Source organism: Dasypus novemcinctus, chromosome 9 (genome assembly GCF_030445035.2).
Source record: "Dasypus novemcinctus isolate mDasNov1 chromosome 9, mDasNov1.1.hap2, whole genome shotgun sequence".
Lineage (NCBI taxonomy): Eukaryota > Metazoa > Chordata > Mammalia > Cingulata > Dasypodidae > Dasypus > Dasypus novemcinctus.
The window spans coordinates 41,109,867-41,613,270 of NC_080681.1; the positions used below are offsets into that span (position 1 = coordinate 41,109,867).

At 36.7% G+C, this 503,404-nt stretch overlaps 2 protein-coding genes, 1 long non-coding RNA gene, 2 other non-coding genes and 2 pseudogenes across 5 annotated transcripts; 5 read left to right on the plus strand and 2 right to left on the minus strand.

Moving 5' to 3' along the window:
* The first annotated feature begins 4,779 nt into the window (after positions 1-4,779).
* Positions 4,780-370,165, plus strand: COL24A1 (collagen type XXIV alpha 1 chain). The gene is made up of 60 exons (XM_058303231.2): positions 4,780-5,075; positions 11,922-11,986; positions 30,314-31,677; positions 48,250-48,303; positions 51,011-51,064; positions 57,814-57,867; positions 63,673-63,726; positions 69,360-69,404; positions 74,683-74,736; positions 75,845-75,889; positions 78,778-78,831; positions 81,681-81,725; positions 101,272-101,325; positions 103,114-103,158; positions 109,484-109,537; positions 109,615-109,659; positions 109,861-109,914; positions 110,616-110,669; positions 113,217-113,270; positions 154,247-154,300; positions 167,845-167,898; positions 169,609-169,653; positions 176,871-176,924; positions 180,024-180,068; positions 216,473-216,526; positions 218,703-218,756; positions 219,961-220,014; positions 226,171-226,224; positions 232,514-232,567; positions 232,855-232,899; positions 233,105-233,149; positions 241,164-241,217; positions 246,494-246,547; positions 247,560-247,613; positions 247,842-247,895; positions 254,357-254,410; positions 254,571-254,678; positions 271,154-271,207; positions 273,220-273,327; positions 278,397-278,450; positions 278,715-278,768; positions 279,406-279,462; positions 281,909-281,962; positions 287,781-287,834; positions 287,938-287,991; positions 302,236-302,289; positions 303,435-303,542; positions 326,795-326,902; positions 328,510-328,617; positions 328,709-328,762; positions 329,338-329,400; positions 336,028-336,081; positions 341,353-341,388; positions 349,238-349,273; positions 349,373-349,399; positions 359,011-359,076; positions 359,649-359,817; positions 363,103-363,212; positions 365,547-365,762; positions 368,697-370,165. The coding sequence occupies exons 1-60, from the start codon at positions 4,861-4,863 to the stop codon at positions 368,841-368,843; spliced, it is 5,298 nt and encodes a 1,765-aa protein (XP_058159214.1). The 5' UTR covers positions 4,780-4,860; the 3' UTR covers positions 368,844-370,165.
* Positions 44,165-44,268, minus strand: LOC111761254 (U6 spliceosomal RNA). The gene has a single exon (XR_002794666.1). It is a non-coding gene; the product is annotated as a U6 spliceosomal RNA (small nuclear RNA).
* Positions 78,969-79,073, plus strand: LOC111761252 (U6 spliceosomal RNA). Its single transcript, XR_002794665.1, has one exon. It is a non-coding gene; the product is annotated as a U6 spliceosomal RNA (small nuclear RNA).
* LOC139439556 (bone morphogenetic protein receptor type-1A-like) lies at positions 92,843-95,235 on the plus strand (annotated as a pseudogene).
* LOC101422893 (solute carrier family 2, facilitated glucose transporter member 3 pseudogene) lies at positions 204,153-205,617 on the plus strand (annotated as a pseudogene).
* LOC131279725 (uncharacterized) lies at positions 340,175-393,503 on the minus strand. The gene is made up of 3 exons (XR_009187161.2): positions 393,315-393,503; positions 344,179-344,322; positions 340,175-342,414 (listed from the first exon to the last, which is right to left on the minus strand). It is a non-coding gene; the product is annotated as an uncharacterized lncRNA (long non-coding RNA).
* Positions 393,504-393,546: 43 nt separating this feature from the next.
* Positions 393,547-459,999, plus strand: ZNHIT6 (zinc finger HIT-type containing 6). Its single transcript, XM_004480902.5, has 10 exons — positions 393,547-394,391; positions 395,496-395,561; positions 395,651-395,757; positions 395,843-395,928; positions 405,550-405,653; positions 426,613-426,681; positions 428,110-428,190; positions 429,597-429,674; positions 455,249-455,373; positions 458,988-459,999. The coding sequence occupies exons 1-10, from the start codon at positions 393,685-393,687 to the stop codon at positions 459,026-459,028; spliced, it is 1,464 nt and encodes a 487-aa protein (XP_004480959.1). The 5' UTR covers positions 393,547-393,684; the 3' UTR covers positions 459,029-459,999.
* Positions 460,000-503,404: the final 43,405 nt, after the last annotated feature.

The following is a 503,404-nucleotide window of genomic DNA, read 5'->3' on the forward strand; positions in this document are numbered from 1 at the left end:
CTTTAGTTAGTAATTGTAATTTAATAAGTTTATTTAAATGTAAAGTAACTAGTCAGTGTGGTTGTAGTCAATTATAAAGAGTTTGTAAAGCATCTTCCAAACTGAAAATGTTTAAATATTCTAGTTTTAGAAGTCATTGTTAACTAAAAACTTGAATGAGTAGTGGTGGCAAAGAATAACTTTGTGATAAAAAAAACCTGTCTGAAGGCCACCACAAGGTGCATATTTAAATAAATGGTAATAAAAAAATTATCTTGATTCTATTGGGAATCTTCTGTTTTCATTTTAACAATGAAAAATAGTTTTTTCCCTCTATTACTAAAGTAAAATACCTACTATTATCTTCATGATAAAATTGTATAAGTAAACAGTCATTTAATATATGATGTTTTGCATTACATTGTTTAAAATATATATAAAAACAAGGAATAAACTTTAACATTGTCAAACTCTTTTGTGCATTCAAACTAGGCCTTGAATACATTACGGGTTGCCTCTCCATGTGGGTTATTAGCTAGGCTGGTCACTGACCCCTCAATTAGAAATATTTGCTATATCCACCTCTGGTTCTGCTCCTGAAGTGAATGGAAACTACGTTGCAGTTTCAAACTCCTGCAGCAGCCAATGATAACTCAGTACAGCCAAGTGTACAGTGGATATTGCCTCCAGACTGACACTGTTCCATAGTACCAGAAAGCACTATGCACCAGGCTGGTAGAATACTGGAAACTCTCTCTAGAACCAATGATCCTGCGACTTGCTCACTGTGTGAAGAACATGCTAAGTGGAGCCATGATACCAGGATACTGTAAGTAAAACTTAAACTGGCATTATGGCCTGCTCCCATGGAGAGATAACATGTAAAGTATTACACACCTGAAATTTAAAACTATTAATTGCAACTCAGAATCCTAATATATTAATTAATATTAAAGTGCTGTACTTTTATCCTGTACTAAATATATGCCTAATAATTATAATGTTATCTTTTCTATTATGAATCAGGTACAAAAGTATATTAGACATGTTAAATTCCTGGTAACTTTATTTTCTAAATAATTAATAAACATGTCTATAAAATAGGGCAACAGTCTTAGCCAGGCTCAGCCAATTTACTAGTCTAGTGTACTCTAATGTGTAGCAAAAATGAGGCTGGCTTGCTAACAATAGGTCATGTATCAAACAGTCAAAATTATCAGAAATTGTACAATTAAAACTGAAATGTAAAAAAAACTTTATGCTGTAGTTCTGATCCACTCCCACAGCTAAAAATTAAGAAAATTTCCATCTTAGTGCACTAATTCTGAATGAAACCAACTGTCCAAAAGGTGCCAGTTCACCAGGAGCATCTAACAGAACACATGAGTGCCAATTATTAAACAGCCTGAAATGCGTCTTCAAAACAAAGCTAAGTAGCTATTGCAATTTCTCTCTAAAAATACCTTAGAGAAAAAAAAGTATATATATATATCTATACTGTTCCCGCCAGCTTTTAAAAAGGGGTGCCATCTTTATAAGCACCTAACCTTGTCTACCTCTGTAACCCAATGACCTCTTTTAAAAATGGGTATTCCAAATTTTTAATTAAGTTTGTTTCTTTCAGAGTGAACATCTTATTAGCCATATGAAAACTTCATCCAACTTTGTACAGAATGCCAAATCCATCTTCCTCCAGTTAAAATAAAATAAGATTTTTACACCTTGTTAGGCAATGGCTACAGCCCATGGCCAGAAGGAAGCAGTTACAGAAAAGAGATAATCTCCCTTCAGCACTCCTTTAAGATTAAAGGTGTAAACTCTTTAAGGGTAAAATAAAATTAATAGATGAATCTGGAGCCTGACTGGAAACCCACGTTAGCGCTGGTGACCCCAGGATGACTGCAGGAGGCCCCCCGCCCCAGGATTCTGCTGTCCAGAATGAAAACTTCTAACCTTCTAAAAACGAAGTCCTGGATGCTACACTAAAAATCGATAAGTAAAGTAATAAATCAAAACAACAAACAGCCACCCACCTCAAAGCTCCAACAATAATTATGCCAAAGCTTAGCAAGTTAAGCTTCAGCATAGGGGGAATGATGTGGGCTATGGGTGGGAGGCTCTTTATCTCTTTGGAGATAACCTTAACCTAAGCTGTCTGTCCTGACTTGTGGGTGTGGGATGGTGAGAGGCTGCAGCCCTGCCCTTGGTAACCATGGCAACGACTCCAGTCCCAGGCAAAAGTTTATCAATGCAAAGTCTATAAACTTTAAATATTCAGGGAAAATGCAAACCAAATGTGCTAAAAGCTTATCTAGAATGTATGAAGTCCATGCTAAAAGCCTACCTAGGATGTGGAAGATATATGCCAATTCAAGCCTATTGAGAACTGAAACAAAAGAACCATTTGGCCTTTCTTCTCTGTGTAAAAGAAACTCAAAAATCTTGCTCGGAGCTCGGGTTTGGAACAGAAAGCTCTGGAGTCCGGCTGGCTGTCAATAAACCATTTTTCCTTCTCAAAATCATTCCTGAGTCCTGGCCTTTCTATACGCAAATAATTGAACCTCTCTCAAATTCCACAACAGTTAGACTTCTCAGTATGAAAAAGCTGTGGCAGAATGGAAGCTTATGATAAAATATAAATTTATTACTAACATTCGAGAGGGCTTTCAAGTTGGTAAGGCTGTTGAGTGTTAGCATGCAATGGCAGTGCCTAACTACAAACTACTACAATCCACTGTGCAAGCTAAGAGAAAAATCAATAGGAAGTAGTAAGACTGAAAGGAAAGAGTGAATGGGGAATAAAGGTAGACATGAGAAAGTTACAGTCAGTTGATATGACTTCCGCCACAAACTTAACAGAAAAGAAAGCAAGTGGGGCCAAGAAGGAAGGACTCCGCTGGGCCGAGGAGGCACTCAGCAGAAGGCTGGGGCGGAGGGAGAGAGAAACATGTTTAGTGTGGGAAACCGGTCACACGCAAGGGGAAACTTCAGATTGGAAACTGCTGAAAAAGGGCATGGTGAATGGACGCTGTGATGAAGTACAGATACTACTCCTTACCTACACGTTTCCGAAATTTAGAGGGAAAGGGTCGCGTGGGAAGAGAGAGCGTCCGGGTGGGGCCTGCGTGGGGGAAGGTTGCGCGGGGAGGGGGAGGTGTGCACTGTGTTTGGTGATGTCATTGCAAGTCAGGGAGCGGTGAAACTTAACACCGGCAGGATTTGTTCGGCTCCCCTTCCAGGGGAAGCAGCCGGCAGCAGTCAAAGCCCAGCGCCCGCAGTTGCCACCGGCCCCCTCGCACTGACTTGATTTCCGAAGTGGGTGTGTGTGCTTGTTTGACAAATGTTTTGGCGCGGGTTGATTTCAAGGACTACCCTCTCCCCTTACCCTCGCTCTCCTCCCCAATCTCTTCCCTCCTCCCCTCCTCTCCTCCCAGGCCCAAAGCAGAGGAGTGCCCTGGAGTCACAGAGTCGCCCTAGAATCACAAGTGAACTCAAGGGCTGCACTCCCAGCGAGCTCCCTCCACTGCCAGCGCCCCGCGGTTGCCACAGAGCGCTCTGGTCTCGCTCCCTCCTCGGGGAGCGCAACCCTGCCCTCGACTTCTCCCGAGCTAGGGAGCCTGGTCTGTCTTCCCTGTGCTATATCTCTTCCCCCGCCTCATCATTTCCCCCCGGTTGTTGCGGTTTTGGAGCATCGTTTTCATGTGATTCCACCCCTTCTCCCTTTTCATGGACAGTACCGGTACTCTTGGCACTTCGGAGTTGGCTTTTGTTTTCCGTTAGCGCTTAGCTGCACGGACAAATGCCTACAAATGCATTTAGGAGCCCACAGGACAAGGCATGGAAAGGTCTCCCCCACGGCAAAAACGTAAGTAACCCACCCAGGGGGCTGGGGGTTAGACCAAACCCTCCTCATCCCGCCCTGGGTCTCCTGAGTGGGCTTAGAATTTTATGGTCTGGCTCCTTGGTATTTTTTAGAGCTGGAAGCGGGCGAGCAGCTGTGACATCCTCCCCTTGTCTTCTCAATTTGTGAAACACCGTGTTTGAAAGGGAGCCTCTTGCCGGCGGGTCTCAGTTTATTTTAAAGCGTTGCTGCGGCGGGGGAGGAAAAACTCGCTGGCGCGCCTTGGGACGTCTTGGGCCGCGGCTCTCGAGTGGGGCTACGACACCCGCCCTGGCTCCTGCTCGCTCCTTTCTCGCGCCCTGCTCCACTTCTGCCCGGGAGCCCCGTCCGGGTCCCGCTTCCCGCGGGGCTGCTCTGGGCGTGCAGCCCGGGTGCTGCTGCGGCGCTAGCGGTCCCCTGGGCTCGGCAAGCACAGCCTGGACGGCGGGTAGAGGGAGCGCGTGCAGAACCTCGGACATCAGGACTCTCGGAGGTCGGAGGCCAGCAAGCACGATACCCATCTGGGGCCGAGTTTGTGCCCTGTCACTAGCCAGTCACGGGGGAAGCTGCACTCGCGGCGGGGGCGGTCGCGGGGGCACCGGCGGAGGGGCGGGGCTGCTCCCCCCACCGAGGACTTCCGCAGGGCCCTAACGGGCTCCCTCTGCACCTCTTTGGCCGCTGTACCTGATCCCCCTCCCAGGGAAAAGAGCGCACGGCGTTGGCGGGGTCGGGGGGCTACACACGTGGCGGGAGGCGCGAACGCGGCTGTGGTCCTTGCTGCCGAGGGGCCCGGGTGAGTGGTGGGAGGAGGGCAGGAGGCAGAACTGACAGAGTCAGCTGAGGCAGGCGGAGGCGGGGTGCTGAGAAAGACCGCCCCGTGGCTGTGTTTGTCTGAACACGTGCTTCCCAGCCGCGTGCAGCGGTGCCTGGTTGGGGCTCCCGGCGGCTCGCTCTCCTGCGCCCCCGGAAGCCTTGCCGCGGTGCTTGCCCGGCTGCCAAGGATGCGACTCCGCGCGCACCGGCTCCGGGATGAGTCAGGGACGAGGAAAACTTGGAACCTCCGCAGCCTCCGTGCGGCCTGGAGCCGGGCGCGGTGGACCGAAAGACAGCGGTCGGAGAAGAGGTCAGGTTCTGCTGGCCACGTTCCCACTCCAGCTCACGCGGGACGCACCGGGTTCCCAGGCAGGAGGTTTCCCGCCACTTTTCCTGATGAAATGTCAGTTTATGTGGAACTGCCAGGAGAGCGGGGCTGGGGGGAGCGGCTGATCCCGTGGTGCCGGGCGCATCTTCCCGCGGTTCTAGAGCCTGAGGAGAGGCCGGGTGAGCCCTTCACCTCTTGTCCAGCCTCAGCCGCCGCGTCCAGCTCGGGTACCCTTTTCTTTCCCTCGCTGCCAGCTCGCGCCGCGAGGGCTCTATCACTAACATTTCCCTTGGTAGTTGTGACCGACCTCTTGCATTTAAAGCAGATCTTCCGCTCCTGGGTTCTGTCTTGTCTGGTTTACACTTCCCCTCCAGACGCTCCCAGAAAGGGCCCTGCATAAATTCTTGGGCAGTTTGGGGTTTGTAAATTGGGTCCAGATGAATGGGGGGAGGGAGGCACAGAAATCAAAGTAGAATGTGTTACACTGAGGAACTTCTGAGGAAAAATTATATTACGTGGAATTGGAAAAGAATCCTTGTGGAGAGACGTCGGGGTGGATATGGGATCCTGGCTGAGGGCGCTGGTCTCTGGGCTCTTCTAGAAAGCCTCCTGGATAGAGGCCTCGGTGCCTCATCTGGTATCCAGTTTGTTCCAATGGGGTGAGCTGCAGAGGATTAAGGGTAATTCACTCTTCCATCAATTTGCAACCCCTCACAGCTCCAAGCGCACACATGCAAAGTGGGGGGAAGATAGTTACCGACTGAGCTGAGGAAATTGTTTCTAGGAAAAAAAAGTCCGATTTCCATGAAGAATTCCGAGTTTCCATACAGGGAGGGGACTTGGGAGAAGGAGCTGATTAGATGATGATAATGTCAGGCCACTAAATTAAACCTCAGGATCCCTAATGAAATCCCTGAGGTTTTAATTTTCCACCATCCCTTTGTGGTGACGTTTTGGAAGAAGAGGAGCAGCTTTTAAAAATCATAGTTCTGCTTAGTCACCCAAAAACATTTATGGTTTTAAAACTGGACCCTTAAAGACATTTTATTCCCTGCTTTTAGATGACTTGCCTAACGTGAATTTGTGAAATTAGTAAAAGGAAATTAAAACCCAAAAGTCAGTGTTGGGTATATCGATTTGACATATTATTGGAAAGTTTCCTAGGCAGGCTGTTACGGTAACTAAAGGGTTTCTAAAAAATAAAAAGTTTTAAAAATTGTATGTAATTGGATATAAAGATCTATTTCCTAGCTGGCAAGCAATTCTCTGTTTTTTAAAGTTGCTTAGTTATCTTTATAGTTCAAATAAATGTTTCAGGGAGAGGAAAATATAATTTATGGAAAATAATTTTGAGTTATGGAAAATAATTTAGACATTCTGCTTGGTAATCTGTGAAGTTTCAGGAGAAAAAGAAATGTTATTATAGGAATTAGAATAGGTGTGCTGGTTTTCTTACCTTGCCTTGCAACTGTGATTTATTTTAGAATTTGCAACTCTGAGAAGTCATAAAGACCATTTCATTTTCATTCTCATAAAAGGCTAACATTATTCTGTCATTTACTTATCCTTCATTCATTCATGTATTCAACAAATGTTTACTGACTTCCATTTATGTGCCTGGTATTGTTCTAGGCAGTAGAGATACAGTGGCAAGCAGGCAGAGCGAAGGTTCTGTCCTCCCAGTGTGTCCAGTCTAGTAGAGGAAATAGAAAAAATGAAACAACCAAGTATAAGAAAATGTGGTAAGAGTATATACCGGAGGGCGGCCTAGTGGTAGGACCCCTACCTAGGGAGGGAAGGATAATGTGGAAGGAAAAGCTGACCACAGGAAATAAAATCTAGACTGGAAACTAAGTGAAACGATGTGAAGCTTCCCACACAGAGGGAACAGCAAAAGCAATGGTTCAGAGGTGAGAAGGCCCAGCACATATGAGGGCCTGGGGACCGAAGGTAGAGTTTCTAGGGGAGGAGTGACAAGAGACCAGATTGTAAAACATATTACTTTCTTAGCTAAATAAGTAGAGGTTAGGGAGACCTGAAATTTCTTGATCTTGGTATGAGTGTGTAGGTAGAATATGCTAAGAAGTCATGTATTGTTGAAACTCATGACCGTCTCCTGGTTTTATTGACTGAAGACTGATGGATTAATTTAAAAATCTTTAACGCTGTTATGTACCAGGAACTTTGGTAGGCTAAGCAGCAGTTTAACAATCTCTGTGGTATTAGTAAGACAGACTAGTTTAGGTATGTTTTTCTTTCCTCCTCCTGACTGGACTCTAGGTACTTTGATGACTTGAAGTCCTTAAACCTTTATCTTCTTTGCACTACATTAATTGCTTGTACACTTGGAATTTAACCAAAAGTTTCAGTATGCTTCATACTGCATTAGTTATACAAATACCTATTGAATTGAATTGATATTATAAGTAAATTATTGTATAAATTAATGACAACACTTTTTACACCCTGAATCATCCAACTTTATCCCCACTGATGCTGATGAGAAAGTTTTACTGTTTTTAGTTATTTTGAGAATAAGAAGTAGATATTTTACTATCTCTGGATCTTAACATCTAGTATGGAGCAAAATCTGTAAAGCTGTAATAGACATTTGGTGCATGTGAAAGTACTATGTATGGAAATTGTTGAAATTATTGATATATATCATATGTGTGCTTTTTAGATGAGTTCATCCTTTTCAGTCTCCTATTCACAAGATATCACAAGCCCTTCCTATTAATATAAATTGTATCTATGTAGGAAAAAGACTCAGTAGTCTAAAGACATATCATAATACCTAATGGTCTCATGGATGCCCTAAAATAAAAGATCCCTGGGGTTCCCCTAAAGCATGGGCTCCTAACCTCCCCTTACTAAGGCCACACTATATTGTGTATTATTTAATAAATATATCACACCTGCACCAACATGTCCCCACACGAATAATGGTTTTTTGAATTTTCAATTCAAGCTCATGGACCCTCTGAAATCCAAGTGGCTTGTGGAGCCCTGGTTAAGAAAGCCTGCCCTAAAGTAACTTGGGCCCTTCAGATAAAGAGAAGGTTAACTAAATCAAAGAATCTTCTAGGGAAGATACCAGGGAAGAATATTAGTATCGTGAATGTTCTGAGTATAGCCTTTGGATATTTATTTCCTGCCTGCTCTGCATTAGGCCCTATACTGCTCTTCTGTCTGACTTTGTCTGTGGCTGATGTCAAATAGAAAATGTGGCAAGCAGGCCAGGCACAAGCAGAGTGTTTCATATTTGGTTAAATATCCTCAGATATCAATATCATGGATTATATTTTTGAACTTTTATTAAATGCTTGTTACTATATTGTTAATTTCTTTTGACGGTTTGATTTTGTTAAATATCTGAGTATATATACTTCTGTTACTTCATATCAGCAACACAGTGTAGACATACAAAAAAGGGAACAAAGCAAGTACCCTTTCAATATTTGAAAAATATTCACATTTAATATACTAGCTAGACTTTGTGTTAGAACCAACTAAATAGATGAGTAAATTTTCAAACTTAGTAGATGATGTTACTTAAAAGAGTATCTGGTCAAAATTGTGGGAAGACCTCTTCAGATCTATGGTTAAATAACATGTTCTTTATATTTAGTGATTTACAGAGCACCTTGTTAAGTAATTTGGTTTATTTTTGTCCTTATATGCTAGTATACTAACGGAATCCCATCATGTACACAAATTGTGGAATTTTATATTTGGAATGTAAAATTAAAAAATGTAAAATTTATGTTATGTCCCCATAATAAAATAAAATACTTTTATTTTACTTAACTTTTCCCAAATGTTAAAAGAATTAGATCCATAAGGAAGAACTGAATTCCTTAGTCATTGAGTAACTGACATTGTTGTTTCTTTCCTTTTTAAAAGTATTTATTGTGTCAATTTCGTGTAACCATGGGTGCAGGAGTGATAAAAAGTGAGGACCTGCTGCTTATTCAGATATTTTAATGAGTTAATTATAACAAGTACAATATGTAGGGATTATAACACAGTTACAATGAAAGCATTAAGAGATTAGAGTTGAGGAAAAGATTCATTATTCTTTAGGTATAATGGAAAACTTCATGGAAAGGGTGTTATTTAAATTTGGCTTTGAGGATACTTAAGATTCTAGTAGGCGGATACTGGGAGGGCTTTTCAGGCACATACAAGGTTGTCCAGGGAATAGAGAATAAATTGGTATGACTGGAGCTTTTGGTATATTAAATATAAGCCTTGAATGTATGGTAAGGAATTTGATTTCTCCTGTTTTTCCTAAGTTTTGAGCATAATTAGAAAAAGAGAAAGAAAATCTGTATTTCAGTCATTGATCTCTATATCTCCATTAGTCATCAACTTTAGTATGTAAGCACACTTACATAAGATATGGCTCAAATGATTTGTCATAATCCCCTATGATCATCTGGTTAAGCGATGATGTTTGATGTGTTCAAGTTTCCCTGACTCACACCAAGAACGAACTCGATAACTTTATTTTCCGTTTTTCCTTCCTGATCATCAGGGAAGCCTTTGAGTTTGCTGGGTTGGTAAATGAATGGTGCTGGTTGTTGTGCTCTTCAACAGTTAGCTTTATTCTGAATGGAAAGGTGCATATTGGGTTGTTTCTAAGCCTCCAAGTGAGCTAGATTCCGTTGGGCAGCTGAGATGTATTCCATTTATATTCCACTAAAACAGCATAATTCTGATGTACTATCTGTCCTTCAGTTATTGTAGTACTGGGCTATTTTCTACTCCCACTGATATTACCCTATAGTTTCTATATAGAACATATAAATTTGAAAGAAAAATACCCTCCTTTTACTCAAACTCTAGCCCACACTGAGATCTATCCTGAAGAACCAAGAGAAATCATTTTCATCTGTGGTTCCCAACCTTGTTTGCACATAAGAATCACTTGGGAAGTGCTTAAAAATCCCTGCACCCCAGACAAATTAAAATCAGAATCTTTGTGGTCAGGACCCAAGTATTAGTATTTTTAAAAGCTTCCCAGGTAATTAGTTAAGGTTTAAAAAGTTCTAAAATAGGTGAGCTTTAAAGCATCTCATGAGCATCTTTTATTCTAGAGCAGTGGTTCTCAGAATGTGGTTCCCAGATCGGCAGCATCAGCATTTTCTGGGAACTTGTTATAAATGCAAATTCCTGAACCCCACTCCAGACCTACTGAAATTAGAAACTCTGGGACCGAGGCCCTGAAATCTTTAAGAAGCCCTTCAGGTGATTCTGATGTAACTAAAGTTTGAAAAGCACTAATCTAGAGCAGTAAAAAAGAATAAGAAATGAGTCAAATGATCTAATTTGTGTCATGTCATAATATTAAATATATGTGATGGAAGCAATAAAATATCAATTTAAATGTAAATATAGTGAATGTTCTAAATTGTTTTTTTCTAAGAGTTTAGCACACCCACATTCTGTATAGAATCACTTAGCTAAAATGGAATCTACCTCAAATCTATTAATTAGAATTTCTATAATATGACTAAGAATCTTCATTTTTTTCACAAGTACCTCAGGTGGTTCTTTGGCATACTCTAGTTTGAGAACCAAGGTTCCAAGTGGGTGAGACTATATATGGGAATCTTTTTTAGGTTTTGTTAAAATACATGGTTCAGCTGTTTGCCCATATTACTTGAAATTTCTGTAATCGTTTAGTTGATTAATTTACATAGTAACATTTCTTAATATTCTATCAAAACATCTTAAAAGAGCTAGGCTCTGGACTGAGTGTGTGCATTTTTCACTTACTAACAAATGGCTAATACTATTTTAATGAACATGAGATTGGTGTTCACTCATATCAGGAGAATAGTATAATTTTATAATGTTGGATCAAACTTTGTAAAAGAAGATCACCATCTTACATTAACGTTCTCCTTATACATTTGATAAAGTGAAAACATCTTATTGGTAATAAATTGAAAATGAATCAATAACTACTAGTACACCAGGTGCTTAGTACACACTGGAGACTCCTAAATCACTTCTTGCAAAACTGTATTTTACTAAAATGTCATTTGGGGGCCCCTACATTAGAATTAGGAACAGAAGCAGAGTCCATATTAGCAGGAATCAGGTAATGTTATTTCCAGCATTCTTATCATCATTTTTGAAATTGCCTCTGTGATTTTCATTTGGGAGATAGATAGAACCAATTAAGAAGAATGGTCAACAAAATCTATCAGAAGTTTGGTTATAGTAAAAATCTTACTAAACATTTTTATTTAGTTAATCAATATGAATGAACATTTTGATTTGTAGTGATTGGGTATTATGCTTACGATTACGACTAATTATTAATAAAATGTTCAAGTTGACAGCCACAGGCTATCTCTATTTTCAGAACCAAAAAAAACCATGAATCTAGTATGAATGATTTAAATATGTTCAAGTTCAAATGGCTTTCATTTAAACAAATAGGTGGTTCCTTCAATTTTATAGTCACTCTGATCAAGTGATTATAATTTGTATTACTTTGTGTACATATCTCTTACTTTACATTAAATTGCATGTATGGTAATTTGACATACTAAATAATAATAATATCACGTATACTTGCATTTATTGAATGCTTGTTATGAGATGACTGTTTTGCATGCTTTACATGAACTTTTTCAGTTAATCATCAGAAAACCTGATGAGTTAGGTTTAATGGATGAAGAAACTGTGGCATAGAATGATATTCAGTGGGCCCACGTCACTTAGCCGCAGAGGTGGAATTTAAATTCAGAGCCCTTGTTTCTAGCCACTATGAATTTTAAAATGCCATGCTTATTAAAATAATCATTTAATTCTTAATCTTAGATTAAAGTTCACTTTGAGTTTTATATGATTATAGGTTATAAGTGTCCAACTCATAAGTTTTTCCAATTTGTCTTTTTTCAGGAAACTACTCCTTCATTTCATTGTGCTATGTGTGGCTGGGGATGCTGTTCATGCACAAGAACAAGGTGAGAAAGTTACCTTGTTACTTATTTGCTTATTTAAAAATCTGCTTTCAAACGTGGCTTTTAGTCATCACAACCTTAAATTCAATATTAAACAATAAAAAAATTCTACCCCAGTTGAATGAGAATGTAAGAGTAAAGAAACCAATTTTGGGGGGAAATATGACCTTTAAGAAATTACTCAGATCTTCCGTCTGTGAAATTGCTTACATTTTTAAGCAAACTCTCTATAAAAGGGAAGTTTTGTACAGTAAAAAGGCTTTGCTTGTGACTTCATTTTAAGTGGGAGTTCTTGGGGGTGGCAAACTGTGACTGAATTACCTTTGCACTTCTTGAAACAACACAAGCATATAATAAATGCTCAGTCTAGATTTGCGTGATTAGGAAACAAAATAAAATTTACATACTAGTGGGCTTGCGATTTTACTTAATTCAGATGGATATGTTTAGAAAATAGTTTGGTGTTTTGTTTTGTTTTTGCCTGCTGGATAGTTGCTCTGGTAGTTTCAGGAATCTATTGTATTCCCTAATTCATTCATTTATTAAACAACATTTAAAATTATCTTCTATGTACCATGAAATATCCTAATTTCCAATAATAGAAATATGAATAAGGTAATTCCTCTCGCCTCAAGATGAAATAAAAAAGTGCCCTTGTCAAAGTTAAGAATATGCTATAGTCAAAAAGAAAAACCCTGGAATTGTGCTGCACCTACAGACAATACATCATGCACCATTTGTTTTCCTCTTCAGCCTAATATCTAGCAGGACTCTATGGGGCTGCCAAATTAATCATTCTGACAGAACCAACTTTTTAATTAAATTGCCAATTCAGTGAATCACTGGTCAGTTTGGTCAATCAAATTAGCAGTAAATTAGAGTAATAATTTGTGAATGAAATCTGTGCAGGGAAAAGTAGGGACACAAAAGAAGGGTAGTATTTTATCAGATTGATTAAGTTGACAAGTAGACATAGGTAATTATTCTGTCAAATATTACACAGATAAAATATTTCTTGGAAGGCAATTTCTAATTCTCTTTTCTGGGGAAATGGTCAAATAAGAGCACATGTCACTAGCAACTTCATGAAATGCTATTTTTGACAAAGGCATTTCTTTCATTTTGCTTTAAGTAACTATGAAGAAGAGAGAAATTGTCTCTTAATTTTTTGTTATTACAACTGTTACTGCTTCTGATAAATTATTATGTACTAAATACCATGCTAGTAGAATATATTTTTTCCTTACTACTACTTCATCACAGGGTTTTATAATTATGTCCTTGATCGAATTGCTGAAACCAAGATTTAGGGAGAATTGGTAAGTACTTACAGAAGAGGAAGTGGAAGAACCAGGATTGGACCTTAGGTATTTTTGACTCCAGAATCTATGAATCTTTTAAAATTCAGCCTCTTAAAGTCTCAGAAAAGTTAAGAAGAGAAAGAGGAAATTACTATTGATTAAATAAATATTTTGTATAATGTCCTTTGCTGGAAATTAACATATATTATTCTAATCCTCTTAACGAACCTTCAGGGTAGGTAGTAGTATCCCATTTTCATAAACTGAGGTTTAAAGATATAATTTGCTCAAGCTTATAGTAATTAAGATTTGAGTCTAGGTCTGCCTGTCTTTGAAGACAAAACTCTTTACAATATACATCCCCTTGCTTCATAATTGTCATCTGCTAGTGCCATGAATTTAAAAACTTAAAATATGTAGAATTATCAAAATGTTAAAAATCCAGGCATAGAAAGACAAGGAAGGAAATTAAATATTTATAAATAGATTTTTAAAAAATCCAGAACCAATGAAAGGAGCAAATGAAAGAACTAGCATCTTTCTTTCGACCTTAAGATCTCATTTATAGAATACAAAATGTGCTCTTTCATTTCAGTGGAAACATAGTAATTTTCAGACTTATATAACTATAAAAATTTACTACTAGTAATTGACAAAAAAAATCCTTTGAAAACTTCTCAGACTTTGGATGACTAGATACTTTTGAGCATGAAAAATAAGGAGAAATAGTAATGTGTCACCAAAAATTTAGAAGCACTTTTTACCTAAAAAAAATTTTAAATTACATTGACATGGTGCAACATTTAACAACTAACCAGGTATTAGAAAACATTTTCCAAGAATGTGATTTTATAATGATTACTGATATAATTTGCAACCTTAATACTGCTGAATATTAAATCTCTGTTTTAGCTAGAGATTATTCCAGAGACTAAATTTCTGGGAAATAATATTTAATATTATTTAGCCAGATTTTGGATCTCTTGATTGAGCACCTTACTTTTAAGTTAAGAGATGCTAGAATGCAATATACCAGAAATGGTTGGCTTTTACAGTGGGGATTTATTAACTTATAAGCTTAAATTTCTGAGGCCGTGAGAATGTCCAAATCAAGCTTCATCAGGCAAAGCTTTTCTCCTTGAAGATTGGTTGCTGGTGATCCTAAACACATGCAAGGCACATGGTGGCATCTGCTGGGTTCTTTCTCCTCCTCTGGGCTTTCTTGCTTTCAACTTCTTGCTTTATGACTTTCTCTTTGCTTCTGTCTTCCATTGATTTCAGCTTCTGGCTTCTGGAGCTTTCTCTCTCAGCTTCTGGGGGTTCCTCTCTGTGCTTCTGTGAGTTTTTCTTTCTGTGTTCATCCTGTTTATAAAGGGCTCCAATAAGATGATTAAGACTTCATCCTGGCTCAAGCCTTACTGAAGTAACCTAATCAAAAGACCCTTAACTATAGTAATCTAATCAAAAGGTCTCACCTACAATAGTTTCACACCCACAGGAATGGATTAGCCCTAAGGACATGATTTTCTAGTGTCCATGAAAGCCTCAAATTACCACAGCTCCTATTTTCCATCTGTGTCTTTTTGTTCTATTGTATAATAGATTTTTATGAGATATTTTTCCAACTACTTTATTTTTAATTTCTAGTATATTTTAAATTTTTGAGAAGTTTCTCACTTAGATTGTTCCTTTTTTAAAAATAACCTCCTTTTCCTGTTTCTTAGATACAATATTTTTTCCTTTTAAATTTATTTATTTATTTATTTTGTCTGTATTTTTTTAATATTACATTAAAAAAATATGAGGTCCCAACATATCCCCCAACCCCCGACCCCACTCCTTCCCCCACAACAACAGTCCCCTCCATCATCATGAGACATTCACTGCATCCGGTGAACACATCTCCGAGCACCACTGCACCCCACAGTCAATGGTCCACATCATAGTCCACACTCTACCATGTTCCACCAGTGGGCCATGGGAGGACATACAATGTCCGGTAACTGTCCCTACAGCATCACCCAGGACAACTCCAAGTCCCAAAAACACCTCCACATCTCATCTCTTCCTCCCATTCCCTACCCCAGCAGCCACCATGGCCGCTTTCTCCACACCAAAGCCACATTTTCTTCGATTACTAATCACAATAGTTCTTGAATAGATTATCAGTAAGTCCACTGTGATCCATACTCTATTCCTCCATCCTGTAGACCTTGGAATGGTTGTGTCCACTCCACATCTGTAACAAGAGTGGGGCTTAGATTCCACATGGATGCTGGATGCAATCCTCCTGCTTTCAGTTGTAGGCACTCTTGGCTCCATGGTGTGGTGGTTGACCTTCTTCAACTCCATGTTAGCTGAGTGGGGTAAGTCCAATAAACCAAAGTGTAGGAGCTGAAGTCTGTTGAGGCTCAGGGCCTGGCTATCACATGGTCAGTCCAGAGATTCTGGTCCCCTGGGTATATATTAAACCCCAGCACCAACCACAGTTCTGGTAAAAGTAACAGGAGAGGCTTGTGAACAAAGATCACATCTGAGTCCAGCTCCATCACACAGAAACACAAACTCCAAAGTAGGGCCAACTGACATGAAACTGAACTCCATCTGCCATGACCATAGAAACTGTGGGTCTCTGTAGCCCTCAGAAGAACCAATACCTTGGGTTGTATCTACTTTATCTGTCTCTGGGACTCTGCTGAGGTGTGCATAAGCGCAACCCCTCTGATAACCTCCTGGCTCTTTTTGAAGACTCATAGCCATATAAACTCATTTGTCCTTTCCATTTCCCTCTTGATTCAGGTCAAAAAGCATTTTAACTCCTGGTATTATATGTAGATTGAGATATTCTGCTGGTCTGAGTTGACCCTTTTATTCAAGGTCATTTTCTAGTTACATCATCAGGTGGTACTTGGTAGTAATCCCTTGGCACCAGGGAGGCTCATTCCCAGGAGTCATGTCCCACGCTGGGGGGAAGGCAACACATTTACATGTTGAGTTTGGCTTCGAGACTGGCCACATTTGAGCAACACGGAGGCTCTCAGGAGGGAACTCTTAGGCACCCTACAGCTCTAGGCCTTGCTCTTATTTCAGGTGCACAGGCTCACAAGCATAGTCATTAGTATCAGGGGCTCACTGTTGGACCCTCATTCCTTCCTGGGCAGGCTTGTCAACTTGGATGTTTCATATAGAAGATGATTAGATAGGTACGAAATTGACTATCTTGTTTGGACTACAAATATCTGAGGATGAATCCTCCAATATCCTACTTGGTAGGATAAAATCCTGGTTATGGCTCTTCTTTGACTGAAGTGATAAAAGCAGCTTCTTGGCGTGGGGTAGTTTCACTATTTAGTATGTAGACTTTAGGTGAATCCCTCAATATTCAATATGATGCTTCGCCTCCATTTTCCATTATGATTGGTTCAATGTTTCCACATAATTAGCATCTAATCTTCTGTTATGTTCTAAAAGCTGCTCTTACAAACTTTCAACCAGTTCCTTCCCTCCCTCAATTTAAATCCCCATGCCTCCCTACTGAATTCAGTGATTTTGGTACCTTCATTTTTGAACCTTTTCATGATTTTGCAATGTTAATTGGCCTGACTTTAGTTATCAGCTTTTCAGGCCTTTAGTGTTCAGATTTTTCAGCTTTGACAATTTCTTCATGTGCTTCCATCTTCCAAAAATATGTTGATATTTCCTGTCTGTTGTTGTCTGTTCTATGCATTCATTTTGACCATGTAGTTTTAAACCACATTTCCTTACTCTCATTTTAGTGAGGTTTCAGGACAGAGCAAAAATAAGTATCTGTATGATCTGCAATGTTTTCAGCTATTTCTTTAAATTTTAACAAGCTGAGAAAGTGATTTAAAATATATTACTAATACATAAATTTTATATTTGTATTATAACCACATTTTAGGTATAACTTAATGAATAAATGACTCTATTTCAAGGAAAAATCAATTACTTCAAAGCTGAGTTTTCAGAGGATTTCACAGATACTAATACCTTTTCTTTCCTACTGCAGTATACTCTCCTTATTACTCTGGCTCTGTTGGTGGGATGGCTGCCAATGAGATATTGGCATAGATGCAACATCTCTACATGATGACTTACACCATGGAAGATGTGTAACTAATTCTCAAAATGCACAACATTCTCAGGTTCATGAACCCTAGGTATGAAAACCATATGTGTAGAAATCTCTATATGTAGAATACTCATCTCTAAAAAGAGCATTTTCTGTAGAAATTAATCCAAAACATGTTTATTGTTAACAGAGAAGCAGTTCATTCATTTTAGCTTTAGTAACTCCAAATATTTTCTGCCAAAATCTCCTTTTATAATGGCACCTAACCAAAAATTTATATATATAGCTTAAAATGTCATTTCTCATTTTATAAATAAACTTGTTCTTATATCTTATTCAGAATAGATGTGCTAAGAATACTATAAAGTCACACTTGCCACTTTTAATATACCCAATGTGACAGCAGTGGTGCTTAAGTATTGCTGTTTTGGAGCCTGAAGTCTGGATTTATGTCTGGGCTATGTGTGCCTCATTCAAGTTGTTTAAATACTCTGAGCCTCATTTTCAGCAATTCTGAAGTGGAGATAATCATAGTACTTACTACAAAGGGTTGTGCAGATAATATGAGGTACCAAAGGTAAAGTGTTTAGGACAGGACCTGTTACATAATGAACATACAATAAATTTTAGTAGGAAAAGAATACTCTAGGCCTTTTTCTTTTTCCAATCATAACAATATTTAAACAGCTGGTTTTAAACAATGAATTTCCTTAACTCAGGTAGCTAAAGCCAGGAAACCTGTATTTGAGTCTTGATTCTAACACTCACCATTTGGCTAGGACAATTCAGAACAATACAGATTAGATACTGGGTAGTTATTTAGTTAACTTCATCCATTTGAGTAAATTGGCATGGAAAAATAAAGTATGTTGAGGGCTGCATAATTTTCCTTGTTTACAGATTTGGTGATTTTATCTTAAATATCACTTTATTTTTTATTTTCTATAAGCTGGAAAGAAAGCTTTGGGGACTTAATGGATCCAGATATATGGGAATTTGAAACATTGAGAATTCATTAAAAGCAAGCAAGTTTGGGGTGTCTGTGTCTAAGTCTGAGCCTTGAGCCTATAGGCTTAAAAGACTGATTTTGTTAGCATACTAAGAAAGAATCCATTTCTCATTAATGTATAATGAAACAACCAAAATAAAAAATTGTACTGAAGGCTTAAAGAGGATGTAACACTTGAACTGAGTCTTGAAGGATGAGTAAAAACTTGGCATGGAAGTGTAGTCACTTAGCAAGGATCTGAGGGAGTGGGATAAAAAAAAAAAAACAGAGAAGCTTTGATATGGAAAGAAATTCAAGGAAGACTAAGAGCTATCAACAATGGAAGATGCTGTAGATTAAGCAGATATATCACTGAAGAGAAAAATGAGTAAGGGAGCAGTTCTCAAAATCACCCTCAGGCTCTGTAATTCACTAGAATTATTCTTGGAAATCACTAAAAGCTGTTACACTAAGAATTATGGTTTATTAAAATGAAAGGATACAGATTAAAATCATGGGAGAGATGCATGGGGGCAGAGTCCAGGAAAGTTCTGTGCACAGAGTTTTCTCTTCCATTAGAGTCATGGACGTGCTTAATCTCCCAGTAATTATGTATGACAATACACCGAGTATTGTCAACCAGGGAAGTTTACCTGAGTCTTGGTGTTCAGAGTCTTTATTGAAACCCATTATGTACATGTGTGACTTCTAGTCTCCAACCTCTCTGGAGGTCCATCTGAAACTCCCACAATAAATCACACTGTTAACACTATCTCGTGTGGCCAAGGCCCCCAGGTAAACAAAACGTTTTCATCAAGCAGGATGTTCCAAGGGCCTAGAGGTTACCTCCCAGGAGCCCAGGGAAAACACCAGGCCTCTCCTCAGGCAAGGTTAAATTCTTTTACTACATAGGTAATATGTGGGATTTGGGTGTCATGGTGGAAATAGTGGAAAAGAAGAGGTCAGAAAAGTGGGATCAAGGGGTCTCCATGACCCACTTGTATTATTTCACAGTTTTTCTTTAAGGACACCATACCACTCACAATTATAGTGCTAACCAGAATCTGCTTAGTCTTGTAAACTATATCATATACACACAGAATTCCATAAAAAAAATCAATGAAAAAAATCATTTTAGAATCAAGTCCTAATGTCTTAGTGAGAGAGTGAGGGGATCAAAAGTGGGTAAAGAACTGTTTTTAACAGGATAACCACAAGGCTGAAAGAGCATGACTACTTCATTCCTTGTTTAATGGTTCACTTTTATTTCTACTATGAACTTTCTTACGAAGAGTGACCCTTTTTGCCTACATTCTGACTCTTCCTGTTTTGACCTTTGGAGTTGTTAGCCTTTGACAATTAGCATGAACTAAAAAGTGGAAAGCTTCTTAGGAAAGTTTGAGATGTGAGACTAGAAATTTAAGTAGGAGTCAGATAATTAAGGGCTTTGTGATATAATAAATTTGAGTTTTGTACTAAAAGCTATGAGGACTACTGATGTGTTATGGGAAGGAGTGCCATGAACTAAATGTTCATTTAGTTCTATAATTCAGAAAGGTTTCTCTAGCAGCAGTGTGGATGATGGACTACACAAGCACGTCATATAAAAGGCAGAGAAATCTACTAGGAGGCTAATGTAATAATCTGGCAAAAAAGTAGAGAGAGTTTAGCTAAGACTTGTGTTGGACTTGGTAACTGAATAGATGTGGAGAATAGGTGGGAAGGAGGTATTAATGATTGGATTAATTAATCTATTCAACCAGTATTTACTGTGGACCTAATTTGTTTTTGTCATTGTTCTATATGTTGGAATACAGCAGTAAAACAGGATAAAAGCCCTTACCTCATGGATTTACATTTCAATTTAGGGAGACAAGCAATAAGTTAAAAATGTTTGTTTCCAAATTTTTAGTTATTTTATACTTTATGTAATGTGGTTAGGAGGCAACATCTAAGCCTAGACCTGAAAGAACTTAAGGGTGTTGAGCATTCAAGGCAGAAAGAATGATAAGTGCATAAACTATGAGTAAAAAATGAATTTTCCTGTTTGAGGAATAAGAAACCACCAGTTTGGCTGGAACAAAGCAAGCTGGAGTGAAGATGGTAGGAGATCAGATCAAAGAGATCATAACAAGCAATAGCATAAGTTTTATACACCATGTAAAGAGTTTGGATTGTATTCGCCACGTAATGGGAAGCCATTGAAGGATTTTCAGCAAGGAAGTGACATGATCTAATTTACACTGCGAAAAGATTAGCCTGGCTATTGTGTGGTTGTGGGGTTCTTCACTGAGAAAGGCACTAAACTAAGAGGAATGAGTTTTAGGGAAAATATACTGAGTTAAAATTACTTGTGGGACATCTAATCCCTACTGGATAAATTCAAAAAGCAATTGGATATGCAAGCGAAGAAGAGAGGTTTGTGAGTCAGCATATGTGGTTGTAGAAGCCATGGTTTGGATGAAGTCATTAGGCCTAGTGTTTACAATGAAAAGAGAAAAATGTTGTCTTGGTGATACCACCATTTAAGAAGCAAATAAAGGAATGAGATACAGTCAGTTCTGCTATCAGGTGATATATGCATTCCTAAAAATCAATATGCTACAAACTTGGCTCTAGAGACTGCCCAAATTCAAATCTATCATTTCCTAGTTGGGTGACCTTGGGCAAATTATTTAACTTCTCTGTGACTTAATTTTCTTAACTAAATAGGAATAATAATGTACCTACTTCATAGAATTGTTGTCAGGATTAGTGACTTTACAGTAAAGTTCCTTAGACAGTGCTTGGTACATAAAAATTTTAATAGATGCTGCTATTTTTCTAAACATCCTTTAAATGGCAACTGGTTCTAAGTGACACAAGCTAGACTGATTTTGTAGATAGCATCACTCATGGAACAAGTAACTTACTACAGACAACTTAGTCATTTCTTGCTGTACACATTGATACCAAATATCTAAATTTAACCTCTAGTTGTAATCTGATGGTAACCAGGGCCAAGTCTAAGTTAAAGTTTATCCTCTATAACCTTTCTCTTTTTAAAAACATTATTTTGAAATAACTTCAAACTTATAGGACAGTTGCAAAAATAATACAGAATCCATGATGAAAACGCCGACATCCCCCAACCTGGATACCCAGGTCCAACAACTTTTAACATTTTGCCACATTTGCCATATCATTCCATTCATCCATCCATCCATCCATCCATCCATCCATCCATCCATCCAACCATCTGTCTTTGTCCATCCATCCATTCTCCTTTCCTCCCTGCCTTTCTTCCATTCCTTCATCTAGTTTCTTTTTAAACCTGCTCTTCCCACCCTTTTCATCTGTTCCTTCTCTCCTTAAGAGTTTTCTATTCTTTCTTCTATCAACATCTGCTCAAAGCATTTGCTAAACATGAAAGCTGAAAAGCAGTATAATAATTATATTTCACCTCAGGTACCAATTCTGGTGGCTACCTAGAGAGTATTCTCCACTGTGAGATTATTGTGGAGGAAAATGACCCTTCCATGACTAATTAGTAAGTTTTGCCAAGGGAGGTATGGTGTGATATGATTACAATGGTTGTGAGGCAGCATGGTAGAGCAGTTAAAGAGTATACACTTTAAGGTCAGACTGATTGGCCTCAAATTCAGCTCTACCATTTATCAGTAAAATAAATGAAGAAGATTGTAGAAGTCTTCCTGGGCAAGGTTTGATTCAGAGAAGAAGGCTATATAAGGGAGCCAGCCATATTAGAAGGAAACTCTAGTAACTTTGAAGTAAAACCTTTGGGTTCTGAGATTTGGAAGGCAATCATGGTCCTCTCCCTTCTCTCTACAGCATCCTTCTCTAAGTTGCTAGGGTAGGAAAAAAATGAGTAATTAAAAGAAGCTGGCACAATATAAATAGAAAGATATAAGCAGGAAAAATGTAGGTAAGAGCAGTAAAAATGAGAATGCACATAGAAAAAGTTGCTACTAAGATGAAAATTCTACCCAAATTTTTCCATGAAGAAAAGAAAAATATAACCACTTCTTTGGAAGGAGATCATAAAGCAGAAATATAGGAATTCAAGGAAGAGGAAGAAGTGATAAGACAAGGATATGAATTGTGAGCTTGCAGAACTCAGGAAAGAAGTCATAGAAAAGACAAAATCCTTTTAATAAATTAAGACGAAATTAGAGGGAACATGTTTCTGATTCCTAGGCTGCTCAAAGTAAATACCATGAAATGTTTCAGCTTAAACAATGGGAATTTATTCACTCATGGTTTTGAAGCTTGGAAAATGTTCAAATCAAGGCATCATCAAGGTGATGTTTTCTTCCAGACCAGCTGCCTGTGATTCTTGGCTCCTCTGTCACACAGCAAGGCAGCAGGTAGTGTCTGTTGGTCTCTTCTGGGTTTCACTGATTTCAGCTTCTTGCTTCCATAACACTCTTTCTTCTCTTTTCTCCCTCTTCCCTTCTCCCTTCCTCCTTTCTCTCTCTCTCTCTCTTGCTCTCTCACTCGCTCTCTCTCTCTCTTGTTCTCACTCTCTCTCTCGCTCTCTCACTTGCTCTCTCTCGCTCTCTCACTTGCTCTCTCTCTCTCTCTCTCTCTCTCGCTCTCTCATTTTCTCTCTCTCGCTCTCTCACTCTCTCACTCTCTCTTGCTCTCTCTCTCTCCATTCCATTTATAAAGGATCCTAGTAATAGGATTAAACATCCATCCTGAATGAGGTGGGTCATACCTTCACTGAAGTAGCCTACACAATAGGTCTGACTTACAATGGGTTCACACACACAGAAATGGATTGGATTTAAGAACACGTTTTTTCTGGGGTACATACAACTTCCAATCACTACAGAACACGAAAGGAGATTAGACATTGACACAGTAAAGACAGAAATGAAAAAAATCAAACAAAAGGTCCTGAAGATAAAGAACATATTAAGGGAAGCCAGCTTAGCCCAATGGATAGGGTGTCCACCTACCACATGGGAGGTCCGCAGTTCAAACCCCGGGTCTCCTTGACCCATGTGGAGCTGGCCCATGTGCGGTGCTGATGGGCGCAAGGAGTGCCATGCCTCGCAGGGGTGTCCCCCACATAGGGGAGCCCCACGCACAAGGAGTGTGCCCCATAAGGAGAGCCGCCCAGTGCAAAAGTGCAGCCTGCCTAAGAATGGCACCACACACACGGAGAGCTGACACAACAAGATGACGCAACAACAAAAAAAGAAACACAGATTCCTGGTGCGGCTAATAAGGTTGGAAGCGGTCACAGAAAGAACACACAGTGAATGGACACAGAGAGCAGACAACAAGGGGGGGGGGGGGAGAAATAAATAAATCTTAAAAAAAAAAAAAGAACATATTAAAAAGGATCACTGAGAAATGATAGATATAGAAAACAACAATGAAGATGCGCATACTCATAACAGGAATTTTTTAATAGAAAGCCAAAATTATGAAATAGCATAAATATTCAAATATATAAATCATGGAAACTTTGCTGAAATGAAAAAAGACTTGGATCTATACAATGAAGGGCATACTATGTGCCTGGAAAAAGTTATCCAAATTATCATTATACAGCCAAATCTTGTAAAATCACTGCACTTAAAAAGATAAAATTTGGGGGCATGCTGATGAAAAATCAAGTCTTTCAGGGGAAAGAAAAACTGGGTAACTACAGATTAGTCTATATTAACTTTCAATGCCTGAATACAGTGAGGCACAAGATATTCAAGGAAAGAAGGTATCACCAAGAATTTTCTCTCTAGTGAAACAAAGTATAAGGCTACAGGAACACAGAAAAATGTTCCTGTGAACTTTTCTTGAAGAAACTAATAGAGAATAAACTTCAGTGAAAACAAAATAACTGGGAAAATTACTGCAAAAGATGGCCGAGACCATTGGATATATTTATCAGATCAATTTTTTTTTTAATGTGGGAATTACAGTGACAGAACAGAATATAAATACCATACACCCTAACAATGTCAGAATGTGTACAATCACCAAAAAATGAGAGGAGAAGTTGAAAATAAGATGGGAAGTAGATTGCTTTTGCTGAATGGCTCATCTATAGAAACTGGGAAATAAATATTATCCAAAGCTGATAAATCAAATAAAAAACATAAGGATATTTAACAATATTGGCACTTATTTTGACTAATATTAGAAGGTAAGGAAAAGGAGAAAAGGTAAGGAAAAGAAAATATTGTTCTTAAGAAAGAATCAGGGAAGCGGACTTGGCCGAGTGGATAGGGCGTCCATCTAACACATGGGAAGTCCGCAGTTCAAACCCTGGGCTTCCTTGACCCATGTGGAGCTGGTCCACGCACAGTGCTAATGTGTGCAAGGAGTGCCCTGCCATGAAGGGGTGTCTCCTGCGTAGCGGAGCCCCTCATGCAAGGAGTGCGCCCTATAAGGAGAGCCACACAATGTGAAGAAAGTGCAGCCTGCCCAGGAATGGAGCCACACACATGGAGAGCTGACGCAGCAAGATGATGCAACAACAACAAAAGAAACACAGATTCCTGTGCTGCTGACAACAACAGAAGCAGACAAAGAAGAACATGCAGCAAAATGGACACAGAGAGCAGACAACGGAGGGGAGGGGGGGTTGGAGGGGTGGGGAGAGAAATAAATAAATAAATAGAATAAAGAAAGAATCAATAGCTAAGTCTAAAAAAGAGGATTAGAGGCATTATATACATTAATAATTTAAAAGGTAACCCCTAAATAAATATACACACCTTTCTAAATCTCAGAAGATTTACATATAAAAGAAGTAAAGGAAACAAATCACATGGTGAAAGACTTAAAATAGCAAAATATTAAATAATATGACATATTTAATATATTAAAAGAAAAATATTTTCAGATTGGATCACATAACAAAACCCAACTCCTTCCTCTTTACCTAAAATGGAGGATTTCAAAGTAGATGAAGATAAAAGCATGGGCAAAGATATATCAGAGAAATGCCAACAAAAAAGAAATTGGGATGTGGGGACTTGGTCTTAAAACTTGTTAAGGTAGAAATTATGCCCCCAAAAAACCAATAAACTAAAAAAGATTTTTTCATAATATTAAAAAGTGTAACACCCAACGAATATATGAATTTTATCACTATCTATGCTTAATAACCATGGCATCAGTATTCATCAAGCAAAACTATAGGAGATAAAGGCCAAATAGAAGTGGTAGTGGTGAGAGACTTTCTTTACCTCTCAGTCCATGATAAATTAATTTTATAAAATAAAAAAAGATAAAGAGAATATAAAATATATTAACAATAAGGTATAACATTTATTCTGTGCCTTTAGCAAAGGCTTTTGAAGCAATACTGACAATTAACTATTAATTAGGACAATTAAGTGTAAAAAACAGGAAGAGTGCAAATTAGAAAACATTCTCCAATAACAATGTTATTATGCTAGATTTTAATAATGAAATAAAAAACAAAAATACCCTCCTAACTGGAAATTTAAAATTTAAATTTTTTCTTTTAATTTGGGTCAAAGGAAAATACAAAAAAAACCATAGAGGTTCTAGGGAAAGAAATGAGAATATTGCATATCAGCACCTATGGAAAACAGCTAAAACAGTACTGAGGAAAATGTATAGCTTGAATGCCTTTTCTAAGGAAAGGAAGAAATAAAAAAGAACTAAATATTCAGGAAGTAGATTTGGCTCAACTGATAGAGCGTCCAGCTACCATATGGAGGTCCAGTGTTCAAACCCAGAGCCTCCTGACCCATGTGGTGAGCTGGCCCACACACAATGCTGATGCACACAAGGTGTGCTGGGCCAGGAATGCCCCCGCAACAAGGAGTGCACAAAAAAGTGCAGCCTGCCCAGGAGTGGCGCCACACACATGGAGAGCTAACACAGCAAGATGAAGCAACAAAAAGAGACACAGATTCCCAGTGCTGCCGAGAATGCAAGAGGACACAGAAAAACACACAGAGAATGGACACAGAAAGCAGACAATGGGGTGGGGGTGGGAGATAAAGTGGAGGGAAATAAATAAATCCTAAAAAAAAAAAAGAACTAAATATTCATCTTTACAAATTAGGAAAACAACAATAAAATAAACCTCCAAAATAGGAAAAGATAATTAATGAATATGAAAGCTGATATTAATTAGTGATATATGAAACAAACAAAGATAAAAAGGTTGAACAAATCCAAAGGCTATATTTTTGAAGTGACCAATCATGATAGTGAGTAAAGGAAAAATAGAAAAAAATTAAAAATTAGAAAAATGAGACAGAGAACCACAGAAATAGAAAAAGTGAAAAGAATTGTAAGAGAATACTACAAGAAGCTCTCTGGGTAACACATCTGAAAGTCTAGAGGAAATTTCTTTCATGGAAAAATATAAATTTCCAGTTGAAAATTTGAATAAATTGATTAACATAGAAGATATTAGGAAAGTGAATGCAGAGCTAGCAATGAAAGAACCAATATGAGTTGGTTCTGAGTTTTATCTATTTTTTGAGGAAAAAGTAATTCCAAAGTTATCTAAACTGTTCTAGGCCATTAGAAATAAAAACCTTCTGTATTATAGTTCAGTAAAGATAGTACAATAATAGAAAATCATAAACCAGTCTAACTGATAAATATTGATGCAATGATCAACATAAATTATTAGCAGAGTTCATGAAGCTATCAAAAGAATAATACACAACTATCAGGTAGATTTTATTTTAGTCATGTAAGGATGGCTCAATAACAGAAGATTTATTGAATATTCAATACCTAAAGACATCTGATTTTAAAATCCCAACTATTTGTCATAGAAGTCAAATAAAAATAGAACTGAAGGAAATGTATATTGATATATGTATAAAGAAACCTTAAAAACACATATATGTATTCTAATGTTTTCAAGTAATATCCTTCCCTTTTAATAGCATCAGAAACTTGAGGCCATAGATGGCAGGAGTGGGAAGTGGATTTGGCTCAACTGATAGAGCATCCGCCTACCACATGGGAGGTCCAGAGTTCAAACCCAGGGTCTCCTGACCCATGTGGTGAGCAGGCCCTCATGCAGAGCTGATGGGTGCAAGGAGTGCCATGCCACGCAGGGGTGTCCCCCGTGTAGGGGAGACCCATGCGCTAGGAGTGTGCCCCACAAGGAGAGCCACCCGTGCAAAAAAACTGCGGGCTGCCCAGGAGTGATGCCAAATACACAGAGAACTGACGCAGCAAGATGACACAACAAAAAAAGACATAGGTTCCTGGTGCCGCTAACAAGAATGCAAGCAGACACAGAAAAACACACAGTGAATAGACACAGAGAGCAGACAATGACGGGGAATGGGGATGGGGGAGAAGGGGAGAGAAATAAATAAAAAATAAATAAATCTTAAAAAAAAAATAGGTGGCAGGAGTTTTTTTTTTTAAGATTTATTTATTTCTCTCCCGGTCTCCCCCCACCCCGGTTGACTGTTCTCTGTGTCTATTTGCTGTGTCTTCTTTGTCCTCTTCTGTTGTTGTCAGCGGCACCGGGAATCTGTGTTTCTTTTTATTGCGTCATCTCGTGTGTCATCTCTCCGTGTGTGCAGGCTGCACTTTCTTTCACCCTGGGCGCCTCTCCTTATGGGGCACTATCCTTGCGCATGGGGCTCCCTTACATGGGGAACACCCCTGCGTGACAGGGCACTTTTTGGCACATCAGCACTGCACATGGGCCAGTTCCACACGGGTCAAGGAGGCCCAGGGTTTGAACCGTGGAACTCCCATGTGGTAGATGGACGCTCTAACCACTGGGCCAAGTCTGCCACCAGGAGTTATTTTTAAATTCAAGGAGAGTTTTCTTTGGATAAGAAGTAGCCCTTAATATTATATCACATAGATGTGGTTCTGCCTTTGTATAAGCATAGTTTATCTGACATCACAGAATTATAACTTTCACAAATTATGATTATATATACTTTAAGTTTAAGTATTGTGATTTTCACAGTAACAATGTTTCTTCCATAGCTTACTTCTCAGATTGAGATATGCGTACCCTTAGAGGCAGGTAGCTCAAGGCCAATGTACCCAAAGTCACAGACTAGGCATCTCATGTTTCAGGAGTGTAAGTTTTCACTGAAGATTAGGGTGGATGGTGGATGCAGTTAATTGATTTGGTAAGTTTTTTATTATATATTAAAACAAACATCCACATTATGAAAGTTTTGTATGAATTATAATAAAATATAAGAAGTTATTTATTTTTTTGAGAACAATTTTATTCACAGACCATACAATCCATTCAAAGTGCACAATTGATTGCTCTTGGTATAATCACAAAGTTGTGTTTTCATCATTACAGTCAATTTGAGAAAAAAGAAGTTATTTTTTATGTTTATATTGGGCAGCATTAAAATATGCTCTCAAGTCCCTGAAAGTGCATATAATTTTCCACTGCTGTGACAAATATTTTGGTGGAAAAATTTGAGAGATATTGCCATATAACATCTTAGATACAAGCATTTATAGCCTTTAAAACTGTCATAAAATTACAACTATTTTGTGAATAAAACATTTGAGCATCTCTCTGATGGGAAATATTTTAACTTTATTGCTAGAATTTGCATGGGAGATATTCAAGTAATTTTTCATTGTTTTATAAAATTGACAGATATTAGTCTGACATTCACAATACATTTTTGTTTATTATTAGTAGTAATGAATCAAATAACTAACAATTTCCAAGAAAAGGAAAAACTAAGATGATGCCCAATATTTCTGGAAAATCTTCAAAAACTTTTTTCATCCCTTATCATAATTATTAATGATCAATTCTTTCAAATTTCTGGTTGGAAGTGAATATATATATATAAGGAAAGATATAGATGGGAGATTTATAATCCAATGAATAGTAAAGATCATACATATGACTAAAATGTTCTATATTTTAAATAAAGGATTCATTACTCTTTACAAGTGGCATTTAATTTTATAGAACTCTATTGATGAATATGGTTATTTAATCAGATTCTGGTGGGGCAACTTCATTTACTCAGAAATTAAAAAACAATTTGCAAGGCGGAATGCTGTGGAGAGCCAAAAATAAATCAGATGTAGAATCTATCCTAAAGGAACTTATAATTGAGTTAGGGAGACAAGTAGTTTACAATTGGTAACATTACAGCAAACAAACTAGAAAATCCCTAAAAATATAAAATCCATATTATAAAATAAACATAGGAAAATATAATTTTTACAAATTATTTGGAAAAAGTTGATATGCAGTATTGGGGAAAAATGGGAGAAACACTTGAAAGGGAGAGAAAAAGTATGGTGATTATCAACAAAAGGAATGAAATTCTTTTGTCCAAGTGGTATCAGAAAGGATTTGGTGATCTAAGTACTTCAGTGTAGCACATGCTTAAGGGCATAGGCATTAGGAGAGCTTCTACATAATCTGTAAATTCCCAGAACACCAGAAGAGAAAACAGCATGAAAAACTAGAGTTTAAAGGATTGTATGAACTTATTTTATAAAATTGTAAACATATTACAAATTCCTTTTTTTTTTTGTAGTATGGTTTCAACCATCCTGTCAAAACTGTAGTTTGATCCTGGTTTCTCTTTTTTACAGAAGTCATACAATTTCAAGTTCTAAATTAAAGAAGTAAATGACATCTGGGAATCTTTGAACATATATAATCACTGGAGTAACAAATAGGAATTCTAGTTGATTGGAAAAAATGAGAGTTTAATTAATTCATTTGTTAAATATTGGCTTTAAAGATATTGGTGTATATGTGTGTGTGCTTTGTTCAAACTATTGAATGTACTATCTTATACCCCCCATCTCTTGTTTCCTGGAAATTAGTTATTGATAGGGAGAGTATGAGTATTTTAGGAACTATTGTTGATGTAGACAAGGAAGATTTTCTCACTCAGACATTCATATGGCATTTGAATGCATAAGAGTAAGATATTTTCTCTCTTTCTCTTTTTAATTTTCAGGTATAGATATTCTTCATCGATTAGGCCTTGGAGTCAGAGACATAAGACACTCATCATCAGTGACTGCGGAACCATCATCATCTACACCTTTACCTCAGGGGGTCCATTTAACTGAATCAGGTGTCAGTTTAACAAATGAAGCTTATATTGAGTCACCTCTCATGAAAATTTTACCAGTCAAGTTAGGACAACCATTTACAATATTAATTGGGTTACAGTCACATAGAGTAAACAATGCATTTCTCTTCACCATTAGAAATAAAAATAAACTGCAATTAGGGGTACAATTATTACCTAAAAAATTAGTAGTATACATTGGAGGAAAACAATCTGTATTTTTCAACTATAGTGTTCATGATAAGCAATGGCATTCATTTGCCCTTAATATTAGAGATAAAGTTGTCTCAATGTTTGCTGAGTGTGGAAAGAGCTATTTTAACAGAGAGACACTTTTGGAAGTGGAGACCTTTGATTCTAACAGTGTGTTTACCTTAGGAAGTATGAATAATAGCTCTGTCCATTTTGAAGGAATAGTATGTCAGTTGGATATTATTCCTTCTGCAGAAGCATCTGCAAACTATTGCAGATATGTGAAAGAGCAGTGTCGCCAAACAGGCACATACCGACCTGAGACAAGCCTTCCTCACACAACTATTATATCAACTAAGATATCAGAAAACTCTCCTTTCCCCAAACAATTTGGAGAAAAAGTACTGTCAGAGCATACATTTACTGAACACAAAAGCATTCCAAATATCATAAATAATGATTCTGCAACCACGTATAAACAACAAGAACACCAGATACCAAGATATCAGTTGACTTCTCTTCCTTCAGGGAATGTCTCTACTGTGGATCTCATGACCAATGGGATTCAGGCCAAAGAAACCATCAGAGAGGAATATATTCAGACAAATTTAAGCCTGTCAGTGACCCACCAGCATCACAGTGAGACAAGAGTGAATACCAAGGAGAAATTTACTTCCCTATTAAAAGTGCCCAACAATATCACACGTGATTACAAAGTAACCAGTCTGTCACCGTTTAAGATGTCATCTTTTCTCCAACGTATAAAACAAGATACAATTAATAATCTCAAGAAGGCTATTACAGCAAATCTGCACACTAATGAACTCATGGAGATGCAACAGATTTTAAATACAACCTTATATAGAGTGACAAATGAGCCATCTGTGGATAATCACCTTGATCAAAGAAAGGAAGGGGAATTTGATCCTGCTGCTACCTATCCCATCGAAAAGAGCTATGAAACTGAGCTTTATGATTATTATTATGATGATGATCTTAATAGAATGCTTGAAATGGAGAATCTAAGAGGGCCAAAAGGGGACACTGGACCTCCCGTAAGTTTTTTTTAATATGTCTTAATGCATAACTTACCATGCATTTCAAAGAGAATTCTCTGGACTGAACAATACAGAACAGACAAGATCTGTTGCAGAAATGATTCCTGGCTACAGTGGATGTACTTATGGTTGTTACAACATATTCCACCAGAATGCAATGGTGGCTAAAATATTGTACATTCTTAAAATTGGCAGACTGAAAAGGTTATTTAATTCCGGTAAAGTGGTGGACAACTATATGTTATCCTTATTAAGTTGAAATTCAACCAGGGAATTTAACTGCTAAATATAGATCAGCATTCTTTATATAGATCATAGGCTTAATAATCATGTTAAGAGTAAGATATAAAAGTTATAGTAGACTAAAGAAAAAGACATTAAATACAATTAAATATCCCTTCAGCAAAACAGTTCAAATGAATTAAAATAGAGTGTAAATTTATTTTATACAGAGATTATTTTGTAGTGAATCATTGGGAAGAAACAAACCCTGACATTACTATTCTAAATGAAATACTTAATTTTCATGAAGAGTAACATATTCCATTATGTTTTAAACTGTATAGTCAATTTACATTTATGGGTCAATAAAAGCTCCACTTACCTAACTCAGAAATAACTAGTTAACCTATCAGTTCATTTAGTGGAAAAAAACAGCTAAGTCACTTATTTAACAATGTGTAAACAAAAACAACAAACTAAGACTCATTTTTCATCTCTGAATTTCTTATGTTGTGCAAGTGCAATTGCAGAGCAATATTTGAAATTTTCTAAAATAATTTAAAAGCTTATTTAAAAATCATTTAAGATCACAACATTGGAAACATTTTTGCTTTTCATATTTGTATATCTTAAATAATCAACCTATATGTCTTTGCAATTTGTTTTTTTCAAAATTGCAAGCAGACTAAAATATATTAAAGTACTTCTTTATTTGATGGAAAGAAAATTTTAGGCGTTTCTTTAGTTCCAGAAACCATAGAATGAGAGAGGATGATGCCACTTGCTTAGCTTGCATTTCTTTTGTGGTTATTACTGGAAGTGATTTGATAGATATTGAGCAACTCTTATTAGAGTAAATGTTTAGAGGTTTTTAAAATAAAGTCTGAAGAATACACTTTTATAGAGAAGTGAAAACTTCAGTTACAACAATTAATTGTCATCATATTAATAATAAAGTTGAATTACTGGGCAGGTGATTTTAAACAAATAGTTATGGAAGCTATTTACTTTCTTCAGAAAAAGTTAATCTGATGAGATGAGCACTAATCTCTTTTGTAAATCCAAACAGTCACTTCAGCATTGGTAGGTGAAGCAGTAATATTTAACAGATATTTGCTTAGCCTCTGCTTAGCACAAGGTAGGAATATAGAGTGTATACAACACAGTAGACTGCTCAGAAGAAGTTTACATTTCAACAATGGGGATAAAGGATAAAATAAATGTATTTATACTTACTGTAAAGTAAGATAAGTACAGCTAAGAGATACAAACTAAGTATGTGGGGAAGGGAGGTTCAAAGGGAAGAAAAAGAATGTTTTTGAGGGTATCACTAGGAAAGACCACTTAAAGCTGAGCTATTCAGGATATGTTTTTGTGGATGAAGTTAATTATGACCTAGCCCTCAAAAGATGGATAATGTTTTTGTTTTTTTGTTTTTTTGGGTTTTTTTTTTAAAGATTTATTTTTTATTTATTTAATTCCCCTCCCCTCCCCCGGTTGTCTGGTTTCTGTGTCTTTTTGCTGCGTCTTGTTTCTTTTGTCCGCTTCTGTTGTCGTCAGCGGCACGGGAAGTGTGGGCGGCGCCATTCCTCGCAGGCTGCTCCCTCCTTCGCGCTGGGCGGCTCTCCTTATGGGTGCACTCCTTGCGTGTGGGGCTCCTCTACGCGGGGGACACCCCTGCGTGGCACGGCACTTCTTGCGCGCATCAGCACTGCGCATGGGCCAGCTCCACATGGGTCAAGGAGGCCCGGGGCTTGAACCACGGACCTCCCATGTGGTAGATGGATGCCCTAACCCCTGGGCCAAAGTCCGTTTCCCATGGATAATGTTTTGATAGGTGGAGAGGAACTGGGTTTTTTGTTGTTGTTGTTTTGGTTTGTTTGTTTTTTTTGTTTTTTAATATTGGGAAAACAGTATAATAGCATCATTTGAGTTTCAACTTTGTGGAAGACACTCTACCATGCCCTTTACATATGTTTTGTCTTAAAACAACTTTGTAAGGTTGATATTATTATCCTCTGAAGGAAGTGAAAGATGGAGGAGATGATTTATTCACCCACAATCACATTGCTAGTAAATGATCAATCCAGGATTTGAACCCAGGTTTTCTGCCTCTGAAATTCAAACTCTCTCACAATATAAGACTGAATAATGTTAGACAATTAAAAATGCAAGACAGATGGGGCCAGGTTGTGGAGAGTTTTTTTTTCAAGGATTTATTTTTTTATTTATCTCCCCCCCCCCCCAATTGTCTGCTCTCTGTATCCATTCGCTGTGTGTTCTTCTGTGACCACTTCTATTCTTATCAGCAGCACCGGAATCCATGTCTCCTTTTTTTGTTGTTGTTGCATCATCTTGTTGCACCAGGTCTCTGTATGTGCGGTGCCACTCTTGGGCAGGATGCACTTTCCTTTGTGATGGGCAGCCCTCCTTATGGGGCGCACTCCTTGCGTGTGGGGCTCCCTTATACGGGGAACACCCCTGTGTAGCACGGTACTCCTTGCGAGCATCAGCACTGTGCATGGGCCAGATCCACATGGGTCAAGGAGGCCCAGGGTTTGAACCTTGGATCCCCCATGTGGTAGGCAGATGCCCTATCCATTGGGCCAAGTCCGCTTCCCTGGGGAGAGTCTTCATGGTCAAACTGATAGTTCTAACTTTATCTTTTTCTCAATTGGAAATTTTTAAGGTTTCTAAGCAGATGATTAATAGGAAAGTTATTCTGATAGCAGTGCCTAAAATGACAGGAAGTTCCCATTATCATCTTGGTGTTACATGACTAGGACATTATCTAGGATGGTAGCAATGAAAACACAAAGGAAAGGTAGAATTCAATAGATATTTTGAAGGAAGATTTGGTAGAACTAGGAAAATAATTGTATCTTGGAACCAAGCAAAAGTAGAAAATCAAAAATGACTCTCAAGTTTTAAGTCTGAGGGATTAAGAGACTGGTGATACTATTACTGAAAACAGTAATTAAAAGAGGAAGTCAATTTTAGCAGAAGAAAATAAGAAGTTACATTTAAGGAACTGGTGGCAATTCAGTAAGCTCTATGAAAAGTTGAAGAAAATGAAGTGAAAAAGAGAGGTCAAGTTGAAGCTGTAGTATTGGATAATATTTTCAATAAAAGGAGTTTGGCATGGGGTCAAAATCCAAATGATGGGAAAAGTTTGATTTTAGAATATAGAAAATGAACTATGATGGAGTAATCAGAGAGATGGTAGAAAAGAATGGTGTATTATAACAAAAGCCAAAAGAGGGAATTTCAAGAAGAATGTGATCAACAGTGCCAAAGACTACAGAGATGTCTAAAAGGATAAGGCCTGAGAAAGAGCTGGGGAAGTCCATTGCATCTTCTGATGGGAAAGTTGTTGAACTTTAATAATACATCTTAATGGTAGTAGAGAAGACTAAAGGTAGAGTTTGAGAACTAATGAGAGAGTGAATGATGATGTTGTAGAGACTGTTCCATTGCTCCTTGAAATGGGTATTTCTGTGGAAAATCTGAATCCAGCCTGATATTTCCTACTTGTGGTTGACTATTTTTTCTGCCTGCATGTCCATGAAGTTCATTCATTACTTTAGAAACTCATTAAACATATTAGGTTCTGTATCATTTTTTCATCAGAAGATTACTTATATTTGTTACAGGAAAGTCTACCCTTATATCCTCAAATATTTTTGTCTTCCATTTCTCCATACTCTTCTTCAGGCATAGCACACCAGTATGCATACGTTGGCTATCTTTTGTGATTATTATCTTCTCTATAATCATGACAATGCAATTGCTCTTTTTTATTTCATTTTCTGTGAATCCATTTATCCAATATCCATATCCCTTTATTGATTTTTGTTGTATTTAATCTTTAATCAGTTTTATTGCTTCTGACATGGCTTTCATCTAGAATGTTTTTTTTTTTAATTTTATTTCTCTCATATCATTCTTAAACTCTTCTGGTTCACATTTCATTTCTTTTAGCTCTTTGTTATCTCTTGCAATTCTTCTTTGAATTATCTTTTTGGAGAAAAATGTCAGCCTGATGTTTTTCTGAATGTACGGCTAACTATATGACTAAACTCTTTTTCTGTTGCATGAGGTAATTCCTCTTCTGGTAAACAATTTTCATCTACTCCTACTGCCCCTACTCCCTATACCCATATCTATGCATAGGTCCCATGCTAGGTTTTTTTCCCCTGGTTATTTCTCACTTTTTCAATCTATATAGGCCAGCTGTTTGTTTTAGAATAGTATAGGAAGAGACTAAGGGAACTAAGGTAAAATTGTACACAGTTTCAAGTTTAGATTGCGGCCTTAAACCCCATCTTACCATATTTATTTTGTCCTCTACCCAGAGGCATATCTCCCTTCATTTTCATGTGCAACAATTTTCAAATCACTTTATATAACAGCTCTTTAAGAAGTGTTATATTGAATTCTGCTCTTCTTGGGTTTTGTTTTCATGGAGCAGACCTTTTTAGTTGTGAAAACAGTCAATATTCATGATAAATAATATGCACAGTATGTTTTATAGTGATAAGTGCCAAGAAGATAAAAGAAGCATAGAAGGAGAAAGGAGTGTCGGGAAAGTGAGTTTGTTGTTAAACTTTTTTTCTTAAATTGGAGAAGTAGTAGGTTTACAGGAAATTCATATAAGAAATACAGTGTTCCTATGTACCTCCCTGTTGTTGACAATTTGCATTAGTGTGGTATCTTTGTTACAACTGATGAAAGAATATTAAAACTGTGCTATTAACTGTAGTCCATTTACAGTTTACATTAGGAGTATTTTTCTCATATACCACCCTATTATTAACACCATGTATTTATGCCATACATTTGTTATAATTCATGAAAGAATATTGTTATACTTTGTACTATTAACTATAGTCCATCATCCACAATAGGTTTCACTGTATTATACAGACCTTTGTTTTATCTTTTAATTTTTATTCATGTAACATATCTGACCTAAAATTTCCCCTTTTAACCATTCACATATATAATTCAGTGCTGTTACACTCATAATAATGTGCTACCATCACCACTATCCATTTCCAAAACTTTATAATCAACCTAAATAGAAATTATGTACAAATTAAACATAAATTCTCTACTCCCAATCTATCCCCTGGTAACCTATATTCTAGATTCTATTTCTATCAGTTTGCTTATTATATTTAGTTCATATCAATGAGATAATACTATATTTGTCCTTTTGTGTCTGACTTATATCATTCAGCATAATGGGCTCAAGATTCATCATGTTGGCACATGTATCAGGACTTCATTCCTTTTTTATGGCTGAATAATCTTCCGTTTTATGTATATACTACATCTTATTTATCCATTCATTTGTTGATGGGCATTTGGGCTGCTTCCATCTTTTGGCAATTTGAATAATGCTGCTATGAATATTGGTGTGCAAGTATCTGAGTCCCTGCTATCAATTTCTGCTGGGTAAATACCTACCAGCGAGACTGCTGGGTCATATGGTAATTCTATACTTAGATTCCTGAGGAACTGCCAAGCTGTCTTCCACAGTGACAGCACCATTTTACATTCCAACCAGCAATGAATGAGTGTTTCTAGTTCTCCACATCCTCTCCAACACTTGTAATTTTCTGTTTTTTAAATAGTAGCCATTCTAGTGGTTGTGAAATGATATCTCATTGTGGTTTTGATTTGCATTTCCATAATAACTAGTGATGTTGAGCATCTTTTCATGTGCATTTTCACCATTTGTGTATCCTATTTGGAGAAATGTCTAGTCGTTTGACCATTTTTTAATTAGGTTGTTTGTTGAACTGTAGGATTCTTTATATATTCTGGATATTAAACCCCTTATCAGATATGTGGTTTCAAAATATTTTCTTCCATTGAGTAGGTTGTGTTTTCACTTTTGTGATGAAGTGTTTTGATGCACAAAAGTTTTTAAGATTGAGGAAGTCCAATTTATCTATTTTTTCTTTCATTGCTTGTGTTTTGGGTGTAAAGTCTAAGAAACTATTGTTTAACACAAGATCTCAAAGATGCTTCTCTACATTTTCTTCTAGGAGTTTTATAGTCCTGGGTCTTATATTTATGTCTTTGATTCATTTTGTGTTGATTTTTATATATGATGTGAGATAGGGGTCCTCTTTCATTCTTTTGCATATGGATATTGTGTCGAAGAGACTATTCTTTCCCAATTGAGTGAATTTGGCAGCCTTGTCAAAAACCAACTGAAAATAGATATGAGGGTCTTCTTTCTGAACTCATTTCAATTCCACTGGTTAATATATCTATCCTTGTGCCAGTACGGTGCTGTTTTGACTATGGTAGCTTTGTGATAAGTTTTAAAGTCAGGAAGTATGGGTCCTCCAAATTCATTCTTCTTTTTCAAGATGTTTATGGCTATTCGGGGCCCCTTACACTTCCAGACAAATTTGATAATTGGCTTTTCCAGTTCTGCAAAGCAGGCTGTTGGCATTTTGATTGGGATTGCTTTGAATCTGTAAATTGCTATGAATAGATTGACATCTTAATGATATTTAGTCTTCCAACCCATGAACACAGAATGTCCTTCCATTTATTTGTCTTCTTTGATTTCTTTTAGAAATGTTTTTTAGTTTTCTATCTACAAGTCCTTTATACCCTTGAATAGCTATTCCTAGATATTTGATTCTTTTAGTTGCTATTATAAATGGATTTTTTTTTCTTGATTTCCTCCTGAGGTTTCTCATTACTAGTGTAAAGAAGTACTAATGATTTTTCCATGCTGGTCTGTACACCCCCCCCCCCCACCCCTCACCCCCCCCACTATACTGAATTCATTTATTAACTCTAGTAGCTTTCTTGTAGATTTTTTGTTTTTTTTTTTCTATATATAGGATCGTGTCACCTGCAAATAGTGAAAGTTTTACTTCTTCCCTTCAAATCTGGGTGCCTTTTAATTCTTTTGCTTATCTAACTGCTCTGGCTAGAACTTCTAATACAATGTTGAATAACAATGGTGACAGGCAGCATCCTAATCTTCTTCCAGATCTTAGAGGGAAAGATGTCAGTCTTTCACCATTGAGTTAGATGTTAGCTATGGGTTTTTCATATATGCCTTTTATCATAGTGATGAACTTTCCTTCCATTCTTATTTTTCTAAGTGTTTTCTCACAAAAGAGTGTCGAATTTTGCCAAATGCCTTTTTTGCATCAATGGAGAAAATCATGTAGTTTTTTCCCTTTATTTTGTTAATATGTTATATTACATTAGTTGATTTTCTTGTGTTGAGCCACTTTTGCATACTTGGGATAAAACCCACTTAATCATGGTGTATAATTCTTTTAACATGCTGTTAGATTTGATTTGCAATGATTTTGTTGAGGATCTTTACATCTACATTCTTAAGAAAATTGGTCTGTAATTTTCTTTTCTTATAAATCTTTATATGGCTTTGGTATTAGGGTAATGTTGGCTTTATAGAATGAGTTAAATATTGTTTGCTCTTCAATTTTTTTGAAAAATTTGAACAGAATTGATATTAATTCCTCTTGGAATGATGGGTAAAATTCACCTGTGTAGCCATCTGTTCCTGGGCTCTTCTTTGTTGGAGGTTTTTAATGACTGATTCAATCTCTATTTGTAATTGTCTGTTGAGATCTTTTTTAATCCAACAGTCAGTATAGGTTGTTTGCATGTTTCTAGGAATTTGCCATTTTCATCTAGGGTGTGTAATTTGTTGGCATACAATTGTTCATAGTATCCTCCTATGATCCTTTTCATTTCTGTGGCACAGCAGTAATCTCTCCCCCCTCCCCCTTTCTGATTTTATTTGCTGCTTCTTTTTTTTTTTTCCCCTTTGTTAGTTTAGATCAATTTTATTGATCTTTTCAAAGAATCAATTTTTGGTTTTGTTTATTCTTTTTTAAAACTTTAAATTTCATTTATTTTACTCTAATTTTTATTTCTTTCCTACTGCTTGCTTTGGGATTAATTTGCTCTTTTCCTCCAGGTGTTCAGTTAGCCTTTGATTTAGCTCATTTTAAAAGTAAGCATTTACTTTTACAAATATACATTACAAATATAAATTTCCCTCTCAGTATTGCCTTCACATCCCATAAGTTTTGATAATTTGTGTTTTCATTTTCATTTGTCTCAAGATATTTACTGATTTCCCTTACAATTTCTTCAATTCCCTGATTGTTTAAGAGTGTGTTATTTAATTTACTTATATCTGTGGATTTTCCAATTCTCTATAGTATTGGTTTCCAGCTTCATTCTATTATGTCAGAGAAGATGCTTTGTATTCAGTCTTTCTAAATGTACTGAGATTTGTTTTGTGACCCAACATGTCGTTTATACTGGATAATGATCCATATGCACTTGAGAAGAATGCATATCCTGCTGTTTGGGATACATTGATCTGCATATATCTATGTCAAATTCATTTGTCATATTATTCAAGTTCGCTGTTTTCCTGTTGATCTTTAGTCTAGATGTTCTATCTATTGCTGAGTGCAGTACTGAAGTCTTGAATTATTTTTGTAGAAGTGTCTATTTCTCCCTTCAGTTAATGCCCATGTTTGCCTGATGTATTTTGTGACACTGTGGTTAGGTGCATATACATTTATGATTGTTATTTTTTCTTGATGGCTTGTCCCTTTTATTAATATATAGTGTCCTTCTTTGTCACTTATAAGAACTTTTGACTTAAAGCCTATTTTGTTTGATATTAGTATACCTACCTCAGCTCTTTTTGGATTACTATTTGCATGGAATATTGTTTTCCATTCTTCACTTTCAACTTGTTTATGTGTTGGGCCTAAGGTGAGGCTCTTTGTAAACAACATATAGTTGGATTGTGCCTTTTTATCCATTATTCCAATATATGTCTTTTGATTGGGGGTTTAATTCAATAATATTCATTGTTATTACTCTAAAGGCAGTACTTATTTCAGCCATTTTGTCCCTTGGTTTTTATATGTCATATCTTTTTTTGCCTCTTTTTTACTTTATTGCAACTTCCTTTTCTGTGTAGTTGATATTTAGTGATGTATCTGACTGATCCCATTTTTTTTTTGTTTCTGTTTCTGTGTATTTTAAAAATACTTTCTTTGTGGTTATACTACAGTTTATATTACATAACCTTCATCTATAGCCTACTAATATGTAAAGATACTAACTTTGCTTCGATAGTATACATGTTCTCTGTTCCCTTATTCCTCTGTTTCCTATCTTTAAGTTGTTCTTTATCACTTATATTTTGCATATCCAATATCAGGAAACATGCCTTCTCTTGTTCAATTACATTCTGATTCTTATAGCATTTAAGAGTAGAGTTGCATATTGAAGATACATACTGTTGGGTTTTGCATTTACCTTTCTAATTTATTACCTTATTGATGATCTTCATTTTTTCACACTACTCCAAGTCATTCTCTCCTATCTTTTCCTTTCAACCTGCAGAACTTCCTTTAGTAATTTTTGTGGGGTGGTCTCGTGTTGACAAATTCTCTGAGTTTCTGTTTATCTGTGAAAATTTAAAACACTCCCTGATTTTTGAAGGACAGGTTTGCTGGGTAAAGAATGTTTGGTTGGCTGTTTTTCTCTTTTAGTACCTTAAAAGTACTGTACCACTGCCTTCTTGCCTCTGGTTTCTGATGAGAAATTGGCACTCGATCTTATTGAGGATCCTTTGGATGTGATGAATCACTTTTGCTGCTTTCAGAATTCTCTCTTTATCTTTGGCATTTGACATTCTGATTATTATGTGTCTCAGGGAAGGTCTATTAGGGTTTATTCTGTTTGTAGCATGTTGTGCTTCTTAGATATGTATATTTATGTCTTTTAGGAGAGTTGGGAAATTTTTGGCCATTATTTCCTCAAAGATTTTTTTCTGCTTCCTTTCCCTTCTCTTTCCCTTCTTGATTACCCATAATGCATGTGTTTGTGAGCTTTGTGCTGTCACTGAAATTCCTGAGGCACTGATCAATTTTTTTTTATCTCTGTTCTTCTGTTGATTTGATTGTCCTATTGTTGTTTTCTTTTGCTTTTGTTTTTTTTTAGGAAATTATTTATTAAAGAAAAGTCACCTGTGAGTGTTCTATCTTTTAATTCACTGATTCTTTCTTCTGCCTGCTCAAATCTATTGTATGCCTCTAATTTATTTTTAATTTCTACTATTGTGTCTTTCATTCCCATAATTTCTTTTGTTTCTTTTTGTACTTTCAAGTTCTTCTTTATGTTCACACATTGTCTTCTAATATCCAATAGCTCCTTATGCATATTTTCCTTCATCTTCTTGAATTGATTTGGAAGAGTTTTTGAACTTCTTTGATTAGTTGTTCCAAATTCTGTATCTTCTCTGAAGTTTTAATTTGTTCCCTTGACTGAGCCGTATCTTCCTCTTTCTTAGAATGATTAGTAATTTTTTTCTTTTCCTTTTTTAAAACTTTTTTGAAGTATATCACTCATACATAAACATACATAAACAATAAGTGTATTGTAACAGTTGTGCACTTACAAAACAAACATATATAACATCATACAGGACTCTTGTACCTCACCCTACCACCAATACCTTGCATTGTTGTTAAACATTTTTAATTAATGATTAAAGAGCATCCTCAAAATATTGCTACTAACCGAAGTTAGTACCGCACTCCATAGGTCACTCCAGTTGTATTTTTCCCATGGTTCTCCACATTCCCACCACCCTGCAATAGTGATGTACATTTGCTCTAGCTAACAAAAGACACTCTTGCATCTGTACCATCAACCACAGTTCTCATCCATCTCTTGGTTTACTGTGCTGTTGAGTTCCTAGATTGTTCTCTAGCATTCTGTCAATTGGCATTTACATACCTAGACTACCATTTTCAGCCACATCACCATTTATAAACCAACTGTTACTCACTGTGTGTTACTATCCACTCTATCCATTTCCACACTTTTACAGTAAAGCTAATTAAAACTTCTACATACATTAAACATCAGTAGTCCATCTCAGTCCTCCTCTTATCTCTTTTAAGAATCCACCACACACTACCAAGTCTTGAAGATATTTTCCTACAATTTCTTCTAGAAGCTTTATTGTTCTTGCTTTTATTTTTAGGTTTTTGATCCATTTTGATTTAATTTTTGAATAAGGTGTGAGATAGAGGTTCTCTTTCCTTCTTTTGGCTATGGATATCCAGTTCTCTCAGCATTATTTGTTGAATGGACTGTTCTGCCCAAGTTGTGTGGTTTGACAGGCTAGTCAAAAATCACTTGACCATAGATATGAGGGTCTGTTTCTGAACCATCAATTTGGTTCCATTGGTTATATGTCTGTCTTTATGCTAGGACCATGCTGTTTTTACCACTGTAGGTAGGTAATAAAATTTAAAGTCTGGAGATGAGAGTTCGCTTTTCCTTGTTAAGATGTTTCTGGCTATTCAAAATCCCTTACCCTTCCAAATAAATTTGATAATCATGTTTTCAATTTTTAAAAAATGCTGGTCGGTTTTTATCAGGATTGCATTGAATCTATATGTCACTTTGAGTAGAATTGATGTCTTAATAATATTTTAAGTCTTCCAATCCATTTCTTCCAGTTATTTAGGCCTTTTTTTATTTCTTTTAACATTGAGTTGCAGTTTCTGAATACAAGAGCTTTACATCGTTGGTTAAGTTTATTCCTGACTATTTGAGTTTTATCTGTCATATTTTATTTTCATCACTCTTTTGACACTTTCAGTTACTTTTATTGATATAATCTTCATTTCTAGACTCTCTTCCAGGCCTCTCTCTCCTGTCTTTTCTTTTCAGGCTCTAGCATACCCTTTTGGATTTCCTGAAAATCTGGTCTCTTGGTTAGAAATTCTCTCAATTTCTGTTTATCTGTGAATATTCTAAACTCTCCCTCATTTTTTGAAAGACAATCTTGCTGGATATAAGATTCTTGGCTGGAAGTTTTTCTCTTGTAGTACCTTAAATATATCAGACCACTGCCTTCTTGCCTCCATGGTTTCTGGTGAGAAATCAGCATTTAATCTTATTGGGTATCCCTTATATGTTATGCATTGCTTTTCTCTTGCTGTTCTCAGAATTCTCTTTTGTATTTGGCATTTGACATTCTGATTAGTATGTGTCTTGGATTGATCAATTCAGGTTTTTTTGAATGTGCTTCTTGGACATGGATATCTATGTCCTTCAATAGGGTTGGATAATTTTCTACCATTATTTCTTCAAATATTCCTTCTATCCACTTTCTTTTCCCTTCTCCTTCTGAGACACCCATGACACAAAAAATATGGAATGCTTCACAAATTTGAGTGTCTTCCTTGTGCAGGGGCCATGCTAATCTTTGTATCTTTCCAATTTTAGTATATTTGTCATTGAAGTGAGCACTGGCCTGTAATTTTTTTGCTGATGTCTAGGTACTTGATTATCTTGATGAGTTAACTCTGAAGGTCAGTTTCTCCCTTTTGTCTGGGGATTTATTCTTGATTGACTTTGTGTTGCTCTTCTTTGATGTTTGGTCCAACTTATTCTGTACCTTTAGAATAGCCCATGTTTAACTGTTCAGGTTTTCTCATATGTTCTTCCTCTGATTCTCCCCCTAGATATGCAGTACAATTTTAAAGATTGTACTTTTGTGCGATTGTTTGACCTCCAGGAAAGACTTCCTTTCCTGTTTCTTCTCTGAGAATCTTGACCTGTTCTTTTAGTTTTTGTGCAGAATTTTTTCCTCAGGCCCTATGATTAATTTTAAATTCTCTTTCTCACACAATGCCCTCTTTTCCTTACACTTTTCAATTCTGAGACCTGTCCTGCCTTACAGCAGTTCAGTTTAACTCCATTTTTAGGTGGGGCTTTTCTGTCTCTGGTTCCTTCCCCATTAAGGTATCCCACAGCAAAGAGCCAGATGGGGTCAATCCAGAAAGGTGGGTCACTCCAGAAAAGTCCATTTTGCATTTAGGTGATTCTGCCAACAGAAACTGGATTGAGTAAGGGCACCTCTTGCCCACAGTTCTGCTGTAGTTTCTCTTTTTCTTCTCCTCCCCCTACCACCCCAAGAGCCCTTTTTGTATGCAGCTTGTCTTAGCAGCTTGTGTTCTGCTTTTGTTCTCTGTGGATTTGGGTCCCTGTACCTGGATATGTATGGGGTTCTAACTCACTGCTGTGAATGGCTCTATTGTCTGTGTCCATGGCAGGAGGGACTTGGACCACTGTCTCTGCATGACTCCAAGCTGCACAAGACTGAGTCAGGGAGAGAAAATGAACCAGTGGGTCCTGGATGGAAAATTTCTACCTGATATTATTCTTTGATTCAGCATTTGTGGAGTCCTTCTCCAGTCTCTTCCATCCTCCAGAATTATAAGCAAGTAGGATTTATCCTTTTATTGACTGATTCTTTGGCTTTTACAGGGGATGTCTTACATGGTGACGTATTTTGTGGTTTGTGGTTTGTGGTTTGTGGTTATGGTCTTTTCTTTGTTTCATTGGAGATCATGTTTTCTTCTTTTGGTGCCTTTTGTTGTTTTCAGTGGGTTCTGAGACAGGAAGGATAGTTTTAAAAAATACCTTTACCCTGCCATCTTTTATCAAAAATTCTGTAATGACCCTTTAAAAACATAGATCATGTGATTTATATGCTTAGCCCTTCAGTGGCAGAAGAATAAAGCACTTAAAATAAACTAAAAATTCCTTATGGTGACCTGAGCAGTCATATATGATCTGTATCCAGCTTACCTCTGTAGCTTCATCTTGTTCTACATTTCCCTTTGCTCTATTAGTTTTGTTAATTCCTAAATCAGACTATGCATTTTACATGTTTGTTTTGTTTTATTCAACCCTCTTTCATTTTATTCTTATTCTAGGACAAAGTTTAGGAGACTAAGTTGCCACTCTTCTTCTATACCCTCCCAACCATATAAACATTTCTTCATTGAAGAATGGACATTGTGAAATAATTCATTAATTGTTCTTTGTAGTTCACATTTGGTATTTTGGAAAGGACATTACGTTTCTCAGGTGATTTCTTTCTAAATAGCCATAAGAAGTATCTTTAGGTATATTTTAAAAAGTTATATTACAGTTTATTGGTAGCCAGCTATGCACCAGGCACAGTGACAGATATTTTATATGCAATAACTTTAATGCTCACAATAACCCTGAAAAGTAGATTTTATTATCAATATTTTAGAAATGAGGAAACCAAGGCTTAGAAAGAGTAGATGACTTGTCCAAGGTCATTAAGCTAGTAAAGTGATTGAGGCATGATCCAGATTGTCTGATGAAAAAACCATTGGTCTTTTAATGATACTTTCTCTTAATAACCAATAACGTAAAGTTAAAGTTTAGCTTTAGTTCCAGAAAATAATTCATTTTCCTCAAAAAAAGTCAAATCATTAAAAACTTCTCTAATTTCTAGAAAATTTCTATTATATGTATCTGCTCTCAAAGATTTGGAAATGCAAGTCTGTGAATACATATTAAAATTGATTTTATTTAGTGCTTATTGAAAAATTCATTTATTTCAATCATGTCATAAAATGGAATTTCTTTTTTCCTAAGTAACTGATATTAACTGCCTTTGAGTGGAATAGCATTTGCTCTTGCACAAAGGAATGTGAGAGGGCAATAAATAAAACTAGACATTTTATTTTAATTTTTCATTTAGTTTTTGATATCAGTTCTGATTTCTTCTACTTATTCTTATTTGGGGGACTTAAATTCAAGTCAATGGCTACTAAATTCTGCTTATAACAACAGAACTAGAACTCATGTGAAAAGAATGTCAACTTCTGTAATAATGAAAATTAATTTTGATAGAAACTAGTAATATAATAAGACCTGTGAAAATATTTGAACTCCTCAGTAAGGAGAATGCCCTCAGTTTGGGGTTGAATAGAAATATAGTCTTTCTATGAACATGAAAGGTTTATCAAGTTAGGGGGTAGGAGAAGGAATAATTACAATTGAAGGAAAATGAATGGTCTGAAATATACAAAGCACATCAGAAAAGTGCCAAATGACTGTATTAGCAATAAAGGAGAATTTCAAGGAGTAACTGATATCAAGAAGAATGAGAAATGAGAAAAATTCTATATAACTATTATTTCTCAAACATAACATACTCATTTCCCCCTTGTGTTTCTAATTTGGAATGATCTCTTTACCCTTTCCCATCAATCTATTTTCCTTCTCCTCCTAAGAAACTCAATGTAAATTTTACTTCTAAGAGAAAACTTCTTGGTGTAACCTGGCCATGCTATAGATTTAGTTACATGAAATTGTGTTTTTGTAGATTTAAAAAATGGTCACATATTGGCAATTGCATGTGGTTCAACCTGGGATTATACCTCTACTTTACATGCCATAAGCAAAGATAATATAGACATTTTACAATTAAGAAAAATGAGATTCAGCAGGTCATGCTACTTGTTAGTTCTACTTGTTAGTGTTAATAAGTAACATCTTCAAGGTTCTTGCTATATTTCCTGCAATAATGAGTGAATATTTCTGAAATGAAGTACGTGCATTCTCTACCTATACTAAGAACAATGCCATATCAGCAGAGTGCTAAGTAACAAATGAATGAACAAATGAATGATTGCATATGTGCTCAACCGTATCTCAAATGAGTGTTTCTTTTTCATTCTTCCACAGCTTATTGTTAAAATAAATTTTAAAAAACAATATAAGGCTTAAATGAGGAAGCAAAGAATAGTTTCCTACTCCTTTTTTTTAAATTTATTTTTTAAAGTAACATTTAAAGAACACAGAATACTTTAAAAATTGGTCAGCTTTCACTTACACACTTTGTTTTTAAAAATCATTTAATTCTTTTAATGACCTCCCACTGTGCTGCATTTGGTATAAAGCAAATTTATTACTTGTAATACTAGAAGGATCCGAGTATAATAGTTTAACACATAACACACGTCTTTGGTTTAATTCTTTTAAAATTACCTAAAATGGCCAGTTCTTTAATTTTTCAAGGCAAAGCTTATTTTAAAATGCAGATGAGACAACCTGTGGTTGGTCTCCAAACCCTAAATTGAATTCCTTTTCCAGTAGTAAAAGTAAACTTAGGTAAAAATTATCCACAAAACTACTAGTTACAGTCCCTGTAAAAACTAGATACAGAGGCTGTAACCATAAGCCATAGACTTCCTGCTGCCATTTCTGGCCAGATTAAAGAGGATACCACTTTTAGCGCTCACTCCTGCTGATTAGGTGATGAGGTTCATGTTACTCCAAACTCATCATCAGTTCAGAACTGGGAACTTAAAAGAGTTACTCTGAAGTAGAAATCATACAAACACTTGTGAGAAAAAAATGTGTCTATTTTCATGCTTAATGTCTTAACATTTGTTTTCCAAGGGTCCTCCTGGTCCAGCAGGTCTCCCAGGTCCATCAGGAAAGAGAGGTCCACGGGTGAGTAGCTGTGACCCATGTTCTGTTTGCTGTTAGAATTAGTAACTTTCCAATATGTTTTTCTTATTATTGTACAGTATGCATTTCATTTGGAAACCTGCCTGGATTTTCAAATTTACTGCTGCCTTTCCCAGATCAAGAGAAGCTTAGGAACGGTGCAACCTTGTTTGTTTGAGTGTAAACACTGGCCAAAGCATTCTCTGTGAACATGCCCAAGAAAAATTGTCAGATTTGTAGATTAGCGAAAGTTCTGGTGCTACTTGTAACATTATTCTTAGTTATAAAGTGATTTCATATATAGTTGATAGCACAAGGTGAGGTTCATATATTTTGGGGAATAAAGTGGAATGGGCTGATTTCAAATAGTGCATTCCTGGATTACGTCGTGGACAATACTGGAGCTGTGGATAGAAAAAAAAAATTGCCCTGAGGAGAAAAGCTGCTTTAAGGATCAGCAGTGGTTTCTCACGTTACAGGGGTCCAACAAAAGATTTACTGCTATTCAGAATGAGTTTCTTTTAAACCTTTAAAAAAAGAAATGTAGATTTTTTACTAACAAAGTTTTTCTTTCTTCAGTGAGTAGGGGAAAAAATTGTGATTGTTTCCTAAGGAGACAAATGAAAATATAGTTTATATAATCCACTAAACCGCTTTATTTCAATATGATTTTATCATATAAACAATATGTTTTAAATTAAAAAATCAACCTAAAATATTACTTTAAATCTGTCTATTTTCACATCAAACTCTTGTCTATATGAGGCCGAAGGTGAATTCTTGTGGTCCCTGGCTATTATTGAGCATTTCTTCTTTTTCTCTATCACTTTTCTCACAAAGTCTCTTCTAAACCTTACCCATTTTTTTCCTAGCCTTTCCCATCCTCCTCCCTCTCTGTGAGAATACCCTGGATCCTACTTTTCTGAGTAACTGATTCCATCATTGTGCTAATTTCATTCTCTTTCCATTGCTAAAGCTAAAGTTATTGCCCTGGCTTACTCTTACACTACTGAAACTTGTAAAATAATAGTTTATATCCATTACTCTTATATCTACATCAATGACTTATTCTTTAATCCCTAAGAATCCTTTCTATCTACTTTATTAAAATTTATTTTTGGGAAACGGACTTGGCCCAGTGGTTAGGGCGTCCATCTACCACATGGGAGGTCCACGGTTCAAACCCTGGGCCTCCTTGAGCCGTGTGGAGCTGTCCCATGCGCAGTGCTGATGCGCGCAAGGAGTGCCACGCCACGCAGGGGTGTCCCCTGCGTAGGGAGGCCCCACGCGCAAGGAGTGCGCCCAGTAAGGAGAGCCGCCCAGCGCAAAAGAAAGTGCAGCCTGCCCAGGAATGGTGCCGCCCACACTTCCCGTGCTGCTGACTACAACAGAAGCGGACAAAGAAACAAGACGCAGCAAATAGACACAGAGAACAGACAACCAGGGGAGGGGGGGAAATTAAATAAATAAATAAATCTTTTAAAAAAAATTTATTTTTGAAGAACATGTGTCATAAAATCTAATGTGTTTTTTTAATTTGTCTTGCTAGACGTGCCTTCAATATTTGCACTGCTGACTATTCCTTTTCTTTCTGAAACTCTCTATTAATTTTGAAATGAAGAGACAAATTATTATTAATTAATGGCATATATTGATAGAAAGATCTAACTGAAGAGCACAGAGGTGAGGTACCAAAACTAAACCAAGTACAGGGGGCCTGGAGACCTGGAAACTTTCTGGAGAAGATGAATCTCAATACCTCTATTTATGGGTTGTGTCAGCTTAAGTTTCCTCATTTGTAAATAAGAGTAAAAATAACCACCTTGTAGAACTCTTACAAGGATTAGAAATAAGGAATGTAAAGCATTAATATAGAACCTGGTGCATAAATTGTTTCAGTAAATAGAAACAACTACTGAATTCAAATTGCATAATTTACCAGTGAAGTGAAATAAAATTGACTAATATTCATTGCGGCTAATACGAGCTAGGTACGCACCTCCCTTTTCAAAGAATTTCTAATCCTGGAACTAAATAGCATATGTCATAAAGTAACTGGAACTAAAATATTTAAAGTAGTAGTTTAAAACAGTACAAGAAATATCCCAAGACCTTGTACAATGAATTGGTAAATGAATTTTACATGCAGTAATTTCTATAGAAGTTGGTAGGAGAGAGAAATCACTTCATGCTGGTGTGATCAGGATTTCAAAATGAGGTAGGATCTGAGTTGAGTCCTGAAGAATGATTTGGGTAGATATAGGGGAGAAAGGTAAATGAAGTAAATCTTTAAAGCATACAGAACAGCATAAGCAAAAACTCAAATGCAGAAAGCATAACACATGTTGAGAGAAGATTAAACAGCTGCATGTTTTCATTTTAGACTTCTTACTCTGCAGAGCTCTTAGAAGTAGCCCTAAGCTATACGCTGAGGCTAGTGATGAATGGTGAGGAAGGGAAGTAAACACCTTGAAGTAATGTTTTGAACCAAAGGATGGAAACTACAGTTCTGTTCTATAATTAGTGTAATTGTCTTTTCCAAGACTGAAATATTGAAGATCCCAGAAAAGATAAAAAACTTTGTTAAGAAAAAAAGTATTGTTCATTCTAATGAAATCAAATTAAGTAATGTTTATTTTAATAGTATATATCTTTGTTATATATTTTTAGGTGTGTTTTAAGAATGATCTGACCATTTTAATATTTGCAGGGCATACCAGGGCCACATGGAAATCCTGGGTTACCTGGATTACCAGGGCCAAAGGTAAGTGACTACTAATGAGTATCACATGATCTTCCTGACATTAAAAAGGAAGGCCCTTCACTTTTAAGGCCAGCCTTTGGACAGTGAGGAGCTCTATCGTCTCCAGAGTATGATTCTTCAACAGGGTTTTCTTAGCCTGGTAGAGAGCTAGGTTCCTCTGAAAGTCCGCCAATCTGGGATTTATATGCTTAATGGTAAAGCCAGGTACAAGCCAGCTTTGGTCTTCCAAAATCTTATCCTCACCATATAATGACCTTAATATAATGTACATTACTCAAATCACAATCTGTATTTCAGAGGTTTCCATATATTGCCATTTAAACTTGTAAATAAATAGAGGTAATAAAATAACATTTATTTTACTGCTCCACACTTCTCTAATATTTCATTTGAAAAAAAATCTATGACGATAATATACAGGCATACTTCATTTTTGGTATTTCACCTTGTAGATACTGCATTTTTACAAATTGAAGGTTTGTGGCAACACTGCATTGAGCAAGTCTATCAGTGCCATTTTTCCAACAGCATGGGCTCACTGTGTGTCTCCGTCACATTTTGGTAATTCTCGCAATATTTCAAATTTTTTCAGTGCATTCTGTCTGTGATGGTGATCTGTAATGATCCTTGATGTTACTATTAAAAAAATTTATCTGGGGCTCCACAAACCATGCCCATGTAAGACAGTGAACTTAATTGATGAATGTTGTGTGTGTTCTGGCTGCTCCAGCCACCAACTGTCCCCATCTGTCCCTCTTCTTGGGCTTCCCTATTCCCCATGACACAACAATGTTAAAATTAGGCCATTAGCAATCCTACAATGGGCTATAACTGTTCATGTGAAAGGAAGAGACTGGTCTCTCATTTTAAATAAAAAGCTAGAAATGATTAGGCTTAGTGAGGAAGGCATGTCAAAAGCCAAGATAGGCCAAAAGGTAGGCCTCTTTGCCAAACAGATAAGTTGTGAATGCAAAGGAAAGGTTCTTGAAGGAAATGAAAAGTGCTACTACAGTGAACACATAAATGATAAGAAAACAAAAGTCTAATATGGAGAAAGTTTTAGTGGTCTGGGAAAAAAGATCAAACCAGCCAAAATTTTCTCTTATGTCAAAGCCCAATCCAGAGCAAAGCTTTAAACCTCTTTGATTCTTTAAAGGCTGAGAGAGATGAGGGAACTGTAGAAGAAATGTTTGAAGCTAGCAGAGGTTTTTTCATGATGTTTAAGGAAAGAAGCTGTTTCTATAACATGAAAGTTAAAGGTGAAGCAGCAAGTGCTGAGGTAAAAGCTATAACAAGTTCACCAGAAGATCTAGCTAAGATGATTGATGGCTACACTAAACAACTGATGTTCAATGTAGATGAAACAGCCCTTTGTTGGAAGAAGAGGCCATCTAAGACTTTCCTATCTAGAGGAGAAGTCAAGGCCTGGCTTCATAGGACAGCCTGACCTCTTGTTAGGGGCTAATGTAGCTAGTGACTAAGTTGAAGCCAATGCTCATTTCCTATCCTGAAAATCCTAGGGCCCTTACCTATGCTAAATCTACTCTGCCTGTGCTCTATAATGGAACAACAAAAGGTGAATAACAACACATCCGTTTACAGTGTGGTTTACTAAGTATTTGAAGCCCACTATTAAGACCTACTTCTAAAAATAAAAGGATTCCTTTCAATATATTACTGCTATTGACAATATACCTTGTCACCCAAGAGCTCTAATGAGGATGTACAATAAGATTATTGTTGGTTTAATGCATGCTAACACAACATCCATTCTGCAGCTCATGGATCAAGGAGGTATTTTGACTTTCAAGTCTTCTTTTTTAAGAAATACATTTCATAAGACTTCCATAGATAGTGATTCCTCTGATGAATCTGGACAAAATCAATTGAAAGCTTCTGGAAAGGATTTATTAGCTCTCATTGGGAAGTGGATATAGCTCAGTGGTTGAGCACCTGTTTCCCATGTACAGGGTCTAAAGTTTAATCACTGGTACTTCAAAAAAAAATTAGAAAAAAAGTGGTGCAATTTTGTATAACTTACCATCAGTAGCTCAATAAATTTGGATTGCCATGCAAAAAAAATTTTAAAAAGAACAATCATGATTCATGGGAGGAGGCCAAAATATCAACATTAACTGCAACTTTCTAACCCTCATGGATTATTTCCAGACTTCAGTGGAGAAACTAACTGCAGATTTCATAGAAATAGCAAGAGAACGAGAATTAGAAGCAGAGCCTGAAGATGTGACTGGATGGCTGCAATCTCATGGGAGTACTTGAACAGAGAGGAGTTGCTTCTTATGGATGAGCAAAGAAAGTGATTTCTTGAGGTGGAATATATTCCTGGTGAAAATGCTGTGAGCATTGTTGAAATGACAACAAAGGATTTAGAATATTACACAAACTTGTTGATAAAGCAGCAGCAGGGTATGGGAGGATTACTTCAATTTTGAAAGAAGTTCTACTGTGGATAAAATGCTATCAGACCATATTGCATGCTACTGAGAAATATTTTGTGAAAGGAAGAGTTGATTAATGCATTAAACTCCATTGTTGTCCTATTTTAAGAAATTGCCAGTCACTCTAACCGTCAATGACCACCACCCTGATCAGTTGGCAGACATCAATATTGAAACAAGATCCTCCACCAGAAAAAGATTCTGATTTGCTGAAGGTTCAGATGGTGGTTAGCATTTTTTTTTAGCAATAGAATGTTTTTAAATTCAAGTATTTTTTAGATGTAATGCAATTGCATACTTAATAGACTACAGTGTAGTATAAACATAACATTTCTATGCACTGGGAAACCAAAAACTTAGTGACTTGTGTTACTGTGATACCCACTTTATCGAAGTGGTCTGGAACCACACCTGCGATTATCTCCAATGTATGCCTGTTAATAAGATAATCAGATTTTTATAAAAACAATTAACTTGAAACCTATATATATAAGCATTGACAGCTGTAAGATAGTAGTGTGATAGGTAATAGTATAAGCATAGAAAAAAGTTTGGAAGAATATATATTAGGCTATTAATGTTTACCTTGAGAGGCGGTATGGGAGTAAAGTGGCAATCAGGAAAGATCACTAAAATTTAGGGTCTTGGTTGCCAAAACTTATTACTCTTTTAGGGTCTCACCACTCTACTTACTAATGATCACATTCGTAAGTAAACATGTAGCTATATAGAATAGAGAGTAAGACCATAGACTTTGGTGTCTGTCAGACCAAACTGAAAGTCTCTCAGATTCAGTTCAAATCTTAGCTTTTTCAATTCACATGACCAGAAGCAAATAACTTGCTTTGCCTTCTGAGAAGACATATAAAATAAGGAGAATTATCGTACCTCCTTGTTTTAGTATCCTAGGGCTACCTAAACAAACTACCACAAATGAGTGGCTTAAAACAACAGAAATCTATTTTCTCACAGGTAAGAAGGCTAGAATCCTGAATCTCTGTGTTGGCAGAGTTGGTTCCTTCTAGAGGTTCTGTGGGAGAAAAAACTCCATGTCTTTCTCCTAGCTTCTGGTTGCTCCTGTCAAATCCTTAGCATTAAGTCTTGTGTAGCTACACCACTGCAATCTCTGTCTTTACATGTTTTCTGTTCTGTGTATCTATGTCTCTGTGCCCTCTTCTTATAAGGAGATTTAGGGTCACCTTAGATCCAGAATGATTTTGTCTTGAGATCCTTAACTAATCACATCTGCTGGGTGGTTCTGGCTCAAGATTTCTCATGAGGTTACAGTTAAAAAAAAAAAAAAGCACCTGGGAGTGCAGTCATCTGAAGGCTTGAGTGGGGCTGAAGGATCCCCTTCCAAAATGGATCGTTCACACTGCTGTTGGCACAAAGCCTCTGTTCATCCCTGGCTACTGGCACGAGGCTCCAGTTCCTGGCCTTCATGTGGGCCTCTCTGTAAGGCTGCTTGAGTGTCTATAGGGCATGGCAGCTGGCTTCCCCAGTGTGTGTGATCCAGGAGAGCAAAGAGGAAGCCACAAGACTTTCTATGATTTAGTCTCGGAAGTCATACACCCTCACTTCGACCACATTCTCTTCTTTACACAAGTCATTCCTATTCAGTGTGGGAGGGGATTACACGAGGGCATGAATAGTAGGAAGTGGAGATCACTGAGGGGTCATCTTTGGGGTTAACTACTTCTCTGGCTATCTCCTCCCAGTATATGTGAGAAAATTTAAAATTCTTGAAGTCCTTTGTAAGATGTTATATTAGTTCTCTTTTGAAAAATTTTAATTTGTATTTAATCCATAAAGATTCTTTATTCTCCTTGATTGGCATATGTGCTTTTGAAAAACGCCTCATCTCTTTTAGCAATCATAGATCTGATTCTGCCTGTCACTTATGTCTCTTTAAATTTTACATACCTTTTGGTTTTTTGTTTGTTTGTTTTTAATTTAGCACCACTTACCCTAAGCATCTTTTAGGACACATTTTACAGGCTGCCTGTGAGAAACTGAATTTTCAACTTCTACTTTGTATAATTTTACTAATAAGTATTTTTCTACAACAGAATATTGATCATAAATTGGGACTCTGTAATTCATTTTTCACATATACCATCTTTCACTTGATTCAAATTTTGTGTAGGAGCTATTATATTAGAATACTGAGACAGTACTGCCTAATATTGCAGATAATTATTGTTACCAATTGATATAAAAGATACATTAAGTCTTAGGCTTTACTGCTTGATATTCTGAGAAGGAAAATACCTTAGGGCAGCCCCCAAATTTATTATCTTCATAGGAATATTTTAAAGTTTATAAGGACAAAGTACTTTGTGAAAATATGCAGGATTAGCACAAAAACTAATCTATTTTACTTTGTTACACTTCAACAGTGAAATTAGTATTTATCATATTGTCAAATAGTGTAAACTGATCGTGGTAGTTCTCAACTCTCTCAGGCAAAATGAACGATCATTCATATGTTTGTCTTCCTTGAAAGTCTCTTGGTATTTGAGTGCAAGGGCTAGATCTTATTCATCTTTTCATTTGTTCCTAGTTCAGTGCTCAACATGTGATGGGCACTCAATAAATGTTAAATTAAACAATAGGCTGCTTTAATATTAGCAATAAGGGACTAAGGGTGCTGCATACATGTTCTTTGAACAGAAGTAAAAAGACTCAGAGTGGTGAGAACTTAACTAAGGTAACACAACTTGCAACTGGTTAATTAGATTCAAAATTGGATCTGTCTTATTCTTTCCCTTACTCCAGGTTGCCTCTCCCAACATAACTTGGAATACTTTCATATAACACCACGTTAAGGAGGAAGGTTAGGTGACCTATTTTAAAGCATCCTTAAATGTGTGAAAGAAGATAAGACTATTTCTCTATTGCCTATGGAGTGAATATAGCATTTAATAATACAAGTATCTAGTAATGGTGACTTATTTATTCTTAGTTGAGAACAGTAAGGAAATCAGAATTTGAATTTTATAGAACTTCATTTGTGGTCCTATATTTTGTGAGATGTGACAATCTGAAGTAGAGATAGTTTGGACTTTGGTAGTATGCATCATAAGAAATATTATTTTAAGATTATATAAAAAAACTCTGATTGCAACCTAATGTTATATTTCTCTCAAAATGTAGATGATAAACATGTTCAGATTATGAAAAGCATCTATTTTTATAACAAAATAGAAAGAATTTTGGCAATTAGAGGTATAATGTTTTACTATATTATATAAGTAATTCATTTTCATAATGAGATTTTAGAAAATATCTAAACTTGGAATGATATCTTGATAGTTCAAAATTATTAAAAGAAGATTTCTTTTACTAAAAGTAAATAATCTTCCAATACTAAAATAGGAATGACAACTCAATATGTCATAAAAATTGAAAAGATAATAGAGCCTTTACCTAAGTTCTGCCGAAGAAAGATATTTCAATAGTAGTGTAACTTCAGATTTCTTAGATTCAAACCATCAACTATGTCTAGGGAGTTTTTAGGATTCTTCTCAGCATGTAAGACAAAGCTAAGAAATAAGATACAGGGAAGCGCACTTGGCCCAGCGGTTAGGGCATCCGTGTACCACATGGGAGGTCCGCGGTTCAAACCCTGGGCCTCCTTGACCCGTGTGGAGCTGGCCCATGCGCAGTGCTGATGCACACAAGGAGTGCCCTGCCACGAAGGGGTGCCCCCACGTAGGGGAACCCCACCCGCAAGGAGTGCGCCCTGTAAGGAGAGCCACCCAGTACGAAAGAAAGTGCAGCCTGCCCAGAAATGGCACCGCACACACGGAGAGCTGACAAAACAAGATGACACAACAAAAAGAAACACAGATTCCCATGCCGCTGACAACAACAGAAGTGGACAAAGAAGACGCAGCAAATAGACACAGAGAACAGACAACTGGGGTGGGGGGTGGGGGATAAGGGGAGAGAAATAAATAAATAAATCTTAAAAAAAAAAAAAAGAAACACAGATTTCTGTGCCGCTAACAACAGAAGTGGACAAAGAAGAACATGCAGCAGATAGACATAGAAAACAGACAGCTGGGGCGGGGGTGGGGAAGGGGAGAGAAATAAAATAAATAAATCTTTAAAAAAAGAAATAAATAAGATACATGAAAAAGTAAAAAATCCATGCTGTTTCAATTTAAAATAATTTTATGTAATGGCATAATGTCTACAGTTTCTGATGATCCTTACAAATGATGATATGTGAAGTTATATATGTAACTTATGATTCACCAAATATTTTATAACTGTTTTATCTAGGGCTCCAAAGGAGATCCAGGACTTTCCCCAGGTCAAGCTATTTCTGGAGAAAAGGTAATTATTTGCCCATAAAACAAAATAAAGATAATATATTTCAAACATTTTAAAAATCTTTTTTAATCTAAATTTTTCTTGGCAGAGAAGATATCAGCAAAATATACTCGAATCTTAATATTAACTAATTTTATTAAGGGTCTATTATGGTTCACTATTGTGCTACATGCCAATTAGGGGTGGGTGGGGTAAAAAATTAGAGCAGGATGTGGTCCTATCCATCGAAGACTTTCTTGTGCATATATATGCATAAATAATACATAAATGCCTATGCTACTTTGTATCATTTTAGGATAGTTCTACACATTCTATCTTATTTAAGTCCCACAGAAACTTTGTGAGAGACTTTTGAGTTGAGAAAAGAGAACTGGAAGATTTTAAATGAGTCACCACAAGACTAGTGTAAAGTTAATGCTATATTCAAGTTTTCTGACTTGTAGTCTAGTATGCTTTTTGTTTTATCATAATGCTCTCAAACACACACACACATCAATTTAGGTAAAAATTAATATCTTAGAGGAATATAGCAACATAATCTTTATTGGGAGAAGGATGCTGTTTTCTAGTGAGGATTAATACCAATATCTTTAGGGAGACATCTGGCAAGATTTTAGACCAGCACTTGATGAATGTGATACAATTAAAGAATTTTTGTGTATGTGATATACATATATTCACAAACTTTTAAAATACCTGAATAATTTGGTGGCTCCTGTGTTGAAGTCTCATCTTCATATTGGCTTACAGAAGCTCCTTTAAACTTAAAAAAAAAAAAAAAATTACATCATACTAATGAACTCTATGGTATTATACTAACAAGTATACCTTCAAAATTTTTTCTACAATTTTTAGGAATTTTATTGCTGTCATGGAACTGAGTTTAGTGAGCCAAAATAATTTTTAATAATAATTAAAGTTTATTTCTAGAAATATAGTGTCTTCATTGATCCCTTAATTACTGCAAGGAAAAAATTCCTCCAATCTAAGGATGAAATATAAATGCTATCTTTTATTTTATCTATTTAAAAAAATTTATTTTGAATAAAAATATAAAATAACAGAAAAATGCAGCTCAACAAATTATGGAAACATCTCTCCTAAAAAGTCCTTTCCAGGCTTTTTTTTTTTTTTTCATAAGCATAACCTTTGAAATGGCCTCCAAACTCACTTTGAAATATAAACTCATTTGTTTTACCTTCTCCCCTTTTTGGTCAGGGTCTTTTTCCAGTTGCATTGCTAGTTGGTGCTTGGTAGTAATCCCTTGGTGCCAGGGAGGCTCATCCCTGGGAGTCGTGTCCCACAACTGGGGGGGGGGGGGAGATAATGTATTTATATGCTGTGTTCAGTTTAGAGAAAGGCCACATTTGAGCAACAAGGAGGCTCCCAGGAGGTACGTCTTAGGCACCCTGTAATACTAGACTAGGTTTCAATTTCAGGAGTAAAGGTTCATACCAACAGTCATCAATATCAAGTAACTCAATGGACCATCCTCCTCTACTAGTTGTTAGCCCTGTATTTGGGATTTCTTGCTGTCCATTAGAGAATGTGGCAGAGCTCCCCAGGATGGGAATTTGATATTCCTTTGGTTATTGTATGAATCTCCACCCACTGTGACAATGCCCCATGAATATCTGAACACATTTATATGCCTTATATTTATGCCCAGGTGAGCTTTCTCCTGTGTATCCCCTGTCACTGACACCCCACACCAAGGATCCTCCCCTGCCAAAGTTGTAACCCTTCTGTGATCCAAAACTTCTTAAAAAATGAGGCCAATAAAACAGCCAAATATGATTACTAATAATAAAAAAATAAAATAATGATAGTTTTAGAAATACAAAATAAAATACAAAAAGTTAAAAAATAATAAAAATAAATAAAAATTGGGGATAATAAAAAATAATGAAAAAATATTAAAACTTTTTTTGACATTTTGTCTTTTATCACTGTAATATGTTATCCTATGTGTATAGTGACATTTTCTCCCATTTATTACCCCAGTGTCTTTTTTTTTTTCCTCCATTTAGTCCTCAAAGAAGTTTTAGGTTATAGAAAAGTCAGATACCGAATACATGGAACTCCAATATACCCAACATGCTCCCCTCTTTCCCCCTTCCCCTATTATTAATAGCATTTTTTCCTAAGGTTAAAATTTAAAAAAAAAAATTTAAGATAATTAGATTACATAAATGTTACATTAAAAAATAGGGTATTCCCATATTCCCTGCTTCCCACATCTCCCATGTATACTGCCTTTAACAACATCCTTCATTCTGTGGATGGTATGTTTGTTACAGCTGATGTACAAATATTGAAACACAGCTACCAACCATGGTAAATGGTTTACATTATGGTTTACATTTTGGACCATACACTTTTATTAACTTTGATGCAATATGGCCTGTATCCATCATAGCAAGATCATGTAGAACACTTCCATCTCCCCTGAAATACTCCCTGTTCATTCTTTTCTATTCCCCCCTCCCCCTACCCTTAGGACACATGGCAACCACCAGGCTTCACTTCTTGAAAATCAAGATTCATAGTTACTTGCAACAACACTGAGGGCTTGACATACTGGTCTGCCTTCCCCTATTAGGCACCATGCATGTTCTTGAGAGACTCTTGCCCCTCTAGTTGACAAAATAGCAGGCCTCCCCAAGATCAGAGTCCACCACTGATATATCACACCATGGCAAGATGAACACTCACACACTCCCTAGAAGCTTGACCGAGGTGCACTCTGTCCCAAATGCCCCCCACATCCAACATCCCAAGCCAGCAACCCTCACCTGCCCTATTGCCAAAAGAACATTCCCAGCATTGTAGTTTGAACCATGTGCCTGCCAATCCCCAGTGTTCACCGGCTCCCTCTCTCCACCCTCTCCCTAGCTCCATGGACAGTCCAACTAACCCTCCTCAACCACCCTCCAGACAAACCAGCACCACCCAACCTAAAAGTATCATTATACCACTGTTATGCCCCTCCACTGTACAGCTACACACTTCCACCTTATCCTATCTTTTGCCCTTATGGGCATTGGCTCACAATCTTCTTTTCCCATTCTATTTCATGTAAACCTATCTTCCAGACTCTAGCTCTGTGAGTCTGCTCAGTTTGCTTAATTCATATCAGTGAGGTCATATAATACATGTTCTTCAGTGTCAAGATTCATCTATGTTTTCTCATATGCTAATACTGTATTCCTTCTTATAGCTGAGTAATATTCCACTGTATACATATATACCACAATTTGTTTATCCATTCATCTGTTGAAGGGCATTTGGGCTGATTCCAACTTTTGGCAATAGTGAATAATGATGCTATAAGCATTGGTGTGCATATATCTGTTCATGTCCTTGTTTTCAGTTCTGTTGCCAGGCACTTTTAATTTATCCATTTCCAACTACTAACTTATTTGTTCCTCTAGCATTCAGAAAGATACACAGATTAGTTAAATGACATAGTCAAGGTCTCCTTATTAATGAAAAAAAGAGCTTAATCATATTCATATCTTACAGAACCAAACTCTGTGTTATTTTAATATAGTTCCAACTTTGCTTTTTCTATAAAAACATTATAATGTTGTTGTTAACCATAGTCCATAAATTACATTAGTTATATTTTAAATAGTATTTAAATAGCATTTAAAATTAATTTATATTTTTAGTTATATTTTAAAGGCTATCTTTTGAATATCTAAATACAGGACATTTGATTTCTTAGTTTAAATTTAGAACTTAGAGGCCCAGTTTTGGTATTGCTTTAAATGAAACCCCAGATTAAAAATTTACATTTATACCAAACACTTGGTTTTATTTTTCCTCATGGTGTCTCTGTACAAAGTATAGGGTGAGTCAGTATGGGAATTGAGCCTTGGGAAGTATGTCAGTCTTCAAAAAATTTTTTTTAGTTACTCATGTACTAATTCTAATTAATGCTATATGGGAGAAATGTTGTAATTTATAGAATGGAATAACTTGTTGCCACTGAACTTTAAGTGAAATCCAACTTTTAAAATTGAGAGATATATTTCTAAAACTAAAATTTTAAAACAATCTCTAAGAAATTTTATATACATAAAATTGTGTCCAAATATAGTGAGGAAACAGGAGATTTGTTATATACCCACAATATGAATACAAATAAAATTGAAATACAAATAAAACCTGAACATTAAATTGGTGGGAGTGGAAGGGATTGGGAAACAATTATATTTGTTTTTAGCTATTTAGCCATTTAATAGTCAATGATGAAACAATAAAATATATGCATGGACTAGTTCTTCATCTTGAAACATCCACAAAGTAGTATCTATCGTAGCATACTTAGGTGTTTATGCCCTTTTGGGACCTCATTGGCAAATGTAGATAGCTTATAAATGTGGTAATTTTTCCTCTTTCATATGACAGGTTGGGCATTGTTACTTTTGTTTTACAGATGGAGGAACAGTGAAGAAAAATTAAATAATTTACCCATGATTACAGCTAGTGGAAGGGGACCAGCTTTCAATCTCCTGTTTTCTAGTGAAGTTTTCTTTTCCCTCTATTAAGTAATAAATGTAAGAAATACCATCCCATGACAAATGGAAGACATCTTAATAAAACTTGGAACCAAAGTATTAAAATGAAAATATTAGCATGGCAAAGCATATCATTGTTAATCATCAGAAAAAAATGCTTTTGTCTTCTGGTTGTTTAATTTCATGACACGTTAAAAAAGTAGTGCACTAAAAATTAAACGGAATATATGGTGATAAGGGGTTTATTGAGGATTATTACCTAAGTCGTCCTTTTTCTTTCAACTACATTGTGTTTCTTTTACACATGATATATCTTTTGCAGTGGAAAGAAGGAAAGGGACATAAAGAAAATAGTGTTATCTTCACAGTGAATGGACACAGAGAGCAGACAACTGGAGGAAGGGGTGGGCAGGGAAGGGGAGAGAAATAAAAAATAGATTTTTAAACAAAAATTAAAAGAAAATAGTGTATCTTAAGGCTCAAATTGATCCATACTTTTTTCTTTTGATGTATATATTTTTTCTTGTCAAGTCACACAGCTTACTTTATGTCATCTCTATAGCCACAGACACTCCTTCTTTCCCCAAGATGGGCTGTCAGAGTGGAGGACAACAGAAATACATTCCTACTCCGTGTAACCGGCTCTATTTGAGCCATATATACAGTCCTTCTGATCCGTTTCCACCTGCAGTTACTACCCCGGTGTAGGTTCTATTGCGCTGTCACTGCACCGCGCCGTGCGTAAGGCGCGGTACGGGCCGAGGTGGCGCGGAGCACAGCCCCGGAAGCGGAAATACTCCTCTTGCCGCGTGGAGTGAACCTGATCCGGCCAGGCGGGTCCTGCCCGGGAGATTCTGTTTCCCAGTCAAGTGCGGTCTCTGGTCCTCATGAGAAGGGGTAGGCCATTCCCAAGCTGCCTCACAGAAAGTGCTTGTAGAATTTTTAAGGAAAGTCCTTTAGCATTTTTAAACAAAGTAGACTTTAGATGGCCTGGAATTTAAGGAGGAAGGGCATTCCTAGAGAAAAGAACATTGGAGTAAAAGGTGTAAAAGCCAGGAGGTGGGGAAGTACTCCAGGTTTAATAAGCTGAAGAGATAGGACTGGGAGCCCCAGAAACGCTCCCAAAAGATTTTAGAAACAAAATGGACTTTGAGCAGGACTGTGAAGATCAGAAATGAATGCGGTAATGTGTTGACGTCCAAGATGCAACTCAGCTGCAAGGGAACTCTAATGTTCAGTTCTCTTTCATGGCTTTAAAGCCCCGTTTGTGTTTTCTTTATAGGGCGATCGAGGGTTTTCTGGATTAACGGGGCCTCCTGGTATGCAAGGTAATAAGGTAAGATGTAGTTTTACTTTGACATAATTGGATGTCATATGGATCTGGGAGCTCTTCAGTTACTGTTAACACATTTTGAAGCGGAGTCCAGATACAGCAAAAGGAAATTAGGATGTTGCTCTAATGCAGGCAAGTGGTACCCATAAAAGGCAGCATCTTATGAAAAATAAGAGACATTTCAGTTTAATAATGGGCTCAAAGTTTACATGTAAACAGGAGAGAATCAAAGTCACAGGATGTTGAAATGGAATGTTTTCCTCTTTTGATTATATTAGGGCAATAACCTGTTTCAGATACAGCCAAAGGAAATTAGAATGTTGCTCTAATGCAGGCAAGTGGTGCCCATAAGAGGCAGCCTCTTATGAAAAATAAATGACACTTCAGTTTAATAATGGGCCCAAACTTCACATGTAAATAGAAGAAAATCAAAGTCACAGAGGATGTTGAAATGGAGCATTTTCCTCTTTGGATTATATTAGGGCAATAATCTATTTCTGAAACTTTGAAGTTACTTTTAAATTTCCATATACCCTAAGTGAGGTTCCCTTGGGTATTGGTAATAAAGTTGCATTTTCTTAGGGGTTCTTATTTTATTAGGAAATAATAATCTCTGCCATGTTGTATATATTAATGTGAGTCATGAAGTATAGAGTAAAAGTATAGAGTAAATGTGAGCTAGTAAAAAAACCAGAAGTCGTATAATCAGGCTTTTTCTGAAGTAGAAAGGAGTACTAACATTAATAATTGTTACAATTATTTCATTAAATATGTTGTGCAGTTTCCTGGAGTAACACAAGTGTGACTAATCTATATAGTCATTTGATTACTTCCAAACACTGAGTTGTTGGTTTCATGCAGGAGGAAAGGGAGACAGAATTTTTTTCTAAGAAATTAGGGGTCCCAAGATGTTGGAGGGCAGTATGTGCCTTGATATGGATGTCTGTCAAATGGATGTCTGAATACATATAAAAATGAACTTTATTAGTGTCTTAGTGTGTTATAGTCCTTTCCTTTTGAGAGATTTAGGTTGGGGATGTTATATCAGCTCTGGTTACTTGGTTCTAATGCTGTCTACCATTTTCTAGGTGTGTGACCTTAGACAGGTTGCTTAACCTTTCTAAATCTCAACTGCCTCATCCACAAAATGCAAAGATACTACCCATTGTTGGGAGAATGGAATGATATAATACATGTAATACATGTAATACAGTGCCCAGCAAATAGCAACCCTTAATAAATGTTAACCATCAGTTCTTTATCTGGTTTTGGAAAGGATCCTGACCTATTTTGCTTTTCTTCAGAACCCAGCTAAAGGGCTGAATTATAAAATGATGAAAAAGTTTTGATCTCATGAGAGTATTTTCCCTCCCATGCCCACACCATTATTTGTATGGCCTTCTGACTAATATTTATTATTCTAGACAGTAGTTAGGAACTGTTAACTCCTTTGAGATTGTTGGTTGCTTCTATGGAGACATGAAACTGCTGATGATCATTTTTAATAGAGTTGGTCTTGATATAGAGTAAAAAATCAGTTTTTTTTAATGCTACTCATATGTATCCGAGGAAGAATATGGAAATGATCTCAATTATTTTATTTAGTATTAAATATAGTTATTGCATACTAAATAGTGACATTGCATTTGAGAGAAAAACCAATTATTACTTTCTAAGGCATTCCCTCAGATGTAAGTTGACTAGGGTTTGACAGTAGCTCAAAACAGTGTTGAAATATTTGAAATGTTTGTAGTACTTCTGAGAATGTTTTTCCCCTTTTCAGAGTGTGTCTATTAATGGAAACTATATATAGTCTTTAGAAAATCAAGTATTAGTAGGAGGAATATATATGGACTCAATCTAAATCTAAACTAATGCTCCACCTGGGAGGACTTGGGACAACTTTCCATGACACTGTCTTTGTTTATGTCTTATTTTAACATGAGTATACAGTAGCAGTCCATTCAAAATGAGCTTGATAGACTTTCTGTGGTTTGCATGGAAGGGGAGAGGCTTAAGAATGCTTATTAGGTAGAATATTCAGGTAAAGTTTGAACTTTTAAATTGAATTAGCTAGTTCGGTTTATTTTGGGGATGCTCTAGGTCCCTATGTGGTTGCTTCCTGCAAGCAGGAGCCATGCTAGGAGAACTTGGAATAACTGCTTATATTAGCTATAACATAGACACTCCTATTCCTTCATCTATGTGGTTCTACGCTTGGGTGCTAGATGAATTCTTTTTTTTTTTTTTTTTAATTTATTTATTTATTCATTTCACTCTCCTCTCCCTATTCCCTGGCCCCGGTTGTCTGTTCTCTGTGTCTATTTGCTGCGTCGTCTTCTTTGTCCACTTCTGTTGTTGTCAACAGCATGGGAATCTGTGTCTCTTTTTGTTGTGTCATCTTGTTGTGTTAGCTCTCCGTGTGGGCAGCGCCATTCTTGGGCAGGCTGAACTTTCTTTCACGCTGGGCGGCTCTCCTTATGGGGCGCACTCCTTGCGCGCATTAGCACTGCGCGTGGGCCAGCTCCACACGGGTCAAGGCCCGGGGTTTGAACCGTGGACCTCCCATGTGGTAGATGGATGCCCTAACCACTGGGCCAAGTCCGCTTCCCTAGATGAATTTTTAAGACAAGACAAGAAAGCTGTTTTATATCGTACTATTTTTTAAGAAAGAAAACTTAGACAAGCCCAGAGTGGTTAAGAGAATTGTTCAGAGTCATTCAGAAGAGTTATATCAGGATCAAGAGATAAAACAGTGATAACGAATACACTTTGCTTTTCACTATTCTGACATATTGTGAGAGGTGAAAAAGGTACTTGAGTTTTTTATTAATATGAAGTTAATCTTTTTATCTGTTAAACTATTTTATGAATTATGATAACTTGCTAATATAAATAGTAGAGATATATTATTTTGCATAATGTTTCAATCTCTCTGCTAAACACTGTCTCCTTTAATCTTCAGAACAATACTTTGAGACAGATACTATGTTCAGTATTTCATAAATGAGGTAATGTTGATATAAAAGGCTTAAGACTCATTCCCAAGGCCACACAAGTATTAATTGGCACTGAGGACTCAGATCCAGTTCTGTTTGACACATATGATTATATTCTGAATAACTTTGGATACTGCTTTCCTGTTAATTAGTTTATTAAGTCAGTATTTGTTAGATGTTGGTATTTCAGTACTTTTATCTCAAGTATGTATGCAAGAGGAAATAAAATTTTAATTTTTGTGAAAGTCAAGGAAACAAATGTAGCTTTTGATGACAGGTAATAATGATTTCATTATTCTTTTTCTCTGGTAAGTTTCTGGAAATATTAAAAATCTTCTAATCTAACCCATACTCAAGTAATCTTTAAAGTTGTGTGGAACACACAGATAACTAGTGAAAAGTAATGTGATACACAAACAGAAGATAAATGTAAAAAATATTCTGAAAGCTAGAAATAATGTTGAGACAAAAATAACAAAACAAACAAATAAGCAGCAATATTTTCTTTACTCTTCAGTAGATTTTTTTTGCTTGCCTTTTTCTTTCTCCTTTCTTCAAATCTCTTTTATTTATCAGTATTAATATCTTTACCAAGCCATTTTCCCCACATTCACCAGTTACATTGCCTCAATTAACCACCTTCATGTAACTTATTTTCCTGGTAACTGCACTATATTTTCATTCCTCACTAAGTGTCTAAATTTTTGACAAAAGCAGATAAGTTTCCAGAATGCATGCTGGGTTGGATGGAAGACAAGAGTCATAATTCTGAGCTTGGGCTCAAAATGGATTTTAAAAATAATTCCAATAAAATTGGAAGCCTGCTATATTTGAAATGGTAAGAACATAAAAATGGAATCAATTAAAGCATTTTTTTAAGGCTCAAGAGGATAAGCCAGATGGGAGCAGTTATGCACATCTTAACATGAAGGTATAAGTCAGAGCAATTGTGAAATATGATGCACACATTTTAAACAGATTTTTATGAATGATGTATCATAGTATTTTTCTGAATATCAAAAAACACTAACTGCTCTGGTTTTAATGATAATTATAAATCAGTGTGAATTCTTACTCTGTTTCCATGGAATTATTTAAATTATTTAAAAAGTCATTCATTTACATAGTAGGTACACAATAAGTATTTGTGTAAAATTGGAAAAGGTAAAAGAACTGAAAGCATCTTTTTGAAGACAAGTGGAATGTGTTGTGATTTTTTAATTGCTCAAAAAGTATGCAGCTTTTCAAAAACTGAAGAAAGAACAATATTAAGGAGCTATAATACAGGATGTCAGTGGGAACAGCAAATCAGGGTAGGCATGAAATCAGTGCCTGAAGAGAGAAATATGGAGAATTCTCTTATTTATATTCTCATCTGCCCATACTCTCTATAAAAGTTCTGGAGAACTACATTTTACCTAAGGGTGATTCCCAGTCCAAGTGTAGTACTGAAAGTCTAATAGAACTGCTGTGCTTAGATAGAGGCCATGCTGTCACCACTGTTACCATCTCTTCTGCAATCTTCCCATCCTACTAATGGTACTGAACTTGTCCATAGGCAAGCTGATGGTCGCTGAAGAGATGTAATTTGTGGGACTTTGAAAATGTACCTGTGTCCAAAGATGTTTCATATGATATGAGGAAATGTCCTTGATGACCTGAATCTGGGTTTTCTCTGTGTACATAGATCTTATTTGAATTCTTTCTATGTTCTTAACAACTTGTCTTCAGTTTACAGTATATTCGTTTGAACTTTTCGATATTTGTAAACTATTATTTATTTCAGATTTTTTAGTTATATTTTGCTTAAAGCCCAATGAACTTCTTAAGAAAAGGAAGTTAACTCTCTTTCATAAGCTTCAAAACCTTCTAGTAAACAGTAGGTTGATTAGATTGTTGATTGTTGTTGATTACAGCTCTAAAAATAAGCTCCAAATCTTCCTTCCTTTTTTGTTTTTCCCTGTGGTTTCTTTTAACCATCTTCATTTTGCTCCCAGAAAAAAATCTTCCTAAAAGGAAAGGATACTTTCTCTTTTACAACTTTGAGTGTTAATGATAGAGATTAAAGATTTGATTTTGATTGTATTATTTGGAAAATATTTTTTATTATTAATTTCCTAGGCAGTTTTATGGAACCTCTTTTGATGAACCTGTGAGCAGCTGATTTCATTTGTGCTATGTCATTCAAGGAATGTTATTACAATCATTTGGATTAGAGAAACTGCCTGGATATGGTCCAGAGTCTCAATAATTACATACAGATTGTATCTGAGGGCATTTTGTCCCAGCCTTAATGAACTAAAACCAGCTTTTAAAAAGCTTCAGCAAATATAGATCATTGTTGCCTATGAGCCTTTTTAAAAAGATGCTGTTTTTAATTTATTCTCTATTCATTACTATGCTACTATTATAGATCATAAATCACTTAAGAACTATTAACAGTAATTATTTAATAAGAATTAAGTTCTTATGAGATAAATATGATTAAATATAATGTGAAATAAAATTAATAAGAATTAAACTTGTACTGATGAGGAAAACAAAATTGGGTGTAAAAGGTAACTCAAAATCTATGTTTAGTTGTTTGGCTTATATATCTTTACTTTTCCTAACTTGTCTTCACCTTTTCCCTTGCAGGGTCTCCAGGGATATCCAGGGCTCCCAGGGCTCCGAGGTGAACAAGTAAGTATTCCAGGTACTTCCTTTAAAAGACATACCTTCTACAGTGAAAAAGACAATAGGGAACTCCCATTGAGAGATTATTTTTCCCCACTTGTCATTTCAATTTTTCTTCTCAAGGATTTTTACTCTATTTAGTGCAAGACAACCTTTTAATTGATTATCTGTAGATTATCTATTGTAGTTTTTTTTCCAGTGTCCATACTAACTCACTGTTTGCCTAACATGTTCCAGACTAGGAGTTCTTAAACTTCTGTGAGCCACAGACCCTTTTGGGTATCTCATAAATGTTACAAACCCAGGAAATATACATAGTGATGAACATACGCACATCTGATTTTTCTGGGTTCAATTTCAAAGGCCTTGCTGGTTCTCTGAAGCCTATATATATGTTGGTTCCTTGACCCTTGCATTAGGAAAGCGGGTAAATTTTAATAACATTCCAAATTAGAATGGTATGTATGTTGTTATCTATTATACAAATACACATGTATTTTATACTCAAAATAGTTTGGGAACTGTTTAGTTTTTTATCATCTTATTGCTTCTCCTTTAGAGCATAATACATCATGTCATAAGAATAAAAGAAGTCATATCTCTTTGCATTCAATATAGTATATATAAAGTCAACATGAATAAAGCAGTGAGAAGGGTAGAAGATGAAAAGTGACTAACGTGATAGATACCACTTGTATTAGTTAGCATTCCCCAGAGAAACAAAATTTACAGATATACATATGTAAAGAGATTTATTATAGGAATTGGTTCGTAATATTGTGGGGATTGGCAAGTCCAAATTCTGTAGGGCAGGCTCCAAGTTGGAAACTTGAAGATGATGTTGAATTCCCTGGAAGAAGTTGCAAGTTGGGAACTCTAATCAAGGTGGGAAAGAATTCTCCAGGAGAGGCTGTCTGGAGTAGAGTTAAGAAATTCTTCTTTCTGACCACTGAAATCATCAGATCTCCATTTAAGGCCTTCAGCTGATTGGATGAGACTCTCATTGCTGAAGGCAATTTCCTTTGTTAATTGTAGATGTAATCAGTCAAGATGGAATTGACTGTGTTTAAATTGACAAAATACTCTCATAGTAACAATTAGGCCAGTGCTTGTTTGACCAGGCAACTGGACACCATAATTTAGCCAAGCTGACATATAAAATTAACCATCACACCATTATTGAAGATCCAGCAAAGAACCTCAGGAAGCCCTAAAGGAAACCTTAGAAGGAAATGTGATAGATGCTTCCTGAAGGAAAGATATAAATGAAGAAATGAAGCCAGTTTTCTTTTTCATTCATGTTAAGTGGGATAGTACACTCTAGTCTCTTGGGCACAATTTTTCAAAGTTACTAATTATCAGACATGGCAAGCAAAGAAATATATGTATCTGTAACAGGTATAATCTTGGTTTCCTGAGGATCACACTACTGTTGACGAGTGTTGAGGCATATATGAGAAGAAAATTAAAACGAGTGAGAGAGATTAGTTTGTAGGGGGAAAATATCCCTATAATACTACTTTGGCACAAATATGTGAATTTCAATGAAGAAAATTTGATACTTCCAGTTTGGTTTTTTTTCCACTGACGTAAGTAAGTGAAAAGTTGACCATTTGTCAGTATTGAGCAGCTCACTCACAAATGCTTTACAACCTAGTTCTGTTAGCATACATGTTACTATTCTGAGCATGGTGTCATTTTTAGAAGAGTCTATAAACAGTATTAACAGTTGAACAATGTGTTATATAGTAAGTTCTTGCTCTGAATTATTTTTGTCTCCAGAAAAAGAGAGGTAAAATTTGTGATAACTTTGGGGTACAACCAAAATCATTTTGCTGTGAAAACTATGTGGACTTTAAGAGAAACATAATTGATTTGTTAGGAGACATTCATTTCTGGAAAATTTGCAAATATCTATAAATTGGTCAGCATACATTTGGAAATGCAATTATATCATTGGTGCAAGTTCTAGTAATAAGAGCTGTCATTTACTGAGACCGTATCCTTTGCCAAACTCTACTACTGTTAACTTCAACTACTAGTAGTTTGATTATTTATCGAATGCTTTATAAATGTTAACTAGCTTAATGCTTATCAACATAAAAGTAATTGCAGTTACCTCTACTTTTAAATTCTATTGTTCTGTTTTCTCCCCACAGTAATCCCATGATGAGAGGACCCCTAGTAGTAGTGCTGGCATACTAAATGAAGTCTGACAGATTCAGAGCATGTGCTTTAATTCTTAGAGCGAGGAGTGGGATTAGGGCAGGCTTCTTCCTATTCCTAATTTTTCAAAAGGCCAGTGATTTAACTTTGTGCCTCTGCTTCTCCATCCAGTCTACAGATCTGAATGAGTCAACTTTTTATAACCATTTTTAAGTGCACAGAAAACTGATCCTATGTTTGTTTTGAGTTTCTTTTTTCTTTCTGTGGTTGTTACAGTGATTTTCGGGTGTGGTTGGCTCCGAATATGTTTATAGCATATAAGACTATTCTGAAAGCTTACTTTTTACTGTATTTACTACTTTTCCAGTATAGCAGAAATTAGACATCAGGTGGACTTCTTTTGTGTCTTTTTCTGTGCACCTGAAATGTGTTAGATCTCTACATGTTGCCTTAATACCTTCTATGAGAGTTTATTTAAAATCATATTTTACTTGTCGCTTTTAACAGATTTACTTTTTATTGAGGTTAATTAACCTAAATTTGGCTAGGAAATGAATTAGAAAGGGGTGATAGTTGATATTAGATAGATAGATGGTGTCCTGTCTTTTAAATTTGTTTTACTCCTTTCTATTGGCATACCCAAATACAAGTTTTTGTGAATGTCTGAATATAGACCTCTGTATTTTGAAATAGAATGTTGTTTTAGTTTCCTATGCTGCTTAAGCAAATACCATATATTGGGTCAAAACTTAAAGAATGGGATTTTATTAGCTTACAATTTTAAGGCTAAAGAATGTCCAAATCAAGGCATTATCAAGGCGATGCTTTCTCCCGGGAGACTGCGGCATTCCGGGGCTGGCGGCTGGTGGTGAGCCTAAAGTTCTTAGCTCATCACATGGCAAGACTCATGGCAGCATCTCCTGGTCTCTCCCTTCTCTTCAGGTTCAGCTTCTTGCCTCCTGTGGCTTTTTCTCAGTCTGTTTAAATTTCACTGTGCTTATAAAGGACTCCAGTAATAGGATTAAGATGCATCTTGATTGAGGTGGGACACACCTTAACTGAAGTAGCCTCATCAAAAGGTCCTACTTAACAAAGGGTTTACACCTATAGAAATGGTTAAATTTAAGAACATGTTTTTCTGGGGTACATATAGCTTCAAACCACCACAAATGGGAATAGAAAAGTCAGGTGAAAATAGGCTGGAGGAATTTTCATATTTAGAGGGCTTTCACTCCAGTGCTTTTGGGAGTCATTTGCTCTTCAAATCCATGAGAAGGAGGCAGCCTTGAATGGTCTGTGCATTTAAACTTGCTAATTTAAATCCTGGCTTCCTACTTACTAGCTGAATGACCCTGTGTAGGTTACATAAAACCTTTTTTCTCATTTTTTTCTCCTGTGAAACAGGAATAATGATACCTAAATGTTATGATTGTTGAGTGGATTAAATAAGGTAATTCATATAAAATACTTAAATAATGCCTGGCACATGATAAGTGCTCAATAATTGTTATAGGAATAAAATGTATTTAATGTATAGTATTAATAAGATATTTAGTGCATAAATATGGTTTATAAAAGTCATAGGTTGTAATATCCCACATATACATAAGAATTTCTTTATCCTTTAATCTTCAGAAGGCCACTGTTTATTCACACTCTCATATATAAATTGTTTCTTATATATGGGACGTAACTTTGTTGTCAGATTGTCTAGGTTCATATCCCAGGCTATATGCTGCACTCACCGTGGCACTGCAAGTTTCATAACCTCTTTTGTCTTCCTTCAAATGTTGAATGAGGAAAATAGTGTCTATCTCAGATGAAGAGTAGACATGAAGTACTTGACATAATGGTTGATACATACAAAGTGCTCACTAAATGATAATTGTTGGAGTAGGGGGAGGGTGGGAGAGAAGAGGGAGAGAAATAAGAAAGAACAAAAATAAAAGATGGGTTCTGCGAAAAGTGGAGAGAAAGATATATTAGAGCCTACGTGTCTAATAGAAGGGGAGGGCAGAAACTTTAAACTCTGATCATCCGTTTGTCTTTTCCTTGGTCCATTCTTTCTCTAGATTTTCCAAATTTTTAGGAGTTCTAGTGTTTCTATACTTAAAGCACTTTAGAGGTAACCCTTGTCCATCTACTTCAGAACAGAGGGGCAAAGTCCTAGTGTCTTTTTCTATCTCTTTTACAAACAACACACAGGAGATGAATTTTACTCTTAATAAGGAATCTATAAAACTTTAACATTGCTGTCACCATTTGAGGTTAAATAAAGGTAGCTTGACACACATCCTTCTGGCATTCCTTTCGTTCAAGAATTATTTAATAAACTCTGAATAAACTGATGAATGAGTGAATGACTTGATAATGTATCAATGAAAGAAAAAAAGTAAAAAAAAATTGGAGGTATAATAAACTCACTCTTTCATCTAGTTCTGTAGCAAATTTCCTTTCTTATATATTCGTCTCTGTCAGTCTTCCTTGAACAGATCTTGTTTTAAATCAAGAATACAAAGTTTTCAGTTCTAAATGTGTTTACCATCCAAAGCTACTACGTGAATTTTCAGATAGACTCATGTCATGATAAAGGTATTTATCCCTTAATAATCATTTACTTAATCCAAATTTTTGTAAGAATATGCTTGTCTTAGCAAAAAATAAGAGGTTGGTTTTGAAGTTTCACTGCTGCTGTAGTCCTTTGGGGCTTGTGTTCAGACAGTTAAGAAATATTGCAGGATGACTGAGACACACAAGAAGGAATTCAATCCAAAAAGATACTGGTTATTAAGAAATGAACCATTTCTTCCTCTAGAATAAATGTGTTCTTTAGTTATGTAGCACTGAACTATTCTGTCTTAGATTTACCATTAGTAATATCAGTGCCTCATCTCGGACCCTAATATAACAGTTTTATTTACTTTTATTTAGCAATTTTGGCCCATTTTCACTTTAAATAAGATATCAATCAGATAAGCAATGTATAGGATTTAGTATTTGCATGGGGAGACCATTCTTTCCAAATTTGAGTACTGTGAATGCACCGGGGTGTTTTTCCTTGGCTCTTTGGCTTCGGTATATTGTTTATTGTATTATTTATTCTATTTCTTCATTTCAGGGAATTCCAGGATTTGCTGGTAATATTGGTTCACCTGGTTTCCCTGGCAGGCAGGTGCAGTAACTATATTTGCACTTCTGGTTTCATATCCCTCTTCATTTATGTCCTGATTTTTGAAAATTAACGTTCAATTAGCAAATTGGTTTATTTTTATTAAATAATGAATACTCAAAGCTAAATAATCTCAAAGTCAAAATTGTAAAAATTGTTTCAAAAATATTACCACAAAAGTTTTATTTAAAATAGGAGTGGGGTTTTTAATCATGTTTGTATGATATACAGTGGAGTCATTAAAATTACAGTGCCCTAGGGTCTAATACAAACTTAAAACAGTCCTGCTGCTAATTTTATAAAACTGCTACTTTCTAAAATGAAGTAATAATAAGAGTTAAGATTCTCTATAGTAATTGTCATTTTAATAACACAGTTATAAAAACTTGGGGAACAGATGATAGTGCTACGTGTACCACTACTAAATACTTTTATCTGACTAAAGTCTTTCTTACTCTTACTATATCAGGTAGACTAATATAGAGCAAATTTTACTTTCTCATATTTTTATGAATTGATTACTTATTTCTGAAATTAATTATTTTTCTGGCATACTAGAAAACTACATTTATGACATCATTTTTATTCTCAAGAAGGAGAGGAATAAAAACTCCAAAATATAATTTGTTAACAAAATTCTGTTTTCAGGCCCTTAAAAATACCTGGAGATATTGAATATTAGGGTCTTACCATCAAACGATTGTATATGTTATATGAATAATACAAAATATAATTGCTTAAACATATGGACATTCATCTAAAGTTAAAGTATTTTTTCAATTTTTGGAAAGTCAAGGAAATATATTTTAGAATAAATTAATTAAAAGTGTTTATAAAGAATGTAGGTAGTTTCCTAATGTGAAATAATTTAATGAAAAAATACATTTCATATCTGACAGTGTATGTTAATTTACATTATTTAGCTATCTAAAGTATATTTGTATATAGATTATATTCAATGCCTCTTTCAAGTCTGAAATTTAAAATTCTTGTGTATTCATTAGGTATATGGAGTCTGATTTTTAAAGTTGTGAAATTAATATCTCTTTATATAGTCTTCTTATTAATCTGTTAACAAGATGGTGATGGTGATATCCTTTGTTCAAACTAGGGCTTAGCTGGACCAGAAGGTAATCCAGGTTCTAAAGGTAGAAGAGTAAGTAAGCATTTTATCATTTTATTAAGCATGTTTGCATGAACATACAATGTAATATAGAAAATGCTTATCATTTTCACTTAGGAGTTTTAGATTTTAGTGGAGGTTTATCCTTAAAAGAAGCAACCACTTGTTTAAGAGTTAATTTCATTTTTTATGCCTACAGAAAGCAGTCTTCTCCTAGTAGGTTTTACATTATTCATTTTGATTAATTTCCAACGTCTAGCATAAAGTATGGCATGTTAGAAGACACTCTATAAATATTTATGGTATTATTTAATATGAACATATGCAGACCTAGAAAGTAATCATTTAAAAAATATGAAGAGGCAAAGAAATTCACATTAGTTCAAGACTGAGACAATTTCATTATATGAAAACTATGTGGAGTACCTAAATATCTGCCATGAAGAAAATAATCTTACGTCAAGAACCTCTTACTGTACTTCAAAACCAATAAAGGAATTTTTAGCTAATTTTCACCATAAAGGGAGTAAAAGAAATTGCTGTGCTGTTCATGTTTTGTAGTATGCTTTGTCACAGAAAAGTGCTCCTTTTACTATGGCAGCTCCCAACTAACTTTCACTCTCAGGAAGTAAGTCCCTTCCGAGTTTCTCATTCCAGGCAACCTAGAATCATTCTTGTGACATTACCTTTTTCAGTGCCTGAATTCTTTCTTAATGTATATTATCATAGAAGCATTTACTCTGAAATGCTCTGATTCATAACAAGTAGTCTTTATTAACAGCTCTGTCAAAATGGTATCTTGATATCTTTAAATTCTTTTAAACCTTGGCTTTTTTCTCTATCCATAAAATTCTTTTTTCCTCCCATTTCAAACCTCTATCTGACTCACTGATACTTTTCTTTTTCTTTCTCCCTCAGTGCTGTAGTCTATTTATAAGATCTAATTCCTACGTCACCTTCAAATCTTTGTCTTGGAACTCTGTGAGCCCCACATCTCCATTTCTCTGCTAAGCTAATTACATTTAAATGCTTCATCAGCGGCAAACACTCAAAACAACTAACAAAAACTCATCCTTTTTCATCTAACCTAAGCTTTCTATTTGATTTCCATATTTCTGCAGTGGTTATTACTTATCTCTCAATGTAACTATAAACCTTAGAGTCATCTTTGTCTCAGTCCTTCAAGATAGATATCAAGACCTGTTGACCCAGTGAATTGTCTAAACTGCAAATTTGATTATATTTTTAATAGCTCACAGTGTAAATTCCAAACTTTCTATCATAGCATAAAAGACTCACCATCTGGCCTCTACCATTCTTTCCAACCCTACCTATTGCCTGCCAACCATACAGAGCTACTTACAATTCTTTGAAAGTGCTATATGATTTTATTTATATAGATTGATTAAATGATTGCTAGTCTTTGTTAGCCTTACCTGGGATACCTTTCTTTTACCTCAAGGATTAGCACAAACTTTGCTTCCTCTGTAAAATTTCCCTAATTCTTTCCTCTAGGCAAAGTTGATCATTCTGATTCCATTGTTCCTGTTGCATCTTGTTTTTCTGTTATGACGATTATTATGTGGCATACAATTATTCATTTGTATGACCCTTTCCCAATAAACCATGAACTTCTTGAGCGCATTGGTTTTCAATATTCATCTTTTTAATCCCAGTACTTGGCACACATCGAGCACTAAAATAATGTTTGTCAAATCAATGAGCCAGACCTATATTACTTCAAACGTGGACCACTGAAATAGTCTTCTAACTGGTTTTCCTATATTCAGTGTCTCCTATCTCTGATGTATTCTGTATCCTATCAACAGATTAATATTTGAGAAGTACAACTTAATTTCAGGGTACCACCAGGGTCCTCCAATATCAATATCTTCCATTTGTCTAAAATTCTTAGCTTGAACTTTAAGGCTTTCCTTGATCTAGCCCCAAGATTATATGATACATTATCTGTTAAACTGATGAAGCAGGTTATTATTTGCCACAGATGAGCTATAACTAAAGTATTTTAGGATAAAGTGCCTTTCATTGTTATTGATATGTACCTATTGATTGTTATTGATATGTTTCTCAGACCATATTGTAATCTTCATGAGGACAGGATGGGATTTTTTTTTTTTTTTTTTTTTAAATTTTTTAATTTTTTATTGACTTTGTAATAATATTACATTAAAAATATATATGTGAGGTCCCATTCAACCCCCCCCACCCCCCCTCTCCCCCCCCCCAACAACACTCGTTCCCATCATCATGACACATAGGATGGGATTTTGGTCTTCTCTAAATCATTTTATATTAAAAAAACACAATCAGTCACCATTTACAAGCAGTCCCTGAACTAACTAACTAACTCTCACCCTCTTTCTCTCTCTTCTTCTTTCATCTCTGCTTGCTTACTTACAATTCTCTTTTTGGAGCGTTGTTTCACCAGCCTCTATTTACCAAGATTTTACCTAATTTCTAAAGTCTAACTCAAGTGACAGTCTTGCTTTAAGACTTTTGAAGCCTTCTTTAATTGCATTTACCTCCTGCCACATTGGAATGAATCTCTTCCTCTTTTGAACTGCCTATATTCTTTTGATTCCTCTGTTCTGCCTTATAGAATTAATGGCATACATATATTTTCTGCCCTCTCTAAAGTTCAGTGAAGAAAAGGATTTGGTCTTATTGATTTTTATTAGCCACCATGTCTTAAGTTACATTCCTTAATTTATTTTTAATGAAAAGATTATCTGTAACTTCTGGAAGAAGAGCAATAAAGTGAGAGGAAGGTTTTCTTATGCACACTTTAAATTTTTATAATTTCATATTCCCATGAATAAATTTTTAAATACCCCTTTTTGGAATTAATTATGGGATAGATTTTAAATTAAATAATGCAATGATGGTATGCTTGCTTTAAGGGTTTCATTGGCTCTCCTGGAGAAGCAGGACAACTGGGACCCGAAGGAGAAAGAGTAAGTCCATTTCCTTCAAATATATTATTTGACTATATTTAAGATAATATACAACATGGTCATAAGCTCGGATGTCAGTAGGAGGCAGGCAGATTATATCATTGAGTGAGGGAAGCCAAGTTTAAGAAAAATCACCTGCTTGCTTCGGCAGCTCATGTACTAATATTGGAACTATACAAAGAAGAGTAGCATGACCCCTGCGTAAAGATGACACGCAAATTTGTGAAGCATTCCATATTTTTATGTATATGTTTAAAAAAAGATAATTAACAAAAAAGAAAAATCACCTGCCAGAAATACATTCTTGAATTTTACTGAATTTTATTATTTAAAAAATGAGAAATAAATATATAATGGTTAGGTATTATATTTTTAATTCAGATTTGAAAAAATGTAAATATTTAAATATTAAAAATTTTGTAATTCATTAATCTGAGTTTAAACTTTTTTGTCTCATGATAGTTCTTGTCTTTGCAATGCAATATGCAGTAAAGAATTAAGCCTTAGAAGATTTTTTTGTTTAATTTGATAATGAAAGATAGGTGTTCATAAATGTGGGTACTTGAGAATAAAGATAGAATCTTTGCAAACTGGTTTTAATCAAGATGATTTATCGATTTTTGGCATTCTAACTATCATATCAAGTTTTCACTGCCATAAGCAGTCCAGTGAATTCTATTTATATTTCTTCATTTATACTGTTAATATTAATTGAACAGATAGAATTTAATAATATATTGTCATGAAATTAAAGAATCATGTTCAGAATTTAGCTTTCAACTCTACCATTATAGGAATGCAATTCAGGTCAAACTTTTCACTTCTACAAAACTGATTTTTACAAATGAAAATTAACCAGATTATTCTTTGCTAAATGAGTTTTACAAATATATAGTTTTTTTGGATGAGTGAATTAAATTCATATATTTTGTAATTACATGTGAATGCCCCTGCAGAGAAGAAATATTCAGAGTTTGTGCTATAATGACAATCAAAAATTCCAGTTTTCTTTGGTGAGATAAGATGATAATGTTTCCTTGGTGAATATGAAATTTCTTTCAATATAAAAAAAAATCTGAGCTAAGAATTGACCTGTTTGCTGTTGACCCAAAGGGTTACATCTAGTAGATTGTTAATTACTGTATTCATGATGCAACCCTTTCCTGACTTTTTGGAATAAACTTATTTCTGATAAATGATTTCATAAATAAACTAAATTTTTATGTCCTTATTGTCCTCTTGGATTTAACTATTTAAACCCACTGTTGGCACTGAATGGGTACACTGCCTGTAATACACTTAATAATTTTAACCTGTCTATATGAAAACTCTCATATTGTCTAAACACATAAATATAAAACTATTTCTAAATATTGTACTTTTCATGGCACCTGTCCTAATATTATTTAGCTATATTGAAATTTCTCATTTCAAATCACAAATTATGTAGCTAACTGGGTTTCATTGTTATGTCATGAAACATTTAAATTCAGAAAAGCATAAAATAAAATAATTTTAATCACTTATGAAAACAAATGAAATAGACCTTTCTGGAAGTACATGTGCATATTTATATGAAAATGCTTATATAATTCTTCCTGTGCTATTCTTAGTTTTCCTGCCTACATTTATTGAACCTACTAAAGTTTGAGAAAATAATTATTCTATTGTTATTTTAAAATGTTAGCTTTAGTAAGTAAAGATGCAAAAGGTCCAAATGCATTGAGTCCTCTTGCTCACCTTTTCTGATAATCTGAGACAATGGATGAATATTTATCAAACACTGTTGACTTGAAAGTGAATGGATTGCTTCAACCAATGATGTCTTCTAATATACCTGATACATGTTATCAATCTCAGGCTACATGGTTCTGACAGATTTCTGAGACTCTAAGATTTGTAAGTGATTATAAGTCTCAAAATGATTATATCAATTAGAATGATTTGGAATGCAAGTAACAGAAAACCACAACTCAAACTGACTTAGAAATAAGAAAATTTCTAAAAATGATGATAAAAAACGATGTATTGAATGGTTATACTCACAATGCACCATACAAAGCACTTTATATGAATTAACTATAATACTTTATCCTCACAAAACTCAATGAGGAAGGTAATATTCTCATTATAGATTTTTTTTAAAAGTGAGGTACACTCAGAGAAAGTGCTTGTCTAAGACTATATCACAGGTAGTAAAAGCAGAGGCAGGATGTGAACACAGTTATTCTGACTCCAAAACCTGGGTGCTTAAGTACCATGCACCACTGCTTCTTGTGTGGCAGAATTCATTAAGGTAAGTGCGATCTGGGTGCAGTATAATCTTGAGCTCAGTCATGTCAAGATCCTTCTCTGCTTTGCCTATCTCAGCGTTGGCTTTGCCTTGTTTGAAAGGCTAGTTTCCCATATGATTGCAGGATTGCCAGTGGAAGCCTAAGGGTTTCTTTATGTCAAGAGAGAAAGAGAGAGAGAGAAGCAAAAAGCAGTGTCGCTTAGGAATGGAGAGTAAGATTGTCCTGTTGCTGTTTGTACCAGATTTGGTTGTGTGCCTATCTTTGGACAAATAACTGTCACCAGAGGAATGTCATGATCCCCACTTTGGGGATGGCTGGATTCCTGAATAAAAGGAGGATTTTGTTATGAAGAAGGGAGGGGGCCACAGATAAGCAACCATATTTTCAATTTCAGTTAAATTAAAAATGAAGCTTTCCTGAATGTCAGACTTGTGTATAGAACAATTTCCTTCTCTCTTTGGCATACTTCATTACTTAATTTTGAGGGAAAAAAGATTTATAGCATCTGATTCGTTCATTCAACAAATATTTATGTTTGACTTTTCTGTATTCTAGGGCATTCCTGGGATGCGTGGAAAGAAGGGTCTTAAGGGAAGACTGGTAACTCAATTCTTGTTTCTTGATATTCAGTTTATAGCAGTATAATCTACCTATGTGTTTATTTCTCACCTATTACAATATTAATGTATTTTTGTTGTTTCCATCCTTAATTCATCCTATTCAGAAATATAGCAAATCATCACCTGAGTTAAAGGAAAATTTAGTACTTAAAAATAACTCTCAATCTAATAGTCCTAATCCATTTAATATGGAATAAACCTTAATCCCTTGCCAAGGAGTTAAGATGTTACAGAAATCAGCTAACAATTTAAAACATCATGTTCTAATGGTTTTAAAAATGCCTGCTTCAAGTTTTAGCTCAGAGACTAGTTTGCTACAGTTTCCAATATTTTCAGATTAAAAAAAAATCAAGGAAAGCAAATAAAATAATTGGAAATGGAAGGAAATTTTCACATCATGTATTACCCCATTATTTAGCAAACAAAAAACCGATGGTATAAAGAAGCATCCTCAGGTTATCCTGACTGAGTTAGAAAAGCTAATTAGACATCGGAGAGAGAGAGGGAGAGAGGGAAAGAAGATGACCTTCAGCAATGAGAGAAGTATCACACAATCAGGTGAAGAAACTAAGGGAAGTACTAATGATTTCAGCAGTCAGAACAAAAAATTTCTCTCTCCACTTCAGCTAGCCATCTTTTCCTGGGGAATTTATCGAAACCTTCATGGGAGCTCCCAACTTGTGGCCTGCCCAGTAAATTCAGACTTGCCAATCTCCATTGTTGCATGAGACTTTTTCTACAATAAATCTCTCTCCCCTTCTCCCCTTCTCCCCCTCTCCCTCTCCCTCTCTTCCCCCTGGAATGAACCCAGGATCTCATACATGGAAAGCAAGCACTCAACCACTTGAGCTATATCTACTCCCCGAAAGTTTCATTTTAAAGATTTTAATGCATCAAGTTATCTTTTCAAGCTAGGTCAAGAAATGAAAAATAAGCCAAACATTTTATTGGTTTCTGGTATTTATATTGAGCTTTACATCTAATCTTATAACAATTATGACAACAGAATTTATCGCCATCATTACCATCGTTACAAATTTTTGATTCTTAAACATGATGCCAAATATTTTATATGCCATGTCATTTAGATTCTATTATACTTCAAAAATATTGGTATGCTGTTTCTTTAGTTTTAGCCCTCTTAAACAAATCCCAACACAAGTATCTATTACATTCTTCAAATTTCTAATCTAAATATACAGATCTGGACCTTCTCAAATTCAAAAAGTGGGTGAAGTTTTCTTTATTTTGACCTCTCCAGGCTGTATCTTCATATTTTTCCTATTCTTCTCTTATCACAGTATCCTGTTAGTAAAGGAGCTAATAAAATCATTTATGTTAATATGTAAATTACTTCCAATGCTTAAAGTATTACTTTATTCATTGTGGTTATCTTTTGAATGTACAAAATCTTAAGGCAAAATAACTAATCTGAGATGGAATTTTAGGGAGAAGCTAGTGAGCAAGTAGAGAATTTTCTCAAGGTCACTGTGATACATCATTTAGGCAGCCACCAAATTAATTTGTTAATATGTCTGGTCTTATACACATATTAGCTTGATCTTGGCAATATGTAGATAATTGCAGGTTTCTTACTCCATAATGAATTATTAAATTATACATGGAAATTTCTCAATGAGTTTAGATTTTTTAACCCCATAGGGAATTATAAAAGTATCCAATAGGATGCTATGGATTTCTAGTGGGAGTTTAAGAGGACTGTGGAAAAATAGTGAATCCAATGATTACTGGGCACTTTGTTTTATTGCAATATAATAGGATACTTGTATTTCAATTTAGATGATTAAAATTCTGTGAGAAGAATGGACATTTATTACTATTAAAGTATGAGAAAAAGGAAAAGATCGTTGAAAAATATATCTGCTGTCTTTGATGCATAAAAGATTAGGTGTTTAGAATGTGAATATGGCCATTTTATCTTGGTAATTTATTAGATTATGTAAATTATGTATACTATTTCTTGTTTGAAGTAGACATTCAAATAGAGAGTAAGAACTAAACTGCTGAAATCTGAAAGTGGTAGTTTCTAAGAAATTTTTAGTAAGGCAAATGTTAGACTATAACTTATTTTTTTGTGCTGATTTAAGAACTGTTTAGAAGTGTGGGCTGATGCTTCATTACAGTACTGCTGTGTAGAATCCCATATTATTTCGTTTACTATTATTGTATTTCTTTTACTATTATTGTATATTAGAAGATTACTTTGTTTTACTTATCACTGCCATGTAATTCAATAATAGTGTTATTTTTAATTAATGTTTCTGTGTTTTAAATGAGTCTTTCCATAAATTTTAGGCAGATAGAAGTACTCAGTCTTAGGAACATAGAATATGGTTCAGTTTTTAATAGGAACATACATAAGGTTCAGTTTTTAAAAAATAATTACTATCTATAATTTATAGAACAATAGTAACTCTTCTAAGACAGAAAAGGAACTCTATGTGTTTTGTGTAATATTTATACTTAGATTTTCAATTATCTGAAATAAAGGCCAGAAATTAACAATAAAATAAATTATTTCACTTTTTGCATTATGTGTGATAATAAAGCTCTCTGTCAAAATAGAATAAAAGTGAAAAGGTTTAGGTCCTTCTAGTATTAATCAAGATATGCTTCTTTGGACTGCCAATTTAAATTTCTCAGTTGTGTACTAAACTTCTATGTTTCATATGAATAATTTACAAAAATACTAAAATGTGTATTTATTGACATCATATCATATGTTCATATAACACAGAAATGTAGAGCAGTAAAAGTTTTGTCCAGATTGTCCCATGAGTTAGTAATATTGCTAAGCTTAGATTTGGGAAGATGTTATTATAAATCACATGCTCAAACTACTGGCCAAATCATCACTTATTTCACTAAATAAGCACTAACCGTGGAATTAGGTTGTTATGAATGAACATACTTAGTGATTTCTTTTTTTTTAAATTAAATTATAGCCTTATAGGTAAGAGGTATCTTCTCCTAGACAGAATAAATACTATATGAATGCTATTGAAAATGGACACATTTAAAAATAGTATGTAATTTTGTATATTGAATATACAATATATTATTATTTAACCTTGTACTAGTGCTTTCAAATTTAAAGTTTGTGTTAAAATTTATTTCTATTTATATCTTATTTCCCTGAAAACTCATTTTTCCCAAATAAAACATTGTGCTCATTCAGTGTTTACAGACTGAGTTGATATTTGTAATATTTTTCCCCCAACCAGGACCATCAGTTTGAAGTAGGAGAACAGTTTTTGTTAGGAATTTGGAATATTTTAGGATCAAAGAGTATGAAAATTCATTTGTTCCTTGGTTTTAGGTTGTTGCCATTTGAGATGATTTATCTTCTTTGTGTAATTAGCTGTACTTGATTTCAGGATCTTAGCATAAGGTACTAATCACTACAACTTTTTAAAAGCCCTTATGTAATCATTGTTATGTATTTGTTAATTTATGCATTTACTCATGCTTTTGGACATTGTAGTTCTTGCTTTTCCTGCCCCTTCATGCTTATACTCCCAACATGTCATAATTGGATCAAAATCTTTATTGATAATCAATATTAGTGGGGCAGTAGGTGAACTCAATAAGAACTTTGAAGATGGGGAAGCCCAAGAGCCCATTTAACCCATTCTTCTGCTCTCTATCTTTGGAGACTATATTTCAACTAAAGCTAATTCTCCAGAGAGCTCAGCTAATAACAAGGTGGTAGACAATCTTTATTGGTGAGAGCCCCTTTAAACACTACTGTTCTATTTTATATGCTTTACTATCTTAATTTGAGAAATTTCTTGGAACATATCTGAAATGAGTCAATTCTTTAGAAGCACAAAAACCATCCACTGATTTATAGTAGAAGAGAAGAATGCTGTTTAAAAAAAAATAGGGAGGCAGGGGGTGTATGTGTTTAGTGACTCAAATTTTATTATATTTTGCCTAATTCCAAGTAGCTTCTTTTTCAGTGCAAAGTTTCCAAATTTCTTTCTATAGTACCAGTCAGGAAAGTCTCTTGTTACTTTAATAAGCCTTTTACAAGGCTCTCAGATTGGTTTAATCAGTGGTCTTTCTTTTACTAAATTGGTCAGCACATTTATATGGCTCCAGAGACCCAGGGCCTAAAGAATTTATTCCAGAGTGAACTTGCTGGAGTTGAAGATAAAGATAAAACTGAAAGGGTTTACTCTCAACAACACCTATAAAATTGTCGTCAAAATATGCAGGGTTTTCAAGGAGTTTTTTCAGACCTGATAAGAATAGGTTATAAATGATCAAATTATATTTCATTTAAAATTTAACAAAGAACAAAACTGTGCTCAAATTTCTTTGACTGAAATTAAATATCATAAACTTCAGAATGATGGTCAAAATAACTCCCTTAAGGCACCTGGGCTTGAGAAATGTTTACTTTTTTAACTATATAAAGGAGGTCTCCTCCTCAAACATTTTTTTGTTAGAAGAGTCTGTTTAAAGCAAACTGACTTTGGCTTTTAATTCCATTTGGTAGAATTTCAAAATATAAAATCCTTCTGTTTTGACAATCTGTTGTTAGTGTCTATCCTTGGCCCAAGACAATCTTAAATATGTATTGCCCTGTAGTATCTCAGATATACACATTTTATGGAGAATTTGAAGACAGTTTTTTCTTTGTATCAGGAAAAAAAGTTATAGTTAATTTGATCATAAAGTATTACTGTCACTAGAGCATATAAGTTTTCATTAATTTTTAAGTGTTTCTGCCTCTTTAAGGAAAAATATACTTTCTGAATTCTACTTTATTGCACACAGTCAGTATTACATATATGTATCTAATAAAGTGTGACAAGATGTATGGAGGAGGCCAAGTCTTTGAATTAAACTCATCCATAGGATCAGGTCAGGCATGAAAAGAGGGACACAAGTGTGGGAAACGGACTTGGCCCAGTGGTTAGGGTGTCCGTCTACCACATGGGAGGTCCGCGGTTCAAATCCCGGGCCTCCTTGACCCGTGTGGAGCTGGCCCATGCGCAGTGCTGATGCGTGCAAGGAGTACCCTGCCACGCAGGGGAGCCCCACACGCAAGGAGTGCACCCGTAAGGAGAGCCGCCCAGCATGAAAGAAAGTGCAGCCTGCCCAGGAATGGCACCGCCTACACTTCCCGTGCCGCTGACAACAGAAGCGGACAAAGAAACAAGACGCAGCAAATAGACACAGAGAACAGACAACGGGGGGGGGGGGGGGGGGATTAAATAAATAAATAAATCTTTAAAAAAAAAAAAGAGGGACACAAGTGAACTGCAGCTGATCATTTGGGAAAATCTAGGGAGAGCATGATTTTACAGAGCTGTGAATGACACCAACAGGTGGAAATTCAGACATACAATATTTTCAGGGTGAATAATGTAAAGGAAAGTTCAGAGAACCTTGTTGGTTATCCAAATCAGGAATGTAAGTGCAAATATGGCAGCTAGACTGGCTTGGGTTCAAGGACTAAATACTCTGTAAGGGAAATTGGCAAGAATAAGGTAGGGAGGGCCCTTACTGTTGAGAGAGACCATGATGTAGGGCACCAAACTGGTTCTTGGACACAAGCTGTTAACCAGGCTTTAAGAACAAGGCAGGAACTTGATAGTGAGAACTAAAACCCAAATCATAACTAGGTTATTTGATGCCAAGTCTCTGAGAAGGAGAAGAACTCCTTAAATTTCTACCTAAGTTTAAAATTAGTCTCAACTGTCAGGACAGGTTTGACTCTTGAAATGAGAATCAAATTATCATAGCCGTTAGAAAAATTGTACAGAGATAGAGAAGTACAGAGTACTTCATACTCCAGCCTTTTCCTGCAGTGATCTAGTTTTATTTTAAAGAATTAAATATTAATCAAGATTTCTTGGTAATATGTAGTCATGTGTAGGATATACTGCTGTAACTTCTAGGGTTAATTTTAATGTTTCTAATCTTCTCCTTTCGTTGCTTAGTCAGCCTGATCTTCTCTTTTCATTGTTTAGTCTGGGAGAAACTTGAATAAATTTCTATCATCATGGATGGAAGAATAAAATATGGATTAGAGTGGACTTACTGATATTCTACTGTGGAACTATTGTGACTAGTAATGGAAGAAATTGTAGCATTGATGTGGAGAAAGTGGCCATGGTAGTTGCTGGAGTCAGGGAGAGGGAAGGAGAGAAGTGATGTGGGGGCATTTTCAGGACTTGGAGTTGTACTGAATGATGTTGTAGGGATAGATGCTGGACATTATATATCCTGCCATAACCCACTGGGTGGACTGGGGGAAAGTGTAAACTACAATGTGGACTGTTATCAGTGTGGTATGGCGGTGCTCCAGGGTGTGTTCACCAAGTACAATAGTGTGCCACAGTGGTGGTGGGGGTTGTTGATGTGGAAGCAGTGGGGCGAGGGGGGCTGGAGGGTATATGGGAACCTCTTATATTTTTTTAATGTAACATTTTTAAAAAAAGGAAAAAAAATAAAGTTGGCTGGTCAACCAAAAAAAATTTCTATCATCAGAGATGTCTGTTTAATGTATGTAACTTACATGATTTTTATTTGTATCTATTTTAGATTGATTATGTTGTTTCTAAACCCTACTCTAGTAAGGATAAATTATATTCATAGTTAGCTTTAGTCTTCAACAGAACTTAGCATTGCTTTAAAATTTTAAAATTCTATAAATGTAGTCATTAGTATTCTATGGTTATTTTGAGCCTCAGATTTTTGTAATTATATTTATATTCATTGCTTTTCCATTTTCTTTGTAGACTTAGGGAAACAAATACTTTTACTAGACTCTTAAACAAGGAGTTTTCCATACTGTGAAGATATTTAGATATGCTACCAAGTATTGCATCTATGAGTGATCTAAAATATTAATATATATCCATATATACATTCAGTCATAGCAAGTCTAGAATTATTCTTTTGGTCTTAATGTTTGATAACTACCACATTTGACAAGAGTACTACCCTTAAACCCAAGCAAGAGGGAGTCTTGCTCTGGGCCCTGTAATTTGGAGGGCCTGCACATCACAAATACAGTAAATTTATTTAAAAATCCAGGAGTGTACCTGTCCCTCAGGATCTAGCACTTAGCACTGGCATAGAATGACCTGTAACCCTAGACATCCATCCACTCTTGTGACTATGTGTACTCCAAAGTTAGTGGTTTAAATATCAATAGGTAGCATTTCTCAAAATTTCTGTGGGCTTGGAATTTGAGGTTTGTTTAGTTGAGTGATTCAAGCTAAGATTTTTTCACAGTCAGGATTTTGGCCAAGACAGTCATCTGAAGCCTTGACTAGGGCTGGAGGATCTGTTTTTAAGGTCCCAAGTTGTTGCTAGTTGTTGGTCAGAGGCCTCATTTCCTCCCCATGGGGACCTTGCCACAGGCCTGCTTGTGGGTCCTCATGACATAGATATTGGCTTCTCCCGGAGTCAGTGTTCCAGGAACACGGTGAAAGTTGTGATATCTTTTATGACCTTGCCTCAGAAATTAGACACTGTCACCTCTGTGTTTTATTGGTTACATAGGCCAGCTATGATTCAACATGGAAGGGAACTACACAAGGGCATGAATATCAGGAGGCAAGGATCACTGGGACCATCTTTGAGATTGGCTACCACAATTTAATAATATTCAGGCTTCAGAGAAATTCTTCACACTTATTGCCTATCTCCTCATGTATGAATGCCAGAAAGATTTGGAGGAGGTACCATTGCCAACATTGAAGACAGGAACTGCTTAATATTAGGGAAAGGAGGGAAGGAAGATTTGAGCAGGCAGGGAAAGCACTTAGGTAAGATTAACTTGTCTATTCTCCTTTCAGCATGAAGACAATAACATCTTGCAGGATGAATTTTCCTGGTAATACAGAACTTTCATTTTCTCATTTTCCTGTATTTTCTGATTTGTGGTTTCAGAAATGGTAGAATTGGTAGAATTATTATGGTGACATTTGCAACAGTTGCACCTGGAAACTGAGAAATGTTTTGCACTATTAAAAATTCATATTACTCTTAAATTTATTTTTATATAGGTATAGACACAAAATTCATGAAGCATGATACAAACATTTACATTGGCAACTAGATGGACCTGAAATGTTAAAATGATAAAACTTTAAAAATATTTAAGATTGTATCAAATTTTAAAATATAAAAAATTAATTAACCAATTTTGATATAATTATAATTTGCAATAGAAAATAGAAAGCAATAGAAAAATTTTAAAGAGGTCCTTAAATTTTTGAAAAGTAAAAATAATATGGATAGACTTATTTAGCATTTCTCACAAATAGGACTTTTCTTTATTTAAAAAAGGTTTATTACTGATTTTATTAGTTTTCTATTTCTGCATAACAAATTAGTCCAAAGTTAGTGGCTTAAAACTATACCCATTTATTATCTCAGAGTTTTCATGGATCAGGAGTCTAGATACAGCTTAACTGGATCCTCTGTTCAGGATCCTAAGGCTGCAACTAAACTATCAGCTGGGCTGTTTTATCTAGAGGCTCAAATAGGGAAGAATTTACTTCCAAGCTCATTCTTGGCAGAATTCATTTCCCTGAGGTCGAAGGATGTCAGGGCCCTGACTTTTTGTTGACAGGAGGCTAAAGGCCACCCTTAGGTATTAAGGGTGGGTTAATAGGAACTGTGGGTTCCTAGAGGCCACCCACAGTTGCTTGCCACATGGGCTTCTCCAACCCAGTCACTTACTTTATCAAGCTCACAAAGAGTCTCTAGCTCCAGTTTGCAAAGACAGAGTCTTCTATAATATAAAATAACCACAGGAGTGACATCCTATCACCTTTTCTATATTCTGTTAGAGGCCAGTCATAGGTCCCATCCACACTCAGGGAGAGGATTACAACAAAAGTGTGAAGAGCAGGAGGTGGGAATCATAGGAGAGATTACCTGACAGTCTATCTATCATACTGATCAAACAGTGGAAATGATCAAGAAAATTGTTTACAACTTGAAGAGATAAGATGAAATCTCTAAAACTTCCTATTCTTTATGAAATCAAGTTTTGTAATGGATCGAAACAATGAAAATGAAAAAAAAATTATGCACAAGACAATGCAAAGTTACATAGTGTAACTCTTGCATGCCCATTAGAAAATAAAGAAAATTACATTCATGAGATGGGCACATTCCTCAAGAAAGGCTACAACTTTCCTGTGTTTATTGGATGATAATCCTGAAAAGTGACTGTATTAGTCAGCCCAAAAGGTGCTAATCTAAAGTACCAGAAATCTGCTGGCATTTGTAAAGGGTATTTATTTGGGGTAGAAGCTTACAGTCACAAGGCCCTAAAGAGTCCAACTCAAGGTACCATAAGAGGTACTTTCTCACCCAAAGTCTGTTACCACGTGTTGATGCAAGATGGCAGGTGATGTATGCGAGGGTTCAGTCTTCCTCCTCCGCCCAAGGCTCTGTGGCCCCAGCTGGGTGGGTCCGCAGGCTGGGACAAATCTTGTCTCTCTCCCAGGGCTCATTTCTCTCTGGGCTCAGCTGCTCTGCTCTCTCCACACGGCCAGCTGTAACCTGTCAGGCAAATAGCTTGTCTCTTCCTGGGGCCTCTGCTGTGCCTAATTGAGCCCTCTCTCTTTGCTCACGTATCAGCTTCTCTGTGTATTTACTTCCTGGGGTTCCAGCATTAAAAACTCTTAACTCCAGGGGGATGGGGACTCACTGTCCTACTGACATGGCCCAATCAAAGCCTTAATTGTAACTTAATCAAGTAAAAATGAAGCCTCTAAATCCAATGCAATGTAATACGCCCAGAAGAACAGATCAGTTCATAAACATAGTCCAAAATCTATTTTTGGAATGCATAAAAAATATCAAACTGCTACAATGACCATAATGGCCTCTAAGAGTATAAGGATATTGCTAAGAAGCACAATTTGGTTCAAATTAATGATTAATATTTTCTTTTAGGTGAATATGACAGAAAATATAGTATTTCATTTTACAACAAATTCTAACAGAAAGAAACGTTAGAAACTGTCTTCTGTGGTCTAATTTCAAAGATCAAGTATTTTGTCAAGAACATTCCATATTTCACAGCCAATCTCTGTGGTTATTTTTTGGTAGTGAAGATATGTTACTGGAAACTTTTAGGTTCAGGGTGAAAAGAATACAGAACCTCACTTGCATTTAACAAGCAAACACTAGTAAAATTACTGAATGAACAGCAAAAAATTGATGATATATTCAATATATAACATTGGCATGATGTTCTTAAAATATATGATATGTATAACCAAATATAATAATACTTTTGATATGACATTAACTGTACAATATTTCTGAAAACAAGAGAGTATTTCTAGAATTAGTATAAATTATTTTGAGAATTGGTGATACAATGCCCAATATGTAAGAAGTATAAAAAATAATAAAAACAAATCATCTCTATCTAGACTAAAAAACCAAAAATCAAATGCTTAGTTTAATGGTTTAGTAAAGTGAGGAAAGAAATCAGATCTCTAATTTTGCTATTATATATTTTAAAGGATTGAAATATTTTTAAAAATAAGCAAAAGATGGTTTTTCTAAATTGAAACATCTGCATTTGAAATATACAAAAAAATTAACACTTTGATTATAATTTTTAGAGACTATTTTTGGAATAGTCTCAACCAAAGAAAAATTTGAACAATTTACTGTTTGTTTTGGTTTTCTCTGTAATATCCCAGCAGTGTAAACGTCCAAAGAAGTAGAATTGAAAACATACTATCTGGCACTTGATATTACTTTAAGAGACAATGAACAGGCACAGGCCTGCCTTGAAATGTGACTAGTCTGAATTCACTTGTCCCATTTATGAAAATATGCATCAGTTTAATACTGCCTTGGAATTTGTGAAGTGGAAGCATGGGTCAAAGCTGTTTGGAGAAAATTGAAACTATAATGTTACCTACATCTTTGAGGCGTCAGAAGAAAGCTGTAAAGTTGGAGTCCTTGTCAAGTGATTGTGGCCTTTTACAAGAAATTCTCATTGAATAAATGTCATTTAAATTAGTGAAATAGCAGGACCAATAATGACAGTGTATAGGAAACATTAAAAATTGAACAATGACTCAGCCATATATTTATATCAAATTATTTGGAGCCTATCTGTTCATGTTGAAGGGCAGAATCTAGACAGTATGCTTCATGGTACAGGGATGAAATCAGTCTCTGACAAGAAAAAGTCAGAAAATAGAGTAACCTTAGCACCAGTGGATGCCTTGCCCTTTCTAAAGTGCTGCTGCTCAGGTCATTGCCTAGATGATGCTATTAATAACATATGCATAACTACTGGGCTTTGCTTTGCCATCATAGAAGAAGATTACCAGGGAGAAACCGTAATGGCTTCAGGATATATGAAATATGAAGAATCTGATTTTACAGTGCAAGGATTCACCAAAAGCTCAGCCATGAAGGGCAGTAGAATGTTGTCGGACCAATTTGTGTAACCAGTATTTATAGCCTACAATGTCCCTTCTTGTTATAGGTCCATTTTTTTTTTAAAGATTTATTTGTTTATTCCCCTCTGCCCCCCGTTGTCTGCTTTCTATATCCATTTGTTGTTCATTCTTATGTGTCTACTTGTCTTCTCTTTAGGAGGTACCAAGAACGGATCCTGGGACCTTCCAGAGTGGGAGAGAGGTGCTCAATCTCTTGCATCACCTTAGCTCCCTACGTCTGCTGTCTCTCCTCTGTGTCTCTTTCTGTTGTGTCATCTTGCTGTGCCAGCTTGCTGCTTGGGCCAGCACTCCTGTGCAGGCCAGCACTTCTGCATGGGCCAGCTCACCTCATGGGCTAGCTTGCCTTTACCAGGAGGCCCTGGGAATCAAACCCTGGACCTCCCATATGGTAGACAGGAGCCCAATTGCTTGAGCCACATCCACTTCCCAATAGGTCCATTTTTTTGATGACAGCATTTGATGGCTGGTTTGGCTCATTTCTGTCACAGTCTGCATAATTGCCATGGTCATCTTCTCCAGCTGCTTTTGTTACAAGCATTATTTTAAGAGTATCTCAAGTAGACATTATAATTATGGTTTGGAAGAGGATGAAACATTTATTCCAGTTGGAGAATCATTGAAAGACCTTATTGACCAGTCACAAAGTTCTGGTAGTGGGTCTGGACTACTTTTATTGCTTCAGCAAACTATTGCCAAACAGATTCAGATAGGTCAGCAAGTTGGTGAAGGCTGATATGGAGGGAGAAGTGTGGATGTGTAAATGGTGTGAAAAAGTGGCCATCAAAGTGTTTTTTTAACCACTGAAGAAGATAATTGGTGTTAGATTCCGGTTCAGTAAGGCTCGGAGACAGATCAAGATTCAGACAGGAGTTTATTAGGTCACCAGCATGGCAGGGATCTGTAGGGAAACCTCAGCCTGCCCTCATGGCAGGGGTCTGAAGAGAGACTTCAGCCTGCCTCACTGAGATGGGAGTACCTTTTGAACTGGTGGAGTTGGGTGGAGTTTGAGAGGGGCATGAAGATATGGGGTAGAAATTATCATGCTTGCTTTTGTCGGGGTAGGGAGTGACTTTTTGAAGACTGCCTTATTGTTGGGGTAGAGAATGTTCTGTGGTTCGGTAGGGGTCTGAAAAGAGCAGGGAACAGAATGGTACATTCTGCATTTGGAAACATAGCTTGAGCTCAGGGTCAGTAAGTTACAATCTAACAGCTGGTTTAGAGAAACTGAAACCTATCAAACTATGCTTAGGCATCACAAGAATATCCTTGGTGTAATAACGCAGACATTAAAGGCACAGGTTCCTTATTTGATTACTGATTACCATGAAAATGGATCTCTCTATGATTTCCTGAAATGTACTACACTGCCCTGCTCAAATTGGCTTATTCAGCTGCCTGTTGTCTGTGCCATCTTCACACAGAAATTTATGGCACCCTGGGAAAGCTGGCAATTGCTCATTGAGACCTAAAGAGCAAAAACATCCTCATCAAGAAAAATGGAAGTTGTATTGCTGACCTGGGCCTTGCTGTTAAATTCAACAGTGATACAAATGAAGTTGATGTACCCTTGAATACCAGGGTTGGTACCAAACACTACATGGCTCCAGAAGTGCTAGATTAAAGCCTGAATAAAAACCATTTCCAGCTCTGTATAATGGCTGACATCCATAGCTTTATTAGCCTGATCATTTGGGAAGTGGCTTGTCGTATCACAGGAAGGATAGTGGAAGAGTACCAACTGCCATAGTACAACATGGTACCCAGTGATCCTTCATACAAAGATATACATGAGATTGTGTGCATCAAATGTTTGTGGCCAATTGTGTCTGACCGATGGAACAGTATGAATGTCTCCGAGCAGTTTTGAATCTAATGTCAGAATTCTGAGCCCACAATCCACCCTCCAGACTTACAGCATTGAGAAACAAGAAAACACTTGCTAAGATGTTTGAATCCCAAGATGTAGATTTGACAGTAAATCACAAGGAGAAATTCTAGACAGCAAGAACTGTTTCATCCAAGGAATGGGTGGAATTAAATTGAATTAAGGATGTTAACTTGATTCTCAGACTCTTTCCTCACTACACCTTCACAGGCTGCTACTACTAAACATTTCAATACTCTAGAACTTATGAACACTTAATTCTTCATATATGGGCAGCTTTATTTTATATGTGGTTTTGGATGCCTTTTTTAGAAAAATTGTATTTTTATGAATTGCGTCAAGACTTCAACCCTGATTACTAAGTCTCCAGTTAAACTCTGGGTACTGAATTTCCTGTTCATAAAATGGTGCTTTCTGTGAAAGCCTTGAGGAGATAAATGAATTCAGCAGAGATGCAGAAATACATACTTTGCCTCCTGCCTGAGAAAATGTAATCTGTCTGTATTCTACCTTTGTAAAACAGTTTATAGATTATGATCTGTTTTGGGAATACTGTTTAGTTTATGAAAGTTTGTTATGCCTTGATAGTGGTATGTGTGTGGGGGTGTGTGCACACGTGTACACCAGGATTCCTCTGCTGCCATTTAAATTTAGAAGAAAATAATTTATGAATGCATGGGAAGATATTGGTGGCTGGTGCTTTTGTGCTTTAAAAATGTAATATCTGAGTAAGATTTGCCAGTCACTTAAGAGCAATTTACCTTGCAGGTAAGATCCGCTTCCCTATTCTGTTAGTCCTCCAAAGGGGTGCTGATGCAAAATACCAGAAATCTGCTGGCTATTACAAAGGGTATTTAGGTGGCAGACTTGGCCCAGTGGTTAGGGCATCTCTCTACCTCATGGGAGGTCCACGGTTCAAACCCTGGGCCTCCTTGACCCGTGTGGAGCTGGCCCATGCACAGTGCCGATGCACACAAGGAGTGCCGTGCCATGCAGGGGTGTTCCCCACGTAGGGGAGCCCCACACGCAAGGAGTGCGCCCCGTAAGGAGAGCTGCCTAGCGTGAAAGAAAGTGCAGCCTGCCCAGGAATGGTGCCGCACACATGGAGAGCTGACACAAGATGACACAAGAAGATGACTCAACAAAAAGAAACACAGATTCCTGTGCCGCTGACAACAACAGAAGTGGACAAAGAAGACACAGCAAATAGATACAGAGAACAGACAACCGGGGTGGGGGAGGGGAGGGGAGAGAAATAAATAAATCTTTAAAAAAATAATAAAATAAAGGGTATTTATTTGGGGTAGGAGCTAAAAGATACCAGGCCGTAAAGCATAAGTTACTTCCCTCACCAAAGTCTATTTTCATGTGTTGGAGCAAGATGGCTGCCGATGTCTGTGAGGGTTCAGGCTTCCTGAGTTCCTCTGGGCTCAGCTCCTCTGTTTCTCCACAAGGTCAGCTGTAGACTCTCAGGTGAATGGCTCTGTCTCTCTCCCTGGGGTTCCAGCTTCAGCATCAAACTCCAACATCAAAACTCCAACATTAAAAGCCCTAATCATACCTTAATCATGCCCAGGTACAGACCAGATTACAAACACACTGCAATATCTATGTTTGGAATTCATAACCATATCAAACTGCTACACCCACCAACTTTATTTTTTAATGTAAGAGTTGATATAAAGGCCAAAAGAAGTTTAAAATGTCCATAAATTTGGACTTTGTTTTCCTTTTTCCACCATCTTTTTTAGGGAAAGGAGTGGTGATTATGATTTTTATCTTATGAAAAGCATCCAATCCAAAGTTGGAACTTCTAATGCCATGAACTTTCTAAAGAAAGCACTTCTTAATTGAATTATTGCATTTGATAGTAATGTAAGTGCCCGTAGTCATGTTCTGTATTCTTTATTCTCAGTAATGTTTAAAGGGGAAGTTATTTATATTTTGTGTGTAACGTGCTTTATTTGTAAAACTCCTGTTCCTTTACAACCATATTTTATATATGTACATACATTCAGACTATAGAAACCAGCTCATGTACACATCATAGCCCATCCTTAAAGGGAAAAAAATAAAAAGAACATCAGAAAGAAAATGTCATAAAGTAGAATGACATATGAATTTTCAGAATTAATGCATTCAGGGTAGTATATCAAGTCCACAATTTTGTTTTCTTAAAATAAAAAGGCAAAAACTTTCATCTCAATTTGATATCATCTCAATTTTCCCTTATGAAAGTAACTTCTAATTGGAAATTTATATTTCAGAGCTTATATAAATATATCAGCAACTGTCAAATATGTATTAAGACATCTAAATCATTTTAGATTTTTGGTTTTATTTCTGTTCCATAACTTATAAAGAAAATGAAGAGTCATGCACAAAAAAATCAGTTATCCAGTATCTGCATCTATACTTGTATAGATGTTATTCAGTAAAATGCTACATATTTTATAGAAAAAAAGACAATAAACGTCATAAGTGATAGAAATTTATGTGGTGAAATTAAAATTGCTTTAAAATATTTTAGTGATATGGTTTATATGATGTGCCCCCATTATAATGTTTTTATATAATATACAAGATTCACATTTCTTTTCTGAATCTAATTATTGCTTTAAGAATTTTTTTTTCAATTTCAGTTATTACTTTCTCTGCAGACCATAGTTTCTCCAAATTGATATCAATGAAAATACCACAAACTGTAGTGAGTCAAAGTTTGCCTAATCTGGCATTATTATCAGTAGAGCACAAATTATGTGAAAACTTTATTATATCGTTGTTGATTTTTCTGAAATGACAGCAAGAAAATTAAATTTTATGAAATCAATAAATAATAATTTATGAATTACATATATATGGTTTTATTTTTTATTTATTTGACAAATATTTTTTAAAACTTTATTTCAACTAAAAAAATAAGATAATAGGCAAAATGTAGCTTAACAAATTATGAAAGTATTACTCTAAAAAACCCTGTCTAAGCACATTTATCTTATTTAATCCTAAAAACAAACTCAATTGTTTATATATCTTTTATTATTTATTCAGATGTCACTGGCTGGACAATCATCAGACTTCCAGACATACACAAAAATAATTAAATTCATTTGTCTTTCATTTTTCTCTAACTCTCATTTATTTAAGAACCATAGTTTTACAAATATTTTTCATTTTTGTCATTATGAAGTATATCTGTCAAGATAGTTGGATACATATTTTATTTAATAGTTTATCTTGATTTATCACATTTAAATATTTATAAATATATGGTATTTTGACCTCTATTTGTATTCTTGCCTAGGGCCCTGCAAATGTTAGGGGTGGGCCTGAATGAAACTATTCTTTATATATTCATACACAGTTCTCAGTTAGATTGTTATATACCTTTGGCTTTTTTTCTTGGAACCAATTACCGATATAGACAGATTTTAACTGGTTAAGCTATTAGATTTAAAGGTTTTTGTTTTGACTTTATTGTTTAGAAAAAATGATATTAATTATGGTAATTGCATTTTTAAAGAGCCGGAAAATGCATCCTTCATTTGCATAATAAGAAACTCAAGTTTATTGCATTATATATATATATATATATAAATCCTATATAAAGTTTTACAGAGTGTTTTGAATCTTGTGCTGGCCAGAAAGGGGAAGTGAAAAGATAAAGACATAGACTCCATCTTCAAGGACCTCCTAGTTTTTTTAGGGAGATGAAATGTATAGTCAGTACTGAACTATTAGGAATAGCGTAGAAAGAGTTGAGATCATTCTTCAGTTTATCTGGATTGTGATAAAGTAATTCCTATGATGGGTCATGGTTTTTGTCATAAAATCATGCAGAAAGATTAAAAGGAATTACAGTTAATCATCCTAGCAGAAGTTAGTATGTTAAGTTACCCTACAACCTTGATCTACCTTAAAAAAATCATTAATACCTGTTGCACTCTTTTTGAGATAGAGGAAAAGATTCCTTAAAATAAGTATTCTTAAAAAGTATAAAGGTAGAATTTGACTTTTATTTCTTTGTTAATCTGTTGAAATGGCTTATCTCAAATCAATATCAGAAGCGAGATATCATCTCAGAGTAAATAGACTATTTGTTGAATTTAATTAAATGATGATTCTGTCACAGATAAGAATTTTTAGAGGGACTTATATTACATAAGCCCATTTAATTTCAGTTTTTCTTGTCTATAGACCTATAATTCATACCTGAAATTCTTAAATAAACTAATTTATGGAAATATTATTTCTATAGCTTATACATTGTAGGACTTAAAATGTAACCTCATTTCATTGTGTCCACCCCTTCTTTTGTGTGGATTTGGGTGCCAGCTGTAATAGGAGGGTTCTGGAGACCTCGAGGCAGTGGAATTTGCAGTTCTCCTAGGTAGGGGGAGAAATCACCAGTTTTGTGGGAAGCTGAGCTCAGTCCCAAATAGCACGTATCTAAGCAACCCTGAGTACCCAGGGACGTTTTCAGACAATTCCTCTCCTTGTTTAGACAGATTACTTCTTTTTCTTTTCATCTGTTTGAAGAATGGCCTTATTGAGATAAAATTAACATACTATAAAATTCACCATTTTAAAGTATGTAAATCAATGGTTTTAGTAATTTCAGAACTGTATATACATGATCAATACCTAATTTTATAAACTTTTCATGACTTCCAAAAGAAACTGTGTATTCATTAACAGTCACTCTCCATTTCCCCCCAACTGCAGAGACCTAGGCAACCCCTAATCTATTTTCTATCTCTGTGGATTTGCCTATTGTAGACATTTCCCATTAATGGAATCATGTATTATGTCCTCTGTTCTTTATTATTTGACTGAAATTTCTGGAAAATCTACTTATGATCTGCCTTAAAAACTCGATCATCTCTTATGGCTCAGATTTAATACATTATTTTGCCTTTATTTTTTCCATTACCTGTGCATCATAAATGCTTTCAAATGCCCACATGAGGTCATACTGAATAGAATGATGCTTTGCAGATTTGTAAGCTTGTTGACAACAGAATTGACTTCCAAGGACAATGAAAACAAAATGCCTGCCTGAACTTCAACTGATTTTGAAAGGGGTATGGCTACAATATGTTTGACTGCACACATGGTTTTTACATTATCCTTTGATAACAGAATAAGAGAAACTATTTTTCGTACAAGTTAACTATGTTTTAGAAACATCATACATTTTTTTCCGTTGTTAAGCCTGTTAAGTATAACCCATTCATGTTTGTATAGGTGAACCAGGAATTTTTAGCTATATCCTTAACATTATAACCTGACTTGCCTAGATAAAGAGATTATAAAGATTGAATGATGTACTTTTATTTCTGCTACTCTTTTGAGTCTTTTAAAAAGAAAATTATGATATTAAGTCTTATAAACCATTTTAGTTTTATAAACTAGCCTTTAAAATTGAGCTTTAAAAGTTGATAAACTGGTAATCTTTAACAAAAAAAAAGATAGTATATAAAGTAAATGTAACTGAAGAATTAAAATATTTTACAATAGAATTTGTAATTAAGAACGTATTGACCGTTCTTCATGCTTTTACAATATAGGGTTCTCAAGGCACTTGGGAAGCATGATTTTCAGTGGTACTACACTATACATTTACAGTATTTATGTGCAAAATGCCTTTCCCAATAAAACTGTACTTAAAGGACTGTTTTTTTACATGCTCTATCTTGGGTTGATGAGTTAAGGTATTTAGTATAGCATAGTAATAAAGAATATGGACTCTCATAGCAGACTGCTGCCTTTCAAATCTCAGTCCCACCAATTACTACTCATCTAACCTTGTGCAAGTGTTTTAACCTCTCTGTGCTTTAGTTTCCTCAACTAGGAAGTGAGGGTAACATTAGTATCCATCAAATAGAACTGTGGTGAAGCTTAAATGAAGTAATATAATAATGAATATAGTGACCTTAGTATATAAAATAATATTTATAAAATATAGAAATATTGCCCTGGAAGACAATGAAGTACTGTGCAAAAAAATACAAGTTTTTGTCACATTACAATTTGGAGGTTAGGATATAAATTTCCTATTTCTAAATTCCTTTACAGAAAATGCAACAAAAAATGAATTCTTTATGTATTTTGGCTTTAACAGTAATCTTCCTTTTTCTCTGTGACAGGGTTTTCCAGGTGACTTTGGAGACAGAGGCCCTGCTGGTCTTGATGGCAGTCCTGTGAGTACATTACGATGGTCCAGCCTTACATTCCAGCAGCGTTCAGTTGCTATTGTGACTGCATTTGCCATCCTCATTACCATGTTCTGTGAATAAGCCCTCCTGGCCAGTTTCATTACCACTGTGTAAAATCCTTATTGTATTTTTCCATATGGGAAGTAAGCAACAAATGTCTTGAGAGACAATCATAATTAATTACATGTACTAGTAAGCCTCAGATAAAAATTGTGTACTCAGTGATTGCTCTTTTGGACTCAAGGACCTATCATTAATCATCTGTCTTTTGAGTGTTTTATAAAGAAGTCATCTATTTTGGGATTGTTTAGTACTGCTGTTCAGGTTAGGGAAAGAGTTGTAATTAGTTTAATTATATTATTAGACACTATGTACAAATACCTTTTCTTTTTGCCCTAAAAGAGCAATCATTACCCCTAAATCTCTGCCGTAAATGTATTCTTTTCATTAAATTTTAAGGCAAATTAAAATCAACCTCAAAAGTCCTTGTGGCCTAAATTAAGAACACTTATATTTAGACATATACATCATTAGCATTTATGTTTAAAAGTGCTTGAAAATAATTTCCTTTTTATTTCTTTCCAGATTATAATTATACTAATTTAATGAATTTAGCCATTGTTTTATTATAAGGCAGGCAGATAAGAATAGAACAAATTTCCAAAAGGTTGTTTAAAACATAAATGACTTTTTACATAGAATGTTTACCATCTTTTTCTTGTCCATGATTATGGGGAGCCTCCCATTTCAAGAATAGAAAAGTAAGCATTATTTGGTTTTCTTTTTACTATCATTTATGGATTTGAATGCCTAGTGTGAGGCCATATTATTTAATTTTTTGTTAGTACATGAAGTCTTTTAAGTTTGGGCTAGTACAATACTTACAACTTTCTGAAATTTGATCTTAATTTAAAATATAATTTAATGCTTACTGAAGAGGGCTTTGGTATTTAAGAAAGCAAGACTGAACTGATTTTTTAGTTTATTGGCTTATAATTTTATGTAGTTCATATTATGCCTTCTTTTCAAAATAGAATTGGCAGTGCAAAAGGTGGGGGGCCTATTCTTATACCTTTTACTATGTAAATAATGTAACAGTGACATGGAGTGAATTCTGAACTATCTTAAAGATAATGTATAATGGCAATAAGTTCAAAAGATCCATTGCAAATCAAATGGAAAAATTAATATTAATAATTCAAATCTTATATTTATATAAATAACTTAGCATTGTTGATAATTTCTTGTTATCTGTATAGTGTATTGTGAAAAATTTCCAAACCTTTCATACATATGACATACTTCTTATGATTTTTATAAGTGTGTACAAATATTATTACTACTTTACAAATGAAGAAACTAAAGTTTAGAGAACTGAATGTAATTCAAAAGAGTTGTTAGTGTTTTTAACAGTCTATAAATTTTGTAAATCTATATACTGACCACCTGTTTTTTCATACAGTATAAAGGCTGGTTATGTCTGCAGTGTTGATGACTAATGAGACTTACTTCCTTTATTAGTTACAGAGGAGGCATAGGGCAGTATAAATCCTAGGCTAGATAATAATCCTAGCATCCACAAGCATGGAGGCATGGATACTTTTGAAGAATATTTCTACTTCTCAAGAGAGTATAAGAGTAGAGAAGTTTCAAAAGTTAATAGTAATAAAAAGTAAATTTTCCCAGATCCTTTGTCTTCATTGGAAAATACCCTTAATTGTTGTGACTATCTACTAATCCAGAATCATATTTTTGCACATTTCTTTTGTATAGGGGCTTGTAGGTAGCATTGGCCTACCAGGATTTCCTGGACTTAGAGTGAGTATCACTAAATATTACATTTTTATAAAATCCTTCATTGTGTAAGTTTCATTTAGCAGATATGCTTTTAAAACTTTGAGAAAATGACAATTTTTAGTGTCATTTTTGGGTATAAACCTTGCTCAAATGTATTTTTCATTCCTATATACAAATTTGTCCAGTATTATAGGTCAAGAAATTATTATATTTTACCATAAGCTGAAATAACAATATATTTGTATAGATTTATATGCATTTATTTATGCCTGTCTTGTTTAATAATATTTATTTATTTATTTATTTATTTATTTTTTAAAAAAGATTTATTTATTTATTTAATTTCCCCCCCTCCCCGGGTTGTCTGTTCTTGGTGTCTATTTGCTGCGTCTTGTTTCTTTGTCCGCTTCTGTTGTCGTCAGCGGCACAGGAAGTGTGGGCAGCGCCATTCCTGGGCAGGCTGCTCTTTCTTTTCACGCTGGGCGGCTCTCCTCACAGGCGCACTCCTTGCGCGTGGGGCTCCCCCACGCGGGGGTCACCCTTGCATGGCACGGCACTCCTTGCGCGCATCAGCACTGCACATGGCCAGCTCCACACGGGTCAAGGAGGCCCGGGGCTTGAACCACGGACCTCCCATGTGGTAGACGGACGCCCTAACCACTGGGCCAAAGTCCGTTTCCCTTGTTTAATAATATTTAATCAAGATCCAGCTTCCTCTAAGTATAAGACATAGAACAGTCACCTTTTTTCTGGTCTGGAGAAACAGATCCAAACAAAAACAAATGGTAACTGTAAACGTTTTTAATGGAATAACACTGAATAAATGTTTAGGAAAGCCATCCTAGTCAATGTAGGAGATTAACTTCATCAATGTCATTAAACATTTAATACCTTTATGTATTATACTGAAAATACAATTGACTATTATTTGTCACTGAATCAAGATTTTTACAGCAAATTCAGCTCTGAGTTTCTTTGTAATTTCTGATCTGGGCAAAGGACAATTTTTTCTTTTTTTTTTTTAAGAGGTACTGGGGATTGAACCCAGGACCTCGTCCATGGGAAGCAGGCCCTAAACCACTGAGCTACATCTGCTCCCCAGTGAGAGTTGTTTTTAGGAAGTACCAGGGACTGAATCCAGGACGTTTTATATGGGAAGCAGGCACTCAACTACTTAAGCTACATCTCCTCCAAGGACAATTTAATAAAGCAAGTCCGTGGAGACCAAAACAATGTAGTCCAGATATGTAACTTTGTGATGATTAAGGATAAATTTGAAATTATTCATTGAAGCAAACAGGTTTTTACTTCTGATATATCTTCCTATATTAGAACCTCAGCCAAGTTTAAGGTTCTTCACAGAGATATGAGTTGCAGATATTTTATATAAATTTAGAGCCATGTGCTTTAACATTCAGCTGAACTAAAGGCAAAATCAGAATATTTTCATGAAATGTTAGGAGTTTAAACATAATAGAATCTTAATAGTAAATGACCTGTATTGATACAAAAGTGGGATGTGACTGTGGGCAACAGTAAGATTTTCTTTAGAAATCAGTTTAAAGGAGAGTGGATGTGGCTCAAGTAGTTTGGGGAAGATGAAATTAAAATAACTCAGTATCTATGTATGAATTGCCAAAAGCAGTCTCTGCATATTCTTAAAAATTGTTCAGTGCTTTCAATATAAAACCTTACATCAGGGAATGGATGTAGCTCACTCAGTTGAGCACCTTCCTCCCACATGGGAGGTCCCGGGTTTGGTTCCTAGTGCCTCCTGAAGAAAAAAAAACAAAAAAAACAAACAATAAGCAAAGCAAAAGACTCAGGGAAGCTGAAGTGGCTCAGTGGTTGAATGCCAGCTTCCCACATATGGTTTCACTCTCCAGCCCCTGGTACCTAAAAAACAAAAAAAATCGGTTTAGAGTTTTTGCTACACAAAAGAGAAGATAATTAAGAGTTCAGAATTTTATATCATAAATTATAACCACAGTATTTATAATCTAAACTTGAATACAGGTCTTCTGACTCCATATTCACTGCTCTTTCCCCTACCTTTTACTGCCCTAAGGCACATGGTAACAACTTTGTCGAAGAAATTAGTCAGGAGCTCAGTTATTGGAACTGAGGTAACATTAAATTTAGCATAACAAGTTTTAACTTACCATTTGGGGATGACGAGTATGGGATTTAGAGTCAGAGAACCTGAGTGAGTCTAATACACCTAAACTTTTTTCTTAATAATAATAATAATATCAGTACTAGTAATAATAAAAATAATGGGGAAGTGGACTTGGCCCAATGGATAGGGCATCCCCCTACCACATGGGAGGTCCACGGTTCAAACCCCGGACCTCCTTGACCGATGTGGAGCTGGCTCATGTGCAGTGCTGATGCACACAAAGAGTGCCATGCCACGCAGGGGTGTCCCCCGTGTAGGGGAGCCCCACTCGCAAGAAGTGCGCCCCGTAAGGAGAGCTGCCCAGCGCAAAAGAAAGTGCAGCCTGCCCAAGAATGGCACCACACACACGGAGAGCTGACGCAACAAGGTGACTCAACAAAAGAAACACAGATTCACGGTGCTGCTGATCAGGATAGAAGTGGTTACAGAAGAATATGCAGTGAATGGACATAGAGCAGACAATGGGGGGAGGGGGGGTGGAGGAAGAGGAGAGAAATAAATAAATAAATCTTTAAAAAGTAGTAATATCAGCTTACATTTTTTTGTTTTGGCTATGTGGTAGTCACAAGTGTTATCATTTAATTCACAGAACCACCCAAGACCACTTAGCTTAGAAATGCTTGAGCCTGGAGTTGAAGCCAAGTGATTTAAATCTAGAGCCCAGGAATTGACACAGGGCCTGGCACATAATAGTGCTCAGTAAAAATAAACTGAATTTTCTATCTTCTCTTTTTTCTCCATTCTCCTTGATGGTAGATAGGAAAAGATTCTACAAAGAAGATGACTAATGACACCAATCGTCACTTTCGTAATCCTCATCCCTTCTAGACTGTCATAGATGGTGTTTTATGCTTTTCAAAGAACTTTCATGTACATACCTCATTTTCTCCTCAACCAAGTCATGAAGTAAATAGAAGCAGTGTTATTACCTTAATTTTATATTCGTTCACTTTTTTATCAAAACAATGTGAGCACCTACTATATATCAAATGCTGGACTAAGAGTTAGGCTTAAAAATACAAATAAGTCAAGATTCTTGTTTTTGGCAACATTAATATCTAAATGGCAGGGAATGAAAAATAAGCAACATTAAAAGATGTGTTTACTGTTAAAATGGTTTAAAGGTAAATCCACTGAGAAAGGAGCAATTTGTGTTATCTTGGAGAGTCAGAATAGGCTTCAAAAGAAGATATTTTTTAAAGCTGTGTCTTGAAGATTGTGTTTGAGTAGGGTCGGGTGGAAGAGGGAAGGGGACTATTTAGGCAGAAGAATGCTGTGTGCAGATGCACAGAAGAGGGGGAAAATGAAATGTCTGGGAAATGGAAAGAGGAGTAGAAGGATTGTATGGAATGGAAGGAGATGAGATTTTGGAGGTAATGAAGAAAGATTATGAATGACGTGTTTATTTTATAGTAAGCAGTTTGTTTGCATGCCCAGAGCCTCAACTTTCACATCACCTCTCAGATACTCCCTTCCAGCAGGTTTAATTTGATAAGAGATGATAGTGCTTTCTCTAAATTATTTTTTCCACGTAGTTGGTTTTTATTATTTGCTTTCTTAATTACACTAGTGATTTTCATTTATAGGTGTAGGTAGGTATGGTTAAAAAGCCCAATGTATTTTTACACAAAATACTCATATGTATTCTTATTAATTGTTCAGTGGCTGCTGTTTTTACATGAAAAATATATCCTTTGGGTCTGTCTATTTCTTTGACATATTTTGACTCAAAAGTTCTCTGTTCATAGCTTTGTGGCATGCTCTTTTGCATTTGGGTGCTATATCTCAGATATCCTCAGCTAAGCTCTCATACTTGAAAGTATTTCTCTCTTCTACCTTCTTATAGAATAGGAGTGTGGTAGGTAAAGAATGCTGAAGGGCCTACAGGTAAACTTTGTGGAACTAAAAACGGTGCTATCATGGATCACTTTCAGAGGGCTGTAGGTTTTTTAGGTTTAAGACATGCCACACAACTTGTGACATGTCACAAAATGCTTGATATTTTTTGGAAATTTCTATACCCACACCATTCAATTTTTATTTTTTAATTCTCTATTTTACTAAGTCCTTCATTACATATGTTTTTGTTGATATCTCCCAATACTTAACTATTTTGTGATATTTGTGTTGGTCACTAAAAGAGTATAATGGGATATTGTGCGTACAAAGTGCATGATTCATCTGAAGATGCCAGATTATGCAGTTATATATTTACTGAAACAAAAGTTAAGAATGTTATATTGTCGATGAGAAAACAACGGGACAAAGATTTTTTGTTTGTAAATTATTCTTTTTCATCCTTACATAGATTATTGCTGAATAATTTCTAAACTTTAGAGAGGCTTATTGAATTATTTGAGCCTGTCATAAGTTTTAAAGCTATGAACTTTGAAGCATAGTGTACTTTGGATAAACAGGCCACTGTAATCATAAGAACAACTCTTTCTCTTGACAGAATTTGAAATTACAAGCAATGATATATTAATATTACATATCTATTTATTAAGTTGGAAAGTATTACCCTCTTCCTCTCACAGTCCCATGTGTTTCAGGATTAAACATGTTGGAAAGAATTTATCTTACCTATATTTCATAGACTTGAGGACTCATCCAGAAGTAAAGGTGTCATATTTTCCATTCTGAAATTTGTATTATGTTAATATAAACTATTAGAAATACTCTTATGGTGAGAGGACTCTAGAATCAGTTTTAAATTTTATTTGTTAAGTTGGTTAATTCTGCGCTCATTCATTTCAAAACTCTTATGTGCTAGTTATAATGCTAGGTCTGGGAAATAAAAAATGAATAAAGCATGCTTCTTTTCTTACAGAATGCACAGGTTAGGAAAACAGAAAGGAAAGTCCACTACAAGTCCCTTGTAGTAGAAGGGCATTCCAGTATTGGAAACCATACCTTTAAAGTTTGGAAACATGTGATAAGAGATAACATGTTCAGAGAAGAGAAAACAGTTCATTGTGCTAAATTGTAGGATTTAGAGAAAGGAGAAATGAAAGGGAGAGAGTGTGGGAACAAATGGAAGGGAGATGAGAATGAAGGGATTGTTGGAAGTCTGCCAATGAGAGCTTGGGATGCTATCCTAAAAAATTTAGATTCTAACTAAAATGGTTGGAGAACCATCAGCAGTTATTAAGAATAACATTTCCAGCATTGTCACAAATATAAATTTAAAAGTTCCTTCATATTTGGAAAACATGAAAGGAAAGTGGTCTTAAAGGGTAAAGATGAGTACAGACATGGAAACCAGGCACAGAGATGGAGAAAGCCAGAGGAAAATGAAGGCCTCAATAACACAAAAATTATAACTAACCCCCAAACCATCAAGAGGATATCCACAATTTTTTCAAAATTGTTTTTATCCAACCTCCCTTATTGTTGTTATTATGCTTTGTCTTCTAAGTTGACATTGAAAGAGTCATTTTAAGGCACATGTTTGCAGAAGACTATAGTGGTAATTCTGTTTTTGAGGAATCTTAGATCATTAAAATGAAAACCCTAAAATTAGAGACTATGTCTTAGTCATCTTTGTTTCCTCAATACTACTAAGAGTCTAGTACATTTTCTGATGAATAAATATTAAATGATGAATAAATGGGAGACTCCCATAAGAGTAAGAGCTTTTTTTTCACTACTCAATTTATCTCTGAAATTATGATAATTTTTCTTATTCTACAAATTTCAAACCATGAAGTCAAATCATTAGAATGCCTTGTACATGGTACCTGCTCAGTAAATATTTGCTGAATGAAAGGATGAAATAAAAATCCAAGACAATCAAATGAAGTATCTCTTGGATACTTTCTAAGTGCATGGTACTAAAATATATTCCCTAACTTCAAGATATTATCTCATTGGAGAAATATCACAAGATTGAGTGTCATGGACAGTAAGTACTGTAAGAGCTCAAAGGAGGGAAGGATCCTTGTGGACTCGACTAGAATGAGAAAAGTCTTCAGGAAATAGACACTTTACTGAAATTTAAAGATTGGTATGATTTATAAATGTGGGGAGGAAAACAAGTGAACAAGATATGTGTGGCAGCTTAGTGAGATGACCTGTTGTGGGTTAATTAATTAATTAATTTTACCACATTCTTTTCCTAATTCTTGTAGATGTTCAATGATGCCTTTCTTTCTTACTGCTTTTCAGGGCAGTGTTGGCCCTGTTGGACCAATTGGACCTTCTGGAATTCCTGGCCCAATGGTATGGTTCTATTTGCATAGTGGATATTTTCTTTTAATCTCTCTATGATATCACAAAATATTACTTTTCTTTTTTAGGGTGTTTCAGGGAATAAGGGGCTACCTGGAATCAAAGGTGATAAGGTGATTTAAATATTTACATTATCATAGAGACAATTTCTTATCATATTTATCTTTCAAGTCAACACAATTTATAAAATATTTTTATTTATGGACTCTTCTCAGAAGTAGGGAAAATAGTAATTATTTCATAATTAATGGTTACTTTTTAATAAAATTGATGTTTTTGCAATGCATAAATGTCTCTATGAAATTTTACTCTAGGGTGAACAAGGCATTGCAGGAGAGCCAGGAGAACCAGGGTATCCTGGAGACAAGGTATCTTTTACTTTTTTAATTTTAAAAAAATTTTAAAAAAAAATTTCTCTCCCTTACCCCCACCCCTCCCCCCTGCCCAGTTGTCTCCTTTCTGTGTCCATTTGCTGTGCGTTTTTCTGTGACTGCTTCTATCCTTATCAGCGGCACTGGGAACTGTGTTTCTTTTTGTTGACATCATCTTGTTGCATCAGCTCTGTGTGTGTGTGGTGCCCTTCTTGGGCAGGCTGCACTTTGTTTCATGCTGGGCGGCTCTCCTGACGGGGCATACTCCTTGTGCATGGGGCTCCCCTACGTGGGGGACACCCCTGCGTGGCATGGCACTCCTTGCACACATCAGCTGCACATGGTCCAGCTCCACACGGATCAAGGAGGCCCAGGGTTTGAACCGCGGACCTCCCATGTGGTAGGCGGACGCCCTATCCATTGGGCCAAGTCCACTTTCCAAGGTATCTTTTATACCATTCATTTTATGTACATACATAAAAGTCAGTGGAAAAGTATAAATTCTTTCAAAAGAAAGAAACACACATTTTCACGGTGTGTTTTAAAATATAGAGCAATAAGATTTTACTTATTGATTGAAATAATTTTCTCTATTTTCTAGAATTTACTTGAAATTTTTAGGGGTTTGTAGATAGAATCAGATTTGTCATTTGGTGTATAATAACTTTTCTCTTCCTTTGACTGTTCTCATCTTTTAGGGAACTGTTGGTTTGCCAGGACCACCAGGGATGAGAGGAAAACCAGGACCTTCAGTAGGTTTGAACTTTGTTTTCTGATTAACTGAGTACATGCCAAGGCACAAGTCATGATACTTGTTAGTGTTAATAGAATATGATAGGATACATACTTTACAGTCTTGCATTTTTTTCTCTTGTGTTTTAGAATGTAACTAATTCCTCAAGTACTATTTCTCTAGACTAAGCTAAAGTAAAGGCAGAGAGCCTATTTCACCTTAGACACACTGTCGTAAAGCTCTTAATTTTTTTTTAAGAAATCACAAGAAACTCTAATGTGGTTCTCTTAGGGCAGTGTTGTAGGGAGCATGAGATAGTACAAACGAGGCTTTTATTTGTTCATTTTACCTTTGTGTATATTCTAATAAAAACAAATTTCTTGATGCCAGCAGGTATTACCTTGGTGGGGAGGTGGTTTTTCATTTTTTGTTTGCTGTATAAAACCTTTGAAAAATATATACGTTAAGCTAGAGATTGGATAGGGGCTCATAAATTAATATTAGTGAGATGACTTTGTTTTTAATCACTCACTTTTTAATAACTTATTTGTATCTTATTAATAGAAAAAATGTAGATGTTTGGTCTAGAAACCTCTCTAGTTAGGGAATAAGATCTGTTTGATAAAAACTTGCATATATGGAATCAGTTATCATATTAATAAACAAACCCCCATACTCAATTCCTTCAGTTATACAAGTTAGTGCCTACCGAAACATTTTTATCATCATGAGAAAATGTCAAATTCATCAAGATCTCTGATATTTTATATTTCCTACTTTGATTTTCTGTCATCTAAAATGTTGGTGTTACTGATATTATTAACAAATGGACCCAAATTGTAACAAGAGTGAATATTTTTAAGATATAAGAAAGAATGCCTTGATCCTGAGGCTTTTTACATTCTGGAATAGGGAACTTTTTGCTTTGCAAGTCTTTTAAAAATACAGAAAAAGAGCACTTTGAAGTTGTTAAGAGTACTCTTTTCTTCAAACAGAGAAACAAAGACAATTACTGTGTTTTTCCAATTCCAACTAGAATTTTCTGTCATTTATAGAGATTTACTTAATATTACTCATGCTTTTATTCTCTAAAAGTTACTTGAAAACTCAGTTTTTATAAAGGAGAATGTATATTCAGAGGTACCTTAAAATTGAAATTTTGCAAAATGAAGAATTATTCTGAAGAATGAATAATTCTGAAATTTATGTTTTTAAAGATCTGGTATTTGCTAATCACATTTTCTGTAAATTAAAGGCTGGAAATGCTATTTTTCCCTTGCTGCTCACAAATTTATCATCTTGGTTCGATTTTGCCACTAGAGGGCCCCAGCGAGAACTGTCTGGTCAATTTTCCTTAGATACTGGTTCTGATGGCTCACAATTTTTGTTTTGTTTATTTGAGGGAGGAGAAATTTAAGTGAACTTTGTATAATATTCTATTACCTTGCTCTAAATTTGATTGAAATAGTTTATTATGTCCTGTTTTATGTACCCAGCACTATATGAGAATAGATTCAGTGCACATGGTAGACAGTGCTTTAATCCTTTGAAAATAGGTGATCCCATATTGTATATTGAAATTTTAAATGATCAGAGGCCTATTTAAATTAAACTTGAGTCTCATATACAAATTTAATATAACATAAATAATGAATTCAACTATTTTCCTATGAAAACAAGAGTATCATTAGACTACTGGCCTTCCCTGTTCTATAGTTTTATCTCTTGCAAGCATTGCCAGCTCTCTTTTGTTTCAGGCTTTATACCCACTCTTTTCTCCTCTCACCCTCATCTCCAGTGCCGATTTCAGATCCTGAATATGAATGTCATAAACTGACCTCAGAGATATTGAAACCAAATCTTAAAAATTTTAGTTAATGGTCAAATCAACAGTGGAAAACTAGTTAATCAGGAGAGGAGAGATGGAGGAACAATGAGTGATTGTGAAATGGTTAACATTAATGAGTACTTTCTATATGCCAGGCACTGTGTTGAGTACTTTAAATATATTATCTCATTTAATCCTCACAATGACTGTGAGGATGTTAGTACTTTTAATATTATTTCTAGTTTATCAATGAGTGAATCTTAGAGAGATTAAATAATAATGTAAATCTAGAGGAATCTCAATTACTACATCAGGCCTTTTTTAGGATCAAATGGGAAGGAATTTTCAGAGACAGTCCTCGGACTCTGGTTATTGATAAAAACAGTTCATCATCTAGAGCTCCCAGCCTTGTTGAATCAAGCTTTGTTGTCTTATCTCTTGTAAAAACATGCACACACTCAATTTTTTTCTTGATTTGAGCATTTAACTCATTAATGCTATTATTTTACTATTATTACTATTTCTAACACTAAAAAGTAAATATATAATACATCTTAAACATTTTATTTAAATACGTTTTCCATAATGATAATGGTTAATAATTATTTTAAGCCTATCTGAAACATTACTACTTTGAACATTATCTATTGAGTGCTGTTTTCTTACCAAATGTATGTTTCCTTTAAAAATTGTATTTATTAATTTAATATTTATAAGTTATTTTTTTTCCCATTTTAGGGACAAACAGGTGACCCAGGATCCCAGGGATCAACTGGCCTTCCAGGCCCAGAGGTAAAATGTTGGTGGGAAGAGTAAAAATTTGAAACAATAATTGTGGAAGTTAAACTTGATTTATAAAACACGTTTGTAAATAGTATATGACTCTGGTTTCTAGGCTTCTAGGTTCTTGGCTTATGTCATGAAAAAGAATTTAAGGACCTGCCATAGGGTAAGCAAGGGAGTAAACACTTTATTAAAAACAAAAACAAAAAACGAGAAAAGTACACAGTAGGAGGCATGGACTGCGGGCATACTGAAGGCTGAGTTGCGTGCATGGGGCCCCAGGTCAGGGCTTTTTAACCTCGTTCCCCCTTCCTCTATTATAACGTTGGGGCAGGGCATCCAGATGTTTGCTGTTCTGATTGGTTGCCCCACCTGTCATTTCTCAGGGGGCCAGTGGTGAGGCCTTTTGAGGGTATCCAGGTCTTTCCCTTGACCCCAAATGGGATTCTCATTCCAAATGAGATTCTTGTGGCCGGGATCTAGTGGGATCCTTTAGAAGATTTCTGGGCACGGTCTCATGGCCATGTGGTCTGCCAGCCATGTTGTCTAATGGCCATGTTATCTGTCAGCCATATTGTCTGCTACTATGTTATTTGTCAGCCATGTTGTCTGCCAGGACTCAACTGTGACCCAAATCTTCCCTTTCCTTGTACTAACCTGCCTCACATAGTAGGCTTAAGTAAGATACTTAAAGTTTTTACCTGTGTAAAATAGTTTGGATTAACTTTTTTCTCTTTTGCCACAGCACAGTGATCCTAATGAAATAGCAAAGAATATTAGCCACTTTTTTGTCCTGATTAGAGCACAGCTGATTTATTTGTTTTTTACAACAATTATTAGTAGCCCATACTTGTGGCTTTAAATACAATTTCAGGACATAAACTCCATAGTATTTTATATGCAAAATGCTTCCAGTGCTTGCTACATGTATTTATTATTTGAGTCTCATATTCTGAAATAACTACCATTAAGTTTATAGCACATGAATCACATTTGTTAGTAAATTCTATTTTTTTAAATTAAAAAAATTTTTTTCTTCCCCTCCCCCTCCCCCACCCTCCTGCTTTTGCTGTGTGTGTCTTCTGTATCTACTTCTCTTTTTGTCTTCTCTTCTCCTCTTTCTCCTCTAGGATTCACCAGAATTTGATCCTAGGGACCTCTGATGTAGAGAGATGTTTCCTATCAATTGCACCACCTCAGTTCCTGGTCTCAGCTGCACTTTGACTTGAATCTCCCCTTTGTCTCTCTTTTGTTGCATCATCATCTTGCTGCATGACTCACTTGCACGGGCACTGGCTCGCCACGTGGGCACTCAGCTTGTTGTACGTGCACTCATCTTGCCACACGGACACTGGCTAACCATGTAGGCACTGGCTCACCACATGGCCACTGACACGGGCACTCGGCTCACCATGTGGGCACTCGCACAGGCACTTGGCTCACCATACGGTCACTCAGCTCACCATGTGGGCACTAGGCTTGCCATGCAGGCACTCGCATGAGCACTTGGCTCACCATGTGGGCACTTGGCTCACCGCACAGGCACTGGCTTGCTGCACAGTCACACTTTCTCTTCTTCTTTTTCACCAGGAGGCCCCTGGGATCAAATCCGGTCTTCCCATATGGTAGGCAGAGACCTTATCACTTGAGCCATATCCGCTTCCCTGTTCATATATTCTTTAATATATTGACTTTGGCTTAATGCTTGATTTAGAGTGGTTTTCTTTTCTGGAAGTGTGCATGGAATATAAGATTCTGAGATGAAATGTTTGGATTCTTTTTGAATCATTATTATAAGTAATAGATCTATCACATGAAGAGAAAGCTTCTGAAGTTCACTCTGGTTCAGAAGTACAGGCCAAAATATATCCATATATACTCATATAAATACACATAGCCCCTCTAATTCAGAGTCATTGCTGCAACAATGAAGCAGAGAAAAATGAGTTTGATTTCATATTACCTCCATAAATCAGAGCAATAAAATTCCCATGGTGTCAGAGTAGTAGGCAGAGTTTCTAGAAATAGTACTTTATTGTTGTCTTCTCCCTCTCTTTGAAAACCATAAAATCAGTTTACTCCATAGTTGGCTTTCATGTTTGACTGACTTCTTTAGCAAATGTCCATTCCTACTTATTGTTTAATTCAAAATCACACTGGCAATTGGTAAGTTCAAAACTCCATAAAACACTGCACCTATTTTTACTAATAGGGAAGTAATAGGGAAATCACAGCAATATTTTGATGTTATCAGTTGGGCAAGTAGAAACATTGTTTTGTGTAATTAAAAGCTAATAAAAGTTTATAACTTTATATGGATGGATATTCTTTTCTCTTTTTTTTTGCCCTTTTTAAAATTAAAACCTCCAAGAATGACTGGTATTTATCTGACTTCCCATATTGAGGATACAGAGCCTAATTGAAATTGTATTATCTTTAAAGGGTATTATTATAAATATGAATTGTTCTACTGTAACTGCAGTTACAGATAATATGTTCCCTAGGGAAGATTGTGTTACTCCCTTGCTATTAGTATGGTTTTGCATCATTTTCTTCTTTCTCATAAAGCCAGGTTGAAGAATCATGAGCCATGTTTTCACTCATTTATTACATGGTCTTTGAAAAATGTTTCTTTTTTCTTGATTTCCTTTGGGATTTTATGATTCCGTATCACCATTCAAAACATTGTCTTGGTGTCTCTGTTTCTGCACTACTTATACAAGGTCCTTGTCAGACTGTGCCTATTCTTCCACCTCACCTGCCTTGAATTTTTTTTCATGGAGTTGAAGATGTATTCTTTACTCTCTTAAGAACTGGTTCAAGGTTCTTTTGGGAAATGAGGTCTAATCTAAATATAGAAACTTAAATTTGATGATACGAATATAGTACCTAGGTAACCATATAGAAGGAAATGCTTTTATCTATGTTGCTCTTGACATTAAACTTTTCTTTTTAACTCTTTTTATCTTGAAATAATATAAAAATAATAACTTATAGAACAGTTGTAAAAATAATACAAAATTCATACAGTGAACTCTGACATACCCCCACCCAGATACCCTTAGCCTTCACCTTTAACATTTTTCCACATTTGCCCAACCCACCCTTCCTTCCTTCCTTTCTCCCTTCCTCCCTTCCTTCCTTCCTTCCTCCCTCCCTCCCTCCCTCCCTCCCTCCAGTATATCTGTCTGTTGATAACCTAGTCTTTGGACTTCTTCATGAATACTTTTATATCCATATACACTTCCTAAAAACAAGGATATTCACTTATTAGTTCAAGAAATTATGATATTCAAATTTTTTCATATCTCCCAGTAATGCCATTTTGGGCCTTTTCTCCTCCACTATTAGTTCTTGTCCACAATTATATAATACATATACTTGCATTGTCACTTTAGTAGTTTTTTTAAAATTATGGAAACATACATACAATATCAAATTTGCTATTTCAAATAGTGCCCAGACTAACGAAGCTGACACATTGCCTCTTCTGGCACCTCATACTTCTGGCTGGAGCTTGGTCTCCTCAGTCTTTCTCCATGAACATGGTGGGTACATTGGCCATGCTGTTTTGATTTTTGATTACTGTAGCTTTGTAATAAATTTTAAAATCAAGAAGTGTGGGTCCTCCAACTTTGTTCTTCTTTTCCAACATGGTTTTGGCTACTCAGGCTCCTTACCCTTCCATATAAGTATGATGATTGGGTTTTCTATTTGTGCAAAGAAGGCTCTTAGAATTTTAATTGGGACTGAGTTGAATCTGTAAGTTGCTTTTGGTAGACTTGACATCTTAATATTTTAACTTCTAATCCATTAATATGTTTTTCCATTTACTTAGTTCTCCTTTGATTTCTTTCAGAAAAGTTTTATAGCTTTCCATGTGTAAGTCCTTTATATTTATTCCTATGTATTTGATTCTTTTAGTTGCTATTGTAAATGGATTTTTAAAAATTTCCTCTTCAGAGTGTTCATTATTATTGTATAGTGACTACACTGAGTTTTGCACGTTGATCTTATACCCTACTACTTTGCTGAATTAATTTATTAGTTCTAGTTGCTTTTTGTGGATTTTTCAGGATTTTCTATATATGGGGTCATTTCATCTGCAAACAGGGAAAGTTTTACTTCTTCCTTTCCAATTAAGGTGACTTTTATTTCTGTTTCTTGCCTAATTCCTCTGGCTAGAACTTCTAGTACAATACAAAATAATAGTGATAATGGGCTTCCTTGTCTTGTTTCTGAATTCAGGAAAAGCTCCTACCATTGACAATGAGCTGTGAGTTTTTCATATATGCTTTTATTGTGTTAAAGATGTTTCCTTCATTCCTAGTTTTATGAATATTTTTATTAAGAAGGAATGCTGGATTTTGTCAGTTGCCTTTTCTGCATCAATTGAAATGATCATGTTTTTTTTCTTCGTTCTCTTAATATGGTGTATGACATTAATTGATGTTCTTATGTTGAACCACTTTTGCTTACCTGGGATAAATTCCACTTGATCACGGTGTATAATTCTTTCAATGTGCTATTGGATTTGTTTGCTAATATTTTGTTGAGGATTTTTGCATCAATATTCAAGAGGGATATTGGTCAGTAACTTAATTTCTTATGGTATCTTAATCTATCTTGGTATTAGGGTAATGCTGGCCTCATAGCATGCTAATTCTTCTTTGACAGTTAGTTAAAATTCACCAGTTAAGCTACCGATGTCTGGACTTTGCTCTGTTGGGAAGTTTCCAATTATGGATACATTCTCTTCACTTGTTACTGGTCTTTTGAGATATTCTATTTTTTCTTGAGTCAGGTAGGTAGTTTGTGCCTTTCTAGGAATTTGTCCATTTCAACTAGGTTATCCAAATTGTTAACATGAAATTGTTTATTTCAATCTCTTATAATCATTTTATTTCTGTGGGGTTAGTAGTAATGTCCCCCTATTCATTTCTGATTTTACTTATTTGTGTTCTTTTCCTGTTTTGGGGGAATTTTTGGTTAGTCTAGCTAAATGTTTGTCAGTTTTACTGATGTTTTCATATTACCAACTTTTGGTTTTGTTGATTCTATCGCTATCTCTTCCCTATTTACTTGAACTCTACTCTAATTTTTGTTAATTCCTTCCTTCTGCTTACTTTGGGTTTGGTTTGTTCTTCTCTTTCTAGTTCTGTCAGTTTTGATGTTAGGTCTCTGATTGGAGATATTTCTCTTATTTTAATGTAAGCATATAATGTTTTAAATTTCCCTCTGATCACTGTCTTTGCCGCTTCCCATAAAGTTTGGTATATTTTGTTCTTGATTTTTATTAACCTCCATATACTTCCTAATTTCCCTTGTAATTTCTTCTTTGACCCATTGGTTGATAAGAGGGTATTGTTTAATTTCCACATATTTGTAAGTTTTTCAGTTCTTCTTCTGTTAATGCTTTCTAGCTTCATTCTGTCCATTTTGGGGGCTCTTTCGTATGTGAATATATATTTATAATCTTTGTATCTTCTTGATGAACTAATCCTTTTATCAATTTATACTGTCCTTCTTTGTCCCTTTTAACAGTTTTTGACTTAGAGCCTATTTTGTTTGATATTAGTATAGCCATCCCACTCTCTTTTGATTTCTATTTGCATTGAATATTTTTTTCCATCCATTCACTTTCAACCTACTTATGTCTTTGAATTTAAGATGAGTCTCTTATAAACAAAATATAATAGAGTCATGAATTTTTATCCATTCTCCCACTCTTTGCCTTTTGTCTAGAGAGTTTAACCCATTTAAATTTACAGTAACTACTGAAAATCAGGACTTCCTTTGTCTTTCTACTTTTTGGTTTTGGAAAGTCTTATATCTTTTTTTGTCTTTGAATTCTTCCATTGCTGCCTACTTTTGTATTTCATTAATCATCTGTAGTAAACCTTTTATAATCTCCTCTCATTTCCCTCTCTGCATTTTTTTTCTATGTATTTTCTTTGAAATTCCCTTGGAGTTTAAATTTAGTATCCTAAATATGTAACAGTTTCATTTAATTTGATAACACTGTAATTCAAACCATTCAAAAAGGTTTTTTTTAACCTTTGTTTTTCCAACTTTATGTAATTCTTATCACAAATTATATTTATAGATTGAGTGCAAACCATGGATTTATCATAACTTTTATGTATTTGTATTTTAGATCCTGTAGGAATTTAAAAGTGGAGTTAAAAAACAAAAATTCAATACACTAGGATTTATATTTACCATATTTTTGTTTACCAGATATCTTTATTTCTTCATGTGACTTTGAGTAGTTTAATGTCCTTTCCTTTTACCCTATAGAACTTCTTCAGCATTTCTTGTAGATCCATTTTAGCAGTGATGAACTCCCTCAATTGTTGTTTATCCGAGAATGCCTTAATTGCTCTCTTATTTTTGAAAGACACCTTTGCTGGGTATTGTAATATTGGTTGGCAATTTTTTTCCTTTCAGTACATAAAATATGTCATACCACTGCTTTCTTGCCTCCATGGTTTCTGATGAGAAATCAGCACATAATCTTATTGAGGCTCACCTGTACATGATGCATTGCTTCTCTGATTTAATTTTCAGAATTTCCTCTTTATCTTTGACATTCAACAACTTGATTATAATATGTGTTATTGTGGGCCTATTTGAATTTACCCTGTTGCATGTTTGTTGTGCTTCTTGTGTTTCATTAGATTTGGGGTGTTTTCAGACATAATTTCTTTGATTATTGTTTCTGCCCCCTTTTTTTCTCTTCTCCTTATGGGATTTCTACAATCTGTGTATTGGTACACTTGATGGTGTCTCACACTTTACTCAGGCTCTGTTCCCTTTTCTTATATTTTTCCTTCTCCTCGTGCTGAATGATTTAAATTATCTCATCTTCAGGTTCACTGATTCTTTGTTCTGCTAGCTACAATCCACTGTAGAACCACTCTAGGAATTTTTATTTATGGTCTCATGGTCTTCAGCTCTGTTTGGTTCCTTTCTGTGATTTCTGTCTCTTTATTGATATTCTCTTTGTGCTCATTTATTATTTTCCTGATTTTCGTTAGTTCCTTTGTCCATGTTTTCCTTTGGCTCTTTAGGACTATTTTTTTTAACAGTCTTCATCTGGTAGGTCCTAGGTCTGGTTCTCCTTTGTGATTGCTCCTAATGCTTTATTGGGCTCCTTCATTTCCTGTTTTTCTGTATGCCAGAAAAGATGTCTGTTCCTTAATAATAATAATAATAATAATAAAAGCTTTACTATTTAATAGTAGCTTGTATCCAGCTATGATTATGACATAGATATCCTTGAATGCTGGGAGCTAACCAAAAAAAAAGAAAGAAAGAAAACACTATTGCTCTCTGCTCAAATATGTGAAGATTGACATGAGTGAGTATCCTCCTTCAGAGCTAAGTTGTTCCTAATAATGAGTTTAGATACAGCCTGAGGCAAAAGCATGGAGGCCTCCCCAATCTTTTCTGTGCAGTCTTTTCTGTGCATTCATCTTATCCTGGACATGTGTGTGAAGCCCTAGGAGTTCCCCCATTTATATTGTGTTTCTTCATGCGCCTAAGAGCTACCCTGTGAGTTCCATAGCCAATAGTCATTTGGTGCAGGGGTGGGACTCAACATTAAGCTTTTAATAGAATTTTACATCTAGGAAGAATTAAAATAGTGCATTTAATAGTATATCATGACTGAAAGGTTTCTACTTGCACAGTGGATGGATTTTTTCTCAGGTGTATAAGTCTGCCAAGGGGCTGCTGATCCAAAGTACCAGAAATCCGTTGGTTTTTATAAAGGGTATTTATTAATATTTGGGGTAAAAGTTTATAGTTACAAGGCCCTAAAAAGTACAACTCTAAGTTGTTTTCTCGCCAAAGTCAGTTGCCATGTGTTGAAGCAAGGTGGTCACTAATCTCTGCCTGGTCTCTCCTTCTTGTGCTGCTTCTTCCCCTTAAAGCTCCATGGGCCCAGCTTCTTCCTGATCTCAGCTGAGACAGCACAGGGCATGTCTCTCAAGGCATCCTCTCTCTCAGCTGCAAACTATTAGGGGAATGGCTCATCTCTCCTGCGGCCCCATAATAAAAATGACAGAGCTCTCTCTCTCCCCATGTTTCTTCTTGAGTGTCCATTTATATCAGCCCACCAAGGCGGCAGGGGACTCAACCTGAGTTGTAACTTACTGACATAGCCCAATCAGAAGCCCTAAATTTATTTTATCAAGTAAATTTAATCCAAGGCCCCTCACTGAATTTAATACAGTCAAAGGGTATCACACCCAAAGGAATAGATTAGTTTACAAATATAATCTTACTCTTTTGGGGATTCATAAAATAATCTCAAACTGCCACATAAGGTAAATTTTCTTTTTCACTGTGCTAAAGTTGGCTTTATCCTGTAGGGAATGACCAAAGATTTTTATGCAAGGGAATAGAAATAAAAGTATTTTGTTTAAGATATATAACTGGTAACAAGAGAACGGTAAGTGAGAAGGAAAGAAAGTGGGATGAGGAGACTTTTTAAAGGTTATTTCAGATAATGGAATAGACCAGAGGAATTAAAAATTAGGGCCTAAACTAAGGCAAAGCAATGAAGAAGAATAGATGAAATAGTTAGAAAGTATAATTAGTTAGGATAGTAACTAATTTCAAGAATGGTTAGGAAGTATAATTGACAGCACTTAACTCATTCAGTTCATTTTATTCAGTTCATGAGTAAGAAGAATAAAATATAATTTCAATATTTCTTACTTGAATAGTTGCGTGGAATGTGGATCACCATTCCCAAAAAATAGAGAATGAAGGGAAGTGGATGTGGCTCAAGTGATTGGACTCCCATCTACCACATGGGAGTCCCCAGGTTCAATCCCTGGGGCCTCCTAGTGAAGGCAAGCTGGCCTGCACTGTGGAGAGCTGGCTGTCCGTGCCATGGAGAGCTGGTACAGCAGGGTGACGCAACAAAGGTAAATGCGGAAGAGAAACAGTGAGAGATGCAGCAGACTGGGGAGATGAGGTGGCTCAAGCAATTAAGTGCCTCTCTTCCACACTGGAGGTCCTGGGATCAGTTCCTGGTGCCTCCTAAAGAGAAAGAAGAGAAGACAAGACAAGCAGACCCAGAAGAGCATACCGCAAGCACAAACAACAAGGCGGAGGGGGATTTTTTTAAATTACAAGAAAAAAATTAAAACTTCCATTAAAGAAAAAGTAGAATGAAGGAGGAAGAGAAAGAGAAGGAGATTCAGGGTAGGTGGAGATCGTACTTTGGTTTTGAACTTAAGGCTAAGGTGTCTGCAAGACATATAAGTAATTATTATAAGAAGTGCATAGAAAACTATAGGCATAAAGCGTAGAAGAAAAGAGTGAACTAGAGATACATATTTGTATAATCATTCATACAGAGGTGTTAGATGAAGCAATTGTAATAGATGAAGTCACTTAGGTAGAGAATGAAATAAGTTTTGAAAATGCTACACCTGAACTCACCTCTGAAGGGCTACATTCTCTGTCCACAGTGCAGCTAATTTTTAAATCAACAATAAATGGGCAGTAAAATAAATTTTGGTGACCTGAAAATACATTCTTGATCTGGAGAGAAAAAAAGTCACAATGGAAATTAGAAAATATTTAGATATTTAGAACCAGATGAGAAAAAAAATCACTATAAAAACTTGAGTGTTGCAACACTTAGAGAGAAATTCACAAACTTAAATTCATTTATTTCACAGTGAGGAAGATAAAAAGCAAATGAGTTATGCAGAACATAAGAATAAGTGTAAGTAGGGATTAGTTTCAAGAGAAAGTTGAAAGAGGTAAAACATGATAGGCTCTGTTGCTCTATAAATAGGAGAGTAAGAGGAATGTGTACAAGCAGGAGTGAGGAGCTTTAGAAGTTCTGTGAAGAGTAAGCGGAGGAGTGACTTGGGACAAATAAAATAATTTCTGAGTTGTGTTAAGGACTTAGCTGAGATTGAAAAAGTTTTTGCCCAAAATATAGCCACAGAGTTCTATACATTTGATTGCAACTGGATTGCAAATTTGAGTCTGAATTTCCTGCTGACGTGAACAAAAATGAAATATGATCAATTACATAATTCACTTCTCACTTGGATAAAAACATAATGATTGCTTAAAAGAAGCACAGCAATTCATGGTATTAAGGCCTCTGTGGTTTCCATCTTTCAGTATAGTTTGATGTCGTAATGCCAAAGTATCATTTAGTAAAGGCAGTTCTATTAGTGGCCAAAATAATGTGGCTTGGGCATATACTTCCATGATAGTTTTTGTTAATTATTGGCTGACAAAGTGTTTAATATCAGAAATGAACCCATAATTTTGGGGGTTAATATCTTCTGAATGAGAATTGAGGCTAACTTTATGAGGTTGGTACTATTATTATTACTCCCATTTTACAGATTTGTAAAGGCCTAGAGAGTTTAAGTAAATTATTCTCTGGGACTTTCCTCATGTGTAAAATGGAAATAGTAGCAGTACCAACCTCATAAAGTTGTTGTGAGGATTAAATGCACTAATGGACATAAAACACCTGAGTGTCTGGCTGGTAGAAAACACTACATATTTGTTACCTGTTGCTGCCACCATAACCACCACCATCTTTACAGCAAAAGGAATTCTAGACCTAAGTCTGAAAAAGCATAACTGGCTCAAGATCAGAAAGAATGGCAATATACCTGGATTAAATAGAGTGGATGGAGAAGAAAGTAGCGTAGAGTGATTTTGGAGGTTGAGAGGAGTACATCATGTAGACTGTTGGAGGGGACAACGAGTAGCTTGGGTTTTGTTCTAAGTATAGTGGGAAGTTACCAGAGGTTTTAAGTAAGGAAGTTCCATGATCTAATCTGGTTTATGTTTTTAAAAAATCACTCAGTTTGCTTGTTGAAAGGTAACCTAGAATTGCCAAAGAAGGGTGCGGACTGGAGAAATCCAAAATGGAGATCTCTGTAAATTCTTTGCCCAGGCGGCACTCAAAGTGGCATCTTTCCCAAGTTGGAGGGGAAGCGGCTCTTTTAAACTGTAAGAGCAGGAATCGGAATCAGAAAGGATAGGTGGGGATAGCTTTCTTGAACAGTTCGGATGTCAGGGGAAGGGGAATAGAAGAGGGGGGAAATGCAAAGTGGGCCCTGTTAGGCTTATCACTTGTGAAGACAAGACAGTGGGGAGCAAGCATGCTGATAGCAAGGAGATACTTTAAGAAAGTTGTCTTAGGCACAACTTGATGGTATCTTGGACTAGGTGGTGGGAGTGGGGAAAGAGAGCAGTAGACAAAACCGATAGGACTTAGTGATGGATTGAGTATGGAAAGTAGAGAAAAGAGGAATTAAGTCTATATTCCATATTTGAGCCTTTACATATATAATCAAAAAAGACCTTGGGTAGCTATACTAATATACTAGTATGACAAAGTATTTTTATTTAAAAAAAAGTTTTGAGGGATGAAGATGGTCATAATCTATTGATAAAGATGTCAATTAAACAAGATACAATAATCGAAATATTTATGCACCTAACAACTGTGCCACAGAATATATGAAACAAATACTGACAAATTTGAAGGGAGAAATTGACAGTTCTACATTAATAGTAGAAGGCCATAATACACCATTTGAGTAATGGAGAGAACATATAGACAGAAGATCATTAAGGAAATATAAGATGTGAACGATACTAGAACTTACAAAATTAGAACATTTCACCCAATAACAACAGAATGCACATTCTTTTCAAGTACACACAGATCATTCTCCAGGATAGACTGTATGGTTGGTACAAAACAAGTCTCAGTAAATTAAAAAATACTGAAATCATTCAGTGTATCTACTCCTACCACAATGAAATGAAACTGGAAATCAATAAAAGAGAGAAACATAGAAAATATGTGGAAATTAGACAATGTACTCTTAAAAATCCAGTGGGTTAAAGAGGAAATGACAAGGGAAATTAGGAAATATCTTGAGGTGAATGAAAATGAAAGTACTATATACCAAAACTTATGGAATGCAGCAAGGGCAGTACCAAGAGGGAAATTTATAGCCCTAAATACTTACATTAAAAAAACAAATATTTCAAATAGGAGACCTTTCATAAAAATTGGAAGAACTAGAGCCCTGCTGGCCCTCCCCTGGCTCTGCAACTGTTGAGAGATGCTGTGTGGGCAGGCAGAAAGGATGCTCTTTCTGTGGCTGGAGTGGTGGGGGTGGACCAGAAACTGGGCTGAGTTTTGGCTGAAGCAATGTGTATGCTTAGGAGCCTGTGCAGGTGCTGCTGAGGCAGCTGAGGAAGGCAACACTGACTGACTGGCCGACTCATGGTCGGATGGTTGGAAGGCAACCCAAGAGCCTCCCTGGCGTTGAGGACAGGAGAGATGCTGGGGTCCCTACTACTGTCCTGGAAGCTGGTGGTGCTTGGGCCCTGCCACTTCTGCTAACAGATGCAGGGGAGGCACTGCTGCAGAAGTTTCCTTGTCTTTTGTGATCCTATCTGTGTGCAGTTTAATGATATTAATAGTGTTAATTGCAAACTGTGTATCCTGATGTAAGGACTTAGAAATAGACTTTAAGGAATTTGAAGATGGGAAGCGGACTTGGCCCAGTGGTTAGGGCATTTGTCTACCACATGGGAGGTCCGTGGTTCAAACCCTGGGCCTCCATGACCCGTGTGGAGCTGGCCCATGCGCAGTACTGATGCACACAAAGAGTGCCCTGACACGCAGGGATGTCTCCCGCATAGGGGAGCCCCATGCACAAGGAGTGCTCCCCATAAGGAGAGCCGCCCAGCGCGAAACAAAGTGCAGCCTGCCTAAGAATGGCACCACCCACACAGAAAGCTGACACAACAAGATGACACAACAACAACAAAAAAAACACAGATTCCTGTGCCGCTGACAACAACAGAAGCGGAGAAAGAAGATGACGCAGCAAATAGACACACAGAACAGACAACCGGGATGGGGGGGAGGGGAGAGAAATAAATAAATCTTTAAAAAAAAAAAAAGGAATTTGAAGATAATTTGGATGATGAAGTAGATTTCACACCACTAACAGAAGCTACTCCCATGCAGTCCTCTGCAGAGATTTTTTACTTTCAGGACCTAATATTTCACTATAAGCTCCTTCACAATTTCAGCCTTCTGTAGAAGGATTGAAGTCTCAAGTTGCACACTGCAGTCTAAACTATATATGAGAAATCAGAAATGTTTGGTTTGGAAAGGTCCTCCTTGGAGAGATTTACACTGGCACTAGTATAAGAAGTGTAATAGTGAAGAAGTTGAAAGCAAGTGTAAGCCAAAAGAAACAAGATACTTTTTGAAAAATGGAGAAACTTATTATATTCTTCAGCATCCAGATATTCTTGAGTGTGTTGGACAATGTGTGGAAGCAATTCCCTATCTTCTGGTGTTTGAGTTCTCTGACTTGGTTATGGTGTCCAGTTGTTCAAGCAAATATCTGTTTGTGTCCTTGTTTTTAGTTTTTCTGGTAGAGGGATCATATGGCAGCTCTCTTTAGCTTGCCGAGAAACTACCAAACTGTCTTCCACAGAGACTGAACCATTCTTCATTTCCACCAGCACTGAAGGAGTGTTTCTATTTCTCCACATCCTCTCTAGCATTTGTAGTTTTCTGTTCTTTTAATAATGGCCATTCTATGAAGCCTGTCTTTTTTATTTGCATTTCCCTTGTAACTGGTGATACTGAACATTTTTTCTTGTGCTTTTTTGCCATTTGTATTTCCTCTTTGGAAAAATGTCTAAGTCTTTTGCCCATTTTTAAATTGGATTGTTTGCCTTTTTATCACTGAATTGTATGATCCCTCTGTATAGCATGGAAATCAAATCCTCATTGGATATGTGGTTTCCAAATATTTTCTCCCATTGAGTAGGTTGCTTTTTCACCTTCTTGACAAAGTCCTTTGAACATAAAAGTATTTTAAGTTTGAGGAGATCCTATTTATCCATTTCTCGCGTTGAGAAAAATTTCCTTCTATTTCTCTTTTGGAAAGTTTTTATCAAGAAAGGATGCTATATTTTGTCAAATGCCTTTTCTGCATCAATCAAGATCATCATATAATTTTTCTTATGATTTATTAGTGTGATATATTATCCTGATTGAATTTCTTGTGTTGAACCAACTTTGCATGCCTGGGATAAAACCCACTTGATCATGATGAATAATTCTTTTGTTTTTTGATTCACTTAGGGAGTATTTTGTTGCGTATTTTTATTTCTATATTCATGATGGAAATGGGTTTGTAATTTATTTTTTCAAATATCTTTATTTGTCTTTGATATCATGATGATGTAGGCTTCACAGAATGAGTTTTGCAGCATTCTTTCCTGTTTAATGTTTTGGAAGGGCTTGAGCATGATTTGCATTAAATCATCTTTGAATAATTGATAGAATTCACCTGTGAAGCCATCGGGTTCTGGGCTTTTCAACTTTGGAATATTTTTGATGACAGTTTCAATCTCTTATGATTAGTTTGTTGAGGTCTTCTAGGGTCAGTGGATTTGTTCATATATTTCTAGTAATTTGTTCATTTTGTCTATGTTGTCTAGTTTGTTGGTGTACCATTGTTCATAGTATCCTCTAATGATCTTTCTTATTTCTAAGGGCTCAGGGGTAATGCCCCCCCTCTTTCATTTCTGATTTTATTTGCACATGTTCTTTAACTTTGTTAATCTATCTAAGGGTTTGTCAATTTTGTTGATCTTCTTGAAGAACCAACTTTTGGTTTTGTTTTTCTGTTCTCAATTTATTTCTGCTATGATCTTTGTATTCCTTCTGCATACTTTGGGCATAATTTGCTCTTCTAGTTTATCCAACTGTGAAATTAGGTCATTGACTTTAGCTCTTTCTTCTGATGAAGTTCCACACACCTTCTCCCTTGCCTGGGACAGGGATGGAGCCACAGGTATAAGTAATAAACTAAGCTGTGTGGGCCATAACTGACTGCAGTTGCCCAGATTGACTGATGAAGCACAGGACCCCCTTCTTCCCTGCCAGGGAATGGATCCTTAGGTGTTTGCAACAATCTAGTTTGTGTGGGCTGAAAGTCACTGCATTTTCCCACTGCATTTGCCTGTAGAGCCTGTCAAAGCACCTCGCATCTTCCTTTCCTACTGGGGCTCTTATAGAGCCACAGGTATGGGTAATTTTCTAAGCAGTGCAGGGCCAAAAGCTACCACAGTTCCCCAGAGAGGCTGCCAGTGCACTGCCCCAACCTGTCAGGTGCAGGGATGTAATCAGAGGTGTGCCCAAAAATCTAGTCCATGCAGGCCAAAAGTGACTAAGTTGCCCGGAGTGGCTGGTGCAAGTCCCCTCCCAGCTTCCTCCCTGCCATAAACTGGCCTGGCCTGGAGTCCAGGGTAGGACAGCAATCTCACCAGGGTGGAAAGGAGCTGGTGCCTTTCTACAGCTGGTCTCTGTGATTTTCAATCACCCCCACTTCCTCTCATGCAAGGGGCAGAATTAAAATGGAGGTTACCAGCCTATTTCTGATTTAGGTTCAAACTTAGCTATACTTAGGATTTGACTTCAGTTAGCCAAATTTATCAATCAGTAGCTTAAACCAGTGCCCAACCATCTCTTTCTCCTCTGTTTTTGAGAAATGGAGCTTCCAAATCCAGCCAAGGAGTATATCCTGAGGTGCCTTTCCCTGTCAGTGGGAATGGGCACTGGCCTCCAAGGCATGGAGTGCTCTACTCAAGAATATTCACCACAGGTGGGCAGTCTCCTTCCATTCTTCCAAGGGTGATGCAGGATGCTCTTGTGGTCTCTTGGGGCCTTCACACAGGTAATTTAGATAGTTCTGGGTGATTACTAACTGCACTGTAGGAAGAGCTGACTCCTGAAACTCCCTCCTCTGCCGCTCCCCCCTCATGATGACTATTGATGGTATTTTTTGACATGTGAAAATGTTTTAATTTTATGAATTCCGATTTTTTAGTCTTTTATTTTGGATTTTGAGTCATTGATAGAAAATGGTTTTCTATACCTAGGTTAGAAAGGAATTTACCCAAGTTTTCTCCTCATATTTGAATGTTTTCCCTTTTTTTACATTGGGTCCCTACTGCATTAGGAATTTTTAATTGTGAACATTGTCATGTATAGTTTTGTTTGTTTGTTTATTATTTCTTTCCCCTTCCCTGCCTCCCCTCCCTGCCCAGTTGTCTGCTCTCTTTGTCCTTCTGTGTCCACTTATATTCTTGTCAGTGGCACTGGGAATCTGTCTCTTTTTTTGTTGTTGTGTCATCTTGCTGCATCAGCTCTCCATGTGTGCGGCACCACTCCTGGGCAGGCTGCGTTTTTTTCATGTGGGGTGGCTCTCCTTATGGGGCTCCCCTATGCAGGGGCTATCCCTGCATGGTATGGCACTTCTTGTGCGTATCAGCACTGTGCATGGGCCAGTTCACCACACTGGTCAGAAGGCCCTGGGTTTGAACCCTGGGCCTCCCATGTGGTAGGCGGACTTTCTATCAGTTGAGCAAAATCTGCTTCCCAAGACTATTAATTTCTGAGTGTCAGTTTTACAGTTACACCTTGTTGATATTGCAGGCTTGGTTCCAAACCACCTCAATTAAGTGAATATTTTGGTTTCCCAGTGCAATTAAAAGTTATGTTTGCACTATTCTATAGTCTTTTAAGTATGCAGTAGCATTAGTTAAAAAATGGATGTACCTTAATTTAAAAATACTGCTAAAAATGCTAATCATCATCTGAGCCTTCAGTGAGTTGTAATCTCTTTGCTGACAGAGGGGCTCGTCTCAGTGGTTGATGGCTGCTGACTGATCAGGGTGGTGGTTGCTAAAGTTGAGGTGGCTGTGACAGTTTCTTAAAATAAGGCAACAATTAAGTTTACCATATTGATAGAATCTTCTCTTCACAAACGATTTCTCCATAGCATGGTACGCTGTTAGATAGCATTTATCCACAGAACTTCTTTCAAAATTGAGATCAGTACTCTCACACCCTGCTGCTACTTTATCAACTAAGTTTATGTAATATTCTAAATCCTTTCCAGGAGGTTTTCAGTTGACTTTGCCCAGCTCCATCAGAGGAATCACTATGTATGGCAGCTATGGTCTTATGAAATTTATTTCTTAAGTAATAGGACTTGAAAGTCAAAATGACCCCTCGATCTGTGGGCTGCGCAATGGATATTGTGTTAGCAAGCATGAAACCAACATTAATCTTATTGTATATCTCCATCAGAACTCTTGGGTAACCAGGTGCATTGTCAATGGCAGTAATATTTTGAAAAAATATTCTTTTTGAGCAGTAGGTCTCAACAGCAGCTTAAAATATTCATTAAAACATCTTGTGTAAAAGATGTGCTGACATCCAGACTTTGTTGTTCCATTTATAGAGCACAGGCAGAGTAGATTTAGCCTAATTCATTAGGGCCCTACAATTTTTGGAATAGTAAATGATCATTGGCATCATCTTAAAATCACCAGCTGACCCTTACAAGAGTTAGCCTGTCCTTTGAAGCTTTGAAGCCAGGCACTGACATCTCCTTTCTAGCTGTGAAATTTCTAGGTAGCATCACATTGGAAATCTGTTTCATCTACATTGGAAATCTGTTTTGTAGTGTAGCCTCTTTCATCAGTGATTTAAGCTAGATTTTTTAGATAACTTGCTGCAGTGTCTGCATCAGCACTGCTGTTTCACCTTGTACTTCTATGTCACAGAGATAGTCTTTCCTTAAATCTCAGAATCAACCTCTGATAGCTTGAGACTTTTCTTTTGCAGCTTCCTCACCTCCTTCAGCTGTCACAGAATTTAAGAAAGTTGGGGCTTTGCTCTGGATTGGGCTTTGGCTTAAGGGAATGTTGTGGCTGGTTTGATCTTCTGTCCAGACCACTAAAACTTTCTACATATCAGCAATCAGGCTGTTTTGCTTTCTTGTCATTTATATGTTCACTGGAATAGCACTTTTCATTTCCCTCCAGCCCTTTTCCTTTGCATTCACAACTTGGCTAACTCTGGTGGTGGAAGAGGCCTAGGTTTTGACCTGTCTTAGCTTTCCACATGCTTTCCTCACTAAGCTTAATCTTTTCTAGCTTTTAATTTATAGGGAAAATGTGCAACTCTTCCCTTCACTTGAACACTTAGGGGCAAGGCCATTGTCAGGGTTGTTAATTGGCTTAGTTTGAATATTGTTGAATCTCAGGGAATAGGGAGGCCTGAGGAGAGCGGGAGAGAGAGGGAAATGACTGGTTGATGGAAAGGTCAGAACATAACACATTTATTAAGTTCGCTGTTATATGAGCATGGTTTGTAGTGCTCCAAAGCAAATACAATAGTAACATCAGAGATCACTGATCAAGTTCACCATAACAGATATATTAATGAAAAAGTATGAAGTATTGCAAGAATTACCAAAAGTTACACAGGAACATGAAATGAGCACACGCTGTTGGAAAAATGGTTCTGATAGAATTTTCTTGCTCAAAGCAGGGTTGCCACAATCCTTCTATTTGTGGGGGGGAGAAAAGCAGTATTTGCATAGCACAATAAAACAAAGTGCAAGGAAACAAGGTATACCTGTATATTCTGCTATCTTAATGGTTTCTTTTGTTTGAGTTACTTTTATCATTGCTTTTCTAGACTTCTATCTCATTTATAAATACAGATGTTTATGTGTCTTTCTCAATTTGTATGCCTCTAATTAATTTCTTTGACTAATTCCATTGTAATACAACTAGTATAATGTTGAAGAGTTGGAAGTATGTATATCTTTGCCTTCTTCCTGATTAGTGGAAATACTTCTTATAATTCCTTATGAAGCAAATGGTGGTTTTTAAACTAAAGTATGCATAATATTTAATCACGTTTAGAAAATATCCACAAATTCCTATTTTCTTGAGTATTTTTAAGTCAGGAATGGGTGTTGTATTTGTCAAAGGATTTCTCAACATATATAGAGATAATTATGTATTTTTTCTTCTTAGAGCTACTTATATAGTATGCTACATGGATTGATTTTCAACTGAACCAACCTTGCTTTCTTGAAATAAATTCTGCTTAATTATGGCATATTATTTCTCTAATAAGGTCTCAGATTCTGGTAACTTTTTTTTTTTTTTTTTTTTTTGAGGTACTGGGTGCTGGGGATTGAACCCAGGACCGTGAAGGTGGCGCTCAACCACTAAGTCACATTGGCTCCCCTGAGTTGAGTTTTTTTTTCAGTTGTTTTTTTGTTATTGTTTGTTTTTGTTTTTTTTTAAGGAGGCACTGGGAACCAAACCTGGGACCTCCCATGTGGGAAGCAGGTGCTCAACTAATTGAGCCACATCTATTCCCTCTAGTAACATTTTATCAATACTAAGGTATAGTAGTTATAATTGATACTGTTTTATACTTTTCTTTCTTTTTTTCTGTATGTTTTAAAATCAGGTTTAGGTGTCAGTATTATACCTGCTTCATCAATAGAATTAGGACGTCTTCTCCATTTTAAGTCTCTGGAATAATTTATGATACATTGGGACTATTTTGCCTGTGAGGCTTTGGTGTATGTCACATGCAAAACCATCTGGGATTAATGTTTTCTTATGGAGTAGTTCCTTGATAATGTTCTCTTATTTCTTTTGTGGAAATTAGCCTGTTTAAGCTTTCTCTCTCTAATTGGGTTAGTTTGGTTAACCTGTATTTTGCTCGGATGTTAACCATTTTATCTAGGTTTTCAAGTGTATTTCTCTGTAATCCTGCAAAGTAATCTCTTATGATTTTTAAATTTCTAAAATTTTTATTAGAGACATTGTGAGCTTACAAAACAATCATGCACAGTGTGCAGAATTCCCTTACATAACCCCTCCACCAAAACCTTACATTGTTGTGGAATATTTGTTACAGATTATGAAAAAACATCATGAGACTATTACCATTAACTATAGTCCATAGCATACACTTGGTATATTTTTTCCATATACCCCCCCCCCGTTTTTATTAACTCTATGTATTAGAGTATTGAACATTTGTTATAGGTTATGAGAGAATACCCATGAATGGTACTGTTAACCACAGTCCATCTTCCACCACATGGCTCACTGTGTTATACAGTCCCATGCCTTGTACATTCTTTGCAAAGTGTTCAACTCAGTAGTTCTCACTTCCATCACAGACTTGTGCAGTCATCAATCCAGTAAACCTTTGAACGTTTTACTTAGTTCAAAAAAAAATCCCATACCCCCTATTATTGACCCTTAATATTGATATAGTACCTTCTTTGACATTGATGCAAGTATATTATAGTATTGCTCTTATTTAAAGTCCTTAAGCTATATTTATTGTATTTTCCCATGCACAGGTGATACTGATTTTTTAATAGGTCAATTTTATTAGTACATATTAATAAAGCATATATCAGTCTAAGGTGTACAATCATTAGTATTTGGTATAATTACATATGTGTGCATTCATTACTTCAGTCATTCTTAGAGCACTTTCATTTATTCCAGTAATACTAATAATAAACAAAAAAACAAACAAAACTCATCACTTTTCAGTCTCATTATGCTTCCCCTGCCGTATATAGCTACTATTCTTTTTTCTTCTCTCCAGTATATTTGTATTTATATTTTGCAAAAACAGTCCTATATGTGCAGTATCACCCATATTCATGTTTTACATGAGGTTTTACTGTCATATACAGTACCATGTTACAGTATTTAGCTTTCCTTCTAGTAATATACATGACTTTAGACTTAGCCTTTCAACTACCATCATACCTATACAGTAGACTGCTAGTTACAAGCATCATGATATGCTTTCAAAATTTCTATTCATTTCCAAAGATTTACAAACAACCTTTTTACCAATTCTGCAGAGATAAACTCTCAGCTTTCCATTCTCTACCCTCCTTCATTTTCTGGTGACTTTATTCTAATTATTAACTCCATGACTTTACACAGTATATTTAGTTCATAATACCATGATCATACAGTATTTGTCCTTTTGTGTCTGGCTTGTGTCACTCAGTGTCCTTCAGGTTCATCCATGTTGTCATATGCTTCGTGACTTCATATCTTCTTATTGCTGCATAATATTCCATATTGTATATATACCACAATTTCTTTATCCATTCATCAGCTGATGAACACCTGGGTTGTTTCCAACTTTTGGCAATTGTGAATAGTGTCACTATTAACGTCGGTGTGCAGATGTCTGTTCATGTCCCTGCTCTCAGTTTTTCTGAATATGGTTTTGGTGGGTCACAAGGCAAGTCTATATTTAACTTCCTTAGGAACTGCCAAACAATTCCACAGTGGCTGTACCATTCTACATTCCCACCAACAGTGAATAAACTTTCCTATCTCTCCACATCCTCTCCAACATTTACAATTTTCCAACTTTTTAATAGTGGCCAAGCTAATAGGTGTGAAATGATATCTCATTGTAGTTTTGATTTGCATTTCCCTAATTGCTAGTAATGTTGAACATTTTTTCATGTGTTTCTTCACCATTTATATTTCTTGTTTGGACAATTGTCTTTTCAAGTCTTTTGCCCATTTTTTATTCTGGTACTTTGTCTTTTTATTTTTGGGTTTTATGGTCTCTTCATATAAGATGGATATTAAACCCTTATCAGATATGTGGTTGCCAAATACCTTCTCTCATTGAGCTAGCTGACTTTTCACCCTTTTGACAAATTCCTTTGAGGTGCAGTAGTGTTTAATTTTGAGGAGGCCCCATTTATCTATTTTTTGTTTGGTTGCTTGTGCTTTGAGTGTAAGGTTTAAGAAACCTATTGCCTACCACAATATCTTGAAGATGTTTTCCTACATTTTCTTCTAGGAGTTTTATGGTGGTCACTTTTATATTTAGATACTTGATCCATTTTGAGTTATTTTTGTATATGGTGTGAGATAGCAGTATTCTTTCTTTTGGATGTGGATATCCAGTTTTCCCAGTGCCATTTGTTGAATAGACTCTTTTGGCCCAGCTGGGAGGGCTTAACAGCATTGTTAGAAATCACTTGACTGTAGATTTGTGAAGGTCTATTTCTGAGTTCTTGATTTGGTTCCATTGGTCAGTGTGCCTTTCTTTATGCCAGTACCATGCTATTTTTACCACTGTAGCTAAGTACTATGCTTTAAAGTCTAGAAGTGAGAGTCCTCCAAATATGTTCTTCTTTTTAAGATCTTCTTGGCTACTCAGGGCCCACCCCGACCTTTCCAAATAAATTCGAAAGTTTGTTTTTACAATTCTGCAAAAAAGGCTGTTGGGATTTGTGTTGGGATTGCATTGAATCTGTAAATCAATTTGGGTAGAATTGACATCTTAATGATATTTAGTTTTCCAATCCATAAACGTGGAATCTCCTTTCAACTATGTGTCTTCTTCAGTTTCTTTTAGCAATGTCTTGTAGTTTTCTGAATACAGGTCCAACATATTCATATGCCTAGACATGAGCAAAAAATTACAAGCCATACTAGGAAACAGGAAGAGATGGTCCAGCCAAAAGAACTAACTAAATATCCTGAAAAGACGCAGGATTTAGGACAATCAGTGATAATTGCACAACTCTCCTAAATCATTTCAAATAATTTAAAGAAAATATGCCTAAAGAAATAAAGGCTATCAAGAAGACACTAGGTGAGCATAAAGAATAATTTGAAAGCCTGCAAAGAAAAGTAACAGGCCTTATGGGAATGAAAGACACAATGGATGAGATTAAAAATACATTAGAGGCTCATAAGAGTAGATTTGAAATGCTTGAAAATAGAATTAGTGATTTCAAAAACCAAACATCTGAAATGGAAAACAGAGAAGAGAATGGAAAAAATGGAACAGAGTCTTAGGGAATTGAATGATGATGTGAAATGCACATTCACATGATCAGTGTCCAAGAAGGAGAAGAGAATGGGAAAGGGGCAGAAAGAGTATTTCAGGAAGTGATGACTGAAAACTTCCCAACCCTTATGAAAGTTGTAAATATCAATATCCAGGAAGAATAATGCACCCCAAACAGAATAAATCCAAGTTGACCTACCCCAAGACACCTACTATTCAGAATGTCAAATATCAGGGATAAAGAGAGGACTTTGAAAGCAGCAAGAGAAAAGCAAAACTTCACATACAAGAGAAACTCAATAACATTAAGTGCTGACCTCTCATCAGAAACCATGAAGACAACAAGAAAGTGGTATGATGTATTTAAGGTGCTGAAAGAGAAAAACTGCCAGCCAGGAATTCTGTATCTGGCAAAACTATCCTTCAGAAATGAGGGTGAATTCAAAGTCTTCACAGAAAGAAACTGGTAGAATATTTTATCAAAAGACCAGAATTACAAGAGATACTAAAGGGAGTGCTACAGCCTACAAGGGAAAAACCAGGGTGAGAGATTTGGAGAAGAGTTAAGAAATGAAGATTATTGGGAAGGGTAAACTAAAGGGTTAGAAGACAGACAATAGAATGCTCTGACAACAGAGAGCCAAAGGACAAAACGGATCACATAAGTAATGCCTTTATAGTAATAACATTGAATATTAATGGATTGAACTCCCTAATCAAAAGATATAGACTGATAGAATGGATAAAAATATATGAGCCATCTATATGTTGTCTACAAGAGAGCCACCTCAGAACAGGTGAAAAGTGAAAGGTTAGAAAAAGGTACTCCATTCAAATAATAACCAAGAAAGAGCTGAAGTATCCATACTAATATTGGACAAAATAGATTTCAAATGCAAAACTATTATAAGGGATGAAGCAGGTCATTATGTATTAATAAAGGGGCAATTCACGAAGAAGAAATAACTATATTCTAAATATTTATGCATCTAACTTAAGTGCTCCAAGGTACATGAGGCACACACCAGCAAAACTGAAGGGAGAAATAGATGTCTCTACATTTATAGCTGGAGACTTCAGTATTCCCTCAGTATTGTTTAGAACATCTGGACAGATTATAAATAAAGGAACAGAGAACTTCAATAATATGATAAATGAACTAGGCCTAACGACATCTATAAAGTATTATACCCCAAAACTGCAGAATATACTTTCTTTTCAAATGCTCATGAATCCTTCTCCAAGATAGATCTTATGTTGAGTAACAAAACAGGTCTCAATAAATTTTAAAAGATTGAAATTATACAAAACACTTTCTCTAATCATAACAGAATTAAGCTGGAAATCAGTAATGGACCAAAAAAGGGAAAATTCATAAATATTTGGAGATTAAACAACCTAGTCTTAAATTATCAGTGGGTCAAAGAAGAAATTGCAAGCGAATTCAGCAAATATGTTGAGATGAATTAAAATGAGACCACAACATATCAAAACCTATGGGATACTGCAAAGGCAGGGCTGAAAGGGAAATTTATAACCCTCAATGCTTACATTAAAAAAGAAGAAGGAGGGAGTGGTTAGGGTATCTGTCTACCACATGGGAGGTCCGCAGTTAAAACCCTGGGCCTCCTTGACCCGTTTGGAGCTGGCCCATGTGCAGTGCTGATGTGTACAAGGAGTATCATGCCACGCAGGGGTGTCCCCCACATAGGGGAGCCCCATGCGCAAGGAGTGCACCCCGTAAGGAGAGCTGCCCAGTGCAAAAGAAAGTGCAGCCTGCCTAAGAATGGCACCACCCCCATGGAGAGCTGACACAACAAGATGACGCAACAAAAAGAAACACAGATTCCCATGCCACTGACAACAACAGAAGTGGACAAAGAAGACGACGCAGCACATAGACACAGAGAACAGACAACCGGGGCGGGGGGGTGGGGTGAGGGGAGAGAAATAAATAAATAAACAAATCTTTAAAAAAGAAGAAGGAGCTCAAATTGAAGATATAACTGCACACTTGAAAGAATTAGAAAAAGAACAGCAAACTAATCCCAAATCAAGTTGAAGGAAAGCAATTGTAAAGATCAGAGCAGAATATAAATGAAATTGAGAACAAAAAACAATAGAGAGAATCAACAAAACCAAAAGTTGGTTCTTTGAGAAAATCAACAAAATTGATAAACGCTTAGCTAGACTGACCAAAAAAAAAAAAAGACACAAATGAATAAAATCAGAAATGAGAGGGGGAAATTACCACTGACCCCTTAGAAATAAGAGAGATTATAAAACGATACTATGAAAAATTGTATGCCAGAAAACCTACAAATTGTAGACAAGATGGACAAATTCCTGAAGCTCATGAACCACCTACACTGACTTTAGAAGAAATAGAAGACCTTAACAAACCAGTCACAAGTGAAGAGATTGAAACAATCATCGAAAACCTCCCAAAGATGAAAAGCTGGGACCAGATGACTTCACAGGTGAATTTTATCAGTCATTCAAAGATGATCTAATACCCATCTTGCTCAAGCTCTTCCAAAAACTTGGACAGGAAAGAACACTACCAAACTCATTCTATGAAGCCAACATCAAACATCACCCTAATACCTAAACCAGATAAAGATACTATAAAAAAAAGAAAATTACAGGCCAATATCTCTAATGAATATAGATGCAAAAATCCTCAGCAAAATGTTTGCAAACTGAATCCAAAAACACATTAAAGGAATTATACACCATGATCAATTGGATTTTATTCCAGGTATGCAAAGATGGTTCAACACAAGAAAATCAATTAGTGTAATAAACCACATTGACAAATTGAAGAAAAATCACATGATCCTCTCCTGACACAGAAATGGCATTTGGCAAAATACAGTACCCTTTCTTGTTAAAAACACTCCAAAAGATAGAAGGAAGCTTTCTCAATATGGTAAAGTGCACTTGTGAAAACCCTACAGCTGGCATTGTACTCAATGGTGAAAGACTGAAAACTTTCTCACTGAGATCAGGAACAAGACTAGAATGTCCACTGTCACCATTGTTATTCAATATTGTGCTAAAGGTTCCAGCTAGAGCAGTTAGGCTAGGTGAAGAATAAAAGGCACCCACATGGGATAGGAAGAAGTAAAACTTTCACTATTTCCTGATAATTCGACTCTATATCTAGACTCTTCTGAAAAATCCACAGCAAAGCTACTAGAACTAATGGATGAGTTCAGCAAAGTGGTAGAATACAAGATTAACATGCAAAAATCAACAGTGTTTCTTTATACGACTGACGTGTAATCTGAAGAGGAAATCAGAAAAAAAATTCCATATATAATAGCAACTAAAACAATGAAATATTTAGGAATAAACTTAACCAAAGACATGAAGGGCCTCTATTCACAAAACTTGATTTTTAATTTTTTTGTTTCAATGATATTTCCAATGTGTCATTTTAAATTTTTTTTGTGTTTTCTCCCTTATATCCTTGATTACACTAGCTAGTAGTTTGCCTAGTTTGTTATTTTTTGGTCAGAAAAAATCCTACAATTTTGATTTATTAAGTCTTCTGTATTTCTCTTCTCTACCTCAGTTTCTTCCTTTATCCTTATTTTATCTTTCAGGACTCCTTAAGCTTATGTTATTGTTATTTTTCTGACTTTTCTAACTGGAAATTTAATTAATTTATTTTCATTCTTCTAATTTTATTCATAAAACTTTTAAGGATAATGAATTTTCCTCTGAACACTATTCTAAATGCATCCCATAAATTCAGATATGGAATGTTATATTACCTTTTTTTTTTTCCCAGATATTTGTAATTTCAGTTTGGATTTAGTTTTTCATCCAAGAGTTATTTAAATAAGCAGTTAAAATCTTTCCCAATTGGACTCTTGATTTTGTTAATAATTTCTGCTTCTACTGCACTGTGATCAGATACTACTGTTCTATGTCATGGAACTTATTTATGTTTTCTTTGTGTTCTAAAATATGATCAGTTTTAGAATGTGCACTTTATAGAAAGATATTTTATTATTAGGTGTAGAGACTAATATAAAGAGATTTTATCTTCCTTATATATTATTTTGTTTAGGTATGTTATATCTAACTTACTTTTATTCTACTTAATCTGTCTTTGTTAATGGAATTCCAGTCTGTAGTCCCTGTCAATTTCGATGATAGGATTCACAACTAGTATTCAACCTTTCTTTCCTCACTATCCATTTTAAATTCCCTTTTACTTTCAGTTATCACCCTAACAGGCCTTGGTGACTTACCTGGTAGAATAACCTAAATTTTTCATTCCTGAAGGGCATCAGAAGGTGCCTAAGTGTAGCACCTGAGTTCCATGAATATTATCCCTTGCCCTTATTGTGTAAAAGCAGCCCTACCTCCTTCTGTTTATTAGGGTTAGTGTGATGATTCCTCTTTTTGGTACTCATACCTAGTCACAGAAAGTTCAAAGTGCTCTGATAGCAGCCGTAACTTTTATTGCAGTGGAACCTTGCAGAAAACCCTTTTTGAGTAAAAGGATTGCTGACACTGCAGAAACGAGAGTTGTAGGGACAGGAAGCACACAATACAGTGTGTCCTTGGAAGTAATGGTATATAGGGCCACATCTGCTTCCACTTCTTGGCTTCCAGACTCATATATTCTATTGGGAACAAAGTGCCTTATAGAGGTCTCTGATTTAATAAATACTCTCTGTCACAAAGGGTAGTACTCCATCCGTTCATATTATTTCCTCTAAGCTGGTGTTTCAGTTATGCTTTTAGATTCCAGTGTTCTATGAGGCTGGCTGCCTCTGGATGGTGCAAGATGGGTTAAAACCAATATATCATCGTTGGTAAGTAGCCCATGCTGTTGGGCGTGTATGTCACATCTGTCTCTGCTACCATGTCTACTCTGTTAAATGACTCTCATGCCAGTACTGGGATGGCCAGTGTTGAAAGCTGACTAATGTCAACTGGTCAAGTCATTTGTCTCCTTGGTTTTTCAGTGCCTCTCCCGTGACGTATACTTCCACGTATGCATTTATGTGTAATACAGAAATTTTCACACTTCGTGCCCAATCTCACATGTCCACCCATATGACTCTATCTAAGATCTCCTTGTTTCTTTTCTCCTTCTTTTCCTCCCAGGCCCCTGACCAGATGGGCAGGCTGGGGCTACTGCCCAGAAATCTATAAATTTCTCACTTCATGACAATTCTCTTTCCATGTAAAGTGAATGAACAAGCACACTGCTCACAGATCTACCCATTGGAAAGATTTTGTTCCATTACTGTTATTTAGGGCTACTTGTGAGTGTGGCACTTATGCATTTGCTGTCCATTTTCACCCTATACCCACTTACCAAGCTGACCCATCTGTAAACCAATTTCAAGCTTTTTCTCCTCCTTCAGCTGGTTTTATGGGACCTGCATTCTCACTCTGACCCAAACACCCTTAGGTACCATTTGGAGAAGGGAACTGGTACAATTGTGATTGGTAACATGATGGTCTAGGCTCCATTTTCATGCAGTTTACTTTTGCCCACTGGCCTTTTTTGGGCCAGTCCTGGACATAACATTTCTACCTTACAGTGGACTTCTGCTTGGGCCTGTATGAATTTATGACTTGGTACATCTGACAGAAATTAGTTCATAATGGGAAGTTCCTGGTGGATGGTCAGTTGGTGTCCCATTGTCAAATGTTCTGCCACTACCAGCATTCAGTAACACAAAAAGCTGTTTCTCAAAGGACATATTTTCTGCTGAAGATGGCATGACCTTACTCTAGAATCCCAGGGGCCATCATTGTAATTCTCTTACTGGAGCTTGTCATAAGCACCATACTGCATCTCTTTTCCATCCCTAATACCTTCAATATCACAGGGTCTTCCAAGTTAAATCGCCCAAGTGGTAGAGTCAATTGTACCTTAGCCTGGACTTAAGATGTTACCCTTTCCTGCTCTGAGCTTTACTCAAAGCTGGCAGCCTTCAGTGTCACCTGATATTTGGGCTAGGGCAGTATTCCTGCTCTAACAGGAGTGTGTTGTCCCCAAGGCCCAAAGAGATGCCCCAGGCACTGTCCTTCTTTGTGGTTGGTATGTAAAATGCAACAAGTTGTCTTTTACCTTGGAGGGGATATTTTAATATACACTTGACCACTGAAATTGAAAAGGCCAGCCCCTGAATCCTTCTAGGGCTTATCTCTCACCATCAGGGGCACACATGTCTTACCAAGACCTTCAGTATAACTTCAGTTGATAAGTAATCACATCTTGCTTACCCAGTTTAATCAGTATGATGTCATGATGTCTTTCTGATGTTCTATGGAATGTCCTGAAGTTCCAGATCTCTTTAGACTATATTATTATGATAGAGACAGGAGAATTAATATATCAAAGCTATATATAAATATTGTTATCTATTCCACAAGAATGCAAACTGTGGTTTTCTTTTTTTAACTGGAAAGGAAAAGAGTGCCTTCACCAAATCAATGGCCATGCATTGTGTAAATGAATCCTTGGTACTTGGCTCCAACTGTGGTACTACATCTGGCATAGCAGCTTGTAGCGGGTGCTGTACTAGTCTACAGTCATTCTTCAGAATCCATCTGATTTCTGCAGGGGCCAGACTGACAAATTAAAGAATTCTGTGATAGGGATCACCACCCTTTATGTATTTTAGGCCTATAATGGTAGCACTAATCTCTTCCATCTTGCCTCCAATACAATTAGCAGTCATGCTCAGATGTGAGTGATTAGCTTGGTCCTCAGAACCTAAACGTCCACCTCTCTATAGGTATATCTCTGCCTTTCAGGCTTCTCTTTGGACAGTAAAATTTTAACTATTCATTTTGAAAAATATATTTTTGTGTACTTATTTATAAGTCAATAACTAAAAAAAATGCTGAGGTCAATTAGATTAGATCCTTGACTTCAAGGAATTTATATTCAAGAAATATTCAGTTCAAACTGAGGCTTAATCTGTGCAGAATTGGCAAAAATGTTGTTTGTAAATATATGGAAATGGATAGAAATATCAAAAGCATATTATAGTATTTGTAATTAGAAGTGCTATTATTTAGGTATGATAGTGGTTGAAAGGAAGTCTAAGGTTGCAATTATCACTAGAAGAAAAGCCAAAAATGAAACATAGGACTGTATAGCAGAGTGAACTCTCTCGTGGAAAATGAGTGTGGTTAATAGTGCATATATTTAAGAAAGTTTTTCTCAGAAACAGAACAAATTGTACATTAAAGTTACAAGTAGTTAATAGGGTGACATTTAGGTAAAAGTAAAACCAAAGCTAACCATGGACTATAGTGTATAGCAGTGTACTATTATTCTTCCATCAGTGGTTAAAAAAAAAGTATGGTAAGTGAAAGAAGCTAGATGCAAGTACTACATATTGTTAGACTCTTTCTATTCAAAATGCAAATATAAATAAATGTATAGACACGGAACTAGATTAGCAGTTATATATGGCAGGAGAAGGATAGAAGGACTGGGAAGTGACTACTAAGGAATAGGATTTTTTCCCTTTTTGGAATAATAAAAATGCTCTAATACTGATTGCAGCGATGAATGCACAACTCTGATATTATACCAAATGCCACTGACTGTACACTTTAGATGGACAGTATGGTTTATATATATGTTTCAATAAAAATGATATAAAAATATTCAGTTCAGACTATGTCAAAGCCTCCACTGTGTCTCTTTCCAAGGCGTTGGGATTGATAAAGTTTGATAAAATAAATAATAAAAAATGAGGTCATTCTTTGAATGTCTAGAGTCAGTACAATCCTCAGAGACAATTGTAAAATAGCCAATGAATTTTTCCCCTGGGGCCCCTGGTATCTTTTTTCTATATTATTTCTGTCTTGGAAAATGGCCAAATAATTTTTTTCCTGAGGCCTCTGGTATCTTCTTTTTATGTTATTTCCCTCTATATTATTTCCTTCTTGTCCATGTCAAACCACTACTGTACTCTTTTTCTTCGTGCAGTGTGCCCTTACTTCTTATCAAAGCACGTTTTTAGGGAAAGAGCTGATAACTATATTTCACTCCAAGCAATAATAGATTAACAGATAACCGAAATACAATCACCTTTCAAGGATATTTACTTTTCAATGCTGAACAGAAACCAGAGAGTTGTAGAATTTTGGGGTCATTTAATGGGTGTGGGGAAGATCTACAAGTCATTAGAAACTTTGGTATTTCTCGAATTAATCATATAGAGCTGTTCATCTATTCTACCATTGAGGCAGGATAAAACTGACCAACATTTCTTCCTAGTCCCTTTTATTCAGAAAGCTCAGAGCAACATAAGATGTAGTAAAAGCAAAACACTCTCAAGATTTAGTCATAAACTCTTAGTATTTGCCATTGGCATTGAAGAGAACATTTCAGCATTAAAGACCATCTGAAAAAATGTGATTTCAAAACACTTCAATTTTTCCCCTGCTCTTTTTTTTTTTTTTTTAAGAAGGAACCAGCAATTGAACCTGGGACCTCATACTGGGGAGGCAGGCACTCAACCAGTGAGCTACATAGGCTTCCCAAAAAAAACCTCTTTAGTGGCCCCTTGTTATTTACCTTTGAATGAAGATTTGGCTCTCCTGACCTGGTATTTGTTTTTTTTTATTTTTTAGGCGGTCTCGGGGATTGAACCCAGGACCTCATACATGGGAAGCAGGCCCTCAACCACTAAGCTACACCCACTCCCCTCTTCTTGATACTTTCCTTATTCTAGGCAAATTATTAAATTCCTGTAACAGATAAGTAAAAATATCTGTGCATTTAGTCTTCACAGAAGTGTAAGTATTAGAGATATACCAAGATTAAACATCATGTTCCTTAAAGGATATGATAAATTTTTTTTCATACTGATTCTTTGCTTTTACTAAAAATATATGAAAGATGCTGTACAGGAATCTTTTCTGTTTTTTAAACATAGAATGTCAGCGATGGCCACTGACCCTATGCCTCCTCCCAGTTCTGTGATCAGACCACCTTCTAGTGTGGTAGCAGGATAGTTAGAATGTTTGTTGATTCAGCTGTTAATCCCTCTGGGCTTTAGCGATTGCCAAATAGTTGACTTTTGGATGAAGTTCTTGATAAATGGGGCCAGATGTTTACTACAAAAATGAGCTGAGACCGTTAACTCACAAAGGTACCAGGAGTGGCCAAGCAGTGGGTCCTCATTTTCACCAGGGTGGTCTTTATTAAAGTCAAAGACTGAGGTTATCTTGGAGAGTCTCCTTATATCAAGCAAAAGCATGCTTTTAAATGTCCATTTTAGAATCTCAGTGGATTTAACTGGATTAAGCCAGCCTGTGGCCAACTATATCAAGGGGATGGACCTGAGGCTAACAACCAGATTGACAAGGAAGTCTCCCCACCTAGAGTAGACTCAGCATTAACTAGGGCAGATGTCCTTGAGCCTAATTCCTGGTACTGGGCCTGCAGCCATCTCCCCAGCCTCTCCTTTGAATGAGCAATAAAGTGAAGAACCATTTATTGACCATTTGACCAGATAATTTGGTCAATATGTTCACTGCTGACTCCCATGGACTTCCCTCAAATCCCATTAATCAGATCATGAGGTCCTCATCCTTCCTCTTCTAGAAAAGTGTGTCTTAATCATTTTCATATATTCATCACCAAAAGTATCAGTAACTGTGACGGTGCTGCCAATTTCATCTATTCTGGTAGAAGACACATGTCTCCTGGGTCAGAGGCTAGTTTAATATTCTCAGCAATAGCACTATACAGAATATCAGCCCTTTTTCTCTGGCTCACCAAGCCCCAGTTTCCAGAGTGTGACATGAAGGTGGCTAGATGACACTTGTAATATGGTGAGTTGCATTACCTAAGAAGAATCCTGAGCTTAGGGAAAACTAATCTTTTAAAATTGGCAGTAATAAAAGATAATGTGCTCCAAAAGGAGATAGCATCTCTATTATGTTGGACAGTAAGCATGCCTACCTTTGCTCTGGAGGGACATACTATCTCTATCTTGCTGTATCCCTGGATAGATGGATCAGAACAATGGATAGTCAGTGCCTCATCTGCGTGATATGCAAAAATGGAAGAGACCCATGGAGAATTATCTCCCTGCCACATGTTGAGCTAGTTATTTGAGGTTTCAGCATAGGATTTACAGTAATAAATCGTTTGAGTATTAATTTTGCAATTTTTTGCCAAAAATATATATTCACTTTCCTTGAGTTCACATTTTATTGGACTAGAGAAATATGGCCATAATTACAAAATAGTGTGGTTAGTGCTTTTAAAAAAGCATGATTAACGGAATTCTATAGGATTATAAAAGAAGAACCTACTGCTTCTGATTGACAGGAACCATTAAATATTTCATAGAATATATTACATTTCAGTTGGTAACAAATCATATCACCTAAGAAGCTGAGGCAGGGAGTCAAGGAAGATGCCAAGAAGCATGATTGCCTTTTCAGAGACTTGAAAAATTAGTAGGGATCTATCAAATAGAGATAGAGGGCAAGGGCATTCCAGTCAGCGGGAACAGCATTTATGAAGGCACAGATATATGAGAAAACTAGATGTATTTAAAGAACTGCACATAGTTCAGTGGATTAGTCTTTTTCCATGGAAGTGTCAGAAACCTAAATCAAACTATTTTAAACAAAAAATAATGAATTGGCTAATGTGCTCAAGATGTCTAGCAGTGCCTAGAAGTTTGCCTGGATGTAGGAGCTCAATGAATATAATTGAGACACTCTCCATCTCTTATACTTACTTATCATTGTCTTTATTCAGAAGAACACATTGTGGAAAAGATAGCATTGGGGAGCACTAGGCTTATATTGCCTTAAGTTAGCAATCTTAGCAAGAAGAAGGCATGCTTCTTTCCTTATAGCTCAAGGAAAAATTCTCAGGACTCTAGCCAATCTGGCTTGGATAGCATGACTGTTCTTAAATCAGTTACAAAAGCTTTGGAACTGGAATACTGTAATTATCAATATTTGAGTCATTTACCCATCCTTGAATACCAGAATGGATATCAGAAGCACATGGATTGATAACTGGGAAAAAGTATTTCTCTGAAAAGAGGCTAAGTAGATTTTTAAAAATGCCTTCTGTATTCCACATCTTCAGTACCCAGTTGGAACAAATACCATCTTCCCACTTAAACAGTTTTACAAATGCCTCTCCTAACATAGTGCAGCTAACACACAGCCAAAAATACTTCTCCCAATGTATTGGCCAGTTATGGTTTTCATCTCCAAAGGCAAGGACTCTGGGTAATATACATTCTTCTCCATGATGCTTCAATATAGGTCTCCATATCAACTACCCAGTATATAATTTTATAAAGAAAAGGAATTACCCACAGTATTAATTTCATTTAGAAAAAAAATGGAAAACTACAAATAATGACTCCAGGCACATAGCCATGTATCTAGAACAAAAGTAGTTAATTGATACATGCCAGTTCCCCATAGCAATATAAATCTGTTGTTTCTATCATCTAACGTTCTCTTCCCTTACTCAAACACAAACAAAAAGGGGGAGAATAAAGCCAGGGAATTTGGTGTGTGTGTGTGTGTGTTTGTGTCCAGCATGAAGAATATAGTAACTGTGTTGAATAAATGAATTGGTTTTCTTTAAGTAAGACATTCATAAGAATCCTAAAGTCAAATATATAGATATTGATTACCTAAAATGATAATTTTCCAAATCTTAGTATCAAGTAATGTTCATGCTATTACCTCCAAAATAATCCAAAATCTAAACTTTACTGATTTTATCTGGGGACAAGTTCAATTAATAAATGCTATTTTCTCTCTAAAAGTCTTAAAATTATTACAAATGTTGCCTATCAAAAAGCAGGTATTATCTTAAATACCCAATAACAATTACCTTTTTTAAACATCTTTATCAAATATAATTGACATACAATAAACTACATGTATTTAAATGGTACAATTTGGTCATTTCTGTCATATGTACAACTTGTGAAACCATCACCAAAATCAAATCCCCAGATTTTCTTGTGCACCTTTGTAATTTCCCTTTTCTGTCCTTCCTGCCCTTTTCCTCCTCAGGCTACCTCAGATCTGCTTTTTGTCACTGTAGATTATCTAAACGTAAGAATCAAATAATAGAATAGTTTATTTTTACATTATAAGTTTAGTATAGTTTTCTGTGGATTTCAGTACTACTGTGAGGATTATATTAAACAAAGTCTCATTTGGAACAAAGTGTGTCACAAGGAATTTTATTGTTTTTGTGTTTTATGGCTTTCCTCTGCTGAAATTTTAGGATGGTACACATATGGAATTCAGCTGTGCCATATTTTTTGCTCAAATAGATGGCATTACAAGAGGAAAAATAAATTAATAACGCAAAAATTTTCAAGACTATTATAAGGAAAGAAATCTGTTTTTGATGGCTTTTCAGATCTAAAACAACAAAAGATAATGAAAGAGAGCCAGATACCAGATACCTAGATGGATTCTTATTTTGCATTTATTTTTCCAGAAGCTCATATATTTTCTTTTTGTGGTTTTCTTAGAAGACAAAACAGTTCCTTCATTTGCAATTTACATGCTCCTTTGTCTTAAAGGTCAGTTACTATAGTACTGGGGAAATGAATTTATTACTTTTGCCTTAATTTTTTTTTTCCTTTTACATTAACTTTCGGTTAGGTTATCCTCACTCAGAAAAGGTCAGTTAAAGTCCTGTTTTTAATTACTTTCCTACTTGGACTCATCGTATTACTGACATGACATGTGCTTTCACAAATACTAGAGAACAAAATTTTCTGACTGTATTCCAGATCCTTTTATCAAACCAAATTCTCCCCTTATAGCAGTTCCGTATGGAGGAATTCTTTCTTGTTTGCATATGTAAAATTTCAATTCAGTCTGTAGAAGCCATGCCAAGGTTTTTGTTTTTGTGTGTTTTTTGTTTGTTTGTTTTGACAAAGTGTAGCTTTTGAAACTGCATAATTAAAAATATAACTTTTCAAATGGGCTTCATTTTTAATTCAGTCATCAGTTCAGGCCATCAGATGTTTATTGAAAGTGCTATATGCCTAGCACCAGACCAGGCTGTGCATAAATTTGCCCTTTAGGAATTCATAAGTTGCATGTTGCCCTATTTAAGTGATTTATTAATTTTATCCTTTTTAACAGGACTGTTTCTCAAGGACTATAGTCATCTCTTCTTTGTTCAGACTTATAAACCACTGAGAAGCTATATCTAAGCCAAACCATACTGTGGTCTTCAGTATTTAAAGCACATTGGATATAAAAATAATTGAGAAATGGAAAATTTCTAGGAAAGATAGTAGAATACTTTGAAACTACTTTACCAGAAAATTTCCCAAAATCGTGTTCTTTATTTTTTGGGGTTTGTTTTTTTTTCAGTTGTTCCTTTGTTTTTTGTTTGTATTTGTTTTGTTTTTTTGAAGTACCAGGGACTGATGATTGAACCTGGGACCTCGTATATGGGAAGCCATCATTCAACCAGTGAGCCATGTTGGCTACCCTGAGCCATGTTGGCTACCCTGAGCTGGTTCTCTTTTTTTTGTTTTGCTTGTTGTTTGTTCCTGTTTTTTCAGGAGGCACCTGGAACCAAACCTGGGACCTCCCATGTGGGAGGTGGGCATTCAACCACTTAAGCCACATCACTCCCTGTACTTTTATTTTTTTAAATACTTATTTTATTTATTTCTCCACACCCCCTCATTGTTTGCACTTGCTGTATCTGTTTGGCTTCCTTGTTTCTTTTTCAGGAGGCACTGGGAACTGAACCCAGAACCTCTGATGTGGGAGGGGGTGCCTAAGCACTTGAACCACCTCCCTTCCTTGCTTTGTTGTTTCTCACATTGTATTTTTTTTCTTCTTGTGTCTCTTGTTGTGTCATCTTGTTGCATCAGCTTGCAACACCTGCCCGTCACATCAGCCTGCTGTCTTGCTTGTCTTCTTTAGGAGGCCCTGGGAACCTTCACTCCTGCTTTGTTGTATCTCTCATTATGTTTTTCTTCTTATGTCTCTTATTGCATCAGCTTGCCATGCCTCCCCATCACACCAGCTCACTGTCTTCTTCAGGGAACTGAACCACAGACCTCCCATGTGGTAGGCAGGAGCTCAATTGCTTGAGCCACATCCACTTCCCTTTACTTTATTTTAAAGCTGTTGTTCTAATTTAACAAGCTGTTACCTCCAAAACAGTTCAAAATCTGAGTTTCACTGATAATTATCTGGGGGCAAGTGCAATGAATTTTCTCTTTAAAGGACTTCAAATTGGTACAATGGGTTGCCTATCTGAAAACAAATGGCTACCTTAAATACCCAGTACCAATTACCTTTGTGTTACAGCTTTATTGAGATATAATTGATATACAATAAACTGCATATATTTAAATGGTACAGTTTGATAATTTTTGACATATGTATAAGCCATGAAACCATCACCAAAATCAAGATTCATGAACATGTCCGTCAAACCCCAAATTTCCTTGTGGAGTTTTGTAATCCCTCTCTTCGGCTTCTCCTGCTCTTCTTACCCTCTCCCTTCCCCCGTTACCACTGATCTGCTTGTTGTCATAATAGATTAATTTGCATTTTGTAAAGTTTTCATATAAATAGAATCACATAGCAAGTACCCTTTTTTGTCTGGCTTCTTTCGCTTAACAAAATGCATTTGAGATTTTAGGTTGCTACATCCAGGCTGATCCATTTTATGTATATACCATAATTAATTTATCCCTTAGATTTATTTATCTGTGGTTTGGTTATCCAATTACTATTTTTAACTTGAAGGACCATCTATTATATTTTAATAGGAAGCATAGACTGTGTCACTCCTTTTAGAGAACTACTAAATCCTCAAGGTATGCCATAGAGTACCATATGTTTACTATGTCTCAACACTGTCTTCTAAGTTTCTGGCTACTGCCAGTATAAGAATGACAATATTGTACTTTTATGACTTTCCAGGAAACTAATGGAATATGCTGGTGGTTTAGTTCCTAGGGTGTTGCTTTAAAATAAAATGGATTTGAATTAGTCTCCAGAGTTTAGTGATCAGAGAATAATAAAATTTGTTTTTGCTGGAGAGAATGCTGAGTCACTCTTTTCAATGTAACAGACAGATTTGAGGGATCTGAAAATAGAAGACTTTCACTTATTATTTTTAAAGATATTTCAGTTTTTTGCTTCTTGGTGAAAATTCATGGTTAGATTCTTTCTATCAGGAAAGTAACAGAAGTCAGGTTGCTTTTCTTTTTCCATATTAATGTATGATATTTCCTATTGTGATGTGATGACATAACTGAGCTAGTAGAGCACATTGTAGGAGAAAATGTTTTCTTTTTCAATGTTTTCCAAATTATTTTAGATTTTGAAAAATGAATTAGAATATCTTTATCAGATTTTATATTTACTTTTTTCCAGTATAGTTTCATGCAATGTACTTTTTAAAAAAGAAAATGATAAACTCTGCGTAATGTGCTTTTTAATCTTTCAATCTGTAAACTCTCTAAAATTTTGCTGCTTGATAAAGATGCCCATGTCCTATTGTTTGATTTACATTTTGAACAGTCTATTTTGAGCATAAAAAAAGATTCCTTTTATAGATATTCGTTATCATTAAAGTTCATTTGATCTAATCTCACTCTCATTTATATATCTTAAAATTTATTATATGAAAGGTAAAATCTCTACTTGGTAGCAACCCAGATATGAGTTTTTAAAATAATGAAGATGTTCTTTGGCCAAAATTATAAGCTAGCCTATGTCAGAAAGAAAGAGGTTTTTTTCCTGTCTCCTTTTAATCATAATTGTGCTGATGTGTTCCTGAGCTTTTCAAAAAAATTTTAATTTTAAAATATTCATCTTGTATATCTGTAATGTAAGATCAGATTTCTTAACATCTCTTATCTACTGTATCCCTTGTCTCTGGCACTTTATGTCTTTTTAAAATTCCTTTACTGATATTTTAATGAGATTTTAAGAAGGAAAATAGATTCATGCATATACTCAATATTCTGTGTTTAACCAGAAGTTCTTTCTTATTGTTTTATGTAAAATAAAACACAGACACAGAAAACTGTTTAGGCCAACCATGTATTTTATTAGCATAAGACAAACACTTTGTAACTACCACAAAGATCAGGAAATGGAACTTTCCAGTTACCTTCAGAAGCTCTTCTGTGCTCTAGCCCAAACCTTTCTCCTCTACCAAAAGTAACTAGTTCCTTATTCTTCTTTTATATTTTATCACTAGTTGCTGATAATATGGTAATATATAAGACATAAAACTGCCTTCAAGGGAGTTCATAAACTGATGAGGAAAACAAAACAAACCAAAATACTCTGGGAGTGACCTTGTAGAACCAGGATGGTGTGAGGTTCAAAGAAGAGACCTAACTCAGAGAAATATTTCAAGTAAAATATTGTTCAATATTCTATTTAAAACTTAGTTATTCCAGATAGGTAAGAGGAAATTATTCAAGTATGTGTAAAAGCCCAGAAGTGAGAGAGTGTGTATTTTCAGAATACTGAAAGTAGTTCAGTGATCTGAATGCTGGGTAGACTTGAAAGATAGTAGATAGAGGCAACACAGGTAAGAGAAATAGTAAACACAAGGTGAAGACGAGCAGGTATAATGGGGACGATTATGTGTTCAGTTTTGGAAAGCAGTACAATGGAAACTAGGACAGAAGTGTCTTGATTCAAGTCTGTAGAGATTTCCCCCACTAAACCAGCAAAGGGTGTGCTAGGATATGAAATTATTAGAATCCAATCTTTTAGGTTGCCATATATACAAATATTAGCATTTAAGAGATTGATTCCCTTTAAATAGTAAAGCAATTAACAACAGTATGTATTAAACATATTCTACTACAAAACTTCAAGAAATACAAGCCTCTGATCAGCCTTTCTGTTCCCTCTGCTTTTTCTCTTGCGGAAATGACCCCAAGTAACAATTTTCTCCACAGAATCTAAGTTTTAAATTAGTCAAGATATTTCTGTCATTTCTAATCCAGGAAGGTTGAGTCCATATGCCTTTGTTACTGTTTTTTCTTTCCTGTACTGAGTATCCCAGAACAACCTTGTTGTTCCATCTGACTTGCATTTTTAACTAATTACATTTATCACTCCACTGAACTGCCTTTTTTAGCTGATAGTCATATTTTAATTACAGCCTTCTTTCCTTTTCCTTGCCCCTGCCTTAATTTTTATTCCTTTATCTAAGTCAATTTCCTTATTTCAGTTTTTAATGTAATTTTATGTCTGAGAAACTCTGAAGCAGTTTTTATCTGTGACAAAATCAATAGAAATGAAACCACAATTATTTGCTTATTATCAATATTGACACTGATCATGAGGACTCATACTCTAATTCATTAATTCAGCAAGAATTGTAATTTAAGAACAACATTCTAGGCCTTTTCTCCGCACACGTATATTTTTTAACACTATTGTCCATTTCTATTTCTTGAATCAACTGTTTTAGACTGCTAAAGTAGAAGTTCCAAAAAGGTAAAATCATGAGTCTCATGCAAATAAAGAAGTAAACAAGGGTTAAGGATTTTATTCAACTCATTGATTAATGATGGAATGTGTTAAGATGTTAAACCAGTAAGATGTTCAGACAGTTTGAATAGCTTTTAGTAGCTAAGTATTTATAGACAATTAAATGAAGTTTGTTAAGATAAGGTAGCTGAGTTAGAAGCAAAACTGTTTAATGTCCTGCATACTAAATCATAACCTTTGAAATTTTTCACTAAATGAAGTTACTTATACCTAACAAAATCTGTTACCATGTAATTAATAAGAAATGAGTCAAATGCAGTACTTCCCTTAATCTTCCATTGAACCTGTGTCCCATGACATTGAAAGAATGTGTAATACACTTTTAGGCCTTATTTACAAGTTTTGGATAATTTTTAAAATAAGACTTCTGCTCACTTAGACTGTACCATAGAATTTCTCTGGGGTATGAGAATTATTTGGAAATAACTGATGAGATGAATTCTGTTTCAGTACAACTTGTATGTTTTGTATTCCAATGTTTAAAGCTAATTTGAGGAATCTTTAATACTGATTTTCTGAGGAGTGTAAATGTTTTAACTTGGCCTAAAAGAACAGCAAAGGGAATTTTTAGATGCTTAATAATTTAAAATAATTTGTTCTAGAATAAATTCTCTACTTTTTTTATATTCTTTAGGGTTTTCCAGGAGATATTGGAATTCCTGGACAAAACGGCCCTGAAGGACCAAAGGTAAAAAAAAAAAAAGATTTTAGGAATATCAGAACTTTTCTGTATCTCCTATAAATTAGCTGTGTCTGGTGCATTTAACAGACTTTGTGCAGCTTGTTTCAAGATAATTAGGAAATAGTTTGCATGTCTAATTGTTCTTGTAGTTCCCTTAATTTAGTTAAAATGTTATCCAGACTCTTGGGTTCAGGTAATAAAGAATGATTTTCCTAGTTTGGTGTAGACTTATATTGGGGTGATGGTATTTGCAGAGCAAACCACTCAAAAGGAATTTCTTGGAAGAGATGAAAAACATCACTAAAAAGAAATGGAGTACAATAAATTGATGAGAACCTTTTAGGGTCTATAAAATAGTCACTGATTAAAATAAAATAAAACCTTGTGGTGTCCTGGAACCTCTCCATAGCATGAAATACCAGAAGAGACCTCAGCATTTTTAACTTCCTTTACTATTGTTGTGTATGTATATTAGGAATTATTCATAGAAAAATTTAAATACCAAGTTTTGCCCGGCAGACAGAAATAGAATGGCTATTTTAAGCAAATAGAGCATTATAACTAAATACATGGAAGGATGAATAGCCTGAAATTTGGAGGATTGGCAAGTTATGAAGGGTAGCCATTGTGGAAGATATTGGTGTAGGTAGAGAGGAAATAATAGGAGAATAATCTGGAAGGAAATTAATAATAGCTATATTTGTTTGCATACTATAGTTTCAAGCACTGTGGTCCTATGGTAAATGCTTTATAGATATTGACTCATTTAATCATCACAACAACATTATCAGGAAGATATTACTTCCATTTTACAATGGTTAAGTTATTGTAACTCACACAACTATCAAGAGCATAGCCAGGATTCTAACCCAGATATGACTTCAAAGTCTGAGCTCTTAAGCATTTAGCTTTGATACTAAATTGTGGAGAACATTTAATACTGTACCAAACAGTTTGTAGTTTATTTTATGGGCATAATGAGGCAATCAAAGCTATTTAAATATAAAGTATTCTAGGTGCCTTATGTTTTTAAAAAACTGTCTCTTATTTCAGAATAGAGCATGAAGTAAAGAGGGGGAAAAATGGAGTCAGCGAGCTGAGCTAGAAAAATCTAGTCAAGAAATGATAAAGGATATTCATTTATTCAGCAAATATTTATTGGCTGCCTCTTATGTGACATAGTTCTAGACCCTAGGGATATAAAGGTAAAAAGTCTGGGCTCCACCTTCAAGAAATTTACAGTCTGATCTAGAGAAAGATATACAAGGAAGCCTTTTAAAATCTTAATGAGGGAAGCAGACTTGGCCCAATGGATAGGGTGTCCACCTACCACATGGGAGGTCCCCAGTTCAAATCCCGGGCCTCCCTGACCTGTGTGCAGCTGGCTCGTGCACAGTGCTGATGCGAGCAAGGAGTGCCGTGCCACACAGGGTGTCCCCCACGTAGGGGAGCCCCACATGCAAGGAGCGCGCCCCGTAAGGAGAGCCGCCCAGCACAAAAGAAAGTGCAGCCTGCCCAGGAATGGCGCCGCACACATGGAGAGCTGACACAACAAGATAACGCAACAAAAAGACACAGATTCCCGGTGCTGCCAGTAAGGATAGAAGTGGTCATAGAAAAACACACAGTGAATGGACACAGAGAGCAGACAACTGCGGGGGTGGGGAGAAATAAAAAATAAATCTTAAAAAAAAATCTTAATGAATAGTACATTATGTGCAATACTGTGAGAGCACAGGGTTAGGGGAGTTAGATTATGCATTTCCAGAAGGCCACACCAGAGCTGACAGAATGAATGAGTGGAAATTTGCTAAATAGAGAAGCAAAGATGAATGGCAGTCCAGAAAAGGGAACTTACAAAGGGAAGGAGGTGCAGTATTTGGGACATAATTATACTAAAAAAGTATTCACTGTTTATCTGAAACTCAGATTTATCTAGGAATCCTGTATTTTATCTGGCCACTCTACCTGCCACCTACAAACTTATACTTGGACGTAGCAATCTTTTCTCCTTCTTTTCTGTCTCAATAGAAGTGTTCTGTTCCAAATCCACCTTTTACAGTAAAACCCTCTCCTGACTCCTAAATGATCCCATGCCATCAATTATCACCCTCAGTCTGATCTTTCACTTGAAAGTCCGCCTTTGCCCTTAAAACCATTCCCACTGTCAGTTTTATAGTTTGATCCCTCTTTATTTTTCACCTAGATTTTGTGCAGTAGCCCTCAAATTGTTCTTCCTGCCTCTACTCTAGTTTGGTATCTCTTCAGATTACCTCCATGCTGCTGATGGAATAATCTTTGTAAAGTATAGATCAAATCTTATCATTCTTCTGTTTAAATTCTTCAGTGATCTCCACAACTTCCTGGTTAAGGTTTGTACTTCCTTACTTTTAGCACAGGTTTCTTTTTTTTTTTTTTTACTTTCTTCCATCTGTTTATTTAAAATATGATGAATAAGCAAAAAGAAAAGGTACAGAATAGTAAAAGAAAAATTGATCCTATCTCCTTCCTAGAAATGTTGAAGATTTTTGGATTGTGCATCATCTTGTACTAGAAATTAAAATCTTCCTCACATGCCATAAATACACACTGTCCCAGTTGCCTGTGGATGCAAGCTTAAAGTCTATGGGTTCATAAGTTGTTTTAAAGTTATAAAAAAGTACAAAGAAGTTTCACTAATACTAATTTCCCAGTATTGCCTGACTTATTTGATGTGTTCTCTCAAACTTCAGTGGGAGGGAGTCAGCTTAATATATTTGCTAATGGCTGGATTCATCATTCTCCTAGACAAAAAGGAAGAATTATAAATAAAAAGTCCAGGAAACAAAGTATGGGAATTCTCTTCTCCACAAGCTTGTGAGATATTTATCATAGAAGCCAGGCAGATTCAAATTCAAGTACAAGCCCTGTCACTTACTGGCAAGTCATTAGTCTTAACTTCTTATCTGTAAAATTAGAATTATATTAGTATCTACATTTTAGGTACCCTATAGGTTGTAATGAATAAATGACATTATATATTGAGAGGTCTTAGCACAGTGTTAACACAGGTTTCTTTATGCCCTAATTATTTCTGTCTAATTCTACTGCTTCATCTACCATCACCCTTCCAAAATCATTATTCACATCAACTAACCCATAGCACCAAACCATGCCATGCTTATTCAGACCTCACAGCTTTGTGTATGCTGTTCTCTTTGTCTGGATATCTCCTTCCTCTGCCATTCTTCATCTAGCTAACACTGATACATCATATATCACATTGTCCAAGAAGCTTTCCCTGATCCTAATTGATTTTATACACATCACCAAATTTTAAAACAATGGCTTATCAAAAGAACCTGAGAATTTTAGAGGAGGAATTAGAGTAGAGGAGGATGAGAAAATATAGTCATTTATGTATAGGTTCAAAAGGAACAACAGTTTTTGTCTCTCTTCTTGGTCTATTCGCTGTCTCTAAAAGTTATTTTTAGAAAAAGGAGAAAAACAAAGGGAAACTTACTGACCCTATTAACATGATTATTTAGCTGTGTACAGTGTTTCATGGAAGCATCTTGAAACTTCCTTCATTTTCATATACATGACTTGTTTGGAAAGTGAAGATAATATGAACTATTAAACTTCTGTTGAGGCTACACAGGGTGGTCATCAAGAAAATCATGAATAAAGGGTAACTCTGTTTGCAAGCAAGTTGTGTTCTTTCTAGAGCAATTTGGCACAACTCTAAAGAGGCCTTCATTTTCTGTTCCTTTTATGCCTGTTGACTAAAAACCTTAAAACTTGTGTTAATTATAGTTCTATTCATTGTGAAGATATATATATGTATGTATGTATATAAATGTAAAACATACATCAGTAACCCTTCTTGAGACCTATCCTATTTGGCAATCTTTTTTCAAGCATCCCATAACATAAGCAAAACCACAACCTTTACTGCTTACAGCTGAAAGTACAAGTACCCAATAAATGGTCTTTGTTCTCCAGTAAACAGAGGAATTAATTGTTGCTATAAAGTTTTGTTTTGTTACTTTGGCTATGGAATTAGAGATGTTAAAAAAGGCTTTTATTCCCTCTTGTACAGCATCCCTGATAAATTTTTAGATGCCTATTAGCTGTGAGGTTGTCTCAGAATGTAAGGCCATAGCTTTTGTACTGAATTATTATAGTATATCATGTATTTTTCCATGTAATGGTGAGCTAATTTGAAAAGAGAAGATTGCATAAAACTCTAGATACTTCTCCAAAATCACCTTAACCCAGACCTGAAGATTCACATTCCATACCAAAATCAAGATTTTATACAAAGATTTCTTATAATAACTGTTTTATTCTTCAACTGTCATTCAGTCAGTCAAGAAATATTTATCGAGTTTGTACAATAGGTAAAATACTATGCAAAGCAATGACTTGAAAATAAGATTAAAGCATGGGAAAGCAGACTTGGCCCAATGGATAGGGCATCCACCTACCACATGGGAGGTCCGCAGTTCAAACCCCTGGCCTCCTGACCCGTGTGGAGCTGGCCCATGCACAGTGCTGATGCGCTCAGGGAGTGCCGTGCTCCACAGGGGTATCCCCCGCATAGGGGAGCCCCACACGAAAGGAGTGCACCCTGTAAGGAGAGCCGCCCAGCACGAAAGAAAGTTCAGCCTGCCCAAGAATGGCGCCACTCACATGGAGAGCTGACAAAACAAGATGACGCAACAAAAAGAAACACAGATTCCCGGTGCCACTGGTAAGGATAGAAGCAGTCACAGAAGAACACAAAGCAAATGGACACAGAGAACAGACAATTGGCGGGGGGTGGAGGGGGTGGAGAGAAATAAATAAATAAATAAATCTTAAGAAAAAAAAGATTAAAACATGGTTTTCAGTCATTAGGAACTTGTAATCTTCTAGAGATGTAAGACCTCCACATGTGAAAAGTCGAAAAGTCTAACTAGGAAGCATATAATAAGTAATAAAGAGTTCAAAGGAAAGAGTAATTTGTGTAACCATTATTCTGAGAGACTTCATAAGAAATTAGGATTTGAGTCAGATGGGTTGGATTTGTGAGTGTTGCCAAATAATGAGAGATTCTATGCAAAAGGTACAAAATAAACAAAGGATGGGAACTAGAGACAAAACTACCTGATTAGAGATAAGTATTTGGAGACAGACTGTGACAGGTCTTAAAAATAAAGATTAAGAGTTTGAATGCTAACATGCCAATGGAAGATTTTGAGAATGATGACAGAGATGTTTTAGGAATAATAATTGTAAATTATTAATATGAGTGGAGTAAGTAGATAAGGTAGATAAGTGAAATGTCAGTTCGAAACTGTTTTAAATACTACTCACGGTATAATGATAAGAAGAAAGGAAGCTATTATTTGATTCCTTATTATAAATTCCAATTTATTTATTCCTTACAACAAACCTATGATGCTGATCTAATCATTTAATGTATGGATAAGGAAACTGAAGCCATGCTTCTTTCTATAAGGTGCAGAGATAGGATTCAAATTCAGACTTTTTGAAGGACTTCAGGGTCTCTGCATTTAAAAATGTTTTTAATTAGTTTCTTGTGTAATGTATGATAAATATAAAGTATATTCACAGGTAACAATAATAAAAGGTTAAGAAATAGAACATTAGAAGGCCCTTATGTGTCCCTTTCTAATCATATCCACTTCTTTCCCTCCTGCACTTAGAGGTAATCACTCTCTTGTTTTCTCGCCATACTTTTGCCATCTATGTATGTACTCCTGCAATAGCAATTGTTTTGATCATTTTGGGAATTCATTTAAATGAAATCATACTACATATTTTCTTCAGTGACTTGCTCAACCACTCAAGGTTATTTTTTCAGCTTAGATTGATGACTGTAATTATAACTCATTTTCTTTTTTAAAAATTTTATTTATTTTAATTGTATTTTTTTAAGATACATAGATCACAAAAAATATTATGTTAAAAAATATAAGAGGTTCCCATATACCCCATAACCCACCCTACCCACTCCTCCCACATCAACAACGTCTTTCATCATTGTGGCACATTCATTGCATTTAGTGAATGCTTTTTGGAGCACTGCTGCACCGCATGGATAATAGTTTACATTGTAGTTTACGCTCTCCCCCAGTACTTTCAGAGGGTTATGACAGGATATATAATGTCCAGCATCTGTCCCTACAATATCATTCAGGACAACTCCAAGTCCCGAAAATGCCCCCACATAACATCTCTTCTTCCCTCTTCCTGTCCTCAACAACTACCGTGCCCACTTTCTCCGTATCAGTGTTACAATTTCTTCCATTACCAGTCACAGTAGTTCTATAGTTACTATATAGTACTGGTATAGTACTGTATGGTTACTATACCAGTAAATCCACTCTAATCTGTATTTTATTCCTCCATCCTGTGGACCCTGGGATGGTGATGTCCACTCCACCTCTATATCGAGAGGGGGCTTAGATCCCACATGGTTCATGGATGCGATTCTCCTGCTTGCAGTTGTAGGCAATCATGGTTCCCTGGTGTGGTAGTTGACTATCTTCACCTCCCTGTTAGCTGACTTGGGTGAGTCCAATGAACCAGAGAGTAGAGTTGCAACTCTTCTGAAGCTCAGGGTTCAGCTGGCAAATGGCCAGTCCAGGGATTCAAGTCATTCAAGTCTCCTGAGCATACACCAACCCCAGCACCAACCACAGGTTCAGTAAAAGTGACAGAAGAGGCATGTGTAGAAAGGTCATCATGTCTGAGTCCAACTCCATCACACTCAGAAACACATATTCCAAAGTAGGGCCCACTGACAAGGCACTGATCTCCAGAGTCATCTGCCATGACTGTAGAACCGGTGTATCTCCATAACCCTCAGGAGTACCAGTACCTGTGGTTGTATCTCCTTTGGCTGTCTCTGGGATCCTTCTGAGGCGTGCATAAGCATGACCCCCATAATGACTTCCCAACTCTTTTTTGAAGACTCTTAGCCATATAAACTAATTTGTCTTTACCATTTCCCCCTTTTATTCAAGGTATTTTTCTAGTTACATCACCAGTTAGTGATTGGTAGTAACCCCTCGGCACAAAATAAGCAAACCAAGCTGTCTCAGAGAGCTAGAGACTGGATGATAGACTTACAGGAAATTGGGGTGGGGGGAGAGGAAGGTTGTGAGCTGACACCTACATGGGTGAAATCTGTGATAAAGTGGAGGTAAGTAGTTGTACAAGGAAGGGATAAGGCGAGGGCATAGGGATACTATTGGGTAGGGCTTTGCAGGCTTGAGGGGGGCTAAGGTTGGGAGGATGGGTCAGATGGCCCAAGGAATTAGGGGAAGGTTTGGGGGGAACAGATGAACATGGGAGATTGTCGGGTATGTGGATGAAATTGTAATGTTGAGAAAACTCTTTAGAAAATATAATAAGGAAGGATTACCTGTTTAAGGTGCTTAATGAGGGGCATCTGGCACAGGGTCAGGCTTCAGGGAGTGTGTGAGTGCTCATCTTGTTGTATTGTGTTATACATCATTGCGTGGAGACCCATACAGTGTGTGGGAAGGTGTACTCTCATTCTGGGGAGGCCTGATGTTCTCAAATATAGGGAATTGTGTCTTTAGAGAGAATTGGTGGCTTCCAGTGGGGTAGGACAGTCTAATGTGTCAAGCCCTCAGCATTGTTGCAAGTATCTGTGAATCTGGTCCTTCAAGCAGTGAGGCTTGGTGTCACTGTGGGCCCTGAGGCAAGGGGGAGAGAGGAATAGAATAAATGGAAGCAGGGTAGGGTAACTGGGGAGCAATAGAAGTGTTCCAAAAGATCGTGCAACAGTGGATATAGGACATGTTAAATTTCACCAAAAATGTATAAAAGTCTATAGGCCAAAATATAAACCATAATGTAAACCATAATATAACTTAAAACTTAGAAAATTATACAGTCTAAAATAAAAACCATAATGTAAACCAAAATGGAACTATGTTTGGAAAATATATTTCAATATCTGTATATCAGCTACAGCAAATATAACATGAATATGTTGATGTTGGATAAATGGGAGTCCCCTATATTGTATATGTGACTTTATTGTGATCTAAAACTTTTTTGAAGACAAAATTTTAAAAAAAGATGTAGACAGGATGGAATGAAAGAAATTGCCTTGCCACTGAACATACAGGGTAACACCTATTAGAGTGATGAAAGGCAAAACGTCAGAAACAAAGTTTTTGATATTTTTCATTTTTTAATACCCCAATTTATTTTTATTTTTTAAATTCTTAATATTTTATTTATTTCTCTCCCCTTGCGCCCCCTCAGTTGTCCACTCTCTGTATTCATTTGCTGTGTGTGCTTCTGTATCTGCTTGTGTTCTTGTCAGTGGCACCAGGAATCTACATCTCTTTTTTTGTTGTGTCATCTTGCTGCGTCATATTGCTGCATGAGCTTTCCATGTGTGCAGCCCCACTCCTAGACAGGCTGCACTTTTTTTTTCACGCTGGGCGGCTCTCCTTATGGGTGCACTCCTTGCGCGTGGGACTCCCCTATACGGGAGACACCCCTGTGTGGCACAGCACTCCTTGTGCACATCAGCACTGTGTGTGGGCCAGCCCCGGGTTTGAACCCTGGACCTCCCATGTGATAGGCAGACACTCTATCAGTTGAGCCAAGTCTGCTTCCCAACCCAATTTATTTTTATTTTAGTTTTTCTAAATTAGTGTGTATTCTATTTGTAATCTTTAAACCTATCATTACTATTTCATTTTCCTGCTAATTGAATCTGGCAATATATTGGGCTTTATTTTTTAAGAAGTTTTGGACCACAAAGGTTCAACTATGGCAAGGGAGGAACACTGGTTGTGTTATTGATGGGGGACACATGGTTGGGAGGGAGTTCTCCAGGGCATGTATATAGGGTATATAAAAATGTTCACATATTCGTTGGGTATTTTCATAGTAGTTATAGTTACAAATGACATGACAACTGAGGGAGTGTTGAGTTCCTAGCCAGGGGAGCTCTGTCACATTCCTGAATGGAACAGCAAAAGTCCCCCAAGTGCAAGCGCAAAGAGCAGTGAAGAAGGATGGTCCAGAGATGAGCCTTTGATACTGATGACTGTGCTTATGAATCTGTGTGCCTGAAATTTCAACTAGGCCTAGAGCTGCACGGTGCCTAAGTGTTACCTCCTGAGAGCCTCCATGTTGCTCAAATGTGGCCACACCATAAGCCAAACTCATTCATTTTCAATGCTATAATACTGTATAGGTGATTACAGTTTTTAAATAAATAATACTTTTGACATTCATGTGATTCATTTTGACAAATGTGTGCTAGTAAAGACTGTGTAAACTCCAATTTGGGCATTCAGTGTCCTATATGTGGCCATTAGATCAAGTTTGCTAAAATTCTGCTATTTAAGTCTTCATTATTATTATGATAATTTTTATCTGCTTGAACTATTAACTACTGACAGAAATGTGTTAAATTCTCCACTCTAAGAGTAGATTTGTCAATTTCTCTTAATTTATCTCATGATTGGCTTTTATGTTATTAAATACATAAAATTTGAGAGTTGTCTGGTGAGTAGACTTTTTATCATTTTTTAGTGACCCTCTTATTTATAATAATATATTTCACCTTAAAGTTTATTATGTCTAACAGTAATATAATTACTTCAACTATTTTTGAGTTAGTAAATCCCTTGCATAACTTTTTCCATATTTTGGACTTTGAATTTTTCTGCATTTTTCTATTTTAGCTGCATTTCTTGTACACAGCATATAACTGGATTAGGTTTTTTCCTTAATCCAGCTTCTGTTTTCCATTAAGATTATAGTTGGATCTTGAAGAGGAAGAAAATAGGAACCTGGGCTTGTCTGCCTTCTTGAAAGAACTATTTTTGTTTTATAATCAGTGGTGCCATACAGGAAATAAACGGGAGCAATGCAAGAGTAGAGGGAACTTGTTCTCTTTAGTCATCAGGAATGACAGCTCAGTCCTCTGCTTGTTGGTTATATCTGGATATGGAGCTGAGCCAGCTCTTTAAACACACCCATTAATCTAAAATTGTATGTTTATCAGGGCCTTTTGTCTGTACAATTTTTAGTGTGCGTATTTTTATCTACAAATTTTTCTTTTTTAAAATTTTTTTATTTCTCCAACCCCCCCCCAAATGTCTGTTCTCTGTGTCCATCTGCTATGTATTCTTCTGTGACCACTTCTGTCTTTATCAGTGGCACTGGGAATATGTTTCTTTTTGTTGCGTCATCTTGTTGTGTCAGCTCTCCGTGTGTGCAGCGCCATTCCTGGGCAGGCTGCACTTTCTTTTGCGCTGGGCGGCTCTCCTTACAGGCGCACTCCTTGTGCGTGGGGCTCCCCTACACAGGGGACAGCCCTGCATGGCACAGCACTTCTTGCTCATATTAGCACTGCGAATGGGCCAGCTCAACACGGGTTAAGGAGGCCCAGGGTTTGACCCGCGGACCTCTCATGTGGTAGGCGGACACCCTATCCATTGGGCCAAGTCCACTCCCCTTTTCTTTTTCTTTTTTTTTTTTAATTTCTACAAATTTTTATCAGCTCATCATAACTCAATTCAAAATTATTTGTACATATTAAAATTTTTCTGACCCGGCTCCTCCTTTTAGGTCCCCATTTACATTTTGCATGTAACTCTATTTTTATCACAATACTTATGCCATAATTTTTTATATTAAAAGACCATCTCCCAAAAGGAAGACTCATTCATTGTTGATAGGAATGTAAAATGGTGCAGGCACTGTGGAAGATGGTTTGGCCATTTCTCAGGAAGTTAAGTATAGAATTACCTAGCAATTCAACTTCTAGATATATACCCAAAAGATTTGAAGGTAAGGACTTGAACAAATATTTGCCTATCAGTGTTCATAATGGCATTATTCACAATTGCCAAAAGGTGGAAGCAACCCAAGTGTCCTTCTACTGATGAATGGTTAAATAAAATGTGGTATATACATATAGTGGAAGATATTCAGCCCTAAAAAGGAATGAAGTTCTGAAAGATGTGACAACATGATCAAACCTTGAAAATATAATGTTGAGTGAAGTAAACCAGACACAAAAGGACAAACAAATATTGTATGATCTCACTGATAAGAAATAATTAAAATAAGCAAACTCATAGAATCAGAATCTAGAATATAGGTTACCAGGGACCAGGGTGGGTAAGGGAATGGGGAATTAATGCTAAAATTGTATAGAGTTCTTTTTGGGTTGATTGTAAAGGTTTGGTAATGGTTGGTGGTGATGGTAGTACAACATTGTGAAAATAATTAACACTGATTTATATATATGAATGTGCTTAAAAGGGGGAATTTTAGGTTGTATAGATGTTGTTACTAGATTAAAAATGTTTTAAAAAGTAACATAGGACTATACAACACAAATGTTAACCATATTGTAAGTGATAGACTATCATTTTTTTAAAGATTTATTTTTATTTATTTCTCCTCTGCCCCTCGTTGTTTTGTGCTCTCTGTGTCTGTTTGTTATGTGCTTGTCTTTTTTTTGGGAGGTACTGGGAACCAAACCTGGGACCATTCCATGTGTGAGGGATGCACTCAATCGCTTGAGCCCCCTCTGCTGCCTGCTTGTTGTGTCTCTTATTGTGTTTCCTCATTTTGTCTCTTCATTGCATCATTTCACTGGGTTGTCTTGTTGTGTCTGCTTGCCATGCCATCCCTTTGTGTCAGCTCACTGTCTTGCTCGTCTTCTTTAGAAGGCACTGGGAACCAAATCCAGGACCTCCCATGTGGTAGGTGGGCACCCAACTGCTTAAGTCACATCTGCTTCCTGATGGATTATAATTAATAGTACAATTACAAAAATGTTCTTTCATGAATTGTAACAAATGTATCACACTAATGCAAGGTGTTAATAATAGGGTGGTATATGGGAAGTCTGTATTTTATGCATGATATTTATGTAAACCTGCAACTTCTCTAATAAAAAAAGTTTTTGTAAAACCATCTCCCATACTAAATTATGAATTCATTGAAAACAGGAACTCTATTTTACTTATATTTATATGTTTAGGACTTAATTTAGTGTTGTTTATTGAGCCTTACACATAGTAGAAAATTTATAAAATTATGGATGAAAAACTAAACATGCTCTGTACATTATAAGTCTGTGTTAATGTATTATAGACTTTTAAACTTTTAACTTTTTGTGTTAAAATACAGCAATAATATATCATGAAGGAATGATTCCAGTGCATTTTTTGCTAGCTCTGTTGCATCCTAAAACTAAAAAATCAGTGTGTAGATTTGCTATAGTTATTTGCTATAGTTAAAAATTAAATAAAGGCTTTTGATGATTATAGAATTAAAAGCAATAATGAAAAACATAATCCTTGAAAGAGAGCTACTTAAAACTGTGCTAGCATGTTGCATAGTAGAGGAACAGAACTGAATAAAAAAAATGTTGGATGTCAAATATGTGTTGTAGGATGTTTTCTGAAATAGGAAGTTTTATTTTTAAGTTACTTTGAACAGATTTTCTTTGAGAGCAATTGATCTTTTAACAACATGCATTTTGGTTTCTTTTGACCTTCAAATTACTAGTCAAATTCAGACTGTCATTTTCTTCTGCAAAGTATCTTTCTATTTTACTAGCTTATGTAAAGAAGGGAAATAAGTATGGTTTAAATAGAAGAATATTTAGTATGAATAATGTGCTCCAGCCTCTGTTGGTCTCTTAACAAATGTTAAAACACTATCCCTGTCCATCTGTTTTCAGGCTTTTTTTTTTAAAGATTTATTTTTATTTATTTCTCTCCCTTTCCCCCGCCTCCCACCCCAGTTGTCTGTTCTCTGTGTCCATTTGCTGCGTGTTCTTTTGTCTGCTTCTGTTGTTGTCAGTGGCACGGGAGTCTGTGTCTCTTTTTGTTATGTCATCTTGTTGTGTCAGCTCTCCATGTGGGTGCGTCATTCCTGGGCAGGCTGCACTTTCTTTACCGCTGGGCGCACTCCTTGCGCATGGGGCTCCCCTACGCGGGGGACACCCCTGCGTGGTACGGCACTCCTTGTGCGCATCAGCACTGCATATGGGCCAGGTCCACACGGGTCAAGGAGGCCCAGGGTTTGAACCGCAGACCTCCCATGTGGTAGATGCACACCCTATCCACTGGGCCAAGTCCACTTCCATGTTTTCAGACTTTTATTATCAGATTAACAGTTGGACCCATTACTTTAAATTTAGAAGTACTTTTCTGAAAATGTCTCCAGAAATTGAACAATAATATACTAAGTAGGTTATCTGAACATTAATTAACTTACCATTGAAAAATAAGTTTAGCTATGTTCCCAAGGTTTTGGACATCCTGTAGTTATCTTTATCGGCTCATCCACCCTCCCATCCCATTTTGATAACTTCCTAATGGTAAATGAATAGGAACAACTAGTACTGTCCATCTCTTCCTCTACATCGTCTCTGGAAATAATACAGTATGAAGACAAAAGTCCAGAATAATGCTGATTGATCCTCATATTAACTGAGCTGAAATTTTTTGTGTGTGTGCTTGCATTGCTTTTTATAGGGACTTCTTGGAAATAGAGGACCACCTGGACCTCCTGGTCTCAAAGGAACTCAGGTATGGAGGACATAAATATCTAAACACATTTTTAGTTCATATTTTCCCTTTTTATTTTTTGTGGGGTTTTAGTTTTTGCTTTAATAAAACTACCTTAGTATAAATATTTTTTGCCACAGAGAATTTCAAGTTACCATTTTATATCAGCAATTACTTAGTGGGATTTGGAATTAATGTTTTGAATTCATTAAGTGATTTATATCAGTGGTCTTCATGGAATGTCTCAAGAATCTGAGCCCAGAGCCTCATTCATATGTATTTACTAGAATATAATGTAATAATTTAGAGGACGTATATTTCTATTTGTGATTAGTTTATATTTGATCCAATACATTATATATATATATAATTATATTCCGCCCCCCCTTGTGGCTTTTGCATGCTGTCTGCTCTCTGTCCATTCGCTGTTCATTCTTCTGTGTTTGTATTTATTTTATTTCCCCTCTCCCCTTGCGGCTTACTTGCTTTCTGCTCTCTGTGTCCATTTGTTCTGCTGTCTTCTGTATTTTTTTGCCTGTCTCCCTTTTTTGTTGCGTCACCTTGCTGAGTTGACTCTCCGTGGCACTTGCAGGCCAGGCGGTGCTCCACAGCGTCTGCGAGCTGGGTGGCCCTCTGAGATGCTTGCCGGCAAGCCTGCCTTCACAAGGAGGTCCCAGGCGCAACCCAGGGCCTCTCATGGTAGACGGGAGCCCAACTGATTGAGCCATAGCCACTTCCCTCAATATATTATATTTTAATTGAATTGAGAGTTGAGCAAATATTTATTAAAAAATAAAGTAGAATATATGATCTTAGAGAGGTCTGTATATATTTTTTCAGATGTGCCTCAGCTATTTATTTAAAACTGAAGGAATCGTTATATGTAGTAAATAAGTCTCAAAATGAGATGAAAGTATTTATTACATTTTAATTTTCTTAGAAAACAATATATAACATGTTTTGGTAATTATAAAGCACCCTTCCCTTCATTTTTCTATGTTCCTCTCTTTGGTCTCTGTCAACTCATTGTTTTTGATCCTCAGAATAATGCACTATATTTTATATCTTAGGACATTCTTGCTGACTTGACCCTAAGAATACTGGGCCTGTAAATTAGTTAAGAATAAACTCTAGACATTAAGCCCAATTTGGATAGGATCTGATATACTTTTGTATCTCTAGGGTTTAAGACGCAGCTAAGATTCAAACATATTTTGTGGAATGAATGAATTATTGAAATATGCCTAGAAGAAACATATTCTTTATTGGTAATTATTTAATCTACCTGTGTGCATTGATTTCCATATGTTAGGAACTTTACTATTGAGTTCCTCCCTGTGTCAAAGAGATATTGTCCCAAAGAGGTGAAAATTATCCTTAATTCAGTGATTCCTTCTCCTGGTTCATTACTAACCAAGTTACTTTTATTCTTCTCTACTATCAATTTTCTAAAGATAATTTGAGTCATCTGCCACAATTTAAAAATAACCCAATAGCACATGTCCCTCTAGGCTAGATGCAGGATTATAATACGCAAAAAAAATTATGGGGTGACTCAGCTCTAAAATACAAGAAAATCCCAGCATTATTTTTATCACATCTCAGAATGAGTCTCAGATTTCAGTATAAATAGAAAGAATAAGGGCTTACATTTTTACGTACTTATTTTATGGCATATGTTTCATTGTTGTTTTTTTTTTTTGTTTTCTTTTTGTTTTTTCATTTCTTAAGGGAGAAGAAGGACCAGTTGGACCTTTTGGAGAACTGGGGCCAATAGTAGGTATTATATAAATAATTTTCAAAAAGTGCTTCTCTTGAAATAATTATTCTGTAAATCTTTTTTAAAATAGCAGAAAATTTTAAGTATAGCAAAAGACAAGAATTAAAATTAACTATAGCCTAACACTATAAAATTCCCCCAGATAAAATAGGCCTATAACTGGAGATATCCAGAGACAATTTAAATGATATATACCTACTATGTATTTACTTGTTTCTTCAATGATCTTCTGGGTTTAGTAATTTCTACAAATTGTTTATAAAGTTTCTCAAAGTATATCAGAAGCTAAATACTTTTTTGGTAATATTCTGCAAATTTCTGTTAGTAAGTGGGTCATTAAATTATAAGAAGATGTATTTTCTGCCATTTTTCCTTCAGTTGACATCATATAGTAATATGTGGATTACTTGTTTTCACGTTCTTAAAATAAATTCTTTAAGCATTTGGGTATGCATGGGCCATAATAATTCACAACATTATTGTGAATATACCTTATACCTTAATTATAAGGCATACAGCTTAATTATAAGGTATATGTCTATTATTTTGTAATTATTACATTTCTTTAGACTCACATGAAATACACATATTCTTTTTTTCTCTAGAACATCATAGAGTACAGGTTCTTAAAACATTTTTCCACTCAGTAATTCTCTCTTTTTCACTCTACCTCACTAGCTCATGTATTACCACTAAACTATTGAAAAATTGTTTTACTTTTTGAAGGTGAGTTATACAACAGAAAAGCTGTTGTTTCTGAACTCAGTAAAATTAATTTAATTTAAAATTCATTTCCCTAGAAAACAGGAGAATCGTGTTCACCTGTTGCCTGCTCTAACTTAATATTTTATTATTCTTATTGCTGCTATTGATTGAAGATAATTTGAGACCTACTATTGGGCTAAATATGTCACATGAATCATCTCTAATCTTGATAACAACCCTCCAAGATACTCATCTCCATTTTTTAAATGATTTTTTAAAATTTATTGAAGCATATCACTCATACATGAACACACATAAACAATAAGTGTATAGTAATACTTGTGAACTTAGAAAATAAACACCTATAATATACAGGGCTCTCATACCTCACCCTACCACCAATACCTTGCATTGTTGTTAAACATCTGTAACTAATGATTAAAGAGCATCCTCAAAATATTACTACTAACCAAAGTATTTTCCCCCAAACACCCTATTATTATTTTTTAAATATATTTTTATGACAGAAGTTGTAAACTTATGAAACAATCATGCACATGTGAAGAATGCCCAAAGAACACCCCTCCATCAACACACCACACCATGGTGGAATATTTGTTACAGATTATGAGATAATATCTGATTATTACCAGGTCCATAATGTACATTTGGCACACATTTTCCATACTCCCCCATTATCAACACAGTACATCTTTGGCATAGATGCAAAAATATTACATTATTACTGCTAACCACACTCCACAGGTCACTCCAGTTGTATTTTTCCCATGCATCTCCACATTCCCACCACCCTGCAATAGTGGTGTACATTTGCTCTAGCTAACAAAGGACACTCTTGCATTTGTACCATTAACCACAGTTCTCATCCACCTCTGGGTTTACTGTGCTGTTCAGGCCCTAGATTATTCTCCAGGATTCTGTTAATTGGCATTTACATACATGGACTACCATTTTCATCTATATCCCTACTTATAACCCAGCTGTTACTCACTATAATGTGTTACCATCAACTCTGTACATTTCCACACTTTTACAGGAGAGCTAATTAAAACTTCTGAATATATTTAACATCAGTAGTCCATCACAGTCCTCCTCTTATTTCCTTCAATAATCCACCACCTACCACCAAGTCTTGAAGATATTTTCCTACATTTTCTTCTAGAAGTTTTATGGCTCTTGCTTTTATATTTAGGTTTCTGATTCATTTTGAGTTAATTTTTATATAAGGTGTGAGATAGGGGTCCTCTTTCCTTCTTTTGGCTATGGATATCCAGTTCTCTCAGCTTCATTTGTTGAATGGACTATTCTGCCCAAGCTGTATGGGTTTGACAGGTTAGTAAAAAATCACTTGACCAGAAATGTGAGGGTCTGTTTCTGAACCATCAGTTTCGTTCCATTGGTCTATATGTCTATCTTCATGCCAGGACCATGCTGTTTTAACCACTGTAGCTAGGTAATATGATTTAAAGTCCAAAAATGAGAGTCCTCCAACTTTGCTTTTCCTTTATAAATGTTTCTGGCTATTCAGGACCCCTTACCCTCCCAAATAAATTTGATAATTGTGTTTTCCATATATTTTTAAAATGCTGGTAGAATTTTTATCAGGATTGCATTGAATCTGTATGTCAATTTTAATAGAATTGACATCTTAGTGATATTTAGTCTTCCAATCATGAGCATAGAATATTTTTTCCATTATTTAGGTCTTTTTTAATTTCTTTTAACATTGAGTTACAGTTTTCTGAATACAAATTCTTTACATTTTTGGTTAAGTTTATTCCTGAGTATTTGGATTTTATCTGCCTATTTTATTTTCACCACTCTTTTGAAACTTTTTAGTTATTTTTATTGATATACTCTTCATTTCTAGACTCTCTTCCAGGCTTCTCTTTCCTGTCTTTTCTTTTCAGGCCATAGCACACCCTTTAGTATTCCCTGCAAATCCAGTCTCTTGGTTACAAACCCTCTCAGTTTCTGTTTATCTGTGAATATTCTAAACTCACCCTCATTTTTGAAAGACAGTCTTCCCAGATAAATGATTCTTGGTTGGAAGTTTTTCTCTTGCACTATCTTAACTATATCATACCACTGTATCCTTGCTTCCATGGTTTCTGGTGAGAAAGCAGCACTTAATCTTATTGGGTATCCCTTATATGTTATGCATTGCTTTTCTCTTGCTCCTCTCAGAATTTCTTCCTTGTCTTTGGCATTTGACATTCTGATTAGTATGTGTCTCGGAGTTGGTCTATTTGGATTTTTTCAGATGGGAGTGCATTGTGCTTCTTAGACATGGATAATTGTGTCCATCAATAAGGTTGGTAAATTTTCTACCAGTATTTCTTCCAATATTTCTTCTGCCCCTTTCCCTTCTCTTCTCTTTCTGGGACATCCATGACACATATGTTTGCACATCTCTTGCTGTCATTTAGTTCCCTGGGACCTTGTTCAATTTTTTCCATTCTTTTCTTCATCTGTTCTTTTGTATGTTCACTTTCTGAAGCGATTTCTTCAAGTTCACCAATCCTTTCTTCTGCCTCCTCAAACCTGCTATTATATGATTCCAATGTGTTTTTAATTTCATTTGTTGAGCCTTTCTTTCTTTGGTGCTATAAACTATGGAGGCTCAAGCTGCCCTCATTGTCCCAGGGACTAATGGCACTTCTCCCAACATTCTCTTTTGTATGTAGGGACAGAGCCACAACTGTGTGGAATAATCCAAGTTGTGCAGGCCTAGGTTGTAGTTGCCCAGAAAGACCAATGAAGCCTCATGCCCCTTTCTTCCCTGCCTGAGGCAGTGATAGAGCTGCAGGTGTGGGCAGCAATTTATGCAGTGCACGTCCCAGATGACCACGGTTGCCCCAGTAGACTTCCGATTATTCACTCTGTGCCAGCCAAAGATAACTGCAGTTACCTGGATAGGCTGGTGCAGGGCCCGCCAGCCTCCTCCCTGTCAGAGGTGGGGCTGAAGCCTAGGCTAGAGCTGCAGGCCAATCTGGTTGAAACAAACAGGTCTCTACCATCACTGTGATTTTCAGTCAGCCCCACTTCCCCTCATGCTGGGGGTGGAGTCAAAATTGTGACACCGGCCTATTTCCACCTTGGACAGGTTTAGTTGTTCTTAGGGTTATACTTTAGCCAGCCAGATTTACTAGTTAGTAGCTGAAATCAGTGGCCAACCATCTCTTCCTCCCCTGTTTTTGGGAAATGAAGCTTCCAATTCCAGCCACAGAATAGCTCCTGTGGTGGCTTGTGCTCTCAAAGTAAGATGATCACCAGCCTCTGTGGCATGGCCTGTAGTTAACCAGGGAGGCTGGTGCCGGTACCCCCAGCTGCCTTCCTGCTGGAGTTGGGGCTGGAGCTTGTGTTAGAGCTGCAATCCAATCTGGATGGAAAGAAGCCAGTTCCTGCCAGCACTGTGATTTTAAGTCTGCCCAGCTTTCCCTCATGCCAGAAACAGAGTTAAGATGGTGGCACTGGCCTCCTTCTGACTTGGACAGTTTCAAACTTTAGCTGTTCTTAGAATTATTCAGATAAATGTACTAATCAGTAGTTGAAGTTGTTGCCCAACCATCTCTTCCTCCCCCATTTTTGAGAAGTTGAGCTTCCAGTTCCAGCCACGGACTAGCTCTCGAGATGGCTTGTGCCTCCAGTGGAGGATGGGCATCTCCAGAGCACTCTACTCATGAATCTTCTCTGCAGATTAGCAATCTCCTCCTTCTATTCTTTCAAGGATGTTCCAGGATGTTCTTCTGGTCACCTGGAGACCCAAATAAGTGCTTTAAATAGTTCTGAGTGATTACTAATTGCCCTGTAGGAGGAGCTGACTCTAGGATCTCCTTGCTCTGTCACCATCTTGCCAGTTGTTTTTCCATCTCCACTTTTTAGATTATAAATATGGCCTCAACATTCAATATTATATGCTCAAGCATGATATGCTCAAGATTAACTTAATTTGAGGATCAGAAGATGTGACTCCAGTACTGATGCTCTCAATTGCTTGATTTCAAAGAGAGTATAAATATACTGATACCAGATCCCAGTGAGATTATTTGTAAAATATATAGATAAAATAGATAACTGTTGCCTAATTCTGTCATGTCCTGTGTGCTTGAGTTAATTCCCCATGTGTTACCCCATTTCTCTCCTTCCCATTTCAGTAAAACTCCTTGAAAGTGTTGTCTATACATTCTCTTTCCAATGTTTCTCTTTTTTCAATTTGCTGAAACCATTTTGGTCCCCACCACTCCAGTACAAGTGATATTATGATGATCACCAGTAACCTCCATTTTGCTTAGTCCAATGGCCATGTCTACTTACTTTCTCCAAATCCTCACATTTCTTAATACTCATTTTTCTCAGCATTTGGTACTGCTGACCACTCTCTCCTCCTATAAGCACTTTCTTCACTTGCATGGCTTTTCTCCTAACTCTTTGGCAGCAAATCTGCATATTTTCATTGTTTAAATTATAAATTTTGGAGTTCCACCAAGACTTCCTCTGTGGACCTCTTTTTTCTATCTATATTCTACCTAGACTAGCTCATCCAGTCTTGTGGCTTTAAATACCATCAAAATTCTGGTAATTTCTAATATTATATCTTCAGCTCAGAACCTTCTGACCCCAAATTCTAGGCTTGTATAACTACCACAGGATCTCCATTTAGATGTCTAAGAAGCATATCAAACTTAAATGCCCAAAACTGAGCTCTAGATTTGCCCTCCAAACTTGTTCCTCCTCTGGTTTCCCCATCTCATTTGGTCAGTTTTTTGTTAGCACAATGCCCTGATCCTGGCCTGCTAAGTTCTTGACTATGTTGCATAAAGGAATTTAAGGACATACCATAGGATAGGCAATGGAGTAAAGAGTTTATTAAAAAACAAGAAAAGAAAAAAGGTACACAATCCCAGACACAGATGTGGGTGTGCTATTAGGTGAACCACATGTGGATCCCTGGGTTAGGCCTTTTTAAGATCTTTCCTCTTTCCCTTTCCTAATGTTGGGGAGGACCCCAGCTGCTTGCCGTTCTGATTGGTTGCCTTACTGTCACACCTGTTAGCTCTCAGGGGACCAATGATGAGGGCTTTTGTTTGTAGTTATCCAGGACCAATGCAGAGGCCTGTCTGGAGTTACTTGGAGCTCCCCCTTGACATGGGACCTAATGGGCAGGGTCTTGGCAAGTTCTTTCTGGCCTTGATCTTAGTAGCAACCTTTCCTTGGGATTTCTGGGAAGGGTCTCATGGCCATGTTCCCTGCCAGGTCTCAGCTGTGACTTCATCTTCCCTTTTCCCTTTACTAACTTGCCTCATTAAGCAGACAGAAAGCTCTTGAGCTCATTCTTAACTACTCTTCTCATTCACATTCCACAAATTACCTGCTAGCAATTCCTGGAGGTTCTAATATCAAATCATATCATCATATTCAAATTTTGTCACTTCTTACAACCTCCTCTGCTGTCACCCTGATTGATATCTCTTTCATCTCTCACTTGAATTATTACAGTAGCCTTCTAATTGGATCCCTGCCTTTGTTCTTGGACCAAAGTGATCCTGTTAAAACATAGATTATGTCACTTCTCTTCTCCAAACCTGTTTAAGGCTTCCTGTCTCACAGTAAAAGTCAAAATCCTTGCTGTTACCTGCAAGGCTCTACATGTTCTGGCCTTCTTCCTCCCATTTCCTTCTCTCTCTACTGATTTCTGACCTCTCCTTGCTGACCTCATCTCCTTACTGATTTTCTCCTTTCTTACTCTGCTATAGCCACATTTCCTCTCATGGTTCCTTAAATACACCAGGTACCTTCCTACCTCAGGACCTTTGCACTTGCTGTTCTCCTCTGCCTGGAATGCTTTTCCTTCAGATATCCCTAGAACTTATCCCTTCCTTTACGTTTTTTCTCAGATGACTCTTTCTCAGAGAGGTCTTCCCTGGCAATTCTATCAAAAATTTCAACTAGATTTCCACACAGTTTGTATCCCCTTTCTCTGTTTAATTTTCTTTTACAATTATCACTACCTAACATACTATATATTTTACTTATTTTTTTCTTTATTAGAGAAATTTGGGATTTATAGCATAATCATGAATAAAATACAGGATTCCCATATACCTCCCTATTAGTAACACCTTGCATTAATGTGGAACATTTGTTACAATTGATGATAGCACATTTTGTAATTACACTATTAACTATAATCCATAGTTACTTATTTTTTCATTGTATCATCCTTACTAGAATGCAAACTTTATAATGACAGGTATGTTTAGTGTACTTCTCAATCCCTAGTTAAAACCGTGCATAGCACATAGTAGACAGTCAATAAATATTTGTACAATAAATGGCTAGTGAGTATGATTTTTTAAAGCCATATTTATCAAATAGTTTTTATAAGAATTATAAGAATAGTCTATATTTTATAAACCTTAGGAACTTTTCAAAAATGAGAATGACTAAGCATCTCTTTTTTTTCTTTTGTTCTGTTTCCTTATAGGGAAAACCTGGTCAAAAGGGTTATGCAGGTGAACCAGGACCAGAAGGCTTAAAGGTAAAGCTGATGATAAAGAGTGAAGTTTTTTAAAAAATCAGTTTTAAAGTAAAATTTTTAAAAAGATAAAATTAGGATGTTCATACATATATGAAGTGAACACATGTCAAAGATTTTATTCATCTCATTAGTTAATGAGGGAACCAGTAAATTGTTAAAACTGTCTCAAAGAACATTTAGGAAGTATATTTGTATATATATACATATATACATATATTTGCATATATATATACAGTTTAGTAAAGAAATGTTAGGATAAGATTTGTGGATTAGATACAGGGCAATAAGCCATAATTTTTTAGATTATCTATTCTACTGGACAGAATAGAAATCTACAAGTTATATATATAACTTCACTAAATCTAAGTTCTTTAATCAGTAGTAAATTGTCTATATTCCTTTGTTAATCATTGAGTGACCTTCACTCTTGATGACACTGAAATGACATGTCACCCATTTTGGGGGGACTTATTTCCTTTTTTTTTGTAGCACCAACAAAGAAAAGTAATGTAGCAGTTTTATACACATGCAGTATCAAGACCTGAAAGAAACTAGCTTATAAAGAACCATGATTTAAATTTAAAATTTAAGTGAAAATAAAAGAATCACAGCATTATTGCTAACTTTCTTAAAGCTATAGAGTTTATTATTTACATTACATTCATTATCATTTTTATGATGCTACAATCTAAGGAAAAGCTAAACAGCGCTTTTCTAGGTCAATTAAAAATGAAATATAAGCTAAATATTTTAAATCTAGCAGCATGTCTTGCTGTGTCTGAAATTCTTGTGGGGGAATATGCATACCTGACTCTCTCAGCTGACAGATAACACCCTCCAAAAAACAGAAGCACAGTACTTATAATCAGAAGATTTAATCAGTTCTCCTGCCCTGGAATTAATCCCTGTACCGCCAAAAGACTCTGTGAAATCCAGCTGCAAGCTACCATCCAACTAGCAAGAAACCTGAATCTCAGGTATTATCGATGTCCCACAGACTCCCGATGATCACACCAGAATTTAGATGGCTTCTGTGTTGCCCAGGAAATGGAGGAAGGTTTTTAATGCCCCTTCCTTCAAGTTGTAACTGTTTTTTTGCCTTTCTGTCTATCATGTAGGCATTCACCAAGATGTGGCCATTATATAAATAGGCCAAAGGCACTTAGAGTTGAATAAGAGTCATGACTATTCTCAGAGCCAGAGGACTTATTTTCTTTCCCGAGACCTAAGGAAATATTCCTTTCTTTATTGCCTTTAAAGACAACTGACTTTTTCAGGCTTTTGGAAAGCTAAAGCAAGAAGGCAGGCAATCTGCAAGCAACTTTTGCTATCTGTTTGATAATACAGATGTCCCCTAAGCCAAGTAGCATAGAAGTCTGTCTCCCTTTTTGAAATCTGAGGCAGGAATGGGTGGTGAGGGAAAAATACTAGAATATTAATAATATGTATATTATAATACCACATATTTGCTATAAAAGCTTTCTACTGAATTGTCCATCAAAAACTAGGTATTACAAACCTGTTAAAAGTGTTTCATTCTTTACTGTTTATCTAAATGCATATAGAAATTGAAAAGAAAATTTGTGTAGACTTTTAAAGTTTATTCCAAAATAATTACTCATAATGTTATGTTTAATGCTTAAAATCAGTTGGTCCAACAGTTATAAAATGAGAGCCACATTAAAAAAGTAAAGAGAAACATGAAATTAATTACTATATTTTATATAAAATTACTATATAATTATTATATTTTTTATAAAAATACTATATTTTATTTCCAATATATCAAAAATTATTTCATCATGTAATCAGTATAAAAATTATTAAAGAGGTGTTTTATATTCAATATGAAGTCTTTGAACTCTGGTGTGTATTTTATACTTACATTTCAATTCAAACCACTCTGTTTCACATGTTTAGTAGCGGCATTAAGTTAGCGGCTACCATATTATTCAATTCAGTTTAACATTGCCCTACTCCACACTGCAATATAATTACTAATACTTAGACAACAATTGATGGCTTAATTTCCTACTATTTCCCTAAACAAAACCTATGTTCATGTCAGATTCATTATGCATGGTGTCCTGAACTTAATCACTCAACTTTAATTAATCTGTGCCTTTACTCACGCCGTTTCCCATTACCAAAAATGGCCCTTTTCCATCACTAGTGCAAATATCATCTATTCTCCAGGGCCTCACTCAAGGACTATTTCATAATCCATTGTTTGAAATCGTTAATGTTTAGATTTTTGAAAGGTAATAATGGTACATTAACTATATGTTACTTCACACTGCCAGCAGGTTATGAGAGAGCACACCATAATCAGGTACATTAATATTTCTGCAGTGACATGTATGTTCCAGTTATGTGGAATAAATCAAAACTAGAAATAGGCCATACTCAGATCCAGTGACGATCCAGTGAAATGTTACCGCCAAATAAATTCAGGTTAGGTTAAGTTTGTCACCAACTGATTAGTGTAAACTGGGTTTTCAGAGCTTTGTGGACTTCGAAATTGTGGCTAAGGGTTTATAAGCATACATTTCTTCTTCAGTGACGCTAGCTCTAGCTACTCCAGCACACAGGGTACCTGTTTCTATGAACTCCTTTAGTACTTACCTGTGGCATTTCTTCTGTGCTCCTTGGCATTGGGAGGTACCTTTTGTGTGTATACATCTTATCTTCTCAAGCAAATATAGCACCCCTGTGGACATGGACTTTATTTTTATTCTTCATAATATCTTTAACAGTGCCTACCACTCTGCCTTTTACAGAGTACGCCTCAGGATGTTTTATTTTAAAAACATTTATTTATGAAAAGTGTTTTAAAAGTGATTAAAGTCATAAATAGAAGAAAGTAATTTAGGAAAGTAGGTTCATACTATTCTATTCAAATGAGAATAGAGGAAAGACCACAGAGATATTATAGAAACACCATAATACTACATACATATTTTGGGTAACTGAGAGACTCCTTTGCCTTTTTCTAGGTTATGACTAGATAATTACATTAAAATGAAAATGGAAGAGATACCATGAGTAATCTTGTTTGAAAAATAATCATTTTTACAACTTTATATTCTTGATTAACAGGGAGAAGTAGGAGATCAAGGAAATATTGGAAAAATTGGTGATACAGTAAGCTCATTTTATGCTCCTACTTTCATTTTTTTAATCATCTGTAAGCATTTTGAAGAATCATATTAGCCATAAACAGTGCTTAAAATTCAAAATAATTCTTGTCTTCTACAAATATTTTTTAAAGTTATCTCACACTGAAAAATTTAAGGGACTGTTTAATTATATTATGGCTAAAATGATAAAGACCTGAGTTAAAGTTATTCCTTATTTATAATTTGACATTTTTCATTATTTCAGTATTTTCATGTAATTAATTCTATGTATAAATGGATTTGTACTCCTTTCTCATCTAATGTCCCTTCTAAATTCCGTGAGAACACCAGAAGATTATAGGTAATATTATGGGCATGGGAATTACTGTGATGAAAAAATGATAGAATTCCATACAAAAAGTGAATAGAAAGTCATTTCCAAGTTTACATGTCTCAAAATGTATAAGTTTATAGAATACCCAGGTTGGCACTGGTGTGCAACAAAAGAGTGAGGACCTGGAACAGGTGATTTATCAATAGAGGTAAGATGCCTAGGTGAAGGGCCTTAACTCTAGAAATCAAGTTCAGGCACCTAGTTCAGGAAAAAACAAGAAAAAACATGCTCTGAAAGATTATTGAATCTAAGATTCCTGTCATATTTCTTTTTAAGGAGATAATTTAGTCTCTAAGTAGCTTTGGCCAATCAGAAGAAAACAATTATTAGGGAAGAAAATGTATATTTACAGATTGGAGGGAAAATGGGAGTTTTCATGAAGGAGAAATTATTTCACCTGGGTCTTTAATAGACTATCCTAATTTGCAGGGGAAAAAAACTGAAAGGGCATGGGAAGTTATTAACTTTGAGTCATCAGCCACATAATTTAACGTCATAAGAAACAGTTCTCTCCGTAAGCAGTCTGCTGAATTCTTTACTGGGGAATTCACTTAGAAAAAAAAGGAAAAGGTATCATTTCAAACCTTAAGCAAGGACTGTATTAGAACATAGATATATAGATATCATGAGTAATTCTGAGGCCTTTTTTTTTCAATAGATCAGGACAAATTTAGATATATATACTTTTTTTTTTAACAATATGTATTATAAAAGTGATTTTGTTTACATGAGAGATGGAGTGTAAATAGTGATGGAAAGTAAGGGAATCTTTTCAATTATAAATACATATAAAAATAGCAAAGGGCACTCAGAAAATGAATAAGTAAACTTGCTTTTATTTAAAACATTTTTCTTTTTAACTTTTCACCCATGTAAAAATCACTTTTCTGAAAACACCCCCAGGTTTTTGGGACTTGGAGTTGTCCTGGGTGGTGCTGCAGGGACAGTTACTGGACATTGTATGTCCTCCAATGGCCCACTGGGTGGACCGTGGGAGAGTGTGGGCTATGATGTGGACCACTGACCATGAGGTGCAGCGGTGCTCAGAGAGGTATCATCAAATCCAATGAATGTCTCATGATGATTGAGGAGGTTGTTGTTATGGGGGGAGGAGTGGGGTGAGGGGGGTGGGGGGTATATGGGGTAATGTTACATTAAAAAAATAAATAAAGACAAAAAAATCACTTTTCTGAAACTAGGTTTTTATCATCCCCTCATAGGCAAGGATATATATATATATTTTTTCCAAATTCTACTCAATTTATTCATTTTTTTAAAAGATATTACATTAAAAAAATATGAGGTCCCCATTCGCCCCCACCGTCCCCACCCCACCACTCCCCCCCCCCAATAACACTCTCCCCCATCATCATGTCACATCCATTGCGTCTGGTGAGTACATCTCCAGGTATCGCTGCACCCCGTGTCCCGTGTTCCACACCATAGCCCACACTTTCCCATGTTCCATCTAGTGGGCCATGGGAGGACATACAACATCCGGCAATTGTCCCTGGGGCACCACCCAGGACGACTCCAAGTCCCGAGAATGCCTCCACATCTCTTCTCTTCCTCCCATTCCCCGAACCCAGCAGCCACCATGGCCACTTTTTCCACATCAATGCCACATTTTCTCGATTATTAACCACAATAGTTCATGAATAGAATATAATTAAGTCCACTCTGATCCTTACTGTATTCCTCCTTCCTGAGGACCTTGGCTTGGTTGTGTCCATTCCACATCTATGTCCTGCTATTCTGATGTTAATGAACTTGCATTTTCATGTAATTTTAAAACTATTATTACAGTTGCTCAGCACTAAGGGTTTTAAGTACAAATCCATTGCAAATTCTACTTTTGCCTGTTTGGTTTGCAAATAAAATAAAGCCTACCTTCAAATAGAAATGAACTATATAAAAATGACTTTAAGTGAAATTGGACAATTAAATCTATATTATACAAATGCAGCACAGAGATCTGCATTTAGATGTTATAGGAAAAACTGATAGGATTTATACTTTATATTATGATCCTCTACAAATTTAAACTCACTTCTGATGTTTCTACTGACAAATTAGACCTACAATACAAAAGAAAAATGAGGCAAAATATAGTTGATATTTTCTTCCAATTATATTTATGATCTCAGGAGCATACTTATTTCTAATATTGCTGTCTGATTTTCCCTAGGTTCTTGGCTATGTTATGAAAAGAATTTTAAGTACATGCAGTTGAGTTAGGCCAGTAGTTTCTTAAGAAAATGAGAGAAAAGAAATGGGAGAAAATAACAGATTATGGGTCCCAGCTAGAGAGAGGAAAAGGGCTAAAAAAGAGATGAAAAGGGCTGATTTACAGACTTCAAGTCCCCATTACAGATTACAAGTCCCCAGGTCTACTTGCATCCTAATCCAGGCAGGGTGAGAAAGGGCAAAACAGGACTGATTTGGCTTCCGCGCTTGCTTTTTAAACCATTACTTTTTCCACCCCTTTGCTAATGTCGGGGGAGGAATCCCAGTTATTTGCTGTTTTGATTGGTTACTCCATCTGTCAGTCCTCCAGGAGGATCCAGTGATAAGGCCCCTTGAGAATATCCGGGGCTTTTCCTTGGTCCCTGACAAAATCCTTTCTGAATGGGGGCTCTCTCGACGTTCTTCCAGCAGCCATCTTGTGAGTTCTCGATGGCCACTTGTTATTCTACCAGATCCCAAATTTGCTTCTTTACTCCCTAATCTAGCCTTCCGCAATATTTGGCTTAATTTTAGTTCTGATTGATTTTGATCTAAATTTTACCTTAACATTTTTCATTATTAAAAAGCCATAAGTTATTAAATGGTTTAAAGGTAACTTTTCTGTCCATTTAACAGGTTAGAATAAACCAAGAAATATTAACTAGAAAATATATTATAGTTCCTTTCTCAAATAAAGTTTGGCTTGTTTAATTTTACCTTACTGTAGAATAAGGAGTCTTTATGTTATATTTGAACGAAATCTGTTAGAAGTAATTTTATTTTCTGTAGTGGGGAAAGCCAGCTAAAATGTCCCCTGTCAAATGAACCCACACAATATATGTAAAGTGATAAATTAACACAGGGCTAGTGGGTTTATTTACAGAGTGTGGAGTTAATTGCCACAAAGCAGATGATACCACTTGAAAACTTAAATGAGAAATTTAGTTTCTTGTTCCTATTTTGTGATTTAAATAAAAAATAAAATTTTCTAAAAAATTGTTTATAAGTTTACATAATTTTAAACAATTATATTTCCCCTACCTAATAAATAAACAAAAATGTATTTCCTCTATATAGTGAAAAATAAATTCTGGTAGTCTTATTTTCATCATTATTAATAAAGGAAGAAGAGGATCTCTTTAGTCTTAAAAGGTCATTGCCACAACCAGTAATCCTGAATCAATTTTTCTTACCTTTGCTAAGAAGGGAAGTTGGAGTATTTATGTCAATTAGATTATTCAAGGCTTCTCATCAAAGATGATTGTTACCTTATATTTCTCCAAGGTCAGTCAAAGAAATTCTGCAATTTCTGATTGACAAATTACTTAAGAAATATTTATAAACTAGAATTAGTAGCCAAAATTAAAATACCAGTGAAGAACATCTTTTCTTTAAATAACATTTAAAAGTTTAGTATATATGCTATTAATAGTGTTGAACTAGTTGCACACAGTACAAGAACCAATGGCCAGTGCTGTCCAAATAGGAAGTGTGTGATCTTGGCAGGTACTGGATTTCTGTCACTGGAGGAGAAGAAAGTTTATTAATCGTTTGCTATATGCCAAGCATTATATTAAGTAATATTTCGTATTATGGATTCAATTATTTCTCAATTTAAAACATACATTTTGTTATTATAGTTGTAAAATAGAGGAAACTGAAACACAGTAAGTAACCTATTCAAAATTACTTTGCTAATAAATTGCTGAGCTATTTATACCCAGAGCTCCTAACTCAAAATTTAAATCTTACTGCATTATACCATGCCAGGGATGTTTAATTAGTTAGACAGCCACTTGACCTAAAAGCTGTAGAGAGCTTAAAGCCTCAGCTATATTATTAAACAAAAAAGATCTTTCCAACTTTGAGTTCCATCTTTCTCATTAAGGATGGGGGAATAAAAGTCTCCCTCCCCCCCTTTTTTTAAAATTTTTTGGCTATTTTCAGTTAATTAAAAAATATAAAATGCCTGAAGAATACATTTGGCTCTCAGTAATTCCCATCTTTTATCTTATTAATTTCAAATTTTGAGAAATATAGTTCATACAATCCAGAGTTTTCTTGTCAACAAAGCTCTTAAGAGATATGGGAAGATATGGTTGCACTTCAGGACATCAATCTTATAATCTTGTAACTTTGGGAAATCCCAAAGTAGCTAGTTGTTACTTCATCCAAAGTTCTTGTACGGTCATTTAATTGCCTTTATTTGGACTGCCTCCATTTTAAATTTGTTTCTTTCTGGATTCATACCAATTAGAACCCAATTTGTAACAGAGCATTCCAACATAGCAGTCCCATTAATATTTCATATCTCTACACCTTTTGCCGTCATTTTCTGTGTAAAAAGAAATAATTCCTGTAAATATGCTCTCAATAAGTCTAATCTTAAAAGATGCTCCCTCATCCCTCCCATTCATGCATTCCACATTTTATAAATAAATATAAGAGAAGGTTTTGTTTTAAAGTAGGCAAGATGTTTTTGATAGAATTTCTAACATTCAAATAGGCTCTTCCAGGAGTGATCTAATACTTCATTTTTAGAATGTTTGGATAACTATCTTCAGTTATTTATTCAATAGATATTTATTGATTGTACCATGCACTTTTATTGAACATATGATCACGACTAAAGGTTTGACAGACATTAAACAATTGCATGAAGAAATATATAATTATAAATTGTGATATATTTTATATAGGAACTATGACAAGGATACCAAATTTAGATTAGGAAATGAGGTAAGGCCTTTTTGAGGAAATGACATATGCACTGTGACTGGAATAGTGTGAGTTAACCAGGCAAGGATGTGGAGAAAGAACATTCCAGGAATATATAGTAAAACACACATTCCACCTTTGCTACTTACCTTGCTTTAGAGAAATTACTTAACTCTCTAAATATCTGTGTTCTCGGCAGTAAAAATAGGAAAGTAATAACTATCTCAAATTTCTTGTGAGGATTAAATGTGATAATGCACAGTGTCACATAGTAAAAATTTGATAAATGTTGCTGTTTTGGTAATGGTGGTGGTAGATATTATTGTTATATGTGATGGTCCTAAGTGGGAAGCATTTCAGCTGCTTGGAAGAACTGAAAGAAAGCCGTATGGCTAGACTGAACCAAGGAAAAAGCCACGTGAGATAGTAATACTAGTGAAGGAGACAGGAGCCAAACATTCCGGGCTATGTTAAGTACTTTGAATTTGATCCTAAAGTTGATGAAAAGCCACTGAAGTGTTTTATGTAAGCCAATGATATAATCCAATTTGTGTGTTAAACTGTTTCTTGTTGCAATGGATTAGTAAATTGGAATATGTTGTGTGGTGCTGAAGTCAGTCAAGATTCTATTTCTGTAGCCTGAATGAGAGAAAAAGAGCTTAGACCAGGGTGATGGCAGTGGAGATAAAGAGAAATAAATGTATTAAAATAATATTTGAGAGATAGGTTGAATAGAAGATGTAAAAAAGGAAGGACTCTCATCAGGCTCTAGCACGTAATAGTCCTATATGTGTAATCTACTGTGTACTCTTTTTCCTGCTTGCTCTCTGGTGTTTTGGCCTATAGTTAATGACTGATAGACAGCAAGGAAGACGAAGAAGAAAGGCCATAGAAAATCCTCAAAATCAGTATTCCACTTATTACAAATGCTCCTAGATGGCTGATTGAAACTGGATTATAGCCAATTCATTCAAGAATAAAAGGAAAGGAATAAAAGGAAAGAAATTTACTTATTGAAGATCTGTCATCTCATTTACTGTTTTAAATAAGCATTGTAAAATAGATCTTTTTGCTGTTCTGTAAATGAGAAAACAAATTTAATGAAGTTATGTAATGTGTTCAAATTCATTTAACTATTAAGCAGCAGATACAGGCTTCAAATTTTCTAGCTCTGGTTCCAAGTCTATTTTCTCTGCATCAAGCAATCATCAGTTTTATCCTGTTATCCAACCAGTTAGGAAGATTTGGAAAAGACAAAATAACATTTTTTTCTGTAATCTCTTAGGCCAAGCAACCAATTAAAAATTTTTGATATTATAAAATTATATTAATTTCTGAGAAATTCTCAAACATAATTCATTGTCTTTATAAGGGAAGCAGGAAAGATTTTGAAGGAACTGGAAAAAATATTTTGGAACTGCTCAGTGCGAGACATCATTTGGTAGAGTATTAGTTTTGCTGCTTTCTGCATAACCAGGAAATTATCAAATCTGATACGAGTAGATTTTATTTTTTTTAATGAGGTTCATTTTTCCTTTCATTAACAGAATGCTAGCTTTAGGTGGGTCTTCCCAAACCATAAGTGAATCATATTTCCTGAGGGACAGCCCAGAAGCTGGTGACAGCCTTTAGCTAAACAGGAATAACTAAAGTAAAACTCTACCAACTGTCCCTACATAGGACCTCTATAGTTTCAGTGCCTTTATCTTAAAGAATGTCAATCACACCCTCCTGTGTTTAAGCTGCACAAACCTGTAGCATAGCTGCAAAGCTCTTATATGCTTCCCATATGGCCGGGGGTGGGGCAGAAGGAGGAATTTTTCTCAGGGAGTATAAAGTTATATGAAATATATATCCATGATAAGACCTGTACGCATTCCACACAGAGGATGAGAGAAATGTTTACCTGAATATGGTAAAAATTGCTACCGTTTATTGAAAAATCCAGGGTATGTTAGGTACTTTGTATATATTATATCATTACTCCTCATAAAGATTCTGGAAAATAATTATTACTCCTATTTCATACAAAAAGAAACTTCTTTTTAAGAGAAGTTAAGAAACTTCCCCTATGTCAGATACAGAGCTAGGATTAAAAAGGAGATATGTCTGTCATCTCCATACTACCTGCTTGTCTTAACAAGTAGCTGAAGATTTCAAATTGTCTTTCTAGTGGATACCATATTGTCCTACTATTACCGCACAAAGGTAGAAATCATGGGCTCCAATACTATGTTGTGGTTTGGAAAGTGAGTCTCAGAAACACCTGTGCATTAAAAGCATTAAGTTGTGGGATCTTGTATTTGTCATTTATAATCTTTGAAATGTATAAATAGCATCATTTATCCAATTAAGAAGGCACAGTGACTTAATTTCACTATAGTGTTATGTCTGTGAATGTGTAGGAAATTAGAAGGGACTGTACATAAGTGGCAATATCAAAAGGAAAGATAACAGAAAGTGTGTAGATGTGAACAGAGAACATATATGACATTACAGTTCCAGATGAATTGAAGAGAAATTAATTTAAAAGGACGATTCCTAACCACATGCCACTCTCTGAACATAAGGTATAGTTAACACCAAAATGAACTATTTCTTTATAAATAAGATGCCAATAGTTTCAACACACAAAATAGATTTATCTAAGAAAATGAAGCAATGGCAAATTTCTAGGCAAGTTGAGATGCCTAGAAAGATGTAAGGATGTCTGGGTCTTTGTGCTGTTAGACTAGTTCCTGCCCTAAGACTGCTTGTGTGCATGGCCCCTCCCTGTCATCTTATTAACATATGAACTATCAGGTGTGATCCTGGGCCCAGCATGAAGAACAAAAGATATTCTTATCACAGTAAATCCCAAAGATTCAGAGGTTGCTTCTCCAGGAACTGGAATAAAGACCAGCCAAAGTTTTTCATTATAGTACACTCACACATGTGAGATCTTTTTGTAAAACACAAGCCTGTTACTAGGAAAATAACAAACACTATATTAGATGTGGCCCTAGAGTACTTTTCTCAACAACTATGAGGGTTATAGGGTATGGGAAAATGAAAACTACAGAAACTTGTTCATATTAGAATAATGAAAGAAAAATTTAGAAGTAGTGGTGAAAAATAGACCAAGATTAATTAATTGTATGTAAATGGATATTAAGGAGAGGAAACCACAAAAATAAAAAATAAATGCACATAATTATAAGATAAAAAACGAAAAGGCAAAGTTTCTAAGGAGAAAATAAATGATACACATGATGCTGTGCTGCAAGTTAAAAACATCAAAGTTATTGAAAGCCACGCATTCAGTGAGGCTTATATACCTTTTATATTCCATGTGATTTTCTTTCTCTTATCCTTACTAAATGTGCATTTAAAAACTATTAAGAAGTAAAATACTCTAAGAAAAGGAAAAAGATTCCACATTTATGGAGTTCTATAACGTTTGCTGAGTTTGGCTTAAAGAGATGCTACATTTGAGTAAGAAGGAGGTTTTCAGGGAGTACCTCTTAGGTAATAGTTATTATTAGGCTAAGTTTCAATTTTACAAGAATAAGGTTCAGTATTCTTATTCAGTACTCTGTCTGTTGTTTCATGGATCTCCACTAACTTAGACAACACGCCATGACCTCATAAACACATTCATATTCCATGGAAGCATGCCCAGGTGCGTACCTCCCCACACATCCGATAACTACTGAACCGTGGACCAATGATCCTCCCCTACCACAGCTGCAATGCTTCTGCAATCCAGAATCTCCCCCAAAACAAAACCAACAGAAAGTAATAATAAAATAAAATAAATATAAAAATTTTTAAATTTTAAATTGTACCTTTCATCACTATAATATCTATTATCTTTTATGTATATTGACAGTTTCTTCTGTATTTTCCCCCAGTGTCTTATTTTTTTTTTCATTTATTTTCCAAGAAGCTTTAAGTTACAGAAAAGTCTTGTAGAAAATGTAGGGAATACCACATACTCCACTTCTTCACCCCCAATCCTCTCCTATCTGCCATTGGAAGATCATGTAGAACAACTGTAATGCCCCAAAGATGTCCTATGTTCCAGCCGTTCTTCCCTCCCCAACCCTCGGAACCTGTGTCAACCACTAAGTTTCAGTTTCATCACATCCTAGCACTACCTTCACCCCCAAACTGCCAACCATCCTTCCACCTTATCATGGCTTTTGCCCGTATTAAGCTTTAGCTCACCCCACTTTTCTCCTTTTCTGTTACCTGATAATCTATCTTCCAGACTCTAGCTCTGTGAGTCTCCTCTATAGGCTTAGGTCATATCAGTGAGATCATGCAATATATGTCCTTTAGTGACTGACTGATTTCACTCAACAAAAGGTCTTCATGATTCATCACAACGGTGTGTGTGATTCCTCCATTTTCAGGTTTTTTTTTCAATATCTTGGCTATGTGGGGCCCTTTGCCCTTCCAAATAAATTTCCTAATTGGGTTTTCCAGTTCAGTAAAAAATGCTGTAATTTTTATGGGATTGTGTTAAATCTGTAAATCAATTTGGGTAAAATAGACAATGATATTTAGTTTTCCAATCCATGAGCATGGAATAGTCTTCCATTTATTTAGGTCTTCTTTGATTTTCTTTAACAATGTTGTGTAGTTTTCTGCATTCAAGCCCTTTACATTCTTAGTTTATTCTTAGCTTATTCCTAGATATTTGATTATTTTAGTTGCTATTGTCAGTGGAATTTTTTTTCTTTATTTCCTCCTCATCCTGCTCATTATTAAGGTACAGAAATTTTACTGATTTTTCTGTATTGATCTTATATCCTTGCCACTTTACTGAACTCATTTAGTCTGGAGGCGTTTTTGTAGATTTTTGGGGCCTTTATATGTATAGGATTATGTCATCTCCAAATAGTGAAGTTTTTACTTCTTCCTTTTCAATTTGGATTCCTTTTATTTCTTTTTCTTGCCTAAGTGCTTGAGCAAGTACCTCTAATGCAATATTAAATAAGAGCGATGACAGTGGGCATCTTTGTCTTGTTGCAGATCTTAGAGGAAAAGCTATTACCATTTCACCATTGAGTACGATGTTTCCTGTGGGGTTTTTCATATATACCCTTTATCAGGTTGAGGAATTTTCCTTCTGTTCCTATCATATGGAGTGTTTTTATCAAGAATGGATGCTGGGAAGCGACTGTGGCTCAATCAGTTGGGCTCCCGTCTGCCATATGGGAGGCCCTGGGTTCGTGTCGGGCCTCCTTGTGAAGGTAGGCTTGCCCACATGCTGCGGAGAGCCACCTGGTCCACAAGCACTGTGGAGTGCCGCCTGGCCCACAAGTGCCATGGAGTACTGCCTGGCCTGCATGCACCATAGAGTGCCACCGAGCCCACAAGCGCTGTGGAGAGCCACCTCAGCAAGGTGACACAACAAAAAGTGACACAAGCAAAAAACACAGAAGAGTGCAGTAATGGACACAGAACAAACAGCAAACAAGCTGCATGGGGGGAGGGGAAATAAATTAAATAAATACAGACACAGAAAACGCACAGCAAATGGACACAGAGAGCAGACAGCACACAAAAAGTCCCAAAGGGGAGGGATTTGAAAAGAGAATGGATGCTGTATCTTGTCAAATGCTTTTTCTGTGTCAATAGAAATGATCATATGATTTTTTTCTTTTTATCAGTTAATGTGGTGTATTACATTGATTGATTTTTCTTATGTTGAACCATCCTTGCATACCTGGGATAAAACCCACTTGATCATGGTGTATAATTTATCTCTTCCTTCACTTCATTAAGTTGATTTATGATATTTTTTTGGACATCCTTGATTAGTTGTTCCACATTCTGCATCTCCTCCTTCTTTTTAGTTTGTTCATTAGACTGGGCCAAGTCTTCCTGTTTCCTAGTAAAGCTTGTAATTTTTTGCTGGTGTCTGGGCATCTGTTTATCTTGATGGGCTTCTTCAGTTGGTTATGTGTTGTTGAATACAGTTAGGTAATATTTTGTTGAAGATTTTAGAATCTAAGTTCATTAGAGAGATTGGTCTGTAGTTTTCTTGTGGCATCTTTATGTGGCTTTGGTATTAGGGTGATGTTGGCATCATAGGATGAGTTAGCCAATGTTCCCTCCACTTCTGTTTTTTGCAAGAGTTTAAGCAGGATTGGTGTTAGTTCTTTCCAGAATGTTTGGTAGAATTCCCCTTTGAAGCCATCTGGTCCACAGCTCTTCTTAGTTGGGAGGTTTTTGATAACTAATTCAATCTCCTTACTTGTGATTGGTCTGTTGAATTCATCAGTTTCTTCTTTCATCAATGTAGGCTTTATGAGCCATAATATTTCTGTCACAATTACTCAACTCTGCCCTTTTAGCATGAAAGCAGCCATAAGTAATATGTAAATGAATGGGTGCGGCTGTGTTCCAGTAAAACTTTATTTAGAAAAATAGATGAGGGCCAGGATTTGACTTGGAGGCTATTTGCCATTCCCTGTTGTAGAAATTTATACTTTGCTTGCAGTATACTAGTTTTTTTTTTTTAAATGAATCGACTGTATGTGATTCGGCTTCATTAGTTTTTTATCATGAACAAAAAAGCATTAAATACAAATGCAGTTTCTTCAAATCCTACTTTGAAATCGGAAACTGGGATCAGAGTAGCAGACAAATTGTGTTGCTACCATTCATTGATTATGTGTACTGTTTGTGAACATAATTTAATTTTCATTTTATATAGAACACATGTATATCTAAAGTATATCTGAAGTGGAATTTATAGTTTTTCTCTTAACAAACTTTCAAGAGTCTTAACATGAAATATTTTCCAAAAACAATGAAATTCTTTCTTTCTGTACATATCTTCCCTAGAAACATTTTTCTGAACATTGTAAATTTTTGAAGTTCTAATAGTCAAAGCATTTCCAGATACTCAGATTTAGATTTTTTCCCGCTAGTTTGGAAAAATATTCTAAAGGAATTTCATTACACTCATTTGACTGAGATATTTTATATTTGTAATCTCTCTTCTGTTTATGAAAAATTTCTTTTTTCATCAGTTTGACAAAGCAACCTAATAGGGAGCATCACAACTATTTTCTTTCAGAGATTTCACGCTCTTCTTTAGGCTGTAGGAAAATTAATTGAAGTCGGGATTTTATTTAACCATAAACACAGCCAACTTTGAGTTTTATGGAAAATTTTTTATTAGTATATAAACTTTCCATTGGATGGAAAGTTCCATCTTTCAGATGGAAAGATAGTAGCTGCCGAGGTACAAATGCTCTGTTCTTTTTACTGATAAATGAATTTTAGAAAAATTATCTTTTTGTGACAATATCAGTTTCTTTGGTGTGTAAATACCATGAGAAATAAAATCAAATTCTTGTCATTAAAGTCAGAAAAGACCTAGATGATACAAATACTTCCAAAAATGCTGTGGATAGGAGGAATAATAGATTAGAAGGAAAACGATGAGTCTGTAGAGGCCTTAAGTATATAAATTTTAAGAATTCCTCACCATGACTTTTAAAAGCCCCAACAATATATCACTCGCCTATCTTTAAATTATTTCCCACACTTCCTTTTACCCTCTATGATCTAATCAAACTGGACCATTCAGTATTCCATAAACGTTATTCTAGGCTGTTATTACCGCCTTGAAAGACCTTCACTTTCCCACTTCCATTATCTGTCCTAGACCTATCCTAAACTGCCTATTCATCCATAAAGGGTTTCTAATTTTTGTTCTGAATTTAAGTCACTCTTCCTCCTCTTTATGCCCTTCAGCTCTTTATCTATATTACTATAGTCCCTAACCAGTTTTGTTCTGTACTATAGTTACTTATCTAATTGGACTATCCCTACAGAGAATTGTTTCCCATAGCACTGAGCACATGTCATTTTGCCTATGTATTGTACATAGGCAAAAAATACAGGTTGAATTTAGATAAATTAAGAAATGAGAGGTAATTTTTCTAATATATTTCCTACTAACTATATCCTTAGAGGACTTTAGTGTGCTTGAGCTAAGTCTAAAAAACTGTGATAGATTTTTGTGAGGCAGTCAGTATAAGGAAAGGTATTTCAATGGGAGCAGCAGCATGAGAACAAAATATACAAAGGCATGAAACAGTCTGGATTGTTTACAGAACTGTACTGTAAGCAGTTCAAGATGACTGGAGGGAGGTAAAATACAATGAGTCACAGTTCACCTGGCTCCTTCTACTCAACCATAATGTCCCTCTCACCTTTCCTGGCTAACAAATACCTACTCTTCTTCCACAGGTCAGCTCAAGCATAACTGATTACTTTATCCTCTTTTTCTTATATAGGCTGCTATCATCGTGATTGTGCTTGTTTATTAACATATGTCTTTCCTCAACTAAGAGCCAGGGTTTGTGAAGCAAAATCTAAATCATGAAGTGTCACTTCCATTTACAAATAACGAATAGTAAATCCCAAAGTTTCCTCTGATCTATAGTTTTCTGAAAAGTTAAAAGTGGTACTTCAAACTCATTGTCTCCAAATCTGTACTCATGTCCTCCAAAATCCATCCCAAACACTTCTCTCTCAGCATTTTTTGTGGATGACACCACCATCCTCCAGTTATAAAATGCTGAAACTCAGTATAACTTTGTATCCCGCTCTTCCTTTGCACTTATTTTTTTCTTTTTAATGTGGTAAAATATATATAACAATATATGCTATAATATATATAACATAATATAACCATTTTAAGTATATATTTCAATTATATTCATAATGTTGTGCAACCATCACCACTATTTCCAAAACATCACCCCAAGCAGAAACTGTCCCCATTAAGCAATAACACCCCAATCCCCCCTCCCCATCCAGTCTCCTAATCTACTTTTTGTCCCTATGAATTTGTTTATTCTATATATTTCATATAAGTGGAGTTATATAATATTTGTCCTTTTTTCTCAGGCTTCTTTCAATTAGCATAATGTTTTTAAGGTTCATCCATCTAGTAACATATGTCAGAACTTAATTCCTTTTTATGCCTGAATAATTCCATTGTAGGTAAGTACCACATTTTGCTTATGTGCTTACAGACACTGGATGGTTTCTACCTTTTGGCTATTATGAATAGTGCTGTGAACATGGTGTAAAGGTATCTGTTTAAGCATCTGTTTTCAAATCTTTTGGGATATATACATAGGTGTAGAATTGTTAAGTCATATGGTACTTCTATATTTAACTTTTTGAGGAACTACCAAACTGTTTTCCACAGGCCTATACCACTTTACATTCCCACTAGCAAGGTCCAAAGGTTCCAGATTCCCTATTTCCTCTCCAACCTTTATTACCTATTATTTTGATTATAGCAGTCAAATACGTGTGAAATGATATCTCACTGTGGTTTTGATTTGCATTTCGCCAATGGTTGATGATGTTGCACATCTTTTCATGTGGTTATTGGCCATTTGTATATCTTCTTTTGAGAAAAGTTAATTCAAGTCCTTTGTCCATTATTTAATTGGGTTGTTTGCCTTTTTGTTAAGGTGCAGGAGTTCTTTGTATATTCTGGATATTTGATTTGCAAGTATTTTCTCTGATTCAGTAGGTTGTCTTTTTAATCTCTTGATAATGTCCTTTGATAGAAGAAAGTTTTTAGTTTTAATGAAGTCCAGTTTGTTTATGTTTTCTTTTGTTGCCTGTGTTTTTGGTATCAGATTTTAAAAAAAACATTGTGAAATCCAAGAGAGATTTTCTGCTCTGTTTCTTCTAAGAGTTTTATAGTTTTAACTTTCACATTTAGTTCTTTGATCTGTTTTAATTTTCATATATAGTAAGAGGTAAGGGTCCAACTTCATTATTTTGCATGTGGATATCCAGTCTTCCCCAACACCATTTGCTAAAAAGACTATTGTTTTCCCATTGAATAATGTTTAAATCCTTGTAAAAAATCAGTTGGCCACAGACATATGGGTTTGTTTCTGGGCTCTCAATTCTATTCTGGTCTGTCTATCATTTTGTCAGTACTACACCATTTTGATTACTATAATTTTGTGGTAGATTTGTAGTAGGTTTTGAAATCAGGAAGTGTGGGTTCACCAGTGTTAATTTTTTTCTCAAGATTATTTTCACTATTTGAGTTCCCTCAAAATTCCTTATGAATTTTAGGATGAGTTTTCAATTTCTGCAAATAATGCTGTTGGAATTTTGATAGGTGTTACATCGAATCATTGTATAGCTTTGGGTAGTATTGTCATCTTACCTATTTTAAGCCCTCCAATTCAAGAAAATGGGAACACTTGCCATTTTGGGGGTCATCTTTAATTTCTATCAGCAATACTTTGTAGTTTTCACCACAAAACTCTTGTGCCACCTCGGATAAAATTTATTCTAAGAATCTTATTCTTTTAGATGCTATTATAAATTTCATTGCTTTAAAATTTTCCTTTTCAGGTTATTTGTAGCTAGTGCATAGAAGAACAACTGATTCTGTGTATTGATTTTGTATCTTGCAGCTTTGTTGAATTCTTTATCAGCTCTACCAGTTTTTATGTGGCTACTTTAGAGTTTACTCCATTCAAGGCTTAAAATCTACAGGGTTCCTATTTGGAATGATGGAAATATATTGGTAATGGTTGGTGGTGATAGTAGCAGAACATTGTGAATGTAATTAACAGCATTGAAATATCACTATATATATAGTGATTAAAAGGGGGGATGTTAGATTGTGTGTGTGTGTATATGTGTGTGTGTGTACATATATATATACACATGTATGTATATGGTACTAGAATAAAATTTAAACAAATAGTCCATAGAACTACACAACACAAAATATGAACCCTAAGTTAATCCATGGACTATAGTTAATAGTACAATCATTAAAATGTTCTATCATAAATTGTAACAAATATTCCATCAATGTAAGGTATATATTCCATCAATGTAAGGTGTTAAACGTAAGTGGTTATATGGGAATTTTATGCATGATTGCTCTGTAAACCTACAACTTCTCTAATAAAGAAAATAAAATTAAGCTGAAGAAAAAAGGTCCTATCATCTACAAACAGAGTTTTACTTCTTTCTTCCAATTTGGATTTTTAAAATTTCTTTTTCTTACCTGATTGCTCTGGCTAGAACTTCTATACTAAGTTGAATAGAAGTGTGAAAGCAGATCTCCTTGTCTTGTTTCTTGTATTAGTCAAGGTCCTCTAGGGAAATAGGATCAACAGGCAATATTTATGAATATTATAGGATTTTATAAAATTTTCTCATATGACCATGGGGATAAGCTAGGGAGGGGATAGGCAAAGGCAAATAAAGTACCACAAAGCTTTCCTGCTGTTTTTAAGTTGCCTTTTTCTTCATTCTTTATTCACTTATTTGTGCTAACCTTTTTTGACTGTTTTCCAGAATTCTGAGAAAATTGTTTCTGACTATTTCTCTTTGTTTCTTTATGTTTGTTTCTGTGGGGAGATGGGAACTTGGAGCTGGGTTCTCTGCCATCTTGATGATGTCAGTCTCCAGGCCTCTTGTTACCAGTATAACTGGTAATTTATATAGATGGACCTTGACTTAATTCAGTTCATGGTAATAAATATATATGGATCAACACAAGTATGCAGTTTAAATATATAAAAGATTTCTCCTTTTTTGCCCATCCCAGAATTTTTACAGAAATTGTTGTGTAAAAATGTGGTACTTTACTTTTAGTCAATATTGTAAAAGAAGGAGAAGGACTAAAAGGCACACAATGAAGGCCCAGATTTGCCAGTCACTAAGTGGGTCCAAAACTGAGCATACTAGCTACTAGAACCAGTAGCAGTAAATGATTCTTTATGAGACCACAATATAAGAAAAAAATGTGACCCAGTGTGATTCCATTTTTTCTTTCCAGGTTATTCTGCAGCAGATCTTAAAGATGCTATCCTATACTTGAACTCTAAAAGTGCTATATATGTTAATCAAGTTGTGTTATAAAGACCTGTAGTCCAACTAGCTGGTGGAGACCTCAAAATGATTTGCCATAGTCTAATGAGAGAAGAAGAAACAGTTTCTTGAGGATATGCTTCTCTCTTTCTCTCACTGATCTCTACTTTTCCTTCCTTATCTTTTATTTTTTTTTATCTCTTTCCCCTCCCCCCCCCCAGTTGTCTGTTCTCTGTGTCTATTTGCTGCATGTTCTTCTTTGTCCACTTCTGTTGTTGTCAGCGGTATGGGAATCTGTGTTTCTTTTGTTGTTGTTGTTGTTGTTGCGTCATCTTGCTGCGTCAGCTCTCCATGTGTGCGGCACCATTCCTGGGCAGGCTGAACTTTCTTTCACAGCATAGCCCTTATTCTCAAAAAGCTCACACACATTTACACATTTTTGTTTGGTTTGTTTTAATCCTAAATGATAGGATTAAATAAAACAATCAGGTAACCTGTTTGAGTGGTCACAAACTGTGCCCCCCATATTTAGTGCCAGTAAATAGTTTCTTAGTAATATTGAAGATTCAGAATTTGGAAACCCTGCCTTACTCAGAAATAAAAGCATTCCAATTAAAAAAAGATTACAGTTCTCTTTCTTTCTTATTCAAAAGGTTATAAATATCCTTTAAATACCTTTGTGCTTTTCAGCTCTCTTATAGTTAAAATCTTAGAATATTGGTATAGTAAAATTGCCTAAGTACATATAATAAGCATACCTCACTTAATGAAAGAGAAGTAGGCTTAAAGCAATTTTTTTGTAAAGTAAATCAAATATTAAGTAAAGCAAATTTTTGCTTCCAATATGTCCTCAGTCATTGATGAGCTACAAAACTTGCATCCTCAGCCAGTCATCAGGAAAAGATTTGTCACTTAGTAGAAAGGGGAATTGGATGAGTATTTAACTCCAGAAGCTATCTCAGAAGACTCCATCTATTTGGATTTGGGATTCATCCAAACACTGTTTCCTTTGGATCTGGGAACCAATCCCCAGAAACCTTATATATGCAATGAATAGTAAGACAAGAGAAAACATTCTTTTTATCCCAAGGATGGTAATGGTCACCACCCAGTGACATTAGATTTAGATGTGTACCATAGAAACCACCATACTAGGTATGTGGTTATGTTTTGTGTTCTTCAAACATAAGGGAACATTGCATACAGGTAGAAATTCCCCATATTTTTCCAAAACTCCAGGCTTTGGTGAAAAAAAAAAACAAAACCACTGTCCTTGTTCATTAATTCAGACATACTCTATCTTAGTGATTTTCAATTTTTTCAAGAATAAGAATTGTTTTTATAGACCCACAAGTATAGTACTTGTGCTACTCTTTTATGTATTTAGTCTACTCTTAGCATTTAGGTCTTAGATGGCCTCAGTAATGCTTTGCTGTAATACTATGGCCCTCTAGTGGATTCAGGGAATGGTTAGAGAACAGCTATGAGAACAGATTGAATTTTACAGAAGCAGACTACTGAGATGGCATTTATGCTACAGGGTATTTATTAGGGAATGAACACTCATGGAAAGAAGGGTGAAGAAGCAAGCCTAAATCTAAGCCAGCCCTATAGGAAGCTCTGAATCATTTATGATCCATCAGAGTAATCCCATCCTAGACTGAAATGGCTGTTTTTTTTTACTACCTTAATAAGTTTTTGTGTGTGGTCCACCCTGGAGAGATTGTGCCTTTGGTCAAGAAGGCCCTCTAGGCTGAGGCATATCTTGAAGATGCTAGGAGCTAGAGGCTGACTGCTGACAGCCTGGGCAGCAAGGTCTTCCTTAAAGGAGGATCTGATGAGCATTTTTGGTGCTCACCATAATCACCCCTTCTGCCACTTGGATATACTTCTTATCCTTTCAGGGAGATGCTGTTCTAGAATTCCTGTGGATTCTCTTCCTGAGGGAAACTTAGAGGAAAAGTTAGTGGTACAACTTTTAGCTACTTATGCTGAAGCTAGTTTTAGGACTGCAAATTATTAGAGTCTTTCCCCTCTTCCTGATCATCAGGGTGAATTAATTGTGCCAAGATGATGACTCATTTCCTTGCTTCCTAGTCCCTGGACACAAGGAGATTGAAGTGCCCAGGGGAAAGCCATGGTTTATAATTAAGTGGTACTCTTACTTTGTTACCTGGTGAAAGCGTGTCCTCTTGGGGATCAGGACCTCCAACTCCACATTTTGTGGGCTCTGCGAAGCACAGAGGGACAATGGGAGTCATAGTTAATAGAATAAATTATACTTCCATCTTTTGGTTCCAAGACCCTGTTAGAAACACACATATAAATGTCCGTGATTCAAGTAGGATGGCATACAACCCTCATAAAGTATTAACTCCTGGCTAGCACATTAACTGCACTTTCAGCAGGCAGTTCCAATGGTCTATCAGTCTGGAAGATATTTGGTGGTATATAGTATACAGATTTTCATAGATTCCGTAGTCATGGGACCACTTCCATACCTTATTTGCTTTATATTTGTCAGAGCTGACACAATTTTTTTTGGTGCCTCATGATGGTAATTGAGACACTTTGTAAGACCTCGGATAATGGTGCTGGTTGAGAACCTGAGTACAGGAAAGGTAAATCATTCCCAAAGTGTGTGCCTGTTCCTATTGTAATAAATGTTTAGCACTTCCAGAATAAAGGGCCCAGTGTAGTCACCTTGCCACCAACTCCACATGCCACCATGTCTGGTTAGGCTTCTCAAGAAATGGTGTCATATTGAGGGCTTAAAGTTGGTTTCTGTTGCTGGTAATTTGCATATTTGGTGGCAGCAGTAATTAAATTAGCCTTGTTAAATGGGAATCCACAATGTTGGGACCATGTATAGCTTCATTCTCTCCCCTATGCTCATTTTATTCACATGCCCATTATTCAGTTCTGAGATGGTTGTTGACCAAGGCTGGCTGATGTCAACTTTCTGAGTCATTCGATTTACTTATAGTCCTCTTTAATGTTTGCCCTCTCTAATAGGCATTAGCATGTGATACAAAGATCTTCACATTTTTGATCTCTCACATATGCCCAGCCATATGCCTCTACCTCAAATTTCCTTGTCCCCAATCTTACAAAATTCCTTCTTTCAGGCACCTAACCAACCAGGCAATCCACTCACTATTTTATTAAGCTGTATATATTCTAGGCTTGGGCTACTTCTCCTTCACACAAGGAGGATGTGATTATGTTTATGAATCCCAAAAAGAAAAATATTATGTTTGCAAACTATTCCTCTGGGTGTGATATCCTTTCATTGCATTAGATTTCAACTGAGGGGTCTTTGATTAAATTACCTGTTAAGATTAGGGCTTTGATTCAACCATGTTAGTAAGGCGTGACTCAGGTTGAGTCCCCATCCCCTTGCTGGGCTGATATAAACAGACACTCACTCAAGACACATGCGAAGAGAGAGAACTTTGTCATTTTGATCCTGCCTTGTGACGGAAAGGAGAAGGCTCAAAGTGGCAGTTAGTGAGATCTGCCTGAGACATGCATAAATGTAACATCTGGAATGACTTCCTGATTCACTTTGAAGCCTCTTTGCTGTGAAACAATCTTTTGTATTTAGTTTTCTCCCCTTTGTTCAAGGTCTTTTTCCAAATGCATTGCTGGTTGGTGTTTGGTAATATCCCTTAGTGCCACCTAGGCTCATCCCTGGGTCATGTCCCACACTGGGGGAAACATACTAAGTTTATTTGCTGACTTTGGTTTAGAGAGAGATCACGTTTGAATAATGAGGAAGTATCTCTTAGGCAGTAGATATTATTAGGCTAAGTTTCAATTTAGCAAGAATAGGGTTCATAAATACAAGCATTAAAATTGAGGATTTGGCACATTGGTCTGTTTTCTTTTATTAGACACTGCCTACGTACTCTAGAAATTCTTGCCACTCTATGAGAGAATGGAGGACTCTCCGGTATGGGAATATAATATTTTGTTGGCTTTTTGTGGGTCTCTACCCACTGAGATAACACCCTATGACTATATGAACACATTCATATTCATATTCCATAGAGGCATGCCCCAGGTCGACCCTTCCCTTCACATCCCTCCACCACTGACACACTGCTCCAGTGATTCCCCCTGCCATAGATGCCAAAAGAACACTCCCACAGTTGTATTCTTTAAAAAAAAACACACAATTTTATTGAGATATATTCACATTCTACACATTCCATCCAAAGTGTACAATCAATGGCTCTTTTTTAAATAGACAGTACCAGGGATTGAACCCAGGACCTCGTATATGAGAAGCAGGTGCTCAGCCACTGAGCTACAGCTACTCCCATCAGTGCTTTTACTATAATCACAGTATTGCACATTCATCACCACAAAAAATTTTAGAACCATTTCATTACTCCAAAAAGAAAAACTCCACACTCTACAGCAATCACTTCTCAATCCCTCTATCCTTCCCCAGCCCTACATAACCACTAATCTAATTCCATCTTTATAAACTGATTTATATTTGCATTTTATATAAATGGAATCTTACAATATGTAATACTTTGTGTCTGGTTTCTTTCACTTAGCATTATGCTTGGGGGTTTTTTGTGGGTTTTTTTTTTGCCTGATACTAACATCTTGTAATATTAACATACATTTATTCTGTTTCAAAGAAAAACAGTCTTATATATATAATATTACCCATATTCATATATCACTTGAGGTTTTACCATGCATACAGTCCCATGTTACATTTTTTAGCTTTCCGAACCACTGTCATACCCATATAATAGCATTGCTGGTTACAAACACTATGATGTGCTTTCACCTTTTCTATTCATTTCCAAAGATTAACAAACAACCTTTTTACCAGTTCTGCACAGGTTAACCCTCAGCTTTCCATCACTAACCTCATTTTACTTTCTGGTAACTTATGTTCTGGTTATTACTTCCATGAGATCACAAAATGTATTTAGTTCACATTATTTCATATAGTATTTGACCTTTTGTATCTGGGTTACTTCACTCAACACAGTGTCCTTCAGATTCATCCATGTTGTCATGTTTCATTAGTTCATTTCTTCTTGTGCTGCATAATCTTCCATTGTGTGTATGTACCATAGTTTGTTTATCCATTCATCAGTTAATGGACACCTGGGTTGTTTCCATCTTTTGGTTCTCCTGAAGGCTATGGAGATCCACAGGGTATATGGTCATGGTAGATGGATTTGGAGTTCTGTGCCATTGCAGAGGGCCCTACTTTGGAATTTGTGCTCCTGAGTGTGATGGAGCTGGACTCAGATATGACTTTTCTACACATGCCTCTTCTGTCACTTTTACTGAACCTGTGGTTGATACTGGGGTTGGTGCATACTCAGGAGACTTGAATCTCTGGACTGCCCATGTGCCAGCTGGGCCATGAGCCTCAGCAGAGTGGCGACTCCTACTTGCATTTCTTTAATAACTAGTGATATTGAGCATCTTTTCATGTACTTTTAGCCATTTGTATTTCCTCTTTGGAGAAGTGTCTATTCAAATCTGGTTGTTTGCCTTTTTATTGTTCAGTTCTAGGATTTCATTATGTATGCTGGATATTAGATAGACCCTTATTGGATAAATGGTTCCCAAATATTTTCTCCCATTGAGTAGGAGAAAAGTGCCTTTTCACTTTCTTGACAACTCCTTTGAAGCACAAAGATTTTTAATTTTGAGGAGGTCCCATTTAACTATTTTTTCTTTCATTCCTTGTGCTTCAGGTGTAAATTTTATGAAGCCATTTCCTACTACCAGACCTCTTAGATACTTACCTACATTATCTTCTAGGAGTTTTTTGGTCCTGGCTTTTATATTTAGGTCTTTAGTCCATCTCAAGTTAATTTTTGTATGGGGCATAAGATCATGATCCTCTTTCATTCTTTTGGATATGAATATCCAGTTCTCCAAGCACTATATGTTGAAGAGACTACTCCATCCCAGTTGAGTGAGCTTTGTGGCCTTGTCGAAAATCATTTGGCCAAATATGCAAAGGTCTGTAGCTGACCTCTCAATTTGGTTCTAATCCTTGCTGAATCTTGACTGCAACCTCAAGAGATCCCCAGAATCAGAACTACTCAGCTAAGCTATTCTCAAGTTCCTCACCCACAGAAGCTGTGAGATAATAAATATTACTTTAGGCGATGTGGACTTGGCCCAATGGGTAGGGCGTCGGCCTACCATATGGGAGGTCTGTGGTTCAAACCCAGGGCCTCCTTGACCCGAGTGGAGCTGGCCCATGTGCAGTGCTGATGCATGCAAGGAGTGCCGTGCCAGGCAGGGGTGTCCCCCGCAGTAGGGGAGCCCCACGTGCAAGGAGTGTGCCCCATAAGGAGAGCCACCCAGCGTGAAAAAAAGTGCAGCCTGCCCAAGAATGGTGCTGCACACATGGAGAGCTGACACAACAAGACAACACAACAAAAAGAAACAGAGATTCCCAGTGCCGCTGATAAGGATAGAAGAGATCACAGAAGAACACACAGCGAATGGACACAGAGAGCAGACAACTGGGCAGGGGGAGGGGAGAGAAATAAATAAAATCTTTTAAAAAAAGGTATTATTTTAGGCCACTTACCTTTGGGATAGTTTGTTTTTCAGCAATATATAAGTGGTACATTCATATAAGAGATTTCAACATTTGTTTTGAAATGAAGAGTGACTAGAAGGGAATAGTTTCCATTATAAGAGTCCATAGGTAAAAAAAATATATGTCAATAGAGTAATGAAGAATGAGGTCGTAAAGCACTACTGAGGACCAGAGGAAAACTTGCTGTTGAGAAAGATATTTTGAAGGTTTTGTTGCCTGATAGGGGTACCTGTGGAATACCACTTTTAGATCTTTTTGGGGGGATTAGAACAGAATAAATTAGCACCATGGGGAAGGAAAAGGTTATTGTACCTCTGATGTTCCCCATCACCATTGCCACAATTGGCTCTTTGCAGTTGTCTACAATAGTGGAGTCATCAGTGCTCCTGAGACTATCATAAATGACTTTCTCAATTACACTTTGGAAATGAAGCTGGAAAACCTTCCCTCCAAGGTGTTGCTCACATCCCTTGAGTTCATAGTTGTAAATATCTTCTCTGCTGGTCATATGATTTGGCTTCTTTTCCACTTGACTCTTTGTCAGCTGCTTTGGCAGGCACAATTCAATGTTTATTGCCAACCTACTGACTATCAGTGGTGGCTGCCTTATGGAGTTCTGTAAAATAGCAGAGTCAGTTAAAATGCTGATTGTGGGCTGCTTGGTTATTGTCCTTTTCTATGGACTCTGCATAGATTTTGTGTCCATGTACATTGGCGAAATATCTCCTGCTGCCCTACAGGGTGCCTTTGGTCCTCTCAACCATCTGGGTATCATCATCAGGATATGGTTACCCAGATCTTTGGTCTGGAGGTCATCTTGGGGTCTGAAGAGCTGTGGCCTGTGCTATTAGTCTTCACCATCATTTCCATCTGTCTTGCAGTGTGTAGCTCTTTTATTTTGCCCTGAAAGTTCTAGATTCTTGCTCATTAACAAAAAGGAAGAGAAGAATGCCAAATAGGTCCTCCAGTGGTTGTGGGCATTCAGGATGTGACTCAGGACACCCAGGAGATGACAGAATAGAGGCTAGGATGGCACAAGAAAAGAAAGTGTGCTGAAACTCTTTAGAGCACACTGTCATCATTCCCATCATGCACCAGCTCTCTCATCAGCTGTCTGGAATCAATGCTGTGTTCTTTTACTCTACAGGAATCTTCAAAGATGCAGGTGTTGGGGAGCCAATCTATGCCATGATTGGTGCCAGTGTAGTTAGTACTATCTTCAGTGTGGTTTCACTGTTCTGGTGGAAAGGCAGGAAGGAGGACTCTACATATGCTAGGCCTTGGAGGGATGACTCTTTGTTCCACTCTCATGACTGCTTTTTGCTGCTAAACTATGAGTGTGGTTGGGTGAGTTTTGTCTGTATTGGGGCCATTATAATCTTTGTGGCCTTCTTTGAAATTGGACCAGGCCCCATTCCCTGGTTTCTTGTGGCTGAACTTTTCAGCTAGGGTCTCCACCTAGCTGCAGTGGCAGTGGCTGGCTTTTCCAACAGGACCTCCAACTTTTTGGTGGGACTACTTTTCCCCTTTAGCTGCAATCTATTTAGGAGACTGTTTTAATCATCTTCACTAGATTCATTGTTATCTTCTTGGTCTTCACCTATTCAGAGTCTCTGAGATCATGGCAGGACTGTTGCGGATATTACATGGGCAGTTGAAGGGGAGGTGCAGGGAGGCCAATAGAGCCAGAAAGGCCCTATTGTGGAGATGAACAGCATCCAGCCTGTGAAGGAGAACACCACAAATGTCTAAGTCATACCTCCTTCCCACCTCCCTCCCAACATGGAAAAGCACCCTCTCCCTGTAGGAGGGGGAGACCTCATCAGGATGTAACCCAGGTCTGTTTCTGAATGCTGTTACTTAATTCCTTTCTCATCCCACACACTGTGAACATGAAGAGGAACCCAGTGCTGAGGTTAGACATATCTTAGATGGATTTTTAATCATTTCATTTCTTGAACATTCTCCTTTGTTTAAGAAAGACTAGGTAAACCTACTTTCATTTCAGGAGAGACTGACCACTTGGTACAGGACAAATTTGCCAATTCTTTTTCTCTTAGATTCTTGTGGTAGTTTGAGATTATTTCTGAATCCCCAAAAGAGAGATTATGCTTGTAAACAATTCTGTTCCTCTGGGTGTGATATCCATTGAATGCATTAAATTACCTGTTAAGATAGGGCTTTGATTTAACCACGTCAATAGGGCATGACTCAGGGTTGACTCCCCACTCCCTTGGTGGGTTGATATAAACGAACACTCACTCAGAAGATACACATCGTATGAGAGAGAGCTCCGTAGACACACAAGAGGAGAGATGAACCATGAACCATTTACCTGATAGTTGGCAGCTGAGAAGGCCCAGGATAAAACAAGCTCTATGCCAACCTGTAACTGAGAGAGAAGAAGGCTGAACCCTTGCAGAGATCATCAACCATCTTGCTTTAACATGTAGCAACTGAATTTGGTGAGAAAGCAAACTTGACTTGGACTCTTTAGGGCCTTGTAACTGTAAGCTTTTACACCAAATAAATACCCTCTATAAAAGCAAAAATATTTCTGTTACTTTGCATCAGCACCCATTTGTCTGACTAATGTAATTTCTGATGTTGGCTAACAGGCATATATGGGAGTAAGAGTGAGGATGTAGTTTCCCCACCTCAATCCTTCTAGGAAGCAGATATATATGAGTCTGGAGGGCAGAGGAGGATTAAACAAGAGATCAACTTCCTTGCTTCCTTACAGCTCTGCAGAAAAAAATTAATTTGAGTTTGTTTATTTTATCTTCTGGTTTGATTGCATAAATGTTTATTTAAGTGTAAAGTAATTTTAGCAAAATAATGGAAAATGTGAGGACATTCAGGTAGAGGAAAGTGGTTAAAGAAAGGCTTTAATGTAGAAAAAGATTGATACTGGAGAGGTTTAAGTGCAATAAGAAGGGAAGAATTTAAGAGAGAAATAAGAGTGTAATGTATTATTGAAGGGTATATGAGTAGTGTCTGAAGTTTGCATGTTGCCTCTTAACAATTTCTGTCCTTTAGATGGAAATTCTTGAGCTTAATTTCTCAGAAAAGACATGTGTTTGTATAAAAAAGCTACTGGTTTCATTTGAAATTTATTTCTTTAAGATTATAGTTTATATTGTTAATAGTATTACTTGAGATCTAGGATTGTTACTAAAATGGACATTCTCATTAATGGTGGTTTATGGATTCTAATTTTGAGTGGAGTCCAGAGAAGAGAAGGCTATTTCTAGCAGTCCTATCTCCCCTGGCTGGAAAAACAACTCCTTCCCTTTGTTTCTTGGTAGAGGTTCAGTATTTCTCCATTTTTGTTCTTTAGGAAATTTTAGATGTTGATTTTTGTTTTAACTTATAACCTTTTAAAGGAATACACAGGAGAATATCCATAGCTAACTTAGAATTTGTAACCTCAGCTCTAGGAGAGGATATTTCCTGAACAATTATTATCAAGTTTAAGTTTGTTGTTTTAGAGTCATGTCATGCTTGTTTATGTCTGATTTATCTCCCTTAGGAGACTTGATTCTTTCTGATAGGCCACATTTGAGATAGTTTGAGTATATGTGCAGGTTATCCCACACTTGAGAGAATATGACTGTATGTGCACTGTCACTTTGCTCTGGGTAGAAGTAATTTATTGGTAATTTTTCCTTCTATGTTCCTATTACCTCCTTTTGGATATGAATGGATTTAAATCTCATTTCTGTGTCTATGAAATAACTACCCCTGCTAGATGGAATTTATGTCTTGGGTTTTCTCCTAAACTTTAGAATTCAGTCTCATCTGACCACTTTTCCTTGTTGTACAGTAGGGGAGAACATCCTAAATCTTGAGGTTGAGGATGGAGGGCTCAGCCTTCCTTTGGGCTCAGACAATGGGAGTGGGAAGGGAAGTGTGACATCAGGGCCTCGAACCTCCTGGGACCCCTAAAGGGCAGTATTGAGGAGAGAGAGGCATTCTTTTTAAGGGGATAGGAAACAAATTGAAAACTTACTTCTACCCCTGGAGAGTTTCAGAAAGTTAGAAGAGATGGGAGGATTTATTCTTGCCACAAGGTCATTGATGCTTCCATAATCATCCAGTCTCTCTTTTTCAAAAAAGATTTATTTCCTTCCCCCACTCCCACCCCCATTGTCTGCTCTCTGTGTCCATTTGCTGTGCATTCTTCTGTGTCTGCTTGTCTTCTCTTTAGGAGGCACTGGAAATCAATCCTGGTACCTTCCAGAGTAGGAGAGAGGTGCTCATCTCTTGCGCCACCTCAGCTCCCTGGTCTGCTGTATCTCTTATTGTCTCTCCTCTGTGTCTCTTTTTGTTGTGTCATCTTGCTGCACCAGCTTTCTGCTTGGGCCAGCTTACTGCGCAGGTCAGCACTCCAGCATGGGCCCGCTCTCCACATGGGCCAGCTCTCTGCTCAGGCCAGCTCACCATGCGGGCCAGCTTACCTTCACCAGGAGGCCCTGGGAGTCGAACTCTGGAACTCCTGCATGGTAGATGGGAGCCCAATCACATGAGCCACATCTGCTTCCCCTATTATTTTTTTATAAATGGAGTTAGAACCCAGATGACACCTCTTCTTCCCTTTTTTCATAGGTTGCTTGATCTCCCTTTCCCTTCTTGGTGCTTAACTATACCAACCCTAATATAGCCAGATTCCCTACCTATGACAGTATTTTACCTTTCAGTTCTCACCATTCCCTCTAGTCTTTGAGTCTTTGGATAAAGCCCACAAATCTGTAGAGTAGGGCTTTGTTGGAAAAGGTGCCTTCCCTATAATTGCACCTCTAGTGCTGGCCCCTCAAGAACAGGGGGTTGGAAAGTAGATGTGGGTCAAGCAATTGAGCTTCCACCACACATGGGAGGTCCCTGGTTCAGTTCCCAGTGTCTCCTACAGAAGACAGTGAGCTGGCACGATGAGCAAGCATGGCAAGCTGACACAATAAGATGACACAACAAGAGTCACAAGAAGAAAAACATAATGAGAGACCCAACAACACAGGGAGCAGAGGTTCCTGGTGCCTCCCAAGGAAGACAGTGAGCTGACACCACAGGCAAGTGCAGCAAGCTGATGCAACAAAATGATGCAACAAGAGACACAGGGAGGGAAAACATAATGAGAGACTCAACAAAGCAGGGAGTGGAGGTATCTCAAGCGATTAGGTGCCTCCCTCCCACATCAGAGGTCCTTGGTTTGGTTCCCGTTGCCTTCTAAAGAAACAAGGAAGACAAACAGACATAGCAAGTGCAAAACATTGAAAGGGGCGGGGGAGAAATAAATAAAATAAATCTTTAAAAAAACAAGCAAAACAAAAGCAGGGTGAGTGTCTGCCTACCACATGGGAGGTCCACGGTTCAAACCCAGGGCCTCCTTGACCTGTGTGGAGCTGGCCCACATGCAGTGCTAATGCGCACAAGGAGTGCCGTGCCCACGCAGGGGTGTCCCCTGCGTAGGGGAGCCCCACATGCAAGGAGTGCGCCCCGTAAGGAGAGCCGCCCAGCACAAAAGATAGTCCAACCTGCCCAGGAGTGGTGCCGCACACATGGAGAGCTGATACAGCAAGATGACGCAACAAAGAGAGACACAGATTCCTGGTGCCACTGACAAGAATAGAAGCGGACGCAGAAGAACACACAGTGAATAGACACAGAGAATAGACAACTGGGGCAGGGGTGGGGAAGGAGAGACAAGTTATAAAAAAGGGGGTTAGCAGTAATTGAGTGTGGAAGGTTTTCCATTGTGCAGTGATTTTTTTATTACTAATGTTATAGTAGTTCTTTATTTTGAAATAAAAAATCTGAATATCCATATGAAAAAATATCAATAAATTATGGTCATTTCTATATATATATATATATACTATGTAACTTTGAGCACTTTAAAATTTAAACTATAATTCTTTGTCCTTGCTTGTGGCTTACATTCCTCTGTTTAGATAGAATATGTGACTTCCACTGAGAGTCCATGGACAAAAATGAGAGCAGGTTATGGCACCATCGGTCAGTCCTTTTCAGCAGATCTGCTAGGAAGGAAGAGAAGGTTAGAAGGTTATAGGGCACTCTTGCCAATACATGTCTCCCCAGCTGAGAGTTCTGCAATTCAGAGAGCATACTAAGCAAGAAAACTATCTAGAGATAGGGAACTAGCTAAGAGATAGCCCTGATGGGCAAATTAAAGATGCCAGCATCTTCTCTCTGATACAAATGTGTTGGTCCTCAACCAATCATGATGGGTTAGGTCATAGCCTATTAAAATTTTTTTCTATGTAACAAAACAGAAATGCAGGTTTTGAATATAATTTCCTTCTATTCAGAAGAATATTTTTTCTGTGATACATGGACTTTTTCCTATTTGGCAAACAGCAAAATTAGGTTTTGAATTATTTTGCAAACTACATCCTCAAGTAGCTACCATGTTGCCTCCTTTTTGCTGCCATACTTCTTAAAAGAACAGTCCACATATTTTATTCCACTTTCTCCTACCCACACACTCTTAACTTCTTGGCAAACTAATGTTCAAACACACAAGTCTACTGAAATTGTTCTTAGCAGTCACCACAACATTCTAATTGCCAAATTCCACTACTTTGTCTCAATCCACATCCTTTTCAAACTTTCCCAGATATGACAGTGATTTCTCCTTTCTTGAAACTTTTTCCTCCCTTAATGCTTGTTACACATTTATGGTTTCCTCCAATGCGATTCTACCTTTTATTATCTTTTTTACCTCTTGACTCTAAACAATCTTCATTAATATTTTGTCCTTTTTCCTCTTCTATTAACACTGTATGTACTTCATCATTCATATAGTTTCAACAGTTGATTTTTCTGTGAACTCACAAATTAGTGTTTTAGGAAAAACTCAATAGCTTCAGAGCCAAAAACTAGCATGTCCCATAACTTAATAAACTTTCCTCTAAAACTAGCTTCTCCCCTGGCCCTACTTTTTCTTTTAATGATGATACCACTGCCCTTACTGCATAAGAGTCATTATAACCAGAACAATAGCTTCTAATTGTTCTTCCCATTTTCTATTTCTTCCCATTTCTATCCTTTACACAGTGATAATATATTACTGTCCATTCAGCACAGATTCATTTTTCCTTTACATTCCTCCTTTAATCAAACCGACAATGGTTCTTTTACAAACACAGTTTTCTACAAACACCACAAACACATAGACATGTTCTTACTTGACATTCAAAGCCCTTAACAATATATCATAAGGCGGTGGACTTGGCCCAGTGGTTAGGGCGTCCGTCTACCACATGGGAGGTCCACGGTTCAAACCCCGGGCCTCCTTGACCCGTGTGGAGCTGGCCCATGCGCAGTGCTGATGCGCACAAGGAGTGCCCTGCCACGCAGGGGTGTCCCCACGTAGAGTAGCCCCACGCACAAGGAGTGCGCCCCATAAGGAGAGCCGCCCAGCGCAAAAGAAAGTGCAACCTGCCCAGGAATGGTGCCGCCCACGCAGAGAACTGACACAACAAGATGATGCAACAAAAAGAGACACAGATTCCTGTGCCGCTGACAACAGAAGCGGACAAAGAAGACACAGCAAATAGACACAGAGAACAGACAACCAGGGTGGGGAGGTGGGGAAAGGGGAGAGAAATAAATAAATCTTAAAAAAAAAAACACAACAATATATCATCAATATATCTGCCCCAGTCTATTCCCCTACATGTCTTCCATCCCAGACAATCTCCATTAACTTCATGTTTGCCACCTCTGTTCAAATCATTCAAATTCTCTCTACTTGGAATATCCTTTCACCATTTCATTTTGTTACCATTTATCCATACACCCAGATATAATCTCCCCTGCATTCTGTAGAATTTGTTTTTCTTCTTTTAATTTATTGTCAAATATGTACTTTCCTTATTTCAATTTACTAGATCATAAATTCCTTAACATATTTTACTCATCTTTGTATTTCTGTAACTCAACACAGCACAGTGCCTGTAACATACACAAATAAATATGTACTTAATTTTATTTTCTTTAGATCATTTCACATTTATTGAAAAAGGTGATCTGCAGTCTAAACCAGAGGTTGGTTCAGTGCAATGTGTGCCATCTTCATTTTTACACTGATTTCTATGAAACTGACTTTCGAATAGGCCAATTGCAGTAAATTAAAAAGCAGTTCAGTTTCACATCTATACATAATTTGGGAAACTATATTTGTAGGATAATACTAGGTGCTGGAACAATAAACCTAAAATTTTTCATTGGCTTAACACAATAGAAAGTTATTTCTTCTTTACGTAATATGTCAATTCAGGTGTTCCTTGGTAGCTGTCCCCTACAAAGTGATTCACAGACCCAGGCTCCTTCCTTCTTGTGGCTCCACCATCCCTTAAGACCTCTGGCACATGGAGTAAAGAAAGTGGAGAGGCAGAAGACTTGCCCCAGTGGTTAGGGCAGCCGTCTACCACATGGGAGGTGCACGGTTCAAACCCCAGGCCTCCTTGACCTGTGTGGAGCTGGTCCATGTGCAGTGCTGATGTGTGCAAGGAGTGCCGTGCCACACAGTGGTATCCCCCGCGTAGGGGAGCCCCACGCTCAAGGACTGCACCCCGTAAGGAGAGCCGCCCAGCGCTAAAGAAAGTGCAGCCTGCCCAGGAATGGTGCCGCTCACACGGAGAACTGACACAACAAGATGATGCAACAAAAAGAAACACAGATTCCTGGTGCCGCTGACAACAACAGAAGCGGACAAAGAAGATGCAGCAAATAGACACAGAGAGCAGACAACTGGGATGGGGGTGGGAGGGAAGAGGAGAGAAATAAATAAATCTTTTTAAAAAAAAGTGGAGAAAACCACCTGTTTCTTCAGTAAATAAATGCCATATTTCATCAATTATAAAATGCATTTTGCATCAGTCAGCTTATGTTAAATTGTGCTGCAGTTAGAAACAACCTCAAAATGTAAGCAAAGGTTTATTTCTTACTTGCACTCTATCTACTGTGAATTGGCTCTGGCTGTGTACCATGTCATCTGCACTCAGAGACCCTGGCTGGAGGAACATTGCATCTCCGGAAATGTTGTTGAACTCATGGCAAAAAGAAAAAGGAAACTGACTTTTAAGAAAAGTGGCATGTGTCACTCCCATGCACATTTTTATTGAGTAATATAAGTTACCTAGCCAAGCCTGATCTAAGTATGATGGAGGGATATAGTCCTTTCATAGGAAGAGGCACTGCAGGCCACATCATGTAAGAAAAGATGGATTCAAGGCCTAAACAGAGAAGATAACAACAACAGAAAACAATACATATCTTTATGACATTAAGGTAGGGGAAGATTTCTTAAACAAGAACCAGAAAAATAAGACAAAAATAAGCAAAATGGATGGACTTGACTACATCAAAATTAAAGATTTCTGTTCAATGAAAGACATTGAAAAATAAAAACCTACATGATGGATCATGAGCAAGAATTTACATCTAAAATCAACAATGGATTGATAACTTAAATATATAAGGATTTCTGGAAAATATCAAGAAAAACATAGGAAACCTCAGTAGAAAAAAAAAATGAGCAGAGGATGTAGACAGGAATTGCACAGAAAAAATCCAAAGGCTAACAAATATATGAAGAGAATCCCAGATTCACTAGTTATCAGAGAAATCCAAGTGAAAATAACAATGACTATCATTGTTTACACAGTCATAAGCAATTATCCTAAAGTTGTATTTATCATTCCCATGTGTGTTTTATACCATTAACAAATTAGACTGTTAAAATTGTTTTAAAATTTTGTACAAAATAATGATATATCCTTTTGAAACTTGCTTATTTTCCCATTCAACATTAAATTCTTAAAAGGTGTATCCACGTTGTTACATGTAGATCTGGTCCATTTATTTTAGCATGGTTGAGCTTTTTCTATTATATGAGTAAATCTTAGTTTATCTGTTTCCATACTGATAATTAAGATGATTCTACCTTCATGCTTAAATAACGCAGCAATGCACATCCTTCTGTGTGTCTCCTAGTGCATAAATGTGAATAGAAGCCCATATGAACAACTAAAAGTACATGCTAGGTTGTAAATTATAAGCATTTTCAACTATACCGCATATGCCAAATTGTTCTCCAAAGTGCTTGTGTCAGTTTATACTTCTCCTTGCTTTGTATGAGTTCTTTCTAAAATACTACCTAACGCTGCGATGTTATCAGATTTGATATGTGTTTTAGTTAGACTCTTTGAGGTCCTGGAATGGTGCAAGGCAATCTATTTAAATCTTCCTTCTCCAACTTTAAGTTTCAGCAAAGATGCCCTATGGTCATAGATTCAGGCCGATTAACTGAATTTTTTTCCAGTAAGAACCTACCTTTCCCAATTATATCCACTCTAACTCCTATATGCTGAGTCCCTTTTGAGTGATTGCACCTTTTATATTGTGTTAACAGTGACAAACTCGAATGCCCCCTTGGGACTAGGCAGGTAGTAAAAATAAATGAAATGGGCCATGTGTAAGAGACAATAGGGAGTGATAGGGTCTGGAGTGCAGTAAAGAATGTATCTGGGTCCAAATAGTGCAGTTGCTTCCTAGTTCTATTTAGTATTTGCCAGTAGGAATGTTTGCCCATAATTTCTAGGTCATCTGAGAATAGAAATGTAGCAGTATATAGAAAATCTCCAAATTTTTAAATATTGCCCATTTAGTAAATGCTGTGGGCCAAGCAGAAGGAAGAATACCTTTGTAGATGATATTAGCTTCTGGCTTATATGGGCAATATTGGAATAAGTCTACTGGGCCTACTCCATTCATTCACCTAGAATATATGTGTTTTCCAAAGGTTTTTTTCCCCTGGATCAAGACTAGTTTGTGTTACGTTTATGCTTTTTTGCTAACTATCTCACAAGGAAAAGTTCTAGTTCATTGTTTCAACTCCAATTTGATTAACTGACCGTAGATCATTGATTGCCTCAGAGTGAAAATGTTCACTTTTTTAAACTTGGTCTTCACAGAACTACATTTCTTCCAACTGGATATACACACTAACATTAGCATGGTGTTTAAGGGCATAGTATCAATTTAACATGTGATCAGTGAAAAAAGTTATTAAATACGTTACATTATTTTTTACTGTCTCCAAAATTTTATACCTACAGCACATCTCAATTTGGACTAGTCATATTTTAAGTGCTCAATGGCCACCTAAACTCTTCTATACTACTTAAATTCATATGCCTTGTCTATAAAAGGGGAATCATAATAATACCTACCACATACGGTTATTTTGAGGATTAAGTCAGACATATAGAGTGTTTAGTAAAGGTTAATGTACCCATGATCACTCTTTTGTAAGGTATATATAAAATGATATGGGTAAGGATAGGATATGAATATAGATATATATGAATAAAATCATGTTCCATGCATTAACTTCAGTTAGATTCAACACAGCAAGCCATTTATTTATTATTCAGGGCCTTTTGTGTGATTATATCATATTATTATATTGTAATCTATCCAAACAGGGTCTTAGTTTATAGTTATTGGAAGAGAAATTGTTCCACACATCATTAGGTAAAATAGAATATAACCTCCTTATAATTGGTGGCAGGAAGAAGAATTATGTTCATGTTGTGAAGCTTGTTCTGTGTTAGTCTTTTTGCTTTCTGTTGCTTTTAAAGAAGGAATTACAGAGAATCAAAATCAGCAAAGAAAACAAACTCTGAGCCTTATTCATTCTGAACCACTGTCACTGAAAGCCTTCTTTCACTTCTTTCAGCATACCGAACTTACTTCTTATTCTGGGTATTTATTCTACTAAAATACTCTTCCTCCCTTCTTTACTTGACTGGCTGCTCCCTTCTTATTTTTGAGTTTCGGATTAAATGCCAGGCCTCAGACCATCCCTTACCATCTTTACCAAAGTAGGTTTTCTCCTTTATTCTCCATCTCAGCATTATAGTTGTTTCCCTTATTAGCATATATCACAATTTGTAATTATTTAATTTTTAGGTTTTTTTATTTCTATATACAAGACTTTTTGCCCGATGAGGATGAGGTCCTATGTCTGTTGCTCACCAATAAAAAGTCAGCGGCTGTCATGGTACCTTGCACAAACAGAGTGGACACCAAGTATTTCTTGAGCAAAAACATGATCAATAAATGGGAGTGTTGCTATTCTATCATTTATTGAGGTGCTTTAAAAGAAGGAAGTCAGAAACCTGGCTTGCTGAATATAAACTTCAAGCATTTAAGAAATGATTTCTTAAAATAATGTGTCTGCATCAAACAGCTGTGGAATCTGTAGGGGTTTTTATAACATCTGCTATATTTTAAACTCTACAAAGAAACTATGTTTGGATTTGTTCATTATTTGAAACTCAGTGCCTCCTAACACAGTGTCTGTCACATCTAAGGCAATCATATATATTTGTTGATTGGCTGAATAGATTTATTAATACTAATGTAAAGTAAAGGTATGGGTTTTTGTACTATACTAGGAGAAATTTTACTCCACGATAATATTTAGGATGAGATAGAAAGAACATAATGATTATGGTGATTTAAGATCAGAATGCTAGAATAGTATATCTATATTTTTGGTTATATTTTTTCCTAAAAGGGTCCTGTTGGTTTACCTGGAGAAGTTGGGATGACTGGGAGCACTGGTGAAAAGGTAATTTCTTTCATTATTCTGCTTAATATTAAGAGTTTTAGGCTACAGGAGAGGTATTCATATGATATTTTTGTTACTTAGAAATCAATTGTAACTTTTAGCATATTATCTGTACTGCATCTCTTAAATATATTGAAATATAGATTATAGCATATATGTTTTTATTTTTAAGGGCAAAGTACTCTTGGTTGGAAAGCTGTGGTCTGAAGAGAAAAGATGAAACTGAAAATCTATGTTTATGACTGGAAAATATTATTTAAGTGTACATTATGAGAGTAGATATCTATAAGAGGCTGTTTGAAAGGCAGGAATAAGTTATCACTTCACCTGTTCCAAGTCTCTGTCACAATCTCTTCATTTCCATTTGGAATCCAATAAGCAGTTATTCTTGGAAAATCTGGTTATCATAGTGGAAATTGAAATTTAAAGATTACCTATAAATCATTACCTCAAGAGTGATTTTCCATGTTGAGTTCCAAATTTAGGAGATGTTTTAAAAAATAAAAAGAAATTCTTTACTTGAAACCAGCAAAACCATATTTTTAAAATTTTTTGTTTTGATGTAATCTTGTAATGGACTAGTAGGAAATAAACCAAAAAGTTTGAATTTTTTACTGAAAACTGGCTTGCTGAATATAAACTTTAAGCATGATAGTCTGGCACAGTTACTACAAAAGGCCACTCTTCCATCTGAATTTTTAAATTAAAGTCAAACTCAATATATCTAAAACTGAATTTATCATTTTTCCCTACACTCAGCTGGCCTCTTCCTAAGTACCTCATTTCTGTGAGTCTTATACTTATCCCAGTCTTCAAAGATATGTACAGTGAACCCTTTTTTGAGTTTTCCCTTTCCTCCAAATCCCTATGCTTACTCTCAGCAGGTCCTATGGGGCTTTCTTTACAATTCACCCCTTCCAATAACCAGTCCAAGAGTTACCCCTCAGACAGACCCTTAACCTCTTATGCCTTAACCTCTGCCATGTATTTTCTACACTTCCCCCTTCTATCCTCTAATCCATCCTGTAAGTTATATCAGAAGAGTAATTTTGTTGGGTCATGATGAAACATCTTGAAAAATCTCCAATGACTCTTTATTGCCTACCCTTTGAACTCCTCTATTTTGCTATCAAGACACTACATAATTCTGGCTTAATCAGTTTAACCTACACACTTTCTAATATTCTCCAATATACCTTCCTCTCTACCCATCTCATATGGTATATATTTGTTTCTATTCCATTATTGTTTTCTTGGTCTAGTGTACCCTCTCCTCTTCCTTCTAGTTATACAAACCTAAACAGTGGAACCTAGCTGAGTTCCATCTCCTCCATGAGGTCTTCTCAGGCTGCTCTAATTTTTCCTGACTGTTTCCCTTCCTGGACTTATCATACCACACAGTTTAAAATTTGTGTTCTAAATGTTTCATCGTTGTTGATATCATCCCTACAATTACTTGGGAGCAGACTCTAAGTTTCTTTATGTCTTTCCTAACTCCCATATAGTACATTGGAAGTATTAAATATTACTGATTTTTAATTAGCAATATAAAAAAATATATTAGAATTCAGTTCAAAAATTTTAGTAATTTTATAATTTTTGAATTTTGTTTAGTTATTTGCATTCTGGATCAAATATTCTATATTATATTTAACAATTCTCATCATTTTTAAATGAATCAGTTTAATCCTTTCAATCTACTGTGACAAATTTGATTATCATGATTCTCCAGAAATAGTTCTGATACTTAATTATGATGGACAGACTATAGAAATAAAATTTTATTCAGTGGTAATACAAATTAAGCAGTTAATTTTTATAATATTCTTTGATGCTTTTACTATTCTCATATTTTATACGTCCCCTACATTGTAAGCATTTTTCAGTTACAAAATTTTAGCATATTATATATGCTCAGTTTTAAGTCCTATTTATTTATTGGTAATTTCTATTTTCTTCACCTAAATAAAACTTTTAGTATTTTATGTCTTAAAAAACATCTTCAGATGATATTTCTTATATTAAAAGTTCAGCAATTTGGGGGTAAAAATATAAAATTTGTAAATGTTTGAAGTATTGGAAATTAGAATGAGCTATACAATTTTCCTATGTGGGATAATATAAATCATGACTAACATTTTTCAGTGTTTCTCTTTTTCCTTTGTTGTTTTAAAAGGGAGACCGTGGAAGTCCAGGCCCATTGGGTCCCCAGGGGGAAAAGGGTGTTATGGTAAGAGCTCAGTGATTTGAAAATTTGTTTCCGAAGAACCTAATAAAGTTAAGGCATTCCAGAGGTGGATTTGCCTTGGCTGGAATTTAAGTAAGTGAAAAGTGTTATTTTGTAATAAAATTTCCTTTAGAATTTTCTTTTCCTTAAAGGCTTTACTTCTCAGAATTCTTAATGATGTTGAAAGCTCATAGTTTAGATAGTTTAGTCAAATGTTCTGTTAAAGAGAAGAATTAAACCACCATAAATAAGCTAAAATTGTTAAAGAAGAAAATTCAATTAGAGTTCTACTTATTCTTCTATAACTTATAGTGTCTATGGCATCTATCATCACTGTCACTCTTCCATGAATTTGTGGTCATGGTATAATTCTTTGACGTATGAGAGCCCAGAATTGAGACTTCATCATACTCTCTTAAATCTTTAGAATAGCAACAGCTGACAAATTTGATATCTAGATTGCATTTTTTTTCAGTTTATTAAACAATTTCTAAATATAATAGAAGCTAGAGTGAATGGTTATTGTCCATAAAAGACTCCTGTTTCAGAAAATATTATGATAGATCTTGTAGCACATAATACTATCTACAACTTCATTTTACCTAAGTCTATAATTTCAACTTCCATATTGTCAGAAAAATCTCCATAAGATTATCTTTTAGATATCTCCAGTTCTTATCAAGTAGGAAATTTAGTGTACCTGTAAGTTTACCTTATAAGTAGTTACCACTTTAAAAGATTCTTTAAATCAGTGTTAATATCATAAAGTGTTGTGGTCCTTCTAAAATTTGATAGGTTAAAGTATTTAAATATATTCACTTTACCAAATTATAGCATTTCCTGATCTCCCTGAAAATGATGTGATTAAATACCTTAATCTACGTAACATAACATGTATCCATGCAAAGCCTAACATAACATAGAGATTGATGAAATGAATTTTCTCTTCCCAAAAGGCTGAAATATGTGATTATGGCTAGCAATTTTCTTTTCTCGGCAAAGGTCCTCTAATAAAAGAATACACAGCTTCTGTGTAAACATGTATTTGATTTCTATGGTCTATTTGTGGCCTCTTATATCTTAGATATGAGACAGTTATCAAATTATCACTTTTTATTACTATTTATAATTTACTTGTTTGTGTTCAATGAAAATATTTAACTATGATGGAGATTTTGTGTTTTTCATATATTTACTTCAATTATAGGGATATCAAGGTCCTCCTGGGGTTCCAGGACCAGTGGGTGCACTGGGCTTACCTGTAAGTACAGGAAAGACTTCATGATTCCATGTAGAATTTCCTTTGAAATTTAAATCTATCTTTTAATTATGCTATATTTTTATTTTTATGCAAAGTAAATCATGTATAAACTGGCAGTGGCTGCTTTTTCTCCCAGTCAACACAAAACACTGTCAAGGTGTCTTGAAGTTCCTCACCTCTACTTGCTATATTATTTATTGCTAACTTCTAATTGTCAATACAACCAGTTTCTGTTCTGCAGCCTATAACTGCAGAGCATTAAAATTTGTTTTGAATAACCACATGTAAAAAAACATCAGGGTCAGTAATCAAGAGTAGAAGCAAGACCAGTGAATAAACCTGTCACAGGCAAAAGTTCCAGCATATTTTTTTCTTAGAAGTTTGCAAATATTCTCAAACCAGATAAAATTCATAGGAAATATACCATTATTAAACAAAAATGGGATTTTGAAAATACTCTGTTTGTTGTCTACAAGAAAATAATGAAACTTTGCTGCTTAAAAGATAACTTTTGCTTATCAAAATTTGACAGTTATCGTAAACTTAAATATAAAAAGATCAGCTGTTAGCCCCTTTTACTCCCCTCCCCCAAACAGAATTATTCTTATTAGAAATTGTTTATGCTAAGTTTTGTTTTGTAAAGTTTCTGTTTTGAAGAGAAGCCTGATTTTCTGGTATATTGATAGTTGTATTTTTGTCATCTGAAGTTGGGCAAACTGATCTTGAACATGCTTGTCAACTTCTTTAGTCACATAAAAGAATAAGTAAACTTGAGAACCTCTTAAAGTACACTCTGTTTATATCTACCTAATTTTATCTAGATAAATAAATTTTTTTTGCCAATTGAGTCTTTTATTTTTTTTATTTTTTATTTTTTTAGATTTTTTTTTTATTGACTTTGTAATAATATTACATTAAAAATATATATGTGAGGTCCCATTCAACCCCACCCCCCCACCCCACCTCTCCCCCCCAGCAACACTCATTCCCATCATCATGACACATCCATTGGATTTGGGAAGTACATCTTTGGGCACCTCTGCACCTCATAGTCAATGGTCCACATCATGGCCCATACTCTCCTCCATTCCATCCAGTGGGCCCTGTGAGGATTTACAATGTCTGGTGATTGCCTCTGAAGCACCATCCAGGGCAGCTCCATGTCCCAAAGATGCCTCCACCTCTCATCTCTTCCTGCCTTTCCCCATACCCATCAGCCACCATGTCCACTTTTCCCAATCCAATGCCACCTCTTCTATGTGGACATTGGATTGGTTGTGTCCATTGCACCTCTATGTCAAGAGGAGGCTCAGATTCCACATGGATGCTGGATGCAATCCTCCCACTTTCAGTTGTAATCACTCTAGGCTCCATGGTGTGGTGGTTGTCCTTCTTCAACTCCATCTTAGCTGAGTGTGGTAAGTCCAATAAATCAGATTGTAGGTGCTGGAGTCTGTTGAGGCTCAGGACCTGGCTATCACATTGTCAGTCCAGAGATTCAAATTGAGTCTTTTATTGAAGACTGTAAGGTATAAAAATAGTTCGTTGTAATACCCCAATTTATTTTTACCTTAATTTTTCTAAATTAATATGTATTCTTTATCTAACCTTTAAACTCATCACTATATTCCATTTTATTATTAATGGAACGTGGCAATATATTGGGTTTCACTTTTCAAGAAGTTTTGAATCACAGAGAGGTTCAACAATGGTAGGGGAGGAATACTGGTGTGGGATGTTATTGACAGGGGACACATGGTTGGCAAGGAGTTCCAAAGGGCATATATTCAGGGTACATAAAAATGTTTGCATATTTTCATAGTGGATACAATTAAAAACAACAACTGAGGGAGTGCTGAGTTCCTAGCCAGGGGAGCTCTATCACAGTCCCTAAAGGAACAGCAGCAACCCCCCAAGTGCAGTGGCAAAGACCAAATAAGAATGAAGGTCCAACAATGAGCCCTTGATACTAATGACTATGCTTGTAAGCCTGTGTACCTGAAATAAGAACAAGGCCTAGAGCTGCAGGGTGCCTAAGAGTTACCTCCTGAGAGCCTCCATGTTGCTCAAATGTGGCCAGTCTCGAAGCCAAACTCAGCATGTAAATGTGTTGCCTTCTCCCCAGCATGGGACATGACTCCCAGGGATGAGCCTCCCTGGCACCAAGGGATTACTACCAAGTACCCGTGATGATGTAACTAGAAAATGACCTTGAATAAAAGGGTCAACTCAGACCAGCAGAATATCTCAATCTACATATAATATCAGGAGTTAAAAATGCTTTTTGACCTGAATAAAAGGGGGAAATGGAAAGGACAAATGAGTTTATATGGCTATGAGTCTCCAAAAAGAGCCGGGAGGTTGTCACTCTGACACTGTGTCACTGTGTAAGTTGCGTTGCCCTTACACAAACTTGAGCAGAGTCCCAGAGACAGATAAAGTAGATACAACCCCAGGTATTAGTTTTTCTGAGGGCTACAGAGACCACAGGTTCTATGGTCATGGCAGATGGAGTTCAGTGCCATGTCAGTTGGCCCTACTTTGGAGTTTGTGTTTCTTTTTTTTTTTTTTTTTTTAAAGATTTATTTTTATTTATTTAATTCCCCTCCCCTCCCCTGGTTGTCTGTTTTCTGTGTCTTTTTGCTGCGTCTTGTTTTTTTTTCTTTTGTCCGCTTCTGTTGTCGTCAGCGGCACGGGAAGTGTGGGCGGCGCCATTCCTCGACAGGCTGCTCCCTCCTTCGCGCTGGGCGGCTCTCCTTATGGGTGCACTCCTTGCACCCACGCGGGGGACACCCCATGTAGCATGGCACTCCTTGCGCGCATCAGCGCTGCGCATGGGCCAGCTCCACACAGGTCAAGGAGGCCCGGGGCTTGAACCGCGGACCTCCCATGTGGTAGACGGACGCCCTAACCACTGGGCCAAAGTCCGTTTCCCGGAGTTTGTGTTTCTGTGTGATGGAGCTGGACTCAGATGTGATCTTTGTTCACAAGCCTCTCCTGTTACTTTTACCGGAACTATAGTTGGTGCTGGGGTTTAATGTATACCCAGGGGACCTGAATCTCTGGACTGACCATGTGATAGCCAGGCCCTGAGCCTCAGCAGACTTCACCTCCTACACTCTGGTTTATTGGACTTACCCACTCAGCTAACATGGAGTTGAAGAAGGTCAACCACCACACCAGGGAGCCAAGAGTGCCTACAACTGAAAGCAGGAGAATTGCATCCAGCATCCATGTGGAATCTAAGCCCCCTCTTGATATAGATGTGGAGTGGACACAAGCATTCCAAGGTCCACAGGATGGAGGAACAGAGTATGGATTAGAGTGGACTTACTTTTATTCTAGTCATGAACTATTGTGATTAGTAATCGAAGAAAATGTGGCATTGGAGAAAGTGGCCATGGTGGCTGCTGGGGGTAGGGAATGGGAGGAAGAGATGTGATGTGGGGGCATTTTGGGGGGTTGGAGTTGTCCTGGGTGGTGCTGCAGGGACAGTTTCCAGACATTGTATGTCCTCCCATGGCCCAGTGGGTGGAATATGGGAGAGTGTGGGCTATGGTGTGGACCATTGACCATGAGGTGCAGTGATGCTCAGAGATGTATTCACCAAATGCAATGAGTCTCATGATGATGGAGGAGATTGTTGTTATGGGGGTAGGAGTGAGGTGAGGTGGGGGGAGGAGTGGGGTGAGGTGGGTGGGGGTATATGGGGACCTCATATTTTTTTAATGTAATGTTAAAAAAATAAATAAAGGCAAAAAACACACAAGAGCTACCTTGGAGAGCAACTTAAATTAGGGTCCAAGGTAGATCAAATGATAGATAGATAGATAGATAGATAGATAGATAGATAGATAGATAGATAGCAAAGGAATCTTCCTTGCTGGCTGTCTTTTATGGAATCTTACATTTGGATAATGTTGTGTTATTTTCCATGGTAACAGAAAAAAATCGATTTTTATTTGATGGGATTGTCATAAATGTCTAGAATAAAAGGGAGAGAAATCTTTCAGTGATAGGCATTGCTTCTTCAATGAACTGGGAAGATTAGACTGGCCTAACTGGTTATATGGATGCCTCCTTCCTCTGCCTTAACTTCATGCCCATTATTTCTGAAAACTGCTTCATCAGTGAAAATTAAAGCTTCCTGCTCTTTGATCAGGGGTAAACACCCAGAAATGACATTTCTCCAAGTAGTTGAATACATCAAAAGCAGAATATTGGGGGAGAGGTGTGCAGTATTTGGTAGTTAAGGTATATTTTTAAAGAGTCTAATTAATTTTATTTTAAGAATTCCCAAATAGAATTACATTTGTCTAAGGAAGACTATGGTGTTACTAATGGAGGGCACATGATTGGGGAGGCGTTCTCCAGGGCATATATATAGGAGACATTAAAATGTTCTGATATATGTTGGGTATTTTCATAGTAGTTTCAGTTACAAACATCAACTAAGGGAGTGCTGAGTTCCTACCCAGGGGAGCTCTGTGATATTCCCCAATGAACAACAATAATCCCCCAAGTGCAATGGCAAAGACCAACAAGGAAGGATGGTCCAATAATGAGCCCTTGATACCGATGACTATGCTTTTGAGCCTTTGTGTCTGAAATATGAACTAGGCCTAGAGGTGTAGGGTACCTAAGAGTTAACTTCCTGAGAGCCTCCATGTTGCTCAAATGTGGCCACTCTCTAAGCCAAACTCAGCATGTAAATGCATTACCCCCCAGTTTGGGACATGACTCCTGGGGATGAGCTTCCCTAGCACCGAGGGATTACTACAATCACTAACTGCTGATGCAACTAGAAAGAGACCTTGAATAAAAGGGTCAACTCAGACCAGCAGAATATCTCAGCCTATGTATTGGATTAAGTGCTAAAAACTGCTATTTGACCTTGAGTAAAAGGGGGAAATGGCAAAGACAAATGAGTTTATATGGCTAAGAGTCTTCCAAAAAAAGTCGGGAGGTCATCAGAGGTGTGCACTTACACACACCTCAGCAGGACCCCAGAGAGAGCTAAAGTAGATAGAACTCTAGGTGCTGGTTCTCCTGAAGGCTATGGAGATCCACAGGGTATATGATCATGGCAGATGGATTTGGAGTTCTGTGCCATGTCAGAGGGCCCCACTTTGGAATTTGTGCTCCTGAGTTTGATGGAGCTGGACTCAGATGTGACCTTCCTACACATGCCTCTTCTGTCACTTTTACTGAACCTGTGGTTGGTGCTAGGGATAGTGCATACTCAGGGGTCTTGAATCTCTGGACTGCCCATGTGCCAGCTGGGCCCCGAGCCTCAGCAGAGTGGCAACTCCTACTCTCTCGTTCATTGAACTTACCCAGGTCAGCTAACAGGGAGGTGAAGATGGTCAAGCATGACACTAGGGTATCAAGAGTGCCAACAACTGCAAGCAGAGGAATTACATCCATCATCCATGTGGAATCTAAGCCCCATCTTGATCTAGAGGTGGAGTGGACATCACCATCCCAGGTTCCACAGAATGGAGGAATAAAATATGGATTAAGTTGAATTTACCGATATTCTACTATAAAACTGTTGTGACTAGTAATAGAAGAAATTGTAGCATTGAGGTGGAGAAAGTGACCACAGTAGTTGCTGAGGGCAAGGAGAGGGAAGAAGAGACATGATGTGGGGGCATTTTTGGGACTTTGAGTTGTCCTAAATGATATTGCAGGGTCAGATGCTGGACTTTATATATCCTGCCATAACGCACTGAATGTACTGGGGGAGAGTGTGAACCACAGGGTAAACTATTATCTATGTGGTGCAGCAGTGCTCCAAAATATGTTCACCAAGTGTGATGAGTGTGCCACAATGTTGGGGGAGGTTGTTGGGGTGGGTGGAGTGGGGTGGGGGAATGGGGGGTATATGGGAACCACATATTTTTTAATGTAACATTTTTGTATGTGATGTATATATCTTCAAAAAATACAATTTACAAAAATAATGGGGTGGAGGGTGCGGTATATGGGAACCTCTTGTTTCTTATGGGTTTTTTATGTTTTTTAATGTAACATTCTTTGTGATCTATTAACTTTAATTTAAAAAGTGTAAAAAAAACAAAGGAAGACTATGGCTTCCATTCTGATAATATTCCTTTGAGTTCTATAACTAATTTTTAAATTTTCAACATGTAGGGTCTTGTGGGGGCAAGAGGACCACCTGGGAGTCAAGGTCCTAAAGGACAAAGAGTAAGTACCCTAATGACAGGAGTAAATTAATTTTTTAAAAATGACTTCATGACAAGTGATACGTGTTCAGCAAGGATAGCACAATACTTTCTTGTATTGTGCTTGCATATGGTCAGTTTATTTCCTTGTTATATTAGATGATCTACCTATATTAACTGAAATGTTAATATTCATTTACATATATAAAACCCTTATTTTATACAAATTTCACTAACATGCAGAATTCTTTCTTATTCCCAACTTCACATTCCATTCTTTGGAGAAATTGTGCATGTGTTGATCTTTAAATAAATTACTTTCTACTTCTAATAGTCAGCCAAAGGGGTGCTGATACAAAATACCAGAAATTGGTTGGTTTTTATAAAGGGTATTTATTTGAGGTAGGGGCTTACAGATACCAGGCCATAAAGCATAAGTTACTTCTCTCACCAAAGTCTATTTTCATGTGTTGGAGCAAGTTGGCTGCCGACGTCTGCAAGGGTTCAGGCTTCCTGGGTTCCCCCCTTCCCAGGGCTTGCTTCTCTTTTCCTCTGTGTGTTTACTTCCTGGGGCTGCAGCTTAAGGTTTTAGCATCAAACTCCAGCATCAAAACTCCAACATCAAAAACCCCAGCTCTCTCCTTTGCCATGCCTTTTATCTTTGAGTCCCCACCCACGAAGGGTGGGGGCTCAATGCCCTACTAGCACAAGAGGTTTACCTGATTACTTAATCAGGTAAACCGCTGAATCCAATATAATCTAATATGCCCAAAGGAAAAGATCAGTTTACAAACATAATCCAGTATTTCTTTTAGGAATTCATTAATAATATCAAATTGCTACACTACTCAGTAATAGACTTACACAGAGAGGAATGGTAGTATCATGACAAAAAAAGAGTGATAAGAAATAGAATAAGGAAATACAGGAGGAATAAGAGTTTATTAATTGCATATGAGAGGTGTTATCATTATGTAATAATCATACATACATAATTGATTGAAAAAAATCTTCCTTATCTCTTAATAAATCCTTTTTTTAAAAAAGGAAATAAGAACCACCATTTATTGCAAGCCCATTGCATACCAGCCACTTTCACATATGTTATCTCACTTAATACTCAGAATCACCCTAAGAACATGAGGTATTACCTCAGATATAATAGAGGAAACTGAGGCTCAGAGAATTTAAGTATATGACCTAAAGACACACAGCAAAATGATAGAACCAGTTTTCAAATCTTCGTGTGTCTCACTCTAAAGCCTGTGCTTACCCTGTATCATATGGAATATTAATTTTAAATATGTGGGCTTTGAGAATTCTGTTTTCTCTCTTGATCTTACCCTGAGTTAAGTTTTAGAGATAGTGAAGAAAATATTTAAAAATTTCAAAACGTGACTTATTCTAACAGAGTTTTTTTTAAAACCTGCAGTTTTTCATTTGGCAAATGGGAGTATTAAAGATACCCAGCTTGAAATAATAACTTCAATTTATAACCTGTGTTTAGGTGAAGATTGAAGAAAGAGAGAAAATGTGTGTGCATTGTTACTTCTTTTCTGAAAATGATTTTTCTTACTGGGTTACGGACTTTCAGTCTATCAATAACCCTCATGGTCTCATATATTTTTGCTCAAATAGGATCAAAAGTAATAAAATAATAAATAACAGTGGATGATCTGACCCAGCTGTCACTTAGTGATCTCTACCCTTTCAGTATTCAATCCTGGGTCAGCTTGACATTGTTTATTCAACTTTGAATTAGTCATAGTGGGAAAGTTCAGCTGGTTTTGTGACTGGTTAAAAAAAAAGAATAAATAGTTATACCTTTTGTTAATTTGGTAATTGAGGACTACTTGATTGTCCAGGATGAAGCAAGGTCTTCTCCTAAACCACCTATGCTAAATCATAAACCATGTGGAAAGTTCATTTGTTCTGCAGTTTTCTAACCTCTCCATGAATGCTGTGTAGATTATTTCCCTCTCACAGTTGCCTCTTTGTCAACTCACACATCGCCAAGCACCTGTTTCCCCTTTCTTCTTACCCTCCAAATACATTTTACAGGATCGCTCCCAAAGGGCTCTTCATGATTATTTAAAGTTTTTCCCAATATTTTCTAAACAAGGATTCTGGATTTCCAGCTAAGAAAAAAAAGGACTTTGTTTACTATAAGAATATTCCAGGCAGCCAGTGAACATCAGGTAAACAGAAAAGTACTGAAGACCAGAATATTTGAGAAGAACATAGTATTAGGAAGTTCCATTGCAGAAGCTACCTCGTATCTTCCTGACTGTACCCTCTTTTTTCTCCAGTGCATCACCATTGCAGGTGTGATCCCAAGGCCAGTGAAAGCACCCACTGGGAAAGCACCCAAGGCCAGTGCTTTCCAGTGTTTTTCATTCAAAAAACCATAATTGTTCAACCCACTGAGATAAATGAAAAAGGTTTCTAGGTAGGGTTCCTGTGCCCCAGCTTTGCCCTGCTACTCCAAAGTCTGATGTTTCCAGCACACCTCTAAGCCCTTTTGGGCACACAACTGTGTCACAGAATGCTAGAGGGATAGCTCAGCCTAGGCGTATCAGCACTAAAATCACATGGTGAGTTATCATTACAAATTACTGCTTATACACCCTTACAGTTCTGCCTGTGACTTATACTATCATCAGTGACCATGTGAACATTGGGTATAGCAGGACCACTCCCAGAGGATTCTAGCGACCAGTCTACTGCCCTCCCACCTCTATCCATCCACCCCTCTATCTAACACGTTGATTTCCTACAGTTTGTCAAACACTCCACCAGCACTGGGCAGCATTCAGTGTTAGCTATCTCTTAGATCTAAACCATATGGATTCTATGATTTAGTGGTTTATAATCTAGTGGCATTTGAAATATTGTGTATGTTGGCAGAGCATAGGAAATAAACCAAAATAAACTAGTGGGCAGTTTATGTTACTGTTCTAATTAATCATTTTTTAAGTGTTCTAGTAAATCATTTATATCAAGTAATAGTTCTATCTCATATCATATGCACTTAAGTTTAAATTGGTTGTTCATGAATTTGGGTAACTCTTTAATATTTTTGCCTACAATTCAAGTAGCTGTTACTTTATGAAACATGCTTTGTTTCCATAGCTGAGCTGTCAGACTTTACTCCAGCTCTAAGAATCTACTAAAAGCTGCTCAGTGCAGGCAACCTTAACTTTCCTAAAATGGGATAAAAAAAATTTTTTTTTGATTTTATATTTAGCCAGTATATAGTCTCTAAGAGCTTCATAAGAAATGATATTTTTTAAAAAGACAATAAAAAATTCCAAAAGAAAAAGATATATTCATATATTTTAAAGTAGGTATTGAGAAAATAACTTTATACCGGATAAGGTGCTCATTATAATGATAGTTGTCTAATTTTCTTAGAACTTATCCTAAAGCTTATTTTGTCCCAGGGGTCAAAGTAGGTATATACATAATTGATGCTCGTTTCTGTAACCAAGGTCAAAATGAAATGTATAGATGCTGATAAAGCTAAATTTTTAGTTGTGTAGCTTACTTTTACAGAGTACTAACTTTCCTAGAGTTCTGCCAGCCTTAACCCCTTAATTAGCAACCTTAGGCTTTGTAGCTTTTAGTTAATGTAATTGTTAGACATTTTATAACTAAGTGTTATTATCTTTATCATCACTATAGGAGGAGTGCGCCCTCTGTGCACTCTAACAACTGAAACTAAATCTCAAAGGAATAAAGATATTGTGGCAAGCATCTTCTGCTAATAAATCTCCCTCACAATAAAACTGGTTTAGTATTCTTTTTTTTTTTTTTTTTTTTAATTTTTTTATTTTTTATTGACTTTGTAATAATATTACATTAAAAATATATATGGTTTAGTATTCTTTTAAAACTAAAACATAAAAATAAGTGGTTATTTTTACTATATATATTCCTTATGGGGGAAGGTATTTCATTTCATTATAATGCCAACCAGCACTCTTTGAGAGTGTTTAATATTCATTTTGTAAACCTCTTCTAAATATCAGGTCCTCTTTTCACTTGTTCTTAGGATTAACCCTTACTTTAACATTTGAAAAAATTATTATAAACTTAACAAAGTACAATTTCATGTCTGAACATTTATATGAGTCAGGCAACTCAACATCTGCAGGCCTCAGTTTCTTAACCATAAAAAGTAGAGTTTGTATTAGTTCAGCCATGGCAGCACATGATTTATGTGCCATGACAGAAACTGGCATTTAATTATAAATCTTTCCTCCTGAGCTAGATGCAGCCTCAAAATTTTTTTTCTCTCTCTCTTTCTATAAGCAACCACTTAATCTGCTGTTTTAGCTGAGAAATGAAGCCTATTTGCCATCTTTGGGCCAAATTTTTTTTTTAAACCCTAAATTTGCAGCTCTCTTTCTGAGGGGCCTTTTGAAGCTTTATCCTTATAGCTGATACCATTTAAACTTAGATAGAATGACTTTTAAATCTCTCTCATTATCCTTGAAGATTTCTGTTTCAGTGTGACTATCTCAGGTTGAATTCACAATCTTCTGCCACTCCTCCCTCTCCATGCTAAACACATTTCCAATTGTTTTTCTATTAATGCTGTCATCATTCTACCAGTTATTCATTACCAGAATAACCAAGAAAAGACTGATAGAAATTTCAGATTGAAAATGGGTTTTTAAGTTCCTAATTACCAGGGGATACTTTTTCAGTCTAGATTCTTACTTGTTTTCTGCAGTGTTTTCAGAGTTTTGAACACTCACTGCTTTTCAAACTCTCTTGCCTTCTCTTCCAAACTCTTTAAGGAAGTGTTTTCTTACAGGGCAGGAATAGTAAAGAAGGCATTGAAGGAGTCAGAGAAAGAGAATTGAAACAGCTGCTGAATCTTTAAGATGATGGTAGTTATTTAGAGCAAGGTCTTGAAAGGCCTTCACACTTTTAATCAGTCATATTTTAACCATTTTTCTTTTTCATCTTCAGTTACTCAGTTGTCAAGCATTCCAAATATGCCCCCACTTCAGGATCTTTGCACTTGCTGTTTCTTCTGCTGGAATGAGTTTCCCCAAGATATTCACTTCCTTCAAGTGTTTCCACATGTCACCTTAGAGTCCTTTAGATCAGCATTTTATACTGGGGACTTTGTATCATGGTCCCCTTTGCAACTGATTTAAATATAAACTCCATTCTTTACCTTATAAATCTCAGTCTTCCTTTCTACTTCTGTTTCTCTTCCTATAATCAGTAGTCCAGCTAAATAAACTACTTTGTTGTTCCTTAAGTATCTTCTTTCCTGCCTCTATGCCTTTTTTCATACTACTCTGTAGCTACAGTGCCTTATATTTTGAAAAGGACAGGAGAGCATTATTTCTAAATGTAAAAATATCTTTATTCCCATTACAAACATGTTAAGGCTGTCTCCCTCTTTTTAATCCCTTAAGCATTTGATATCCCTATCTCTTCCTATATTATAGTCATTTGTATAATTTATCATTCTATGAGCTTCATAAAGGAGGAACAGTCCTATAATATGTATTTCCATAACACTTAACCCAGTGCCTTTTCCACAATAGATTGTTAGTTAGTGGTTATATAATGAATTTACTCCTTTGAAAAGGACTTTAAGATCTTCCAAGGAAAGTCAGAACTTAGGCAGAAAGATATATACTACCATTTTATTAGAGAATGACTTCTGCAACTAATGCTTCAGCTGGTCCCCTCTACTGAAATAATACTGACTGCAAATTAGCTGAGAATTTTAAAAATTTACACAAATATCCCTAACTGCACATTCTCTCCCTTTCTGTGCTCCTACCATTTCCCACTATTGTCAAGCAGGTGCATAGACAGGCACAGTGCGGTCGGCATTCATCTTCTAATAATGTGAAGAGAATAACGCCATTCCATTAGAAACCTTAAGATAATTGTATGGACAAACAGACCAACCACTTTTAGGATGACGTAGGGTTGTTTTTTTAGAATATATCTTGGCTGGCATCTGAGTAAATGATAGGGTGAATAAAATACCTGAATAACTAACTTTTATTTTAACCACCTCAACAACTGAATCAGCTCAGTTTTTGTGGTCATATGATATACTATTCAGCATTAAATCTTGAAAATATTGGCTTGATTTTTCCATGCAGATGCGTTCAGTAATACACCCAAGCTGTATTCTTTTCTTGTGATCAGGGCATAAAAGCAAGCAGAAGGACTTTGTTACATAAAAAAAGGCAAACTGCCTACATTGCAAGGACATAAAATGGTAAAAGGGACATTTCAAATTAACAGCAGGATATTCTTTCTACCTCTAGGGACCAAGAGGACCAGATGGTCTCTCAGGGGAACAAGGAATACAAGGTACCAAGGTAATCATTGATTTTTCTCATTTCACATGCAGTTTATTTTTAGTGAACTCATTTATCTTGTCTGAAAAATGAAAAATTTCCTGACAAAAGTATGGTTCTGTATTTTCTCTTAGTCTAAGTATGCAGCTTACAACATTTTTACTCTAGACAAAAATGTTTTATTTTCAATAGGAAAAATATGTTGAAACTATATACTTGATACTTATTTTTTGTGTGTAAGTGTATGCTAGCATATGTAAGACCATAATTTACATTTTACTAACTCAACTGGTATTGATATTTTGTAGGGTGAAGAAGGAGATCAAGGAAAAAGAGGTCCTCATGGTCTAATTGTAAGTAATAAGATTTTTTTCATTAAAAATGAACATTTAAAATCTTTCCAAAAGAATAATATAAAAAAAAAAGTAAAAAAACAAGCAAACAAAAAACAAAAAGAAAAAGGAACAAATAAGAAAGAAATCTTCCCTGTTTTTCTAAGTGTCAGATTACTATTTTGGGCAGGGACTATTTGACCCAAACATTTTCTTTCCTATGTAGGGTAAAACTGGAAACCCTGGAGAAAGAGGACCTCAAGGGAAACCAGTAAGTAAAGACAAATAATCAGGCAATGAGAAATTTCCATGAGCTTTTTCTTTTGGCATAACTGTTGTTTGGTATTCAATATGCTAGACTAAGAAAATATATGTTCTTTTTCTCCTTCAATTTGGGCAAGTTGGTTCTTAGTTGTACCTATCTATAAGCTGGTAGTGATCATTCTTATTTTTACTTCACCCTAGTTATGATAAATTAGGCTTTCTCTAAAATCCATTTCAAAATAAAATGGTATGACACCATGTAATATAACAATGGTGCAGTCATAACACTAACACAACAGAATACTTCTTTGTGGCTTCTTGCCTAGTTCGTTTTAATTCAATTTCAGTGCTTTTTTAGGCCCTTGGAATATGGACAGTGTTATCACCATGCTTTCCTATGACACTGCTTTAAGAGGTTTTGGTATTACATACTGCTAAATATTTTCCTACTATTAAAAATCTTGTCAGAATTATAGTTTTTTTCCTGAGGAGAGGCAACAATTTCTGTGGTTGTCATCACAAACTGAGGAAAGGTATTTACATTTGTGTATTCATACCTATATACACAAATATATAAAATATATATATTATTGTGAGCAAATAAGCTTATCAAATGTTTGGGTATTTTTAATTACTTTCACTTGGAATAATGATTTTAATGATGACATTTTAATTAGTCATTTATATATACCATATATAATTTAAAGTTATAAAATTAGATAATATAAATAGATTGCAACTGAGGAATCAGAAAAGTATAGGATAAAAATGTTGACTGTGATAGTAATTGTCACTGTCACATTTACTTATTCCTCTTTGAAATTTGCTGCCCCCTACCTGTTGTTTCCCACAATAGCCTCATATGAGAGACCTAAAAGAGAAAAATGACCATATCCAAGGGAAAAAGAACTTGGGTGTAGTATTATATATGAATCGATGTCCTCAAGTATTAATATTCATCATTTAAGTTTCTATTATATCAGTTCAAATGGTGTTTCTGTAGATTCTGACCACTTTCTACACTGTACACAAGGCTAATATGCTGCAGTAAATGGAGAAATTTGGAGCTCATCAAGTCTTCTCATTTTAGGAAAAGGAGGCCCAGAGAAATAAAGCTGCTTACTCATTTTGTTTTGGCATTCCTTAGAATTTTCCCTTCATTTTCAGCTTATCAGATATGTCTGGATAGATGTGAAATTTGATGTTTGACTTCCTCAATCTAATAAAAGATATTAGAACCATTTGGTAACCATAGCTATGGCAAACAAGTCTCCTAGACTACTGGAAGTGTAAAGTTACCTTCTTGGATGACATGGGTTGGACATTAAATCATGTGTTTATAATAGTTTTTCAGGTTTACTTAACTCTCTACTAACATTTTCTTCTTTTTGATTTAACTGAAATAGACTTTTGATATCTTGTGGAAGATAGGAGTGATTATTCCAAAAAAATTATACAAGATCCAAAGATTCAATTGACCTGCATAGTAATCATAGTGTATCTAGTGATTTATGCACTATCAACAAGCAGGCAGAGCTGTATATTAGAAAGATTTGGTGGAGATCAGATTAACCTTCTTTCTCGTGCATGCTAATAATAGCTGTATAACATTGGTTAAATTGGTTAGTCTCTCTGGATCTTATTTTCCTCATCTGTAAAATAAAAGGATTAGTAAGATATCTAAGAGCCCCCTAGCTCTAAATTGTCCTAACTCTAAAACCATAATTCTTAACACTGGCAACACATACATATGTACCCTGCTAGTCCAGATAACCAAAAATATATTTGTCTTTTGGTCAAAACTGTTTCCTAAACTTCCCTTCCATGCACACATAGATTTGACTCAAAGGAAGAATTTAGAGGAAGTGGCACAAATATTTGGATAGTTTATTACAAAGAACTGTGTTATTGAGGTGATTAAACCCTGTGTCACTTTTTTTAACTGCCTAAATCTTATAAAAACTCTTAACAGTTCATACATTATTTATTTTTTGTCTCTGTACTCTATCAGTTGATGAATAGGGTGTTACAAATCTCTGTGATTTTGTATTTCTTTACTTCCCACTTTAAATTTGTCAGTTTTGCTTCATATATTTTGAAACTCTGTTATTAGTTTTTCCATGTATATGATTAGTATTGTCTTAGTTTTTCCACATTTATGATTGTTATTTTCTTCCTGCTCAACTGACTCTTTTATAATTTAAAATATTCCTCCTTATCTCTGCTAGTACTTTTTATTTCTGGTACTATTCTTTGTCTTAAACCTATTTTATCTGCTATTACTATAGTCTGTCCATCTTTCTCATACTTACTGTTTGTGAGCTATATCTTTTTTTTCCATTCATTTACTTTCAACTCTTATCTGTAACTTTTTTTAAAAAAGTGACTGTTCTATAGTTGGGTCTTGCTTTTTAAATTCATTTTGACAATCTCTGCCATTTAATTAGAGTATTCTTTTTACATTTACCATAATATGGTTTTATTTAAATCTACCATTTGCAATTTGTTTTTTCTTTGTCTCCTGCTTTTTTATTCAGTGCCTTCTTCTGGCATTGAATAATTTTGATAATTCCATTTTAATTAATCTATTGGCTTTTTAACTCTACCTCTTTGTATTATTTTTACGTGGTTAGTGTAGGTCAGGGGTCAGCACATTTTTTGCTATAAAAGGGCAAAAAATGAAGTTTAGGCTTTGTGGACCATATGGTCTCTCATAACTACTCAGTTCTGCCATTGTAGTGCAAAAGTGGCCTTAGACAATTTGTAAACAAGTTTACAAACTCATAAAGGAGTGAGCATGGATTTGCTCCAATAAAACTTTATTTACAGAAACAGTCAACTGTCTGGATTTGTTCCACACACACTCACCCCCACCTGGCTGTTGTTTACCAACCCTGGTTTAGGGATTATAGCATGTATTCTAGCTGTCCTTGGTATACATAGAGTTAATACTGGACTGCTTCATATAAAATGTAAGAAACCTATAGCCATATAGGTCCATTTACTGGCACCATGTCCTTTATGCTATAATTGTTTTATGCATTGCATAAAACCCCACAAAGCAAAGTTATAATTTTTGCTGTAATATAAATAAAATGTTTTTACTTTAATATAATGAAATATAAATGAAATGTGTACTTTAGAAATATTCAGAGAAAAAAATAGTCTTTTATTTGTCCACATATTTAGCATTTCTGGAGCTCTTCACTCCTTCCTGCAAATCTGAATTTCCAAATGGTGGATTTCCCTGCAGCCTATAGAAGTTCCTTTAGATTTCTTTTAGTGAAGTTCTGTTAGTGGTGAATTTTCATAGTTTTTATTTATGAAAATGTCTTTGTTTCACCTTCATTTTTGAAGGATATTTTTTACTGGATATGTAATTCTTGGTTAACAGGTTTTGTTTTGCTTTTTTTTTCTTTTTTCTTTAGTATGCCTGATGACATGCCACTACCTTTTTGCTTCCATTATTTTGGAAAAGAAGTCTTCAGTTATCCATATATTATTCCCCCATATCATTTTTCTCTAGCTGCTTTCAAGATTCTGTTTGTCTTCAGCTTTTCACACCTTGACTATAATGTGCCAAGGTGAATCATCTTTGCATTTTTCCTGTTTAAGTTTTGCTGAGCTTTTTGTGTCCATAAATTTTTATCTTCACTAAAAGTAGAAATTTTCACTATTATTTTTTCAATTTTTTTTCTTCCTCACTTTCTTCCATCTTAGATTTCAATGATACATATGTTAGACTTTTTAATTTCATCCTCTTGGCCTAAGGCTCTGTTAATTTTTATTTCAGTTTTTCTTTTTCCTGCTTTTGTTATTGGATAACCTGACTCTTATCTCTATACTCTTGTTAAGCCCATTTAGTGAATTTCTAAATTCACAAAATTTTCAGTTTTATTTAGAGTTGTTAATTTCCAGTGTTATAATTCCATTGTTTCTTTTTTATAGGTGTTGTTTGCTGAGATTTTCTGTTTATTTATCATGAGTATATTGTTCTTTATATCCTTGAGAGTAGTTATAATAGCTACTTTAAAACCTTTTGTGTGCTAAATTCAACATGTATCTTGAGATTAGTCTCCATTGATGGCCTTTTCTTATGAATATGAGCCTATTTTCATGTCCAGTAATTTTAGATTATATTTTGGACATTTTTAATAATCTATTATTAAAACTCCAAATTCTGTTATATTTCTTTGAAGAGGATTGGTTTTCCAATTTACCAGGCAGGACCTTGGCAGGACTCAGAAACTCCAAACCCTCTCTCTTCTGCAGTGTGTGGCCACTGAAAATTCTGTTCAGTCCTTTTAGCCTTAGCTGGGCTGCTTGGAATCTGCTCTGCAGATAAATAGTTCAAATTCAGCAAGAGATTTAAACAGAGTTTGTACCCAGAATTTGAAGTCCCCCTACTGAATCTTTCTTCTATCACTTTCCAACAGCTGTGATCACTCCAAATTCTGTTGTCTGGTTCTCCAAGCCAGTAAAGACTATAGTTTTTGGGCCTAGTTTTAACCATCCAATGTACCCTGCCTTCCACTTAAAGCCGTAGGGAAAAAATCAGAAACCTACTCAATGCCATTCCCTTCTTTCAAGCACAGAACCCTCCACTCCAATTTCTGCCCAGTTTTGGTCTCTCTCCAGCACCTTCATATAGTTGTTGTGGTTTTTTTCAATTAAAAAATGTTTTTATGCGTTTATACTAGTTAGCTGCAAGTAGCTTAATTTAATGAGGACTACTTTGCCATTATTGGAAGTGGAAACTCTTAACAATGCCTTCTTTTTTTTTTTCATTGATTTTGTAAAAATATTACATTAAAAAAAAAAAAATGAGGTCCCATTTAACCCCACCACCTCCACCCCACCACTCGCCCCCCAGCAACATTCACTCCCATCATCATGACACATCCATTGCATTTGGTAAGTACATCTCTGGGCATCTCTGCACCTCATGGTCAGTGGTCCACATCATGGCCCATACTCTCCCCCATTCCATCCAGTGGGCCCTGGGAGGATTTACAATGTCCGGTGATTGCCCCTGAAGCACTGTCCAGGGCAACTCCAAGTCCCAAAGGCACCTCCACATCTCATCTCTTCCTGCCATTCCCCATACCCATCAGCCACCATGTCCACTTTTCCCACTCCAATGCCACCTTTTCTCTGTGGACCTTGGATTGGTTGTGTCCATTGCACCTCTATGTCAAGAGGAGGCTCAGATTCCACATGGATACTGGATGCAATCCTCCTGCTTTCAGTTGTAGGCACTCTAGGCTCCATGGTGTGGTGGTTGTCCTTCTTCAACTCCATCTTAGCTGAGTGGGGTAAGTCCAATAGATCAGATTGTAGGAGCTGGAGTCTGTTGAGGCTCAGGGCCTGGCTATCATATTGTCAGTCCAGAGATTCAAATCCCCTAATTATATCTTAAACCCCAACACCAACTACAATTCCAGTAAAGTAGCATGAAAGTCTTATGAAAAGAGATCCCATCTGAGTCCAGTTTCATCACGCAGAAACACCAGCTCCAAAGAAGGGCCATCTGACATGGCAGTGAACCCCTTCTGCCATAACCATAGAACCCGTGGGTCTCTTTAGCCCTCCAAGGAACCAATACCTGGGGATTGTATCTACTTTATCTGTCTCTTAGACTCTGCTCAGTTGTGCATAAGGGAAATCCTTCTGACAGCCTCCAGACTCTTTTTTAGAGACTCATAGCCATATAAACTCATTCCTCCTTTCCTTTTCCCCCTTACATTAGGTCAAACAGCATTTTAAAGTCATGTTATTATATGTAGACAGGGATATTCTGCTGATCCGCATCGAACCTTCAATTCAAGGTCATTTTCCAGTTGCATGTAACAATGCCTTCTTAAATATATTTTTCCCTAAGTAACTAAGAATATTTAAGAAACATTTATTTCATAATCTATACAATATAAAAATTGTATTAAAATCTATTTTTCCCATTCTTCATAATGTAAGACAGAACACACACCATTATCACAGTTGTCCATGATCCTACATGAATGTGTAACCATGGAATAACATATATATGCTTCCTTGCTTGTATTCATGAAAAGTTCTTTGAGGATACTCTACACATGTTTTCTGAAGATGCAAACGCCATTGAATGCTCCATTCTTCATTGAAATCATTAGGAAGTAGCTTAATATAGTGGAAGGCCATGGAGTCAATATGCAATATGGCTTTGGAGTCAGACATATTGGGAGTTAAATCCTGATTCTGTCACTTATTAGCTGTTTTGACTTTGTACGAATTACTTAACCTTTTAGTACAAATTACTTAACTTCTCAAATTATGTTATAACTATGGTTGGCACAGGCTCCTAATAAATAGCAACCATAATAGTCATTATTGTCCTCAAAGTCATCATTATCATAGTCATTATCCTAATTACTGAGTGGAAGTCAAGAGATAGGAAGTTGTGCTATAAATAATATATTATCAGTAGCAACTAAAAAGCCTGAAAGGGAATTTTATTAACCTGTGCCTTTTTTCTCTTTCTACAATAAAAACAAATAGGCTTTGTTTTGATAGTTACATAGTTTCCACAAAGAGCTTTAAAAATTATGAAATTGCTATCAAATATGTACCGTGAACAGTATCAAAGATGTTTATTAAGTTTGATTATCATGTCTAAGCACACTTTACAGAGCAGGCTGGACAGACATTATTAAGGCTCCAAACTTTTGCTATTGGTGTACCAGGCACAGTGGGGCCCTTTGTATTGGTCCTGTCGTTTAATTTAGGAGCTTGGAGTGAGTGGGTAACATATGATTTTTCATAGGGCCTTAGCCACATGAGAACCCATGACTTTCTATGCCTTTTTTTTTTTTAATAAAGATTTATTTTATTTATTTATTTATCTCCCCTTCCCCACCCCCCCACCCTGGTTTTCTGTTCTCTGTGTCTATTTGCTGTGTCTTCTTTGTCCATTTCTGTTATTGTCAGCAGCACGGGAATCTGTGTTTCTTTATTGTTGCATCATCTTGTTATGTCAGTTCTCCGTGTGTGTGGTACCATTCCTGGGCAGGCTGCACTTTATTTCGCGCTGGTCAGCTCTCCTTACAGGGCACACTCCTTGCGCATGGGGCTCCCCTACACAGGGGCACTCCTTGCGCGTATCAGCACTGTGCATGGGCCAGCTCCACACAGGTCAAGGAGGCCCAAAGTTTGAACCGTGGACCTCCCATGTGGTAGACGGATGCCCTAACCACTGGGCCAAGTCTGCTGCCTCTATATCTTTTTTTAACCTGATAAACTTACATAACATAGCACTGATGATTATAACTTAGAAGATTGTATGTTGCTAAGAATTTTGAACATCTTTACTTCCAATTTAATACCATATTTTTTTCTTAGCTTTTAGTTTTTATGATAAAATGGTCATTGTGATAAGCTGTGTAGTTGTGCCCAAGGTCAGTAATGTTGAAGAGACAGCAAATAGACAGGAGAAGTATTTTATATGCCTTTAGCTGTCATTGGTGTCTGGCATACAGGATATGCTCAGTAAATCTGTAAATGGGCTGGTCAAAGGGACCTGGGATTTGGTTTAGAGTTCTACCTACCATTTCACTATATAGAATATATATATTCATATTCAAGAGCTACTTTTATGGTACCATAGGTGGCATGGTATAAAAATGTAAAAAGTTAAAAAAGGAAGTTTGAGAGATTCAATTTGATCATTTGTAGTCATCTAGGTTCTGGAATGCCTGTGCTTTCCCAGACTTTAAGACATAAGTCATACTTACCAGCCCATCACAAAACTATTGTTTTTTGAAAAAATATATAATAAAACATTTTATATCACTATTAGAAGTATAAAATCCAAGTTTATAATAATTATGGATAATTAGTTGACACAGTATAGGACTGGAGATTAAATATAAGAATAGAGGTAGACATAGAAAAGTTAGGTGGAGTATCAGGAAGGAAAATTGTGAGGAAACTGCCTAAAATGTTGTCATGCACCAGCTTTTCCACAGGTTCTGCCCTTATTTGTTCAGGGTTTACAAGGACCCCCCGGAAGCACAGGAGACAGAGGACTTGCAGGAGAACCAGTAAGTTTATCTTTATCCTTTTCTAATTGTGTTTTGCCCAGAATATACATTTTCCTTTCCATTATTTTTGCCTTGTTCTGCTGTGATTGGTATAGTGTGGAAAGCAGCATTTATCATAGGCCCCCAGACTAATTATATTGAGCAAATATTTTTCTGTGAATAAAATTTTTAGTGCTTTCCTGGTTTCATATAGCCAAATTTAGTACTGCTTTACTGTAACTGTTAAAACTGAACATATTTATAGTTTCAACAAAGAAAATTCTGTTTTATGGAGACTCAGAAATTCTTTCCTGAATGGCTTGCTGTTTTTATAATTATTATACTGCCACACACACACACAATCACATTTATGAGGCCAACTCTATAATTAAAGGTCATATAGAAAAGCCAGACTCTATATATGATAGGCTGAAATGTACAAACATGACAAATGCTTTTACAACAACAATACAGAAACTTATATAGAATTTCTATGGAAAACCAATAGTGAAAGACCTTGTCGCACCTACTTTCTCACAATTTATTCTTTATTGCCTTTGCAGTCATTCTTCTGATTAGTGGTGGCAGATATAATATGCTGTAACATGCTGCTAAGGTTTACAATACACTACAGTCTTTCAGACTACTGTGTTGATCTTATCTGTCAATTGGCACACAGATTTACAGATGGCCTTTGCATAATTCGTTTAGCTAATAGCAAGTGAAAAATTCTAGCAGTCAAAGAACTAGTCTTATCAAACTGTGTTCATTTCTTTCTTTACATGTTTAACCTATGATATACACTTTCCAAACAATAAGTTAAAATTTGACTGTATACATAAATTCTTTCCAAATAAAGAACCTTATATACTTGTCAACAGGCCATAGATACCCTGTATGTCAAGTTTGATGCCTAAGTTTCTGATTGTAGAATTAGAGAGACAATGGTACCATCCACTGAAACTGGGAGCACCAACAGAAAACAAGGTTTGATAATGGATGATTGTAAATTCAGTTTACCAGTGTTGAATTTGAAGTGTCTTTGAGAATTAATGGTCAAATGAGAAGTTGATATGGAACTCAGAGGACAAGAATTCATTGAAGTTAAAAATATTGGAATCATTAGCCTAGGGAGAGAGTATAGGAATGAAAAGAAGAGGATCTAAAACTGAGCTTTGAGGAATTCCACTATTGACAAAATATTGGTAGAAGAAGATAAAACTGCAGAGGAAATTGAGAGAGGTAAGAGAAAACTTACATTTAGATGTTAGGAGAAATTTCGTTAGAACCATAACCTATATAAAATCTTCATGACAATCTTACATTGCTTGAGAAATATATATCTAGAGCAGAGGTAAGCAAACTAAGCCTTCAGCCCAGACACTGTTTTGAAAATAAAGTTTTACTGATACACAACTACAACTATTCATCTTATATAGCATATTGTCTACGGCTGCTTTCGCACTACAACAACAAAGTTCAGTAGTTGTGATAGAACTCACAAGACACACAGGCCTAAATACTTACTAGCTGGTGCTTTAGGAAAAAGTTTGCTTCTGACCTCTGATCTAGATTTTAATTGCATTTGAAAAAAAATAAAAACAATCAATGCAAAACTGATGCAATGGTGCACAACTATACACAATCACAGTGGGTCTTTTTTTTTTTTTAAAGATTTTTTATTTATTTCATTCCCCCCCTCCCAGTTGTCTACTCATTGTGTTCATTTGCTGTGTGTTCTTCTGTGACTGCTTCTATCCTTATCAGCAGCACCAGGAATCTGTGTTTCTTTTTTTATTGTTGCGTCATCTCGTTGTGTCAGTTCTCTGTGTGTGCGGTGCCATTCTTGGGCAGGCTGCACTTTCTTTCGCACTGGTAGCTCTCCTTACAGGGTGCACTCCTTGCGCTTGGGGCTCCTTTACGTGGGGGCCACCCCTGCGTGGCATGGCACTCCTTGCGTGCATCAGCACTGCACATGGGCCAGCTCCACACGGGGTTTGAACCGCAGACCTCCCATGTAGTAGGCGGACACCCTATCCATTGGGCCAAGTCTGCTTCCCCACAATGGGTCGTAATAAGAGGAAAATGGCAATTGGTATTTCTTCCCTTTCTTTCTTTTTTGGTCAGAACACTTGAGTAGACAGAAACATCTGCTGACCATAATAAATATTTTCAATATCTCTAAGCCTTGAAAACTGCCTTTATAATGACAAGACATGAAGTAAACATTTTAAAAGTTTGGATATAGATTTTCTATATCCAAGAAATAAATAGAAAATATAATTGAAAAAAGCTCAATTCAAAGTAGAAACAAGCCTAATAAATATTTTGGAATAACCTTAATGAGAATTGGATGGGACACATATGAAGGAAACTACACAAATTTACTAAAAGATCAAGAAATTGACTGGAATATATAGAAAGGCAAAGTATTATCTAGATAAATGATTGCTTTTTAATGACTGTGCTATATTTAATCCAATATATTAAAAAATCCCATTATCCATTGCATGTGTGGGGGGTCTTGATTAAATTCTGAGGATAATTCATAAGAAAGAATAGGCAAATATAGCTTATCTATTTTTATTTTTATTTTTTTTTAAGCTTTATTTATTTCTCTCCCCTTCCCCCCCAAAGCCTGCTCTTTGTGTCCATTCACTGTGTGTTGTTCTGTGTCCGTTTGCATTCTTGTCATGTGGCACTAAGAAACTGTGCTGTTTTTTTGTTGCATCATTTTGCTGCATCAGCTCTCCATGTGTGCAGCACCATTCCTGGGCGGGCTGCACTTTTCTTAAGCGGAGCAGCTCTCCTTGCAGGGCCCACTCCTTCCACACGGGGCTCTCCTATGCAGGGGACACCCCTGTGTGGCACAACATTTCTTGTGTGCAGCAGCACTTCACATGGGCCAGCTCACCACACGGGTCAGGAAGCCCTGGGTATAGAACCCTGGACCCTCCATATGGTAGGCGGAAGCTCTATCAGTTAAGCCACAACCACTTCCTGATTATCTATTTTTAAAGTGTCATGAAAAAGGAGGTCTAGCACTACTAGATTTTAAGGGATAATAAGGACAGGATAATTAATCATGTCACAGTGTGGAACAGAAAATAAAGACTTTCAGTAAACTGGTATGTTCAAGAATTTAATTTTTGAAAAGAACACCATCACAAGTCAGTAGGAAAGACAAGAGTTGTTTAAAAAATAATGCTGGAATAATTGACTTACTGTTCCAAATCAATTCAATGGCTATTCGTTGAATACCTACTCTATATTAAGCACTGTACTGGAAGCTAAGGGGCTAGAGTAAATAAAACATGGATTTATTACTGTTAAGACACAAGGATTTATAGTTTAATAGAGATATAGGCAATATATTAATGTATCATTTCAATGTATTAGGATAAATATTAAAATAGAGATTTGTTTACAGTCCTGAGTAAGCATTTAGATGATGCACTTAGCCCAACCTAGGGTACCCAGACTTAATTGAGGAAATAACACTTGGTCCTAGTCTAGAATAAGTTAGAGGTAATGTGATGGAGAAGGTAGAAAGAACACTCTAGGTTGATGAAACAGCATGAGAAAAGACATGGAGGCATAAATTAGCCTGATCTTTAGAGGAAACTTCCAAGCATTTGCATTCTACTATGGCATAAAGTGCAAGTTAGGTAGTATTGCTATTCGGTTAAAAGAATTAGTTTTGATTCTCACCACATACTCCACATCAAAACAATGGATTAAACTGATAAATATTTTTAAACCAAAAATAATTTGAAAAGTAGTTGAAGGAATTTTTAAATGGGAACAGATGTTCTAAACTTAAATGTGATGGAATAAAAGACTGGCATGTTTAACAATATATAAATTTTTTAATATACTTTTTTAAAAAAGATACTTAGATTACATAAATATTATGTAAAAAATATATAGCGGATTCCCATATGCTCTGCTCCCTAGCCCTCTCACATTTTCCCAAATTAACAACATCCTTCATTACTGTGGTACATTTGTTACAATTGGTACATTTTGGAGCATTGCTACTAGGCATGGATTATAGTTTACACTGTAGTTTACACTCTCTCCCGCACATTTTTGTAAGTTATTACAAAATACAGACTTTAAACAGAAAGATATAATTTTATTTTTAAGTATAATCCTACAAAAGAACTGGAAGGAAATATGCGAGAATATTTAGTGTTACCTCTGGATGGTAGGATTATGGATGATTTACTCAATTTGTTTTGTGTGTGTGTATATTTTCCAAGTATTTTAAAATAAGCATTACTATAACAATTAAACTTTTTAAGATAGCTAATAATAAAGCTTTTGCTCCCCGTTATATTTTTTTAAAAGTGAGGCATTTAAAAAAATTGTGGTGGAATATGATCACAAAAAATTGAATAATGTAGTTATTCTCTGGGTTAAAAAAAAAAAAAGACAAAAACGCCTTTGTATTATTTCTCCAAAAAGATCCAACCTGCAAGTAGCTTTTCTGGATGGCTGGGAAAATACCATTATATAGCAGTTGCTAAATAAATATTAATCCATCTAAATTCTAGAGAGATAAATGGCTTCCACACATTGATAAATAGATCCTTTTGGGTCATTAATTTAATACTTCTGGAATAAGCTGATTGTTTATTGCTCATTTATTTAAAATAATGAGACTCTTTTGTATCATAGTGACCAAGATTTCCATAAAGGTCCCAGCATGCATTTTTTGCACCTTAGTGATTATCCTATGTAAACATTGTTACATCTATTAATATGAAACAGAGGTGTTATTCAGCTGGACTCACTACCAGATAAAGTGTGTCATAAGCAAACACCAACATATTTTTATTATTTCATTGGCAATCATGTATTTGTTTTTTTGTTTGTCACATATTTACTAGGAATATTGAGTAGACTTATTACTGTCATGTTCATTAAATAAGGTAACTTGTGAAAAAACTCTTAGCACAATATCTCATACTCATTAGGTGCTTGACAGATGTTTACAAGTGAAATAAGTCATTAGGAAATAGAAGATTGAATGTTAGTATATTTTCTTTCCTTCCCTTTCCTTTTGAATTCCAGCATAGCTTAATAGGAGTCACACACACACACAAAACTGGTGAATCACCTTAAGATATTAATTTTGTTTATATGGAGAGTAAATTAATGCATTAATAAATGCCTTATATATTATTATATGTACAATATGTTATAAATTCCATAAATACTTAGATGCATATATTTATTGAAATATAGAGTGGACTTTGATTCTTAGATTTAAAATTCTATTTCTAATATAGGGACCACGAGGACTGCAAGGTGATACTGGGCCTCCTGGAGAAATGGGTGCTGAGGTAATTTTTTTGTGGCTCTTGTTAGTTCATCAGTGCCCAGTACATTTTGGAAGATGCCTGTAAGGTAAATTTGATATTTTGCATACATATTGTGAAGAATAAGTCTACAGTGTTTTGCTTAAAACTTCATTAAAAGCAGTGATGAGTTTGTATGAACCTAATATTTGCATATAAAGTTCTCCTTGTACATTTAGCTTATTGAAAATGACAGAACTGAAAGTAAATAATGATGTTTCTCAACACCTATTGGTGCCACTTTTCCAACTGTATAATTTTCTCCAGCAATTTTCATCTGGGAATATAAATGGAAAAGGCAAATTATAGCACTGATCAAGGATTGCTGTAAAAAACAAAAACAAGCAAAAAAAAAAAAAAACAGTAATGTAGGGAAAATATTCTAGAAGACCAGCTATTGGATTTAGCTTGAGAAAGGAATGACAGAGGCTAAGAGGGCTGACAAATGGGGCAAATATAGGGATGGAGGAGTTCTTTGCAGTTAAAAGCAGTTTTGATATGGAAGAAGTCTTGAGAGTTGGAATTCTCTTTCAGTAAATAATTTTAATTTTGAATTGGAATATAAAGTTGTAAATTTCTGAGGCAGAGGTAAAGTGGGTTACAGAGGGATCAACAGAAAGGGATAGGAAGAACAAAAAGCGAGAAAGCACAGAAGACAGTAAAAGTATGAGGGTATGAAATTACAAGAGGGCATGGAATGTAGTTTGTCTTCCATTCTTTGACCAAGGATTAAAAGATGAAGGGAAAGATCAGAAGAAACTGAACTTAAAAGTTCTGATTTTAGATGAAGTTGTTTTGCCATTTGACCTATTAAAGGGTTCCAGAAAGTATCTGGTTCAATCTCATGCCATAAAATTTATAAAGGGCAACAAAGGCCATTTTCTGGAAAGGATGTCTTACTCTTGAAAATTCCTAGCATCTTCTTATGAGGCTGTTATTGCCTTTATAATTGCTGAAGGGATGATTACTAAAGCCTTGTCAAATCATTCTCTTCTAGGGAGCCCCAGGCATTGAAGGAGAATCTGGTCTGCCGGGGGAACCAGGTGCAAAGGTAACCTTCTTAAAACGCAAAATGGGTTGTCTCTAAACTTTCACCATTTTATCCCCTGCATTTGCCACTGTTCAGTAAACACCCACCCAGACATCGTAGCAGCAGGTAAAGCCAGCAGAAAAAAAATGGGAAGCATTTTGGAACCTCTGTCCCTCGTAATATACCTTCCATAATTAGACATGCAATTTTAAAAGAAAAAGAGTTTAATTTTTCTTTTTGTTTCTTCAGGGAGATACTGGACCTCCAGGTGGTATTGGAGGAACTGGGGAACCAGGAATGCGGGTAAGTACCTACTGGAAACCTATTTGATGCATATTTTAGTTTCCTAGGCTGTCTAAAATATACCATGAAATGATTTAGCTTGAACAAGGAAATTTGTTAGTTTAGTTTTGAGGCCAAGGAAGTACCTAAGTCAAGGCGTCATCAAGGTGATGCTGGGAAGCGAATTTGGCCCAATGGATAGAGCATCTGCCTACCACATGGGAGGTCCAAGGTTCAAACCCAGGGCCTCCTCACCCATGTGATGAAGCTGGCCCATGCACAGTGCTGATGCACGCAAGGAGTGCCATGCCATACAGGGGTGTCCTCTGCTGGGGGAGCCCCACGTGCAAGGAGTGCGCCCCATAAGGAGAGCTGCCCCATGTGAAAAAAGTGCAGCCTGCCCAAGAGTGGGACTGCACACACACAGAGCTGACACAGCAAGATGATGCAACAAAAAGACACAGATTCCTGGTACCACTGACAAGAATACAAGTGGATATAGAAGAACATACAGCAAATGGATACAGAAAACTGACAACTGAGGGGAGGGGATGTGGAGAGAAATAAAAAATAAAATCTTGGGGGAAAAAAAAAGGTGATGCTTTCTCCCAAAGACTGGCTGCTGGTGATCCTGGGCTCCTCTGCCACCTGGCAAAGCACATAGTGGTGTCTACTGCTCTCTCGCCTTTTCTTCCAGGTATCATTGATGTTACCTTTTTGCTTCTATAGCTTTCTCTATATATATATTCATTCTGTTTATAATGGACTCCAGGAATAGAACTAAGACCTATCCTGAATAAGATGGGTCACACCTTAACTAAAGTAGCCTCATCAAAAGGTCCTATTTACAATGAGTCCACACCCACAAGAATGGATTAGATTTAAGAACATGTTTTTCTGAATACACCACAATGCATTTTAGAGGTTCAGAACTTTCTCATGTGACCACAAGAATGAATGAGTCCAAGTTCCATAGGATAAGCTGCAAGTTGGGAACTGTGATAAAGGTTTTCAGTGAATTCCCCAGGAGAAGCTGACTGCTGAAGTAGAGATGAAAATTCTCTCTTCTGACTTCTGAAATCATCAGTTCTCTTTTTAAAGCCTCCAACTGATCGGATGAAACCTCTCTCATTGCTGAAAGCAATCGGCAATCTCTTCAGTTGATTATAGATATAATCAGTCATAGATGCAATAAGCTTACTGATGATTTTAAGTCCATGAACAGTAACAATTAGCCAGTGCTTCCCTGACCAAACAACTGGGTACCATTATCTGGCCAAGTTGACACATGAACTGAACCGTCACATTCCTGATCTTAGGAGAAAAGTTTTCAGTTATTCATCATTGAATATAATGTTAGCTGTGGTGTCTTCATATATGGCTTTTATCATGTTAAGAATTTTCTATTCTTTATCGAATGTTTTTATCATGAAAGAATATTGGATATTTTGTAGCACAACATTGTAAACATACCAGCAGTGAAATATATATTTGAATATGGTTAAAAGCAGAACTTTTTAGGCTGTATATATGGTACTGGAATAACTTTTTTTTAATCTGCTGAGACCATCTTGGCAATGGGTTTGCACGAAGGGAAGGCAACACAGAGCTGAAGAAATAAAAGGACAGAAAGAAAGACACAAGAGAGGAAATAAAGATGGGACCAGGGGACTCACAGCTTCTGAAATTGAGAGCCCCAACCCTAGTTTCCACATCATATTTATTTAGGAACTAACAAGCAACTGTTTGTTATTTACTATAATAAGGGACAGGTGCAACATTTACAATAATAAGGGACAGGTCATACAAAGTTCAAATGCCTCCTCACACAAACATTTTTTCATGCTGACCAGATGGTATTCCATCTAGTCAAGGCCCAGTGTTCCTAAGTCTGCACTTTTTGTCTGCGTTATGGAAACGTTTCAACTTCAAACCATGTTCCTTACTGTTTTCCCACAACAATTCCCCCTTTTTGTTTTTGCAAAGCAGTGATAACATATTTGGCGATTTCTTGCTGCTTCATACCCTGGAGGGTTTGTTGGCGTGCATCTGAGGAGGTTGCTGTTACAATAATAAGCATAGCTACCAGCAAATTAGGAGCCATAACTAGCAATTTCTCCTTTTCCAACTGTTGTTTGGCTTCTTGACTGAGATGTTTAATTTGCTCCCACATGGGGGATGAAGCTGCTCTGGTCTTCAGAGTGGGACCCAGCCGTGTAGTTTCCAGCATCAGTCTCTCCATGCATGACCAAAGGTTCTGGGTTCCACAGGAACTTTCATAGTCTCTTGGCATTCATGATATGGTTTTATTTGATGAGCTCATACCCACACAGGACATTCTCCGTCTCCTGGGGAAACACAAACATACCCTTGTTCCCAAGTTAACAGCTTCCCTGTTGACCATTCGTAAGTCAGTGGATCATTCCACCAAATTAAAGGTTTTTCAGAGTTTGGGTTTGAGTTTTCTAATTATTTTGGAAATGCCTTTCAGCTACTGTCCCTTCCAGGGTGGTTCCACAGTTAAGAAAATTAAGAATGAATAGTGCTTTATGTAACTGAACCTGTGGTGTTTCCTTGTTTCCTCCTTTTTGTTTTTGTAACATGAGTTTAAGGGTTTGATCTCCTCGCTCCAGAATAGCTTGCCCTTAGGGGTAATATGGAAATCCTGTAATATGTGAAATATTCCAAGTATCTAGAAATCTTTGAAAGGAAACACTGGTATAAGCAGGAGCATCATCTGTTTTTAGAGACTGGGGAAGTCCCATTACAGCAAAGCAAGCTAACAAATGCTCTTATGTGTCGACCAGTTTTTCCCATCTGAGCTGTGGCCCATATGAATCCTGAACAAGTATCTACAGAGACATGAACATAACATAATTTTCCAAAGGAGGAGATACGAGTTACATCCATTTGCCATAGTGACTTAGCAGTTAAACCACAGGGATTTACTCCAGGTTCCAGTTGTTTTGGGTTATTAAGAATTTGACAGGATGGACAAGTCTGAACAATGTCCCTAGCTTGTGTCCATTTAAGATGAATGGGTTTGGGTGGTTCAAGGAGACTAGAATGAGCAGTGGCCATTATGGAAAAGGTGAATACCCTAATCCTTCACGATTACCATGAGCTGTGGGATCTGTTGGTTTAACAATTCCCTGGTCGTGCTTACCGAATCCTAACCCTGGAACATGCCCTTGTTTCCTTATTAGTTATTGACTTTGTTTACTATAGTGGCTAACCTGGGGAATATAAATTTCAGCCTGTCATTGCTCTAATAGACCACATCCCCAGAGATTAAAAAGTAAGTCTGCAACATACGACTGCAGGGTGGCATGTTGCCCATCAGGTCCCAGACAATGAAAAATTGGCACACTCTGTTTTAAACCTCTGGGAGTGCCCAGTCCCACAACAGAAATAGATGCATCTTGTAATAACCAAACAGAGGGCCAGTGGTTAGAACTAATGATAGAAATGTCAGCTCCAGTATCAGTAAGTCCTTTAAACCATTTGTTCTGAATGGTTACTTCACAAACAGGATGGGATTCTAAAATTTTTTCAGTTAAGAATACTCCTGTTATTCCTGTACTTCCAAAACCATTTTCCCCTCAGACTTTCTCACTAGCTCTTACAGGAACATAAGGGAGCAACAACAATTGTGCTATGTAATCTCCAATATCAGTTTTCCATGGAACCAAGGTAGAGATAACTTGAATCTCTCCTTGATAGTCACAATCAATTACTCCTGTATGCACTCTAACTCCCTGGGAGGTGAGACTGCTCCTCCTGAGAGGTCCTACCATGCCAATTGGTAAAGGTCCCTTTATTCCCATTTTTACACAGATAAGTGTATCCCCTGGAAGCAAGATTAACAGGTTCTGCCGTAGGGATATCTACAGCTGTGCTTCTTGTCATGGCGGGGGATAAGTCAAGAGCACTGCAGAATATCAGAGAGTGCCAGAATTGCTCTGCTGAACCAGAAAAGCTTCCTTTTGGAACAGGGCTAGGAGCAGGCCCTGCTTGAACTTTCCCAACAAGGGAGTGCCATTCTTATGATAATTAGACAACATTGGCTGACCCACTGATTTCCTTTACCACAGCAGATGTACAGCTCAAATGGTTTCTGAGCAGAAATATTCTGTCCAGGCAGCACTGTTTTTCCCTCAGACTTTTTCTGACAATCTTTTCTCATGTAACCAATTTTTTCACAATTGAAACATTTTCCAGAGAACCTCTTATTGATTTTCCTTCCTGCCATAGCCTGAGCCATCATAGTAGCACAGTGGCCCTCCATCCCTACATCCTGGCACAATTTAATATATCCAGTCAAATCCTCTTTACCTTTCATAATCCCAATAGCTTTCTAACAATCCTGATTAGCATTTTCATAAACCATTAGCTGCAAAATAGTATCAGCAGCTTCTAAATTATTAACCTGTTTTTTGATAGCCTCTGGTAACCCAGTGATAAAGTCAGGTAAATGTTTTTTAGGTCCATGTAGTATTTTTTGAAATGACACCAGAGGCTGGCCTTTAGCCTCAAATTTTTCCCATGCTCTTAAGTGATAGCAACGGACCTGTGCAATGGCTTGATCTCTCATTGTTAGTTGCCGATCTACTCCTGCCCAATTCCCCACCCCCACTAACTTATCCAAGAAAATGGGGATATTATAGGCTCTATTATGAGCAGCATGAGCCTCTGCATGATCTGTCCACCAGGTTTTGAATTGTAAAAACCTCTCCAGACCCTAGGGTGATACGTGCTAATGCAGACCAGTCAGCTGGAATCAGCCTAGAGCCTTCAGCAAGCCCCTGCACCATACCATAGGTAAAAGGAGCATTTGGACCATATTCTTGCACTGCTTCTTTTAACTCTTTCAGAATTTTAAATGGGAAGGGTTCATGAGTGGATTCATAATCTCCATTCAGATTTTGAGGATCCAAACCAGGAGCTACTCTTTCTAGTATGGTAACCAGAAAGGCCATTTGAAGTGTCTCCAAGTCACCCTCCCTTCTTGCCTGTAAAATGCCTTGTTGTAAAACTGACACTTTGGCTGAGCATCTCCAGGCATAGGAGGGGGAGGAGCTGTCAGTGGGGGGGAAGGTGACTTTATAAAGTCAGTTAATGAATGGGCTGAAGGCAAAATAACTGTAGATTTAGTATCATCAAAAAATTCAGTGGGAGGAACTTCCTCATTTTCTCTATTTTCATTTTTCTCTTCCTCATCTTCTGTTTGCAAAGGTTCCAAAACAGATTTAATAATCGTCCAAGTGGACCAAATAGTAACAGGAAGTGGAACATCTTGTACATGTAATTTTTCTAACTCTTCCTACTCTTTCTCAGTCTTCTAATTCTAAACTTCCTACTGCTGGGAACCATGAGCAATATTTTTCTATAATCCGTAAAAGTTCTAAAATACGAGATTCACTGGCCTCGGCTCCTCCTGCCTTAAGGAGTTGTTTGAGGAGACAGACATATGGGTGATATTTTGTTGAACTGTCTCCATTTCCCATTGTAACCCTGCTAGAATACTCAAGAGTGTCCTTACTAGCCGAGGACTTGGAAGGCCTTCTAAACCACTCAGGGCTCTCTGCTGTGACAACACCTTTAATTTCGCTTGAAGCGATTCTTCTTCCCTTCGTGCCCCACATTGGGCGCCAGTTGCTGAGACCATCTCAGCAGTGGGTTTGCATGAAGGGAAGGCGATGCAGAACTGAAGAAATAAAAGGACAGAAAGAAAGACACAAGAGGAAATAAAGATGGGACGAGGGCATGATGATGGAGGAAGTTGTTGTGGGAGGAGTGGGGTGAGGTGGGTGGGGGGTATATGGGGACCTCATTTTTTTTAAATGTAACATTTAAAAAATAAAGAAAAAAAATTTTTTAATTAAATTAAAAAATAAAAAAAGTTGGTACCGGGGACTCACAGCTTCTGAAACAGAGCCTCAACCCCAGTTTCCACATCATATTTATTTAGGAACTAACAAGCAGCTGTTTTTTATTTTCTATAATAAGGGACAGGTGCAACGTTTACAATAATAAGGTACAGGTCATACAAAGTTCAAATACCTCCTCCATGCAAACATTTTTTCATGCTGACCAGACAGTGTTCCATCTAGTTAAGGCCTGGTATTCCTAAGCCTGCACGTTTTGTCTGTGTTATGGAAACGTTTCAACTTCAACCATGTTCCTTACTGTTTTCCCATAACATAAATCCATGGAACTGCATAAACACAAACAGTGAACCATAAGGTAAACCATGGACTATAGTTAATAGTACAATCATAAAATTGTGCTTTCATCAATTGTAACAAAGGTACCACAGCAAAGCACAGTGTTAACAGAGTGGTAGATGGAGTTCTGTATTTTATGCATGATTGTTCTGTAAAACCTCAATTTCTCTAATAAAATCTGTAATGGAGTGATGACAAACAAAAAGAAAAATGATTTATCAAAATAATATATCTTACTGTTTTGGTTCAAAATAGGGTGAACCAGGGGCTCCTGGAGAAGAAGGTCTCCAAGGAAAAGATGGATTGAAGGTAAAATAGACTTTTAACCTTATGTATAAAATAGATGTTTTGTGTGAAATCTTTAAAATATCATACATAATTATTTTTATGTGCCAAACAAAAATCTGCGTATTGTGAGGTGTAATTATTTCACTGCATTTCCATTATAAAAATTTATATTTGATTACAGGGGACCCCAGGAGGAAGGGGACTCGCCGGAGAAGATGGAGAAAAAGGAGAGACAGGATTACCAGGAACTACAGGGCCTTTGGGTAGAACAGGTCTAATGGGTCCTTCGGTGAGTACTGCTGGGTTCATTTACAAAACTTGGCATGTTCAGTGTCTAGACATAAACACACACATGCACACAGCCACACTGTCCCCTTACATGGGTAACTGGAGGTGTGGAACTGTAGCTTGATAGACAGACAAACCAGGGCACTGAATATTAGCCCCCTTCCCACCCAAGATCCAAAGAAGAAAGACACTTTTCCCATGTCTCGCATAAGTCATGGAACTTCTGTCACAGAACATTTGCAGGTGAAGGTTTTGTGTTTTCTTAAACTTAGGATATTTTTTGTCTTTACTCATAGAATTGACATTCTTCCTGTAGAATAATATCCTAACTACTGGATGAAATAATACTTTTCAAGTCTAATATAAGCTACCATAAGTTGATTTAAATTGTAACATTACTTCAAGGGAAATTCTGAATTTCATGTTGAATAAGTTCCCTCACCTCAGGACAAATGTGAATAAATAATTAAAACAGCATCCTTCTTGCTTAAGTGCTTCATTTATGATATTTGTTGTATTCTACCACATAGGGCCTTTTTGGTCATTTTTACTGTTTACTTTACTATTCCCTGATCCTCAACTCATATCCTTAAAAGTGGGTGTTCCCCAAGATTATTCTCTCTGTACTTCTCTAAGTATTATTTGCCTTTGGAGATACTGTCATAATCTGAGAGTCATCCCTTTGCCCTACCAGAAAATTATTTCTCTTTCCTCTGGACTCTTATGGTCCTATTTTGCCATTTAAAGGTTGTGAGTTAACTTTTTAAAGCATGTCTCTACCTTGAGAGAGATCACAGCTCTTCAAAAGCAGAGGTTCTGTCCATACTCCTTCCCATACACCACAGTGTCCAGCACTTCTGTGTTCCCAAGAGTAATGTATCTTGAGTAAAGAAATCATGCCAACAAGTTGGGAGACAACGTGATTTACAAGGTAAATTTTTTTCACGTTTTTTTCTGTTCTTGTCTTTCTCTGGTTTGTAACCCCAGAACATTGAATCCCCTGTCAATGAAAGCCCCCACCCCATTCAGCTCATTTAAGTTTACAAAGACTTCAAGAAAAGCACTATATCGAAGAATACAAAAAAATACCATAAATGAAGCACAGATTGGCCATCTTACCATCCACATCATTACCCATGACAATACTGCATTTGGCAACAATTAAAATAATGGTATATCATTTCTGCCCCAAATCTATAGATAATTAAAGTAGCATATTTCACAATGATATTTGAAGGAAGGTAAACTAGAAGTATCATCTGTTGTTCTTGAGCATTGATAAATTGAATCTTTTTTCCCTCTGGTTTTAAGTAGTGTTAAAGTCCCTACTTCTCTTTTCTGCCCTCTCAATAATGGAAGGCTGATGGGTATACCACCACAGCAAATACAAAACATTGGATTATCCCCTTCCCCCCACCCCCACCCCCAAAAATACCCTTTTAAGTGCCATTGGGCAAGACACTGAACAATTAATTTTTCACTTGTAATTTCTCATAGAATCCTCCCAATAACCTGTAAGTGTTATTATTCCCAATTTTACAACTGAAAAAACTTCAGAGAGCTAAGAGGTTTATACAAAATAATGTGGCAGATGGAAGACCTGGACCTAGATTCCTTATTTTCCGACATCTGTGTCTCTCAGCTACACTTAACTTATTCTTGAAGTACCCGGTTTTTGTCTCATGTTTTGCTTTTCTAGGGTTCTTGATCATTTTTATCCCTTTCAGAGCATTCATCCCTTTCCCATTAGTATTGATTCTGAACTCAGAGAAGTCAAGTAACAAGTGCCAAGAGAGTATAGTTTTCTCCCTGGAATTCTTATCATTTACATTTTTACACAAGAAATCATTAATAATTACTAATACCTTAGCATGGATTTTTAAAATCAACTAACTACTTCCCTAGCAGAATCCTAAGGATTGGTGGGAAAGGGGCACACAGAGCTAAGAAAAAAGAAAGGCCTAAAACATGCCATCGAATAAAATAGCCAAGAATCCCAGGGACAGATGATGCTACATAACATCTGGTGATTGGCAGAACAGAGATGAAACAAGGGCTCAAAACAAAGCTTTGGGAAAATGATAAACAGGATTTCATCTGCTTCATAATTTTTCCCAGGAACAATCCTGCCCACTACACATGTTTAGTGCCTTTTTTAGTAACAACACATGTGTGTTTCCTTTTTATTCTTTTGTTGTTTGTCTTGGAATTTTAAATGCCTTTCAACTCATAAAGTAATAAAAAAAAAAAAACCATAGCATATTTCTCAAAAAAATTTTTGTGAACCAAGGAACTATTGCTTAATCAGACAGCCTGATGTTCGATTTATTTTTTGCACTTTTAAAATTCTCCCTTAGGCAATGTCACAAAGGTGCTACCTAGGATTCCTAAAAAAGAAAAAGAGAAAAAAAAACTTTTTTTTCCCAAAAACAAGAGGTCTTCTTCTAACTTTCTAGAAGATTGGAGTGTAAGACCTGGATTGAAAAATATGCCAAGGAAAATATGTAAAAAATTCCCAAATCCAAGATGTAGTCTTTCTTTGAACAGAAGAAAAAATATAGTATACTACGCTTGAATTCTGTGTTAAAATGTTCAGTTGCCTAAATGCATAACTCATGTATAATAAAAGAGTTTGGAAGCATCTGCTTGACTTATGATCTATCATTTATTTCTAAAATAAAAAAAGAAATCTCCCACTCTGATATCTAAGATCTAAACAAATGTGGAACTATAAATTCCAAAGTTAAATGTATAACATTTAACATGAAATTGTCTTGTCTTTCCTTTAGGTCAAAATTGGATTGGTTTATTAAAGCTTCGGTTTTTTTCTGTCTGGTTTAGGTGGTATGATATTAGATAGAGGTGAATATCTTAAAAGAAGATGACATGAAATAAAGCACCTCTCTCAAAGAAGCTTTTCCTAGGGATCTGAAAAGTGAGGTCATAAAGATGAGAAGAATATCAATAGTTAGTAAAGAATGATAAGGTATACATGGTTCCTTTCTTTCTGAGAGACTATTTACCTAAAAACCATGAAAAATAATCAAATTAGGAATTTGGGGTCAGTGGCAAACATTAGGATTAAAGGTTTAATCTAAATCTCTACCATCTAAATGGTTCCTATGACTCGTGTTAAGTTAGGCTTGTTTGTTCTGAACTGTTTGTCATAAAGCAATACAGAAATAAAAAGAGTCCTGGACTGACCACTGCACAACCATTGTTTAAACCTCTGCTCTGCCAGTAAAGAGCTGTACATTGTTAGACAGGTAATTCTTTGGTTTTTCAGTTTATACATTTGCATAATAAAAGTATTGGAGCTATGCAGAATCTCCCAAGGTTATTGTGTCAAGAGGGACACTAATCTGGCTGCTTAAATCAGAAAAGATCTTTGTAATCTATGTAACACATTAGCATGGGTGTAGGTTTTCTTTGGAAAAAAGTTTTCATAACTTCAAAACATCATTGATTTGAATGTTTCTAAATTTTTACTCAGGCTTATATACTATGATTCTATAAAATGTATTTGTCCCTTCATTCGTTCATTCAACAAAAATTTTTAAGGACCGCTTATGAGCCAAGGATTATGCTAAGCATTGGGGATACGGTACTAAAAGAAGACAATAGAAAAGAAGACTAACAATAGAAAAGATCATTATAATAAATGTGATGTTGGAAATAAACAGGGTTATAAATTAGAATAACTGGTTAAGGGTGAGGAAGTCAGCTGTCTTATTTTTATTAAGACAGTCAGGAAAGGCTTTTCTAAATAGGGGACAATTATGTTGAGACCTGAAGAATGAAAGGAACCAGTCATGCTCAAAAAACTGTGGGAAAGTCTTTTAGGTAGAAGAAAAAGCAAAGGCCAAGACATGGAAGTGAGAATGAGCTAAGGTATTTTGGGGAAACTAAAAAGAAGCTGCAGCATAGTGAATAATGTGAAAAGCAGTTTGGGATGATTTTGAGGAAATAGTAGGAAGTAGTTTATGAAGGACCTTTGAAGCCATGGTAAAAAAATTTGAGTTTTTTTCTAAGTTGTGGCAAGAAGCCATTGGAAGGTTTCAAGTAGATAAAGAACCTAGTCTCTGATAGAAATCACTTTAGTAATTTCTAAACTTTGATTAACAATATTTAGTTATTGGCTATCTGAAGGGATGCAATTTCAGGGGGAAAAAATTGAATGAAATAAATTTAAATTATAAAAACATGTAATGTGCTGACAATTCCACAGAGAAAGGATAGATTTTTTAACAATTTTAACAACCTCAACAACTTGCAGAAGAATGAAGTTGCACCTCTTCCTTATATGGTACAAAAAATTAACTCACAATGGGTCGTTTACCTAAATGCAATAACTAAAACTATAGGAGTATTAGAAGAAAACAGAGGAAAAAATCTTTGTGATCTTGGGTTAGGCAAAGCGTTCTTAGATATAATACAAAAAGTACAGCAATAACTCAACTGAAAAATGGGTAAAGAATTTAAACATATATTTCTCCAAAGATCTATAAATAAATGGCCAATAAGCACATGAAAAGTGCTCAACAGCATTAGCCATTAGGTAAATGCAAATTAAAATCACAGTAATATACAGTGCACTTCACATCTATTAGGAGGATTAATTTTAAAAAGACAGAAATTGCAAGTGTTGGTGAGGATAAGGAGAAATTGGAACTCTCATACATTACTGGTGGGATGTAAAATGGTATAGCCACTTTGGAAAACAGTTTGGCAATTCCTCGAAATGTTAAACATGGAGTTTTCATATTACCCAGTAATGAAGGTGGCTGGTCTGCTGCAGCCTGTGGACCGGTTCCGCTGGGGGAGAGGGCCTTCCGCACGCTGCCAGCGTAAGCTACGGGTTGTTGGGGCGACCTCTCTCTTGTCTCGCTCCGGGAAAGGACCGCGCTACAAACTCACGCGAACACCGGTCGGAAGAAGCAGGAGACTTTATTGGGAGAGCCAGCGCGTGTGGGCTCATGTGCAATCTGCAGACAGTTCAGGGAAGAGAAGGGGAAGGGGGAATATATAGGGATATGGTAATTTAGGGGAGGCACATGCGCCTTGGCCCTGCCCCATGACTCAGCATTTCATGACTCATCATGACTCAGCACTCCTGACTCATCATGACCCAGCACTTTCGATGGTACCCAGGCCCACAATACGGCCTATGCTCCCTACACAGTAATATACCCAAGAGAATTGAAAACATGCGTTCAAATAAAAACTTGGACACAAAAGTGTATAGCAGCATTATTCATAATAGCTCAAAGCAAAAACAACCCAAATGATCATCAACTGATAAATGAAAAATAAAGTGTATATATCCATATAATGGATTATTATTATATGGCAATAAAAATTGTATTCATCAAATGCAATGAATGTGCCACACTGATGAAAGAGGTTGTTGATGTGGGAGGAGTGGGGAGGTGGGGAGTGAGGGTATATGAGAACCTCTTTTACTTTTTAATGTAAATTTTGTGTGATCTATGTATCTTTTAAAAAAAGATAATATTAAAAAAATGAATGATATACTGATACATGTTATAATATGGATGAATCTTGAAAACATTATGTTAAGTGAAAGAAGTGTCCCATGAAAGACCACATATCATAGATTCCCTTTATATAAAATATCTAGAATAGGCGCATCTGTAGTATAGTATAATGGGTAGTGACTGCTAATGGAAACATGTAGGATAATGAAAACATGCTAAAATTGATTGTGGTAATGGTTGCACAACTCTGTGAATGTAGTTAAAAAACCATTAAACTTTAAGCTTTAAGTGGATGAATCATATGGCATGTAAATTATATCTCAATAAATCTGTTGAAAACAATAGATATGAGGTGGTACTTCTGAGACAATACAGCTACTCCCAAAAATTTTAAATAATCAATAGAGAATCACAGCTTTTCTGTATTTTGTCAGTAGGCAGCATCAAGCAGATGCTTCTCTATTACCAACATTTATATAATAGTATTCTTATTTCTATAATAATTGGAGAAAACTGTTTAAACATGTATATTGTAGAAAATGATTCCATTTTTTCAGCCTGCCCTTCAATCCTCTAAATATACAAATGGGTTTCAGTGGATAATGTTAACTTTTTTTTTCAGAAGGTACCAGGGATTGAACCCAGGACCTCATACATGGGAAGTAAGCCTCCAATCACTGAGCCACATTTGCTTCTCATTGAGAGTTGAGGTGTTCTTTTGTTTTTGTTTTTGATTTTTGGAGGTATCAGGGTTTGAACCTGGGACCTCATACATGGGAAGCAGGTGCTCAACTACTTGAGCTACATCTGCTCCCAAGCTTTTAAAAGCCAATATTTTGGAGTATACTATTACTTGTGCATTTCAGGACAAGCACTCGATTAAACCAACCCAGTAGCAATGCAAGTTCTGGATTTTGTCAAATGCTTTTTCTGCTTTAATTGGAGTGGTCATATGTTTCATTTCCTTCATTTTATTAATGTGGTATATTAACTTACTTGATTTTCTTATTTTGAATCACCCATGCATACCTGGGATAAAACCCATTTGATCATGATTTATAATTCTTTTATTATGCTGTTGGATTTGCTTTCCTACTATTTCGCTGAGAATTTTTGCATCTATGTTCATAAGGGATACTGATATGTAATTTTCTTTTGTTGTGGTATCATTATCTCATTTTGATTTTAGGGTGATGTTAGCCTTATAGAATGAGTTTGGGAGTGTTTCATCCTCTTCAGTTTTTGGAAGAATTTTAGCAGGATTGTTGTCATTCTTCTTGCAGTATTTGGTGAAATTCACTAATGAAACTATCGGGTCCTTGGCTTTCCTTGTGGGAGATTTTTGATTGCTGATCCAATCTACTTGTTGCTGGTCTGTTGAGATCTTCTGTTTCTTCTTGAATCAGTGTGTATAGTTTGTGTGTTTCTAGAATCTGTCTGTTTCATCTAGGCTATCTAATTTATTGGTAAAATTCATAGTATCTTTTTATAACCCTTTTTTATTTCTGTGTGGTTAGTAATATTGTCCCCCCTCTGATTTTTTGTTTGTGTACTCTCTCTTTTTTTTCTTTTTCAACCTAGCTAAAGGTTTAGCAATTTTATTGGTTATTTCAAAGAGCTAACTTTTGTTTTCATTGATTCTCTATATTGTTCTTTATTCCCTACTTCATTTATCTCCATTCCATTGTTTTTAATTCCCTCCTGGCCACTTTGGATTTAGTTTTTCTTCTTTTCCTAAATCCTCAAGTGTGACATATGTCTCTTGTTGAATATCTTTTTTAATGTAAGCATTTAGAGCTATAAATTTCCCTTTTCACACTGCCTTGGCTGTATACCATAGGTTTTAGTATATTGTGTTTTCATTTTCCCCAAGACATCTCCTAATTTCCCTTGTGATTTCTTTTTTGACCCCTTGGTTGTTTGAACATGTTGTTTAATTTCCACATATTTATTAATTTCCATTTCTTTCTCTTTATTTCTAGTTTGATTCCACTGTGGTCAGAGGATACAGTGCGTTATTTTAATATTTTTTAATTCTTTGAGATTTGTTTGCTACTTAATATATGGTCTGTCCTGGAGAATGATCTATGTGCACTAGAGAAGAAGTGTATTCTGCTCCTGTTAAGTGAAGTATTCAATATATGTCTGTTAAGTTGAGCTGGTTTATAGCATAGTTCAAGTCTCCTGTTTCCATATTGATCTTTTGTCTAGATGTTCTGTCCATTATTTCAAGTGATGTGTTACAGTCTCTGCTATTATGTAAATGTGTCTTTTTTCTCTCTTCAAATATGTTAATACTTGCTTCATATATTTTGAGCCTTTGCCATTAGGTGGTTATATGTTTATAATTGTTATGTCTTCTTGTTGAATTGACCCTTTTCAGTATATGGTGACCTTCTATTTCCCTTGTAACAATTTATGACTTAAATTCTATTTTATCTGGTATCTGTATAGCTACCCTAGCTCTCTTTTAGTTATTATTTGCATAGTATATTTTTTCCATTATTTCTCTTTCAACCTACTTGTCTATTTGAATTTAAAATGATTCTCTTGTATACAGCATGTAGTTGGGTTAGATTGTTATCCATTATGCCAATCTCTGCATTTTCACTGGAGAGTTTAATCCATTTACATTTAAAGTTACTATTGATAATGTAGAGCTCCCTTCTGCCATTTTGCTATTTGCTCTTTGTAAATATTATACTCTTTTTGTCCCTCAATTCTTCCATTAATGACTATTTTCATATTGATTTGATTTTTTTGTATTGTACCAGTCTGAGTCCCCTCTCATTCTTTTTGGATATATTTTCTATTTATTTTCTTTGTGGTTACCATGGGGCTAAAACTTAACATCTTAAATCTATAACAATCAACTTTGATTTGATACCAACATACATTCTTCCTATATTCCTCCCTTTTCCTAACTTTTTCTTGTACTTTTTATAAATTATATCTTTATATACAGTATGTCCAAAACCATAGATTTTCCCTTTTATGCATTTGCATTTTAGAAACTTTAAGAACTAAAATATGGAGTTACATTCTAAAAATACAATTCTACCAGTATTTATAATTATCCTATGGTTCCTTTATTAGAGGTGATTTTTTCTTTATGGCACTTTGATCCACTGTCTGGTGTCCTTTCCTTTCAGTTTGAAGAACTCCCTTAACCATTGATTGTAAGTCCAATCTAATGGTGATGAACTTCCTCAGCTATTGTTTATCTGGGAATGTCTTAATATCACCCTCATTTTTGAAAGACAGTCTTGCCAAATACAAAATTCTTTGTTTGGCAATTGTTTTCTATTAGGACTTTACATTTTTCATCCCACTGCCTTCTTGCCTCCATATTATCTGATGAGAAACCGGCATTTAATCTTATTGGGACTCCCTTGTACATAACATGTTGCTTTTCTTTTACCGTTTCAGACTCTCTTCTTGTTCCTGGCATTAGACAGTTTGTCTATTATGTTTCTGGGCATGGTTTTGTTTGTGTTTGTCTTTTTTGGGGGTTTGTTTGGCTTCTTGAATGTTCATATTCATGGGAAATTTTCCACCATTATTTCTTTGAATATTTCTTCTGCCCTTTTCTGTCTTCTCCATTTGGATTCCCATAAGGCATATATTGGAACACCTGAAGGTGCCCCACAGGTCTCTTAGGTTCTGTTCTCTTTTTTTTTTTTTTTCCATTCATTTTTCTTTCAGCTCCTTAGCCTGAATTATTTTTTGTTTTAAATTGTCTTATTTTCAAGTTCACTGATTCTTTCTTCCAGTCCCAATCTGCTGTTGAAATTCCCTAGGTAATTTTTTCTATTTGGTTATTGTGGTCTTCAACTCTAGTATTTCTGTTTGATTCCTTCTTAAATTTTCTATCATCTTATTGAGATTCTCATATTGTTCATTCGTCATTTTCCTGATATCTTTTTGTTCTTTCCCTGTGTTTTTCTTTATCTCCTTCAGCATATTGAGAATCATTTTAAAAATCTTTTTCTGGTATGTCCAAAGGAAAATATGTCCTTATCCTCTTCATTGGTGATTTCTGGGTTTTTATCTTTTTTTGTTTATGGGCCATCATTTCCCATTTCTGTGTCTTGTAACCTTTTGTTGCACTCTGTACATTTTAAGACTTTAATATGCTAACTCTGGGATTTATACCTGAGCTATCCCTTTAATTTGTAACCAGCTAGTGATATGTCAGAAATTTCCTTCAATACCAGGAACTAACAGAAATACACAAATGTAGAAAATACCTTTCACAGTCTTTGCAAATTGGCTCTGCATTGGCTGTTGCCCTCCTTCAGAGTTTAGCCCTCCTTTCAGGTTCAGCCCAAGGCAAATAGGAAGTGCATGGTCTTTTCTGAAGCTGCATCTTTTCCGGGGTTTGTGCTTGCAGGTGCCTTAGGAATTCCCTCATTCTTACTAATTCTAATACCCTCTCTTTTCCCTATGAACAGAACACCTCCCTGTTGTTCTATTGTTTGACTTTGCCTGGGCTGCTTTGACTTCATTGTTTCTTTTATGGTATTAGCTGTCTGCAAGATGCTTCTGCCTGCAGGAAAGTTCTAGGAGGATGAGCCCTAGATGAGTTTTATAGTTCAGTCTTTCAGACATCATCTAGATAAATTTGTATCAACATACTGTGTGCACATAAGGGTTTTGAGGGAAATGTCTCTGTCAGTTTTTGCTGGTTGTTCAAAGGTTCTCTGGGGAAGTGGCACCTGGAGTATCTTATGCACCATATTGGTCACCTGGAAGCCTTCCACAATTTTTCATAAATGCTTACATAAACTCATACCATATTGCCTAAACTGAATTGTTAGTGGGCAGGTATCATCACCAGGTAGTAGTGGCAGCTGATGGATGAATACTTGAATTCAGTGCATTTGTGAAGTGCTAATATATTAATGGGATTTATAAATTTCCTCTTATACCAGTCTTGCATCAAAATTTTAATATTTAAAAATATATAAATGTAAGTCACATAATCACAAATTCGAGGAAGAAAAGATATAAAGGATACCATCTCAACTGATAAAACAAAAATATTTAGTAAAATTTAATAACCATTCATTAAGGTTAGCTACCAAAAATCTACAATAACTATCCTACTTAATGGTGAAACATGAAAGGAATGAACAAAAATTACAGTTATTTAGCTTTTCTACTCAACATTTACTCAGAGTTCTAGCAAGTAAAAGAAAAAAGAAAAAAACAAAAAACTCCCAAAAAAGAGTTCTGATTTTGGAAATAAAAAAGAAAGAATCTACAAAATAATAGAATTAATAAGAGTTCAGCTTGATGCTTAGTATAAAATCAGTATACAAAAACAGATTCCATTCTTCTTCATCAAAATCAAGTAGTTAGAAAACTTATTTTTTAATAAAATATGAATTCCAATGTAATCAGCCACAAAATAAGCAACCTAGCAATAAATGTAACAAAATATTTGCAAAGGTTCATTGAAAAAAAATGTAAGTTTATTAAAGAAGACCTAAATAAGTGATAGATATTGCATATTAATGGATAAGAAGATGCAATATCATAAAATGAGCAATTCTCCCATAAAATTAATATATATATTCAATACAATTTCAGTCAAAATCCCTACAGGATTTTTTTCCTAGAACTTGACTAATGAAAAATGATTTTCAAATTGATGTGGAAGTTAAAAGGACCAATGTAAAGACAGTTTTAAAGAACATGTTGGGGAGAGAAGAAGGAGAACAACTTACCCTACCTGATATCATTATTTATTTATTTTATTATTATTTTATAGTAGGTACCAGTGTTAGTGGAATGCTCTGGGTTCTGGGCTTCTAGGTTCTTGGCTATGTAGCATAAAAGAATTTAAGGATACCCCATAGGGTGTGCAAGGGAGTAAAGAGTTTATTCAGAAACAAGAAAAGAAAAACTGATGCAACCCCAGACATGGGTGTGGTTATGCTGCAGGGTGAGATGCGCACATTGGGCCCTGGGCTAGACCTTATTAAGCCTTTCCTCTTCCGGCTTCCTGATGTTAGGGAGGGACTCCAGCTGTTTGCTGTTCCAATCAGTTGCCTTACAATTGCTGCCTTTTGTCTCTCAGGGGACCAATGGGAGTCCTGTTTGGAGTTATCTGGGGTTTCCCCTCGACCCAGAAAGAGTTCCAAATGGGACCTTGTGGCCAAGGTCTAGGCGGAGTCTGTCCAGCTTTGTTCTTAGTAGCATACTGTGGCAGTTTGATATTATTTATGAATTCCAAAAAGAGATAGTGATTATGTTTGCAAACTTGTCTGTTCCTCTGGGTATGATACCCTTTGATTGCATAGATTGAGCTGAGATGCCTGTGATTAAATTATGTTAAGATTAGGGCTTAACCACATCATTAGGTTGTGCAGGGTTGAGTCCCTGCCCTTTTTGTGGGCTATATAAACAGAAACTCAATCAAGGAGACACACAGAAGCAGATATGCAAGAAAAGAGAGAGAACTCCATAGACATGGAAGAGGCTCCTCAGTGCCAGGAAGAGAGATGAGCCCTTTGCCTGCTGGTTGATAGCTGGCCTTTTGAAGAGAACAGAGCAGCTGAGCCCAGAAAGAGACGAGCCCCAGGAAGAGAGACAAACCCTATGCCAGCCTACAGCTGAGATATACAAAAGAAGCTGGACACACAGCACCTTAAGAGGAAAGAGAAGGCTGAACCCTTCAGACATGTCCGTCATCTTGCTTCAACATGTGGCAACAGATTTTGGTTGAAGAAGTACCTCCTGTGGTACCTTGAGTTGGACACTTTAGGGTCTTGTTACTGTAAGCTTCTACCCCAAATAAATACCCTTTATAAAAGCCTACAGATATATGCTCAGAAGACTTGAATCTCTGGATTGTCTATATGCCAGCTGAGCCTCAACAGAGTTGTAACACCTACTCTCCGTTTCGTTGGACTTACCCACGTCAGCTAACGAGGTGAGGATGGTCAGCCACCACACAAGGAACCAAGAGAGTCTACAGCTGCAAGCAGGAGAATTTCATCAATCAACCATGTGGGATCTAAGCCCCTTCTTGATTTAGAGGTGGAGTGGACATCACCATTCCAGGGTTCTCAGGATGGAGGAATAGAATATAGATTAGAGTGGACTTACGGTATTCTACTATAGAACTATTGTGACTAGTAATGGAAGAAATTGTAGCATTGACGTGGAGAAAGTGGCCATGGTAGTTGCTGAGGGCAGGGAGAGGGAAGAAGAGATGTGATGTGGGGGCATTTTTGGGACTTGGAGTTGTCCTCAATGATATTACAGGGACAGATGCAGGACATTATATATTCTGCCATATCCCACTGAATGAACTGGGAGTGAGTGTAAACTACAACATAAACTATAATCCTTGCTGTGTAGCAATGCTCCAAAATTTACTCATCAAATGCAATGAATGTAACACATTAATGAAAGAAGTTGTCTATGTGGGAGAAGTGGGGGATGTGGGGAGTGGGGTAAATGGGAACCTCATATTTTTTAATGTAATACTTTGTGTGATTTATATATCTTTATAAAAAAAGAATAATATATTTTTTAAAAGCCTACAGATTCCTGGTACTTTGCTTCAGTACCCCTTTGGCTGACTAATACAAAGGGATTTCTGGGAGGAGTCTCACAGCCATGTTCTCTGAAGTGTCCCAGCTGCCTTCTCTCTTTCCCTATACTAATCTGCCTCACTGGGGATTGAACCTGGGATATCATACATGTGAAGCAGGTGTTCAAACAGGAGCTACACCTGCTCCTGATATCATAATTTATTGTTGAAGCTAGAATAATTAAGTCAGTGTCACAGAAGTTCACAGATAGACAAATAGATCAGTGGAGACAGAAGATAACCTAGAATCAGATCTAGGTATATTTTGAAACTTGTTTGATAAACTGATAATGCATTGCAGCTGTACAGGGAAAAGATGAACCATTCTATAAATGATACTGGTACAATTGCTTAACCAAATGGAAAAATAAATCCCTCCCTCACACCACACACACAAATTAAATTCCAAGCAGATTAGAAGACCTAATTGTGAAAATCAAAACTTTAAAACCCTAGGAAGCATTTAAGAGAATTTTTTATGACTTCATGGTTAGGGAGAAGGCAAACCGATAAGCATCTCTTAAACAATACAGGAAACAAAGCTAGAAGAAAAATAATGGTGAATTTGACTGCATTAAAAACTGCAAGCTTGTCTTAATCATAAGTTAAAATAAACAAGGTGAGAAGAGCCATTAACTAGGGGAAGAGATTTGTGATGTGTAGAATGAACAAAACACAAATATGAGTAATACATATAAGAACTCCTATGTATAACTCAACAAGAAAAGGACAGCCCAGTAGAATAATGGGCAGAAGATAGGAACCAGATATTCACACATCAATGTCCAATAATCGAATGAGGGGAAGCGGACTTGGTCCAGTGGTTAGGGCATCCATCTACCACATGGGAGGTCCACGGTTCAAACCCCAGGCCTCCTTGACCCGTGTGGAGCTGGCCCATGCGCAGTGCTGATGAGCGCAAGGAGTGCCCTGCCACGCAGGGTTATCCCCCGCATAGGGGAGCCCCACGTGCAAGGAATGCGCCCCGTAAGGAGAACCGCCCACCGTGAAAGAAAGTGCAGCCTGCCTAAGAATGGCACCGCACACACAGAGCTGACACAACAAGATGATACAACAAAAAGAAACACAGATTCCCATGCCGCTGACACCAACAGAAGCAGACAAAGAAGATGCAGCAAATAGACACAGAGAACGTACAACCGGGGCGGGAAGGGAGAGAAATAAATAAATAAATCTTTTTAAAAATATAATAATCGTATGAGTAGGTATTCATTCTTCCTAAATAATAAGAGATATATAAATGGAAATCACAGATAACAAATTTTAAATCTGATAGTAACAAGCATGATGGAAGATATAGAATAATTGGAGCTCTTAAACATTGTGAGAATATAAATTGACACAACCACTTTGGAGAACAATTTGGCAATATCTAGGATACTGAGAATGTATATATCCTACAACCCAGCAATTTAATTACAGGGTTCCATGTATACCTAAATGTATACCTAAAAAAACTCAACGTGGCACAGAGAAGCCTACGTAAGGATGTTTACTTTAGCATTGTCTGTAATAGAAAAAAAAAGGAAACCACTGAAAAGTCCATGAGTTGGAAAATGGTTAAATAATTTTTGGTTTTACAATAAATGGAATCCTGTAGCAGGGAAAAAAAAAAAAGAATGGATTAAAGCCATGCTGAATACCTTCAAAAACAAAACAAAATGTTGTGCAAGAAAAAACAAGTTTCAAAAGAATATGTTAAAAAAAAACTACAAACTAAAAAAAGTAAAACAAAACAAAATGTTTAATATGATGCTCTTTATTTAAATTTAAGAAGATGCAAAATAATCATATATTGCTTGGGTATGCATACAAATAGAGTAAAGGTATAAAGAAATGCACGGAAATGATAAACAAATGCCGAATAATGGTTGTGTGTGAGTGTGGAGGGACGATGGATAGTATCTTTGGAAAGGTGTATGTGTATATGGGGCTTCAAGCTTATATTAATTGTAACTATAAATCATAAATATGTAATATGATTTTTTAAAGTGGGTAGATGAATCTTCATTGTATCCTTAAGTATCTTTTTAATATATTTTTAAATATTGCGTAATACAGGCTAAAAGACAACAGAAATTAGAGCTAACATTTATTGAGCTCTTACAAGCCTAGTGTTTTCTGAGCTTCATATGCATCATCTCATTAAACTTAGTCTCTCATTGAGGAGAAGTTATTACACTCATTTTATGTAAAAGGAAACCAAGGCTTTTGGAAGTTAACTTGCCTCTGGTATTTTAGCTATTCGGTGCCAAAACCAAAATATGAAACTGGGGCAGTCTGATTTTCAAAAGCTCTAACACTTGTCCTCTGTGAAGGTAAATCAACCTCTTTTTAAAAGCCCTTTTTATGCACACAGAAGTCCTCAGTATAGTGCAACTATCATTTCAGCCTCTGGATGCAGCTAGAACTACAGCAATAGAACTGAGCTGTTTTGGCCTGGAAATCCAGTGACTTTCAGAGGCCAAAAGAGCATTTATTTGCTCAGGAGCATAAGGCATGAGTCATTTCCTTAGGTATCTGTTTATTCGTTCAACAAATATTTATTGAGAGCCTACATTGCACAGTGGTAAACCACAATTTATTTCTTGTCTACCTCATTTTTGCAGCTCATCAAGCTTTGGGACATAAATTTCCATTTTCATTTCCAACTAACGCTAGGATTGCTGTGATTAATTATTAGCCATTTTTGAACCTGCAGCCTGGCTTCCTGTAGCTGTCATTTAAGCCTAACTATTGTTGATCTGCAAATACACAATATTTAAAATATTTTAACTACATTTTACCAAGCAAAGTGTAAATTGAAAACTTTTCATCTACTTTCAGCTAAAGTTCATATTGAAATGAAAATATAAATTTAAATAGTTTAATATGACTACTTTTTCTTCCTTTATTTCCTCTCTCTTTTCCATAGACCAAAGAATATCTTTACTCCTCTCTACTTAATGAGATTTTGGAATTTTCCTTGACCATGTATTACATATGTTTTCTGATCCTATAAATTCAACAGTAACTCATAGAACTGAAATGGGTGCATTTGGATTTACTTTAATTACATTCTTGCTAATTACAATGGGTATGCTGAAACGAAGTGACTTTCTTCTTAGAGTAACATACAGCTCAATTTTTACTATATTGGTCAGTTTGCATGTGTGAGCTTACTAACTAGTAACAGCTATGCCTCTAATCATTATGACCTCCTTATAAATAATTACAGAAAAATATGTTGAAAACTAATTCTTATTTTTACTTAGTGTACCATTTAGTGACTGTATGATATAATAAGTATTCAGGCACTCCATCTTGTCTTTTCTTTAATCATTTATCTACTTTTATATGTTGCATATTCAGGGACCTGAAGGAATTGTGGGAATTCCAGGACAAAGAGGTCGGCCAGGAAAAAAGGTGGGTTTTTTTTTTACATTTTTCTATGCTGATTTTCTTTGTTCTGATATGCCCAGACCTACATAGAATGCTGTAGTGTTTTTATTAGTACTAGATATAAAATAATAAAGAATGGTAAATTTGCCTGAAAAAAAAACACATTTGTATAAATTAATATTTAATTCCATTTAGGAGTGTTTATCACCTTTTTTATTTGAAGGCAAATTTTCTACTTTGTAGATGATCTAAGGCCTTTGCTTTTCCTTCTTTTCCTGTTTGCCAAAAATTCTTCTTGTAGCCTATCTGCAAGAAAAGAAAGAAAAGGAAAATACTATGCCATTTGTGTACTCACTGACATCCTTAGTAAAAAATTTGTGGGGAAAGAGGAAGATGATTAGAATTCTCTCTGTATTTGTTATTAATTTGTTTCTCTAAATTGAAAGGTTAGTGATTGAATTTACTTTTCCTATATATTGGCCAAGAACCATGAAGTAAGGATATTTTTTGTTTGCTCACTTTTTATTTCACTAAAAAGTTTGATACATTTGTAAAATTCTACTATGTTACAATGAAAAATTCATCTTTGGATGGGATCAATAATTTGTTTAAAAATTCGTGAGACCCAGGGAGAAGGAAAAAAAGTGTGATATGGGGATATTTTCGGGACCTGGAATTGTCCTGAATGACATTGCAATGACAGATACAGGCCATTATATATCCTGCCATAACCTACAGAATTGAATAGGAGAGACTGTAAACTACAATGTAAACTATAATCCATGCTTAGTGGCAGTGCTCCAAAATATGTTCCTCAGTTGCAATGAATGTACCACGCTAATGAAAGAAGTTGTTAATGTGGGGAAAAGTAGGAGGTGTGGAGAGTGGGGCATATGGGAATCCCTTATGTTTTTTTGTGTAACATTTTATGCAATCTAAGTATTTTTTAAAAAGAAATAAAAAATATATTTTTTAAAATTTGTAAGATGTCGAAAAGGTTTTCCCATGAGGCTACAGCAGTTCTGAATATATTTATTATAATTAACTTCAAATCACTTTATATTCTAATACTCTAAGTCCAAGTCTATCACTTCTGCTAATATACTCCTAGTTTATCTTTCTCAGAATCTTTGGACAATTTAAGGGAAGAAATATAAATGAGGCCAATTTTAGTTGTCTTTCTTGTCCATGAAAATAACCCCAATATTGGAGTCTTTTTTCACCATACTTGGTAATATTATGCCAAAAATCAGCATTACAAGTAAAGTAGAATAATACAGCTCCTTAAAACAACCTGTACTCCTGGGAAAGGAAAATAAAGTCTATTTGGTGTTCTGACAAGATGACACACACAAAAAAAATATTTAAAATTCTTTAGTACTAATGAATACCCAAAATATCTTAACTCACTGTGGTCACAGTTTAGTTGATAGTGTTTCCTTGGCTATCAACAATAGAACACATTGGTTCCCACTTTCAGAAAATGCATAACACTTAATGTTATTTAAGAGTACATCTATTTTGGTGGAAGAAAAGGACCAGCCTAATGAAAAACAGAAAGTGACCAGTTTTCAGAGAGATCTGAACTGATGTTAAAATGTTATATAATTTTAAAGTCATACTCCAAGCTAGTGAGTGTTAATCCTGGATATAACAACAAATTTTTTTTGCGTTAAATGGATCTTTGTGGCAGTGAAGTTCTCTGTAGAAACAGAGAATAAATATTAAAATTCAAAATAGAAAGTTTGGTTATTTGGAATTCAATATTAGCACCAGATATCCCCTGCTTATTTGACCAAAATTATTTTTTAATATTCTTTTCCCGAAATTACTTTAAATTATATCTTTACAATAATTTGGGTGGTGGTGGTATGTTATTATTGTCAGTGGTGATCTATAAGTATTGTTAAACTACTACCTATAGAATTTTGGTTATAGAAGATCCTCTGGAATCATTCAGGTATATGATAGAGCTAATTAGACTAAGTATAAATTTGTTCTTTCTTACTTTTCTCTCTTACTAATGACATCCACAGGGTGAAAAGGGACAAATGGGAACCACAGGAGAAATTGGAAGCAGAGGTGCTCCTGGACAAATTGGGGAAAGTGGTCCTAAGGGTGCCAGAGGAACTAGAGGTTCTATGGTTAGTATTTTGATTTGTTTCCAGAACTGAGTCACCGTGGATGGAAAAGAAATGTATCCTGTCCTTAAAGCTTCATCCCTTGATTAACTTTACAGAAAAGGCAATCGTTCCATTGAAAACAATCTACCTCCATGGGATATGGAGAAGTGAAAGCATTCCACAGTATTTAAATGGCTTAGTGGTTTCTGGACCTGAAAAAGGAAAGGGGGAAAAAACTAAAACTGGAAATAAAATATGAAATGAGGTTTTGAAAAATCAGATTATAACTCCTAACCTAAGTAGAAAAGTTTATATGCCTAGCACTGAAAATCAGGATTTAAAATCTGTATAAAACTGCTGTCATAGATAACAAATTGCTTTAAAAAGTAGTTTTACTTGAAAATGGATTTTCTTTCTATGCTTGGGCTGTAGCTGTATCTGAAGATTATTTTTCTAACCAGCTATGATCAGTCTCCATAACATTCAAATATATCTTTTAATCTTTTGCATGAACTTTGTATGATGTTGGGAGCAAGTTCAACATTATATTTTTGAACCTATAAATGCAAAATGCTTAAGAGATTATCCAGTTTAGTCTTCTGTTTCATAAGTTTATTAAAAATGCATGTATAGGGAAGCAGATGTGGCTCTAGTGATAAGGCTTCTGCTTACCATATGGGAAGACCCAGGTTCAATCCCTGGGGCCTCCTGGTGAAAAAGAAGAGAAAGCATAGAAAGCATGCCTGCTCAGCAAGCTGAGTGCCTGCACGGTAAGCTGAGTGCCCACACAGCGAGCCGACTGCCCATGTGGGTGCACGTGCAGTGAGCCAAGTGCCCACATGGTGAGCTGAGCGCCCATGCGAGTACCTGCATGGCAAAACAAGTGCCCACACAGTGAGTCGAGTGCCCATGTGAGTGCCCACATGGCAAGCCAAGTGCCCACATGAGTGCCTGCATGGTGAGCCACTGCCCACGCAGTGAGCCAGTGCCTACATGGTGAGCTGAGTGCCTATGCAAGTGAGTCACGCAGCAAGATGATGATGCAGCAAAAGAGAGATGAAGGGGAGAGTCAAGGTGAAGCGCAGCAGAGACCAGGAACTGAGGTGGTACAATTGATGGGGAATCTCTCTCTACATCAGAGGTCCCCAGGATCAAATCCCAGTGAATCCTAGAGGAGGAAGACAAGAAGACAAAAAGAGAAATAGATAGAGAAGATCACACAGCAAATGTACACAGATAGCAAAAACAGCAGGGCAGGGGGAGGGGGGAAATAAATGTTTTATAAAAAATGCATGTATATTTCCTAATTTCCATTTAAATGTCTCAAATGCTACGGGACATTGTAGATCCCCCCAGGGCCCACTGGATGGAACGTGGGAGAGTGTGGGCTATGATGTGGACCATTGACTACGGGGTGCAGTGATGTTCAGAGATGTACTTACCAAATGCAATGGATGTGTCATGATGATGGGAGAGAGTGTTGCTGTGGGGGGAGTGGGGGGTGGGGGCGGTGGGGTTGATTGGGACCTCATATTTTTTTAATGTAATTTTTAAAAATAAATAAATAATAAAAAATAAAAAAATAAAAAAAATAAATGTCTCAAATGCTAGATTTTTCACCAAGGCCTTTTGGAGAGCATTGCATAATCCATCTGTTGTCTCAGAAAGTTTTGCCTCAGGTTTATTTTAAATATCCATTCCTTACTGATGTCTTAATATTCCAGGCCTTTCTTACTTCCTTTTATTTAAATTATTAATACCTTTGGCTTAGGTGTTTGAAAATATTATGTAATATGATTTGATTGATTTTTTTTAAAGCAACCACTTTTTTTATATATTATTTATGTATTTTTAAGAGGTACCCAGGAAGCAGGCACTCAACCACTGAGCTACACCCACTCCTGTGTTTTTTTAATAAATGTAAGAACTGATACATCCAAAGGATATTACCTTTGAAGTAGTCTCCTATTTTGAATATTTTTAAGTAAAAGAATACTCACTTTTTAAATTTTGACACGTTCTTCCACAACCAACATATGATATTAACCCTTTTGATATTTAATCATCTAATAAATGAAAAGTTGTATCATAGTTATGTCTATTTACATTTCTTTGATTGCAACTAAGTAAATTGTATTATTCTCTCCAGAAACTGCCTATTCATGTATCCTTTACACATTTGTCTATTGAGTTGTTCATTTCTTATTTGCAGTAACTCTGTATCTTTTCAAAATATTAATACAGTTCTGCTAAATATGTCGCAAAATATATTACCAATACTTTGCCTTTTGTCTCTCTTTTAATTTGTATTGTTGTATAGAAAGTTTTAATTTTCATGTAGCCAAACTTATTAGGCCTTTTTAAAAAATTTTCAGTGTTTCTGAGTTTCAGTTCTTTCTTAGAAATACCTCCCCCATCAAATATATATAAATATTCTTCCATTTAAAAAAAAGATTTATTTATTTACTTTATTTTTCTTTATTTATCCTCTTCTCCCCCAGTTGGTTCTCTCATCTGTCTGCTCATTGTTTGCTCAACTTCTCCAAGAGGCACTGGGAACCAAACCCAGGACCTCCCACATATGAGGGGAGTTCCCAACAGCCTGAGCCACAGTCACTTCTTACCGCCTGTAGGGTCTGCTGGCTTATAGCATGGGCTCGTTGTGGTGGGCGCGGTATCTAGCTCATTGTGGCAGTGGTGGCGGCTGCTCTTCTTCTTTTAGGAGGCATGAAGACCTGAACCCAGGATCTCTCATGTGGTAGGAGGGTGCCCTCAATCTGTTAGTGTGTTCCTGGGTAATTACCAACAATTTAAATTGTTAGGGGGCGGACTTGGCCCCGTGGTTAGGGCATCTGCCTACCACATGGGAGGTCCGCGGTTCAAACCCTGGGCCTCCTTGACCTGTGTGGAGCTGGCCCATGCGCAGTACTGATGCGCACAAAGAGTGTCCTGCCACTCAGGGGTGTCCCCCGCATAGGGGAGCCCCACGTGCAAGGAGTGCCCCCCGTAAGGAGAACCGCCCAGCACGAAAGAAAGTGCAGCCTGCCCAGGAATGGCACCACACACAGAGAGCTGACACAACAAGGTGACGCAATGGAAAGAAACAGTCCCATGCCGCTGACAACAACAGAAGCGAACAAAGAAGATGCAGCAAATAGACACAGAGAACAGACACCCAGGGTGGGGGGAAGGGGAGAGAAATAAATAAATAAATCTTTTTTAAAAATAAATAAATAGTTAGACCTATAATATCTTCTGAGATCAGTATCTTTTGAGTATTTAGAGGAAATGTTCAATAGCTTTTATTTTTTTTCAAAAAAGATCAGCTTTGGGCAGCAGATGTAATTCAAGTGGTTGAGCATCTGCTTCTCATGAATGAGGTCCTGAATTCAATCCCCGGTACAAACAAACAAATGAAAAAACCACCTTTCATTGGAGAGTGGATGTAACTCAGTGGTTGAGTACCTGCTTCTTGTGTATGAGGTTTTATGTTCAATCTCTGGCACCTCCTTAAAAAAAGTCAGCTTTTAACATGATTTCCTCATCATATGAACATTAGAATCAGCTTGTCTTGTTCCATTAATATTGAATATTTCAATAGGGAAATATAATATGTCTTTACTCATATCTTCTTTTATATCTTTCAATAGTTTTATTATTTTCTTCATCTTTGGATTTCCACCCATCTTCCTAGGTTTATTCTTCAGTTTTCATAGATTTTATTCTTATTGTTAATGTAATCCTTTTTCTGTTAAATTTTCTTATTGTTTATTGCTGCTATATAAGGAATCTTTTTATATTTTGATCTTATTTCTACTTTGTTGAAGTTAGTTGATGCTTTAGGTAAACAACCATATTGCCTCCTCTTATTTATTTTCTTGAGTCACTACATTGATTAGAACTTATGGTACTACAGTGAATAAAAATCATGATAAGGGAATCCTCTCTTGTGCCTATCTCATGTTGACAAATGTTGTTTGCAGTTATTTTGTGTGTGTGTGAGAGAGAGAGAGAGAAATCACAGGAGGGTGAGAAAGAATGAAGCCACAGTATTTAAAAAAAAAATCTCTTAAGTGATATCCAATCACTTTTTCCCTATTCTATGAGTTAGAAGTGAGTCACTAGATCCAGCCTATACTCTCAGGGAGGAAATGATAGGAAACATGAATACCAGGAGGTGGGGTCATTGGAAGCATCTCAGAGGCTACCTACAATGGCAGTTTTTAATAGAATGACTCCGTATTGTAAAGACTTCAATACTCCATATATCAGTCAATGAATTTAATAAAATGCCAAAGAAAAGACTAACACAGATGTTTAGAATTTGATAATTGAAATATTTTAAACTATGTTGGCTAGAAATAAATTTTGAAATAGAATGTCTTTGCATGTAATGTATGCAATTTATTTTTTAAACATACTTATTTTTCTAAAATCCTTTACATTCTTAGGTAAGAGGTTTAAGGATCATTATTTTTGCTTTTTTCAATTGTCTAAACCATCTTTCCTGTGGATTAAGGACATTTACTTATTAACCCCTAATTTATATGATTTTCTTATTTGTAAAATATTGATCATAAGAGTAATCACAGCATAATTATTATACATAATTTTTAACCATTTCTGTGTTAACAAATTTGACCAAGACTGAAATTATGTTCATCAAAGCATTGAAAGCTATCAATAAGTAAGGAGTTATCCTTGATCCCATAGTGACAGCATCAAAAACTATCAGGCTTCACTCCCTAATATTCGTTGATGCACATCTGCCACAAACTTTGACAGATACAAACTACATTTCCAAGAATTCACTAGAGACCAGTAGGATTCTGACAACTGAAAGTATTACTCTTAATATTACTAAGGATGTTCATACCAGAAGAAAACCAAATAGACTTCTTTTGGTGGGACTCTTGTGGTTCAAAGGAAAAGTAATTATTGGAGTATTATTTGTTGTTTTCCCATTTGGAACTAGGTAGAATTAAAAAAAAAAACAAAAACTAAAAGAAATGACTGAAATAACAGGAGTTAATATTTAATATAATCTATTATACATGTTTTCTCTCACTAATATTTATTTCGTTTTACAGGGACATGTAGGATTGATGGGACCTGGTGGAGAACCAGGAATTCCAGGATATAGAGTAAGAATTTCTCAATGAAAAAATGAAAATGTATATTTGCATCAAAATATTTGTATTAAAGATAGTACTCCAAAATTCAAATTCATGCAAATTCAGATGAAATCTCCCTGACAAATCTTTCTAACATATTTAGGCCTCATCTCCCTATAGGTGAATCCTATTTTTCATTTCAGAATAGTGCAATATCTAATGAAAGGCATGGTGGTATTACGGAATGCATATCAAATGATTTAGGGAATATTTAGTTACCTGTCCTTTTCTTAGGGTCATCAAGGTCAACCAGGACTTTCTGGGTTGCCAGGACCTAAAGGAGAAAAGGTATGTGTATATACCTTTTTAATCCTAAATTTAAACATTGATTGATGAATTCTTTCTGAAGTAATACATGGAAATATTCTCAAGGAATTTAAGAAGCACTTTTCAACTTGGAAACTATTGCAAATTCTAGAAGAAAAAAAGTGCCAGTGGCTATATTTTAAATAAATTATTAAAATATTTTCCATAGCTTGTTTTGAGATTCAAGCAAAACAATATGTGTAAAAGTCTTTACAATCTGTAAAACTCTGTAAAAGTAAAATCAGTTATTACTGAAAGTAATTGTAAGACTCTAGGTTAATGACTAATTATAGTGCATTTATATTAAAATTTTCCAATGACTTAGAAATGACCACAATACTACCCTTGATTTATAATATCATTAAGAATCTGACCTTTTGTGAAAATTCCTAAGCTACTTTTTATGTAATTAAAGCATATTGACACTTTCAAGCAGAACCATATATAAATAACAACTGTGTATAAAATGGCATATGTTTAGTTTCTCAAGTAGTTTTCTGTTTAAGAAAGATAAAACCAGATTGTGTATTTCCTAACATATTAGAAAATGATAGGCTGCATATTTTAAAGGTTGTTCTAATAATATGGACTTTCTTTATAAATCATTATTTCATTTTAGGGTTATCCAGGAGAGGATAACACAGTCCTAGGACCACCTGGACCTCGAGGTGAACCAGTAGGTCTTTTTCTAAACTTATTTGATGCTTCAAGATAAATTGCAGTTACTATCATACACCAATCGCATCTTTTCAGAGTTTTATTTTCTTAGTTTGCTAACACGGTTTGATAGGAGAGCAATATTTGAAGTCACAAAAATCTAAATGGTATGAAATTAAAAATATTAATATCAGGAAGCAGATTTGACTCAACTGATAGAGCATCCGCCTACCATATAGGAGGTCCAAGGTTCAAACCCAGGGCCTCCTGACCCATGTGATGAAATGGCCCATGCACAGTGCTGATGCACACAAGGAGTGCCCTGCCATGCAAGGGTGCCCCCGCGTAGGGGAGCCCCATGCGCAAGGAGTGTGCCCCGCAAGGAGAGCCACCCTGCATGATAAAAGCAGTCTGCCCAGGAGTGGCACTGCACACATGGAGAGCTAATGCAGCAAGATGTCACAAGAAAAAGAGACTTAGATTCCCAGAGCCACTAACAAGAACACAAGAGGACACAGAAGAACACACAGCAAATGGAAAGAGAAAGCAGACAATGGGGGGCAGGAAGGAAAGGGGAAAGAAAGAAATAAAAAATAAATCTTTAAAAAAATATATTAATATCCAGGCCAAGATCTTTAGCGTATATATAGTTCACAATTTATACGTTAGTTCACTATAGTGAATGAACTTTGTTAATACATAAAGCATTTTTATACAGATTATTTAAAATATTACACTCTAGACATTTTAGGATATTCTTCATATTTCTTTCTAAAGTATTCAGAAATCTGTATATTTTTGTAGTAGTTTACACATAGTGTAAATGAGTTACCAAATGAGTTCAAAACTCTTCTAACCAGTTAATAGAACCAGGAACCTTTAAATATCTCTAATCTATAGTCATCTAATTAAGCATTTTAAGGGCTAACTGTAACCACATTTTTTTGAAAAGTAGCTACTCTTGTAACTTGATTATTGTAATAACTAGTTCTGTGTTACAGTTTGACTAAAACAATATCTAAAGGACATATGTAAATTAAATGGGTAAAATAAAAATATTTAATTCACAGATATAAATATAATTGGTTAATATTCTATTTTATTTTTCACAGATATCATATAGAATAAAAAAATCCTAAAGAAGAATCCCAAAGCAGAAGGTTCAGAATTTGTAGTCACTCTCAGATATTTTGATTTGGCCCTTTGGAGATGGTTGAAAGTTATATTTTGTTTTTGAAATAGGGATGATTCTAGATTTTTTAAATGATTAAATCAAACCATTTCATATAGAGGCAAATTTATCTATAAGAAAGAATATGTAGTTTTTCATCCAGTGTGTTTTAGGCTCTCTAAATATCTAAAAATGTTCTATGGTGGAGAAAATATAGGAATAATGCAAAAAGGTTAAAAGCAAATGGAAAAAAAAATGTACAAATAGTCTATAGTAGTGCCTGTTTTTCCTCAGATTCAGGCAGGCCAGCATTAAATACCACCTGAAATATAATAAATTTATTAAAGATATAACATAACAGTGATAGTTTCATACTACAAATACAATATAATAATAGAGACAGGAAAGTTGTAAAACTTAAACCAAGAATAACCTAAATAATTAAGCAAAGTCAGAGATTAATGTCTTTATATTATTTCTAATAATTTTATCCATATAGGAATAAATTAAAATTTATCTATTAATACTCCATAATAAATTCTCTTACAGTTTTGCCAGCTAATTTCAATTTGAGTATCCTTTTGACAAAAGGTCCTAGTATGTGATAGATTCAAGTGCATTTTAGAGTAGATAATTTGTTTATTATATCAAAGCTTTAATGTTAGAAATGCTTAGAAAATGTCAATAAGTTCGAGTATATTAGGTTAGTTTCTGAATTGAAGATTAAAATTAGTACGTGCAATTTTATTAGGTTAATTTATGCCTTGAGGATTAAGATTTTTATAGATTAAAAAATAAACAACAGAATTTCTGGTAAAGAATGATAAAGTAGGATTAATTATTAAATACTTTTAAAATATCATTTAAATATAATCTCATATTATTAATGGAATTAAATAAGAGACTTAACAGTCCTGCTTACATCATTTTCAATCATTTTAACATTATGTAAAAATGAAAGTTCTTTTGACATCCTGTATAACATGCTTTACTTATCTTAAAATTTGTATTTTTTAATCAGATTTCATTTCTTAAGTATTTTATATGGCAGAATCATTATGAGATTGTCTGTATAGAATTTAGCATTTGGCATATTTTGATGATGTGCTTGGTGTCACTAAAATTCAGTCTTGTGAAATTATTCAGTGGAACTAAACAAATTATCTTACATTTGGTTTGTGCAATTTTTTTCATGTTTTTGCCAAAAGATTAATCCATACTAACTTATCATCTGCATTTACAAATACTTAGATCCAGCTGTGAAGTTGATTTTGTGTGTGTGTAATCTCTGTAGGGTCCAATAGGAGAACGAGGAGAGAGAGGAGAGTCAGGAGCAGAGGGATATAAGGTAATTACTGCAAGTTACACACCTTTCTTCTACATTTAAACAGGGTTTCTGTGGTTCTGCTCGGGGTTTCAAATGAAAATAAGCATGACTGAGATAGTTAGTGTTATATATTTTGATCCTAGAAGCCTAGCTCTTTGTATTTTCTGTTCCTTCTTCCTAGAATCATCATTCCCCTCTCTTCCTACTTCTGCCTTTTCCTCATCATTTGCATTTCAGCTGAAATGTTACCTTCTGAGAGGTAATATTCTAACTGCGCTATGTAAAATAGATAACCAAGGCCATGGTTAATATATCTATTTTAGATAGAGCAGTTAGATGACATGACTGCTATCTAAATTGTCTTATCACTTTATATATTTGTCTCTTTCTTTATTGTCCATCTTCCCCCACCAAAATGTAAGAACCATGAGAACAGGAATTTTGTCTCTTTTTCATCATTATAACTCCAACTTCTAGAACACAAAGTTCCTCATATGCCATAGGAGTTCAATAAATAGCTGTCAAATGGATGGATGGATGTCATTATACTCTAGTGCCCTATGTCAGTTCTTATCTTCCATTCCTTAGAAGGATTTTATGAGACCAACTTCATCAAATGAAATTACATTACATAGTGTGTCAGAATGTATTGTGTGATTTTTTGTAAGCACATTTGTGTTGAGGATGTTCTGTATTCCTGTCTTACATCTCTTGCCTCTCCTTTACAGTGTCAGTTACTAAATGAAAAAGTCAACTGTTAACTTACTGTCAGTAGTCTTTGTCTCACTACTTTGCTCACGACATTCTTGCTGTTGTTCCTCATATGTCCTTTATAATCTAGCACAAACTCCCTTTTCCATTGACCCAGTCTAACAGCAATCTTCCCCTCTTCTTTAGTCCTATAATATTTATGTCATTCAACACAAATATTTTCCTATCTTCTGTAGCAATTTTTTTTGGTAATTACTTTTTAACATGCAAATGCCTTACCCTCCCCAATCAGAATATGACTTCTTTCTTTTTTTTTTAATTTTTTAATTCATTTTTTAAAAATATTGCATTCAAAAAATATGAGGTCCCATTCAACCCCACCGCCCCCACCCCACCACTCCCCCCTCAGCAACACTCTCTCCCATCATCATGACATATCCATTGCATTTGGTAAGTATATCTCTGGGCATCACTTCTCCTCATGGTCAATGGTCCACATCATAGCCCATACTCTCCCACGTTCCATCCAGTGGGCCCTGGGAGGATCTACAATGTCCGGTAATTGTCCCTGAAGCACCACCCAGGACAACTCCAAGTCCCCAAAACGCCTCCGCATCTCATCTCTTCCTCCCATTCCCCGCACCCAGCAGCCACCATGGCCACTTTTCCCACACCAATGCCACATTTTCTCTGTGGACCTTGGATTGGTTGTGTCCATTGCACATCTATGTCAAGAGGAGGCTTAGATTCCACATGGATACTGAATGCAATCCTCCTGCTTTCAGTTGTAGGCACTCTAGGCTCCATGGTGTGGTGGTTGACATTCTTCAACTCCATGTTAGCTGAGTGGGGTAAGTCCAATAAATCAGAGTGTAGGAGTTAAAGTCTGTTGAGGCGCAGGGCCTGGCTATCATATTGTCAGTCCAGAGATTCAAATCCCCTAGATATATCTTAAACTCCAGCACCAACTACAATTCCAGTAAAGTAGCATGAAAGTCTTGTGAAAAGAGATCCCATCTGTGTCCAGCTCCATCACGCAGAAACACCAGCTCCAAAGAAAGGCCAACTGACATGGCAGTGAACCCTGTCTGCCATGACCATAGAACCTGTGGGTCTCTTTAGCCCTCAAAAGAACCAATACCTGGGGTTGTATCTACTTTATCTGTCTCTGAGACTCTGCTCAGGTGTACATAAGGGCAATCCTTCTGACAACCTCCAGACTCTTTTTTAGAGACTCATAGCCATATAAACTCATTTATGACTTATTTCTTATACAATATTTAGCTCTTGTCTTGTATATCATAGGTTTTTAATAATGAATTGATAGGTTAATTGGTTCAGTATAGCCCTCTGTCAAGGTAAAATGTTGTGGTCTTGTTTGAAATAGAGACTTAGATTACACAGATTGAATGGATAAACTGGTAGGTAAATAGCTATTATTAATAAACTGATTTTCTTAACCTAAAGGAATCTCCAATTTTAACTTTCACTTCCCAGAACCATTTTTGAAGCAAAGATTGAAGATGGCTCTAAATGTTTATGAAGTTACTATGGTGGCCATATTTACATTTTTCTATTTCCAGAGAAAGTTTTTAGAACGATATGTATGTTCTGTTTCCAATTTACTTAAACATTTAGATCTATTTCTTAATCCAAGGAAATCAGTGGATTTATTTGAAATTACCTTTGCCTTGGTTTGAGAAGCTAACCCAACTGCTTCCAGGATAATTTGAGAAACTTCTTAAACTTCCTTAGTTATTTCTGTGCATGACTCCACACATTCTCAGGAAAATCAGATTCTTGCAATATCTTTCTCTTGGTCTCTAACGACTGCAAAACATTCAGTAGCTAAATAAACCAATATATTTATTGGCACATGAGTAAATACGGAGTTAACTCCACAACAGAAAGGAAAAAAGAACTTCACCTGGCTAACAGATAAAAAACTCTGCCCCCATTATTCTGTATCTTCAGACATTCTTCAGATACCTTCATTAGTGGGAAACTTTTCCCTGGGCTCACTCTGTTATCTATTTTTCCTTACTAGGCATCAATATACCTGGCACATTTTAAGTGTTATATATGATAAAATTTTTTTCAAAGTCAGTCTCTGCTCATTCAGTATATATTCAAGTGTCTATAATGGACCACGACAGAGCTAGGTGCTATGAATACAACAATGGACACCCCAGATATAGCCTATATCCACCCCCTTAGATGGCACATATATACAACATACAATATAAGAACATTTAGTCAGTATAAAAATAGATAGTAACTTATAGCTCTCATCCAACAAAATATACATCACTAGCTCAAAACAACCATTTGAAGTTCAGAAGAGTCAAGGGACATGTTAACATATCCTGTCAACATCTACCTTTAAAAAAAAAAAAATAGATACCAGGAAATGAACCCAGGACCTTGTACATGGTAGTACTCAACCACTGAGCTACATTAGCTCCCCCAATGAGAGTTGGGGTTTTTCATTTGTTTTGTTTTTTAGGAGGTGCCAGGGATTGAACCCAGGACCTTGTACATGGAAAGCAGGTGCTCAACTACTTGAGCTACATCCATTCCCAACATCTGCTTTTAAGGGTACATGCAGAAACATGTAGACATCCAAGATTGTCGACTAAACTCACATGAGAAAAAAAACAAAAATCCATTGAATAAATTATGTTCTAGCTCATATTCCTTTTTATTTGATTTGACAAAAGTCATAGAATTTTTTGCACACAATAAAATAATTAAATAAATCCCCACTTGGCCTTCTTTCCTTAGCATCAGACACACATATCCAGATATCTATTGGACATTATCACAGGCACAGCAAACTCAGTATGTCCCAAACCATAGTATCATCATCTTCCCCAAATCTGATCCTCCTATTTTTATTTCCTCAATTCAGTGAACGATACCAAGGCATTACCAGAGTGCTGTCATTTAGTAGGTGTTCCATATATATTTTTTGACAAATAGATCCTTTCTCCCCCTTTCTTTGTCATACAGTTCTCTCACCTCTCATCTCTCACTTTCGATGGGCTATTTCTTTGAGACTCTTTAAATATAACTGGAATCTAGCCTCATTGCCCTACTTTAGTCCAAATACTCATCAAGTTTTGCCTGGATTACTTCGATATCTTCCATGTAGTCTCTTTGTCCCCTTCATAACCCTCTCAAATCCATTCTTCATGTGACATTCTCTCAAAGGAATCTCCATTTGTTTCTCATGCTATTCTCTCTACACATAATGTTTTACTTTACTGCCTGGAACACTCATCCTTCAAGAGTCATCTTACCATTACTTCCTTTATAAAATCTTCTCCAAGCCCACCTGAACCATTTAACTCATCCTGCCACTAAGATCATCATTCAAAATTCATCATGTCCCACGACCTCTCATGCATAACTTTATAATAATGTTTACCATAGCATATTTAATTTTTACCACTGCAGAAAAATGATATTTGTCTTTGGTGAGATCTGTGCCCAGTTTTCACAAAGCGAAGAGAGGCATTTGGCTATTCTATGATTATTCTGTGAAAGACTCTTAAAACTACAGCTAAGGATGGTTGCAGAGCCTTAATTAGCCATCATAATTCTGAGTTTTGTAGTTTTCTTATGTGGTCACTCTTCATTTTGTAACCCAAGCTTTTCACCAGCAACTTCTTACCTGCATTCTCTTGAATGTGACCTACAAGTAGTCATATTTACTTGAGAAGTGTATACTAAGCTCCCTCTTAATTAATCTGATTCTGTTATTTGCTGACTGCCATTTTTGCTGCTGAGGGTCATGTGTAGTAATGATTTTCTCTTTATTGTGGCCATGTACTATATAGAAAAGTCTCCAAACTAACCTTTCTTTCTTGCCAACTTTCACTCCCTTAAACATGACTCATTTTTAAAATAAGGAATTTGAAACTTAAAACCCACAAACATTTGCCTCACAGAATGCAAACAAAGAAAGCTCAAATGACCTTCCTGTGAGAATAAATATTATTAGCCTATGCATGTAATTCCTTCTTTGCCTAGCCCAGAAAAAAGGGTGGGCCTGATAACTGTCTCTCCTCAGGCATCCTTTCAATAATATTCGTGGGAAGAAAAGAATCTGAGGTGAAGAGGACAAGAGGAAAGGGGATAAAAGAGATTACATGCAGAATTCTTCTCCTGTAACTCTCACCTGACATGCCCCTAGGTAGTTGCTAGTTTCTGTTTACCCTCTTGTAAAGGGAAATGTGGTAGGTCAGCATTCCTTCTTAGGAGAACTAGGGTGATGACAGATTGCTGAATGTCAGAGTCATTTCATGTTTTTTGGCATTGTATATAGTAATTGCTCCCAGTCATCAGCCCAGTATATCTACTAACCAAATGGCTATGAACTTAGTTTGTAAAAATGGAGACCATAGTACACTCCCACAGTGGGAATATGCTGAAAAGAAAATTAGTTCTCAAACTCTTTATTACTTTGGTTATTGACTTGTATTACTTTCTTGAGGCTACTGTAACAAATTACCACAAACTGGGTGACTTAAAACAACAGAAATTTATTCTCTTACAGTTTTGGAAATCAGAAGTTCTAAATCAACGTATCAACAGGTCCACATTCCCTTTCCTCTAGAAGCTCTCGGGTAGAATTATTAATTGCTTTTTCCAACTTGTGATTGTTGGCATTCGTTATGAGTACATCACTCCAAACTCAGCCTCTATCTTCATATGGCCTTCTCCTCTGTCCTCTGTGTCTCTCTCTGTCATCACTGGATTTAGGATATTCCAGAATGATCTCATCTCAAGGGCCTTAACTTAATTAGATATTCCAGGACCCTTTTTCCAAGTAAGGTCATTATACGTAGTTTCCGGGTATGTTGGGGGGTGCCACCATTCAACCCACTACATTAACTTATTTACATAGGAAAAAAACACAAAAAACACCTGCATTCTTTCTCATTCATCAAAATATTCGGTGGCTATTATTATATTCTATCCTATTTCCAAGAAAGTATCATAATCTCCATGATACTTAAATAGATTTTTTTTAACACTTTGCTGCCATTTTAAGTGATACTGCCCTATTCTCTAAGTCACAGTTTTCCATTTATTCTAACAATATAATTTTTTCTGTTCCTAGGGTCCTACAGGTATACCAGGACCAAGAGGTACCACTGGACAACAAGGTCCCCCAGTAAGTTTTGAAAGCCTTCTTTGTGATTCTCACATTTTAAAAATTAGTATACTTTATTTGATCCTTGCTTCATATGTGATTTCTGTTTTGGTTCCTATTAAAGGGTGAGCCAGGTCACCAGGGTGAACAAGGACTAAAAGGAGAGAGAGGATCTGAAGTAAGTCGAAACCATTTAAGACGATTTGAAATTTATTGTTAGCTGAAGAAAGTAGGGACACAGGAGATGTTATTTATTGTAACTTAAATAGTGTTTATCCCTCCAAGAGCAGAGATCACTGTAGACCTCACAACAGGGTGTTTGTCAATAATTTTGTCAGTAATTGTGCAGGAGGATGATTGTTGATTGATTCATATGTTTTAACTATCATCAAAATTTTCCTTTACCAACAACCTTAGGCATTCCCTTACTTTGTGAATATTGCCTAAGATCCCAAACTAGTGTGCTGTTCTTAAAGTTTCAAGCAGAAATAGCAATAAGCCCTAAAATCAGCAATAAAGAGTGAAAAATATATCAATTGTTGTAGTAGGACAAGGATAGAAATAGTAGTTTCACTGTGTGGCAATGACTCACAATTGTTTTAAGATGTTTTTCCATTAGACAAATCAATTTTTTGTCATCAAGTAGATTAAAAACTTGTTGGCTTATTGAATTTAGCCTTCCCTTTCCCGTGCATTAATAGATGTTGCTTCAGCCTTACTTAGCTAAACTGGCTTTGTCATTTGCATCATCAGTTCAGTGCTGTCCTGCTTTTCATGGTATTCTGGCTTCAGGTGCTACTGATTTTAAATTTAATTCTTAAGAAAATGTAATGGTATTTTAATGATAAATTAAATGGGAATAGATGATCAGTATTGAATTTGAGATCATATTTCTCCTAATTTGTTAAGCAGTTTCCACCCATATTTGTGCTTTCCACCTATGGGATATTTAATAAAATGAAGTCAATTCAGACACATTAAAAAGGAGTTTGCTCACCTAGAAGCCATTTTGAATGGTCTTGGCACTAACTTAGTAACTCCCTGTCAACTTCCTTAATAATGAGAAAAAATAAGACTTAAAAAATAAACAGGAAATAATATCCCATTGAGGGCAAGCTTGAACAAGAAAAACTGCAGAGAAAAGAAAACAGTTGACTCATTCACTTAGAATTTTTAAATACTGAAAATGGAAAAAAATCATGAAAAGTTTGCTTTCATGCTGCTTTCTTATATTGGCATTATATGCCAAAGAATGCAAGTATTCTCCCAAGGTTTGACCCTAAAATTTCTAATCTTTTACAATTAGTATTTTCATATTTGCAATATTATCTTTTTCTGTCCTGTAAATTTCAGAAAGAAAACAAGAAATTTCTTGTTATTTATTAGTATTTGTTAAGATTTATATCAGGGGAAATGCTCTTACTAAATAACTGATTGTCCAGCCTGGAGCTGAAAGGTTCTGGGAAACCAAGGTTTAAATCTGCATAATTCAGGGGAACTAGTACTTTCCTACTTTAGGCAATGCTGGCATGCAACCCAAGGACACATTAAAGAGAAAGAAAGCAAATGGGAGAGAGGAAGAGAGAAAAAAGTGAGAGTAAGAGAAGGAGACAGAAGGAAAGAATAGGAATAAATTCAGGCCATTTTTGGTAGATAGATACACACCATTCTCTGTTAATAAGTGATTTTTTGTGTGTTTTCTTTTCATGTACTATAAATATGTATTGCTATTTAAATCATAATGCCCACTGCCTTCTTTGGCATTGTATTTGAGTAGTTTTTCCTCTTAGAGATTGAATTAGAAATTATTTTCACAGGGACCCATTAAATTTTGTTACATGGTTTGCTTGTCATTGAAGAAAAAAGTCTTAAAGTCTATTTCCTTTTTACCCTGTCCTGCTTCTACTATAGCTTTTCCTAGTTTAATCATATTTGAGGTCACTGAAAAAGCAGAACTAATTTGAATTATGCCATTAGTTCAGCAAAGTAGTCAGTCAATCTTTCCTTCTCTAGCCAAGCTGGGATTGGATTGGATCTCTGTAAAGTAAATTTGATTCTGTCAGCTAGTATTGTTTCCCCCATATAAAGCTAGGATTTACACAAGTTCAAATCCCCACTAATAACCTGCTTCTGATGCCCTTTGTGACCCTAGTGAAGGCATTCACCTTCTCTGTACTATCTTCCGTTACATCTGTGGAATAATGTATAACATTTCCTTATTTCTATAATGAAATGATACATGAAATATCCCAATTCCCTTTTATCATTGTTCAAACAATAATTACATTCATAGTTTTCTACCTGAAAATGCAAATGTAGATCTTTACTTAAGAATATTATTTCCCAGTTGTCCCTTGACTAGGATTTCTAATTGCCTTTTCAATCTCCTGCTTTATTTCCCTTAATTTGTGTTTTACCTCTCTGTAATGCTCTCATTCATTCTGTAATGAATTTTAGGAGGAGAATTGGGAAGAAGTAAAGAACTTCTGACTACAGTTGTATTTCTTGAAAGTACAGTTAATGGGCAATCCAGCCTATCATATGCAGATCCATAGTAGAGATAATCAGGGCCTTTATACTGTTTTCTAAATGTAGATGTGCCTTTTAGAGAAATCTTCTTTTAAATAATTACAAATCTTAGACTTCCTTATGTAGTTTTAGATCCAAGTTGCTGTTTTGAAATTTATTCCAATAGCATCTGTGCTTTGAAATGATTTTGCCTACCCTATTAGCATAGTCTAGATTAGAGGTTAAGAGAGCAAACAAACTCTGGGACTAGATTGTCTGGGTTCATATCCAGGTCTGCCATTTAGTAGTTTTGGAACTTTAAGCAAGTTACTTAACCTCTCTGTGCCAAGTTTCTTCATCTGTAAAATGGAAATGTCATAGTGCTTACATCATAGAGTTGTTGAGATGATCAAATGAGTTAAAAGAGGTAAAGCATTTTAAACAGTTCCTGGGACAAAATAAGGACAATAAATGTTATTGTGATGTTACTAAAATAGGTACACAGAGATGCACAGAGAAGAGGGTAGATACACCAGCACTCTGTATTCCTTTACTGAGATTTAATTTTCTTTTTTACACTTATTGCTGCCTGAGTTTATAATACCATGAATTTTTTTTTTTTATTTCCTCTATATTAGCTCATTCGGTTAGGTAACGTATCTGCTCTTTGTACAATGTTTCTCCAGTACTTGTTGCATTGAAAGTGCTAAATAAAAATCTGTGGAATGGATGAATAAGTGATTCCAGACTTCACATGTTAGTAGACTAAGACATGTCAGTTGTTCATGAAGGAACTTGTCATTTTCTCTGTACAAATTCGTGAGACTCATTATTAAGAAATGTAACAAAACTAGTCTTTCTCTTAGACTTTCTATCCTAATAAGGCTGACAAAGGTAATATACCTACAGAATTTTTAAGTTTGTTTATATGCTAGAAAATTGAAAATTCTAATTCAAAATTTATTTAGACAGATTTATGCTAAGTCTAGAGTCAAATCACCTGGTTTTGAATCCCAATTTTACCTCTTTGTGGATTGTATGGCCTTAAATTATTTAATCACATTAACCTCCATTTTCTCATCTGAAAAATTCTTCACTTTATAGTCATGTAAGTAAAGTTAGATAATCCATATAAAGTACTTAACACATTGATATTTGCAAGAGTTCAGTATGCTTTTTATTTGTTTATTATTACTACTATTATTAAATTTACCTTTACATTATTGGGAGGAAATGGGATTTGAAAATAACCATGTGAAAACATTGTGGAGGAAATCATGTTTAGTATACACAAGAGAGCAAACCATTATGTTTGCCAAAAATTATATGTAATTTATAAATTATTCTTTTGAATTTTCTTAGGTACATATGAAGATGCTTTGTTAGCTCTTAGTTTGTTTTACAACAAAAATTTGAATATAACTATATTTTATTTATTTTTTATTAGAGAAATTGTGAGCTTACAACATAATCACGCACAATGTGCAAAATTCCCTTACTTAACCCCTCCACCGACACCTTACATTGTTGTAGAATTTATTTTACAGATTATCGAAGAACATGATCAGACTGTTACCACTAACTATGGCCCATGGCATACACTTGGTATATTTTTTCCATACACCTTCTATTATTAACACTATGTATTAGTATTGTACATTTGGTATAGTTCATGAGAAAACACTCCTATTTGTACTGTTAACCACAGTCTGTCTTCCACCACTTAGTCCACTGTGTTATACAGTCCCATGCCTTGTACAATCTATCCAAGTATATACTTATTGGCTTTCACTTTAACCACAGAATTGTGCAGTCATTGCCCCAGTAAATCTCTGAAGTTTTCCTTAGTCCAAAGAAAAAATCCTATACCCCCTTATTATTGACACTGAGCATTGATACAGTACCTTCTTTGATACTGATGCAAGAATATTGCTGTCAACTATAGTACATAAGTTACATAAATTGTTTTTCCTATGCATTACTATATTCTTACTACCTTGTAATAGAGATGCACATTTGTTCTAGCTCATAAAACATTCTTGTATTTCTATTTTCAGCAACAATCCTCATCTACCTCTGGGTTCACTATGATATTCAGTCTGTAGATTATTCTCTAGCTCTCTTTCAATTGACATTTATTAATCTACATATATGGTAGGATATGTATGTATATATCCTTTTTAATTTTTTAAAGATATTTAGATTACATAAATGTTACATGAAAAATATAGGGAATTCCCTTATGTCCCATTCACTACCCCTCCCACATTTTCCCATATTAACAATATTCTTCATTAGTGTATGTTTGATACAATTGATGAACATATTTTACAGCATTGCCACTAAGCATGGATTATAGTTTATATTGTAGTTTACACTCTCTCCAGCACAATTTTGTAAGTTATGACAAAATATATAATGGCCTGTATAAGTCTATAGTGGAATAACAGTAAGTCTACTGTAGTCCATCCTTCATTCCCCAATCCTGAGGATTCTGGGATGGTGATGCCCACTTATAGGGGGTTTAGAGCCCATAGGGCAGATGGATGGGACTACCTTGCTTGTAGTTGCAAACTCTCTCTGTTCTTTTGGATGGTCCTTGTCCATCATCATCTCCTTGTTAGTTGTCCCAGGAGAGTACAATGAACTAGAGAGTAGGTATCGCAACTTTGTTGAGATTCAGGGCCCATCTTGCACATGGACAGCCTAAAGATTTAAGTCTCTTGAACATATACCCTATTAACTCTAATACTAACTGTAGGTTCAAAGAGAAGGGGCAGAAGAGCCATGTGTAGGGAAACCACAACTGAGTCCAACTCTGTCATACTGGAGAGCATAAATTCCAAAGTACAGCTCACTGGCCAGGCATAAAACTCCTGAGCTGTCTGCCCTGCCTATAGTGTCTGGATGTATCCAGAGCTCTCAGGAGCCCCACTATTTGAGGTGATATGTTTTTGGTACCTAGACTACCTATTTCAGCCATAATCCCATTTATAAACTAGCCATTATAGTTATACTCACTATAATGTATTAGTATCAACTCTATCCATTCTACCTTTTACAGTCAAGCTAATTGAAAATTCTACATACATTGAGTATCAGTACTCCTTCTCAGTCCTCATCCTATCTCCTGGTAACCTATACACTGGACTTTAACTCCATGTGTTTATTTTTCATATTTAATTCATGTTAGTGAAAATAGTGAATACTATATGTGTCCTTTTGCGTCTGGCTTATCTGGCTAATTTCACTTAACATAATGTTCTCAAGTTTCATCCAGGTTATCATATGTGTCCCAAATTCATTTCTTCTTACTGCAGCATAGTATTCCGTCATATATATATATATATCAATTTTTATTTATCCATTCGTTGGTTAATGGACACTTGGGTTATTTCCATTGGCAATAGTGAATAATGCTGTTATGAACATTGGTATACAAATGTCAGTTCACATCACTGTTTTCAGTTTTTCTGGATATTTCTAGTAGAGGGATTGCAGGTTTGTATGGCAGTTCTATATTTAGCTTCCTGAGATGCTGCCAAACTGTCTTCTACAGAGCCTGCACCATTCTACATTCCCACCAACAGTGAAAGAGTGTTTCTATTTCTCCACATCCTCTCCAGCACTTGCTGTGTTGTTTTTTTTTTAAATAAAGGCCATTCTATGAAATGTGAGATGATATCTCATTGTAGTTTTGATTTGCATTTCCCTTAAAGTTAGTATATGAATCAGCCAAAGAGGGTACTGATGCATAGTACCAGAACTCTGCTGGCTTTTATAAAGGGTATTTATTTGAGGTAGAAGCTTACAAGGCCTTAAAAAGTCCAAGTCAAGGTACCATAAGAGGTACTTTTTCACCCAAAATCTATTCTCACGTGTTGAAGCAAGATGGCAAGCAGTGTCTGAGAGGGTTCAGCCTTCCTTCTTTCTCTTAAGACTCCATGGTCCCAGCTTCTTGTGATCTCAGCTGTAGGCTCACATAAGGCTCATCTCTCTTCTTGGAGCTTGTTTCTTTCTAGACCCAGCTGCTCTGTTTTCTTCACAGGTCAGCTGTAGACTATCAGGCTCATCTCTCTTCCCAAGGCCTCTGCTGTGTCTATCAAGCTGTCTCTCTTCCACTGTGTTCTTCTCTGTGTGTCTTTTTCCATATGAGAGTCTGTTTTATCAGCCCATCAAGTGGCCAGGGACTCAGCCATGCATGCCTTAATGACATGATCAAATCTAAGCCCTAATCTTGATTTAATAAAGTAGAAGTGACACCTTTAAATTTAATACAGTCAAAGGGGTATCATGCCCAGAGGAACACATGAGTTTACAAACATAATCTATTTCTCTTTTTGGAATTCATAAATAATATCAAGCTAAATATCAAGAAAATGTTTTTTCATGTGCTTTATTGACATTTGTATTTCCTCTTGGGAGAAATGTCTATTTAAGTCTTTTGCCTATATTTTAATTGGATTGTTTGCCCTTTTATTGTTGAGTTGTATGGTCTCTTTATATAGCATGGAAATTAAACCCTTTTTACTATCCATTTGACAAATATTTTCTCCCATTGAGTGGGTTGCCTTTTCACCTTCTGGACAAAATCCTTTGAAGCACAAAAGTGTTGTAAGTTTGAGGAGGTCTTATTTATATGTTCTATTTTGCTGCTCATGCTTTCAGTGTAAAGTTTAAGAATCTACCTTCTACCATCAGTTCTTGAAGATGTTTCCCTACATTTTCTTCTAGGAATTTTATGGCTCTTGCTTTTATATTTAGGTCTTTGATCCAGTTTTTTTTTTTTAGTTAATTTTTATATGAAGTGTGAGGTAAGGTTCTTCTTTCTTTTGGATATGACTATCCAGTTCTCCAAGCACCATTTGTTGAATAGACTGCCCTGCCCCAGCTGGGTGGGTCTGACAGCCCCATCAAAAAATCACTTGACCATACATGTGAAGGTCTGTTTTTGAACCATCAGTTTGGCTCCACTGGTCTATCTGTCTGTCTTTATGCCAGTGCCATGCTGTTTTTACCACTCAAGCTAGGTAATATGATTTAAAGTCTGGAAGTGAGAGTTCTCCAATATGGTTCTTCCTTTTAAAGATGTTTCTAACTATTTGGGACTCTTTACCCTTCCACATAAATTTGATAATTGTGTTTTCCATTTCTTTAAAAAAGGCTGTTGGAATTTTTATCAGGATTGCATTGACTCTATTTCAATTTGGGTAGAATTGACATTGTAATGATATTCAGTCTTCCCATCCATGAACACAGAATGTTCTTCCATTTATCTAGGTCTTCTTAAATTTCTTTCAGTAATGAATTATAGTTTTCTGAACTACAATTCAGATCTGCTTTATGACCCAACATATGGTCTATCCTGGAGAAAGATCCATGAGCATTTGAGAATGTATATCTGTTGTTTTGAGGTGCAATGTTCTGTATATGTCTATTTGGTTTAATTTGTTTACCATATTATTAAAGCTCTGTTTCTTTATTGTTCCTCTGCCCAGATGATCTATCCATTGATGATCCTGGTATATTGAAGTCTCCAACTGTTGTTGTAGAGACATCTATTTCTCCCTTCAGTTTTGCCAGTGTTTGCCTCATGTAATTTGGTGCATCCTGGTTAGGTGCATATAATTTATGACTGTTATATCCTCCAGGTAAATTGCCCCTTTTATTAGTATGTAATGACCTTCATTGTCTCTAATAGCAGCTTTGCTTTTAAAGTCTGTTTCATCTGATATAAGTATAGCTTCTCCAGCTTTTTTTTTTTTTCACTGCATGTGTGGAATATCTTTTTCCAGCCTTTCACTTTCTGTCCATTTGTATCCTTGCATCTAAGATAAATCTCTTGTAGACAGCATATAGATGGATCATATTTTGTTATCCACATTTACTAATCAGTAGCTGAAATTGGTACCCAACCATATCTTTCTCCTCCATTTTGGGGAAATGGAGCTTCCAACTCCAGCCAGAGGAGTAGCTCCTAAAGCGACTTGTGCAGGGCCAGTAACAAATGGACACCAGCTCCCTGACATAGGGAGCTCTACTGAGGAGTCTTTACTGCAGGTGGGCTCTCTCCTCTTTCTCTTCTTCCAAGGATGTTGCAGGATGCACTTCTGGTCTCCTGGGCTCCACAAACAGGTGATTTAGATAGCTCTGGCTGATTACTAACTGCACCGTAGAAGGAGCTGACTCTTGGAGCTCCCTACATCTTGCCCCCACTTCTGAATATAACTATATCTTAAAGTATTGAAAAATATTTAATGATTCTCAGTTTTTACTAATTAGTTACTACCCTTCCTCCCAATTAGTACACATTTTGTAGTGGGTCTAAATTTTTGATGAGTCATGGTATACCTTATATATTGACAAAAGAGTCGTCCAGCAAAAACCGAGTGTAAAGACATGTGAATATAATAGAAAAATACTAGAATCTTTTAAAAATTAAAAACATGTGCTTTTTGAGAATTAATTTTTTCCTAAAATGTTTAAATTTCTTTAAAAAAAAACACAGATTTTCCTATGACAATAACTGAATGCCAGTCATAATTTTTCTATCAAATAAAAACTTGGATTACAGACTTTTTTAAAAAAAATGATCAGGCTTAGCTATTTGGATTTGATTTGCTAAATGAGGTAATCTTTATGAGTGAATAAGAAATTCCTCTGGAGTTAAATGGAATATGAACTTAAAACCTGAGTGTCTTTAGAGCAGGGGTTCTTAACCAGGGATCCCCTTGGGGGTCCATGGAAAGATTTCAGGGGGTCAGTGAGCTTGAATTGAAAAAAAATCAATTTATTATCTTTATTTTCTCTAACCTGCAATGCTGAGTGTCATAAAACTATGTGCTGTTACATTCTGAGAAGGGGTCCATGGTTTTCACTTGACTGACAAAGGGGTTTGTGGAACAAAAAAAGGTTAAGAACCCCTCTTTTAGCGTGTGTTACTCTTTAAAATAAGTACTTGGTTAAAAATAATAAGATAATGATGTTACTGAGCAAGGGCTCACTGCCTGATGCACACAAGGCCAGTGCTACGTCAATGGGATTTTGAGAAAATAAAAAGCTTTAATGCAAGTTCTACTGATACAGAAACAGGAGTCAAGGGTAAAATCTGTCTCCCTGATCTGAACACTAAGGGAGATTTTATGGGAAGGGGAGGTGAGAGGTGGGGGCAGAAGTGGAGCATAATCCAACTGGTTATAGAGTTATTCTTATGTTACAATCCTACTCCTGAATTGCATGAGTTGGGACAACCACAAGAACAGACCTGACATTTAGTCAGGCATAAGCTTTATTGGGACTTACAAACAGGAGAGACTCTTTTATGGTGGCCAGTCAAAGAGTGAATGAAGTTAGTTCTCTGCAAGGGGACAGGAAAAATGAGGGGTGACAGGGAAAATGAGGTCTCAGAACAAGAACATTCCATAGGGGTGATAACAAGGACATTCCATAGGGTATAACAACAGAGTTCCTGCTACGGTCTGGTGATGGTACATATGGGGTTTGGTGATGTTATCACAGGAATGAAGTTTCACCACTCAATGGAGATTTGGTTTAAGACTGTCTCTCCCCTCTGGGGAGGGTAGATAACCTTCACTTATGTCTAGGTCACGTAGGTCACATAGGCAACTATGTGCTGAGGACTTAGTGGAGGCCTGGTCCCTGGACCCCCACATCCATAGGTCATAGAGTGGATTTTAGGCCAGATCTTCCGTATTGAAAGACCTCTATTGATCTGCTTCCATTATCTCCCTCTCCTTGTAATTGTATTGAGAGGGAGTGACCTTTGTTCCTGGTGACTCAAAGATGACCTGAGAGACAAGTCAGTGATATCTGTGCATGCTCAGGTTATATGACCTTCACTTAAACAAGCTCAGAAGAAAAGGTGTAACAGCAACAGAGGAATCCCCCAAACCAATTTGGCCTGCCCATGGTTTCATTGAGACTGTGAGCCATTAAAATTCATTATAATCAATACCCCAAGTTTTTCATAAATAATTCTCTAGTCTCTGATCTTTATGGATAAAAAGAGTTCTCATTCTCCCTGGTAGATGACCTTTTGTAACTTTTGAGTTTTGCTGTATTTTCTGTAAATATTTCCAGGATTTGGATTTAAAATAGCAACAAAAATAACCATTGAATATATATTGCTCACTAGGGACCCCTTCGTTAGCCAGCTAGATCTTGTCCAATTGCTATCATATTGTTATCTTACATTTTGCAAAGCTTTAAATTTCATTTTTAGATTTGGAAATGGCCCTTTAAAATTGTCTGGACAGCCCTTTCATTTTTCAGATGAGGAATTTTAAGATCCAGAGAAATCTTCTAATCACAGAACTAGTTAGCCACAGACCCAATACTGGAAACTTTATTTCCGACCCCCATTACTATACAAAAACCTTCATTGCTTTGCAGTCTTTTATAAATTAAGAAAAAAATGTGATTAATTTTCTTGAACCTACTAATTCATTCATTAGGCTCTCAGATTTGAGACTTGGCAACTATAAAGAAAAAATCAAGCCAAAACCAGTTACAGAACCACTGTATTTTTAAAAAGACTTTTATAATGCAAATGGAGTGAATTGTCCTATAATGGCTTTCAAAGACAGACTCAAGCCAAAATCTCATTTTACTCTCAAAATTCCAGATTTTAGTGAATTGAAATTTCTTGGTTATAAAAAGAGAGCGCATTGCCTAACTCTTTAAATCTGTTTTTTCTTTTTAAAACTGCCTTCTCAGAGGAAAAATAGAACTAGCAAATTATTGAGATAACTTCATTGTCCTCTAGCTTCATTTAAAAAAGAAACCAACAAGATTTTTGGAATAAAACAGTATATTTAAAAAATGTTCGTTATCAAAAGAATTAGACTACTTTCTCTAGGAGTCTTTGAACTGGTGCAGTTGAATAGAAGGCTGTCTTAAAAGATATGATTTCAATTGGGCTATTCCATATATTTTACAAATATATATTTTCCAAAGAAAACACAATTTTATATATACTCAAAAGACTATATATAAAATTCATTTGCCTTTCCTATTATGAGAATTTTAAAGTCGCTCATTGATTTATAAGGTGCTTATATTTAAATAAAATGTAAGTTAAGTCTGAAAGAAGCAGAGAATACTTTTAGTATTGTTTTTTAATATATATTCTTGAATTTTACAGATTGGTTGAAGTGACTTTTTTCCCTTCTTAAGATACCAACTCAATTAATCATGCACTAACATTATATAACAACATATTTTCTTTGTTTTTGGCCTAATCAGTAATTTCCTAGTGAACAGACCACTGCTGTGCAAGATTAATGTTTATTGATGGATAGTTTAGTTACAAAACTAGCCAGCAAGCCCAGCTTTTAGAATTTTTAAATGTACAAATTCAAAAAAAATACCAATATGCTACACTTTTGTTAACAATATGTTTTTAAAATCTCCCTTGTAAAACTACGGTTTTTCTACCTGGCCTATTTTCTTTTAGTTTTGGTGACAATAATTGTAATAAGGATATCTTTCCTAATCTGAACATCTAATAACAGCAGAGACCATCATTTTGCTGTTTGTTAAATACTCTTGATATCCAAAAAATATGTTTTTCCATAAATATATTCTTATAAGTATCATACTTTAAAATTTTTTTCATATTATTATGTTCCTTTATTGTTCTATTAGGAACACTATTCTTTTGGAAGCAGCTGCTTCCAGATGCCCATCCAAGTCTGAATAACCTACTAGCTTTCATGATGATAGACCAAAATGTACAGATTGTTAACAATATTTAACTTTTCTGAAATAATATTTAACTCTTCTGAAATAATCTACAACATAATAGTAACCCCAAAATGTGACTGATTTGTAATGATATATGAATCTCTGTTTTCATTTTGTTATTTGAAGTTTTGGAATAAATCATCCATATATGTGTGTAGCATATTTGAATCTTAAGCCATAAACTCTGGTATACTAAAAATATAATTTTTTTTGTTTTATTTATAATGTAACTTAACATCTGTCTGAGTACCCATCCTTCTTGTTGGTAGAAACCTAATTGGTAGAAATCCAGTCAATTAACTGCCTTTAACTCTATTCAGGTATCCTGCACTGATTTAGAATTTCCCCCATTCACTCTCTTAGGTTTGCAGTTACATTCTGGGTGGCAATGGTAGGGAAAGGCAGTGGGAGGTGAGTTTAGTCCTCAGTCATCATCAGTTCACACTACTATCCACTGAAATTCACATCATCCCTTTTGCCCCCAGTTGCCAGCATCTCAGCATATTGGCATTTGCTTTGACTTACCTGGCAGATGATCTTTGGTCCGTGCTGGCATGTACAACTATTTTCTCATCTCAGGTGCAAGGTCTTCAGAAAAAAACTTTATCTTACATTATTTTAACTCTTGTAAATTTGTTCTTTATGGCATACATTTTACGACAAGTCCTTTGTGACCTTGGTTTTCGATACTTGAATATGGAGTTTTAATATTGGAAAATATGACTTTTAATTTTTTACAAAGCATGACTTTGAAACTGACTCTCAAACTATTGCCCCCCCACCCATTATGAATTTCAGAGGCAATCTTTTGAAATTGATAAACTGTTTTAGTTTCCTAGGGGCACAAACAAATACCTTGCAAGTGGTTGTCTTAAACAATGGGAATTTATTAGCATATGGTTTTAAGGCTAAAAGATCCAAATCCAAATCCAGGTACCATCAAAGCAATGCTTTCTCCCTAATGACTGTCGCCTTCTGGAGCCGGCTGCAATGCACGTTGCAGCCTCTCCTGGTCTCTCTGTTGTCTTTCAGGTTTACTTCCTGTTGTCTTACTTCCTGTGGCATTCTCTCTGTGACTTTTCCTCTAGGTCACCATCTATCGCATTTTCTGTTTTCCTCACCCTTAGAAGGACTCTGCATTAGTGATTTTTTAAGGCAAATAAAATAGTTTTCAAAGTTGGAGATGGAACCCTTGATCCACATATCTCGCCCCAAATTAAATACTATCAAATTCTAATAAACTTGGAGTTTTATCTCTTATAGAAAACATCTTTTTTTCTGGGTGTGACTACATATACTATTTCTCCTTAATGTTTAAGATCATTTTCAGAAGATGTAACAACTTCTGAATTTGTTTTTTTCTTTATTGTTAAAGTGAATCTTTGCCATAATTTGTCTTTGAAATCAAATAACATCCCAATTTGATGGAATTATCCTATTTGTGAGAACATTTGGTGATTTCTGAGAAATGTTTCTGTTGTTACAATATGTTTCTTTTTCTTATTTGTTAACCTGGTCACTCTTCCACATTTTTCTTCTTAAAATAATTTGAGGATATCATCATAACAATGGCATGATTTTCAAGGGCAAAATTTCTAACTATCCTAGCAGGCAAATTACTGCTGAATCAATTATGATTTAAAGTATCTCACACATGGAAAAACAAACAGTTCCATGGAAAATTAATATCTTTTTGATTCACAAGCATGTTCTCTATGTTTCCCAAGAAGCACATTGTAGGCCATGGATTCATCTTGCTCTTCATTCCCAGCACATATCAGATTCCCTGATACATACAACTCAGTAAGTGTTCACTGAATTAATTATTTGAACTACTTTCAGAAGGAAGACAAGGACCTGCCTGAAAATGGGGATATTTAAAAATAATCTATCCATTTCCTATTAGAGCTATGATTTAAGTTATTAAATCATAAAATTTGGAGCCTTAAGGGAATTCTTAGATTATCTGGTCAAATTCTCTCATTTTCAAATGAATAAAGTGACTTCCAAAAGAGTTAAATGGAAACCTCAATGAAATACAATTAGTGGCAGAATTGGCTTTAGCATCCAGGTCTCAGGGGTTTTTCCCATGCCTTCAGTTTATTTAAGTTGATTACCATCAGCTGACAGTTGTGCTTCATGTTTTTAGGGTCCTAAGGGAAAAAAAGGAGTGACTGGTCCATCTGGGAAAACTGGGGTTCCTGTAAGTAACAGGCCTTTTTTCTTTCGTGTTTTTCTAAATAGAATTGGCACCTTTTACAAGCAGAAAACTTTGGAGCCAATTTCGACAAGTATTGGATGAATCGAATTGTGATTTAAAAAATTAAACCATGCTGGAACATGATTTAATAATGGAATGGAATAAATTAAATGGAATAAAATATGACAATTTAGCTCAAAACCAAGCTTGCTGTTTAGAGGCATGTCCTTGCAGTTGAAGGCTGTGTTATGCAACCCTGTCTGTGGACTCGTGCCACTCTGCTGGCAAAGCACTGGGAAGCAGGGAACTTGGAATCTTGACTGAATGAATGGTGACAAAGGTCAGAGATCCTCAGCAATAATTAAAAAGGCATGGGCTGGATTTTAATTGGAGGATTCAGTCTCATTCTTCTGGCAAATGGAGTCTTAGAAAAAAAAATCCTTCCATCACAGAACAAAGCTTAATTTTACAGTAGTCATCAGTTCCATCCTCTGGCCTGGCAGATGTGTGTTGATTGGCTTATTAGCAAAGACTCTGCTGGTCTCCCCTAGCTGAGATTAGGTGCCTGCTTTGGGAGGCCTGTGTTGGTACAAAAAAAAGCAGAGAAAATGAATAAATTATAGGCACATTCAGATCAGAGATCGCTTACAGATAAAATTCAGTTGCCCAAGAGTAGAAACAAAATGTTCAGACTTTTTCTCAGTCATATAATTATCTGATTCAAAGTGGCAGCAAAAAAGAGCCATAATTTGTTTCTTGGGAAAATAATGACAAGACAAGGTTTTATAGATAATGAATGACAGCCTGTATTCTAAGCAGACAGGCACATGCAGCTGATCTTTTCTCCACATCTGGTTAAAGCATGAGCTGGCACAATGAGACATGCTAGGGAATTACACTGAAGCTGAAATGGTTATACATGAAAGTGCTGATTAACTTGATATTTTTGTTTAGGGAATTTATAAAGACAAATACCTCATATTTTTAATTCAAATAGTAAATTATTAAGGAATCCAGGAAACAGGAAAATTTGTCCTGGTTCAGGGTATTAAAAATATGTAAACTTTCCCTCAATAAATATGAAGATATTTGTCTTGTCAACATCTATACATCATCTGTCTCTAATCCACATAACTTTAATTATCAAGGGACTTCCAGGCCTACCTGGACCAAAAGGCATGCAAGGATACCATGGAGCAAATGGCATTTCAGGAACCCCTGGAAAAGTTGGGCTACCAGGAAAACAAGGACTTCCTGTGAGTAGTTTGAAAATTTTTTGTTGTTTATTTCTCATGTGCAAGTGTCTCTTTGCTAAAATATGGTTATATTAGCTGTTTTTCTTAGTTTGGTCATTGGCTTGAATTAAACCTGTTGTTTATTTAATAATTATTTTGTAATTGTGTTTATGATTATGTCAAATTGATTTAAAAGAAAAGTCAGTGGGTACATTCTCATGAATATTTTATACCTAATAACCCATACAGTGTTAATAATTTATGCCATTTTTATACATATAAAATCTTGTAAATAAGTACTGTGAAGAATCATAATTTTAGGGACTACACAACTTGGCTTTATTTTGAGTTCATCATGTCTGAAGCCACCTTAGGAACATGTGTATCTTAGCAGTAACTCAAGGTAGATTTTGCCACGATTAATTTCCCTTTACTTTTACAGCCTTGATACTTCACAAGAATTGTGTGACTACTTTCTCTGTGTTCATATAGTGATGATGCAATGTTATAGATTCTCTTATTTTTAAGGCAAAATTTTATCTTATTTGATGAGAAATTTTAAAATATTATTTTTGTTTTCAGTTAGCCATTTTCCTGCTTTACTTCCCAAATGTCATCCTGATCCAAATATTTTTGGTTACCCAGGTTGTGTTTTAACTCAAAATATTTGAAGACTATTTTACTTCAAGAACCCAGTAAAATTTACCCTCTTATATTTTTGCCATTTGGATGTAGTTACCTATGATTGTTTTTGTTTCCTTAAATAATAACTCAATCCTAATTGTTTATTATATCTAGCATGGTTTATTAAATCTTGCTATACTTAGGAAAGTGGACTTGGCCCGCTTCCACCTACCATATGGGAGGTCCACAGTTCAAACCCTGGGCCTCCTTGACCAGTGTGGAGCTGGCCCATGCACAGTGCTGATGCGAGCAAGGAGTGCCCTGCCACGCGGGGGTGTCCCCCACATAGGGGAGCCCCACACGCAAGAAGTGTGTCCCATAAGGAGAGCTGCCCAGTGCAAAAGAAAGTGCAGCCTGCCCAAGAATGGCGCCACACATACGGAGAGCTGACACAAGATGATGCAACAACAACACAAAAAAGAAAAGCAGATTCCCAGTGCTGCTGCTAAGGACAGAGGCAGGGAAACGGACTTGGCCCAGTGGCCAGGGCGTCCATCTACCACATGGGAGGTCCGCGGTTCAAACCCCGGGCCTCCTTGACCCGTGTGGAGCTGGCCCATACGCAGTGCTGATGCGCGCAAGGAGTGCCATGCCGCATAGGGGAGCCCCACGCGCAAGGAGTGCACCCGTAAGGAGAGCCGCCCAGCGCGAAAGAAAGTGCAGCCTGCCCAGGAATGGCGCCGCCCACACTTCCCGTGCTGCTGATGACAACAGAAGCGGACAAAGAAACAAGATGCAGCAAATAGACACAGAGAACAGACAACCGGGGGAGGGGGGGAATTAAATAGATAAATCTTTAAAAAAAAAAAAAAAAAAGGACAGAAGCCATCACAGAAGAACACACAGTGAATGGACACAGAGAGCAGACAGCTGGGGGTGGGAGAGGGCGGAAAGGGGAGAGAAATAAATTTAAAAAGAATGAATAAATCTAGCTATACTTAAACCCAAATGGATATTCTTCTTTCACTATGGCAGGTTATCTCATTTGTAAAAAATAGAACTATGGCTAACCTATTTAATTATCCAGAAATAAATGTCTACTGCAAGCATGAATGTTTCTAAGGAGTCTTAACATAGTTTCTATTTGTTTTGGAGGCAATATATCAGAGCATCAGAACATCAGGATAAGATCTAGAAAACTTTGACAGCCAGGTTGGTGTTCTTAATTAAAACAGATATTTTAGGGACTTTATCACTACCATTCAGTATGGTTAAAAAAGAGTACTTTCATTTTAGATTTCAGTCTTAAAGGGAACTCATGATGTTCATTTTCATGCTGCTTTTCAGGCTCACCATATGATAGTCTTAAAATGAAATTGTGAATTTTAAAAATACACAAATAAAACTCTCGTAGTTGGTAAAAGAGTCTATGTTTTTGTGGATAAGGTTGTACTGGGAAATTTTTTATTGGAGCTGGTCCACATTTCACAATATTTGTACTTTCTTGTTGCTGAATATAAGTTTAAGCATGGAGGTAATATGGATGTGGATGTGCCCAATAATTTATAAGGTTAAAAAGTGAATTATAGGGAAGCAGATGTGGCTCAAGCAATTGGGCTACCATATAGGAGGTCCAGGGTTCAATTCCTGGGGCCTCCTGGTGAAGGCAAGCTGGCGTGCATGGTGAGCTGGCATACATGGAGTGCTGGCCCACGCGGAGAGCTGGCACAGCAAGATGATGCAACAAAAAGAAACATAGAGGAGAGGCAATAAGAGATGCAGCAAACATGGGAGCCGAGGTGGTGCAAGAGATTCAGCGCCTCTCTCCCACTCTGGGATGTCCCAGGATTGGTTCCCAGTGCCGCCTAAAGAGAAGACAAGCAAACACAGAAGAACACACAGTGAGTGGACACAGAAAGCAGACAGAGAGCACAAAACAACTAGTGGGGTGGGGGGGAGGGCAGGGATAAATAGATAAATCGTTTTTTTAAAAGTGGATTGTAAAAAGTAATAAAAGCATATAAATTTATTCAATGACCAAAAATAGGAAAACATTTGTTCTTAGACTAAAATACTGCTAATCCAGATACCCGTTTCAGATATGAACAATAGAAACCAGGATGCTACATATTTGTGTTAAATAAAGTTTTCAGGTATTCAGTATATGAATAGTCATCAGAATATTAGTGACCTATCAAAGTTATCACTTCCTTTTTTTATATGAGAAGTTGTGAGTTAACAAAACATCATGTGTGCCATACAAGATTCCTATGCATTGCCCCACTACCACCACTTTATCAATTACTTTTCACATTAGTCCTTTAATGGTGCATTGTGACAAACTTCTTCTTTCTGACAATATGCCTGAAGTCTCACATAGAAAAGATTAAAAATTCCATGGATTGGAAAAACACTGATTTGAATTACAAAAATATAAAACATTTGCTCTTGCACAAAACAGCTATTCGACAATTATTATCTGCTGTTAGTTTCTAGCAAGAAAATAGACATTTCCTAACAAATCTGCATCCATCTTCAATAGTCAGATAATACATAAGGATAATAGTTTAATGGATAAATGAAAGACAATACTGAGAATACTCAATAAATACAAATAAAGAGAGTGATTCCATTTGATGCCACTCTAAGCCCTTATTCCTAGAATCTGTGTGGGTAAAGGCTAATGAATGAAATCACATTAGTGGTTCTATTACAAGAATAAAGGAGACTTCGGGTCAGATGCCAAAGTCATTTGCATACTTAGGGTTATTCCAAAACCCAGTTAGGGCTCTGGAGTATCAGCTAGGGCTTTTTGGTTGCAAACATCATAAATCTGTTATGGCTAACTGAAGCAAAAAAAACAAATATAGGGTAGAAATAGGCTGCTTATAGAATCAAAAGAAAGGTTAGAGATCCAAAGTCAGAAAATGCTGGGATTAAGGGATATTTAAAAAAGACTCCCCAGGCAGGGAACAGGCTAATTAAGATGTCACTGATGGCACTGCCATCACTGAACACTCAGTACCAGTGCCACTATCACTGTGAATAATTCCTAAACTGTCTTGTATCTACATGCCATTCCCTCAAGATTCAGAGACCTAGCTGGGAGTGTTGACTTAATTGACCTGTGTCACCATCCCAAGTACTGAATGTTATAGCAGGGGAAGAGAAAAGATTTCTACTTTGGCTTCTTTAGTTTTTTTAGGATTTTTTTCATCCCTCTCCTTCCTTTTTTTTAAATCTTAGTTGCAAAGAGTTGTTGGGCTATTCATATTCAAGAATTTATGGCATATTATCATCCTTTAGTTTTTGCAAAGAGCTCCCCTTTGATTCATTTCCTTTTATCCTCACTATCTTTCTCCTTTCCCTAACATAGCCCACTATTTTTATGTGTTTTTTCTTTTTTGTTTTTTTTTTCATTTAAAGCAAAACAAACACACATAACATGATAAGGGGTTCCCATACATCACCAATCACAAATACTTTGCATCATTTTGAAACATATGTAATAAAATTATGAAAGAGCATTGTCAAATTATTACTACTAATTATAGTACATATCTTACATTTTGGTGTATTTTTTCCCAAACTAACCCTATTATTTTTTTTGTTCATAAACCATATATTTTATCTAAAGTGTACAGTCAGTTGCATTTGGTATAATCACTGATTTGTACATTCATCATTTCAATCAATATTAGAACAATTCCATTATTCCAAAATAATAAAAATAAAACAAACCACTATCATACCCATATGTTAGCACTACCATTACATCCTATGATGTACTTTCACCATTTCTATTCATTTCCAAACATTCCAAACAACTTCTTACCAATTCTGTAAGATTAAACCTCAACTTTCCACTTTCTAACCATTCTGTTCTCTGATTACTGACAGTCTAGCATTTACCTCCATGAGCTTGCTCATTATATTTAGTTCATAAGAGTGAAATCATACAATATTTGTCCTTTGTGCCTGGCTTGCTTCATTCAACCTAATGTCTTCCAGGTTCATCCATGTTGTCATATGCTTTATGACTTCATTTCTTACAGCCAAATAAAATTCCATTGTGGGTATATACTACAGATTGTTTATCCATTCATCAGCTGATAGATACCTGGGTTGTTTCCATTTTTTGGCAATTGTACATAATGTCACTATGAACATTGATGTGCAGATGTCTGTTCATGTCACTGCTCTCAGTTCTTCTGGGTATATACCTAATAGAGGTATTATCGGGTCACATGGTAGATCTATATCTAACTTTCTTAGGAACCATCAAATAGACTTTAATCAGGTCATTTGTCTTTTTATTATTGAATTGTGAGATCTCTTAATATATCATGGATATTAGACCCTTATTTGATGTTGTGATTTCCAAATATTTTCTCCCATTGAGTAGTCTGTATTTTTACCCTCTTCACAAAGTCATTTGATTTTGTGTGATCTATTAACTTTTAAAAAAAAGGTAATTAAAAAATAAAATAAAAATTTTTAAGAAGTCATTTGAGGTACAGCAATGTTAATTTTGAGGGGATCCCATTAATCTATTTTTTCTTTAATTGCTTGTGCTTTGGGTGTAAGGTTTAAGATACCCCCACCTACTATAAGATCTTGTAGATGTTTCCCTACATTATCTTCTAGAAGTTTCATAGTCCTGGCTTTTATGTTCAGGTCTTTGATCCATTTGTATGGGGAGTGAGATAGGGGTTTTCTTTCATTCTTTTGGTTATGGATATCCAGTTCTCCCAGCACCATTTTTTGAGAGACTGGTCTGTCCCAGAAAGGTGGGCTTGGGAGGCTTATCAAAAATCATTTGACCCTAGAGGTGAGGGTCTATTTCTGAACTCTAAATTTGATTCATTTGTTCAATGTGTCCATCTTTATGCCATTAACATGCTGTTTTCACCACTTTAGCTTTATAATACCTTTCAAGGTCAGAAAGTATGAGTCCACCAACTTTGCTTTTCTTTTTAAAGATTTTTTTGGCTCTTCAGGAACTCTTTCCCTCCCAAATAAATTTGGTAATTGCCTTTTCTATTTCTGTAAAGTCGGCTGTTGAGATTTTGATTGGTAGTGCATTGAATCTATCAATCAGTTTGGGTAGAATAGACCTCTTCATGATGTAAAGTCTTCCCATCCATGAGCAGTGTTTTATAGTTTTCTGAATACAGATCCTTTACATTCCCGATTATATTAATTCCTAGATATTTGAGTCTTTTTGTTACTATTGTAAATGGAATTTTTTTTTCTTGACTTCCTCCTCAGCTTTCTCATTACTGATGTTTATAAGCGCTACTGATTTTCGTGTGTTGATCTTGTATCCTGCCTCTTTGCTGAACTAATTTATTAGCTCTAATAGCTTTGTTGTAGATATTTTGGAATTTTCTAAATATAGAATTATGTCAGGTGTGAATAGTGAGAGTTTTAGTTCCTTTTTTCCAATCTAGATGCCTTTTATTCTTTTTCTTGCCTATTTGCTCTACCTTTAACTTCTAGGACAATGCTGACTAACAGTGATGACAGTGGGCATTCTTGTCTTGTTCCTCATCTTAAAAGGAAAGCTTTCAACCTCTCCGCCTTGGGATATGATGTTAAGTGTGGTGAAGCAGATGGCTGCTGATCTCTGCTGAGGTTTCAGCCTTCCCCTCTGGGTTCACCTTCTCCTTTGAGCTGCTCTGTGGGCCCAGCTTCTTGGGGAGTCATACTTAAGCAACCTTTTCTCTTACATTGGAGATGCAGAATCAAATATGCTGGCCTTCTTTTTTCTTCTGTGTCTCTGTGTCTCCCTTTATATTAGGCCCAGCTATGGGCCAGAGACTCAAGTTGAGTCACACCCACTGACATAGTCTAATCAAAAACCCTAAAGCACTCTTCTCAAGTAATCTAATGAAAGGCCCCTCAGCTGAATTTACTGTAGCCAAAGAATATTACACCCAGAGGAAAAGATTAGTTTACAAACATAATCTTTCTTTTTTTGGGATTCATAAAATACTCTCAAACTGCCACAGTTGCTATTGTAATGGATTTTTTTTTCTGACTTCTTCCTCAGATTTCTCAGTAGTAGTGTGTAATAATGCTGTTGATTTTTCTGTATTAATCTTGTATCCCACCACTTTTCTGAACTTGTCTATAAGTTTTAATAGTTTTGTTGTGGATTTTTCAGGATTTTCTAAATATAGGATCATATCACCAAAGAATATAAAAAGTTTTACTTCTTTTCCTATTTCAGTGCCTTTTTATTTCTTTTTCTTGTCTAATTGCTCTAGCTAGAATTTCTAACACAATATTGAATAGCACTGGGGAGAATGGGCATCCTTGTCTTTTTCCTAATCTCAGTGGGAAAGTCTTTCACCATTAAATACAATGTTTGCTTTGGATTTTTCAAATATGCCCTTTATCATGTTGAGAAAGTTTCCTTTGATTGCTATCTACTGGAGCGTTTTTATCAAGAAAGGATGTTGTATTTTGTCAAATGCCTTTTCTGCATCAATCAAAATGATCATGTGATTTTTCTTCTTAAATTTATTAATATCATGTATTACACTGATTGATTTTCTTATGTTGAACCACCCTTGCATCACCTATTATAAAGCCCACTTAATCATGTCATGTAATTTCTAATGAGTTTTGGATTTCATTGGCAATTATTTTGCATCCATATTCTTTAAAGAAATTGGTCTATAATTTTCTTGTTCATAATATCTTTATTTGACTGTGCTATTGGGGTGATGTTAGCTTCATAGAATGAGTTTGGGAGCATTACTTCCTGTTCCAATTTTTTGGAAGAGTTTGAGCAAAATTGGTATTTGATCTTGAAATGATAGGTAGAACTCTTCTGTTAAGCTGTCTGGTCCTGGATTTTCTATTTGGGGGAGATTTTTGATGACTTTCAATTTCTTGTTATTGGTTTCTTGAGGTCTTCTATTTTTTTCCTAGGGTCAGTATGGTTTGTTCACATACTTCCAGAAATTTTGTCCATTTCATCAATGTTGTCTAGTTTGTTGGCATATAGTTTTTCATAGTATCCTCTTATAATATCCTGAGGAGTATGGGATATTTTTCTCTTTGACTAAGGAGAACCTTCAAATATTCACTGGAGCAGTCACTGCACAATTCTGTGATGAAAGTGAGAGCCCCTGAGGTACACTTTGGATAGAATATACAAGGCATGGGGCGACATAATGCAATGAACCATGTGGTGGAAGATGGATTGTGGTTAACAGTACAAATTTGACAGTGTTCTCTCATGAACTATAACAAATATACAATTCTAATACATAGTGTTAATAATATGGAAGTGTATGGAAAAAATATACCAAAATGTAAGCTATGGACCATAGTTAGTAGTAATATTTTGATGACTTTCTATCATTATCCATAACAAATGTTCCACAACAATGCAAGGTATTGGTGGAAGGGTGATGTATGAGAATTCTGCATGTTATAAATAATTGTTTCATAGGCTCACAACTTCTAATTTAAAATATATTTATACACATTAAAAATGGGGGGGAAATAAATTGACTACAAATGTGAGGGTTTATTTCTGAACTCTTCATTTGACTTCATTGGTCTAAATGTCTGTCCTTATGGCAGGACCATGCTGTTTTGATTATTGTAGCCTTGTAATCGGTTTTGAGATCAGGATGTGTGAGTCCTCCTTTCCTTGCTCTTCTTTTTCAAGGTGGTAATGGCTATTTGGGGCACTTCACCCTTCCATATAAAATTGATGATTAGCTTTTCCATTTCTGAAAAGAAGGCTGTTGGAATTTTTATTGGTATTAAGTTGAATCTATACATCGATCTAGGTAGAACTGACATCTTAATAATATTTCATCTATTAATTCATGAACACAATGTCCTTCCATTTGTTTTGGTCTTCTTTGAATACTTTTAGCAATGTTTTTTAGTTTTTCACGGACAAGTTCTATACATCCTTGATCAAATTTATTACTACATATTTTATTCTTTTAGTTGCTGTTGGAAATAAAATTTTTTTTCTTGATTTCCTCTTCACATTGTACATTACTAATGTATCAGAACACTACTTATTTTTGCACATTGATTCTGTGTTCTTCCACTGTGCTGAATTTATTTATTAGCACTAGCAGCTTTATAGTGGATTCTTCAGGATTTTCTGTATATAAGATCATGCCATGTGCAAATAGGGAAAATTTTAATTCATCCTTCCCAATTCAGATTTCTTTTGTTTCCTTTTCATGCCTAATTGCTCTGGATAGAACGTCCAGTGCTATATCAAGTAACAGTTGTGATAGTGGGTATCTTTGTATTGTTACTGATCTTAGAGGGAAAGCTTTCAGTCTTTCATTATTGAGTAGGATGTTAGTGGTGGATTTTTCTATATGCCCCTTATCATATTGAGGAAGTTTCCTCCTATTCCTAGTTTTTTCAAGTGTTTTTTTAATTAAGAAGGAGTGATGGATTTTGTCAAATTCTTTCTCTACATCAATTAAGATAATCATGTGTTTTTTTCTTGTTCTGTCAATATAATATATTACATTAATATGCATTTTATTTTATTGAACCAGCCTTACATACCTGGGATAAATCCCGCCTGGTGATGGTATATAATTGTTTTAATGTGCTAATATTCTATTGAGGTTGTTTGCACCTATGTTCATAAGGGATATCAGTCTGTAATTTTCTATACTTGTGGTATCTTCATCTGACTTTGGTACTGTGGCAAAATTTGAATAATATTCAAGTTTTTTGGAAGAAACAGAACAAGAGAACCAAGATGTTGCAGTCCATGCAGGTCAGATTCTCAGGGCAAATACAAGAAAGAGAAGGGCAGTCAATAGCTCTGAGGAGCAAATGAAGAAAAATAGGCATTTATAGTAAGTAAACACTGGGAAAAATGTCCAGAACCAATCTGTGAGGAATCCTGACACTTAGAAGTCAGGTTAAGGATGAAGAACAGACTAAAAAGCAGACCAAAAAGGAATAGTTTCATGGAAATTTAGGAAAGAGTATTTCAAAATGAAGGAAGCCATCAACTATATATAATAGTCCTGTGACTTCTGAGACTTTGTTAGACATTTGTCTTTTTTTAGTATTTTTACTTTTTTTTTAAGCAGCTCAACATATTACCTCCATTTTTTCTCATTTATTTTTGTTTACTAGCTTTTGTGCTTGCCTCCATTTTGATGTTTAGAAATTACTCTCTATATGATTCTTGATGGGAGGCTATTTTGCACTATAGCAGTCAAAGATTTCAGGCTCTTACCTACAGTCCCTCCTTAAAACAAAGATGTAGGCCCATGACCTAGGCATGACTAATCAGATATACTCACCTGGGTCTTCAAATTTGGGGTTGATGACACAAAGAAACATAAACAGTAGAGATTCTGTTCCAGCAACAATGGCAGTAGCATTTAGCACCCAGTTTCTGGAGTGACAATAATGTCATCAAAGTGTCCCATTGTCCAACAGCAAGGGTAGTACAAGCTACAGAATCCAAATTCTAGTTGCCAAACCTCCCTTTAATTCTACTGGTTTTCCAAACCTGGTTCTCCAGGTTTGTGATTATTTGAGCTACCAAATATCTTTTCGATAAGTTTTCTACTTTAAATCATCTAGAGTTAGTTTCCACTGTTTGCAAATAAGGACCCTGACTAATACAGAAATCTAAAGAGATGAAGTTACAGTCATTGTATTTTAGCACATAAAAGTCATTGGTAACATTAACAAGAACCATTTAAATTGATTAGTAGGAAGAGAAACAGGATTGGAGTGCTTGAGGAGAGTGGATGGTGATAAAATACAGAGATCCATACAATTCGATTCATAAATTTGGCAATGAAGGCCAGAACTAGAGAGGAAACTGAGATCAGGTAGAAAGTTATTTAAATATGGTCCAGAGAAACTGGACCATATTAAATGCTCATCAGAAATGACCTAACAGAGATGGAGAAGTTGAAGACACAGGGAAAGGAGAATGTGAGTGTTGATTTGGTCAAACAACAAAACATATTCTGGCTTCACTGCCTAAGTTATTGTATTTCCAGTTGGGAGACAATTTTTAAATATTCTAAGGAGCATGCCCTTTATATATGACTAATATGCAAAGCTCATTGAATTTTGTGAAGAAAGAAACTTAATGAATTATAATAATGTATTGTGCTATAGTTTGTCTTCCAGGACCACAAAGTTGAACAGTATTCAGTATTGTCATTAGTAAGCAATTGGATATCCAATTATAAACCATCAGCTGCTACTTTTTTAGCATTTTTGAAGAATAAGTTAGAAGGATTTTATACCCATGCTTAGGATATCAAGCAGTTATAAGTGTTGAAATTTTTCATATCTATCAAAATGAAACAATTTTCCCTTGAGGATTGCTTTGTAACCCCAGGGTCTGCATATGTTGCTGGTATTTATGAATATGGAAATATTTTCTAAAAATCTCTCTGCTCTTGATATATTTGATATGAAGCTAGAATGATTATGCCTTTTAGGGAATTAGTTTGTTGTTCAACTGAAATTAGGCAGAAAAAACTCAACCAGTCATTAGGAACTGTGAATTCTAAAAGAATTATTTCTGAAACTGCTTTGATAATAGGAAATCTACTTTAGAACAAGTAATACAGTTTCTAAACACTAACAGGTTCCCTGGAATATTTTCAACCAGGGAAAAGGACATCTTTCCATTGGTCTTTTTTTTAAATCATAGCACCATGGTGTTTCTTGGCTTACCTTTAAAGACTGTTGGATTTTTCCATGAGGATAATATTTATTCTGTGATTTCTAGCATTATGCAATTGCCTGATTTTCCTGAACAATGTCCTCTCTTGTTTTGATGTGGCCAAGGAGTTAAAGAATTCCTGGCATATTCATTCTGTAATTTCAGTGTTTTTTTCAAGGTCATGTGACTGTAGCTGAAGGACAGTATTGAGGAGGCCCACAATTGCCAGGTGTGAATTTCCTTCTGTACAAATGAATGCTTTAAGGCCAGTCAGCTTAGCACATCTGTAGTAAATGAGTCTACCATTCTGTTTTCATTGAGTTGGACTTCTGTACAAGCATATTACCTCCATCATTTATGAAAAAAGGAAAACATGTTTTCCCTTCAGAGATCATAAATCCATTTGTCATCAAAACGAAGGCTTACCAGTCTTATTTTTATTCCTGCAACCTATAAAACTGGTTGTTGGAAGGAAGGGAAAGAAACAAAATGACTTAGACAAATCAAGGCTTTTTAATCTTGACTTTGCTGTTTGTCTGGTGAACACAAACTTAAGGGTTGTCTGAAATGAGATGCTTATCCCAAAAGAACATTGAAAATTTTGAGTTTTCCATTTGTGAATTGTATCCAGTGTAAGAAGGAAAAACTCACTTCATCAGACCATTTATAATCCAAGCAGAAAGGCCACCATGGAAACCTCTATTAGGAATAAGAAGAGCCCTGCCACCCATCTGGGCTGTATGTTTGCTAGTCTGTGAGCTAGTCATATACTAAAGAAACTTCTATTTCTAAAAAAATACATTATCCTGCTTAACAGTATTTTGGAGAAAGAAACATACTTGCATCAACCAGATCTACATTCAGTAAATCCTGCCACTCTTGATTTTTAAGAGGCTTATTGTCCACTTATTATTTATCCTGATTGCTACCTTCTCCCTCTTCCCTCTCCTGCTATTTGTTTTGGCCCATTTTCTGCTGATTAGGAACTCTTTCAGAGGAGACAAAATTCAGTGTATTTGACTACATATTACCAACTAAAGGAAATATTTGCTAAAGAATTTAACTTTCCTGCTTGAAACTTTCATGACTCTCAGTCAGTTCAAACTCTTAATGGAAGTGTTCCTTCATGATCTATCCTCTGTGTACATTTACCATCTAGCATTTTGCCTTTCTCCTGGTAGTGCATTTGAATCACATTGAATGTGTATTTGAATCATAGTAATAGCTAACTATGTGCTTACTATATGCCAGCCACTGTTCTAAGTGCTGAATATGTATTGTCATTTTATCCTCACAAAAATCCAGTGAAGTAGATAGAGCTATTATTCCCAGTTTACAGAAGAAGCTGAGACTCTGAGGGACTAAGTAACTTGCCCAAAGTCACACAGACAATAAGTAATAGAGCCAAAATTAAAAACTAGGCAATCTGGTTCCATAGCCCATGTTCCTAACCACTATGTTCCACAACTTCAGATATGTTTAGTTAACATCTCCGCAAATTTTCCTCACTTTCATGCCTTTACACTTGTACTTTATTACCTCTGCTTGGAAAACTCTTCTGTCTTTCTGATTTTATGATGAACAACTTCTTGATCTTTCAGGACTTAGTTGAAGTGTCACTTCCTTCATGCATTCTTCCTTGGACTCCCCAGACAGGGTTAAGCATGTGCCTTCTTGGAACATGCATTGCCTCCATCAGAACATGGGTCATATGGGTGTAATTACATCTCTTCATATCTTTCTCCCCCAAAATACTGAAACTCTATAGAATAGGGACTGTGTTTTATTCACTTTTGTATCCCTAGCACCTAGCACACTACCAGGCCCATAGAAGAAGATCGATAAATATCTGAGGAATATATTTCTTTTCATAGTAACTATAAGACTTTGGAGACTTGGGTTTAAAATAAGATGTGTTAGCTACTTAAAGTCTTACTCATTATCTAAAAAGTGAATGCAATAATACCTAACTCATATAATTTTTACAAACAATCAAATGAGAATTAAAGACCATAGCACAGTACATGCATTTATTGAGTGATTATTATCATTCCATAATAAGAAGTATTCATGGTATGCTAACATTCATTCAACAAATTGTTTAGTGCTCACATTGTCCAGTACTTAGGGAATTTATAGCAGTGAACAAAGATAGGCAAGGAACTGTCCTCATGGAACATATATTCTATTAAGTTGAGTCATAAGAAATTGCTGGCATTTGACCATTTTTACCAAAAATAACCACAATTCATAAGGATCAATATAATAACTGGGTATTAGACAAGAAAGACAAGGAAAGAAGTAAGGAAAGGAGAGAATGGGAAGGAAGGAAGGGAGGGAAGGAGGAAGGAAGGAATAAAAGAAGGTCATTCCAAATTATGATAAGTGCTATGAAAGAAACAAATAGGGTTGACTGGAGAGGACTCACTGAGGAGGTTATACTTGAGCTGAGATTGAAAGTAAGACTGAGTCAGATATACAAAGAACTGAAGAAGAGCATGCACATAGAAGAAACCAAAATGAAGAAACCTGCAGTCAGGAAAAGAGTTTGGCATGCCCACATGGTTATTGGAAGATCCAGTAAAGTAGAGTGGCTATAACTATGTAAAGTACTTATTTTTTAAATAAAAGGATGGGCACTTATTTCTTCACAGTGGTGTGAACCTAGACAAGCATAAGAGCCAAAGTATAGATAAAATATCTTCTTTCAGTCCCTATTAATTTTATGAATGTTTATTGAGACCTAAGTAGAGGAGATTTCATATTCCAATATTATAGTGGCATTTGTACAATTTTGGAAAACTGATAAACCAGCAATTGTTTTAATAGGAAATGTGGGAATAGTTTCTGGGAGGTAATACAGTGTTGAAATACCTATATTCTTTAAGGCTGAGCAAGAGTTTAGTTTTGTGTACTCTTGGGAAAGTACCTAAGTCAAGCAGACCTTTTCTTCACTACCCTAAGACTCAACTGAGCTATCAGTCTCATGAGCTTTAATATTTTTAGGAACTCAAAACGAAACTCCTAACTTTTTATGTAGCTCATTAATAAATCTAATTTCAAGGAGTTGGCCACGTTACTTATGATTGGTACTGTAGGAAAATGTTATGAATGTTACATCATTTATGTATAATACAGTCTTACATATAATCACCTAATAATTACTAGCATACATATTTTTAAACACCTAATTCTTTCCAAGGAGTAGTATATTTAGTTAACCAAAAAATATATATAAATTCCTCATTAAACAGAAGTGTTTTTGGTTGCTTGGAGTAAAGGAAGCAAAGTATTACTTTACAACTCATTGGTTTGCTGACTTAACAAAAAATACAGTATTATGTTGCCTAATAATGCAAAAGCAATTTCAGGGCTCATATTTATTTTATTTGTACTATAGAAGGTAAATTAATTTCTATTACTAATTTCTCATACATTTAATAACTACATAACATAGTGTTATGTAGATATAGGGTACATAGCAGTGAGGAAAGCAAAAACTGTTTCCCTAGAAAATTTTCAAGATAGTACTTTAAAGAAAAAGATCAACTGCTTTGAAGTTTAGTGTCTTTTTAAATTTAGGTTCTATTGTTGAGAAATCAATGAAATTAACATTACAAATATTTATAACTTCATTCAAGGTAATTATTTTATTAAAGAAGTTATAGGTTAACAACAAAAAAAAAATCCTGCAGAAAATACAATTCCCCCATACACCCCCTCACACACAGTTTTCCCTCCTTTTAACACTTTGCATAGTGTAGTACATTTGTTACAATTGATAAAATATTGTTAATAATTACACTCTTAACTGTAGCCCATAGTTTACTAATAGGATCCACTGTTTGTGTTCTACAGTCCTATGGGTTTTTTTCATTTTTAATCTAGTAACATATATGCAACTTAAAACTTCCTCTTTGAACCACAAATCACTACCATCCATTACCAAAACCTTTCCATCACCACAAACAAATTCTGTACCAATTAAGCAATAAATCCCCATGTCTTACCATCACCCCAGCCCCTGGTAACTCGATTCTAGTTTGTGATTCTGTGAATTTGCTCATTCTAATTATTTCACATCGGTAAGATCATACAATATTTGTCTTTTTGTGTCTGACTTACTTCACTCAATGAGATGTCTTCAGGGTTCATCCATGTTATTGCTTGTATCTGAACTACATTCCTTTTCACAGCTGAATATTTCATTGCATGCATATATCCCATTTTGTCCATCTTTTTTTTTTCTTTAAGACTGATTTATTTATTTCTCTCCCCTTCTCCACCCCCTCCCCCACCCCAGTTGTCCTCTGTCTATTTTGCTGCATGTTCCTTGTCCGCTTCTGTTGTTGTCAGCGGCACGGGAATCTGTGTTTCTTTTTTTGTTGCGTCATCTTGTTGTGTTAGCTCTCCGTGTGTGCGGCACCATTCCTGGGCAGGCTGAACTTTTCTTTTGCACTGGGCAACACTCCTTACCAGGCGCGCGTGGGGCTCCCCTGCGCGGGGACACCCCTGGGTGGCACGGCACTCCTTGCGCGCATCAGCACTGCACGTGGGCCAGCTCCACACGGGTCAAGGAGACCCGGGGTTTGAACCACAGACCTCCCATGTGGTAGACGGACGCCCTAACCATTGGGCCATTTTGTCCATCTTTTAATGGACACTTGAGTTCCTTCCATCTTTTCGAAATTGTGACTAATGCAGCTATGAACATTGGTGTGCGAATATCTGTTCAAATCCCTGCTTTCACTTCTTTTGGATATATCCTTAGTAATGGGGTCATATGGTAATTCTATACTTAACTTTCCACTCAAGATAATTTTAAAGAGAGTATTACTTGTTAATTCTCTTTAAAATATGCATCTATTGTGGTCCAGATTTAACACTTTTTATTTCTTTCTTACTTATCCCCTAATATATTTATTTTAATCTCCTAATGAGAATAAGACAGCTAAACCAAGGGGAGGGAAATAACAAGCAGAGTGACAAGTCTCTTTGATATGTTTCATTTCTACACACACAGCAATCATCTTAGTTCCAAAATCTGTCTCTTGTGTCTGGCATCTAAATGTATACCATGTTTTCTTTCATAGAGCTTTCCATTCAGTTCAGAATGAGGGCAGAATATACCTAAACTAATCCTTCCTTTTCCCATAGAGAAGTTAAAGGGAAAAGCAACTCTCTTTTTTTCCTTAACTAATATCAGAGTAAATAAAATAATGTAACTATAATGTCTAGTACGTTTCTGACATATAGAAGGCATTCAATAAAAAGTAACTCATTGTAATTACTGATCCAAGTACTTGTTTTCTAAGAGTCCAAAGGCTTTTACAGTTTTTAGTTTCAGGACCATCAAAATTAACAACATTTTCTTGCCATGGTCAAAAGGATTTTCAGCAAGGAGACTGACTCCTTTCTAAGAATAATGGAGGTCTCTGGCCTTGAGAAATCATGCATTCTTATCACTGACCATAATATTAACATTTTTAAGACTCAGGTAAATCGTTCATTGGTTCCATATCTTTGAACAAATTAATAATAATTGAGGTCTTATTTGCTTTTTAAAATTTCCTCAGAACAACCTACCCTTTGTTGATTGGTTTTCAACAAATTGTTTAGAAAACACTTGAAGAAATGCCTAGGGATTCGCATCTGTTTCTCTTGAAAGCAAAATTAATCATCCATCTGTGTATTCATAATCAGAAATGTTTGTTCTCTATTTGTATGAAACATTGTTTGGAACTTTGTACAGAACACTCTGCTACTATTCTCAAATTTCTCTCTGTTAAAGAAACTAACTTGAACAGTAAATGACTTGGAGCATATTCACTGTAGTGGATTAAATGTCTGATAGTATTTCAAGTAAAATGAAGTTTCTGGTACATAGTTAACCCTAAGGACTAGTCTTACTGTCCTTATTTATTCTCAGCCAGAAGTTAGAAGTGTTCAATAATATTCGAATGTCGCTTGTCCAAGTCTCACCCAAAGATACTTTTTTTTTTCTATCAGAGAATAAAGGTCTTAAAAACTGTAGAATTACAAATGAAGTGATACTATTTTAGAATTATGGTATCTTGAGGTATCTTAAAATCATCTTGGACAATCTGCTACAAAGATGCATGCCATCTCTCTACAACATCCATTACTTCTATATTACATCCAGGGATAGGGGATTCTCTACCTTGCAAGATAGCCCACTACAGTTTTGGCAGAAATTCTTATATTAATCTACATTCTGCAACTTAACTTTTCACCTAGTTTAACTCTGATGTTACTTTGTTGTTGTAAATAAGGCTTTTTTTTCCCCTTGCTCACATGACTTCCTTACGTCTTTCCTATTGGAAATGTTAAAGTTTGCTTTTCCTGTGGACTATAGTTTCTTTAGGTTCTTTCACCTTTCCTTATTGGAGGAGGGAAGCTATTCATCAAAATTTTGTTTGTAAAATTTCCCTTTTCTGTAGTTATATTGACATTAGAGGCCTGGCCATTGGTATAACACCTGTGTCTTCTCCAAATGTTTTTGAAATTTGATACCCAAAATCTCAAATGACTATGATTGGCTTTCCTTTCCTTTGCATTGATGAGCTCTAAAATGGCACCCATCTCATGAACCCAGGATTCTCATCAGTCACATGGAAAGTATGCCGTCAAACAAACTATCCCAGGGGTATGAAACAAAAAGGTTCACAGACTAAATTAAATCAATATAAAACACAGTAAGAAGCAAGGTGAAAGAGACATAGGTTAATACACTCAGAATGAAGTGCAAGTAGAGTGGATAGAGAATCATACCACCTGAGTTCTGTTATAAAATGTGGATCTCTCTCCCTCCTTCCCAGCCTCTCTCCCTCCATCTCCGTCTCCATCTCCATCTCCATCTCCAATTTCTTTCTGTTACGTCTTCCCCAGGAATGGTGCAGTTTATTAGAACTGAGTTAAGGTGTAAGCAAAGGGCCCTAAAAGCAGAAGGTGCCCAGAAAGAATGATACATATTTATTAGAGAGGCACAGGGACAGATACAGCTGGCCACAGCTGCATCATGACAATTATTCTGATGATTTATTATGGATTTTATCTGGCAGAGAACATATGGAGCCAGAATGAGTGTTACCAGAGGGTGGCCTATTTAAGACCAAAGGAATATTAAAAGCCTCATATGCCTCATGTATTTTAGTATATCATGAATAGTTATTGCCTCATGAATATTTACTGTGTACATGGTCCTTCAGTCCTTTTCTATTTATGTTTACCCATAAAAAGAAATATTTATATGATCAACTTCTTTATTTTTTATAGGTTATTAGGTTACTTACCTATGCATAAAACATCCATTTTATTTATCCCATTTGTTTTCTTCTTTAGCAAGATTGAATATTCTCAAAAATACAGTGAATACATATTATATCATCTCATTCTCTTTTGCCAGTCTTTTCTACCTTATTGGTCAAAATTGAGAGTCAATTAGTAATTCTCCAGTTTCCTCTATTAGAAATGTAATTCAATAATTTATCACATTGTCTGCTTTGAATATTTCACACATTTCTAAAAAGGCAGAGTTTGTACATTCCCTATCACTAAAATGTCTTACCTCTGCACAAATTTTATAATCAGTGGCTCTGCCATTTCATAACTTTTTGTGTAAAGATACATTACTTCACTTTCATGGGCCTATTTTTTTTAAATAAAATTTTATTGAAGTATATCATTCATATATGAACATACATAAACAAAAAGTATATAGTAAAAGGAATGAACCAACAAAACAAACATGCATATCATTGTACAGTGCTCCCATACCTCATCCCCCCCACCAATACCTTGCATAGTTATGAAACGTGTACAAACTTACTAACTATAATAGCCCATATTTTACATTTGGTGTATTTTCCCCCACTCCACCCAATTATTAACAACCTGTATTAATACTATACATTTGTTATAGTTCATGAGAAGAATGGTCTCATATTGGTACTGTTAACCACAGTTCATAGGCCTATTTTTATCAACTGTAAATTAGAATAATATTGGTTAATCTAAACCAGTAGCTTTCAAGCTGTGTTTTAGCTGTAGAACCTCAGACTATAAGCTCACTTCAGGGCTTAGATTTGTTCACCACTGAGTCCCTAATACCTAGAAAAGTACTTAATTCACAGTAAGAGACAGAATTTAGATTTAATCTTTAAAGCAAAAGTGCAGATAAAGAGAGGAGAGAGAGATGTTTTTCAAATGGAGAGCACATTTTGAGTGAAAGTACAGAGATAAGAAAGTACAGTCCATCTTTTGAGGAGTTCAAAATGGCCATATTCGGTTCATGAAGGGCTATAATCACAGCTAGCTTTAGTAATGACAGTTTAGGTCAGATCTTCAATGCTGAAATTAAGATATTTATCTTAATCCTTTAGGTAGTGGTGGTTCTTGGGAGGATTTTACTCACCAGTATTTATTATGAAATATAATTCTTATGGCAATAAAGTTGGATTAGAAGGCGCATCCAGAATCCAAGCCACTAATACAGAGAATTGGTGCGAAATACAGTGGTTGAGATAGATTGGACCAAAAAAAAGGCTTAATAGTCAAGGTAAGGAATGTGAACTTATATCCTTTAGGTAGTCCCCTATAAGCATCCAGCAGTACATGGCACCTAGTGGATATAAAATAAATTCTTCTTCATCATTTTAATTTGGGGTCATGAAGAAAATCTACTCTAGAAAAGGTCATTTTTAAAGAATATTGAATTTTTAAGAGAATAAAAAGATATATATTGACACAATACAGAGGAAATAATGTTATTTGAATAAAAAGAAAAAAATGTCTTGGTGTTGAAGTCAAAATTGGCTTTGCTGTTTAAATATCATTCTCTCAATCAGGCCTTCCACAGAAATGACTCTAGCCTATCTTGAGCCAAATTGTCTCTCCTACCTCATTTTTGCGTTTAAGGGCAATCACTTTATCCTGTGAGCCAGTTCTGCTCCTATCTGCTCAGTGAGTCCTTTTCTGATTACCACCAGAAGTAACTTATTTCTTTATATCTCTCTTCTCATCTAGCATTTTTTTGATGTTTTTACCTTCATTATAATTATTTATATATTTCATTCTCTTTTCACTTAATTTTAAGCTTCTTGAAATTAAGAACTATATCTTATTTATATACTTATGTTACCCTAAGGCCTTCCCATGGTACCTCCCTTATACATAGGCAATATTCAATAAATATTTATTGAATCCTTGGAAGAACTATTGCACAACCCAATTTAGTATCCCATGAATCAACTCAGAAAGTATCAATCATCTCCTAGAACAAGGATCAACAAACTTTTTCAGTAAAGGGTCAAATATTAAAAATTTTAGGCTTTGCAGGGCAAGAGACAAAATCATGGATATTTCATAGGGGCTTATGTAACAAGAGAGGAAGTAAATTTCCACAAAATTTTTATTGATGAAATTCAAAATTTTATGCTGATCAAATACAATTCTTTTTTTTTTCTTGTTTTATTTTTTATTTTTATTTTGTGTGTGTGTGTTTTGTTGTTTTTTTCTTTTTCTTATTCTTTGAATACAAGTCTACTGGTGAGAAGAATGGAATTCTTTGGGAGGATAACATTTAGCTTATTGGTGTTCAAAGTTAATATTCACTATCATCAAAATCTTCTGTTCATCTGTTAATGTTGATTTGTAACGAAATTTTACATGTTTTACATATTTCATGTTTGGAAATTCTTTTCACACTAATAGGTACAGCCAAATACTATAATTCATGAGCATATGATTTTAATTGAGCATATTCATTACTTGGAAGGCATTTATAGCATTCTGTTAGATCCTTCTCTTGATTTTTGCTCTTTAGCATTTTATTACATTGTAGATTAGTCACTTCCAATTGAAGATTAGGTGGAAACTCCTCAATTGCAATTAAGTGGATTTTGAAACAAATTTCTTGCATCAAGGTCCAAAAAACACTGCTGGAACTATTAGAATGCAGAAAATATATCCCCTGCAAATATGTACTTCTTGTTTTAATTTTTGACAGGATGAAAAGTTTATAGAGCTACTTGACCTTAGGGTTTCAGCACAACTTTTCAGTGTACTGAGTTACAACCAAAAACAACTTTCCTTGCTGGGTTAACAAATGAACTACTCAGAAACTAGATGCAGCCTCATTTTCAATTTTTGCAAAGAAATTCTGCTATGATAAGATATTTTTCTCTTTTTAAATTTTCTAATTTATGTAAAGCCCTTGTATTCCTGTGATTAGTACTTGGTTTGGTTATGTCAGCATATATTGTATTCTTTTAGCACAGCAATAATGAAACTGCATAATAAACATAAGGCAATAATTTGATAACAGAGTAATCCATATACCACTATACCTTAAAAGCACAACACTCTCAGTCCACTTTTCTTTTCCTGTTTTGACATGATGGGTATGCACTGGTAATAAAACAAATAAAATAAAATGTCACAGTAAGGGAAGCAGATGTGGCTCAAGCGATTGGACTCCTGTTCACCATATAGGAGGTCCAGAATTTGATCCCCAGGGCCTCCTGGTGAAGGCAGGCTAGCCTGTGCAGTGAGTGGCCCAAGCAGAGAGCTGGCCCCCATGGAGTGCTGGCACAGCAAGATCATACAACAAAAAGAGACACAAAAGAGAGTCAATAAGAGACACAGCAGACCAGGGAACTAAGGTGACACCAGAGATTTAGCACTCTCTCCCATGCCAGAAGGTTCCAGGATCTGTTCCCAGTGCTGCCTAAAGAGAAGGCAAGCAGACACAGAAGAACACATAGCAAATGGACACAGAAAGCAGTGCAAAAACAATGAGGGGGGTGAGAATTGAATAAATCTTTTTTTTTTTAAATGTCACAGTAAGATGATATATGTGCTACTCAAAACACTGTTGAATTATAACTCCATCACTGCAATGTGTAGTGCATCAAGCTGCAGAGCTAAGCAATGAGAGAGCCACATGAGGTCTTTGTTGTTACTATGTCACTGTAGTATAAATAACAGCTGTTTGACAATACATACTGAATTAGCCTGGTTGTGTTCCAATAAAACTTTTTATGGAGACTATTTTTTAGTTCATATGATTTTCATATGCCAGGAAACACTGTTCTCTTGATTTTTTTAACCATTAAAAATGAAAAACTATTCTTAGCTCATGTGCTGTATAAAAATAGGTGACAGTCTAGATTTAACCTATGGGCCATAATTTGTCAGTCCCTATTCTAAGACTTGGTTTTAAGGAAATATTGTTAGCTTAAAAACTTATTCCCAATCATAAACTATAGTAACTTTTCTGAAACACTCATGGTTGAGGAATAGAATATTATTCTCTCTTTTTTTTAATGGATAGCAATTTTTTTTGAACCAACACAGGAGATTGAACCATGAGACATCATATGTGGGAAGCCGGCTCCCAAGCACTTAGCCACATCACTCCGGAGTTGGCTTTTCGTTTGTTTGCTTGTTGTTTGTTTTTAGGAGACACCAGGGACCAAACCTAGGACCTCTCGTGGGAAGCAAGAGCTTAACCACTTGAGTCATGTGCACTCCCAGAATATTCTTCTTAAGTTAATAAAGTTGTCATGGACACCAGACAAATTGCAGTACAAAGAATACAATACAAAATATATGCTTCATACCTAGGCTACTTATGTCAGTAACTACTAGGTAGACCATGTACTGCCTCAGTGTTTTTATTTTAAAAATGCAAGATTATCGCATTAATCATAATCAGAGATTTCAGGTGAGTGTGTGTTTCCACAAAATTATCTATACATCTCACTTGTTTGAGAAAGAGGCCCAGGATAACTCCCAAACCTGGGCAGTGTTTTGACAAGCATCCTTTCAAAAAACCAAACCACCAAACCCTCACCCAGCCTCTTCATGGATCTTCTAGGAGCTGCTCCAGTTTTTACTTCTTATCTTTCTTATTTAGGGCATCAGAGGCAGCCCAGGAAGAACAGGACTGACTGGTTCTCCAGGTCCCACAGGAGCCAAGGGCTTATCAGGCCTGCCAGGAAGCCCAGGGTTTCTGGGCCCAAAGGTACTTTATTGCTTTGTTCTGATGGATGAGCAGCACTGGCCACCCTCACTGGTTCTGAGTTTAATACCTAGATCACAAGATGGTAAGATTAATAACTGTCAGTAAAATTTAGCTAATAGTAAAAACACATTAGGTACAAAGAAAAGTATGTGACCTTGACATATCCATCTTCCGTGATAGCCACAGTTCTTGTAATTTGCCAAAACAGCCCATTAACCCAGGACTGGCAATGCTTTAAAAAATGCTGTCTTTGACTCATCCTGGTTCATTTTTCTCTGTCATCTATCTTCTCATCCAAAACAGAGAAATCTTACTTACTTCCAGATACATACTTTCTCAGATCCAATTTCTATTCCTCTATGTCTCAACGAAATGAACCAATTAATAAATCTGATAACAGTATACATTTTTTCTCAGAATCAGTGAGAGCAATTAAGTCATGCTTTAGCAATCCATGCATGGAGTATTGTCATATGTCAATAGATTTTTCAGCCAGGGCCTCTCAGAAATTTCTCAGTGCATTATTGACCCAGACAATCTAGAGATAGTCCAGTTTTTAAAGCTCTTTATAAAAGTCTAGACATTGGCACCCTCATCATTGCCCTTAATTTGATAGTTCCACTTCTACAAAATGTTCAACTATTCTGACCCATATGGGTCAGCTGAAATGATGAACTAGCTACCTACTGTTTCCAGTTTGAACCTTCTGTTAACATTTATACCATGAATATCCCTTTCCACTACAACCCAAGGCAGCTTAGAAAATGCTAAAGCTAAGGGGGGAAAAATATGTCAGAAAGATCCCGACTTCTTATGTGTGAATTTTCTGCAATGAAAAAGGATCCATATTTATCAAGTCCAAAAGCTACAGCTTTATATTAAAACAGTAAAAGATAATTTATTAATTTTAAAGAACATTTGGCCCAAATCTATTAAGCATTATCTTTTATTAACTTACCTCTAAACTCTATTTATTTTAGAAATGGTATAGAAAATATTCCAACTCTCATTTCAAAAGCAAAAAAATAAATAAATAAATGAAAAAAACCTTGATTTTTAAAAAATAAGATAAAGGCAGGTTAGTATATCATTAAAATGAACTTTTAGGGAATTAAAATGAAATGACAGTTTCTGTCAGAGAAACCTTGGGAAGCAGATAATAGAAATACAGTTGAAAAGATAATCTTGGCAAAAACTAGAGTTCACACTTCAGGAAGCCTGCACTATTTCTGCTAACAGCTGAATTATCTCTGAATGGCAGGGAATAAAACATCAAACTAACGTCAATTTGAATAAAATACAAGTGTATCACGTATAAACACACCCACATACTCCACACCCTCACCATCCTCTCTGTAGCCCCATCCTCCTCCTCCTAATTTTGTAAGTCCCCCTTCCCTCCTGTTATCATCACAGTCACTAGATGTATCTTTCCCCTATGCTATTCTTCTTGTTCATTATAATTAAATATTACTTGCAGAATTTGATTTCTCCAGTGCCTTGTATTGTACTATGTCTAAGGATGAGCCCATCTTTGGGTTTCATTTAAAAGCCAAGAGATTATTTGGTTCTAAAGTTGGCATCACCTTTCTTTTTTCTTTCTATAGGGAGAACAAGGACTACCTGGTCAACCTGGGATGCAAGGTAAAAGAGGACACCAAGGAGCACAGGGTGATCAAGGACCACATGGAAAGACTGGCCTGAAAGGACAGCCTGTACGTGCCAACTCAGAAACTCAACAAATATTTATTCTGCAGAGTAGGCCACAGTTGCACAACAATGATTATCATGTCTATCACATTGCAGGGAGAACATGGTGTTCAAGGTTGGACGGGTTTCCAAGGATTCCCAGGTCCTAAAGTATGTTTGCATATTTTTTGTTAGTCTTCAAGCTATCTAGAAAAAAAGAGATGTTTAAATATCAATATTTAATAACTTGAACTTTCATTTTTTAATCTGCAAAATTTTAATTGTACAGTTATATATTTGAATTTTGAATATGTTAATTTTAAAACTTATGTAACTATACCTTGTTCTAGCAATTTTATTACATGATTTGCTTTTGTTACTTCTCATCACTTTTTTCCAAATATTATGAAAATTTTCAAGCATTCCAAAAATCTGAGAGAATTTAACAGTGAACATCTGTATACCTATTACCTAAATTCTACCATTAACATTTCACTCTACTTACTTTATCATGTACCTATTCATCTATCCATCTTTTTCTCCTTCTCTCTATTCACTTTTGGTACAATTCCAAGTAAATTGTAAACCAGACACTTCCCCCTAAGTACTTCAGTATGCATTAAATTAACTATCACATTCCATTTTTTAAGAGCTGATTCTTGATAGACTGGTACAAAAGTATTTCATTTGTAAAATATTCATATAGAGAAAAAATTTTTGACTTTTTGTTTTTATTGTATTTCTAGGGTCCTGAGGGAGATGCTGGCATTGTTGGACTATCAGGTCCTAATGGTCCTGTTGGACAGCGAGTAAGCGTAAAGGCATTCTACCTACTCAGAAATTGTGGTTCTTTGTTTATTGTAGGATTCGGGTTAAGAACTTGAAAATTACTATACTCCAATTTAATAACTTAAAATAACTTTTAAGATAGAAGCTCACTAGAGCACATTCAGAGTTTCTCAGCCTTTTTTAGTTCATATATTATTTGAGCAAAAAAATCCCCTAGGCCACCCACTCCATACTTGCCCAGTTTTCACTTACTAAAAAATCATCAGAATTGCTGTGAAGACTGTATAATATATTTATTAACTCATACTAAGTATAAAAACATAAAAGTTTCATGTTAGAAGCATTAATATAACCTGAGACCACCCCATGCACCACCTGAAGGAGGCTTGCGTCTAACCAGAGCTCCTCAGACCACACTTTGAAAAGTATTTCCTGATAGCTGTGTTTTCCCAGCCAAGGGCTGGGAGGTGAGGGTGGGGGTATCCCAAGGGAGCACTGCTTAAAGAGTTGCAGAAGGTTGGGTTTGAAGAGTTCCAATTAGCAGCCCAGTGCCTAGAATTGCAAACTGTAGAAACTAAAAATAAGATAGGCCACAAGCAGTTACTGGTCATTGATTTTGTTTGATTTTTGCTTTTTTGTTTGTTTTGTTTTTGCTTTTACTAAACACATTCTCCTAGTTGATAAGATGGTCTCTAAAACTGAAAAAAGAAAACAATGAATGCTATAAAACTGCAAACAATGGTTTGGCTATAATAGTAGAACGTGTATGACTAACAGTAGCTGTGAGGGCAAAGGATGGAGAGAGCAAAGGAAGAAGAGAATAGTTCAGATGCAGGAGAAAGGAATCAGGAAGAAAAACTTTAGAGCTGAAAACGACTGGCTTGTGCAAAATATTAAATGAAAAGTCAAAATTCTAAAATCCTGCACCTCTTCCCTAACTCTTACAATAAGTTCTTTTCATTAATACAAAGAGCTGTGTTGTCATGGGAAATGTTTGTTTAAATACCTTTCTCAACATTCCTTTAGGTGTAAATTTATTAATTATTTTGCTGATTTCTGAAAAACTGTGGAGAGTTGATGTGATATAAAGTCCAGTTCTTGATTATCCACAGGTGGATTATATGTGGGTAGGCATCTCTGTAGTAAATATTTCACTTAAGATCTTATTTATATTGTTCTCCCATTAAGTAAACCCATTTGTTCTTGTTTTATTTAGTTCTCAGTTAATTAAATCCTTTCTTGATATTTCAAAGAGACATTAGCTGCCTCCCTAGCACCTGTCCTAAGCACGGTGTCACTAAGTGCTTTGTCATTCTGGCCCTGGGTCTGAGCTTATACTGCTTTGCATGTCCAGAAATTTTATCAGTTCACCAATAGTAAAATTCTGGTAGCTAGCTCAAAAAATACTTATTTGTAAGTAGATATCTGTTGATTAAGTCTTTTTAGGAGACGGGTGAAAATTCCTAAATTAAGATTTAGCAAGAGACTATTATGTACCGGGAACTAACATTCAGTTTGTGCACCTCATCTCATTTCACGCTCATAAAAAAATCCTGTGAGGTACATTTATTATAATTGACTAACCAAATTAAAGCATTGCTACTAGTAAAGGTCTATAGTTTATGGTTTACACTGTGTACTGTACAGTTTTACAGGCTTTGACATATATAAAATGTCATATATTGCATGTATTACAGTAACATACAGAACAATTCCAATGTCCTAAAAATGCTCTATGTTCCACCTATTAATCCCTGCCCCTCCTCTCTTAATGTCTGGTAACCACTATCTTTTTATCAATGTTACAAGTTCTTCTGTTACCACATGATAATGCCTACAATAATAATAAACCTACATTGGTCCATGGTTACTCTCCCCACCTCCTTATGTTTGTTCATTACCTGTGTTATTTAGCCAAAGGGGTACTGATGCAAAATACCAGAAATTGGTTGGTTTTTATCAAGGGTACTTATTTGGGGTGGGAGCTTAGTTACCAGGCCATAAAGCATAAGTTACTTCCCACACCAAAGTCTATTTCCACATGTTGGAGCAAGATAGCTGCCAATGTCTGTGAGGGTTCAGGCTTCTTGGGTTCCTCTGGGCTCATCCCCTCTGTTTTCACCACAAGGTCAGCTGTAGACTCTGAGGCTTTGCCTCTCTCCACAAGGTCAGCTGTAGACTATCAGGTCAACGGATCTGTCTCTCTCCCTGGAGTTTCTGCTGTGTCTAAGGAGCAGTCTCTATTCCTCTGTGTTCTTCTCCTGGCTCAGGTCCTCTCTTCCCGGGCCTTGCTTCTCTTTCCTCTGTGTGCTGACTTCCTGGGACTCCAGCTTAAGACTTTAGCATCAATCTCCAACATCAAAACTCCAACATCAGAAACCCTCAACTCTGTCCTTTGCCATGCCTTTTATCTGTGAGTCCCCACCCACCAAGGGGTGGGGACACAACATCCTAATGATGTGGCCCAATCAAAGCCCTAATCATAACTTAATCATGCCCAGATACAGTCCAGATTACAAAGATAATCTAATATCTATTTTTAGAATTCATAACCATGTCAAACTGTTACTTTACCCAATCTTGAGAAATTTGGGATGATGTTTGCTCTGACTGCTTCAGGTTGAGAAGGTCTTAGATATTATGGGGCAGAAAAAAGGAACTGTTTCTGCTTGCAGTTGTAGATTCTCCCTGTTTTGGGGGCTTGTCGGTCATCATCATTTTGTTAGTTGTCCTGGGTGGGTGGGGGTAATATGGGAATCCCCTATACTTTTTTTTTTTAAAAATCAATTTTATTGATACATATTAATAAAGCTTACAGTTCATCCAAAGTGTACAATCAGTGGTATTTGGTATAATCACATAGTTGGGCATTCATCACTTCAATCATTATTAAAGCATTTTCATTATTTCAATAATAATAATAAAAAAAAAAAAACAAGAAAATTCCTACCTCCCAATCTGTTTCCCTTGCTATACATAGCTGATTTTTCTGGCTATTCTTGTGCAATTATTCATTTGTTTATTAAGCAGTTTTATTGAAATGTATTCACATACCTTATGATCTATCCAAAGTGTATAATCAATGACTTTTTTTGGCTTTTTTTTGTCTTTATTTATTTTTTTAATGTTACATTCAAAAAATATGAGGTCCCCATATACCCGCCACCCCCCTCACCACACTCCTCCCCTTATAAAAACAACCTCCTCCATCATCATGAGACATTCATTGCACTTGGTGAATACATATCTGAGCACCGCTGCACCTCATGGTCAGTAGTCCACACCATACCCACACTCTTCCACAGTCCACTCAGTGGGCCATGGGAGGACATACAATGTCCGGTAACTGTCCCTGTAGCACCACCCAGGACAACTCCAACCCCCCAAAATGCCTCCACATCACATTCTCTTCCTCCCACTCCCTACCCCCAGTAGCCGCCATGGCCACTTTCTCCACACCAATGCCACATTTTCTTTGATTACTAATCACAATAGTTCATGACTAGAATATCAGTAAGTCCACTCTAATCCATACTCTATTCCTCCATCCTGTGGACCTTAGAATGGCTGTGTCCACTCCACATCTATCTCAAGAGGGGGCTTAGATTCCACATGGATGCTGGAAGCAATTCTCCTGCTTTCAGTTGTAGGCACTGTTGGCTCCCTGGTGTGGTGGTGTTGACCTTCTTCACCTCCATCTTAGCTGAGTAGGGTAGGTCCAGTAAACCAGAGTGTAGGAGTTGCAAGTCTGTTGAGGCTCAGGGCCTGGCTATCACATGGTCAGTCCAGAGATTCAGGTCCTCTGGGTATAGACTAAACCCCAGCATCAACTACAGATCCGGTAAAAGTAACAGGAGAGGCTTGTGGACAAAGATCACATCTGAGTCCAGCTCCATCACACAGAAACACAAACTCCAAAGTAGGGCCAACTGACATGGCACTGAACTCCATCTAATGGCTTTTTTTTCAAGCTGTTAAAAATAAATAAACCTTTATTTTAAAATTGTAAAATAAATAGAAAAATAGATTGAAAGAAATTACAAGTTTTAAATGAGAGTGCAAGGCCAGGTTAGATTTAATAATTAATTATAAAAAATAGTATAGCAACAAACACTTATAAATGTAAATAATGATTCAAATGTAATAAAAATTAATTGTAACATAATTCTGATTTTTATATTACAGCTCTATTGTACATAATAATCTCTAAGAATGAAATAAATGATTGGTTTAGCTATTTAATTTCCATTTAGGCCACAAGTCTTTCTAGATAATCAAGTTCTTATTTGGGGATTCTTCACATCTTATTGAAATGAATTACAGCAGATAACAATTTGCCAACTCATAATTTTATGAAACAGAAAAACTTAAGATCTTGTTCAACAGTCATCATGCAAAATCATTATTGACCCAGACAGATTATTTTAATTAAAGAGTATAAATAAGAAAGGGTTAAAGAAAATGAAGTATCCAAAAATATATCTCTTTTCCAGCCCTCCTCAATTAAAAGCAAGTGTTTATTTTGTCTGAAAAAAATTAAAAAATATTGATCACAGGAACAATTTGCCAGTTGCACTGAGTAATTTTTGTTCATATGCTATAATGTTATTATTTTACATCTATCTGGTCTACTCCAGCTCCATTTTTGGTTGCTATTTGCATGGAATACCTTTTTCCAACCTTTCACTCTTAATCTGGTTGTGTCCTTATGACTGAGATGGGCTTCTTGTAGACAACATACAGAGCTCATACTTTTTTTATCCATTCTATCATTCTGTGTATTTTGAATGGGAAGTTCAATCCATTAACATTTACTGTTATTGAAGTAAAGGCATTACTTACTTCATCCATTTTGTCCTTTGGCTCTCTCTTGTTATATTGTTCTATTGTCTGTCTTCTTATCCTTTAGTTTACCCTTCCTAATAATCTTCATTTCTAAATTCTTCTCCAAATCTCTCCCCCTTATTTTTTCCTTTCAGGCTATAGCACTCCCTTTAGAATCTCTAGCAAATCTGGTCTTTTGGTAACATATTCTATCAGTTTTTGTTTGTCTGTGAAGACTTTGAACTCAGCCTCATTTTTGAAGGACAGCTTTGCTGGATACAGAATTCTTGCTGGCAGTTTTTCTCTTTCAGTACCTTAAGTACATCATACTGCTTTCTTCTCTCCTCCATGGTTTCTGATAAGACGTAGGCACTTAATCTTACTGATTTTCCCTTGTATGTGATGCTTCGCTTTTCTCTTGCTGCTTTCAGAATCCTCTTTATCTCTGATATTTGTCATTCTGAACTGTAGGTATCTTAGGGTAGGTCTATTCAGATTTATTCTATTTGTGGTACATTGTCCTTCTTGGATATTAATATTTATGTCCTTCATAAGAGTTGGGAAGTTTTCAGTCATTATTTCCTCAAATATTCTTTCTGCCCCTTTTCCATTCTCTTCTCCTTCTGGGTCACCAATAATGCAAATGTTTGTGTGTTTCACGTTATCATTCAATTCCCTGAGACTCTGTTCCATTTCTTCCATTCTCTTCTTTTTCTATACTTTTGATAGAATTTTTCTGTAATCTAAAGCTACTCTAAAAATAAGTGTATAAAGATTGTTTTTAAAAGAATTTTTAAAAGTACACACACACAAAAGTAGAGCTTTGTGCTTAAATGTGATTTCATTAGATTTACTTTTAGGAAATCAGATAATTTCACTATTTAATGTTACCTTAATATTAAAGCTATTTTAATAGCATTATAATTATCTCAATTGATAGTATTTCCTATACTTCAGTAGGAGTTGGAAAAAGAGAAGGCCTGTTAGACATCTTCATTTATGTATTGGAGGTTAAGTATGAACCAAAAAAACCTGAAATTTGCAATCAGTGAGAATAGGGGTAGAGATTAGAGAAAAATAAAACTAAACTGGGTATTTTGTATTCATGGAGAACTAAAAGGGTTCATACCTAGTTTGGGAGAAGTTGACCAGAGTTCCAGCTTATTCAAGAGTATTTTCATAATCACATAACAACACAGCTTAAAAAGCACCTTTCACATTTAATCCTCACAATAGCCCTATTAGGTAGGCAGTCTTATTCCTATTGTATAGATGATGAAACTGGAGTTTAGTGAGTCACATATGATGCCCTCTACTTCTCTCACATGCTTTCTTTATATTCCATGGTGCACATCACTCAAACAGCTGCTTCTTCAACATCTATAAAGAAATTTATTCACCAGTTTGTTCCATCATTCCACACTCCATTTTAATATAAATTAATTTTATTTGTTATGTAATGACATACATAAAATGGCACCATTAAAATTATTTCTACATGAAAATTATAATGCTGATTTGTTAGTTTGTTAGAAATTATAACTCTCTTGATAGAGAAAACTATACAATAATATAGTTTTATATATGTAAATTATAATATGCAGAATTGCATCATAGATTGTATATCAAAATTACTGTGATTCTTGCTAATTTAATTATAATATTTTATAATAAAAACTATAATATACAAATGTGGGCTATTTGGTTTTATAATAAGAACTTTGATCACAAAGATATGGGCTAATTTGCCATTGAACAAGAAATTTTCTGAATTTTTTCTGAATAATACTGGAAATGCGACTGTTTTTCTTTTATCCCAACAGGGAAACACTGGCCCCCTCGGCAGAGAAGGTATAATAGGCCCAACAGGTAGAACTGTAAGTTTGTCACAATACAATTATTTTTTTCCATACCCTTTTTTTTTGTTTTCCTTTAGCACTATTTGTAAAATAATCCACAAAGGATCAACCTGGGTATATGAGAAGCAAATAGATGTACGCTTTCTCCTGGAATGTTATTCCAGAAAACTTGAGATCATATGTGTGATGAATAAAGTGTAATAGTGATATAGGCACTTAAAAGTGTAGTTGAGAAAGTAAAATAGAACTGGCATTTTTTGAGCATCATAGGCAAAGAGGTGATAACTAAAACAATAAAAATGCATCTTACTGAAGGAGAGACCATAGCAGAAGAAAAGCAAAGAGGCAAGATTTGAGTCTTAGGAAGTATTCACCTAAAGGAAAGAAAGAAACAATTGTAGGAATAGCACGAAAGCCAGAAAAGTACAAGGTTAGATAGATGAAGTTTCAAGAAAGGAGTGGTCAGCAGTGATTTTTGAGAGAATAATTTGCAGAAGGTTGTTGTGAAAAGGAAACAGATTAAAATATTTAATAACTCTTCTCAAATTTTCACAGCAAATTTTAGAATTAGGTATTGTTTCCATTTGACAGGTAAAGAAAGAGATGAGGTATATAGAGGTTCTTCTAGTCATTCCAAGTGGTCCAAGTAGGAGCGAGTGTAGCTCAGTGGTTGAGCACCTTTTTTGAATGTATAAGGTCCCAGGTTCAATCCCCAATAAATCCTAACAAAAAAAGTAATAAAACTAATGAATTACATAGTTGATGTTTCTTACTTCAAAACCATTGCTCTTTCCACCTCATTCAAATTATATATGAAGAGGAAGTAGAAATAGTTAATATATACCAGGGCTTTTAGAATTATAATGATGAAATAAAGCGGAGAAGTAAGATAATAGTTGAGGAGGTGATGTCTTCATGGGAGAGTTTTGCAATACTGATAATAGTGTAAAATATACAAGAAGACACAGTAAAAAGGGTCAATTTGATGATCAATATTTTGAATAATTTGAAAGTATTACATATACAGACATAGTTTAAAATATTAAAATGGCGTACTTCAAGTATTAAGTAAAATTCTTCTCTTTGATAAATTGAGAGAAGAACTCAACACCAAAGTTACTGGATTTTAATCAAAATAAATGTAAAATTCAGCATTTCTCTAGAATTTCCACATTTACCAATCAGCATTATATAATCTAAGTTGGAGATTTTAAGTGGGAGAATTCTCATATTTCAGTGGGTGGTTCTTCTGCAAGCAAAGGAACACATACTGTTCTGATTACTGAGCAGTTCTCCTCTGTCAAAAATGTGAAATATTAATTAGTCAAAGAAAATGTGATAAAGAAATGGCTGAATTAAGATATCTTACTGTTTTTTTTATAGCTAGTTCTTAAAGGTCCTTATAATATTCAGCATGCACATCACATTTTCCACATTTTTCCGTATTCTGTTTTTCCATTCTCAGAAGAAATTTCTATGAAAAGTTCGTTATGAAAGAGTAAGCATTTGAAAATGGTCAAAAAACACTGTGAAGAAAAATAGTGGCAGAGAGTAAGGGTATAAGAGCTTGCATTTTCAAATAAGAAAGCATACTACTAAGACATTGTAAATGAAGCTATAAGGTAATGCAAAGAAATAAACAAATAGATCAATGGAACAGACTAGTGCCTAGAAATAGACCTCAGAATATAAAGGAATTTAATAATCTAATAACAAAAAGAGTCTATCAGTTAGGATAATTTTGGCTACAAGTAATAGGAACCCTGAATCAGACTGGTTTTAACAATGAGGAAATTTATATCACATTATAGGAAATCCAGAAGTAGGAAGACTTCAGATTTGGTTAATCAGTGACTCATTCATGTTATCTAAGACCAGGTTCTTTCAGTATCTCTACTCTTTCATCCTGGATAATGGGCATAATCAAGCATATAGCAAGATGACTACAATTTTTAGGAGTCTTATCCATAATTGTTATCTATACATATATATTACTATCCAGAGGGAAAAAGTGATCTATGGTTCTATCTTGGGAAAATACATTTTTTTCCAAAAGTCTCCCATTGTATTTTTCCTCATGGCTAATTAACTGGCATCCAACCACATGCCCTTTCCTAAACTAGTGGCAGGAAAGAGATGGAATGACTTTCAGTCCCATTACTGCTGTATGAAATTGGAACCCTGTTTCACCCAAAATTTAAAAAAAAGAATAAATCCCAAATGAGCTTTTAAAGACTTTACTGTAAAAAGGAAACAATAAGAATTTTAGAAAAAATAATCTAGAAAACTGAAGTCCAGCTTAAGAGTTGGGGAGATATTTTATACAAGAAAGGAAATTGGAAAATTATAAAAGAAAAGAAAACATATTCGAGTACTTGAAAATTTTAAAAAATTGAATGGAAGGAGATTCCATAAATTAAAAAAATAGTGCAGGGTTGGAGAAAGTATTTCCAAAGCACATAATATAGGTTAATATACAAAGAGCTCTTACAAATTGATAGGAAAAAGATAGAAAACTCAATAGAAAAAAATAGCTCAAGGTCTAAATAGGTAATTCACAGAAGAACAAATCCAAAAGGCCAAAAATTATTTGAAAAGATGTGTGCCTTATTTTTATTTTTTTAAAAGATTTATTTATTTATTTTTCTCCCCTTCCCCCCCGCCCCAGTTGTCTGTCCTCTGTGTCTATTTGATCATATTCTTTATCCGCTTCTGTTGTTGTCAGCAGCACAGGAATCTGTGCTTCTTTTTGTTGCATCATCTTGTTGTGTCAGGTCTCCGTGTGTGTGGCGCCATTCCTGGGCAGGCTGAACATTCATTCATGCTGGGCAGCTCTCCTTACGGGGCGCACTCCTTGTGCGTGGGGCTCCCCTACATGGGGACACCCTTGTGTGGCACGGCACTCCTTGCGCACATCAGCACTGCGCATGGGCCAGCTCCACACGGGTCAAGGAGGCCCGGGGTTTGAACCACAGACCGCCCATGTGGTAGACAGACGCCCTAACCACTGGGCCAAATCCACTTCCCTGTACCTTATGTTTAGTCAGAAAAATGCAAATAAAAGTAATAATGAGGTATTACATCTAAACTCTCATAAGAGAAGGCAGTACTCTCATATCACTAGTGGAAATGTGAATGACAACCTTTTGGGGAAGATATTTGTTAAAATATATGTGTATATACCCTTTAACCAAATGGTTCTACTTTGATGAATTTATCCCACAGAAATATAATAAAAGCACCACCACATTAAGTGTGTATCACAGTAGTGTTTCCATTGACAAAAAATCCTGAAAACCAGATGGATGCTCATCTGTAGAGGAATGGTTGAGTAAATTGTGGTATATTAAAAAGAATTAATTATATCTGGTTCAGCTGACTTGCAGTTATTTCATTGTGTATTTTTAAGTGAGAAAACATAATTCATAGAAAAGAATATAATATTATCCCAACCTTATAAAATGTCACAAATAACCCCCATACATACTTAAATATATTTGTGAATATCTTGTTAGAAAAAGATATGAAAAAGCTATATAGCAGATTGTTTATACTGGGTTGGAGGTAGGAGAGAATTTGAAAAAAGGGCTGTAAAGATGTCTTAAAAATCCGTTTTTAAAAGTTAATAACCTGGCGGCAGACTTGACCCAGTGGTTAGGGCATCTGTCTACCACATGGGAGGTCCATGGTTCAAACCCCAGGCCTCCTTGACCCGTGTGGAGTTGGCCCATGCGCAGAGCTGATGCGCACAAGGTGTGCCCTGCCACGCAGGGGTGTCCCCTGCATAGGTGAGCCCCACGGGCAAGGAGTGCACCCCAAAAGGAGAGCCGCCCAGCGCAAAAGAAAGTGCAGCCTGCCCAGGAATGGTGCCGCCCACACGGAGAGCTGACACAACAAAATGAGGCAGCGAAAAGAAACACAGATTCCCATGCCGCTGACAACACAAGCAGACAAAGAAGACGCAGCAAATAGACGCAGAGAACAGACAACTGCGGTAGGCGGGGAGGGGAGAGAAATAAATAAATAAATCTTTTTTAAAAAAGTTAATAACCTAATTGAAAGTGGGTTTAGGACAAGATGGAAAACATAAAAGAAGTACAAATGACAAATATGTGAAAAATATGTGAGAGTATTTTTAGCTTGCAAGATTGACAAAGAATATTAGAACATGGCATATATCAAAAGAAATATCCACAACCCATATTCTACAGTTATGACTACAAATTGAGAGACGCTTTCTGAAGGACAAGTTTATCAAAAATTTTGAAGATTACAAAGTTATTAATACAAAGTTGTTCATAATGACAAAAATAGCAAAAACAATATATAATGACAGGGAGAATAAAAATATTAGCTTAGTTTATTAAGTACCAGGTAAGTATTGTAATTGTTTAGAGGATTATGGATTGATATAGAAGAATATTTTTATTTTATTGTGAAGGGATAAATTTTGGTTACAGAAAAGATGAGTGGTACCATCTAAATTTTTACTAAAAACACATCATTTCCATAATAGTGGACAGCAAAGTTATTAACAGGAGTTTAAAAAAACCATAGGTCAACCCAACAGCAACAGACTGAACATTCTTTTCAAGTGCACATGGAACATTTGCTGAGATAGTCCATGTTTTGGGTAATAAAAACAAATTTTCACAAACTTAAAAGAATTAAAGTCAAACAGAGTATGTTCTCTGGCCATAATGGAATTAAACTAGAAATCAGAAACAGAAAGATAAGAGGAAAATCTCCAAACACTTGAAAATTAAGGCACATACTTCTAAATATTCTGTTTATCAAAGAGAAAGTCTCAAGAAAAATTATAAAATATTTTGAACTGAATGAAAATATGTACAACATCAAAATTTGTGGGAAGCAGCTAAAGGGACTAGAAAGGGAAGGTGAAAGAAAAGAAAGAAACCATCTTAAAAACAGTTTTCAAAGCCTGAAGGAAATAAATATCAGACAAATTAAACCTATCATTTCCCTTTCTAAATTTTTTGCATGTGCTTGCCAGATCAGCTGTTTTGACTTAATGACTAGCTTGTTATTCTGGGCTCGTGTCAGTATACTAGGTAGAGATAGAAAAGCAAACAGCATAAAGGATTGCCAGGTTGTTTTGTTTTTGTTTGTTTTGTCTTAGGAATAGAAAACTAGAATTTATATAAATTTTCACCAAAAAAAGTCTTGCTGAATAGAAAAGACAAAACACCAATTGTCATATTTCTGTGTACAACCTTGGCTACATGTGATAAATAATACCATGAACTAACTTTTTTTTTTTACTTTTAGGGACCCAGAGGTGAAAAGGGCTTTAGAGGTGAAACTGTAAGTTTGAATTTGTGGTTCACTTGTCACTAGGCTCCATGAAAGAAAGGACCTTGTCTGATTTGTTCTCAATTATGTCTCTGACACTTGCGACATAAAAATAAAATTTTAATTGTTAAGAAGTAGAACTAAGCTATGCGGTATTTCACAGTGAAACCTGATAATCCTAAGCATCTTTAAGAACTTGCTGGATACATTCTTCCCAGAGCACTGTGTGAAACAGAATATTTGCCTTGTCAGATGTCAGGAGACAGGTGTGGGCTTCTTCACCAGTGCCAGCACAAAAGCACTGCCAAGTTGACTTGGGTGTATACTCACTATGTCCAGTCAGCACCAAAGAGAGTGGCAAAGCAGAAGCAAATCATTAGTTGTATATTGCAGCCAATTGACAACATTAATGATAAGAAGGTGGGCAAAAGGTACATGGAGCTTTCAGCATCTAAATGGCTTACACTGGTACTATTTCCCAAGTTTTGGAGATTCCAGAACAAAAGAATTTTCTAAAGGGGCCATTTTCCCAGCTGAATTTATTAAAACAACAGCCATGAACACAGGGCTGGCATAGAAGGAAGTAAGGGAGACTTAAACTAAGTACAGAAGGCCCATAAGAACAAATTTAAAGATTGCAGTTTTAATCAAAGTCTTGATTAAATGGAAATGAAATTACATCATGAAAGCTAAGGTTTTTTGCTCTCACCATAGGGTATGCTTGGTCCTCAGAAGTAGTAAGCTGCAATTATATTAATTAGCTGAAGAAGGGAAATTATATCAGATAGCCTAAACATCCCAAAAGGATATTAAAATAGATGTGTTCAGTTTGCGTAATTCCAAAATGCCCGATAGCAGGAAGCAAGGCCATATGCCCACGGTGAAGCCATATTCCCCACAAGAGGGGAAAGGAATGTAGGGAGGCTTGAAACTGATGTATTTGCCAGACCTGTCTGGCTCTGAATCCTTCCTGACCGATCCTTTCCAGGAACTGTGGCAGAACATAAGCTTCCATCAGGATTAGAAAGCCTGGAGTACCTATAACAATGTCACAAACATTTCATGTAAAAATAACAAACAAAAAAGAAACACCAGCGGCTTTGATGAATTACAAACTCAATGGATTATGATTGCCATCTTAAGTTGTATTAATAGAAATATAGCATCTAGAATAAAGCAGTTGGCAGTCCAGTTGAGACTAGACAGGCCACCCCAAAGGAGAACATAAACAAAATTAAGCACATTCAGAGAAGGGCTCTCTCAGATTGGCAATTGATCTGGGAGCCATGTCCCGGGAAGATCAGTTTAAATATCTGTGCTGTTTGGCCAGACTTTCCCACCTAATCACATCCCCCTCCAAGTTTTTTCTGATCTCTCCTCACTTTCTGGCTTTTTCACCTGCTTTTTCTCTCCCATACTCTTCATCCCTCTAATTCTTACTAATCTTGAAGTTTCGATTTAAAGATCACTAACAGGATGAATTTGCTAACGTTTTGGACCCACCCCACTGCCACCCTTAGTCCTAGCACCAGGTCTGCAGGACCAAGTACAATGCCTGGTGCCTGCTCTCCATTTCTTAATTTAAATGTCCTCTTATCAGAAAGGCTTTTCTTGACTAGCAATACCACCCCCCTCCCAGAATGTAGGCTCCATGAGCACAGATGTTTATCTGCCGTTTATTTGGAATGCTCTGTCCCCAACATCTGAAAATTGCATTTTCAGTTTCTCATCTCATCTCCCTGAAAAAACACTGAGTTCCATGAGGCCATGAAGTATATCTGATACCACCTAGTCTCTACCACCACCTTTGATACCACCTAGCCCCAGCTTATGATAGCACCTGGCACTTAACTAACACACAGCAAATACTTATTGACTAAAGCATGGAATCCTGAGGCAGATTTCAGTTAAATATAATAACAAACCAAGAATTAGAGCTATGCAAGATATTATTGTGAGATAGTGAATATCTATCACTAGAATCCTAATGACCATTTCTATGAGTTACTGGACTGGTACTCCTGCACTGAATAGGGGATTAGAATAGATACCTTTACTGTCCCTTTCACTTCTAAGATTCTATGATTTCACATAAAAGAAAAATAAATAAGTCCCCCACAAAAGAACTGGCAAATGGGTGGTATATGAGAATCCTGTATTTTATGTATGATTGTTCTGTATACCCACAACTTTTCTACTAAAAAAATTAAAAATAAGAAGCACTAACAAAGGCAAAGAACATACAGAAGCATCCTTAAAAGTGGAGGTTAATTCCTGTTAGCTCTAAACCCTATGTTGAATCCATCCACTTTTCTCGTCTTCATCACTGATACCTTTATCCAGGTAGCCATGATCTCCCCCTAGACTCCTGACTTTATTCCATTGCTTCTACTCTTGTCCCTATATAGCAACTAGAGGGATAATGTTAAAGCACAAATCAAATTATAAAACTCCCTTATTTAAAACCTCCTATGAATTATTCTTGTACTTACAATAAAATCTTCATTCCTTATCTTGGTTTACAAGGTGCTACCTGAGCTGTCCCTGTTTGCCTCTCCAATCTCATGATGCAACACTTCCCCCTTCTACACTATGCTGACCTCCTTTCTATTCTTTGGTACATGCCCTCCTTTTATCTAGAAAACTCTTTCACCTGCTCTTCAAATGATTGTCTTTGTCTCATTATTCAGGTCTCTGCTAAAAAAGCATCTCTTTAGAGAGGCCTTCCCTGATCACACTGTCTCATGATATTCCCAGTCATTCTCTCAAAATATCCTGTTTTGTTTGTTTCATAGCACTTACCACTATTTGAGCTTATTTGTTTTCTGTATCCACTAGAGAGTAAGCGTCCTTAGAGTAAAGAACTTTGGTATACTGGTTGTCAATGTCCAGAACAGAACTTGGCGTGTAGTAGGTAGTATTTGATAAGTGAATGAATACTGTTCCCTAAAATGAAAAAGTTAACAGTTATTTCCAATTCTAGACTACTAAAATGGCATTTCCAAAATTAACATGTTTATTAGTCTTTTGCTCTATGAGTTTCCCTAGTTCTGTTCACAAATAAGGTGCAGACTCCTAGTATCAAAAACAAAAAACAAATGAAATAGGCATGCAGGCATTCAAAGCAGACAATTAAATTAGCTGCTGAAAAAAGGATTAACTGACACATTAAAATTATGAGTTTATCCTGGTTTGTTTTTTTTAAATTGAGTAACTGGCACTAAATACCTTTTTATCATCTCTTTTCCTTTGATTCCATTAGATTTTAAGAGATTTATTAAGGTAATCTTTTAATTCCTAGTGATCATTCCGCAATTAACTTAATCCATAAAATGTGCCATTAAACCTTTCTGCTTTGATTCTTTGAAAAAGCTTGGTAACATTTCTTATGCTCCCATAAGAAATTTTTGGTCCTAATGAGAACATTTTTCAGCTTTGTTGTCTTTAAGGAGATGGTTTAAGTAATCGGCTGGCTAAAGACTCCTAATTAATTATTATGTTTCAGAAATTTAATATCCTCAAGGAGGTCAGTCTCAGAAAATGCCAGTAAATGGGGCATTTTTGGAATGAAGTTTATCAGCCAAGACCTATTGAATTGAGACAGATAAGACACTTCACTCTATACAAAGATCAGAATCACAACAGTCCTTCCAATTACGTTTTATGTCTTTTTTTTTAGGTTTACATGAAGCTGGTATAAGAATTTATAAAGCTGTGCTGTACTTACCAAGATTTATATCAAGACAAAAGCATGATCCAATGACTTTAACAAATACAGAGAAGGTTACAGCTCATTACACATCACATGAAAAGTAGCCCCTTGAGCATAAACTTATCTTGGTTAGGAGGCTTCATATCTTTCACAGTTTGACATTGTAAACTCTAGTATTCATCCCAAGTATGTCCTTTCCACCACTGAGAGTTTCTGTTTTTCCTGAAGTGTGTGAATTTCTTTCCTTTCTATTCTCTACTTCCTCCATGACTGCATACCTTTGGGCTGTTTTAAAAATAAGCCCCTCAATGCAGTTCATATATTTTTTCTCAGCAGAGCCAGAGTTTTAGGACATCCTCAGAAAATCTCCTAGTAGATAAAGAATTCTCTCCTCTCCCCTTACTTCAAAACTATAACACTATTGGCAAATTAATCTTGAGAGATTACAAAAATCTCATGAGCATGACATCCCAAACATTTTAAAAACATGACTAATTTTTGAAGTAAGTAATACAAAGAGGACTGTCAGAAATGATGGAATACAGTTGGTAAAAAGTAAAATTCTGACTCTTAGCAGAAATAATATCCTAGTGCCACTCATTTGAAAAGGAATTTGGCAAAATGCCACAACTTGAAACATAAAACTTTAAGTCATAGAAGTAGGGAAAAATTATACAGAACAATCTCCACCTAAATTTTTAGATTAGCTGCTTCATTTTTATGGCATCATATTAATGAAAATCAATAAAATATTAAAGAATCCCATTGAAGTTTTCTCAAATATTACTTCTAAATTAGTGTGTTTGCATAATTCTTGAATAGCAGAACTATCTTATTTCCTTCTAATTTGAAAGTGAGAAAGATGTTTTAAGCATCAGAAGGAAAAATTTTTATGAGGGAAATGTCCTAAATATTAACAAATTAAGAATTTAAAGCATATATGTATTTGTTTCTTGTTAAAATTCGTAGATAATACAATTCAAATGAAAAGTTATCAAACCCTTTAAATGCAAGTACACATTCCCTTTACACATATACAAACTGCCAATTTGAAATTCCTACCCTATATGCATGTATACCCCTACCATCTCCAAATATAAAACATAAGAAAATTGATAAAAGGATCGAAAATCACAATTCTAAAATGAATCTTACAGATTATATTCACCCAACCTCTTATTTTATAATTTAGATATCTGAAATCCAAATGTGCAGAAGTTTCCTCAAGGACATACTGCAAATTATTTTCAAAGACAAGACCAGAGCCCATCTCTTCCAACTCCCAGATGCTTATGCTTTTCTATAAATCACAGTGCCTCTCAGAAAATAAGAGGAGCAATTAGGGTGAGAAAGATTGTATAATACATACCACTCACTTATATGAAGTGGCCCAGCCTCCTACATAACAGCTGATTATTAGTCATCACGCCCTATTCCTTATAACACCATCCCAATTTCATTGCTGTTAAATCTTATTAAGTTTTATAGCTAAATTCCCAGTTAAACCTTCCTAACTAGTGGTTCTCAATCAGGAGGAATTTTGCCCTCCCACACCCCTGAGAAAATGGTAAATGCCTGGAGACAGTTTGGGTTGTCATAATTGGGGGGGAAGGGGGGGGGTTGCTCGTGGCATCTAGTGGATAGATGCACTAGCAATGCAGGCATCTCAATTTATAGATGAGAAAAGGAAAGCTCTTGGCAACTGAAAGCCATGTTAAGCCAACCTAAAGTAAAGATTATGAAGCTAAATCAAAATTGCCTTTACATGAAGGCAAACTCTAACACAGTGTAGTTCAAGGACATGTGTTTACCATTAAAGTCTAATGATAAAATATGCTACTTTTGGACAATCATAGATAAATTCTGCAATTAAGTGGTGAGAGAGTCTATTTTCAAAGGCAGAGCTTTCACCATAGCCAAATCACCTTCACTGACATTAATCTGGCTGCCCTTTAGGGAACTAACACGGACAATCATAGTTTTTTTTATGAAGTACATAGAACAAGTCAATCACTTCTCCCTAATCTGTGTTATTTAGAGGAATAAAAAAGAACTGATAAAAGATTTTGTTGGAATCATCTGTATCCCTAGGTTACTTGCACTCTTCTATATAGTTGTTGCATTGGGGTTGCCCTGCCCTGTCCTGTTGGGTATGAAGTATTTCATTTGTTTATATTTGTGGTGATCTGACTTGTTCTAGGTAGCAAGCTAAAATAAAATTCCACAGTAGAATTTCTTCCAAACTATTCTATAATAAATTCCTCTTTCAAAATCAAATATAGAATATATTTTATACTAAAGCATCAGTGAAATTTTGCAAAGAGCATTAATATGGAAAGTGAGGTAAAATGTCCCAACTGTTTATTATTTTTACAATGCTGATCCAAAGTGGAGAAACTTACACAGCCTCTGTATATTTAAAAGAATCTCTCTTAACATGACATTTCTGTAACTTATGCAGCTTCTCCAGCACAAGTTTTGTACATTCTCTGCTTAAAATTATAATCAAAAACTATGTAAACAAAGAAGTGTCCAGCAAGTATGGTGTTGGAGTATTCTACCCTTTTTAAATGACTATGTGTTAAGGCATCTTTAGGATCAACATGAAACATTATATTTAGAATCAACAGCTTTTGGCAATAAAAGATACTTAAAACTAAGTCAAGCATAGCATCAATACTATTTAAAACTCAGCTGAAGACAAATTTTGTTTTGTTAACTTTTAACCGTATTCTGAGTTTGACTCAATATGGTCTTAATATTCAGTTGACCATCAAGTAAGTAAAGTTTTGAGCAGATATGAAAACTTCCTAACATTCTTAACAGTGATAACTGCTATTTCACTTTGGAAAATGTCAACATAACTCTTGGCAGTTTATCATGCACATTTTAACTATTCTAATTTCTAAGTTAATACTAACTAATTTTAACATTATTCATTCATTTATTTAATCATTTCATCACAATTGTTGAACACTGACTGTGTATTAAGTGCAATTCTTGTTCCAGAAAATAAAAAGTTGACTAAGACTCCTTAAAGGCTCCACTGTGTTACATACTATGTAGTAAAGAAAGAAAAAAGAAGTGATTAGTTAAGCAGGGATGGGAGGTGGGTGGAGATAGGCTATATGGGTAAGAGTTTTAAAGAAGTGTTGGAAGAAGAATGTTGTTGTTGAGATAGAAAAGGTAGAGAGGAACATTCCTGGTCAAAGAAATAACACATGTAAGAGATATGCATGTGTGAAAGAACTTCGGAAGGCTCAGAGCTCTAGAAACATTTGGTTACAGATGGAGTGTAGATTATATTTAGGAAAATAAATGTGAGGACCAGACCTTAAAGAGGAGGCAATGATTCAGTGACTAAGAACATATACTTTTGTGTCTCCTTGACTTGGATTTTAATCCTTGCTCTGTCCTCTATTCACTGGTTACCATTCTATTTTCTTAACTGTAAAATGGGCATATAGTACACAGCTTGGCATATAGTGAGTTCTCAATAAATGGTAGCTACCACTGTTAAGAAGTTTATATTTTATCTTTTAAGCAGTAAAAAGCCACTAACTGATTTTAGGTCAATAATGGCATGGTTAGATTTGCATTTTATATGTAGAAGGTAGTTAGCAGAGTAGAAAGAATAAAGCCATGAAGTCAAATTAGAAGTCCAGGCAAAAAAAATGATTAATGAGAGAACTAAGAAGTTGCTGTGGGGGATGGAGAGTAAGAAAAGTATTTTGGCACAATTTGGATAAAATAAATGGGATTTGGTGACCAATTTTTATACGTGAATATCAAAGAAAAGGGTATTATCTAAGAACTCCTTGAAGTTTCTGGTTTTGATGATTAGGTGGATGGTAGGTAGGAAATAACAGGAAAAACATAGACCATATTAACATTTTTAAATTCTACATTTATAATAGTTTATTAACATGAGTAAAGTCAGTTTCTAGTAATATCACTAAAACAGGAGAATAAATATCTGGCTTGTTGATAAATGTGGATGATAGCTAATATGAATTCATAGAACTCAAACAACTTTGAAATCTTATGACCTGCTTCACACAAAGGCCACTTGTAGATGTTGAATCTTAGTCTTTTATACCAAATCCAAAGCATAATATGCATATTGTGCTTTGTCTCCATTTCTTCCAGGGTCTCCAAGGACCAAGAGGTCAACCAGGACCTCCAGTGAGTTTATTTAAATTTATATCTGTTTACATTTGAAGTTTATATGTTTGCCTGGTTTGGGACATCTAATAAATATATTTTTTTAATTTTGTGTTATAGGGTCCACCTGGAGCACCAGGCCCAAGAGTAAGTTTTCATGGTTTGTTTTGTTTTAACATGTTAAATTAACTTTTGAAAGCTGCTTCTGTTAACTGTTAAAATGTGTCCCTCTTGTCTACCTCTATGCTTTGTTGCCAATTTGATATAGAGCTGACTCAACTGTACTAACTTGAAATCCAAGCCTCAGACTGCTCATCTCTAAAATGGAGATGGTATCTTCTACTACCTTGAATGGTCTTGAGGATGAAATAAGAAGTAAAGCACTCAGTACAGTGCCTGACCCATAATAAGTTCTCAGAAAATGCTAACTCTCTTTGTCTATTTCCAGGTTCTAGTCCTCTTTTTTGCCAGCCAGTTATCCATGTATTAGGCTTTACATGAATCCTTCTTAATTGCTATGGCTGTAGAAGCCCTCAAACTTCTTATGCATTTGCTTATAATCTATATTATCTATTATAGCCCAAGCTAGCCACCCATATTTTTGAGACATATTTCTGCTGCTTCAGTTATTACCTCTTGGCCTCTGATATTCAGAGCATTGGTTTCCCTTATGCATTGTATCCAATCTCAAAACTCTACAATCTCTTAGTCTTCCTGCTCCCTATAATAGGTCTTCTCTCCATCTCTAGCCCCACCTACATTCCATTCCTAAAGCCCCCTAGCCAAATACAATGGTACTTGGTCCATTTCCTGCCTGCATGACCAGTCCTATGCCTTCCAAGACTAACTTTTTTCTACACGCTGCTCTGGTGTTATTTTGATCCCTGTCAGTTCTGGTTGGTGGAGAATAGACTGTCTATTCTCCGTAGGTCAGGAACTCTTCTTTCCCCTCAGGTTTTCATTGGGGCAAGGAATAATTTTCAAGCAAAATGTAATGGGGAAGATTGTCCCATTGGAAACAGGAGACCTTTTTTTCTATGACTTTTAAAAATTGCTCTCTCTTTCTGGCCATCTGACTGATGGGACTGAAACCTTCCCTGTATGAACATCAGTGGGAATGTCATTCTTCAAATTTTCAAATTACTCACCACTTCTCTGTTCTTCCTTTCCCCCTCTACCACCCCCATACATGGATTACAAGTACCTTCATCAATTACCTTCCCATCTTATAATGACTTTGATATATCATAGCTGATTTTCCAAGGAAGAACAAGCTATAAATGATCATATGTAACTGGCAAATCAGAGATGTTTTGTGGAAATTTGCATACTTAAATGCCAAATTTGTGGCATCCTTTCCAACCAGAATGAAGTAGGGCATGTGAGAAGTTTTTGCTCTGAGCAAAATGTAGATAAGAATGTGTATCTTCAGGAATTATGAGGATTAAATGAGAAAATGACACATTGTAGGTACACAATAAATATTAGTTTCATTGTTTCCTTCTTTTTTTCATTTTTGTTTTCTTCCTTGGTCCATATGAAAACATATTTCTGTATACTGTCTTTTGGGAACTTGCAGAGTCATCTTAATAAAGAGATAGTACAACCTTGAGAATAAGACTTCAAGAACAGACATCTACATGACAATGAAAAATACCTGCATATCCTTTCAAAATTCTATTTAGGATCATAGCCTCTGTGAAACCCTTCTTAATTCCAGCTTCTCATCATACTGCAAAATAAAACAAGTTACTTCCTCTTTGTCATACATTCACACACATTTTTTTTTTCACACTAGTTTCCCTCTACTAGATTGTGAACTCTCTGAATGTAGGAACTATGTTGTTTTATTATTATTTCATACCCGTTCAAGCCCTTAATAAGTATCTATTGAATGTATGAATGAATATATCCAAGAAAGCAAGCCAAATCTCTTAGATAATTTCAGTGGCCATCCCCCAAGCTAGAAGAATTCACTTGGAAGAAAACCATGTCTAGAATGGATAGGATCATATAATTAGAGAAAGAAGTCCTTTTGGTAATTATTTCAGACTGTGAGCTGTGACTCAGTCAGTGGGTCAGGAGACCAATTTAATGAGTCTCATTCAGCATTCTTTTGAAATGAAATGGAATGGAATAGGAAAAAAAAATCAAGGAGAGTGGCTGTTTAATGAATATAGGGTTTCTTTTGGGGGTGATTAAATATTCTGAAATTAGATAGTGGTGATGGTCGTACATCATTTTGAATGTACTAAAAACCACTGGATTTTATACCTTAAAATGTGAATTTCACATCAATAAATGAATGTGAATTTCACATCAATAAAAAATGTGTTTTGAAAATGAAGAAAAAGCAAAAAAAAACAAAAAATTAGTATCTCACCAGTAGTAAGGATAAATATGATTTTGTGAAAGCTTTTAAAGTTAAATATAGGTATGCATGTGTGAACCTTGTCATAATTTTTAAATGTTTTTCTTTCTGTGGATCAAGATCATAATTCAGTCCAACCCCCTCTTTTTAAGACCTTTAGAAGTGAAGTGACTTGCTTAAGTTCCTAGTATAGAACAGCTAAATCAAATGTTGCAGGAAAAGGGATATATATATAATGACAGAATTTTTGAATGTGAGGATCTTACGTATCCTCTAGTAAAGACTAGACCTCAGGGCACATGGTAAAATATTTAGAAATTAACAAATCTACAACAGGGTGTAAAGTTAACAAAAAAATGATTGGTGGAGTAATGGAAAGAATAGGGTAAAGGGGAGGTAGAAAGGGGAGTGGAATGGGGAGTGGTGGTGGTGGAGAAACAGTCATTAAAAAACATCAGGGGGAAGCAGATGTGGCTCAAGTGATTGGGCTCCCATCTACCATATGGGAGGTCCAGGATTTGATTCCCAGGGCCTGCTGGTGTGGACAAGCTGGCCTGAGCGGAGAGCTGGCCTGAGCAGAGTGCTGGCCTGCATGGAGTGCTGGTCCATGCAGAGTGCTGGCCTGTGCAGCATGCTGGCCCTCGTGGAAAGCTGGCACAGCAAGATGATGTGACAAAAAGAGACAGAGAGACAATAACAGATATAGCAAACAAGGGAGCTGAGGTGGTACAAGAGATTGATCACCTCTCTTCCACTCTGGAAGGTCCCAGAATCAGTTCCCAAAACTGCCTAAAGAGAAGACATATAGACACAGAAGAACACACAGTGAATGGACAGAGGAAAGCAGACAGTGAGCACAAAAACAATGGGGTGGGGAAACGGACTTTGGCCCAGTGGTTAGGGTGTCCGTCTACCATATGGGAGGTCCGCGGTTCAAACCCCGGGCCTCCTTGACCCGTGTGGAGCTGGCCATGCGCAGCGCTGATGCACGCAAGGAGTGCCGTGCCACGCAAGGGTGTCCCCCGCGTGGGGGAGCCCCACGCGCAAGAGTGCGCCCGTGAGGAGAGCCGCCCAGCGTGAAAAGAAAGAGCAGCCTGCCCAGGAATGGCGCCACCCACACTTCCCGTGCCGCTGACGACAACAGAAGTGGACAAAGAAACAAGACGCAGCAAATAGACACCAAGAACAGACAACCAGGGGAGGGGGGGAATTTAAATAAATAAATAAAATCTTTAAAAAAAAAAAAAAAACAAAAAAAAAACAATGGGGTGGGGGTGGGGGGGAGGGATAAATAAATTAATAATTCTTTAAAAAAATTAAAATAAAAAACATCAGGGAAGCAGATGTGGCTCAGGCAATTGGGCACCCACCTACTACATAGAAGTTCTGGGTTCAGTTCCCAGTGCCTCCTAAAGAAAACAAGCAAGACAGCAAGCTGACATGAGGGTCTGGCAGGGTGAGCTGATGCAATAAGAGGACAACAGGGAGACACAGAGACACAACAAGCAGGTATAGTTCAAGTGATTTTGTGCCTCCCTTCCACATTAGAGGTCCCAGGTTCAATTCCCAGTATCTCCTAAAAAGAAGACAGACACAGCAGAGAGCAAGTGCAAACAGTGAAGGGGGCGTGGAATAAATATGTAAAATAAATATTAAAAAAAAACAAACATCAAATAAGATAAGGAATTTTCAACTGATTTATTCCAATAATGAGTCAACTGTGGAACCTGGATTGATAATTGAGAGGTAGTATCTGCTGGTATAGTCCTGATTCCTTAGAACCAGCAAACACTTCTACTGTGGACATGGGCATGGCCTGAAATCAGGTCCGACCCATCAGTATTTTCACCATATGTGATGTTTCCAAAGCACTTCCCCTCAAAAAGATTAGGGTGTTGGGAAGCAGATTTGGCTCAACTAATAGAGCATCCACTTACCACATGGGAGGTCCAGGGTTCAAACCCAGGGCCTCCTGACCCATGTGATGAGCTGGCCCACGCACAGTGCTGATGCACGCAAGGAATGCTGTGCTACGCAGGAGTGTCCCCCATGTAGGGGAGCCCCACGTGCAAGGAGTGCACCCCATAAGGAGAGCCAACCCATGCCAAAAAAAAGCGCAGCCTGCCCAGGAGTGGCACTGCACACACAGAGAGCTGAAGCAGCAAGATGATGCAACAAAAAGAAACACAGATACCCGGTGCCACTGACAAGAATTCAGGTGGACACAGAAGAACACACAGCAAATGGACACAGAAAGCAGACAACTGGGGGTAGGGAAGGGGAGAGAAATTAAAAAGAAAAAAAAAATTAGGGTGTTTAGACTAGATCTAAGTTTCTTGCAAATAAGTTTTGGGAGAGAACTGTGAAGATTACATTCCTCTAAGGTATAATGAATCCTCCTATCAACTTCTTTGTCCCACCAGTCTGATCACTCCATATTCTCTGTTTTCTAGTTTATGTGCATTTTTTTAAAAACCTTAAGTAATTTTCATGTGAAAATGTGTTCTCTCTAACTAGAGTACATGTAGGAATTTATTTCCTTTTGATCCCACTCACTGTATCTAATGAAAGTTTCACACTCAGACATGGGCATTTACATCTTGCTGAATGACTTACCAGGAAATCCACTTAATAGATTCTCTCTCTGTCTACCCTCCCTAAAAACTACCCTTGGGGAAAAATTAATTAATTCACCAAATCAAAGGTCTACTCTATGTCAGGTATAAACTACCTTCGGGAATACATTAGAAATTATAGGAATATGGAGATTGCCAAGAGATTGACAAGAAAGATCCCTGAGTTGCCAAGCATTATGACATCTCCTTTTTTTCTACTACCTGTTGAAATATACCTAGGCTAAAGGTGTTTCTACAGCTTCACTGAAGGTGTGAGCACAGAGTACCTACAGAGCAGTTGTTATTAAACTGTATTCTGCAGACCCCAAAGGGTCTGTCTATGAGATCAAAACTATTTTCATAATAACATTAGGATTATGGGGCCTTTTTCATTGAGTTGACATTTGCAGTGATGGTGGTTAAAACTGCAGGTACCTTAGAACAAATCAAATACCACACTTTACACTTAATTTACTAATAGTCATTGTATTCTTCACTGACACACACTCAGGAAACACACATGCCCATTTCACTTAAGAATATCCTAGATGAAGCAGTTAACATTATTACTTTTATTAAATCTCTTAACTTTGAATTATTTTCTTAGTGGTTTTTCTAATGATTACAATTAACAATTTATAACAATCTAATTCATATAAATACCAACTTAATTTCAATAGTATACCAAAAAATGCCAAATCCCTCCCTCTTTCTTTGATCTGTTATTTTCATACACATTACATGTTTATACATTGTATGCCTATCATAATAGATTTATGATTATTGCTTTATGCAGATAAACCAAGAGAAATATTTACAAATACACTTATACTTTCTTTTATATTTACAAATGGAGTTAGCTTTACTAGTGCTCTTTATTTCTTAATATAGATTCAAGCTATTGCCTAGAGTCCTTTCATTTCAGCCTGAGAACTCCCATTAGTACTTCTTGTAGGGCAGGTTTGCTAGTGTGAAAAATTCTCTCAGCTTTTGTTTACCTGGAAATGAAATGTCTCAATTTTTTTTGTTTGTTTGTTTGTTTGAGGTACTGGGGCCAAGAATTGAACCTGGGACCTCATAAGTGGGAAGCCAGTGCTCAATCACTGAGCCACATTGGCAACACTGAGTTGGTTATTTTGCTGTTTGCTTGTTGCTTGGTTTTTTGTTTGTTTGTTTTTAGGAGGCACCAGGAACCAAACCCAGGACCTCCTGTGTGGGAAGCAGGCACTTAGTCACTTCAGCCACACCCACTCCCTTTCCTTTGTTTTTGAAGGAGAGTTTTGCTGAATATAGAAATATTAATTGATGGACTTCTCTTTCAGCTTTTTAAATATGTAGCCTTCATGATTTCTGATTTTTAAAAATCAGCTTTTAATTTTATTCAGAATTCTTTGTACCTGATGAGTTGCTTCTCTCTTGCTGCTTTCAGGATTCTCTCTTATCTTTGGCTTTCAACAGTTTGATAATGATGTATCTAGGGATTTTCATTGAGCTTCTTGGATGTGTAGATGAATGTTTTTCATCAGATTTGGAAAGCTTTTGGTTATTATTTCCTCAAATATTCTTTATGTCCTTTTCCTCTCCCCTCCCATTCTATGACTCCCATTCATTATGCATCAGTGGGTATGCTTGATGGTTCCTCAGAGTCTCTGTTCATCTTTTCTTTTTTTTCTTTCTATTCCTCTAAATGGATAATCTCAATCGACCTATCTTCAAGTTTCCCTAATTTTTCCTTCCATCTACTGAAATCTGTTAAGCCACTTTAGTGAATTTTCATTTCAGTTATTGTACTTTTTGAAATAAAGACAATTTTGCAAGTAGTATCTTTCAGGGAACAACCAGACAGGTCAAATAATTACAGTTCAGGGAATGAGGCTTTCAAGGGCTTCAACCCCATCTGCTTCTTCCTGTGGCTGTCAAGCTGCTGGTTCTCACTGTGATTACAGTACTGTGGTTTTAAAAACTACCCAGAGCTGGAGAGAGGTGATATGGATACAGCAAGTTAAAGCCCCACAAAACTTGCCACTCTGAGATTCAGCTGTTTCTCTTAAATAAACACTCCTCTGATTGCTGCAAGAATTTTGTTAATTTTCAGAGTTCTGAAAAAAAGTTGATTGTGACAGTTTCTGCCAGTCTTCTCATTTATTTTATAGAGGAAAGAACTTTTGAGGGGAAAGAGACAGGGAGTGTCTTACCCCCTCCATTTTCACTCCTAAATCTCTAACCAGAGTGTACATCTTCTTACTATTCTGAGTGATGAAATGGAAGAATGCATAAAGCACTTCTTCTGCATGTTGAAGTACAAATGGTTTCCCCAAGTAACAGTTGGGCAATTGCTGGACTGGCAATCAACCAACTGCTTTTATCATGGGACACTGTTTTCACTTGACAGACTAACAGTGTTCTTCAGACTTGAGTATTTGGCAGATATTTTCTTGAAAATGAATGACAACAATCTGTCACTTCAAGGAAAACAATGATAAAATGTAATGCCTTTGATAAAATTCAAACTTTCAAGCAAAAATAAGATTGTGGGAAAACTTCTGTCTACCACTCAGTTTGACAGGTTCCCAGTGCTTGGATTTTTCTGATAGTGATAGATAGTAATGTTAACAAATGTAATTTTTTGGCATTATATAAAGAAATGTGTCAGTATTTGAGAGAACTACATAATTCTATGAAATAATATTTCCCATATGATCAGTGCTTGATGTTAACAAAATCATGCGTAGGTAAAAGAAAAGATCCTTTCAAAGTTTAAAATAAACTATTAGATTTTAATATAAAAAGCACAAGATGTTCATTGCTATAATTTTCAAATTCCACATTGCAACTAACCTTTAAGAAACTACCACTTGCCAAGTTTTAGTATAGTATCAAAGAAGAAACCCACAATTATCTGTAAAAGCTATTTAATACATCACTTTTTCCAACTATGTATTTCTGTGAGACCAAATTATCCTCATATATTTCAACTGAAGTAACATATCACAATATATTGAATACAAAACAAATATTAGAACCCGATTAGCTTCTATTAATCCAGACATTAAAGAGATTTGCAAAAGTATAAAACAATGCCACTCTTCCCATTAATTTTTTTTTGAAAATAGTTATTAGTTATTTTGCATAAAGTATATTTATATTGACATATAATGGGATTATTGTTATTTTAAAGGAACTAACAAATAGTTTTTAAATTTATATTTTAATTTTTGATATGGTAAATATCAAAATTTATCTTATATAAACAAAAGCTTTTTAGGTAAGTACAAAAGAGTTCAGGGTCTAAAAAGTCTGAGAACTGTTATACTAGGTTTTCTAAAATTAAAGCTTTTAATCCCAACTGAAAATTTCAAGGCAGCTATTGCTTTTTACTTAATTCATTTTCCCATGTTTAATGTTAATATCTTTATGTAGTTCATGCCCCAGATCTGCCCAGTCACACAAGCATGATGGTCAGAACTATTTAAATTGCAGAGCACATTTTAGGTAACCTTTTGTTTTTTCAATAGGCCATGTTCCCTTCTGCCTGATGACCTTTGTTGCAGGTTATCACCTTTACTTGGAAAGCTCTCCTACCCCTTCTCCTTCTTACTTGTTCTTAAATTCTCACCTCAGATGTCATTATCTCAGGGAAGCCTTCCTTGACCTATACCTTCCAACCTCTTATGTCCTCCAGACTAATTTCTCTCGTAGTGTCATGCACTTTTCTTGCATTGCATGTCACAATTTGTAATTACGTGTTTTTGAGATGATTTGATTAATGCCTATCTCCCCTCTAAACTTAAGCACTACTGTGGCAAGTTTATTTTTTGCCTACCAGTTACATCCTCAACATTTATCACAGTGTTTGTGTTTGTATATTTATATACAGAATGAAGCAGTGCTTTTCCAATATGAAAACCACATATTGAGGCAGAAATAGTGCATTTTACTGATTGTTCCATCATTTTAAATAGTTTTTCAAATTACTAACCATGAATTATGAGAGATCTGTTGTAAACAGTTTCTTTTGTATGGACCTCTAAGTAAAAAGATATCTTAGCAGCACAATCATCCTGAAAAAAATTAGATTGTTTGGTTAACTTACACAGATGCTATTTCCAGAACCAACTGCCAACTCATGCTTCTTAGTTTCCAAGCTTTTATACTTTTAAAATTTTACAAAAAGACTTTTAATAATGATTGTTCTGAGTCTTTCTCTAAAAATATCTTTTATTAAATGCAAGAGGAGATTAGATTCTTGCTGTATTATTTCTTTGGGGACTAATGGTACATTTTCCGACTAAAGAAGTTGTTTTTAAGACCACAGAAGTATCAGATTAAACTAATGTGTCATTACCTCAGGACAGTAGTATTTTATTCTGTTTTCCTTCCAAGAATGTAACTGTTAAAAATTATTATAGTTATTTATTCTTCACTCTACAATTTATTAACTGAGGGAATCATATTTCACTCTTCTTTCATTTGAGTAACTTCGTGTGTGTGTGTTTTCATACAGCAGAGACAAATAGTTTTTCATTTGAGGGCTGTAGGCTTTGGTCCTATTTTAATTAGGAGACCTTTGAAATTTGGATGAAGGCAGCATATTGTCCTTTCAGATAGCCAGGCAATATTTGCAAGATCTGCCTAACCAAAGAGTTGCAAACCTCCTTCAGGTAATAAGTCTAGTGTACCTTAACAACAGTGTTTTCAGAATTTACAGCTTTTATTTCATAGTATTCAGTATTGATTTTATTGCTGATCTCAAATGGTTTTGTTTTACACAGAAACAAATGGATATCAATGCTGCTATTCAAGCCTTGATTGAATCAAATACTGCCTTACAGATGGAGGTAATATATTTGGCTTTATTTACATTGGCACTCTAAATGTACAAATTAAACAGTGAAAATTTTGTGGAGACCAAAATGTGGCTTTATCTTGAAGACTGTATTTAAAACAGATTGAAAAGCTAAAACCATTTCAAGGACAATAAGCTATTTTAACACAATTAAACAGAAAAGTATGCATAGGATATTTTTAAGGAAAATATTTTTAATGTAATATTATTAAAGGATTTATTTGTCAGGAATATGGTACTACAGAAGAAAATAGTTAATTGAAGTTAACCACATTGCTTAGAATGGGAGCTATCTGTAACCACTACTCTTTTTCTTATTTAAACTCTACTTTTCAAAGTAGAATTTTTAAAAAATTATACAGTAGATATAATAATTCTTAAGTTTTATGTTAGTTTGAAAACTATGCCTATATTTAAATATAAATTGTTTTATATCCTTCTCTTAACTCTATACACAATTCTGCATGTTCTTCTGCCTTGATCCATGTTACTCAATAGGGTCACAGACTTGTGATGGCTGCTGTATGCTTTTTTGCTAATATGATTCTTATGATGACTTGGCAGAGCTACCAGAACACTGAAGTGACTTTACTCGACCACATTGCAGAGATATTCAAAACTCTGAACTACCTTAGCAATTTACTGCACAGCATCAAGAATCCTCTTGGCACACGAGATAACCCAGCACGAATCTGCAAAGATTTGCTTAACTGTGAACACAAAGTATCAGATGGTAAATTCGTTTCCTCAAATTATAATGTCTAATCCCATTTCATCATTTCAATGTGTTTGAGATTTACAATGGATTCATTCCAATTCCAATCGTTTTTATAAAACCCTGGCAGATAGCACTTTAAAGTCATCAAGAACAAAATACTCTTAGAGGGAGACACACTTCTGATGTCAGTCTTTTTTTCAAGGGTTCACATTACAAAGGTATTCTACACAGCCTTTTATTTCTTTTTGTTTTATTTATTTTAATATTCTTCTACACAGCCTTAATGAACCCCAACTTTTTCTACCCTACTCCTACCCATATTATTTACTTACTCTTAGTAGAACATAGGACATTCCTGTTAAAAATTAAAATAAGTGGAGCTAACTTTTGTGTTAACAGTGAGACAGGAGCACCTGTTAGAACTTGTGAATCTAGAACCAAGATTGGTAACATGAAAAAAGTCATCATAGATCTCCTCCACTACACTCCCTCTATAAGTACAGTTTCACAAAATGGATTTTAAATGCCCCGTTTTAGAATCAGTAACCATGAAGATGGAATGGCTTGTCATTCTTGTAAGTTTCTTATCCCCTGCACATATACTCCACATTCATTAATCAGAGGTACAAAAGTGAATTTAGAGTAGAACCATCACGGAAGGGTTTTAAGCCAAATGGAGTCGCCATCAATTGAGGGAAATCCTGTCTAGAATAATGTGTTATTTAATTTTAATATCTATTTGGTCTATCATCAGCTATACAATCAATATTAGTAGTTATCACTTTTTGTTAAAAGCACCAGTCTTACCATGATGACACACCTGCTGGTTTGAAAAACTATGCTATGTCATTCTGTAAGGTGAAGAGGGGTCTATATTTTCTATGCATACATATGTGTGTCTAAAAATATCTGCTTCCATTCTAGAAAACAATGAAAATATTAATTTCACTTATATTAATAAAATACTTAATTTCTATAGATATTTCCTGCCCTAGATTACTATAAAAACTAAAATAATATTTAGTTGTAGTAGCCTGTAATTCCAAGCTTGATTCTTTCCCATTTTTAAGCATAGAAAATGTGACTATGGAATTGAAAGGAACAAAGATGTTATGAGATATACAAATCAATATGAAATCTAGTTTAGTCTGCTTTACTTATACAGGAAATAGCTAAGTGGTGCAGATTGCAAGGTATCAGGAAGGTCTTCATACCTAAAAATATTTTCATCACTGGTCTACCTAGGCAACTGAAATTATGCTAGATGTTTATTTCATTGTTTAAGAAATTAAGTTTACTTTTTTAATTGTCCTTACAAAAATACACATACTATGCAATTGCACAGGTCATCCTTGTGAACTTAAAATTACCAGGAATTGAGTTGTAACAGATTTTCTATAAGTGATAACCAAGTAGCTTAAAATCTTCAAGGAATAAAAGTCTGTGATTGTAACAATTAGAGGTGATGGGTGTTAGAGGGTAATGACAATTAATTTCACCACGGAGTACTTTTAGGGAGAAAGTGGGAATAATGGTCTGGAGTTGGCAATGAGGAGCAAAAAAGATACCTTCCCCCCTTCGGCGACATTACTATGGAGGCTGTGGCAGAACTTGAAAAGGCTGCAAGGGAAGCAGTGCCCTCAGGGAAGAGCCAGTATGGAGTTAGAATACTTAGGCTCACAAAAGAGGTATGGTGATACAGGACCTTACATCTCAGCATACCTGAAAGAAATTATGAAGCCCCTACCAGTTCACCACTGTACAACATAAAGCCCAAATTCAAAGCATTCTACCCCATATAATAACAAAGGTTTGCTTGATGGGAAACCTTTTATAAAAAACGTATTTTTAGTTCTTGGAAGAGAAGAGACGATGAGTAATGATATGTGTTTACCCCATTAGATGAAGCCTTTATCAGATCCTTGAGAAAATCCAGCTGTACTTTCTAAAAGTTTTATAAAATGTTCAAAAATCTGAGGAAAGCAATTAAGGGACTAGGAGGGGAGGTACTCCTTCACCACCTCTCTTCCCTGTTTCAGAAGATGAGTGGTTCTCCAAGTATGGTCCCAGGACTAGAATCAGCAGTATTTTGTGAGAAAGGCAGATTCTCAGGTCCCACCCCAGCCCTAATGAATCAGCAACTGGGTTAGGGCCCAGCAATCTGTGTTTTAATAGATGATTCTGGTGCATGCTAAAGTTTGAGAACCACTGCAGTAAAGGAAGCTACCCTATACTCTGAGCTGCCAATTCAGCATTTTTAAGGATTAGTAAAATAGTAGTTGAGGACATTTTGGAAATCTAAAATTATGGACTAGAGGAAGCCTAGGATGAACTAGAGTAATCTTTGTTATAGGGTTAGGATGCACTGGACAAGGATCTTTACTTATTGTAGAAAATGATGTTTTAACAAAAATTGCCTCCTCATCTTCCTTTTTACAAGAAAGCAGTATTGCCTCATGCAATACAATGCAAATGTAACCCGTTGCATTACAATAAGATGTTCTTTCAATATTCTAAATCTGTTATTCTGGAAGTGGATGCTAGCTCAATGTTTTCCAGCCTGAGGATTTCCTGTCTGACTTTAGGCCCCATTTTATTCTCCTGGGAGCTCAGTGGAGGCAAAGATTGGCAGACTTTTACTAGCTATAGGAACTTCCTTTTTTTCCTCCTTTCTCAACTCGCACTAACAAATCTGAAAAAGAAAGCACAAAAATGATAACCACTTAATTTTATATTTTTCTTTCTGAAAACAAAAAATTCTTTAGTATTTCTATTCTTAATGTTAGTATTACCCATAAGATATTTTGTTTTTCCTTAGCGAGATTAAAGAAGTTGTTTTAATTTTTTAAAAATATTCATTCTAAATCTGTAATGATGTGGAACTGAAATACACACATATACTGTCTTCTATTAACTGTGTAACTTTAAGCTATTCACTTTAAGTTGCTGATTCACTTTAAATAAGCTCATCTTCTTATCTGTGGAATGCAGGGATTAACTACATTTTTCTGAGATCCCTTCCAACAGTAGATTCAATCATTTTATCATCTTTGATTAATATTATGAAATGCCCTTAAATTGATAAATTCCATTTGGAAAAAAACAGTAATTTCAGCATCAATTTTACCTAATGCTTTCAGTTTTTATTTATTCACTAAATATATTTATAATCTAAGTTTCCTAAATATGTAAGACTATGATTATCTAAAGCATTGTGGTAATTTTTAAGAATAGTTCAAATATATTTTAGAATGGTATCTAAACATTTAAACAACTTTGTGTTTTACTATAAATTAATAGGAAAATACTGGATTGATCCAAATCTCGGATGCTCTTCAGATGCCATCGAGGTTTTCTGCAATTTCAGTGCTGGTGGCCAGACATGTTTACCTCCTGTTTCTGTGACAAAAGTATGTATTGAATTTTACAATATATGTCGATACTTGCACTATATCAATTACCAATGATTTTTTAAATTCTGTCACTTTAATTTTAAATTTTATGAATAAAAACAAGGTATTATTCTCTATCATAGAAAAGAAGGAAAACCTTTTGTTTTTCAAAAATATCCAAGTCCAAATTTAAGAGAAAAAAACTAATTCCAGTAAATCTTGACATTTTGACAATGTATTGTTATGATTGGCTTAGCTTGGCCCACTCTACTGCTTATGTTTTATACATTTCTTAAAAAGATGCAACATTTCATTTTTTGTGCATATACATAAATTAGAAAATCCCTAAACAGCTGTAGTGTTTATAATCAGTTATCTAAAGTTTTAGTGAAAATGACATCATCATCATTAAAAAAAAAACTTGTCACAAAGCTTGTTATTTTCGGTGATAGGGCACAAAATAATCTTCCTTAGACATCCATTGAACTCTGTTTCAAACTTATTTCCAGTATTATTCTATGAACGTGGTGTTTTAAATGAATGCAAGTTAGTTTGATTTTATAACAAATTCTACCTTATAACATGTTGTCAATGAAACTATATTTCTTTCTTTTTCTTATTGATTAAACCAGCTTGGTATTACCGGGAATTTATCTCCTACTGACAAATAAATGATATATATGCTTATTGTGTGTTTTGTCAGCAAAAAAGCAGACTTGTTATTCCCTTTAGCTGCTTATTTTTGGACTGCATCTCCTAAAACATCCCCCTTCATTAAACCACGGTGTTCCACTAGTTCACCTTAATAGGAATTCACCATTATTACCCCAAAAACAAAGAAGGGAAGGATTCTTCCACTCCTAGGGAATCCACGTACCTCTAATGAAGAGCAGCATGATAGTCTGACTCCAGAAATATTCTCATTCCCCTGAAAGTTTTTCAAGGGTTTTTATTTTTCTTATCAAAAGAAGGGGGAGGGGTGTGCAAAAGCAATAGGAGCAGTGTAAGGGAAATTGCACTCGAGTTCTTTCCATGATTGAATCAGTTCTCCCATTTTTTCTGTTCATAAACTCAATCTGAGGAAGGTTGGAGAGGTAGTAGAAAGAACAGAAAACTTGGAATCAGGGACCTGGGTTCTAGGCTTTCCTCTACTATCAAATTGATACTATGAGCCACCAGAGGGCCTACTCTGACAGGCATTATGCTAGGTAACTTCTACTTGGCTCCTCTAATCCTCATAACGGCTCTGTCAGGTCAGTGAAATACCTCATAAGTATTTCACATGTTTCTGATCTTTGCACGTAAAATGAAGGAATTGAACTACTTAAATTTCATGTCCTTTATGATTATCCCTCCTTGTTTTCCTATCCTTATGCCCTTTTGCCTTTCCTCTGTTTCCCTGTGGCTTTCTTTTTTTTGTTGCTGTAATTTGTTAGATTTTATTTCCTTCTTAGTTATCTCATAACTGATATTCTTCTAGTTTTAAGTTTGGAGATTAATATAAATTTCTCAGTATGAACCATTTCTATGCACTTATGTTATGACCATACCCCTGGTTGAATAATGCTAAAATGATAATAATAATAATAATAATAATAAAAGTCGAAAGCTGTAGTAAAGTGTACTTCCCTATTTTATCCTGGAAAATGTATAATCAGACCTCCTAGCTCCATTTTAGCCTTTATACTCGACTTTATTAGTTAATACTTATTCATTCATTCAGTTATACAATGTAATGATGATTCACTGTACGACTGGAACTATATTAGGGACTGGCAACACAAAGAATAAGATTTTGTCCCTGTCCTTCGAGGCTTCTCATAGTTCAAATTGCTCAACCAAGTTATTATTACAAGTTGTAACTTAACTTAGGAAATCAATGCAAAAGTTTTCAAATAAAGGCACAGCAGAATTTCAGACTTTAATGAAAAAAAATTATTAAAGCATTAACCAACAACAAATTATTACTGCATTTTAGGTAACATTGTGAGGATTATCTTGGTTTTTAATTATAGTGGTATGCTGGAGCCAGCTCACTACTGGCTCAGGAGAGCCGGAATTATTCACATCTCTTCCCAACTCCATGTTCAGTGACATCACCTTGGTAGCCTGAAATCAGCCATGGTGGAAGAATATACACCACAGAAATCAGAAAATGCCATAAATCAGGGATTTTTCCCCAGACAGCCAAAGGCTAAACATTTACCAACACACCACAGAATGGCTCTTAAATTCCCAGAAAAGTAACTTTTACTCAGGGCTGCCTTTCAAGGGCTTTCCTCAAATTTCCCCAAACTGTAAGTTGCTCAATTTCCACATCTTATAACCTGCATATTGTTTCTATGACATTAGTTGGAGTTTGCAATTGAGAAAGTCCAGATGAACTTCCTTCATTTACTGAGCTCAGAAGCCACTCATATCATCACCATTCACTGTCTAAACACTCCAGTGTGGACAAATAGACAGACAAGTGGCCCAGGATTGCCTATTGGTTTCAAGGCATGGAATGGACGGGTTTTTGAAGAAAATGCTCTACTTGAACCTAAAGTGCTCTCAGATGACTGCAAGGTAAGGGGAAGGTGCTTTTAGAACACATGACTAAATTAAAATTGATGTAACTATAAAGAATAATTAGAGTTATTATTCTTTGCAAATGGCATATACAGAAGGGTAGTAAGTTTTAATGAGTCTGACTTAATATGACTCTACATTTTTTAGACTCAATCCTTTGCTTATATCTTGTATATTTTTGTAACAGCAATTTGTCATCCATGGATTTTTACACAGAAAACAGGTGTTAATACATATTATATTGTCTCTCAAATGAAGTAATTATACCTGGATAGATAAATAGAACATATAAATTTCTTTCATGTTTTTCACTGCTGTAAGTAATTCTATATCTCATTACTGCATAGAAGACAAATTATAGCAGCAGATCAAATTTATTTCATTTTATCAGTCTCTATGCCTAATACCAAATATAATTTACAGATTGACAGGTCCTAGTAATCAGTATTTGAATTGTAGCCTACTTTTCCTATTAAAATTAAATATTGAATGTTACCAAAAAATCTGTAATTTAAAATACTATGTTATAGAGCAGATATCAGCAAATCCAGCCCACATACATTTTTGTAAATACATTTTTATTGGCACACACCCATTTGTTTACTAATTGCCTGTGGCTGTTTTCATGCTACAGTGGCAGAGTTGAATAGATGCAACAGAGACTATATGGCCCACAAAACCTAAAATATACACTATACTATCTGGCTCTTTATAGCAAAAGTTTGCTGACCCCTGTTATAAAGAATAGAATTGTCCATTAATCAACATCATTAATTACTTGAAGTACCGTGGTTTTCTTCTGTTCACTATGAAACCCATGATTTAGCATCCCCCCCCCCACACACACACACACACATACAACCTCAACGAACTCCAGTTTTTCTTAGCATTTCTTTTCTAGGCAAGTAGTTCCTCCAGGAAAAATCAGTAGTGCTTGGGCATTTGAAAAATCATAGGCAAACAGTAAGAAATATATAGCTTTATTATCTGTATTATAAAAGATCAATATCACCTATAAATTCATAACTTACAGTCTTGCTCAGAAACTTGCCGTGACTTACAGTCCAAACTTAGTTATAATCCAAATTTATCAATTCTTTATTCAAGACCTAAAACTGTTAGGCCCCAACTGACCTTTCTAACCCAGTCTCAATGGCTGTGTACTCTACACTATGACCAAACTGATAAATTTATTAAAATAATATCAACAACTACCACTATTACTGTTTATTAAGGAGTTATTATATGGCAGGTACCATACATTACATAAATTATTTTATTTAATGATAACAGCTTTGTGAAGAGGGTATTTTTAGTCCCATTTTATAGGTGAAAAAGTAAAGGCACAAAGAGGTTTAGTTAACTAACTTGCCCAAGGTCCTGTACCTACTTAGTGAAGGAGCAAGAAATAAACCCCAATTATCTGTTAAAGCACATGCCACGCTATAGTGCTAGGGACTTTTAATTGAAATCGCATTTAATCCTCACAATCCTGTATGATATTTTATTATTTCCATTTTATATGTGAAGAATGGTACCTGAATTCCCCTTCAAATCTGCCCAGGCCAAAGTTTGTGCTTTTAATCCCCATTAAGACTAGACTGATTTTTCACAACCACCTTCTGCTTTCCCAACTTTTTTTAACTTTGTGAAATTGCCTTCTCTGAAATGCCTTCCTCTACCTCCCTAACCAAGTGAATCTTTCAGGCATATTATAAGGCCCATCTTAAATTCTGAATTCTCCATGAAGCTTTCCCTGACACTACTGTTAGAAATGAGGGATTTAGCATTCACTGTCCATATTACTTATGGTGCATTTACTATCTATGGTCTTGTGTTATAACTATTTGTTTGTGTTTCTCCTCTCTCCAACTAGCTTATAAATCTCTATATTTATAAACTTCTAGAATTCAGAAGCCAGAACTAATTTATTCATCTTTATACTTCCCACAGCACTGTAAGAAAACTGAGGATTACTTCTTATTCAGCTATGCCAAATGTGCTTAATGTTCAGTGAATATTACTTGAAAGACTTAATGAATGATATAAAAGTATCTCACACAAGTTACTAGTACTAGTTATGACAGTAAGCTTATGACTTCAGACAAGTGACTTATCTTCAGTGAGCTTCAATTGCCTTAATTTGGAATGAAATTTTTAGCTTATATATTTCCTAAAGTTCCTTCAAATTTTAAAAATAATCACATGATAATTCTATGAATAAGTAAATGAATAAATTCCTGAATAAAAGTCTCCACAAAACTTGTCAATTGTATATCCCTATTTTGTCTTGTTGGATCTTAATCATAAGACATTGAATGATATCTTTTTGATCCATAATAGAATTTATCAGAAACACAAGGGCACAACAGTAATATAATAAATTGAAAAGCCTAGAAGGAAGAGAGAAAAGAAAAAATTATATAAACAGGGAGCCACAGAATGGGGGGAAAAAAGAAACTAAAAATGATTCAGGATAACTATAGTTTCATTACTCATGACTAAGATGATTCTGGTTATTTCCTGCCTGAAGTACAGAGAGAGATAGGAGAGCTCATTCCCTTTCATCCAAGAAAAATGCTCATCTTGGAGAAACAATCTCAAATAAAGGAATACAGAATGGACAGTTATTACTTACAGTAGAAGGAACAGCCATCTCCTTCATAACTGGTCTAGTGGTCCAGAGACAACAGAAGCAGAAGCCTGGTCTTAGCCTCAGAAAGCAAAAAATCACAACAAATAATGCAGCTACAGAGAAAGGGATAAGCCCAGGTTTTCAGTTATTAATATTAACTCTTAACATTCATTGTGTGACAGGCAATTTCAGTCTCTAACCCCTAAAATAAATGTACATTATCTACACAGGCATTTTCTGCGGAGAATGACGGCTAACAAACTGACATAAAAAAGCATTTTGTTCTTATTTTCCAGATTCAAGATGGCAGTTGGCGTAAGGCAAAATTCCTTTTTCATACCCAGGACCCTAATCAACTTCCAGTTATTGAAGTACAAAAACTTCCTCATCTCAAAACTGGACAGAAGTACTACATTGAAAGCAGTTCTGTGTGCTTTCTTTAAAGCCTCTAAATTAGTTCAGAATTCATGATGTTGGCCAGGTAATTGCTACAGAGGTAAAAATCTGGACAGAATAGTACTATTATGAAATGTATGGGAGTAAAGCATTGGTTAAATCGTAAAGAATCTCAGGAAGAAAAGACTTCCTCCTAACAAGGAGAAAAGGCATTTTTAAAGGACTATAATTGATAAAGTATTTAATTCTTTTACAAATAATATTGATCTGAGCTTTCTTAGAGAATTCCCTAGAACTGAAAACTTATGAACTTAGAATTCTTCAGGGTATCCTGTATTTTTTCACTGTCTTGATAGTGATGTATCCACTAGACAGCTGGAGACGCAGAGTACTATGGAGCAATACTGGCTAATGCTCCCAAATGTGCTATGCTTCTGTCTAAAAATTATAAACCACAGTCTATTATGTCTTAGTTTCCTAAACACTAAGCTGTATTCAGGTCCCCAGTGGGCATATACATCTTAGCCGGTGGTACACTACCTCTTATGTGTTGCCTTTTTGTGTTGCTTGGTGCTCTTTTTAAAACAAGGTGGTTAATGGCTTTTGTAGACTATTTTATTTCTTTTTTCGTCTTTGTCATTCTTTAAGAGTGTATGTACTGGTTACATCAAGATATGTCTTGGTTGTCTTGGTTGTTAGTACTTATTTTAATTTGTTTGGTCACATACTTAATAACAAGTAAAATATTATTTATGTGAAGTCCTAGTTCTGTTTTAAAATTCTCTTTGTAGATACGCAACAAAGCTACACAATGTATCCTGTGCTTATACACAAGAGAATTGGGAGGTTTCTTTTGTTTTCATTTTATTTTTTAAATTTTTGTAAAAAATTAGTATAGGCCAGCTTCATCTAGTAGTAAGTTTGGGCTAGAGTTTGGAAATTGTGATGTACTATTAAAAAAACAAACAAAAAAAATGATCATCTGGAATGATACTTTTGTATATATATTTTGTAAAGTTTTAATTCAGCAAACCTTTTGAAATTGCTGCTGCTTTAAATTATAAAAAATGTATATTTCTGCTTTGTAGCCTTCATTGATTCCCTTTCATTATTATTAAAGTTAATGTGTTGGGACCGAAAAGCATTCAACTTACCAGTCTTTAAAGCAACATCCAGGGGAAAAAAAACAAATTTAGATAGGCTTAGCCAGTTCAGTCTTTCTTTGTTGCCAGAAAAATATTAGTTCATTATTAAAAGAAAAATATTATATTTCTTGGTATAGAAAAGCTTGTTGATCCATTATAAACATACCTTTAATCACAACAAACCACACTTACCTGTATATAATAAAAATGTGCTTTAAATTGTTCTTGTGGGTATTTTTTTCTTCTTTTGTTACCGTATACTTTTATTATGTATTACAGCCCCTCTGGCATCTTTCTGTACTGTGTATATTTACATTATCAGAAAGTGACTTATTACCTACAAAAGGATTACAGGCAATATTTCCTATTTGAACAAAATGTAGCACAGCAAAGATATCTGATTTTCTTTTTGAGAAAAACAGAATTTTTCAAAAAGGATCACAGAGATTGGTTCTAAATGAAGGAACCAGAGCCTATACTCTAGCTTCAGTCTATCTGCTATACCTACTATTCTAAAACCTTAAATTCTTTTCCTGGAGCCCATTTGAGAAATATATATGTATAGAACAGAAATACCTTGCTTTGTATTTTAAACCTGTTCATGAAATATTAAATTTAAAGCAACATTTAATTAATTTAAGCATAGGCAAAATAGTAGAATAGTTAAGAGTACTCAGGATTACCTATGTGAATGTGGGTATATTAATTATTCCACAGTGCTTCTTTCTTCACTGTTAAATGGGGATAATAAAAGTACCATTCCCATTTAATTGTTGAGTAAATTCAATAGGTTCACGTGGGGAAATGCTTAAAATCATGCCTAACACGAAGCAAGCACTCAGTAAACATTAGCTGTGCTTTTGTCTTCTTCACTAGCATGATCATCATTGTCAAAGATTTGCTAGTTCCATGATTGTTATCACCAAATAAAGTTATGAGAAATCCCTTAATAAGATTATTCACCTGCTTTAAAGCCATACACTCCCCATAATTTGTTTCATAAATATAGATTTTCATATGAAACCTTTCTAAAAATGAAGGGCAGTTGTGTCCATATATAATTAAGAAATATGCTTTCTTTCTCCTCTTTCTTTTGTATTAATACAGAAATTACAGTGGTCATTATAAGGTAAATATCAGAGATCTTTACTGTAATAGAAAACCATAGCAAGTAAAATTTGGCTTAGAGTCAGAAAACTTGATTTCAGTTCCAACCTTACCTACCACTCCTTGGTGTTTTGGATGTCACTAATTCTCTCTTTACTTATCTACATTAGGAAGGGTTTTTTGTTTTAATTTTTTCTGCTCATTCTGTCAGGTACACGAGAGAGGCATATTAAAATTTCCATTTGTAATTGTAGATTTGCCTGTTTCTCCTTTTAGTTCTCACTTTTTTACTTTATATATATAATTAATTGCTTCTGTTTTATGATTATTATATCCAGTGGTGTACTGATAAATTTTAACAACCGACCCTTCAAAAGGAAGAGAAGGGAAATGCCCTGGTTTGGAGCATTAGCCAATATCTGTGGTATAAATACTCATTTCATGGCTGATTTCGAGCAGCCAATGTGATGTCAGTGAATATGGAGTTGGGAAGAAATGCACACACTTGCTCTTGGAAGCTGGTCTAAATCAGCTCCAGCATACCACTAGGAAGGTCATCAGATTACACTAATTATTTTATCATTATGAAATATTCCTTTTATCTCAGTAATGCTCATTGCCTTAAATTATAGACCTTGTCTATTATTAGTGTAATTATACCAGTTTTCTTTTGATTAGTGTCTGCAGGTATATCTTTTTCCTTTTTATTTTAACCTTTCTGTGTCCTTTTATTTAGGTGTCTCTTGTAAGCAACATGTACCTGGATTTTTATTTATTTTTAATCTACTTTGACAATTTTAGAATTTTAATAAGAATATTTTCCTGTTACATTTCATTTAACTTCCATTACATTTGCATTTAAACCTACCATATTACTAATATTTTGTATTTGTCTCATCTGTAATTTCTTTTTCTTCCTTTCTTTCCTTCCTTTTTATAGGTAAAATATTTTTTTAATTCCAGTTTACCAATTTTAGCTTTTTAGATTTTTTAGTTTATTGTTCTTTTAGTGGTTACCGTAGAAATTACAACAATCATATTTGACTTTTTAAGGGCTACATATATGAATACTTTAATACAAGGACCTTACAACACTTTAATTCCATTTAATTCTACACATACGTAAAAACGATATTATATTTATATATATTATATATAATTTTTTTCAACTGACAATATTTACTTAGTTTTAGCCACTTATTTACCCTTTCCTGTGCTCCTTCCTTCATTATAGTTCTTTCATCTGGGATAATTTGCCTTTTGTAGAAAACTCCCTTAAGTATTCATTTTAATATGGATCTTCTGGTAACAATTTCTTCTGTTTTCTTAATCTAAAAACTCTTTATTTTGTCTTTATTTCTGGAGAACACATTCACTGGGTATAGAATTCCAGATCATCACTTATTTCCTTTTAAAGATGTCATTCCATTGACCTCTGGCTTCCATTATATTTATTGAAAAGTCAGCTGTCATTTCATTTTTGCTCATTTCAAGGTATTAATCTTTTTTTCTCTAATTTTAAGATTTTTATGTCTTTGGCTTTTAACAGTTTTACTAAAATTTGCTTAGGGTGATTTTCCATGGAATTATTTCTTAGAATTCAAGACCTTCTTGAATCTGTGACTAAATTTCAGTGGTAAGTTTTAGAAAATTTGGACCAGGGTTTCTTCAAATATTACTACTGCCCATTCTACTGTTCTCTCCTCTGGGACTCCAATTATACATATTTTAGGCATATTTACTATGCTTCATATATGTCTTAAGTTCTTCTCTGGATTTTTCAACTTTTTGCTCTTATGCTACAATACATATTGATTTACCTTTCAGTTCACTAATCCTATTTTTTACTGTGTTAATCTGCTATTAAACTTACTTTTGAGTCAGGGTTGACTTAAAGTCCACAGCTAGGGAAACGGACTTGGCCCAGTGGTTAGGCGTCCGTCTACCACATGGGAGGTCCGCGGTTCAAACCCGGGCCTCCTTGACCCATGTGTAGCTGGCCCACGCGCAGTACTGATGCACGCAAGGAGTGCCGTGCACGCAGGGGTGTCCCCCGCGTAGGGGAGCCTCATGCGCAAGGAGTGCGCCTCGTAAGGAGAGCTGCCCAGCGCGAAAGAAAGTGCAGCCTGCCCAGGAATGGCGCCACCCACACTTCCCGTGCCACTGACGACAACAGAAGCGGACAAAGAAACAAGACGCAGCAAATAGACACAGAGAACAGACAACCGGGGGAGGGGGGGAATTAAATAAATCTTAAAAAAAAATAAAATAAAGTCCACAGCTGGTTATTTCACTATCTGCACGTCTTATGAGTCTATTTATATTGTCTATTTTTTCTTTTGGTTTCCAGTCATTTGGTTTTGTCTCTTGGCATGCTTAACAAATTTTTATTATATGCCAATCATTATATATGTTGATATCTCCCACCCAAGAGAACTTAATTTTTCCTTTGACAGACAATTAGACCCAATTAGTGATTAAGACAGTTCAAGGATGGAATTTAGACCTTCTGAGAGCTGGTCTATTTCTAGTTTTCCCATACTCCTGTGAGTAGCCCTCAGCTGAAAGCCTAGAATGGTTACTAGGACTCATCATTCTTGATGGATTATGAACCCTAAGTTTCATCACCCTACCCCAGCCCCAGCCTTGGAGACTGTCAAAAGCTCTAAATCACTGTTTTTTGCTCAGCAAATGCTTCAAGGGAAAAAATGCTGGTGTAGATCTAGTTCATTTTATCTTCCTGGCTTCTTTGAATGATCACTGATACCATCAAACAGCTATTTTAAATATATATTTATCCAGCTTTTATAGTTATTCTTGTTCAGGTTTGGTCTGATATGGGCAACTCCAAAGCGAAAGTTTCCTCATCTGTAAAAACAGAAAAACGCCTGCCCTTTATTCCACTTTTTGTCGTTGCTTTAGGGATTTCAATATTAACCTTTAATTTATCACAATATACTTAGAGATAACACTGAATTACTTCAAGTAAAATATACAATACAGAGCATAGATTTTGCTTTAAATATATTTATGTTTATGTGATTATGAGAAGAAAATTTGAAATATATATTTTCATATAAATCCAAGTTACCATCTGGTGGCATTTCCCTTCATTTGAAGAATTTCCTTTACCATTTCTTACAATGTAGGTCTTCTGGTGATGAATTATTTCTCTTTTAGTCTTTACTGCATCTTCATTTTTGAAGGATATTTTATCTTGACATAGAATTCTTGATTGCACTTATTTTTCAGCAGTATGACTATGTCATCTCAGTATCTTTGGGTCCCCATTGAAAGTTAGCCATCATTCATATTGTTTTTCCCCTATATGTAATATGTCATTTTTCTCTTGCTTCATTAAAGATTTCTCTTTATCTTTCTTTGACTTTCAGCAATTTTACTGTGACATGTCAAGGTTTTGTTTTCTTTATATTTATCCTACTTTGAGTCAGGTCTTAAAGGCTCTATAATATCACAGTGCAACATATTTCACCTATACTTTCTTATGTTATAATTATTTTCATAAAGTTAACAGCATATCCAGACCAAATCACCTTCATTCATATTCCATTTACTACAAAACATGTATACACACAGCAACAGGTTTCCCTAAGTCAAAACTAAAATCTATAAATTCACAAATTGCACTTTAAAAATATATTCCCATTGGCAATATTTAGCACATTAAAATCTAAAGCATTTTAAAAATGTTATCAAGTTGATCTAAAATATGCTTTCTATGGAGGAAAAGTTACCGTGGAACCAATAAATCTAAGCTTTAGGCCCTTGAAGCAGCCTTCAAAATGTTTTCACATGGGCATTTGTGTTTTCAAAATTTGCAAAAGTACAATATTTTTTAGGTTTTTTTTTAAAGAGTACTCCCAAAATGGTATGAGCTTCAGATTTCACAGCACCTGGATCTTCCCCTGCTTTTTACCTTTAATGAAACATAAATGTATTTCTTGCTATGCAAACCAAGAAGATTTTGTTCATTTGCTTGTTTTATGGCTTTGCAATAAATCAAGAGAAGGAATGCTGCCAATGGCCCAGAAATGACATGAGCAGTAGGAACATGTTATTTGGCAGCAGGCATTTTGGCAGACCTCATATCCTGACCAAAACATGGGTTTGGACTTCCACATAAGACTAGCAACTTTTATAGTTTGAAAAATAAGTGTAAGGGAGGAGGGGGCAAGATGGCAGCAGACTAAGGAGCTCCAAGAGTCAGCTCATCCTACAGTGCAATTGGTAATCAGTCAAACCCATCTAAATCACCTGTTTGGGGGCCCACAGGACTAGAAAAGCATCCTGCAATGTCCTTCGAAGAACAGAAGCAGGAAACTGCCCATCTGTGGTGAAGATTCATGAGTAGAGCACTACACCCCACAGAGGCTGGAGCCCATCTCCTGCTGGTGGTGTAAGATGCCTCAGGAGCTAATCCATGGCTGGATTCAGAAGTTCCATATCCCCAAAATGGGGGAGGAAGAAATGGTCAGGTACCAGTTTCTGCTACTGATAAGTAAATTCGGCTAGCTAAAGTCCAGACCTAAAAATAGCTGAGGTTTCAGCCTGTCCAAGTCAGAAAATGGCCAGTAGCCTCCATTTTAACTCCACCCTTGGCATGAGGGGAAGCAGGGTGATTGAAAATCACAGGGAAGGTAGGGGCTGACTTCTCTCCTCCCAGGTCAGATTGAAGCTATATCCTAGGTTCTGGCCCCACCTCTGGCAGGAAGGAAGCTGGGAATGCCTACACCAGCCATTCTGGGCAACTGCAGATGCTTTCGGCCTGCATCCAACCATACTGGTAGGTAAACCTGTGGATACATCTCCACTCCCAATAGGATAGGAGGTGACATTATTTCCTCGCCTCTGGGCAACTGCACGCATTTTCAGCCCACACTGACTAGAGTATTGGGAACTCCTGTGGATCCATCCCTGCCCCTGACAGAACAGCGGGGACAATGCTCCATCACCCTCTCCAGGCAACTGCAGTCACTTTTGGCCTGCACAGACTAGATTGCTGGGTATACTGGAGACTCCATTCCCAACATTGACAAGGGGTGAGGGGGGCTGGTGCTTGATCAGTCTACCTGGACAACTGTGGTCACTTTTGACTTGCATGGCTTAGTTTGCTGCCCACATCTGTGGCTTTATCCCCACCCCAGGCAGGGGAGGAAAGTGTGTGGAGCTTCATCAGTCTCTCCAGGTTACTACAAATGGTCTTGGCCTACCTGGCTTGGATTACTGCACACAAGTGCAGTTCCATCCCTACCCTTGACAGAGGAGAAAGATGGGAGAAACATCATTGGATCCTGGGAGAATATAGGCAGCTTCAGCCTGCATGGCTTACAGTACTAAACATGTCCTCAAGTCCTATTCCAAAACAAAGGAGAAAGAACAAGAAACAGATGAAAAAGAGCTTAAAAAATTCAGATTGGCTAAACACAAGCCACTATAAAGTTCCAAATTAAGTTGAACCAAGTATAAAAGAGGAACTGTAGCACAAAGCCAATTAAATAGAAAGCCCTAGACTAAAGAAAAAAAGGGGCCAAGAATAAATACATCTAATAAATCAGATGCCAAGACACCACAAAAAATTACAATCCACACCAAGAAACAGGAAGATATGGCCCAGTTAAAGGAACAAGATAAGCCTCCAGATGACATAAAGGAGTTGAGACAACTAATCATAGATGTTCAAACAAATCTCCTTAATAAATTTAATGAGATGCTTAAGAGATTAAGGATATTAAGAAGACACTGGATAAGCACAAAGAAGAATTTGAAAGCATACACAGAAAAACAGCAGATCTTATGGGAATGAAAGGTGCAATAAATGAAATTTTAAAAAACACTGGAATCATATAATAGCAGATTTGAGGAGGCAGAAGAAAGAATTGGTGAGCTTGAAGAAATGGCCTCAGAAAGTGAACATACAAAAGAAAAGATGAAGAAAAGAATGGAAAAAATTGAGCAAGGTCTCAGGAAACTAAATGACAGCAAACATATGCATCATGGGTGTCCCAGAAGGAGAAGAGAAGGGAAAAGGAGCAGAAGGAATATTTGAGGAAATATTGGTAGAAAATTTCCCAACCCTATTGAAGGACATAGATATCTGTGTCCAAGAAGCTCAACATAATCCCATCTGAATAAATCCAAACAGACCTACTCCAAGACACATGCTAATCAGGTTAAATGTCAAATATAAAGAGAGAATTTTGAGAGCAGCAAGAAAAAAGAGATTCATCACATACAGGGGATGCCCGATAAGATTAAGTGCTGATTTCTCATCAGAAACTGTGGAGGCAAGAAGGCAGTGGTATGATATATTTAAGATACTGAAAGAGAAAAATTGCCAGCCAAGATTCTTATATCCAGCAAGTTGACTTTCAGAAATGAGGGTAAATTTGAAATATTCACAGATAAATGAACGGAGAGAGTTTGTAACAAAAAGACAGGCTTTGCAGGAGACAGTAAAGGGAGTGATACAGCCCAAAAAGAAAAGATAGGCAAAAGTGAGGCTTGGAAGAGAGTCTAGAAATGAAGATTATATCAGTAAAAGTAACTAAACGTGTAAAAAGAGTAGTGAAAACAAGACATGACAAAACCCCAAGATGAAAATGGGTGAAGAACTGCATTTACAGTAATAACATTGAATGTTAATTGATTAAACTCCCAATCAGAAGACACAGACTGGGAAGCAGATGTGGCTCAAGCAGTTGGGCACCCACCTCCCACATGGGAGGTTCCAGGCTCAGTTCCCAGTGCCTCCTAAAGACAAGCAAGACAGTAAGCTGACATGATGGGCTTGCATGGCCTGCTGACTCAACAAGATGATGCAACAAGGAGACTAATCAAGAGAAACAATAAGAAACAACAAGCAGGGAGTGGATGTGGCTCAATCAATGGTGCACCTCTCTCCCACATGGGAGGTCCAGGGTTCAGTCCCAGTGCCTCCTAAAAGAAGGTGAGAAGACAAAGCACACAATGAACACACAGAGAAAGCAGACAGAAAGTGCAAACAATGGGGGGTGAGGAGAAATAAATAAACCTTTAAAAAAAAAAACCAGACATAGACTGGTGGCATGATGGACTGGAAAAATATATTCCACTCAGGCAGTAACAAAAAAAAAAAAAAAAAAAAGGAGTAGTGTGGCAGTTTGAGATTATTTATGAATTCCAAAAAGAGCAATTGATTATGTTTGTAAACTGGTCTGTTCCTCTAGGTGTGATACCTTTTGACTGTATTAGATTCAGCTGAGATACCTTTGATTAAATTACGTTAACATTAGGGCTTTGATTTGAGCACATCATTAGGGCAACTCAGTTTGAGTCCCCATCCCTCTTGTGTGCTGTATAAATGGACACTGAATCTAGGAGACACAGACATAGATACACAGAGAAGATACACAGAGAAAAAAAAACAGCTCAATAGACATGGCAGAAGCCCTGGGAAAAGAAATGAGCCATTCACCTGAGAGTTCACAGCTGATCTTGTGAAGAGAACAAAGCAGCTGAGCCTGGACAGAAATGAGCTCCAGGAAGAGAGACAAGCCCTATGCCAGCCTACAGCTGAAATCAGAAGAAGCTGGACCCATGGAGCCTTAAGAGGGAAGAGGAAGGCTGAACCCTCGCAGACATCACCTGCCATCGTGCTTCAGCATGTGGCAACAGACTTTGGGTGAGGAAATATCTCTTATGGTACCTTGAGTTGGACTCTTTAGGGCCTTGTAACTGTAAGCTTTTACCCCAAACAAATTTTTTATAAAAGCCAACAGATTTCTGGTACTTTGCATCAGCACCCCTTTGGCTTACTAATACAAGCAGCTATACTTATATTGGATGAAATAGACTATAAAAGCAATGCTGTTGTGGAGTGGTTGTAGCTAAGTGCTTGAGCATGTGCTTCACATGTGTGATGTCCCTGGTTCATTCCCCATGTTTAAAAAATAATAATAAGCTGTTGTTAGAGACAATGAAGTCATTATATGCTAATAATAAAAGGAGCAATTCACCACGAGACTATAACAACCATATGCACTTAACCAGGATGCAACAAATCACATGAGGCAAACACTGGCAAAACTGAAGGGAGAAATAGATGTCTCTAACAAAAAATAGTTGAAGACCTCAATACACTATTCTCATCGATGGATAGAACATCTAGGCAGAGGATAACTAAAGAAACAGAGAGCTTTAATAATATGATAAATGGACTAAACCCAATACAAATATACAGAACATTACACCCCAAAACAGCAGAATATACATTCTTCTCAAGTACTCACGGATCTTTCTTCAGGATAGACCATATGTTGAATCATTAAGTAGATCTCAATATATTTTAAAAGATTGAAATTATACATAGCACTTTTTCTGATCATAATGGAATAAAGCTGCAAATCAACAGGCAAAAAAGGTAAAATTCACAAATATATGGAGATTAAACAGCACACTCTTAAATAATCAGTGGGTCAAAGAAGAAATTACAAGAGAAATCAATAAATACCTGGAGGTGAATGAAAACAAGAACACAACATATCAGAATAGTTCCTATGGGATGCAATGAAAGCAGTGCTGAGAGGGAAATTTATAGCCCTACATTAAAAAAGAAGAAAACGCCAAAGTCAATAACCTAACTATGGAGCTGGAGGAACTAGAAAAAGAACAGCAAACTATGCCCAAAGTAAGTAGAAGGAATGAAATGGCAAAGCGCAGAGCAGAGATAAATCAAATTGAGAACAAAATAAACAATAAGAGAGGATTAACAAAACCTAAAGCTGGTTCTTTAAGAAGACCAACAAAATTGACAAGCCCTTATCTAGACTGACAAAGAAAAAAGGAGAGAAGATGCAAATAAATAAAATCAGAAATGAAAATGGTGACATTACTACTAACTCCACAGTAATAAAAAAGATAATAAGAAAATATTATGAACAACTGTATGCCAACAAACTAGAAAATGTAGATGAAATGGAAAAATTCCTAGGAATATATGAACAACCTACACTGATCCTAGCAGAAATAGAAGACCTCAACAAAACAATCACAAGCAAAAAGAGTAACAGTTATCAAACAACTCCCCAAAATGAAAGCCCGTGACCAGATGGCTTCACAGGTGAATTCTACCAACCATTCAAAGAAGATTTGGGAAGCAGACTTGGCCCAATGGATAGGGTGTCTGCCTACCACATGGGAGGTCCAAAGCTCAAACCCTCAGCCTCCTTGACCTGTGTGGAGCTGGCCCATGTGCAGTGCTGATGCACACAAGGAGTGCCGTGCCACTCAAGGTGTTCCCTGCATAGGGGAGCCCCATGCACAAGGAGTGTACCCATAAGGAGAGCCACCCAGTGTGAAAGAAAGTGCAGCCTGCCCAAGAATGGCACCGCACACATGAAGAGCTGACACAACAAGATGACGCAACAAAAAGAAACACAGATTCCTGGCACCGCTGATAAGGATAGAAGCAGTCACAGAAGAACACACAGCGAATGAACACAAACAGCAGAGAACTGTGGTGGGGGGGAAGGGGAGAGAAATAAATCTTTAAAAAAAAAGAAGAAGATTTGATACCAATCTTACTCAAACCCTTCCAAAACATTAAACAGGAAAGAACACTACCAAACTCATTCAATGAAGCCAATATCACCCTATACCAAAGTCAGATAAAGATATGATGGAAAAAGAAAATTACAGACCTATTTCCCTAATTAATACAGATGCAAAAACCCTTAAAATAAAAGCTAATCAATCCAACAACACATTAAATGAATTATTCATTACAACCAAGTGGGTTTTATCCCAGGGTGTTTCAACACAAGACAATCAGCATAATACACCACTTTAATAAGTTAAAGAAGAAAAATCACATGATCATCTCAGTTGGCACAGAAAATACATTTCACAAAATCCAACATCCTTTCTTGATAAAAACACTTCAAAAGATAATAATCAAAGGAAACTTTCTCAGCCTGATAAAAGACATATATGAATAACCCACAGCTAACATTGTACTCAATTATGAAAGATTTCTCGTTGAGGTCAGGAACAACAAAAAATACCCATTGTCACTGTTGTTGCTCAATATAGATAGTGCTAGAGGTTCTAGCTACAGCTATTGGGTAAGAAAAAGAAATAAAAGGCATCCAAATTGGAAAGGAATTAGTAAAACTTTCACTATTCACAGATGATATGATCCTATACCTAGAAAATCCCCCAAAAAATCTAAAACAAACTAATAGAGTAGAATGGCAAGATAGAAGATAAATACACAAAAATCAGTAGTGTTTCTGTGCACTAGTAATGAGCAATCTGAGGAGGAAGTTGGGGGGAAATTCCATTTACAATGTCAACAAAAAGTCAAAATAGGGAAACGGACTTGGCCCAGTGGTTAGGGCGTCCGTCTACCACATGGGAGGTCCACGGTTCAAACCCCGGGCCTCCTTGACCCGTGTGGATCTGGCCCATGTGCAGTGCTGATGCGCACAAGGAGTGCCGTGCCCCGCTTAGGAGAACCCCATGCACAAGGAGTGCGCCCCATAAGGAGAGCCGCCCAGCGCGAAAGAAAGTGCAGCCTGCCCAGGAATGGCACCGCCCACACTTCCCGTGCCGCTGACGACAACAGAAGCGGACAAAGAAACAAGACGCAGCAAATAGACACAGAGAACAGACAACTGGGGGGGGGGGGGTTGGAACTAAATAAATAAATAAAATCTTAAAAACAAAAATAGTCAAAATAGGAATAAACTAAGGATGTAAAGCATTTGTATACAGAAAACTACAATGCAATGCTAAAATAAATCAAGGAAGACCTAAATAAATGGAAGAACATTCTGTGTTCATGAATAGGAAGACTAAATATTGTTAAGACATCAATTCTACCCAAATTGATATACAGAGTTAATGCAATCCTGATAAAAATTCCAACAGCCTTTTTTAAAGAGATGGAAAACCCAATTTTAAAATTGATTTGGAAGGGTAAGGAGACCCGAATAGCCAGAAACATCTTTAAAAGGACAAAAGAAGTTGGAGGACTCTCACTTCCAGATTTTTAATCATATTACTTAGTTTCAGTGGTAAAAACAGCATGGTACTTGCATAAAGGCAGACATATAGACCAGTAAAACTGAATTGACGGTTCAGAAACAGACCTTCACATGTATGATCAAGTGAAAATACAAATGGTGAAAAGGCACATGAAAAATGTTGAATATCGCTGTCAGGGAAATGCAAATCAAAACTACAATGAGGGAAACGGATTTGGCCCAATGGATAGGGCATCTGCCTACCACACGGGAGGTCCAAGGTTCAAACACAGGGTCTCCTGACCCATGTGATGAGCTGGCCCATGCACAGTCCTGATGCGTGCAAGGAGCGCCATGCCACGGAGGGGTGTCCCCTGTGTAGGGGAGCCCCACATGCAAGGAGTGCACCCCATTAGGAGAGCCACCTAGCGCAAAAAAAGTGCAGCCTGCCCACGAGTGGCGCTGCACACGCGAAGAACTCATGCAGCCAGATGACACAACAAAACGAGACACAGATTCTGGGTGCCACTGACAAGAATACAAGCAGGCACAGAATAACACACAGTGAAAGGACACAGAGAGCAGACAACCGGGGGTGGGGAAGGGGAGAGAAATAAATAAAAAATAAATCTTTAAAAAAAATTGTAAAAAAAATTTTTAGAAAAAAAACTACAATGAGGTATAATCTCAAACCTCATAGAATGGCCATTTTTTAAAAAAATAGGGCTGGAAAGGATGTGGAGAAATAGGAACACTTCTTCACTGTTGGTAGGAATGTAGAATGATGCAGCCTCTGTGGAAGAGAGTTTGACAGTTCCTCAGGAAGCTAAGTATAGAACTGTTGTATGATCCAGCAATCCCCCTACTAGGAATAAATTAGAACTGAAAACCATGAGGCAAACAGACATTTGAGCATCGATGTTCATAGTGGCATTATTCACAACTGTCAAAAGATAGAAACAATCCACATGTCCATCAACCAATAAATGGATAAACAAAATGTGATGTCTTCATATGATGGAATACTATGGTGCTGTAAGAAGAAATGTATTTGGGACACACATGAAAACATGGAGGAAACTTGAGGACACTATGCTGAGTGAGATAAGTCAGACATTAAAGGACAAATATTGTATGGTCTCACTAATGTGAACTGAATACAAAAAAATAAACACATGGAGTTAAAACCTAGATTATAGTTTATTAAAACCTAGACTATAGTTAACTAGGTAATAGGATGAAGACTGAGAAGGGGTACTGATGCTTGACGTTCTGTAGAATTTTCAATTAGCTTGACTATAAAAGTATGGAAATAGGTAGAGTTGATGGTAACACGTTATAGTGAGTATAACTATCATGACTGTTTTATAAACAGGATTGAGTCTGAAAGAGGTAGTCTAGGAATGTAAATGTCAATCGAAAGAAAGCTAGAGACTAATCTAGGGACTGAATAACATAGTGAACCCAAAGGTGGATGAGGCTTGTGGTTAATAGTACAAATACAAGAATGTTCTTCTATGAACTAGAACAAATGTCCACCCCTATTACAAGGTGGTAAGAATATAGTGATGCATGGGAAAAAATACAGTTTATGTAACTTATGGGCTATAGTTAAAGAACTATGATATTCTTGCATCCATGTCAAAGAAAGTACTGTATCAATGCTAAGTGTCAATAAAAGAGGGTATAGGATTTTTTTCTTTTGGACTATGGAAAACCTTCTAAGATTTACTGGGGCAATGACTGCACAACTCTATGATCAAAATGAGAGCCACTGAGTGTTCACTTTGGATACAATGTACAAAGCATGGGAATGTATAACACAGTGAACCATGTAGTAGAAGACTGACAATGGTTAGTAGTACAAATATGAGACTGTTCTCTCATGAACTATAATAAATGTGCAGTATTAATACATAGTGCTAAAATAGGGGCTATATGGAAAAAATATATCAAGTGTACACTATGGACCATAATTATGGTAACAGTCTGATCATGTTCTTTCATAATCTTTAACAAGTATTCCACAGCAATGTAAGATGTTGGTGAAAGGGTGATGTATGGGCATTCTCCACATTATGCATGATTTTTTTATAAGTTCATAACTCCTCTAGTAAAAGAAAGCTTAAGACAAAATGAGAAAAAAATAAGTGTAAGCTGAGCCTTCAGTGTATAGTGTTTTGTCCAGTTTAAGATAAAGTATAACCATTTTCTTGTAAACTACATAGTAATTGGCTCTGATATATGTCATAAAGTCATTATCACCTCAGCCTGGGTACACAGTCTGTGTGCATTGGGTTCCAAGTCCTGGTGTAATTCAAAGCCAAGTTAGAAAAGTGGCACATCTGTAGAGAACAGCAATTAATGGAGAGTCTGAGCTATCATCTTTATTGTACTTAGCAGTGGAATTTTAGGACTTCACACTAGCACACAAAATAATCTCAGTAATAATCCCTTAAAAAATAATTTTACTAGGTATTTTAGTTTGGTAAAGGCTGCCAATGCAAAATACCAGAAATGGGTTGACTTTTACAATAGGGATTTAGTAGGGTAGAAGCTTACAGTTTCAAGGCTGTGAGAATGTCCAAATCAAGACATCATCAAAAGATGCTGTCTCACCAAGTTGTAGCTGTGAGCAATCAGGCACATGGTGGTGTCATCTAAAGATGCTTTTTCTTGGAGCTCAGATGTGGGTGATGAAACATATGGCTCCTCTCTTCTCTGTCCTCATTGCTTCAGCTTTGGCTGCTCCACTGATTCCAATTTTCAACCTCTCTTTCAGCCTCTCAGGGTTTCTCTGTCTTTCTGCACCTGCAGGCGATGGTGGAGTCCTCTCTTACATGGCAAGGTAAAATGGTGGCTCTGTTTCTCTGTAAGCCTCCACATGTTTCTCCCATTTATAAAAGACTCCAGCAAGAGCACCGAGACCCATCCTGGGTCATGCCTTGCTGAAGTAATCCAATCAAAGGACCCCAACTGAATTCAGTCCAATCAAAGGGTCCTACACCCACATCTACAGGAATTAATTAACTCCAAGAACTTGATCTTTTCTGTGATTCACAAAAAGCTTTTAAGTGTTTAAAAATTTTAAATCAAAATATCTTTTAAAAATCTATTTTTAAAAAATAAAATAAAATAAAAAACAAAAATATATATATTTCACACAACTCTCTTCAGCAAATATGCCATCTCTATCAGGTTGTGGATTCCTGTAATGGTAATAGCCCAATTCTTGGATCCTTCTAAAGGCTCATCAATTATATTTGAAGCTCCTGAATCATGATGTATTTGTTTGATCCAAATAGTGTGCTTGCCAATAATAGATTTAGCCAAATCTTTGGAAACAGATATTTGTGTTATAATAATAAGTCCATCCAAATCATAATATAAGTCATGATTCCCTGGTTAAGAATAATTATATTGTAGTTTCTTCCCTGACCACTTACTTCTGTGCCCCAACATTGGAATCCAAGCTCAGGAAATGAGTCTGTCTTACTATCACCTATAGGATAAAGAAGTGCAAGCTTCTGTGCAAGACCTACAAAGCCCTGATGACCTGATTTCTGATTACCTGTCAGCTGCATTCTTCCCTCCATTTCCTGTCAGGGTCAAACCACTCTAACCATACCTAACTATCTGATGTTCCCTGAATATACAAAGCTTTCTCATGCCTCTGTCTGGAAAGCTCTCCTGCCCTGTCAATCTGGCCAAATCTGACTCCTTCTTCAAGTTGGCTCCTCCTGGAAATCTTTCCTAACTTTCCCCTGAAAGGAATACATGCTCCTTCTTTTTTGGGTTCACTATACTTCTGTATTCTAACATTTGCGTCAGTATGTTGTTTTTCCTATTTACATGCATGTCTCCCCTCACTAAACTCCATAAAGGCAGGGCGTAGATTTTAATGTTTATAATCACAGAGCATAGCACAATGTGTGATGCATGATAGGTGCTCAAGTCCTTTCCATTTTCATATTTTAGTACCTGTCATGGAATAGGCATTGCGCTGAGTTGGCAAATTAAAAATGAACAAAAAAGTAACCAATGAGCTTACTTTCTGGTGAGAGACACTGATGTTAATCAAATGATAATATAAATGAATATATAATCACAATTTGAAATAAGTGCTCTGAATGAAAGAACACCAAAAGCAAACAGACGAAACTCTAACTAGGCCAGAACAGGGGGAAGGAGAAATGGTTAAGGAATACTTCTCTCAGGAAGTAGTGCTTGTATTACCATGTGAACGATGAGTAATTAGAGCTCAGACTAGAGGGGAGATGTGGGTCAGGATATAAGGGATTTTTTCAAGGCCATACTAAGGATTTAGTTATTTATCTAAAAAGCAAAGATGAAGCATTGAAGGGTTTTAAGGAGGTGACTGACATGATCAGACTCAGACTTGTGATTTGTAAAGATGCTCCAGATGTAGTTTGGAAAATGGATGCAAGATAAATATTTATTGATTAAATAAACAAAGAAATAAGTGAGCTAAATCACTTAGCTTTTTTTTTTCTTTTTGAAGTACCAGGGGCCAGGGATTGCACCCAGAACTTTGTATTTGGGAAGCCAGTGCTTAACCACTGAGCCACATCAGCTTCCCTGAGTTGGCTTTTTCATTTGTTTTGCTTGTTGTTTTTGATCTTTCAGGAGGCACTAGGAACCGAACCCAGGACCTCCTAGGTGGGAGGTAGGAACTCAACTGCTTGAGCACATCCGCTCCCATTTAGCTAATTCTTGAATATTCATTTTATGTTAATTCTAATTGGAACTGGAATTTTAACAGCATCTTCTAGTACGGCACTGTCCAGTAGAAATGTTATGAGTTACATATGGAATTTTAAATTTTCTGGTAGCCACATTAAAAAAGAGGAAAAAGAAACAGGTAAAATTAATTTTAAAAATTTATTTTCTATAACTCAATATATTAAAAAACTACCATTTCAATATATAATCAATATAAAAATTTTAATGTTAATGAGATATTATTACGTTCTTTTTTTTGTACTAAGTCATTGAAATCCAGTGTTTATTTTACACTTATAACATATCTCAATTCAGACAACCACATTTCAAGTACTCAGTGGACACTTTGGCTAGTGGCTACCATACTGGTCAGTGCAGTTGTAGTGCCTTCATCCAGTGGTCCCCAAACCTGGCTACATATCAGAACCATCACACAGAGACATGTTATTAATATAAATAAAGATTCCCAGCAGCTTTCTCCATTAAGTTCCTCTGGAGAAAGGCTCAGAAAACTTATTAATCAAGTACACCAGGTGACGCTGATGCAGCAGTCCTTGGAAAAGCATATGGGAATTACTAGATTGCCTCAAAGTTGTAAGTAAAATGAAACCTTCAGGCATCTTGGGAAAATTTGAGCAATGCCATGGGAAGCCCAGTGGGACATCCTGCATCTCATTTCCGAAGTCCGCTACCATCACTACTGCTGAAATGTTCACTCTGGAGACTCCAAGTTCCTGAAAATTAATCAAGCTGCTACTTCCTGGAGTCCCCAGATCCAATCCTGATGATGCCATGTAAGTGAGTGAAGAATGACGGATCTCAGAAACTCTGAGGAGACCCATAGGAGATGAAAGGGAAAAGGATCCCTTTGTGGTGGGGAAAGAGAGGCATGGAGTCTAAGAGGGACATTGATAGGAATGGCAAGTGGAGCAGAGCGATAGAATCTCGATCATGCCCATCCCAACTCAAGGTGGGACACAAAAACAGTAGTGCCAGCCCAGCACTTACCCAAGAGGCAGAATAATTTTAAGGAAGCTGTGAATGCAGGTTGACCTGGAACAGTACTCTCCTTCTTCCCCGTGGTCTAGGTGATTACCACTGAGGATGGCAGCTCTTTGAGAAAGAGGGCAAGTTGGGACTAGTGGAACCCACATTGTAACACCAGAGACTTTCCACCGTGGAGCTCATTCACTTTCTTCCTTAACTCCCCCATCTCCTCCAAAATTAATATACAAAAATCAGTTGTAGGAAGCCAATGTAGCTCAGTGGCTTAGCACCAGCTTCCCACATATGAGGGCCAGGGTTCAATCCCTGAGTCCAGTACCTCAGGGAAAAAAACATTAATTGTATTTCTTCATGATTGCAATGAAAAATCCAAATATGACATTAAATAAATAATTCCTTTCAAAGTAGCATACAAAAGAATATAATACTTAGAAATAAATTTTGCAAAGGACATGAAATATTTTGTACACTAAAAACTACAAAACATTGTTAAGAGAAGTGAAAGATATTTCGAAATAAATAGGTGACATTCCAATCATTAATATAGGGGCCAATATTGTTAAGATGCCAGTTTTCCCCAGATTTATCTATACATCCTACACGATCTCTGTCAAAATCCCAGCCAGCTCTTTTGTAGAAATTGACAAGCTAATCCAAAAACTATATGGAAATGCAAAGGAAGTAGCATAACTAACACAATTTTGAAAAAGAAGAGCAAAATAGGAACTCTTGACACAATTTCAAAACTTAGTATAAAGTTACAGTAGTTAAGAAAATGTGGTATTAGTTTAACAATAGACAAATATATCAACAGAACAGATTAGAAAGTTCAGAAATAAATACATTACTGTCAACTGATTTTTGACAAAATGTCAAGATAATTCAAGGGGAAAGGATAATCTTCAACAAATGGTACTTAGGACAATAAGATATCCATTTTAAAAAAGAGAGAACTTAAACCATTACTTCACACAAGATAAAAAACCAACTCAAAATGAATCATCATCCTAAATGTAAGAGCTAAAACTATAAAGGTTCTGGAAGAAAACATAGGAGAAAATCTTTAGGAACTTGGAGTAGGCAAAAATCTATTAAATGTGACATCAAAAGCACAACTCATAAAGGAAAAAAAATTAGACTTCATCAAAATATAAAACTATTGCTCTTTAAAAGCTCTCTTTTAGAAGAAGAAAAAATCACAAACTGGGAGAAAATATTTGCAAATGATGCAAGGACTTAGTATTATCTATCACTGTGTAACAAATTGCCCCAAAACTTAGCAGTTAAAAAAAACAAAAAACATTATTACACACAATTTCTGTGTGTCAGGAATCTGGGAGCAACTTAGCACATAAAAACATCCCAATATCATTAGTTATTAGGAAACGCAAATTAAAATCACTATATACCTAGTAGAATGATTATAATTTTTAAAAGGCTAACAATACAAAGTGTTGGTGAATATGTAGAGAAACTGGAGCCTCATACACTGCCAGTGGGAATGTAAAATGGAATAGCTACTTTGGAAAACGTTTGACCTCTTGTTATAAAGTAAACATAAAATTTACATATGGCCCAGCAATTCCACTCCTAGGTAACTACTCAATGTAAATGAAAACATTTTCCACACAGAGATTTGTATATGAATGTTCACAGCAGAATTATTCATAATAGTCAAAATTGGAAACACTCCAAATGTCCATCAACTGGTAAATGGATTAAACAAAATGTGGTATATCCATACAAGGAATATTATTCAGCAATAAAAAGGAATAAACTGATACATTCTTTAACGTAGATGAATCTCAAGAATATTAGTTAAGTGAAAGAAGTCAGATCCCAAAGACCACATATTGTGTGATTTTATATGAAATTTCCAGAAAAGGCAACTTTATAGAGACAAAACAGTCAGTGGTTTGCAGGAATTGACTGTAAATGGGAACAAGTAACTTCTGGAGGTGATGGGAATCTTTAAAACTGAGTTGTAGTAATGGTAGCACAACTCAATGAATTTAATAAAAGTCATTGACTTGTACCCTTAAAATAGGTGCATTTTTTATGTAAATTATACTTCAACAAAGCTCTCCACATGCACACAATAAAACAGAATTATATATTTCACAAAGGATATAACTATAAAAGAAACCACATTATAAAACTGGGGGAGGGTAATGAGAGTTGAGATAGACTAATGGCAAAAATATTGAGAGATTGGTCATATATGATGAGTGTGTGTTAAAAACTGGGGAATATGATTATCTCAACTCTGCCCTTCATAGCCCAAAAGAGAAAACAACTGAACTATCATAGCAGTGCTTTCAAAAGTACTGGCAGAATGAGAAAAAGAATGTTTACAATGCTCTTTCACATATATTTGCTCATTTAATTTTCAAAATAGCCCTAGGAAATAGGTATAACTATCTCCACATTACAGAGAAGCAAATTGATTAAGACTCACAGTGGGGAAACGGACTTTGGCCCAGTGGTTAGGGCGTCCGTCTACCATATGAGAGGTCCGCGGTTCAAACCCCGGGCCTCCTTGACCCGTGTGGAGCTGGCTATGCGCAGTGCTGATGCGCGCAAGGAGTGCCGTGCCACGCAAGGGTGTCCCCCGCGTGGGGGAGCCCCACACGCAAGGAGTACACCCCTGAGGAAAGCTGCCCAGCGTGAAAAGAAAGTGCAGCCTGCCCAGGAATGGAGCCGCCCACACTTCCCGTGCCACTGACGACAATAGAAGCGGACAAAGAAACAAGACGCAACAAATAGACACCAAGAACAGACAATCAGGGGAGGGGGGGAAATTAAATAAATAAATAAATCTTTAAAAAAAAAAAAGACTCACAGTGGTTACACAGGTGGTGGCAAAAGGGATTTAAACCCAGTGCTTTTTACATTGCCATAAGAAAACACTGCCTAGCTCAACCTGCTCTTCTCTGACAACTCCACAACCTCGTTTAGACTCAGTGATCTTACCTTCTTTACTCTTACTGATCTAATCAGATTCTATTCTCCAGGCATTTGGAATTAGGGTCAAAAGACAACTGTGAATCTCTATGACCATCTGAAATGAGAAGTTGTGGCACAGCCATATTTAACAAGGTGCCTGGAGAAGCAGTGACAACTTGCCTTCAAAGAAAAAAAGAAGGAAGCAGACGTGCAGTGACAAGAAGCCATGTGGGCACAGAGGCAGACACACATAGACACTGTGGTGGCCTCAGAGATATACCACCCAAATTCCCTTCAAAGAAGGACTTGCTGCCCAGCCCCAGAGTGCAGTCAGTAGCTTCCAGCTAACAGCCTCAGCTGCAGTGAGGTCCTCATCCAATGCCATGCCCTGCTCAGGGCAGCCCGCATCACATGACTGAGTGACTCGGATGTAAGGTACTGGCCAGCTCTGCATGCTGTGAGACACTCTAATCGAAAATACTTTCTCCAGAGATCCTTAATTTTTTGCTTCAATACTGTCATGAACTGAATAGCTGTGTAATTTAGGGCAAATTATTTTACTTCTTTGGGTCTTAGTTTTCTTACCTGTGTCTTGTGTCATCAAGAAAGGTCCTTTTAAATTCTCACACTGGTTGACTATATGCCTACACACAGTTCCTGTTGAACCACGAGAAATGGTTTAACCACTTCTAAAACATACACTTTCTGGTGGTATTTCAGTCTCTTCTGAGATGTTTTCGTAGAAAATAGGTTTTCTACAGGTTTTGGCAAAAGACTAGTTCCTGAAGTGGCTAAGAGAATTGCATCATGAGATGTGGGAATAGGGAGAATATACACTGAAGCACTAATCCAGGGGCAAAAGAGAGAGAGACGTTAGGAGTACAGCAAGAAGGTCTAGTCCAGGGGTTCTTTATAAGGGGTCCATGAGCTTGAATTGAAATTCAAAAAAACATCATTCTTGTGGGGATGTACTGGTGCAGGTGTGATATATTTATCAAATAATACACAGTATAGTGTGGACTCAGTATACTGGCAAAGGGGTCTGTGGAACAAAAAAGGTTAAGAACCCCTCGCTAGTCCTATACTGGAGAGGCTAGGCTTATTACCTTTTCATTCCACAAAGGTGGAAAAGGGAAGGAAAGGGGTTTGAGGAAAGGGGTAGCAATTCTGTGGCAGCCCCACATGACGTCTTCCTTCCTTTTTCTATCCCCATCAGTTCACCACTACCACCCCTCATTGCAGGCAATATACCCTTGCTCTACAGTTCAACAACCCCAAATCTCCTCTTCAAGGACTACTTAGGCTTCCCCCTTCCTTCAAAACTGCCAATCAACAATACTACCAATACTTCCTTACCTCCACAGCAATATCACCATTAAAAATACCATTCCCACAGTGATGATGAATTTAGATAAGGGATTAGCTGTGATCTATCAAGGGGCCTTAATGTTTTAATGATTTTCCTTCCAGTGACAGGGGAAAAACACTCAGATTACAACAAATATAATGACAAATTTCCAAAATCTTAGAAAGTGCTTATGCTTCTGGTCTCTGATCTATATTTCCAAATTTTAAATGGAAATTCAAGGAATAAATAAATCTTTTTTTTTTTAAAGTGGAAATCCAGAGTTTTATTCTTTTGAGGATCAACACTCCCTCTTGTTGCACTCATCTCTCACCCATGGACTTTAGCAAAGGCCCAATGGGTTCTTTCTTTCATTTAGCTCCTTTTCCTGGTATAAAGATGTAAGCCAGCCTGAAGATCCAGTCAAGTTTCTTTGACTCCATGGGCAACTGACACCTCTAAGTACCCTCAAAGGAGTCTGTCCATATGATCCCTCTGGAAGCTTCCTCCTCACAACCCCAAGGAGATTTTACTAAAATCTCTCCCAACTCACTTCAACTCTCCTTCCAGCACTGCTCAGTCCCTGGTGCCTAATTATGGTTCCAAAATTATCTCTTTCTCATTCTGCTCACCCACCCAAAATTCCCATTCCTGACCAATGTGTGAGTGGTTAGTAACAGCTTAATGCTCTGTGAACTAACAGGGTCTGAGGGTATAGCACAAAGTAGTTGACAGTTAAGTCAAGTTTTGAAGTCTCCTCATTCAGTCAGGAGAATATGGATCTCACAGAGATGCTGTGAAGATTAAGTGAAATCATGGTTTTGAAGGTGCCTAATGCCAATAAAAAATTTTTTTTAAAAAAGTTCCCTGAAACACAGATGTTAAGGTGGGTTTTGTTTGGTTGGTTTTCCGTTTTCTTTTGTTTTTAGGATCCTGGGAATGGGGAATAAGTTGATAAGGGCTGTTACTGACAAATAATTGAAAGGATTAAAGTTGGACCTCTTTCCTACCGGAAATCCACCAAGATCCCCAATATTAACAGCCACCATACGTTAAGTTTGTAACATTATTTGTAATATGCATTATTTATGGGGGAGGAGTAACAGGCGATCCTTCCATTTTCTCACAAGATTAGATTTAATAGGTAACAGATTGGGGTAGGTCTTTTTCATTACAGGGGTGTACAGGTTTCACGTCTTTTACCTCCTGCCCCTCTTCCCGCGCTCTCTTTTAAGGAAGGCGTGGTGCTGTAGGACGCCGAGAGTGGGGCGAAGGCCGCCTCTCCGCGGAAAGACTTGGCGAGGCCCCGCGCCGAGAAACGGGAGCCACAGCGGGCGTGGCCTCATGCTGAATAACTCGCAAAGAAGCTGGGCAGGATCGCCGCAGAATCGTAAAGAGCTCTACGAGTCGTGAAATGACGAAGCGCGGGAGCGTTGCTTTACGGCAAGTTCGGCGATAGAGCGGGACAGAAGATCACAGTTTACGGCGTGTGGCTTCCCTGCCAGACACATGGGTTGCTGAGGGTGTGCCAGCTGGTAACTCACTCTTGCTGGCTTGGGAGCAGCCGCCTGGTATGTACCGAGTGGCAGCGGAGGTCAACGGTCTTGAGGTGATGGAGTTTGCTGCTGAAAATGAAGAGCTATTGGAAGGAGATTCCAAGAGTGGAGATGAGGGGACCCGGCTAAGACCCGAGTCGTGTGGAGACGGAGTCCTGGCTTTAGCAGGGATGGAGGAGTCCGGTCGTGGAAAGGAGGGGAATGGACAAACAGGAATGGAGAAAACAGAGGATGGAGAGGAAGGAAGTACACAAAGAGCAGAAGAGATGCGAATAGAGCTAAAGGTTGTGAAGCAAGAGTTTATGGACTGGTCGGAACTAGAAGGTGGCATGTTGGAGAGACAGTGGATGAAGCAGGAGGCGGAGGATGGACCTGAGGTGAAGGATGAGAAAGCAGACACATTGGAGGTGAAGCATGAGATGAATGGTAGTTTAGTGGTGAAAATAGAAAAGATGGAAGAACCAGAGGTAAAAGAAGAGAGAGTGACGGTGAAGGAAGAGATAACGGACTGGCTAGAAGTGAAGGAAGAGAAGGAAGATAAATTAGTGATAAAAGAGGAGATTTTCATTGATTACAGCATAAAAAAGGAGGAGATTATGGATGAGGTGCACGTAAAAGAAGAGAAGTTTGTCCTGAAGAAAGAAGTGATAGATGATACAAAGGTGAAAGAAGAGCCTCAGATGGATGCCCCTGTGGGCTGCAAACGAAAGCTGGCCATGTCAAGGTAGGGTCGGCAGAAATCCAGTTAGAATAAAGCTGTCTAGAGCGAAGGAAACTGCACTCTACTAGCAGAGTAGTAATGAAAAGTAGTGCAAGTTTGTGTCCGTGGAGCCTGAGGTGGGGAGGAGGGCCCTTTATATGCAAGGGTGTTTTTGGAGACAAGATGCTCATTGAGCATATGTGACGTTAGCAAGACCAGTGGGCATTGCCACGTTAGGAAGTGAAGTGTCTAGGGTCCGAAATACTTTGGGAACCAGATTCTGGCTTGACGTCTTATTGTGCTCTTGATTCCTTTTATAGCGGATGAAGATGAGGAAAGGCCTAATCAATAATTAGAAGTACAGTATTAGATGAAAATGCATTTGAACTCAGTTGTCAGCTTTGTTTAACTTTAATTTTCTTATGGTGTATGATCATGTGACAAAGTAGAGAATAAAAGAGTGGTCATATTCTTGGGAATATTCCTGTCTTGGACACAGTGGGTCAAATAGAAGTAGCTGTAACTTGACTGTCAGTACCCCGAGATCCTGGAAGAACAATTGAAGAGAGATGATGGCTAATACCATTTCTAGATTATTTTGATGCCCATTTTAAGGCAGATGTGAAGTGAAGAAAAAAAAGATGTAACTGCTACACTCTAAATTTGACTTGGTCTTCTAATTATATTTTTTTTCTGGTGTGCTTTAAAAATATACATAGCTCATGGATTGGACTTCTAGATACATGCATTCACACATCCACAGTCATTTTGAGATTGCCAGGAATTATAAATTAATTTATCAGTGAATCTCATAATGAGTATACTAGAAAAAGAGGACAAAAGTGAGGTGATAGTTTTTTATTTAATATATGTTTTCTTGAATTGTATATCATTAACACATTGTAAATGGAAATCGTTTCATAGAGGAGATTATTCAAATGACACTTGACAGCTATCAAGTATTTTATCAGTTACTTTTGCATATAGTTTACTCACTACGACTACATACTTGTAATGATGAGTAATTGAATTGGCATTCAGATTTAAATCTGACTATGTAATTTTATTGTGTGTGTCTGTTTTAAGCGGAATTAATATTGATAATAAGTTACATGTGGGCTTTTGTAGATGTGAAACTTGTCATACAGAAGAAGCAAAGTACAGATGTCCACGTTGTATGCGATATTCCTGCAGGTATATATATGTATTTTTTATACCTTTTTACCTTTATCTAGACCTTTGTTACTTCAAACTATAGAAGTACTTCCTCTTTGTCTCTCCAGTTTGCCCTGTGTAAAGAAACACAAAACAGAACTGATATGTAATGGAGTTCGAGAAAAAACTGCATTTGTTTCAATACAACAGTTTACTGAAATGAATCTTCTAAGTGGTAAGCCATCTTATGCATAGCAGATCGATGCTTCCTGGTCATTGGTTTATGTTGTTTGTTTATTTTTCTATTTTGTAATTTTTAGATTATCGATTTTTGGAAGATGTGGCAAGGACAGCGGACCATATTTCTAGAGATGCTTTCTTGAAAAGACCAATGAGAAATAAACATGTAAGGATTTCTTCTAATCCATCCCAGTTAAGTTCCATCCAGTCAATTAGGTTAATTGTTTTCACTCAACAATATACCACATCCAGTGCTATTCTAGTTACTAGGCTTACAACAGTGACTCAACAAGGCCTTCCACTTATGGAGCTTGTATTGGAGTGGGGGAGACAAAAGAGATGAGTAAAGAAACAAATATAATTTCAGACAGAGTTAAGTGCATACAGAATATAAAGACAGCGGAGCAGGTGAAGCTCAGTGATTGAGCACCTGCTTTGCATGTACAATATCCCGTGTTCAATCCCCAGTACTTCCTTAAAAAAGAAAGAAAGAAAGACAGCTTTGGAGATAAGAAGACTGAAAATGTGTATGTAGGAAGAGGTGATCAGGGTACTATTTCAATGTAGTGATCAGGAGAAGCTTCACATTTAGGCAGAGATCTGAATGATGGGAAAGAGGCAGTTATATGAACATTTTGAGGATTATTCCAGGTAAAGACAAACTTAAAGTCCCTGTGGCAGGGAACAAGTTTGGTGTGTCTGAGGAATAAAAAGAGGGGCAGGATGACTGAAGCATAGTGAGTGAGGAGAATATTGAACATGAAATTAGAGAACTAGATGAGGGCTAATAATGTATTCGAAATGAAAATGGAGAGGTTTTGAGCATGTTTGCTTTTTGAAAGATCATTCTTTCAAATGTGTGGGGAATGCACGTTAGGGCACAAGAGTGGGAAGATAGGAAACAGGGAGACCGGTTAGACTATTGCCATGGTCCAGGTAAGAGATGATGGCGGTTTGGATAGACTTATTGAAAGTGATAAGAGTTTCAGTTTTGAAGGAAGAGCTAACAGTCCTGTTTATATATTACTTTTAATTTTCACACCCTTTCTTTCCTCTTTCATTACGTATAAAAACTGCAAAATTTAAAACTTAAATATTGGAAATGCTTTGCAACACTTTTTCTAAAATTCTTTGTGTGATTAAATCACGTCATATGGAGTTATGTCCATTTTCAGAGGTCATTTGAGTATTGGAGTTGCAGAATTTTAATACCTTTTAAACCTTATTTTATTGGTATTATTGGTTCAGATACGATAGTATACATATCTTTTTAAAAATAATGCATCAACTCTTTTTTCCTCAAGCTTAATTAGTAGGCATAATTAAAATTCTGCCTAAAGATAAGTAGATCTAAGTAATTTTATCTTTTTATTGTGAAATATAGCATGCCTGTAGAAAACAACATAACATGGAAATATGCAGTTTAATGAATACTTATAAAACAAACATCCATGTAACTACTACTCAGGTCTAGAATTAGAACATAAACAGCTTCCCTATAGTTCCCTGCCACCCCGTGTCCTTCCTTGATCCATTCTCATTTCTGAATAGTTTTCTATCTCTGCCTATACCACAATTTATCCATTCTACTGTTTAGAAACTTTGGATTTTCTGTAGTATCAAAAAATTTAAAAAACAGTGCTACCATGAACACTTTTATCCATGCATTATGGTCCACATGTTCACATTTGTCTAGGCTTTATGCCTGGTAGTTGAATAGCTTTGTTGTGGAGGTATACATGTCTCCAGGTTGACTTGATATGGCTAAAATATTTTTAAAATAATTGAACCAGTTTACACTTCCAGCAGTATACCTGTTGTCACATCCTCACCAATACTTGATTTGGTCAGACTTAAATCTGACTGACTGTATAATTTTATTGTGTGTGTCTATGTTTTAATTTTATTGTTATAACACATATATAATAAAAATTCTCCATTTCAGCTATTTTTTAATGTACAATTCAGTGGCATTAATTAAATTTAGTGTTGTATTTCGATCACTATCATCTGTTACAACCTTTTATCACTCCCAACAGAAACTGTACCCATTAAGCAATAACTCCCATTCCACTCTCCTCCTGATAACTAGTAATCTCTAATCTACTTTCTGACTCTGTAAAATTGCTTATTATAGGTGTTTCGTGTAAGTGGAGTCATACTGTATACATCCTGTCTGGCTTATTTCACTTAGCATGATCTTTTCTAGGTTCATCCATGTTATACCATGCATTAGAATTTTATTCCATCTTATAGCTGAATAATAGTCCTTTGTATGTTTATATCACATTTTGTTTATCCTTTCACCTGTTGATAGATGCTTGGCTTGTTTCCACCTTTTGGCTATTGTGAATAACGCTGCTCTAACGTGGTAGAGTAGTACCAGTTACCTTTTTGAATCCCTGTTTTCAGTTTTTGGGGGTTTATACCTGGGAGTGGAATTGCTGGATAATATACTAATTCTATGCTTAGCTTATTGAGGAACCACCAAACTGTTTTCTATATAAGCTACACATTGTACATTCCATCAACAATGTAGAAGGGTTCTAATTTCTCCACATTCTCTCCAGCACATTTTATTTTGTTTTTTAATAGTAGCCTATTAAAGATTCTATGGTATCTTATCCCAGATTTGTTTGTTTTATTTGGGGGGGGGGCGGGGTACGTGGGCTGGAAGTTGAACCCAGGACCTCGTTTGCAGGAAGCCAGTGCTCAACCATTGAGCCACGTCCACTCTCGAGTTGGTTTCTTTTTGTTTGTTTGCTTGTTGTTTTTGTTTTCTGGAGACACTGGAAACCAAACCCAGGACCTTCCATGTGGGAGGTAAGTGCTCATCTGCTTGAGCTACATCTACTACTTCATAATGGTTTTGATTTGCATTTTCCTAGTGGCTGATGATGTTGAGTACCTTTTAATGTGTTTATTCTCCATTTGTATATCTTTGGAGAAATGTCTATTTAAGTCCTTTGCCCATTTTTTAAAATTTAAGTCCTTTTTTGTGATTTAATGGGATTTCTTCATATATTCTAGATTGTAAATTCTTTTCAAATATATGATTTCCAAATATTTTCTCCCATTTTGTAGGTTGTCTTTTTACTTTCTTGATATTGTCCTCTGATGCACATAAGTTTTTAATTTTGAGCAAATTCAGTTAATCTCCTTTTTCTTTAGTTGCTTATATGTTGGTATCATATCTAAGAATCCATTGCCCAATCCAAGGACATGAAGATTTTTTTTGCTCTATATTTTCTGCTAAGAGTTTTATGCCCTTACCTCTTATATTTAGGTCCTTAATCCATATAGAGTTAATTCTTGTATATTGTGTGAGACAGGAGGCCACCCTGATTTTTTGCATGTGGAAATCTAGTTTTTCCAGCACTATTTGTTGAAGAGACTTTTCTTTAGACATTAAATGAACTTGGCACCCTTGTCAAAAATCAATTGGCCATATGAAAAAATGCTCAAAATCATTACCCATTAAGAAAATGCAAATTAAAACCCACAACGAGATACCATTTCATACCCACCAGCATAACTGCTGTTTTTAAAAATATGTTGGAGAGGATGTGGAGAAATAGGAACACTCCATTGTTTCATTGTTGGTGGGAATGTAAAATGGTACAGCCACTGTGGAAGACAGTTTGGCAGTTTCTCAGAAAGTTAAGTATAGAATTATTATATGATCCAGCAATCCCACTTCTAGGTATATACTCAAAACAATTGAAATCAGAAATTCAGGCAGATATTTGCACACTGATGTTCATAGAGGCATTAATCAAAAGATGGGAGGAACCCAAGTGTCTATCAACCAATGAGTGGATAACAAAATATGGTATGTATATACAATGAAATATAACTCAGGTGTAAAAATGAAATTCCAATACATTCAACAACATGGATGAATCTTGAAGACATCAGGTTGAGTGACATAAGCCAGACACAAAAGACATATTGTATGATCTTACTGATATGAAATAATTTGAATAAACAAATTCGTAGAGTCAGAAACTAGAATATAGTTTACCTTGGGCTAGCTAGGGTCAGGGTAGAGAATGAGTAGTTAATGCTTAATTGCTGCAGAGTTTCTATTTAGGGTGACAGAAAAGTTTAGGTAATGGGTAGTGGAGATGGTAGCACAAAATTGTGAATGTAATTAATAGCACTGAATTATATATTTGACTGTGGTTAAAGTGGGAAATTTTATGTTGTATATATGTTACTAGAATTAAAAACTTTAAAAAAAAACCACCACCACCCATTGGACTGTACAACACAAACAATGAATCCTGATATGAACCAAGTACTATAGGAAATGGTACTTATGTAATGTTCTTTCATCATTAGTAACTAATGAACCACACTAATGCAAGGTGTTAATATTTAATATGGGCAAGTTTAATAATTAGTGTATTTGCTGCATGATTTTTCTGTAAACCTACAACTTCGAATAAAAAACAAAACAAAAAAACCAATTGGCCATAGATAAATGGGTTTAATTCTTTACTCTCAGTTCTATTCCATTGGTCTATGTGTTTATTCTTATGCCAGTACCACACTATTGATTATTGTAACTTTGTAGAAAGTTTTGAAATTGGGATGTATGAGTCCTCCAACTTTGCTCCTCTTTTTCAAAATGGTTTTGGCTATTCAGGGCCCCTTACCATACCATATAAATTGGATGATTGGCTTTTTCATGTCTGCGAAAATAGGCTGCTGGAATTTTGTCTGTGATTGCATTGAATCTGTAAATCATTTTGGGTAGTAGTGACATCTTAACAATATTAATTGTTCTGATCCATAACCACAGGGAGTCTTTTCATTTATTTACGTCTTGTTTAATTTCTTTCAGCAGTTTTTTTGCCGTTTTCAGTGTAAAAATCTTTCATCTCCTTGGTTAAATTTATTCCTATATGATTTTATTCTTTGAGATGCTATTGCAAATATAATTATTTTCTCAATTTCCTTTTCAGATTATTTGTTGCTGACATATAGAAACACAACTAAATTTGTCTAATCTCTTATACCCTGTAACTTTGCTGAATTTATTAACTCTGGTAGCTTTTCTATGGTTTCTTTGGGGCTTTCTGTGTGTATGATCACGTCATCTGCGAATAGAGATAGTTATACTTTTTCCTTTTCAATTTGGATGCCTTTCATTTCTTTTTCTTGCCTGATTGCTCTGATTAGACCTTCCAGTAATAAAAATGTTGAATAAGTGGTAAAGGGGGGCATCCTTGTCTTGTTCCTGATCTTAGGGGGAAAGCTTTCATTCTTTCATACTAACATCATGAGTATGATATTAAGCTGTGGTTTTTGATTTGTAGTTCTCTGATTCCTAATGATATTGAACACAGTTCATATATTTTATTGGCCATTTAGGTTTCTTCTTATGTGAAGTGTCTGATGAATTGCTATTATGTGTTTCTTTTCTGTTTTGTTAATGTATCTTCTTGGCTTTTATTATATCCTACTTTATTTGAGTGTATTTTGGTGTTTGTTTTTTTCCGTTTCTGAAGATAAATGATTGGCTTATTACTAATTGATCTTTTTTCTTTTCTAATATATACATTTAAGAATATAAAACTCTCTTAAGTATTGTTTGACTTTTAAAAGGTTTGAAATAGTGATTTTGATATATGGTTAATTTAGATAGGTGTTTCTTAATTTCCAAACTTTTGGGGATTTTCTGGATATCTTCTTTTTTTAGCTTAATTGCATTGTGGTTAGAGAGTATATTCTCTCTGACTTTATTTCTTTAAAACTTGTTGAAACTTGTTTTTATGACATGGTATATGGCCAAGTTTTGAAATATTCTTGTTTCTTTAAAAGAATAAGCATTCTGCAGTTGTTGATATAGTGTTCTATATGCCTATTTGGTCAGATTGATTAAGTTTATAACGTTACTGATATTTTCCCTCACTTCTATCAATTACCAAGAAACATATGTTAACATCTCCCAGTAGGGAAAAACAAAAGGATTTGTATGTTTCTCCTTGTGGTTTGGTTTTGCTTTATGTACTTTAAGCCTAAATTATTATACGTATACATCAGGAATTATTTGTTCTAGGTGTATTTAACTGTATTTAACTATAAGGTGACCCCCTTTGTCTCTAGCTTTTTGTCTACTTAGTAATATTAATAAAGGTATATCACGATATTTGCATAGTAAATCATTTTCCTTACTCCTATTTTCAACCTTTCTGAATTCTTACATTCTAGATGGCTTTTGTAAGCATTTATAGGGTTTCTGGTTTTTTCCAGTCTGACAATATTTAACCTTTAACTGAATCATTAAGTACACTTGCATTTTAATTAATTATTTATATGTTTGGGTTTAAATTTATCACCTTATTGTGATTTTTTTTTTTTTTTGGTAAATCATTTGTGTTTTTCCTCTCTTATCTGTTTGAAAGTTACAGGCCCTGGTTAGGTTTACTGGTTAAGTATTCTTACAGCATGCATATTTATCAGTGTTTAAAGTTAAACATTACCTTAACCGTGTTCACAGATAATTCAGGGACCTAAGAACAGAGGTTGGCAAACTTTTTATTAAAGGCTTGGATAGTAAAAATGTTTTAACTTTGCAAGCCATACAGTTTCAGTTATAGCTACTAAATCTGCCATTGTAACAAGAAAGCAGCCATAGACAATACATAAACAAATGGATGGGCTATGTTCCAATAAACTTTTTTCCTTCTGAATTGTTGGTAGGAAAGATTTGGCCCATACACCTTGCTTTACCAGCACTTGCTTAGAACACTTCAGTTCTAATCACTCCCTCCTGACTTGGCTTATTGTTGTTGGGTATTTAAATTCTCTCTTTCCCTGTGTAGTAATTATGAATAACCAGTCAGTGTTTATTTAAATCTACCTTAATATTTCCCACCTTTTTTAAAAAGCAGTTTTACTGAGATATATGCACATACCGTACAATCTATCCGAAGTATACAACCAGTGGCTCTTAGTGTATTCATAGTATTGTATATTCATCACCACAAAAAATTTTAGAACAATTTCATTACTTAAAAAAAAACAAAACAACTCCACACCCTTTAGCAATCACCTCTCAATTTCCTAACCCTACATAACCACTGATCTATCGTTATAAATTGATTTATATTTATATTTTATATAAATGGAATCATACAATATGCAGTACTTTGTACCTGGTTTCTTTCACTTAGCATAATGTTTGGGTTGTGGGTTTTTGCCTGATATTATCATATATTTGTTCAGTTTCAAAGAAAAACAGTCTTATATATGCAGTATTACCTATACTCATATTTCACATAAGGTTTTACTATACTATACAGTCCCATGTTATATTTATAACTTTCCTTCCAGTAATAAACATGACCTTAGTCCTTCCCTTTTAGCCACTGTCATTCCCATATAATAACATTGCTTCTTATAGCAATGTTGTGCTTTTACTGTTTCTGTTCATTTCCAGAGGTTCACAAGCAACCTCTTTTACCAATTCTACACAAGTTAAGTCTCAGCTTTCCATTCTCTAACCTCATTCTGCTTTCTGGTGACACATATTCTAGTTATTAACTCTATGAGTTTATACAATATATTTAGTTCATAATAGTGCATTTATACAGTATTTGTCCTTTTGTGTCTGGCTGGCCTCACTCAACATAATGTCCTCCAAGTTCACCCATGTTGTCATATGCTTTGTAACTTCATTTCTTCTTACAGCTGCATAATATTCCATCATGTGTGTACATCACAGTTTGTTTATCCATTTATCAATTGATGGACACCTGGGTTGTTTCCAACTTTTGGCAATAATGAGTAATGCTGCTGTGAACATCAGCGTGCAGGTGTCTGTTTGTGTCACTGCTTTGGGTTCTTCTGGTATATACCTAGAGTGGTATTGCAGGGTCATGTGACATGTCTACATTCAGCTTCTTTGGGAATGACCAAACAGTCCTCCAGTGGCTATACCATTCTACATTCCCACCAATAGTGAATAAGTGTTCCTATCTCTACATCTTCAACACTTGTAGTTATCTGTCTTTTTAATAGTGACCATTCTAATAGGTGTGAAATGATATCTCATTGCAGCTTTGATTTGCATTTCACTAATTGTGAGGTTGAACAGTTTTTCATGTGTTTTTTTTTTTTGCCATTGGTATTTCTTCTTTGGATAAATGTCTATTCAAGTCTTTTACCCATTTTTTAATTGGGTTGTTTGTCTTTTTATTGTTGAGTTGTAGCATCTCTTTATATATCATGGATATTAAACTCTTATCAGCTATGTGATTCCCAAATATTTTCTCCTATTGAATCAGCTGCCTTTTAACCTTTTTGGCGAAGTCCTTTGAGGTGCAGCAGTGTTTAATATTGAGAAGGTCCCAGTTATCTATTTTTCCTTTTTTTTTTTAAAGATTTATTTTTATTTATTTAATTCCCCCCCTCCCCTCCCCCGGTTGTCTGTTTTCTGTGTCTTTTTGCTACGTCTTGTTTCTTTGTCCGCTTCTGTTGTCGTCAGCGGCACGGGAAGTGTGGGCGGCGCCATTCCTCAGCAGGCTGCTCCCTCCTTCGCGCTGGGCGGCTCTCCTTATGGGTGCACTCCTTGCGTGTGGGGCTCCCCTACGCGGGGGACACCCCTGTGTGGCACAGCACTCCTTGCGCGCATCAGCACTGCGCATGGGCCAGCTCCACACGGGTCAAGGAGGCCCGGGGCTTGAACCGCGGACCTTCCGTGTCGTAGACGGACGCCCTAACCACTGGGCCAAAGTCCGTTTCCCTATTTTTCCTTTTGTTGCTCGTGCTTTGTGTGTAAGATCCAAGAAATCACTATCTACCAGTATTGTGCATTCTTGGAAATGTTTCCCAACATTTTCTTCCAGTAGTTTTATGATCCTGGCTTTTATATTTAATTCTTTGATCTATTTTGAGTTGATTCTTGTCTAGGAAGTGAGATGGGGTTCCTCTTTCATTCTTTTGGTTATGTATATCCAGTTCTCACAACACCATTTGTTGAACTTACCATGGCCTTGGTAGGTTTGTCAAAAAATCAGTTGACCATAGAGTTGAGGGTTTATTTCTAGACTCTCAGTTCTATTCTACTGATCAATGTATCTGTCTTTATACCAATATCATATTGTTTTGACCAATGTAGCTTTATACACATTTCAAAATTAGGCAGTAAAAGTCCTCCCAAATTGCTCTTTTTTAGAAAGCTTTTGGCTATTCAGGTGCTCTTTCCCTTCCAAATATATTTGGTAATTGCCTTTCTATTTCTGTAAAGTAGACTATTGATATTTTGATTGGTATTGTAACAGTGCTTAACTTTGATTAGGGCCTTCTACTAGTCAGTGCCATGGTTCCTCCTTGTGGGCTACCTGTCTAATAATAAAGTCAGACCCATGTACAGCTATTGTATAAAACAGTCAGAAAAACAGAAATAACAAACTGTGTAGGTGGTCCCTATAACTGCCAAATGGCTTAGGGTGTTTGTTTTGTTGTAAATCCCCATGAAATCTTTTTGACTTATAGAGTGTATGGTTAAAAGCACAGACTGTAGAATTAGACCTGATCTCAATATAGGCTCTACCTCTCAGAAGCATAATTTTGGAATCTCATTAATTCTTATTGCTAAATGATAATTCTACTTATTTCATGGTGGTGTTGTGAGGGTTATGTGAGAAATTACTGATGAGCACAATTTGTGTTATGCGATAAGCACTAAGTAAATCTTAAATATTATGTTATTAACCATTGAACCTTTGAAAATTAAGGCATTTTAAACTTATGTCTGTTTCGTTTTGGTTGTTAGACATACTTTATGAAAAACCGTGCCCGGAGGCAAGGTATTGACTTAAAACTTCTACCCAATGGATTCACCAAGAGGAAGGAGAATTCAACGTTTTTCGATAAGAAGTAAGTTTCTCACTTCATTGTTAGCATGTCAGATGTTCTGATCTGATTAGGAAATCCTTTAAGGTTTGGTTTGCTCTAGAGCAGGGGTTCTTAACCAGGGGTCCATGGATCCCCAAGCAGTTTGTGGAAAGAATTCAGGTGGTCCATGAGCTTAAATTGAAAAAGTCAGCTTATTATTTTTATTTTCTCTGACCTCTAACTGCAGCTTAGCATTTCCTTCACTTATGAACACATGCAATAAATAAATTACAGTAGTATTCATTTCAACTGACTGGCAACTGTGGAACAAAAAAGGTTAAGAACTCCTGCTCTGGAGCATTGCTACCCAAAGTGTGGTCTATCATCAGCTGTTTGTTATTAGTCATGACAAGATAACTACACAAATTAACACTAAGCAGTTAGAAACTTTAATATTTTGATGGTAAATTTATGTCATGTGAAGCTAATAATAAAAATCAAATTTGATTTCCTTTGAGACAACCTCTTGAACTTTAATGTACTTATGAATCACCTAGGGATCTTGTTAAATATGCAGAATGTGATTTATAGGCCTGCATCGAGTTTAATATTGTGCATTCCTAACAAGCTCCCCAGTGATGCTGAAGATTAACAAAAAGCATATTCTGAGTAGCAGTGCTGTAGAACACTCTCATACACAGAAATAAACTATATTGCTCTAAGGCTTAAGGTACCATGCTAGTAGTGCCGGGGCTTCAAGAACATAGCCGTGAGTCAAAGCAGGGCCTCTGTACTGCTTTACCCAGAGGAAGTCTGTTTTTCTAATCCTTTCTGTATTGGGATTCCAAATAAGGTTTCATTTAAAAGTAGGTAGTAGAAAGGAAAGGAACTTTGAAAATATTTACTTTAGCGGTGAGTCTGTGTGTACAGATAGCACAAGGAAGATTAGTTTGCTGCTTTCTGAAGTATTGGGTTAAGAAGCCCTGCAAGACAACAAAGAACAGGATCCCAAAAGTATTGGATAATACCTTGCTGATGTCAAGATTTTGAACTTAGAGTCAGAGAACCTGAGTCAGTCCCTACCTTTTCAGTCTCTTAGTAACTGTGATAGCTTGTGTACATCACTTCCCTTCTCTCAGCCTCATCTGCTAATGGGGGCATTGAGTTAGGTAAACCCTAAGGTACTCATCCAGTTTTACTATAAGTTGAAAGATAAAACCATCAGAATTATCATTATTCTAGTAATCCTTCCACCTCTTCAGAAAATGTTCTATTAGAAGATGGTGTTATCCATTTATTGTACATGTTCAAGACATATATATTTGTAAAACTTTCTTTTCTTTTTTTCTTGTTTTGCTTCAAAAGTAAAATAATGCCTTACATTTATCAGATATGAAATAATACCTTCATGCATTTTCAAACTGACATATTTAGGAATTTACATAATTTGTTTGAAATTTTAAGGTAACTGGTTTGTGCCTTCTCAAATATAAAATGTTCCTTTTTTATAAAGGGAACAATTCAGAATGATTGTTGTCAGAGCTTCGGTCTCAGAACTAAGGGGCTTCTACACTAAAGCATATATTTTTTGTTTTTAGATGCACAGATATATGGGGGAGGTTTTTTCTGATATTACATGCAGTATATTTTCTGGATTTATAACCCAAATTGATATTCTCTGTTAATTTGGAATACCACAAGTCCCAGGAATGGCAAATTGGACTGCTTTGGAATATGCCTTTTGTTCATGAGCAAAAAGTGATTTGGGGTTGGGTTTCTTACAGTTTTATTATTTTCCCATGAAGAGATTCACAGCATAATGCACAATAGGCTTTAGAGTCCATTTGTTAGCCTCTTTCACATCTGTAAAATGGAGCTGATGATAGCTTTCTTATAGAGTTGTAGCCTTTACTATATTAACAGTTACTGGCACATCAAAAGAAGCCAATATATAGTAGTTTGCAAAAATAATGCCTTCTTATCATGAAAAAGTTTGAAGGAAAAATTGTACCTGTAATTCCACTGTCTAGAGATGAGCCACTGATACTTCTTAAGTTTCCTTCTAATCATGTTTTCTTTACCTTTTTCAGTTAGTAAAGTAAAACATAATATTAAAGATTCAAACAAGTATAAAAAGTAACATGACACTCCCCAAGTTCAGTTAACTATAGTTTTCCCTCTGAATAAATGCACACTTTTTTTCCTGTAGTTAGCTTTTTTCCATTTAGTGTATTGTGGACCTCTTGTTAATGGTTACCTACCTCATTATTTTAAAATAATATAATCCATAGTATTGAATGTATTCTAATTTACATAATAATTTCCTAATCCATAAACATTTAGCTTATTTCTAGTTTTTAAGTGTTATCAATAAGGCAGAAGTAAACATCCTTGAACAAATTGTCTTGTGCACTTAATATGACTTTTCTGTTGGGTCAATTCCTTAAAAGTAGAATTTCTGAGTCAGAGAATATATGCATTTAAAATTTTGAAAGAAACTCTAAATTGTCCTCCAAAAATAAAAAGTACATTTAGTACCCTCACCAAAAATGTTTGGTACCCTTTTTAATTAAAGAGGCTTAGCTGGATATTTTTATTTAAGACATGCCTATTTATGTCTCGTACTGCTTTTAAAATCTTTGACTGTTACATACATTACAAATATTTTCATCCAGCCTGCATTTATCCTTTAATTTTGTCCTCTAATCCTTTTTTTTTAATGCATTTTAAATAGTTGTGAATATCCTATGTAAAAATTTCTGTAAAATAGAACTGTTAAATGAGATCTAGAACAATTGCCCATGTGTTTTGGATTGATGTCTTTAATTTCAAGTATAAAATATGACAATCCAATAAGTAGTATTGAGGTGATCTTTCATTCATAGAACCATTTTGGAAGTTGGTTCAGTGAAAAAAATAAGTCATATCACTATGACTGAATTGCTCAATTAGTTCATTATTAAAACTGTTCATTCTTATTTTCAAATGAAAATTGGTGTTGTTATCAACTATATAAATGTCTGTATTCAGGCATTGGCTGACTAGTAATGCATTAAGTTGGGAGTTCCCAGCTAGTTGAACAGTCATAAAGAATATTGTATAGTGAGTGGGGTAAAAAGTCTAATGAAATCTGAGAGAAAAAAATATAAACAATATTGTGGTAATTTGATAGCTTAGAAGTTTCTTTATGGGTGTCCCAATATTCGTTCATTCTTGATCAGCATTTCGTCAGTGATTTAGATCAGAATATCTAACCCTTGGTGCTATTAACATTTTCTGTCAATAATTTTGTTTTGGGGGGCTGTCCTGTGCATTTTTGGATGTTTCTCAGTACCTCTGGCCTCTACCCACTAGATGCTGGTAGCATACACACATACACATTGACACACACAGGTTGTAATAACAAAAAAATGTCTCTGGACATTGCCAGATATCCTGTAGAGGACAAAATCATCTCCATTTGAGAATCAGTGATTAGGTGAATGTAGATTGAAAATTTATTGAATTTATAGTTTATATCCTTTCCTGAGCCAGATAATTCATACATTATATGACAGAATTGGGATTGCAGAAAATTTTGATTGCTAAAGAATGGTGCATAAGTAACTAAATATATAATAAGGTCCTGTATTTTACTTTAGTGGGAAAAAATGCATAAAGAAATTTATAAGTTCCTTGTTCAGGATACTGTGTTTTTATCAGCCATTCATGTAAAAATGACTAGGGATTTTAGATGATTATAGTAGTATCTGCTGGAAGGACTAAGTGAAATCTTCACTATACAGAGAAGGGGATGCTAAATCTTTTCAGAATATTCTGTTCACTCCCATGCCTCCAGGCTAGTTTTCAGTGCATTTTTTTCAACCAGCCCATCAAAAGTAGTTAAGGATTTAGTAAAGGCTTTGACCCAGATAAACCTGGATTTGAATATTGTCTCTGCTGCATGATACAAATTAGATGACAAAGATCTAATCTTACTGGGTTATTGAGGGGATTAAAAAGTCCTGAAGTGGTACCTGGTGTGTAGTAAATAGTATACAATAACTGTTATTGTATACTCCCAATAACTTCCCTTAGCTGAAGTTGTTGGGAGTATGGTACATTGAATATATAACATTCACAGTGGGAGCAACATTACATAATCAAGCATTACTATGAAACCTATGAATATTCACATTGTATTGGATAAGTGATAATTATCAACAAGCTTTTGCTGCCAGAGGAGTTATGAAAAAACTTTCAGTTTCAGAGATGAGAAGATTTTGGAATTGTTAAGAGATTAGGCACTATGCTAGTATTGTTATTACCCCCTAGTAATTAAATTCATCCTTTGCTCATTTAATAGTTAGAGCTGCAACATAGTCATAAACTCAAATTGGAGTTGTTTGAAATTTAAATGTCCCAATGGTAAATTTTGAGGTTCTGAGTAAAAAATGCTTTGTACTGTTTTTGCAAGTTTTCTATAAAGTCTAAAATTACTTCAAAGTTTATTAAAAGTTTTAAAAAGGTTAAATTCCCTGATATGAAGTGTGACTAATGCACCTTTTTCCCTGGATTACCTCTGTAGGACTACCAGCAGGTGACTGTAGCAGCAGAAGCAATAGGATGCCTTGGAAGCATCAATTCATTTAACCCAGTCATCCTTTATTGCAGGAGTTTTTAACCAGTATGACTATAAATCTACAGCATTATGCAAAATTGCATGATATGTGAGTCTTTTCTAAGTATAAAAGCTGTGATTTTGACTAGTCAAAGTAGGGTTAATCAGTCTGGAAATCAAAAATATATTTTGAAATGATAAATTTTAGCCACTGATGAATTTGCAGGAAGGTCAATAATGGTTATCTTTAATGAACAAAGAAAAGTAAAAGGGATACTTAATAGGTTGAGCCAAGTCATGATTGACATTCTCTGGTAAAAATAGGTGTTTGATCATTTAATGTGTCCAACAGAAAGCTCCTCTGCTTACTTTGAAGCAGGTCCCAAAACACTACTTTAAATAGTGGCTCTTTCAGTAGTTACTTCTTTACCTCATCTCTTCATAGGTCATATAACTTTATGTTCATTTTTATCCAGTGCCAATCAAAGATTCTAATATAAAAACTCTGTATAATAAAAATTTAAACTTTACAGAGTGACTTAAAAGATTTGAGTAAATGAAAAAAATAACTTGTTCTTAGGACGTTCAATATTGTAAAAATAACATTTATTTCTTAAATTTCTTAATATATTTCAATCTTATGCGATCCTAATCAAAACACCAGTAGATTTTGTTGTTTTTGATTTGGGACTTCTATTTTTTTTTTTTTTTTTTTTTTTGAGAAAAAGTTGGGTCATGACAAAATGACTGGAGAATTCTGAAGAATAAACACAAGAGAAGTACCAAGAAAAACATGTTAAAGGGGAGTAATGAGGTTGAATTCATAATACGTTAAAATTTATGAAATTCTAGCATTTAATGTTTTTATAGTACAGGCATAGAAGTCTACTATTAGTATAGTTTAGGTTATAGAAAATACACAATTATGTTTGATATTCTAGTATACGATCAAGGTAGCATTTCAAATTAATAAAATAATTATTTAATGAGTGGGGTTGGGAAGCTGTTTTGGCACAGGAAAGCTGGATTTTTTTACAGATACCTTCCAGGCTGGTCAAAATTTTTAAATGAAATAAAAAGTATGAGAGTATTTTCATAACCTTGAAGAGAAGAAACTTCTCATCCAGAAGCCATAACAAGAAAAATAATACAAAAGATAAAAGAAAAATTTTAAAAATACAAAAAGAAATTAATAAAAAATAAATTTAAAAAGTAAAAATTTTTTTAATTTTAAAAATTAGTACGTTTACATAAAATTTTTAAATTTTTATGGCAGAAAAGACCATAATAAATTCAAAAGATGAACTAGACAAAAAAAAAAAACCTTCAAAGTATATGATAAATAATGCTTATGCATTAATAAGAAAAAAGACTTAATATTAGGAAATGGGGCAAAAGGTAAGAATAAGTGGTCACAGTAAAATATATCTATGTATATTTACACAAAAATGTACATAATGTGTATAAATAATAAGCATGTTTTAATAATATGGAATATAATGATGATATAGGTTAATCAGGCCATTTTCCTTTCCCACTGTTCTTGACAGTATCATTTGGTACAGTCATTTTAAAAGGCAGTTTGATAAAATTATTCAAAATGTTATACTTGCCACTTATGAAATTTATCCTACACATGTATTTTTATAAGTTCACAGAGACAGAGATACAAGTATACCTATTGCAACATTGTTTCTAATAGTGTAAAAACTGAAACATCCTAAAGAATCCATCAATATGGGACAGAGTTAAATAAATGATGGTACCTTCATATGGTGACTGCCTTTCAGCCGTTAAACAAAAAGAGTTAGATTTAGAAATACAGTAATGGAATAATATCTATATGTTTAGTGAAAAAAATTATTTTAAGGTATAAACAGTTTATGAAGCTTCGACAGATATGTAGCTCACTTTATTTCAGTGATTCTTTGGATCTGACCCCCTTTGAGAATCAACTAAAAGATAAAAATCCTTTTGCCAGAAAAATGCCCATACAAACAATATTTGATATATGATTTTTAGGTGAGTCTGTTAAGTAAAGCTGCATGCACAAGCCACATTGGTTTGTTCCCTATAGAAATAGAATATTTTGGACTGAAATATTTTGACCTATATTGAGGACATTTTAAGAAATAACTCTTTGAATCTTATTGCTGTGCTTACTTTAAGCTACTAAAGGTGTTAGTATACTACACAGTGATCATTATATGTATTACCATAGGGAAAATGTCTCTCTGGTCTGTTTCTTCTCATTAATTATTGGTTTTGGTTTTTTTCTGGAACCAAATAGAGGGGTTTTAAATCCCAGCTCTGATATTTACTAGATGTGTGACCTTAATCTCTCTGTATCTGTACCTCAGTTTCCTCATTATTAAAAAGGATATAATTGCAGTCTTCTCAAATATGTACCAGTATTTTTGTTCACCTTTGTTTTTAACCAAGCCTCATATCCTTCTTCCTGAAGTGTATCTTCTCAAAATTCTTTTAGTGAGGACCTGTATTAGTTCCTGGGGCTGCTGTAACAAAGTACCATGAACTAAGTGGCTTAAAACAACAGAAATTTGTTGCCAGACACTTATGGAGGCTACAAGTCTGAAATCGAAGTGTTGGCAGGACCAGTCCTTCCTTGCCTTTTCCTAACTTCTGGCGATCAATCAGCAATTACTGGCATTCCTTGACTTGTAGCTGTAGTACCAGTCTCTGCCTGTTTTCACTTGGTTTCTGCCCTGTTAGCTCTGTCCAGATTTCCCTCTTCTTAAAAGGCCTCCAGCCATGTTGGGTTAAGGCCCACCCTAATTCAGTTTGTCTAAGTCTTAACTAATCACATCCTCAATGACCTTATTTGAAATAAGATCACCTTCATGGGACCAGATGTTAGGACTAGAGCATATCCTTTTGGTGGATTTTGGTTTTATAATAAAGAATATAAGAATATGCTTTATCAATTTTTGTCTGAAAATTTGTTTGATCTTTTTTTCCTCTCTCATTTTTTAATTGAAATATAAGACATAACAACAGTACACAAATCATTAGTGTAATGAGTTCAAGAAAGAATATTAGCAGCAAGACAGAAGCCTCCCTGGTACAGCCTTCTCTGTGTATACCTACCACCTCCTTTCCTGAAGTTAACTGTCTCCCTAACTTCTAACCTTATAGATCTGTTTTGACTATTTAAATTTTTTCCCCAATATTATATAAATATTTCAAACATAAAGCAAAGTTGGAATTTTGCAGTAAATACGCATATACCCACCACCTAATTCTACCATTAACATTTTACTGCCTTTGTTTTAGCCTATATCTCTCCATCTATCCATCCATTAATCTGTCGTATTTTTTGCTCATCTCAAACTAAATGCAGACATCACTCTGCTTGCGCTTTAAGTTTCAGCATGTGTATCATTGACTCTAGAGTTCAGTAGTTGTTTGCAGGGGGAGTTTTTTGTTTGTTTGTTTTCATGTAAAATTTGCAGGTAGCAAAATGCAGAAATCTTAACTGTCCTTTGCTGAATTTTGATAGATGCATATACCTGTGTATAACCTGGCCCCTATGAATATATAGAACATTACCGTCTATCAAGGAAGCTTTTCCCTGGTCGGTTCCCCTGCTACCGAGAGGCTAACATTGTTCTAATTTTTTTTCCCTATTGAACATTAATTGAGTTTGCCTGTTCTAGAACTTCATAAATATGAAATCATAAAGCTTACCCTTTTGAATGATAGTTTAGCTGTATATGAAATACTAAGCTGACATGTATTTTAATACTTTATGAATTACTGGTCCACTGTTTTCTCCTTATTTTGCCACAATTGAGAACACTTGTTTTTTCTCTTTCAGTTATTTTTAAGAGCTTCGCTTTTGTCTTTGGAGTTTTGCAGTTTCATTTTGATATATCTTCCTTAGAATTTGTCTTATTTCCTGAATATGACAATTTTAGAAAATTCATCTCTTAATCTTTCTTCCATGATTTCCATCTTTGTCCATCTATTTCACTAGCTCACTGATTTCTCTCCTTAGCTGCGTCTAATAAGATTTTTAACGCTAGCTACTGAATTGTGGTATTTTTTTCCAGTTATGTTTTTCATTTCTGGAAGTTCTGTTTCTTTCTTTTCTAAATCTCTAGTCTTTTAGATAGAATTTTATTCCTTCCTTTTCAGCTCTCTTGTGTTGTTGTGTTTTTTTTTCCTCCATAGTTTAAAACATTTATTTTCTATGTAAATTTTAAACTTCATTTTCTTTATTCAAATAATTCCAGTATCTGAAGTTCTTGGGGGTCTGATACTATAGTCTGCTATTTTCTGCTGACTCGATTATGATGTTTTTTTTCCTTTTATTTTTCTAATATGGATGTGAACTCAGTTTTATCTGGGCTTTTTATGGAAGGTGGTATGCATTTGTTTATGCTGATATTCCATGGCACTAAGCAGGACTCTCTGTTTTTGTTTTTGTTTGTTCTTATTTTTATTTATTTATCAGAACTCTTTAATTTCTCATTTTGAAGTTCCTTATACTATGCTAGTAGTAATAATTTGAACCCTTAACCTGTTTGAAGAACCTATAGTTACGCATTCTCAATTAAAACACTTTTTCTCTTTCCTATCTCCTTGGAGCCCAAGCTGAGGTCAAGAAGTTTGCTTATCTCCTTTTAGCAGTGTACAAGTATGCAGGATCTTTCTGGGTCACACTTTCACCGGCTTTATGCAGTGATCTCAGTTTGAAATCTTCAGCTTTTATAGGCCTAACACCTTGACTCAAGCCTCAGTGGCTATTAAAACACAAGCATTTTGGTTACCAAGATTGGTAGGTGCCTCCAGAGCAATATGATAGAAGCAAATATAGTAGAAGCTTCAGCTTCTTACTTCCTGGAGATTTCTCTTACTTGCTAATGAGCTCAGTATTTTTGTTCTGTTTCTCTAGAATTTCTGTGTGTGTGATATTGGGAGGGTTTTCTCTGCCCTATTACCCTAATTGTTTAAAATAAATATTGGTCCCAGTATAAAGCTACTGAATCTGATGCTAAGATCATTAGTGGAAAAGAGATGAATCAGGAAGGCATGATTATTGCTCATTCACTTAGCAATTCTACTTCTAGAAACTGTATTCATATATGTAGAAAGTGAAATATGTACAAGGATATTCAGTGCAATATTGTTTGTAATAGCAAAGATTAGTAAAAATCTAAGTGTCCATCAGTAGTGCAGTGCTTAAATTATGGTATGCCTGTACAGTGAAAAAAAGAATGAGGCAGCTCTAAATGTAATAATGTAAAATGATTCCCAGAAATAGTAAGTGAATAAAAGTTAGTGTAAAGCCATGTGCATTTTGTTTCACCATGTGTGAAAAAAATATGATTTACATACATGCATGTTTATATTGCTTATGTTATCTCTTGAAGTTTACACAGTAAATGGTAACAGAGGTTACCTGGAGGAGGGGAACTGGGTAGAGAGAGACAGGTACATGGGAATTTTATGCCCTTTTGTACTTTTTGAATTTTAAACCCTGTTTTAAAGATGAATAAAATGAATTATTAAAAAGTAGTTTAAAGACATTAATAGATGTTGACAGAATCATATATTTTTGGTTGTAAATTTAATCTTTGAAAAGTATTATGATACTATCATATAAAATTGTACATTTTTATGCATGACTACCACTTTCTTTCTGTTGTGTTTTAGTGTTTCTTGCCAGAATCCATGGAAATCAAGCCTGCAGACTGGTTTCCTTATATAACATGTTTCATCTGGTTCTGGAGATCTCATTTTTTATTTTCCTGGCGATTTGAGTCTGAGGGTATCAGCAATGAGATGAGGGAATACACCTTGGAAGAATAACTTGGACTGAGGAACCTCTCCCCAGTAATGTCTTTAGCTCAACTCCATAATCTTTGGTCTGGGCTAACCACCCATTCCCAGGTATTGACCCAACTTTTGACCTTCCTCTTTCCCTAGTTTGTTTCCACAGAGGCCTTGCTTGACCTTCAGTTGTAAGCAGCCCAGTCCTTCTGCTTACCATTCCTTTATCCACTGTCTGCTTAAAACTGTGAGTTCTTAACTTCCAAAATCCTTCCTCTTGTCCTAGGGTTTTTTAACTGTGTGTGTGTCTCTCTTAGGCTTGCGGTATTAAGGTAGTTCAGTTGTGCCCATTCTCAGTGTAAATTAATGTTTAAGATCTCCAGGACTATTTTAGAAGCCAGCCACTAGGTGTCCTTCTTGTAAAGAAATAACAAACCTTTTACTGACTCAAAAAATTCTCCTTATCGTCAGTCACTCTTACACACTACTGCTAGAAACATTTTCAGAATCATGCTTTTACCATAATGGTCACCTATTCAGAATTCCTTAATGTTTCTGAGCTTTGAGAAGATACCTGTACTCAGAGATATCTTCAGTGGCCATAGGTAGAATTGCCAATACGTAAAAAATTTATCTCATTTCATCTCATCTGGTCTTTGCCTGTCTGTAGCTCTCAAGTAATGTACCCCATTTCATGGCCTGAAATTAACTCCCTCTTCTTATCTCCCTCCTCATTTGACAGGAACTTAGAAATTGCTACCTTTCAGGCAGTTAGAAATATAATACATTTCATTTCTTATTAAGCACAATATGTAAGTCTTCCTCAGTGTATTTGCTTTGGAAAAGATGAATAATGATACAGTTACTATATATTGAAGGTTTATTTTTGCATTAACCATGACAAAATTTAATTTAATCTTTATGTATAAGGTAGCTTTCTTAACTTCTTTGTGCCTGCTGCCTTATATATAGTAGTGCTATATTTCTATAATAATAGTGCCAGTTTTATATATAGTGACTTTCAATTTAGGGTGCACATCTAAATTAACTGTGGGGCACTTTAAAAATGCAAATACCTGGGCCTCATCAACAGAATTGCTAATTCACTAGGCCTAGGTAGGTCTTAGGCATCTTTATTTTTATAAAGCACCAGGTGATTCTGATGTTTATCTCTACCTGAAAACTACAGACCTGTATGCCAGTAAGTCACTGCTCTTGTTCTCAGATAGTTCACAAGTTAATGGGAAGATGAAGTCAGCAAACTTACAATGTAGTGTACAGGAGTTGCTGTGTGAACACAAGGGAGGGAGTTCTCACTGAGCCAACCTAGAGGTAGGAGAGAATGAGGGAGGTTCTTATTCATGGAGAAGACTTCCCAGAGCAGATAGGATTTGAGCAAAATTTTGAAAGACAATGAAGAGGTTTTATCTCTAGGTTTTTATCCAGATGCAAACAGAGAGTGGTGAAGTTAAGGCAATGTAAATAGTTAGGTGTGTATAGAAACTAGAGTGAAAGCTGCTAAATTCCAGAGGATAAGGCTGGAGAGGCTGGCTGGGGTGGGTGGGACCTTGTGGGGCTTTATGTGCCAAGCGGGGAGTTTAGGTATAATCAGACTTGGAGCAGAAGAAATTTCCTTTTTCTGCCAGGGATCTTCCCTTCTACTACAGGCCTCAGGACTGAACAGAGTCATTGGGTATGTATCTTCTTAGGCTGTCCCCACCTGATTTCCTAATGTGTTCAACTAAATATACCCAGACTCGTCATCATTTTTAAACCTAGAAAGCGTTCCCTTTTCATATTTGCTAGCCATTCATGAAAGCCTGTAACATAACTCATCTCCTCCATTATTTGCCCTTTGCCTGAGTTCTTATGGTACATATTTTCTCCAAGTTAATATAACACAGATGCCAGCGTTTATTGCTGGAATTCATTTTTGCTGTGCATATATCTTCTTTCTACGTTCCAGTGTTTCTTAGAAGGGGCTCTATTGGATTTTGTACAGGGCAATATTTTGTTATGTAGGACTTCCCATTCAGTACAGGAAGGTTAGTATACCTGATGCCTGCTCACTAGAGGCCTAAAGCAGGTGTTCTTAATCTTTTTTGCTCCACGGATCCCTTTGCCAGTCAGGTGAAAACCACAGACCCCTTACTAATTCCACACTGTACTGTGTATTATTTAATAAATATATCACACCCACACTAACACATCCCCACAAGAATAATGGTTTTTTGAATTTCAATTCAAGCTCATGGACCCCTTGTTAAAACCCCTGGCCTATAGTGTTCCCCAGTCTTGAAACAATCAAAACTACCCAGACATTTCCAAATGCCTTCACAATGCCACCCCAACCCCAGGCTAGCACCACCCCCAGTTGAAAACTTCTATATTAAGCATGCAAGTATTTATCAAGTATTTGAAACACAATGTACTTTTTCATTTCAATTTGTGTCTTCAAGATCCATGTTACTAATATACTGCCCTACTAAAACCAGTAATACCACATGGTTAACTTGTTTCCTTTTTCTTCTTTATTTGCTTTTAATGTTACATTCAGAAAATATGAGGCCCTCATATATCTTCCACCCCACTGACCCCAGCCCTTCCCCATCAACAACCTCTTCCATCATCACAGCACATCCACTGCACCTGGTGAATACATTCTGGAGCACCGCTGCAACACATGGACAGTGGTCCACATTGTAGTCCACACTGTCTCCCAGTCCACTCAGTGGGCCATGGCAGGACACACAACGTCCAGCATCCATCCCTTCAGCACCACGCAGGACAACTCCAAATCCTGAAAATGCCCCCACACCATATCTCTTCTTCCATCTCCCTACCATCAGCAGCCACCGTGGCCACCCTCTCCACATCACTACTACAATTTCTTCCCTTACTAATCACAGTATTTCCCCAGCAGAACACCAGTAAGTCCACTCTCATCCATACTCTATTCCTCCATCCTTTGGACCCTGGGATGGTTATATCCAGTCCCCCTCTACATCAAGAGGGGGCTTAGATTCCACATGGATGATGGGTGTAATTCTCCTGCTTGCAGCTGTAGGCATTCTTGGCTCCCTGGTGTGGTGGTTGACCCTCTACACCTCCCTGTCAGCTGGCCAGGGTAAGTCCAACAAACCAGAGGGTAGGAGTCACAGTCTGCTGAGGCCCAGGGCCTGGTCATCCCATGGACAGTCCAGAGATTCAGGTCTCTTGAGTATACACCAACCCAAACGCCAGCCACAGGTCCAGTGAAAGTAACAGAAGAAGCATGTGTAGAAAGGTCATATATGAGTCCAGCTCCATCACACTCAGGAACACAAACTCCAAAGTAGGGCCAAATGACATGGCCCTGAACTCCAGAGCCATCTGCCATGACCGTAGAAGCTGTGGGTCTCTGCAGCCCTCAGGAGGACCAGCACCTCAGTTTCCATCTACCTTGACTGTCTTCTGGTACCCTGCTGAGGCATGCGTAAGCGTGACCCCTTTTATGACCTCCTGACTCTTTTTTGGAGACTCATAGCCATATAAACTCACTTGTCCTTTCCATTTCCTTCTTTTATCCAAAGTCAAAAAGCAGTTTTTAACACCTGATATTACATGTAGGATGAGATATTCTGCCGGTCTGAGTTGACCCCTTTATTCAAGGTCTTTTTCTAGTTACATCATCAGCTGGTGCTTGGTAGTAATCCCTCGGCACCAGGGAGGCTCATCCCTGGGAGTCATGTCCCATGCTGGGGGGAAGGCAATGCATCTACATGCTGAGTTTGGCTTAGAGTGACCACATTTGAGCAACAGGGAGGCTCTCAGGAGGTAACTCTTAGGCATCCCACAGCTCTAGGCCTAGTTCATATTTCAGGCACACAGGCTCATAATCTGAGCCATCAGTATCAAGGGCTCATCGTTGGACCATCTATCTTTGTTGGTCTTTGCCATTGCACTTGGGGGATTGTTGCTGTTCCATTGGGGAACATGATAGCATATAGTGAATATTAGTCAACCAAAGGGGTGCTGATGCAAAATATCAGAAATTGGTTGGTTTTTATAAAGGGTATTTCTTTGGAGTAGGAGCTTACAGATACCAGGCCATAAAGCTTAAGTTACTTCCCTCACCAAAGTCTATTTTTACGTGTTGGAGCAAGATAGCCAATGTCTGCAAGGGTTCGGGCTTCCTGGATTCCTCCCTTCCTGGGGCTTACCTCTCTTTCCTCTGTGTGCTGACTTCCTGGGACTCCAGCTTCAGGTGTCAGCATCAAACTCCAACATCAAAATTCCAACATCCAAAACTCTCAACTCTGTCCTTTGCCATGCCTTTTATCTGTGAATCCCCACCCATCAATGAGTGGGGACTCAATGCCCTAATGACATGGCCCAATCAAAGCCCTAATCATAACTTTTTTTTTAAAGATTTATTATTTTATTTATTTCTACCCCCCTCCCCCCCCCTTGTCTGCTCTCTGTGTCCATTCACTGTGTGTTCTTCTGTGTCTGCTTCTATTCTTGTCACCAGCCTGGGAATCTATCTCTTTTTGTTGCATCATCTTGCTGCATCAGCTCTCCATGTGTGTGGCGCCACTCCTGGGCAGGCTGGACTGTCTTTTGCACTGGGCGGCTCTCCTTATGGGGTGTGCTCCTTGTGCATGGGGCTCCCCTACGAGGGGGACACCCCTGCGTGGCACAGCACTCCTTGCACACATCAGCACTGCACGTGGGCCAGCTCCACACGGGTCAAGGAGGTCCTAGGTTTGAACCACGGACCTCCCGTATGGTAGGCAGATGCTCTATCTGTTGAGCCAAGTCCACTTCCCCTAATCATAACTTAATCACGCCAAGGTACAGACCAGATTACAAACATAATCCAATATCTGTTTTTGGAATTTATAACTATATCAAACTGCTGTAGTGATGGTACTATTTTTTTTAGGAGGTACTGGGGCATGAACCAGGGGCCTCATACATGCACAGCAGGTTCTCAACAACTGAGCTATACTTGCTTCATGGTACTAATTTTTAAAAGAGCAAAATAGAATGTATTTATAACTGGAACTTTTCAAAAATGTTCACAGTGGTATAAGACACAAAAATTATGGTTTTCATTCTCCCCAACTCAAATTCTTTTAATCCAGGCTAAGTAACTAGACATACCTTCTGTATTCACTTATCACAGTACTAGTTCTAATACAATATGTGGGGGAATGGATATGGCTCGAGCGATTGAGTGCCACCTTCCCTCATGGGAGGTCCTGGGTTTGGTCTCCAGTGCTTCCTAAAAACAGGACCAAAAAAAAAAAAAACAAGCAAACAACAAGCAAACAAACAACAAGTGAACAAACAAGGGGCTAGCTCAGGGGAGCCGGTGTGGCATGGTGGTTGAGCACTGGCTTCCCACATGTGAGGTCAGGGTTCAATCCCTGGCCCTGGTACCTAAAAAAAAAAAAACTTAAAAAAAAAATGTGGATTGTTTTTATGAGAAATAGTTTCATTAATTTTTGAGAAGACTTTACTTTTTGACCTTGTAAAAATTTTAAAAGATGGAATGACTATGAGTGAAGGATTATTTCAATGTTTTTATGTTGTTTTTTCTTTGAAAGGTTTCAAATGTCAGTGTGATTCTCAAAAGTTGTAGGAAATACTTCCCTTAATCTTTACAAACGAGAGCCAAAATGTTAATGGCCTAAATATACTTACTATAGGAACACTTATTAGGAGAATTTAATAGGAGGATGATGGATCCCTATCTAAGCCCTTCACTCCTTCAAAACACCTTTGTTGTTGCTGCAGAAACTACAGGATAAAATTCCTACTGCTTAACAGAGCTTTTGGAGTCCTTTACAGTCTAGTATTATTCAACTATCCATTTTTATCTCTAGCCACTAGTCAACGAAAATAAGACTTTGGCTATGAAATTGTGGCAGAATATTTTCAGTTTAAAACTATCAGTATTTCTATTCTAAGCTGCATAATTCAGGGAAATTAACTCCTGTAGAATTATAACAATGATGATGGTAACAATGGCTAACATTTTTTAATTCTTTATGTTCTAAGCTTTTGATGTGCTTTCACTCATTTTGTCCTATGAAATAAATGCTTTTGTAATCCCCATTTTACACTAAGAAACCTGAGGCACACAAATGGCTTGCTCAAGAATAAGCAGTGGGGAGCAGATGTAGCTCAAGTGGTTGAGCACCTGCTTCCCACATATGGGGTCGGGGGTTTAATCCCCAGTGTCTCCTAAAAAGAAACAAACAAAAGAAAAAAGCGACTTTCATTGGGAAGCAGATATAGCTTAGTGGCTGAGCACCTGCTTCCCATGTACAAGGTCCTGGGTTCATTCCCTGCTATCTCCTTTAAAAAAAAAAAAAGAAAAAAGAATAAGTGGTAAGTTGTTAGAGTGGGTTTCAAACTGTGGTCCCCATACCTTCTGCCCTCTCCTCTGCTGTGTGTACTGTCAATAAGGAACTGAGTGCTTTCACAGGAAAAACCTGTGAAAACCTCCTCTCATAAGTAAAATAGATGAGAAAAAATGCAGCACTCAGGGTTGGTGGTTGACTTACTGCTCTAAAAAGAAGTCTGGTTCCCTCGCTTAGTCTCTTTGCATCTCTAATGCCTAGCAGGCCCTCCAGAGTTGTTGAGTAAATGTTGGTTAATCAATGACTGAGTGGAATGAGAATTTTTTTTAAAAAAGCACAAGAAGTTTCATACTCCTTTAAACTTTTAGAAACCTTAGTTCTTAGAATTCAACCTCCCTATGTAACTTTTAGTTGTCATATTTATTGACGGAGATAGAACTGAAGGCTATCAAAACGATTAGATAAGTAACCCTAGCTGTGGTTTGGTAGTAATTTCTGAAATAGTGAGACATCTTAAACGAATGCAACCAATAGTGAAATATTCTTAAGTTTAAAAAGCATATTAAAATTATTCCTGTCTTTTTATCACTACAGTCCTGCACATTTTCATGAAAACATCTTTGATTTTGCTGATTATAAAAGGTATAAATCATTACATAAAATATTTGTTTAATACAGACATATAAACTAAGGATTTAGTCTTTATATAACATTAAGAAATAACTGCAGTTAAAAGTTTGGGGTATTTCCTCCACACACTCATAAATATGTGTCTGAATCTATATTTTAAATACAAATGCTATCATTGCTATCATTCAACACACATTTTTCTCTGTCAGTGCATATAGTTCTGCCTCATCTTTTTTTTTTTTTTAAGATTTATTTATTTATCTCTCCCCCCCCCATCTGTCCTCTGTGTCTATTTGCTGCGTGTTCTTTGTTCTCTTCTGTTGTTGTCAACGGCATGGGAAGCTGTGTTTCTTTTTGTTGCGTCATCTTGTTGTGTCAGTTCTCTGTGTGTGTGCGGCACCATTCCTGGGCAGGCTGCACTTTCTTTCGCGCTGGGCGGTTCTCCTTAGAGGATGCACTCCTTGCGCATTAGGCTCCCCTACGTGTGGGACACCCCTGCTGGCATGGCACTCCTTGCGCACATTAGCACTGTGCATGTGCCAGCTCCACACGGGTCAAGGAGGCCCGAGGTTTGAACTGTGGACCTCCCATGTGGTAGATGGACACCCTAACCACTGGGCCAAGTCTGCCACCTGCCTCATCCTTTATGACTACTTAACATTCATTACGTAGTTGTACCATGATTTATTTAATCAACTTTCTAATGATGTACATTTAGATTGTTTCTAATTTTTTCCTATTATAAAAAGTTGTACAGCGGACATCATTGAGTATTTGCCCAATTATTTATCTTTGCTAATATAATAGGTAAAAAAATTTTTTTCATTTTCGTTTATACTTTTTTGGTTATAGAAGAGTTTGTATATCTCTTATCAAGAGAGCAGTACCATTTATAAGGTGCTGGTGACTTTTAGTATATGGGTATAGAACCAACCCCTTCCCCAAATGTGTCTCTTCATCTACATGTTCCTTATTTAAACTGAAAGAAAATGATCCTTCACAGTTTCTAGTAAGCAAGGGTTGGTAAATAAGTTCCCTGTATTAACTCACTGAAAAAAGTATAAAATATCATTTATTTTCCTCTTTCAATAAATGCACCATCTGTCTCAGTGTTTCTCAATCTTTTTCATTATTGCCTTTCCCAAGGAAACTTTCTCGACATTTTCCCCCTAAATGCCCCCCTCTGATGACATTTATATACCAAAAATATACTGTATATTTCCTTATGTACAGTGATCCTTTGGAAGACTGCAAACCATTGTAATAGCTAAGAAAATTTTTGCCACCCCCCCAAGAACAAATTTTTACCTCATTTAGAGTGATACTGCCCCCATTTGAGTATGCATGGTCTCTCTCTCTCTCAAGATTATATATATAATAGGAAAATACTTTGCTATGGATGAATAGTTATTTCAGTTTCCATTGAATTCAAAGAACAGGTCAGTGTTTCTGTTACACTTACCAGGTTGTCCAGAGGGAACATTAAGTTTTAATAATTGCCACCATCAAATGCTAAACATAGCGTCTTGGGGTGCTAAATTAACTGGAATATTCTAGGTACTTGAGCATTTTGATAAATAGGCAATGAACAAGTATTATTTTTTTGTCATTTTTTAAATATTTCAAGCATCTACTTTTCTTAACTTTTCAAATTTGTTCATTTTTGAACTGAAGCCAAATATAGAAAAAGTGCTAGTTATAATTTAATAGGGTGTATATAACAAACTAGAAATAAATGACTTAATTGTAACCCCAGCTTGTTAACTAAAATGATTTCCAAGGACTTTCCTCTCTTTGTGTTTGGAATGTTAAGTACTTTCTGAAGTTATTTAGCGTCTACTGAATGTTAATAAAGATGAGTGGTTCTTGAAATTACCCCAACAATGATTGAGGCAATTAGGATTTACAACTCCACAAGGTGACAAGTCAGTGATCCTTCTTTCCCCTCTGTTACTTAATATGGAAAAACAAATATATTCAGAAAGAAAACATATTATGCAATAAGATGCACAAAAATCCATTTATTTATTAATAAGAGAGAATATGGTTTCTCACAGCCTCTTAACTATGGTACCATGTGTTTCCATTTCTCAGCTGCTGAAACAAATACCATCCAGTGGGTGGGCTTAAGAACAGGAATTTTATTGGCCCACAGTTCAGAGGCTAGAAGGCTTGCTTCTTCTCAGGGTCAGTGTCTTCTGGCTGGCCGACAGTCTTTGGGGTTCCTTGAGTTTTCCATCACAGGGCAGTGCACAGGCAGCATCTTCTCCTTTCTCCTGTAGGTTCTGTTGACTTCCATTTCTGACTGCTTCCCATGGCTTCTCCCTTTCTGGCCTTCTCTATTAGGCCTACAATATTAGGATTAAGACCCATCCTGATGAACGTGGGCTATACCTCATCGAAAGGTTCTACTTCACACCCACAGGAATGGATTAAGATTAGAACGTGTTTATCCGGGGTGCTTAACTCTAGGCCACTATACCATGCTATGCCAATTTCATGGATAATGAACTTTGCAAGGTATTTCATTTTGGAAGAATTGTTTATTTAAAATTGGTAGCTGTTGCATTTGTGTTTAAATTTTTTCCTCTAAGATTTTAGACAGCTGGCCTTTAGATTAGTGAAAGGCACTTTACAGCTTTGTACTGTCAGAAATATTAAACTTAAATGATCAATTCTTGGGTGACAGTTGCACTATCTTAAGCTTAATCAAACATTTTTCTGTCTCTAGTGCCAGAAACTGTCCTCTTATTAAAGAGAATTGTCATGTGCAGATCTGTGGTAGCTAACCCAAATTTTCACTTAGTTTTGTGATCATTATCTTCTGAAAATTTGTCTAAACCATATAAATGTTTGGTGGAAACCATTAACTTGCCTTTTTTTTTTAATTTCTCCTAAGTAAAAAAAAAACAAACAAAAAATGTGTGAAACCATCATGTAGTGAAGACATTTAAATTTCTGTAATGGGTTGAATATTTTGAGCATTAGATTTTTTTTAAAAAATGAATGGTATCTAGTGTCACCTAATTTAAGTATGTTAAATAAAACATACGGAATCTTTGTAAAATCAGGTAATGTTTAGTGAATTTTTACTGTCAATCCTATATCAAACCAAACTGTAGACTTGAGACCAGAAAGACTTTAATTCAGAGTGCATTCTGCTTAGCAACCAGCTTGTTGTCTACTGTTTTGCTACTGAATATGCGTACTTATACCTCAGAAGTTTATCTGCAGCCAGCTGGATTCAACTGGACAATACTTCATTCACCTAATTTCCTGACTATACAGGAAAAGACATTAGGTTGATTGCTTTTAGTCATGAGGAAATTTGTTTGTAAACTTCAGGTAGTAGCAAACCAATCTCAAAAGCCCCTGCATTATGAGAAATTGCCTTCTAATTCAGGGTGTTGGAAGTCAGAACTGGTTCACATTTTTTTCCCCACTTAAAACTCTTGCAAACATATTGTTCCAAAAACATAACTTTTAAAATCATAGAAAAGAGAAAATAACTTTTCATAGAAAAGATGCTTAAATTTTAAGTATACTTTTGTAAAATGAAAAATTGGAAGTTTGATTTGCATTCAGACTTACCTAACTTGATACTTACATAATTTTCTCTTAGAAAACAGCAGTTTTGTTGGCATGTAAAGCTCCTGTTTCCTCAGAGTCAAGCTGCATACATAGAAAAAAGGTATAGTATCACCCTTATATATTAAGAACTGATTTGCTTTTATTTTAAGCCTTTGTTTAAAAAATACACTGTTAATGTCCATCAGTAGTAGATTGGATGACAAAGTTGTGCTATGTTCATAGTAAACACTGGTGAAAATGAATGAACTACAGCTGCATACGTACAACATGGATGAATCTCATAGATAATATTGAGTGAGAAAAGCAAGTTATTGAAAAATTCATTCAGTGTGATTCTGTTTGTGAACATACTTTTTTTTTCCTGAAAACCCTACAGTGTACTCTTTAGGGATATATAAAGAGAAGTTAGAACTTTAAAGGAAAGGATTAGCACAAAAATCATGATAGTGGTTACTTCAGCAGAGGGAAGGTGGTATTGGAGAGGAGTGCAAGGAGAATCAAGGGGGCTGAAATCTTTCTATTAAACTGGATGTTGTATAGAATATTCATTTAATTTTCTTCAGAGAGTACATATACATTATATAAATGCTTATATGCGTGATATTACTCAAGGAAAAAAAAGGCCTGAAATGAATAATGACCCAAAGTTCTACTCTACAAAGATTACTGCTATTGGCATCATCATATGTATCCCTCAGAAAAAAAGTCACTAAAATTTTTTAATGGTTGAGTACTATTTGATTCCTTAGGTTATGAAAATTTTAAAGATGTTTTTTAGGTAGTATATTTAGCATATATCCACATTATAGATAAATGCCCTCTCTGATTATCATCTAGATATTAGTGAAGAACTTTCTTATTTGAAGTTGCCTACTGGACTATAAAGATGGGGAATGACTTAAATTTTATGCACAGGAGTATATAGCACTACAGATGTAGGAACATGAATGAATGAGGAAAATTACTATTTTAGAACAATGTTTTAATTTTGATTCTCTAGCTTTATAAGAGTTTAAAATTACGTACATACACACAGGAAAGTTTGAAATTGTATAATGCTTTGTTTCCAGGTTAATTAGCATTTATTTGTATTCCGGCCTTCTGAATTAGAATGAGTAAACTTTGAGCATGCACTGAAATTAGCATCATCTGAAGCTTTTTTTTTTCAGATTTTTGATTTCAGCAATTTTCAAATATATTTCACCCTGGCTCCTTTCATGTTGAGCACAGGTGTGTCTTAAAAGAAGCTTCATGTTTTTGTAATTGATTTATAGGGAGCTTCTCAAAATGTTGTTTTTTAAAACCTTCTTAAGTGTGTCCAAGAAGTCTTTTTGAGCTTTTTTCCTAAATAATTTTTACTTAAAAGGATGTTACATTTTGCCAAGGTTAAAATAAAAGGTCTGTGTTCACTTATTTATACCAAAACCCATAAGATTTAGTAATGCTAAGTTAACACCTTTAGTAGAAAATTACGACTAATAATGTGGGGTTTGTTTATTTATTTGTTTATTTATTTTATATTGGAAAGGGTACCAGATGATAAAACTATTAATGAAATCTTAAGAACTTACATTGATCCTGAAAAGTCTGATCCTATAATTCGTCAAAGGTATGTTTCAAAAATTTTTTCTGAAATTATTTAAAATATTGAAGTACTTGTGTGAAGCCATAACTTTTATTAGAAAATGTATTAGAAACTTTAGTTTCTGCCTGCCCTATAGCCTTGTGGTCATCAGTCAGAGATAATGTTAACAGTTACTGAATGTTTACTGTGCTCCAGACACTCTTTGAAGCACCTTACATGCATTGATTAATTTAAGCCTTACATTCTTAGAAACCCTATAAAGTTACTATTAGACCCATTTTACTGAGTCTCAAAATGGTTAAGTAACTTCATATAGCTAATAAGTGAGGAGACTGGGATTCAAACCAGGCAGTCTGGCAACAGTATATGTACTCGTAACCCTTACACTAAACTGCCTTTCAAGTTAAATCAAAGACTCTAAAAATTTAGTGTCCTAGTAACTGCTAAATACAAGAAGAAATCCTGTTTCAGCCAAGACTTAAAGAACTAAGTAAGATATCCTCTACCCTATCCAGAATATTGTATGGACAAAAGTGGTTAACATAGCATAATAGAGAGATTTAGTCCTGAATATCCGGGTTGATATACCTGGCTCTGTCCCTTATTAGCTACGTGATCAGGAATAAGTTACTTAATTTCTGGGCCTCAGTTTTTCCAATCAGTACAATGGGAATGATACTTAACCAGATAGGTTGTTATGAAGCTTAAAAGAAATGAACACATAAAAAGCACCTAGTACAAAGCCTAGCCCATAGTAGGTGGTGCTCTAATGGAAGCTATTATTGGAGTTTAAATTATTAATAGTTCTGGGCAGGAGCCCAGCTAACTTCCTTTTCACCATATGGTACCAGGTTGGGATAGGAATACTTGAATTGGTTCCAAAGTAACCTGGTTAGACTTGAGTGGATTCTAAAATGTCCAATCCAATTCTAGTAAAATCTTGTTCTTTTTATTCAAGGTATTGCCTGGACTGAACCAGATTCAGGTCACATCTCATCAACCAGTGTCTTTGGGAAAGCTGTTATAGTTGAGAGGGTTTCTTTTTTTCTTCTGACTTATTATCCAGTTGTTATCATTAGTCATATATCTGGCAGTAAGACATTTGGGAACTTTTGGATAAATGTTTTTGAGTATTTGCTGGATATCTGTCACATTACATTGGATAAGATTTTTTAAAGCAAAGTAAAATAGCTAGATTAACTTACTAGAGTAGGTATTTTTAAATTTAAGATAATTAATTGAAGAAAGACGAAAGGTATTTTTTTTAATTAGATCCTTGTTTAGAAAGTATCTTCAACCCCTTTTTTCTGCTTGTATAGATGAATTTTAAGATAATTAACTGTTCTTAAATGCAAAGTCTTCACAAGACACTGTCCTAAAATATATTAAAAATCAATTTCGCTCCCTTCAATATGGCATTTTTATTTCAGGTTGAAAGCTTACATTCGCTCTCAGACTGGTGTCCAAATTTTAATGAAGGTTGAAAATATGCAGCAAAATTTAGTAAGGTAAAATTGCCCCTACTTTCCCATTTCTTTACACTTTTTCTAATTTTGCAATATAACTAAGTGGTCATTAACCTTTAAGTAGCTAGTTATACTAGTTTATCTGGTTGTCAGTAAAACCTAAACTTTTAAAAATTGCTTTAAAACTTTTTAAAATTACTTTCAAATTAAATTTTAAAATAATCACATGTCTAGGATAAATCCAGTTGAAAAATCACTCATTAGAATATTTTTAAAATATTCTTGTGTACAACAAAAATTTCTAAAGACCGTCTTAACTTTTTAGAAGAAATAGTGTCTACAACAGACTACCAGTGTTTATATACTTACCTTTGGAAATTAAAAATTCATATTTTCATTTGACTGTCACATGTATGGTTGTAGAAAGAACAGTGCATAGAAATGTCAAGAGAGCCAGCTTCTAGCAAACCATAGGGTTTGAGGAAGTTCTTAGTACCACTGGGCTCTGTTCCTTCATTAATGGAATGATGAATTAGACTACACTAGCAGATCTCTGAGGGCCTCTGCAAAGTCTAAAGTTGCTTTTGATGTGCTAGTTATATTGCAAAGCACTGATCTTCAGTGACCTCTGATGCTTTTCTCCTGTTCCTCATTGTTTGATTTTAAAAACTGGATCAAATTCAGGCCAACTCTCCATCAGTATTTTTTATTATTTGATCTGCAAGTATAGCTTACAGGTTTAAGAGTTTGAATACTGGAAAGTTGGATTAGAATCCCAGCTCTGCCTGCCCCTAATTATGTTATCAGGGAGTCCTTTCTTCCCTTCTTCCCCTTATAGGTTTGGGTTCCCAAATGGGGGAAGGATAGAAAGTTCTGTGGTTTGCACAAAGATAATTATCCAAAGTTACAGCATCCATGTTAACCAAATTGAGTAGTTCTGAAATTGGGAATCAAACATTTAGATAATTAATGAAAAATACTGTTGTAAAAGGAACCCTCAGATGACATTCTTTGAGTTTTGTGAAGTCCTAAAGTGAATTCCATATAATTCATGTTTGAACGAAACAATTTGCATTATGCCCTTGGAATTTACTTCTTTTTTTTTTTTTTTAAAGATTTATTTATTTATGTAATTTCCCCCCCTCCCCTGGTTGTCTGTTCTTGGTGTCTATTTGCTGCGTCTTGTTTCTTTGTCCGCTTCTGTTGTCGTCAGTGGCACGGGAAGTGTGGGCGGCGCCATTCCTGGGCAGGCTGCTCCCTCTTTTCACGCTGGGCGGCTTTACTCACGGGCGCACTCCTTGCTCGTGGGGCTCCCCCACACGGGGGACACCCTTGCGTGGCACTGCACTCCTTGCGTGCATCAGCACTGCGCATGGCCAGCTCCACACGGGTCAAGGAGGCCCGGGGTTTGAACCGCGGACCTCCCATGTGGTAGACGGACGCCCTAACCACTGGGCCAAAGTCCGTTTCCCGGAATTTACTTCTTATCATTTATTAAATAATTCTTCTTTTATTTATTTTTTCCTTCTTTCCTATAGTATCTGTATTTCCTCTTCCAAATTCAGTTCCTTTCCATGTATTACCATATATTATCTAATTAGTTCATTTAAATGTCATTCATGTTTCATACCATGGCACACACTTGATGAGTATATTAGTATATTATGGTTTCAGTTTTATAAGTTGGGTACAGTTTCTATTAGGGTCTTTATGAAGACTAAAATACATTTTTGGATAGTTGCTTCTTCCTGTCTTCTCTAGACCACGTAACTAACTGTATACGCTCCCAGTCTTCTGCTGATGACCTGGTAACGGCACCTGTTCGACCATTCTAACACTTCTGTACCACTCAGAGCATTTACCAACACTGCATCATAGCCTGCTAGTATGGGTATAGCTTATAAATTGTTCCAGAAGGAATGTGGAAGGGAAGCAGTAAAATTACTATCTATCTTGATGCAGGAAAGACTTACTAAGTACAGTGAGGAAATAAAACTGAATCCCTCATCATTTTCCTTTGTATGTGCTTATCTGACCTTGAATATTTATAAATAATAACCTTTGTCTACTATTGTAATGGATGCATTAATGAGATTATTTAATATTCTAAATTAATAAACATGCATTTGAAACACCAGATTGCTTTTTATAGAATTAAGTAAAAGTTTCTGTTTTGGCAAGTTAGGGTATCAACTTGACCATGGTCACCTTATTTACCTATTTTGCTAGCCAGATAAATAAGTTTGACAAAGCAGATAAAACAACCTATATCATTTAGGTACGATTCCTAAGAGCAAAAGATTTTGTCTGTTTTTTTGTGTTTTTGTGCTTTTTTTTTGGTTTCTTTGTTAAATACACTTTCATTTCTACCATTACCTAAAAGGGAAGGTTTGTTACATTTGCTTTTTTTTAAAATTAGTTGAAGTATAACACTCATATGTAAACATACATAAACAATAAGTGTATGATAATAATTGAGAACTTACAAGACAAACATAGATAGCATCATACAGGACTCTCATAATTCACCCAACTACCAATGACTTGCATTGTTGTTAAGCCTTTTTAACTAATGATTAAAGAGCATTATCAAAATATTACTATTAGCCAAAGTATTTTCCCCCAAACAAACCTATTATTATTATCTTTGTATCATTTATATATGAATATACATAAACAACTAAGTGTATAGTAAAATTTGTGAACTTGCAAAGCAAACATGCATAACATCGTCCAGGGGTCCCATATGTCAACCCTCCACCAACACCTTCCATTGTCGTGAGATGTTTGTAACAAACTATGAAAGAATATTGTCAAAATCTTACTACTAATCACAGTCCTTATCTTACATTTAGTGTGTTTTTTCCCAACCCACCCTATTATTATTTTTTAAATATATTTTTTATGACAGAAGTTGTAAACTTATAAAACAGTCATGAACATGTACAGAATTCCCAAACAACACCCCTCCATCAACACACCACACTGTGGTTGAACATTTGCTACAGATAAGATAATATCATCTGATTGTTACCATGTCCATAGTGGACATTTGGCTCACATTTTCCATACTGCCTCATTATCAACACAGTACATCTTTCGCATAGATGCAATAATATTATATTATTACTGCTAACCAGAGTCCGTAGGTCCCTCCAGCTGCATTTTTCCCTTGCTTCTCCACATTCCCAACACCCTGTAATAGTGATGTACATTTGCTCTAGCTTACAAAGGATACTCTTGCATCTGTACCATCAGTCACAGTTCTCATCCACCTCTGGGTTTACTGTCCTGTTCAGTTCCTAGATTATTCTCTAGCATTCTGTCAGTTGGCCTTTACATACCTAGACTACCATTTTCAGTCACATCCCCATTTATAAACTAGTTATTACTATGTGTTACCAGCCACTATACATTTCTACACTTTTACAGTAAAGCTAATTAAAACTTCTACATACATTAAACATCAGTAGTCCATCTCAGTCCTCATTTTATCTCCTTTAAGAATCTACCACCTACCACCAGGTCTTGAAGATATTTTCCTACAATTTCTTCTAAAAGTTTTATGGTTCTTTTATTTTTAGGTTTTTTAATCCATTTTGAGTTAATTTTTGGATAAGGTGAGAAATAGGGGTCCTCTTTCTCCCTTTCAGCTATGGATATCCAATTCTTTCAGCAATATTTGTTGAATGGACTGCTCTGCCCAAACTGTGTAGGTTTGACAGGCTAGTCAAAAATCACTTGACATACATGTGAGAGTCTGTTTCTGAACCATAAATTTGGTTCCATTGGTCTGTATGTCTGTCTTTATGCCAGTACCATGCTGTTTTTACCACTATAGCTAGGTAATATGATTTAAAGTCTGGAGATGAGGATTCACTTTTCCTTTTTATGATGTTTCTGGCTAGTCAAGACCCCTTACCCTTCCAATAAATATGGTGATCATGTTTTCAATTTTTCTTTAATGCTGGTGGGATTTTTATTGGGATTGCATTAAATCTGTATATCAATTTGGGTAGAATTGACATCTTAATGATATTTAGTCTTCCAATCTATGAACATGGAATGTTCTTCCAGTTATTTAGGTCTTTTTTTATTTCTTTTAACACTGTGTGGCAGTTTTCTGAATACAAGTGCTTTACATTGTTAGTTAAGTTTATTCCTGACTATTTGAGTTTTATCTGTTATATTTTATTTTCATCACTCTTTTGACACTTTCATTGATAAAATCTTCATTTCTAGCCTCTCTTCCAGGCCCCTCTCTCCTGTCTTTTCTTTTCAGGGTCTAGCATACCGTTTAGTATTTCCTGAAGATCTGGTCTCTCGCTTAGAAATTCTCTTAGTTTCTGTTTATCTGTAAGTATTCTAATCTCACCCTCATTTTTGAAAGACAGTATCAGTCTTGCTGATAAAAGATTCTTGGCTGGAAGTTTTTCTCTTGTAGTATCTTAAATATATAGAGCACTGTCTTCTTGTCTCCATGGTTTCTGGAGAGAAATCAGTACTTAATCTTAATGGGTTTCCCTTATGTTATGCATTGCTTTTCTCTTGCTGTTCTCAGAATACTCTTTTTCTTTGGCATTTGACATTCTCATGAGTATGTTTCTCAGAGTTGGTCTATTCAGATTTTTCAGATGGGAGTACATTGTACTTCTTGGACATGGATATCTATGTCTTTCAATAGGGTTGGGAAATTTTCTACCATTATTTCTTCAAATATTCCTTCTGCCCCTTTTCCCTTTTCTTCTCCTTCTGGGACACCTATGACACGTATGTTTGTACACCTTTTGCTGTCATTTAGTTCCCTGAGACTTTGTTCAATTTTTTCCATTCTTCATCTGTTCTTTTGTAGGTTCACTTGCAGAGGCCATTTCTTCAAGCTCACCAATCCTTTCTTCTGTCTTCTCAAATCTGCTATTATATGATTCTAATGTTTTTAAATTTCATTTATTGTACCTTTCCTTCCCATATGATCTGCTATTTTTCTGGGTATGCTTTAACATTCTTCTTTGTGCTCATCCAGTGTCTCCTTAATATCCGTAATCTCTTTAGCCATCTCACTGAATTTATTAAGGAGATTTGTTTGAACATCTGTGATTCGTTGTCTCAACTCCTTTATGTCATCTGGAGGCTTATCTTGTTCCTTTAACTGGACCATAGCTTCCTGTTTCTTGGTATAGATGGTAATTTTTTGTTGGTGTCTTGACATCTGGCTTACTAGAGTATTTATTCTGGGTGCAGTTTTTCTCTTTAGTTTAGGACTTCCTGCCCTTTCTCCCTTGCTGGTTGTGCAGTAGGAGCCAAGTATATAGTTGGTGCTAAAAGCTGTGGAGGCTCAAGCTGCCCTCATTGTGCCAGGGACCAATGAAGCTTCTTCCAATTTTCTTGTTTGCCAGGGGTAGGGACAGAGTAAGAGCTGTGTGGAATAATCCAAGTCGTGCAGGCCTAGAGAGACTAATGAAGCTTCTTACTCCTTTCTGCCCTGCCTAGGGTGGGAATGGAGCTGCAGGTGTGGGCAGCAATCTTTGCAGTGCGGGTCCAAGATGACCTCAGTTGCACCAGCAGACTTTTGATTATTCAGTTGGTGCTAGCCAAAGTTACCTGCAGTTACCTGGATAGGATCATGCAGGGCCCACCATTCTCCTCCCAGCCAGAGGGGGGACTGAAGCCTAGTCTAGGGCTGCAGGGTGATCTGGGTGAAAGAAACCAGTTCCTACCGTCACTGTGATTTTCCGTCAGCCCGGCTTTCCCTCAGGCTGGAGGCAGAGTCAAAATGGCAGCAACTGGCCCCTTTTTCAAACTTGGGCTAATTCACACTCCAGCTGTTCCCAGGGTTATATCTTAGCCAGCCAAGTTTACCAATGAGTAGCCAAAATCGGCAACCAACTGTCTCATCCTCCCTTGTTTTTGGGAAATGGAGCTTCTTATTCCAGTCGCAGAATAGCTCCCGGAGAGGCTAGCGCACGTCCCCGCAGCTTCCTTCCTGCCAGAGGTGGCACTGGACGTAGGCTAGAGCTGCATTCTTACCTGGATGGAAAGAAGCCAGTCCCTACCAGCCACTGATTTTCAGTCCACCCTGCTTCCCTGATGCCAAGTGGGGAGTTAAGATGGCAGCGCCCGGCCTCTTCTGACTTGGACAGGCTCAAACTTTAGCTGTTCTCAGGATTATACTTTAGCCTGCTGAATTTACTCATCAGTTGCTGAAATTGGTGCCCAACCGTCTCTTCCTCCCCCATTTTTGGGAAGTGAAGCTTTCAATTCCAGCCGCGGAACACCTCCAGAGGCAGCTTGTGCCTCCAGTGGAGGATGGGCACCGGCCTCCATGGCATGGAGCACTGTACTTAGAGTCTTCTCGGCAGATGGGCAGTCTCCTTCCATTCCTTGAAGGATGTGGGAGGATTCTCTTCTGGCTTCCTGGAGCTCCTAAACAGGTGCCTCAGCTAGCTCCAGAGAGTTCTGGGTGTTTACTAACTGCCCTATAGCAGGAGCTGACTCTAGGAGCTCCTTACTCCACTGCTACCTTGCTGGTTCTCCTCTGTTACATTTGCATTTTAAATCAAGGCAAATTGGGCTGCGGCCAATAAAGAAATGGCTCTGCCAAGCCAGTCAAACTTGATTCTCTGACAAAATACTTTTTTATTGCAAGGAACCATAAATGTATATGGTACAAGGTAAATATAGGATGCTGAGTATTTTTAAGTTTGTAATATAGCACAGACTGCTTGGATCCTGATAGCAATTAGTTTTAACTTGGAAGATACAGAGTTCTAATAGACCAGGATTTTCTAAGAGTGGCAGAAATGTCTCCAGAATTATATGATGCTGAGGGGAGCAGTTGGAAACAGCTTTTGTTCAGTGGCAAAGCAAAAAATCAGGATTCTTAGAATATAGTAACAAGGTTTTTAAAAAAATTGCACTAAAATGGAAGTCACTTGGTTCTCAACATTCAGCTTTTCTTGTTTCATTCTCCTTTAGGGTCTTTTATTCTCTCTGACCTTGCTTTTTAGAGTACAAAAAAAGGACCAAAGTGAGACCTGAATTAACTCTTTTAATCCCCAAAGGGGAGGGAATCATAGATTAATTTAAAGGTGGATGGTGTTAACTTAAGGGAGTGCCTAGAAATCAGACTGTTTGATACTAAACCTAAGCCACACTAAGAAATAAGAAAAGTGCTTTGACTTAATTTCATCTCTATAGAAAACTTGTCCTCCAAATTCCCCATTTGAGTCATTGCTTGAATTAAATGATACATGAATATTTACCACCAAAGAAGAGGGAGTGTGGTGGGGGATCCACCGGGGATCTTAGATTAAAAAATTATTCCCTACTTAACTTAGAGGAGCAATAGCATGACTTGAAGGCAATAATAATATCTGAAATTCTAGTTGAAGGAGGTTTTAACCTGAGGGTAGACCTAAATTGGGGGTAGGGTACATCCTTATATTTCTGATTGTTACCTTCAAAGGCAGAGTTGACAAAGTTTTAAAAACCTCCCAGTTTTTTTGTTTGTTTTTTTATTTTCCGGTTTTATACATATTTTCTAATTATGAATTAATAAAGCTAGATGTTATGGAGTACATGTTAGAAATAGATCTTTATTTTACTTTTTTATCAGAAATACTTTTAAACCATAGTGTTTTCCAGATAATATATTCATAGATAGGCTTAGATGAGCATTTACATTTAATTGTATACATAATTATACCACTAAAGGGAAGTGCATTCAGAGAATATCTCAGTAAGATTAGTGTAGTTTAAAATGTTAGGCTTCTAATTAAGATAAGTATGCTAAATAGGAGGATTTTATTACTTCCTGAAAAGTGCTTAGGAGACAGAAAGGTGTAGTTTTCTAGTGGCTATTTGATTTTAAAATGTATCCTGTGATTTACTGCATTCCAGTAACTTCAGAGAAAAAGTCTTTTTAACTAAATTGATGTTGCCACTTTCCACTGATTTTGTTTACCATTTTTGGAAGGTGTATGGCAATTGTCTCATGATATGCCTGAGCAGCTAGAGCAAACCTAATTGATTCTCTCGTTTTAGCTTTGCCATACATGAATTTTTAAAAATTTAAGTGACCATAGAATTCATTTTTAACCCCAAGGAATTTGCTTTTGATGTATTTTGTAGTTTTCTTTCTAGATATCACAGGGATTGAATCTGTTCCTTATAATAAAGTAGTAGAGCTTCTGAAAGTCAGTCATTCATTTGTTCAGCAAATGAACACTTTGTGAGGACCTACTGTATTTCAGGTACTATTCTAGATATTGGGATAGCGCAGTAAAGAAAACCTTTCCTCCCCCAGTTGTATAGTCTGTGTTTCCAGTGGAGGAGATCATACATATGAGGTGCTAGTGTTAATAAAGCCACGCTTGCCCTCTTGCCACAATATTTCTTACCAGCTTTCTATTCCCAGAATGTCACTAAGTGATTTTAAACCAGAAAGACCTACATTGGTAATGGCAGTTACTATCATTATGTTACTGCTCACTTAAGTTATTACTGACCAATGAATTTTCAAACTGCCAGCTTTGATGCTATCCATTCAATTGTAATTTTCAAAATCTTAAATTTTAAGCCTAGATTTTACCTTTACTTACTAATAGAATTATTTCTATAAAGAAGCTCAGATACACACATTTTCTTTTCTTCCATTTACTTTGCTGCTTTGATGTTTCTATAAGATCCTGGTTTAATAAAGATCTGATTTAAGCCTTTTGGGATGATTCTTTCCAAATTTATTTAAAAACCAATGATTTAAGCCCATTTAATCTATAGGGCTGTAAGTAAAAATTGGGGTATATACAAGAATGAATAGGATACAGTCCTATTGTATTGGGGAAAACAAACATATATATATAATTATAATAAACCTGTGTCTTAGTACTGTGAGACTATGGAGATGGTAGCAGCTGTCTTTGTGTCATCAGAGAAGACTTTAATGGATGTGATGATGTTTGATCTTTTCTAAATTAGAATGTGACTTGGCTAGAGAAGATCAGTCTAGGCAGAGAAAATAAAGGTGCAGATGATGACCCTGACAGATAAATTTATTAAAAAAGCATGATGTGGGAAGCAGATATGGCTCAATGGATAGAGCTTCCACCTACCATGTAGGAGGTCCAGGGTTCAATACCCACGGCCTCCTGGCCCTTGTGGCGAGTTGGCCCATGTGGAGTGCTGCCGCACACAAGGAGTGTCACCCTACACAGGGGTGCCCCCTGCACAAGGAGTGGCCCCCACACAAAGAGTGCAGCCCTGCGCAGGAGAGCAGACTGCCCAGAAGTGGTGCTGCCCACACAGAGAGCTGACACAACAAGATGATGGAACAAAAAAGAGATACAAAGAAGAGACAATATGAAACGCAGCAAACTAGGGAGCTGAGGTGGAGCAGGAGAATGATCGCCTCTCTCCCACTCCAGAAGGTCCCAAGATGGGTTCCCAGAGCTGCCTAATGAGAATATAACAGACACAGAAGAACACACAGCGAATGGACACAGAGAGCAGACAACGGCGGGGCGGGGGGGGTTGGAGTGGGGAGAAATAAGGAAAAAAAGCATGATGTGTTGTAAGAAAGTGATTTGAGGAGGTTGGAGTATATAGATGTATATGGGTAGTATTTCGAAGCCTTTTTTTTTTTAATGAGGTTGAGAAGGTAGTTTGGGACCTAGCTCTAATGCTAAGTCTGGATCTTGTCCTCTTGGCAGTAGGCAACTGTAAAAATCAAGCACAAGAGTCAGTAGGGCTTGGTGGCAGGTTGGCTGTAGGGAATAGTGAATAGGAAGCAAAGGTGACTGAGTTTCTAACATGGATACTGTATATAGAGAGATGGAGTTAAGGTCTGGAGAGGCTTGGAGCATGTTGAGTTTCAAATAGAAATGGCATCATTTTTTGGAACATTATTTTCAAAATGAAAGGTCTTTCTATACTAATAATCCTTTGTAATTAGGATCCCTTCAGGCTGATTATCTTTCCTGGATCCATAATATGGAGAAGTAGACCTTATTTTGCTTTAAGAGGTTCTAGGTTAGACTTTGTAGACGAAAATCTCACCTTTACAGATTCATTTAAACACTGTTCCTCAAACCTAACCCAAATGAAGAGATGCTCCAAAATGTCCTTCTTTCTTTTAACCAAAAATAATTACCAAGCCTTACTTTTCCCATCTGAAAGTATAGATCAAAACAGATATGATAATGCAATAAAGATTAATTGGAGATAATATATGTCAGCTGTTTAACACAATGCCTAGCATATAGCAGATCACTCTCGATAAATAGGTATTTATGAACTAGAAAAACATTCAGGTCAACATCTTGCTGAACTGACTAAATTAATATAAGAGGTTTTTCTTTTTTTTTCTTTTTTTGCAAGAGATTACTTCCTAAATAAAAGCAGGAAATCTGTTTAAGGTAAAAGTTCCACATGACTGGCAGTTGACTGTATTATGCATTGCTTTAAAAAAATTTTTTTAAATTTCTCTGAAGGTCAATAGTTTACATTTCTTTTGACATAAATAGGATATTGAAAGAATATGAGGTTTTGGGAGCTTGTTTATTTTAGATGTCAACTCTTATTTCTGTGCAATTGACTGCCAAATCTATATCTATTTTCAACCTCTCTCCCAAGTTCAACTCTTGGTTTCCAGCTACCCTCACTTACTTACTCATTAAATCTTAAGCTCAACATATCTAGATCTCATCATTCAACATCCCCTTCTTCCTTATTTGTGTATGTGTCTGTGTGAGTTTTGTTTTACATGAAGATTATGGGGGCTATGTTTCTTGCATCTAGTATACAGTCAGCAAATGTTGTTACTAATTCCCTGTTATCAGTTTTCTCATTCTTCCAGTAAACCAGGATAAAACCTTGGAGCCTTCTTTGATTTCTTGGCTTCTCCCTGTTGCCCTGCCTTTCCTAATTAACCTCCGTAATGAGTCTTTTATAATGTCTTTCCCTCCCCATTTTTCTGTGTAGATTTTGCGGTAGAGCCCTCATACACACATGGTGATACCCTTCCCCCTGCCCCCCCCCCAAAAAAATGATCCTATGAGCCTCAGAAAGTATTTTGTACTTCTCATGGGTTCCTACAATCCTATCTTGTATTTTATCTCAATAAAAGGTGGCCCATATGGTGTTGAAATTCCTTTTGATGACAGTGACTGCCTTCAGCAGCATCATCTTTGTATTTCCTGCCATTCTGAGCCAGTGACTTTTCCACAGTTGCAGCTGAGTATTAATTTTTAATAAGTGGTATACAGATTCACTTAAATATAAATGTGCTTGCTATACGCGAGGTGTTGCTGTGTTGCTTTCACTTTAATACTCTAAAGTAGGGCTTGGACAACTTATTTTAGGGGACATATAGTAAATACTTAGGGTTCGCAGGTCATACAGTCCCTGTCACAATTACTCAATTTTGCCATTCAGCCATCGACAATACGTAACAAATGGGCACGACTGTCCCAACAAAACTTTATTTACAAAAACAAAGTAGGCCATATTAGGCCTGCTGGCATAATTTGCCTAGCTTTGCTCTAAAAAATATTTGTATTGGTCATTTGTGACCTTATATAATTTAATTAGTTGGGGGCTTCAATTCTCAATATGTAAAATGAGAAAGTAATTATAACAATTTCTCAATAGTAAATAAAGTTGCCTCAGAAAAATAGTACCAGCTGAGAGGGCAAGCTTTTTATAATATGAACCTGACCTAAAGTATCAGTGGGTTAAGATTAATCAAGTCAGTATTTTTTCATTTATTCAGTTACTATTCACTGAGCACCTTCCGTGTGTCAGCACAGTATTAAGCCCTAGGGATACATAGAAATCTGAAAGGCTAGCCCTAAAGGATCTCATAGTCTAGGAGGGGAGATGGATATGTGGTTAAGTGCCCTAAGAGATGTGTATTAATATATAATATATAAGCCTTGTCCTTTTTTGGTTGGACATACACACCAAATACCTTCCCTTCTGAAACTTGGCATATAAAACCAAGAATTCAGACTTAAACCCAAGCCAAAAACTAAAACATTATCTTTTTATTTCATGAGTATCTTAGAAGAGTATTACTTTTCTTGGGGGTACTACCTTATTGTTCTTTTACAAATTCTGTTGATCACTTCCTACAGTGTTGGTTGTAGTTAATAATTTTGGAACACTTTTTATCTGAAAAGCAACCAGCAAAAAAACATGAGCTATTTTTCTTGGATGATTTTATTTCCATGCTTAGAGAGGGCATGTTTTTTCAATTAAAAAACTAAGGTTACTCTACTTTCTTTGGATGTTTATGGGTCTTTAATAGGAAATATTTTAAAATCATTTTCAGTGAAGTGAAGAGATAGGATACTTTTTCCTATGCCCTTTTAGATAAATTTGATTTTGCCTTGGTAAAATGATCCTTTAACACTATATTAGTGAATGGTGAGCTCAAACCTTCTTTTTGGCTTTTTCTGATACATACCCCCCAACAAGCAAAGACCCACTTCTACCTTAGAGCAGGTTTGACCTCCCAGCTCTTGTTACTTTTGTAGACTCTGACTTCCTAGACTCTCAGTTCTGCCTGCCAGGTCACCACCTTTCACCCACTGGTTAATTCTGAGAGCTTGGTCTTTTTCCTGCCTCACCCCAAAGTCCTACCAGGACTTTCCCTCCTTGCTGTTTCACCTAGTCCCTGTCCCTGCTAATCAGTTGTTCTTCCTGACCGTAAACATCTCCCAAGTGAATGCACAACTTATACTTCTTCTCTTAGGAGGACAGAGCTTCTCAGACCTCTTTGTCCATCCTAATCATCTAAAACACTTCTTGAAAATGTAGGTTCCCAGTCTACCCTCAGAAGTTCTGGTTTAGTAAATCTAAACATAGAACCCAGAAGTGTGCATTCTTTTACACTTTCTTCCTCTTAGGAGACACTGATATAAGTGATCCCTTATACCATCCTTAGAGCAACATAGGACAGGGTAGTAAGCTCCTTGGGGACATTTTTAGATCCCATACAGTATCTAACATAATGTTTTCTTTATAGTAAGTTGATTCAGTTGAGATGTTGAAGTTGTAGAAAAGAAGTAAGTCATTTGATATTAGGGTGAATTTCTTTTTTTTTTTTTTTTTAAGATTTATTTTTATTTATTTAATTCCCCTCCCCTCCCCCGATTGTCTGTTTTTCTGTGTCTTTTTGCTGCGTCTTGTTTCTTTGTCCGCTTCTGTTGTCGTCAGCGGCACGGGAAGTGTGGGCGGCACCATGCCTCGGCAGGCTGCTCCCTCCTTCGCGCTGGGCGGCTCTCCTTATGGGTGCACTCCTTGTGCGTGGGGCTCCCCTACGCGGGGGACACCCCTGTGTGGCAGGGCACTCCTTGCGCGCATCAGCACTGCGCATGGGCCAGCTCCACACAGGTCAAGGAGGCCCGGGCCTTGAACCGCGGACCTCCCATGTGGTAGACGGACGCCCTAACCACTGGGCCAAAGTCCGTTTCCAAGGGTGAATTTCTTAAAATCATTTTTTCACATTTCTAAAGATAATAGTTTGCACCTTGCATAATTGAACTAGAAATGGAAAATTAGATCTTGTTTCAGGTTTACATGGATTGTTTGAAAAATACACTTTTAAGATATTATAAATCAAAAACTTAAAATATGTATGTTAATTTTTTTTAATCTGCCTTTTAAAAAGTGAAGATCTTAAACCAAGTCTTAAACTGAAATATGGTATAGTATTAAATATATTAGAGAACACTAAAGGAATTCCAGAATTTTTAAGAACAGTATTAACTATTTTCAGATGCCATGTTATGTACTAAGAGGCCATTTTTGCCTTTTGCCATAGATCCCTTGAAAATAGTTGTGATGAAGGAAAGATTAGTGGATAACAGTTTGCGCTCTGAATGGTATTACTTAAACTTCCTCTAGTTTTCCTTTTGGAATTTGATTCTCTTAATATGTTTGTGGAGATGAATGGGGACAAATGACTTAGTTTACCTAAGAATCAACAGTTAACAACCTTGCATCTAGTGGGAGATGCCATTATCGGTATACATCCATCACATTAAGAGATACATTTCCAATAAATTTTATTTTAAATATGAGCCATTATCTGTCAATATTTGTAATCCATTTTGTTGTTTTGATCAGTTTTGTACTAATAATAGTTAAAATTGATTCCGCCTAGAAGAAATTTTAATATTTAAAGCCTTCAGGTCATAGCTAATAAAATTAAAATTTTAATTTATATACTCTTTTTTTTTGTCAGAGGTAGAGGTATATGATTGAATAGTCAAGAGATTTCCACACATAAAAAATATATCATTTAGGATGATATTCTCTGGGGGGGGATTGGAATAGAAATATAAGTTTAAGAAGATAAAGTGGTCTATTATAAAAATGCTCATTCATATATTTTTTAAATGGATGCTCTTGATATCAAATTGCCTTTAGGTTGTAGTAGATTGTTTAAGAGTGATGTAACAATTTTATTTAAAATCATCAATATTTTCAATATACCATAAATTATATTCTTTGAATTATTTAAACTTGCAACTAAAGATTTTAGATGAAATTTCAGATGTCTATTTTTAAATGTAAAGGGAAACATTGTTTCCCAAGATTATTTTAGGGTGTGTGTGTACAAAAAAGTACAAAGACCCTGAATAAGTTTTCCTAAACACAAAACAATGTTTGCTACAAGGGTAAATTAAAATCAAGATTTTATCTGGAGACTAATAGGTGTCCTTATTAAACGCAATTATAGAAACAACCCTTTATTGAGTGCCTTCTATTTTTTAGGCATTCTACTAAGCAGTTTACATATAATTATGTTATATTATACATACATTATACATTGTAACTATATTATGTTATAATTGCATGGAGAGACCTGCCTACAGCCATCTAGCCACTATAACAAGTAATGGTAGAACCTAGGCTACCTGCCTCCAAAGCATTGGTACTTCCTTTGCAATGTAGTACGTGATTCTCAGCACCTGTTTTAGTTTGCCAAAGGGCTGCCTATGCAAAGTACCAGAAATGTGTTGGCTTTTATAAGGGGGATTTATTGGGGGTAAAAGCTTACAGTCCCAAGGCTGTGAAATGTCCAAATTAAAGCACCACCAGAGGTGCTTTCTCACCAAAGACAGCTGCTATGAGGTGAAGCAAGATGGCCACCCCCTCTGCCAAGGTCTCTGCCTTTCCGCTCCATCTCCCAAAGCTCAGCTGAGGGCAGCCAGGCATAGGGCTTGTCTCTTTCTGGACCTCCTATATCTATCTCAGCTGTTCCACTTTCTTCCCAAGTTCAGCTGCAACCTATCAGGTACATAGCTATCTTTCTCTGGACCTCAGCTCCTTGAACCTCTCAGAGTGTTTCTCTTTTTGCGGCTCAGTTGTGGGACTTTCTCTCACATGACAGGAGCAAACAGTGGTTCCCTTTTCCTGTATGTCCATTTTTATCAGACCCAGCAAAGGGGCATAGACTCAACATGAGCCACACCTCATTGACATAGTCCAATTGAAAGGTTACACACACACAGAAATGGCTTAGTTCACAAACATAGTCTTTCTGGGACTCATAAAATAATTTCAAACTATCACAGCACCATAATGACCATAATCCATGTTCTTAGATTATGTAAACCCAGCCCCAGTTCTTTGTTATACCATTTTGGGATTCTTGATTATTTTTCATTGTCAGAGTCATTACCAAGATGAGTAAATGTTCAAAATAGTATTAACCTTTCACTATAATTTGGATTAAGGCTCTACAACAAAGGAAATAAGGGATCATTTGAGGACTAGAAAATTTTAGAGTCAAACTGAAGAATATTAACGTATATAATGGAATATTTAGAGCAGGTGCTAAACATTTTTATCTTCTCAAAGATGGTACTGTTCGAGGGATGGAATAGGCTTAACAGGTAGAATTCTTCGGTATGTAGTTTTATGAAAAGAATTGTAAACTTAGCTCTAGGCAAGCAGAAGCTCAACTAGTTGACACAGATGGGTGAATGTTTACAGGACAGATGCAAACACAACTATCAAAGTCTCAGCAGCTATGAGCTTAAGAATTTTAGAGAGGTTATACTGAAGGGGAGATCTAAAGTAATGTGATGGTCAAACTCTTAGCACATTACAAGCCTAAAGTTTCCATAGTGAGGACCTCCTTTCAGATATATACTTTTGATTATTGGGTAAGAGGATTGTATGCATTTAAAATGAGAGTTCTTTCTAAAAACTTGGGAAATATTTAACTCTCAACTTATTAATCTACTAAATTTAGCCACGCTAGTTATGTTATATAGTGTCTTGTAGCCAGCTTTTAGTTTTTTGGGGAAGAAAAATGACAAGTAATGAAAATTTCTAGGTGATTCACATATTTCATTTTAGCAAATAGCTTCAGCCTCTTCTCTAACCAGACCTCCCTCTGTAATTTATTGTAGGTACCAAAACTGACCATTTGAATTCTATGTGTATTCCCATGTCTAATTTCCCTGCAATGTGATAGTCACCTATCTCATTCCTGCCTTTACCTTGAGCATGTTCTTTCTTAGTAGAAAGCCTTGATCCTTTCATCTTTATTTAATACCTAATAATTTACCATTGTATGCCCACTGCCTAGAACAGTGTCTGGTTCATGGTAGATGCTCAATAAATACGGTGTTGAGTGAGGAATGAACAAATAAGCAAACAGCTGTGTAAAGGAACTCACAAGATCTGCTTTCTAATGCCAACTCTTTATCTCCCTGAGTCACCCTGATTAAGTTGCTTAACTTCTTAGGACTTCATTTTCTGTACCTGGAAAACAAAAAAGACTGCGTTAATTTTCTTCCAGCTCTAAAATAATATCATTCTATGGTATAATTAATACATGAACTATTTAACCAGCTTTTGAATGAGCAAAAGTTTCTCTGAGAAATCTAACCATATTTTGCAAAGCTGTACTTCCTAATAAAGATCAAAGATGTAAGAATCTCTATTAATCATACTCTTGTATTCAGTTTAGTTCCAGAGGAAATAATGTGTTTTGTTAAGAAGAGTAAGGCAAATTAAAATTCTCTACATTCAACAGGAGAAAATTCATGGAGGAGGAGGGATTTTAAGAACTAGTTTAGGGAAATGGACTTTGGCTCAGTGGTTAGGGCGTCCGTCTACCATATGGGAGGTCCATGGTTCAGGCCCCGGGCCTCCTTGACCCGTGTGGAGCTGGCCATGCGCGGTGCTGATGCGCGCAGGGAGTGCCGTGCCACGCAGAGGTGACCCCCGCGTGGGGGAGCCCCACGCGCAAGGAGTGCGCCAGTGAGGAAAGCAGCCCAGCGCGAAGGAAGGTGCAGCCTGCCCAGGAATGGCGCTGCCCACACTTCCAGTGCCGCTGACGACAACAGAAGCGGACAAAGAAACAAGACGCAGCAAATGGACACCAAGAGCAGACAACCAGGGGAGGGGGGGGAATTAAATAAATAAATAAATAAAAAAAAAAAAAGAACTAGTTTAAGGTGAGGGAGGAGTGAGAGTTGGCAAAGATGTGTTTAGATATTGAAGGCACTGTGTAGTCTGAAAGAACATTTAGAGGAGGTAGATAAGGAACAAGAGAGAATGTTTACTGAGTATCTGCCCAGCTTTAAATTTCTGTCATGGTACTTGTCCCAATGAAATGTAATTGTTTTTTTGTCTGGCATCCCCTATAAACCATGGGGTTTATTTCTATGACTGTATCTCTGTTACCTAGCAGAGTACCTGTACACGGTAGGCACTAAGTAAATATTTGAGCAGTTAATGAATAAATGCCAGGCACTGTGCTTGCGTTGTTTTCACAGGTATCATTTAATTCTGTAAGAAAGGAATCTTAGGCTTTGAGAAATTGACTTAAGAAAAATTAAAGTCATGGTTTGAAATTCTTGCCTGTTGGTCTATGAGATACATGCTTTTTCTGCTAACTGGTTTCTTCTTAGATCATAAACATAATTCCTGATAAGCATGTCATTTCCCTGCTAGAGTTGCTAAATTACCTTTGAAGCATAAAATCTTATTATTGATAGATGTTTAACAAGTTACAATTTAGAAATATTTTCACTCATTATATCATTTAATCTTTACAAGCTAAGGCATGAATAAATATCCTTCACACCATTATACAGATGAGGAAAACCGAAGCCCCTGGAGTAGCCACAGCTCATAAGGACCAGTGATAAGAATGGAACCTAAGCCTTCTGAATTTAAAAGTAATTGCGCTTACTAGTGAGGATCAGAAGAGTCTAAAGAAATAGAATCTAAAGCTAATGTCTCAGACTCTGTACATCACTTTAAGTAAATATGATATGAATAGGGCGTAAGAGTATCACTGTGGAAGGGAAAAGGTTTTCTGGTGGATGTGTGGGAGTGCTGTATATTATATATATACATTGCTGTGGTCTAGGACTCCTGTGAAGAAAAGCTGAATAATTAGGGGGGGGGGGGAAGAAAAAGATAGGATGTGGAATTTTTTCAAGTCAACATTCTTTATCTAAGCTCTTTATCTAACTTTATCCAAGTTCTTTATCTATCCTTTAAACCCATCGCTATATGCCATTCCCTAGTAAGGGACCATGACATTATATTGGGCTTCAAATTTCGGGGAGTTCTGGATCACAGAGTGTTTCAACAATGGCAATGGAGGGATACTGGTATGGGATACCAATGACAGGTGATATATGGCTGACAGGGAGCTGTACAGAACATATGTCCAGGGTGCATGGTAATGTTTGGATATACTCATAGTGGCAACAATTAAAAACCACAGCAGGGGGGTACTGGGTTCCTGGCCAATGGTGCTCTGTCGTGGTCCCTAGGGGAGCAGCGACAGTCTCCCAGGTACAGTGGCGGGGACCGGGAGGGAGTGAGGGTTCAACAGTGAGCCCCTGATGCTAATGACTATGCTTGTGAGCTGATAAACCTAAAATAAGAACAAGGCCTAGAGCAACATTGTGCCTGGGAATTTCCTCCTGTCAGCCTTCATGTTACTCAAATGTGGCCAGTCTCGAAGCCAAACTCAGCATGTAAATGCAATGCTTTCCCCCCAGCGTGGGACATGACACCCGGGGATGAGCCTCCCTGGCAACGAGGGACCACTATCAACTACCAACTGATGATGCAACTGGAAAATGACCTTATACGGAAGGTTCAATGCGGATCAGCAGAATATCCATGTCTACATAAAATAACATGACTTTAAAATGCTGTTTGACCTAAAGTAAGGGGGAAATGGAAAGGATAAATGAGTTTATATGGCTACGAGTTTCTAAAAAAGAGTCTGGAGGCTGGCAGAAGGATTGCCCTCATGAACAACTGAGCAGAGTCAGAGAGACAGATAAAGCAGATACACCCCCAGATATTGGTTCCTTTGAGGGCTAAAGAGACCCATGGGAGTTATGTTCATGGCCGATGGGGTTAACTACCAGGGCAGATGGCCCCTCTTTGGAAATGGTGTTTATGTGTGATGAATCTGGACTCAAATGGGATCTCCCTTCATAAGACTTTCATGCTAATGTGCTGGAGGTGCAGTTAATGTTGGGGTTTAAGATATATTTAGGGGATTTGAATCTCTGGACTGACAATGTGATAGCCAGGTCCTGAGCCTCAACAGACTCCAGCACCTACAATCTGATCTATTGGACTTACCACACTCAGCTAAGATGGAGTTGAAGAAGGACAACCACCACACCATGGAGCCTAGAGTGATTACAACTGAAAATGGGAGGATTGCATCCAGCATCCATGTGGAATCTGAGCCTCCTCTTGACATAGAGGTGCAATGGACACAACCAATCCAATGTCCACATAGAAGAGGTAGCATTGGATTGGGAAAAGTGGACATGGTGGACGATGGGTATGGGGAAAGGCAGGAAGAGATGAGAGGTGGAGGCGTCTTTGGGACATGGAGCTGCCCTGGATGGTGCTTCAGAGGCAATCACCGGACATTGTAAATCCTCACAGGGCCCACTGGATGGAATGGAGGAGAGTATGGGCCATGATGTGAACCATTGACTATGAGGTGCAGAGGTGCCCAAAGATGTACTTACCAAATCCAATGGATGTGTCATGATGATGGGAACGAGTGTTGTTGGGGGGGGGAGAAGGGGGTGGGGGGGGTGGGGTTGAATGGGACCTCACATATATATTTTTAATGTAATATTATTACAAAGTCAATAAAAAAAAAATAACTAAAAAAAAAAAAAAGAAAGAAATAGAATCTAGAACAAGGCAGAGCCTTGTAAGGTCCTTTTAAAGCATGTTCTAAAGTGAGTAATTGGTCACTTTGTTTCATCACATCCATAACTTTCATATCATGGTTAGACCGGTATTATTTACCATTGCAGTTCTAAAATATTGAGCTTTTTTGAATTGAAACATATGTCTATATCACACAACTCATAGCTAGTGCTCCATGTTATGCATGTGAAACCCTCATTGCATGGATACATAAAAATCACAGAACAAAGTACAGTGAACCACTTATTCAATTACTCGATTTTTTTTAAAATATCAAAACTAAGAGAGATTCATTGGGTGAGAAAGAATTAACAGACAAGATTTGTTTCTAATGTGGCTCGAATATTATGAGTTGAAAAAAAAAGCAGGATTATTATTTGAAGAAACCTTCAATACTTCTTATTTAAACAGAAGAATTAAAATTTCTTGACCCCTATACTTAGTTTTGTTTTGTATGTTTAATTTGAGTTTACCTATCATTTTTCCTCATTCTATTCTGGGTCTTCCTTCATTAACAACATGGTTTCTTTCTTCCTTTTCAATTGTTTTGAGTTTGAATGTGGATTTTTTTTTTTCACTTAATCCATTCTCTTTCTCCTCTATTAAAGTAAGCTTAGTACTTTTGTGTTTGCATTATTTTAAGGGAATTTGGTAAGTGTGAATATAAAATATTTAGTTTATGCCAGGATGCACCATGCTTTTTAAAGCATTTAAATATCAGTAACAATGGACTGGTTGTAAAAAGGTTAGTACATTTTTTGGTACTTTTGGAATCAGGTAGGTATACTTTTAATCCAGAAACCTATATTGAGAAATAAATACAACTATGAAGAATGCAGGTTAAGTGCTGTCTTTTTCAGATAAGTATCAGAAAATGTAGTTTTAGAGCTAGAGGGATCTTGGTGATCACCTCATCCAGGGACCTTATTTTATAATGGAAAAACACTCTGGCCTAGGGACTGCTATTATATTGTTAAATTTGGAAAATATTCTAACTTAATTTTAGTATTTTTCGGGGGTGGAAGAACTAGTGGCCCAAGGGGTATCAGTGATCAGATGGAAATAAAACAATTTGTGACTCTCATTTTTTTTTTCATTCTTGATCTCTGTTTGAGTTGAGAGAAGGAAAAAACAGCATGAATTTAATTTACTAATAAAAAGCAGAGAAAGAATCAAAAACTTGGCTAGTTTCTTTGAAAGTTAGTAACAGGGCCAAGATTAAAAGCATACTCTTGAGTATCAAGACAAGTTTTATTTATATAATGTCAGTCACTTTAACACCTGTTTAGCCTGCCGAGCCATGCTGTCCTTGTGATGTCCCTGTGAAGCTGCCTGGAGCAGGGTCAGCTTGTGAGCCTGTGGGGGTGAGCACATGAAATAACAAGAGAAAAAGTCTGAGAGTGTCTCTGAGGATAAGAGAAAAGACAAATGTTAGTATCTTAATTCTTCCAAACCTAAGTAGTTTCTTATGGTAGCAGAGCCATTCTACTTAATGGAAACACCAGAGTTCATGGAAATTTCAAAAAGATAAAGCTGCCTCTTAGGAATCAGTAACTTTATGGCTGCAAAGGAGTTGAAACTTAAATGTTTTAGACCATGCCAAGGTGGACCTGCTAAAACTTGCCTTGAGATAATGGAAACAGAAACATGACATTCAAAGTACTTTTAGCCTCTTGGAAATAAATATGATAATAAATAAAAGTTTGAAGGTTGTACTGAAAGTTGTAAGGCTACACTTAAAATGCAAATTGCGTTAAAAATATGTTTCAGTGCTTACATAATAAATGGCATTCTTTAGTACTAAAGTTCATTGTCTTTGTCCTTTATTAAAGTTTCTAGAAAAATGTTAATTATTTTAAATAAATGTAAATGTAATACCTGATGTGTTCATGGTTTAACTTAAGTGATCTAACAATTTCTGTGTTTAAACATTTATCCCTCATAATAACTCTCTAAGGTAGCACTGCCATTATCTCTATTTTCAGGCATGGAAACTTGGGACTAAAAAAGTTAAATAACTTGCCCACAATCACAGACCAGTAAGTGATGGAGCCAGGACTCTAACTCAGAGTGTTAGACTCCAAGCCCAAGCAACTACTAAAAGTGACTAAATTACCAGATTCATAAAACATCACTCCTTTTTATTCTTGATAGCTTTTCTTTAACAGTTTACATAATTTACTTTTTAATCACTAATAAATGTTAATGATAACCATGAGTAGTAAAAATCAAAGAAATTGAGAATCTTAGCTAAATGATTATCTAGTGAAGTATGTTCTGTTCAATTAACAGACTAGAAAGCTGAAGCCCAGGAGTTCATTGACACTCAACAGTGATACAGCAGTGATTAGAAGTTTGCAGTATTTCAGGGTAAACAATAAATGATTCTAATCAAACCATTCTTACATAATATACCAGATTTTTCATGGCATTTGAATAAAATTTTTTAAAAATTATATATTAGTTGGCAAGTTTCTTATAAATCTTTGCATCCTAAGTGCTTTGAACATAGAGGCATATATATATAATTAAACAAGTATAGTCATAATGGTTTTAGGATTGAAATCACATATAACCTATTACTTGGTAATTTTTATCTATTTCTGACTCTTCCACTGCTGGGAACATTTTATACTGTATCAGTAATAATACAATAATTTGATTCCCATATAACTTTTGAAGAATTTTTTTTAATTGCTTCAGCTTTGGTAATCTAGAGGAACCTAATAAAATGTAATATTATGAAGAGAAATTAAAGACCTAAAATATTAGGTATACACTGAAAATTATTTACCAAAAATTGAATTAAGTAGACCACATTCCCTTATTTGGGAAGTGTCTCTTAGTAAGAAACCTTATGATTCCATTAGAATGCACAGAAGATAAATCATTGCAAAAGTGTGTGTATAGGCTATTATTTGGAAAGTTCCTGTTTGAAAATTCAAGTCTCATTTTCTCCTAAGAAAAATTGTTATGATCATTTTATATTTAACTTTATAAGTTAATCTTATACTTGGGTATTTATTCCAATCTCATTTTCTCAGTTTATTGTAATTACTGCTGACCTTTTAAAAAAATACTTTTTGTTTCAAAGGAAAATGTTTAAAAGATGTGAAGCATTTAATTCTTGAATGCTGGAATCATTTTGAAAGTGTTATAAGCACATCTGTTTTGTATTACACAGAGAGAAGAATGTATGTGTTATGTGGCCTATGGGCACAAAGGTGGCTGGTTTAGAAAAACTGAATATTTTGCACTTTATGTTTCTTTTGAACATAAAAAAATAATATTCTGTGATTATAAATGAAGACCTTAATTCCAGGGGTGAAATACATTAGTACGTTTTTGGTTTTACAGTTGTCCTCTTACTTGTCACCTACTTATTAAAAAGAAATCAGATTTTATAAGGACTTGACTTTGCATTTTTTTAAGGCACTTCAGTATTCTCCTATTTGAAAAACTATTGAGTGGGACAAACTTAGAACTCAGAGAAATGACTACACCAAGGATTCTTAATAAATGTGGTCCATGTTTCAGTCATCTATGAGTTATGGTGCAAGTAATTTACTAATAGAAGAATACCAAACTTTGCCAATCTTAAAATAGAATTATAGCAGATTTATATGTATATTGATAATGACATTCTTGATCACTTGTATTCCATTGTACTTTATTAAATGGGAGAGAAAAGAATGGAGGGCATACCATGGGATGTGTTTTGCATGTGGACATCATCTGTCATTGGTAAAGACGGAGAAGAAAATCAGAGGACTTCCATACTATGCTGGTGGACCTGTTCTCAGCGTTTTCCTCTTTGACATGACAGATAAACATTCTCATAGAAACGTGTTCCCATATGCAAACCCTGGTGAGTTAGCTGAAACTCTACCCCTTTCTCTTGCACCACAGAAAGCAGGCAAGTGAGAATCTTATTGGGGTGCATATTTAAGCAGTTCAATTTTTTTTTTTAAGTAATGACTTGAGAATTTCATACTTTGAGGAGAAAATTAGTATCTAATTGCCTATAATGACATACGTCCTTTTTAAAATTTCAAAATAAAGGAAGGCCAAAGTTGATTGAATAGCAATATAAATGTCTGGAAACTATTTATAATTAGAATTAAGTTTTCACAAAACTATTTGTACCCAGTTACTAGAAATTATTTGTCATGGGATCGCTTTTTTGTTTTTGTTTTAAGGCTCAAACTAAATCTCTCTGAGGAATTTGAAGTCTTAGGTAATTGTTCTTTTATCCAAGAAAAATTATCATAATAGTATACATAGCTATTATATAAAAGTGCATGGGAAACGGATGTGACTCAACCAATTGGGCTCCCATCTGCCTTATAGAAGGTCCAGGGTTTGATGCCCAGGGCCTCCTGGAGAGGGCAAGTTGGTCCACGTGGAGTGCTAGCCCATGCAGGAGTGCCGCCCAGTGCAGGAAAGCCACCCTGCGCAGGAATGTCAGCCGACGCAGAGACCTAGCACAGCAAGGTGATGCAACAGAAGACACAGGGGAGAGAAAATAAGAAGACATGGCGGAACAGGGAGTTGAGGTGGCACAAGAGAGTAATCGCCTCTTTCCCACTCTGGAAGATCCCAGGATGGATTCCTAGAGCTGCCTAATGAGAATACAAGCAGGCATAGAACACACAACAAATGGACACAGAGAGCACACAATGAGAAGAATGGGAAGCGGGGGAGAAATAAATTGAAAAAATAATTTAAAAATGAAAGTTCATCTTTTTTTTTTTTAAGATTTATTTATTTATTTATTTCTCTCCCCTTCCCCTCACCCCCGCTCCAGTTGTCTCTTCTCTGTGTCTATTTGCTGCGTGTTCTTTGTCCGCTTCTATTGTTGTCAATGGCACGGGAATCTGTGTTTTTTGGTTGTTGCGTTATCTTGTTGTGTCAGCTCTCCGTGTGTGCGGTGCCATTCCTGGGCAGGCTGAACTTTCTTTTGCACTGGGCAGCTCTCCTTACGGGACGCACTCCTTGCGGGTGGGGCTCCCCCACATCGGGGACACCCCTGCGTGGCACAGCACTCCTTGCGCACATTAGCACTGCGCATGGGCCAGCTCCACATGAGTCAAGGAGGCCTGTGGTTTGAACTACGGACCTCACATGTGGCAGACGGATGCCCTAACCACTGGGCCAAGTCCGCTTCCCTATTTCTTATTTGATATGAAAATTAGTGACTTGTCCTAGACCATTCCAAAAATCAGACTATTTGAAATACTTTTGAGTTATTTTTAGAACCTCAGTAATAATAGCTTTTAGACCTGATTTTCTTAGGAGGTATTAAGTTTATTATGTTATAAGAAAATACTGAATTAATGTCATCACTTTTTTAATGTTTATTTTTGTTTTACTTCTTTATTAATAAGATATTATGAGCTGGATCCTTATAAAAGTCTTCTAGACAATTTGAAGAACAAAGTGATCATTGAGTACCCAACATTACATGTGGTCTTGAAAGGATACAGTAATGACATGAAAGTTCTACACCAAGGTAAGTGTAAATTTGTTCTTGATGTGCTATAGAATAACTCTAGTACAACTAAAGCATTTATATGACTGCCTTTATTTCTTTATATGCATATTTTCCCTCTATATTTACTCACTTAATGAATTTACTCTGTAACTACCAAATGAATGAGCTTGTAGGCTTATCATACCAATTAAAACTGAATGAATCAGACTAAGTGGCTATAAATGTACCTTTTTTTGTTTGCCTTACTAGGGTTCTGTATTTTTTTTTTACTTTTTAAAGCTAATAGTCTTAAGTAAAATAATCTTTGTCCATGATAAGAACAATTTACTCCTTAAACTCTTTTTTTTAGAGATTCCTAAAATTAGGGATTATAAAAAGTTTCTAGTATCCTGCTTTATAGAAAGGAATTATGTTGCAAGTAACATATTTAAAAATTTAGCTGCCTTTAGAATAAGCTACTGGCATTACCTTGACCCTTTTTCTCCGTTTCTAAACTCACTGGTTCTATTTTCCTTTTTTTCACATCCTTGGACATAATTCCTTGGCATTCTACAGGTTCTTTAAAAGTAGGCAATATTTTTACTTCTTTGATGAGTAGGGATTTGGAGGAAGTAGTCGAACTGGAAAAGGTATGTGTAAAGTGAATATAATGACATTCATATATTCAGATACTGATTAAAGTAAGCTAATTGTGCTCTTGAATATAAAATTCTAGAGGATGAATGAAATTCAGTAATTGCTTTTAAAATGAGAGGATGTTATCCAACTTAACTTTTAGATACCATATTCAGGTAAGAATTATAGGAACAGGCCAAGTTTAATTATAACACACTCCAGAGGACCACAGATTGGATTAGATTGAATTTAACAGGCAATAACCTATGTTCTAAGTTTTCCCTATAGCTTTTTTCTTAATGGAAGTTAATAGGAGAAGTATTTTTTTCAAAGTGGCCAAAATATTGTCAGTGCCACAATTTAAAACCACATTTTAATTAGCAAAAGTGGACCTCTAAATGTTGTTTATTCTTGAATTTTTATTTTTCACAATTTGAGAATATCCAATGTTATTTTCTCAAAAAAAAAAAATTAGAAATTTGTTTCATATGACCAGTTTCATTTTTTTAAAGTTATATAAAACCTTACTTTTTCCTTAATATAATTCACATAGCTCTCTTTCTAAATGTTGGTTTGAGGGAAAATTGTTTAGTAATGTGGGTTAGCAGCCAGGGCAAACATTGTGTAAATAAACATAGCACACACTGCTCCTCTTTCACCTTGTTTAGGAATGCACATTGAAGTCAGGCTTCCTGTAATGAAGCAAAAAGAAAAGACTACTTTGGAGGTGTACTGGGAATTTTATTAAGTAAAATTTGCTGGTGGGTATATGATACTTGACCTATTTACAGGAAACACAGATGACTCGTGCTTTCAGTACAGAGGATCATTTAGAGCTACTGTAGCAAAAACTTAGGAGGATCTGATGAGGATTACCAGTGTTATCATGTCACGAGTACATACCTGAAACTAACGCCAGGTCTTGCTGGGCACACATATCTTTGTGTTGGTTTCTTTGTACAGTCTCGCAACATTAAATATTCGTTGATACAGGAAGGGGGTTAAATAAGAACAGGGCATTTTCTTTGGAAAGCCTTGAAATTCTTTCCCTCTCCAGAGGCAAAAATGTTGGGTTTTGATTCTGAGTTCATAGTACAAGGTGCCTCTCTCGTTTGAGGGAAAATGTTGTTCTGGACTGGAGTCAGTCCCGTTTTCACACTTGTTGGTTGTTACAGTGTTTGCTGTGATTATAGATTGCCGTAATTTACTTTTTCAAAAGTCTGTCTGTATTGATGGATGTTAGGCACATTTTTTTGTTTCTTTTTTTCCTTTTAAGGAATGAAGCAGGTTGACTATAAAAGGCTAAGCAGTCAAAGACACTAGAATGGAGATGTAGAGTGCTGATTAATTGCATCAGTCCAAAGGGAAGTGCTTGGAATGATGTTACTTGGTTCACAGGCCCTTCTTTGCCTGAGTTAGAATAGTAGATTAAATGATTTGATAAAAGCAAGTTGTATTTCAGTTGGGGGCAAGGGGTAATGGAGCCCTATTAAAAGAAGAAAACTACAACCTTAAGACAAAGAAATGGAAACAGCTCCCCAAACTGTTATACCAAATAGTACAGTATCCCATTAATTTTTAAATATCAGCAAAATATATTTCTCTACCATTCTAATATAATTCAGGCTTAGAAAATGCCTCAACTTTTGTGAATGAATCAAACCCATAGTTGATTATTTGAACTAGTGAAATTACCTGGCATAGAAGCTACCTTTGTTCCCTTCGTATATCAGTCTCTTGCTGGGCCATTAAATAGTTTCATCCAGTCTCCCCCTCTCCTTACTTCTCTTTTCTTCCTTTCCTTTCATTGTGTGTGCATGTGGTGGGAGGGGGACAGGAGTGGAGAGATGGATCTCAGGCACCAGAACACTCATGTAGACTTTACAGTATAGTTTGTGTTACATAGAGTTTGTATAAAGTACTGAGGAAGGTAGAGGAATAAACAACTAACTCATAATATGGAGACATTTGAATGACTGCAGGACTTATAAAATTTCACAAGAACAGGGACTTTACCTTGGTTGGAACCTAATTCAGTGCCTTACTCATAGCAAGAACTAAGTAAGCAACATTTTGGTTGCTGGTGCCATCTGAAATCTAGATACTGTTGACAGGTGGAATATAAGACAAAGGTCGAGGTGTATGGTCCTAGGGTCAGCTCTTACTAACTCTGGGCCTTTGTGCATTCACTCTCCCTCTGTGCTTTATTTTCCTTGTCTGCGCAGTAGAGCTATATGGCTGTGTCAAGCAAAATATTCAGTATTATGAAGTTAGCAATTTTCAAAGTATGAATATATATTATTTCCTATTAGCCTCACAATACAATGAAATGAATAGAGCAGGTACTCTGGTTCCAGTTTTGCAGATAAGGAGAAAAAAAGATGATGACTAAAAGAGACAGAGTTACTCAAAGTAATATGAATTACCAGCAAATATTGCATGGTCACTCCATGCTGCCCTGTGAGGACAGACTGTCTCTAAAAGAACTCTCAGTTTAGTGAGTGAATCACACTCAGTCTTGCTCACTTTAGGCATGAGAGGAGCTTTAAAGGAGCTTCAACTCCGCTTGATTATTCTTTCTTTTGAAAGGAAGGAAATGGAGATTAGTCTTCTGTCAGCCCACATTCACGCAGCATACACTGACCCTCAATTTTAAGTTGAAAAATGAAGAAATCATGTAAAAAATTTATTCTACCCACACTTGGCCAGCCTACACTATCATAGTGATCTATTCAGTGCTGTGACTATGGGCTCATAACCACACTGTGAATTGACCATTCCAAGTCTTCCACAGCCAGGAAGGATGCCACCTCACATAATAAAATTGCCAATTTCAGACACCATTTCTTTATTGTGACTAGAATTGTGTATCCCGGCTGCCTAAGGACACGATCATGGTTTGTTGGCCCCCATGAGCAGTGCTATTGCTGTGCATCAGAAGGGAAAAGAGGGAAAAAAGAAAACAGGCTAAACAGAAACAGTATAAACACTTAACTGTGTTGACTTATTTTTTGCAGTGAAAAGTGAATCTACCAAGAACCTTGGCAATGAAAATTGAGCAGTTCCGGAAGAAGGTGAAAACGACCAGACAATTAAAGAGGACTATGCATTGATTGGCTGTTTGATGATTGGGGTATATCAGTTAGTATTTGGAACTTTTTGTCTATAAAGTAATTAAACAATCAAAACTTTGTTTGAAAAGATGTATTTTCTATCCTCTTGAATTGACTTGTAAGGCCCTTATTCATATTAAAAGCCCATTTTTGCACCCAATCAGCAGAGTGCTTATTAGGCCCATAATTTTTATGTGCTTAATTCCATAGACTGAAAGCTTTTTTTATTTGTTAGATTGGTGCAGAACTAAACCCAAAGATCAGCTGTGTCAGCCACAAAGTTGGCATCTTTTAAGTGGAACCTCACTAAACAGAAAGGCCGTGTACATACCATCTAGCCACAGAAGGACCTATCCTCTCTACCAGTTGTTTGCTTTGTCTTTGAATCTTATATGTAATCTTTCTGTATTGATATAATCAATTGAGTCTTTTATATTTAGGCACCACCCAGGACAGTGTCTTGTAAAGGTTTAATAAATATTTTTAACTACGACTTCTTATATTCAGTTTAGAAAACCAGCAGCTCCACATTAATGTTGGAACAATCAATGCTAATGAATTTATGCTCGATTTGTTCACAGAGTGAGCAGTTTCTTATTAAGGATTCTCTGCCTTTCATACTGTTTCCACTCCACTCTCATTATTTACCACAGGGTTGTTGTGATGATCAGTTTTATTTTGTGTTTTGAAATGTCTACCAGTGAACAATAACTAAAGAAAAAGTACTTGGAACTCTTTGGTGTGTTATTGAAATGTATATATGTATATTTATATGCATACATGGTTTGATTTATACCTTATGACAGTCTGTGTGCATTATGATCTCACACTGAAATTAAGGTTTCCTAATTTTATTGGCATTTCCACAGCTATGCAATTGCAATATGACTGGAAAAGAGTAAAAGATTATTACATCTCTGCTGCATCTGTGTACTGAATGGTTAAGGAAACAATGATGAAATTCATTTTTAGTTTACAATTGGTATAAATTTTAGGCCAAAAAGAAACCAGAGGCTTTAATTAAAGAGACCTGTACATCACTTTAAGTAAATATGATATGAATAGGGCGTAAGAGTATCACTGTGGAAGGGAAAAGGTTTTCTGGTGGATGTGTGGGAGTGCTGTATATTATATATATACATTGCTGTGGTCTAGGACTCCTGTGAAGAAAAGCTGAATAATTAGGGGGGGGGGGGGGGGGGAAGAAAAAAATAGGATGTGGAATTTTTTCAAGTCAACATTCTTTATCTAAGTTCTTTATCTAACTTTATCCAAGTTCTTTATCTATCCTTTAAACTCATCGCTATATGCCATTCCCTAGTAAGGGACCATGACATTATATTGGGCTTCAAATTTCGGGGAGTTCTGGATCACAGAGTGTTTCAACAATGGCAATGGAGGGATACTGGTATGGGATACCAATGACAGGTGATATATGACTGACAGGGAGCTGTACAGAACATATGTCCAGGGTGCATGGTAATGTTTGGATATACTCATAGTGGCAACAATTAAAAACCACAGTAGGGGGGGTACTGGGTTCCTGGCCAGTGGTGCTCTGTCGTGGTCCCTAGGGGAGCAGCGACAGTCTCCCAGGTACAGTGGTGGGGACCGGGAGGGAATGAGGGTTCAACAGTGAGCCCCTGATACTAATGACTATGCTTGTGAGCTGATAAACCCAAAATAATAACAAGGCCTAGAGCAACTTTGTGCCTGGGAATTTCCTTCTGTCAGCCTTCATGTTACTCAAATGTGGCCAGTCTCGAAGCCAAACTCAGCATGTAAATGCAATGCCTTCTCCCCAGCGTGGGACATGACACCCGGGGATGAGCCTCCCTGGCAACGAGGGACCACTATCAACTACCAACTGATGATGCAACTGGAAAATGACCTTATACGGAAGGTTCAATGCGGATCAGCAGAATATCCATGTCTACATAAAATACCATGACTTTAAAATGCTGTTTGACCTAAAGTAAGGGGGAAATGGAAAGGAGAAATGAGTTTATATGGCTACGAGTTTCTAAAAAAGAGTCTGGAGGCTGGCAGAATGTTTGCCCTCATGCACAACTGAGCAGAGTCAGAGAGACAGATAAAGCAGATACAACCCCCAGATATTGGTTCCTTTGAGGGCTAAAGAGACCCATGGGAGTTATGGTCATGGCCGATGGGGTTAACTACCAGGGCAGATGGCCCCTCTTTGGAAATGGTGTTTATGTGTGATGAATCTGGACTCAAATGGGATCTCCCTTCATAAGACTTTCATGCTAATGTGCTGGAGGTGCAGTTAATGTTGGGGTTTAAGATATATTTAGGGGATTTGAATCTCTGGACTGACAATGTGATAGCCAGATCCTGAGCCTCAACAGACTCCAGCACCTACATTCTGATTTATTGGACTTACCACACTCAGCTAAGATGGAGGTGAAGAAGGACAACCACCACACCATAGAGCCTAGAGTGATTACAACTGAAAATGGGAGGATTGCATCCAGCATCCAGGTGGAATCTGAGCCTCCTCTTGACATAAAGGTGCAATGGACACAACCAATCCAGTGTCCACATAGAAGAGGTGGCATTGGATTGGGAAAAGTGGACATAATGGACAAAGGGTATGGGGAAAGGCAGGAAGAGATGAGAGGTGGAGGCGTCTTCGGGACATGGAGCTGCCCTGGATGGTGCTTCAGAGGTAATCACCGGACATTGTAAATCCTCACAGGGCCTACATGATGGAATAGAGGAGAGTATGGGCCATGATGTGAACCAATGTATATGAGGTGCAGAGGTGCCCAAAGATGTACTTACCAAATCCAATGGATGTGTCATGATGATGGGAACGAGTGTTGTTGGGGGGGGGGGAGAGGGGGGGTGGGGGGGTGGGGTTGAATGGGACCTCACATATATATTTTTAATGTAATATTATTACAAAGTCAATAAAAAATAAAAAAATTAAAAAAAATAAAAAATAAAAAAAAATAAAAAATAAAAAAAAGAGACCTGGAATGATTAGAAATATGAAGAGATAATGGAAAGATGAGCTTCAGAGGACTTTGTAGAACTGCAATATGTGTAACTTGGAGTGAAGTTGGAGAAGAAAATCCAAAAGACAACAATGCCAAAAAGACGCTTGGTATAAAAGAACTAGTGGAAACGTGATTCCTAGAAAATAAGGTCTTGTGATTTGAGAAATAAGTATACATACCAAAGCAACTTTAGGAGTTTTTTCTTGATATGTTAAAGAATTTGTGTAGAATTATATTGTTCACAATATTACTAGAGACACAACTAAATATGGTTTCAAGGGATTCAAATTTAACCTAAAAGTGAAATTTGTCTCCATTTTAAATTTCAAATTGAAATTTCAAAATGAAATTGAATCAAGTGTGTCATAGAGTTGTTATTGGGAAAAGTGGGATAAAATACACAAAAAGAACATGTGCTCTGAATACCAGGATGAAGAGGAATTTCCAGACAGTGAAATCTGTTATAATGAAGTCTCATTTTCAAGAAAAATTTTGAGTTCCTTCCCTTCTAGTATTTAAATTGAAAAATGGGCAAAAGCAAGGCTTTATTCTGTACTTTCCTTGCCCAGGAGGGAAAAAAAAGCAACTAATGCATCTTTGCCATCTCTATTTTTAGAATTCTATTGACTTTTTCAGTGATAGACCATTCCTTGGGAAAGAGTTTAACTAGCAGAGATTCCTTGGGAAAGAGGTTAACTAGCAGCTGTCAGCTCATTTGATTAATATGCACATTTATTCCCACAGATTTACAGTAAACATGTTTCAGTAAAAAACCACGCTGAAGGCTTAGAGGGGGTGAAATTGGAATAATTCACTGGGAGCCCTACAAGTTTGTAACATTAAAGCCCAATTTCTTTTTTAGAGGCTGTAGCAGTTTGGTATTATCTGTGAATTCCAAAAAGAGGGATTGTGTTTGTAAACTGCTCTGTTCCTCAGGGCGTAATCCCCTTTGATTGTATTAAATTCAGCTGAGGTGTCTGATTAAATTATATTACGATTAGGGCTTTGATTCCACCACATCAGTTGGGTAACTCAGGCTTGAGTCCCCACCCCCTTGGTGGGCTACATAAATGGGATCCTCACTCAAGAAGACACACAGAAGGCGGCACAGGACAAAAGAGAATAAACACAGTAGAGGAGAGAACTTTGATCCTGCAGCCCAGGAAGAGATATGAGCCATTTGCCTGGCAGTTTGCCACTGAAGACAACAGAGCAACTGAGCTGAGAAAGCCCAGAAAGAAACAAACCCTGTGTCAACCTACAGCTCAGATCAGAAGAAGCTGGGCCTATGGAGATTAAAGAGGAAGAAAGAAGAGACCAGGCCTGCCATCTTATTTCAACATGTGGCAACTGACTTAGGTGAAAAAATACCTCTAATGGTAACTTGACTTGGACTCTTTAGGGCCTTGTAACTGTTGAAGCTTTTACCCCAAATAAATACTCTTTATAAAAACCTACAAATTTCTGGTACTTGGCATGAGCACCCTTCGGCTGACTAATACAGAGACCCTCTCCATTTTTAGTTCTTGACAAATTCTTAGGAATAAACAGATTCTTTAATCCATGTTTAATTCAGCATCCTGCATGTTGTTCATGAATTATGTTTTCAAAAGCAAAAAACTCCACCTGGACTTCTTCACTTTTTAAACAATGATTTCAAAGGTAAGATAGACTTTTCATAATTGCTAATTATTACATATGGGATTAACAACCATAAACTATAGTATGCAAAGCTTGCGCTTGTCCCTATTATAAATACAAATTAAAGAGAGTTACTATAATAGATATTTAAGATTGCAAAATGTAGTTGAGCCAGTTTCCTTGTAACAAGTAATGTGAATCAGTTTTCATGAAGTGTATTAAAATGTTAAACATATAACTATAATGCCAACCATTTCCTTTATACAACTCATTAAATTTTATTCACATAACACCGTTTGTTGTACCTAATTTCATCTAATTTTGATGAAATCTAAGTTTTTCATAATAATGCCTTGGTCTACTTTTATTTGATAATAGGCTACTACATTAAAAAAGAGAGAGGCAAGTATTAATATGCCTTCCGTTTATGAAGGGCACTTGGCTTATCTACAGGAAGGTCCTGGCATGACTGGATCCAGACACCCAAAGGAGCCACTTTACCATCTTGCACACTTGGCTCTGATTTTTTTTTTTCCTGGATTGGTTTTGTCTTCTAAGCAAGCTTTCTCTTTGGGGTTGATGAGGTAGGAGGGCTGTGAGGTGAGGATACTGGGTGACATGGCAGCCTTTGACAATTTCAGCTTATGTCATCAAAGCCAGGGATCAACACTATGGCAGCAAGCTATACAAAATTTAAGGGAAGGACTTTGGTTTTGTCTAGACTGGATCCCATTCCATCCCCTAGATGATCAAAAAAGTAGTTTTCCCCCAAAGGAAGGGCAAGTTATAAGGAAGGAAGGGTGGGCGCAGAGAAGGAAAGGTGATTACTGAGAAGACAAAAGTAATGGCTGTCCAGTGTACCCTATTTGAACTTGAGTAGCAAGGGGTTTCTGATTTGAAATTATATGAATAACATTTAAATATTACGTGTAGATCATCATTGGCTTTCCTGGAGATTTTAATTCCGGCCTGATAACTATTCTGCTTTGAGTTGCAATTATGGGCTTTATATGAGATTTATTGTATTTTTTCAATTCATTACATATGTTTGGCAACATGTTGCAACTGGTTTGATCAGGTGCACATTGTACCAGTTGGTTTCCATCAGCTTTTTAAAGACCGTTTTTTTTTTCCAGTTCATGAACATTTGAGGAACATTGATTTTGAAATTAGTTACACTAAAAGGAAAATACTTCAAAAATAAAAACTACTTAAAAATAGTCCCCAAAATAAATCTTTGGGAATATGCACTTTACTGCAAAGTATTTTTTCAACTTTGGTAAGCAAAAGTTATTTAAAGTACATGTATGTATGTCCCTTAAAAAGAATGATAAAACATTTTTTATATTGGAATGCAATAGACTGCACTCATTTTGAACATCGTAAACAAATGCCTTGTTTAGCATTGGATGAAACATCATACAACTTTACTATTGTCAATTTCATTTTCTTGCAGAACTCCTCAGCCTGGCATTTGGTGGTCTCTGTGACTGCCCTAGCCTAATTTTATAGCTTTCCTTACCTCTTTCCCTCTTTTTTCCCCCTTTCTTCATTCACACAAAGTAACATGAAGGTTACCATATATACATCCCAGAATGTGATGGTTTTATATGTCAACTTGGCTAGGCTATAGTACCCAGTAATTAAATGCTAATCTAGGTGTTGCTGTGAAAATATTTGTAAATGTAGTTAGATCTACAATCAGTTGATTTTAAGTAAAGGAAATTACCCTTGATATTGTGGGTGGGCTTACCCAACATCGAAGGTCTTAAGAACAAAAACAGGTTTCCTGGAGAAGAAATGTAGCATCAGATCCTCCCTGAGTTTCCAGCTTCCTGGCCTGCCCTACAGATTTCAGACTTTCCAGGCTCCACGTCATGTGAGCCAATTCCTTAAAATAAAAATCTATCCTTCCTTTCCTTTCTTTCTCCCTCCCTTCCTATTCTATTTCTCTGTAGAATCCTGGGTAATAGCATAGGCTTCCTTCCCCAAAATATGCCTTTCTCCTTGTTCATTACGCCATATAACTGTATTTTACCCATCCTTTGAGGCCCAGCTTGAGCATGGCCATGCTCAAGGCCATGATCCTCCCATAGTTGTTTGCCCTGTATTCCTATACCAGTTTACAGCCACTGTCTTATGATTAGCTGATCCTAATGCCATACTGGTTGTAAATGTTTTTTATAACACCCAGATGAAAATAACAGTAATAACATGTATTGATTGCTTACTAAATGCCAGACACTTCCTAGCTTTTGTATACCACCTCATTTAAAATTTCTCACAATAATCCAGTGAAACAGGCTACAGTGTAAGTCCTACAATAAGTAGGGTGCAAAAAAATCAGTAACATATGGGTTGAATTTTCAAGCTTTAAAAAATGAAAGGTGAGCCTACGCAACTACCTGCCCAGGAATTCCTAATATAGATGCCAATCTATCCTGTAGTTTGGCACCACCTGGTGGCAGATGTCCACTCAGGCTAAAATATCAATGGGACAATTCTATGTCCTATGGTTGGCCAGTACTTCCAGAATAATAGAATGAATCCAGTAATCTCCTGGGTAGTAAAATGCCCATTTCATTAGCCTTATCTGAGGCAATTAGTCTACCCCCTCCCTTCTTACTTCCTGAGACCCTCTCCTTTTTCCTCACCTGAACTTGACCTTTTGTATTTCTCACTTTCACCAAGAGTTAAGAATTTGAACTCATATGCATTTGAAAACAAGGACACTTCTTGTTATTCTGGCAGACATTATTGACAGGGTTTACTGTAAGTCCATTTTACAGATGAGAAAGCCAAGGCATAGATCTATAGCTCATTCCTAGGTCCAACTATTAAAAAATAATAAATGATGGAGCTTTAACATTTTCCTTTCTTAACTCCTCTTTGTACTTGACATCAACTTTCTTCTAGTCTATATAACTATTGATAAAATTCTCTATTGGACTGGTCTTGAAGACCAAATCTGTGCTGAATATTTGCATTGTAGCATCAAGTAGAGTTCCTGGCATAAAGAGAGCCTTTAGGGAAGCAGATGTGGCTCAAGTGATAGAGCTTCTGCCTACCATATGGGCGCACCTGAGTTCAATCCCTGGGACCTCCTGGTGAAAAAGAAGAGAAAGCATGCCTGTGTGGTGAGCCAGTGCCCACGCAAGTGAGTCACACGGCAAGACAATGACACAACTAAAGAGACGAAGGGGAGAGTCAAGGTAAAGCACAGCAGAAACCAGGAGCTAAGGTGGCACAGCTGACAAGGAACCTCTCCACATCAGAGATCCCCCGGATCAAATCCTGGTGAATCCTAGTGGAGAAAAAGTGAAAAAGAGAAGACAAAAAGAAATAGATAACAGAAGATCCCACAGCGAGTGGACACAGCAAAAATAGGGTGGTAGGGAGGGGAGGGGAGGGGGGAAAATAAAAAAGAGAGGCTTTAGTAGTGATTGGGTATTGAATTGGGGTGTAAGGAAAATCTCTAGGTTGGAACAAAACAAATTTTAAGGCTGTTATAGAGTAACATCTCAACTGTAGAAAAGACCCTAACTGATGAGAATAACATTAATAGCTAAAAATTTAGATAAAACTTAGCGTACGTTATGCACCGTTTTAAGGACTTTACAACTATTAGATCATCAAATACAACAATAAGAATGAAAAGCATGGCCAATTAATTATATGACCCCTCCTTAGTTAATGTTTAAAATATGGGGGAAAATAGCTTAGAATTGATGAAATATGGTACTTAGACAAACAAATTTTATCATTACTCTTGTGCTTCTACAGATAGAAAAATGTGAGTGAAATAATTGGTCAAGGCATTCCTAAAACTTCACAAACAAAATCTGATTCAGATATTTCGTAATGCAATAAAATAATTCTCGATGGGGAGTTCCACTATTTTCTCTGGGGCTTTCTTTTAAAGTTGCTGAGACTCATTTTGCAAAGTTCTGATTCTAGTGTTTCCTTGATCAGAAAGAAGGGTTTCATACAACAATTAGGACAGTGGTTTGTGAAGTAAAACTTTAAGGGGTTGTAGTTGTTCAGTAATGCCCCCAGAAACAGTCACCAAATCCGCATACGCACAAGGAGGGACAATTACATCATGATTGGCCTGACCAACAGCCATTTTAAGACTCCAAAGATTTCAGAGATGTTGAAATGTGAGTTCTAGAATCAATTGAATGTAATATAGTCATCCGCCTTTTATGGGCAAGGAAACAGATCCAACCAGATTTGGAAAGTTGCCCAAGTTACATGGGAAGTAAATAGATGAGCTTCAGGTCATGTCCTTAAACATAAGGCCACTTGGCCTCTCAAGTGTGCTCTGTCCCAGTCATCCAGATCATCCCCAAGGTCATACTGTTTCTTGATGATTTGGAGTGAACACCATAGTTTCCTGCCACTTAAAAATGGATATCATCTGTTTCGATAGGCTGCCTTGTCTTCCTTTTTATTATTTCTTTAATAATAAATTATTTGTGAGATGCTAATAATAATTTGTGAGATGCTTTCCCAGAAGCTTTTCAGTGATGGACAGCAAACTATACTCTTGAATCTTTTATCCATGTTATTCACATAATTTGCTAGTTTGGATATAAAAACATCAGTCACTTCAGGTAGTTGAAATCAGCTGTTAAAGTTAATGCCAGTTTCTTTCAGTGGATTCCAGGATTAGTATCAGGTGTGTCATTGTCCAAAGTGTGACTTACACACTTATGCAGGCAACACTCAAAGCTATTGTAGCAGGCTTCAGTGAACATAGCTCTCCAGAACTGGTGAAGGGATTTCATGTGGTAAGGACATAGGGACTCAAAGACAACTGCATGACTGCCAGGTTGACTTTATGTTGAGTCAGAGGAGGAACATGTGCTTGGTACACTGGTGAGTGCAACTGAGATGTTGCCTCTTAACAGGACAGGTTTGGGGATTGTAGGGTAGGGTTGGTAGGATATACATGTGATAGGATGTGTAATTTCAGGGCCTTTTGGAAATCTTGGGAGAATGGCTTCTGAATTAGGAATGGGATGGTTTGTGACAATTCATAAGAAGACCAGAGCAGACAAACATCCTTGGAAACAGTGAGGATGTGAGTCCAGATTCTTAATTTCATTCGATGGAAGCAAGTGTTCATGCTCTGAACAATATAGTCAAGGAGAAATAAACTGAGCTATGTGGTTTCCAAAGGGGAAATTTCCTTTCTCCCTCAGATGGGTAATCAAACAGTACTGTAGTTTCACTTATTTCAGAAAGCTTCCCCATCTCCCAGGTTCCTGCTGAGCTTTCTAGGTTATTTTTACTGTGAGAAGAGATTGTTACAAACCACCTCTTGGTATCAAGATTTCTTTTGGCTCCTTAAACAGTTGGTTCTAGTTTAAGTCCAGATGGTCTGAATCTGTGGTGCAAAGACAGTCCCTAAAGCCCAATAACTTTTTATTTTTCCTAGAGCCCTGCGGTCCTACTCTTGACTGTGCTGCTCTGTGTTCCTAAAGAAAAACAGCAGTCCCGTCTCCATGTTTTGAAGTATTGATGGTTAACCAGACACGGTGATGCTGTGCTTTTAGGTCCCTCGCCAACTCATAAGAGACAGCAACTTTTTCCATGTTCCTGACAGATTGGAAGGTGTTTTCTGTTTTTCTTTAATCCTCTGCTTCAGATTTCTCCCTGGAAAAGTTGGTAAGTTGTTCAGCCAGCATCTTTAGCCTAAGCAGCTAATGCAACTTGGAAGCCTGTAAATAGTTCCTCCACATTTGGACCCTCACAAACAAAACTTCTAAGCATTGGAAATGGAAAAACTGAGGTGGTAAGGAAAGCCAAACAAGAGCAAGCATTCAGTATTCCAGGTAGCAGATTAATGGGACTCTGTTAGAAGAAAGCTACTGTTTATGGCTGACCTGTATGTGGATGGTCAAAGGGAGAGCATGATCCAGATGTTCTCGTCTAGCTTTCCAAGGTGGCAAGGAGAGCATTTATCAGGTTTGATTTGATTCTTTTTAAGCAGTCAAATTCTTTCCCCTACCCAACTTGTATGCTTTTCAGGTATAAGAGGGAAAAGAAATTATTTCTCAGTACTTTTTGCCCATCAAAAAGTAATTTGTTTGAAATCCTGTAACTTAGCCCACCCAAAAGTACTTTATAATATTCTATAATCTCCTGTGGTACTAGTCAATATTTCTATAAAGCCAAGCATAGTAATCAATCTATAAAGCTTAGGTCAAGTGATGGTACAAAGTATATATTATATAAACGGTATGGTAAAAATTTATTGTTTGCTACCCAACATGGATCCCTTTTCCTCTCTGGTAATGGTAAATTGAGTTTCTTTGTGAAACTACCTACACTCCCCCTGTTCTAAGCTATCTGGTTTGGATAGGATTGAACCTGACCCTAACTCCTGGGGTGAATTTTCATTAGCATGGAATGATGGGAGTATCCCACTTTCGTGGTCATGTGATTAGTTCAGAACTGTGCAGATGAACTAAACCAATGAAATCTGAGGGAGCAACAGAACTTTGGATGAGAATAGGCAGGGCAGACTCTTCTAAGCCACCTATCCCTGTGAATGTTTGGTTACATGAGCCAATAACATTCCTTTTTTCTTTTTGTGTTTTTCTTTTCTTTCCTTTTTTCTCTCCCTTATTTTGAGTTTGAGAAAGTTGATATTTGTGTCAACTATATCAGAAAGGAAATGGACTGCAACAAGTGACAGTCCCTAGAATATGGAGCTGGCCGAATCAAGGCAGTGAGGAGAACCTCTATAGCACAGGCTGGCAGGTTAGTAAGAATTAGATTTGGTCATAAAAGGAAAAGCAATCATTACCAAGCCTTCAACAAGATAGAATTTATTTCTCTCAAGTCTAGTGGAAGTGAGTGTTAGGGACCCAAGTTTATTCCATCTTGTTGCTCTGCCAAAGTGGCTTCCATTCTCAAGCTCACCATGTGGTCCAAATGGCCTCTGGTCATGAGTGTACCTTCTAGCTAGCAAGAAACAGAGGGGAGGGGCACCCCACTCCCTTTAAGGGCATTTCCTGGAAATTGTGCATACCACTTCTGTTTACAACCCAATTGCAGAACCTACTTGCCAGGGCACCTGAAAAACAGTCTTTATTCTGGGTGGTGATGTGCCTAACAAAATCATGTATCTTATTACTAAGGAAGAGAATTAAATGGGTATTGGGGAACAAATAACAAACTTTACCACAATTGGCCATTGGTACCTTCAGTCCATGTGCCTCCCAAGACTGCAGCATTAAGTAATGGACTTGAACAAAAATATAGGAGGAAGGAATCTGTTGGTTATCAATTGAAACCTTTGTAAAATCTAACAAGATTTACTGTGAAACTAACTCATCTAAAAATCAAGAAGGAATAAAATAGGGTTTTGCTACAAGAAACATTTTCTGTCTGTAACCTGCAATCCAAGTTGACTAAATACAGTAATCTGAATCTTTGATGAATGGAAAAACCAAATTCTCTTCTAAAGTTAAGTTTGAACAAAAACTGGGAGAAGGGAGAAGTACAATAATATAAGATTGGGACTTGGAATAAGTGAATCCCCCAGGCCTCTTCCAGCATCCTCTCGCTGATGCAAGGAGACGTTAATGCCCATTGAAAAGAAGCAGCTGGTGTGCAATTTTCCAGCAAAGGGAGATTAGCTGTTCTCCCACTCTGGGCCTCAAACAGAGGCCAATATGGAAATACACCATTAATTTACAGCCACCCTAAAGCCTGTGTTTTAAAAGAAAAACTATGAATCAGCTAGCTCCCTATTAATAACTTTATTACTAACCCATATCTTAGTTTGCTAAAGGCTGCCAATACAATATACCAGAAATGGGTTGGCTTTTCTAATGGGAATTTATTAGGTTAAAAACTTAACAGTTCTGAGGCTGTGAAAATGTCCAAATAAAGCATCATCAGAGATGCTGTCTTACCATAGATTGGCTGCTGGCAATCCTGGTCTCCTGCCACGTGGCAAGGCAGAATGGCCACCTGTCTCTGCCTTCTCCAGGTTTACTCCCTCCTTCCTCAGCTGTGGCTGATCAGGCACATGGCTTGTCTCTCCCTTCTCCTCCAGGCTTTATCTTTTTCAGCTGCAGGCTAAAATGACTTCCTCTCAGCCTCTGTGCTCTGTTAATTCCAGCTTTTGGGTTCTTCTCTGTGCTGCTTCTTTCTGTATGTCTATGCTTTTAGTCCTTCCTTTACAAAGGACTCCAGTAAGAGGATTAGGACCTACCCTGGGTCCTGCAATCTAATCAAAAGAGCCCTTAACCAAAGGAGAAATGAGTTTATATGGCTACGAGTTTCTAAAAAAGAGTCTGGAGGCTGGCAGAAGGATTGCCCTCATGCACAACTGAGCAGAGTCAGAGAGACAGATAAAGCAGATACAACCCCCAGATATTGGTTCCTTTGAGGGCTAAAGAGACCCATGGGAGTTATGGTCATGGCCGATGGGGTTAACTACCAGGGCAGATGGCCCCTCTTTGGAAATGGTGTTTATGTGTGATGAATCTGGACTCAAATGGGATCTCCCTTCATAAGACTTTCATGCTAATGTGCTGGAGGTGCAGTTAATGTTGGGGTTTAAGATATATTTAGGGGATTTGAATCTCTGGACTGACAATGTGATAGCCAGGTCCTGAGCCTCAACAGACTCCAGCACCTACAATCTGATCTATTGGACTTACCACACTCAGCTAAGATGGAGTTGAAGAAGGACAACCACCACACCATGGAGCCTAGAGTGATTACAACTGAAAATGGGAGGATTGCATCCAGCATCCATGTGGAATCTGAGCCTCCTCTTGACATAGAGGTGCAATGGACACAACCAATCCAATGTCCACATAGAAGAGGTGGCATTGGATTGGGAAAAGTGGACATGGTGGACGATGGGTATGGGGAAAGGCAGGAAGAGATGAGAAGTGGAGGCGTCTTTGGGACATGGAGCTGCCCTGGATGGTGCTTCAGAGGCAATCACCGGACATTGTAAATCCTCACAGGGCCCACTGGATGGAATGGAGGAGAGTATGGGCCATGATGTGAACCATTGTCTATGAGGTGCAGAGGTGCCCAAAGATGTACTTACCAAATCCAATGGATGTGTCATGATGATGGGAATGAGTGTTGTTGGGGGGGGTAGAGGGGGGGTGGGGGGGTGGGGTTGAATGGGACCTCACATATATATTTTTAATGTAATATTATTACAAAGTCAATAAAAAAAAAAAAAAGAGCCCTTAACCAAAACTAACCAAAAGGCCCCATATACAATAGGTTTGCAAGCACAGGAATGGGTTAGCCTAAGAACATAATTTTCTGGCGTCCACAGAAGACTCAAGCCAGCACACCCTGGAATTTACTGGAAGCACATAGGTGGGGAGCAAACTACAATCTTAAGGAAAACCCCCAATCCTGACAAAAATACTCTGATTGCCCAACCCCTCAACCAGTCCTCTGATCCTCCACCAAAATGCACCCCACATTTACACCAAATGGCTGTGGGCTGCTAGTGCAGTGCAGTCCTCTGAAGAGGTGCTCTAACAAAAATAATGGTAAAAGGAGATCCTTCTGAGGAATGAAACTAAGATAGCCCCAGATCTTCAGTTCACTGCAAGATAAGGAGAGACCTTACTGCTTCTGTCCAAAAAGATTGTCACTGAGATCTCCTGGTTTCATACTCTTCCTCTTTACAATTTGAATTTTTTTTTAAAGATTTATTTTATTTATTTCTCTTCCCTTTTCCCCACTGCCTGCTCTCTCTGTCCATTTGCGGTGTGTTCTTCTGCATCAGCTTGCATTATCCAGTGGCACTGGGATACTGTATCTCTTTTCTGTTGCATCATCTTGCTTCATCAGCTCTCCGTGTGTGCGACACCACTCCTGGGTGGGCTGGGCTTTTTACACGTGGGGCAGCTCTCTTTGCAGGGCGCACTTCTTGAGCATGGGGCATCTCTACACGGGGGCACCACTGCATGGCACGGCACTCCTTGCACGCAGCAGCACTGCACGTAGGCCAGCTTACCACACAGATCAGAAGGCCCTGGGGATCGAACCCTGGACCGTCCATATGGTAGACAGGAACTCTTATCAGTTGAGCCACGTCCACTTCCCAGTTTGATTTTTTTTCAGTTCTGTTTTCTCTCTGCCGTTGTAAGTAGGGTGTGGTTAAGCTGATGATTTACTCACAGAGCACCAAACCACGAGGAATTACTTAACATGATCTGCACATTGATATGAAATATTGGACTTGGATCTATCTTCAGTAATTGCACAAGATTTCTTACTATCTCCTGTTGGGGAGGGTAAACATCTATTTTATGTATGGAAGCTGTGGGTTGATGTTAGGCAGCCAAAGGCCGGACTGTCTAACATCAATTATTTCTTCTCACACTTAAATTTCCTTTGAGAACCACTTCTCCCATCCTCAACAATATGGTTTGGTTGGGATTGATACCTCCCCTCCCCATTCCATTCTTTCAGCCACAGTAATTGGTTCAGGAATGGGATGCTGGGAGTCCATCTCTTCCTCATGGGGTTTACTTCTGAGAGGATGTGAGCTTTAAGACTGGTGCCACAAGGGAAACCAGCCTGAGGAAAAGTTGACCTAGAAACAAAGCTGTGAGATGACTGCTGTAACAACATTTTGCCTTCATTTTGTAGTCATTCTGGAATGCTTTTCTCTCAATTGCAAAAACAAAAATAACATAAAGTCTCCCAAGTGATATAGAGGATATGAGGAAATTCAAGTGAGCACTTCCTTTTAGTGAACTTGTCATCTTTTCCCAACAGTTCTCCCCTGTGGTCACCTCCAGAGAATGACTGGGGAAGCAGATGTGGTTCAAGCGATTGAGCTCCCATCTACCAGATGGGAGGTTCGGTTCCTGGTGCTTCTTAAAGAGAAGACAAGCAGACACAGAGAGCACAAAGCAAATGGACACAGAGAGCAGAGAGCAAGGGTAGACACAAATTTTAGTAAATATTAGTATGTTGAGTTCCTAGAAAAATATAACTGGCATTTTCACACCAAACCTGTGATTTCACTGATTTTATGTAATGCTCTTCCTGAAGAGGAAACTGAAGCTTAGAGAAAGAGATGAAGTGGCTTGCTTAGGGATTGCCTGGCTGGTGAATGAAAGGTGAAAGAGATTAAATGGGGAATCTTATATCTGGAATGATCCTCAGAATTTATGAAGTTATCTCCCCACCCTCACCTGGCCTCCAAAGTCAGAATTTTCTTCAAAACATCTCTCACAAGAGATCATCCAGCCTCTACTTAAATGCCACCAGGATGGGACACTTATGACCACCTAAAGCAGCATATTCCATTTAAGCAGCTTTTATAGAAAATTCTTCCTTATACTGAATCAAAATCAGCCCACTGAAATTTTCCATTTGGTTCCAGTTCTTCCCTATGAATTCATTCATTTACCCTGTCCCACTCCCCATCCTCCCTCAACAGTCACACCCAAAATCTCTTTTCACTGGATGTAGTTTTGAATCACTTCAATATTATCTCATCATTCTTTTCTTTTTTCTTCTTTGTATTAGAGACGTTATAGGTTTCCAGAAAGATCATGCATAAAATTCAGAGTTCCCATATATCACCCTATTATTAACACCATGCATTAGTATGGTAAGTACATTTGTTACAACTGATGAAAGACCATTTTTATAACTGTACTATTAACGCTAGTCCATGGTTTACATTAGAGTTCACTGTGTTCTACAGTCCTATGGATTTTTTTTTTAATTTATTCTAGGAACATTTATATAACCTAAAATTCCCTGCTATTAGCCACATTCAAATATATAATTCAGTGCTGTTATTTATGCTAGCTATGTTGTACTACCATCCTCACCATCCATTACCAAAACTTCCATCACCCTAAATAGAAACTTAGTACAATTGAAGCATTAACTCCCTATTTCCTACCTCCCACCCCAGCCACTGGTAACCTATATCCTAGTTTCTTACTCTAAGTCTCATCATTCTTTTCTGATTTAATGCTCATATGTCTTTCTCCCTACTAAAACTTTGTGTCTGAAACGGGATTTTAATACATACATAGTGTAGGCTAAACTAGAGCTGCCCCACCCTTTGAGTTGGACCTTATGTTTTTCTTAAGGCAACTAGAGATCCCCACATTCCATGACTGACCATTGACTGGCAGTGTCCATCTTTTTTGCAGGTGCTGCTGGTCAAGCCAGGATTGCCTTCATTCCATAGTCAACTGGCTCATTGGACCTCAGTTCACAACTCCTAATTTATTATTACTCCTTTTCAAGCCATCATTCCAGTCTTTTGAGAAATTTTTTTGGATCTTGATTCCATGAGCCAATTTATTAAATCCTAAAAGAGTAGAGCAGGAGGGCTCCCTTGAAACCTAAAAGAAAGTAATTTGAGATAACATAAAAAGGTAATGAATGAACTAGATAAGAAACTTATGGAAATTAGTATTAGAGGTTCATGAAAACTGAAAATATTAATGAGTTTAACATGGGTCAATGGAAGATTAAAAGATGTATAGATTATCCAACTTTTTAAATACAATGTCCTTACTTTGCCCAACCAGCACTCTTATTGGTCAATATCAGACTCAGCACATTGACTTCTTCTAGTCAAGGATCTAACCCCTACTGCAAAAATGGACATACCTTTGACCTCTGGACCCAATCCAATATACTGATAAAGGCACTGGTTTTGGAGTTAAATAGAACTGAGTTCAAATCCTGACTCTGTTAATTTACTAGTTATACATCCTCTGCCAAGCCATCCAGCCTCTCTGTGCCTTAGTTAACTGATTCTGTAAACTGGCAATAATATGGTACCCTTTCTCATATATATATAGCATTTGGCACATAGTAACACTCATTACAGCTTGGCTACTGTTTCTAAATCTATTGATACACAAAATAATTAGAAAGTGTGCAAATAAAAATTACCCCATAAAGACTTTAAGCTTGTATATTTTGGTTTAGGTCATTTCTGATCTGAAGTACCTCAGTGGGGATACTCTAAATTTGGTGAAGAAAATTCCTATCCTTCCTGGGACTTCCCATGCTGGAATTGTGGGAAGTTCCAAGAGCAGCCATAAAGGAGCAAGAACAAACCAGCCAGAGATGTTTTCTTCACAAATAAGCTAAACACAGAGCTGTCCCTTTCCTTGGGAGGCCACTCACTCTGGGCGTCACCTCCAAAGTTTTTCTGGACTTGCAGAAGGAGTTTTGAGGGACAGAAGGGCTTAGGACTGAAGAGTCAGAAATGAAGCGCAGATAGGTGGTGTGTCTCCCAGTGGTTTTTTTTCCCAGCCACTGAGATACTCAGCCTATCTGTACACGTTTTTGAATGTAAAGAAGTCGCTGGGTGAGTGTGTTGGGGCAGGTACAAGCTTCCCAGGATTGTGCTTTCAAATACTGACTGGGCTTGCCAGAATTGGGTGAAGGTGGCCTCACCTGATCTGAGAATTATTGGCAGGCAGGAGGGTTTTAAAAAGTTAAATCCTCGTTTGTTTGTTTGTTTTTACACTCAAGAAAGCCCCTGTTTCCTAACCTGTGAAACAAGCGGCTTCAGTTGGCTTCCTTTTTTTAAAATAAGAATTTGTAGCTCTAATACTTTTTCCCCCTTGATCAACCAAAGCTTAATCAATGCCTAGATATCTGACTACGGGCCCAAACTATTAGTACTCCCAAAGGCTCCTGGATTTGTAACTTTTTGGGCCCCATGGTTTAAAGCAATTCCTCCATTCAATGTCATTCCTTTAGCTTTTAGTGCTACCCTGTTGATACAGGATTACTAACAGACACATTATTTCTAGGAGGTTTGTAGGGTATTTAATTAGTGATTCATCGCTAGATAGTCAAAGAGCTGTGTGTGTGTGTGTTTTCTCCTTGGCCACATCGGTTGTGAGGTTTTTTTCCCCACTGCACAAGGTCACATTTAGAGCTCTTCCTCCCTTAGGGGTGGCTACACATTCGTCATTTTATCTGCTTCCCATTCCTTCAGTTGGGATCACACAGCTCTTCCTGAGGTATTACCGTTTTTCCATTTCTTTGCTCCCTCCTTTCTTTTAATAACTCCGGGAGACAGGGAGGCACCTTGTACAGTTCATTTTCTCCAAAGCTTTCAAAGTGAAGGCATCTCTCAGCCCAGACGTCCCCACCCTCTCCACCCCTCAGCCTTGCACTCCCCTCTTCACAGCCTTAGTCACTCCGGGCTGTGCCCATCGCCTCCCACTCTCCAGGCCCCTAGCTCATCTCAGCCGCACAGTGCAAACTGCTCTGTCTGGTGGCTCTTTGTTCTCAGGTGGGGGGGCCCTAGTTGGGAAAACTCTTCATTTTTCTGCGTGGTCCCTTCCTCCCCTTTTCCACTTCCTCACTATGCTCCCCCTTCCTCTTCCCTCCTTCTGCTTCTCTCTGGTCTTCTCAGGACTCAGGCTGGCTGGCTGCCTGTACCAGGGATGGCATTTCCTCTTCAAAGGCCTGTGGCCACAGCCACCCAGCTCTACCAAGCACACAAACCTTTGGAAATGCTGTGGCTTTGCTGCCTGCCTACTTGGAAGCCAAGGGCAGTTTTTCAAACACCCCTTTGGTTTCTTGGGGTGAAGCTTTTCTCAATCCTGTTTTATTTATGTGAACACGCTCTGTGGCTTTTTAATGTTTGCTTTTGAATGTTTGTGTTAATGGACTAAGCTGAAAGCGTTTCCTCTTACCGGAGAGAGGGCCAGGCACAGCTGGGGGCCAGGCAGCTCAGCTCAGGCAAAAGCTGTCCCAAGAGGAACACGTCTCCAGCCAAGGGAGTCTGGAGGCTCAGAGTGGAATTCGTTGAAGCCTTCGTGGGCAGCAGTGGTCAGAGCTAGGATCAGAGGCTGCGCCATGACGCTCAAGCAATTACTTTGATTAATAGGGAGAGCTGGACCGGAGACATTTACATTTTTGCAAATATATTTTTAAATTTTGTACATATTTACTAAAACTCTGTGTGGTTTCCAGCAGCTTGGGTGTCTGATCTTTTGCCCCATATTCACAGCCTTCTAAGGCACTATTAGCAGTATTAAAAACTCCAGAGTTTGCTTGACCCCTGAATTAACTGTCTATAGGAAACCTGTATCTGAAAGAGTTTCAGCCTCTCTCAGCCTGTTAATTTGCTTCCTATGCATTTCCTTTCCCTTCTCTGTCACTGCTACTAAGGGCACCTGAGATGGAAGCTAGAAACAAAGACTCAAAAAATCTACTAAGTGCACAATCTTTCCATATCTAAAAACTGGATAACCTAATGCTGAGGTAGCAAAAAGAGTCAGTAGAGGGGCAAATGAGACCAGAAAGGATGATGTGAATGGATTGGGACCCTCAAATCTGCCATGAGGATCAAGTAACAGAGTAGAAGAGACTCATTCAGGGCTGGGCAAAACTCCCATCCCACCACCACAACCCATAGCCTGTGGGCAGCCATGGGTCCAATGATCCTGGAAATCTGTAAGCTCCTGAACCTGGACAGATTGTTGAGGATGTGGATGTTGTGAGGAAAACCTGTCCCTCTAAATAAGATGGAACTGAACAGAACCAAATGGGAATCTTTCCATAAGCTGGACCAAATGGTGGATGTACCAGGAATGTTGCCTAAGGGATTAATCTCAAATTGAGGAGGTGGTGTCAAAAACTACAGAAAACTGCAGCAGAAGAGAAGAATTGATAGAGCTCTATGGAATATAAAAGTTACAGTTTTGGAGGCAAAGTATTTAATAAAAGTTAAATTGTATTCATTTCAAGTATGTCAGCTCAATATTGGTGACCCTCTTCATTCAATCTATACCCTCTCCTTGGGCAATCTCTCCTAACTCCTTGGCTTAGTGACCATCAGTGAGTCCATATCCTGAATCTCTCTCTTGAGCTTCAGACCCAGGCATCCATCTGCCTTCTTGCCATGAGTACCACACATGTACTTCAAATTCAGTATGGCCCATAGGTCACCCTTTTCTTCACTCATCCCTAACCAGCTCCTTCTGGGTCCCTGTTCACCTAGTTGCTCATGCCAGAAACATCAGTTATCCTTGTCTCTTTCTTTCACTATATCCCCAGATCCAGATAATGACAAACTCTTGTTCATTCTGCCTCCTAAATGTCTCTTTATTATGTCCAAATCCATTTATCTCTTTGGCTACCAATCTAGTCCAGGCTATGATCTCTTCTCACCTATCTACTGAAGTGGCCCCTGACCAGTCACTTGGCCTCTACTCTTAACCCCTTACAGTCCATTTTCTACACATCAGTGAGAATAGTATCTCTCAATGATAATCTGATCATGTTTCTTGCCTGCTCAAAATGTCTGAGCAGCTTTCCATTACTTTTTGGATAAAGTTCAATATCCAGCTCCTGCTTACTCCTTCCAACCTCATCTGTCCCCAGGGGCAGAGACCTTGTCTTTCTACGTCATTGCTATTTCCTCAGTACCTAGAATAGTTGCTAGAACAGGGTTGCTCTCTATAAAGAGTGGTTGAATGGGAGAATAACTGACTGAATATACAGAAGTCCTTTACATTACAAGGAGAATAGAGAATAAGTGAAGGCCAATATTAAAACCTCTCAGGGTAATTATTCCGAGACTTAAATATATTGATCCCAGGGCTAAAACAGTGGCAATTACTTGAGCCAACATGGCACCAAATGTAAGAGATAGGATTTCTCCATTCTTCCATTCCATGGGCTCCTATTCTGGGTGTGAGCAGCATGCTGGCTATCAGATTATCTGTATTGCTTGTGGAAGATGGACAGGTTTACAATGTGAAGAAAAGGAAAGGCAACTGGAAACTTTAGTGTGGTGGATCATTTGTTTGTTTTATTTTGTTTTGGCTGATCAACATTCATTTCCCTTCCTAGCAGTAGTCCAATTTCCTTTTGAAGAAGGACCTCTTCCCCATTAGATCCTTTCATGTGGAACTGCAGGTAAGAGCTTTGCCTTCCCTTGAGGCAGATTCACGGGCCAGGTTAAGCCAATAAGATGCTTTCTCCCTAGAATTTGACTCTCTTTTAAAAAAGATTTATTTATTTATTTATTTAGTCTCTTTTTTCTGATGCATCATCACCTTGCTGCATGACTCACTTGCGCAGGGCACTGGCTCACCACACAGGCACTCGCACAGGCCTTGTTCAGGCACTGGCTCACCACATGGGCACTGGCTTGCCATGTGGGCATACTTTTCTCTTCTTCTTTTCCACCAGGAGGCCCCAGGGATTGAACCCAGGTCCTCCCATATGGTAGGTGGAAGCTCTATCACTTGAGCCACATCCACTTCCCTAGAATTGGACTCTTAAGCACAAAGACTAACAAAACTAAAAACAAGCACTGTGTGGAGATGACTTCCCATCTGTACCAGTCCTGATATGACACCACTGTGATGGTTCCTGGGACCCAGTCATCCGTCAGTTCTATGGGATCCCAATAACCTTCTAATAAATTTCATTTTCCGTAAGTTGGACAGAGTATTATCTATTACTTGCAACTGTTATTGTGATAGAGTTTGTACAGGGGAACATTATCAGGACAGAATTCTGACATCTTTTGATGCTTTGGGTTAAAGGCCTTCATACGAAGCCCAGAAAAAGCATCAGGTGCAATTTGGCCTTGGGAGTTAAATTATGACTGACTTTCCTAACATGGAAATGTATGATATTCAAACTTGGATTTTCTTAGGGATTAGTAGCTTAAAATATCATTGTTTGGATTGGTCATCTGAATGTAAAACAAATAAACTAAACCCTGACTTTCAGCTCTTTCACTGTAGCCGTGTTGTAACAGTTTGATATTATTGATGAATTCCAAAAAGAAATATTGGATTATGTTTGTAAACTGATCTTTTCCTCCAGGCATATTAGATTATATTGGATTCAGAGGTTTACTTGATTAAGTAGTCAGGTAAACCTCTTCTGCCAGTAGGGCGTTGAGTCCCCACCCACCAAGGGGATGTGGACAAATAAAAGACATGGCAAAGGACAGAGTTAGGGGGTTTTGATGTTGGAGTTTTGATGTTGGAGTTTGATGCTGAAGCCTTACGCTGGTGCCCTGGGAAGTAAGCTCACAGAGGAAACAGAAGCAAGCCCCAGGAAGAGAGAAACGCCGACCCCAGGAAAAAGAAGCCTGAGGAAGTGAGGAACCCAAGAAGCCTGAACCCTCACAGACATTGGCAGCCATCTTGCTCCAACACATGGCAATAGACTTTGGTAAGGGAAGTAACTTATGCTTTATGCCCTAGTATCTGTAAGCTCCTACCCCAAATAAATACCCTTTATAAAAACCAACTGAGGGAAGCAGTTGGGCTCAACTGATAGAGCGTCCACCTACCATATGGCGGGTCCCAGAGCCTCTTGACCCGTGGGGAGCTGGTCCACAAACAGTGCTGCCATGCAAGGAGTGCCATGCCACACAGGGGTGTCCCCCATGTAGGGGTGCCCCACGCACAAGGAGTGCGCCCCGCAAAGAGAACCGCCCCATGTGAAAAAAAGCACAGTCCACCCAGGTGTGGCGCCACACACACAGAGAGCTGATGCATCAAGATGATGCAACAAAAAAAAATAACACAGTTTCCCGGTGCCACATGACAAGAGTGCAAGCAGACACAGAAGAGCACACAGCAAATGGACACAGAGAGCAGACAATGGGGGGGAAGGGGAGAGAAATAAATAAAATAAATCATTTGAAAAAACAACCAATTTCTGGTATTTTGCATCAGCACCCCTTTGGCTGACTAATACACATGGTAAAAGGAAAAACTCTAAAAATGATGCTCAATTTTACTACAAATCAGGTAAATGTAAATCAAACAAGTACCATGCTCTTGCCAATCAGTTGTACTAAAATATAGAAGACTGGCAATATCCATTTTTCTTTCACAGTTGGTAGAAGTATAATTGTCAGTCTTTCTGCAAGGCAATTGGCAGTGCCTATCAAAATTCAACATGTACATGCCCTTTGACCCAGCAGTTCTACTTCTTAGAAATAAAGCAAGAGTAAAAGGACAGATGTAACAGAATGTTCAATGCAACTTTAGTCTGTACTATTAAAAGAAATTGGAAATAACCCAAATTTCCCCTCATAGACTAAATAATACATGATGGAATATTTTTTTTATTCCGTCCCACCTTGCGGCTTGCTTGCTGTCTGCTCTCTGTGTCCATTTGCTGTGCATTCTTCTGTGTGTCTGTATTTATTTTTATTTATCCCCCCCCCCTTTGTGGCTTGTTGTTTTTTTGCTGTCCGTGTCCATTCACTACATGCTCTTCTGTGTTTTGCTTGTCTCCCTTTTTGTTGTGTCACCTTGCTGAGTTGGCTCTCCGCGGCACTTGCGGGCCGGGCGGCACTCTGCGGTGCTTGTGGGCCGGCAGCTCTCATGGTGTGCGGGAGAGCCTGCCTTCACAAGGAGGCCCCGGGCCACAAACCCATATGGTAGATAGGAGCCCAACTGACTGAGCCACAGTCGCTTCCCTAGAATATTTTTATTGTGATTTCATGATTCCTTCTACAGCCATTAAAAAGAATGTGGTTATGTTTGTAATAGAAGTGTATCCCCAATATATTATTGAGTGGGAAAAAACAAGTTACAGAATAATGTGGGTAGAAAAATTTCTTTTAAAAAAAAGAAAGCAAAGTTATACACATAAAACTTTATAAATGTATATGTGCACATATAAAAATGTCTGAAGGATTCAAACTAAACAGTAAGTTATCAGTGGTCACCCTTGAGGAATAGAGAAGGGGCAAAAGGAATAGGTGAAGGGAAATTTTTATTTTCTAATTTAAAACTTGGGTATTATTTGAATTTTATTACCTTTGTGTATTTTGTAATTTTTAAATGTTTGAATTACTTCTGTAATTTAAAAAAAAAACAGAAAAGGGAATGAAAACTGCTGAAATTTAAGTAAACAAACAGAAAGCTGGCAAAATAGCCTTTCCAGAAGTCAGAATAAGTTTTCACCCACTTGTCCTGACAAGTGTCTGGAAGGTCCCAGTGGATGAAACCTGCAGGACCGACCATGCCCAGGACACCTCTGAGTTTCTGTAAGAAATAACCACTCAGGCAGGCCTAAGGACCTCCTCTTGGAAGCCTTAACCCTGCCCAGCTGGAAATTAACCCCTACAGGTGTTAGAATTTCACATTTGATTATTTTTATTGGCTCTGCCCACATTCCCTTGAATACCTCCTCCTTTTGTTCATGAACATTTAATAGGCCATCCTGTCATGGCTGAAGCAAGATTCCTGTGCATCTGATGAACTTAATGATTCTGACGTAGGTGTCTACAGGCAGTAATTAAAACCTCTTTGGTTCACTGAAATGTCATAACATTCCCAGGTGCCTGTTTTTAATGCTGCCTTGTTTGGGCAGAAAATCTATTTATTTATTTATTTGTATTCTACGTCATTCTAAATACAATATATTTTAAAAATAAGAATATGGAGAACTAAAAGAAAACAATGGTATAAAAATAAGATTAAGCCAATAGTGAGATTAATACACAAGCTACTTCTGCCCAAGATTTTATGTACTTGATAAAGGTAGGCCACAAATGTGTTTCTGAGTTTCCTAGTGGCCAATGCAAAGACAGCAGAATGATCAGATACATGATTAAAGCGACAGTTTTGGTTTTCCTAAGCAATAAAAGAGAGCTATTTCTCAGAAGGTGTGAGTCTGAATATACATATAGAACTGAGAAGAAAAATATCCTGCTGTAGTCTCATGAACGTGAGAGCTGAATCCTGACTAATGTTAGTCATTTTATGGTACTTTTCCAAAAGAGTTTCCTTCTTAAATATAAACTACCTTGAATTGCTTGGTCCCCTGTAAATTGCTTGGTCCCCTGTGAATTGCTCTCCTTCTTCTCCAGAGGGATGCTTGTCCCTCCTCTCAAAGCCATAAGCCTAAGGAAGAATGCTCCTTTGTTTGAGTTACTCTTGATGCTTTGGGAACTTCCTAAAGCTCCTGACATGTGGTTCCAAGTTTAACCAGAGTCACTTTGGACATGGTTTGGTTTCCACAATGATGCATGTCAGCAACCACAAAGAGAGCTTCTTGTATTTTTAAATCAATATGATACCCTTTGTTTATTTGTTCCTCAGAAGTTTCACTTTCGCCTGTGTAATGGGCTATGACATTTTTCAGTCTTTACTCATGCTGGGATCTCCTTTTCCTTTATACCTCCTATGCGTCATATCCTTGACTCTACTCTTGGGCTCTCTTGGATTCAATGCTCTGAGCTAGTGGGCAGGAGCAGTTAGGAACCACACTGGAGATGCCTGGCTTTATCACCAAGTTATTCTTTGTATGATAACGCAGCCTTTTGGCCTCCTCAGAAAGCATATTAGCTTACCACCACCACACAGCAGCTACCCAAAGCATCACAATTTGATGGGCGTGGAAGACCGCAGGCTCCACTGGACTGGGGGAGGGACCAGGCAGAGTCTCTTGCTCTCAGGAGCTATGCTGACCCTTTTCCCACAAAGTTATAGCTTAGACTGGTCAATCCCTTTTGCCTACACTCTGTCCAAGACTATACTCCAGGAAGATCCTGCAGAAAACACAGGTCTCAAAATGTGAACATTCCTTGACTTTAGACTCATTTTCCTGAACTCCACCATTTCTATATACAACTGCCTACCTGCATGTTTAGTTAGCATCTCAAGCTTAACACACCCAACACAGAACTCCTGCTTGATGTTTCTACCCCACCCCCCAAATATCTATCGTTCTCCATCTTGGAAAATGTCACCACTATTCACCCCGTTGCTTGATCCAAAACCCTAGGAATCTTTCTCAATCCCTTCTTCCCTTTCCTTCAGCTTCTACATATACTTGAAATACTCTTGGATCTTTTTCCAATAAATATCTAAATCCATCCTTATTCACTACTAAATCTCTCCTTATTCACTACCATTATCCTAGTCCAAGCCTCTGTCGTCATTTTCCTGGACAACTGAAATCACTAACTAGGCTCCCTGCATCCACTCTTGCTCCCACTACAATCCATTACCACATAGTAGCCAGAGTGACAAATCAAATACCTAAAACCCTTCACTGACTTCCTGTTGCTCTCAGAAGAAAAAAAAAAAAATCCCATTGCTCTTGTGTAGTTTCACACAACATCTCATACCACACTCCATGCCATACAATGAGCGCCAGATACACTGGCCTCTTTTCTCTTCCTCAAAAGTGCCAAGTTCATCTCACTCAGGGCCTTTGCCCTTGTTATATCATTTCCTTGGAACACTTTCACTTGACTTTTTGTATCATTGAGGTCTCATGTCTTCAATGAAATCCTCTTCCCAATATCTTATTAAATAGCCCTTATTTCCTTCATAGCACTTTTTAGAATCTAAAAGTATCTTGAGTATTACTTCATTTACTTGTTTATTATGTCTTTTTCATTCAGAATATAAGTTTAATGAAGGCAAGGAATTGTCTGTTATGTTTACCACTGTATCTCTAGTGAAAATTTTTTTAAATGTGTAAAATAATGGACAAACAAATGTTAGAACATGTGTCATATTGACTCAACACTTACTAGACATCTACTGTGTATCAGGCACTTACCAGGTACCATAGATTCAAATATTTAAACAACTTCTGCATCTTGCCCTTAATTCTGGAAATATTTCTGCCATTTTATCTAAATATTGCCTTTCCCACAATCTATATTTTCCTTTCTGACCTCTCTATTTTCTCTTGTATGTTTTTTCATCCCCCCACCCCCCCTTTTTTTTTCTGTATTCTGAATAATTTCTTCAGAATTATTTTCCAGCTCCCTAATTCTCTGTTAACCTGTATCCAACATTTCACTCAGTATATTTCTAATTTTAACTTTTTATTTAGTTCTAGAAATACTATTTAGTTCTTTCTCAATTCTACCTGGTCTTTTTAGGTTTTATTTATTTCTTTTTCATATTTTACTCCCATTTTTATTTCTTCAAACATTTTGTAACTATTTGTATTTAGAATATAGTAACTGTTACATAAAGTCTAATTTTGGGGAAGCATCTGTGGCTCAAGCAGTTGAGCTCCCATTTGTCACATGGAGAATCTGGGTTTGATCCCTGGGACCTCCTGGTAAAAGAAAGAAAGAAAGAAAGAAAGAAAGAAAAAGGAAGGAAGGAAGGAAGGAAGGAAGGAAGGAAGGAAGGAAGGAAGGAAGGAAGGAAGGAAGGAAGGAAGGAAGGAAGGAAGGAAGGAAGGAAGGAAGGAAGGAAGGAAGGAAGGAAGGAAGGAAGGAAGGAAGGAAGGAAGGAAGGAAGGAAGGAAGGAAGGAAGGAAGGAAGGAAGGAAGGAAGGAAGGAAGGAAGGAAGGAAGGAAGGAAGGAAGGAAGGAAGGAAGGAAGGAAGGAAGGAAGGCATGAAGCCCCCTGCATGGCAAAGTGATGCACTAAAAAAGATGATGACACAACCAGATAGAAAAAATAAATAGATAAATAAATAAATAAAATCTAGTTCTGTTTTTTTTTGTGTGTGTGTGGCTTTTGTTGGCTCTCACTCATGGTAGCTTGTTTCCTAGTGTGGTTTATAATTTTAGAAAGTGATTTCATATTCAGTGGAGCTCTACCTGTTACAGACCTGAGAGACCTAAACGGATATCCTTCTGGAGAAGATCTGTTTCTGCCAGGTACTCTGGAATGCTACCAACCTGGGACCAACTTAAACTTAGGTGTTATCTTGAGATTTCCCAGTCCATGTAGGTAATATAAATACAAACCCTAAACCTATGTGCATGAAGGTACTTGATTTTAACATCTTATGAGCCCAGGCCATAGTAGACAAGTTTCCTTGTTTTCCTTCATTGCAGATAGGCAGATTTTTTCTTCCTATTCTACATTTTCACTGAGCATGTTTCCTTTTGTGAACCTCACTTTTATGCAGGGGTCTCATTTCCATTTCTTCATCTCTGAAGGCATAGGCCTTGTTTCCTGTCCTCCATGAGGACTTAGAACCAAAGCTCAAATTGACCCAAGATTTCCCAGAGGAACAAGAGCTCCACTGGCAATTTACCATTCTGGATTCCACTCCCTTTTCTTTTTCCCCCATAGGAATTCCCCTAATTTATATGAGAGTTTGGCTATGCATTCAAAAGTATATTTTATCTAGAATATCTGGTTGTTTTGTCTGCCTTATAGCTAGAAACACAATACTCTCTGCCTTCTAGGCCATGATATATAATTTTGGGAGACAGAAGCATCCATTCATCCAACCACCAACATTTTTTCCCCCCATGCTGACACTGATAACCAGGTACACAGAAGAATATGATAAGAGGTATGCCCTCAGTGATGTGAGCACACAGAAGTAAAAGAGACTGATTCTGTTGGGAATCCAGGAAGGCTGTGCAGGTAAAACAGAGTTGTAGCTGAATGGTAAAATAATATCTAACTTTTATCTAGTGCTTACCTTGGCTCAGGCTCTGTGGGAAGTACTTGACATATAGAGTCACCTGATCCTTAACAGCAAACCATAAAACTGGTTCTATTCTTGTCATCTCCCTTTTACAGCTAAGGTATAGAAAATGTGAGCAATTTGCTCAGTGCCATACAGAAAGTAATTGACAGTGCCTGCATACAAATTCAGGCAGTACGACCCCTGATCCAAGGCTTTTAGCTATTATATCATGCTTGAACAGAGCGGGATTAGGGAAGGGCATTCCATCATAGATTGGAGAAAAGAATACCTACCTCCCAGGTTGCAGTGAGGATTATTCAATACTGTAAGAAAACACAGATAGTACATACAGGGCATGCCACACAGCTGACACTTAGTCAATGCTCACTTTCTTCCCTATTTAACCTTGTACCATAAATTAGTGCATAAATTCCTTTAGGGATGGGACCATGTTGTACATGAAGATATGTCCAGAACTTAGCAGTGATTAAAGATTGAGTCCCTTAGCTGATTCACTGATAGAATGTGTACTTATAGCAACAGGCTTTGGTGCTTGGGTTTGTACTACAGTTTAGCTCTCAGAGCACTTTTAAATCTATCAGCTCATTTTATCAGCATGTCAGTCCTTAAAGGGAGCTAGGGAAGATGCCTGGCTTTAGTGAGAAATGTAAATTTTACTGTGGTAGGAATAGCTTGGGGTGAGAGTGGACAATGTGCAATTGAATGAGAAGGAAACAGGAAACACTTCCCACTGTCGGGCTCTGGGTGACCTCAGGAAGGAGGGGAAGGGCAGGGAGCCTGACTATTGCTCCCAATGGGCCTCTTTAGTTCCTACCCTCTCATCAGCCTGTGTGAAAGCGTGGATACAGCATCAGTCTCTCTGAGTCTTTGCTGCCTCATGATTCAGCCGTCAATCAGCATTCAGATCTGGGTTTCTCTTCACGTGACACCCATCACGCTTTCTCGTCTCCCCCTTAGACTGTGAGCTCCCTGAGGGCAGGAGTTCCTTACACATAGATGGTGCTCATATTTATTGAATAGGTGGTGAATGAATGATTTGGATAAAAAGGAAAGAAAGGAGAAGTAAGGTCAATGTCTTAAATTCTGATCTTGGGCACTGAGAGAGGCAGCAAGCAGAAAACAACAAGAAGCTGAGCCAGAGAGACTGTTCTGCCTGGACCGGGCATTCAATGAGCTGGTTGTGGTCGCATAGCGTTATGAAGCGCTTTAAGGGTCAGGGCCCTTCACCAGTGACTTTAACGGCAGCCTTCCCTTGCCATTTGTTTAGCCCAACCTCATTTTCAGAAATAGTACAAAAGTAAACTTTAGTCCTGGCCTAGCCCAAAGGATCACAGATTCCAGGTAGCTGAGGAAGCTGGACTCACAGGGTGTGTGTCAATGAGATTTTACACCAGTGAGGATTACACGGTGCTTTGTGAACGTGGCCCTCATCTGCTCTCACCGGCACAATAAACCTCTAGTTCCTTGATTCCCTTTCTCTCACCATTCAAGGTCCTTTCCAGGGCCCAGCCTCTGTACTGGCTTGACCAGCTCCACACATTCTGGGGGCTGCTCAGCTTGCCTACTCACTCTCTTAACTTCCCTTTCCTTCTCCCTTGCGTGGGGTGTACTTCAGCAGAGCTTCCCAGACCAAGAAGCCTCAGGCCACTGAGAAACAGTCTTTTTCTTTTGTAGGAGCGTAACAATACAGGGCTAGATTTGTCCCAAGGAACAGTACGGGGCATCCCCACTACCACAAAAGGATGTTGTGGTTCTTTGCACTGGGCTGGATGACCTAGATTAAACCCTTCCGATTCTGGGTGTGGGTAGAGTTTTGGGACCAGGAGAGAGGGGGATCTAAACACAAATCCCAGGGAGGAGTCAGCTACCGGCTGTAGATCAGCTCGCGTCTGACGTGTCTCCTTACCAGGCTATGAAAATGACCTAGCTGTGTACAGACAGCAGCACTCGGACAGGGAAAATAATACAGTAATGCAAATACGCAAACCAAATTGGAAAAGCAAAGCAAGAAGGAGCCAGAAAACATTAGCTCATTCAAATTACAACCTGGCCAAGACAGCAACTGGGCGTTGATCCTCTGTCCTGCCTTTGTTCACACACCATCCGGAATGCTTCTTTGCATTTATGGAATGGTATTTGCATAAAACCCTTTGCGTGGCTGCATTCTAAAGACCAGAATTTCTCACGGTGTCCCTTCAGAGGGGCAGGCACTTCCCCCGTGGAATGCTTTATAGGCTTCTAGGTCAAAAGGGCCTCTCTCTCTGAGGGGATGGGTGGAGGAGTGATGTGTCTTTGGCCAGCGTATATATTTTAATTGTGTGGCCAGGGCAGGCTGCACTCATTTTCTTTCCTCACTGGGTCATTTCCACTTCAGTTCTGAAAATAAAAAACAAGTGATTAAATGAAGAGCCTTCCTGATTGCACCTCAGAGCCACTCCCCCGTGGGTTTGGACCATCCGGGGAGTTCCCACTCCTCTCCCCCACTGTACCCCAAAGCTGGTTGAGTCTGCCTGATAGTCTGAGGAGTTATGTGGTCTCTCATGGCACAATCTCATTTGCTGTGCGCCCCTACCCTCTTCTGTGGGCGCAGCACCCTCACATAAAGCCCTGGGTGGAACCAGCTCTGCCACTGCAGGAGCGTGGACACGACCTCATTAGCTTTAGATCTCTCACGTGCTAACAGAAGATAATACTCCTATCGGCCTCTGGGTGTGAGGATGAAATGTCATAAAGAGCTTCTCAGCATGCCTGGTACACAGTAAATATGCCGGAAATGGTGGTTTTAATTTTATCACCTCTTGGTTTGTCGGTTGTCCCTCAATCGCCTCCATCCCTCAGCCACCGCCACCTCAGTAGACCATTGGATAGTGCAGCTCAGGTCCAGTGAGGAAGCAGCCCAAGGACCATTTCAGGTTTTAGCACCTGATGATGATACCGTTTCACTGAGTTCAGGAATGAGAAGCATAGAAAACAACTTTTACCCAGGGAAATTCCTCCTCGCCTTAGGCAGGAGAGAGCTGGTCATTCTGCTGCAAGAACAGGAGCAAATTACCTGCCCCAGGTGACGAGGACATGCCCAACTGCACAGCCCAGATTGTTCAGTTGCTTGAGAATGTCTTCATTTCGGTGGCATCTCCATTTGTCAGAAAGTACTGAAACCTTACAATGAATGCTCCACTAGGGAAGGAGGGAGAACCAGCCAAAAAGAACCAGTGACTGCAGATGGACAAATATGCATCACCCTGGGCTGCGTGTGCCTCCTGAGCCCAGTCGGTCCCCAGGAGGTGCACCCAGGGGCTGCTCCAGGAGGACACTTAACACAGGAAGCTTACAGGTGCAGACAGGTTCCACGGTGCTGTAGAAAGGGGAGCCAAGCAGAGTCTGATATAAAAATCAGAACACAACCCAAAAAACCTGGATTCAAATTCTTGCCCCTGCCCTTCCTAGTAGCGTCAGCTAACACTAGTTGCTGACCTCCACAAGCCTAGAGATTTTCGCTTGTAAAATGTGGTCAGTAATGATATCGCCGCCTTGGGAAGGGCGTTGGGAGGATAAAACGGGACAGTGCACACTCCTCGCCTGGGCGTTGTGAGAAAGCGCGCAGTGATGGCAGAGATGGGACATCCCTTCCCAAGCCCCCAGCCTCCACCCCCTTCCCTCCGAGTAGAAGCTGCCAGGCCCAGATGGGACAGCTGTCCCCACCCTCACCTCCGGCACACACGCTTGCCGTTCTGAGGTCTGCGTCGCTCGCGGTCTCCCGCGGGACCTGGCCATGCCTGGTCGCCCAAGCCCTTCTCAGGTTCCACAAGGTCGAGGGCACGGCCCCAGGGTTGCTTCCTGCGTCAAGCAGCAAGCAGTGAGAGCACCCGGGCCGGGCCTGGGGCTCGCACACTGGGCGGTGGCTATTGTCCCACAGGAGGCCCGCGCCGGACTGGCGGCTCAAGGGTCACCAACTGGGGCCCTGCTTGGTCACAAGGGTTGCAACCCAGTTTTTTATGTTCTAAAACTATTACCCTGCAAAGAAATGAGAAGGAAAGGAGAAAGAAGACAAAAGAAAAGAAAAAAGAACCCAAATTTATGTTTGTATTTGTTGTCATGGGATTCGGTTCAACTGTATACAGATGCAGTTTCTTTTTATTATTAAAAAAGAAAGCACACAACCTTTCAAGCTGTGTACTGCAGCAACGAAGATTACACCATGTTTGTGTTGCAGTGTTGCTATGGAAGTGCATATGGTTTTATTTGGTGGAAATTTGCAGAGCAATCGAAGGAAGTCATATGTATTCATGACAAACAAAAATGAAGTTTCAGAAAACAGGCCTCCAAACAAATATTGGCTTGGAAAGGGCTCTTGATATAACAATGTAATATCTGGGACTGGGTGTATGGGTGTCACTCAGCCTGGCGGGGTGTGCCTGAGCCCTAACCAATGAGGCAGGGGTGTGAAAGAATCTAAGAGTCAAAGAGTGGAGATTTGAGTCCTATTCTGCTGTGTGGCCATGGGCAAGTTACTGGGCTAAGGCTGACCTTTGCTTTCCTCATCTCTGAAATGGGAATGATAACATCTACATCGCATCAGTATTGTCAAAAACACGATAATGAGACTTAACAAAGGTACACAGTAAGTGCTCATTAAATGGTAGCCATTGTTCTGGGGGTGGTGAGAGCTGTTACATTTCAAAAAGGTGGGCACACTCATTACACTATTGAACAATGTACTGAAACCTGCTCCATGGAGATTCTGCTGCAGGTTGGGAATTGAGACTTGAAACACTTGGGTGAGGCCACGAGCCTTCAGGCCAAACTTGGTTATATGGACAGTTGTCATCAGAATGGACGATCACAGGAAAGGATAGACTTTCAGCTAGCAAGGAAATTGAAAGGTCATCCACTCCAACCAATGTGGGTACTGTTTCACCAAGATGAGGTGGCACGGCTAGTTGGCAGAAGCAGGTAGAGCAGGTGGCCTTCTAGCATCTGGCTCTGTAATCCTCCTTCTCCATGCAGCCTGCAGTAGCCCAGCCCCTCAGAGCTTCCAGCACTTTTCTGTGTACAGAGGACCCATCTCCAAAGTGCTCTCACCTGCTACCCATTCTGAATGAACATTTTTGGTGGTTGATTATTACAACATTTTAAATCTTTATATCCAAGTTAATTTGTATAAATTGTAATCTCCTGGGGAAGTACTCTACATATGCTTTTGGATGGCTTGAGTTTGGAAAGATCCACAGATGGGTTGGAATGCCCTGCTCCCTAGCTTCAGGCACAGGCTAGGGGATGGCAAAATGCATTTTGAGAACTTGCGCTAACATTTATCAAGTTACTGGATCTATCTGGGCCTCTTTTTTCTGATGTTGAAAATGAATATGCTGGACAAGATCATTTTGAGGTCCTCAATGGGCTACAACTGTATGACAGTCATCCGTCTTGAATAGAACACAAGTGTACTCTCAGTATTCTAGAATGTTGATGCTCTAACCTACATTAGGAAAGAATGATGTCATAAACTCTGTATCCTCCCTCAACCTGGCATTCTAGTTTCTCTTAGCCCCTGAAAGGAGCCTTGGGAATAAGTGTCTAAAATATACCACCTCATCCACTTTTCAAAGTTATGCCCTTCTTCCTTGCCCCAACCTGGGAATTCACAAATGGGCAAACTGTACCCCACCTTGCAATGGTATGTGTAGTACTGATTGAAAGGACTTGTCTTTGCCTCTGTTTTTTTACCACCTTCACTGTGGCTTAAGTCACCCTTTAAAAACTAGTAAATATGGAAAAGGTAGGGGATATAAGCAAAAAAAATTTTGATGTACCAGGGATTGAACTTGGGACCATGTATGTGGGAAGCCAGCACTCAACCAATGAGCCACATCAGCTCTCCTGAGTTGGCTTTTTCATTTGTTTTGCTTGTTGTTTGTCTTTCATGAGGCACCGGGAACCGAACCCAGGACCTCCCATGTGGGAAGCGGGTGCTCAATTGCTTGAGCCACATCCATTCCCACAATTTTGTTTTTAAACCACCAGCCACATAATTTCGTCATTGTTCCATGTATAATTCAATTGGCTTTGATTATTTTCTGGCAAAATGATCAAGGTGTGTGTTTAAATGAGAAACGTGCTGTGTAAATCTCTTTCTATATATGTTTATTGCTAAAATCCTAAACTTGAAAACATGGCTGCCATAAATAGCTTACGTTGCCAGTCACCTCATTAGTGCAATGGATATGGTCTTCCATGTTCAGGGTGTTAGCATCTGCATGTTTAGCTGACTAGTGATGTTAACTGTTTGTCTACTGATAGGATCACTGATGACTTTCAAAGCCCATAACCTTTCTCCTTCTTTCTGCCTCCCCACCCCCAACTATTTTGATCTTGGGTTTCATGTTGGCAGAATACAGCTCACCTTGGCTCTGCTCCCCCCTCTGCCATTAACCAGCTGGGTGACCTTGGACAAGACTTTTAACTTTCTGGACCTAGGTTTCCTCATCTGAAAAGCCAATCCATCTCTAATATATCTTAAGACTAACAGCCAAGGATTCTGCCATTCTAGAGCCTTAGAAGAGGTTATCTGCTGCCAGCTACAGATGACTCTTGGAACTTTTTTTTTTTTTTAGATTTATTTCTCTCCCCTCCCCCCCAACCCAGTTGTCTGTTCTCTATGTCTATTTTGCTCATGTTCTTCTTTGTCCGCTTCTGTTGTCAGCTGCATGGGAATCTGTGTTTCTTTTTGTTGCGTCATCTTGTTGTGTCAGCTCTCCATGTGTGCGGCGCCATTCCTGGGCAGGCTGCGCTTTCTTTTGCCCTGGGCAGCTCTCCTTACGGGGCGCACTCCCTTTGTGTGGGGCTCCCCTACATGGGGACTCCCCTGCATGGAAGGGCACTCTTTGCGCACACCAACTCTGTGCATGGGCCAGCTCCACACGGGTCAAGGAGGCCCGGGGTCTGAACCGCGGACCTCCCATGTGGGAGACGGACGCCCTAACCACTGGGCCAAGTCTGCTTCCCTCTTGGGATTTCTGTTCACATGAGGCTGACCAGCTCCCAAAATCCTCCGCCCTTGTACTCCACATTATTCTTCCAGGAATCAAGACTGAAGTTTTGGCTTAGATTTCGGTTTGAAATCCAAGAGTCAGTAAAGAACTGCCTCCCATTCAAGACTAATCTAAGAGGTATAACCCTTCCCAGAATAGACAGGTCATATTTCCTGTGTGTTTTCTTTGTTACTGGATGTTGGCTTCTCTTCTGTTCAGTCATTTGAGGTTAAAATTCCATTTCTTTGCCCTCTTCAGCTTCCAGCCAATTGCGCTTGTGGGCCCCTATGAAATCCTTCCCTGTGGGCATTTATTATGTCTGCTCTCAGAAGTTTCAGGGCAGGAGTTTGATACAACTGAGTGGAATACAGCTGAACGGTGCAGCAGTTAATTATCTTGGGGTGGGAAGTGGACTTGACCCAGTGGTTAGGGCATCTGTCTACCACATGGGAGGTTCGCAGTTCAAACCCCAGGCCTCCTTGACCCATGTGGAGCTGGCCTACGCGCAGTGCTGATGCGCGCAAGGAGTGCCCTGCCATGCAGGGGTGTCCCCGTGTAGGGGAGCCCCATGCACCCCGTAAGGAATGCTGCCCAGTGCGAAAGAAAGTGCAGCCTGCCCAGGAATGGTGCTGCCCCATGGAGAGCTGATACAACAAGATGACACAACAAAAAAAGAAACACAGATTCCCATGCAGCTGACAACAACAGAAGCGGAAAAAGAAGACAATGCAGCAAATAGACACAGAGAACAGACAACTGGGGTGGGAGGGAGAGGGGTGAGAAATAAATTTTAAAATCCTTAAAAAAAATTTCTTTAAAAAAAAAATTATCTCGGGGTAACCTCGTCAAGCTCCTGGTCAGTGGGTCAGCAGCTGTGAGTGAATAAGGACTGAGGTTTGCCTCTAGCCTTGGCAGACCCTCCCAGTCTGTGGGAGCATGTGGTCTCCCTCTGCACCCTTTCCTCTTCTTTGCAATGGGTATAAAACACCTTAGAATAGATGCCAGATTGAAAAGTCACTGGAAAGTAGTGCATCTAACAGGGTATTCCTCACCAGAGAAAACCTTTATAAAGGTTTTAAATGGAATGTTCTTTCCGGACTTGGACAAAGCTTATCTTCCGCTCACCCCATCGGCTCTTTACTCTTCTCTTCCTATGCTTATCCCTCTTCCTGTGCTCTTCCTCATTCTGAGTGAAAGCGAGGAGATGCTTTCGGGTTATCTTGGGATTTCTGTAAACCCACTGCTGCTAGAGTAATGGAATGAGGTCACGGCCAGTAGGTCTGACCGTGAAGGTATGTCTGGCAGCCACTACAACGATTTGTTACAGGTTCGGCAGGTACATGGTGATGAGGTCGTTTGGGGCCCATGCGACAGGGCCTTCCAGGAGAAGGACGCAGGGAGGAGAACGCAGTGAGCCCAAGAAGGAAGCATGGTATTATTCTGGTAAGACAGAGTCTGTCCTGCCATAGGGCACAGCATTTGCTTCCCCCTCTTCTGCTGGACCCAAGGCAAGCAGCGTGTGGTGCCTGCGAACGGCCCTTCTGGAAGGGTGAACCACAAGAATGCAGTCCTGCCCGTTGCCTGCCGTCAGGCCGGTGATGACTGGCCCCACGCGAACGCCCAGATTCGGTCCGGCTGCTTCAACAGCTCGTATCTGGAAATAGATACCCCCGTCCTTGCCAGACCGGGGACGGGGCTGAGTTGACCATTCGGGGTCGCGAATTCGTAAGTGGGCAACTCCAGTTGGACAGTGTGTCCCTCTTTGCCCTATTGGTACCTCGCTACTGCCCTGCATCACGACTCCTTCCCCAACCTGGGATTGGTTCTGCATCTCACAGCACATGGAAGCACACAGACGGAATACATTAGCTACATCTATTTTCTTAGGCCCTCTGCTGATATTAGTTAAAGCTGCTTTGCTCTTTACTTGGAAATCGTTTTGACTCCGCTTTAAAAGTAACGTTTGAAAAAAAATAAAAAAATAAAAGTAACATTTGCGAAGGGAATGCAAACCAGTGCTTTGTCATGATTCCTCGCGCACAGGGAATTTGAGCGTTGAGTTCTTGGCTGAGTGAATGAGGCCTCAAAACACATGCCTCGTTGAGCTGTGGCTGTGAAGATGATGATGAGAAAGGAAGCTGCTGCTCCCTCCCCGGGCTCCCCCCACACCTCCCACTTTGCCATAACCCTGCACAAGTGTCAATACTGGGCTGCCGGTGTTCAGCCGTTTAAAGATAGCCAGAGGTGGTGAGCGGAGGCTGAGGAATGGCCGGGTAGGACTTGCAGCCGGCAGGCCTGCTCCCCTCTGCTGCGGGCAGTGGCGAGCTCTTACCTTCAGGAAAGATGTTGTCGAGCGAGGATCAACCAAAATTCCCTGACGTGGAGGAAACTCACAAGCATAAAGCTGAGCCAAAGGGACCAGACACAGACAGGTATATGCAGTAGGATTCTTTTCATGAAAACGACCTAAAAAGGCAAAACCAGTCTTGGCTGGTAAGAGGTCAGGGGAGTGGTTCCCCCTGGTGAGGGTGTGGGCAACTGCCTGGAAAGGAGCTGGAAGGCTGGGGAAGCTCTGCTGCTGGAGCCGGGCTCTGGTTCCACAGCTGGGTTGAGTTTGTGACAGTTGATCCAGCTGTACACTTATGCATACTTTAATAAAATATTTCAAGAAAAATAGGAGAGCATCGACTGGGAGACAGTTCTATCTACCTCGACATGGAACTATCTCCAAGGTATAGCCTTAAATGGGAAATGTAAGAAACGGCGGTATGTATATTATGCTATTCTTTGTGTAAAAAATAATATATATAGGCATCTAATTATATATGCATAAAACATCTTAGAAAGATACTGGTAAGAGTGGTTGTCCCTGGGGTTACTGGAGGCAGAAGTAGGAGGAGAACTTGCTTTTCACTCTCTGCCCTTTTGTGACTTTTGAATTTTGTACCATAAACTTGTCTATTTTATTCAATAAAGGTATTCTTTGAAATATTACTTAAGGCTAAACAGCCATTTTAAGATGAAGGTAGATTTATTCGTGCTGGTTCTACCACTTGCAAACTGTGTGGCCTTAGGAAGTTATTCAGCCTCCCTGGGTATCCATTTCATTGTTTCCTCATCTGTAAAGTGGGCTAGTACTACTATTTACCTCATAGCATTAAATGAGAGAATGCATGTAAAAAGCTTCGCACACTCACAGTGTCAGAATCTAGAGCATAGGTTACCACAGGACGGGGCAGGGACAGGGAATGGGGAGTTAAGGCTTCAAGTGTACAGGGCCCCGTTTGGGAACCATGGAAATGTCTTGATAATGGCTGGTGGTGACGGTCGCACAATGTTGGAAATGCAGTTAACAGCACTGAAATATATGAATCTGAATATGATTAGAAGGGGAAAGTGTACACTGTATTTATGTATGGTGTGAACGTAAATGAGGAATTCAGATCAAGGAGAGTGGTTCACCAAGACCTGGTCCCCTATACTACACAAACGGTTGAACCCTGAGTTAAACCATAGACTTTAATTAATAATACAATTATAAAAATGTACTATCATCAATTGTAACAAATAAATGTTCCTCACCAATGCAAGGTGTTGGTGGTAGGGCAGTATGGGGGAATCCTGTATTTTATGCATGATTGTTCTGTAAACCCACAAGTTCTCTAATAAAAAAAAAGTGCTTTGCTTATCACAAGGCTGTTTGTTATGCCTTGAAGACTTCTCTCCTCCATCACTTTGTGTTTAGAAAGTTCACTTTTCACCAACTATGAGCAATGATAACAATAAAAATAGTGCGTGTGTCAGGACTTAGCATACTCATGTATTCTAAGTATTTTGTACAGATGAACTCATTTAATCCTTCTCACAACCTCTGAGGTAGGTATAGTGACTGTCCCCGTTTGCAGATAAGGAAACTGAGGCCGAGGGGACAGCTCCCCTGGCTGTCCTTTCCTGCTGCTGGTCTCTGCTCTCTGAGCATGCTGAACATTCTCTGCTCTTTTAGAAGGCCCCTGCCGAAGGGGCCCGGGTCTTGGTGAACAACTCTCCTTGATCTCCTGAGTTCCTCATTTACTTTCACATACCGAGCAAAAAAATGTTTCCCCAGATTCCTCCCGCCAGCTCCATCTGTGAAGCATGTGGGCTGATGTTTGAATAAGAATGACTAAAGGGGAAAGCGGTTTTATGAACTTCAGACTGTGAACTCAAGGAAGAGAGTGAGTCAGGCCTTCACATTCCTGACATACTTTCGGGAGGCTCAGTGACCTCAGACAATAAGAACTGGAGGCCCAGCTCTCTGAAGGCCCTTGGGAGGCCCTCACCAGGAAGAACGCAGGGCAGGTGCTCTACCACTCCCTGGCCTTGGCCTGCGCCCTAGTGGTGTGTGGGGTTGAAGGAAATCACTACCGGAGTGGCCCCCAACTCCCGAGAGGCCTCCTTTCTCCTCCGCCCGGGAGGAGATAAACTCCCACTTGTCCTCCAAGGCTCAGCTGACCCGAGGCCTCCTCCGGCTGCCCCGGCAGAAGCAGAGGCGCTATGACCCGGGCTCCAATGGGTTTTGTGCCCGCCTCTATCACCCCCAAACACCCGGCACCTAGAGAAAACCGCTTTCAACATTTCTGCCCTGCCCACTTGTCTTAGTGTGCCAGGGCTTCTGTGACAAAGTCCCACAGGCTACTTGGAGTAACCAACAGAAACTTATCATCTCGCGGTTCTGGGGGCTAGAAGTGTGAGTCCAGGTGCTTCCTCTGGTGGTGGCCGCACTCCACGATGTCCCTTGGTTTGTGGCCTCACTCAGTCTCTGCTTTGTCACATGGCCAGCTCTTTCTGTCTGTCTCCTTGTGTCCAAATTTCTGTTCCTTCTAAGGACACCATCATATTGGATTAGAGCACATCCTAATCTAATTTGGCCTCAGCTTAACTGATAACATCTTCAAAGAGCTTATTTACAAATATGTTCATACTCACAGAACCAGGGGTTGGGACTTGAACATGTGTTTTGGGGGAACATAATTCAATTCCTTACACCAATTCACTTGTTAAACCTACCGAGACTAGTGACAACTCAAGGACTAAGAGAAAAGCCCTGTCCTGGGGGTGGCAGTGAGAGATGTGGCTTCTAGATGTGACCTTCCACACCTCACATTCCTCAGGAACTAAAAGGATTAGCTACCTCTGCCTTGGAGAGTGACCTCCTGAAGCTCAAGGTCCTTTCAGATGAGCACTCCCAAACCCTAGGCACTGTCCTTGGCAAGTGGCAGACACACGCCTATTAAAGAATTTTAAATAATCAGGTACTTCTCTTGCTCTCTGGCTTGTACCTCCATCTATCCCTTTCCTCGCCAAGTTTAACCGCATGCTTAGCATGATGTGCAACCATCCACAAAGGGAAAGTTTCATCCCCTAAATCAAAGCAAGGTGAATTCTCGTGTGTTGTGCAGACAGAGCAAACCACAGGCTGCTCCAGGCTGCGTTCAGGCACCGCAAGGGGTGGCTCATACTCACATTCAAGATGAAGCAAGTATTACTTCAGGAATTCTTCCAAGATCCTTGAGCAGTGAAGGAATGAAAGGCTGTATGGGGTCCATACTGTAGATGGAAAAGCTGAGAGAGAGCATGTTCTCAGGCTCCTGAATTCTCCCAGAGCAGCACCTGTTTCCAAAAGTAACGAAGAGTTACTAACCAGGATGCGAGTTATTGGTCTGAAGGCAAAGATTTAGAACGGGAATCTCCCAACCCATAGAGAAAAGTGCTTTCGCTTTCAGTGCGCTTCTTAAAGATGTTGGGACTGTCAGCAACACCAAAGAAGAAGGAAAAGCCCTGCCCTGGAGGCAGGCGATGTGGGTTCTCGTTCCTTCTCCGGCACTAATGAAGTTGGTGGTCTGGCTATGTTGGTAACTTCCCACACCCCGTAGTCCTCATTCTCCAATATGAACAAGTTGGCTGATGAAGAGGTTAGCCGAGCGTCTGTGATTCCCCCCACATCTCCTGCTCTCCTGTGTCATCTGCATAAACATTTTTCCATCTGCTAGACTTGCCCCAGCTTTTCTTTCACCAGTGCCAGAGATGCTGCTACCCAATAGTTCTACCCCATTCCTCCCCCCTACAGAAAGGAGTGCTGTTAAATGCAGGTATGTATGGGACATATTCAATCAGGAAAACGGAATTTTTAAACCTAATGAGTTTAAAATCTGTTTTCAGGCTGGACTGAGGGGTTTCTTCCACCCGCATCCCATCCTAGCCCCTATTCTTGCCCACTGGCCCCAAACCCACCTGCCGGCCCTGCGGAGGCCTCGCCCTGACTCTAGCTGGCCAGTGGAAGTGCCTGGGGAAACTCAGGCCCGCCATCCTCCCCAGAGCTGCCCTGGTTCAGCTCACTGAACCCGCCAGATGCCTCTGCAACCTCCCAGGTAGTTAATAATCTCCCCTTGGGCAGAAGAGCCCTTTAATAGTTTACCAGAGTAGATAAAGAAAAAAGCATTTTCTCTGCTTGGAGGCTGATTAGTCTGGCAATTCAGAAAGTTTGGATGGAGTTAAGATTGGCTTCAAGTTCCAAAATGGCTATTTTTAATATAGCAAACCTGCCTTATAGCTATGTATATAAAGTCTTATCAGAACCTTCTTTCAGGTATTTAAATATCCCAGACCTACTCTATGATCAACTCTTTAGGGCTTCCTCATTCTCCAGGGAACCAGCGCTATAAAACGAAACATACCCAAACACCCGAGACAAAATGAGATTGAAACATTTAAAGAACTCCTGAAAAAGAAAAGTTACTTTGCATTTTTGGACTTCTTGACTTTCCCTATTTGAAGTTTTAAAAACACTTTTTTTTTTTTTGCAGGGAAATATATGCATCTTTGAATCTAAAGCAAAGACTTTATTTTAAGGATCTGAAGGTAGCATAGTGCAGTGGAAAAAACACATGCTTTGGGATCAAAGAGACATAAGTTGAAATCCTACCTTCACCTACCTGTGAAACTGAGCAATTTACTGAGGTTCTCGGAATATCGCTTTCCTTATCTCTAAAAAGTAATAATTCTGTCTTTGGGAATTTTATATGATTCATAAAAATGCTAAAAAAATCCAGCCTGTCATGTTGTAGACAATAAATGATATAGCAGCAGCGTCATTGTCATAGAACTTACCCATAGCCAGAAAAATTAGAATTTTGTAAAGATGCTGAGAAAGCAATACTTCCTCTCAAAAGCGTAACACTGAAATACAATAAGGATAAATGCTGTGCTGGACTAACACTGGTGGCCCCTAATTAGCCATATCTCTTGGCATCTGTGCCCTTGTCTAGTCCCCTCCCAGACTGACTCTGGGCTTGGCCATGTGACTGGTTTTGACCAATGAGGTATGACACAGTCAGAAACTTAACAGGTGTTGGCACACTGAAGCGTGTCCTCTTGGAAGACTCCGTCTTGGAAGCCAGGCCTCCTGACTGTAAAAAATATCAGGCCAAAATACTAAGTGATGAGAAGCCACAGGAGGAGAGTCCCTGGAGGCTGAGAGGCTGTCTTGGACATTCCAGCTCCAACCAAACCCCAGCTGAATGACTAACCTCAATGCATTGAGCAGAAGAACCACCCAGCTGACCCTAATCAACATACAAAATTATGACAGATAATAAATTTTTGCTGTGTTTTTATTCACCAAGTTTTGGAGAGGTTTGTTACACAAATGCCAATCCCACATTTATATTAAGGGAAGTCAACAATATAAGTAGAAGTGGCAGATCATCCTTATAAAATGTCATATGAAATAAACCATGAGATTTCAGTTGACCGTAAGCAGTGATCTACTGCTAAGAGACCAAATGCAAGCTTAGCCTGCTTATATTAAGCAAATGAATTGGTTGATTAATCATAGTTATGGAATATCTGCTGGCTACTAGGCTTTGTGCTGGGGTCTGGGGATACCAAGAAAGGTAAGACTCAGTTCTCTTGTACCATGTTGCCTCTGGGATTCGGAAAGTTAAGTTTGCACTTGTTGGGGAGTCGGGCAGCAAGAGAATAAGTGCTCACAGTTCAGTAGGGAATATGGATATGCAAATAAAATCTCCCTTTTAGAATCCTAAAGGGAACTAAGAAGACTTGCTTGAAATGCACACAGGAAACACGTGAAGTGTGACAGTCTGAAGCTTTTTGTGGATCTCAGAAAAGATCATGTTCTTGAAGCGAATCCTGTGGGTGTGGGACC

Coding starts and splice junctions, on each gene's coding strand:
- COL24A1 (XM_058303231.2), top strand. CDS start 4,861: ATGCGACTCCGCGCGCACCGGCTCCGGGATGAGTCAGGGACGAGGAAA. Junction 232,900..233,104: donor GAGGTCCTCATGGTCTAATT/GTAAGTAATAAG, acceptor TTTCCTATGTAG/GGTAAAACTGGAAACCCTGG. Junction 254,411..254,570: donor AAGGAAAAGATGGATTGAAG/GTAAAATAGACT, acceptor ATTTGATTACAG/GGGACCCCAGGAGGAAGGGG.
- ZNHIT6 (XM_004480902.5), top strand. CDS start 393,685: ATGTACCGAGTGGCAGCGGAGGTCAACGGTCTTGAGGTGATGGAGTTT. Junction 395,758..395,842: donor TGAAATGAATCTTCTAAGTG/GTAAGCCATCTT, acceptor TGTAATTTTTAG/ATTATCGATTTTTGGAAGAT. Junction 455,374..458,987: donor CATGAAAGTTCTACACCAAG/GTAAGTGTAAAT, acceptor TATTTTTTGCAG/TGAAAAGTGAATCTACCAAG.